Source organism: Equus asinus, chromosome 7 (assembly GCF_041296235.1).
Source record: "Equus asinus isolate D_3611 breed Donkey chromosome 7, EquAss-T2T_v2, whole genome shotgun sequence".
Lineage (NCBI taxonomy): Eukaryota > Metazoa > Chordata > Mammalia > Perissodactyla > Equidae > Equus > Equus asinus.
In genome coordinates, this window is record NC_091796.1 from 74,720,884 (window position 1) to 75,297,599 (window position 576,716).

Below are 576,716 nucleotides of genomic sequence, written 5' to 3' on the forward strand. Positions count from 1 at the left end.
AGATTTATTGGGGACATGCCTATGAAGGATAAAAGGGTGGGAGCCCAGGAAGGGCGTGAGCTTGAACGCCAGTGCAGGTCTGGCCCCTGTGAGGGAGAGAGATGGGCAGCGAGAAGACTCAGGCCAACTGCAAAGTTTAGAGTTGCCACAAGACCAGCCTCACTTCAGATATGAATTGCAAGTTCACAGGTCCGAAGACCACTCTTATGGTTCAATAACTTGCTAGAAGGACTCACAGAACTCACTGAAAGCTGTTCTACTCATGGTTACAGTTTATTATAGGGAAAGGATACAGATTTTTAAAAACCAAGGGAAGATGTACATAGGATGGAGTCCAGGGAAGTAACAAACCAGAGCTTTTAAACTGATGTCTCCCTGGGGAGTGAGGACACGTTGCTTTTCTGGCATCAGTGTGAGACAATATGCATGGAGTACTGCAAACCAGGGAAGCTCACCTGAGCCCTGGTATTTAGAGGTTTGACTGGGGCTCCATCATGTCACCATGATTGATTGATTGCCCGTGTAGTTGATCTCAGTCTCCACGTTGACTGACACTGCATGACCCAAAGCCCCACCCTAAATCAAAGACCCCTAAATCATGAGTCTTTCTGGTGTGGCCAGCCTCCACCCTAAGTCACATTGTTACTATCTGGCCAGCCTGAGTTCCCCAGGTAAACAAAGATTATCTCCCAGGAGTCAAGAGGCCAGATCTCTTTTTGGGCAAGGAAGGCAGGAAGAGTCTTAAACTGCAGCGTGGCTCTGAGAAAGGTTGAGGCAGATGGATGGGGAGTCCCGGAGCCAGCTGCCTGTTGGAGGAGTCCTAGGTCTCACAGGCGTGGCCTGCATTTGTTCTCCCCACTGCTCATGCCCAGAATTGGCTGGGAGTAGGCCTGGGGAATGTGGCTTCAGTGTGAATGCGGAGGAGGATCCTGAGGGGCAGCAGTTGGGGCCTCCCGCCAAGCCTGCTCTCCTCAGCAGGAACGCTGAGTGGCACATCTTGATGGCTGTCACCTTTATGCCACTGGAGCTGGGAAGGGGGGCAGGGGGTGGAGCTGGCCTCTGGCCTTCCCACTGCAATGCACTGCCAGGCTTCTTTGCCCAAGATGACTGTGTCTCCCCCTCCTCTGCACCCCAGCCTCCTGGCTCCTGCAAAGAGGAGAAGGGTAAGGACAGGGCTGCCGACACAGCTCTGTCAGCGTGGGCCAGGCCCTGGACTGCGTGTGCCCCTCCTGCTGCTGTGTGATAGGGTCTCTGGGGCACAGGACACAGAATGTGAACAAAACAAGGACAAAAGAGGTTGGGGTGTGGCTGACAGATTGGCCTCCGTGAGGGGTCTCTCCTGTGGCTTCTGCTGTGGCTGCAGTCTCTTGAGATGCCAGCAGCTCAGCCTCAGCCTCTCACAGGAGAGTTCTCACAAGGGTCTGGGGCTCAGGCTCTCCTGCGAGGAATGTTCAGGGGTCCAGAGTGACTGGCTGGGAGGCGCCAGCCACCCCGGGGGTCTCCACAGCCAGGACTGCTCTCACAGGCCCTTCAAATCTTTTATTGATTTCTCCTTCTTCAACTCCACAAGCTACTTGGGCAAGAAACCAGGTGGGGGAAACCGAGATTCTAGAGAAAGTGTGGCATGTCGACTAAGCATGTGGAACCAGGAAAGGTGATGACTCAGTGCAGAAAGTTGGTGTGTCGGTGTGTGTGTGTGTATGTTTTCTGCCTGGTACAGCTGGGCCTGTCTCCATCTGCAGCCTAGTTCCTACTTCCATGTTTGCTTTCATGTTGCCTTAGTGCTTCCTCTCAGGTGGTCGGATCCTGGCCCCGGGGATGGTGCCCTTTGCTTTCAGTCAAAGAATGAAATGAATCTTTGCACACTTGAAAAATGTCCAAGCCTGGGCCAAGGCCCCACCAACACAGCCCAAGGGTAGGGACAGGTGGCCCCAGAGGCCACACGCATGACAGAAGCCTACCCCTGGAACATGGTGATTTTGGGGTCACGACACTGGACATGGAGGCTGGCATCCTGGGTCCTGTAACTGACTTTGCCATTGACGGTTATTACTGTATTCCCCAGATTCTCAGACACCATCGATTGTAAGATCCACCATCAATGTAACAACTGCTTTTAGGGGAAGAAAAAGAAACAGCCCATCAAAAGCACACATCAGGGGCCGGCCCAGTGGCGTAGCAGTTAAGTTCGCACGTTCCACTTCAGCAGCCTGGGATTCGCTGGCCTGGATCCTAGGTGTGGACATGCTACCGCTTGGCAAGCCATGCTGTGGTAGGCATCCCACATGTAAAGTGGAGGAGGATGGACATGGATGTGGGGCCAGGGCCGGTCTTCCTCAGCAAAAAGAGAAGGATTGGCAGCAGATGTTAGTTCAGGGCTAATCTTCCTCAAAAAAAAAAAAAAAAGCACACATCAGTTCAAACACCCAACCTGATTCCAGGGCTGTTAACATGTGAAAAATACAGTGCATCTTAAAAGTGAAATTTTAAAAAGCACAGAATTTATTAAAAACTAATAAGAGGAGACTTTTCCTAATCATGAGATTGAGATGCAAAACCAATACACACATTTTGGAATCACTGCCATATGTCACCACTATTTTTTTGAGAGGAAGAGGACATGAGTTGACCACTCAAAAGGGGGGTATATTAGTGATATTTATATTCAACAAGCAGTGCAGGGTTTAAATTGGTTACTAGATATTTGCATTTTTTAACTACACAGCTGAAATAAGAGAACTAAAGGGTATTTCAGTTTTAGAATAACAATAGCTGATGTTTGTGGGGGACTTTTTATGTGCAGGCACTGCTATGGGTACTTTACTGTCTTAACTCGTTTCAGCCCACGGAAATCCCATGAGACGGTGCTGTGACCGCTCTGACCTTAAAGATGGGATCACTGAGGCAGGGAGCTGACACAGTGTCCTCAGGTTCTAAGGGTAGGGCGTCGACTTGAACGTAGGTGGGGCGGCCCCAGAGCCCACCTCTTAACTGCCTCTCTTAAAGCATAAGGGGGAGAAATAAACCAAACAGAACTGAGAGTTTCTGATCATTGTGCGTGGGTAGAAGGAAATGTTCGGTTGTGCTAAAAGCAGTGATGTGCTGGTAAACACCTTCCCTTCCCCCGGCTCCCAAAAAAGCCCTGGTTTATAACATTTGCCAATTTCCTTGGTGTAACTACTTCCACCTTGGCTGATTTCAAGATACCAACTCGCTGGTAAAATTCCTGAGTGTTGAACCATCCTCTCAGGAGTTGGAGGAGCCGGCCCCAGCGCACCACTGGCTGAAAGTAATCATTCAAATTGACTGGGGCAGTTCAGCCAGGAGTGTGTTCTGCCAGACTCAGGTAAGCCACCCCTGGGTGGGGCTCGGCATGTGTGTTCAGGGCTTGGAAACAGTTTCTCCCCCTCGGCTCCCCCACCTGCAACCAGGGGAGCCAGCCCCTTGCTGGGCTGTGGCGAGGGTGGCCGCATGCTCGCCACGCCTCCCTAGCCACCCTACGTGTCACAGATGAAGCTGAAGACCAAGGTTCCTACTCAGTGGGAGGCAGGTGCCTGACTCATGCTCAAGAAGGGGCGCTTAACGGCTGCCTGAGTGCCTCCTTCCTGAAGCAGAGTGGCAGCAATGAAATGAGATGTAAGGAGGAAAAACACCAGGTTAAACAAGAGGGAAGAAGGCCTCTGAAGTGGTAGAGCTGAGGGGTTAGGAAGAGGCTGGTGAGCTTTGGTCAATGAGGGCAGAGGAGAAGACAGCAAACTCTATAAAACTAAATAACTGGGAAACATTTAGGTGACTTTCAGGACAGCTCTGGAAACAGTCACAAAGTAGGAGACACAAACTTAGATGCTACAGGGGCCAGGCAGATGACTTAAGTGGGCAAATTAGACCGGGTGTGATAGAATAGGGAGTGGTGGGGACTGTGGCAAATGGTAAGCAGATGTCTTGCTAAAAGACATTGAAGTATTGGTTTTTGTTTTGTTTTGTTTTTTAACATTGTAGGCCAAACAAAATAAGTCTGTGGCCTGGACACAGGCCTCTACTTTGTAAATTCTGTCACCAAGCCTTGCCTTGCAAGGTTTTGCAGGCCAAACTCGTAGGCTGGCTCACCAGTGACCAGGGGCTGCAATTGCCCCTGCTCCTCATCTGAGCAGTGGGGCATCAGGGCTGGAGGGGGCAGTGGGCTCAGTCCATCCCAGGTGCAAGCAATAAGGCGTGCATCATCTGTAGCTAATTATAAAACAAACTAAAATTCGGTCTGCTTTATATTATCCACATGTGTTGGCAATTCTGAACAATGTCAGTGATAAAAATACCCTCGAAAAAATCTTTTGTTGGTCTAAACTCTAAATAATTGCTATGGTTGTTGAGTTTTTTAATAATATGTGTTTAAGCTTCAACTTAACGCATTTAAATAATTTACCTATTAACAAACGTTGTATTCTACGTGGAAGTTAATTTGGGAACTAGCCCCTGACTCAAGTGGATTCACCCGCAGGCATTTGTTTCCAGAATAGGTACCTAATGATTTGGAACCCTTCAGTCCCAAACCGGTGGAACCACAGATTCCTGTGTTTAAACAATAGATTAGGGACCAGCCTGGTGGCGCAGCTGTTAAGTGCGAACATTCCACTTCGGCAGCCTGGGGTTCGCTGGTTCGGATCCCAGGTGCGGACATGGCACCAGTTGTCAAGCCATGCTGTGGTAGGCGTCCCACATGTAAAGTAGAGGAAGATGGGCACGGATGTTAGCTCAGGGCCAGTCTTCCTCAGCAAAAAGAGGAGGATTGGCAGCAGATGTTAGCTCAGGGCTAATCTTCCTCAAAAAAAACCCAAAAAACAATAGATTAAAAATAAACAATGATAGCACATGATTGTAAACACAAAGAAACAGAATATGAGTTAGTTCCAATTTTTTGGGAGCTGGATGTTCATTCTAAAGCAACATATCAAATAATTCCAATATTCACTGTCACTCAGCCATTTTCTTTGATTTTTTTTTTGCATTTTCTCTGATTTTTATGGAAGAAAAACTTCAGAAGTTTACCAACGGTAATAGAAATTTATGGTGAATTTTCTGGTGAACATATTTTAGCAGAAATTTTTTTGACTGTGGAGGCATGTGAAAGCAACTAAAATTGATCCCAAAGATGCAAACATAGGTACAATATCGTAACTTCTAAAATTAATCGCTACATGGGATTTTTATGACTCTCTGACAAACCTATCCTTATGTTTAAGACTTCCTATCTATTTGTATATCCGTTGATTCATATAAAAGAAATTTTCCTAAATGAAAATTGATTATGAGTGAAGATAGATCAACAAACTATCTATTGAACCTGAACATGTGAAGACCAGTTTTGACAAAATCATTAACAAATTTGTAGAGGTTAATATACCTGGAAAATAGAAACTGTAATATTGTTGATTACTGAGACAGACCATTACATAGGTATGTTCGTTCTGGTTTTTAAAAGGATTGATATAGTTAAAATGTACCAATCCTTTACTTTTTCTCTTTTTTATATTTTAACATTGATTTATTTGTTTTTACTGGCATGATTATATATATGAAACTCAGTAAAAGAAAACTTTTACTGTCTGCATTTCTTTTCCAGCCATTATTATTACTTGTTTCATTTCATGGTTATTGCTGAAAGTTGTCATGTAGAAAGGATCTGCCCATGGCACCGCGGCATGCCACCACTCTGAGGTCTGCCTTAGCCTCCCGGGTGAGACGGCCTCTGGGCTGCAGGAACTCCTGGGTCTCTCTACTCCAGGGACCACGTAAGGAGAGAGTCCCCTCCACCAATATTTTATTTAAAACTTTTTTCAGCATAGGAACAGTTTTGAGACCACCTCATCCTGACCATTTACTGGCCTGATTGGAGAGTGCCTCTTGGCAGCTCAGAGTGCGCTTTGGAGCAACCATGGAAATCCTGGTCTTTAAAAGTTTGATCCCATGGCCAAGGAGTGGTGGGTCTTGTTCCCACTTGAGAATGAAAATATTGTGAAGGCCTTTCTAGCCACCATTCCAGATCGGTGACATGGAGGCTTTCCCTGGCACAACGCCCTGATGCTGGGCAGAGGGATGGAGGTGACTTTGCTCTCCTGCTGGCTCCATCATGGTTGCCCTCGCAGGATGGGGAGATAGAGACTTGACAGCCTGTTGAAGGGGCAGAGTTAAGGCAGTGAGGATGACCCCTAACCCAGCCGTGGCACACAGGGCCAGGCTGGGCCCTATTGCAGCCAGCCCTAGATGGCCAGAGATGGTGGCTTTCTCTGAGGAATAACTTACAAGGCCTGAAATTCTCACCGTTGCCATCTGTCCATTGAGGTATTACTGCTACTGCGCCCAGCATTTTTACTCTGCTTCCTAGATATTCTTATGAATGCACAGAAGTGCCACCTGGAGGGGCTACCCCTTTACCTTCAAAATGACAGGGAAGAGCAGCCCCTCAGTAGCCAGGGTCACTCAGGGTCCTAGAGGCCAGGGATGCAGAGCAGGGTGGGTTTACGGAAAGTCTTGAATAAGGAGGGATCTGGGACGGCAGGACAGGAGAAAGAGGACAGTAGAAGGACTGCCAGGGCTGGGAGGAGGGCCTGGCATCCAGGGACGGGACAGGCAGAGGTATCAGTCGTCATCACTTTAATGGTTCAGTCCAGGAGACTAAAATTGTCATGTGCAGGGGAGAGCAGGCAGTGGCTGAGAGAGCTCCAAAGGCAACTGATTTCTTCTTGGAAGCTGTTAAGGCTGTTGATTTAAGTCATGACAGGCTCAAGGGCACTAAGAGATTCTCTCAAAAGGAAATCAAACTGCTTCTCCAGGTGAGTATTGCTTTTTATTTAGGCAGGGGTCTAAATCTATTGAGGTGAAAGCTACTGGGTCTCGCCTCTGGAGCAATCTGGGGAGACCTATAAAGTTTATTGATTGGACTGACTTAACTTACACTGGCTAATAATAAAACACCTAGACCCATCAATCAGTCCCCGGGCCCCCCAAGAGAATGATTACAGGGTAGATTGATTCTTCCTCAGAGATGGCCGTTTATGGGGAAAGCACTGACGGGGGCGGGACAATAGATGCTGCACAATGACATGGTAGGGAGCACACCGGGGAGGCCACTTCTCATTTAGGTGAGGGTCCTGGGGGAGGGCCAGCAGTTCTCTGGGAATAGGCTACAGTGGCCTCTCCGAAAGCAAAGAGCCAGACAGACCCATCAGGAGGGTGGGAGGAAGCTGCCAGATTTATATTTACCAGAAGAAAGGGCAAGAGAATGAGGACATTGACACAGGGCAGGGAGGGAGGGTGAATGGGGAGGGGCAGACAGCCAAGATAACTGATCAGCCAGCACTGCGGCCTTGAAGTCTGGAGCGGGGCCCTCTGGAGGGCGCCCTGCGGGCCTGCCTTTGTGCCAACGGGAAGGACTTGCAGGAGGAGTTCTTCAGTCCAGTTCACCAAGGATGTCTCTTGCCTTGAGAAGTAAGACACGTCCCTACCTGAGGTTACTTGCAGTCTTGTTGCAGAAACAAGATGTTCCCCCCTGAATGAGATAATGCCCTGAGATCTTGGACGATGAAGTGCCAAATCAGTGCACACATTGTAAGCACTATGGCAATTCTGGAAAGGGGCGCTCTGTGAGGCCTGGAGGGCTTGGGAGGGTCTCAGAGAAGTGGTGAGACTTGAACTAGGCTCCCCTAGTTCAACAGGAGCAGAGGGGAGTTGGACGAGGAAATCCATCTCCCAGAAATGTAGCATCCGTTGTCGAATTGGCAAAGGAATACTGAAGGGTCGTGGGAGAATATGCACAGTGGTTAAATGGGAGAGCTCTGGAGTCAATGGGTTCTGGCCTGGGCTCTACAAATTACTATTCCTATGAGCAAATAACATCTGTGAGTCTTAGTCTTCTCATCTATAAAATGAGGATAATAATAATAGTTATGTGGTAAAGTGGTTGTAAAGATTAAGTAAGACCAATGTTTGCAAAGCACTTAACACAGGGCCCAGAGCATAGAAACACTCAGTACGTGACAGTCACTGCCGTTATTATTATTATTAGTGGTGGTAATAACAGTATTCAGATTACCACCAGATTCCTTATACTGCTTGAAGGAATGGATAAAGAGCAAGAAGAGATTCTCTCTCTTTCCTGAGGGAGATCAGATAGCAAACCAAATTCAAAGTTTGAACTTGCTCTCCTGCAATGGAAAGAATTTCCATGGAGTGCCATGACATTATTTCTTTACCTTCTCAGGCCCAGAACGTGCCCCCGTCCTCCTCCCTGGCCAATTGCCCTCCCTTCCAGAGCCCGTGCAAGCTCCCCTCCTCGTGAAGGCTCCCCTACAGCTCTGGCCTCTAGGCTCTCTCTTTCCCTGAACAGTTGCCCTCGCCTCTCCATGGGCATAAAGTCAGAGGGCTGATTCCTGTCCTGTTGACTCTCTTTCATGGCTACGCTGCATTTCCCCAATAAGGTGTGTGTTTCTCAAAAATAGGAACTGAGCAGAGCATGTACTCCATGGACCTTAGAAGAATGGAATCTCATTGAAGCTGCAAACTTTGTTCTCTGTGAGATGGAAGGGTCTGTGCTTTCTCCCCCATCCGACCCCTATTCTTTCTCACCAAGTTCCATTTTCATTGCTGAGTTCCTGGAACCCAGGCACACTGTGGGGTTCTGCTCTGGACCTCTGTGAACTTCCCAAGATGCCTGAGCCCTCCTGGTGAGGAGCTCCCCTGGGTGGGAACAACGCCCACTGGCCAGGCTGGGCTTCTGTGAATGACCGGAAGGGATGCAGCCGCCACGGCTCCAAGCCCAGACTTTGATCTAATTTCCTGCCTGTTGAGGCTGGAAGAGAGGTTCTCAGAGAGGTGGCCATTCTAGTGACAAATGGGTCTTAATAAGTTTCCAGTTGAGAGATCTGAGTCCCAGTCCAACGTGACAGCTGAGATAGGGGTCATTGCTGGGAGGATGGGGAATGACACCAGCTTCTTGCTTTTCTTGTGGTTTTCCTCCAGGGCTGGGAAATCCCCCTACATCACTTTTTCTACCTTGGTTTTCAACAGTCACGGGTCTGGGAAGCAGATTATTGGAGCCATTTCTGTTCCTCCTGCTTCTGCTTTGTTCTCTAACCTGCAGGGTTAGGCTTGGCGAGGAGATTAAGTTGGAGATATATTGCTGGATGATAAGAGAGAAGATTCTGGACCATCAAGAGATGACAGCTGAATGGGGGACAGCTATATCAGGAATAAAGCATCTTAAACATCATGAAAAGACAGGCACCTGCAGGCCAAGGACAACCAGTCGTATTAGGAACAATAGAACTGAGGTCTGGCCCAAGTCCCTGCTTCTTCAAGGAGAGACGTTTTGGCCCAAATGTCATGCAGATTGTTCTATATATGCCCCCTCTCCCCCAGTCCTGGTTGACATTTCTGCAGGCCCATGCTAACCTCTTTGAATTATACGTAGGGCCCTTATCTAGAACCTGAAAGGCAGGGAGAGAAGGCCCAGGAGCCCACTGAGGAGGTGAACCATGGTATCCCACAGCCAGCAGCCAGCTGGTTTAGTGCCTGCAGGGCAGTGATAAATGACCTGTGATTTTTACAGGGCCTCCTCCAAAGGCACCACTGGAGAGCTGGCAGGGATGTAATGAGAAGAGAATGCAGCTTCAAGTACTGAATTTGAAGCAGCCTAGAGAATAAATAGGCTGAAGAAACTCTGAGAGAAGACAATCCTTTGGGGATCTGACAGAGGCATATCTAAAAGCACTGGCTTTGGGGCTGGCCCACTGGTACAACCGGGGCTCACCGTTGGGATCCCGGGTGTGGACATGGCACTGCTTATCAAGCCACGCTGTGGTAGGGGTCCCACATATAAAGTAGAGGAAGATGGGCATGGATGTTAGCTCAGGGCCAGTCTTCCTCAGCAAAAAGAGGAGGATTGGCAGCGGATGTTAGCTCAGGGCTGATCCTCTTCAAAAAAAAAAATAAATAAATAAATAAAAAATAAATAAAAGCACTAGCTTCCCACAGCAACAATTACATAAAGAGACTCCTAACCCTTTGTGAGATGAAAAATAAACCAATCTCCAGTGCAACGCCAGAGGGCCTTGGGTGATATTTACAAACACCTAGGAAACAGAGCTAGGAAAAGGAGCAAGGGTTCCTCGCTCACCCTCTAGCCAATTTCCTTTGCTTTTCCCTGTGCTGGGGCAAGTCGCAGGACTAATAAGCCCTGGGAATGGGGGAAATGGAGCCTCCATGAGCCCTCCCATCAGCGAGCCGGGAGGGATGAGCCTGGACCTCTCAGACGGCAAGAAACACACAGGCCACTTTCATTTCTTAAGGCTCTTGGTATATTAAAAAAGGAGAAGTGTCACAACAGAACCACAACTGGTGACATTTTTTGAAACTTTGCATTTAATGAATTGGTATAATTTAACACCAAAGGCACTGAGTTATTCACAAGATAATTATAGGACTTTTGAAAAATATTAATTCATAATGTACTACAGGGTGTCTGATCTGGTAATGGGGACGCAAGCTTAGCTGTGGGAAGTCCGTCAGCTTCTCGCAGGGTTGTTGTAGTGTGGGACTGTACGCATGACCTCATTTGGAGATGAGTCAAATCTTAAATTTGAGGCTTTCGGTTACTCTGGGATAAATGGGACAGTTTCCCTAATCCCTAATACAACCTGCTCCCTCCCACATGATAGCCCTGAGTTTAGGAGTAAATAGTTTGTATAAGTGCACCATTTTATGAAGATTCAGAGGTCTTCGATAACATTTAACAAAGATTCCTTTGTTGAGTTAGAGAGATTTTAAAGAAGGGATTATTATGGCTTCTGAAACGGCATTTTAGGGGTGTCTTTCCATCTGTAGGGCCCAAATTTCATGAAAGTATTGCCAATGAGATCCAATTACATACATGTATCTCCACGAAAAGCCCAGAAAGACTGAGATAAAATGCTAAAGGGAGGGAAATCCTCCCGGGTACGTGTATGAGAAAACTCTTGTGAAGCCCTTCAGAGGTGTGGGTCTCACCTGCCCCTTGTTCCAGCTGTGCCCATTCTGTGGGGTGCCAGCCAGTTCCCACAGGTGCAGTTGACCACGATCCACCTCAAGTGCACTCTCTGTACCCCTTGCTTTCTGCCTTCAGGCCTCTGAGTGACACTGTGGGTGGAGCCACTATGGTAACGTGCTTGGCAACGTAGATGTCCACGGGGAGAACCTCTGCCTAGTGGTCCAGGGGGCACTGGAGAACCCCTGCCCCTCTTTTCCCCCTTGGTTGGTGCTGAGACACCATTCAGAGAGCTGCTCCAAGGTCTCCTGGGATCCTACAAGCAGTATCCTGTAGCATGGCCAACTCAGTAACACAGGTCTGTATCGGTTCTTTCTCTACCCTCTTCACTCCCCCCTCCCTCGCTTCTGCTCCTTTGATCACATTCCCCAGAAAAAGTTTGCTCTTTGATCTCTGTCTTAGGATCTGCTCTCCGCAAAACCCAAAACCCTTTTCATGAGCACTGGTGATGTACTTGATCTTCCTGTGACTACTTTCTTGTACTTGATTTTTTGAACCTAAACACAAGATTTGACATGGAGATTTGCTACATGCCTTCTATTGAAATGTTTTTAACTCTGTTTTGTCATTTAACAGTGTTAGCTGTCCTTCTTAGCCTTGAGTTATCTACAAATTTGTTCATAAAATTCATTGCCTGTTAAAAAAAAGCCATCAACGACCAACCTCTGTAACCTCATCTCATGCTCTGCTCTCCTTGATAATGCCCCTCAGGCGGCCTCACTCCTACAGGTGCACAAACGGCCAAGCTCTTCCCCTCAGGGTCTTGCACTTGCTACTCTTTCTGCTTGAATCCCCTTCCTCAGGCTCTTCCCATGGACATCTCTTTGTCATACTCTAGGACTCAGCTTAAATGTCACTGCTCAGAGTACTTCTGTGACCATCGTGCATCTGTCTGAGCACTTATCCCAGTGCATGGGTACCATGGACCCTTCATTAGTTTGCTTGTGTGTTATTCACTGCCCTCATTAGAATGAAATCACCAGGAAGGCAGGGATGTCGTCTCTTTTCTCCATTGCTTTGTCCCCAGCATCTCGCCCACAGTCTGTCATCTGGCAGGGGCTCAATCAATATTGACACATCCCCTCCACTTGTGCGCTAGATCCTGTCCCCTCTCAACTCCTCAAGGGCATTGTGTTGCCAGCTCTCCCTCCTCTCTCCTAGGGCATCAGTATCCCTCTTTCCTGGGTCATTCCCATCAGCAGACAGATGTGCTGTAATTTCTCCTGTCTTAAAAAGCAAAACAAATAAACAAAAACCACTCTTGTTCCGTATCCTCTTTCAGTTGACACACTGCATACTTTGTTGTCCGTGTCCCTGAATAGATGAGAAGCCCCACACCGGAAGGATTTGTGTCTCTTTTGTTTATTGCTGTTTCCTTAGTGCCTCAAAAGTTTCTGCTCCGTATGAGGCACTCAATAAAAATGTGTTGAATAATGGATCATTCTGCAGAATGAATGAATAAAACAGTAAAGCCTTTTTTAATTTAACAGAGAAAAAACTCAGTCTATATCTTGACAATATCTAAAAAACTTAAGAGATAACATTCCACTAAGAAAGCAAATAGACGTAGGACAGCTCTGTAGAGGTCTGTGGCGGCCATCTCACTGTGCAAGTGAGGTGGGGAAGAATTCTTTTCCCTTCTCTGGTGCTGCCTTCTATTGTGGACAGCTCAACAGGGCTGTGTGATAGGGAAGGGAAAACCAGAGCCAGACTCTCGGCATCTACATAACTGCCTTGCCTTAAAGATGGAAAAACTGAGAGCCAGAGGTAGTAACTTTCCCCAAACTCTGTATTCTCCCCTCTAATGGCCTAGTGCATAATCCTCCACAAAACACATCCAGATTACTAACTCACAGCCAAAGGGAAGTTCTCATCCTTGGAAACTGGGCACCAGGAATCGCTTTCTGGAAAATCAGCCTGCAATACTAGTGCCAGCCAGGAGATGGCGACTTGCCTTTCTCTCCAGGAGGGCTACACTCTACGCGGCAGAAAGCGACTGGGACCTGGCCAGGTCAGCTGGCTGGGTCAGCCCGGGGCCTCTAGGGAGGAGAGCCCCGAAACACGGCTGTGCCTCACAAGGCCTCGTTCTTGTTGGCTGGGCCCCCACCAGTAAAATAGTTGTTGCTGAAAAAGATACATTTTTAAGGCTTTAGATGCAAGAGCAACTACAGATCCAGGCAGGTCCATAGTCAGGATATTTATCTCAAATTCAGGGAGTTTGAAAATCTAGGACAGCTCCTTGGCAACCCAGCACTGACAGTCCTTTTGTTCGACTTTTCTCCGGCCTGGGCAACAGCCTCTGCGAGCCAACCAGATTTTCTCCAAGATGGAGACTCAGCCCAGCCAACATTCTACCACAGAAGCGACTGACCTGGCCTGGGGGTCCACCAGCCCTACCACTGGGTGTAAAATTGTGAGTGAGGGTTGGAGGCTGGGCATGTGCTGATACTTACAGTTTCTAGAGAGAAAGCCCGTTGTTTGCATCTGTCTCTCAGAGGTCTCCATGATTCAAAAAAGGTTCAGAAATGAGTCAAAATTTTCCTAGCCTTTTCCCCAGAGGCCTCACTGATTCTTTACCCCAGCGAGTCCCCTGAGGGCCTCCAATTCTCCATTTTTCATTAAGAGGAGTATCAGGCAGGGACCGGCCCGAAGACAGAAACATCAGTAATTTGAACAGAGAAGGTAATATAGTAATCGTTAACTATGTGAAATGGGAAACTAAAAAGGCAAAAAGGGTGCATCACAGTATCACAGAGGTAGCACCTGAAGGAGTGGCCATCGCCCCGGGCAAGGTGAGGAAAGAAGTGGGAATTATTAAAACCCAGAAACCTGAGGTTCAGACTCTGAGCAGGTGTGCTGCTCAGCTGAGCTGGTGTCTCTGAGCTGGGGAGGGGCCCTGTGGGGACCTGGGGGCTCCTGGGAGGGGGAGTGTGATGGGGCTGGTTCTCTCAGTGTTAGAGAAACGGCAGACTGCACGCAGGTGCTGCTACAAGAAGGAACTGCCACTGCCAGGGTGATGGGGTGAGATAAGGGTGGCATCGATAGGGACAGGAAACCTACGAGGAGTCCTTTCTTTCTCCTCCAGCCATGCTGCCTCCCTCTAGTGCTTCCCACTGGAAGAGCTGACATGGAGCCAGCTGGCAAAGCTGGAATACGGTTTGCAGAGCTCAGCTCCAGCATGAGGCTGAGAACAGAAGAGTAGGTTTGGAGCTGAAAGACAGTAAGTTCAGAAGGGCCCCAAATACTTTGTGTACTGTAATATTCATGATGATTATCCAATCCATTCATCCAAAGGGTTCAAGCTCTTAATATATTCATCACTGAGCAATCTCTGGGGGTACAGACACTGGATTTGTACCTCAAGCTTGGGATTCCCAGTGGCAGCCGTCTGCCTCCACTGTCTTGCAGCGACGAGAGCAGTGGTGGCTCTCACCACTTTCAATCCCTGGTCAGGATGGGCTTCGAGGTTGGATGGGGAGCAATGGAGACTTCTGGAATATGGGCCCACGGTGGCTGTGGGCACTGCCTATTTATACAGTTGTGTCACCTCTCCAGCGAAGTTCCTGGGATTCTGAGCTGGAGTCTAACTCATAAACCACAGCTCACTCTTTCCCTGGGCACCAGGAAATCTCCCAGTATTGGAAATATGAATGATCATCATGCTGAATAAACATGACTCATGAGTGTAATCAAAGACAATTTGTTTTGGTTTCCCACCATCCTTTGTCATCTGTTCAAGGGAGCAAGTTCTTCCTCTGCCCCAGATAGAATTTAGAGCAAATCCTATGACTTTGTGGTCACATTTGGTAATAACAACAATCCTCTGCTCCCTTCAAAACACACAGTATAAATTTAATAATGGAAATATTCAGTCACATAACTTCTTGCTTTAAAACTGAAGCTTCCTAGCATCTCCCGGCTCAGGGTCCTTGAGAGGGAGAGAGAAGGGGGCTGGGGAAGGGGTGCGTGGTCAGCTGCTAACTTTCTCCTTCTCCTTCCTCAGCTTACTAGCCATGAGTCCTGACACTTTCAGAGTTGGAGTTCTGGAAATGAGAAGAGGCGAGGGGAGCAGGAAAGCTCTTGCCTGATTGGCCTGGGCATGGTGATGTGGCGTCTGCTCTCTCTGGACTTGGCAGACGTTGAAAGCTGACTCTCACAGGCTCTTTTTGATGATCTTAACTCACAATCACTGACGATCTCTTCCCTGAAGTTTGCTTCACAGGACAAATGCTCTCTATTCCAGCCACTCACTCACTCACTCATTCCTTCCTCGGCCTCTATGAATGTGCTGATACCTCAAGCTTCTCCCTGAGAAGACCTGTTTATTCCTCCATGCAGCCCTCTTGGACAGATCCAAGACAATCCCTCACTGCCATAGCGGGTAGGGGGAAACTTCTCCTGTACCCTCTTATATTCAGTGACCGAGGCCAGCAAATTAAACTGACAAAAGAAAAGATTAACAGGAGAGTAGGTTTATTTCATATACATACGCGGGACCTCACAGAAAAGAAGTGAAAATCCCCCAAAGCAATAAAGCCTGGGGGTTTATGTACCATTTTAACAAAGGACAACACAGTGTAGAGAAGAGTTAAAGGGGTTCGAGCTTCTGGGGTGGTGAATTGGAGGAAGGTAAATATACAGGGGAACCTAATGGAAGATGAGGGTTATTTTAGTAAGGCTTGTTATGCAGATTCAAGTCAGTGCCTCAGTGATTAAGCAGGAGAGGGGAGGGGGCATACCTTCACGCAGGGAAATGTACCCCTGCTTTCAGGCAGAAAGAGGGGGCAGAGAGCTCCTTTTGTGTCTGCTGTTTCTTAATTGCCTTCAGCTCAAAATAATCCTAACATCAAAGTGGTGTATTTTGGGGTGGCATATTCTGATCCCCTTCACTGCCAACCCTATCATGGGTGAGACCCATATCTGGGCACGCACTCACGAATCCTCTCGTGACAAATTTGGGGCGCACAGGCTGTCCTGGCTACCTCCCCGAGACCTTCCCTTTCCTCCACAGTCAAAGCCATAGCTAGCCCATCACTTGTCCTTTAAGTTTGGCGGGAACTGGACACCTGTGCACTGTGTCCCCTGAGCTACTAGGGACACAAATGAAGCTCTTTCAGTGGGCAAGTTGAACCCCGTTTTCCTAAGCATGCGACAAGGGCCCTGTACTCCCTTCTTTCTCCACGGGTGGGAGAGGGACTCACCGCACACCAAAAACTTTGTTCCTGGCCGTTTTATCACCATGAATGAGGGGTGCAGCCATCACAAAGCTGGTTTCTCTGCTCCCTTTCCTCCAAAGCCTGCACGGAGGTCTGGGACCTCTTTTTGGAACGTGATCTCCATTGTCTTTAGGCCTTAGCAGAAACGCCTATTCTAACATCTCGTCACATGTGTACATTGAGAAAACTGAATAAAGTAGCCAGGTTGCCCTATTATTCTAAAAGTATCAATATTCTTAAAGCTACCAAACCTGAGTAAAATGGCCAGAATGGGTCTGTTTGGGTCTATTAGGGACTATTCATGGCGGGGAGAGATGCTGCAGACCTTACCCCAGGGCCTCGGAATCATCTTGCAAGTGAAATCACTCAGCTGTTTCTAATCCTGTGTAGAAGGATCAAAAACTCTGGGAGTGTTGGGGCCGGCCCAGTGGCATAGTGCTTAAGTTTGCGCACTCCACTTCAGCAGCCCAGGGTTTGCAGGTTTGGATCCTGGGTATGGACCTACACACTGTTCATCAGGGCGCACTGTGGCAGCATCCCACATAAAATACAGGGAGATTGCCACAGACTTTAGCTCAACGACAATCTCCCTCAAGCGAAAAGAGGAAGATTGGCAACAGACGTTAGCTCAGGGCCAATCATCTTCACACACACAGAAAACAACACTCTGGGATTTCTTTGAGGACTATCATTCAGCTCACTGGTTGACCATGAGGAGTCAATGAGATCATATATGCAAAAGTATTGTGTATTTTTGTAAACTAGAAGGCATAGTGCACAGACATGCAGGGGACCGTCGTGATTATGGATCCTTCAAGGGGTCTTGATTATCTACAATTTCTAAAGACAGTTCTAAGCAGGCACTTACAGTTCAAAGAAGAAACTTTGCCGTTTAAAACTAGATCCAGAGCAAACACTGGGGTTGTTTGGCAAGTGTTTCTGAGAAAAAACTACACCTCGAATATACATTAACAACACTGGGAGATTACTGCGCAGCTGGCAGGCAGGGCCCCACCCACAGGTGCTTAGCCCACCCCAGGGTCCCCCTGCAATGTGTCACCGCTGCACCAACAGCTTCCTGCTTCCTGCTTCCTGCTGCCTGCAGCCGTGCCCTGGTCCCTGGGGCGCACTTGCTCCCCGTTGGGCAGGGAGTGAAGGCCCCGGAGCAGCCCCTACAGACGGGGGCAGGTACGAGGTCCTCAGGGCCCATTCTGGGGTGTGTTCCAAACAATTTCCCAGAGGGTCCCCGTGGGACTGAGGCCCCCTACCAGTGGTAACCTGTTCACTAACGCTTTTTCTTGACTTGGATCTTTGCCTTGGAGGATCTTTGCCTCTGCTTTTGGGGAGGATTTAAGCTAAGGCAGAGAAGTCTGGAGGGCCTATCTTTGGCAGGAAAATGTAAATTATGCTAACCAAAATAGTAACAGCGTCTTTATAAATCTAGCTATTGTGTACTAGTAGGAATTGTTAGGTAATAATACTAACCTGCATTTCTTGATCGCATCCTTCCCGCCCCGTGTCATCCTAAGCGCTTCTCACACACCTCATCCATGGCGATCTCAGAAGTGGGTGCTGTTACTCTTCCTTATTTGAGAGATGAGGAAACTGAGGCACAGCAACTTGCCCAAGGTCACGTAACTTGTAAGTGACAGAGCTGGGATTCTGACTCTGGCAATTTAGAACCCACACTCTTAGCTACTCACTGCACTTTTCAAACTATTGACATCAGAATAAGCAAAGAACCAGGGAGCCTCACTGCGGGTGAGCAGCCGAACTCAAGAGCTGCTGAGAGACGGAGCGCATAGGAAGCCTAGGGTAGATTCGAGAACTGGAAGCCTGAATTCAAAACCACATTTTACTTCCACTTACCAGCTGAGTGACTTTGAACAAATCACTTCTCCTCTCAGTTTAAATCTTAGGTGTAACGTGGGGTGGCCGGGCCTGATGCGTAGGTTGCGGTGAGGTTTGATGAGCCCATGCTTGCGGACCGCTGGGCAGATTCCTAGCATGATAGACGATTTTGGATGCTGCTGCAGCGGTCGCAGGCCCCCGACTCCCTCCTGTGCAGACCACCAGCCCTTTTGGCCCACCGTTCAGGACCCAGGACTCTCACCTGCTGCTTCCTTCAAGGAGCTGGTGTGATGTAGGCAACGGAGGATGAGATGAAACTTTGAAATCTACCAGACAGCGATTTGAATCTCAGAATCTTTGCCATTTCTTTTTTAAAAAATAATCTTGGGCAGGTTATTTAATCTCTCCAGGCCTCTGTTTTCTCCTCTGTAAAATGGAGATAATAAAACAGAACTGTGGAAAGGGTTAGATAAGGCAGTGTACATAAAGGGCTTAGCACAGTGCAGCTCAGGTTAGTGCTCAAAACACGGCGGCTACCGTTATGACTGTTGATTTCATGAGAAAAAAACACGAGCCCCTTGCCAAGACAGGAAAAGAGGAGGTTGAGGGGCCGCCCGGTGGCACAGCGGTTAAGTTTGCACGTTCTGCTTCGGCGGCCTGGGGTTCACCTGTTCGGATCCCGGGTGTGAACCTAGCATCGTTTATCAAGCCATGCTCTGGCAGGCGTCCCACATGTAAAGCAGAGGAAGATGGGCACGGATGTTAGCTCAGGGCCAATCTTCCTCAGCAAAAAGAGGAGGATTGGCAGCAGATGTTAGCTCAGGGCTAATCTTCTTCCAAAAAAAAGAGAAAGGTTGATTTGACTGATTTGACATGATATTAAGAGAATTATTAGCTGGTTCTATCTACTCAAAAGAAAGTGAGACAGCCTCAGTCTGTCATTGCATTCCTGTTTACATTCAAATTCTATACGTCTTACTTGGGAAAAGGTTAAAGAGGGTTTGAAGAGAAAATAGTTTGGGAGGCCATTACTGAGGCCACCATGATGTAACATTGATGTAATGATATAATCTATAGCAGTGAATGCACATCGATCCCTTAAACCTAAACAAAAGCTTTTATTTCTGAATCTTGTTCCCCTTGTGGGGACCTGAAATTGGCCGCCCCAAGATATGTCTCTTTGGCATGATGATTATTTGAGGCTGGTTCCTTGGCAGACAGGAAAGCAACAGAAAAGTAGAATTTACTTACCCTTTGTTAGGAGACATTTACATTGTAAAGGAACTCTCCCTCTGTAAAGATATCCCCCTCTCTAACAGGAAGAAGGGGTGATGACCTTGTCTCTAGAAACTCTTTAAGCAATGCCAAAGGCAAGGACTTAAATCTTGCATAATAGTCTTATTCCTGTTTCTGGTAACCTCCTGTAACTGACTTCCCTCCCCCTCCCAACGCTGGCATTTCTTTAAGGCTTAAGCATCTTTCCTTAGGCTAGGAACTGATTGCTGCACTCACCTGTGACCACCCAGCTTGAGACAGTAGACTTGCCTCCTGCTACGCCCTCCGAGACAGCAGACCCACTACCTGCTGTGTCCATCAAGCGCTGTGCTGACAGGGCAATCTTGTGACTATTGTGGGAGGGACATTTCAATCACATGTGAAACACCCTGTTTGGGAGTATATAACCACTCTGTGCACCCCACTTCTTCGGTGCCCTTTCTTCCTTCGGGAAGAAAGAACCCGGGCCATGGTTCCTCATAAAGCTTTGTTTAATTTTCTCTTGCTATTCTGTCTCATGTGAATTTAATTCGTTCTCCGGCCAGACGAACCCACTTTGGAGAGAGGAAATGTCTTCCTTCCCTATACCCTCCTGACCTCTCTAATCAAACAAAAAGAGTGTGTGTGGTGGGGGATACCAGGGGTGTGCAATGTGCTGAACTGGGAGAGAGACAGCAGGGCTGGAAAGATCCCCTTCAGCAGCCAGGCGTGGACTTTGAAAGGAGCAGGGCAGGGGCAGAAGTGTGAGAAAGGAGGGCAAGAAGACTGGTGACACAGGCAGGAAATGGTGATGAGAAAGCTGCCGCAGGCCTCCTACCTTGAGGCAGGAGCCACACGCGTTGCTTCTGTCCTCACCAGCCCCAGGGGCTCATGGGGAGGACCGCCGGGGTCTCATTGACCCTGTGCTCAGGAGGGCTTCAGTGCGATTGCAGACGTAGCACATACTAATTTGTCACGGCATAAAAGAAGGGAGCGAGGCCTGACATTTTCCCACCCACTGAAAGTGAAAGAAGAAAGGGTTCTTTACTCTCAGGGCCGCATCCTGATGACAAGGTCAGTGTTTGCAACTGATCGTGTGGACGCAGGCTAATTGTTTCTTGGATAACCTGTTATCTATTAGCCATCAGGCTGCTTGCCAGGATATGCTAATGTCTCCAGACTTCCTGGTCTGGATTCTGAGGAGTGGATTTTTTTGTTTTTGTTTTTGTTTTTCTTAAAGGAAACATAGGGACTGGGGGGGCGGGCAACTGTGAATCCCACCAGCAGAGAGGTTGTCCTCTACTCTGCCCTTAGCCCGTGCCAAAGGGGAGAGAGTGCCCAGGAACCCAGGGCACAATCCACGCTGATGCCCATGTGGAACCCGGCAGTGTTCCTCTTTCTCTTGGATCCTGGACACACACTCCTTTGGAAGACTTGGCTTTATCAGAACATTCTGGAAAAGCCTCTGAGAGAGCTGTTTTTCTGGGTTATCATTTGCTAAGAGAACAAGGAAACTCTTCAAACAATCTTTTGTTTGGGGACAGAAGAGAAGGGAGGGTGTCAGAATTCAATAGCTCTGTTCTTCTGTGGAGTAGGGGCAGGACTTGGCCATCGCCCAGGCAAGCTTGGTATCGTTAGCCATCAGTTACGCCCATGGTCTCTATGTTTCTACTAAGGCACAGTGAAATGTCATCAGATGGGAGAGGTACACAAATACAGGACATCAATCTTTTTCTTATTTTAAAGGTGGCACATGTTCATTATTTAAAAATTTGGAAACTTTAGAAAAGCAAAAAGAAAAGACAAAATTTCATTCCTCAGAGATGATCACTGTTAACATTTCTGTGTATCTTCTTCTACTTTTTTTCCTATGCTAATTTATATCTGTCTATGAAAAAGGACTTTTGATTGAAAAATACAATGATGCCCTCTGATCTTCTGGAGGTGTTTGGAGGATAAGAAGTCCTTTAGCACCAGGGTTTGGGATTAGCTCTCTGTAATCCTCAGAGGGTCAGTTTTATGAGGCCAAGATAGAGCGGGGCTCATAGCCCAGCAGGACTTAGTGGCTAAAGTCCAGGACCTTTGGATTTAAGCATTTATTTTCATTTATATGCATATGGAGGAGGGTCAGGTGGTGCTGCCCAGGCGTAGAGAGAGAGCACATGTCAATTCACACGATCAAAAAGCAAGCAGGCAGATACTGGACCAGCCCTCCCATGGTAAACACCTAGAAAACTAGACAAAGCGTATGAAAGAACTGTTTTCACACATTTCAGACATTTGCTGAGAGAAGGGAAACAAATGAGGTGATCCCTAGTTTGCTTGCCCCAGTTTTCTGCCTAGAAGCACATTTTAGACCACAGCCCAGGGACGGGAACTCAAGCAGAACACAGCAGTCTTGCTGAGTTGGGGAAACAGAGACCAGGGGAGGCTGAGACAATTGGAATTTGCCAAGCAGAGTACCAGAGAGGAGGGAACTGTAACGGAGCAAGGGCTTGTTCTGCTCACTGCAACCTGATGCCAATCATTGCAAGGTGAGTTGGTGGTCAAGAAGGGGATTTATTCCATTAGCTAGCAAAATCGGAAGATAGTGGACTCATGTCCCAAAGACCATCTTAAGCAAGCACAAAATCTTGAGGCAGTTATATAGGGAGGAGGGAAGAAGACAGAGGCGGTCAGGCTATTTCTGGCATCCATTCTCCAGACTTCTTGTCTTTTGTTCTGCCTGCTGGGTCCGTCGTTATACCCTTCCTTAACAATGGTTTTCCGTCTCGGGCAGCCTCCTCATCCCTTTTTGGTTCCTGAGAAATAACTCATTCCAATGTCAGCAAAGTTTCATTGCAGATTTGAGAACCTACTGAAATGTTAAAACATGTTCCTGTGGCCTTTGCAGAATAGCCTGGTTACATTATAGGTTAATGATCAGCAATGCATGATTAGCAGTCACAGAACCACACAGAGAAAGAACTCTAGAAAGCTTTTCAAGAGTACTCATAAGGGAGCTGGCCCTGTGGCTGAGTGGTTAAGTTCGAACGCTCTACTTCAGTGGCCCACGGTTTTGCTGGTTTGGATCCTGGGCGCGGACATGGCACCACTCATCAGGCCATGCTGAGGCGGCATCCCACATGCCACAACCAGAGGCACTCACAACTAGAATATACAACTATGTACCTGGGCCGGGGGGGGGGGGGGTGTTGCACTTTAGGGAGAAGAGGAAGGGAGAAAAAAAAGATTGGCAACAGTTGTTAGCTCAGGTGCCAATCTTTAAAAAAAGAAAAAAAGAGTACTCATAAGGATTTGGCTAAATATTAGGACACATGCATAGGCTCTATGAGTCTGGACAAAAAACAATAAGTACTGGAGAGCTATAGACTGAACACCTCCAGAAGCTTGTACATATTTGGGAGTTATTCCGGCTCTCACCAGCTGGAATAAAGAGACTTCACTGAATATCTGGGATATTCAGTAGAGACCCCAGAAAAGCAAGGCCTTAGGAGTGAGACCAAAGGAGCTCTAGAGTAAAGGTCACGCTGGACCTACCATAACAAACTTGCAAACAAGCCTCAAAAGGATCACGATGATCCATGAGACTTAAACTGAGCACCAAAACAAAATTCAACACTCTTTGAAGGAAGACAAAAGATATCAGTTCCTCAAGAGTATAACATTTCTAATGTCCAGCATCTATTAAAAAGTTGCTTGGTGGGCCAGCTCGGTGGTGTAGTGGTTAAGTTTGCACTCTGCTTCAGGAGGCCCAAGGTTCGCAGGTTCATATCGTGGGCATGGACCTACACACCATTCATGAAAGCCATTCTGCGGCAGCATCCCACATACAAAATAGAGGAAGATGGGTACAGATTTTAGCTCAAGGACAATCTTCCTCAAGTAAAAGAGGAAGATTGGCAACAGATGTTAGCTCAGTGACAATCTTCCTCACCAAAAAGAAAGAAAGAAAGAAAGAAAGTTACTTGACATGTAAAAAGATCAGGAGAAAAGTCAAGAAATGAGAGATATGATGCAATTAGAAGGTAAGAACCTTAAAACAGCTGTTACAAATGTGTTCAAGGATTTAAAGGAAAACATAAACATAATTGGCATAGATGTTAGCTCCATGACAATTTTCCTCAAGCAAAACAAGGAAGATTGGCAACAGATGTTAGCTCAGGGCCGATCTTCCTCACAAAAAAAAAAGAAGAAGAAGAAGAAGAAGAAGAAGAAGAAACTATCCAAACTGAAGCACATAAAAAAAAAAGAATGAAGAAAAATGAACGAAGTTTCAATGACCCATGGGGCAATATCACAAGGTCTGACATACATGTAATGGGAGCAATAGAACAAGGAGGGAAGTAGAAAAAACTACTTGAAAAAATAATGGCTGAAAAATATTCCAATATCAACACACAGATTCAAGAAATTCAACCATCTCATGGTAGGATAAATGCAAAGAAAACCACACCAAGGCATATCATAATCAAATTGCTGAAAATCAATGATACAGACAATTCTTTAAAAAGGTCAGAGAAAAAAGACACAGACGTCAAATCAGAGGTTACCTGGGGGCTAGGAGTAGTTTAGGGGAATTAACTCTAAAGGGACACAAGAGAACTTCTGGGGGTGATGAAGTGTTCTGTATCTTGACAGCAATAATGGTGGTGGTTGTAGATGTGTGTGTGTTTACATTTTGCAAGTCATGAGTTCATATTAACACACACAACTCCAATCCAATCCATTCCATAATGCTATCTCCCCTCTTCCACGGTAAGAACATTTCTCTACAGTAAGAACCCTGGCTCCCAATAACATCAACATATTTACTCATTTGCCCGATAGTTTCAGAATTGCTACTATACTATTATAGAACATGCTCTTATAAAAAATAAACTTACTAAAAATAGTTCAAGATTTTTTTTCACTAGATTGAATGTATATAATCAAAATGTTGTGTTCAGAAATGATATGGATTAGCCCTTTTTCCCGTCACTTCTGTGTGGTTATGTCACATGTTTAAAATACATTTGTAAATCTGTCAGGGTCCAGCTAAGGGACAGAAACCACAGTTATTTTAGCAGAGAGAATTTAATATAAATATTTGTTAAATAGGTATTAAGTTGTTAACTAGGTAACTGAACAGGTTAAAAAAGAACTCTAAGGCAGCAGTTCCCCAAATTTTTGGTTTCTGGAGTTTTTTTTTGCATTTTTACAAATTCATTGAGGACCCCAAGGAGCTTTTATGTGGGCTAAAGACACTGGAATTTATCACCAATATTAGCAGTTGAAACTGAGAACTTTCTACAATATTTATTTATTTTTTGGTGAGGAAGATTGTCACTGAGCTAACATCTGTGCCAATCTTCCTCTTTTTTGTATGTGAGATGCCACTACACCGTGGCTTGATGAGCAGTGCATAGGTCCACACCCAGGATCCTAACCTGGGATCCCCTAGCTGCCAAAGCAGAGTGCATGAACTTAACCGCTATGCCACCGGGCTGGCCCCTACAATATTCATTTTTTAATTCATTTAAAAATAACAGGTGGTGGGGTGGGAGGAGAAATGGGTGAAGACGGTCAAAGAGAACAAACTCCCAGGCCTAAGACAAGTAAGCTCTGGGGCTCTAACGTGCAGCGTGGGGACTGTGGTTAATAATACTGTTTTGTATACTTGGAAGTTGCTAAGATAGTAGATCTTAAAAGTTCTTACCATACACATACACAAAATGGTAACTGTGTGAGGTGATGGGTGTGTTAACCAATCTTATTGTGGTAATCATTTTGTAATTTATACATATATCAAATCATCATATCGTCCCCTTAAACTTACACAATGTTGTAGTTCAGTTAGATCTCAATAAAGCTGGAAAAAAGAACATTAAGCCCATTGAATGTTACCATAAATAGCATGTTTTTTATGAGAAACAACTATATAAAGAATTTAGTGAGAATAGTGGCATTATTTAACATTTTTGCAAATCTCTTTAATGTCTGGTTTCATAGAAAACAGCTGGATACTCATATCTTTTTCTGTATTCAATCTATTGTGATATGTTGTTTTAGTTGAAGTATACGAAGAAAATCCAGCCTCACACAGGTATGTAATAAGAAAAAGGAAGATCATTTTAATAGACTTTTCAGATAATTATAATTACCCTTTTGATAGTACACCAAAACTAAACAAACGTTAGTTTCTTAAAGATTGGTTGCAATGTGGAATCTGAAAGTATATCTCAAAACATTTTGTTAATCCGTTATATTAAAATCCATTGGTCTACCCTTACTTTGAATGGATCTTTTACCCATGCAGAATTTTTAATCCTATGCATTGGTCATTGGAAACTATCAGTTGACTTGAGTAATGCAGATATTCTGGATGTTGACACATTTCATTTTACATTATCCAAAAAAATTCATATTGGTTAATATCACCACCGGTCTCATTAGAAAAGTCTTTGAGAATAGTCAAGCTCACGATGGCAGGTGTCTTTTCCCAATTTCTAATTTTTAGCTTGAAAGTTCAAATTTTATCATTAGCAACAAACACTATTTCCTTGATGTGACAGGCTCATTCGTGCTCAAGGGCCAGTAGTGTTACTCATCATTGCTTTTGCACCATCAGTGCAAATGTCAAAACAATGAAAAACAAAAATGTCTTATTACTAGTCTGAAAATATTTTTGACCTCATGGATCCCATAAAGGGCCTCAAGGACCCCCCACAGGGATCCACAAAACCCACTTTTAGAACTGCAGCTCTAGCTTCTCATAGTAGCAATTGTATTTAACCACTACGGCCACTACGGCTCAGGCAATAAAAAGAGGAAGTTTGAATTTTTAAAACTTAGAGACTCAGAAGAAGGGACCTGTGCGGTAGAAACTGAGACCCCCTCTGAGGAAAAGGCGCTACTTGACAGGGGCTGGTGTCTGTGAGTTGGGTAGAAGAGGCCCTTAGAGATGGAAACCCGCGCTCTGAGAAGGCGGTACCCGCTGGTTGGTGCAGGTGACTTGGAAGCGGCGTAAGGGGTCTGGTTTTCTAAGTGCTGGAAAAACCGTAAGCTGCGACTCGCTGCTGCTCCAAGAAGGAACTGGTGCTGCTGGGTGAAGGGGACTGCTGGAGGGAGACTCACAGGAATTGCAAGCATCGAGGCAAACAGGAAGGAACAAGCCCTTTCTCCTCCTCCAGGCTCGAGGTCCCCCCGTACCTCTGGTTGGCGGAGCCTCGCAGAGAGGCAGAGCGGAAATGCGGTTTGCAGAGTCTTTGCTCCAGCATCACAGAGCAGAGTATCAAAGGGTGGGTTTGGAACTGAGAGACAATAGCAAGCATGTCTGGGGGCATTTGCTCTTGTTTGTGTTAATATTTCAATTTCCTCCCATCCTTCTTTGCCTAATTTTATTTTTTGAGTATATAGAACATTAATGTGCTTCCCAAGAATCAAAAATATACTGAAAGGTATATCCAGAGAAGCGTGCTCACTCCCTATTGCTTGTGGGTAATCCACTTCATTGTTTTCGGATTTATCCTTCCTGCGGGGCGGAAGTGGGGGGGGGGGGGTTCAAAACGAAGCGGATACATACGTTTTCTTATTTCCTTTTATCTTTTGTACAGAAGTACATTATATGTAATTCTTTGCACTTTGCATTTAATATATTCTAGAAATCAGTTCATAGAGATCTTCCAGTCTTTTTTTTTTATAGTACTTCATAGTGTTTGTGTGTGTGTGAGGAAGATTCACCTTGAGCTAATGTCTATGCCAGTCTTTCTCTATTTTGTATGGGGGATGCCTCCACAGCGTGGCTGCCAAGTGGAGCAGGTCCACGCCTGGGATCCGAATCCGAAAACCCAAGCCGCTGAAGTAGAGCACACAGAATTTTAACCACTTGGCCAAGAGGCCAACCCCAAGTACTTCATAGTATTTCAACCAAACTCCACCATTTATTTAGTCAATCTTCTATATTAATAATTTTTTTGATATTACAGATAATGTAGCATTAACAACTTAGTGGATATTTCTAAATTGTTCAAGGTATATCTACAGGGTAGATTCTTGGAAATGGGACTATCAGGTCAAAGGGTGAACATATCCGTAGTCTTGTTCCTTATTGCCAGATTCCTCTCCATAGGGGTTATACCATTTTCCATTCCCATCAGCATATGAGCGCCCGCTTCTCCACAGTCTCACCATCAGAGCAAATTGTCAAGATGTTGAATTTTTGCCAGTTTGATAAGAAATGCTATCTTAGTGTAGTTTGAATTTGCATTTATCTTATTATGAGTGAGGTTGAACATCTACTCATGTTTAAGGGTGCGTTTTACATCTTTTTGTAGTTCATTTTCTATTCATGTCTTTTGCCCATTTTTCTGGAGGATTTTGGTCCTTTTCCCTCAATTTTTAAAAGGTATTTATATATTAGAGTTTTTGATCCTTTATCTGTGATATATGTTGTAAATAGTTTTTCTGCATTTGTCACTTGTGTTTTGATTTTACGTAGTTTTTCCTTGCAAAAGCTTAACTTTTTTACGTAATTAAATTTATCGATCTCTTATGTTATTGCATCTTCATTTTGAGACAAATTAGAAAGATTTTCCCCATGCCCGGGTTGTAGAGGAATTTACCTGCATTTTCTTCTAATACTTGTGCTGTTTCCATTTTTGCATTTAGGTCTCTGACCCATTTGAAGTCTATGGTACCTTTTCCAAAATGACTGTTTAGGTCATTTATCCTCGTGTAAAAAACTACCCCAAAACTCGGTGACTTGAAACAAGATCCATTTCACAGCTTAGTGTAGCTTGGGCTCAGCTGGGCAGTTCTTCTGCTGGTCTTGCTCGAGTTCTCTGTAAGTTGCACTATGTGGTGGTTGGGGCTGCAGTTGTTGAAAGACTTGACCTGGAAGCTGGATGGCAGGGCCTCTCTCTTCCCCATGTTGTTCCCAGGTCTCTTCTCTCCATGGCGCCTCTCCATATGGTCTTTCCAGTAGGGTCTCTGGACTGCTTCTTTTTATCCTTTTTTCTTTTCTTGTTTTACAGTTTCATTGTGATAGATTTCACATAACATAAATTTCATCTCGTTAAAGTTTTTGGTTCAGTGGTTTTCAGTATAATCACAGAGTTGTGTAACCGTCATCACAATCTAATTGTAAAATATTTTTAATGTCCCCAAAGGAAACCCTGTCCTCATTAATGGTCGTTCCCCATTCCTACTGCAACCCTCAACCCTGCCCCAGCCTTGGGCAACCACTAATCTCTCTGTCTGTACGAATTTGTCTACTCGGGACATTTCATATAAAGGGAACCATAGAAGATGTAGTCTTTTCTGCCTGGCTTCTTTCGCTTAGCGTAATGTTTTCAAGGTTCACCTATGTTGTAGCATGTGTCAGAACTTCATTCCTTTTTATGTACAAATAATAATCCATTGCATGGCTGTGTCGCATTTTGTTTATCCATTCATTTCTTGGTGGACATTTAGGTCATTTCCACTTTTTGGCTATTATGAATGATACTTCTGTGAACATCTTTGTGTGAGTTTCTATGTGGACATACATTTTGATTTCTCTTGGGTTTATACCTAAGAGTGGAATTACTGGCTCATATGGTAACTTTGTGTTTAGCCTTTTGAGGAACTGCCGAACTGTTTTCCAAAGTGGTTGTACCGTTTTAAAAATTTTGTCAAGGGCTTTATCATCATTTAAGGTGAAATCATATGATTTTTCTCCTTAGAGCCATTAATGTGAATTATATTAATGGGTTAGTTAATAGTGAATTATCCTTGCATTCCTAGCATAATCCCCAATAAGTTATTTCTTGATGGCACCCCTCTGAGTCTCAGTTTTGTCATCTGTAAATTGTGGCTAATGATAGGATTTACTTCATAGAGTCATGAAGATTTAATGAGATGATGAACGTACAGTGCCTTGCACAGTGCTTGGCCCACAGTAAGTGCTCAGTAAATGTTAGGTATATATTACTATCGATAAGTAGCTTGTCAAAAAATCCAAGACATCTCCCAGCCACAAAGTCTGAGCCAATTAAATTTCTGTGTACAGAAATTTTAAGTGGGGAGCAATACACTTACTAGTTAAGTGCTATGATATTGTGATATAAGAAATATGTATTTGGTCTTCATCCTGGCTCCTGGCACAGAGCTCCTAAAGCTCTTGTAATTTCCTGAGCATGGGGGAGAGGAGCATCTTTTATTATTTATGATAAGCCCCTTTCAACCACACCTGAGTTTATGCTAATGAGGTTGCCGGAGCAAGCGACCATGTGATTAGAGGGTTGGAACTTTCAGCCGCACCCCTGGACCTCCTGGGGATGGAGGAGGGCTGGAATTTGAGTTGATCACCAGTTGGGCAGCCAAGTTGGGCAGAAGTGTGGGTCACCTGGGGACCCACTACTTGCAGTTGGCATCTGAAGTGGGGCGGAGGAGAGTCAGTCTTGTGGAACTGAGCCCCTAACCTGGGTAGTTAGTATCAGAATCGTATTAAATTGTAAGATACCCAGTTGGTGTCTCCAGAGGATTGGAGAATTGCTTGATATGGAAAATCCACATATTTGGTGTCAGAAGTGTTGTGAAGGCTCAGACACTGGAATTAGGGAGACATGAGTTAGAATACTGGGTTTACCACTTAGCGGCTCTGTGTCTTTGGGAAGCTTTGCTTAACTTCTCAGCTTCACTTTTCTCATCTGGAAAATGGAGGTATTAATGTTTACTTCCTTCGGCTAATGTGTGGATTAATCAAGATCATTTATGTAAAGCACTTAACCCATAGTAATAACATATAGTGAGTTGGACCCTGAAGGGGGGATAGTTAATCTGGCCGAAGAAGGATGTTCCAAGACAAACTGACTTGTATGAAGAGCCAACTTGACCAGGATAAACCATCTCCTCTCCACTCTCTCTCTTCTCAAAAATAGAATTAATGTTTCCCAACAGGGCGAGCCGTGTCGGCTGACAGAGGAAGCAGCGACCAGGGAGGCTCAGACTCCAGTTTTGATTCTTTCGTGAATGGCTGCTTGACTTTGGATAAATCGCTCTGCAACTGTGGCTTTCAAAGATTTGATCACATTCAAAACGAAAAATGTACTTAACACCATGGTCTATTACTTACGTATCTATATACAGAACTGAAAAGTTTTGTAATATAATACTTATCCTTACTGTTGGAGTATTGTATTCGTTTTCTATTGCTGTGGACAAATTACCACAATCTTAGCGGTTTAGAACAATGCTTTTCACGGGTCAGAGTCCAGGAACTGCTTAGTTGGATGCTCTGCTCAAGGTCTCACAAGGCTTCAGTCAAGGAGTCAGGTGGGCTGCCATCTTCTCAGAAGCTGGGGGTCCTCTTCCAAGCTTACATGGTTGTTGGCAGAATTCATTTCCTTGCAGCTGTGGAATTCATGGCAGCTTTCTTCTTCAAGACAGCAGGAGAAGTCTCTTTTAGAGGGTTTACCTGATTAGATCAGGCCCACCCACGGTAATCTCTCTTGATTAATCTCAAAGTCAACTGATAATGGACCCTAATTACTTCTGCAAAATCTCTTTCTCTGCTATATAACTATCATAATCTTGTGAGTGATATCCCATCATATTCACACATTCCTGCCCACACTCAAGGGGAGATTATATAAGGTCATTTGGAGGTCATCTGAGAATTCTGCCTACCACAAATATGATGTACTCTGATATTTTCTGCTCTTTTCTTTCCTTTAAAAAATTAGATTTTGCCACCTAGTTAAAGGATTGGGAAACCATTTTGAAAACTCTGGACTGGATGATTTTCAAGGGCGGAGAATCCATGCTCTCAAGCACAGACCCTTGGGCACGTGGAGGGCTCTGGGCATAGGGGCAGGAGACAATTGCATTAATAACCTATGCAGAGAGCCCGAGGGGATCAGTGCTAACTTGACTGCGTTCCTTTGGCTCTGATCCTGGCAGAGAACTCCTGTCCTTCTAAGCGGGGAGGTGAGCCTCTCGGCATGCTGGGACACTTGTCTGGACAACTCCCAGGAGGAGGGAACAATCTGGACAAACCCTGAAGCAGCCGGCTGTCGTGGATTCTGCCTGACTCATCAGCTCAAAGGAATGCCCAGGAGGCAGGGTGACGTGGGGAACAGGAAACAGGCCCAAGCCCAACACAGCCACCAGCTATGTGACCTGCTCAGGACAGTTCTCCTTTCTGGGCCTCAGTTTCCATCTCTGCTACAGGAATGTCTAAGGACCTTCCCACTCAGAACCCTGATGGCTCTGAGAGGAAGCAGAATTGCCGTTTCTTTCGGAGGCTGAGGCAGGAAGGGGACCATCTCCAACAGGTGGCCTCATTCTGCTGGGCCAGTGACCAAGTGTGTTCTAGAAATCTTTAGCTGTGAGAAGCCAGACTGTGAACTCCCCAAGAGCAGGGATGAGGGCCTCCCACCTTTGGGTTCCTGCCCAGGTGTGGAGCCTGGCACCTAAATCTTTGTCTAACTGAACAAAGGGACTCTAAAAGGACTTTTCCTTTTAGCTCTGACATCCCAGATCCCACTGTGAAAGGCACCATCTTGGTTCCTGGAAGGGACTGATCGCGACCACCTCGGTCAGTAGGGCTGTGAACTCTGCTTTCCAAAGAGTTTGAAAGAAATTTGAATTCTTTCTAATCAGAGGGAGTTGGGACCATGGGATGGTGCTGAAGCTGGGTGACAAGGGACAAGAGTGCTAGTTCCTTGGGTCTGTCTGAGACCTCAGGCATCTGAGGGCATTATAGCACCTCATCTCCTTCTAGAACCAGTCCCACCTCCTGTCTGGATGGGGAGGTATGGAATCCAGGAGAGGAGGGAGCGGACTTGGAGCTGAAATGTGAGGTGAAGAAAGAGAGGTGGGGATGGGAGGAAGGAAAGGAGGGCGAGAGAGGGAGAGAAGCGAAGGAAAAAGATTTATTTTAACAATAGATTTTTTTCCTCTGGGAATTTTCAAAGGAAAAAAAAAATCCCAAACCCAAATATTTTTTTCTGTTTGTCTTTTTTTTCCTAACAAGAATTGGTGAGCTAGTGCAGAGCGAGCTGAAGAGGGGCACCCATCAATCCACTTTTGTATCAATAAGGAGACGTTTAAGAGAGTAACCGTCTAGGCACATGGAGGAGTCAGGAGACAGGAGCCAGCCCAGACCCCTCATTCTCTGCCTGTGTAAACCTCCCCAAAGCCCTTTGGCAGGTGTGGACCATTATGAAGGACTGCCTCTTCCGTCTGCTGTTTCTTCCTCAGGGCGGGGGAACTCTCCTCAGGGAGCCCTCCGGGCCTCTCTCTGCCCATAGTCCCAAATCCCTGGGGGAGGAAGGAGTCTTCCCTTCACCCCTAATTCACCCTGCTCTGTGCCTGGAGGCCACCAGAGGGATTACCTTAATGAGATCCCTTATCCTCTGGCTTCTAATTGTGCTAGACACTGGTGGGCGGGAGGGTATGACCCCTCACTCCCTTTGGGCAGGGTGGCCACAGGGTGGTGGTGGGCTGGCAGCCGTACTGCCCTCCACTGGGGGCAACGCTTCCTGTCCGACTGCTCCCCCTACCAGCCCTCTCCCTCCAGGTTCCAGTCATGGCCTCCTCTGTCTCCATTTCAGCTCTGGGATGTTGCTCTATCCTTTGAGGATTCCCATGCCCCGTCCACACTTCTGTAAAGAATTCCTTTATTAAACTTTGCTCAAACAACCAGTTTGAGTGTGTCATTGACAAATAAAAATGGCAAGTAATAAGATATATTGGAGTATATGAGGAAGCCATTTTGTGTAAACCTAATTCGGCCTGACCTTGTCTTTCCAAAAGGGCCTGACCTCGGCCCAGCTGTTGAGCATGCATTGTATATCTGCTTTAGATATTCCCTATGGCAAGAACAAAGGCCCTTGAGATAAAGGTGAAACTTCCCTCCCCCTCCCAACGTTGGTGTTCCCTTAAGGATTAAGCATCTTTCCTTAGCCTAGGAACTGACTGCTGCACTCACCTGTGACCACCCAGCTTGAGAGGATAGACTTGCCTCCTGCTACACCCTCCGAGATAGCAGACCCACTACCTGCTGTGTACATTAAGTGCTGTGCCGACAGGGCAATCTTGTGACTATTGTGGGAGGGACATTTCAATCATATGGGAAACGTCCTGTTTGGGGGTATATAACTACTCTGTATACCTCACTTCTGTGATGCCCTTTCTTCCTTTGGGAAGAAAGGCCCCGGGCCGTGGTCCTCAGATTTCAGCTCAGAATAAACTCTCCCAAATTTTCATTTATAGATTAGTTATGGATTATTTTCGTCGACATCATCTACTCCTGCTTGGTCCCTGACTGACCGGAGGAGCAGCTCAATCTGATGGGTGAGTTTAGAAGGAGAAATTGGACCTGTATATTCCGCCCCTTCCTCTCTTTTTCCTTTAAGGCACTGGCCTTTCATCGTTGCTGTGCAGTGAAGTGGCCCTGCCACTATGGGGACACCTGTCTTCTCTGGTACTGCCTGTGGCTGGGCGCCAGCTCGGTCTTATCTGGGTTTCAGAATTAGGCTGCCCTAAGATCGAACATTCACCAGTGTCAGTGCTTATCAGTAATGAATATTTGTCAATTTGTTTGTAACTCATAAGTCCTCAGCTGGAAGAGGCCTTGGGTAGGGAAGAGGGGTGTTATTCACCGGCCCCCTCAAATGCCACACATAGTAGGACCCCCTGCTGGCCTCTCAGGGCTGCCCAGGGAAGAGGCCCCACAATGAGCCCTTGTGTAACACAAACAAACTTCCTTTAGGATGGCTGTGGGATAAGTAGGTTTGTGTGGCCTCTCTCTCCCCAGTGACGTCTGTCCCTTCCAGAGGAGGCCACTGTGAGGTGGGTGGAAGGAATGTGTCCTGGCCTCTGTGGGAGCTGACTAGTCAGCCAGGAGACCAAGCAGCAGCAGATCCAGACGGGGAGGAAGGAGGCCCCTGAATGACTCATGTGCGGCTGTTTCACTGGCCCAAGGCAGTGCCAGCACACAGGCGAGCACACAGTGCAGGCACACAGGCGCTGGAACCCAGCTCAGGGAGCCCAGCCCCTCGGGCCTAGGGCAAGGGGCACAGAAGCCTGAGAAGAGGGTATTCCCAGCTCTCGATGAAGAAGGGGTGTGTGATTGTGCAGGGGAACGGCCCCAGTGCTCATTATTGGCCTGGGGTTCCCAGGGGGACCCTCCCTCTGTAGTCTTCTTCTGGGTCTCTTGCCTCTGCTGCCTGTGTGCGTGCTTGGAAATGCTCATTAATTTCAATATTAACATAGGAAAGCTAATTAGAAGGTGAATCCATTGCAAAATAAATGCTGTGATGCATTTACAAAGGAATGAATCATCTATTGTTTGGAATTGTTCTGCTCTGCTCTCCTTCTGTTAGCACAGCTCACCCGAGCCAAGTGTGAACTAAAGCTGTTCCATAATGGAGTACTATGTGCTAAGAGCCAGAGGATAACAGGCACGACTAGGTTTCAAGGAGGAAGAGGTCATTTTAGGCAGGAATGGCCAGAAAAAGTTTCATGAAGTTGGGAATAGAAGCAGGCTTTGAGCCTGGGGTGAAATTCTACATGGTTTGTCAGTGCTCCATACGATTTCACTGTATACTTTAACCACAATTTAGTGGATCAATTCCCTATTGTTGAACATTTGAACATTTATTTCTAACTTTTTTGTACTACAAATAACACTGTAATGAACATTGTTATACATGCATTTTTACAAACTTAACCAATTTTTTTAAAGGATGTTTTTCTTGAAAGGGACTTGACAAGTCAAAAGGTATACACAATTTTTGTGTGTGTGTGTGAAGAAGATTGTCACTGAGCTAACATCTGTGCCAATCTTCCTCTATTTTTTATGTGGGTCACCACCACAGCAAGGCTTGAAGAGCACTGTGTAGGTTTGTGCCCAGGATCTGAACCCACAACCCCAGGCCACCGAAGCAGAGCACGTGAACTTAATCACCACACTACCATGCTAGCCCTTTTTTTTCTTTTTTTTTTTGGCAAGGAAGATTAGCCCTGAGCTAGCAGCTGTGCCAGTCTTCCTCTATTTTACATATGGGTTGCCGCCACAGCATGGCTGACGAGTGGTGTAGGTCTGCACCCAGGATCCAAACCCGCAAACCTGGAACACTGAAGTGAAGCGTGCCAAACTTAACCACTAGGCCATGGGGCCAGTCCTGCACAAATTTTTTAAACCATCATTTCTTTTTCTGATTACCAAATTAACGCACACTTGCTATAAACCAAACACAACTAAGGGGCATGGTTTTGAAAATGAAAGTCTCCTGAAATCCTACACCCTGGAAATATTTTCTGATAACAGCTTGGTATATATAATTGGTATATATATTTTTTCAATGAAACACTAGCATGCTGTAACAGACACACCTCCAAAAACGTCCCTTCATCATACTTAGAATGGAAGCCGAGCCCTCACCATCGCCTGGCCCTGGGCAGCCTCTGGGGCCCCAGGTCCCACCTCTCTCTCCTCCCTTTGCTCCAGCTGCACCCACCTCCTTGCTGCTTCTAGAGCCACTTGAACTTGCCACTACTACAGGCCTTTGGAGTGGCTGATCCTTCTGACTGAACGTCCTCTTCCCTAATACTCATGAGACTGCTGCCCTTGCTTTATTCAGGTTTCTGCTCAACTGTCACCATTTCAGAAGGGCCTTCCCTTTGACCACCCAACCTAAAGCAGCACATCTCATAACTCTATTTCTTTATTGCACTTATCTGACATTTCATTTTATATATATTTGATATTGTCTGTCTAGAAAGCTCTGTGAGAACAAGGACTTTCTGTCTTTTTCTCCGCACATCCCCAGCTCCTGGAAAAGAAACTGGCACTTATTACGCACTCGATAAATGCACATTGACTGATTGAATAAGATGAAACTAAACTATATTTATAGTTTTGAAACCTGCTTTCAGTTTCATACTGTTACTTAACAGTATGTCATAGACATCTTTTCATGTCAGTATATAAATCTTTTTAGTCTTTCTAAGGCTGTATAGTATTATTGTAATTTGATGGGTGCTTGGGTTGTTTACAATTTTTCAATATTATAAACAATGTGGCATTGCACATTCTTGAATATATATCTTTACATCCTTTTCATGTTTAATACCTTTATCTGAGATGATGAAAAAACCTACAGGCATAAATGTCTAGCCTGATGGTGGAAATGCAGACTTGGAGCTGAGAGATACCCAGCCTGGAGGGAGATAGGAGAATTCTTCACACAGCCCTGATCGTTGAAGTCATATGAATCCATGAAATATAAAGAAAATGGAGAAAAGTTCAACTGGTGAAAGAAACCTGGATCTTAAGCATGTCTGTATTTAGTTTCAGCTTTGGAAACATTGAGTTTGAGAGAGATGTGCAATAGCCACGCAGACTAAGTAGACAAAAGAGAGAGGGATCTAGGCTGGAGACAGATTTATGTGTCATCAGCTTCCAGGTGGAACTGACACCATTGGCAAGTGTCAAGTCCATGAGAGCAGGGACTTTGCCTGTCTTCTTCTTGTTATACCCTCAGGGCTTAGATCAATGCCTGACTTACAGTGGAAGCTCAATAAACATTTGTGGAGTGAAGGAGTAGATGAAATCACTTAGGGAAAGTGAGACAAGAAGGTGGCCCAGGACAGAATCCCCAGGAGTAGTGCCCCCGCAGAGGAGGAGAGACGCTGGTCAATGGCAAGAGGAAGCAGTCATGGGGAGGGGAGGCAGGAGGAGGAGGAAGTGGTGAACAATGTCACTGCTGTTGAGAAGAAGCCAAGGGGGCCACAAGGGTCTAAGGGATTTGAGCAGCAAGGAGGTCATTGGTAACCTTGGTGAGGTTATTTTTACTGACACATTGGGGAAAAAAGCCACATTTCAGCGGACTGAGGAGTGACCAGAAAGGGTGAAAGGGGAGACGAGGGGTACACACATTCTTTCAGGAAGTTTGAGTGTGAAGTTGGTGTAAAAGGAAGTGAAACTAAGACTTTTTTTTTTTTTTTAAAGAGATGGAAACTTAAGAATGTTTTCATGATGTTGAAAAAGAACAGCAGAAGAGAGGTTAAAGATTCAAGAACAAGTGAGGCTAATCATTAGGGAGAGATCCCTGAGGAGGTAGGAGGGGATGGGATCCCCTTCCAGATGGAGGAACTGGTTCAGGTCAGAGAAGAGACAAATCTTCCATTTCAACCAGAAAAATGAATAATTTTTCAGCTTTGCAAGTGGAGAGTTGGGGGTGTTTGTCTGGTGGCCTCTAGTCTGTGAGGCCACCTAGCAATGGTAGTGTGGGGACCTGAAATTGGCCACCCCAAGATATGTCTCTTTGGCATCAGGATTATTTGAGGCTCATTGCTTTTGATAAACTGGGACAGGCAAGGAGGCTCTGACGAATGGAACTTGCCCTTTGTTAGGACACGTTTACATTTGTAAGGTAAATCTCTATCTGTAAAAGGTGCCTCCCTCTCTGTACCAGGAAGAAGAAAGGAGATGACCTTCTCTCTAGAAACTCTTAATCAATACCAAAGGCAAGGACTTAAAATCTGCATTTTATTGTGCTTGTCTGGTAACCTCCTGTAACTGACTTCCCTCCCCCTCCCAACGTTGGCATTCCTTAAGGATTAAGCATCTTTCCTTAGGCTAGGAACCGATTGCTGCGCTCACCTGTGACCGCCCAGCTCCGGACATAGACTTGCCTCCTGCTACGCCCACCGAGATAGCAGACCACTACCTGCTGTGTCCATCAAGCGCTGCGCTGACAGGGCAATCTTGTGACTATTGTGGGAGAGACGTTTCAGTCACATGTGAAACACTCCGTTTTGGGCTATATAACCACTACATGCACCCCACTTCTTCGGTGCCCTTTCTTCCTTCGGGAAGAAAGGCCCCGGGCCATGGTTCCTCATAAAGCTTTGTTTAATTTTCTCTTGCTATTCTGTCTCATGTGAATTTAATTCGTTCTCCAGCTAGACGAACCCCCATTTGGGGAGAGGAAATGTCCCCCTCCCCTACAGTAGGGAAGGCTGTAAAAGAAGGAGAAGCAGCAGCCGGGCAGTGCAAGGGGAGTCACCAGAAAAGAGGTCTGCAAGGAGACAGAGAAAGTCACCTGGGCACAGCCCCAGAGAGGAGCACCTGGGGGCTGATGGGGCACTGGGTCTGATAAATTGGGATTTTTTTTTTTTTTTTGAGGAAGATTAGCCCTGAGCTAACTACTGCCAGTCCTCCTCTTTTTTTGCTGAGGAAGCCTGGTCCTGAGCTGTCATCCATGCCCATCTTCCTCTATTTTATACGTGGGATGCCTACCACAGCATGGCGTGCCAAGCAGTGCCATGTCCGCACCTGGGATCCGGGCCGGCAAACCCCGGGCCACCAAGAAGTGGAACTTTCGAACTTAACCGCTGCGCCTCTGGACTGGCCCCTAAATTGGGGGATTATTCATAATATTTGAGAAGTCCTGGGAACTGATAGAAGGTGGACCCTCTAGTGCAAGGATTTAATAAATGAATAGATGTGTGAGAAGGGAAAGCAGCAGTTATATTATTACTGGAGAGAATTCTGGAAGGGGAAGGCAGGGGTGGAATGGGCGCTAAAGGTCATTTGAACTTAATTCGGGATTTTTTTTAAGTGCAGGAGGGTTTGAAGAAAGGGCAGGAGCCACTGGAGAAGGAAGATTTGAAATGTTGGAGAAGGAAGGAACAGAGGAGCCAGATTGAGATGAGATCAAAAGTTTGGTGGAGGAATTAGGCCTCAAAATGTGGAGGAATCCTTCTCTTTCCTGACAGGAGAGTTGTTGGAGGGGACTGGTATGCCAGCAGAGAAATTATTCTGAAGTGGATGTGTTATTGTGATTTATAATAAGAAATATATATTTGGTCTTCCTCTTGGTTCTGGCAGAGATCCTAAAACCCTTGCAACTTCCTGTGATGAGAACGATAAAAGTGTCTTTGTTATGTTAATAAGGAGACTTTTGGAAAGCTCTTGGGTAACCTAAGGATGAGGGCTAGTTGCCAGGGGAACCAACCATGTGATTAGAAGGTTGGTACTTTTAGTCCCCCCCACCCCCCACCCCACCTCTGCGGAGGGGAGAGAGGCTGGAGATTGAATTCAGTGTCCAATGGCCAATGATTTAATCAAGCTTGGTTTTGTAATAAAGCCTCCATAAAAACCCAAAAGGATGGGGTTCTGGAGAGCTTCTGGGTTGGTGAGCATGTGGAGGTGCTGGCAGAGTGGTGTGCTTGGAAGGCATGGAAGCTTCGCATGCTTTTCCCATACCTTGCCCTACGCATCTCTTCCATCTGGCTGTTCCTGAGTTGTATCCTTTTATAATACACCAGTAATCTAGTGCGTAAAATGTTTCTCTGAGTTCTGTGAGCCACCCTAGCAAATTAATTGAACCCAAGGAAGGGGTCATTGGAACTTCCAGTCTATCTAAAATTATCTATCTATTATCTCCAATCTAAGCCAGTTGGTCGTGTAATTGCGGGCCCTCCAGGACCAGTTCAACTGACTCCATCTCTTATAAACAGAGTGATTAAGAACTGCCTTTCAGAAAATTTGCAAAGTCACGTAGCCAGAGCATGCACAGAAGAAATCTTGACCTGAAATTCACTGTGGAACCAAAGATTCTTCTCCCCACGGAACCAGACTGGGACAAGACCAGAACTTATAAGTCACACTGTTATCAGCAGAGAGGGGTCCCTCACTCAGGTTAAAAGTGTTAAAAGTCCTTCCCCACCTTATCATAAAAGTTTAGAACCTCATCATAAATGTTTAGAACGCTGTCATAAATGTTTAGAACCTCACCATAAATGCTTGAAGCCCACCCATCAAAACCTGTCCCACCAGTGTTTCCATGTGCCAGCCTGTTCTCCCTAATGTCTCAAATTTTGCCCCAAATCCCGAACTGGGGAGACAGATCTGAGGGCACACACCCTCTGTCTCCCTGCAGATGGATCTCGCAGAATAAAGCTGGTCTCTTTTCCCAAAGGCTGATGCTGTAATTAATTGGCTTGTTTATGTGCATTGGGCAAGAGAACCCCAATTTTGTGCAGTAACAGCCAGAAGTACAGGTAACAATCTGGACGCGCTATTGGCATCTGAAGTGGGAAGGTAGGGAGGGATACAGTCTTGTGGGACTGAGCCCTTAACTTGTGAAATTTGACCCTATTTCCAGGTAGATGGCCAGAACTGAGTTGAATTGTAGGACACCCAGCTGGTGTCACAGAGAATTTCTTTTTATGGGAAAACCCCACACACATGGGAATTGGGTGCAGAATCCTAGGAGGTATGGACTCAAAGTTCTAGGAAAATTATTGTTTCTATGCAGATTCTCCATGAGAAAGCAGGAGGCACTTGTTCTCCGACTTCCTCAGACCTCCCCTGCACAGGCCACTAGGCCTTTGATGCCCACCCTTCCCCTAGAAATCTGACCCACCGGTTGGGTCAAAACCAAGGACTATGGATTTGGCAGCTTCTGCCCTGATCCTGACAGGCTGAAGACAATTCATCTGCTGCTCCTGCCTCAGTATCCCCTTTTTGGAAGAAAGAGTCACAGAAAATCAAGTCTGGAAGGGACCTCAGAAAACACGTGGTGCAAACTCCATAATATACAGATGGGAGGAGTTAACTCACCCTAACCAAGGGCCCCCCAGGTGGTCACCGTTTCTCCCCAGCTGTTACTTCTTCACTCCCCTGCTCAAACCCTTTAGCATCTCTCCATTGTTGATGGAAAGAAGTCCCAAGTGTTCAGCTTAGGATTCAGGACCCTTCACTATTTGGCCTCACTTCACCCTGCCAGCCTCATGCCCTACTGCGCCCCTACACATAAAACCTTTTCATCTGGGCTGATTTTGTTCCCTCAGATTGGAGCACCTTGCCTTCATCTCTGCAAAATCCTACTCTGCCCCTGGTTCCTGGCACAGAACTCCTAAAACCCTTATAACTTCCTAAGTGATAACAGCATTAGGAGCATCTTTTGTTCTAATGAGGCGACTCTGGGTGGGCTCCTGGATGGCTTCTGGATGGGGGCTGGTCCCCAGAAAGATCAAGCCACGGTGAGAAGCTTGGAATTTTCAGCCCTACCCCTATCCTCCAGAGACAGGAGAGGGGCTGGAAATGGAGGTAATAACTGACCGTGCCTCCGTGAGGAAGCCGCCGTAAAACCCCGGTCGTACAGGGGTTGGGAGAGCTTCCAGGTTGGGGAACACGTCCACACCAGGAGGTTGACACACCCCGACCCCACGGGGACAGAAGCTCCTGCACTCGGGACCCTCCCAGACCTTGCCCTGTGTATCTCTTCATCTGGCTGTTCATCTGTGTCCTTTATCATGTCCTTTAATAAACTGGTAAACATAAGTATGTGTTTCCCTGAGTTCTGTGAGCGGCTCTAGCAAATTAATCAAACCTGGGGAGGGGGTCGGGGGAACCTCTGATCTATAGCTGGTCTGTCAGAAGCACAAGTGATAACCTGAGCTTGTGGCTGGCTGGCATCTGAAGTGAGGAGGTCTGGGGGGCAGTCTTGTGGGACTGATCCCTTCCTGTGAGATCTGATGCAGTGTCCGGGTAGATAGTGTCAGAGCTGAGTTAAAATGTAGCATACCCAACACCAAGCCTTGTTGAGGATGTGGAGCCACTGGAACACCCAGACGCTATTTTGGAAAACGGTTTGGCAGCTTCTCATACTTAGACACGCACCTACTCTGTGAACCAGCAGTTAAATTTCTAGGCATTTGTCCAGAAGAAATAAAAACATATGTCCACAGAAAGACTTGTCCAAGAATGTTCCTGGCTCTGCCACTTAACTAGCTGAATGACCTTATGCATGTGACTTCACCACTCTGTGCCTCAGTTTTCTCTTAAGTAAAATGGGGTTAATATCAATATACTGAATGACCCGAAGGGGAAATCATGATGCTATATACACAGACTCCTTCTGAGAAAAGTAGTACAACCAGTCTTTTCCCAATGTGGCTGCCACGGCTTGTGCAGCATGCTTTGCTGGTGGTCCAATTTTACTCGCTTGGAGGCAGAAGACAGGATGAGGTCTGGGACACAAGCTGGAAGCAACCACACAATGGAGGTCTTGGCTGGGCCAGAGCTGAAGTTAGATTTGTCTGGCATGAGGAGTATGGGTCACTCCTCTCCCCAGGCATATGGTCCTCTCAGGAGCTGTTTCTGCTGAAGAATCTCTTGGGAAAGAAGCCTTGAGCAGCATTCCCATTTGGGATTCAGAAATTGATAAGTAAGTCTGAGAGCCTTCCAGGCTATAGAAGGGGAGGCTGGGGTCCCTGAGACAGCATTTAACATCAATGAAGGAGGCCCTAAACTCAACCATGGGGAGGGGAGGTGTCCCAGTGAGCAAGGCTGCATTTGCGAGGTGGGAAGGACTTGATCAGTGATCTTTATGGTTGACTCTTTAGCTTCCCTTCAAGCCGACTGCAGTCATCCCATTGCCCTTGCCAGAGACTGGTTTAAGAATAGGCATACATGAAATTTCCGGCCAAGGAGACATAAAGGGAATTCTACAGGGCACTTTGGGGAAGTTTCCATGCTTCTAAGAAGCAGACACGGGAAGAGCGTCCTTTTCTTCCTTTGGATGTTATTGCATCTAGTGAAGGCGCCTTGTTACTACAAAGGGAGCCAACTGGGAGACAAAGCCAATATCTTGAGGACAGCAAAGCAGAGACATAAAGACAACCTGGGTCCTTGACACCTTGAGCCGCTCATTGTACAACACCTGGAACCCACTACTTCTGGAATTCCCATTAGTGAGATAATTTATTTCCTTACATATTTGAATCTGGGTTTTCTGTTACTTGTGGCTAAAGCATCCTAACCAACAGAGCATGGGCCTGGAATTCCTACATTACCTGGTGGGAGCTTACAGCTAATAAAATATCGGTATTAAGATGATGTAACTGGTATCTTCACAGGCTGGTAACACCAGGACAATGGGGTCATTCATGCTTCTATACATGCCAGGTGTGACTCTTACTTGACAACCCGGCTGAGCTAGGAATATTGTATCCTCTGCTTTTTTCCCTTTAATTAAAAGAAATCTGACTCTGAGTCCCTAATCCTGTTCAGTGGGCAGATAATCTGTCATTCTGGGAGCTCAACCCTCTGAAAGATTGTGCCTAACTGGCCAAAAGTGTAGAGGCGTCCCACCCACTCATCAGCCAACAGCCCACACTGAGTTTTCCTCTGATGCTTCAGGTCTCTTCCAGTTTGGTTGATTTTGCTGTTTCTGAGTCATACTTGGGGCCCAGGAATCTTTGGTGAGGCTGGAAACCCAATGCCTAAGCCCTCATGTCCTCTGAGATCTGACCCTTACCCAGGACCCTGCAATGCCTTCTGTTCAGGTCCAAGGAAACATCAGGCCCAAAATGGAGTCACTCGTGCTAAGCCCCACATCAGCAAACCAAGACTTAATTGCAGTTTCAGCCTCTCCCAGGGGTGGAATTTTAAACCAATCAGTCTGGAATGTCCTGGTCCACACTAGTAATCTGCCTGATAAGACCCCTGCCTTCCCCTAAGGGAAGGTGACCTTGCCTGAAACAATCTACTCTTTGTTTTTATAACTTCCTCTGTTCGGCCCCCTTCTGCCAATAAAAACTTTCCATTCTGTACAGCTCCTGGAGCTCCCTTCTCTTTGCTAGACGGGATACTGCCCAATTTGTGAATCGTTTAATAGAGCCAATTAGACCTTCAAATTTACTCAGTTGATTTGTTTTTTAACAGTTCTCATAATCAGCGCTGTTTTCTGTCTTTTCTGTCTTCCTGGTCTCTGAGCACTCTCCTTTCTCTTTCCTGGCCCTTCAAAGCCCTCCTCCACCTTCTTCCTCAGGGCATCTGCATCAGCTCCTCAATGAGCCAGACTTTTACCACAGACAGGAAGATCTGTGAGCTTCAAGCTGCTTCTGCTTTCTGTCCTGCAAGAATTCCTAAGGCAAGAAAAACAAAAAGCCTGACTGACAGTGCCTGCTTGGAAAGAGAAGGCAATGGAAAAATACAGCGAATGAATTAATCCCCAAATTATCTTGTCACAGGTACCTCACAGGTGACAGGAGAGAACTCAGGCCAATAGGAAGGCTGGCTTCATGCTGAGTGGCAGCCAGACAACCAATGAGAGTGAGGCAAAGAGAAGGAAGGTGGGTCCTGAGCACCCCTGGGAAACTTTCCGGTCACTTGTGAAACCTGCCTCACAGCCTGGGATTGAGAGCCTGGGGACCCCGCTGTCGCTTTCCTATCTCAAGTTCCTGGGTGTTCTCAAAAATACCTTTCCATTCCTATAAGCATTCTGTCTGTCTGTCTTGTGGTCACACGTGGGTCCACTATAAATAGCAGCCTCACCAGGAGGTGGGAAGGATGAAACGGGGTGATGTGCCTGAAAGGTCTTTGAGTCATTCAGCATGCAGGGAGGCGCTGGCATCCTGCCCAGGGCTGTTCCCCAGCCTCCTCTACAGAGCTCACACTTCCGGTCAGCTTGTGTCTGCCACAGCCCTCCAGGTGGCACCGGAAGTCCTGAGCTCGGACTTGCCTCAGAGATAAACAAGAGCTGCAGAAGCATATGCCGCTGGGATTTAGATAGTACCTTCCCACCCACAGGGGAAAGGACCTTTGAGATCATTAGGGCCAACTCCCTAATTTCGCAGGGAAGGGTTCTGAGGCCCAGAGAGGCCAGGGCACCTGGCTAAGGTCCTGAAGTTATAAGCGGATAGAATCAGGGTGTGGGCTCTTTGGCCCCAGCCATCCCTGATCACCCTGCTCTCCCTGTCCTGGTTCTGCCTCTTGACCCTGATTGTCCCCTCCAGTGCTTTGGAATGACTGACCTGTGCTATCTTGGAGCTGCCTTTGCGGCCAGCACACCTTGCTGCTGAAGGCTCTCTCCCGGCTGTTGGGCTGTGGGATGATTAACTCAAGGATGAGGAAGGCGTGGCGAGCCCACAGGCTGCAGATCCGGGCTGGGCTCTTGCTCATCTCCGTCATCCTCAGAGCATCTTTAGAAAGAAATGGGATTGCGGGTTACTCAGAAGACAGCGCTGGGTGTTTTCCAGTCTGCAGGTATCCTCTGGGCATGCTTGTTTGTGACTTTCTGACCTGAAGCATTTCAGGCTGGAGATGACCTTCAGTCGAATGACCTCGCCATGGGGCAAGCAGGTCTGGGGTTTTTTGCCTCCCATTTTCTCCATGAGTCTAACAAACCCCTCAGGGCTTTTGGATGCAGGCAGCCTATGCCCACACTGTGAGGAACAGCAGTGTGCTGGATTGGCACGCTTGGGCAAAGCCCCTACCCTCTATCAAATGGGGACAATACTCACTTTGGAGGGTGGTTGTGAGGATTAAATAAGGTAATGGAATGTAAAGTGTTTAGCCCAGTGTCACACACACGGTAAGCACTCAACAAATGTTTACTGTTATTGCTATTATGATTATTTTCATCGTGTCACTCAGCTAGGCTCCTTACTGCTGCCTGCCTCAACTCTCTGCCTGGTCTGAGAGATCTGTCGGTCCTCTTCCTCCACCCTCTACTTCCCAATCTCATCAAATAGATTTCTTATCACTTACACCCCAGCATGGACTCCCCTCCCCTCCCCGATACCCCTCAGACACAGACACAGACACACACACGCACACACACACAGACACAACCTGTGCCCCAGCTCTGCACATTGCCTCCTGCAAAATCTGGTTGTCAAGGTGCTGAGAGTGTTAACAGAAGTTGTCTTTGGGTGGGTGAAATTGTAGGTGGGTTTTTAAAAGATTTTCTTTCTGTGCTTGTCTGTATTTTCTGATTTGTTTGTCATGGGTATGTATTGCATTTGTGCCAAGAAAACATTATTTTTAATTTTTATAAAATCTACTCACTACCTCTCGGAAAACTTCCCTGAAGGGTCCTGCTGCATTCTGAGCTCTCCTTTTAACTTCCCGCCCCCTCAGCATCTTTCTTCTCTGTGCCTTGTACTACATCTGCATTCACTTGTGAGTTGCTCTGGAGATGCTCTTACAGGGGCTCAGCATCCCTGAACAGGCATTAGGTGCCTTGAGGGTAGAGGCTGTACCATCTCGCCTGTAGAAACAGCTCGATTGTTTCTTAGCTGACTTCAGCTCTCCACCCTTTTCTCTGCACCACGGACCCCAGGTGACTGAGAGAAGTCAAGAGTGCTTGGTTAGAGCAGGGCTTGGTTTTCCCGAGCTGAACTTCCCATTGTCCCCATTTTACAATCCCTAACCCAGGGCTAGCAGCAGGGCGCAGATTCTGGGACCCCGATAGATACACAGGGCAGCTTTCAGCAGCGATTGGTTGTGTCTTGGGGCGGTATCTTAACCTGGGCGTGAATTTAACTTAGATCTTGCAAAATCTCCAGACAGCTACTTGTGTGACACAGCAGAGTGGGTCTCAGGTACCATGGCCACAGGCAGGAGAGAGTGAGGGGGGCACGGTATATGGAAGTGCTGGGAGCGTCATACTAAAGGGGAGCAGTCTGGGAAGTCTTCAGAAAGGAGGTCAGTCTAGGAGGACCTGAAAGGATAGGTGAAGAGATGGAGGGACCCAGGTAGGGAGAAGGCAGCGTGCTGGGCGAGGTACAGAGGAGAGAGGGCAGGAGGGCGAGAGGTTAGGAGCTGGCTGATGGGGCTGTGGATATAGCAGTAAAGACTAGTGGTTAAGATCAAGCTCTGGAGTCAACAGACCTGTGTTTGAGTCATTAACTAACTATGTGATTTGGGAAAGTTACTTACCCTCCACAGGCCTGAGTTTTCTTATCTGTGTAATCCAGCTAATCGTCGTTCCTTAGTATTAGCATTTTTATGAGGAGTTAATGAATTAATGCTTATAAAATACATTTTAAACAGCCAATAAATCCTAGCCAAGGTTACTGCTATTATTGTATTATAATTATTATTATAAACCCATACTTGGCATTTGTTTTCCAGAAGAATCTCATTGCACCTCCATTCGGGCCCTTCTTTCTCCTGCATTTGCTCACCTGTGTTCATGCATCCATCACATAATACTAGTAGTACATAATACCCATATATTATATGTAATAATAATATAAGGATAGCTAACATTTAAATTGCATATTCTATTGTACTAAATACTTTACATGTATGAAACTCACTTAATCCTCCCAATAATGCTATGAAGTAGGTACTAGTATCATCCACATTTTATCAAGGATGAAATTGAGATACAGAGAAGTTAAACAGCTTGCCCACGGTCACACAACTAGTAAGTGACAAAACTAGAATTTTTGGTTCCAAGAATCAGGTTCAGAACCCAGGTTCCTAACTACTTGGCTATTGAACACCCTTGCTATTTTCAAAGACTCTGGGAAAAATGGAAGGACAAAAATGTAAATTAAACCCTGATCCCACCTGCAGGGAGAGAGTAACCAGGAGGCGTGATAAGACACAGTAAGATCGTACCCACCCAAGGCAGTGTGATCACAGCTGCCTGGAGGCCTAGCTGGAGCCCATGTAGGCCTCTTGGCATGCCTGGGTTGTCACTTGTGATCAGCTTGGGTCATCAGATGAATTCCCTGTTGTAGGCTCTCTAAGAAGACCCCAGTAACGGAGTGCATTGCTGATACCTTGTAGCCACAGTTGGTGCCCCCTGCCCCATGGAAGGCTGGAGGATAGAATGTGTTGGGTGGGTATAAACCCACCCACAACTGACTGAAAATATAACTCAAAGTACAGAGCCGATAGAGCGCGGGTGGGGTCATTTTCTCGCTGGGTCCTTGGGTCAGTCACTGGCTGGCCACCTATTTTTTAGTTCTGTGTTCTGTACTGGATATTACACAGAAAGCATGTTTTGTCTTTTTTTTTTCCCTCTTGAGCACACTTCCAAAATCCCTAGGATTATTCCTCGTGGCCCTTCCCAGCTTCAAAAGGCTGATGCTTAGTATAAACGTTTACAATGTGGGTGCAAAAAGGATCCCAGATAGTGGTCTCCTGAAGCTGACTCATACCAGCTTGTAAGAACCAATTGTTAAATTTTCCAAGCCAATTGTTAAACACAGCCATTATCAAAGACTGAATTATAGAAACTTACAATTAAATAAATTATATTAAAAACAAAGGTAATAAATATTCAAAACTCATACTTCATAATTCCTTCCCCACACGGTATGCTATTGCATGCCCAAGTCCGCACTCAGCGGCGTGACATGGGCAGCTTGAAAGTGGCTATGGGGGTAGTATTTACACGACAGGAAGCAGCCAACACTACAAAGCAGCGCCCTCCTCGCCAAGCCCGTCGTCAACATTTCTCTGCACACCCTCCTTAGAGATAATCAAATCTTGTGATTCTCACTGTGTTTCAGCCAAGGGCATCCGCTGGGTGTGCCCGGTTGCCACCTGGAGGAGGAGGAGGTGAGAGCCGTGGGGCTCTGCCCCAAGCTAGGCCAGCAATAGGGTTGGTTGTTTTCAATATGAACTTATGTGTAAGATTTTGTTTGCGTAAAGTTCTTTTCACAGTTAAAAACAATTGCAAATGACTAATCCAGTCTAATCTTCTTATCTTACAGTAGGAAACGGAATTTTTTACCCTTCAGATGCAGAACAGTAAAGTGACTGACCTGGTCCACTGCCTGATATGAAGGAGCTGACACTATGGCCCCCACAGGAGGAGAGAGACTCCTGCAGACACTGGCTGGGGGCTTCCCTGGGCTCCGAGCCTCAGAGACCCTCTCCTTGCTCCTCTCAGATAGGTGGTCCTCCCCAGAGCTGCCCGCACTTGCCGCTTTGCCTGGAGAGGCAGTGGACTCCCAACCACACGTTATACGTGCTTTTCTCCATAATAGAAACCCCCCCTGATACCAGGATGACTGGGTGCTTTTCTGAGCCCATCTTCCCAACTGACGTGAGGCCAAGTTGAAAACCTTACCCTCACAGACAGGATTTTAAACTTGCTCTCGACTGTTGGTTGAGGAAATCTGCTTAACGTCTTATGAAACAGACAAAACAAAACAGCCATTTTATTTTTTATCTAGCAAAGGCAGAACTGGATGTCAGTGCCTGCTGGAGGGCAGGTGGACGTGGCGGTGGTCGGGGGTGTGGTTGATAGGGAAGAGCAGAAGGGTGGCAAAGTGGGGAGAGAAGAGGATATGGGAGCGAAAAGATAAAAGGAAACATTTAAAAGAATCACTTTTAGGGGTAAGAAAATTTAGCTACAGGTGTCAAGGAGCATACAATTTCCTGAGACTTTATCAAGTCTTACCAATTGCTTCCTTCTAGCAAAACCTGATCTCCTGTGTTATCGGTTAGCTTTATAAGTCAACCCAGTTACCCAGTGCCCTGTGAGCACATGAACGTGTTGCACAAACATATCTTTGTGGTAACACCACAATGAAGAACTCTGTCATAAATGTTATATTAGTCTGTAGGGCTGCCATCACAAAATATCACAAGCTGGGGGACTTAACAGAAATTTATTTTCTCACAGTTCTGGAGGCTGGAAGTCCAAGATGAAGGTGTGGGCAGGTTTGGTTTCTTCTGAGGCCTCTCTCCTTGTCTTGCAGGTGGCCGCCTTCTCCCTGTGTGCTCACGGGGTCTTTCCTGTGAGTGCACATGTCTGGTGTCTGTGTGTTCAAATGTCCTTTTCTTACAAGGACACCGGTCAGACTGAATGAGGGCCCATCCTAATGGCCTCATTTTAACTTAATCACCTCTTTAAACACATCTCCAGGGGCCAGCCCGGTGGCACAGCGATTAAGTTCGCATGTTCTACTTCGGCGGCCCGGGGTTCACCGGTTCAGATCCTGGGTGCAGACATGGCACTGCTTGGCAAGCCATGCTGTAGCAGGCGTCCCATGTATAGAGTAGAGGAAGATGGGCATGGATCTTAGCTCAGGGCCAGTCTTCCTTAGCAAAAAGAAGAGGATTGGCAGTAGATGTTAGCTCAGGGCTAATCTTCCTCAAAAAAAAAAATCTCCAAATATCGTTACATTTTGAGGTCACTCAGATGTCTGAGATAATTCATACATTGAAGTTAGGACTTCTACATATGACTTTTGGGGGATACAATTCAGCACATAAATATTTAGGGACCATTTATCCTACACTACATGAATAGGACCTTGGCCACATACTGGGATATTAACGGGGCCCCGTCATTGATCCTGAGAGGTTTTATCACGTGCACAAACTGACTGCCATGCCTCAGGCTGAGAGCCCATCATGTGATGTGCCTTTAAAAACAACCTCACATTGGCTTAAAGAGTTTTGAATTTTGAATTTTTATCTCTTCTTCAATTTGCCTTTTTCTTCTGTTTTTCCAAGAATTTATTTTCACAGTTGGGACATCCTTAAAGGATTTTCAATGTGAGTGGAGCTACTGATGACATGCAGGCTGAGCATGGCTGAAAGTAGGAGAGGAGAGATCATCGGTCAAGGGAGAGCAGGCAGGCGAATGTCAAACTGTCCCCATCTAGACCGTGGACTGAGTCCTTCCTCTTGGGCTGCGTCACCGTCCTTCCTTCTTTCCTGAATCCAGTAGTGCTTGTCAGGCATCTGAAATGGCTGGGCAACTGCAAATACGCAGGTGACTGATGTTATCAAGTCCCTGCCTTTATGAGTTTATAGTTCAACTGTGTTAACTATTAAAGAAAACGACTGAAATAAACACAATCCTGCCTTACCAGCAGAGAGGATCCTAAAGGGATCATGACCAGCAAGTCTCTTGTCTTCCTTCCTGTCTTCCCATACACACACATTCAAATGAATCCGAAATACAAGTTTTAGGTGTCCATCTAATGACACCTGCCCCAACCACTTGATGTTAAGAACCGAGGTGTGTTCTCCACAGCCCCAAGTGTCCTTTGCATGAAGTGGATACTCAGTATATACTCACTGATTTGACCTGAATCTCCAAGAGGAAAGATAGTTTAACCAAAACCACTACAATACTCAGAAATGTCGTTGCTGTCAGAGAGCAGCAGGAGGAGAGGTTTGATTACTTGAGAAAAAAAAGCCCAGTGGCTGTGGGAAAGTTGTCACCCTCCTTACCTCAAGGACATCAGGGGTCTGTGCTCTTCTTCAAGTAATGAGTTGGAGACAAGGGGCTAGCGGAGAGTTCCACCTGAATTTCCTGCCACCATTTCAAGCTGTGGACTTGAAGAGCCTATGACTTTGGTTAATTGCCCTGTGGTCTGCTCTCTATAAATAGCAGCTTCTTCGTGGGTAACCCAGGGCTGCCTCTGAAATTGCCAGACTTGGAAATTACATCAACCCAGTTCAATAGGTACTTATCGTGTAGCTCAAGAGAAGGGTGCTCTCAAACAGCTTAGATGACAAGTAGGGAAGAACCCAGGAGTCTGGAGAGGTAGCTTAGAAGAAGGTTGGCCTTTGTGTTTTGAAGATTTCTCTCTAAGATCTAAGCACTGGACCCCAAAACAAACGATAAGTAGAACCCAGGTGCTAGGTGGGAAAATATAGGTCTAGAAAAGTGGAATCCTTCTCGTTCCACACTGGTGATTGATTTGATGATTAGTCTAATCCAAATGTGGACTTGTGTTCCCTGGGCCGGTGACAGTTGTGGGTAGAGGCATATGACCCTGTAAGAAATGAAAATCGGGTGCAGGAATGAGGGAAGGGGAGAAGGAGGAAGGTTTCTGGGAGAGGCTAAAACTGATAAAATGTTCCTCAATCATTGTTATGTTTCAGATAACAGATACCACTTGAACATTAAGCAGAAAAAGATTTAATTTAGGAAATGAAGGGCTTAAAAATTCATGGATGGGCTAGTAGAGCAGGTCCTAGGCTACGCCTCCAGCAGCAACCAGCGGAACACAGCAGAAATGTCAGCTGGGGTGGCTGCTACTTGTGTCACAAGCAAGAAGCTGGGGGAATCAGGAAGCCACCACAGTAAGTGTGGCTCCAGAACTACACCACTTTACCTACGTCCGGGGATCAGGAAACCACCTCCAGGGCCAGACCGTACCCACTTGATCTGCCTGGGCAAAAATGGAGGCTCTACTTCCTGCTTCTCTGCACTCAGGAAGCCAGTGACAGGGCACTGGGGCTTCTGCTGGTAGTGCAGCAAAAGCTCAGCGCCTGCATGACCACGTTTGCCAGGAAACAGCAGATGAAGCAGACCACAGTCTCTCAGATTTCAAGAGGGTGTGTCCGATGTGCACTCTTCCACATGGGAGCAGCTCTGTTAGGACAACACTCCTGCCTCCCTCCGTCCCTTCACACACTCCTTCCCTGGGTGGGGGAGTGACACATCTGACTGGTAAGTTTGGAAGAAGAGCCTTTGCGTGCATGGGCCAGTCCTCTCCTCTTCTCTTTCTTTTGGGAGTCAGTTGCCCACAGGGAGCATGTTTTCTGCTCTGCAATTCCAGGGACGAGCTTCCCCTGCAGGGGAGGAATATGGTTTTCCCGAGTTGCCTGTGACTGGCTGTGTAGATTGGCCTAAGATTGGAGTTCAGTGTTAGGAAGCTCACGTGCCTACAGTTACACTTGCTAATATCAGACTTAGCAGAAATAAAGGTAATGTTTTGACCTCTGTATGCCAGCATTTTCTTTTCTTTCCTTTCCTTCTTCTTGTTTCTCTGTTGATTCAGGAATCGGGTGAGGAAACTAGGGCTGGAGAAAGGGACTCAAACTCCTCTTGTGCTCTGGGCTGACACCAGGCACGTGGGCTGTCACGGTGCCTCCTGTTCATGACCATCAGCACTTTTCAAAGCGTTTCACACCTGCGTCTCATGTGACTCTCTCAACAACCTGTTCACAAAGGCAGCACAGGATCTACTGGCTGAGGAGCTAAGGCTGCGACTCTTAGCGCTTCCAGCCTTTTTCATATCATGATACACATAGGAAATTGAAAAAAGTAACATGTATATTAAAAATATATCTATAAAATATGTATACATGCATAATTATACACATATACCTACATACATATAATATCTTTCTATCATCTATCTATGTATCTATCTACTCTATCATCTATCTCACTATGGAAAAAGGCTGAGGCTGCTGGTGCCAGAGATGAAGAGCCCAGAGATTCTGGCTGGCCAGGCCGTGCCCAGCTACTCCAAGCACTGAGAAGGTCAATCTCTCAGCATACCTGTAACCCATTCTCTGCCCATGAGTTGGGAAGTTCTAGCTAGTTCAAGGCCATAAGTTAATACATAGAAGTTTGAACCCAGATCCTGAGTCCAAACTGAAAGAATCTCAAACATACGGGGGAAGCATCTGTTACCCTCACACGTCCTCACTAAGGCTTACTGGGTCAGAGATGTCTTCTCACCTGGCCTGTGTCTGGTGGACCAACACCTACCCAGAGATGCAGTCTGCCTCCTGTCAAGTCTCCTTTCTGAACCAGAGCAGGTTTTCTAACTACCTTCTGGAGAGCGGAGATCAGGGGAGTCTGCATGAAGGTCCCCTGATCTGGGAGGGCCTTCCCAGTCTGGTCTAGCACCCCTCCATGGGGAGGGCAGTACCTGTTAGACAACCAAGGCACTTCCCTGCTTGCGAATACAGGCACAGCCCTCCTCTCCGATGCGATCAGGACAGCAGATGGTCCATTAATTAAAAATATTGTTCAAAGTGGTAACCATGAGAAACATACCTTAAACATCTTATTTTAACTGAAAGCCTATACAGGTTATGTTCAGGCGCCATTTTTTTAGGGTAGGATCAAGGCATTTTCTTGGAGCAGGCTTCTATCAATCGGAGTCCTGCTTTCTCCCTCTTGTGTTAGCCCACAATCACTTATTTTACATATGTTTATTGCATTCCTACTATGTGCCAGACATATTCTAAGTGCTGGGGATACAGCAGTGACCAACACAAAGTCTCTGCATTCATGGAGTTTACATTCTATTGGAATCTCCTATAAATTTCAGTTTGGCTTTCTTTAAGATAGAGCGAGAACTTAAAGACACAGGCAATCTGAGTCCAGAATTATCTTAAGATGTTTGTGATTTTTTTCCCCAATCTTTTCCACGTCTTTCCCATGCCAATTCAATAGCAATTTTTTTGTGTGACTTGTCCTTATCAGTTTTCCTAGGAAGAAGAACTCTTTTTACACTCACATTTCATTGCTTTTCACAATAAGTAAATTACATAGTCAGAATTGCAAGTACAATGGGCAGAAATGGGTTTGGGAACAAACAGCACTGACCCCTGGTGAGTACTCGGCTCAGTTTGTGGGAGCAGAATTACCTGAGAGCGTCTCTACCCCTTGAGGATCTGGCATGCCGTGGGCATCAGAGGGTTTTACAGAGGAATCAGAGCATCCGGTAACCTGGCGACGTGGGTAGGTAGAGGTCAGTGTTAAAAGCTTCTACCACATTGATCACCTATCTTCTCCAGACCAAATGCATATTGGACTTTGAGAGTGGCTCATGTCATTCTTTTTTTTGAAGGGCTCAAGTACTTCTTTACAAAGGTGGGGGAAACAAGCAGTTCTACTTTTTTTTTTTTTTTTTTTTTTAAAGATTTTATTTTTTCCATTTTCTCCCCAAAGCCCCCCGGTACATAGTTGTGTATTCTTCGTTGTGGGTTCCTCTAGTTGTGGCATGTGGGACGCTGCCTCAGCGTGGTCTGACGAGCAGTGCCATGTCCGCGCCCAGGACTCGAACCAACGAAACACTGGGCCACCTGCAGCGGAGCGCGCGAACTTAACCACTCGGCCACGGGGCCAGCCCCAAGCAGTTCTACTTTTTAAAAAAATTTTTTTAAAGGTAGTAGACATGAAATGAAGTTTTTGTTGCTGTTGTTTTCTGGTGAGGAAGATTGGCCCTGAGCTAACATCTGTTTGCCAAACTTCTTTTTTTTTTCCTCCCCAAAGCCCCCCAGTACATAGGCGTATACCTTCGTTGTACGTCTTTCTAGTTCTTCTGTGTGGGATGCTGCCTCAGCATGGCTTTATGAGCGGTCCTAGGTCCGCAACCAGGATCCAAACTGGCAAACCTCAGGCCACTGAAACGGAGTATGTGAACTTAACCACTCAGCCATGGGGCCGGCCCCAGTAGTACTTTTGTTTAGCTAGGTTTTGTTTTTTATAAAATTCATAAAGGGGAATATATTTGTGTGTGTCATCTTGTGCGTGATAGCTCATGTGAACGTTGTCCTTTTCTCCACACTCCTCCCTTATGGATGTCCCGTCAGGTGACACAACCACTACCTCAGGCACATGCCACTTCCTCCCCCAGGATAAGGCAGCGCCAGCACCCATGCTTCTTGTGACCTGCAAATCCCATCCCTCGGGCCCCAGCTGGGTCTCAGTGCATTTTCCCTTAGCTCAAGTCTGCAGGCTCTGCAGGGGAAGCAGTAAACTCTAGTACATGATGAGGGCAAAGGAGGAGCAGCAGGGGAAGCCTGGCCTCTTTCCATCTGAGGCAAATGTAAATCACCACCCCAAAATGCAGATTTCTTCAGAAAGCATCACAATCTGGGCTTCTTTACTTTTCATGAAAAAATGCATATTTCTCTTATTATTGTGACTAGGCCCCTATTTTCCTGGCCTAGATTTCATGACAGAGTCCCTTCTATGAACTGAAAATGCCCCCGACTCCGAACTATTCAGGACAAATGGTACTATGTTCAAATAGGGTACCTCTGATGTCCAAGTTTCTCCCCATAGCAGAGGTGGAGTATTCCGTCCATCCTCTCCAGTAAAACAGCCGCTCTGGGAGGGCCAGCTCCCTCCCATCTGTGAAGGGATGGGAAGAGAATGGGTGCCTATATAACCTGACAACAGCGCACCCAAAAGAGCCAGCCATGTTAGAAACAAACAGGCAATAATAATGCTAAAAAGCCAATGATAAAGATTGTTCAGTGTCCCACAATGCTCCTAAGGCGACAGAGAGATGACAGAGATCATGTAATCCAACCTGCTTAAGTTACAAATACGGAAACCGAGACAGGGGGGTGAAATGACTTGCAGAAGGCAGAGCCGGCCCGAGGCAAAGCTGGGCTAAGGAGTCTCTGACATTTCGTCATTTGTTGCATCTACTATACCAGCGTTCTAAAAGTGTGGTGCATAGACCCCCAAAGACCCCTGCGACACTTCTAAGGTGCTCATGAAATTAAAACGATGTTCATAATAATACTATGATTTTTTTGCCTTTTGCACGGGGTCGATATTTGTCCTAAAGGTGCAAAAAGCAGTGGTGGGTAAGATGCCTAGCATCTGAGCATGCATCAAGGAGGGCCCCAAGCCGCGCCAGCCGCCATTGCCACACTTGCAGTAAAAACGAATGCCTGTTTCATTTAAGAATGTCCCGATGAAGCAGTAAAAATGAGTAATCTTATTAAATATTGACAGTTTTCAAAAAAACAGTCTGTAAAACAAATTGGGGAATATGCAGTACTTTGACTGGCTTCTGAAGTATGATGCTTAGTTCTAGGAAAAGTACTCAGGCCATAGAGCCATGAGCTGAACCAGCCATTTTTCCATGAAACTTTTCTTTTTTTTTTTTGCTTGAAATACCAAATGACAAAGAATGCTTTTTTAGACTGGGTATTTGGCAGACATTTTCTCAAAATGAACAAAGGGAGCTTGTCACTTCAAGGAAAACAACTGATAGTATTTGCTGCCAATGATAAAATTTGAGTTTCCAAGTGAAACTAGAGTTTCGGAAAACTTGGCTCTGCTGTTGTGGAGGTTGAGTTTCCCAGTACGTAAGGACTTTTCTAATGAGAACGACAATGATATTCACGAATGTGATTTTGTTTTGACATTGTATAGTGAAATGTGTCAACATTTGGAATATCTGCATAACTCAGTAAACCAGTGTTTTCCAATGACCCATGCACAGTATTACAAAATCGTATATGGGTAAAAGACCCAGTCAAAGGGCACAAGAAACCAATGGATTTTAATGCAGCAGAACACAAAAAGTTCACTGATATGCTTTCACATTCCATACGGCAATTAACCTTTAAAAAACTTGTTATGTTTCGGTACAGTATCAAAAAGAATATCCACAATTATCTAAAAAGGCTATTAAACACTCTTTTCCCAGCTACATATCTGTGTAAAGCTGGATTTTCTTCATATACTTCAACCAAAACAATATATTGAGCACATTGGCTGCAGAAGCAACTATGAGAATCCAGTCACTTTCTATTAATCCAGACATTTAAAAAAAATCTGCAAAAATCGATACAATGTTATAAACCAATGTTACCTCAATAAAAATAAATAAACAAATAAATATCCTGCTTTAAAACATTTGCAAAAATGTAAAACAATGTCACTCTTCTAACATTTTTTGTTTTGAAAGGTATGGGGTTTTTTAAAAATGAAAATGTGTTATTTATTTTAACATGTAATGGGTTTATTATTGCTGTTTTCATTCCTTTATTTATTTTTTGCTTAGGAAGATCGCCTTGAGCTAACATCTGTGCCAGTTTTCCTCTACTTTTTTGCATGTGGGCTGCCACCTTAGCGCGGTTGCCACTGAGTGGGGTAGGTCCACACCCAGGAACCAAACCCAGGCCGCCAAAGCAGAGTGTGCTGAACTTAACCACTAGGCCATGGGGCCAGCCTCTATTATTGTTATATTTTAATTAATTAATAAATATTTTAGATTTTCTAATAGACATAACCTACACAAATTTTGAGAATGTAAAGGGGTCCTGAGCCTAAAAAGTTTGAGAACCCCTACATCACACCATTCTGCCCTCCAGAAAGTGGACTGCAGGAGACACTTCTTTCCCCTTTACCCAAATAAGCCAAAAACATTACTGCTCTGTCTTTAAACCCAACCTGCCCTCTTCCTCCAGAACTGTTAAGAAAACTGCAAAAGAACTGCAGACTGCTGAAATCGCAGGACCCAAGACAAGGAGAGGAGGCAAAAGAAGCAAACAGAGGAGTTTCTCCAGAGCCAGGCAAGGCTGACCACGGACCACCTCCCCTCCGGCAGCCTGGCCGGAGTTGCCGATTTCTTTTTGCCATGTGGCCTGACCCATCCCCTCACGCCGACTCCCCACGTCTCAGCAGTCCCCCGACCCCTTCCTGGGACGCTAGTGTTCTCCAGGACCTCAACTCGTAAAGGGACTTCTTCAAGCTTGGGGCTGACCCCCACCTACAGACCCCTACCCCTGGCCTCCGCACTGGGGTTGCTGGAAAGGATGCTTTCAGACTGTGCCTCCACCAGCCCCCAGCTCTCAGGCTTAGGGCTGAGATGAAAAGGGAAGGCTCCTGTATCTGCACTGAAAAAGAAATGTAAATCTCTCGCAGGCCACGTGCCAGAAGCTGCCAGGAGGCCATTTCCCTGTTAGTAAACAGGGCTGCCTGGGCCATCTTTCTCTTCTTTAATAACCTGTGGGGCACCTATTGATTGCACATGCTGGTCCCTCATAAATTAGAACAGAGATGCCTTCCGGTTGCTCTGGAGCCGCGTGGATGGAGAAATTGGCTCACTAATACTTCATGCTCACAGAGCACAGCGTATCGCACCACATAAACATGAAGAATATGTATCATCGGGCGCTGAGAACGCACGGGAAACAACTCTGTCAGCTGTGGAGGCTTCTAGGCACGCTGCAGATTTTAATTAGGCAGCTTCTCCCACCCATACTGGAGGCCGACAGAAATGCTGATTGCGTGCCTCCTGCTGCAGAGGCTCTCCTTTCAGATGGGCGGGAGCACAAGCTCTGGTGGGTAGGAGATGGGCCTGCTCCCATCTCTACTCCCTCACCAGGATGAGAGCCAGCAAGTAGGAAAGGAATGTTCATAGGAAAGGAATGTTCATCTCTTGAGCTATGGCGGAGAGAGCACCGAGTGAGAGTCAAAAGAATCAAATTAAAACACTTTTTAAACTCATCCTTCAGCTACTTACAGCTGTGTGATCTTGGGCAGGCCCCTTCATCTCTCTGAATCTCAGCATCTCATCTGGACGGTGGAGAAAGTGATAATACCTAGGTGGTTGTAAGGTCTGAGGAAAATAAGGCCTGCCTGGTGCATCCTGTACGCTACAGTAATACTTGCTGAAAACTGAATTCAAATCCGTTAAAGACATGACAGTAGGTACAAGTCTGAAACTATTTCTTTCTCCCACCTCCAAACTCTGGCACCAGGAACTCTCACCACTACCGCTAGCCAACACCTTGCTCTTTAAGCAAGAAGTGAGGCCACAGCTTGATAAATTGGAATGTTACTCTCACCCCTCTGTCTTCCTGTGCCCCTCCTGACTTCGCTTCTGAATTTAAAATTCATTTCAGAGGGAACCTCTCTAAGGTGAATAGTAAACGCAGATGAACACACCAGCATAGCTTACTTAACATTCTACTGAAAAAGCCTGGCCCCACCTGCCCACATTTGGCAGAACCTTCAGAGTTTCTCTAACTTTAAGCAGACCCCGGGCAACTGGGTCCACTTATGCTTTCCTGGAGTAAGTGGCACTTTCCTCACGGTTCCACCATGGTCCCTTTTGCCATTGCTAATTAAAATAGACCAGAAGGATAGTGTGTATCGCCACATTTTCCTACCCGTTCCCCTGGTCCTGGGAAAGATATCTGATTATCTGCTGCTCTGGGATGAAGAGTGTAGTGGGTTGAATGGTGGCCCCCAAAAGATATGTCCGTATCCCAGAACCTGGGAATGTGACCTTCCTTGGAAAAAGGGTCTTTGTAGATGTAATGAAGTGAAAGATCTTGAGATGAGATCATCCTGGATTATCTGATTGGGCCCTAAATCCAACACAAAATGTGCCTATAAGACACAAAAGGAGGGTCCGGCCCGGTAGTGCAGCAGTTAAGTTCGCACGTTCTGCTGCAGCGGCCCGGGGTTCACCGGTTCAGATCCTGGGTATGGACCTATGCACCGCTTGGCAAGCCATGCTGTGGCAGGCATCCCACATATAAAGTAGAGGAAGGTGGGCACAGATGTTAGCTCAGGGCCAGTCTTCCTCAGCAAAAAGAGGAGGATTGGCAGCAGATGTTAGCTCAGGGCTAATCTTCCTCAAAAAAAAAAAAAAAAAAAAAGACAAAAGGGGAAAATAGAGATAGAGGCGAGGTCCGTGTGAAGACTGAAGCTGAGCGAGGCAGCCACAAGCCAAGGGAATCCTGGGCCTCCAGAAGCTGGAAGAGGCAAGGAAGGACCATCCACTGGAGCGTGGGGAGGGAGTGTGGCCTGGAAGACACTTTGCTTTCAGACATCGAGAACTGAGGGAATACATTTTGGAGGTTCTAAGCCAGTCAGTTTGTGGTATTTTGTTACAGCAGCCACAGGAAACTAACACAAGTGTGCTCCCCGAGCACGGAGCCCCGCTCCGGTTCTTCTTCCACACGAGAAGTTTTCTCCTTACAGGAGAGGATTTGCCTGAGCAGCAGCCTCAGCCAGCCCGGCCAGCAACCAACCCTCAGGGAATCCAAACATGCAGATGGGGCTATGTCTGAGGCTCTGCAGTGGAGAAAGCATCCTGGGGTGCTTTCAGCATCCATTGGCAGGCAAGGCACAGGAGAAATGGCCTGAATTTTGGTATTAGAGAGACCTTGGTTTAAAACTCAACTCCCCTATCGGCTCTGTGACTCCAGACAAACTACTTGCCCTCTCTGTGCTTCCAGTTCCTCAACTATAAAATGAGGATAATAAGACCTACCTTGTAGGTAGGGGCAGATTCAGGATCGGACGTTTGCATAACTTTAGGGATCCTTTTGAAGAAAAAGAATACAAAGTTTCAAATCCAAAATTAGGAGTGTGGCCTTGAAAAGGCCTTGTGCAAGTGAGGGAAGAGGGCATAATTTAAGCCACCTCTGTCCACAGGGTGCTCTGAGGATTGTGGGTAAAGACGTGAAGCCCTAGGCAGGGCCTGGCTCCTAGTGGGTGCTCGGTGAGAGGTGAAGCTGTCTGGATGAAGAATCCTACACCCGAGTGCCCACTGAAAGGTGTGTAGAGATGTTTTTGACACACACAAAAATGGCTGGTAGGTTACGTTCCAAGGCAGGCTGCCAGTTATTGTCTTGATATCCATTTTCCCCTCCTTTTCTGCAACAGAAAACAGACTTTTCTGGGGATGGCCATGTGTTCAGCTAAAAACTAGCTTCCCGAGCACCTCTTGCAGCTAAGTGTGGCCACGAGACTAAGTTCTGGCCAAAAAATATAAACAAAGGGCCGGCCCCGTGGCCGAGGGGTTAGGTTTGCGCACTCCGCTGCAGGCGGCCCAGTGTTTCCTTGGTTCGAATCCTGGGCGCGGACATGGCACTGCTCATCAAACCACGCTGAGGCAGCGTCCCACATGCCACAACTAGAAGGACCCACAACTAATAATACACAACTATGTACCGGGGGGCTTTGGGGGAAAAAAGAAATAATAAAAAAATCTTAAAAAAAACCCACAAGAATATAAATAAAGAGGTGTCAGAGACTTCTACAGGGTCCCTCCAAAATTCACATGTTGATGTCCCAAACCCAGTATCTCAGAATATGATCTCATTTGGAAATAGGGTCCTTTCAAAGGTAGTTAGTTAAGATAAGGTCATTAGGGTGGGCCTTAATCCAGCATGAATGGTGTCTGTAATAAAAAGGGGAAGTCTGGACACAAACACACATACACAGAGAAGATCAAGGCAGAGAGTGCGGTGGGTGATGCTTGTACAAGGTAAAGGACATCAGAGATGGCCAGCACATTACCAGAAGCAAGGGGAGAGGCAGGAACAGTCCTCAGAAGGAACCAACCCTGCTGACAACTTGATTTCAGGTTTATAGCCTGAAAAATCAAGATAATAAATAAATTTCTTTTGTGTAAGCCATGCACTTTGTGGTACTTGATCACATCAGCCCTAGCAAACGAATGCAGAGACATGAGCTCTTCTTCACCACTCTTCCATTCTAGCTAGGTCCAGCTAGGAACCTGGGACCCTAAAACCCACACTAGCCCTGGACTGCCTACCTTTGGGCTTATTTTCCTGAAAAATAAGTAAACTTGAAGTTTTCTAGTTGTTATTGTTTTGTTTGTTTTTTGAAACATGTTACTGAACATAATCCTGATACAGAGTTTTGATAAATTAGTTATTCTCTGGAGAGAGGACTAGGATTGGGGCATCCGTGGTAGATGAATTTTAGCTTTATCTACTATGTTTCAATTTTGATATCAAGAATGCATTCTTGGGGCTGGCCCCGTGGCTGAGTGGTTAAGTTCACCCGCTCCGCTACAGGCGGCCCAATGTTTCGTTGGTTCGAATCCTGGGCGCGGACATGGCACTGCTCATCAAACCATGCTGAGGCAGCGTCCCACATGCCACAACTAGAAGGACCCACAACGAAGAATATACAACTATGTACCAGGGGACTTTGGGGAGAAAAAGGAAAAAAAAAAGTCTTAAAAAAAAAAAAAGAATGCATTCTTTTGCAATTAAAAATAAATATTTTATGGGGCTGGCCCCGTGGCCGAGTGGTTAAGTTCACCTGCTCTGCTTTGGTGGCCCGGGGTTTGCAGGTTTGGATCCTGGGTGCGGACATGGCATGGCTCATCAAGCCATGCTGTGGTAGCATCCCACATAGAAGAACTAGAATGACCTAAGACTAGGATATTCAGCTATGTACTGAGGCCTTGGGGAGAAAAAAAGAAGAGGAAGATTGGCAACAGATGGTAGCTCAGGGCCAATCTTAAAAAAAAAAATGTTGCAGTCTATTTGGACTTCTTTCTATCAATATGGTGGACTCAATACTCTAACGTATTTTCTCACCATAAAATCTGAATATACTGGATAAAATATTATAAATATTTACCTTCCTTGGTCCAAGATCTGTCTCACCTCTCCTACATGATCATTAAAGTCCAAGGCTTTAGTTCCACATCTGCCTGCGGGACGCTCCCACCTCACTAACTCAGCTCCACTCTGTGCCATCCTTAGCCAGGGGCTCCCTCTGGGCCTACTTCAGTCGCCTGGTGACCTAACCGCTGAGGCGAGCCTCCCAGCCGGTGGGCCTCCTCCGCCAGGTTGGGGGCGGAGGCGCGTCCCAGCGCCCAGAATCTGTGTTAGAGTCAGATTCAACAGGGCCTAGCCTTGCGCGTTCCTTCGAGTCCAGCCCAGTAGCTTCCTGGTGACTGAGGAAGCGTTTCGCCCCGGCAGAGCACCAGGCAGGCCCACTCCCTTTAAGCATGCGCCACCCCTGTACCCATATTCTCCACCTGCTGCTTCCCTCGGCCCCCTGCTCATGACCCTGTAGGCCGCCCTGGGGCGCACGCTTCCTTGGCCTCCTCTGCTGAAAAGTTCATGCCCTCTTGGTCCTCCCAGGGCCCTGGGCCTCCTCCTGACCTGGGCTGGAGTCCTCCAGGGGTCAGTGGGAGCAGGTCGGAGGCAGGGCTTCCGAGCTGGAGGAAACTCGGGGTTGCAAGGGCGCAGGGGAGGGCCGGCGCGCTGCGTTCTGGGGTTGCCGAGGGGGCTGCGCGCGGGGCCCCCCATCAGCGCGGGGGCAGGAGGAGGCAGGCGGCCCGCAGCGGAGCAGGGGCGAGGGCGGCGTGGGGGCGCGGGGCCGGCTGTCCCCACACGGACACTGCTCCAACCACAGCGACACGTTTCGGAGGGGGCGGTATCTATCTGGTGGAAGATCTCTGAGGTGAGAGGGCGGCAGGGGGTCTGAGCGCCACCACTTCCTCTGCTTTGCTGAGCGTACCCTTATCAAGCCACCCCTCCTGGTTCTGCTCCCTTTGTCTGCCCCTTAAAGAAGCAGATTGAGGTGAAATCTGGCCACCCACTTGCCTGGTCATGACTGGTGAGTTTCCAGCGCCGTGAGCGCTGGGCATGGCCTTGTGTGAGGAGCCGCTTGGCGCCGCTTCGCAGAAACCAAGCAACGTTTTACGTTACAACAGCACTTAGGAGTCCGAGAGCCCTGGGTTCACCTCCCCGCTCCTCCGTTTATCAGCTGTGTGAAACAGCAGGCGACATGGTCGACATCTCTGTGCCTCACCTTCCCCGTATGTGAGATGAGAATAATCCCGCCTACTTGATGAGGGAGTTGTGTATTAAATGAGATTTTATATATATAATACGTGCTTATAAATATATGCGCAGACACATACTGCGGAAGCAGGACAGGAGAGAGTAATATGACATGTCTCAATTGTTCTTAAACTCTTATTGATTGTTAATGTCCCTCCTTTCGTGTCAGCAGGGTAGGGCATTGTCCTCAGTCTACACAAATGGCTCTTCTTTCCCACCAGGGTCTCAGTAGATACCTGGCTGTGATATTTCAGGGGTCAGTAATCCTGCCTGTGCCCTCCACCACAGATGTCTATGACAACAGCTACAGTTGGTTGAAAGTCTGCTCATAGAGACAAAGACCCTTTCCGTTCTCAGGCCCTGTTGTCAAGCGAGTGCAGTAGACGTAGAAAAGGAAGATAGCTGACTGGCAAAGGGAGCAGTGGAGAGCCATTGAAGATGTTTGAGCAAGAGTGTCACTGAAATAATCAAATATAGGCATAACAGGACTAACACTTTTTGAGGATGGCAGCCTGTTGATTACTCAGAAGTGTTTGCAGTTAGAGCTGACCAACCATGGCGCTCCTAGCCTTTGGTTGTGAACGCCTTTTGTCTACCCACCATCCCTCCCCCATCCTCAGTACCAAGTGGTTCTTTGGGAACCACCCATCTTCCACTCCCTAGTCATGTAGTTTGGGTGGGGAGGACCTCACACCTCCTCACTTCTGGCTCCAGTGGGGCTGTATGACCCAGGCGTGGCAAACCTCAGTCACAGTGATTGGTTGAGGAGTGAGTCCTTTGTCCAGAGAGGGTCAGTGAGAGTCAGCATTGGGACTTTTGCTGAAAGAAGCACTCTTTTTCCACTGAAGTTGCTAAGCTGAGAAGACATGAGCCAAAGCCAATAGTGGAAGCATGGGCAGAGTCTGCCTGAAAATAAAGAACAGAGAGAAAAGCAGGTCTGAGAGGTGGAGATACATAGATTTCTTGTTGCCCTTGCTGAGCACCTGGAACTAGCCATTCCTGAAGATAAGCTTTAAATTACATGAGCTAACATGTTACCTTTTTAGAGACAGCTTGCACTGGGTTTCTGTTAATGGCAACCAAAGGGGTTCTGACTAATTTATCTTTCTATTTATTTTGATGAAAAATTTGCAATTTTTACATTGTGGCATAAAAACAGAACTCTGACATGTTTGACAACATACTTTTGACAGTTCTATCTATTTCTGACAAGGACATGCAGGGAAGTTGTGGGAACACATCCTCCGTGTCCGTCCCCCTTCTTTCTAAGTACGCTTTTATTCAGAACTACATAAATGTATGGGAACGATCTTATGATGATGACAATCAGAACTGCACTCCGAGAAGATTACAGCAGTCAGGGGTACCATTAGTGCAGGGAGAGACGACAGGCAAAAAGACTGCTCTGGAGGCCGGTGTAATAATTCACATGAGGAGTAGGGCCGATCTGCACGAGGTGGGAGCCACAGAAATGGGATGGAGAGACCTGGCAGAGATGGGATTATCCTGGCTTGGCAACAGATGCGAAGGTAAAGGAATCAAAGTGAAATGTTTGCATATCCAAGGCCCTCCGGGACCTGGCCCCTGCTTTGTCACTGACTTCTCCCTTAGCACTCTTTCCCTTGCCCCATCTGCCCGGCTACACTGGCCTTGACACTCACTGTGTCCTCTGCTTGGGACACTTACTCCAGAGAGCCCCTGGGTCATTCCTCACTTCCTTCAGGCTTCCGCTCAGATGGCATCGCATCAGAAAGGTGTCCATGAACTGCCCGCCCATCTGTTATTGCCACCCCATCCTAGCACTCCTTATACGTGCTTAATTCTTCTCCGTAGTACCAACCCCTCGTCGACTATGTATATATTTCTTTTCTGTCTCCTTTGACCAGAATGCACTCCAGGAAGGCAGTGACTTTTGCTCACAGCTGAGTCCCCAGAAACTAGGATAGAATCTGGCACAGAGTAGTATTCATATTCTTAATGAATGTGAGTAAATAAATCTTGAACAACTGGGACAATGATGTGGCGTTAACAAAAACAGAAACCCTGGGAGATGAGTGGGCCAGGGTTGGTGGAGTGGAGGAATGAGGTGGGGAGTCAGTTTAGGGCCCGCGGGATTAAAAGTTAGACGTGCAAATGGCAATACGAGGCCCGTGATGGAGGTGCTGCTCTGGCTCAGGAGAAGCCAGAGGTGGGGGTCTAGTGAGGACTTACTCATCAAAGGCTGTGGAAGCCATGGAGTCAGTGAAATCCCTGGGGAGACCCTGAAGAGAGAGAGAGAGAGAGAGAGAGAGAGAGAGAGGCACCTGGGGACAGAGCCCTAGCAGGCCTAGGGTGACCAACTAATCCCGGTTTGCCCAGGACCGTCCTGGTTTAAAAACTAAAGATCTAACATCTTGGGAACCTCCTTGGTCTCAGGCAAACTGAGATGGTTGGTCACCCTAAGAAGGGCCTTCCATCGAGAGAGAAGGAGGGGAAGGATTGGTTGGATGGGATGGAGGGAAGGCAGCCTGGGGCTTCCTCACTGAGCCCAAGGAAGGGGAAAGCTCTGGAAGGACAGGTCTCCCTCCTTCTTCGCTCAAGACCTTCAGACCTTCGGAGCCCGGGAAGGCTGGCTTACCTCGGAGCTCCCCCTGCCCCACCCCCAGCGCTACTTGACGGCTTCCTGGGGGGGCAGGTAATTGGTTTGGTTCCAGGGCTCCGGCTCCAGCTCAGACTGGCTGTAAGAACTGTGAATCCTTAAATTCCCCAGTGTCTGGGGCCTTAAGTGATGCCTTGAGTAAGGAGTTCTTAGTCAGTGATGGTTTTCTGCTCATCCCAAGGTGAATTTAAGAATGCAAACAACTCTGCATTTGCCTAGCACTGTAGCTGAGCAAACAGGAAGCTGGCCCTCCTCTTGTAAACAACACCGGCTGAGATTGTCACACGTGTGAGGTGCCAGCTCTTAGCAGTGGGCCCTGAGTTGTACCCAGATCAAACTTTCAAGTGAGGAAAATGGTTGCTGGGGACACAGAAACACAAAAGAGCCCTAAGGGGCATTTTCAAACCTCTTTCTGAACTTGCTTATGGAATCAGTCCTGACCAAGTATCGGAACCTTGGTTATTGTAAAGAGCAAATGAGACAATAAATTAGAAAATATCTTAAGTTGTGTATTTTAAATAATTACACAATTGCAAGATCTTATCACTGCGTCTTGTTTGAAATAAAGGAACTGTCAATATGTGATCTGTAAAAAATGTGGTTCCTGTTCTCTGAAGCCGTCTTGGCTTACGTACGCGTAGAGGCGGGACAAACACAAGCTTATGATAAGCACTTAGCAGTATTTACTGAGCAATGTATAAGGAAGTAGAAATAAATGTTGTGTCCACTCCCGGACTGTCTCCCCAGCTCCCTAACCTACGACACACATACGCACTTTCCTAACGAGCACGGAGAAAAGTGCGCTAATTCATCCAGGCCAGAGCGTGGTTGTGTTTGCAGCCACCTTTCTTTACGCACAGACCTGTTCGCAAGCCTGAGCTTAAATACATTGCCTAGAAACTGAATTCAGTACATCTTTCTAGGCGATTTACTCGAGGCCTAGTGCTGCATTAGGCCCCGGGGGATCTAAACGAAGGCCCCTGCCTTTAATCTCACTGGAGTGGAAAAACCAAGGCCCCTCGAATGAGGTCCCGTTTTATTAAGTGCCAATGTTAGTTATAAATGCAATAAAATTCTAGAAAAGGGAAACATTAATATTTTAAGCAGACTTTATATTTCTTGGAGGCTGGGCCACGCTCTGGACAGACTGTCAGGACAGAAGGAAACTTGATGAGTCAGGGTGTAATAGGATGAATGAGGGTGGCATTTGGAAAAACAGTGACAAGACTTTCTGCTGAGATCCAGATTGAGAAGGAAAGGGGGATGTTTTATCATTCCTTAGGAAATAGGGATTGTTTTCAATAATATACAAAGACTCTGCGGTTCTTAAGAAGTTAAAGGACTTAAATGGAGAAACTGCCAAATCCTAGGACATGGGCAGATGACCAGGCACTTACCGAATTTTTCCAAGTCTTTCTGGAATATGAAGGCCCACGGTGCTGGGAAGAAGTGCCTGCAACGATGATACGACTTTCATAAATTCATCAGGAGAGGTGAGGTTATGCTGTGGTAACAACGAACCTCTAAATCTCAGTCTCTTGATACAATAAGCAGTTATTTCTTGCTCAGGCTACAGTTCAACATGGATAAGCGTAGGGTGGGGGGCCGCTCTGCTCCATCTAATCTCCCGGGGACCCAGGCCGATGGAGGCTCACCACCTTGGAATGTTGCCATCTTACCATGTGGCTTCCAGGGTTGCTGCAGCAGGGGAAAGAAAACTGGTGTGTCATGCAAGATGTTTATAAGACCTGAGTCTGTAGGTGGCTTATATCACTTCTACCAACTCCCAGTGGGCTAAAACCCAACCGTAAGTGAAAGGAACCATGGGATATATTATCTTCCTTTGTGCCCTGAAAGAGGAAGGCTAAAATAGAATTTGGTAAGTGCATAGCGTCGTATTCATCATGAGCAGTGATTCAAAGACTCTTACTCTATTAATAATAGCTAACACTTATATTTTGCTAATCCTTATAATAATCTTGTGAGGTAGCTTTTATTATTATCTCTATTTTAAAGATGAGGAAAGTGAAGCAAAGAGAAATTAAATCCCATATTCCAGGTCCCACAGCTAGTAAGTGGCATAACAGGGATTCAAGCTCAAATAGTTTTTCGCAAGAGTTCACACTCTTAACCACTATGCTATACTTCTCTTGTCATGGGTTTGGTCAAAATAGGAGTCAAGTCATGACTTCTTGTACCCTGCACCTCTTACACTGGGCTGTAGAAAGCTTCTACCAATGGTGTTAAGCTTGACTTTCACCAGGTCCCCCTTGCTAATATTCCCATAGTGTCAGTTGTATAAATATATTTACAATGCTCTTGACCTGCCTATCTTGGTATTCCATCTGTTCTAAGGGATGTGGATGAGAACTTGCTTGTGTATAAACTACATGGGTAGATGCTTTTCTAAATGCAACACATTCTTGCATAAGCACGAGCAATCATCAAAAGCATTGTGTCCTCTATTTCTGTCCTTGGGTGAGGCATCCTGGTTCCCCTGTCCTTCACTGCTCTTCAGCACAAGTTCTTCTCTTTCTTTGGAGAACAGAAGTTAAGTGAACAATTTTTTTCTCCTAAGTCAATGTAATGGAGCAGATATGTACAGACAAGTGGTGGGGGGGACATTGGCAGCTGGTGCCAAGCATGGCTGAGTAATGTATGTATTAGACTCCAGGTTATCTCAAGCCTCCGACTTATTCAGGTTTCCTTCTGTAATCCAAGTGTCCAAGGTCTGAACAGCCTGGAATCGACATTAGAGCTATTATTTCAATAACATTCGTATTTTAAACCTAATATGAGCAGAAATTGTGTTTATTTTCTTTACAACTGTACAGCGAGCCTCTAGGACAGCGTGTGGCTGTAGTAGACATGCCGTGAATGTTTGCTGGGTGAATTTGTTGACTGAATTCCGATTCTCTTTAGAGATGCTACCTTTTACTGGGAGAGCACTGACTTGAGAAGCAAATAGACTTATGTTCAAGTCTCATAAGCTGTGTGTTATTTCAGTTCTTTACCCTCCCTGACCTCGTCCTTCCTCCTTGGTAAATGAGGCTAATATTACCTACCTCTTGGATTGTTATGAGAATTAAATGTCATAATTCATGTCAAACACTCAATACAGGGTAGCTAGGTATGGCTTTTGCCACTACCAGAAAAATCCCTGGAAACCCAGTTGTTCTTCAGGCTTCCCCTCAAACACTCGGTGACTCTTCAGGGGTGTCTTAGGTGTCTTCACTAGTAAGTCTTCTTAGCTTCCAAATCTCACACTGCTCTTGGATTCCCTACCAACTTCCTCTTCCACTGCCAGTTTGCAGCACTGAGGCCACTGCTGCTGCCACTCCCTGAAGCTTTAGTTGTTCACCAAAGGCACCACCATTGCCCATTAAAGTTGCCTGTGCTTCTCTGCGAGGCCACCTCACTGGGCTGTTGTCTCCTAGGATGAGAATTGACCAGCTGAAGCCGGCAGCATCGATAGGCTCCTCCTATTACACTGGTTCCAAATGGCTCTTTGAAGTGAGGAGCATTCCTGATCCACACTCGCTTCCACTTGTCCCCATAGTGCTGTTTGTGCACCCCCAATATCTCACAGAAACTGTGTGTGACTGTGCTTACGGCAGCTCTCCATCATCCCAGCCCCCTATCCTTAGGACTGAGTCACATCCACAGGGTGCTGGATGGGGAACAATCTGGGAGGCATACACCAGCCATTACTCAAAACTGCTCCTTCCCCCAGCAGTCAAGGGCATTATCCTCAGTGGCAGCCTGTGCCTGCCAATTTCTCCCTCTCTCTCTTAGAAAGTCCTTCCCTGGTGGCTCCTCGGTCCCTCATACAAATAGGTTCCCGACCGGTCTTCCCAGTGGGCCTCTAGACAAGCCCGGACATGTCTGAGCCCCAGCATAAAGATGGCTCATCTCCAGCTTGGATCCTCGTCATTTTTAAAAGGGAAAAAATAGACAGTAAAGGTTAAAAGCATAACTTGCTTGAAGCCTTCAGAGCTGATCAACAGAAAATGAATACTGAGATTACAAAAGAAGGACTTCTTGGATAAACATTAGAAAAACAAAGGGGACACTGATTGAGATGACTTGGTAAAAAGCAGAGAGAAAAAGTCCTAGCCTTTAAGAACAGAGGGGCGAAATTGCACCAAAACCAGTAGTAAAGGAGGTATCTGCAGAGCTGGCCGCAGGGATCTGCAAGTGCTGATGAAGCTGGAGAGCTCGGAGGACCTGGAGGAGGCCCTTTGGGCTGTTTGGTAGAACAAGGGCAATCACATTTCTAGGGCCTTTGCTGGGAGCTTTTCATACACTAACCACTCTCTGCTACTGGAAAACCCACCCACCCGTGCCCCCTCCCTCCTCTGCTCCCGGACAGGGCCTGGGAGGAAAAGAGCCTTGTCTCTCAGAGCGAGTGTCATCTGGGGACCCTCACAAAGGACAAAGCTAACTTTAAAGCTTTGACAGGGTCCTTGGACATGTTGAGGGAGAGCAGCATTTCAAGTAGAGACAGGAGAGAGAGGAATTGGTGGCATAAGATAATAGGAAGAATCTGTTTTCCCTCTGGAGGGTGGGAGCAGAGAAGAAAGAGGGCAGAAGAGAAAGAAGAGGAGGTGTGAGAGGACAGTGGCAGACGGAGCCAGGACTGTGGAAGACGCCTGGGACTGAGAAACTGAGAGAATGACATCCAGTTTTCAGTGTGCTTGGCTGGATGTAGCTCCACCCAATGGCCTTGAGTGAGGGAGCTTTTGTTGAAATTAAGGAAAGGGCTGAGCTCCACAACTAGATTGATATGGCACAGGTCCCAGGCAGCGTGATGTGCCTGGTGAGATGGTGAGAGAGATTCCAGAGCTCAAATAACCCAGGGAAGCAGGAGCTCACAGAGAGACGGTGCACATCCCCACAGAGTTAGCCCAGGGAGAGCAGGGGGCTGTCTACACCCCTGTGATGGGTATTCGAGTACATCTTACCTACAAATTAAGGGCCAGGAAGACCCTCTGACTGACCTCTGCTTATACCTGTAGCCACGTGGTGTGTATGATTTTTGAATCAAGTTTGTCATTTTGCACCACCTTTGTAAACGTTTCCAATGTCATTAAAATCTCTTCAGAAACATCTTTTTAAAATTTTTGCACAGTATGGTACACCTTAATTTTCTTAACTCTATAAAACTGGGCATTCTAGCGGTTTCCAGCCTTGTTTTGTTTGGCTGTAAATTTTTACTGAGGAGCAGTTTAACCATTCCAGGATGAAATTAGGTAATCCAGACTAACTAGGATTCTTATATTTAGTCTCTCGTGAGAGGCCGATTATACAAATAAACAATTTCCATAGATGAAAATTGAACTCCGACCCACAGCCTCTGCAGCACTCAGCCCAGGAAGCCACAGCACAACTTCTATAGCAATCAGCCCATAGTCACAAACTTCCCTGAATTTTGCCCCTGCGTCCACCTCAGGACCAACCTGAGGAAGCCAAATATGCTCGCTAAACCTATCACATAGAGTGTCCAGCTTCTAGTCAGCCCACTTCCTGCTTCCCAAGCCAGCAACCTCCAATCAGAGCAGAAAACACACCTGAAGCCTTTCGTATTTTTCACTATGAAGCTTTCCAACTCCTCCACCTGTCTCTGAGTGTCTGCTGAAAGCAAGCCACGGTGGCCAACTCCATCGCCATAGCAAGCTCCATGTAAACAGCCTCTGCTTGTTCCCATGTGGGTGGTCTTCGTTTATGCCCACACTCCCCTCAAGGCTTGTCTCAGGTTAACCTGTGTCAACTGAAATGAAGAGTCTGGGTAAAGGTTAATTAAAGGAGTTTATTTGATAATCAAGATGAGGAACTCGAGTCCCAGGAAACAGTCCAACACAGCATTCTTAGGAACTGCTCCGAGGTCTACAGATCTGAGTGCAGCTTAGATGCCTTTTAACAAAGCAGTGGACGTGCAGGAAAGGACTTAGACATCTAATAGCCACATACTTTAAAGATAACATGAACAAGAGCTTTTTGGTTATACATCAAACAAGGCTCGTAATGGTGTTATCTATGTGTGGAAGGAGGCAAGGACCAGAGAGGTCACTTTTTCCCTGCATCTCTAAGAAATGCAGCTGGGAACTGTGAGAGCGAGGTACCCTTTATCTCTTCCTGTTGTGGATCTGTCGAGCTGCATCTTCAGTCACGAGATAAGGGGTCCAAGGTCATTCTAACACAGGCTTAGGATGGCCTGCATGGCTCCTTCACAGGACAGCGTGGATTACTGACTTTAAGCCCACACAGCTTGCTTGCTAGAATCGCCTGTTAGACCAGGAGAGGGGTCCTCGTTTCGTTCACACCTAGTAGACGCTGAACCCAAAGGAATGTCCCAGGTGAAAACGCTGCATCAGAGCTTTCCCCACCATGAACCATTGGTAAAACACCTGGCTAATGGGGCTGGCCTGGTGGCACAGCGGTGAAGTTCGCACGTTCCGCTTCTCGGTGGCCCGGGGTTCACCGGTTCGGATCCCAGCTGCAGACATGGCGCTGCTTGGAAAAAGCCATGCTGTGGTAGGCATCCCACGTATAAAGTAGAGGAAGATGGGCATGGATGTTAGCTTAGGGCCAGTGTTCCTCAGCAAAAAGGGGAGGATTGGCAGTAGTTAGCTCATGGCTAATATTCCTCAAAAAAAAAAAAAAAACAAAAAACCTGGCTATTTCTAGAAGGGTCTCTAAGAGAAAAACACTACCTCCACACCTACACACACCTATCAGACAGAAGGCCGCGGGCCCAGTGTCTTCCTTGACTACTTGGTGCCTATGGACACACGGCAGCAGTAGCAGGAAGCCACAGAAAATAAATCAGCTGCTGAGTTCAAGTTGCCCACATCGCCAGCCCTCGGTACCATGCCAATCACCACCACAAGCACTGAAGTCACTTTTCCAAACATGGTCAAACACGTTCCTCCAGGGCCAGCCAAGTGTTGAAACATCCAGACACAATTGTCAAAGCAAAGAATTATGTACCAGTAAATATAAGTCTGGACTCCAGGTAAGCAATCACCTGGATGACAGCCTGAAGGTTAACCTTTTGTGGACAGACTGGCCCGTCACCACTTCAGTGGGACATGGCTAAAGAGAGGGCCGAGGGGCACCGGATGGGAAGGACAAAGCATAGGATGCAGTTAGACTGAAACTGGGGTGGTTTTCTGTGCTGTCATCCCTGGGCAACCACAACTTCGGGGGCTGCGGGCGACGCTGTCAATTTTGCGCATGTGTGAGGCAGGTGGAGGTGTTTCACATGCTTTGTTAAGCTTCTGTGGGCGGGGGTCACACAGTTACCCAGAACCATCGGGAAACCGACAGATGTTTCCTGACAACCTAGTGCCTGTCCAGCACTGAGTTTCCTTTAGGATTGTCCTTTGAGGACACATGACAAAAGCCCCACCTTTATCTTATCAGGGATCCTTCTCCAGGGGTGTTATCAGCACCACTGTAGGTGCTTACAGTCTGGGCTCTGAAGGAAAATTCTAAAAAGCTCCCCTCTAGCTGGATGTTCTCAGAAAGGATGCAGGCTAACGTTTCAGTAGCCTTTTGGTTTTTCTTAAAGATTGCCACGTGAGCTAACAGCTGTTGACAATCTTTTTTCTTCTTCTCCCCAAAGCCCCCAATACATAGTTGTATAGTCTAGTTGTAGGTCCTTCTGGTTATGCTATGTGGGACACCGCCTTAGCATGGCCTGATGAGCAGTGCCAGGTTCACGCTCAGGATCCGAACCGGTGAAACCCTGGGCCGCTGAAGGGAGCGCATGAACTTAACCACTGGGCCACGGGGCTGGCCCCTCAGTAGCCTTTTAAAGTCTATTAAGTACTGTGGGGACCTGAAATTGGCCACCCCAAGATATGTCTCTTTGGCATCAGGATTATTTGAGGCTCATTGCTTTTGATAAACTGGGACAGGCAAGGAGGCTCTGAGGAATGGAACTTGCCCTTTGTTAGGACACGTTTACATTTGTAAGGTAAATCTCTATCTGTAAAAGGTGCCTCCCTCTCTGTACCAGGAACAAGAAAGGAGATGACCTTCTCTCTAGAAACTCTTAATCAATACCAAAGGCAAGGACTTAAATCTGCATTTGTTTATTGTGCTTGTCTGGTAACCTCCTATAACTGACTTCCCTCCCCCTCCCAACGTTGGCATTTCTTTAAGGATTAAGCATCTTTCCTTAGGCTAGGAACTGATTGCTGCACTCACCTGTGACCGCCCAGCTCCAGACAATAGACTTGCCTCCTGCTACGCCCACCGAGATAGCAGACCACTACCTGCTGTGTCCATCAAGGCTGTGCCAACAGGGCAATCTTGTGACTACTGTGGGAGGGACATTTCAATCACATGTGAAACACTCTGTTTGGGGGTTATATAACCACTCTGTGCACCCCACTTCTTCGGTGCCCTTTCTTCCTTCGGGAAGAAAGGCCCCGGGCCATGGTTCCTCATAAAGCTTTGTTTAATTTTCTCTTGCTATTCTGTCTCATGTGAATTTAATTCGTTCTCCGGCCAGACGAACCCCCATTTGGGAAGAGGAAATGTCTTCCTCCCCTACAGTACCATTTGCAAAACGTGCTTGGTTTAATCTCTGCAAACCAGAGAGTTTAACTGACTTGTGGGTGATCACACAGCTAGGAAGGTAGAGAGCCAGGGCTCTTCTGACCCCTGACTGCATGGAGGGTAGGTATTCTGGGGGTGGGGGAGGGGTGCTGGGAGTGGTGGGGTGGTGGTAGGACAGCCAAGGAGCTTGCCCCAAGCTTCCTGTTACTGTGGAGGGTGGGGAGTCTGAGGACCCTGTGGTGGGGTTACAGCGCTGGCTTGCTGGGAGGCCCAGCGCTAGAGATAGCCTCTGGGTTCCCCTCAAGCCCCAGAAAGGGAGTGCTGAAGGGAAGTGTTTCTGGTATTTTAATGGAACAAAAAGCAGGAAATACAAGGAGTTAGCTGGTTGCTGGGACAGCCCCTAACAGACATTTTAACTGTAAAGATCTAGTCATTTCCTGGACATGAAAGAAAGGTTTAAGAAAAACGTGATCGAGAAGGCTCCCACTCCCAGACGCTGGCCAGCCAGCTGCAGAGAGGGAAACAAATGAGCTTCTATAGATGGAATCCTTTGTTTGAATAGAGGTTAACGTGGCCGCTCTGCTGGTAACCTGGGGTGGGGGTGGGGAACCTGAATACCTCCCTCAAGGAGTAACTGGGAGCCTCTGGAAGAACGGCCACTGTTGAAACCCCTACAGGAGACCACTTATAAGAAAGGTCATGAATTTGGAGAAATCAAGGGATCAAGTCAGACATTGTGAAGAGTAAGGCGCCTGTGAATCTGGGAGAGAAAGGATTTTTTTCCTGCAAAGAGTTTCCCTTCCTATCCTCTTTCCATGACAAGACCAAGTGATAATAACACCCCCCCAACCCCCCCACCCCCCCACCCCCCCCCCCGCAGCAGAAGCAGGAAGGCCCAGAGTAGGAGCAGCCCGTGCAGAGTCCAGGGTGCTGGCTGAGTGCGGACGCAGCCATGGAGGGGCAGGCCTCCTTCCCCATGAAGCTGGGTACCTGAGGGTTACTGCTCAACAATTTGGTCTTCCCCTGTTTAACCTGAGGGGTAACTCAAGGGTCACAAGGATTTATGAGCTTGTTTTACAGAGGAAAGAGAATGCCTCCAAGGATCACCAGATAACCAACCCCCAGCTGCTGTTGACGCCCAGAAGTCAGATTGCCCAGGGGCTTATTGGGAGTGAAAGAAACACGGATTACCCCTTTGTTTCTCGAAACTCCTCCTGCCACACCCCTTAGCTCTATAAAACCCATGCTTTCTTCTCTTGCGGATTTGAGAGAACCCATGCTTCCGCCTTCTTGTCTTGGCTGATTCAAATAAAGCTTTCTTCATCTCCAAGCACCAATGTCTCAGCGTTGGGCTTATTGTGCATTGGGCATGCCAATTTGAGAATCAGGAAGTTCTAAGAGATTTGGTAACACCTGTCCCTCATGACCCCAGTACCACCACCCACCAACATGGTGAATGGGTCCCTGCAGGAGGCTTAAGAAGGCAGAGACCTTACCCAATCCCTCCCCTGTCCTTGGCCTCCCCCACTGCCTCTGCACAATGCTCTCCCGCCAGCTCCTCACACTTTGGACAGCGGCTCCCACGCAGAGGTGCCAGTGGGGACAGCACAGGCATTTAGATTGATTCTATACTCTCTCTCCTTTCCACTAAGCTGTCCAGGACCTGCTCTCCTCTGGGTCCTAAACTCCCTCCTGCCCCGGGAACAAGAGAGAACAAGGAACTGGAAGTGGAGGAAGACATTCTTCTGTGGTTCTTACTCTCTGGTCCTATCCTCTACTAGCATCCTGGCCAGGTTGTGCCCCAGGAGTGGCAGCATCCTGCTGGTCAGTGACTCTTGCTGTGAAACAAGCATCAGGGCACTGAGTTTTGTTGGGGAGACAGCAATCAATGACCCCGAGGGGGAAGGAGATTGCTCAGGGCCATCCTTGTAGGGCTGGGACATGTGCTTCAGAGACTGCTTGGGAGAGGATTGCACAGGATGCTCTGAGCTGGGACTGAGTTTTGGCTTGGTGACCTTTGAAATCTTTGTGAAGAGAATAGAAGACACACATGGCAAATCAACAGTAAACCCAGATTTTAAAGCATCCATAAGTGAGCCTTGGGTTTTGTAAGAGGCAAGACTTGGACACAGCTTTAGGGCAGATGGTTACTTACTTCTGGGAAAACCAATGTAATAGCCCATTTAATTATGCAAGTGTAGGGATATATTAGCTGGAAGAGGGAAGTGCTCTGGGTGGTAAAGTGAATGAATGTATCTATGTTGGAGTCTGATACAGGTCTCCACTATGCTTCCTTAGGAAAAACTGCAAGGGATTTATGGATACCCTGGGCACAAGCAACACAGAGTTGGGGAGATTATGTGCAGGGCTGAGCCCTACAGGCTGCTCTGGTAACTCTGGGGGTGACCCCCTTGGCCAGGACGTTGGCATCCCCATGATGGGCACCATTAGCAATGAAGTCCTCCACACGTTAATTAACTGTTCCTATGGTGTAGATGGCACATATACCATGCTGAAATTTTAAAGTAAATGGTAGCAACATAACACAAATCAAGGCTGACCCAGAAGTTTGGTAGGAATTGTAGGTTATCTGGCACCCAGTGAATACTTGTGCTTCTCTTGGGTAGCTAAACATCAAACTTCCCCATGAATTTGCAGTTGAACCCTCTTGGAAGACAGCACCAGGTGTACGGGCTCACATACTCCTGAATCCCTTGGTCATGGGTGTACTGCCTCCAGGTCAGGCTTGGCAAACTTGATAATGCCAGGTCATTAGAAAAAGAGTTTCCTAAAAGCAGGAGACCACTGCTGCATCCCCTTGCTCTTTATTTGGAAAGAAGCATAGTATTTCACAGAAAGTCAGCAGATAAATGTTGAATGACAGCTTTACCCTGTTCTTACCTCTGTATTACAAGTGTCATATTCCCAAAGGTGCTGGATCTACCTAAAAACAGCCCAGGAATTGGATCCAAGAGCAGGGGATGCCGATCTTCACCACCTTTGGTATAATTTTCAAATGTAAAGAGGCTCAGTGCCCTTTAGCAACTAGAGTTACATGATTCAGTTTTCTCCCTTTTGAAATTGAGCTGCTTTTTAGTCAGAAAGAAGTTATTTAAAACCTTAGCATTGTTAATGCAGGAAGGGACTACAAGGAACATTTGGTCCAAGTTCCCCATTTAACAGATGAGGTAACAAAGACCAAGAGAGAGAGCTTACTAGCTACATCGCAGGCACGCTGACCAGTCTGAGAGCACCTTCCTTCAGTATGAGATCTAGTCCCTACTGAGATGAGACGGTGGGGGATACTGAAACTGATTCTTCAAAGTAAGTATGTAGTCTATATATTAGCAGTAACCACTCAGAAAATGCAATGGGAAAAATCCCTCACTTAGAGTAGCAGCAAAAATGGTAAGATTCTCTAGGTAGATTTCTTCTTCACATCATCCACAAAAATAAATTCTGAATGCATTAAAGATCTAAATGTGAAAAAAAACCAAAATGATAAAAGTGCTAGAAGAAAAGATATGAGAATATTTTTATTATTGCTTATGATTGTTGGGTAGGAATGAATGACTTGCTTCTTGCTTCTCAGCAAGACATAGAACTCAAAATCATAAATGAAAAGATCTACAGACATGACTGAATAAAAATTTAAAACCACTGTAAATAAAGGCAAATCAAAAGCAACAGATTAAGAGAAAACATTTGCAGCCTATATAACAAGCAAAGGGTTCATGTTCATAACATATGAATATATGTAAAAATATAATATATAAAATTTCAACAAATAAATACAAATAATTCAGTGGTTAATCACATTGAATGGTTAATCACATAAGAAATACAAATCATCGCTGAGCATATGAACAGATGGTTTCAGGAAAATAGATTTTAGTTGTGGTTTTCAGACCGCACTCAGTTTCAGAAGCACCCAGATAAGAGTATTAAATCATAAGCAAGGGAAGTTCCCAGGGAAATGGGCTATCCAGAAAACTGGAAAGGCTGGCAGCACTATTGTTCAGAGAGACCTGGCCTTTTTAAGTTTGTTTCAAGAACCGGGAGAGCTCAGGTTTGATAAACCTTCTCTTAGACAGAAATATGGCTTGTGTGTGTAATGGTGACAAAATTCCTGAGTATAGTAGGGTTAGGGTATAATCAGACTAGAATTTTTTCACATCTGGCATAACTCCCCTTGTAGGCATCGTGTGCCTGCACCACCCCAAGTCCTGGGGACAGGGCAGGCTGCACTGAGACATCCACCTTTGCTCCGTGTGGCCACCCCACTGCTCACAAGATTTTATAGCACTGGCTAATTAAATCCAGACTTTAATTTTTTCCACATGGGGTATGTGTGTTTTGTGTGCATTTTTCCCATCAACTGGTAACTACCTGAAATGCTGCAGTATTTATCCTAATTAATCTAAGAAATGCAGATTAAAATCTTATACATCTATTTTTGTCTAACTAAGAAAAAATTAAAACACCTATCGTATCCAGTGTTGGCAAGAGGTGGGATAAAGTATAATTGCTGCCAATCCTCCTCTTTTTGCTGGAGAAGACTGGCCCTGAGCTAACATCCATGCCCATCTTCCTCATCTTCCTCTACTTTATACGTGGGATGCCTACCACAGGAATGTGCGAACTTAACTGCTGCGCCACTGAGCCGGCCCAGAAAATGATTTTAAAAACTGGAGCATATCCATGCTATCTTAGTTTACATTCTTCTGGAAGCAGATCTTTTGATTAGGATTCAAGTGCAAGATGTTTGGGAAGTGTAAGTAGGGAGATGGGCAGTGATGCAGGGAAGGGCAGATGCCAATAAAGGGTGTGTTATTAAGCTGGCACCATGGTGAGTGACTAGAGTTTAATCTTTCAGGGAAACTCAGAAGACAGTGCAAAGCATATGCCTTAGAATTAGCCTAGATAAGGGGCCAGGGAGCTGGGGCATTTATACTCCTACAACTTTTAGTCCTTGTTGAAGACTGTCTCCCAGAGGGACGTTAATTCCCAAGTACTTCCAGCCAACCATCCATGGACAAATTGATTTCAGTGACTGGAGGGAACTATCCAGCAAAGAAGGGGGTACCGGCAATTGGAAGTCAGGCAGCTATGTGTGGAAATGATAAGGGTTTCTGAATGAAACTGAGAGTGAAGGAGTTAAAGTTTCCCTGGATTAAGATGAAACCATGCCACAAGGTTAACGTGTGAAACAAAGTAACCAAAGTTTCTGAGCCTGCTTTGCAGAACAGGAGGACAGCTAATAAACAGAGTAGATTGTTGACAGTGCCGCTCCCCCAACCCCGCCTTACTAAGCATCCGGCAGGAGCATTGAGAAGTTCAAACGACCGATTGTAAACTTTACACGTCACAGACTAGAAATCCACCGCATGCAACGCATAGAACCCCCTCAAATTTGCACATGCGGCCCATGAAGAAATAAGAAAGACAGTTGCCCCTGCACAGAGGACTCTTAGAACTTCAGCTGCCAAGCCCACATGTTCCCTGTCTGCATCTTATTCTCATAATATGCTTTGGAAAAACACTCAGAACTGCATGTAGGCAAGCTAATCTGTATCTGTAGCCGGTAGAAAGAATAACTTGTTAGCAGAAAATTTATGTCCTCTGCCCAAAACTGTTTTTTTCTGTCCTAGATAAGGAAGTAACTGATGTTTTCTTAGATTCCACAGGAACGTCAGGTTCAGCAGATCTGGAACTTTTTGTCTATGGAGAGGGGCCCAATGGTCTGCAGTCATCCATCAGCTGACACTCCTGAGACCCCTCCCCAGTGCCATTTGCCTTATATAAGTTGTTTCCAAATCAGTTCCCCTTTAAGATGGATTTTTTTCTGGATGATAGTCCACCATCTTCCAATCAGCCAGCTCATCACTTAATAAAGTTCTTTCACTACCACCATCTGCTTGGCCTTTCATCTTGCGGTGAGCAGATCGAGCCCTTGGTCAGTGACACAAAGGGATGTGAGTAGAGCACTGATGGTGACTGCTACACATGCTGACAAATACAAAGGAGCCATTCAGAAGAACGAGGCAAACCAAGGAGCAAATAAATGTACTGTATGCTCCCACTTTGTAATAAACATATGCATCACATAGTCCACGGTGATCACCTCTAAAGACAGCAGAGTGGAATAAAGGATGGATTTTAATTTTTTATTTTATACCTTTCTGTTTTTTGTTCACTTGCTTGTTTTACAACAAGCCTATAGAATACTATTAAAATTAAAAGAAAGAAGGGGGCTGGCCCCGTGGCCGAGTGGTTAAGTTTGCGCGCTCCGCTGCAGGCGGCCCAGTGTTTCGTTGGTTCGAATCCTGGGCGCGGACATGGCACTGCTCATCAAACCACGCTGAGGCAGCGTCCCACATACCACAACTAGAAGGACACACAACGAAGAATATACAACTATGTACTGGGGTGAGGGTTGGAGGAGAAAAAGGAAAAAAATAAAATCTTTAAAAAAAAATTAAAAGAAACAAGGGGGGAAATGAGGAAACTCATTCATGAAGAAATAAAGAAAAGATGAAGAAACTGGAAAAGACTATATAGGTAGGACTGTGCAATACATTCATTAATTCAGACATTCAGCACATTTTTCTCAAATGCCTTCTGTGTAGCAGGCTCCATAGTGGATGCTGGCTAACATGGCCAGTAAATACTTTGCCAACTGATGTGCTAAACTCACTGATCCAGGAGTCGCCTCTCAGGAGTTCGTGGCATCAGTAGAAAGTTAGTTATTTTTTCCTTGAAACGTCCATGCCTTTCCCAAAGCTTCTGAAGCTAAATATTTATGCTTTTGCGGGGTTTCTAGAGTTGGTCCAGTTACAAAGGGGAGAACACAGAGCTTCAGAATATGTGTGGATGTGCTTTAAAAAGTTAAAAGCAAATCCATAGTAAACTGTGATTTTTTTCTTATGTATCCTGAACAGAAGTGAGGTGTTGATTGACCAATACACAGGGTGGTGGCTTGAGAATTTTATCCACTTGAGAATTTTAACTGTATTCTCCAGGTACATGACTCTTGTGCTAAGTGGTTATGATACTGGAGTTAGCAAACTCTTTTCTGAAAAAAAGACTGTATCTCCTTTCCCTAAAATCAGAGATGTGAACTCTATGGAAAAGGAGAATATACATAGAGAGGCCCTTTTAGCTCCCAAACATTAACCTCCACGAGTTTTGTCACTTCTTCTCTAAAACCTTAAGAACCATTGAAGAGACGGCATCAGTGTGACCTTGGGTGAATTGCTTCAACCTCTTTGCTTTTTGGCTTCCTCATTTGAAAGGTGGGGATATTAGTAGACATTAGTAGATATTAGTAGACATTAGTAGATGTTAGAGGACCAAAGGAGGAAAGTGGAGGGCACAGAGCAGACCACAGAACAGGTGCTCAATTAATGTTAGTCTCTGTCCTTTCTCCCTGGCAAGACCTCTCGCCCTCCCCAACCCACCCCCAACCTTAGTGAAAAACTGTATAAAAGTAGCTGGTGAATGAATATTGTCCCATCTTCTGATGAGATCTCTGTGGCAGGCAGACTCTAAGGTGACCTGCAATGATTTCCAGTCTCCTTGTGCCCAGACCTTTGTGTAATACCCTTTGCTTGAACCACAGGTAGAGTCTGTGACTTACAAAGGTAAAGGGATGTCACTCCCTTGATTTGGTTACATTATGTGACAAAGTGAAGGGATTTACAATGTAATTAAGGTCCACAGTCAGTTGATTTTGATTTAATAAAAAGGGAGATTATCCTGGGTGGCTTGATTCAATCAGATGAAAGCCCTTTAAAGAAGGCCTGAGCCCTCCCTGAAGTCAGAAAACTCTCTCTCCATTGGTGGCTTTGAAGAAGTAAGCTGCCTGGGGGCTGCCCAGTGGTGTGGTGGTTATGTTCGTGTGCTCTGCTTCTGTGGCCTGAGGTTCACAGGTTTGGATCCCAGATGCAGACATAGCACCACTTGTCAAGCCATGCTGTGGCAGAATCCCACATAAAATAGAGGGAGATTGGCACAGATGTTAGCTCAGGGCCAATCTTCCTCATACACACACAAAAAGTAAGCTGCCATGTGGTGGCAGGGTCAACAGAAAGGTCCACATGGCAAGGAGCTGCAGGTGGCCTCTAGGAGGCCAACAGCCAACAAGGAAACAGGGACTTCAGTCCTACAGCTGCCAAGAGATAAATTCTACCAACAACCTGAGGGAGCTTGGAAGTGGATCTTTCCCCAGTCAAGCTTCTGATGAGGCTGCAGCCCCAGCCAACACCCATATTTCAGCCTGGTGAGACCCTGAAGCAGAGAACCTGACTAAGCCAGCCCTGAATTCCTGAGCCACAGGAATTGTGAAATAACAACTGTGTATTGTTTTAAGCTGTCGATTTTGTGCTAACTTGTTCTGCAGCAGTAAACCACTAATACAATCTCCCTCTAGCTCTTCTGCTTTATACTGAGATGATAATAAAGAGAATAAGGAGGATGATAAAGATAATGAAGGAATAGGTGGAGGAGGAGGGAAAGGAAGAGAAACATGAAACATTCATTGGACACTTATTATATATCAGGCACATTAGTCATGGTCCTGAAACGAGATAAATGAGAAACTCAAGTGGTGAAATAGAAAGAATCTAACAAAGAGAGCATATGCAGAAGTGTGCATAAGGTTAGGGTGTCCAACAAGGGATGCTGAGGCCATTAGCATCTCTAGGTGTGAGGAGGTAAGGGGAGAAAGCAGAGTTAACGAAACCCTTAGAGAGAGTTTAGGTACAAGAGAGGGCTGCCTGATGGGAGCTGGGGATGGAGGTAGAGGTATGCAGCCTCTTTGAACCGGTGATCAGCATTGGGGAAGTCAGGGGAATAAATACTCTGAGCTCTTACTCCTCTGAGCAGCCAGTCTTCTGCTAGTATCTTCTGTCAGCTGAATCCAACCAGAAGCCAGAGGGTAAAGGACACAGGGTGATACCATCTTAGAGGTCAATTTCTAGGTCACAGAGCAGGGATGAAGGAAGGGGTGGAGAATGGAACTGGAAGGACAAATGGAGAATAATAAACCTTCGTGGACTAGCTCGTTGATTTTCATGACTTTTGGTACATGAGGACTAAAGCACAGAGATGATACATAACTTGCCCAGGGTAAGGTAACTAGTAGGTGGTAGAACAAGGGTTGGAACCTAGGCATGCCTAGCCCCAGAACCTGGACTCTTGACCACTACAGATAGAGTCTTCAGGACCCTTTGAGTCTGCTGTCTTTCTATTCTGGGCTTTCCTTTGAAGCCAGGAAATCCCTTCCGCTCTCAGCAGCAGTAAAGCCCTGGGTATCTCTTTCTTCACAGTGGCCACCTTCATTTCATCAAAGCCAAGTGCTAGCATCTTGCTTGTAGGTGACAAGAACAGGCCCTCCATGATCAACATGTGTGACCAGATTGAGAGAAAAGAAACAAACCTTTTCTTATGAGATATCCAGCCTCGCTGTTCATGACCAACAAGATCCGAAAACTCTCTGATGTTTTAAGAACAACAAGTCAAAGTCTTTGACATTTCCTCCCAGTAATCCCAAACTACTTCAAAGTGTTTGTTCACACCGGGCAGGAGGTGGGAGAGGGAGCTTGAAAGCCAGCTGGAGAGATTTGCAGCCTTCATTTTCATTGGCAAAGCGTCCCCCTCAGCAGAGGTGATGAATGCAGCTGTTTCAGGAGCAAGGATGTGGACGTGAGCCTGGCTCAGCTCTAAGTGACTGCCTAGAGTCCCCAACACTATCAAGAAGAAAGGCAATGAAAGTTAGAAAGAACATCTCTCAGTATTGCTCATAAACCTGCCAAATGTTAGATTAGCTTCTTTATAGGACCACAGCCCACTTTCTTCCAGAAGGTGTCCGGTAGAACAGGAAGGATATAGGATTTGGGAGGACAGAGGGCTTGGTTCTGGGCCCAGCTTAGCCACATATTAGCGGGGTAATGTTGGGCAAGTCATTCATTCAGTAAACATTTATTGAGGGCTTTATCCTTGAGAGTTACAAAGATGAAAGACAGCTTGCGCCCTCAGGGAGCACACCGAAAATCGAATAGAAGATGATATATAAGCAAATAGCTATATCACAGTGTGATAAATGCTAGATAGGGGTCCCATGCGGGGGAGCCTAGAGGAGGGGTACCTTGCTCAGCCTGGAGGGGGTGGTCTCTAACCTCTCTGAGTTTCCGTCCCTCGGCTGTGCAATAGGGAAGTTCTATGTATTAGTGAGAGGAGGCACCTTGCCTCCCAAATGAAGCTCTTCCAGTGACTTGTACCCGTCTCTCTGTTTGGGAGTAGGAAAGAAAGCTTCCCATGCCCACCTTCCCTCGGCTCAGGACGCTCATGAGAAAGAGCTCTTTGCTCTCCCTGCTGCTGCCTCAGTTTCCCATACACAGTTATGTCCTTTCCTGGCTATCCATACGATCCAGATGTACTCTCTACGTAAACGTGCTAAACTGAGAGGGATAAGACGTACTGGATTGGCAGAAGCAGAAGCAGAAGCTGCTGGACAAAGGGAGTCAAAACTCAGCTGAGACGAGAAAAAGAATGAGGAGAAGAGGGGAGAGTCAAAAGAAGGGAACCAGAAAAGCTGGAGGCAGATAGTTCCTGCAAGAATCCCAGGAGCGGGGCTGGCTCCGTGGCCGAGTGGTTGAGTTCGTGCGCTCCGCTGCGGCGGCCCAGGGTTCGGATCCTGGGTGCGGACATGGCACCGCTCGTCAGGCCACGTTGAGGCGGCGTCCCACATCCCACAACTAGAAGGACCTGCAACTACGATATACAACTATGTACCGGGGCGGGGGAAATAAGGCAGGAAAAAAAAAAAAAAAGGAAGGCTGGCAACAGTTGTTAGCCTAGGTGCCAATTAAAAAAAAAAAAAAAAAGAATCCCAGGAGCCTGACTGTGCCGGGACAGGAACAGAAGAAATGCTTTGATGGCTCTAGAAGTTGAGGACTGTTCGACTCTTCTTGAGGAGAAAGAAAAGCCAGCAAAACTCTCTTTTTAGCAGCCAGATTAGTTTAGTGAAAGCCCTGTCTTCTAAGGAGGTAAAATCAAGATGAAATAAGGACGTGAACACAGACTTCTTGAATGGTTAGGGAGATGATGCCACTGCTTGCAAAGGCTTATGCTGGCCTTCAAAGGCAAATCTAAAACTCTGCCTTTTTCATTCATTAATGCCCCCGTTATTCATTCATTTAGTGCTGGGCACTCACGGGAATACAAAGTTGTACAAGACTCAGCTCCTGCCTTCGATTTTCTTCTAGCAAACGTCTACTGAGCATCCACCATGTGCTGGCACTGGACTCTATCCTAGAATTCCGAAACAAATGGAGCGGAATTTCTCACCTCAAGGAGCTTACAGTCTAGTCAATTTTCCAATAAAATGTCTTTGCACTTTTGGAATATTCTAAACCCTGACTTGAACAGATATTATATATTTTTCTTTCCTGTTGATTCTGTCGCTTCTCTGGCCCTTGGGAGAATAAATCCTCTGGATTTATTCTAAAAGCTTGCCAGTTCCACTGAGCTCAGTTATTTGTGACTGAGAGAGGAAAAAAAACGTTCTGTTTCCCTCTCTGTCCCCAGCAGGTCTAACAGTGTACCTGACTGGATCAGGAACAGTGGTACACACTGAGGCATTTTTCTGGCTTTCTAAAAAGCTCAGTTCAACCCCCAATTTCCCACCTTTCTCTTCCACCTGCCTTGTTTAATAATTAAGCTATTTAATAAATGCTTTCAATGAGGAGGGCGGGAGGAAGATGGTGTTTGTTAGGACTTACAAGTCCCTGGGGAAATAGCAGCTTCCCCTGCCAGTCATCATGTTCTAGGTTGTTCCCCAGGCAACTGCTGAGTGAAAGGCCAGAGGCCTTTCCTGCATCAGGGCATCATGACTGACCTTGGGTCATGATGTCCCCAAGAGCCCTGCAAGGATCCAGGTTTGGCTCCTGTCTCTTAGCCTCTTTATTGTTCCTGCTCTTAATTTACCTTCCATTTTATTTATTTGGAGCTTTTGCTAACAGCAGATGACCACTGCTTTTCAAGGATACCCTGGGTTTGGAAGGTAGAGAGCGGATCAGACCGAGTGTAGGTAAGAAGAAAAACCCAGGCCAGCTTATGATAATGGCAAAGCCAGGAGGCCTCACTGGAGGAGCTTGTTTCCATAGAAGGGCACTCAAGGCATGGACTTTAGGAAAAGAAATGACGAGTACCTACAGCTGACAAAAGAGAGACGGAGACAGGCAGACAGAGGAAGAGAGAGAGAGAGAGAGTGAGAGAGAGATTGCTTCATACCAAGAGGCTACAAAGCTTGGGGAAAAGAGCACTGGTTTTTGAGTCATAGAGAAGTGGGTTCAGATTACAGCTCCACCATTTACTAGGTATATGATCTTAGGCAAGTCACTTAACCTTCTCTAGCCTCAATTTCCTCATCTATAAAATGGAGCTAATAATAACCATCTTGCATAGTCATTGTGAGAACTAGTAATAAGATATGTCAATTTACTAGCAAACAACAGGCACTCAATAAGTGATAGCTGTAGTTATTTATTGAGTACCCTTTATGCACTAAATACTTAGCTAGTTTTGGGGGATATGTGTAGACTTCTGGGGTTGCCTGGCAATGGGCTAGCTCCCTCTTTCTCTACTAAAATGGAGCTGGCTGTACCTAACCTCAACTTCCTGTGGGACCAGGAGACCTCAAAGCCTCTAGCTGGGTATTTCAAGAACTTCCCTAAGCAGTGGGTCCCTAAGCACATATTACTTAGTGTTTGAATCCCAAAATATTAGCTCCCCCAGCAAAGCCCCTCTCAAGCTGACCTATAAAAAGGAAGAGCAACAAGGGGTTCCTCCTCAGGAGCTTTGCCTTATGGTGCATCCAGCTGCACCCCAACCCGACCCCACTCTCTGCAGGGAGAGTGGGGACCTGTGTACCTGCCCCTTTCGTGAGTTTCACCTGCACGAGTGATGCTACTAGTACTGAGTCCTTTGCCAGAGTAGAGAGGCAGCCGCTCTTTAAAAAACAACAACTTTAATGCTGTATGATAAATGCTATGATAGAGTTATTTCATGTGGTCCTATTGGGGTTCAGAGGAGAGGCATCTAATTGCCTTTTGGAGCAGGTGCCAATTGAGCTAAACTTTGAAGGAAGAGTTGGCTGAGCAGATGTGGGGGTGTTCCTGGGGAGGGACATTCCACTCAAAGGGAGTAGCATAAGCAAAGCATGGAGGCGAAAGAGGAACTCAAAGGAATTGTTTGCTCGGAGTTGCATGGGTACTGTTGCGACAGGAGATGATGCTGGAAAGGTAGGCAAGTCTTTGAGAGTTGTGCTGAGAAATTGGAATTTATCTTGGACGTAATGGAGAGTCGCCCAAATACTTGAGGCAGATGTGTATTTTAGAAAGATCAGTTTACAAGCTGTGTGGAGCCTGATTTTGGAGGAGCGAGACTAGAGGCAGTTGCAACAACCCAAGCAAGATATGGTGGTTGCATGAACAACGGTGGAGCAATGGGAGTAGAGGAGAGAAGATTTGAGAGAGAGAATTATAGACATAACATGTCAGGACTAAAAGAGAATTTAGTAATCTTTAGCTCTTCTTTCTTTACAGCTGAGAAAATTCAGCACCAAAGAGACTGCACAACTTCTTGCAAATTGAAACTCCTCACACAAAAACCCTTCTTTTTCGAACGAATTTCCTAGCTTCCTAGATGGTTAGGAAGACCTGTCATGTTTTTCAAGGTCCTCTTCTCTAGGTATGGTATTCTTGGTCTTCAGAAGTGTAAGGGTGGGGTAGGCATGGGGGACTTCTAATAAAGATTAAATTAGAAAAGGGAAGGGAGGCAACTGTGGGAGTCTCATGCCTTCCCCTAATGGTCTCTCAAAGCATCCTTCAGTTTAGAGGGATGTGGGGTTTACCTGCAGAAACACAACCTCTAGGGTGTTGGTTTGTTTGTAGAAGGATTGACAAACAGTGTTATTTCCTGGCAGATAAAACACACCCAAGTTATTCATGCCTGTGAATGCCCAGGAGTGACACTACAATGTACACAGAGAGGCAGAAATTTGATCTGATGCAGTCAATGTGGGATACCAGCAAAGTCTAATTGGTCACTTGGGGTGTTACCTAGCTCTGACAACCAACAATTCAGCATCATTTCTACAGAATGTCACTTGAGATGTGTATATGAAATAATCCTGTGATACAGGTATTATTGGTCATATTTAACAGAGGGGGAAACTGAAGCCCAGAGAGCTTAAGAGCACAGCCATGGTCACAAGTAAGCAAGGAGCCGTGCTGAGGTTCAAACTCAGAAGTGCCTGATTCGAATTCCCTATTCTTCCCACTACACCTGACCACCTCCTCAGAAGTTGGGACAAGAGTTGCCATCAATTCCTATTTTAGCCCTAACACGTGCAAGCCCATGGCTGGATGATTAGTTGGTCAGAGGTGGTATGTACAGTCTTACACTTTTGATCCTCTGACTCAGACATGGACAGGACCACCCACGGATGAGACTGGGTTGTTCTCAGGAACAGAAGATGTCTTTCTTCAATGACACGGCTATCATGCTAGCCCTCGGCAAGCATAGGGTTTGCACGGGGACATGGGGACAAAGCAACTAGAGTGGGGTCCTTGTTTTCCTATCGAGTCCTCGCTTGTAAGGCCTGTCTTCCACATGCAGCACAACCTAGACCTTTAACAACACAACAACCACCTCTCCTCCCTTAAGTGAGAGTGAGAAAAAGAAATGCTAACACCAGTCAGTTTTTTTCTTTCTTTTTCTTCCCCAGATTATTTATTTATTTGTTATTAAGGTATAATTGATATATGACATTATATTGGTTTCAAGTGTACAAGATAATGATTTAATATTTGTATACATTGCAAAATGATCACCATGATAAGCTTTTTAAAAAAATATACCTTATTATGTTTTAATTATTGAATATTATGTAATATAAATATTATAAATATATGAAGCAAATATTATAAAAATCATATTATAAAAGTATACCTATGTGTATATAAACATTTGAATGTGTACACATATACATATATCTATATATTTGTGTATATGTGTGTAGATACATAAATAAAGCTATCTCTTGTGTATCTATATAGCCATACCCATGTTTCTTTTGCACGAGTGGGTTCACATTGTACAAAGTATCTAGCAATTTACTTTTTTTCAGTTATCAAATAAATGGAAGTTCTTTGTAAGATTATACTGATGGTTTCCCAGACTGAAACAAGTTCTGGAGAACTTCAGGAACCTCTGTGATTTCCTGACGCCTCATGACAGTCACTCATCTTGATAAGGCTTGTGTGCAACTGGATTAGATAAGATCGTGTATCTGAGATCACTTTACAAATGGCAGGTGCTGGACTAACATTAGCTATCTAAATCTCACGTGGGGCATGAAGACTACATTTATTTATTTCTTTATTGTGATTAATTTACGTTTTTATTTTTATTGAGATAACATTGATTTATAACATTGTATAAATTCAGGTGTACATTATTATATTTGGCCAACTGTATGGACTGCATTGTGTTTCCCACGAAAAGTCTAGTGGCCGTCCATCACCATACACATGTGCCCCTTTACCCCTTTTGCCGTCCCCCAACTCCTCTCCCCTGTTGGTAACCACCAGTCTGTTTTCTGTGTCTGTGTGTTTTATGTTTATCTTCCACGTATGAGTGTAGTCATGCAGTATTTGTCTTTCTTCATCTGATTTATTTCGCTTTGCATAATACACTCGAGGTCCATCCATGTCGTCACAGATGGCAAGATTTCGTCTTTTTTTTACGAGGACGACATTTATACAGCAGTGGATTGGATGATTCTCATAATGCTTTTGGGCAATAGCTAGGGGGAAACGTTTGCACCTTGCATGGGGGAAGAGCAAACACTGCGGCTGGTACCACCGTTGGCCCTGCCTGCTGTCAAGAGCTTACCAAGGAAGGCGCCATCGAAGCCACATGTGCCTTGCCTCTGGCTGCCTCTGTCCCCCTAACCACCCAGGTGATTAACCCGAGGAGATTTCCTAACCACATCTGTGTCACCAAACCACAAGACTGTAGCCACAATGGGCACAGGGATTGCTTCCCCCTTCTCCCAGGAGCCCGGAATCTGAGAGCAGCCCTTGCTGCCACATAAGGAGGTTGACTCGGTGGAGAAGCTGGGGGCAAGTGTAGCCTCTTCTCAGCTCCTTAGAACAACCCTAAAAGACTCAAAATCTCTTTCGGGTTCAATTTAACATTTTACTTCTCTTTGCTTCCAGCTGACAGCTTGAGAAAAACCAAATTGGTGGTTGGCCAGTTGGGTTTTTTTTAAACTAATGACAAGCCTGGCTTAGAACTATTCAACCCTTCTTCAGCTCCCAGTACTGTGTATCTATAGATAAACAGGCATATATATTATCTACTTTTGTTTACTTCTCGCCAAATGGAAGTCCATTAATTTCCCAATATATTTTACAGAATGACTTGCCTTTTGCCAGCATTGGGAGGATATATTAATCCTAGTCTCAAAATGTTTGAGTTAGAAAATAATGGGAAATAGAAGGACTGAGATGACTCATTTATCTCAGATGTTCACCCTAAACTACTTCAGAAATGCCAGCAATGAATTAAATCCAGGATTCTAGAGAAATGACCTAAATCACACTTCACCAGAGAGACTCTTTAGTTCCTTAGCAAAAATTGCACTTTATATCCGGAATGGAGGAGCTCAACAATGGCTTGAGTCAAGTAGCATGAACTTAGCTCCAACCAGTCTGGAAAAAAGAACTGGTATTGTCTCTGTATTGGCAGAAACTGCTTTAGAAGATGATAAAAGGAAGCCACAGTCAAGTAGAAGATGCTGACATCTCGTGCTGTTAGTGCTGAGAAGGAGAGCTGGCCTGGAACAAGAGCAAGATGCTTTCTTGTTCGCTGAGTTGTAAACCAGATCTGCTCCTCTGATGCTTCCGTGGCGCTCCTCCTGCTTTCATTTTCCTGAGGCACAAATGAAGTGGCCCTACAGAGATCCAGGAACTGACTTTTCTGTAAGGTGACCTGAAGGCTGGGGATCCCAGCGTGCAATGCATGGTAAAGACTAGGGTGGTGATTGAGGCAAAAATAAGATAAGACTCAGATCAAGGAACAGAAAACTTCTTGTTGAAAGTCAATAAAACTTCCTTCATATTTAACTAGCTGCTGCAGGGCAGCGACTAATCTTACATCATGATAGATGTTGTTGACAACGTTAATTACCTCCTTGGATGCCATCAAGAAGTGGCTTTCAGTTTTATGCATTTATTGTCCAAGCTGTAAATTTGGTCTTGGAATGAACAAGTAACAGAAGACCCAGGAAGCTTAACAGGGAGGTTATTTGCTTCGTGTATAAATGAAGAGAAGGATTTAAGTGAATAAAGATTATGAAAGAGAGAGAGACAGACTAACCCTAACTCTGGGCTGGTCACTTAGGTGACCCCTCCGTGGGTAGCGTTATGTTGGTGAAGGCGGTCTCAGAGCCAGCACTGGCCCTCAGCCTTGCAGATGCAGGACCTCATTTCATCAGTCCACCTGGCAGTGTGCAGGCTCTGGTAGGGTTGACAGAACGAAAACAGAGCACCCAGTTAAATTTGAATTTTAGATAAACAATGAATAATTTTTAGTATAAGTATGTCAGATCCAATATTTGTATTTCTATTTGCTAAATCTGGCAACCCTATCTGGGAGGCTTCCATTAATTAACTCACCAGAGACTTATGTATAAATCAGAATGCCAATGTATGAAGTTACAGGGCAGGACGCACCTTTCCGTGTATCGGAGCCCTCGTACCTACTATCTGTAGCACTCTTTTTTAGGTGTTTGGAAAACCAAGCTTGTCATTGTTTGGTGAATGTCAAATTGTAGTAAAGCAAGTTAAGTAGGCTCATGGGCTATGCGTCCAGGCTACAGCAGGACATGGGAACTCTGGGTGTTTGACCGCAGGGACACTATCCACAACCTGGAATAATGATCCCGTCAAACAGACACAGTATCTCTCCCCCTTAGACAGTGCTGCAATAATGCTGGGCTTCAGCTCTCCTTTTCAATATTTATTTTTCAGATTTTTTTTATGTCACCAAAAACTTATTCGTCATCATAGACACGCTGCTATTTCCAAGATATCTGCTTATTAAATCCATTTTTTTCTGCTTTTTCTCCCCAAATCTCCCAGTACATAGTTGTATATTTTAGTTGTGAGTCCTTCTAGCTGTGGCACGTGGGACTCCACCTCAGCATGGCCTGATGAGCAGTGCCATGTTCACGCCCAGGATTTGAACCGGTGAAACCCTGGGCTGCCGAAGTGGAGTGCGCAAACTTAACCACTCGGCCACGGGGCCGGCCCTTTATATCCATTTTATATTGATTGTTGTGCTACTTTTTAGGGAGTCATACTAGATATCTTGCTGACTTTTAGGAAACTTGATAGTCATAATTAGTAGATATTAATTTTATAAGATAGTTCTAGATGTGTATATACGTATCTTTGAATTTCTAAAACGGAACATAATTTTTATCTCAGACTCCCACTCTGTGTCATGCAGAAAAATTATCTAGTAACTACCAGAGAGATTAGTTCACACTCACATGCTCTCCCTTGCTCCTTTAGATGGAATCTCAGTGGTAGGGGAATGAGAGAGGGGGACCCATGTAACACCATATCCTCTCAGTTGGTAGCTCCCAAGATGAGTAACTGCCCCCTCCTGTCTTTGATCATGGGGTCCCTCAGCACTGGCACCCAGAGCTATCCTCTAAGGTGGCTGCATGCCCATCTGGGTTGCTCAGCTCATGTTACCATCCGTGGTTGGTCCTCCATGACATGACTCCTTTGGGCTGCTGGCTGTCATTCTCAGCTAACTTCTCTTCCTCCTCAGGATATGAGGAGGGTCCAGCTACTCTCCCACACCTTTTTGGGGCTACAGGAAATAAGGTTATCATTGAGTTCTCTTCCGCCATCACCTGCACAGCCATCTTTCCTCTGCTGATCCCATCTCACTGTGGCATATGCATATCTGTGGTGTTAGCTGCCTTCTCTAGATAGGAAGTAGACACAGCCTCCCCTGTTCTCGGGTTCCTTAAACCTTATCTGGTGTTCTACCCTCAACTGTAGTTCCCTCCTTTCTGAGGGGATTCACCCTGGGAAGATGTCATGGGGCTGGAGCCTCCCTTGGAGACCACACAAGCCTACAGCCCAGGTAACCCTACTAGAGTGCCTGAGGACTGGTTATCTTGGATGGAGAAGAGGGAGGGAGTTCTTTTGGACTAGTCTTATTTGTCTACTGGTCAGGCCCATATAGTTCCCGAATGCTCAGAAAGTCTTTTCTCCCAAGTCTAAGTCTTATGTTCAGTAACCTTGTTTGATCTCAAAAACTAAGCACCAACTCTCTTTTTCCTTGCGTTCCAGCTTTAGGGGTCCCACTTTTCCCTAGGCCCAAGCATGCCTGGAGGAGAGGGCAGTGAAATGTGCAGTGTTGATGGTGGCAGGAAAGACCTGGTTAATGTCTCAAAATGTCCTTCTGCTGTACTGGCAATGGCCGTGTCACTGTGCTAAGCGCCTTAGACCCATGTGATCCTCAGAACCATCCCTGGAACTGAGTACGACCATTTTTGTTTCCAAATGAAGCGATGGAAGGTTGGAGAGATGATAGGTAACTTGTTCCAAGATTCCAGTTACAAGTGAAGGAGAAAGAATTGAACCTAGGGTAATCTAATTCCGAAGTCTTCACTTTAAATCCCAACAGTGGTCTCATTACCTTGGCGAACAACTGACTCTCCAGGAAGTTTGTTAGAAACAATTTTGATAACGACCCACCTCAGGAGATCCTGATCCAATTGGTCGGCAGTGGGGCCCGGTCATCTGTGTTTTGAACGATCTCTGTAGGTAGTTCAGATGCACACCAAAGTTTGAGAACCAGCTCTGGCACTTGTTAATTGGTTGATTTAGGACAAATTACTTCACCTCCCAGTGCCTCAGTTTCCTCATTTGTTAAATGCAGGATGATAACAGTACCCACGCCACTGAGTTATTGTGGGAATTAAATGAGTTTAAAATGAAAGCACTAGGAAGAGTACACGGCACCTAATAAGAGCTCAATAAGCATTAAAGATGATTACTTTTACTGCCTCTTAGCAGCAACTCACTTAGAAAACACTTTTTAGGAGTGCTATTTCCTGGATGGATTACATAAAAGGGTAATTGCCTGTATTTACATAGACTTTTGATAGTTTGTGTCTCAGAGAGTGACTTTTTTTTTTTTTTTTAGCCCTTTTCCCCAAATCTAGGCCTAATTTGGATCCCATGGTCTCCTGTGGTCCTAACCATCTAGAAGTCATGTTATGAAGGTAAATTGAAATTAAGCTGGGGATGTAATGACGACAGCATGTCAAAGAGAAATAGATCAACGGTTCTCAACCTTGGTTGTACCTTAGAAATATCTGGAGAGCTTTCACTAATGCCCGTCACACCCTAGATCAATTAATATCAGAATCTTTGGGAACAGGGCCCAGCTATCAGTATAGTTTAACCTGTTTAATCTCCAGGTCATTCCAATGTGTGGCCATTGGGCCCCACCCCAGCTATATTGAATAGAAACTCTGGGGGTGGGACGCAGGAATCAGTGTTCTAAGAAGCCTGCTACAAACCTCAGGACCTTTGATGTGAACCGCTTCATTATCCTCCCCATGCCCAGCTCTCTGTTTTTGCTTCCCTGCCCAGTGGGGTATGACGTGAAGGCGAGAGAGAAGGCATGTTAACCCTTAGCTTCCTGAAGAAGGTGCAAGCACATCAGTGCTACCCAGGCTATCAAATTGATATTTATTTTAGCCAGACCTGCCCTAGGCTGGGGGAAGGAGGGTCCTTCAGCCTAAATGCCTGCTTCTCAAGGCGCAGATGATAGACGTAAGAGAGGCCTCACTCTCTCAGAATGGAGACCCTGTGACTATTTGCCTAAAATACCCCTTCTCTCCAGTCCTAACTCTGCCCTGGAAGCTTCACAGAGGCCAGTAATATGTAAACAAGTTCCAAACCAACCCATCTGCTTTTCATTTCCTGCGGAATGCTAAAACGAGTCTTTTAAGGCTGCTTAAAATACGTCCCTCTCCTCCCGCCCCGCCCCCTGGGGCATTTGCTCTGCGCGTCCTCAGACCACCTCAGCCCCTGCCTGCTCCTCCACCTGGGTCCCTTCTGCACAGACTTGGCTTCGAACAATGCTCACAGTTATTCTTGGCATTTGCTTTTTTGGATTAGCGCACATCCAATGATATCTTTTTCTTCTTCTGTTTAAAGCACTGTCTTCAGTCTCCTCATTTGTCCCTTTCTCCTCTGGCAAGTGTAATGCTATTGACATTTGAAAGTGGCCTGGTTCCCTGGAGTCTGGTAAATGGCCTTAGTGCTGGAATTAGCGTGAGAGAGCTGTACGCAGAAGCACGAGCATGGGCTAACAGAGCCAGCTCTCCTGGGGCTCAGACACCCCTCCTGGGACCTCCACAGTGTACTCAGGAGGTTGGAGTGCGCTGGGGCTGGGGAGTGGGACCTGATAAGTCTGAATTTCTTTCGTAAATTTGAGCAGTGACTCCATGTGACCTTAAACCACTCATGGTTTTGCTCTGCTTCTGTTTAGCATCTGTTAAGTAGAGACCTTTGCCACCAATTAATGAGGGTGAGGCCTCTTCCATTGCAAAGTACTGCTAGATTGTAAACAAACTTCAAAAGACCAGTTCCAGGGGTGATTGTGGGGTGAGAAAGGTGCCCCCATATTCTCCTTTCAATACCAGAGAGATGCTGCCCTCCCTTTCCTCAAGGACTTAATTTGGACCCTCTTCCAGAGCAGAATCCCAAACCCCACACCCTCTCCTAAATGTGCTGTCCTGTCCTGTCCTTCTCAGGGTCCTGCCAAGAAGAGATGAGGTAAAATGGTAACAGCTGCTATTGCCCTACTGTGTCTTCCCTCCAAATCTGTCAACAACGTGAACTTCTCAGCGGCCTCTTTATACCAGGCATTGTGCTTCAAGACTCAGCTCTGGCCCTTAAGAAGCTTAGGTTCCCGCTGAAGAGACAGGATGTGTACACACGAAAAGATAACAGCTTGAGACCATGCCAAATGAACCAGAGATGACAAAGGTTAAAGGAGTGTGCAGTTATCCAATAAGTGCATATTGAGCTCCTATAACATGCTATATTTTATTGTAACAATGAGGGGAAACCAGAGAACCAAACAGATACAGCCCCTGGCTTCATGGATCTTAGGTTCTAACGAAACCATTCAGAGTATAAACAAATACATACATAATACATCAACTTGGGACAAGTGCTTTGAAGGAAGGTGAAGCAGAGTAAGGTGACTGTTTGGATAGGGAGTCAGGGAAGGCCTCTGGGATAAGGTGGCATTTGAGTGAAAACCTGAAGAGAGAGAGCAAGTCATCAGAACATCTGGAAGAATTTTCCAAGCAAGCTGAATAGCAAGTGCAAAGGCCCTGAGGAGGCAGTGTGCTTGGTGTGTTCTAAGAAGAACAAGTAGGCCAGCATGGCTGGAGGGTAGGGAGCAAGAGGGCCTGGGCAGGATATAAGGTTAGAGAGGTGACAGGGATGGATCAGGAACGCTTGGCAGGCTGTGGTAAAGACTTCGGATTTTATTCTGAAGCCACTGGAGGGTTTTGAGCAGATCAGTGACATGATCTGACCTACATATTGGAAGGATCACTCTGTGTGAGGACAGACTCTAGGGGTGCAAGAGGAGAAGTCTGAGGCCAGAGAGGTGGCTACTACAAGAATTCAGGGCTGAAATGATGGTAGCTTGGACCAGGGTGATAGGACTGAGGGTGGCGAGACCAGGTGGGATTCTGAATGTATTTTGAAGATAAACAAGACAGTTAAGGTATAGGGTTATGAATAAAGAGAGAAATTAGGGATGACTCCAAAGTTTCTGGCCTGAACTCAAGGTTTTACCTTCACAGGAGGAAGTGGCTACTTTCGGTTAAGATAATCAGAGAAGGATTAATGAAAGACTCAAGATTTGAGCTGTAGTTTGAAAAACTAGTAGGGTTTTGTGGCTTGTAAAAATTCTCAGTGGATTGTTCTGAGACCGTTTTGTCTTCCTGAACCCCATCCCCCCACCCCAAACCCCTCCTTTGTTAAGTTTCAGAAGCCTCTATTCTGGGGAGCAGGGATTCACCCAGCCCAAGGGAGACACATCTTGATTCTTTAGGCCAATCACGGAAATTCCTTGCTCTTGCCAGTAATTGGCAAGAAGTGGGCTGATTTCAGAATGGGCGTGTACTACAATTCTGGACAATGAAATGCAGAAGGGAACTCTGCAGAAGACACTTCTGGGAAATTCCCTAAGTCTGAGATGCTCCTTATTTGAGATGTTGCATAAGGATAAAGTTCTTGAGCTGCCATCGCCATCTTACAAACATAAAGCTGGAAACTGAGGCCAACAGCTTGCATGTTGAGGGTGACAGAGGAGAAAGGTTGGAAACAGCACAGTTCCTTGAAGACATGCTGAGCCACTGAGTTACCCAACCCTGGAATTGCACCACTTCTGGACTTCTTCTTATGTGAGATGTAAAAAACAAACAAACAAACAAACAAAAAAAAACAATGCCTCCTTATCATCAAATGCTTTTGAGTTGGGTGGTTTGTACTTGAAGCAGAAAGTACGTCATTTTGGATAAGCAAGAAAGACTCTAGATGGGAAGACACAGCAAAAGCAAAGACACTTTGAGGCAAGATGTTCTTTGAGACAAGAAAACTCAAAGCATATCTGGGGATGAGTAGGTGGAATAATTTGGCATTTGTTCATAGACTCGTTCAACAAATATTTATGGAGCCCCTACTATGCACCAGGCACTGGTGTTCTGGGATCACTGGTGATCTGGGATGTGGGGTGCTGTGGTGAACAAGGTAGACAGTGTAGGGGAGGAAGACACGTCCTCTATCCTCTGGGTCCTTCTGGCTGGGCTACGAATTAAATTCACACAAGAGGGCTGGCCCCTTGGCCGAGTGGTTAAGTTCGTGTGCTCCACTTCAGTGGCCCAGGGTTTCACCGGTTCAGATCCTGGGCATGGACATGGCACCACTCATCAAGCCATGGTGAGGTGGCGTCCCACATGCCACAACTAGAAGAACCCACAACTAAAAATATACAACTATGTACTGGGGGGCTTTGGGGAGAAAAAGGAAAAATAAAATCTTAAAAAATAAATAAAGTAAATTCACATGAGACAGAGTAACAGGAGAACGTCAGATAAAGCTTTATAACATGAACACACGGGAGAGACTCAGGCAAGCTGAGCAACTCGCAAAAACGGTGGAGGTTCTCATCTTGAGCACCACCTTCAGCTAAAGACAAAGAAGGATGTTGGGGCAGGTGGTTTGGGGCTTCAAAGGGGAGGAAGGCAATTCACATGGAAATGGAAAAGCCAAGGTTTGGTAAATAGAACTTTGATAAGAACGGGCTTAGCAAGGATCCTCCCAGTCTACTGGATACCCAGAGTTGTCTCTGGGGACAGGCTTTTATTTTAAATTTCTTTTAGGCAGTTAGGGGAAAGGTCAAAGTTTCTTTCAGAGTCTTTTGTTCTTAAAAATAATCAAGGCAAGGCAAAGAGATATATTTTGGGGTGGCCAATTCTCATCCCTCACAACAGCGTCCCTCTTCTCGTGGAGTTTATTACCTTGTGGAGATGGGTGGTAATGAGCAAACACAACAAGAATAATTTCAGGAAGTTATAAGTGTGATAAAGGAAATAACATACACTCATGTGATATTAAGTGACTAGAGCAGTTCACTTTAGGTTGGGAATGGTACGTTCAGGAGACTTAAAGAGGGACAGAAGTTGGTCAGGCTGAGAAAGTGAAATGAGGCTGTTGTGGCTGGAGCCTAGGGAGAGAGGGGAGAAGAAAGAGGCTGGAGAGAGAAGCAAGGCCAGGTCCTGTGGACTTTGGGGCCAAGGCAGGCGTGTGAATTTTATTCGAAGTCAGAAAGGAAGTGATTGGAGGATGTTAAACAGGGGCACGATATGACCTGTTTACATTTGTAGAACTGTCTGGTGGCATAATGGATGGATCCAAGTGGAGGGTTGTGGGGGATAGAGGGATATATATCTGGGAAAGTAATCACTGCCAGGTAACTTCCTTCCATTTCAACAGCCCAATCCAACATTGTAGCCCATTTGAGAATTTCAGGCATGGGAACAAGGGCCTTGGGACAATAAATATGGCAGAGACTCTTTCCTCTCCTGAGCCATCCACTTAGCCTTCTCTCTCCTTTTTCTAGAAAAAAAAAGTTAGCCTTGGGGCCAGCCCAGGGGCATAGCAGTTAAGTTAACACACTCTACGTCAGTGGCCAGGGGTGCCAGTTCAGATCCTGGGCATGGACCTACACACTGCTTATCAAGCCACACTGTGGCAGGCGTCCCACACAAAAAATAGAGGAAGACGGACACGGATATTGGCTCAGGGCCAATCTTCCTCAGCAAAAAGAGGATTGGCGGTGGATGTTAGCTCAGGGCTAATCCGCTCCCCCCACCCCCCCAAAAAAGTTAGCCTTGACACACTAGATACAAAAAACAGTGTTGGTTAGGAATTTTCCCAGATGCTGCTCACAACAGGTGAGGGAAATTCTAGGACAGCGCTGTCCAAAAGAAACAGAAGGTGAGCCACATAGGTAGTTCAAAATTTTCTAGTAGCCACATTGAAAAAGTAAAAGAAAGTAAAAAGATGAAATTACCTTTAATAGTATATTTTGTTTAAGCCCAATTATTATTATTTCAACATGTAATCAATATAAATATTATTAATGATCTATTTTTCTTTTTCTTTTTTTCCCCCCTAAGTCTTTGAAATTTGGTGTGTATTTTATACTCACAGTGCATCTCATTTTGGACTAGCAACATTTCAAGTGCTCAGTAGCCACATCTGGCTAGTGGCTACTGTATTGGACAGCACAGCCACGGGAATATAACCTGGGAAGGCCTGATCTGGGGAGGCGTGTCAGGATGGAACTCTGGACCTTGGTAATGGCTTCATGCTTCTGCTGTTCTGCTCCGGATCTGTTCTCTAAAAGAGATGTATTAGGGCAAAGGGCATGAAGATTTTCAGGACTTAATTATTTTCCTAATCAATTACATCCATTTATGATACTACCCTCCGTGAATATAGGTGCCAATATCATTGGCTCCAGATTTGGGAATTTGCATCTTAATTTTGGGGGGCTTAACTTAGTAAAAGTTTATTTAGTGAAGTTAATTTAGTTAGTTAACAATAAAAGAAATACTATGCTTTTTAAAATCTGTTTCTCTTTGATAACTAGTAAAATTGAATACTTTTTCACGTATTTATTAATATTTATTCTTTTGTGAATTGTTTTGTTACAAGTCCTTGTTCAGTTGTCAGCTGACGTCTTAATAAAATTCTTATCAACTTGTGTGAGTTCTTGAGATAACAATATTATTAATCTTTTTTGGTCACGTTTTTTGTAAATATATCTTCTAGTAGGTTGTTTATACTTTATTTTGGTGTTTTCTTAGATGTAAAATTTCTTTTGAAAAATTTCATGTTGTCAGCTACTTCCATTTTTCCTCTGTACCAACACCATAGCTTCTTATAGCAAGAGTACAGAGTCACCTTCCCGCCAGCATTTTGATAAACATTCAATTCTCTTTTCCTCTGGACTTCTTAGTTTTAAATGTATGTAAGTCTTTAAATCAAATGGAGTTCATTTTGATGTATAGTGTAAAGTGTGGGTTTAAATTCTTCCCTTCCCCCCAAAATGTTTATCAGTTATCCCTCCACCATTTATTGAAAAAAATCTTTGTTTATCTTATTGTATCATGATATCTTCATCGCATACTAAATTAGGATGTATTTCTGCTCTTACTATTATATTCCGGAAATCTATTCTTACACCAAGACTTAACTATCTTATTTTTGCTGTTTTACAGGTTTTTACCTTTGCTAGATCCTGTTCTCTTTCCTTAGTCTTCCTCCTTTGCTCCCCTTCCCCAATACATTTTCTTTCTCACCTGTTTAGAATTTTCCCTTCTCTCCTTGCTTTTGTCATATGTTTAAAAACATCCTGCTGGGGTTTTTACCAAGATTCTACTCAATCTGTAAATTAAATTGTAGGAAACAGATATTTTTGTCATATTTAGGCTTCCCATCCTGGAACATTTATTTTTCCATTCATTCGCATCTTTTCAGACAACGTAAAGGTTTTGTAGCTTCCTTTGTAAAGACACGTATGTATATATGTGTGTATGTTTGCTTACGTACACACAAAGTATCTTAGATTGGGTTCCATAGAAGACTTTGAGATGGAGTTGTCTGCAGAAGGTTTGCACAGAAGACACACCTATAACAAGCTGAACTCAAGTGCAGTTGTAACCAAGACCTTAGCTGATCTTGGGGGTGGGGTGGGGTGGGGTGGGAGCTGGGGGAGATGCTCTGGAGCTGGAATGGGACATTGAGGTTTAGCAATTCACAAATAAAATACAATCTTTGAGTGGATCAAAATACTCACATCAGCCTGACCATCACATTTTCTGTCCTTAGGTTGGACTCAGGGGCAGACACATTGTCAGGTGATGCTCAGGAAGCACGGAGTCAGGCCGAGGAGCGAGCCTCCAGTGTCTCTCAGCTACCGCAGGTTACCACCCTCTAAGGCTGGGAGTGTATGTGGGAGTCCGCTTAGCAAAGAGGTTCCTTCCCCTTAGCTGTGTTTAGGGGACACTGGGTATTTGCCCGGCTCACCAATTCCCTCACGTATACTGGGCCTCTTCCACCTAAAGTGCAAGCTTCTGTTTACAGCACTAGTGTTGCATTTTCTCCTGCCTCCCTGAAATTACTCCCAGAGCACCTGGTCTCAAATTCCGGCCCTTCCCAATCTCTTCAGTCACAAATCTATAATCTCTAGATTTACCCCTATATATAACTAATCACGTTTGTGATCTCAGGCTCTTACTACCTCAATATTGGGATCAACTTTATTTCCAGTTTCTTGGGAGATATCTTATTATGATCTTTAAGAATTGACAATAGCTTCTTCAAAATCACCATTTAATATAATTTAATAAAAGAGTATTTGGTACTCTTTATTATATGAATAAAACTCATTCTACCTCTATTAACATTTTTAAATGAATGAATACTGAAATTTTAGGACTCTTTTGCATTTATAGAAATGATAAAATATTTCTAGCTTAATATCTTGTAATACTCTTCAATTAAGGTATTTTTTATTATTGGGATTAACTCATTCTTCTATTAATGAATCATTTTGAATAGCCAATATATGCAGATGGCGCAAAATTCAGATGATACAAAGAGGTAGATAGTGAGAGTCAGTCTTCCTTCTTCCTCTGACTTCCATCCACTTAACTCCCCTCCTTAGAGCAACTGATGTTATCAGTTTCTTGTTTGTGATTCCAGACATGGTTTATGCACTTTCAGATATCCCCCCAGTCCCTCCCCGGAAACAAATAGCAGCGTTCTCTTCTGTACTATTCTGCATATTGCTTTTCTCACTTAACAATGTTTATCCACTGTATTTTCATATCAGTATATAGAATTGTTTCATACTTTTTAGTGGCTGCGTATGATTCTATATGAATGTAATGCGATTTATTAGTTGGCCCCCTACTAATGCGCAATTGGGTTTTTTAGCCAATTTGCATTTGCAAACAGAGCTGTAACTAGTATCATTGTACCTGTCATTTTATGTACCTGCAAGTGTATCTAGAGGATAAATAGTTAGATGTAGATTTGTTGGGTAAACTGTATTTTTAGTTTTGAAAGTTATTGCTGAATTGCCTTCCATAGATTTATACCATTTATAATCCCATCAGCAACAAATGGGTATATGTTGGTTTCCCCTTGGCAATAATGGATATTATCAAGCTTTTGATCTTTGTCAATATGGAAAAGAAAAATGGCATCTCATAGTTTCAAAGTGCTTTTCTCTTTAAGAGTGGGGTTGAGTTTTTCATGTTTAACAATCATTTGTATCTCATTTTGAAGCTGAAGTTTGTAGCATAGTACGGTCTGGGCTTTGCATCCCAATTCTTGCATTGCAGAACCCAGAATATGCCTTTTATATCTCTGTAGCTTTTGCATCAGTTTAGGTTCATTTTGACTGCAAGTAATATAAAACCCTGACTCTACCAACTTTAACAATAAGGAAAATCTTTATCTTACATGACATCATGTCCTGAGATAGGTTAGGGTTGTTTAATTCAGCTACTCAGTAAGGTCACTGAGGTCCCTGTTCTTTCCATCTTTCTGATTGCCACCCTCCAACTAGATTACCTCATGGTCACAAGATGGCTGCATCACAGCCAGGCATCCCATTGAGACAATTCAGCATCTAGTAGAAGGGGAAGGGCTCTTTCTTAACATGAGTGTCTTTTTAAGAACAGGGAAAGTTTTCCTAAAGTCCCCTCCCAGAAGGTATGCCTTTGAATCTCACTCTTTGAATCTAACCAGACCTGTGTTTTATGCCTGTTCCTAAACCAATAACTGGCAAGGAGCCTGGCACCATCATAAGTGGCTCATGTTAATCAGGATTTTCTCCTGAATTATATGGAGTAGCAGTGGACACCTCCTCTACCCCCCTAAAAGATAATTGGAGCACTGCCAACAAGAAACATGTGGATTGGCTGTAGCGAGACAGTCAACTGCAACTGCCACAACCTTGTACACGTTATTCTTTTTGCCTGATAGACCCCTCCTCTGTTTACACTTTGTCTGCTACTATTTGTCTTTCAGGTATAGGCTCAGGGTGGCTCCGAGGAAACCATCCTTATCTCCTCTAGGGTGGGTTGGTAACTCCCCTCCATTCCCGTGGCAGCCTGTGCCACCCTCATCCCGCTGCATGGTAACTCCGGCTTCCCTTCTCTGTCTCCCACCACAGCCCAGCTCCTTGACAGCAGGCACTAGGTTTGGCTTGTTTCTGCATCTCCAGCCCCTAGGACAGTGCACAGTACAGCACAGACATTGAACTCATGCTTGTTAAATGAAATCCATTTGCCAGTATTTTGAGTTTCAAGTCTAGATTCACAGCAGAGATCAGCTTACAGTTTTGGATTTGTGAATGGTTTGTTTGTTGAGAATTGGGATTAGGATTATCTTTTCCACATAAAGCAAACTGGAGAGTTTCCAGAACAAATTGTTTAACTTGTGGATTATTGGTTCCTTAAAAGTCCAGAAGTTTGACAAGTATTTCCTGAACACACATTATGTGTTACACACTGCCCCAGTTGCCTCTTTATATGAGAGTAGTATGATAGCTTGTCTCTAAATGCCAAATCTATGCTCTAAGGCAGCATTTTTCAAACTGCGGGTCAAGATCTGTTCGTGGGTAATGAAATCAATTTTGTGGGTCAAAACCATCATTAAAAGGAAAAAAAGAATATAATAGAGTAGAACAAAATATATCAGAGCGTATTACTCTAGGTAAAGCTTTTGGCTGAGAGAGAGAGAGAGAGATGGATGGATAGATTTATGTGATGTCCTGAGTCAAGATATAAAATGTTCTTTATTATGGGTGATGATCAAAAGAGTTTAAAGCCATTGCTCTAAGGGTCAGTATATTCTCTTTCCTTTTCTCTTTGAAGTGTGTGTTTTTCTACTCCTAGTGTCTGGGCTTCCCAAAAGGAGGGAAAGACAAAGCTTTGGGATTCTGCATCCCATACCCACTTCCCGCCCCGCACCAGCCCCGCAGCCTTAGGTTGTTAGCCTGGCACAGACTTCAGAGTCGAGGCAGAAGCTCAGTGCTAGGCTCCATGACTTATGATCTCAGCACCCTTGGGTGAGTCACTGGACCTTTCAGAACATCTGTTTCTCTCTTGTGAGATGGAGATAACAACAATACTTGTTCCACAAGGCAATTAAGACAATTGAGTGAAATATGTGAAAATGTTGTGTTGTTTAGTAAACCCCCTCAAGTTCCTCGGAGCAGAAAAGCAAACAGCCCTTGCACTAAGAAATTTCCGTCTCCTGAGAAGGGAGAAAGACCTTAAGGAACGGCCCCACAGAGAAAATTAAGAAGGGATCTGAACACCCAGGGGCTGCAGGTATTTGAATCAAAAAAAGGGGGGCGGGAATCAATGGGAAAAGGTCAGGTCTCTTTCATTTCTCCAAAGAGTGGTTATTTTTTATTTCTCTGAGGAGCACACTATTCGGAGGTGCTGACAGTGCACACTGCTGAGTCAGGATGGGAGAGTTGCTGACGATGTTCTCTTTTCGTCAACTTTGGAGGAAGGACTGGGCATTGGACTCGGCCCTCCCTTCACCGCTTGCAGGAGGTGTGGTGGGAGTCAGCCAGCCTGGAGATGGCTCAGGTTGGAAACTGTGGTTGAGGGGTGAGGTGGGGGTGGAGTGGGATGGGGTCAGGGTAGGCTAGGGAGGGAACTCTAAGGAGAGGAAGCTAATCTGAATGCTTGGTCTATCTTGAAGGTCATTCCTCACATATCCAAAATTCTCTCTTCTGTGACTGTCTGTGAGCAATAGTCACACTGGACAAGTTGGGCACAGGCTGCCCTGCCTGTTCGTTTCCTCCAGCTATAAGCAATCTGCCTCCCTGGAGATCTCTGCAGGCTGCACAGCCCGGGTTCTCCCGTCATCAGCTGTATTAACAGGAAGCCATTGAAGTACTTCCTTAAATAAAAAGTTATTTTTACTTGTTTGTTGTTACCCCTGAATTGTTAAGACTTGGGAGAAAGATTCTGTAGGGGATCCTCCTTCCTCCCACCCCAAAACACACACACACACACACACACACCTCTTGAGACAAGATAGGGAAGATGGAAAGTTGGTTTGCTTGGTCAGCAGCCGGAGAAGAGGAGGCTGGTCCCTGGGCTGGGATTTGTCCTTAACTATGCCAAGGCAACACAGAACAAGAGGAAGAGGGAATTCCAAGAGTTTTACATGAAGACTGGAGGTCCCCAAGAACCTGGTGGTTCTTTGCTTGTTTGTTTGCTTGGTTTTTTCCAAAGGTTCTGTTCTTAAGGAGTCCCATCTGGGATCTTGGCACCTTACTCCCTGTTCTCTGACGCATTTCAAACCAACCTTGGCCCCGAGGGTGCCAGGGTTCACCAGCATGCCCAGTGGAAGGAGTGTGGAAATAGGCAGGGGCATCATACCCACTGCCAATACCCAATACGAGGAAAAAGAGAAAGATCTCAGCCACGTGTGAACAGCTGAAGCTCGGTCAACTTCCCCAGAACAGAGGGGTGTGTCCATCTGCCAACATTTGTTTCTAGTTGTGCTTTCTTGAAGGTCACCAGTGACCTTGAAGTCACCAAGTCCAGTGACCTTTTCTCAGGCCTCATCTTCCAACTGACAAGCCCCTCTTTTTTAAATGCTCACCCTAGTGAGCTAGCTCTCGCCCTGCTTCTTTGACAACTCATTCTCTGGCTCTTTTTCCTTTTTTCTACATCCTAAGTGTATGACTTTCCCAAGCCTCTGTCTTTCGCCCTTTTCTTTCTCCACCTTCTCTCCCTCTGGGCAAACTTTGGTTTCCTTTGAGCACAACTAAGTAGTATTTTAGTTGAGACTTTTGTTTCCAAGTCACAGTAACTAGCTTAGGCAAAGAGAGGGTTACATTATAAGGTGTCTACAGAGCCCAATGCAGAAGTGAGAGTGGGTCTCAGCTGGGGCTGAACCCACGACCTAGTAGGCTCCCAAGAATCCAGGCAGAGTCCGCTGAGGCACTGGTCTCTGCCTCTCTATATGTCTGCTCACATTCTGCTTCCTGGATATCTCTCTCTCCCATCCTCTCCTTTCCTGGGCCACCATCTTACCTGAGGCCTTCATGACCCTTTTAGTGATTTCCTCACTGTTGGTTGTATCCTTCATCCAAGCTACTTTATTTTGCAACTATGCCCTCTGTGTTGGGTCCCCTTCTTCAGAGGGTCCCCCCTCTGGCCCACCTTGGCCGTACCTCTCCATGGGGTACATCAATGGGCCATTCCCATCCAAAGCCCCTGTTACCTTTGTACAGCCTATTTTCTGGGCCCGGGCCAGCCTTTTCTCCAGGTCCATCCATCTTTACAGACCACACCATTAAAGTACTTATTCCTGGACCTGAAAAGTGCCCAAGGGGTAGTTGTTTGTTAGAGAGGGGTATGGCGAGGTGGGAGTGGGATTGTGTGTGGAGCTTGGACATGTCCATGTAAATGTACTCAAGTCCCCTTCGTCGTGTAGGACAGAGCCTGAGCTGAGTGAGCTGAGAAGAGAAGTAGGGGTGGGCCAGGGGCCTGCTTTCCCTCATTCTACCATGTCCCATCATGGAACTCGGAGAAATTCAGGAATTCTATTTTTGAACCTGACCTTCCATGTTGCTATGAAGGTTTATTTATCAGTGTAAGGGGAAGGAATATGTTTTATTTAATAATTTGTTACTTTGATTTATAGCTTTTAGATATGTGACATGTGGGCCTCCATTTGTACTCATGCCCTGGGCCTCTTGCAGACCCTGGGGGTAAGTCTGTATTTCACTATAGCCAGTTTTTATTTTTTATTTATTTATTTTTTTTGAGGAAGATTAGCCCTGAGCTAGCTACTGCCAATCCTCCTCTTTTTGCTGAGGAAGACTGGCCCTGAGCTAACATCCATGCCCATCTTCCTCTACTTTATATGTGGGACACCTACCACAGCATGGCTTTTGCCAAGCAGTGCCATGTCCACACCTGGGATCCAAACTGGTGAGCCCCGGGCTGCCAAGAAGCAGAATGTGTGAACTTAATCGCTGTGCCACCAGGCCGGCCCCGCCAATTTTTAAAAATATATATTTCCTAAACAAAGCGCTGATTATATCATCACCTGGCTCAAAGCTTTTCATGATGACTACTACTGCTCACTGGGATGTAAATGGCTCTGGTTGTTCATTATTCTGTGTCAGATGAAGCTGACAGTCAGGTGGGACCTGCCTCTCATCAGAAAAAGGGTTAGGCCAGGCTTGAGTTGGCAAGGGAGCAGCTCACTGCTCGGAGCTCACTGGGGAAGCTTCGAGGACAGAAGCCAGAGCAGCCTGACAACTAGCAATTGGAGCCTCAAGCAGAGATGATGTAAGTTCATGCAGACAAGTGTCGGAAAATCAAAGACAAGGCTAAGGGAAGCTGTCAAGAAGTGGCCACTCTGAAGTTGTTGAGGAAAGCAGGGCACACGGCAAGGTAAAGGAGACTGGATTGCTGAGGTCACTTTTTGCTTCTGTTCCAGATTTTCCTATAGTTCCTATCTGCTGGAACTTGTCCTGGCCTAATTCATGTGAGACCCTTCTAGGGCGTGGGAGTGGACAGGAACAGAGTGTAGTCCTGAGCAGTCCTTAGCAACAGCTTCTGATGAGCAGCTCAGAACAATAATGAGCATACCATGTTTGTAATCAACCTCCTATTGAATATCTTTAAAGGGATCAAATTTGGGAAACGATCCGTTTAGACCAGAGGGAAGAATAAGGGGTAGGACTGAAGTTGGGGTTGGTGGACTAGGGCAAAAGGACGTTCCAGTACCTTCTCCACCTTCTGAGCTTGAGTCAGGTGTTTGTGCTGGGAAAGAAGATGCAGAGCCAGGATAAGGCTTCTGTTGGGCATGGCTCCATCTGCCAAAGCACTGTGGGATATTCTCATTCCAGACGTGCAAGGATTAAGAGCTTCACAAGAAGCTGTTGCTGAGCTTGAGGGACAAATCAGCCATTTTAAAAATAGGGAATATTTCTATGTGTGTTCTAGGAAAAGCTTTGAGTACAAGACAAAAAAAAAAAAAATTTGCGTACACAGCCTTCGTGGACTTCGAAAGCAGACATTAAGGACAGTCTCTCCAAAATCCAGATATCAGATTGTTCTTTTACATAAAATTGTTTTATCTCAAACTCATTGCTATGGGCCCTAAAGGAGGGACATCCTGGCACTTTGGAGGAGATGCTGATGTGTTAAGAGGCTGCCTTGTAAGGAGCTCAAAGAGCCCACTTACCCCATACTTCTTAAACCAACAGACATCAGAACCACCAGGCAGTATTTGTTCAAAACACAGAATTTACCAGAATTTTTTCATATTTACACAAAATTATCTCTTGAAAGCAACTATAGTAAGGATCTCCCTTTTAAAACAAGCCAAAAATTATTTTATATATTTTAAATTTTTAAAAAGATACATTAGATTTACTAAGGGAAATTTTTTACTATAGGAAAATAAAATCCCACTTGCAGATGCTCAGGAAAGGGCAAAATTAAGTTAAAAATGCCCCCATATTAACTTAGTAATAAAAGCAAAATGTTCTAAAGGTTACATCAGTCAGGGTCCTGGCAAAAAATAGCCTTCTATTGAGTCATTTGAGAACAAGGTAATAAAAGCACTATTTGCAAAGCATGGGCTGGGCTTAAACAAAGAAAAAGAGATGATGCTCTGCTCTTGGCTGGTAAGTGTAGGAGCCACTACCGCCACTAGGCCTGAAAGGGCCGGGGAGTGGAACCAGTTAAGGGACCCTAGAAGGAAGGCTGATGGCAAGGGCCAAGGGCCACCTGGCAGGAGGGAACCAGAGAAATAACTATGCCAACCTCATTGGCCAACCCTCCCAGAGGCTGGAGGGCAAAGAGAGCCCACCGATGCAGTCCCTGCGGCTCAGCCTCTGGGGAAAGAGCAGGTGGAGAAGGGTGGCAAATGGGACATGAGGGGCAAATGGAGAAAATCCAACATCATCAGAGACAGCTAGGGGCCTAGAGAGGCTGTGTGTATCTTCACAAGCACTGAAGAAGACAGTTAAGTGATTTCTTTCTCTATCATCTTGTTTCTATTACCCTGTAGCCTGCTTACAAGAAATATTCTCATTAACATTATGGTCTTGTATGGGGCAGGGGAGCAGAATCCTATGCCCCTCCCCTGGACTTACAGAATCAAGTCTACTCAAGAAGGGGCCCAGAAATCTGAACTTTGAACAAGCACTCCAAATGACGCATAGCCAGCCTTCAGAACCATTGAGCTACAAAATGAAAGGCTGAGCAGTAGCAGTTATCTTGTTGGAAAAGTGAGAACAGTTACCTATATTAAGAAAACAACTCTGCGCAAAGTATGTTTGCATGCGGACAAGGACAGGGCCAAGGACAGCATGGAGGAAAGACGAATGAGAACAATTGGTTAGAAAGAGTGTTCAGAGTTTTAAAACTTGTTTTGCTGTGACGATGTTCATACAAGAGCTTGTTAAATTAAAAACACTTTGAAGAGAACTTGGAGCAGGTGAAAATTAGGTCCCCATGGAGTCTGACCCCACTCCCAAGGAGTCCCTGGAATTCAACCACAGTATCTAATTTCTCTTGGTCCCGACCAGGGCTGCTGAGAATCCCAGAGGCTCCCAAGCCAGCTTAGTCCTGAACAAACATCCAGAGCGAACATCTGTGGCCCGAAAGAGGAAGGTTAGCCCCTGACCTGGCTTCACAGGACCCCAAAAGCCTTTTAGGTATGGATGGGCAGGCAGCCACCATTGACAAGGAGCCACCTTCCCTCCTCCTCGGCTGACTGGCTGAACCTTAGGTACTTGGGCTGGCAGGCCCCTTCTGTTGGTTTCCTTGTCACCAGTTCTAGAAAGTGAAAGTTACCTGCTTAAGGTAACCTTAAATTGCAATGGAAATAACCCTTGGGGCTAGAGATAGCCAGGTTGTACTGGAAGTTTCCAAGGCAGCAGGGCTCTTGTGGCTGTGTCCCTACAGAGGCCCTGGGCTGGGCCTTCTGCCTCTCCTTGAACTCTTCTTTCTTTGATTGGTCTGGTGACCTATAAAGCTTAGGATGGGGCAAGAGGAGGCCACAGGATCAGGCTGGTTTCCCAGAAGAGGCCAGTGAGTTGCCTGCAAAGAGGAAGTTGAGCTTATAGGCCTCAGGGCAGGGAGAGAGGCCCTCTCTAACTCAGGAAGTGAGGAAATGCTCATTATATTCTATGTAAAGGGATGCCCAGTGCTTTCTGGGATGACACAGAAAAGGACTATTTATTTCTCAGCGGTCTTGTCTGAATTGGCAAGCTTGGGCAAGCGCAGAGCAAAGCAGATCCAAGACAATCATGTGATGGAGTTACACCTGCTGAGATAAAAAACTGCGGCTCTCCAAGCAAACATTCTTGCAGACTCTGCATTGCAAACTCTGGCTCAGGAGGATGGGGCGAATTTGTCTTTTTTGCCAACTAAAGGCAAATGGAGGAGGGCAGAGCCTGGCAGCTTCTCCAGCTGCCTGGTGATTTGAGGGTGGGTCTAACAATTCCCCTCCCCCACCACTCCCCTCCCACTGAGGCCTAAATAACAGGTATGAATTTGCTGCACTTCATCAAGGAGGAAGGAAATGCACATCTCTTTGTTTTTTCCAAATCAACTGAAATCAAGTTCTGATCCCCACCTTAGCCTGGCTGCTGGGATCTTCGATATTAATTATTATTGAAATTTCCTCTTCCCCTCCACTGGGCAGTACTAGAATCCAGGGGCCTACTTGGTAACAGAAAAATGGGACAGGGGTCTGAGATAGTCAATAAAATAGCCACCATTATTAATATTGCTTCATTTGTTGTGAGATGCAGCTATTGGACTAAAAGTTTTCCAGCCATGTCTACTTTGCTTGCAGGTTCTGCATAGGGGGCCCTTGTCCATGTTTTCAAGGTCATAGAATTGGAGATTGTCCCTGAAGTGTTAGTTATGTGCCAAGTTTGGGGTGGGAGGATGAAGGAAGGAGCTTTGAGGAAACTTTAGATCTTCCATAATCTGGGGCATCATCCCCCATTCTTTGCTAGAGATAATTAATCTTTGCTCATTTCCATGCATATAGTGTCGACGAAAATAATCCATAACCAATCTATAAATGAAAATTTGGGAGAGTTTATTCTGAGCTAAAATCTGAGGACCATGGCCCGGGGCGTTTCTTCCCGAAGGAAGAAAGGGCACCAAAGAAGTGAGGTATACAGAGTGGTTATATATCCCCAAACGGGATGTTTCACACATGATTGAAATGTCCCTCCCACAATAGTCATGAGACTGCTCTGTCAGCACAGTGTTTGATGGACACAGCAGGTAGTGGGTCTGCTATCTCGGCGGATGCAGCAGGAAGCAAGTCTGTTGTCTCGAGCTGGGTGGTCACAGGTGAGGGCAGCAATCAGTTCCTAGCCCAAGGAAAGGTGCTTAATCCTTTAGGAAATGCCAACGTTGGGAGGGAGAGGGAAGTTGCACCTTTATCTCAAGGGCCTTTGCCATAGGGAATGTCTAAAGCAGATATACAATGCATGCTCAACGTCACGGTCAGGCCCTTTTGGAAAGACAAGGTCAGGCCGAATTAGGTTTACACCAAATGGCTTCCTCATATTCTCCAATATATCCTATTGTTTGCCATTTCTATTTGTCAATAGACACATAAACAGCTTAGAGTATCCTCCTCGTCTCACCAGATTGCTGCCACTAAGACCTTTCTACATTCTGGAGGCCCAGCTACCAGGCCCCAGCTGCTTCCCAGGGCCCTACAACCTCTAGGGCTGTGCCCTGAACAGAAGAGGCACAGCTCTCCACCATTTAAGGGTGCCTCCCCTTTATTGTCCTCCCTGATTGTAGAATTCCACGCTCTCCCTGATCCAGGAAGACCCACCTTCTCTCCACCCATCCCCACCCCATCCTCTGGGGCACCTTTAGCTTAATTCCTTCTTGTGCCTGATCCCTGAATTGTAGAGAAGCCATTAGCTAAGGGTTCCCCCCATGACCTCCCGGGCACCCCCACAAGACAAAACCAGGAGCCACTGAACACAAAGCCTTAGCTGATTTGTGGGGCTTGGTGGCCAGTGAAGAGGAACAGAAAATTTTTTTTCCTATAGCAGGAAGGAAAATAAACCTCATTCTATTATCATGCCTGAAATTCTGTCACTGGAGAGTCACTCCTTTGGGTGGGATATTGCTGTCTCTAAGGGATCCAAGATGTTGTCACCCCTTGGGAGAGGTGACAAAGTATTGCCGCACCTTAGAGTACAGGGTTCATCTGACACTGCCACAGTGGCAGGTGGGAGAATACGGGTGGGGACCGTGGGCAGGCCTGGTTCTGCCCCACTTTACAATCAGGTCCAGTGCTGGCTTTCTGGTTGGCTGTCTCAGGTGCCGCTGACCTGGAAGCCTCCTCTTTCTGTTGAAGATAAGCTTGCAAATTTCCTGTGGTTTGTTAGGGCTGAGCCACCACAGCCTATGCAGGTAGCCAGGTGGGATGATTAGCTCGGATATCAAACCCCAGGGAGTTACTGCTGTTTTGTAGGAAACAAAGACCCACAAGGCCGAGTTTAGAACAAGGAGGAAATCAGAACACAGGTTCATGTATCTGGCAGAGGCACTGAGGGCAGCAGCCTCTTTCAGTACCCCTGGGGTGAGGGGTGGAGGTGACTTCGTTAAACTCACCCTGTCATGGGCAAGCACTGAGACCAAGTTCCCCCCAGGACTGCCAAGAACCACTGGGCAGCTCTCCGGTCCCCTCTGGCTGGGAATCAGGTTCCTTCACTTGCTATCAGTGTGACCTGGGCACTTAACTCACGTTCTGTGCCTTGGTTTTCCTGTACCTAAAATGGGGATAACAAACCCACTCCAGAGGGGTGTTTGGGGATTCCTCGGTGTATTTAAAGCTCTTAGAAGGGTTCCTGGCACACGGTGAGTGTTATGTAAATGTTAACTGCTGTAGTTATTGTTGTTGCTGTCTAAAGCCAGGTGCATCCCGGAGCCAGGAGCCTCAGGCAACCCTCTGTGGCTGCAACTAAAAACAATTATTTACACTTGCTCCCAGCTTGCCTGGGGCTATGATGAGATAATGGCTGTAAACGCTCTGCCTTTCCTGGGGATGGGCAGCATCACCAAAGAACCCTGGTAACAGAAACTTTTACATGTGGCCTCTGCAGCCTAAGTGGACCCTGCCCCTGGGTGGCTGAAACATCCCCTTCACGGCCATGCTTTGAGGGGATCTGAAAGGCTTTCTGGTCCCAACACCTCTCATCACAGCCTTGCCTCAATGTCTGAAACTGTCTCCAGTGCTTCCAGAAGTTCTGAAGAGCGAAGCCAGCCTGCAGCCAGACTGAATCCTGACTCTACTCGCTAGCTGAGAATCTTGGAGAAGTTACTGAATTTCTGTACCTCAGCGCACTCATCTGTGAAAGTGAGACTGATGAAAGTACCCTCTTTGTAGAGTGTTTGAGAATTAAATGAAATAGTGTGTGTAAAGATTTTGCAAAGTGCCTGGTACACCATGAACACAGTAACTGGTGGTGATGGTGGTTTTGATCACGGAAGGCATCAACTGGAGATTTAATATTTACCGATCTATGAGCACTCAATTTTAAACATTTTATAATAAACATTAAGTTTACAAAAATGTTGAAAAAGTAATACAACGAACACCTTTGTACACACCATTTAGATTCAATGATGCTTTGTCTATGACTTTGCCATTTTCTGCTGTTATTTGTGCAGTTTCTTTGCTATTGTGTGTGTATATATTTCCCCTCAATCATTTGAAAGGAAGTTGCAAGCGTCATGACACTTCAGCCTTAAATACTCCGGTGTGCAGCTCCTCCAATAAGGAGATTCTCCTGCATAACTACGATACCATTAATACATCTAAAACAACTGACAGTGACTTTTAAATATTATCTAACAGTGAGTCAATATTCACACATTTTCTGTTGTTCCCCAAATGTCTTTTAGGTTGTTTTTCCCAACAAGAAACCAATCATAGTTCATGTGTGCATCGTGCTTGGTTATGTCTCTTTAAATCTAGAGTAACCTCCCCATCTTTTCTTTTTTAGGGGCACTGACTTTCGAAGAGGCCAGGCCACCTGTCTTATAGAATGTCCCGCTTTCTGGATTTGTCTTATTGTTTCTTTGCAGTGCTGTTTTCAGTGAAAAGTTTGAAAAAAATCTGGAGCCTGAACTGGACTCCTGGGTTGTCCCAAGGACATGTAACCCTACTGCCCATCGGTCTGAGGGAGGAAACCAAAAAGCAAGGCACACTCAGTTTTTTGAAACTCTGCACCTGTTAAACCCTAACTTCCCATTATCCCCTCCCCCCTAGCAACCACCATTCTACTTTCTGTCTATGAATTTCACTTCTCTAAGAACCTTATATAAGAGGAATCATACAATATTTGTGTTTTTGTGACTGGCTTATTTCACTTAGCTTAATGTCTTTGATACCAGCCCCAATATCGGTTCCCCCACATTAAACCCAGCATATATGGGGTTAAAACCAAAGCACTCATTCCCTGCTTACTCTCTGGGGCTTCCCGGCTCTAGAAACCACTATCCACCATGGGGACAAACAGCCAAGGTCACCCACTTGCAAATTCCCTTATCATCCTCCTCCCTGTGAGCAGCCTCCCAAGGCGGAAGGCAGGCTGGTGGGAAAGCTCTGACCAGTGAGGCCACAAACTCTCTGCCCCCCACCCCTCCCAAGTAGAAACATTCCTTGCAACCTTTAAAACCCCTCACCTCCCATCTTTTGGGGAGACAAGAAGAGACGAGATGAATTTGAGGACTCTCATCTCCTGGCTGATGTCATCTGAAATCAAAGCCCTTTCCTTGCCACAAGCCTGGTGTTCTAGTTTTTATTTGGCCCCTCTTGTATGGTGGGTAGGGAACCTATGTTTGCAGGCAGTAACATCTTCAAGTTTCATCCATGTTGTAGCATGTGTTAAAATTTCCTTCCTTTTAAAGGCTGCATGTTATTCCATTGTATATACATAACACATTTTGCTTGTCCATTCATCTGTGGATGAACACTTGGGTTGCTTACATGTTTTGGCTGTTGTGATAATGCTACCATAAACACAGATGTACAAAAACCTGTTCATATCCCTTCTAGGTGCACTCATTTTTGCCTTTCGTCCTGGGGCTAGCCCTCATGTAGCCTCTAGTAACTGGTAATTTTAGAAATCATGTTTTAAATTCAATTTTCCTTTCTATCATTGTCTGCATTTTATCAAAGTCTAACATAAAACTACTCCTTCCATCTCGCCATTATCTGGAGCTTATAGCCATCTACACCAACAAGAGAAATATGGACATTATTCAAAGTAAATATTCTACACTGCTTACTGTGGCAAGTATATTGATTATAATATCAAGGTGTGAGAAGCCAAAAGCTCCAAGCTTTTAAAGCCACTAAATGTAAAAGGCCAGAGATGCCCTTTTAAATCAATTTAATGAATTTTTAATCTGTTAGGCTCCCACACTTTAGGGGGCTAGCTTATTAAAAGTTCTTATTCCAAGTTTCCAGATTAACATGTGAGATTTATATCTAGCTGCTTACAAACTACGAGAGGAAGCAGGGCAAAGTAGAATGAACTCTGCACTGGATGATCAGAGATGGGGCATCAGTATCTCAGCTCTGGTGATAACCGTGTGACCTGGGGCAAGGCCTCAGCTTTACTGCCTCCTCCGTCAATGGGAGCTTGGGTCATAGGCCTCACTGCAATGACTGCCTGAGCTACATCCTCTTTATTTGCAGAAATCCATAATAGCGAGGCAGATGTGGAAATGGGAAAGCCCTGAAGCTGAGTTCCAGCTTCTCCACAAATGAGTTGGGTAATCTTCAGCAGATCCCTTAATTTTATGAACCTAAATTTTCTCACTTGCAAAATGGGCATGATAAATATTGCAGAGCAGTGATAAAGATTGTAAATAATGAAGTATGGTGAAAGTGCTTTGTAATTTTAAGGTGCTGTAGAATCACATGAAAGCAATAATGTGGAAGCTTTTAAGCCATAAAGAGCTCTATAAATGTAAAAGATTACTAGAGAAGTAAAGGCACTATTCTTAGTGACTGTACAAACTCACAATAGTTTACATTAAAAATAGATTATAAGGGCCAGCCCTGTGGTCTAGTGATTAAGCTCCGTGTGCTCTGCTTTGGCGGCCCAGGTTCAGTTCCTGGGCACAGACCTACACCACTCGTCAGTGGTGGCAACCCACATACAAAACAGAGGAAGATTGGCATGGATGTTAGCTCAGGGTGAATCTTCTTTAGCAAAAAAAAAAAAAAAAAAAAAGGATTATAAATCCCACTCCCCTCTTCCCAAGAATCCATTCTCCATTGGCCCCGGCTATTCCCTTAAATTGCTTTGGATGTTGTGGTATATCCTCCCCCATGCCCACTTTGTCAGCTTCCAATGGCTATTTGAAAATGCTTGCTTTATTTTGCCCCAGAACTTGTTGCAGCATATCTTGTTTCAACAGCCTTCCAGCCTGCCAGTGGAGCTTTGGTTCTGCCCGTGGTGATGACTCTACAGCTCTTTGTCAATTCTTTTGAGTCCTGGAACACATGATCAGCTAGTTGGGTTACGTGTTGCTTTAACCACTGAAGAGCAGATTCCCAGGCTCTGCCATGTTTTACAATCTGCAAGTTAATTATGATTGTTTTAACAAGTGCTCCTCACCAGAGCTTCAAATAGCCCCTATCAACGTTTCTTCACTCCTTTCTTTACAGCCACACAACCCTCTCTTCTAAGGAACTCCCTGTGTTTCCAGTTCAAAGGGAAAAAAGGGAGAAAAAAAGTGCAGGAGCAGATGAGCTCACGAGGTCAAAATTGAACTAATGGATCAATGGATTCTAAATTGTTTTAGAGTTAAGGGTTGTGTGCCAGGTGAAATCATAGCATGCATAGGAATCACCTGGAATTAATAACAAAAAGTGCAGATTTCTGGACCTCGCCCCAGAGATACTCTGATTAACGGTTTCTGGGGCCGGTTGTTAAACACGCTCCTCAGATGAGTCTGAAGCAGGGGGCCTACATTTTTAGAAACCTGGTGGAGAGAGCACTGGTTCTCCTACTGTTTTATGCAAGTTGTCTCTAGACAAGCCACACACTTACTGTGCTAAGTCTGCATGTTTATAAATGGACCTGAAAACAGCAACTGCCCTCCCAGCCTCACAGGTTTGAAATGGGAGTAAAATGAGACAACAGACCTGAAACGGTTTTGAGAAGTAAAGAGCTCGCTCGTGTCAGTTCAAGGCACGTTCATCCTTCTCAGCATTCTCTTCCCTCAATGGAGCAGAGCCCCGCTGGCAGTGCATTCCGTCCCCACCCCACTGGGCACTTCCAGGTATTCACTTGAAGGGAGGGAAGCCCCACTGACCTGCCTTTGTCTATTTGTTCCACACAGGTTCACCTAGGTTTATGCCCTTCCCAGTGGAGTGCTACAGGAGCACATACATTTCTGTCTGAAATCTTGATGAAAAGGGATCTGGGATGACCCTCCTAAGAGGCTCAAATCCTCCTTGAAATCTAGGTACGTCTGCATCGTTACTGATCCCATTAATTTCATTTTCTACAATGTCACATCATTCCTGGGCCACACGACTTCCCTTTGAGCCAGGACTCGTACCTGAGGGTTTGCAGTCCACACCCGCCCCTTGCACTCTGGCTGTGTTCCCAGGTACAGTATATACATTTTGAAGTTCAGAGTGATCAGCTTCACATTAATCTCTTCTCCTTCACTCTGTTCTAATCCCTTTGGAAAGAACCTTTCCAGGGTATTCTACCCTTTTGGGCCACACTCAGCTTGGAAGAAAATACTGGGGAGTATCGTTTCCAGTTAAAGCACACTGCCCTCCTCTTTTAGATATACTGGGCGGCCCACCTGCTAGGCCTTCAACTGCTTGCGGCCTTGTTAAATATTCTGCAATTTCTGATCACTGTCTGAGAGTTCACAGCTACCCTGGCCCCTAAAGAGCAAAGAGGGGCAGGATTCTCCTCTCAAGGCTTGATAAATTCTTCCCCTGCTCATTCTCTCTTATTTATTCGGGCAGTCGCTCGACAAATAGTCATGGATCACTTAGTACATGCCAAGCATTGGAGAGACAGCCCAAGACAGACGATATTCCTACCCTGAGGGAGTTTATGTTCTCATGGGGAAGACCATTAATTAGTGAACAAGAAAATTTAAGGTAGCAGTAAAAATGAAGAGAGTGACACACTGTAGTGTTATGCAGAGCGAATGGGGCTGGGGAGTTGCTACCATAGATTGAGTAGTCAGGAAAGGAATCTCTGAGGAGGTGACATTAGAGGTGAGACTTGAGTGACCCAGCCTTGGCAAGATTGTGCACTGGAAAGCTGTTACACAAGCTTTTTCTCTGATGGCTTCTGTGTTATTTTGCAAAGAAATCCTTAGAAAGTCTTATGCTTTGAGCACAATGACATTTTTGTAGGTTACTGCTAGGATATACACAACAGCCCACCAGAATGAGAAATACTCAGCGTCCACCCCGCCACAGCTCTGTGCTCCTTTTCAAAGCATCACTTTGGTCAGCGGTGGCAAATGAGTCAAAGGATCCCTCAGAATAGACTCCCTAAGAGGCCTATGTGGGGGATCCGAATTGGTCACCCCCAAATGTGTCTTTTTGCCTTGATTATTTTTAAGAACAAAAGACTGAAAGAAACTTTGACCTTCCCCCTGACTGCCTAAAAGAATTTAAGATAGAAGGCCTGTTCCAGGAAGGAGTTAATACCGTAAGATAACTGTAATGTGATGTAAAATGTGTCTCTTGGGTCACGTTGTCTATAGATGGCCCAGCGAACATTTGTTTATCAAATGTTCGCTTTTCTATCTCCATGTAAATTGCCTTCCACCCCTTTGAAGACCCAAACCACTACCCACAACGTCCTCCTTTGTCTTTAGCTGAAGATGGTATTTAAGGTGGCAGCTTTGGCTATTCTGGTGATTTACTCAGTTTTCCTGGGCCTCTCGCATGTATACATGTTATTAAACTTTGGTTTTCTCCTGTTATTCCATCTCATGTTAATTTAATTCTTAGACTATGAGTCAGTCCTGATGGCCTGGTGGTTAAAGTTTGGCAGGCTCCGCTTCAGTGGCCTGGGTTCAGTTCCTAGGCACAAAACCATACCATTCATCTGTCGGTAGCCATGCTGTGGCAGCAGCTTACATAGAAGAACCAGAAGAGGGGCCAACTCAGTAGTGTAGTAGTTAAGTTCGTGGGCTCTCCTTTGGCGGCCCAGGGTTCACAAGTTTAGATTCCAGGCATAGACCTACACACTGCTTATCAAGCCATGCTGTGGTGGGATCCCACACACAAAAAATAGGAGAAGATGGGCACAGATGTTAGCTCAGGGACAATCTTCCTCAGCAAAAAGAGGAAGGTTGGCAATTGATGTTAGCTCAGAGCCGATCTTCCTCACCAAAAAAAATGAGAACTGACAAACAAAATATACAACCATGTACTGGGGCTTTGGAGAGGAAAAATTTTTTAAAAATTAAATTAAATTAAAAAAGAATAACTCTTACACCATCCAGAAGGACCTAGAGGGTAGAGAAATTGTCTTCCTCCCTAGACCTATTTTATCCAATTAAAGTAAGCATTTTACTAAAGTGTTGTTTTCAGAGCCCTGAGAAAGGGCTCCCATCTCTCAAAATACTCTGGACTTTCCAACCACATCCTGGAGATTGAAATTCTTTTTAACCAGTTTTTCTTTCCACAGCCAGTTAAAAGGCTTAAAATGCAATACCCTCAAGGAGAAGAAATTGGCCCTGCATACACACTATGGTTCTAAAGAGGATACAGGCTCTTTCTGTAAGGGGAAGGGAGGGTAGAGGAAGAGACACGTGTTGGAGAGAGCCAGAAAAGGTAAGGGGACAGGAAGAGCTAAGGAAGGGGCAATGGAAGGACGGGAAGGCCGTGTGCCCTTGAGCAATTTATTTAATCCCTGAGGATTGCAGCTTCTCTAGACTTCTCCAGAGCTTGAGGAAGTGGGGCATTCTTGGAGTTGGTCAGAGGGGTTGGCTTTGGCTGCTGTCTGTCCCTTCTGCCTTCATCCTGAAGACTTGTTCCCACATTTCAGAAGGTGGATTTCCTCATGGGAGGAAGCAGTGTGTATCCAGGACCAAGGGAAGGCCTGAATAATTTACACATGAGGATGGTAGGAAAGTGGCATCTCATGAAGCAAAAGCTTCTTCATCTTTAAGAAAGAGCCAAGTGGGCAAGAAAGCCTCAGTGGGAGGAGACCTCCAGTAGTACATGACCACCATTATGGGTCAATCCCTCAGGAACACAGTGTGATTCTAATTGGGCAGGAGATAGTAGGGGGGGTGGGGGGGTGGGGGGGTGTGGAATCTACAGGGGAACTTCCAGCACTGAGCAACCTACCCTCATTTTGTTACCCTGGCGCCCAGCTGGAAGGGTCAAAATAATGGGGTAAAGGGATGGCAAGAAAAGTCCTCAAGAGCTTTGTGGACTAATTCAATGAATATTTAGAATAATAAAGTAAAGCGAATAAATCCTGAGGCCCTCAGGAGTCTCCATTTCCCAGAATCCTAATTAAAGAAGGTAATCCAGGAGCCAAGAAGAAATTAAACCTGCATTTCAATCTTTAGAGATGTGAATTTCTAAAAACACTGAAGGGAATCTGATTCATAACCCAAAGGACACTTCTTAAATTCCCTTTTCTCTCTTCCTTAATCTACAGCTGACAGAGACTTTTACCCACCAAATCCCCGAAATTGTCCCCAGTACCCAGGCCCTGTGTTCATCCCCGCTCTTCATCCTGCCCTTCTCTTTCCTCCCATCTCTGCAGTTCCTTTCTCTTCCTTTCTCAATTCTGCATAGCAAAAACTTGCAAACTGATTTGGAAAAGACGGGACTATCCTTGGAGCTGTGCCCTGCAGTGGAAATATAATGTGAGCCACATATGTAATTTAAAATTTTCTCATAGCCACACTTAAAAAAGTAAAAAGAAACAGGTAAAATTAATTTTAATAATATGTTTAACCTAATATGTCCAAAATACTATTATTTTAACATGTAAGCAATATAAAAATTATTCAGGAGATAGTTTCTTTCATACTACGCTTTTGAAATCCAGTGTGTATTTTACACCTACAGCATATTTTTAAATGGGCTAACTACATTCAGGTGCTTAACAGGAACATGTGGCTAGTGGCCTTGTTGGACAGTGCAGGCTTATAAGTTAGGTGAATGGGCAGGAGAAGGGGAAAGACTGGACCCCAAATATGGGGATGTTGCCTGGTTTGTGAAGATGTTTTCACAAGTTGGCACAATAACAAAAGAACAAGAATAAGGACAATGTGCCAGGAGTCTTCTATTTATCTTCCAACTCTTACAGTAAAATTTTGATTTCAGTGATATTTTCAATTTCCAAGAGTTCTCTCATTTTCTGAACTTTCTTCCTTCTTCCCCTCTCTCCTTTCCTTCCTTCTTTTCTTTTTTAATAGAATGCTGTGCTCGTTTCATGGAAGCAATGTTTCTCTTCTCTCTCTGATGACACTCCTTCTAGTTGGTCTGGTTCTCTTCTGTTTCCTTCACTGTTTCCGTTTCTTCTGAGTTCCTTTGTACTGTTGGTTGGTTTTGGCCTCTGTCTTTCCTGTCAGAGGACTGTCTCACACATCTGAGGGTTCTTAGCCTTCTTCCTCTATAAGAATGGGTCACGAAGAAGCCAACTGGAATTTGGGGTGGGGAATAGAGATGCCAGATAAAATACCTGATGTCCAGTTCAATTTGAATTTCAGATGAACAATAATTTAAGAAATATAAGTATGTCCTAAATATCGCATGAGACATATTTCTACTAAGAAATTATTTATCATTTATCTGAAATTCAAACTTATCTGGGGATCCTGTATTTTTATTTGCTAAATCTGGCCACCACAGGAGGGATCTTAGTCAACTAGTGGGACCCCAATTTTTCTTGGTCCTGTCAGTTTTCTCAGTTTGCCTTTTGGGGCTATAAGCCTAGCTGCTAATGTGCCACAAGCCAAATGTGGGAAGGAAGCAGTGTGCAGACTGTCTTCAGTGCTACCGTCTACCCACCTTCACACTGTGTCTGGTGCCCTTTTCCTGAACGCTCCCCACTTTGGAGGTACCGCTTCCCCCAGCGTCTGAGTCTTTCTGGGATTCTGAGACTCTAATTAATTCCCTTCCCCGCTAGGTTTAACTTTTAGCTTTCTGTGAATATTGTTTATTTCTCTTTTGCTGTGTCTTTGTCTAGTGTTCTTTTAGTCTTTGAGGCTTTACATCATTTAAAAATTCCTTTGCTTAATTTGTTTTGTGAGAATAGGGATAAATGAGAGTCTTCAATCTGCCATGTTTAACTAGACAACAGTGATTTTCCATTTATTTTATTGGTCAGTATACCTGGAGGAGAAATTGTCTCTAAGGTGTTACATACCCAAATGTCCTGGGGAAAAGGTGTTTGGATAAACCCAGGACTTTTTCTTCTCTCTTCTCCTCTGCACCCAGTGAAAGACCAAAGGTGACCCTGACATGCATTCTCTGGCCTTCCAGACTCGGTACTTCGCACTGTTGGCTCCCCAAGGAGAGCTGGACTAGAGTGCCTATAAATTTTCAGTCTTAACCAACTGTGGGTTTTCAACCTAACCATTCCCTGCAGCTCTGTGGCTTAGAGCAATGAATTTAGATAAGGGCAAGGTTTATTGTTGTTTATTGCTTTACAATAAGTGCTGTTTGCTCATGGTAATTGGTTCACAAAGGCCCTTCAGTCAGTAATAAATAAAAGCCCAGGGTCATTTGTTAAGCAAGGTGAGGGGTCCCAAGGCTCAGTGAGGCCTGAGTACCCTGGTCTTTGCCTAGTTTCTTGGACACACCCTCTGAAAGGAGCCCAGGAAATTTCAGAAGCAGTCTGATCACTTCCAAAAAATTATTTTCTACCAACTCATATTGTCCTAATTAAACTAGTTGCTACATGTGGCAAATATTATAGGCAGTAAAATTCAGGCCAATAATCACACCGTCAAGGAATGAACATGAATAGCAAGAACGAGGCAGGAGTACCAACGGCTCTCACTAGACTTGGCCCCATTTAACAGAGGATGAAACAGGCTCTGAGAGCCTTGTAGCAAGTAAGTGGCACCACTGGTATTTAAAATCCTGTTTGGCAGATTCTCACTCTTAGAGAGGGATTTAGACCCTCTTTAAATTGAAGAATCTAAAATGCCTGTATGCAATCTGGGAAAGCAAAGGGTAAAACCAAAGAACTTTCTGCAGAAGGAAATTTCCTATTCCTTTGTCAAATATGGTTTTCCACAATGAATTACTTCTCTAGCAGATATTGCAGGGCAGTAAGACTCGGAGGACAGTCATCAGGAAGGCTTCTGTTTATTTTTTTTCTTTATTTTTGAGGAAGACTATCCCTGAGCTAACATCTGCCGCCAATCCTCTTCTTTTTGTTGAGGAAGACTGGCCCTGAGCTAACATCTGTGCCCACCTTCCTCTACTTTATCTGTGGGAGGCCTGCCACAGCATTGCTTGATAAGTCGTGCGTAGGTCTGCACACAGGATCCGAACAGGTGAATCCCGGGCCGCCAAAGCAGAACGTGCACACTTAACTGCTGCGCCACCAGGCGGGCCCCAGGAAGGCTCCTGTTTTGGTGGTAGTATCAACCAAACAAAATCAGGAAGACTACATGGTGGGAAGAGGCAAGAACTGGACATCTGTCTTGGTTTAGTCCACAGTTAAAGAGCACTGATTTTCTTTCATAGTAGACAAGCTCATCTTCAGGAAAACTGACAGATCTCTTCCCCTGCAAAAAACAACCGCATGCTTGATGGGACTCAGACCTGGGCCCATCAGTCACCTCTAGGTCAGGAGGTATTAGAGAGACAGGTGGGTTCCTATGAAGAGTTCGCATGGGGGGGAGAAAGATGGACATGTCATGTCAGTTACTCTCAGGGAGTCCAAAGAGTCTGGCAATGTTAGATTTTTATGTTCATTTTAATTGTTTTGATGTCTTAACCTAGTAATAAATTGCCAGTTAATCACGTTTTTTTTTTTTTTTTTTGAGGAAGACTAGCCCTGAGCTAACATCCGTGCCCATCTTCCTCTACTTTATATGTGGAACACCTACGACAGCATGGCTTGCCAAGCGGTGCCATGTCCACACCCAGGATCCAAACCAGCGAACCCCAGGCCGCTGAAGTGGAACGTGGGAACTTAACCACTGCGCCACCGGGCCAGCCCCCAGTTAATCACTTTTATGGAATAATAAAAGGTACATAAAATATCAGTGCTGCCCTGCCCAGAAACCCCTCCCCAGCATAGAGTGCTACTGAAACAGCTTTCATTCAGGTAAGTTGGCAATTTTATCAGAGCATAGAAGACAATGACAATTTCCCCACATGCTGCAGCAGACAATATAAAAAGCCTCCAAGTCCTAATACCCTCTGGCCCCAAGAACATGTCTTACACAAAGAGCAGCTCTGCAGAGTTTGGTCCCCAGGTTACGTTATTTTGATGGTAGAGAAAGCCCATATTTCTTCTTCAGAATTTAGAGGCGAGGGGTCAGTAGATAGGGAGATAAGTGATTAATAAATGTGATAAAATGGACATTCTGCGTTAAGCCTAAACTGCATGGGTTTTTAGATGAGGTTTATGTAAGAACATTCTTGAATTTTTTCCAATTACCAGTGAGGTTAGAGTATCTGTGGAAAGCTGCCATGCACAGACACTGGAAAAACAGAGTCATTCCCAATTTCTGCCACGTGGCCCCAGTGTGACCTTGCTGATGTGTTTGAGTTTTTAGTCCCCTGGCTTAAGTGGAGAGGAGAACCCTCTTTACAAGGTTACCTTACAGAGCAGTAATTGTCAACCCTGATTTTGCAAAAAGCAAGAGCCTTTCTGGGATTGTTGTGAATTCTCAAGAGATTTCAAACTAGCCTAGCGTGCCTCTCCCACCAGGTGCCTGCCATTAGGAGAAGCAGTTGAGAAATCACACCATGAAGGGGTGGAGCAATTCCAAAAAGGTTGAAAATTCTTGATATAACAAGGTCGTAAAGCTACCGAGTAAAGGAAGAAGTGACTTGACTTTCTGATGACTAATGTGACAATCTCAGCACTTCACTTGGTTGCCATTGCCAAAGGAGGAGGGATGAGGAAGAAAAGAGAGGGAGATGAGAGGCGGAGGGAGAGCTGCCTCAGTTGTGACAGTTCTGCTAGACCATAAATTAAGCTAATTATTAGTATCAGCTGTTACTTATTTAATTCGATAGCGCTGCTTTGTAATTCTACAACTCTTAAATTGGCAAAGCGTTTTGTAATGGCGCTGTATGAAGGATCCTATATAAAATTAAGTTTACTATTCTTGTTGTTATAGTTTAGGAGTCACCCTACCAAGCTGGTATGACATGAATCAAGAGGGTGAGCTGCAAAGAAAGAGGCTGAGAGCTGCTTATTTCAAGATAGTTGTCTATAAGCCCAGCCAACAGAACAAGGCGCCAAGGGATAAAAGTTAAGTAGGATGAGATCTGCAATAAAGCCAAAGATGTGGGTTCTATTTCTGATTTTGTTATCATTTTGACCTTTTAGAATGCAGAAGAAATGAAAATGTTTGTCTTATATCGACCTGCCCAGGATGCAATAGAGAAGAACAAGACTCAAGGAGAGAAATGGAGACTTCCCTTAAGAAATGCATTAACTAAATGTCAGGTGATACAACCCTTGAAGGTCTTCCATCCACAACAATTTCACTTGAAAGCTATTTATTTAGGAAACAGATGACAGAAAGCCCTGGAGTTGCAGATTAATATTCCCTCAGTACACCTGTGTTAGAACACTTCCAGTACTATAGGCAAAAGAAGCCCAGAGGAGGATCAGGAAGACGTCTGTGTGTCTACATAGTGACTCTTCCTTGTAGCATTGAAAATCTTTCCTGACTATTCAACGTAAAGAATTACGAAAAAACTTAGTAGACTTTTAAAAAGACTTTACAGGGAAGTTTTTAAACAAATAAAAATATGTAGAAACACGAGAAAGCAGAATGATACGAGCAAAGTTCAAACATTCAGTAACTATCTAGTGAGCACCAACTACTGATGTGCCAGGCAACTCACAGTGGTGAGTGACGTAGATTAAGATTCAGTCTCCACAGAACGTAAAAGTTGCATGCTGTTCTGCGTTTAAGAGAGGGGGCCTGATCTTCTGAAATCTGTTTTTTGTAAGTAGGCTAAACATAAATAATGAACAGGATAGAGAGAGAATATGGTAGCTTTTTAAGGCAGGGCTCAGCAGCCTATGACAAGGGGTCCCAGAGCAACTTTGGAAACAATTTATAGTGGTTCAGTGTTCAAGCTGTGGAGAGCCAAGTAGGGGGGCTACCCTGAGTTTATCCCAGCCTTTCCAAGCCTTCTGCAACCTCATCTCCACCTCCACTCCCGCTGGATTTCTGGCAGCTGAAGGATCATGCCTCTGGGCTACCCCAACGCTCATTCCAGCAGGTTAGTCAAGTTTCCTGCCTTTCTTTGCAGCTATACCCACTTCCTAATGTGGTTCACTGGGATGTCAGTGAAGGAAATCATGGCAGCTACTTCTGAATTTATTGATCCCAATTTTGGAAAGAGTTTCCAAGAGAAAAGGACAGCCAGTGTCACAAGTTGGCCATCTATTTGCATCTGGAAAGTTGGAAGCTATCTAGCTTGCTGGCCTGCTTGACTGTACCACATGACATGGATAATAGCGACGCTCTGGCCACACAGGATGGTTCAATTCTCAGTCAATATTCACTGAGCCCACACAACTGCCCAGGCATCATAGAAAGAGTTGGCACAGTCCTAGCCTTTGATGGATTTGTAATCTAAAGTTACATTTAAAAGAAGAACTTAAAAATATGCAGGTTAATTCTACTCCCTAAATATTTATTGATTGTCATTAACTTGGACCATTAAACAGCTATCTTTTTGAAAACCATCTCTCTCTGCCCTCACTAATGGAGTGTTCTCCATAATAGGCTTTTTCTCTTTCATAAATGTTCTTCTATGGCTTTTCCCTTTAAACTAAACTAAGGAAATATTATCATAACTGAAATCTTTCCCTATTCAGCTAGAAATGAGCATTTAGCTTAAAACAAATTGCAGGCCAAACTTTAAAGGGTCATTAATTAGTAATGGTACCAGAGGAGCAAGGTGACTAGATGGCTGAAATTGGGCAGAACAGGCCTGTTCTGCTTCTTATCCCATTTGACAACATTTGTCCTTCAAAAGCATGTTTAATCACTGAATGAGGTAATGCGGTAGGATTTCGGCATGGTGCCTGGCACACGGAGAGCTCTCAATATCTGTTCTCTGCCCTGTTTCCCTGTCCCTTCACCTCCTTTGCTCTCAGCAGTCACCCAAGCCTTCCAACCTTTTATGAAAATAATGGCTTGAACTCCCTCAACTTTTCTCAACTTAAAGCTCATCTCTTTGGTACTCCTTTCCCGGGCTGACTCCACTGATAATCTTGATGCCATCCGCTCCAGGCTCCTCTTGTAGCCCTGCTCTTCCAGTAACCCCTTCTCTACTGTGATCTTCATTCTCTCCCGCTTGTGTTTCCTTACCTTAGTCAACGAATGCTCTCTATCTTAAAATCCAACAAAACTTTCTCTCAACCCTTTTTCTTCTTAAGTTACTGGTTGTTTTCTCCTACCTATTGCACCAAGCTTCTTGAAAAAGTAGTCTACACTCCCTCCCTCCACTTCCTCATCTAAAATCTGCCCCTCGCCTATTGCAACCGGGCTTCTGCAGCTACTAACACTGCTTTCCCAGTGATTGCAATCCCAGAGATTGGCAATGAGCTCCTCTCTACCAAATCTAGCGGCCTCTTCTCATTCCTCTTCCACCTGTCCGCGGCATGTGAATTGCTCATCCACTCTCCTGATAAATTTATTCTTACTTGCTTTATCTTTATCTGCCACTCTTTATTATCTCCTAATACAATACTTTAAATGCTGGCGTCCTCAAATGTCCGTTTTTAGCTGCTTCCGTTTTGCTCTGAATCAATGCTTCTTGAACTAGACGTATATAAAAATTACCGGGGGGGGGCCTCTTTAAAAATGCAAACCCAGATTAAATCCAATTAAATCCATACCAATTAAATCTTATTTCTGACCTCATCCAGAAATTGGATTTAATTGATCTGGGGTCGGACCCAGGGATCTATTTTTTAAATGCTCCTCTGGTGATTCTCAAGTATAGCAGGATGGAGAACCATAGCTCCAGAATACCTACTTTCTTTCTTTCTTTTTTTTTGTGAGGAAGATTGTGCCTGAGCTAACATCTGCGCTAATCTTACTCTATTTTGTATGTGGGATGCCACCACAGCATGGCTTGGTGAGTGGTGTATAGGTCTGCACCCATGATCTGGAACTGTGAACCCCCATTGCCAAACCAGAGCATGCAAACTTAACCACTATGCCACTGGGACGGCCTCTAAAATATCTGCTTTCATCTCCAGTTCTTACATTATTCCTGAAACATTAGATCCAAATTTCCATTTCTTTGCTGAGTATCTTAGCCAGAACGCTCCACAGCACTTCATTTTCTAGGTGATCCGAATCAAACCCATGTTCCCAATTCTAAGAACATTCTCCTTTATACTTACAGGGCTACCATTCTCCCAAACTGGATACCTAGAAGTCATCCTTAAAAATTCCTTCTGCTTTGCTCCACAATTCACTTATTTGCCATGACCTATAGATTTTATTGCTGACCCATTTCAAATCCATTCTCTCTACCACCATCCAATGTGCCATTTTAGGACCTTATGCAATAACTTCTTACCTGGTGTCCCTGCCTTCAGTCCCATTTTTTTCAGTCCCTTTTCATCCCATTCTCCACGTGCCAGTAGAAAGATCTTTCAGGAACACAGATCTGGTTGTATCCACTCAATAGCCACCATTAGATTTCTTTTACTCAAGAATAAAGTCCAAATTCCTTAGTAAGGCCCTCACAATCTGGCCCCAATTTTCTAAAGCCACTCTCCTCTATCCTAGCTTCCCACCCCATTATGTTCCCCATAGTGCAGCCATGGTTCCTGAATCATGGCATATATTCCTTCTTGCCTTTGCTTATACTGTTCTCTCTGTCTGGGACTGGATTCAACTAAGTTCAATGAAGGGACTGTTTACAGAGATACAGTCAAGGTAAAGGGAAGCCACAAGAGTGTTTGAGACATTCAGAGACGAGCAGAGTGGGAAGCTCTTACTTTCCATGGACCCGAAGGGCCAAGGAGATGACCTACTGTTACCAAAGCTCAGGGAGAACTGGAACCGTGGGAAAGGAGGCCATCAGTAGGAGCTGTAGGCAGGAGGGTTGCAGCCACTGCCAAACCACAGTGCTGAAGTAGAGAGGGGCAGTGAACAAACACCCCAAACTCTCTCTCCTCCTGCTATCTAATCTCTGGCGGATGTCTTTGACTGGCCAAACTCAACTAGAAGCCAGCTAACCACCAAGGATGGTCAGATGAGGCAGTCTATAGATTACAAAGCAGGGCAGGGAGAGCCAGAGAAGGAATGGCAGTGTGAGAATGAAGGCAGGGGAAAATTAAATGGAGAATAACCACATGATCCCCATTTATATATACTAAAATCCCTTGTATCTTTTAGGACACAGTTCAAATGTTTCCTTTTATGTGAAGTCTTCCCTCATTTTCCTACCCCAAGATTCAGTTATTTCACTTCTCTGTGCTCTCCTAGTTGTTGTTGTGTCTACATTATTGCAGCCATCAGTCTGACTTATGATACAATTATTTATGTATCTATACCCATCTCTTGCATCATATTTTGTGTTGCTGGAGGAAAGGGACAGTACTTCATTTGGTATAGTGTCTTGCAGGTAACAGGCACTCAATAACTGCTGGTTGAATTTAATTGCATTTTCCTGTTATCTCCTTCTCAGCCTCTGTCAGGAAGATTCATATCCACTTGTAAACCATAGTCCTCACATTTTTTACATTCCCACTTTTCATAAGAGTTCCTTTTGGTCTTACTTCTGCTTCAGGCTTGATTTTCTCCTTCTTCTTACCTACATTTCTTAGGTTAGATACTTCAAACTGCAGCTCACCAACAAATTGTTGAGAATACTGACATCACTGATCCTGGCAAGGGTCTAAAAATCTCTAGCTTTATTCCATGTCCTAAGTGGTGCATATAAAAAATTTTTTTCTTTAATTTATTCATGCACCAAGCTTAAAAATGAAGTCACAGAACCCAATTTTTCGTCTTTCATTGGACTTTAAACTCTTCTGAATAGAAGTCACGCTTGACTTCACATGTTTTGCATATAGAAAAGGCTTCGTGCTGCTCCTATTCTTTATAAATACCAGTAGTGAGTGCGGCTAGCACATTCTCACTATGCAAACACTCTTCTGCATTGATGGTTTTGATGCACATTGATGTGGCTTTGAGATTTTTATATGAAAAGGAATATTTTCAGATCCAATGAAAGTATTATTTTACATCGGTAGTGTTGATAATGATAGAAATAATGGCAAAAATTATAATTCCCATAGCAGTTCTGAATTTTCACTTCAGATATTGTATTTTTCATCATAAGAAGTTCCACTTTGGTCTTTTTTTATATCTTTCTTTTCTCTCCTTAACATGCTCACTCCTACTTTCTGGAACTTATGGAGCATAATTATAAAAGCTGTTTTAATGTCTTCGTATACTAATTTTATCACCTGTGTCATCCCTGGATCTGATGTTGATTAACTTATTGATTTTCCTCATTATGGGTGGTATTTTCCTCCTTCAATTTGCATGCCCAGTAAAAAAAAGAAGCACTAATAAGAAAATTGGATTCCAGGCATTGTGAATTTCACAGTGTGGGATCTTTTTTTCATTCCTTTAAATATTTTTGAGTTATGTTCTGGGTCACAGTTACTTGGAAACAGTTTGATCCTTTGGAGACTAGCTTTAAACTCTGATAGGCCAGAGCAGAGCAGCCCTTAGTTTAGGACCAATTTGGGCTGCTAATGAGGCAATCCCTGTCTGAGTCCTCGACCCAAGACCAATGTGTTAGAGAGTTTGTGAATTCAGGCTGTTGGAATGTGAGCTGTTTCCAGTCTGTGTGAATGCCAGTCTTTCGGGTGTTTCTCTCCTTGGCCTCGAGTAGTTTCCCCACACGTGAATGCTGATCAGTACTCAGCTGAAGACTCCTGGGGAAGCCCTCGCAGGTTCTCTAGAACTGGCTCTCTCTTTGTGCGGCTTTCTTCTCTTTGATAATCTACCCTACAAATTCTAGCTGCCTTAGCCAATCTGAATTCTCAACTCTGTCTCAGGAAACTCAGGAAAACTGCCAGGCTTCGCTGGGGTTCCCTTGCCTGTGCTGTAGCCTCGAATCTCTCCAGGCAGGAAGCTGGGGAGATGGCAGTTTCCCCTCATTTCTTTCTCTTCTTCCAGAGATCACTGTCTTGTGCAGCATGTTGTCCAATGTCTGAAAACTGCTGTTTATATATTTTGCCTGCTTTTCATTGTTTAAGGTAAAGGGTAAATCAGGTCCCTCTTATTCCATCATGTCAACAATTGAAGGTCAGTTTTGATTTTCAAATAGAGGATAGGGAGGTATATTGAACCAATTTTGTATCAGAAAAATAAGCTAGAGTATGACCATGGCCCAGTCATTTATCCTCTTCTTAGCTTTGCTTTCCTCATCTATAAAATGAAGAGGTTGGTCTCTATGATCATTAGGTTCTTCTCTGGCTCCGAAATTCTGTGATTAAGCACAGGTAAATTTTTGCAGAGAGAATTGTATATGGCTCCAAAGTGATAATTTAAAGATTCGCTACTATGGAACTCCTGTTTTGCCATAGTAGGGTAAATTTAGAACAGATCTGTGTTTTAATAAATGAAGAAGGAGTCTTTGGTTACAAACTTGGGAGGGACAATACAAATCCCATAGCACACACATGTAAAATGACCAAAGACTTTGAAGAGGGGGAAATGTATAGGAATATTCTTAGTTTCATTATTAATTACAGGGCATTATGTTTTGGACATAGTAGGTGTTCAATAAATACCTGTTGAATATCTCAGTGGTACTTGAAGCCATTTTTCTAACAGGGAAAAGTGATTGAAAAAGCTTCCACTATAGCGAAAGTTGGAAACAAACTAAAAATTCATCAATATTGAGATTCATCAGTGGTATACCCATGTAATGGAATATTATACAACAGTCAGAAATACTGAAGCAGAGTGGTATGCACTAATATGAAATATTTTCAAAGATGCATTTGTTAGGGGCCAGCTGGGTAGCGCAGCAGTTAAGTTCGCATGTTCTGCTTTAGAGGCCCAGGGTTCACCAGTTCAGATCCCAGGTGCGGACACAGCACTGCTTGGCAAGCCATGCTGTGGTAGGTGTCCTACATATAAAGTAGAGGAAGAAGAGCACAGATGTTAGCTCAGGGCCAGTCTTCCTCAGCAAAAAGAGGAGGATTGGTGGTAGATGTTAGCTCAGGGCTAATCTTCCTCAAAAAACAGATAAGACGTATTGTTAAACAAAAAAACAAGATCACTATATATAAATATTTTTATACTCATATATATTTCACAATAAAAAAGATTTATTTTTTATTTTTATTTTTTTTTGAGGAAGATTAGCCCTGAGCTAACTACTGCCAGTCCTCCTCTTTTTGCTGAGGAAGCCTGGCCTTGAGCTAACATCGTGCCCATCTTCCTCTGCTTTATATGTGGGATGCCTACCACAGCATGGCGTGCCAAGCAGTGCTGTGTCCGCACCCGGGATCCGAACCAGTGAACCCCTGGCCGCCGAGAAGCGGAACGTGCGAACTTAACCGCTGTGCCACCGGGCCGGCCCCTGAAAAAGATTTAAAAAGGAATTGAAAAGACAATGTGTATAGTAATATATATAATTATATATTTCATGTGTTATATAGAAATAATATCTTTGTTAAGGCAATATATACATATTATTACATGCTTGTAATATTCAGAGAATGCATGTAGATAGATATACGAACTGGTGACACTGGTGCCTCAGGGGAGGAAGACTAGGGGACAGTGTGAAAAGAGAGATTCACTTTCCCCTTTATACTCTTTTATATGCCCTTTGAATTTTTTATGATGTGCATATGTTATCTAGTTTCTAAAAGTGCTGCTACTGGATATGTGTTTTTTTTTCAGTGAAATAACTGAAGTTGTCTAAAATGGTTAGATTTCCATAAAGCAGTCTGAGAAGTTTTCCCTGTCTTTAGATTATGTGTTTAATAGAGCCAGACCACACCCACTCTTTCTGCTATTACTCCAGGAAAGTACAGGGCACCTCCACGGGTATGATCAATTTCCTATTCTTTATGAAAAGAATCATTGTGCTAGACACCTAAATGCCTGGGACCTGCAGCATAATGCTTGATTGAATATGGGTGGTTGAGAGAAAAAAAGCAAGGCCATTTGTTTCTAACGATCCTGTATACATTTTATGGTATTTAATTAACCTTTATAATCTAACCGACTGGTCTTTCTGGCTTCCAGAGGAGCTACAAGAAGCACAGGGTGCACGAGCTGGACAGTGAAGTGAGGCTGTGTGATTCACAAGATGTTAACTTGTAGCCAGTTTGCTACTTTCCAAGGCTACAGGTAATGTGTAAATATGTTTGAAAGAGAGTAAAATAACGCCCACCAAGTGGGCACACTACTTTTTATGTTTTAGGGAGAGAGTTACACCTCTGGCAAGCTATCTTAAAAGAATGACTTCTAGGCGCCAGCCCGGTGGCGCAGTGGTTAAGTGCATACGTTCTGCTTCGGTGGCCCAGGGTTTGCCGGTTTGGATCCCGGGTGCAGACATGGCACCACTTGGCAAGCCATGCTGTGGTAGGCGTCCCACATATAGAGTAGAGGAAGATGGGCATGGATGTTAGCTCAGGGCCAGTCTTCCTCAGCAAAAAGAGGAGGATTGGCAGCAGATGTTAGCTCAGGGCAGATCTTCCTCAAAAAAAAAAAAAAAAGGGATTAACTTCTAGTTGTAACCTGTGTTCCTACAAGTATCTGATTCACCTCAGGTAAAACTCAGCCAAGTATTTCCTGGAAGACCTGGGGAGATATTTGGAAACATATGTGCAAGTCCAAAATTAAAAATCCACGGCTCATTATGCAAGCCAGAAAAAGTGCTAGGATTTGCTATTATACATGCCCAAGGCATTTTCTTCTGACTCTGTTATCTGCTTTAAAATTTCTGGCGCTATTGCTGGTTTTGAATTCTTGAAATGCCAGTGTAGCAAGTAGATAGTCAGTGGCAGAAAGATGCCTCCAAGATCCAGCCAGCCAATGAAAGAATATGAAGAATAAGATTCTTGACTTCAAGAAGCTTATTTTTGTCATTTGGGAGATATTGTGTAGAAATCACTATAACACGTGAATCATGGGAAGGAAAACATTTCTGTTGGGGGGGGAAATGTTATTTAAAATGGCAGTGTTTTTGGTGGGTTATGCATTGGCAGGAAGAGTCCTGCTTCCCCTCCCCCATCAAATCTGAGACAAAGACCAAGAATTTAACAAAAGGGAAGCCCCTGCTATGGGTGCCAGATTTAGCAAATAAAAATGCAGGATGCCCAGTTAAATTTGAGTTTCAGATGAACAACAAATAATTTTTTTAGCATAAGTATATCTTATGCAATATTTGGGATATACTTACACTAAAAGATGATTTGCTGTTTTATCTGTCAATCCTAGCCACTACACAAAGTAGAAATGATGCATTATATGTTGTTGTCTTTCCCTCACCTCTTGGTTCCCTCATGGTGAGTGAGTTGCTATTGACACCCTCTTCACAAGTAGGATCCAACCAGGGCTGAGAACACAGCCAAATTCTTGCTATGCTGCAGAGACAGAATGGAGGAACAGGCTATAGACTGACTTATCTTAAGAACAACTGTGAGATAAACCCCCTTCTCCTCCACATATAAACCAGATGGAGGTGCCCTTATAATATATAGGTTGCAAGTTGAGCCTTTTCATTTGGATATTAAAGGAAAAGATGATTCCAGAAGGCTGGAGGACTTGAAGAAATTCCATACTATGGAAATCCTTGGGGTGACTGAAGGTGGAGGTTCCATAAGCTGGTGAATGCTGGAGATGAAATGGTGTAAAACTGCTATAAGGAGTCAGGCTGAGGGAGCTCCTGGCTTCACGCCATGCTAGCTTCCAGAGCTGGAGAACGTGGGGGTGCGAAGACAAGGGTAGTGATTGGGATGCACAGGTGGATTTGTTCACTGGATTGTGGAAGGTCTTAGAGACCATGTTAAGGATTTTGGGCTAATCCATGAAGCAATGGGGCCCCCCTGGGGGTTTCTGAGCAAGAAATGGCAATGATCAGAGTTGTACCTTAGGAATATTAATCTAGCAGTTCTTTACAGAGAGATTGCAAAGGGAAGAAAGAGTGAAGACAGGGTGATCAATTGAGAGGGCTACAGTCAGGGCCACCACTAGTCCATTTGGCATCTGTATGTGAATTAGAAAAGTCACCTCCCCTGGGGGGATGCAGAGCAGAGCACACATTTTGGCAAAAGACTGTGCCAAGGCACATGGTTTGGTGGCTAAATCAGGGACTAGATTTTCATTCCCCATTACCCTCTCAGCCAGTATAGTTGTTGATTATTTAACACTAGCGGCTTAATGCAGTAAAGGTTTATTCCTTGCTCACGTCACAGTCCAACGCCTGCACAGTGGCTCTTCTCCCAGTGGGCACTCAGGGATCCAGGCTATCTACCTCTATCGTATAGTGAGATGATCTGGAATATGTAGCCTCCAAGAGGCAGGGGAAGGGAGGGCTGAAGGTTCTTGCAGGGGCACTTATGGCCAGACTTGGAAGTGACTTACATCACTTCTGTCCACATCCCATTGGCTAGAACATGGCTCCAACCTGACTACAAAGGAGGCTGTGAAATATAAAGGAGGACAGTAACTTGTGCTGCTCTAACTCTAGAAAGTACTGGAAAGGATTCTAGCAATTGGAGAAAGATTGTAGGAATATTAGGGGAAGTCTGATGCACTTTATTCAATTTTCATTTTGACTATAATAAAAAGAGTAATATCCTTTTTCTTGTGCAAAGCAATTTAATGAGCATCCATATCTAGCAGTTTGTTTTTTCTAGAATTGTATATGTGGAAAACTGTGAGTCATAAATATACGAGGGACCTCCAGACATTATATGGTCCATGCTACTCTGTCAGAGCGTGACTGACTTAAGCCTAAAGCCATTAAAAATATGTATATACACCCAAGTTAGTGTCTACCTGTAAAAATGTGTCTTATTTCATCTGCATGTGATACTGGAGTTCAAGATTTGATGTGATGAATATAAAATTTATCCCAGGTCCTTTGGTGAGCAAAGTGGTAAATGGTAATCGGGAGACAGTAAAGGAAGGGTAAAAACTCTCCTACCACAAAATCAAAATTATCTGTGTGCAACCCTGTTTACCAGAGCTCAGTTAGCCTCCCTGCTACTAAGTTAAGCTCATAGAAGACAAAGAATTCTTTGAATGTTCAAAATACTATTGCATGGGCTCAGACCATCAAAATAGACCCCTGGCCAATCAGAATCTTGCCGTATTGGCAAACATCAGCCCTGGTGTACAGCCAAAGACACTTTAAGTACAAGGCCATGAGGAATCATAACTATAATGCAGAGTTTAAATAAATCTTTCAGATTCATCCCTATAGTGTCCATGTGCCTTAGACTTTCCAGGAAAATTCATATTTTAAGTATTAGATTTAGTTGTTAGGTTTAGTTTCACTCCATCTGATGAGAAAAATATGGTCACCACAGCTGTATCTCTGTGGGAGGAGCTGGGAAGTGGATTCATTGTAAGTGGTGGAGGAGAGCTAATCAAGCACATTTTGTCTTAGAGGCACATAGAATATTAAAAGTGAAAGGGCTGCAGAGATTATTTTATTAGGCCCTTATTTTAAACATAAAGAATAGTCCTATAAAAGGAAAGACAAAGTTAATTGGATTTCTTCTATTATTTAGGAATGTGGACATAAGTTTGTGTAAGGTTTCCTACGATATTTTAAAAATAGCTATTAAAAGGTATTAGAACTTCCTTGGAAACCATTTGCAGGATCTAACAATGTGTAAAGACAAAACTGCTTTTATTTAGTCAAATCCTTTCTATTGAAACAAAGTCCACGTTCTTCGCTCATTCATTCACTCATCCATTCATTCAGTAACTATTTATTGAGCATCTCCCATAGGCCAGGCACTATTCTGAACACTGAGGATACAATGGTGAATACATCTGATTCAATGATCCTGTGTTAGGATTTTGCTGTTTTGTAAATGAAATATTGAGCCTGACAGAATGAACAGAATTTTGGGTTTGGGATCAGAAGACCTGAATTCTAAATGTCAATATACTGAACCATGAATTACATTAATGGTACCAAATAACTAGTCACTCAAGCCCCAAATCTCATTCATCTTTAGCCACTTTTTCAACTAATCAGTTATCACATCCTTCACAATTCCTGAATTCACCTCCTGCTATCCATTTCATTTCCTGGTTATTTCTTGTTTAAATTATTGTATCCAGAGCCATGCCACATATTGTGGAAGTCATCTACCACATGTGGCAGAGACATTAGTGCCCACCAAATATCCATGTGCTCCTCTGTATTTCCGAGCCTCCTTTGTTGTTAATTCAGAGCTATATGATTTCTGTTGCTACTATTTAAATGTTAGATATTCATAAACTCTTTGTTTCAACATATGATAGCATTAGCTTTTAGTAAAACTTGTCTGGAGATTTGCTTTTAAGATGTCTATCTGTCCTATGTGAAGACAGTTTTATCCCATTGTCATAGGGCTTTCATCTTTTTGTTAATTTTAAAAGGAGCCATGAGTGTTGCATTTACATAGCTCATGATTTCTCCTGAGCTCACTTTGTGACCAGACCAGTGTAAAGGAGGCTGAGTCATTTGGTTGGTGAGAAACTAGATGGTCCGTGTGGAGACGAACTCCAACATAGCCCACTTGACTTCATAAACAAACCAAGACCAACATTTACTGGAAACCATGCATTAGAGAATTTGCAAAGGCCAATATGAAGGCTGAGATTGAGTTACATTGCTAAGTACTGAGAATAGAAGGAGAGAGTGGTAAGATCTATAGGTGAATATCAGTGAGATTAGGAGAGTTGTAGAAAACTGAAGGAGAAAGTAAGGGAAAGGAGTATAGCAGGGTACCGGAGATGTCAATTCTTGTGTCTGCCCACCTCCTGCTTCTACTAAAGGGTCCCATAGCTCCTAGTGAAGAAGCAGCCACCATCACCTTGACACAGTAGTTTGGACCAGAATTAATACCTGACTGAAGGCCAGAAGACCTATGATGTGTCTTAGTAGAGAAAGACATGAAGATCCAATGAGATTTCCCTCTCTGGAGAACGTGAACCAAGAAACTGAGAATGTGAAAGTTAAGATTGGGGCCAGCCCAGTGGCATAGTGGTTAAGTTCACACGTTCTGCTTTGGCGGCCTGGGTTTCACTGGCTTGGACCCTGGGTGTGGACCTACACATTGCTTGTCAAGTCATGCTGTGGCAGGCGTCCCCCATATAAAAAAGTAGAGGAAGATGAGCACAGATGTTAGCTCAGGGCCAGTCTTGCTCAGCAAAAAGAGGAGGATTGGTGGCAGATGTTAGCTCAGGGCTAATCTTCCTCAAAAAAAAAAAAGTTAAGATTGTGTCTTGTGCCACGAGAAAGATGAAATTATAAGGGAACAAAAATTATGAGCAAGCAGAAACCAAAAGGTAGAATAAAGAATGGAAGCCAGTTGGTACTGAGAGAAGAGCAGATGAGCAGAAACCACCTGGGGAACGAGAGAGACAGAAACGTGGAGGAGCAGGTCTCCATTCACCTCAGTATCTGATGGCAGTTCAGCCCCAGGGCAAGTTTCATTTCAGTTCACGTGTTTTGAACTGAAAACAGCTCAAAGTTCCCTTTCCTTGAAGTAACTTGGTTACTTGGCTCCTTGCACCTTAAAGAGCTCAGGTAAGTTGGATGGACTTCTCAGGCGTTTGACATGTCAATGTAAGAGCCCAGAAGAATGCGAGTATATTTTAAATGAAATGATCAGCCCTGAAACATTAGTTTGCTCCACTTGACCCTATCGGTGTGACTCTACAAGTTTACTTGTAAATCGTGCCAGCACATTTTATAGGGGGTTGTTTTTAGAACGTTTACTCTTTGTTTTAAATACCAACAGTTGTGTTGTAGCATGTATTACAGAACTGAAATGACATTCAGCCTTTGGTCCAGGAAATCTTGTCAATCACCTGCTTATTTTTCTTCCTGAGGTTCTGCTTTCATGTTATCTTGACTTTGGATTTAGATCAGATAATCATAATAGTATCCACAAAGGCTTGCTTTATCTTAGGGTTTTTGTAGAGCTATAAATGGCTAACATTTATTTTGTGCTTATTCTGTGCCAGGTACCCTTCTTTCTTTCTTTCTTTCTTTTTTTTGGTGAGGAAGGCTGGCCCTGAGCTAACATCTGTGCCAGTCTTCTTCTATTTTGTATGTGGGATGCCGCCACAGCATACCTTGATGAGTGGTATGTAGGTCTGTCCCTGGGATCCCAACTCATGAACCCTGGGCCATGGAAGCAGAACACGTGAATTTCACCACTATGCCACCCGGCCGGCCGGCCCCCAGGCACTCTTCCTACTCATTTTACAGTAACAACAACCTGATGAGGTAGATAATATTATCATTCCCGTTTTACATGAATGAAAAAAATGAGACAGAGAGAAGTTTAAAAAGTTTCCCAAGGTCTCATCACCATTAAGTGACAGAGCAAGGATTCGAATATAGTTAGAATCTGCGTTCTGAACCACGACTCTATACTGCCTTGTTCCCATGGTAACTGTAGAAGATCTTAACTAGCCAGAGGTTACGAGTTTCTGGATCCCCTTGGCAGTAAAATTGCAATGAAAATTAATTAACTCGTTCAACAAATATGCTGCTGGTGGTGATTAAGGCAGATAGGCAGGATCTCGGCCCTCAAGGGGCCTTCTGGTGTTTCAGACTTTTCTCAGCTTGGTCAGACCTAGTCTTTCTCCCCAGAATCTGATTTTCCCTCGGGTGAACTCAGAAGATAGTTTTTGCCCCTGCAAAGTGGAACATTGGAACTTTGGTGACTTCAGCAAGGTTCATTCTTACTGGAGCAAGTATTTATAACATATGGACAGTGGTAAATTATTATTATTATTTTTTGCTGGAATTTTTCTCTCTGAATTTTTTTTTTTCTCTTGCACCTATCCCATTCTTCCCCAGTCTGTATCTTCATTTTTGGTTTAAAATTTTTAAATATAGTACCATGTACTTGTCTTTGTTACATTTCTTTCAAATCTGTTTGGATTTGTTTCTCTTTTTTGTAGAGTATTAACAATCCAACTTAATATAATTTATCGAACTACTGTGGCATTGTATCAGGATTAGGTTCAGTGGATGGAACAGAAAAACCTAGATGGTAGTGGCTTAAATAAGACAGAAGCATATTTCTTTTTCACATAAAAGAATTTTGGAGGTGAGCAGTCCACTATTGGAATGGAGGTTCCACAAGTTGTCAGGGAGCCAGCTCTTTCCCACTCACTGTCATGCTATCCCCAGGGTATGACTATCCTCCTTATGGTGGAAGATGGCTGAAAGAGCTCCAGTCATCACATCATATCCCAGGTAACAGGACGGAGAGAAGGGATGAGAAGGGTATATTCCCTTTCTTTTAATGACTTTTTCTTTTAATAGAAGTCCCACACAACATTTCTGCTTAGATCTCAACAGCCATAATTTAGTCATGTGACCACACCCGCTTGCAAGGGAAACTGGGAAATATAAGATTTTAGCTGAGCGGAAATAGGACCATCTAAAAATTGGAGGGTTGGTTATTATGGAAGAATGAGAGAACAGATATGGGGGGTAATTTGAAGTCTCTGCTGCAGGTACTTTACACAGTCGGCATTTGATAAACATTTATTAGTTTCTTTTTATACACTTGATGACCATATTCTTGGAGGTATCGCTCAAGCTGTTAATAAAGATAATGAATCTGGGGGCTGGCCCCATGGCCAAGAGGTTAAGTTTATGTGCTCTGCTTCGGCAGCCCAGGGTTTCACCAGTTCAAATCCTGGGCACGAACATGGCACCGCTCATCAGGCCACGCCGAGGAGGTGTGCCACATGCCACAACTAAAAGGACCCACAACTAAAATATACAAGTATGTACTGGGGGGAGTTTGGGGAGAAAAAGCAGGAAAAAAAAAAAGATTGGCAACAGTTGTTAGCTCACGCGCCAATCTTTAAAAAAAAAAAAGATAATGAATCTAAGAATTTTCCCTCTTCTTACTTTTTACTTTATGATGACATCATATAGCATATCATTGCATTAATTGCATCTAAAATAAACCCACCTGGAATTAGCTTATGCAAAACGGGGAATATATTGGAAGGATATGGGGGAAACCCTTGGGAGAGGCCTAAGCAGAAGAAAAGGCAGAGATTCTGCCAATGGTCAAGAAACCCTGGAAATGGGCATTCCAGTATAACAAAGACACTTTATCCATCCTGTCTGCTTCCCTCTGTTCATTGACTTTATTCTCTCACTGCAGAATTTGTTTTTCCACTTGGCAAGAAAACATATCCAGTGACATCTCCCAGATTCTATATCTATGTGAGGCTTGAGATGACCTCTCCTTGAAAGTCTAAAAATCTTGGAGGAATGGCTTCACTGGCCATCTTGGGTCAGGTTTCCACTTCTTGACCAGTTAGCTGTGACCAAGGGATAGTCAGCAGTAACATGGCTCCTCCTGCTTCCATCATATGGTAGAAGTGTGGAAATGGGAGGAACATCCCTAGAGGAAAGTTGGGCGCTGGCTACACACTTGTATAGTCTACACTACAATTATACATGATGGAAAAACACAGGTGGTCTGAATTAAATGAATGATGATGGAGAAAAAGATCTATCCTAAAGCACAAAAATTGATTTAGCTATGAATAAACATCATTTGACAGGACTGCAATATATAGAATATTTATGTGTTAGGCATTATGCTAAATGTTTTTTGTATGTTCAGTCATTTATTCCTCACAAGTCTATGCGTTAGAGATTATTATCCTCTTTTACAGATGGAAAAACCAGAGTTCAGGGAGGTTAAGTAACTTGTCCAAGATCATATAACTAGTATGTAAGCTACATTTGTCTTAACTTAAAAGTTTTTAACTACCAGGGTAATATACTGTCTCATTACTTCTCTATCTTGAGTTGGAAACTATGGTCATTTTTGATGAAGCAATTATTAGTTGCTTTTTTCCCCCTCAGTTCTGCCATAACAAAGCTATGTGAACTTGATAAATCTTGTAATGTGTCTGGGTCTTAATCTCCTCATCTATAAAAGGATTGGGTTGAATCAAATTACTTTTTCCCTTTGTTACTGTAGGTAATATTTTATTTCTGAAGGCAAGAGTGTGAGCTATTATATTTTTTAAAATTTTAATTCATCCAATATTTTTGAGTGCTTCTTGAGCTAGATCTGTGTGAGGAACTGCGATGAAACTAAAGATATACAGGATGTAGTTTCTGCTTAGGGTGTTATGGAGAAGCAGACAAATTATTATTTTGCAGAATTAAAAGTTCAGAGAAGAGTAGCCTTCAGGAGCGATGTAACCATCAGCTCAATAATACCTTTAAGGGTTTTTCTCTCTGTTTGCCATCCTCAGTGTGTTGACTTCATTCTAAGGTGAGTTCCTCTTGTGGTTGTTTGATTGCTGCCACTGGCAATCTGGGTTATAGGCTGACTTGTTCATACCTGGTAGGAAGGAGAGAGTCCTCCCCCCTAAGCATGGACTAAAAATCCTTCCCTTCAGTCTGATTGGGCCACTTTACCCCAGGACTATAATGGTTTTCAGGTGTATTAATTAGAATAGTATAGGACCTAGCATAATTTAGATTCTAGGTCATACTGCAGTAAAAAAATAACCCCAAATCTCAGTGGCTTAAACAACAAAGTTATATTTTTTACTCAAACTATATATCCACCCTGACTTGATGAGGGTGGGAGGTGGGCTGTGCTACACGGTCCTTTCTTGGGGACCTAGGCTGACAGAGGCTTTATCATCTTCAACAATACAGGTCTTGAGGCTGGAGAAGAATAAACACTGTAAGGACTTATACTTGCAATTAAATGCTTTAGCTTGAAGTGACACGTATCACTTCTACCCACAGCCCACTACAGGCTAGTGTCTATAACTAGTCACATGGTCCAGCCATCTACAAGGGTGGGGGTGGGTGGCAGGGATGTATGTGTGAGAATGTCATCTCTGTATATGCCTGGAAAGACAGGGTAAGCATTACAAGTCTCTACCATACCAGGGAATTCATTTACTGATTGACTCAGGCTAATTGAGTTCCCCTTCTGTAAGTGGAGGTTGGATGGGTTACCTAAAAAACAAACAAATAACAAAAACAAGGAACTCGATTAATAAAGAAGGAACAGGGGTGGATGTTGAATAAGAAAGCAACTTCTTGTGAACTATATGATGTTGTATTCCAATGGAGAAGACAGAAATTTCAGCCATGGAGGCAAGTCACAGGAAGGGATAGTTCGGCTGGTTTCATCAGCCTTTAAATCAGTCACTTCATTTGCTCTTCAGACTGGAAAGATTGGCTCTGGCTCTTTAACGAGTGGGTGTAGATACAGTTTCTATTTAAGGAGCTGGCTCAAAAGTGAGTTAAAATATTTACTGGATTTGAAAATATAGACTATTTTTCCATATTTCATTGTTGTAGTTACTGTCAATGGTGTGTCAAGCTGGCTAGATTTATAGTTTTAGAACTGGTAAACAACTAGAATTTATCTAGTCCAACCCCTTTATTTTATAGATGGGAAAACTAAGGCCCAAATGGGTAAAATGCAAGGTCACATTTTGTATGTAGCAATAACAATGCTGTCCTTTGGCTGATTAGCTGCGAAATGGAATCCTAAAATGTAACTAGAGCAAGAATTAGCAAACAAGAACAATTAAAAGTTATTAGGAATGTTTCCAGGGCTGACATTCAGTTGGTCCACATTGGCAGAGATGGAAACATTTCTAAACTATTTGGTGAGCAGCTGTTCCTGCCCCTCCTGAGAGCCTCCTCAACCCTCCTCTGGGACCCTGCAGGTCCCCCCACAGTGATAACAGATCCACCTCAAAGGGTTGATTTGAGAATTAAATGATGGAAGTAAATAGTTTACCATGGGGTCTGGTACTCAGCAATATTAAACCTTGAGTATTATTTTTATCATAGTCGTTCATAAAATGGTAGTAAGTTTCAAACTAGTTCCTATAGGAATGCTCACTACTTTGGAAACGTGATAGTATTTGAGTTCATTAACTTTGATCTAGCTAACCTCTCAATAAAACGGCTACTCGTGTACTCTAACTTTCATTTGGTCTTTTCCATTGTCTAATGGTTGACTCCTCCTTGCTCCACCCCCAAGACCCCACAGCTCTGGCTGATGACTAAGAATTTCACCCAGGCTGTGTAAAAGAAGAAAATGTACTGACAAGGTTCTATTAGTTCTCAGGATAACATGTCATGAAGAATGTTCTGTACAATGTTTTGTTGAGCAGAACTTCTTTGTAGGTTTTCAGATAAGCAAAGATAATTCTCAAGCCTAGTTGGTGAGGGGAGGGGTGAAGGAGGTGGTGGGGCACTTCTACTTGCTTAAGCAAATATCAGAAACTAGGAGTGCCGAGAGGCAGGGGCAGGCAGCTGAGGAGAACAGAGAGCGTGAGAGGGCCCAGCAGCAGCGGGGGAGCCTGAGCTTGTGGAGAAAACCACCGTTGACAGAGATGTCTTCTGGTGGCCAGTGCTGTTTAGAACATTTTGGGGATACTTTCTCTCTTAGAAATTTAACCTGGCAAGAGAAAGGCAGAGTTTCAGTAATATTCCTCTCTGGAGAGAGGAAAAGAAATGTGTTTTTTAAAAGCTGGGACTGTTGTGAATTTTCTGGAGATTCATTATTTGTCTGGAACTTAATATGTAAAGATTTGCTCTCAAAAGTCAGTTGTTTTAACTGATACTTCCAATTCTGACGTGGCAGCCAGATCCTGGAAAGGGCTTAGATAACAGTGTTCTGTCACAGGCTGAGAAGCACAGTGACTCAACCCCACAATCCGAATCACTGAAGAACTAGTTTCCGAGTGTATTCTAGAGACACTAAAGTTATTTGGTATTTTAATATATATTGTATTGTCCTATAAAAATGCACTAAATCTTGGACAAACATTCTTTGGACAGATTTTTTTTTTTTGATCAGAAGGAGGTAGAGAAGATAAGTGTTTTAATTCCTAGGTTTTTGGAAAGGAAAAATGAAGGCCAGATAAAAAACCAGATGTTTTGAGGCAAATGTAAAGTAAAGCTTTAAACTTGGAGATTTTAAAGTATTATACAAGATAAGCTTTAGAGTTAAACACGCTTGCTAAAATATTTTTAAAATTCTGTTTAAACTAAAAAGTAAATATTCACCTCACCTCTGACTTCTAAAAATTATCTACAGTATGACTGGTAAGGCTTCAGCTTCTAATCCATCTTACCATAGCATACGCCTAAAATTTCTGTTCATTTCCAACAAACAAAGCGTGTGGCCCTTATAGCAGAATTTTGTTCCGTTTATAAGCTTAGTGCGGAAACCTCTTTAGTAGAGGACAACAACCATGCCGTCAATAAACGATTGCTGAATGATGACATCTAAGCTCTCTGAGCTAGAACATAATTCTGGCTCTGCTAGCATGTTTTTGTGTGACCTTAGATAAGTCACTCTACATTTCTCTCAATTTTCTCTTATTACAGGAAGAGAAGGATAAAAATGACTGCAAACTACTTCATGGAGAGCTTTTTGTTTAAAGGCTGACGACAAATACCAGAGTCACAAGGTCCAGCAAACCTCCCTCAGAAGCAGTTGAGCTTCTTGAGGACAGGGAACTTTTTTTCTTCTTTGAATCAGCAGTATCTTATTTGTATTTCTGTAATACAGTTCCTGGCCTAGAAAAAGGTCTCAAAAAATGCTGTACATTTATTAATGTTATTAGGCAGATTGCAATCTTGGCAGGCCTCTTAAATCTCTTTTCTGTGATCCTTTCCATACTCGGCATGGAAAAGGCCGCCGCTGTTTGCTCTGGGATAAGTACCCAAGGCATTTACTTAAAAATACCCAAGACTAGAGAAATAATTCTCCTGTCTCTAGGGCACCATTTCGCCTTTCCGCGGCACTGCGCCCCAGGGCTTGGGATCTGGGTCTGGAGGCGACAGGGAAGAGTTCTCTACGGGAAGCTCATCCTCCGGCGTGTGATTGGTCGGCTCACACTCCACTCACGCGGCTCGGGCCTCTGATTGGCCCCCGTAGCACCCCCCCACCCCCCCCTCGCGGCCCGCGACTACTTTGTGTACCCGGGTGGCGCGCTTGGGTCCTCCGGCTCAGCTCGCCGTCCGGGCTGGTCCGAGCTAGCTCTTCGGCCCACTACTCTGCACCGCGGGCGCCAGGAATTTCCCGAGTCCGAGCGGGTAGGAAGCATCCTAGGGAGAAGCTCCCCCCCGTGTTCTCTTTCCCGTACTGAATAAACTTCCGCCTCAGAGGCGCTGTCGCAGCCGCGGGTCGGGGGAGAGGCCAGGCATCTAACTCAGGCCCTCGTGGGGGGTCTTTCTGCCGGGGCGAGGGCGGAAACACAGCTCTCACAATAAGATAGGGCTTTGCTAGGCGCATGTGGGTGCGATGCCATTCTATGATCGCGCTGCAAGCTGCAGCCGGGTACCCGGACCTGGGCTGCAGGGTTGGGCAGCAGTGATCACTCCTTAAAAGTAGCAAGGAGCCTGCTTCAGATCTCCAGCACCAGTGCTCCCTAGGGCCGCGGGCCGAACCGGCACGGGCACTCTCCGCGGGCGAGAATACGGCATTCCCTGGAGGTGGCGCTCCCGGGAGTGGGGAGCCCGGCTCGACTCGCGCCCCCTCAGCCTCCGGCCTGCAGGCGGTAGAGGGCGGCCTACGCTCGTGTTGGAGCCGGCGGCGGCGCGCGGAGCTGCTGCCTGCTGGAAGCTCCCGGTTCCGCTGTGGCCCGCGGCTCTGCCTGGCGCTGGATGCTGCGGCTACGCTGTCCACGGGCGCAGCGAGAAGGGGGCGGGGAGAAGCCCTGGCACATGCCAGGGTCGCCGTAGGGGGCAGCGGCCGGCGCATGCGCGCCCTCTCCCAGCAGCCTGGAACGCTGAGGGGCGCGCGCCCCCATCCGCGCGCACGCCTGCGCTGGCCGAGGCTTCCCCGCCTGCGCTCGTTGTCAGAGCCGCTCCGGCGCGTGCGCGCGTTATCTCGGGCCGACCCGAGGAGTCAGGTTCCCTCAGCTCCAGGCCCCCGCCCCCTCCCAGCCCCCAGCCGCCCCGTCCCCTTCCTTTCGCGGAATGGGGCCGGCGCCGCTCGGGGTCGCGCGCCCGGGACCCGGCTCGCGCTCGGTGTCGCGCTGTCAGCGAATGCCCGGCTCGCGCCGCCTCCCGCTCTCGCTCAGTCAGTGGCGCCGAAGGCTCCGTTAAGCGGCGGTGGCGGTGGTTCCTGTTTCCGTTTCTTCCTCTCCCTTCAGTCGGGAGTAGCATCCTCCACCCAGCCACCCCTCCCGCTCCCCCGGCGCCGGGCAGCTGCGGCTGAGGGCTGGGGCGGCCGCAGCGGCGGCGACTGGGGACCGGCGGAGACCGCCTCTGCAGCCGCCTCGGGTAAGGGGCCGTTTCGGAGCCGGGCCCCGCGCGCCTCGGGGTCTGGGGCTGGGCAGACGCGGGATCTGCGGAGGCTCTGGCGATGTGGTGGGGGGGCTGTCGTTGCTCTTTTTCCCCAGGCGACCCCCGGGCCTCTAGCTGCAACTGCTGCTGCTTATCCAGCGGCTCCGGGAAAAGTGGGGAGGGAGCCCCCGGGACGCTCCGGCGGTGCCTGGGCGCGGGCCGGGGGTGAGGGGCGCCGCCGCTGCCCTGGGCGTCGCGCATCCTCGCTTAGGGCAGGGGCCGGAGCTGAGGAGAGAAGGAATGGGGGCGGGGTGGGAGGTGCCCCTCTTTCCTCCTCTGCACCTACCTGCTCTCTCGCCAGCAACTCGGTCCTTGTGGTCACAGGCTGTGGGGAGGATGCCTGTGCGTTTTGGGCTTTCGGGAGGGGATCTCGGCTCGGATCAGGGAGTGGACCCGGACGAAGATGCGCTCCCAGCGAGGGGCCGATCCTAGGGCGGTGAAAGGCGCGAGAGCCGCTGCAGCCCCCATTTGGTGTGGAAATGATGAGCTGGCGGCTTTGGAGTATCTAAACTTATTTGGGAAGATTAGATGAGTCTATATTTCTTAGTTAAAAGAGCTTTGTCCTGCAAGAGTGGGTTGTCGGGTGCAGCACCTCTTCTGCCACTGTGGGGATTGCAATCTTCAGCCACAGAACGTCAGAGACGCAGTGTATTTCTTAAGTTAAATGGCAGTGTCATGGTTAGGGTTTATCCCTGGTGAGCATTTTGCCTTTTGCCGTATATTAGTCTTTTGACTGAGGCCTTGGATAAAGGAATGGAAAGGTGTTTTTTTCTTCCCGTATTTGAATTAACTTACAAGTTGACTTACGCCAATTCAAAAAGGTGGACCTAGGAGAGCCAGAATCCCCAGTAGGCAAACCTCAAGGTAACGCAAAACCAATTTCTACAAAAGTTTTCCATCACTTTAGAATTAAACTCATCACATGTAACTGACTGAACTTTGGCTTGGCTCTCTTTAGAAACTGTAGGCAAGGCTTCATTATCGTTTTTTCCCCGTTGTTATTTCCTGGGGTTAAGTGCATTTTTTCTTGATTAAATTTAAATTTTTATGTTTTTATGCATAATTCTTTTAAAGGGTGCATCAGGTAGAAAACATTTTAGGAGAGAAATTATTTATGCACTACAAAGCTATACTGAAATAATGGAGTAAGTTGTGTTCTCCCTTCTTTAAAATAATTTGAAAGTAATGTGAGATCCTATGCCAAATAATAAGGCCCTGTACTTTGTTAGCATCGTGAAATATACCACAAAATGTGTATAGAAAGTCTTAATTACTTGGTTTATAAATACTACAATAGTAAGGATAAGGTGGGAGTTCACACATTTGAAGATTTGATTTTATAGCTTCGTATGTAAAAACGTAGCGAGTTAGAAATGAATAGGCAGTAAGGAACATAGAAGGTGGCTTGGAGGTGTGGATTTCCCTTGTGCTGCTTTATAAATTGAGAATTCTATTTGAATTGAAGAGCTGAACAGCTGGAATGAAACTTGCATAGATTGCAGAAACAGATGCAAAATGGTGTCTTTGACAAGTAGTGAGTTAACATGAAGAGTATATTGTTGTTTATTAGGAGAGTGATTCAAAACAATTTCCATAAAATATAGCCCTGTATAGATTGTATTTTAGGATGTTCTTAAATGTAAAGAGTCCCTTGCAGGTGTTTTTCCTACAAGTCAGTTCTATTTGAGATGTATGGAATTGGAAAAACAATAATTCTGATTACATTCTGTATTGTGTGGTTGCAGATTTTAACTAGTTATTTTAAGGAATTGGAATGTCTTTCGAAATGGTGAATTTTGAAATTTGCTAGTGGCTTGGGAAAACTTGTGTTCCTTGTTTATTTTTTTAGGTGCAGTTATATTAGTAGTTTGGTCTGGAGGGGGAGCTAGTGTCAAAGCAAAGCATAGCTTAATATATGTTTGAACTTTTAAAAACACCCCAGACCAGATTTTTATGACCAGAAGAAACAATTTTTAAATAAAAGAGTAAGGGAATTGACACGGGCATATATCTGCATATAGTTATTTGTGGATTATATGTATTGTGTGTTACAAATTAGTTCAGAAATCCTTTCGTGATCTGAAATAATGGACAGTAAATGCTTAGGAGTTACTGAATTTCTCATTTAAAATCTCTGAAAATATGTCCCCAAACTTAGAGTGTGTGATAGTAGTTTCCTAACCTTCTTGTGCGTTGCATCAAAAGGGAAGTATATCTTGACTGTTTGTGCATGTTGCATGTTCTTAAATTTTTTCTTTATGATATTTACAGTCCTAAAATTTCAAAAAAAGCTTCAAGTAGAGACTTATATGGGCAAGGATGTCAATTGTGTAGTAAGATAGGCATTTATCAAAAGTAGAGATACTTTCAATAAACAAAGGGACCCTTCAAACATCTGGAGAGCAGGATCTCAAGGTCACTTTAAGAAGTGTCCCCTGCACTGTAATGTAGTAAGTCCAGCCAATCTACCAAATTGAACTTGTGACTTTGAATAGGCAGCAGTTATTCTTTGGTCTATGGCACTTTATTTAGATTTCTAAACCATAATCAGTTAGGTATGTGAATTTACTTCTTACGGTTCACATATTTTTTTAAATTCAAAGCTAGAAATTGATAATGTGTATATTGAAATCATTAGAATATTTAGTTTTCTGAGGCTAGTGGTAGGGCTGTTTGTTCTCCATAATGTAAATAGAATTTCAATGCTGATAAAATAAAAAATAAGATTCTTTAGAAGGAATGACAATCTCTGAGATACAGAATAGTGAGGTGTTTACCATATTTAAGGAGTTAATGCTATAAATTAAAGTTTTATAAGGCATGCCAGAATATTTTCATGTATCTTTTCCCATTTCTTTAATAGTTATTTTTGATTTATTATAAACTGAATTCAGTAAATCTCTTGGTTTAATTAAATGGGAAATACTCCCATTTCATATTGTAGCACATTTATAAAAGTAAAAGAAAGTGTTTCCATTTTATAATCATAAGAGTAAATATAAAAATAGGCATGTAAATAAGTTTCTTTGCTTATAAATAAAAGAAAACTAAGATTCTAAACAACTCTGAAACTTAAGATATTACTGTTATAATACCTTTATACCCTGCATCAATACTGGTCCTATTGGTGCTTTTCAGATGAGATCCCAACTTCTAGTTTTCTATAGTCAACAGTATTCTAGTAGGTACAGCATTTAGAGGACAAACACAAGATTTCCTTTGGTTCTCGAGTTAGTGATTCTCTGGCTTATATTTCTGTACCGTATAGTATATGGTTTCTTTGTTGTTTGAACTGTTATTAAATTATAGTTTGCTGTAATGAGATAATTAAACCTGTTTAAAAGTAAAAGATATTTACAACAGATTTTTAAAAAACCTTTTAAAAATTACCAACAGAAGAATATTACATTGGGATGTGTATGTGTTTAAGATGTATTTTTTAACAGATTAGTCTCAACCTTCCTTTCTCTGTACATTTTATCTCCTGCGTACATCTCCCCTTCTTCAACCACTCTCCATCATCCCACAGTTCTCTCTTTGGAATAATTAGGAATCAAACCAATAGAGCAAACTATATCACTCACCTGTGTAGTCAAGGTTTTTCTTACTTGATTAAATGACTTTATATCAATCGCTACAATATTCTAAGCATATAACCCGTATAAACTTTATACGGTACTGTACATTTTCCTTTCAATGGAAGAAGAGCAAATGGGGCCCATGGGATTATGTCATATATTTCAATATAAGAGTTGCTCATACTCGTTACAGAAAGCAGAGCTATAGGGTTAATTTCAAAAGTTTTCTTTGCAGAAAACTATTTGCCAAAACCTAATACCTCACTCATCTACTACTTTTTAAAAATATGTTTTTGTGATAGTTCTTTTGGTCAGAAAATGACGTGTGAAGGAGAAATATGTTTTGAATTTTAAGTTTTTTAAAAAATTGACAAATTATACCAATATGAGGCTAGTACTGCTGTAGTTCAAATTTGTCTTTGCTGTTCTCTTTTGTTTTGGTTCTACAGTAATATCTCTTCACTGAAGCACGAATAAAACTTTAAAGATCACTACTGAAATGCCCCATATATTGTCGTATCTTAGAGCTTGGGTTTTTCAGATTTATTTTCTGATGGGATAAACTGAATAAACATGACAACAAATTTATGTTAAGAAGATCAGACTTAACAGACTTACCACAGTCTTGATGACTGGTTACTGTAAATAAAGTTCACATTATAAAATAAATAATAAAATATTGATAGTAATCTTAGATGTAAATGAAAAATTAAGCTAATGTTTATTTTAGAATCTGAGTTATGAGAAACATTACATGATATAAACATCTTTTTTTGAGGAAGATTAGCCCTGAGCTAACATCTGCCAGCAGTCCTCCTCTTTTGCTGAGGAAGACTGGCCCTGAGCTAACATCCATGCCCATCTTTCTCTACCTTATATGTTGGACACCTGCCACAGCATGGCTTGACAAGCGGTGTGTGGGTCTGCACCTGGGATCTGAACTGGCAAATCCTGGGCTACTGAAGCGGACCACGCCAGGCTAACTGCGGCGCTACAGGGCAGGCCGCTACATGATATGAACTTTAAATGCTATGACTTTCTCATTATAGAAGACCAAAAGTGGGAGAAGAATGACAGTGGGAGAGTCTTTGTCTTACCTCAAGCATACAGCTAAACTAAAATGAACGTGTTCAGTTAAGATTGTTAATGAACCATGAATGAGTTTTAAATTTTTATTATTTTTATGGCTGGTTATTTATATTATATCCCTTAAAAGAGATATCCAACCCCATTAATACCTAGAGCCAGACTAAATTTGCCTGTAGAAAAAAAAATATACGCAGACCATCAAACTGTAAAAACATACCAATGTTATTAAATGACTTAAGTCAACATTCCATAAGGTAGTTTTTAACATTGTTTTTATAATTTTCAAATATAATTGATTGTAATATCTTGATTAGTGGTGAAGGTAGAAAAATACAGTTTGTAGCTTCTGTATTATATCTTTTGTCTCAGACCTTAGCTGTGTTGGGACAGTGACGGGAGGGAGATGGAGAGAGGCGGAGGATCATAGCAGTGGTGGATGAGCCTGCTTTGTTTGGAGGTGAGGGAGGTTTCTTCTTAAGTTTTTCTCTTTCCCCCCACTCCTTCTCCCTGTTTGTCATCCTCCCTCTCCCAACAGTGGTAGGAAATGTGGGATTTGACCATCTTTACAGGATTTTTTTTTTCTTAGAGTTCTTAGATCATTTCTAGGTTAACCATTAGCTTTTATGTAACAATAGGTTTATTATAATAATTTCATTTCCTTTTGATGCAGTAGGCAAGAGACTAGAAGAATTTCAGTTGGTGTAGGGTTTACTATTATTTATTAAAAAATGATTTTGTAACTCCATGTAAAAAGTGATGGGGAGAGGCTGGCCCAGTGGCCGAGTGGTTAAGTTCACGCTCTCTGCTTTGGCGGCCTGGGGTTTTGCCGGTTGGAATCCTGTGTATGGACATGGCACCGCTCATCAAGCCATGCTGAGGCAGCCTCCCACATGCCACAACTAGAAGGACCCACAACTGAAAATATGCGACTTATGTACTGAGGGACTTTGGGAGAAAAAGGAAAAATAAAATCTTTAAAAAAAAGTGGTAAGGGAGATGTTGGTTCATTGTTAAGGGTCCTCTATCAGTCACATTATTGTTCTACCTAATATTTAATGTATCATAATCCCCTCTTCCAGTTTCCTGGAATGCGTTCTCATGCCTCCTCTGTTATTTCTGTCTTCATTTATGGAGTTTCTAACTTCAAGGAATTGGTTTTTATTTTATTTTATTATTTTTTTTGGTGAAGAAGATTGGTCCTGAGCTAACATCTTTTGCCAGTCCTCCTCTTTTTGCTTGAGGAAGGCTGTCCCTGAGCTAACATCTGTGCCAGTCTTCCTCTACTTTGTAAGTGGGACGCCACCTCAGCATGGTTTGATGAGTGTTGTTTAGGTCCGTGTGCCCAGGATCCAAACTTGTGAACCCCAGGCTGCTGAAGTGGAGTGCGTGAACTTAACCACTACACCAGTGGGCCAGTCCCCAGGAATTGGTTTTTAGAACATCTTTTCACCTTCTTTGTGTGCCTCATTGTAGTAACATAATGTAAAAAAAAAATGTTGTGTCCATTAAAGAGAACTTTTTTTCTTGCTGAGGAAGATTAGCCCTGTGCTAACATCTGTGCCAGTCTTCCTCTGTTTTGTTTGTGGGTCGCTGCCACAGCAGAGCTGATGAGTGATATAGGTCCGTGCCCAGGATCTGAACCTGCAAACTCTGGCCTGCTGAAGCAGAGCACACGAATGTAACCACTATGCCACTGACCTGCCCAGAGAGCTAACTCTTAAGGTAAAATGAACAGCGGTGTTCTCCATTCATGGGAGTATTTATTGTTGGTAGATTTAAGCCAATTATTGTGAAAAGTTCACAAGGACGAATTGCGTGTTTGATAATTAAGACCCTAATTGTTTGGGATCTGACTGATTCAATTTCTTTAATACATGGAATTGTACTTGTACCTGAAAGAGAGAGATATTCAGTAGAGACTGTTATGTTTTTCATGTCTTGAGTTCTTTGAATAACTGCTTAAATCATTAAGTTACCAAATGTCAAAAGATTGTAATTTTGGGAAAACCTATTCTTTAAAATTACCGCTTAAGCCAGGGTAAACATTTTGCTTTGTTTTTATAAGTTTAAGATTTTTCTTTCTCTTTTAGAAAGTTTAGTGAAACCCTAGGGCTTAGGAAGGTGGTAATTGAAATTCTTGAGGCCAAAAGGTCTTTCCTTCTTAGCCTGGTAAACTGAGCCTCAGCAGCATGAGAAATGTAGGTTTACTAAGTAATCCTGACTGCTTCCTGTGACATAATTACAGACATCTGGGCCTCCATGAATTAAAACTGTTTATTTTTAAGGCCCATGTTTTTAAGGTTCAAACTGTAGAAGTATCAGTTTCATACTGCTCATAGGTGTAATGCATTCATAGGATGAGAGGCACAATGTTATTTTTAATTTGTAAGTAAACAAACAATATGCTCAATGCTGAGTAAGCTGAAGAGATGTATACATAGTAAGGATGCACAAATAATAAACTAAAGAAAATATGCAATGAAGAATGGTTCCTTTTAATAAAAAGACTCTTAGTGTTTAAATTATAATGGACAGAGATATCATGAAAATGAAATGGCCGAAGAATTCTGTTTTGGAGCAATTTGTCAGGCCAGGTGACAGATAAATGAGCACGTCCTCTGTTCTGTAACTGTCTGCAGAGGCTTAGAGCAGTGAAGATCCTCCCTGAAGGAAGTCATGATCAATAACTAAAGTGTTTGCACAGGAATTGTGCGCCGTTCCTGTGTGTATGTTTGTGCAGTACCTGCTCCTTTCTGTTTCTGTGGCAAATGTAAGGTTGGAAAGTAAGGTACCTAACTTCAGGGAAATCTGAAGGGAAAAGGATCTGAAGTTTGGAAAAAAGCTGTTTTTTTTTTATGTTTTAATGATAACTTTTGCACTTAATTTCCTTAGAGTCTATGGACTTAAAGCTAAAATCTGAGTTCCTATTTAGTAATTTCTTGAATAGTTTTGTTAAAGTATAAGTTATATGCCGTTAAATTCACAGGTCAAGTTTTAGTACATAGATACAGTTGTACAACAGTTATCCATTTTAGAACACTTTCATCCTCCGAAAGCCTCCCGTTTGCCTGTTTGCCCAGTCCCTGCCCCAGCCCCAGGCAACCACTGATGTGCTTTTTGTCGCTGTGGTTTTGCCATTTCTAGAAATTGGACCGTAATGGAATCATACAGTATGTAGTCTTTTGTGTCTGGCTCCTTTCATTCAGTATAATTGCGTTCATTAATTTGAATGAACAGATAAAGTAGAACAGCTTTCAACTTGGAGTCAGGAGACTTGGATACCAGTGTTGGCTCTGCCTCCAAACGTGTGAACTTGGGTACACCGCTTGTCCCTTCTGGGTCTCTGTTTCCTTCTCTAGAAAATGAATTGTTTTGATTTTTTTCTATTCTGATTGTCGTAGCTGGGTAGATGTTCACTGACCTTTTCCTAGAATGTATCTCAACTTTTCCCCTTAAGTATAGTCACTGTGTTTTTTTTCTTCTGAGTCAAAACGCGGCTTATGGTCTAACAGATCACTTAGCAATGGACAAATTTGGAACTGTCTTGAAGAATCAAGATGGCTGATTAAACTTTTCTTGGGCATTTCTTAGTTCATGTGTATAGCTTTGAGAATAGGAATAATCTTAAATGCTGAGTTAATAATAAAGATTTTTGAAGAGAATAAAGGCAAAGTTGAATAATTCTCAGAGTTAGAGCTTCAAAAATGATTGAAGCTTCTTATGAACATATGAAAAGAGTATGCTTTTTAGTTGTTTTTTTTTGTTGTGGGAGTAGAAGTTGGGGTGAAGCAATTTTAGTTAAGTTTGAGCCAAGTTAGGCTCAAGGCAGGCAAATGGAATTAGACTGTTTTTCAAAGAAGAACCAACAGAAATGTATGGCTGCCATTGGGAAGACTGTCCTAGGGCTCATCAGGAGACAAAGCTGACAGGTAACATTCAGGTAACAAATTAGGAAAAAAATACATATACAGGGAATTAAAAAATAGGAGTGTTCGTGTGTATATGGATGTGCTTGTAACAGGAGTAGATAAGTGACTGAGTAGGCTGGTGTCAGGTATATGCCAATGGGGTAGTGTTCATTTTCAGTATAGTATAAAAGAAGGGCATTGAATGACAACTAGCTGAATTTAAAAATGAGAGTGCTGTAATTACTTTCAAATATTCAATAATTTGACTCTTAGAAACCATCAGTGCTTCTTACGTTACCTGTAATAGTAGGAAGTATGACTATAAAGTGATTGAACTTTTATTTTTACCCAACATATAAGAATTGTGTGAGAGTGCCGGCCTGGTGGCGCAGTGGTTAAGTGTGCACGTTCTGCTTCAGTGGCCCGGGGTTCGCCAGTTCGGATCCTGGGTGCGGACATGGCACTGCTTGGCAACCATGCTGTGGCAGGCGTCCCACATATAAAGTGGAGGAAGATGGGCACGGATGTTAGCTCAGTGCCAGGCTTCCTCAGCAAAAAGAGGAGGACTAGCAGTACTTAGCTCAGGACTAATCTTCATCAAAAAAAAAAAAAAAATTGTGTGAGAGGTAACCCCTAGAGCAGACACTATGGAGGAGGAGAATGTAGCTATAAATACATTTTTTTTTTTTGAGGAAGATTAGCCCTGAGCTGACCACTGCCAGTCCTCCTCTTTTTGCTGAGGAAGCCTGGCCCTGAGCTAACATCCGTGCCCATCTTCCTCCACTTTATATGTGGGACGCCTGCCACAGCATGGTGTGCCAAGCGGTGCCATGTCTGCACCCAGGATCCGAACCGGCGAACCCAGGCCGCCGAGAAGTGGAATGTGTGCACTTAACTGCTGCGCCACTGGGCCAACCCCTATAAATACATTTTAATGATGGTGTCAGTACAGCAGCATAAGAATATTTGTTTTATGCTGTATAGTAACACATTTTGTTCAAAAGTGGTATTTCTAATTTAGGTAAACAACTTCGTGATAACCAGAGCTATCCCCAAATCAAACATATTTAATGATTGAACATTTGTCACTTTTGACAATGATGTAAAAATTGTGTTAAGACTTTAAAGGTGTTCCAAAAGTTGGATCCCAAAGCTTTGTGTGCAATGGCAGTGTTCTAGGGTTAAGTATAGAGCTTTTTAAGGTGACTATTTTTATGGCAACAATATTCTTTTGAATGTGTGCTATGCCATATTTTAAATGTCCCACTGAATTGGTAATACATATAAAGTACCTAACTATGAATTATATAATTGGAAAAATTTCAGTGTAAAGGAAAAGAGACACTTCTTTCTATAACTGCTGAAGCTTCAAAATATTAAAGATGATCATTATTCATATTTTCCCAGGGAATTTTTATTTTTAATCTAATAATAAATGAGCAGCTGTCAGAAGATATAGCCGTTTCTAAGTTTAGAACTCCTATTCTTTTTGTAGTTCTCTCAAATACTTTAAGAAAATAAATATTAAGGATTTCTTGAGTAATCAGATACTTCTTTGATATTTAAGCAAAGCATCAGAGCCAGACGAGAACCATATTAAAGCAGTAAAAATGATTAATTTAAAAGTTTTATAACATACAGAGAAAAAGTGGAGTAATACACAATGGAAAAGAAGACCTACAGAACATCATTACCTCAGATCAGATATAGAAGACTGTCTCTACAGAAGAAAGACAATCAAATCAAATCAACGAGAGAATTGTGTCCTGCTGGCTAAGTGAAAATGAAATGAACAATTAATTAGAAAGTATGCTCCAAAATGCTGGCTTATATTGTTGACAATTCTTTTCTACTTTCTTCCTACAGGGGCTATTTCAGACCTTTTCTATCCCCTTCCTAGCCCCCCAATTCCAGTATACTGCTCTCAGACTTTGTAGGTCATTTCAGTTCCTTTTTCTTTTTTTTTGGAAAAGAGTAAGAAGATTAAGACCATCAGACAGAAGCTTCTTCCTTTTTGCTTTTCTTTATCTCTAAATCATGTAATTTTCCCTCCTCTCTACTGTGTGGTGTCAGGGATGTGTCCTTTAGGCTTTCCTGACTACTTCATGGCTACTTTTTTATCTCTTCTACCTGTTAGAAGATATAGGTTCGTTAGTTAACTCCTTTGTCATTTTCTTTTTTTTTTTTTTAGGAAGATTAGTCCTGAGCTAACATCTGCTGCCAGTCCTCCTCTTTTTGCTGAGGAAGCCTGGCCCTGAGCTCACATCTGTGTACATCTTCCTCTACTTTATATGTGGGACGCCTACCACAGCATGGCTTGCCAGGCGGTGCCATGTCTGCACCCGGGATTGGAACCGGTGAACCCCGCGCCGCCGCAAAGCAGAACGTGTGAATTTAACTGCTGCGCCACTGGGCTGGCCCTCCTTTATCATTTTTATTTCAATCTTTCCTTACAACATCTTTCATGGCTTAAACAAAAAAAGAAAAAAAATCCTGAAACCCAAAGAACACCTTTCCCTATTCTTTCTTCTCTCTTTCCCTTTTTTTTTTTTTTTTGTTACCCAGCAGCCCAAAGGAAAAAGCAATATCGGTATTGTTTCCATTTGGCTACCTTCTTTTTCACCAAAACTGTTCTCTGTTGTTACCAGTGACCTTCTGAATTGCCAACAGGGAACTTTTTTCAGTCTTAATTCTTGCTTTTTACTTCTTCAGATTTGACACTGTGAACCCCTCTTCCTCCTTTCTCTTTATAACTTTGTAGTCCTCCTGGTTTTCTTCCTGTTCTAGCTGCTCTTCTTTTCTCTTACAGAACTTGTTTCTTAGGTTTTTGCTTACACATTTCTCTTAATCTAGATTCTGTTCCTTGTAATGTTACCTGGTCCTTAGGCTTCAACTAGTGCTTCCTTCAGGTGACTCCCATTCTGTAAGTGCCTGAACTTCAGTTTCTAGCTGGAGAGCTCCTCCTGTGTGTCATGCCATCAACTCAGCATGCCCAAATCTGAGTTTTCTTTCTCCAAAAATGTATTCTTTCTAACTTTCCTTTCTGTCTAATTTGCTTTATCCCTCCCATTGCCCAAACTTGAATTCAGAGTCATCTTTGAATGCCCCATCAGATCCATTCAGTTGTCAGCATGAATTCTGTTACTACAGTGTTTCTCTACTTCATCTGCTCCTTTTAGTTTCATTTTTTACTGCAGAAATTTAGGTTCTCGTTACCACTAACATATAAATAATCATAATTTGGTAATTGCTATGATAGAGGGAGAAGATGCAGGGGCGGTTCCACTAGGGTGTGATGGGTGGAGATGGCTGTATTGAAAGGAAGTGACATTTAAGCTTAGCATCAAAGAATTAAGTAGGGGCATTCCAGGCAAACACACTGAAGAAAGACTTCTTAGAAGTTTATTATACGTTGTCAACTCTTAAGACTCTTGCTTTAATCCTTCGTGTTTTTCCTATTGGCCTAGCCTCTTGCCTTTCTTCAGATGTTGATGCAGATCAGTGAGTGAACAATGTGAAGCCAGAGTGACACAAAGTAACATCTATCTTTATTACCTAGCATTAAATTAGTAGAGTGGTAAAATGTAAAGCGGTGAAAAGTGAGCACTACCTGCATTGAAGACTTGAAATCTGACTAAAATTTACATTAAAAGCTGTGTTTAAGGTTCCTGACACTTGGAATGTAAATCTTCAATGGGCAGCTGTTTTTTCAGTCTACTTAGATATAGCTTCATCTTTTGTTTCTACCTCTTTTCACCCCTGTGTGATTGCCCTACAGTAGGGCTGGGTAATGTCTTTGTATTAATAGCCACTAATATGGAGAATAAATTAACTGAAGGCCACAGCAAGTAAAGAGATAACTTATTATTTTTTGCTCCCTTTGAGAAACAAAATGTTTTGTGCTTTTAAAATGGGAAGCATTAAAAACAGCAGCAACAGTTCTAAAAAGGCTTAAACAGAAAGGTGACTTACTGACTCTGTAAGTAGGAAGAACACAGGTGGAACAGTCCAGGAACAAACCACATCCAGGAATTTAAGTGATGTCTTCAGGTTGCTCTCCGTTTCCTGACTTCACTTCTTTCTGTGCTTTGGTCTTATTTTCTGCTTATGTTAGACAGCTTTTTTCATGGCAGAGATGCATGGCCTCAGACCGCTAAGAACTTACAGTTTCTGAAGGAAGGCCTTCAGTGGTGCCCATCCTTGGTCTAATCACTGCAGGGAATTCTCATTGGCATGGTTATCAGGACCACATAAAATGAGGGACAGTCAGTTCCCCAAAGGATGAAAATACTATTAACCAGAGAAATGGGAGAAGGAATGTGAAGTAGGTAAAAACAACGTATAGTCATTATAGAAGAGGAGGAAAGAAAAGAAAGGAGTGGCAGACAGGGAAAGAGAAATGCATAAATAGGAAAGAGAAGCAGGTGAAGGGAAGGGAACTAGTTTTAGTTGAGGATTTACTGTGTGGTAAGCCTTGTGTTAAGCATTTTATATTTTATCTCCACAGCTCAGTGGAGGCACCTGTATTAACTCCAGAGGATAACCATTTCTACAACTAGTAGTTTTTAAAACCCTTTTCTTTTTCTCTCATTCTTTTTTCATTTTGGCATACTTCCTTTATTTTTCCATACATAAAATTTTTAAAAAAATTTTTAAATTTACATGCAGTAAAATTCATAGTTTGTCATGTATAATTCTATCGATTTTGACAAATGGATAGAATATGTATCCACCACATTATCAAGACACAGAGCTGCTTGTGCCCCTTTGTGATTCCCCTCTCCCTGCTATCTCTAGTGCCCTCGTTAACACTGGTCTATTCTCCATGGTTATTGTTTTACTTTTTCCAGAATGTTATATAAATAGAATCATGGTTATGTAGACTTTTGGGTCAGGTTCTTTCACTTAGAAAATGCATTTGAGAGTCATTCGTGTTGGTGCATGTATCAGTAGCTTGTTCCTTTACATTGCTAAGTAGTAGTCCGTAAGAGGGATGCACCATGGTTTGTTTATCCATTCATCTGTTGAGAGATGTTTGGGTTGTTTCTAGTTTTTGGCAGTTATGAATAAAGCTGCTGTAAACATTTGAGAATAGCTTTTTATATGAACGTGTGTTTTCATTTCACTTGGGTAAATACCTAGGAGTAGGATTGCAGAATCATATGGTAAGTGTATGTTTAATTTTATAAGAAACTGCCAAAATTTTTTCCAAAGTGGCTATACTATTTTGCATTCCCACTGGCAATGTATAAGAGTTCCAGTTGCTCTACATCCTTGCTAGCACTTGACGTTGTCAGTTTTTAAAAATTTTTACTAAAAGAAGTAGGTATCTATCATTGTGGTTTTAATTTGCATTTTCCTGATGACTAGTAATGCTAAGTATATTTTCATGTGCTTTAAAATACCTTTTTCTTTAACATTTTGATAATACTTAATCTGCTTTTTAAAAAGTGAGTGCAGTTTTGTTTTGAATACAGAGTCGTAAATGGCCTTGACAGGGCCTTTGACAAGTATTTGAATTATAGCTGGTACATCACACAATTGAGAGGACACCATTCACATTAAAAAAAAAATGCTCTCTGGAGTTGCACAGTGCAGCAGTCCTGACTACATATTTACAGCCATTATCTAGAAGATTTATCAGTGTTTAGCTTCCTTCGAAAACTTGAGTACTATCAAATGATGCATTTAAAAATCATTTTTCAGTATTTCTCTGAAATGAAATTTTGTCCAGGAGCAGGTTCTGAAGAGATGCCTATGGGCAATATGTCTTATGGATCAGACTTGGGAGACAGACAGACCTATTTCAGATACTCAACTCCACTATTTACTGCATGAGTGACCTTGGGTATCTTATCTAGCTTCTTTGAACCATTTCTTTATCAGCAAAACAAGGTTGATAATATCTCCCTTTTGTGAATGTGGTAAGAGTTATTAATGCATGTGAAACACCTGACACAGAGTAGATGACCTCAATTTGCAACTGCTTTTGCATCTATTTCTTACCACTGCTTAATACTGATTACCTAAAAGGCATATCCAACAAAGGCTTAGGGTACCAGCAAAGGAGAGGAAAAAGAATTTGAAAAAAAAAATTAAAAGCACTTAATATTTAAAAAAAAGTTTGAAGTATTAATCAGGAAATAAGAATTTTATTGGACTAACTTAATCTTAGTATAGTATTTAATAGAGTTATACTGTGTAAGTATGCTGTATAAGTGAAGGTTACTCTTCATTTCCGGACTTCACTCTATATTTTCTGTACCTGGGGCCTCTAAAGGTCTTAATTTGGTCCTACCATCACCACTCCTGCCACCACTGTATCATGCCTGTGTTAAAGAAAGACTTTGTGAAATATATAACCTAATGTTTAGGGTCTTAGAAATGCAATTTATATGTTTGAGACAGGAAAATATGTGAGTGGATACTAGTTGACATCATTAGTTCTGTCCAGTAAAGTGAGAATATTTGAAGTCCCAGGACATTTAATGATTTTGTTAAACCTTATAATTTCTTCATGATTATTCTTGTGATTCCATAGGGATTACAGTAAAATCCTTAAAACAGCAAGGAAGGAGAACCAGGGAGATTAGTTCTGCTTTGTGGATATGAGGAGAGAGGTTTACCAAACAGTGGAGTGGTAATGGAAAAGAGGAGTTTAGGCTTGTTTTCTGGACCTGTGAAGTAACTGAAAAGTCTTAACTGTAGAAGAGTGATGGTGTGATTTTGTTCTTTGCTTGTTTTTAAACTCTTTCTCTACCTTAGTGTTTTCTGTTTGTTAAACATGTTGGTTTCATACGTCTGTATAGTAAGGAAGTTTCACAACTCGAGCCAAATTATTTTGGTGCACACTTTTGTTATTTCTCAAATGGACTTTTTTTGGGTAATAATAGGAAGAGTAGGAAATACTCTAAGAAGTAGATTTAAAGGTCCTTCTCCTCTTTCTCCATTTCTTCTCTCTCAGGTAAGTAACACATCAAAAATATTTCATTCTAGCCATTTTGTACCTTGAGATTAGAGAAGGAAAGTTTGCGTTCACATCTCCTATCTTCGTCTACCTTTCTTGCCTTTGACCTGTTATGACAGAGTCTCTGTTTTTCTCAAGTTAACAAAACCTAGATATTTAGTGGGCACTAGCTCTACTTGCTGAAAGACTAAGTTTCTGAGGTTCTCTTGCAGCTAGGTATAACCTTATGAAAAGGTTCTGATCAGTGATATGTAGGTGGAAGTATGCGATACTTCCCGAAATTCTATTCAAAGGAAGAGATGTACCCTTCTTATCTTTCTCTTCAGCTGCCAGCTTTAGCCCATGAGGACAGGGGCTATACTCTAGGGATGGTGGAATGGAGACCTGAACACTACTTTGGTGACATGGTAGAACAGCCCTGGATTCCCTGTTTTTCAGATTATTTTACATCAGAGAGAAATAAACTTCTGTTTTATGTAAGCCACAGGTAATTTGGGTTTTTCTGTTTTGTATAGCTGAACCTAGTTAGCCGCCCTCCCCCGTCCCCCCCCCCTCCCCCCCCAAGGGAACTCCCCTTCTGCTTCCTGGTCTGTGATTGAACTCTTGGTGCCATTTCACTCTTCTGCTTCTAAAGCCCTGAAGTCTCTGCTCCCAACATTTTCCATGATATTTGTTCACAGGCAGAGCATTGCAGTTAGAAGCTGCTGTAGATGTTAGTTCTGTAGTTGCTAAAGTTTTAATTACTTTAAAGAAACTTTTTAGACAGGAATATAAAAGAACATGTAAGTGCACTTACAGATATTTTATTTGCTAATGAAAAAAATAGAATTTCTAAAAAATAATGTATAGCCGTTATATCCCCTGCATCCCCCGCCCTCCAGTGGCGGTAGACATAGATTGATTTGGTTAATTAGCCACCAGCTACTCCTCCAGTGATTATATGTAGGTCACTGATAGCCCCTTCTTCTCTGCCTCTTTTGGAGAACTGCTCATACTCTAGTTACATGGTCCAAATCGAAGCTGGTTACCATCACAATTATTGTTTCAAGGATGATTATGTGAGATGAGCAAATTCTAGCTCTGTTCTGGGTTTTTGGAACTGCACCTTGCAGGGAGAGAGGTCCTCTCTAGTCTTGAGATGGTAAGGATGTGGAAAAGCTGGTTTAGGAGAGTCATGCTAATACTCAGAGAGAAGCAGGAATAGAGATGGAGGGAAACAGTCCAACCTTTTCCTCAGAAATCTGGGCTAATTAGAATCACTTTTGTAGTAACTTCTGATAATTTATGGTTGGGACATAATTTTAAGTCAGACTGTGATGGGCACTTGAACTGGAGGGTCAACTGGAGGGTCAAATGAAGGGACAGAAGTTTCTTTAAAGACACATTCCTAAATATAAATAAATATATTTGAGAAAATTTAAAGGATGATAAAAACTATGTTCATTGTCACTTTGAAGAAAGTTCTTGCCTGGTATGAAGTTTGTACGGTCTCACTTATTCAAGCAAATTACTCATTTGATAAACTAGAGTGTTTCTTGGAGAGGAAAAGAAACTACGCGTTTTTCTTTATGGATGCAGAGTATTTTTAAAGGAAAAAACCCATGCCCCCTTAAACAACAATTAAAATATGCACGAAAACCTCCTAGTGCTAAGAAACCATTACATACATGCTGAGCATTCTAATTCTGCTCTTTGACCTCTTTACAAATAGAAAATGATCTTACTTTTATTTTAGGAATACTGTACAGAAGAGTTATGAACCAGTGGCTATACTGGTCCTTTGAAGTGTGGGATGGTAAATAATAGAATCTGATTAGGACTTACAAAACTTACTTTTCTGTCCCTGCCATTGGTAATAATATTCTCTTTTATAACTCAATTAATATTTGTATCTCTTTCCTAATGCAAAAAGTATTTATTTTGTGACAGAATCATTTATGGCTTCTTAAGCAGCATCACGTACTTTTCTAAATTAGAGCTAGAGATTTTTCCTAGTGTTTGTTGTTGATAGAACAGTAGGCAAATGAAAGAAAATTTGTAGAGTGATCAGAATACTTTTAGTAATGCCTCACTGGTTTAAATGTAAATAGATAAAGAAACATCTAGATTGCAGTACAGAGAAAGGAGAAGGCAATGAAGTCAGAAGTTACCTTGCTGAGTATCACCCTAAAGGAATGTTACTCGTAAGAATGAACTAGCTTCTGCAATATTCCAGTTTCCCCCTCCTCATGACAGCAAATTTCCTTTCTGCTTGCTCCTGGGCAACCTTTCCCTGCATTTCTGAACTTTGCCTACTTTTTTAGTGAGAGTATTTTTAGATAGCTTTTCTTTTGTCTTTGACATTCCTGCTCCTGTATTGGGCAATTTCCTAAACTTGTTATGAGTACTGCTGCCCAGACTTGACACGGAGTCACATTTTCTTAGACAATTAGTCACCTACTCTGAATGGGGCACTTTTACTATCTTAGAGGTCTGATTATTCTTTTCTTTGATTAGGCAGTCCAGTAATGTGTTCAGCAAAGGTTTGTTTATTGAGCAACTACTATATGACAGGCACTGTATTAGGTCCTGGTCATGTGGCCAACAGTAACTAAATTGCTTGAGGGGAAGACGCTTAAATCACTGAGTACTAAAGTTTTACTTGTTTATTCATTCTAATTATAATTTTAAACTTCAAACACAAAAATAGTGTATCGAATTCCCATGTACCATCACTTGACTTTAACCTCTGCCCTTTCTCAGCACTTTTTGTAGCATAACCGCAATGCTGTTATCATACCTAAAAAAATTAACCATAATTCCTTAAAATTAACTAATATTCAGTCCATATTAAACTCCCCAATTATGTGCAAAAAGTCATTTTGCGTTTGGTTTGTTTGAATCAGGATTCCAAAATGTCTCCTCACTGTAGTTGGTTGTGTAATGTCTGTTTTAAGTTTCTTTTGATCTAGAATAGTCCCCTCCCCTCTTTTTTCCTCCATGCTGTTGACTTGTTGAAGAAATAAAGTTGTATGTTAGTGGTTTTGTTCTGATAGAATTAAGTTAGATTTGGGATAATTAGCACTTGCTGCAACACATTTGATTTGTATTATTTCCCCTTGATAACCTACTTTTTCAAGCTTGTCAATGAGCTGCAGGAAGTGACTTCCACATCCTAAGTGAATTGTCCAAACACCCATCTTGAGATGCATCCATCCAGAGTCGCTTTTGCTGGGAAAAACTTAACTTCTCTGGTGATTTAAGGTTTGTTTCATTTTTTAATGTCTATGTTTTATGACATCTGTGACTGGTATGTAAGTCACAAGCATTAAAGTTTATTAGGGCCCATGAAGAATCAAAAAAGGCATGAAGTGAGGTGCCATAGTGAGAATTAGGGGAGAACTATATCGTAGTCCAGTTATCTCACATATTGTAGATGAGCACTACCCTTAATCCTCCTTTACCTGTGCAGCAGTTTGTAACAGCGGAATCTTGTAGTAATTATCTTAGACCCAAGGGAATAGAACTAGAACTATGTTTCATAATTCAATCACACCACATCTGCCACTTAAATAAAAGAGGAAAAAGAAAAGAATAAATGTAAGCAAGTTATACAGAAAGAAAGGTATTTTATAGATTCTTAGTAGTTACTTTCTACTTAGTAGTTATTTAGATGATATCCAGGATAAGTGGCAAGATGCTTTTTACAGAGACAAAACATGGACAGGTAACTAATTCATTTATAATTTTTGGAATTGATTCCCTTCCTTGGCATATGGTTGTGGAGTTAAGAGTAGATCAGGATTGTTGAAATAGAGATGTCAGTTTAATTGTAGTTTATAGTACTGCACCTTAGAATAGTGATCATTTTCTCTTTTCGTATATTTGTAGGAAAATATACATATATGTTGATTAGTAATTAAAAAATTTAAACCAAGCTTTGGTTCACAATGGGATTTGTTTAATGAGTAAAATGTTTTAAGCTTAAAAATGAGTACGTTATATTAATGTCTCCCTTTTTAAAAAGTCAATAAATTTGAGAGTACTAAGAGAAAATCTAAAGCGCTATCTGCGCTGAAATGAAAAAGACAAATAATGAGATTGTTTACATCCTCAGTTACGGAGTTTGGAAGACATTTCACACCAGCAGATATCGCTGATGTGTGGAACAAGTCACCGTGCTTTTGCCAAATTGAGTCAGTCTGTAGAAGAGTCGAGGAGCCATATACAGTGCTCGGGATATTTGGTAGTAATCATACTAAAAGGCAGCAGTTATTTTTTTAGCATTTACTACGTGCCAGGCATTGCTCTGAGTGCTTTTTTCTTACATGAGTTAACTCGTTTAATTCTCACCATCCTCTAAGTTCTAAATTCATCTCTACATTACAGAAGAGGAAACCGAAACAACATGACTTGCCCAATGACAGAGCGTTAACAGGAAAAATGGGGTTTGAACTCGGGCAGCCCGTCTCCAGAACCTGGGCTTCAAATGACTAGATCACACCGGCTCTCTAGCGATGTGCGCTAAGGTGAAAGCCAGTGCTCTCAGGGACTGCCCAGGTTACCAGTGACCACGGACCACTGCTTTGGATTTTTACCGAAACTCTCCCCTTATCTCTGACACTGCAGATGACTCTTCTTCAAACACTCCTGCCTTGACACTTGATATTTTTTTTCTTTTTCTCTGATTATATGTTGGTTCCCCTTTGTGGATCTTTTTACCAAATATTTGTTGGACACCTACTAAAACCCAGGCATTGTTCAAAGTGCTGAAGATACTGCAGTGAACACGGGTCAAGAATCCCTGTTCTTCTGCCTGCCCTCTTAAAAAAATACGAGCTAAGTACTGCAAAACAGTTAACATCTGCTTAATTTCGGTGGTGGGTAATGTGTGCTATGTGACTGACTGTACTTTTTAATGTCTAAAATGTTTCATAGGTTAAAGAAAAATCTCAGTAGAGACTATGGGAGGAAAGGGAAATGGGGAAAAGTCTAGGGGAGTAAAGGGCTGAAGCAAGAGAAGGGAAAAGAAAAGAGGGGAGTGAGGAGAAGGGAACTAAGGGGAGAGGAAAAGCCAGGGGAGAGCCCTCCTGACTGCACCCTCCACAAAGCTGGCTGGACACTGTGAGCATGTGATACCCATCAGCAGGTTCTCCCTGGGCACCTCATACTTACCATGGCCTAGCCAAACAGCATTGCTTTAATGAAGCATTTGTTAACTGAGACAGACTTTCTCACAAACCGTTTTCAGCGTTCAAGGCCAGGAACCTTATTCTTTTTGTTTAATCGTACTTAGCTTGTTAACCTGAAACTGGACTGTAAACATATTACAGTTAGTTCAACTTTTATATTTATGTCATCAGGTTCATATAAGAACAATTAGCAGGGGCCAGCCCCATGGCTGAGTGGTTGAGTTCGTGTGCTTTGCTGCGGTGGCCCAGGGTTTCGCTGGTTCGGATCCTGGGGGCGGACGTGGTGCCGCTCATCAGGCCACGTTGAGGCTGTGTCCTGCGTGCCACAACTAGAAGGACCCACAACTAAAATATACAACTATCTTCTGGGGGGATTTGGGGAGAAAAAGCAGAAAGGAAAAAAAAGATTGGCAACAGCTGTTAGCTCAGGTGCCAATCTGTAAAAAAAAAAAAAAGAACAATTAGCAAATTCATTTACGTTCTCAGGTTTCTACTCCACTTTCATTGAAACAGCTTTGTAGGTCAGTATCAGCCATTGATAAACTACATTTGAATTTCAGAAGTATATATGCATTTCAAAAGTTTACTATTTCATAATAGGAAATAAAAATTCAGCCCATATCCCCCAAATGAGGCTTCCTGCCAAAGCAAATATTACTGTAGAAAATAATAATTGGAAGAATAAACAGCATATTATTTTATTCATTGTTTTTACTTGCTACTTGAGCTTTCCCTGATAAGGATTTAATAAATGCTTTTTATGAGCATTATAAAAATGTGAGAAAAATAAGCCGTCTTTTATTTAACATCACCAAAGAGGTATCAACATATATTGTCACACCTGTTTACTACTATGCCTTTTAAAACACAGTTCTGTGCTGTGGCTCGGCCAAATGCTCACTTTTATGCACGTCAGGTTGCTAAAGAATGAACTGCAAGGAATCGAGGATCTAAATGGTATGTTGTCGAGTGTTTAATGTGCACCAAGTGTACCAAGTACCTTGATGAAGCACTTTACGTGGGCCACTGCTAAGTCATTTAAAATCTCATAACCAACCTGTAATTATCATCTCCATTTTAGCATTGGGGAAACAAATTCAGTCAGCAAATGGTGGGGCTAGAATTTGAACTGAGGTCTGACTCCAAAACCCATGGTTTTTTCCACTCTACTAAGTTACACAGCTTAAAGGTTACAGTGTTCAATCATTCATTAACAAAATATCAGTAATACTATCACTCAGTCTCAGATACACAAAAATGTAAATTATTTGCAGTACGTGGCTTAACTCCAAACTCAGATGTGTAATCCCTGATGATTACAAGCTGATGATCACTGATGTCCTCTCTCATAATAATAGACAGGCCACCATGAATGAACAGGAGATTCCAAAACGTATTGAGAACTTAGAATGCACTTTCTTTTATTTGAAAACAGTGCTAAAAATAGTAATTCTGTTCCCAGGCCAGCTCACATTTAAATAGTAATTTATCAACTGTATCTAGCTACCATTTATAAAAATAGGGAAATATACTTGTATGTGTGTGGGATGTATTAATACTCTGAGTTCCAAATTGTGATTCAGGAATTCATGTGCCTCCTTGTTTGTCACTGAGAACAGAGATGTTCCTGACACCCATGGCAGCATGGCAACCTTGCAGAGAGGCAGGAATTCAGCAGCAGAATCTGGGGTCAAAGAGAAGACTAATTAATAGTGCCTGCTGGGAAATCTGAACAATCATATAGGAGACGGCATTCCTCTCCTTTCAGGCAGTTTCTCTTCTACAGAACACTCAAATCTAGAGTGTTCGTAAGTCAAAGACTAACTGTATCACAAGTTAATTTGGTGTACTGTGGAAAACACATCTTCTCTTTTGTCTATTTCTGCTTGAGCATAAAACTATATGTACAATGCTTAGTAGTCAATTTGGCAAACATTATGGTTTAAATTACATACAACTGTTATCTCTACGTTCATTTGCAAAAGGAAATCTATACTGCCTAGTTAGTTAATTTTTGTTACCCAGACTGTTCTGGGGCTGCTCTCACCTACCAGTTAGTATATATACTCCATGCATTTGGTTTCACATTGATATTAAATAAAATATAACTAGATAATAAAATATATAAACCCAATAACAACAGTAATAACAACTGTTCTGTCAAGCAACTACCATGTGTCAGCCACTATGTTGATTGTTAAATTATTGATTTATGTTAAATTATTTCACTTAAACCTCATAATAACAACCCTATGAGCTAGTTATTAACCCATTTCACAGAGAAATGCAAGTTTGGTAAAGTAACTTCTCTCTTCAAGGTAACACAACTAATATATGGTAGAATGAGGTCTGCTATGAAAGACTATGATCTTAATCACTTCACTACATTTACTGACCAACAAGGAGCCAGGAGCTGTGAGAGAAAAAAAGAGGTACAAAATCACAGGCCTTAACCTAAAGAGATCATATCCTAACATCCATTCAACAAATATTTTTTGAGTTCCTATTATGTTCCAGGTAGTGTTTTAAGCTGAATCAGAGTTGTTTTTACTGGTGGCTCTTCGTTGAGGTTCTCCTCAACTAGTGTTAATTCTATTATATAATAATCTCCATTGCCAAGGGTTTTTGGAGAAATGGCTGATTCTAGAGAATCAGCAGAAGACTACAAAATAAGCTTGGAACGGCTTGTCATACTGGTAGCAAAAAAGCTATCAAAGACTACTAGGGTCATGTAAAAAGATTCAGAAACCTCTTAAAGAGGCTCCCACTGGTCAAAGATGGGACAATTTGAGCGTCATTAACCATATTAATTGAAATGGATTAAAATGTAAATATGTTTAAATCTGTGAGTTTGTAATAATCCTTAAAAAAGTAAAACACCTTTAGAGGTTTTTAGAAAAAAAATTCACTGTCTTGAAAACTGGTAAATAAAAATAAAAAATTAAGCATTTTTCTTGCCTTTCTTTGTAAATTGTACTATGCAGTAACAAAATAGCAGAATAGGAGAGTATTCTATGGAAGTATCCTAAGTCATAAATGAAAGAGAAATGATTTAGAATATCACAATTTTGCAACCCCCAATGAATTGTTGGATCTAGGCATTAACTATCAATGGCTGCTAACATCAGAAAAAAAGACTCATCCAGATATCAAGTGCCTCTTGAACACACTTCCTGTAGTCGTGCCAAAGGGATAACACCTGATTCTGATCAAGCCTCTGGATCCCACAGAGAATCTGCAGGACACATAGAGAGCAGACAGACATGCTGAATTAGACCATTAGTATGCAATCAGCAGAATCCAAACTGTGGGGAACTCTACAAGTCAAATAGTCCAGGGTTCAATAGCTAAATTGTGAGGAGAAGAAAGATGAGAGCCGGAACCTACAGATTAAGAGGCTCCAAAAAAATATCAAATTCAAAAAGAAAACAGGTAAAATTATTGTGTTTAGAGATACACACTTGAGTCATGAAGCTATGGATTATCATAAAAATTAAAATAGTGGTTACTCCTGGGGAGGGAGGCAGTTATGATTGGGATAGTACACGGAGAGCTTCTGGAGTAGCTGGCAAAATCCTACTTCTTGACCTGGGTGGTGGCTATAACTGGGTTCACTTGATAATACGTTAAATACATTTGTTTTGTATGGTCTTCTGAATCTGTGCTTATTTTACAATAAAATGGTTTGAAAAAAGAAGATTCTGAGTCTGATAGACATAGTTGAAACTGCGTGATCTGGCAAGTCATCTAATACCTCTGTGCTTCAGTTTCCTCATGTGTACAACAGGGAAAATAGTAATACTTCACTATAATCATGAGCAAAGTATAGTTAAGATGTTTAGCAAAGTGCCCATTGGACATTATTATTTCAATAAATGACAGTTATTAACAATTCAAAAATGTGAAATTGTACTAGGTGACCACCGAAATTCTTTGCACAGAATGATTATAGTACCCATTTTCTTAATCTAAAAGATTTTCTGTGTATCAGCCTCTTTTCATACAACCTTGAAAGTTAAAAAAAAATCTAATAGAGAAAACTTCAGACAGTGCTTATATAAGTTTATTTAGCCAGTAGTTAGACCAAATGCCTTATAAAGCAGACATATATTCAGTTTGTATATATGTCTTCAGTTTTACTTTTTAAATTAACACAGAGTAAAATTGAGTTTTGAGGGGGAGCGGGAGTATACAATTCTATGAATTTCAACACATGTATAAGTTTCTCTAACTACTGTCATTCTCAGGATACACTTCTGTCACACCAAAACACTCCCTCATGCTAATTCTCTATAGTCACACACTCTCCCCACCTATAAACCCTGGTAACTACTGATCTGTTCTCCATCACTATAGAGTTGTATTTGAGAATGTCATGAATGGAATCATGAGACTAGACTAAGCATAATGCTTTTCAGAATCATCCAAGTTGTGGCATCTATCACCAGTTGGTTCCTTTTTTATTACTGTGTAGTATTTCACTGTATTGTGTATCCATTCACACATTGACATTTGGGTTGTTCCGCAATTTTCAACAACTATGAATAGAGCTGCTATAAACACTCCTATACTGGTTTGTGAGGGAACATAGTTTCATTTCTCTTGGGCAGATACTTTGGGGTGGGATTTCTGGGTCATATGCTAAGTGTGTGCTTAACTTTTAAGAAACTTGTGAACTGTTATCAAAATGGCTGTGTATTTTTACATTCCCATCAGCAATGTGTGAGGGTTCCAGTTTTGTCCTTGCCAGCTTGATATTGTCAAAGTTTTTTTGTTTGTTTTTGTTTTGCTATTCTAATAGGTGAGTAGTAGTATCTCTTCGTGGTTTTAATTTATTTATCTAATGGCTAATGATGTTGATATACTCAGTTTCTTAAAAATTAAATTTAATTCTACTTATTAAAGGACTATGTTTAATATTTTAGCACTCAGCCTGTTAATGGAATGAAACAGTTTTGTAAACTAAGTTTGATGTCTTTTCAGAATTATTTACAACACTGAGGATTTCAAATTGGCCTCACAAGCAATAATAGAAAGTTTATGTAAACATTTTCAACTCACTGGATATAAAGTGTATTCAAATAAAGTCAATTTGGATTAAATTGAATTTTTGTAGCTTTTTAATAAAAATTGAGAAAACAAAATAGCTTCTTTTTCAACTTCCTTCTCATGTTTCCAAAAGCACCTTACACAAAATAACCCAAGTGTAATGCAGTCACTCAGCATTTACCGAGTGCTTATTTTGTGTTAGGCGCTATGCTAGCCCTTAAGTATACAAATGTTAATAAGTCAGGTGACCCTGTCCCGAAGTAGTTTATATTATTCATAATTTAAAAAAATTAGCTACGTTCTCATTTTTTAAAACAGCTTTTCTCTTTTAGAACAGTTCTAGATTTAGAGAAAAATTAAGGAAATAGTATAGAGTTCTCATACACCTCCCTCCCATTCAGTTTCCCCTATTATTAACATCTTACATTAGTATGGTACATTTGTTAAAATTAATAAACCAATACTGATATATTATTATTAACTAAAGCCTGTAGTTTATTCGGACTTCGTTAATTTTTACATAATGCCCTATATTGTTCTAGGATTCTATCCAGGTTGCCACATTATATTTAGTTGTCATGTCTCTTTAGGTTCTTCCTGGCTATGACAGTTTTTCAGACTTTCCTTGTTTTTTAATGACTTGACAGTTCTGAGGGGCACTAGTTGATAAATTATTATTATTATTTTTTTTTTTGAGGAAGATTAGCCCTGACCTAACTACTGCCAGTCCTCCTCTTTTTTTGCTGACAAAGCCTGGCCCTGAGCTAACATCTGTGCCCATCTTCCTCTACTTTATACGTGGGACGCCTACCACAACATGGCATGCCAAGCGGTGCCATGTCCACACCCGGGATCCGAACCGGTGAACCCCAGGCCGCCGGAGCAGAACGTGGGAACTTAACCGCTGTGCCACCGGACCAGCCCCTCTACTGAGATTTTTCTTTAACCTATGAAACATTTTAGACATTAAAAAGTACAGTCACATAGCACACATTACCCACCACCGAAATTAAGCAGATGTTAACTGTTTTGCAGTACTTAGCTCGTATTTTTTTAAGAGGGCAGGCAGAAGAACAGGGATTCTTGACCCGTGTTCACTGCAGTATCTTCAGCACTTTGAACAATGCCTGGGTTTTAGTAGGTGTCCAACAAATATTTGATAAAAAGATCCACAAAGGGGAACCAACATATAATCAGAGAAAAAGAAAAAAAATATCAAGTGTCAAGGTAGGAGTGTTTGAAGAAGAGTCATCTGCAGTGTCAGAGATAAGGGGAGAGTTTCGGTAAAAATCCAAAGCAGTGGTCCGTGGTCACTGGTAACCTGGGCAGTCCCTGAGAGCACTGGCTTTCACCTTAGCGCACATCGCTAGAGAGCCGGTGTGATCTAGTCATTTGAAGCCCAGGTTCTGGAGACGGGCTGCCTGAGTTCAAACCCCATTTTTCCTGTTAACGCTCTGTCATTGGGCAAGTCATGTTGTTTCGGTTTCCTCTTCTGTAATGTAGAGATGAATTTAGAACTTAGAGGATGGTGAGAATTAAACGAGTTAACTCATGTAAGAAAAAAGCACTCAGAGCAATGCCTGGCACGTAGTAAATGCTAAAAAAATAACTGCTGCCTTTTAGTATGATTACTACCAAATATCCCGAGCACTGTATATGGCTCCTCGACTCTTCTACAGACTGACTCAATTTGGCAAAAGCACGGTGACTTGTTCCACACATCAGCGATATCTGCTGGTGTGAAATGTCTTCCAAACTCCGTAACTGAGGATGTAAACAATCTCATTATTTGTCTTTTTCATTTCAGCGCAGATAGCGCTTTAGATTTTCTCTTAGTACTCTCAAATTTATTGACTTTTTAAAAAGGGAGATATTAATATAACCTTATTGGTATGCAATAATTATAATAATATTAGTGAAAATTGAGGAGTGTGAGTTTTTTTTAAAAGACCCAAATATATTTTTGATGGTATTTCATTTATATAGTTGCCTCTTATTCTGAAAATCTGATAAACTTTGTTCAGTTGTCATGGTTTTTATGTAGATCTGAAAGAGTGATTTTAACAGCTAAGTAAATTGTATTTTAGAATCATATATTCTTCTCAGCAGTACTAATTAGTAATATTTTATGCATTGAATGTCAGTGTAACCAGGGAGAGCCGAAAATTTTATTTTCTTTTTTGACCTTTTAAATCTATTCCATTCCTTCTGAAACCATTGAGCGGTTTTCAACATTAATGTTGTATTTAGGAATAGAGAAATTCACAATGAGAAAATATTTTCGGGTTTCTAAAATTTCCTTCTATTTGAAAAAAATAAGTTTGACTATTTACTGAGGGAAAATAATGTTTTAAGATAAATATCAGTATTTAGTTAGTTGTATTTTAAGAACATTTGTTTTACTTGTACTGAATTAAGTGGAGCTGTGCTGGTAATAGTGACAGTCAATTTCTTATTTCTTATTCGAGAGGTTAGAGGAAGCTTTCTGACAGTCAGTCTGTTACTCATGGCAGTTTTTCTCAAACTTTTGTTCTTAAGACCCATTTTACATTCTTAAATGTTATTGAGGGAGACTACAAGAAACTTTTGTTTCTTTGGATAATATTGGTATTTACAACATTAGAAATTTAAACTGAGAAATTCAGCATAATTATTAATTTACTTAAAAATAACCTATCACATATTATGTAAATAACATTTGTAATAATAATAAATAATTTCCAAAACAAAAAAATTTAATGAAAAGAGTGTCATTGTTTTACATTTATGCAAATCCCTTTAATGTCTGGCTGAATAGATGATGTCTGGATTTTTATATCTGCTTCTGCATTCACTATATTGCTGTATGTTGTTTTGATTAAAGTATATGAAGAAAATATGGCCTCACATACATATATAGTTGGAAAAGGGAGAAGTAATTTTAGCTTTTTAGGTGATTGTGGATATCATTTTTTTGATACTTCATCAAAACTTGACAAATGGTGGTTTTCTAAACTGTGAAACCTGAAACTATATCAATGAGCATTTTAACTTTTTACTTTATTACGTTAAAATCCATGGCTATGTTGTATACTTTGACTGGATGTTTAACTCATGCATGATTTTGTAACGTTAGGCTTGGGTCATTTGGAAAATACTGGTTCACTGACTTATGCATCTTCCAAATGTTGACATGTTTCATTGTACAATATCCAAAAATCACTTGTTAATAGCACCAGTGATCCCATTAGAAAGGGAAGATGTTAAGCTCACGGTGAAGAATACATGTTTTCTCAACTTCTACTTTTTACTTAAAAGTTTGAATTTTATCGTTGGCAACTGTCACTTTAAGTGATATACTTACTTTGTTCATTTTCAGGAAAATATCTGACAAATACCCAAGTCTGAACAACTCTAGTTCTTTTAAGTGAAAACAATGTTTTGTGGAAAGTGGCTCTTTCAGCTAGCAACTCAAACAGTCCCACAAGTGGTTTTCCCTAAGACAATCATTATGCATAGAAATGCATTATGCATAGTTTCATTTCAATACACAGACTGTTAAAAAGATGTATACTCAAGGGTTGAGATTTTAAAAAATAAAAATGATTTTTACTCCTTACCAACAATATTCTTAAGTTAAACTAGCTTCCTATAACCATTCCCCCCCACCCCCCCAATTGTGTGTCAGTGAAGCATGTTACTGTGACTACTAATATAGTTTGGTGCCAGTGTCTTGATTCATTGTAAGGCACCAGAAGTTTTATTTACCTTTATTTTTGTACTGTGCGTGCAAATGTCAACTCTGAAAAAGGCAAATACCATCTCAATATTATGAAAATAGTTTTGGCCTTGTGGATCCCTGATCCATTTGTGTGATCTGTGGACCATACTTTCATATGCAGTAGGCCAGTTTGTGGATATTGGAGGATGGTTACTTCTGATAATTTTTTTCCCCAAATTTTCCTGTTCAACTTCTTGTCCTGAGCTAAATTTCACAGGTTTAAGCTACTGTGCGTTTTTATGGAATCAAGGTAATAGAAGGTTCTCGATAAGAACCAATCTTGAAGATTGATTATTTAGCAGTTCTGAAGGCCTAGAAGAGTGAAAAAGAAATAATTTTGCTTTGAATTTGAGTGGTTCTTTAGATCAAGGTTTAGAAAAAGCAAGAAAAAATTTGTGTCAGTGGAGGCTGGTACAAGAGCTTCAAAATAAGACTGTCCTTTTACCTTTAAATTATGTTCTCAGAGTTGTTAGATCTTGGAGTTTTGGCACTGGAGGAAGAGAAGTTGAGGAGTTTCAAACCTTTAGCAGATCCACACTAAAACTAGAACAATTCCACGTTTTTTCTGTGTCGAGGTTCTATTTAAGATTTTAGTAGGAAAAAGGATTCTGCTGCTAAAATATGTTTAGAAAGTTCATGTTTACCTTTAGGACTTATTTCTAAATAGCTTGGTTCATTTTCTCATGCAGATTATCATTACTGGTTGTTATTTGTATATGGGTTGATCTGTTTAACACATGTGTGGCAGGCACTGGCTGGATCTGGGAATGAGTAAGATAGAAGGCAGAAATCGACAGACATGGTTCCAGTCCCTAGCCTTGTATAGTACACAATTTTGGACCTTACAGTCTGACAGAATCTTCTCTGTTCTTTAGCTGGTCCTGGGTTAGGTTCCCTGCATCTGTTTTCCAACGTCAAAATTATTACCCTAGTAACCTTTAGCATTTCTTTAAGTTTTTTTTTTTTTGTGAGGAAGATTAGCCCTGAGCTAACATCTGTGTATGTTATGAAATGCAGGACAGTCTCTTGAAGTAACCAAAGGACATTAATCTATCTGTAAACTTTATTCATTTAATCTACCTATATGTTTTAAATATTATTTATTTTATTTGTCTATGAATTTAAATTTCATTGATTGAGTAAATAATATAGCAAAAGAAAAAAAATTTTTCTCCAGTCTAGGATCAAATTCAGGATCATAAGTTGCTTTTAGTTCTCACTCTCTTTCGTTTTCTTTAATTTGAAAAAGTTTCTGTCTGTCTCTGTTTTTTGAAGAGTGTAGGCCAGTTATTTTGTAGAAAGTCCTTCAGTTTGGGTTTGTCTTATGTTTTGTCTTAGTAGAATCAAGTTATGCGTTTTTCGCAGGGCTACCCAGTAGTGATGCTGTGTCCTTCTCAGGGTGTCATATTTGCAGACTCATGATGTTAATTGTCTCTGCTAGTGATGTTAACTTTGATTACCTGCCAATTTTCTTCACTATAAAGGTACTATTTTTTCCTTTGTAATTAATAAGTATATTGTGAGGAAATACTTGAGACTGTAAATATCCTGTTTCTCATCAGACTTTCCATTAACTAGTTTTGCATCCCTTTGAGGAGTTCTGATTGAATCAGTACTAATATGGTGGTTGCCAAATGGTCCATTTCTCTTTAATTAGTTGACATTCTAACATGTGTGTACACATGGATTCTTATTTTACTTAGTGCTATCAGATTACTATATTTATTTTGATTTCTCAGATTATCTCAGATCTGGTTCCTTCAGGCTGACTCCTGTGTTCTTAAGACATACTTTCATCATTCTTTGAGCATTTCCTTAGTTTCTGGCATAAGATGTTCTGGGTCTGTCTTGTACTACCGCAGCTCCTGAGGTGGAATCAGCCATTTTTCCAGGAAGTCTCAGTTCCTTTTCTTGGGGAATAGTATTTAGATGAAAGGTCTGGGTGATAGTTGTTGTGCTCACTGTATTGGGGTGTGATTGCTTCCAGGCCCTCTCTCAGTTGATAAAGTTAGGAAATACACACACTGACACATTCATATCTGTATGTATTTCTATGTATGTGTATCTGTAACTGAGTTCAAGTTGATACTTCCAATCCAGCACCACAGGATTCATTCTAATCTTCGTTTTTCAGTATTTCTAATTCCCTTTGCTGACAGTGAGAGTCCTGGCTCTGATTATTTACAACACATTTAACTTATTTAATCAATTCTAGAATGCATAGAAGCTAGTCTCAAAATTGATAAATCCATACCACTGGCAAAAACTAACTAGTGTTCTTTTTGTTTTCAGCTTGAAAGTGTGTAGACAAAATACCATGTTCAGAAGTTATTAGTTCTCCCCAGTGGCCCTACCCCCACTTTCAGGGTGGATATGCTATTTATTTGGAATACTTTTAGGTCTAGTTCCTTCTGTTTACATACTACTTTAGGGGTTAGCCCTCTTCTATCCTTGTTTATTTTATTTACTTTTTGAGTATGTGAAACATTAATATGGCTCAGAACTATAGGAGTTCGTTAACAGGAGTCAGAACTATATAGAGAGGTATGCTCAAAAGTGTCATTTCCCCATCTCTTCTGCTCCATTTTCATACACCCCCTGATAGGCTGAAAAATGGCGCAGAAAAGACGTGCAGGTACTCATCTCTGGAACCTGTGAATGTTACCTTATATGAAAACAGGATCTTTGCAGATGTGGTTAAGTTAAATTGAGGCTCTTGAGATGGAGAGATCCTGGGTGGGCCCTAAATGCAATCACAAATTGATAAGAGGAAAGGAGAGGGAGACTTGACGTAGAAGAGGAGAAGGCGGTGTGACCCTGGAGGCAGAGATTAGCGTGATGCAGCCACAAGCCAAGGAATGTTGGCAGCCACCAGAAGCTGGAAGAGACAAGAAACAGAGTCCTTCTTAGAGACTCCTAAGGAAGTGAGGCCCTATTGACGCCTTAATTTCAGCTCAGTGAAACTGATTTTAGACTTCTGGCCTTTAAAACTGCGAGCGAGTAAATTTCTGTTTTTTTAAGTCCCCACGTTTGTAGTAATTTGTTACAGTAGCCACAGGAACCTAATACACACCCCTTCTTGGTAACCAATCTTATTATTTTCTTGTTTAAATCTATTTATTCTGATCCATTGTCTTATTTTCCTTTCTTACTCAAAAGTTTGCATACAATAAATAGTCTTTGTCCTTTTTTGTTTTTCTTTTAATATATCCTGGCAGTCACTGATCTTCCTTATCTTCCTATAGCTGCATAGTACTTGATTGTGTGGATATAGTAGTTTATTCAACCATGCTCCAATTTAGGATTTTTTGCATTTAGGATTTCCCTTAATTTGCAATTAAAAGCAATGTTGCAATGAATAACTGTGCATCTATGTTTGTATCCTATGGTTTTTTTTTTTCAGGGTAAATTTCTAGAAGGGAAATTACTAATTCAAAAGGTAAATAGTGTATAAGTTTTGTTAGAGATTGCCGAATTCCCCTCCATTAGCATTATACCAATTTACATTCTTGACAGTAATTTATGAGAGTGCCTGTTTTCCCACAGTCTTGCCAGCAGAATATTATATTTAAAATTTTGGGGGATAAGTGATAAGTGATGTGTCAACATACTGAGTGAGGTTGAAAGTCTTTCATATATTTAAGGGCTATTTTTATGTATTTTATTTTTTGTGAATTATCTATTAAAAATTTTACAAATTATCATTGGTCTCATTTTCTCTCAGTTTTTAAGAATTCTTTCTCACACAGCTAGAGGACCTACAACTAGAATATACAATGATGTGCTGGGGGGCGGTGGGCTTCGGAAAGAAGAAGAAGGAGGGAAAAAAAAAGATTGCAACAGATACTAGCTTAGGTGCCAATCTTTAACAAAAAGCTTTCCCCACAAGAGAGAGTGGATCTTTATCTGTAATATATGTGGTAAATATTTTCTCCCAATTTTTCATTTGTCTTTTGATTTTGCTTATGTTATCTTTTAAAAAAATAGTACTTAATTTTTTAGAGAAGTTTTAATTCTATAGAAAAATTGATCAGAAAGTACAGACTTGCCACATTACACCTCCCCACCCCTCAGTTTCCTTTATTATTTACATCTTGCATTAGAGTTGCACATTTGTTATAAGTGATAAACCAATACTGATACCTTATTAGAAATAAAATCCATAGTTTATGTTAGAGTTCATTCTGTTTTCTATTTTATGAATTTTGACAAATATGTAATGACGTGTTTACCATTACTGTATCGTACAAAATAGTTTCACTGTTTCAAGCATGTTTTCTGACCACAGTGGTATGAAACTAGAAATTAGTTATGAGAAGAAAACTGGAAAATTCAGATATGTGCAGATTAAACACATGCTACCGAACAACCAGTGGGTCAAAGAAGAAATAAAAAGAGAAATAAAATATTGCCTTGAGACAGATGAAAATGGAAATACAGAATAATAAAACTTATGGGATGCAGCAAAAGCAATTCTAAGAGGAAAGTTCATAGCAGTAAATGCCTACATTAAGAAAAAAAAAGAGGTGAGATAAACATCTTAACTTTAACTTCAAGGAACTAGGAAAAGAACAAGCTAAGCCCAAAGTTAGTGGAAAAAAGGAAATACCAAAGATCAGAGCAGAAAAACATGAGATAGAGACTAAAAAGAGAATTGAAAAGATCAATGAAACTAAGAGTTGGTTTTCTGAAAAGATAAACAAAATAGACTAAACCTTTAGATAAACTCACCAAGAAACACAAGAGAGGACACAGATAAAATCAGGAATGAAAGAGGAGACATTACAACTGATATCACACAAATACAAAGGATCATAAGAGACTACTATGAACATTATACACTAACAAATTGGACAACCTACAAGAAATGGAAATTCCCAGAAACATACAACCTACTAAGACTCAATTATGAAGAAATAGAAAGTCTGTACAGACTGATTACTAGTAAGGAGATTGAAGCAGTAATCAAATACCTCCCCAGCAAATAAAACTTCAGGACCAGATGGCTTCACTGGTGAATTCTACCAAATATTTAAAGAAGAATTAATATCAGTTCTTCTCAAACTCTTCCAAAAACTAGAAGAGGAGGGAATGCTCCCAAACTCATTTTACAAGACTAGCATTACCTTGATACCAAAACCAGACAAGGACACTACAAGAAAAGAAACCTACAAGCCAATATTCCTGATGAACATAGATGCAAAACTCCTCAACAGTATGTTAACAAACTGAATTCAACATACAGATCTTCCTTGACTTATGATGGAGTTATGTTCTGATAAACCCATCATTAAGTTGGAAATACTCTAAGTCAAAAATGCATTTTATATGCCTAACCTATGGAACATCAGAGTTTAGCCAAGCTTACCTTAAACGTGCTTAGAGCACTTACATTAGCCTACAATTGGGCAAAATCATCTAACACAAAGCCTATTTTATATTAAAGTGTTGAATATCATGTAATTTATTGAATACTGTACTGAAAGTGAAAAGAGGTTGGTTGTATTGGTACAGAATGGTTGTAAGTGTAATGGTTGTTCACCCTTGGCTGACTGGGAGCTGTGGCTTGCTGTCACTGCCCAGCATCACAAGAAAGTATTGTATTCCATATCGCTAGCCTGGGAAAAGATCAAAATTCAAAATTCGAAGTACAGTTTCTACTCAATGTGTATTGCTTTCGCATCATCATAAAGTTGGAAAACCATAAGTCAAACCATTGTAAGTTGGGGACCATCTGTACATTAAAAGAATCATAAACTATGATCAAGTGGGGTGCAAGGATGGTTTAACATAAGCAAATCAATAAATGTGATATACCAAATGAATAGAATAAAAGATAAAAATATCTCAATAGATGCAGAAAAAGCACTTGACAAAATACAACATTCTTTTGTGATAAAAACTTTCAACAAATTGGGTATAGAAGGAACATACCTGAGCCTATGGAATGGGAGAAAATATGTGTAAGTCGTATATCTGATAAGGGATTTTTATTTATTTATGTTTTTCCCCCCTGCTTTTTCTCCCCCAATCCCCCCAGTACATAGCTGTATATTTTTAGTTGTGGGTCCTCCTAGTTGTGGCATGTGGGACGCCGCCTCAACGTGGCCTGATGAGTGGTGCCATGTCCACGCCCAGGATCCGAACCAGTGAAACCCTGGGCCACCAAAGGCAGCGCGTGCAAATTTAACCACTCGGCCATGGGACTGGCCCCCTGATAAGGGGTTAATGTCCAAAATATATGAAGAACTCATCCAACTCAACAGCAAAAAAACATTTTTTAATCTGATTACAAAATGGGTAGAGGAACTCAATAGGCCTTTTTTCCATAGAAGACATGCAAATATCCAACAGGTACATGAAAAGATGCTTGACATCACTAATCATCAGGGAAATACAAATCAAAACCTTGGTGAGATATCACCTCACACTTGTTAGAATGGCTATTATGAACAAGTGTTGGCAGGGCTGTGGATAAAAGGGAACCGTTGTTAGGACTGTGAATTAGGAAAGCCACTATGGAAAACAGTACAGAGGTTCCTCAAAAACTTAAAAATAGAACCTGTTGTATGATCCCGCAATCCTACTTCTGTGTATTTATCTAGAGGAAATGAAAATAGGATCTTGAAGAGATATCTGTACTCCCATATTCATTGCAGCATTATTCACAATAGCCAAGATATGGAAACAACCTAAGTATCTGTCAATGGATGACAGATGTCAATGGATGAAGATGTGGTACATATACACAATGGAATATTATTCAGCTATGAGAAAGAAGGCCGTCCTGTCGTTTGTGGCAACATAGATGGACCTTGAGGGCATTATGCTAAGTGAAGTAAATCAGACGGAGAAAGATAAATACTGTATGATATGACTTATATGTGGAATCTAAGAAAGCTGAACTCATAGAAACAGTAGAATGGTAGTTATCAAGAGCTGAGGGCTGGCAGAAATGAGATGTTGGTCAAAGGGTACAGACTTCTAGTTATAAGATGAATAAATTCTGGGGATCTCAAAAAAAAAGGAGAAAGTTTCTGTCAATCTATCCTTAGGTTCACTGACTCTTTCCTGTATCTTTCCAATCTGTTCTTCTTGTTCTAGATACTCTTTTAAAGAGTTCTAGAATTTCCATTTTTTTATGTGAGCATGTTTCCGTTTATTCATTGAGCATAGTTATAATAGCTCTTTTAAAATCATTTCCTAACACCAACATCTGATTCTACAAGGATGGTATTAATTGCTTTTTTGTTTGTTTGGTTTCATTTTCTTGGCCTTTGTATGTCAAATAATTTTGGATTGTAGTCTTTATGTTATGGATTCTGTTATATTCCTCCATAAAAGGGCTGATGTGTTGGTGTTAGCAGGCAGTTAATTTGGTTGTACTTATACTTCAAACTTTATATCTTAGGAGGCAGTTCAGTTGTCAGTTTTTTCAGTCATTAGCTGGTATCTTTCCTGCACGTATGCACTTCATTGGTCAGTCAGTTGGTCTGCCAAAGATTTGGGCAGAGTTTCACGTAGGATTTATGACTTCCCCTATCTGACCCTCTTCATTCTGGAATTTCCTCCTTATTTTCCAGCGTTGCTGATTGCTTTGAAAGCTTCCTCCAGAAAAATAAAATAAATAAAATAATTTATAAATGTTTTTAATTCTTTTTTGCTTTTTATAAATAAGAAAGAATTTTCCTCTGGAAAGTAAAAACTGCAAATAAAAACTGTGATTCTGGGGGCCGGCCCCAAGGCTGAGTGGTTAAGTTCGTGTGCTCTGCTTTGGTGGCCCTGGGTTTCGCTGGTTCAGATCATGGACACAGACCTAGTACCGCTCATAGAGCCATGCTGAGGTGGCATTGATCCCTGAGAGATAGGAAACAGATTAGATGAGACCTGTGATTGCTCTAGCCTGGAGAGAATTTCTAGGCATGAAGCCAGGGCAGTAGAACCCAGGAGAAGCCAAGAGATCTCCCTGAATTGAGGAGACGGAGGTGGGAAGCTGAGGAGGTACCTGATACCCTGTGAATTAGGAGGTTTTCCATTTGGCTGACCATCTGTTACAGATATTAAGTTGAGGATCAGGTTGTTCCTTCAAGGTTTGTTTTTAAGATCTGTTGCGATCATTGTAGTCTTTATTCTAAGACTAATTTAGCACTACTGAGGTCTCTGCTTCTTGCTTGGAGTATACTAGGTCTCTACTCTGGTTGGATGGAACTCATATGTCTTCCACTCTGTATGAACCTTGGATTGTTCAGTTTTTAGCTCCCTGGCAGTTCTTTTTTCACCTGGCCTCATGAACTTTCACCCTTAGTATGTGCAGGTTAGTGTTAAGTCAAAGACTCAGTGGACCCCTATGTAGATGTCTGGAGTCTTTTTCTGCCCAACTTCCTCCTCTGGTAGATTATTCCAGTAATTCCTGCCACCTCTACTTTTCTTTTTCTTTTCTTTTTTTTTGTGGAGGAAGACTGGTCCTGAGCTAACATCTGTTGCCATTCTTCCTCTTTTTGCTTGAGGAAGACTGTCCCTGAGCTAACATCTGTGCCAGTCTTCCTCTGTTTTGTATGTGGGTTGCCACCACAGCATGGCTTGATGAGTGGTGTGTAGGTCAGCACCCAGGATTTGAACCCATGAACCTGGGGCTGCTAAAGTGGAGCCCGCAAATTTAACCTCTATGCCACCTCACCTATGCCTTTCTGAACCCCAGTCTTTGTCTTTTCAAGTTAGCAAGACTGCTCTACTCTGCTTTGAATCTCCCTGCCTGCAGCAGTGTCTAGAATGTCTTGGCACAAAGTCAAAGTGCTTATAGGGCTTATCTAGCTTGTTTCCTTCTCTCAAGGAATGCAAATCTATACTAATTGTTGCCCAATGTCTGGAAACTGTTGTGTCATGTATTTTGTCTAGTTTTGTAGTTGTTTACTGTCTGAGGATAAATCTGGTACTGGTTACTTTGTAATAGCTAGAGGCATAAATCCCATACTGCTGCATTGTTCTGGGAGGTTGGTAAAGACTTGGGTGGAGGAAGGAATCACAGTGAACCTCGGCCGATTTTATAGTTAATGGCCATTTAGAAATTTGTATGTTTGAGGGTCCTGGGAGTAGGTGACTTGGCAGTGGTTTGCCTTTTTCAGCTAGAACTATCAGATGAGATAATATAAATAGTAAAGCATTACCTAAGTGTGCTTATTATTTTTGGTTTACAGTAATTTATTGAATGTTTTTATAGGCTGTTTTGGCTTAGAATAGATTTTTGATTCTTGGAATTTAAAATGATAATCGTTGGATTGCCTTTATGGTGAAGGAGTTGGAGTTGGTGATGATGCTTCTATATTATTTCTAATCACCAAAAATTGGTTTCAGTAGGCTTTAATCTCATTGGAGAAGGACTGCTTCTCACAATTTATAATAAGGTCGGTCTGAGAATAATCTCACTTTGTAACAACAGTAAAGTAACTGGTAGAAAGACATATTTCCATAGAATGTATTGTGTCTCTATATTATTCTTGGGTTTTTGTACTCAGTGACTTGCACATACATACTCAGTGAAGATTTGATGTGTGAATCTTTGTTAAGACCATTGCACTTGTTGGTCAATCATACTGATTACTTTCTATATGTCAAACATGGTACTAGATGATGGAGAGGCAACAATAAAAGAAGTGGGAGATAGGATCCCTAATCAGAAGACTGCATGAAATGGCACATATATAAGGCAGCAAAATATTCTAGCAAAGATTGATGGAGTACAGATTGATTATATCAGCCCTCAGGCAGGTGTGGAGGGGCTGGATCTTGAGAAAGTTGAGGGATGTGCATTGATTGACAAAGAGGATAAGGGAGAATAAGTCTGTTCTAAAAAGAAGGAGTGGTGTGTTGCAGGGTGACAGCTGAGAATGACAAAATTGTTCTGTGGAAAGCAAGCAAACTAAATGGAAATTTATGTAGAAGATAGAAATTAGGTTGTAGAACTAGTTGGGGTATGCAGGATGTGGAAGATTTTGAGTGTTAGTCTGAAAAGAAAGACATTTCTGATTGCCCTACATGTTAAAAAGTAGACAAAATTAAAGAATTTCCTGTTTACAAAGCAAGTTTTATAGGTGCTGACTTATTTTAAGATGATCTGTGAAGCAAATTAAGACACTGAGTGTCACTGTGTTTGACCATAATTTGCAAAATGAAAACCCATTCCTTATTGGGATTTGAAAAGCACTGCTTGCAGAATAAGTGAATAACAAAAGTTTTACGTGTTGGGGCCGGCCCCGTGGCCAAGTAGTTAAGTTCGCGTGCTCTGCTTCGTTGGCCCAGGGTTTCGCCAGTTCGAATCCTGGTCGCGGACATGGCACCACTCATCAGGCCATGCTGAGGCGGCATCCCACGTGCCACAACTGGAAGGACCCACAACTAAGAATACACAACTATGTACCAGGGGGCTTTGGGGAGAAAAAGGAAAAATAAAATCTTTCAAAAAAAAAAGTTTTACATGTTATTATTGGCTATATAGGGGGAAAAAGGGATTTTTTAAAAAAGTATCTTAATGCTGACTGAAATTCGAGTGGGCTGAATTTCATGTATTTTTCTTTTGTTCCAGGTTGCTGCTTTTGCTAAGAGAACACCCATGACTCTGATGGTATTTTCATTCAAAATAAAGTACTCGATTGCCTTTATTGATTAACTGAACCAATTCAGGTTAGTACATTTTGTGGACATGATTTCTGTGTTCAAATTATATGCTAATATTTTGAGAAATGGATAATTTTTTGTTTATGTATTTAATTATTTTTTGGTGAGGAAGATTTGCCCTGAGCTAACATCTGTTGCCAGTCTTCCTCTTTTTTGCTTGAGGAAGATTAGTCCTGAGCCAACATCTGTGCCAGTCATTCTCTATTTTGTCTTGGGATGCCTCCACAGCATGGCAGATGAGTGGAGTAGGTCTGTGCCCAGTATCAGAACCTGCGAATCTCAGGCTGCCGAAGTGGAGCTGCCGAAGTGGAGTGCGTGGAACTTTAACCACTCAGCCATGGGGCCAGTCCTGATAATTTTGTGTTTAAAGCTGCATATGTATGTACCAGTGAAGTAGAAAAGGCAAGTCAGTCTAAACTGTATTGAATTTTGTATTAGTTAACATTTTCTGACTACCTACTATGTACAATCTGCAATGCATAAAATGAAAAATATTTTACTTCCTATTTATTAGTTTTGTACTTTAAAGTAAGGGACTGGATGAAACAACTTGTGGCTGAATACAGTACATTGTACTTTTGGCATCATTGTGTGGCATATTTGGTGCTGAAAAGAACTCAAATTTTTTTGACGTTTTTGGTAGCTGACATTTAAAGATTTTATTCTTGTCCAGATCTCAGTCATACATTAAAATTTTTGTTTATTTGTTTTTATTGTTCAATCTATGAGTTTTGACAAATGTGTATTCATCACCATAATCTTGTAAATTCACTCATCTTACCTCTTTTAGTCAACCTTTCTGTCAATCTCAACCCCTAGCAACCACTAATCTATTTTTTGTCTCTATAGTTTGCCTTTTCCAATGTGTCATTTAAATGGATTAATTTGGTATGTAGCTTTTAAAATCTGGCTTCTTTCACCTAGCATAATGCGTTTGGATTCATCCTTGTTATGTGTGCCAGTACTTCATTCTTCTTTATTGCTGAGTAATATTCTACTATATAGATATACCAAGGTCATTTTATTCATTCACCAGCTGATGGACATTTGGGGAGTTTCTAGTTTTTGGTGATTATTGCAGTCAGACTTTGTTTTTTCTTTTTTCATTGTGATAAAATACATGCAAAATGTATCATCTTAACTATCTTACTGTCTTGACTTTAAGTGTACAGTTCAGTGGTATTAAATATATTCACATTGTTTGCAGCCATCACCACTATCCATCCCCATAACTCTTTTCATCTTGTAAAACTGAAACTCTATACCTATTAAACAATAACTCTCCAGTCTCTGCTTGCCCCAGCCCCTGGCAACCACTATTATTCTTTCTGTCTTTCTGATTTTGACTACTCTGAGTACTTCATATGAGTGGAATCTTACAGCTTTTTTTTGTGTTTGGCTTATTTCACTTAGCATAATGCCCTCAAGGTTCATCCATGTTAAAACATATTGCAGAATTTCCTTCCTTTTTAAGGCTGAATAGTATCCCATTGTAAGTATATACCACATTTTGCTTATCCACTTGATGGATGCTTGGGTTGCTTCCATGTTTTAGCTATTGTGGATAATGCTGCTGTGAACATGGGTGGACAAATATCTCTTCAAGATTCTGCTTTCACTTCTTTTGGGTGTATCCTCAGAAATGGAATTGCTGGATCATATGGTAATTCTACTTTTAATTTTTTGAGGAACCCCCAATGTTGTTTTCCACAGCCGCTGTACCATTTTACACTTCTACAAGCAGCATACAGGGTTCCAGTTTCTTCACATCCTTGCCAACACTTATTTTCTATTTTTTGATAGTAGCCATCTTAATGGGTGTGAGGTGGTATCTCATTGTAGTTTTGATTTGCATTTCCCTAATGATTGTAGATGTTGAGCATCTGTTCATGTGCTTGGTAGCCATTTGTATATTGTTTTTGGAGAAATGTCTACTCAGGTCCTTTGTCCAATTTTGAATCAGGCTGTTTGTTTTTTTATTGTTGAGTTTTAGGAGTTCTCTACATATTCTGGGTATTAATCCCTTATCAGATATATGATTTGTAAGTATTTTCTCCCAATCTGTGGATTGCCTTTTTATTCTGTCGATAGTATCTTTTTAAAAATTTTTAAAATTTTTTTATTTTTATTTTTATTTATTTATTTTTTAAAGATTTCATTTTTTCCTTTTTCTCCCCAAAGCCCCCCGGTATATAGTTGTATATTCTTTGTTGTGGATCCTTCTAGTTGTGGCATGTGGGACGCTGCCTCAGCGTGGTTTGGTGAGCAGTGCCGTGTTCGCGCCCAGGATTCGAACCAACAAAACACTGGGCCACCTGCAGCGGAGCACGTGAACTTAACCACTCGGCCAGGGGCCAGCCCCTGTAGATAGTATCTTTTGATGTACAAAATTTTTAAATTTTCTTGAAGCCCTGTTTGCCTATTTTTTCTTTTCTTTATCTGTGCCTTTGGTGTCATATCCAAGAAATCATTGCTAAATTCAATGTCATGAAGTATTTGTCCCATGTTTTTTTCTAAGAGTTTTATTATTTTAGGTCCTTGATCCATTTTGAGTTAATTTTTGTATATGATCTTAGGTGAGAGTCCAACTTCATTCTTTGGAATGTGGATATCCCGTTTTCCCAGCACTCTTTGTTGAAAAGACTGTCCTTTTTTCCCTATTGAATGGTCTTGACACCCTTGTCAAAAATCATTTGACCTTATTTATGTGAGGGTATATTTCTCACATTCTCTCCATTCTTCTCTTCCTTTGGTCTGTATGTCTGTCTTTATGCAAACGTAATCAACTGTTTTGATTATTGTAGCTTTGTAGTAAGTTTTGAAATCATGAAATGTGAGTCCTCCAGTTCTTTTGTTCTTTTTCCAGGATTGTTTTGGCTATTTGGAGTCTCTTGAGATTCCATATGAATTTTAGGATGGGTTTTTCTATATCTGCAAAAATGTCATTGGGATTTTGATAGGCATTGCATTGAATCTGTAGATTGCTTTGGATAGTATTGACATTTTAACAATAGTAAGTCTTCCAGTCTGTGAACATGGGATGTGTTTCACTTATTTATGTCTTCTTTAATTTCTTTCGGCAGTGTTTTGTGGTTTTCATTGTACAAGTCTTTCACCTCCTTGGTTAAATTAATTCCTGAGTATTTTATTCTTTTTGATGTTCTTGTAAATAGAATTGTTTTTATAATTTCCTTTTCAGATTATTCATTATTTGTGTAGAGAAATGCAACTGATTTTTGTGTGTTGATGTTGTATCCTGTTACTTTGCTGAATTTATTTATTAGTTCTAGCAGCTTTTTTGTGGAGTCTTTAGGGTTTTCTATATAAAAGCTCATGTTATCTGCAGAGATAATTTACTTCTTCCTTTCCAGTCTGGGTGCCTTTTATTTCTTTTTCTTGCCTAGTTGCTCTGGTTAGAGCTTTCAGTCCTGTGTTGAGTAGAACTGGTGAAAGTGGGTCTCCTTGCCTTGTTCCTGATCTTAAAGGAAAAGCTTTCAGTCTTTCATCATTGACTATGTTTGCTGTGAGTTTTTCATATATGGCTTTTATTACATTAAGGTAGTGTCCTTCTGTTCCTACTTTGTTGAGTGTTTTTATCATGAAAGGATGTTGAATTTTGTCAGATGCTTTTTCTGTATCAATTGAGATGATCATGTCCTTCATTTTGTTGATATGGCATATTATGTTAATTTTCCTATGTTGAACCATCCTTGCATGCTAGGAATAAATCCTACTTGGTCATGATGTATAATCCTTTTAATGTGCAGTCATACATTTTTAATATAAAAATACAATTCTATATTCTTTATTGTTATTTTATGTTGTTGTTGTTGTTAAAGAGACCACAGTGATTTAACTATTGCCTTTTTGGGCTGGGGTTGTATTTCTTTTTAAAAATGCCATTAAAAAATAACCAGAAAAAATTTAACAGGTCTTGTGGGTAGGGGAGAACAGACCTATACTTTATGATCATTTTTGAGTATAGGAGAAGTGGTGCAAAATTATTAGAAAGGGGATATGTTGGAACTTACGGTGTTTCCTGATTATAGAAAAATCAGGTAGCTTTCTTGAGAATAGTGTTAAATCAGAAATGTACTGGTAAGTTTGTATAGTTAACCCTTATACAGGTAGCTCTAAAAGTTACCTGTTTGGAAAAGTCAAGTAAATTACAAGAATTCTCCTATCTTAAAAATGTACTTAAATTTAAAGAGGGCAAAAGTTGGGCATGAAAAGTCAATTTAAACTTTCTTGATTGAATATTTGGGATAAAATTGATGGAAACTTTCTGTTCTCCTCCTTAGGGGAAATTAGTAATATAAAAATTAGCTATTTAGTGATCTCAAAAAGGCTATTTGAATATTTACAGTGAATCTTTGGTTCATTCTTTGCTACAGAAATAAAAAGATCTTCGGGAAAATATGCTATGACTCAGAATCTTGGTTTAGATTCTAGCTCCTAAGTCTGGACACTAAGAGTCACTGCAACTTTGAACTGTTCTCTTGTTTCTGAATATTTTTAGATAAATTATGTAACGTTCATAACATCCCTGTGGATAAGTGGTATCCTATATTGTGTTCTCAGGGAACATTACTGAAATGTAAAAACATTTTAGGCAGAGTGAGAGCGTTTTAGAGATGTTTGTGAGAAAATAATTTGTTCACTGGGCAAATGCAACACAGAGTCAAAGATGATGCTATGCCCAGAAGTCATGGTTTCTTCAGGGTTTGAGCTGTCCCTTTCATGAGTGTCATGTTAATTATATAAGTTGTCTGGGATAAGCTTTTAATACAACATCAAAGATATCATAACCAAAAGCCAAATATTTGGAAAAGGATGAATAACTAGCATGTGGGAATACAGATTCCATTTGCTGAGGATCATGGTATAAATATTTAAGGCAACTCTCATGTATTTCCTAAAATTTATTAGGATTTTGTGTACATACATACTTTTGAGTTTTCAGAAAAAGATAATTGAGTTTCTTGATGGCAATAATCATTTTAGATTTTGGTGTTTTCTGAAGGAAATATTCCTACAGCAAGTATTACTACTTGCCGAAAGAATGACTTAGTCTCACCCATCATTGGGCTACTTGGAGTTCATTAGTTACCTATGGAGTCCTTGTATCTGTAGATTCTCCAAGATTGGCATGGCAAGAAGTAGAAAGTGAGTTTTCTGAAAGCATGAGAAAATGGAATATATCAGAACTTTAAAAGCTGGTACTGCTCATAGAATTTTTACGTGACATGGACCTTGAGGAACATTTAGTCCAATGCCTATAGTTGTTTTGTAAATAGGAAAATGGAGACCCAGAGAGGTGAGGTGAAATGCTTTTAGTCACACAGCCAGCTGGAGACATGTAGTATAGCACTCATTTTGCTCATCACCCTGCCTGTCTTCATCCTGGGAACATGGCTAACATGGCTTGACCTAGGGTTGGGATAAAGTTAAATTGCTCAGTTAAGAATTGTTTACAAAACTCACTTTTAATTTCTTTTTCAATTGATTTTAAGTTAAAACAGGTCACAATTGAAATGGTAAGAGATACAGTCTTAATTTTCACACAGATGCAAAAAATATGCTGATGTTGAATTTATGTATAGCTAGAAAGATGTAACATAATTTTTTAACGACCTCAGAACATTTTTATGTAGCCTCGTTTAAAATGTCTAAAATTTAAATAAGACTCTTATTTTCTTAAATACTTTATATAAATATGGACTTTGGACTTCTGGTTTAAAATCTAAGTACCCTAAAATGATGGGTTAAATGCTGCTCTGGAGGATTTCATTTAATAAACATATTTACAGATGTAGTTGGTGAAGTTCAGAACTACCAAACAGTTTCCTTTCTTGCATGAACACTACTAGGCTTGGAAAATTAGCAGAAAAACTTTTTCGAGATACTATTATAGAAATGGAACATTTTAAAATAAAAATAAGAGTCAAACATATAAGTATTTACTTTTGGATATTTGATATGTAGGCATATTAAGGGATTGTGACTCAACTGAAGTGGTTTTAAGTTATACAGAAAGTACACCTCTTTGCTCTAATTTTTCCCTCCGAAACATCTTCTACTGATTGTATTGTACTAAACTTCATCCTGATCCCCTAAAAATCTCTTTAGCCCTTTAGGACAAAGGAGTCATCTTTTGAGAGAGAATTCTCCAGGAGTCCCTTGTGTTTTTGCACATCTTCTGAGCAGAAGCAGTGACAGCTTTTGTTGGGGGCTATCTTTTCAAGGAAAGTTGTACAGCAAACTGTTTAGAAAGATAGAAATAGTGTTTCTATGAGGACAGAGGACATATTTTCTTGCTGTTCAGGATAATCAAAGTAATCCTTTTTGGGAAAAGGTAGGGTACATTTGCTTGCAACTCCTTTAAAAGATTGGGGTTTTATAAACTCAGCTTTCTTCTCCAGTAATGCAACCCATTGTGTGTGTGGGTATCAACTGGCTCTCCTCTTGTTGTCTTTGAGGAATTAGAGTTTGGGGAATCCATGCAAATGATGATACTCTAGGTACTGCTATTGTTTTGAGTAGTAAACTCTTCTTTGCCTCTGGCGCAGGAGTGTCATATCTTCCACCAGGATTATCTGATGTTGGCTCACCAAATATCACTAACACAACCTATTGATAAGACAAAGCTGAGTTTATTACTTACTGCAGTAAAGGAGAGAACACCACCTTGAGAAAGCTTTGGTTATGTCTTAGAGAGGCTAGGTCAATGTCAAAATTTTAGAATTTGAAGTTTGGTTTAATTTGAGTCTTACAGTGGTGGTGGTGAGTCTTGATTATGATTGGGTAAGTATCATGATATAGAATTGGTGGAAACTGCAAGGCTGTTTAGAATTGTGGAATTGGGGGAAACTGCAAGGCAAGGATTTTGAAAACTGTTGATGACTCCTATTGAAGAGTTGATGGGTCTTTCCTGAAGCTTCTGTAATGAACAATCAAAGTTATCTCCCTGCAGGAGTCTCCTGGAATAGTAGAAGTATGCTGCTGAAGACATTGGATTAGTAAAGTCATGTTAATGTATATGGCAAGATGTATGTGTAGGTGTCTTAGTTTCTTAGGGCTGCTATAACAAATTACCACACACTTAGTGGCTTAAAACTATAGGTTCTAGGGAAGAATCCTTTCCTCTTTCTTCCAGCTTCTGGTGTTTACAGGCAGTCCTTGGTGTTTCTTCTTTTGTGGCAGCATAACTGTAGCCTGTACCTCTGTCTTCACATGGTGGTGTTCCCCTGTATCTGTGTCCTTATTTCCCTCTTCTTATAAAGACACCTATCATTGGATTAGGGCCCACCCTTATCCAGTATGACCTCATGTTGCCTTAATTACATCTGCAAACACCCTATTTACAAATAAGGTCACATTCACATGTTCCAGTGGTTATGAATTTTCGAGGAACACTATTTAACCCAGTACAAGGAGTAGGTAGTTGCAGTCCTCAGTGTCCAAGCTGTGTGTGGCTACATGGTTTTGGTTCTCAATATCCATGAAACTGTCGTAGGCTGATTGCTTAGCTTGCATGTAGGATAAAATCTCAGGCTCTTCAGAGTTCTTGACAACAGTATAATCTAGTGGAAAGAATACCAGTGTGGAAATCAAGGTGCCCTGGTTCTAGTTTCTGCCCTGCTGTTAACTAGCTTGAAAAAGTTACTATCTTCTCCAGCTGTTGGTTTCTCAATGGTTAAAAAGGGAGGCCTGGAAGAAGAGAAGAGGAATGGACCAAGTGATCTCTCATGGTCTTTCTAGCTCTCAGATTCTAAAGTTCTGTAGTTGTTGAGTGTCTGCTACATACCATATTGATAGTAATTTTGTTGGAGTGACAAAACAGAAAAAGGAAATAGAGGATGCTTTACTTGTGAATGTAGCCTTATTTATGTTTTGTTTACTTGGGTGAAGATCATTAATGAAGATACTGATATCGAACCTGAAGTGAGTTTGCTCACCCGTTGCACAGCAAGCCAATCTCTGACACCGGGTGTAGTGGAAGAAAGTAGGAATTTTATTATTGCACAGTGTTGAGCAAGGAGAGAGGGCAGCTAACGCTAAAATCCCAAACTCCCTGAAAAGGTAAAAGGAAGGGTTTTTATTTGGGGTTTTAGGTAGGGGAGGGAGAGCATATGGCCTTGCTGGTCGGAGCTTTCCCACCAGCCTGTCTTTGGCCTTGAGACTACTTGCAGAGAGGAGGGAGCCCGTGACCTAGCTAGTCAGCAGCTTTCCCACCAGCCTGTATCTCTTTGTGGGGCAGAGATAGTGAATCCAGGTGCTTATCCTTGGCGGTATCTGCCTCCATGGAGGATAGTGGATTCTGGAGCCAGGAAGCCAGGGAGTGAGCAGGGAATGAGTGTTTTGGTTTTAACCCCATATATGCTGGGTTTAATGGAGGGAAACTGATATCAGGATTGATATCAATATTAGGTAAACATGGAGTTAGCTCTGATCTCTCTTATATTTTGTTTTTCATTTGAATAGTGTATTTGGAAGGGAGACATTCTTTAGGTCAGTTAATTCACTTAAAGTTAGAAAAATGTGTTGTTGCTGCACTCTCTCAGCTGAATTCAGAAAGTGAAATAACCTTTTCTGAAGTAAGCATGAGATTGTAGCTCCGCCTTCATTGCCCACATTTCTCTGTCATTACATTCCTGTGGTCCAGGGATCTTAGAAAAATTCTTACCAGAGAATGATAGTAGTCCCGTGGGGTGGAGCAGGGTGCTGGAGTTCTAGATGAAGTGATTCTTCCTCCACTGAATATTTCATAGGTTTTGAATAGGTCCCCGCAGTATTGTGTTTGAATTCTTTCTTTGAATAATGTTGAAAATACATAATAATTACTTCATAGAGATATTGTGGGCACTCAAAAGGAAATTCTGTAGTAATACTAAAACCACCTGTGGTTCTGTATGTGCTTGTTCTTTTCTAGCTACGAATTAACAGTGTCTATATATTCGTGATAAGTATAAATACAGATTGAACCAATATCTGTGGATTTGGATGGAAGTGACTTAAGTGGAAGAAAATAGGGATTTTTGATTCACAACACTTGAATTTAAGGATCTGCCAGCATGCAGCTCTTTAATTTCAGACAAATTTTACCAAGCATCAGTGCTTTCATAGTGGGTGTTTGAGCAATTCAGAGACTATCACTAGATGTTGTAACAATGGTGATTTTTTTTCATTTTTTAAATTTTGGAAGGCCTATTAGAATATAAAATTTGTAGTAACACTGTAGCAATACCTGAAATAAAGTATATTAAGATGGACAGAATATAGAAACTAACTTAAGTAGATGCTATAATTATGATAATAAAAAAGACATACCTCTGGATCATATTTTCAATTCACATTTCCATCCTTCAATGAAAAGAGTAGGAAAATGTATTACTTTTTTTTTTAATATACTGTCTACATCAGTAAGAATAATTTGACCTTTAAAAGTCAGTATTTTTTGACTTGTGGGCTGTTTTGATGATTCCTGGGAAGGCGTTTTTTTTTTGGTGGGGGATGGGCGTGGTGGTTGATCATTCAGGTTGGGATTAACCTTTGTTCCCTTGTAATTTTCCTTCCTCACTTTAGACTTTGAAGTTGGTCTACTGATATTACCAATGAGGGAAAGTTCCTCCAACTTATAAGAAATATTTTCCAGTTTCAGAGAATTATAAATTGGCAAAGAATAAAAAGAAGGGTATGGATGTGTTTGATTTCTTTACTTTTATGGTTTGGAGTTTTCACTTTCTTTGTACTGCTTATTTTTTGTTGGATTCATAGATGCTTGAGAAATTAGAGGAATCCTTGCCCTCCCCATCACCCCCCACTACTAATGCAGCCCCATAGGAAAAAAGACGAAAGAAAGAAAGAAAACCATGTTGAACACTTTTTTTTCTTGAACACCTATTCTGAATTAATGGATTACTGTGTAAGTTGTTTGGTTGGAGGTTTTTTTTAAAAAACAGATTTTATTTCTTAGAGCAGTTTAACTTTCTAGAAAAATTGAGCACAAAGTACAGAGTTCTCCTGCATTCTGCATGCTTGCTATAACTGCTTATTACTTCTGGGAGGTTCCCTTCCCCCTCCCCCAATTCTTTTGGATTTTGTGGAGGGTTTTTTTTTGGTGAGGAATATTGGCCCTGAGCTAATATCCATTGCCAGTCTTCCTCTTTTTGCTTGAGGAAGATTGTCCCTGAGCTAACATCTGTGCCACTCTTCCTCTGTTTTGTATGTGGGACCCGCCAAAAGATAGCTTAATGAGCAGTGTATATGTTCCCACCCAGGATCTGAACCTGCGAACCCAGGCTGCCAAAGTGGAGCACGCAAACTTAACCATTACGCCACCTGGGCGGCCCTGGATTTTCTGTGTGGATGGTCATGCCATCTGTGATCAAAGACAGTTTTATTTTATTTTTTCCTAATTTGTATATCACGTATATCTTTTTCTTTGTGTTTTGTTTTTTGGTGAGGAAGATTCTCTCTGAGCTAACATCTGTTGCCAGTCTTCCTCTTTTTTGGTTGAGGAAGATTAGCCCTGAGCTAACATCTGTGCCAGTCTTCCTCTTTTTTTTTTTTTTTTTTTTAAAGACTTTACTTTTCCTTTTTCTCTCCAAAGCTCCCCTGGTACATAGTTGTATATTTTCAGTTGTGGATCCTTCTAGTTGTGGGATGCCGCCTCAGCATGGCTTGATGATCGGTGCCATGTCTGTGCCCAGGATCTGAACCGGCAAAACCCTGGGCTGCCTCGAACCCTGGGAGTGAACCCTGGGAGCACACGAACTTAACCACTCGGCTATGGGGCCGGCCCCCAGTCTTCCTCTTTTTTGTATATAGGTCACTGCCACAGTGTGGCTTGACAAGCAGTGTAGGTCCACACCTGGGTTCTGAACCCATGAACCTAGGCCACCGAATTGGAGTGTGATGGACTTAACCATTACGTCACAGGGCCAGCCCCATATCCTTTTCTTGTCTTATTGCATTAGCTAAGATGTCTAGTATGATACTGAATAGGAGTGGTGAAAGGAGAAATCTTTTCCTTGTTCCTAATCTTAAAGGGAAAGTATCTAGTTTCTTGCCATTAAGAATGATGTTTGCGGTGGGTTTTTTGTAGATTTTCTTTATCAGCTTGAGGAAGTTCCCTTCTATATCTATTTTGCTGAGAGTTTTTTATCATGAATGGGTGTTGGATTTTATCAAATTCTTTTTCTGCATCTGTTAACATCACATTACTTTTCTTGTTTAGCCTGTTGATGTGATGGATTATAGTAATTGATTTTCAAACGTTGAATCTGACCTGTATACCTAGAATAAATCCCATTTGGTTGTGGTGTATAATTTGATTTCCTAATATTTTTTGAGGACTTTTGCATCTGTGTCCATGAGAGATGTTGGTCTGTAGTTTTCCTTTCTTATAATGCTCTTGTCTGGGTTTAGTATTAAGGTAATGCTGGACTCATAGAATGAGTTAGGAAGTTGTTCTCACTGCTTCTGTTTTCTGGAACAGATTGCAGAAAATTGGTATCATTTGTTTCTTAATTGTTTGGTAGAATTCCCTAGTGAAAATACCTGTGTGTGGAGCTTTCTGTTTTGAGAGATTACTTTTATTCAGTTTCTTTTATCAGTATAGGCGTATTCAGATGATCTGTTTCTCCTTGTCTGAATTTTGGTAGATTGTGTCTTTGAAGGAATTGGTCTGTTTCCTCTAAGTTATCAAATTTTGGGGCATAGAATTATTCATGATATTCCTTTGTTATCCTTTTAATGTCCATGAGATCGCTAGTGATGGCCCTTCTTTCATTTCTGATATTAGTAATTTGTTTTTTCTCTCCTTTTTTCTTGAGAAGCTTGGCTAGGGGTTTATTCATTTTATTGATCTTTTCAAAGAACCGCCTTTTAGTTTTATTGATTTTTCTCTATTTACCTATTTTCAATTTCACAGGTTTCTGCTCTGATTTTTATTATTTCTTTTCTTTTGCTTATTTTGGATTTAATTTGCTCTTTTTCTAATTTCCTAAGGCAGAAGCTTGGGTGATTGATTTTAGCTCTTCTATTTTAATATATGCATCCAAAGTGATCTAAATTTTTCTCTGAGAGAGCAAAGCAATACTGCATATGCTGCATCCTACAAATTTTGATGTTTTATTTTCATTTTTATTTAGTTTAAAATATTTTTTAATTTCTTAAAACTTTTTCTTTGACTCATGTTATGCGTGCTGTCAACTTCCAAATATTTGGGGATTTTGTAGCCTTCTTTCTCTTACTAATTTCTAGTTTAATTCCATCGTGGTCAGAGAGCATACTTTGTATGAGGTCTATTCTTTTAGATTTGTTCAGGTGTGTTTTCTAGCCCAGAATATAGTCTGTTTTGGTGAATGTTCCCTTTGTGCTTGAGAAGAATGTGTATTCTATTATTATTGGATGAAGTAGTCTATAGATGTCAGTTAGATCTAGTTGCATGATGATGCTGTTCAGTTCAGTGATATTCTTTCTGATTTTCTGCCTGTTCTGTCAATTACAGATAGAGGCGTGTTGAAGTCTCTAAATATAATTGTGAATTCATGTCTTTCTCGTTGCAGTTCTACTAGTTTTTACCTCATGTATTTTGATGCTTTGTTGTTAAGTCCATACTTAGAGGGATAGTTATGTCTTCTTGGATAATTGACCCTCTATCATGAAATTCCCTTCTTTATTGCTGGAAATTTTCCTTGTTCTAAAATCAGCTCTTTCTGAAATTAATATCAATACTCTAGCTTTCTTTTGATTAGTGTTAGCATGGTATATCTTTCTGCGTTCCTTTACTTTAATCTGTCTGTGTTTTTATATTTAAGTGGGTTTCTTGTAGGCAACATAAAGTTGAGTCTTGTCTTTTGAATCATTCAGTCTCTGTCTTTTAATTAGATCATCAGTGTTTAAAGTAATTATTGATATACTTGGATTAATATCTACCATATTTTTAACTGTTTTTCTATTCCTTGCCCTTGTTCTTTGTTTGTGTTCCACTCTGTTTCTAGTTTCTCTCATTTAAATTGAGCTTTTTATATGATTCTGTTTTCTATCCTTAGTAAGTGTATCATTATACCTCTTTAAAAATTTTTTTCTAGTGGTTGTTGCAGAGTGTGCAATTATACACTTACAGCCAATCCAAGTTCACTTTCAAGTAACACTGCACTGCTTCATGGGTACTGTAGGTACCTTATACAGAGTATTCCCAATTTCTCTCTCTCATTCTTTATAACATTTTGTCATTCATTTCATTTATCTATAAGTTGTGATTACCGAATATATTATGCTATTATTTTGAACAAATTGTTATCTGTTAGATCAGTTAAGAATAAGAATAATAAAAGATTTAATTTTACCGTTATTTATTGCTTCTGTAATGCTTTTTGTTCCTTTATGTAATCTGTGTTTCTGACCTATATATTTTTCCTTCTCTGAAGAACTTTTAATATTTCTTGCAAGGCAGGTCAGTAGGCCTTCAGTTACCTCAATTTTTGTTTGTCAGAGGAAGTGTTTCTTTCTTTTTCATTTTTGAAAGATAATTTTGCTGAATTCAGAATTCTACCTTGGTGGTTTTTCTTTTAACAACTTAAGTATTTCATTACGATCATTTTGCTTGTATGTTTCTGAAGAGAAAGTTTGATGTAATTCTTATTTTGCTTCTCTCTAGGTAAGGTTTTTGTTTTTTTGTTTTTCTCTTGATTCTTTCCAGTTTTTCTCATCTATTTTTCTGCAATTTTATTTTGCTATGCCCAGGTGTAAGTATTTTAGTGTTTATTCTACTTGGTGTATTCTGAGCTTCCTGGATTTGGTTTGGTGTCTATCACTAAGGTATTCTTTTTCTGTTACAGTATTGTTGATTTGTAGCATTTCCTTTTGATTCTTCTCTTAGAGTTTCCACCCATCTGTTCTTGCACGTTGTTCACTTTTTCCATTAGAGTCGTTAGCATATTTACCATAGCTATTTTTAAACCCACTGACAATTCTAAAACCTCTGCCATATCTGAGTCTGATTTTGAGGCTTGCTTTGTTTCTTCAGATTGCGTTTTTTGTCTTTACAATTCTTTGTAATTTTTTTGTTGATAGCCAGACATAATATATTAGGTAAAAGAAACTGAGGTAAACAGGCCTTTAGTGTGAGGTTTTATGTTAATCTCACCAGGAGTTGGGCTGGGTTTATTACTGTTGGCTGTAGCTGTGGTGTCAGAGGGTAAAATTTCTGGTAGTGTCCTTGTTTTTGTCTGCCCTGTTGTCTTGATTTTGTAGAGAATCCTTAAATAGGGTCTGAGACTTGCAGTTCTTTTGCTTGTAATGCCCTGTTATTGTGCAGGAGTTGTATTGATGTGGTGGTAAGGGGATGGGAGTTCTGTAGTCCTGTGATTAGTTCTCAGTCTTTTAGTGAGCCCGATTTGGGGATCTCCTTCCCCATGTTGAAGGATGGAGGGGGCTGGAGTTGTGTATTTCCTTTCCCCAGGTTGTTAGACACTGTAAAACCCTGGTAGGTTAGGCTCTGTTAAAATAGTTTCCTTTTCAGGATGGCGCTTTGAAGAAAAAGAGAGAGCCCTGGGAATATTTCAAAATGGTTACTTTTCCCCTCTCCCTGCTGGAAACAGGAAGGAATTTTTCTCAGATCTTTACTGTGAGAACCTGGTAGGGCTCCTGGAGGTAAAACTCAAGCAAGTGTGGAGCCCTCTTAAAGACTGGGTCCCAGTCACTCTAAGCTAGTCTACACTGAGCCTCCAGCAGTTGTCAGTTACTGTTGAAAATGTTCCTCCTGAAACTGGCTCCAGCTGAGGACTACGCTCCTGGGCTTTTACTTTGTACACACTGTGATTTTCTGTATCTGCCTGCCTGTCTATTCAGTTTTCAAGGTAGCAGTTTGCCCTCTGACCTCAGTTCTCTAATGATTCTAATAAGAGTTTCTGGTTTTCATTTTTTTTATCTTCCTTTTTTGTTGTTGTGAGGACAGGAATGATGAGTTCCAAGCTCTTTATATGTTGGACCTGATTGAAGATTATTTTTGACGATTTCGTAATGGTAAAGACTTGGTATAATACCCTTTCTCTGATTTGTCAGTATTACTTATTTGGAATTTTATTTCCTTCTGGCATCAATTTTGTACATTTTGAGGTAGTATATTCTAATTTGCAAGAATGAGTAAAGAACTTTTCCAGAGGGAAGCTGATCTTAGGACTGATTCTTGTTATATGTGAGATGATTCATTCTTAGCCCATGTACTGTTCTTTTTTTTGCAAGTGTAGTTTGAGGGCAACAGCAACCTTTGTTTCCTATGTTGATAGTGAAAGTTTCATTTTTACTCTTATGAGTCATACAAAAATTACTTTATTTATTTTTGCAGCCTTTTTAGCTGTAGGGGCATGTCAAGTTTCACTAATTTGTACTTCTGTAATTATAATGATGATGCTGAGGATAGTTATTAAAACTTTGTGCTGATACTTTGGATTTCTGGAATCATTTAATTGGATGACTCATTTAGATTGGGTGTCTTAATTTAATTAGTACACTGCCCACTAATTATCTTTATGAGCAGAGAATAGGGTAATGTTAGTTTTTACATTTTCTGTGATGTTGTAAAAAACTAATGCACATCATGAATTTAGTGCTTAGATATCTTGGTGGAAATTGAAGTATAAAAAGAGAAATTGGTGTAAATTATATGTAAAATGTCGTTTTCTTTTGAAAAACCTTCACATTAAAAAAATCACTGTTATAATTTAGACAGCTTTTTATTAAAAGAAGAGAATCACCCTTAATTATACCAGTTTAACATGACTGTAGTTACCGTGTGGGTGTCTGTACCTTCTAGTCCTTTTTCATATGTAGATTTTTTTACATAGTTGTGATCATAATTTGTTTTTGAATTTGTTCCTTTCTTTTTGCATTTAGTAGTGCGTTTTCTCATTCTGCATCATTGTGTTTTTATTATGTAATGTTTTTTCATTGAGTAAGGTACTGTTAGGTTGGTCAGATTGACAGTTTATTGTTCCCATCATGGCGAGGAACTGTGTGTGCATTTAGCTTGTCCATGTCTTTTGATTTAGCTTTTCTATGTTTGTGCCATTTCCTTGCCTAGATTTTCAGAAGTCTCAGTCTCTCTCTCTCTCTTTCTTTTTCTTTCTTTTAAAGAGTATTTTATGGTCTCTTTCACAGAGCTAATTAACTTTTATTGGATCTTGAAAAATGGAATTTTTTTCATATGATTAGAAAACAGTCTGTTAAGACCTACATTGCCACAGTGATTCACACAGTTCTATTCTAAAAAATTGAAATTTGTAACTAAGAGATGAAAATGATCTTCCAGATGTGTCAAACTTGGTATTCTAGTCTCTCACCCTTAGGTTATAAATTGTTGTTAATCAAATATTTTAATATTTTATGTTAAACTTACAAATTGAACTTTTCCGTATTGATTTCATATATGTGGATTTAATTTGATGTCTTGTCAGGATTCCTTATTAGATTTCTCTGCATTCTTCTGACTTTTCCTCTGCCCTATCTAAACTTGTGTTTAGAGCTAAATTGAGTCTAGCCATTTGGGTGGAAAGTCAGTACTAAGAGAAACTTCTGCTGAGTCTGATAGTTCTGAACTCATCTTCTCACTCATAAAAATCTATCAAAGGACTGTTTTAAGATCTACTATACTGTATAATCCCTTCTTGCTTTCTAAGTTAGACATTTTATAAATGCATTTAGCTTTTTTTTTTCTTACTGTTGTTTTCTTCAAGATATTTTACTATGATTAGAAAAAAAATCATCCTTCTGCTAACACCTTGGTGAGCCCAGGGGAAGAAAAGGATTATACAGAATCATTGGGTTCATTTCATTGTAAAAGCAGCAAAATTCCTTAATTGGAATTTGTTGTTCTTCTTTGCGATTTGTTCATGGAAGATAGGATTTAAAAAAAAAATATGACTTAGGAATATTTGTATTGGTGTGGGATCTAAAGTGATATGTACAAGGATTCATCATATTTCTTTCTCTCCTTCCCCCCTTCTTTCCCCTAGTCTTGCTGTCTTGCCTTTTCTCCAACAAATTTAATGAACAACGATTATGAGTTTGGGATACAAAATAATGAAGGCCTTGCCTTTAGGAAGTTGATAATATAGTATGTGAGCTGGAAGTGTAAGTTAATAATTGCAGTACAAGAAGTCCCCTAATTTTCTATATAATAATATATTCCCCAAAATGTGTTTGAAAATAATCAGAGAGGTAGGAGGTGTTTGGGTGTTTATGGATAATTATTCCACAGAGCTAAACTGTATTATTATAAAATATCTAATTCTAGTTCTTGGGCATGCTGTCTCCCTTGGGACCAGAAATCCTAGTTGGTGTATAACATCAAGTATCTGGATGGGATTGCTAAACATCTTTGCGGCTGAGCAAATGGATCTTGGCCCCAGCCTTCTTGTAGAGGGGAGATGCAGGCTCTGGGATTTGAGCCCTGTTGCTGGGATGGTAGGTATATGAAACTGAGAGGAAAAGAATCTTTCTCACCCTGCAGTGACAGTATGAGCTAGGTGTTTAACAGGTGCCTCACACTCATCTATTTGATTGTCCAGGATCTGCTTCCAACTCTACGACACCTGTAGCTCTGCACTGTCCCTGTCTCAAGGGAGAAATCAAGGACCAAGGTAGATTGGGGGATGAGTTAGGCCAGACAAGAGAATACCTACCTTACAGAACATTAGAGTGACAGCTTCATTCACCCCTTCACCCTTACCCGTTCCCAGCTTCTGTGTTTCTGTGGCCAAGGCTTTCTCTGTAGCAGGACTGGGAAATGATGTAGGAATAACTTTTTTTCATCATAGGCCAGCATAATAGCAAGTGTTGCCCTAAACTCCAGGGAGGCCTGGCTTCACACTTCTCCCAACTCCTTAGCATTGTGATATGCCAGAGCTTCATGCAGTAACTCAAAAGCATCATTAATAAGGTGATGTCTAAAAGACTGAATTGGATGCTTTGAAGGTAGTTTGAGGGTGTTAGTCTATAATGTGTGAAATGTGTTGAGCTGTGTGAAATTCAGTCCTGTGAAGCCTGCTTAGTGTGGTAAGTACAGTGGAAATATCTGTAAAACTTGGTAGTAGCATACAGAGAGAGGTAGTAAATTGTGCCTAGAAGGTAGCAAAAGGGTTCACAAAGGAGGGGATACTTGAATTCTTGAGTAAACAGGTGGCTTTAGAAGTAGATGTAATAGTGGAAGTTTCCGCCTGATAATACTGAGGTTTTGAAACCTTACTCAAATCAGAAAGGGCTCTGGTCCAGAATACATTATTTGGGACTAAGCTCTCCCAAATATCTTTATACCCTAATTCTTTATGCACAAAGTTCAGCAACTTCTAAGCTACTGTTAGTAAAGTTTCATTGTAAATTATACACTAGATGATTGAATGTTTTTTAAATGAAGCAGTTGATAATTGAACTTTTATGATGATTCAGGTACTCTGTTGAATGCCCGAGACACCCACACGGATAAAACATGAATTAAAATCTTAAGGAAGCAAAAGTCCAGAAGAAGGACAGAAATCTCTACAGTTATGACAAATAGGGAACTGTGCTCCTACAAAATGTGCTTTGTAAGCGTAGGGAGGGAGTGATGATTCCACTGGAGTGGAGAATTAGAGAGTTTGAGAATGGTGCTGAAAGGAGATGGCAGTTGAGTTGATAGCAGACATAATTTTTAAAGCTGAGCTTCAAGTACCAGGTCCCTAAGGTTTCTTTAACTCTAGACTTCTCTGGTTAAGTTACAATCTCCTATAGCATTCAGTTACATATCTGTACAAAGATTATTACTACCTTAAATAAGGACCCTGAGATTTTGCATGGTTCAGGAGCAACAAAGCAAAATTATCTTTTCTTTGGTATGTTATGCTTACTAGCAACATTACTGTAACCACTACTATACTACCACTACTGCCATTGCAACTACTTCTACCATTTCTATTACCACTATTGTTAGTACAACTTTCTAATACTGTTACCCTCCTCCTCCTTCTACTACTACTACTACTTCTACTACTTCTACTAGGTAAAAACTACTTGTTTTTAACAGGAACCACTTTAAGTTCTTTACTGATTTAAGATGGCAGATTATATCAATTTTTAGGAAGAATCTTCAAGAGTATTTGTTTAGAAAAAAGTGACTTTTCACAAAAACTTAACAAAATTATCCCCATTTTCAAAAAGTATTGTGATAATTCAAGTTCTAGTTATGAGTGATTATCCTGTTTTCCCTTTCTTTATGTTTCCTAAGTATTATTTTATGCATGATAATATGCTTGAATTTCTATAATTAGATTTATTCCAAATAAAAATCAACCTAGCTATAAGACTTTTCTCTACTTAAATATAGGTTTTTTTGTTACTCATGAAGATTCTGAGTATTTCTCTGACATTCACTTCAGTCAGGCTGTTTGGGTGAGTTCTAGAATTTCTCTAGAGAGCATAATCTATGAAGCTAGGCAGAAGTGGTCTGATTCGTGAATTGGATTACCAGCTGTGCTTGCATTGTTAACTTAGATGTTAAGTTCCTACATCTGTAAAGTGCAGACAAATAATAAATGTGGAGTCTTTAGCATATGCTTTGCATGAAGTAATGGCTCAATAAAGTTAACTCTTAATATTGTTAACTGAACAAGAGTTCTTAGGTCTTTGGCCTTAAACATAGAGACTTTGGAGACTGTGAATACCTTGGAGTCGCCTTAAGCCAAGACTAGATTCTAGCAAGCACCTTTTTATTTAGTCATTTGTTCATTGAGCATATATTTTTCCATTCTTTTAACTTTAGCAAAATACTTAGGTCAATTAATTTCATTTCTATGCATATACACTTATACAGAGAAGATGGCCTATAGAATGGCCTATTCTGGGTGTTCGTTTCTGATCTGAAGCTAATCAAGTGCCTACAGCCTTTGCTGAATTTTTTTTAAAGGACCCTGATATTGTAAAACAGTAGGACAGAGGAAACAGACTCTTGGTATACCTCTAAATTCTGGCATAGGATGAGGCCACAGGGTTGTTCGATTTCCCTATGAAGTAAGCATAATCATATAGTGAGAGTTGATGAGAGAACCTTTTTCACAGCTTCTAGTCTGGGTAAGTTTGGCTCATTTGGGATAAGATAGAGGAATCTGAACTATAGAGCCAAACTACAACCGATGTCTTTTTTTATAAAATGTTTTTAAAGAAGTTCTAGATTTAAAAAGTACCTTGTCTTAGATGTTATCAGGCATCAGTGATAACTGATGAAGACAGCAGAAAAAGAGATGAATGTAACCAAATCTAGATTATGTCTGCTGTAATCGTTTTAGTCAGAAGATCTAGGTTGTAGAACCAGGTCTGTAAAATGGGGACTCCATGATAGTCAAATGCTTGAGGGCTTTGATTTTTCCTTGTCTTTCTTCTTGGGCAGTGGAGGTCGGAAACACAGTCACAGTCACAGAAACCTTTGTATGTATAGTTAATATTCTGAAAAGAGACTTTCAGTCCTCCATCCCAGATAGGATCTATCTTAGGTACTTAAATTTTTAGAGCAATAACATTACTATGCTTTAGGTTCTGAGTTGCAGACTTGGAATTTGATATAGGCAATTATAGAATAGAAGATAAATCTTATTTTAAAAATATTTGTTACTTACTGTGCCCCCCCCACCCCCCCCAGTTAGTAGTGACTTTAGTATGGAAACATTCTTAAAAATCCTAAGATAGTTATACTTATGTGAAAGTTTAATTTATTGTATACACGTTGTATTTTGGGGGTTTTAAAAAAGAACTACATGTGGAAAGGTATGGCTTTAAAACTAATTTGATTCTTTTACACATCAGTGTTATTTGACAGTCTTTCCAGTTGTAATTGAAAGTAGAGTTTTTAATTGATTTAATTCTAGATTCTAGAGGATGCTTTACAGAACACCTAGTTAGTCAGTCAGTCGAGTGGTACTTTTCATATGTGTTGTTAAGTTAAAAACGAAATTTGTAGAGTGATAGCATTATATAATGACACTTGATTAAGGAGATTGTATTAGTTGACAGCCTTAGATAAGCTTTTCCTAATCACTCAGTCTAAAATAAATATATAGTTGCTTTTTATCATGTCATCTTATGTATCACACTGTTGTTCTGTGTGTGTGGTGTTTGTATTTGTTTATTGACTATTTTCTTACTGGAATGAAAGTTCCATGAGGAAATTTTCTTTTCCTTTTCATCAAAACATTTAGTAAATGCCTAACTGCACATGGCCTGAGCTATGTATGGGCTGTTAAAGGCTTGAGTGCCTGGCTAAAACCAGGAAAACTGCTATCCCTTTTTCACGTTCATACAACAGCTACTGCTTATAGTTGGGCCAGTCCTGTGGCCTCCGCAGGAGGGGATAATTATCCCAGAGCAACGATCTGCTGAACTGGAGTGGAGCCAGCGGTAAGGGCACTGAGCCAGCCCTTCCAGCCACCCCTTCAGGATATGTCCTGAGCACCCAAAATAGCACCTGACACATAGTAGATGGTCAATAAATGTTTGATGAATGGAGGATTTTCTTTTCTTTCTTTTTATTTTTTTGCAGGGAGGAGTGGCATGGTTCAGATTTGAGTGATATCTAAATAATATGTAAATATAATTCATCTTCATGAAGACTATGCCAGGAAAATATATTTGCATAATAAAGGAATACATTTCAACACTTCGAAGAATTAAGAGCTCAGTTTGAAGTCTTGCTAGTTTTCATCATTGTAATCTGTTAAAGGAAAATATGAATTGATAAATTTAGAATTCAAGAGAAATTTTGATTGGTGAAGTGATAATACATTTCTAATAAAATTATAAATATAATTAAAATTTTACAAAAACGTCAATACCATGAAATCACCAAAAGTTAAAAAGTTAAAGCAAGATCTCTGAAGTGTAGACCTTTATTCTAGAATTTGGAGAAGAAAAGGAATATAAATTAGGTTATAAGTAGGATAGATGTTGCCAAAGCAGGCCAATCTGAGGTCAAATGTTGCCAGCTAGGATAAATGCTGTGGAACAGATGTTAGATGGAGGACATGGGAAGCAATACCTGCTACCTGTTGTTGAATTAGACTGTATTGGATCTGCCGTGTTATCTCCTTAAGTGCAGTGACTAAGTTCATTTTGTTCATTACTATTGCCAGTGTCCGGCATGGTGTCTGGCACTTAGTATTCTCTGTACAAATTTTTTTTGTTGAAAAACTGATTTAATCTGTAGGTAGTAAATTCCTGAGAGCTGACTTTAGACATTTTTAGAAGTGTCTTTAATCTCAGATTGCCATAGGTTTTTAGCCATAGCTTCTATATCATTTTTCTTTGAGTTTCTCTTAACCTTTTGGGGTGAAGTATAGAATTTGTGGCTATGGTCTTTGCTGATAATATGCTTTAAATTATTTTCTGCTATGTTCGTATCTTGTCTACAGCTGGACCCTTATTTTCATGAAAGGCAGAGGACAAGCTTCTCTAGTTTTTTGAGTTCTGGTAGCTGAAATTTGAGTCTATGACGAGTGCGCTAATCCCAAGTTAGAAAGTCTTGTATTTATTTTCTTAGTGAAGTTACTTTAAATAAAGTTCTGAAGGGTTTAATTGTCCTGCTAAAGAAATCTGTATTACTTAGTTATGTAAATTATGATGATTGACTCAAGGGGTTAGGAATGAGCCATCAAAGCTTCTGGCTTCCAGTCAGTGATTTCAAACCTTTTTTGTGTTGGTGGCATTGAAAAAATCACTGAATCCTTGCTGGACTTGAGGAAACTCACGGAATTGCTGTTTCTTGTATTTTCATAGAATGAAAGAGGTGGATTAAAGTGCCCTTTTACCAATGTAAATAAGAAAAGGACTTAGTCTAGATTTCCTTCTAGGCTTTTATTTCATTGACAGTTTTTTTTTTTCCTTTCAAAGATATACTCCTCTCATGTTAATACATCTTAAAAATTGATGAGTACACTTAATATGTTAGTGTGCCTCTCTGCACCCTGAATAGCTCTATTAAATCAATGATGATTTTAAGCAAGCATTTAACGTATTATTAATGGTGTAATGTATGTCAACTGAAACAATCTTTCTTGAGGGGAAGGGGGTTGAAGTTTACCACGCTGATTATACTTGTGAAATAATAAATAAAAGATTAATCCTATTATCAATGCTTGTTCTAATTAAAACCAAAGTAACTAGTAAGAGATACTGTAAATACTAGGTGAAAGCCTTTTAAGAAGAATTAACACAAGTTAAGGCTAAAATGTTGCCAGGGGTGGTGGGATTGTTTGATAGGTCCAGGTTTCAAGCTCTGTATTTTGTGTGTTCTGCACAGTGTTTGGCACGTATGAGGTACTCAATAAATAGTGAATGACAAATAAATGCTAGTTTATTAGCTTGGGGGTTTCAAAGAAGACGGGAGAAGGAACAGAGAGTTGCCTGAACTGTTAATCGTAAAGAACCAGAGATCATATAGACTGGTGCTGTCTAATATGGTAGCCACTAAGCTGCATGTGGCAATTTAAATTAAATAAAGTTAAAAATTCAGTCTCATTAGTCATATTTTGAGGGCTCTGTGGCCACTTATGGCTAGTGACCACCGTATTGGATAGTGTAGATATATAACATTTCCTCATTGGTGATATAGACATCTTCTCTTACAGATTTTAATGATCCCGATAATTATAATTTTTAAGATAAGATTCTCAGTATTTTTCAGTAAGATATTTGTAGTATTAAATTTATTTTGATGATTCTATTATATCATGGGTACTTCACTAATTTTTATTTGTTATTCTGTGTTTTTAAATGTCACTTTTCTCTAATTTTGAGACTAGCTCCCATTTTATAATATAAATTAATGGGAAATTTTGAGATGGTAACTAGAAATTGTCAGTTTAACAGAAATTATGGTTAACAAAGAACGTTAATTCTGTTAAGTGAGGTAATGAATACAGTGAAAATTTCTTTTAAGGCTTTTACTATCAGTATTTTAGGAATATGGGTCTTTTAAAGCATCCCCTCTACCTCTTAATATGTTTTGGTTAAACATGATAATGTATTTGTCAGCATGTAGTTCCAGGCTCACAAAAGTCGCTGGTTAGATCTTAGTTCTTTTAATACATATATTCATTTACTAAGATATGCTTCCCAAAGTGGGTGATCGTAAGAATTTCCTGAGGAACTTTTTAAAAAATACGGTTATCCAAGGCATATATATTATATAGCACATGATTAGTGCACACCAAGGATTTTGTCTAATTTTTCCTTAGCATTAACTCCTTGAAAGAATGTTGTCTCAAAAGATTTAATCATTTTTGAGATTTTTGATTCACAGAAACAAATCTCCTTCAGAAAGCTTGCATCAATTTACACACTTTTCCTCACGTTTTCTCTACGCTAGATACTAGTGAACTTTTAATATTTCTCACTTGATGAAAAGGATCTCTTATTTTATTTCTATCTCTTTGATTATGAGTGATATTTAGTATTTTTCATAGTTTTTTTGATACGCATTTCTCTTTTTCTTCCTCTCCCCGCTGTCCAGTTTTTTTTTCTTGGTGAATTGCCTGTTTTTCATATCTATTCTCTCACATACCTAAGGCTCTTACTTTGAATCAGCAATAAGTTGAATGATAGGGCTATGGAAGGTCATGACTGAAAACAGGAATTGGTGTCCAGAATGGTGGGGTGATTTTGATTACTGTGCCTGGTGCAGATATGGGTAAGACGTTAAATCTGTCACAAATCTGCAAGATTCTTGTGCATATTTCCATCTATTCTCTCAAATGGTATCTTTCAGAAATGGTCCTTTTCAAAAGTTTCAAAGTGGGGGAATTGGATTTAAAATTTTCTCGTAAGAAGAAACCAAATATTTTGCTACTATCATTTGAAAAACTGATCATTATGATTGGTTCTGGGTAGTCTTGGAATCAGTTTGAAATAATGCCATTAATAATGCCGCGTAACAAAACCATTTGATTTCTTGCCTGTGTATAAGTATGAGTGGAACAGAAACTCCTCAATTGTGGGGACTGTTCGTCTGTGTGTGCCTAATGCCCCATAGTATCTGGCCCTGTAAAAGAAAGCTCATTTCCTCTGCTCACAACACTTCTGACACCAGATGTGTGGGTTTTCCACACCAAGCAATTTTGTAATTCAGTGAGGACGCCAACTGTGTAGTTAGTGCAGACCCCACAGGTTAAGGGCTCAAGACTACCCCTCATTCCAGATATCAATTGCAAGTAGTGAGTGCCCAGGTTACCCGCACTTCTGTCTGACTTGGTGACAAATTCGGGGGGAGATCCACAACCTCCTCTTCAGGTTTGGTAATTTGCTGTCACAGCTCACAGAACTCAAGGAGACACTTAGGTTTACCAGTTTATTATAAAGGGTGTCATAAAAGAGAAAGATGAACAGCTAGCTGAACGTATGTATGGGACGAAGTCCAGAAGGATTGTAAGCACAGGAATTTCTCTCCCTGTGCGATTGGGGTGTTCACCAACTTGGAAGCTCTCCAAACCCCATAGTTTAGGGATTTTTATGGAGGCTTCAACACGTAGGCATTATAGGTTATTAATTCAGTGTCTAGCTCCTCTCTCCTCCACAGAGGATAGAGGGTGGGACTGAAAGTTCCAAGCTTCTAATCATGGCTTGGTCTTTCTGGTCACCAGCCCCTATCCTGAAGCTATCCAGGAGCCCACCAAGAGTAACCTCATTAGAACAAAAGACCCTTCTATCACTCAGGAAATTCCAAGGGATTTAGGAGTTCTGTGTAACATGCTTCTATCACCCCCTCCCCCCCCCATCACTCAGGAAAACAAGGATTTTGGGAGCTTTGCTTCAGGAACTAGGATCAAATACCAAATATCACAACAAAAGATGCTTCTAGCACCCCTGTCACTCAGGAAATTACAAGGGTTTTAGAGCTTTATGTCAGGAGCCAGAGGCAGAGATGAAATAAATATTTCTCATTAAGTCACATCATAATGAGGGGCTTGTATAAGTGCTTGTTGACTGTGATTACTTTTTAATGTGAATCTCCCCTTTCTATCCCACCCTTATGATAACATCTCCGTTTTGGGACTAAAACTGTTGTGAAGTGTGGAAATCAACTCTCTTGTTTTTCTTTTAAAATTTATATATTTAAAATTTAAAAATTGTGATAAATATACATAACCTAAAATCTTCCCATTTTAACCATTTTTAAGTGTACAGTTCAGTGGCATTAAGTACCTTCATGTTTTTATGCAGCCATCACCACCATCCACCCACAGAACTTTTGTCATTTGCAAAGCTGTACCCATTAAACAGTAACTCTCCATTCCCTCTCCCCCAGCCCCTGGTACCCACCATTCTGCTTTCTGTCTCTGAATTTGACTACTCTAAGTACTTCATATGAGTGGAATCATATGGTGTTTGTCCTTTTGGGACTGGCTTATTTCACTTTAGCATAGTGTCTTCAAGGTTCATGCATGTTGTATGAGGTGTCAGAATTTCCTTCCCCTTTTTTTTTTTAAAGATTGGCACCTGAGCTAACATCTGTTGCCAGTCTTCCTCTTTTTTCTTCCTCCCTCTTCTCCCCAAAGCCCCTAGTACATAGTTGTAGATTCTAGTTCTCAGTCCCTCTGGTTGTGCTATGTGGGACGCTGCCTCAGCATGGCCTGATGAGCAGTGCCATGTCCGTGCCCAGGATCCAAACTAGTGAACCCCTGGGCCACCTAAGCGGAGCACGCAAACTCAACCACTCGGCCATGGGGCTGGCCCCCAGAATTTCCTTCCTTTTTAAGGCTGAATAACATTCCATTGTGTGCATATGACACATTTTATTTATCTCTTCATCTGTCAATGGACATTTGGGTTGTGTTCACCTTTTGGCTATTGTGAATAATGGTGGTGTGAAAATGGGGGTACAAATCTCTCTTTGAGACCCTGTATTCAGTTCTTTTGGGTATATACCCAGAAGTGGAATTGTTGGGTCATATGGTAATTCTATTTTTAGTTTTTGAGGAACCACCATGTTTTCCACATTGGCTGCACTGTTTTACGTTCCTACCAGCAGTGCACAGGGTTCTAATTTCTCCACGTCCTTGCCGACACTCATTATTTTCTGTTTTTTCAGACAATAGCCATGTTAATGAGTGTGAAGTAGTATCTCATTTCAGTTTTGAATATCATTTCCATAATGATTAGTGATGTTGAGCATATTTTCATGTGCTTATGGGCCATTTGAATATCATCTTTGGAGAAATGTCTATTCAAGTTATTTGCAGTTTTGAATTTTTTTTCATTTTTGAGTTTTAGGAATTATCTATATATTCTGTATATTAATCCTATGAACTCTAAGTGATTTGTAATTCTGTAGCATATAGTTTAATTTCCTGATAGACTTCAATATAGTAAATTTTGGGGGGCGTTGAGAGGATATGGTTTTATTTTTTTTAAACAGCTTTATTTAGGTATGATTGACATACAAAGCAATTAATATATTTGAAGTGTGCAACTTAAGTTTTGACATATGTATACATCTGTGAACCCATTGCCACACTTAAGATAGTGAACATATTCATCGCCTCCCCAAATTTCTTACTGCCCCTTTATAATCCATTCCCTCACCCTTTTAATGTCCTTTCCCATCTCCAGGCAAATACTGATATACTTTCTGTCACTATAAATTAGTACATTTTCTAAAGTTTTTAAAAATTAGAATCTATAGTATGTACTTTTGGCAGGGGCTGGCTTTTTCACTCAGCTTAATTATTTTGAATTCCTCTATATATGTTGCATGTATCCTTATTTCATTGCTGAGTAGTGCTCTCTTGTATGCTGTAGCAGTCTGGGTTTAGTCAGGAGATAGAAACCATACAGCAGGTTAAACAGAGAAAGTTTAATATCCAAGAATTACTAACTATGAGAAAAGAGTAACTACAAGATAGAAGGAAACTTTATGTGGTACCCTGTGGCTGTGGGAGAGTACCTAAGGAGGACATATTTGGGAGGGGTTCAGACCTCATTGGAGAAGATTTGGTTCAGCCCACTGGATAGCAGAGAAGTTGTCGTTTGCACAGGCTGGAAGTGATCTGAAGTTGCTGGATAAACAGTTAGGAGTGCAAGAAGAGGAGCAGGGGATCAGCACCTGATGGAATGGATGTGTAGTAGGAGTCCAGGTGCCAGCAGGGGCAGGAAACTAGGAGTGTGTGGGTTGTGTTGGGGCTACAGAAGAGGCAGCTTGGTGTGTGTCCATCTGCACCACACACAACTGTGGTCAGTCTGAATGAGGGCTTCTAGAGGAGCATAGATGCTGGCACTAGCAAGAGGCCTTCAGTGTGAGTGTGCTCAGGGGTTTTGGTTTCCATGTCAAGAGGGATGTTGACAGCTTATTACTGGTCTGAGCCTTCAAGGTCACAGAAGGATTGTGGCTGGGACAGCACTCCACTGGAAGTCCTCACACCCACACATCCACCCCGCCCCCACCCCACCTCACCCCACCCCAAGTCCCTCCAGTAAACTGGAGAGCCTCTTTCTACTTCAGTGTACCTTGAGTGCCCTCTACTGAGACAGGTTAATGTGGTACTCATGTTAAAGGAGGAATACTTAAAGGAATTTTGTTGTTTATCACACAGCATATATTGAAGGATGGATTCAGAGATAATGTGTAATAAATTGATAACTGACACATATGGATATACCATAACTTGTTTATCCATTCACCTGTTCATGGACATTTTGGATTCTTTCTAGTTATTGATGCTTATAAAGAAAGCTGCCATGAACATTAATATACAAGTTTTTGTATGGACATATATTTTCATTTCTCTTAGGTAAAGACCTAATGTGGAATGAGTGGATCATATAGTAGGTGTGTGCATAAAATTTTTAGGAAATTGCCAAATAGTTTTCCAAATTGGCTATACCACTTTTTGTTCTCTCTGGCAGTGTCTGAGAGTTCGTCTGTATCTTGCCAGCATTTGGTATGGTCATTCATTTTTATTTTAGCCATTCTAATAGGTGTGTAGTGGTTTCTTCTTGTGGTTTTAATTTGCATTTCTCTAATGACTAATGAAATTGAGCATCCTTTCATGTGTTTATCTACCATTTGTATATTTTCTTTGGTAAAATGTCTGTTCAGATCTTTTACCTATTATTTTAATTGAGGTTTTTCTTATTATTGAGTTTTGAGAGCTCTTTATATATTCTTGATTCTATGCTTTGCAGAGTTTTCTCCTGGATTGTGGCTTGTCTTTTCATTCTCTTTTCTTTTTCTTTTTTTTGAGGAAGATTAGCCCTGAGTTAACATCTGCTGCCAATCCTCCTCTTTTTTGCTGAGGAAGACTGGCCCTGAGCTAACATCCATACCCATCTTCCTCTACTTTATATGTGGGACGTCTCCCACAGCATGACTTGACAAGTGGTGTGTAGGTCTGCACCTGGGATCCGAACCAGTGAACCCTGGTCTGCCGAAGCAGAACATGTGAACTTAACTGCTACGTCACTGGGCTGGCCCCTTGTCTTTCATTCTCTTAACAGTTTCTTTTGAGGAACAAATTTTTAATTTCAGTGAAGTCCAAGCTATCAATTTATTCTTATATGGATCATGTTTTTGTTTTTGTATCTAAGCTATATTTGCCTATTCCAAGATCATAAAGGTTTTCTCCTATGTTGTCTTCTGGAAGTTTTATGGTTTTAGGTTTAGTACTATGATGCATTTTGAGTTAATTTTTTTATGTGGAATGAAAGTTGGATAGAGGTTCATTTTTATTTAGTAGTGATATCCAGTTCTAGCACTGTTTGTTGCAAAGATTGTCCTTTTGATTTTGTCAAAAATCAGTTGATCATATATGTGTGGTTTTATTTCTGACTCCATAATTTGTTCCACTGATCTCTTTATTTGTCTCAGTGTCATTACTGTTTTGATTACCGTGGCTGTATAAGAAGTCATGAAACCAGGTTGTGCTACCTATCAACTTTGTTCTTCTTTTTCACTGTTATTTTGGCTATTATGCTGATTATCAATTTATTACCTCTCAGCTCCAGATTTGCCCTTTTTGCCTGCTCTGTGAAAATGGATCAGGCCCTTTAAATATTTTTCTTTTGCCAGCTGGCACAAGGTTAACCTTTGTCAACAGAGTGCTGGAGAGACATTGCAGGAGGAAAGAGTTTTGCTTTTTGGTTCCTGTGTTGTGCTCGCTTAGCAGACTCCAGGAGCACACTCAGCTCCTCTAGCATCAGCCGACATGGGTTCCCCAGTGTATAGCTCCTGAAGCATGTGCAACTTTATGAGCACTTATGCTTCTGCAGGGCCCAGAGCACAGCATTAACCCAGCAGCCAGCAACCCAAGGCTAGCAGCTTCTCCTTGTATCTCTCCTTCATGTGGGTTTGTAGCAGAATGCCTTGGTGGGACACTTCCAGGTGAACAGCTTTTCTTAGCACCCTGAGGATTCATTTCTGGCAAGTTCCAAAGGTAGATTTCCAGGAAGTTCTGCTGTCATGGCCCCTGAGCAACTTCTTTGCCATTCAGTGAGAGAGGACTGTGCCCTCTCAAGAGGGTATTGGATCTCAGCCCTGGAATGGTTAGGGAGTTGGGAGAGGCCTTTGTTTGGGTCTCAGCCCTAGGAGATATTTGCTGCTCTTGTGTTCTTAAGAGTTTTCTTTACTTCTCACTAGTTAGTTGTCATTACTCCAACCCCCTGTTATAGTCAGTGATTCTTTATACTCAACTTTCCCTTTTCGAATTTCTGTGTGGCTTCTGTCTCCTGAGTGGATCCAGAATGCTATAACTATTCTAGGTTCTTCACATTTCCATGCTAATTTTAGAAGCAGTTTGTAAATGTCTATAAAAAGAAGTCTGCTGGGGTTTGCATTGGATCTGTAGATAAATTTGGGGAGAATTGACATCTTAACAGTATTGAGTCTTGATCCGTGAATAAAATATCTCTGTTTAGATTTTCAGTTCTTTCAGCAGTTTTATGATATTCAGTGTACAGATCATTCCCATGTTTTGCCACATTTATTCCTAAGTTTGTTGTATTTTTTATGCTTTTACAAATGGTTTTGTAAAAACGTTTTTTATATATATAATTTTTATTTTTTTCGCATGTACATCATATTTCGAATTCTGTATACATTACATCATGTTCACCACCCGAACACTAATTATAGTGCATCCTCTCACATGTGAGCCTAATCACCCCTTTTACCCTCCCCCTCCCCCCTTCCCCAATGGTAACCACCAGTCCAATCTCCAATGCTATGTGTTCCTTTGTTGTTGTTGTTGTTTTTATCTTCTACTTATGAGTGAGATCATATGGTATTTGACTTTCTCCCTCTGACTTATTTCACTCAGCATAATACCCTAGGTCCTTCCATGTTGTCACAAATGGCCGGATTTTGTCATTTCTTATGGCTGAGTAGTAGTCCATCGTGTATAAATATCACATCTTTATCCATTCGTCCCTTGATGGGCACCTAGGTTGCTTCCATGTCTTGGCTATTGTGAATAATGCTGCGATGAACATAGGGCTGCAGGTATCTTTATGCCTTTGTGTTTTCAAGTTCTTTGGATAAATACCCAGCAGTGGAATAGCTGGATCATATGGTGTAGATCTATCCTTAATTTTCTGAGGATACCCCATACTGCTTTCCATGGTGGCTGCACCAGTTTGCACTGCCACCAGCAGTGAACAAGGGTTCCTTTCTCTCCACACCCTCTCCAACATTTGCTGTTTCCTGTCTTGTTAATTATAGCCATTCTGACCAGAGTGAGGTGATACCTCATTGTAGTTTTGATTTGCATTTCCCTGATAGCTAATGATGTTGAGCATCTTTTCATATGCCTGTTGGCCATCTATAAATCTTCTTTGGAGAAATCTCTGTTCAGATCTTTTGCCCATTTTCTAATTGGATTGTTGGTTTTTTTGTTGTTGGGCTGTATGAGTTCTTTGTATATTTTGGATATTAACCCCTTATCTGATATATGGTTTGCAAATATCTTCTCCTAATTGTTAGGTTGTCTTTTCGTTTTGTTGATGGTTTCCTTTGCTGTGCAGAAGCTTTTTAGTTTGATGTAGTCCCATTTGTTCATTTTTTCTTTTGTTTCCCTTGCCTGGTCAGACATGGGACTTGAAAATATGCTGCTCAGACCACTGTCATAGAGCGTACTGCCTATGTTTTCTTCCAGAAGTCTCATGGTTGCAGGTCTTACCTTCAAGTCTTTAATCCATTTTGAGTTGATTTTTGTGCATGGTGTAAGGGAATGGTCTACTTTCATTCTTTTGCATGTGGCTGTCCAGTTTTCCCAACACCATTTATTGAAGAGACTCTCCTTTCTCCATCGTGTGCTCTTGGCTCCCGTGTCGAATATTAGCTGTCCATAAAGGTGTGGGTTTATTTCTGGGCTCTTGATTCTGTTCCATTGATCTGTGTGTCTGTTTTTGTGCCAGTACCATGCTGTTTTGGTTACTATGGCTTTGTAGTATAATTTGAAATCAGGGAGTGTGATACCTCCAGCTTTGTTCTTTTTTCTCAGGAATCCTTTGGCTCTTCGGGGTCTTTTGTTGTTCCATATAAATTTTAGGATTCTTTGTTCTATTTCTGTAAAAAATGTTATTGGAACTTTGATGGGGATTGCGTTGAATCTATAGATTGCTTTAGGAAGTATGGACATTTTAGCAATGTTAATTCTTCCAATCCAAGAGCAGGGAATATCTTTCCATTTCTTTGTGTCTTCTTCGATTCTTTCAACAATGTTTTATAGTTTTCAGTGTACAGATCTTTCACCTCTTTGGTTAAGTTTATTCCTAGGTATTTTATTCTTTTTGAAACAAAAGTTTTTAAAATTCCAGTTTCCAGTTGTTCATTGCTAATATATAAAAAGGCAATTGCTTTTGTATATTGGTCTTGTATTCTGCAATCTTGCTAAATTCACTTTTTAGTTCTAGTAAGTTTTTGTAGATTTTGGATTTCCTACATAGACAATCATGTCTTATTCATGTGATTAAGAGAGTTTTACCTTCTCCATTCCAATCTGGATGCCTTTTATTTCTTTTGCTTGCCTGACTTCACTGGCTAGACCGTCTAATGTTGAATAGAAATGGTGAGAGTGGACATCCTAGTCTTGCTTCTAATCTTGGGAGGAAAGCATACAATCTTTGACCATTACGTATGATGTCATCGTAGATTTTTCGTAGATACCTTTTATTAGGTTGATTAAATTCCTTTCTATTCCTAGTTTACAGAGAGTTTTCAAATCAGAAATGGATGTTAGATTTTGTCAGATGCTTTTTTGTGTGTCTATTGAGATGAGAGTTACTATTTTGTTATCTTTTAGCCCTAGCTAATGCAAGTGTCTGTTGTTGTGCACAATTTTGAATTGGCAGTTTTTTCTCCAAAAATGACTGCTTCATATTCTGAAAAACAATTACTCTGCATGTATAGTACATGAGTTTTAAAAAGTATTTTATTTCCAATATCATTTCTAATTGGTTAAAATATAAAGTACGGTAATACTAATGGAGTCTAATTATTGAACTGCGATGTGAAAAAATAGAGAAGAACTGAAATGTGTTAAAAAAACATCTACTGATGAAATTGTTATTTGGTACAACTGTTTTAACTGAAGTTACGTTCAGCATTACTGATGGGAGACAGCTCTAGGATACTTAAGGCTGTTTGGTGAATGTTTAGGAAGAGGCAGAAACAGTGCATGAATTATGTGAAGAATTTTTAAAGGATGGATGCTTACTGGAAGATTGTAAAAAGCAAATAAATATACCTAACAGAACACAAGGGGCACTTGTTCCTTACAGACAATGATTGGAGTGAAGGCAGTGTAGCTGGTGGGTTTGGTGAAGTGGCAAGAGTTGTCCTGGGGAAATTGGGTTTAAATCCTTTATCTACCACTTGCTAACTAGGTAAGTTTCTTGAACCAAGCTTCTGATTTCTCCTTTATAGAATGAACATAAGAATATTTATCCCAAGGGTTGTAATGAGGATTAAATAGAATCAATTACATAAAAGTGCGAAGCGGTATAGTTAGGTCCTTAATAAATGTTTGTCTTTATTCTTTTTTTAAATGACCAATGGAAACTTTACTTTTCTATTGTCTGTTTCCCTGGTAGTTATATATGGACACAGAAGTAGTACCCACAGTTATCTTGGAACCCATCAAGAGAGTAAAAATAAAGCAAATGCCTGCTGGATTGACCTCCTGGAACTTTTCACAGTTTGAAAGAAAATTAACTAGAGCACCGTCAGCATATGACTACTAGACAAGGCTAGGTATGAGAAGGCTCTGAAGGAGAGTTCTAATGTGGGGAAGGATGGTGGAATTTTCTATAGTTCAGCTAGTTTGGAGAATAGTCAGTCAAAGGATGGCTCTCAGGGAGTTGATTTTGTAGATTAGCAGCCACGGGGCAATTTGGATTTTCTCTGGAAGGTTAGGGAGAAGCAGCTGTCCGGGCTAGGACGTGAGAGGACCAATGGATAATTCTCAGGTATTTAGTGTCTTCACAGTAGGTTTTGATCATTGACTCTTGAAGTCTTCTCCCAACGACCTCTCCCTCAAGTAGAAGGGCCCTTTATCTTGGTCATGATTTTAGACCCCTTCTAGCTTTTGATCTCAGAAGGTAATCTTTATGAAACTTCAAAGAACTAGGAATTAAGTACTTTGTAGTGCTGGGAAGTTCTAGTCTTTGCTCCCTTGCCGCCTTTGTGCTGTGTTTTGGATACTGTTATGTAGGTGCTATGCAGTAGAGGAAACAGTAATGTATGATAATGAAAAGCTTCAGAGTAGACATATGGCTAGAAGGGAAGTTTTTTTTTATTTTAATATTTTTTTATTTTTTATTTTTTGAGGAAGATTAGCCCTGAGCTAACATCTAGTGCCAGTCCTCCTCTTTTTTGGCTGAGGAAGACTGACCCTGAGCTAACATCCATGTCCATCTTCCTTTATACGTGGGATGCCTACTACAGCATGGCTTGCCAAGCGGTGCCATGTCCACACCCGGGGTGTGAACCGGCAAACCCTGGGCTGCCAAAGCGGAACATGCGAACTTAACCGCTGCGCCACCGGGCCGGCCCCTAGAAGGGAGTTTTGAATAGTTTTGCAGCAGCTATTTTAGTTGATGACACATCTTCAACTTAAATTGCTATTGACTTAAAATTTTGCCTTATCCTTCTGTGATGATTCTAGTATAAGTCAAATGAGATCATTTTTGATAGCTGGTTTGCAAACTTTGGTATGTGCAGCCAACCTTCCAAAGCCTACCTGTGCTTTTCAGGCAGCTCAGCTTGTGACTGCATGGATCAGCTGTTCTCTTGTGTGGTTTCTAGCAGCTGGTGCTTAACACTGTTCATTCTTGAGTTTGGTGAATTCTTGTCTATTCTTCATGACTTTTTCACCTTTATAAGGTACTTTTTGACTACTGGTGGATCTGGTCTCCTGTAAATATAATCTATGCTTTGAAATGAAATTATCCTTGTCCTCCTAAGTGCATAAATCCTCTTATCCTGTGCTAGTTTGCGTCTTGCTCTGTGCTCCCTGTGTTCCTTTTGTAATGCTTGCTTAGCTTTTAATGTAAATGCAAGGCTGTCTTCTTTAGCATCCGTGGAAGACATTGGCCCATTCAGACATTAGGAAAGTATTAATATTTGGCCACCATATTTAGGATTATTGGGGCATTTCTTCCCAACTTTTCAGAATATAGAAAAAGATGTGTCTTATTCTCTCCTAATTAAGCTCACCATAGACCTTGTGCTTTTCAAACCAGCTTGAATGGAAAAAAGTACATGAAGAATACTATATCTACTATTTCTACATGGATGTACTTTACCGTAACTATGGAAAATATATTTGATTTACTGTGAGGCTCTCAGGGTAAATGTGTCAGATGTAATCAATATTTAGTATTGTCATTTACAGTTAAGTACTTTTCCATAAATTATGAGAAAGTTATTTCTGTTTTTTTTTTTGTTGTTCTGCAAAATAGCACAAAAAATGTGGCTTTCTCTTTTTGATATTCAGAGGAAGTTAGAGAACACATTTATATACAACTAAATATTAAGTCACTGGTGAGAATTTTTTCTTTGTAATTTATCACATTGCTCCTTAAACCTCATTCTCCTCTACTTGTAACATTTTGTAATATGAAGCTAATGTTCACTATCCTAGCTTTCTTTAATTTTCTGGGAAGTATCTTTTTTTAGTCTTGATATCTTTAAATCTTGGGAACTCTGAAAGGCTCCTTTATCCTTTTCTTTCTCTTCTCAAGAAAGTATCTTTGTTTACTCTTAATGTTTTTGTAGAAATTCCTGCCACCCACGGGTAGAAATAAAATATGCAATGTAAAATCTCAGCTGTTTGGACATTTTTACATTAACAAATCAGTTATTTAAAAAGTTCTATAGATGTATGATCTTTTTTCACTTTTTTCCAGCTTTACTGAGGTATAAATTGACAAAATTGTAAGATATTTAAAGTGTACATTGTGGTGACTTGATATGCGTATACATTGTGAAAGGATTTCCACTATTTAGTTAATTAAGACATCCATCACCTCACCTGTTTATCTTTGTGTGTGTGTGTGAGGACATTTAAGTTCTCTCAGCAAATTTCAATGGTGTAATACAGTGTTATCAACCATTGTCAACATGGTTTACATTAGCTCTTCAGATTTTCTTCATCTTATAGCTGAAAGTTTGTACTCTTTTACCAACCTCTCCCTATTTCCCCCATGCCCTAGTCCCTGGCAAACACTTTTCTGCTCTGTTTATGAGTTTGACTTTTCAATTTAGATTTCACATATAAGTGATACCGTGTGATATTTGTCTCTCTGTCTGGCTTATTTTACTTAGTATAATGCCCTCAAGGTCCATCATGTTGTTGCCAATGGCAAGATTTCTTTCTTTCTCATGGCTAAATAATACAGCATTATACACACACACACACACACACACACATACAACTTTATCTATTCATCTGTTGATGGCACTTAGGTTTTTTTCTGTATCTTGGCTATTGTGAATAATGCTGCGGTGTACCTGGGAGTGTAGATATCTCTTCAAAATCCTGTTTCATTTCTTTTGGATATATGCACAGAAGTGGGATTGCTAGATCATATGCTAGTATTATTTTTAATTTTTCAAGCAACCTCTATACTGTTTTCCATAGTCGCTGCATCAATTTACAGTGCCACCAGCAGTGCAATTTACGATACCACCAGCAGTCCACGGGATTCCCTTTTCTCCACATCCTTGCCAACACTTGTCTTTTTGGTGATAGCCATTCTAACAGGTATAAGGTGATATTGCATTGTGGTTTTGATTTGCATTTTGCTGGTGAGTAGTTATGTTGAGCACCTTTGCATGTAGTTGTTAGCCAGTTGTAGATCTTCTATGGAAAAATGTCTGTTTTTTCAATTGGGTTGTTTGTTTGCTGTTGGGTTGTATGAGTTCTTTGTGTATTTTGGATATTAACTTCTTACCAGATACATGATTTGAAAATATTTTCTTCTGTTCCGTAGGTTGCCTTTTCATTTTGTTGATGGTTTCCTTTGCTGTGCAGAAACTTTAGTTTGGTGTAGTCACATTTGTTTATTTTTGCTTTTGTCACTTTTACTTTTGGTGTATCCAAATCCAAAAAATCATCCCCAAGACTGATGTCAAGGAGCTTACCCCTTATGTTTTCTTCTAAGAATTTTATTGGTTTCAGGTCTTGAGTTCTCATCTTTGGTCCATTTTGAGTTGATTTTTGTCTGTGGTGTAAGATAGGGCCGCTAGTTTCGTTCTTTGGCCTGGGGCTGTCAATTTTCCCAACACTATTGATTGAAGAGATTATCCTTTCCTCATTGTGTATTCTTGGCTCTTTTGTCATAAATTAATTGGCCATATATGCATGGGTTTATTTCTGGGCTTTTGATTCTTTTCCATTGATTTGTGTGTCTCTTTTTTATGCCAATACCATAGTGTTTTGATTACTACAGCTTTGTAAAATAGTTTGAAATCAGGAAGTGTCATGCCTCCAGGTTTCTTCTTTCTCAAGATTGCTTTGACTATCTGGGGTCTTTTGTGGTTCCATACAAATTTTAGGGTTGTTTGTTCCACTTCTGAGAAAAATGCCGTTGGAATTTTCACAGGGATTGCATTAAATATGTAGATTGCTTTGGGTAGTATGGACATTTTAACAATATCAATTCTTCCAATCCGTGAGCATCTGTGCTTTCTATTTATTTGTGTTTTCTTCAATTTATTTCATTAATTTCTTATAGTTTTCAGTGTACAGATCTTTCACTTCCTTTTAAAAATATATTCCTGGATATTTTATTCCTTTTGATGCAATTGTAAATGGGATTCTTTTCTTTATTTCTCTTTCTAATAGTTTCTTGTCAGTGTATATAAATGCAGCTGATTTTTGTCTGTTCATTTTGTATTATGCAACTTTACTGAATTTGTTGATTAGTTCTTACATTTTTTTGGTGGAGTCTTAGGATTTTCTCTATATACTATCATGTCATCTGCAAATAGTGACTTTTACTTCTTTCTTTCTACTTTGGATGCCTTTTATTTCTTTTTCTTGCCTAACTGCTCTGACTATGACTTCCAGGACTATGCTGAATGAAAGTGGTGAGAGTGGGCATGCTTGTCTTGTTCCTTATCTTAGAGGAAAAGATTTCAGCTCTTCACTCTTGAGTACGATGTTAGCTGTGGGCTTGTCATATATGGCTTTTATTATGTTGAAGTACGTTCTCTCTATACCTACTTTGTTGAGAGTTTTCATCATGAATGGATGTTGAATTTTGTCAAATGTTTTCTGCATCTATTGAGATGATCATTTGATTTTTATCCTTCATTTTGTGTGTGGTGTATGACATTGATAGATTGGCATATGTTGAACCCTCCTTGCATCCTGGAATAAATCCCACTTGATTATGGTGTATGATCCTTTCAATGTCTTGTTGAATTTGGTTTGCTAATATTTTGTTTAGGCTTTTTGCCTGTGTGTTCATCAGGGGTATTGGCCTGTAGTTTTCTTTTCTTGTAGTACCCTTCTCTGGTTTTGGTATCAGGGTAATGCTGGCCTTGTAAAATGAGTTTGGGAGTATTCCCTCCTCTTCTAGTTTTTGGAAGAATTTGAGAGGGATTGGTTTAATTCTTTTTTAAATGTTTGCTAGAATTCACCAGTGAAGCCATCTGGTCCTAACTTTTTGGGGGGGTGCGTTTTTTGATTATTGATTCAATCTCCTTGTTAGTAATTAATCTTTTCAGATTTTCCATTTCTTCATGATTCAGGCTTGGTAGGTTGTATGTTTCTTGGAATTTGTCCATTTCTTCTAGGTTGTTCAATTTCTTGGTGTATAATTGTTCATAGTAGTCTCTTAGAATCCTTTGTATTTGTGTGATATCAGTTGTAATGTCTCCTCTTTCATTTATAATTTTATTTGAGTCATCTTTTTTTCTCAGTAAGTCAGGTAAAAGTTGGTCTATTTTGTTTATCTTTAAAAAAAAACCAGCTCTTAGTTTCATTGATCTTTTTTTATTGTCTTTTTAATTTCTATTTCATTTATTTCCGTTCTGATCTTTGGTATTTTCTTTTTTTCTACTAATTTTGGGCTTAATTTGTTCTTTTTCTATCTCCTTGAGATGTAAAGTTAGATTGTTTATTTAAGCTCTTTCTTTTTCCTTCATGTGGGCATTTACTGCTGTGAACTTTCCTCTTAGAACTGCTTTTGCTGTATTGCGTAAGTTTTGGTATTTTGTACTTCCATATTAATTTGTGTCAATATTTTTTGATTTTGCTTTCTTCTTTGATCTACGGATTGTTTAGTAGCATGTTGTTTAATCTCCATATATTTGTGAATTTTCTAGTTTTCTTCTTGTAATTGATTTCTAGTTTTGTACCATTGTGGTCAGAAAAGATGTTGATATGATCTCAGTTTTCTTAAATTTATTAAGATTTGTTTTGTGGCCTAACATATAATCTATCCTGGGAGATGTTCCATGTGCACTTGAGAAGAATGGATACTCTACTGCTGTTGGATGGAATGTTCTGTAAAAGTCTGTTAAGTCCATCTTGTCTAATGTGTAGCTTAAGCCCAATCTTCCCATATTGATATTCTTTCTAGATGATCTATCCGTTGTTGTAAGTGGGGTATTAAAGTCCCCTACTATTATTGTATTGCTGCCTATTTCTCTCTTCTAGTCTATTATTGTTTGCTTTATATATTTAAGTACTTCTCTGTTGGGTGGATAAATATTTACAAGTATTATAAACTCTTGTTGACTTGACCTCTTTATCATTATATAGTGACGTTCTTTGTCTCTTATTAGAGTCTTTGGCTGGAAGTCTATTTTGTCTGAAAAAAGTGTAGCTATCTCTGCTTTCTTTGGTTTCTGTTTGCATGGAATATCTTTTTCCATCCCTTTACTTTCCGTCTGTGTATGTCCTTAAAGTGAGTCTCTTTTAGGCAGCATGTAGTTGGGTATTGTTTTTTTATCCATTTAGCCACTCTGTCTTTTGATTGGAGAACTTAGTTCACTTACATTTAAAGTAATTATTGATAGATATAGACTTACTATTGCCATTTTGCAAACTGTTTTCTGGCTGTTATATAATACCTTTGTTTCCTTTCTTTTCTTTGTCTCTTCCTTTGTGATTTGATGATTTTCTGTACTAGTATGGTTAGCTTCCTTTCTCTTTATCTTTTGTGTATCTATTTCAGGTTTTTGCTTTGTGGTTACCATGAGGCTTGTATAAAAACATCTTATATTTGTAACAGTCTATTTTAAGTTTTTTAATAAATTATGTACAAATGCATCCTAAAGCTCTATATTTTTACTCTACTCCTGCACATTTTATGTTTTTGATGTCATAATTTACATCTTTTTACCTTGGGTATCCATTAACAATTGATTGTAATTATAGTTATTTTTAACTACTTTTGTCTTTTAACCATCATACAGGATTTATAAGTGATTTATCCCCTTCCATTAAAAATCAGATTAACCTGAATTTAACTATGTTTTTACCTTTACCTATGAGATTTATACTTTAATGTATTTTCCTGTTACTAATTAGTGCCCTTTTGTTGCAGGTTGCAGAAGTGTCGTTAACATTTCTTGGAAGACTGTTGTAGTGTTGTTGAACTCCTTCAGTTTTTGCTTGCCTGGAAAGCTTATCATCTCTTCTTCAATTCTGAAGGACAGCTTTGCAGGAGAGAATATTCTTGGTTGACGGTTTTTTTTCTTTCAGCACTTTGAATATATCATGCCACTCCTTTTTGCCCTGCAAAAATTGTTCAGATTTTGCTGAAAAATCTGATAATCTTATGGAGGTTCCGTTTTTCATAACACATTGTTTTTGTCTTGCTGCTTTTAAGATTCTGTCCTTGTCTTTAACTTTTGACAGTTTAATTGTAGTGTCTCCATTTGGATTCATTTTATTTGAAAATCTATGGGCTTCCTGAATCTAGATGTCTGTTTCTTTCCCCAGATTAAGGAAATTTTTAGCCATTTTTTCTTCAAATAAGATTTCTGCCCCCTTCTGTCTGTCTGTTCTCCTTCTGGCACCCCTTTAATGTGTATATTAGTCTGTGTAACGGTGTCTCCTAATTTCCTTAAGTATATTCACTTTTTTTCATTCTTTTTTCTTATTGCATCTCTGATTGGATGAAATCCACTCCCTTGTCTTCAAGTTTGCTGTTCCTTTCTTCTGCTTGATCTTGTCTACTGTTGAATCCCTCTGTTGAAGTTTTCAGTTCACTTATTGTGTTGTTCAGTTCTGTGATTTCTGTTTGGTACTTTCTTATATTTTTTATCTATTTGTTGAAATTCTTTCTTTGCTCTTGCATTGTTCTCTTGATCTCAGTGAGTATATTTATGACCATTATTTTGAACTCTTTTATCAAGTAATCACTTATCTCCATTTTATTAAGCTCTCTTTCTGGAGTTTTATCTTATTCTTTTGTTTGGAACATATTTCTTTATTTCTTCATTTTCTGTGACTCTCTGTGTTGGTTCCTGTGCATTAGATAAAGCAGCTGCTTCTCCCATTCTTGATGGAGTGGTCTCAGTAGATGATGAATCTTATCATTCAGCTTGGCACTAGCTCTTGGTTGTCTCTCAAGCCTTTGTGATTGTCTAAGCTCCCTCCCTTGTGGCTCCCAATAGTTGAAGGTGTGCCAAGACCTGGCAGTGTCCCAAAGGGGAGGGTCAGTTAGTACCAATATGCAGGGTGAATGGAAGTTGGACCTTCAGGTAGCAGCTTTTTTTTTTTTTTTTTTTAAAGATTTTATTTTTTCCTTTTTCTCCCCAAAGCCCCCCCCAGTACATAGTTGTGTATTCTTCGTTGTGGGTTCTTCTAGTTGTGGCATGTGGGACGCTGCCTCAGCGTGGTCTGATGAGCAGTGCCATGTCCGCGCCCAGGATTCGAACTAACGAAGCACTGGGCCGCCTGCAGCGGAGCGCGCGAACTTAACCACTCAGCCACGGGGCCAGCCCCCTTCAGGTAGCAGCTTTTAAAGTGTGCAAGTAGATGTTTTTCAGGGAAAGACTGGGATATGAGTGTTTCTGTCTCTTCCCTCTGTGCTGTGCCCTGGGGGTTAGCTGCTTAAGAACCATTTTTTTGTTTTCTGCTGTCTTGTGGGTCCTGTGATCAAAAGCTCGACTTGCTACTAGAACCAGGCAATCAAGAGATACATCCCTTCAGTGGCAGATGCAATAGTCAGGATGCCAGGTGTGTGTACAAGCTTCTTCTAGGGAGATATTCATGATTTGGAGTGATCTACAGGGAGAATGCAGAGACAGTGTTTGCTGGCTTCCCAGTCTCCAGGGAGGATTGATGTCTGTCCCTAGATGTGTGCTGAATTAGAAGCCTGACCCTTAGGCCGCAGCTTTTAAAGTATATAAATAGGTCTCTTTCAGTGAATGACTGGGAGATGGGCATTTCTGTCTGCTGGCTCTGTTTTTGTATCTCTCTGGGGAGATAGCCAGTTAAGAACTATTTCTTTCTTTGCTATAATCCTGGTGAACCTGCCAGTGCAAGCCCTGAAGGTCGCTAGAGCCAGGCTATCAAGGGGTTTGTCCTTGGGTGGCAGCCACAAAAGCCAGGCACTAGGCCAGGCACCAGATATGTGCACAAACTCCTTTCAGGGAGATACAAATAACTTGAAGCTGGGCAGAAACAGAATGTGAATATGGTGCCCACTGGCCTTCCTGGTCTGCAGAGGTTTGTAGTTGGCTCATAGATGTGTGGTAAATATGAAGCCTGTCACTTAGGCTACAGCTTTTAAGCTATGTAAATAGGCATCTTTCAAGGAAAGACTGGGAGATGGGCGTTTCTGTCTGCTGCCTCTGTGCTGAGCCCTGGGGGGATAGCCACAGTGAGTCCTTACCAGTTTGCCAAGAAGTGTTTCTTTGCCGTAGTCTTGTGGATCTCTTGTATACAAGCCCCACTGGCTCTCAGAACTAGGTGTTTTGGGAACCTATTCCGCAGATGGAAGTCTTAAAAATTGGGGTGCTAGATGTTGGGTCCAAAACCTTCACTCTTCATGGAGAAGCTATAATTGTGAATTCCCTCCCATGTATGTATGTCGCTGTATTGGGAGTGGGGTTTATGGTGAGAGTATGTCTCAGTCTCTCCTACCCATTTGATGTAGGTTTTTTCTCATTTGCCCTATGTGTAGTAGTCACTCAGCTAGTTTCTGGATTTCCTTCAGAGGGACTTATTCTGTGTTTAGCTGTAGATTCAGTGTATCTGTGTGAGGAGGTGAATTCACGAGCCTCCTATGTCACCAGTTTGGACCAGAATTGGATTTGTGATTTTTAAATAATTGTCCCTTTGAATGAATAACTAACTGGAGAATTAACTAAAATGCTGATCATATATAAAATATAACACAAAAATGAGTCTTAGAATGCATATGACTTCATTTGTGTTGGTGCGTGATGTAACTTTGTTTTTGGTAAATATACTGTTAAAGAATATATTTGGAATAATATCAAAAGGATTCTATGTGTTGTTTATTGATATCATACATATATGTAATTTGGGTCATAGACTTGGTTCATAGTTATATAAAATAGATGGCATGGTGAGGGAGAAGAAAGATAAAATGTGAGTTTCTGCAGAAATACCAAAGGGAAGAAGTGCGGTGTACTTTTTATTGTACTTTTTTAATGTTAAAAAATTAAAAACTCTAAAACCCAAGGAAACTAAGAAAGCTCCTTGCATTTGTGTAACAATTCTTATCTATTAGTTGCAAAGCAAAAACAATAGAATATTAATTATATAGTAAAAATTAGCTTTTAACTGTGAAGATGTCCCGCTATCAAATTCTTTAGTTCATTAAACCTAGTTTTGGTTATTATTATTTTTAAAAAAATGTAATTGGGTAGTTCTGAGAAAAGCTTCAGAACAGCTGTATTTACAGCTGCAGATTTAGTCAAAATAGAGGTTTTTAAAGGCCCTCCCCCTCCCCTTTCGCATCTCTTTCCCTCACCCCAAATAACCCAAATTTAGTTGTAAAAGTTTTGGTGAGCTTAGGATTCCCGAAACTGGAGTACCATATGTTTAACTGCATGCAGATGTGATGATTCTACGTGGCTCTTTATTAAGGCTCCTGGAACCTTTTAGTTCTGCTGCTGCTCCATGCACAGTTAAATGATTTTTGTCAGTTTGTTTTTGTGTTGAATTTTATAGGTATATGTGCATTCCAAACACAGTTTAGTGATTTTAGTCAAGATCCAGGCTTCTGCTAAAACTACTTAGAAGAATAATAGTTTTTCAGTCTAAATTTGAGCTAATGTTGACATTATTACAAATTGACTGGAAATATCTGCAAAACCTTATATCTGTGTTTTTAAAAATATTTCTTCAAATTTTGCTCTGATAGGAAATTGCCTTTAACCTTGTCTAAAAACAAATTTGGTAAGTTTTTGGAGCAAGTTCTGTTATAATAAATCAGAAGTTAAATACACATCCATCTTAGCGCTCCCCTCACTCTCCGTTTCTGTAGCTTTATGATCTGGGGATGTGGATGCCATTCTAAGGTCTGTTTTCAGTCCCTCAGTCAGGGATTGGATATAAGGGTTATGAAGAACTGTGCTAAGAGCAAGGTTTGGGGCCAATCTCCCTGTCCTAGTTAATTACTATCTCTTTTGCAGATGCTAATTATGCTGATTATCTATCAGGGCTATAATAACGTAACTGGGATCCTAACCATAATTTTACAGTGTTATCTTCCCACAGTTTGGTTCAAAATGTTACCAATTGAACTCTCTCCCCAATCGGGAGAGACCTGAGGAAGGGTCTCTTGCCCTTCCTCTGACAGTTGTAGTGATTTGCTGTTGAATCACACAGAGAGAAATTGAAAGAGACTTCTGCCAAAGCTAACAACCGAACACTCAGATAGAGAAGCAAATGAAACATGCCTGTGTGTTCATAGCACCATGTTCAAAGGGATAAGGGTACAAAGATGTATGATTCTCACCTTCCAGTGCAGTGGGTAGAAAAGGTGCAAATATGTGCATTAAAATAATAAATCAACTTTTAGAGGGTTCATAAACTTGGATTTAAATACCCAGACTCAGGAACTCTTTAGATCTAGACCAACTTTCTTATTATTATACATGAGGAAACAGATTCAGAGAAGTCTAGTGAATTACCTTGAGTCATTGATTAAACAGGAGATTTATAGGGCGCTCTAAATATGAACTCAGGAGTAACAATGAGTAGCAAGTTAACTTTGCTTTTATAATCTTGGATGTTAGCTAACATTGATTGATTGCTCATTGTAGATACTTTTCTAGAGAAACTGCCGGTTCTTTTCTCACACGAGTCTAGTGAGATTATCAACAGATTGTGGATTTATATAGTAGGTTATTTTTAGAGAGGGTAAAATTGAACAAAAGCCATGATAGAGAATACTGGTGAATTCAAATGAATAGTAAAACACATTCGTTAAGACAGAATAAGGAAACTGTATTTACAAGATTGCATAGCTTTCAAAACCTACATTGGTTTATAGGTGTGAGGGAAGATAGCAGGTAAAATTTGAGATGGAGTATAATTGTGATGATGAAGTTACAACTAGTTATGTGAGGATAAAGGAAGAAACTTAACAGAAAGAAACTTTTAGGAAGGAAAATAAAATTTTGAGACTTTAATAAGATAGGAAAAGTGAAACGTGAAAAGCAATTTAATTTTATTTAGGAATGGCCATACCTTTATCTCATTATCAAAACTTTTCATCACTGTCTTCTTTCGTCGTCTTCCTTCCCCTACGGGTTCTCTCTGAGAAAGATTCTAGTGTGCTATAATGTGATATAGTGCAGCTGGCTTTGTTACTTTTGACCAGCATAGTTTTAGACTAAAAGTTTGCTTATTAAGACATACAAAAGCAAATAATTTTGAATTACTTAGACTTCTAAGCTTCAGTTACTTCACAAAAAATGAGTCTATGTCTTTGATGTGACTGTAGGATTGTTGGGACAATCAAATGAAATCACGTAAAAGTGTTTTAAAAACTGAAGACTTCACAAAGATAAATAATACTGTTTTTGTATTATAACTATGGCTTCAATCCAGCATGACAAATATTTGAGTATCTAGTATGTTAGAATCAGGGTTGTAGACTTTTGAATTCAGGAAGATAGAGTCTTTGCCTTTAAGATACTTTCTGTCTAATTTAGGGAAGAAGGAAATAAAACATATAATGCAAATGTCTACAGGATTTGAAAGAACATGGAAAGGGATTGAGAGGTTCAGCTGACCTAGATTTTGGCTTAAGTTAAAGAGTTACCCACCTGAATCTGCTCTAAGTCCATGAGACTTGGTATGCTGCAAGTGACGAAGTGAGCATTTTGGCCTTTCATGTATATCTTCTGCTTTTTGAGCTTTTAGGTAAGAGTGGACAGATTTTTAACTTGAGTTGCCGTGTGGTGAAAGTCTAAACTTGGGCTGTCCAATAGCTGCAGATAGGAGCTCGTTGATTTTTTTGGTGTACAGATATGAGTCAGTAGCTGAGTCAAAGTGCCACAAAGAATGTACAGTTTTTAGATTTGATGAGTATTGTCAATTAGATAGGTTCCAGATTTTAACGTCTGGGTTGGATACCTTCACGGGGGCTTGGAGGATTAAAGGGGGACTTTAGGAACATCTATTCCAAGCCCCTTGACGATACCTTTTACAGTGTCCCAGAATTAGCTTGAGTGTTTCTCACAGTGAGGAATCTTTCTGTTATGTGAGGCAGTACACAACACTTACGGGCCGTTGTGTTTGGAGTTCTTTGTTTTTGTGAGCCCCAAATGGCTTCCCTCTCCATCCGTTGTTTTGTATTCTTTACATTTTGTTGGATATGCTACAGGCTTGGCTGCGGAGAGAACCTGTTGATGGGGCAGGACTAGAAAGAAGAGAATGATGGGTTCTGGAAGCTGGAGGAAAAGGAAATATTGATAACAATAACAGCTGATACTTAGGCGCACTGATGTTCCAGGTGCTGTTTTAAATGCTTTTCGTGTTTTGTCTCACAACGATCTATGGTATTGATATTTTAATATTAAAAATTAGTTGTAGATTAATTTAATATTAAATCATTGCTTAATAGTATTTGCCCTTGTTGCAGATGAGGAAAGTGAGCCATCGTGCTTTACACAGTGGGAGGCGCAGGGTTCATGCTAGGGCTGTTTGATTCTAGAGACTAAGCTCTTAATATATTGCTTATTAGAGATACCAGAGGCATCTTTAGGAAAAATTCTCTGCCTCTTTTTCTCGAAGTGTGATAAGCGTTAGAGATAAAAAATGAATATTTTAAGACTGGTAATTTGGGTGGAGTTGGGGAGGTGAAATACAGAATTTATTCAACATTTTAAGATTTAATGAAGGCATCAGAAAGGAACCTGAATATAATCGACTTTGCAAATGAGGGGGAAAGGGAATTTTAGTTAGGCTATTGTAATGACTAGATTTTATGATGCTGTATAAGCATGAAAGCTTGATATAGGAATAGTTTAGTAAGAGCTTTAGTAGAAGTACTAGTTTATACCAGCACTGTCCAATAGAAATATAATCTGGACCATGCATGTAATTTAAAATTTTCTGGTAGCCACATTAAATAAGATAAAAAGAAACAGATGAAATTAGTTTTAATAATATATTTTATTTAACCTAATATATTCAAAATATTATTTCAACAATTAATATATAAATATCAGTGAAATATTTTACCTTATTTTATTCCTATAAGTCTTTGAAATCAGTATGTAGTTTACCTTTATAGCATTTCTTAGTTGAAACTAGCCGTGTTTCACATGCTCAGTGACCACATTTGGCTACTGACTACCTTACTAGACAGTGCATTTATATACCATTAGAAGATAAAAGATTGCTGTTGCTATGTTCATAAAAAATTTCTGATCGAATTACAAATAGATGGCGTATTCTCCCTCTGTGTAGAGCAGACAAGGAGTGGAGGGAAATTTGGGGCTGAAAGGCACCACTAATCAGTTATGTCCAGAGAATCTGCTCAGGAGTGGAACGTATTTCTTAGTAAGAAGGGGTGGGGAAAGCTTTACCAAGTGTTTAGGCTTCCTGCTATTTGAGGTTCTGTGGGTGTAATTTGGTTAGAGGGACTACCGTGGGACTCTAAAAGAATTTCTGCTATCATATTAGTTCTGGGCTCTGGTTTTATAGAAAGAGCACAGAGCTTTTTCTGTAGATAGAGCTCTGGAGGAGAAGGACACAATTTTTACTCTTGAAACATGATGTTTGTTGGTTCAGGGACTCTGTGCCTCTGTCTAGAACCCTTTACAACCTCACTGGTTTACTTTTTGTGGGATTTAATATGTTTAAGGTTATATTCCTCAGGCAGGAATTTCTAAAACATGCTTTTCCCTAAAAAAAAAAAAATACTAGTTAAATAAACATATCACATAAAAAAAAGACAATATATTTTTCCTAACCGTGAAAGTGCAATATGCATTCTGTGTAAAAATTTAGATAATGGAGATACCTATGTTTACATGTTTAATGAGCAGATCTCCAGCAGAAGGACGTGTTTTCACTTTGGCTTCCTCCTGCTGTACTGGGGTTCCTTGGGCAGGACCACTCCAGTAAATCAGAGCCTCTCTGGTTTGTAGTGGACAGGTAGTGAAGATTTTATTTCCTTTAAAGAGAGAGCAAACAAGTAGGAGGTATGTGTTCTTCCTGGCTGAGTTATATTTGTATATTGTTCTGTATTATGTATCATATTTTATTTAGCTAAGAGCCTAATTTTAATGAATTGAATTAAAAATCTTCTTAGAGAGTTATCTTTAAAACTGTTGGATTTGTAAAACTAAATAAGAGCTATAGGACTTCTGTGAACTTGTCGAGAGGTACCAGGTTAAAATATAAATTCTGCTCGATACAATTTAACAAAATAGAATGCACATTTATCATTACTAGTTTTCATTTTCTGAATTTGTAGTTTTTGTGGTATGCTGATGTTATCAGTGTATAAAGACAATCTTTTTTTGCCACAGCTAATTGTGTTTCATTCGATGTGAATGAAGTCTTGGTTGAAGTGGGGGTAAGGCAGCTTTGTAGAAACCAATGCTTACCATTTTGGGAATGGATGGTGGGAATAGGCAAGCTAGAAATATACTTGGAAGAAAGAAAACAGTAGCCACTTGGGAGGAACGTGATATGAGAAGAAAAACAGATGTTGTGAGAAAAGTTACAGTGTTTTAAAAAATAAATGATTCATACACAAAACTTAGTCATTAGGGACATAATTAGATTTTACAAAATTAGCAGAAAACATCATGTTAGAGAACTTTGAATTTCATATTTGTTATATTCATATTTTGTGTTGATGAAATATAAAAAAATCTCTTAGTTGTTTTGAATTGACCCCCTTGTGGCTTCTTAGAGTCTTAACTAAAGATCACAGTCCTTAGATATGGAAAGTCAGGAGACTGAGTTTGTAATGTTTTTGAGTTAAACAGCTAACACTGACTGACTTTAGACTAGATTCCATTAACCTGTCTGTTTGACCCTTGTCATACTGACACTTGTCATATTGACCCTTGTCATGGAGTTGTTATTTTATAATTCTAAAGTGCTGTGAAAATATTAAACACTCTTTAAATATTGTATTTATTAGAACATTCCTTAATACAAAGTAGCTCATTCATTAACCCATACTTAATTTTTTAATAATTACCTGTCCTTAGCTATGCTTCATAGTCCTCTGCCTGTCCTTCTTTAATTCTTAGTCATATAGGAACATTTGTGAAAGTGTGCCCGGGCCGTGACTGACTTGGGGATGACTCAGGAAGATTCTTGTAAAGGGTGGTTATAACTGTGGAATGATTTTGTACCCACTCTTGTTGCCCTGCTGCTTCAGGAAGTTAGCCCAGGTTAAAGGGTTCAGATTTTGGAGTTAATATGGACCATCTTAAATCCTGTCTTTGCTACTTAACCGTCCCTGGGCGAGTTACTTGCCCAGGCACGTTTTTAAACCTTAGTTTCCTCAACTGCAGCTTGGAAATAATAGCAACCACCTCTTAGGGTCATTATGAGGACTCCTACAAAATAATGTCTCAGGGATAGCAGCTTACTGCCTTTTTTTTTTTTTTAATATATAAAGACAACTTTTTAGGGTGGTTTTAGGTTCACGGCAAAATTGAGGGGAAAATACAGAGATTTCCCATATACCCCCTGGCTCCATATATGCATAGCCTCCTCCATTATCAGTACTCCCCCCAGAGTGGTACATTTGTTACAAGTGATGAACCTACATTGACACATCATAATCACCCAGAGTCCATAGTTTACCTTGGGGTTCACTCTTGGTGGTGTACATTCTATGGGTTTGGACAAATGTATAATAACATATATCTATCATTAAAATAACGTACAGAGTATTTTCACTGCCCTAAAAATCCTCTGTGCCTATTCATCGCTCCCCCTCAACTTCCAATCCTGGACAAGCCCTGCTCTTTTTCTGTCTCCATAGTTTTGCCTTGTTCAGAATGTCATATAGTTGGAATCACATAGTATGTAGCCTTCTCAGATTGGCTTCTTTCACTTTAAGGTCCTCCTTGTCTTTTCATGGCTTGATAGCTCATTCGGTTTTAACACTGCATAATATTTCATTGTCTGGATGTGTCAAAGATTACCTATCTGTTCACCTACGGAAGGATATCTTGGTTGCTTCCCAAGTTTTGGCAGTTATGAAGAAAGCTACCATAAACCTCCATGTGCAGGTTTTTGTGTGGACATTTGTTTTCAACTAGCAGCCACTTTTATTGAGCATTCATTTGTTTTAGCCAGACACTGTGTTACGTACTTTACATGCAGTGTATCATTTTATTCTTATGTATATAATAGATGATGTAAAGTTCATGGCCCAAAGTGACATATGTCCAGTAATTGGCTGCTATTATTTTTTCTCTGCGTTAGTTCCAAGCTTGTAGTTTAATCAGAAATTGAAGCTGTTGGGGCTGGCCCCGTGGCCAAGTGGTTAAGTTCGCGTGCTCCGCTTCAGAGGCCCAGGGTTTCACTGGTTTGGATCCTGGGTGCGGACATGGCACTGCTCATCAGGCCATGCTGAGGTGGCATCCCACATGCCACAACTAGAGGGACCCACAACTAAAAACATACAACTATGTACCAGGGGGCTTTGTGGAGAAAAAGGAAAAGTAAAAAAATCTTAAAAAAAAAAAGAAATTGAAGCTCTTAAGATGAGAGACAGGAGTGGGCATTCTGATCAGAACTAAAGGACTTATTGGGAAGTTGACAGTGGTTTGAAGCTGAAGTATATATTAAAGTTGCAGTTCAGGTATAATCTGCATGGTAATCACTTAGGAAGCTTACTAAAATGTAGAGTTTTGGGTTTATCCTCAGAATCTCAGACTTGATGAATCAGAATCTCTGGTCATGGACCCCAGAATTCTACAATTTTATGAGTTTAAATATACTTCTGATTTACTATGAAGTTTGAAAATCATCTTTTAAATGTATTCTTCCTGATGATTCAAAAATGATTCTGGTGATTTTTAGTTATTTTTCTTTGTTATAATAAACTTTCTACTTTATTGATGATGAAGTGGTAAATCTCATTTAAGTTTTTCACATGATATATAATAATATGATTTTTCTATGTTACGAGAGTAGGAGGAGTGGTGATATTTATTCATTCAGTTAGTATTTGGTAAATACCACTTATTTGAGGTATATTTTAATTTTTTTATAAGTATATCATTTTACTTTATTCTTAAAATGATGGAGTCTTTTTGAATAGGGTAGGAAAGGAAGGCAGTTGAGAACATACTACTGTGAAGATAGGTGGAGAGGCGTAGAGAGTGGTTTTCTGTTGCTGACTAGAAGGAAAAGATAACCATAAATAATTTACATAACTAATATGAATAATTAAAACCTGATGGAAATTTTCAAGGAGTTTTGGTATGGGTCATTTTGTTAGTCATATTAGTTAATGAAAGAGTCATATCAGGAATGCTCCACTTCTGTGTTTTTTTGACAGTTGCCTTGCCTCCTAAGAACACTCTTGGGTTTTGTCTATGTTGGCTTCTTGGGAAGTCTGACTCCACTCTTTGGAAAATCAAATTGCGTCCCACAGGGCTTCACATGGACCTTAGCTTTTTAGATTCTTCGGGTAAAACCTCACCCAGAGGAACCGATGCATCACTTCAAGTCATAATTTTAAGCTTAGGTGTTTAGAGGCTACATTTCAGTGAATCTTTGCATTGGTATTTTTAGCCCCCAAATCTTTCTTGCTTCAGCATTCACCTTATTAACTCCTAGAAGTTGTTTAAACAACTCTACTTTTAATCTATAGATTTTTTAATATCTGTAGTTTTGTTCATTCTCAGAAACTAGGTCACCAGGGCTTTGTCATTGTTAATGAAAAAGGTACACGTTTTTTCTTTAGGAATATGCTTGGACTGAAGGAAGCTAACACATCGTAGAAATTGTTGCTCTGTTTTAAGTGCTCATAAGATATAATTTTGCATATTTTAAACTCAGTCTATTTGCTAGTACAATATTATTATTTATCTCTGGGAACTTTGGCTGTTCTATTGTGCTATTTAGAATTCACATGAATTATTAAAACTTTCTAGTAGGCCTTTTTCTGACAGCCTCTGTCTGACCTCTCCTTTAAAAGTCTTCAACATTTAAAAAAATTTGGGTCTTACCGGGACTGGAATTTTTGCATGTAATGACAGAAGCAGAGAGTAGACTTTTTTAGAAGGAACAGTAGGGTACAGAAGAGGAGAAAAATCAGACTAAATTTACATCTTGCCTGTTCCATTGTGAAAAATAATCATAGCCTTATGTACTTTACTTTTCTGAGGGTCATTGTGGTAGTAGTAGAGGCAGTTGTAGGGGTGGACAGGGAGGCATGTAAGGGGAATGGGTCTCCTAACAAGGGGTTTCAAGTATTTTCCAAATGTAGATAACAAAGTGATTATTACTAAAAATTTTTCTTCCATAGGTATGTGTATCACTCACCCCAAAATAATGACAATATTGGTGTTATAAGTAACCTCCTGAGTTACTGTGTTGTGTGTCATGCTCCTCTCTGTTTTAAGCGTGGGCCACAGACCTGTAACAATATTGATGTAATAATATCATTACTATAACTCTGTTGATTTTTTTTTAACAGAGAAAAGCACACTGATTTTTTCCTTTACTCTTACAGTGTTTTTATTACCGATAATTATACTTTCCTCCTGAATTATTTCAGAACATTTTGGGATGGTATTGGCACACATACTGTTATTTCGTGGTTAAGAGTATAAGCGCTTAAACAGGATTATTTGGGTTCAGTTCTCAGCTCTGCCACTTACTAGTTATGTGACCTGGGGCAGGTGTTAGTTATTTTATATAACTCTTGCCTCAGTTTTCTTATTAAAACAGATTATAAAATTATCCACTTTATAGACATGTGTTGAGGATTAAATCATTTTGTAAAGAACAATGCCTGCAATTAGTACAGGCTGAATAAATATTAGTTTTTATTAAATAATAGTTATTATTCACTCAGTAAAAGAGTATTCTCAGTAAACTCTAATAGACTTTAAGAGTAAAAACATTTCATATTTAAAACTTTAGAAAAATTCAACTTGGTCATTTTTAGGGACACGCACACACACACTTACACTCATACCTTTTCAAACCATTATAGAACAGTGTTTTCCAAACTTTAATGTGCATACAGATTGCTCAGGCATCTTGTTAACGTGTAGATTCTTACTCAGTAGTTGGGGAATAGGCCTGAGATGCTGCCTTTCTGACAAGTTCCACAGGTAGTCTGGATGTAGCTAGTCCTCTGACTATACCTTGAGTATTAAAGTTACAGGATGTTCCATTAAGTGGTTCTCAGATCCCTCTGTCAGTGCATTATAAACACTTGGGTGTCTTTTGTTTTTGTTTTTTTTTTTTTCTGATTTTATTTTTTCCTTTTTCTCCCCAAAGCCCCCCGGTACATAGTTGTGTATTCTTCGTTGTGGGTTCTTCTAGTTGTGGCATGTGGGACGCTGCCTCAGCGTGGTCTGATGAGCAGTGCCATGTCCGCGCCCAGGATTCGAACCGACAAAACACTGGGCCGCCTGCAGCGGAGCGCGCGAACTTAACCACTCGGCCACGGGGCCAGCCCCTTGTTTTTGTTTTTTTAAAAATATACCTAGGCTCTATCTCAGACCAGTTAAATCAGATCTCTGGCATTAGTGTTCTGGGCATCATGATGATGATCATCATTATTATTTTTGTAAAAAATATTCTAGGTCATTCTAATGTGTAAACAGAATAAGAGCTACTTTAGTGATTTGAAGGAGAGTCAGTAAGCTAAGAAGCTCCATTTTATGTCTTCATTTACTTTATCTTCTGTTATTTTAAGCATCTGTAGGGATGATGAAGCACAGCTGGTCAGAACTTTTAAACTGAGAGTCAGCTAATATGTTGTCTTGAAGTTTTCTTTTCACTAGATTTGACTAAAAAGTTTGAGCCTTTCCTCATGGATCCTGTTTTCTGCTGCTTTCATCATTTTTGTAATCTCCTTTGGACTCTCCTTAATTTCTCAGCAGCTTCCTGAAAGTATAGTAACTCACACTCAATATAAAACTGCTTTAACGAAACGAAACAGTGGCAGAGGCAGAAGAACAAAGTTCCTTCCACTTCTTAAATTCTGTGATTTTTATTATTTAAAGTGGAAAACTTATATTTGTTTCAGATTTTTTATTGGCCTTTTCTTTGTGTTTTTGGGGGCTAAAATGTGTTTTCTACCATGATATTTCTTTTAATGTATTACTTTCTTAGGTTATGTTCCCCCTTCTTTCTTTCTCACTGTACTTCTTGCATCCATTTCCCATCTTGTACCTTTTTTTGGGGAGAGGCATTTTCCCCAGGGACTGTCATGGACTATCATGTTTTGGGAGAATAGTTTTCCAAAGTGATCAAGATCATGCCTAATTTTATTCCATCTAGCCGTGATGTATCAGTTAGAATCTGGACAGGGAAATAATCTACACTAGCGATTTCTGCCACGAAAATTTAATATAGGTAATGGGTTACGCAGGTGTTGGAGGGTGGAAAAAGCAAAAGGGAAACACTAGAGTACCACAGCGGCAATAGCTGCCGAAAGCAGCAACCATCCACAGGGCTGTGGGAACAAAGAAGAGCTTGGAGTGGAGCTGGGGCTCAAAACCTCTGCGGGGGCTGCTGCTTCGCTGTTGCTGGTATTTGTGAGGGGTACTTCTGAGAGTGCCCATAAAAACTGGTGACTGTCACCAACTGCTGCTGCTGGAGTGGAAGGCTCATGCTGGGGCAGTGCTGACTGGCAAAGGCAAGTTTCTCCTTCTAGTGCCCTTATTGGCAGTATGAGGAAGCTAGCCGGCAAAAGAGAAAAGTAGTTTCCAGAGTTCTATTTTCAGCATTACTGAACTGAGTATTAAAGGGTGGATTTGAGCTGAGAGACAATAGCTGAATAACCAGTACATATAGCTTTCTCTTTTGGTTACACGATGGCATAGGCTTTTGGTCTGTTGGTCTCTTTCTTAGCCACTGGAACCCCACCTGCTGTTAGTGTCTAGGATTTGGAGTGAAAGGAGTTGTTATTATTGTTTTTAAATTAACTTGTCTAGTTAATGCGATATGGAGGCATGAGACATGACTGCTTGCTCCAAGATAACCGTCACAGCCGTTCTTTTCTTGGGACCTGAGATTTAATCATTAGATATTCATTTCTTTGGCTCTCGATGGGTTTCTGTTTTTCAAGATCTCTTATATAAAGTGCAAAAATTGTGACGGGAATAATGATGCTAGAAACCAGAGGTTAAAAATAGGTTGCTTATTGGTGAAACCAATCTTTGAACAGAAGGTTATACCTTCTCTCTCATTCTGATATTCTTCCTGCAGAGCTTCTCAAATTTTAATGTGTATGTGAATTATTTGGGAGTCTTGTTAAAGTGCAGATTCTGATCAGTACGTCCCTGGATAGGACCTGAGATTCTACATTTCTAACAAGCTTCCAGGGGAGGCCGAAGCTACTGGTTCCTATATCAGACTTTTCTTCTCCCTTCCCTGGCTTGAGAGCCGCTGTTCTGGCTTGGATCCTATGTTAGACCTGGTTTTGAGTGGTTGAATGGTGAGTGATTATAAAGTAAGAGTTCTTGCAAGCCTGCCTAGCTGTCTAGAAATATTTTGAGCAACCTTAGAGGTATTTACGCTGTTTCTTTCCAGGTGGGACCAGAAGGGCATATACCTCTGAATAGGTTGACTTTTCTTCCATAATTTTGACGTTGCTCTGGATGCAGAGGCATGCCCATCATTTGTAAGTTTTTCTGGGACATCTGAGGTTTTTCAGTAATTGTGTACGTGTTTAAGGTAAACTGACTATTGAGAGCTAGGATAGGAGGATAATTAGCATATTCACACATCATATATCTTGCCTTCATTAAAGCCATTATTCTTGATTAAATAGGGCTATCTATGGATTTCAAAAATTGCATTTGGTTTGAATTTCATACTAATTGCATTTCCCCACTTTCACACTTTGATGTACTTAAACTTGTCATCAAAGCATAGGGTCTTGCCTTGAGCCAAATAAATGCTAGTCTATCTTAATGGAACTTTGACTACAACCCAAATTTATGAAGTTTGTTAGTTACTCTTTACATTTAGATTTTACTTCACCAAGGTATACCTGATAGCATGAATAAAAAGTTAATCTTTTATTCAGTTGCCATCTTTCAAGATTTTGTTTCTGTCCCCCCTCCCCCCCATTCTCAGATCTTTCTTTTTGTCTTTACAGAACTAGATTTCCAAAGAGTCTAGGTACTTTCTTTGTCTGTCGGTGCTTTATATCAATGTTACCCTTAAATTTTGAATTCAGGCTACAGATAAGAGAAATAATTGGTCTCTTTATCAGTTGAGGTAAAAGAGTTAAAATGAAAGTTAAGAATTCAGGGGATTCCTACAGAAAAGAAAGGTGAAAAAAGCTCAATTTTAAGATCCTAAACAAAGCATTTTGATTGGCAGACAGAGACCCTTGCATGCACACAAACATCCATATTTGAATATTTATAGACGATAATCTGTCAAAATTACTGTTATTTTAATTTGCCAAGCTTGGTTGATTGCTGCAGTTGGATGTCAGTTGAATTCTAGATGAGGAACTGTAAATGTGATCTGGTATGGAACATGCTTTTTGTCCTTGAAACTGTTTGAGTATTCCTGCCCCGCCTCCTATCTTTTTTTTCAATAGGGCCTTTTTGTATTAGTTGAACTTTCATGTTCTTTTCTATGAAAAAAAATAATGAGTGATAGTGGTAAATATTAAAACTTATTTTAGTTAAAAAAAAATCTGTTCACATTTAGTGATCAGGAATTGTTTAAATAGTTTTAACTATTTGTCCACCCTTTACTTCAAAGGTGCCATCGCTGGAGAGTTCAAACCTAGGGATGTATATCTCATTTGAATGGCCTATGAGGTTGTATGTGAGATGTGTTTTATGTTAACAACAAAGAAAATGTATAATTGCAGATAATTAATGTTACCACTTTCTTTTGTCTCCTTTTGAGCAGTTGATAATTTTAGTGACCCAGATTCAAGCAATAGTATCTTTCTTTGGAATATCATGTGATTTTGTTAGCTTCTTATGTTCTAGGGGAAGGAAGATAAGCCATTTTTCATAGTTAATATTGAAATAACTTTGTTAATAAATCAAATTTTTCTCCTTTTAAAGTTAGGAAACCTTTTCTCTTTAGGTGGTGTCCCCTCACCCAAAAACACTGTCCTATTTATTGATGCTGTATCACCAGTCCTCAAAAGATTTCACTGGGACTACGTTATTTCAGCCCTAGAAATGACATGGTAACTTTCTAAAAATTGTATGACTTTTGGAGCAGGACTGCATTCTGTCTTTTGTCCATTCTCAAATCATTTCCCCAAGGATGTCTCCCTAATTCCTCATTATCCTCCTAGGAAAATTATTTGTCCAACTCTGTAGCTATCCTCTGGCTGAAGAGCAAGGTTATTAATAATTCCTTAAGATGTTACCTAATCTCCTAATTTTGTAATGGCTCACCATCTGTTCACTGTATAAAGGGCTGAGAAATGTCTCTTGTACCTAATGCATCACAGATGTGGAAATAATAAAATAACATTTACATATATGTAAAGTGAAGATACTGCCAATATGTTCCCCTGGGTTTGAGCTGGATAATTCATCGTTGTGGATACAATTTGTATGTATGTAAACTGGCTTTAGTGTAAATGAGCCAAAAGGTGGAAGGATGAACTCCATATATATCTCAAGGTTCTTTCCAGGTTTATGATTCTAATTTAATCCTTATAGTGCCTAGATTTCCCAAATGAAAGAAGACAGCTTGTCTAAAGGTTTCTCAACAGATCTATTTCATAGTAATTTTAAAGACCAAAATTTGATCGGAATAAAAACATTTTGGTATGTTTTTGTGCCTCAATGTTTTTTTTCCTTCCCTCAGAGTATTATTCCTGGAAAAGCAAAATAAATCTTATGAATTCAGTCATAATTTTGCAGTTTAATTGGAGTTTTAGGATTTTTCTGGTGTGCCAGCTAGACATTTTGGAGAGTGTTCCTAGTCTTTTTTTCCACTGAAATGTTCAGGAGACCAGAGGAAAACACAACCAGCTGTTAGATTCCCATTTCCTTTGGATGATGTGTTGAAACTCAAAAGGAACTATGAAAATTTTAAACATAGTTGAGCAGAGGTTCCAAAAGGTAGCACTGTAATACCATTTTTTTCCTCCGTATTTATCTGCTTGGCTCCCAGTACTGAGCCTGAATTGTGAGTGGTGAAGACATTTAACAGGCTTATTACTCCATAGGGTGAAACAAATGAAAAACAGAACTAATTTCAAAGTTAAAACTTAAAAAAAAGATAATTGCAGAAGTGAAGAAGGATGAATGAACAAGGATGATCATCCACTCATTCAACACATATATGAAAGTCTACTATGAACCAGACACTCCACTGAACACTGGAAATAAAGCAGTGGTTAAAAGAATCAGTCCCTGCAGTCTTGGAACTTAGATTGCCTAGAACAGTGAGTAGATCATAATAGACCCTTAAAAATATTTGAATAAATAAATGTGTGTATTGTGGAGAAGGATTTGGGGTAAAGGATATTTTAGTGAAGAAGTGTGGAGTGTTCTGTTCTTTGTATTAGAGATATTTCATTAAAAAAATTAGGAAGCGGGGCCGGCCCCGTGGCCAAGTGGTTAAGTTTGCGCGCTCCGCTGCAGGAGGCCCAGTGTTTCTTGGGTCGAATCCTGGGTGCGGACATGGCACTGCTCATGAGGCCACGCTGAGGCGGCGTCCCACATGCCACAACTAGAAGGACCCACAACTAAGAATGTACGACTATGTACCGGGGGGCTTTGGGGAGAAAAAGGAAAAAATAAAATCTTAAAAAAAAAAATTAGGAACAAATCAAATATCTATTAATAGGGAAAATAGTTAAGTAAGTTATGGTCATACATAGAATGTAATACACTGGATCAAAAAATAATGACATACATAGATATATATTGGCTGATGTAAAAAATGTTCTTTACCTAATGTTGAATTAAAGAAAATAGGCTATAGAATAGGATGTATGGAATGATTTCTTTAATGTAAGATTATTTACATTTATATAAAATGTCTGGAGAGATGGTGGAGAAATGGTAACAATGAATTATTCCTTGTAGGAGGTGGGTTTCCTGTGTTCTTTCCTTTATCCTTTATGTATTTCTGTGATTGTTTCTTTTGTTTTACAATGACCGTGTGCCACTATTTAAAAATAATTAATCTAATTTAAAATGTTTTTGGATAAATTGATTTTTTAACTTAATGTCTGTATCAGTAAACATAGTTGGTGGTCCCTTGTCCAACCACCATGGTTGGTGGTTCGTTGTCCTGTAAATGTAAAATGTATCTACATTAAAAAATTCTGCATTTTCTTTCTGGAAGAATTTAGTTAACCAGAGGAAAATACTTACCTTTACCATTTAGCATTTACCTTGAACACTCAGAGGATATAGTTTTAAAATGATCAGTAACGTTTTTTAACGTGTTAAGGATAGGAAAATATTTAATAGTGATTTTAATTTTGTTTTATTTATACTTTGAAGAATGTCTGCATAATTAGATGATGGAAAACTGAGAAGATTCCTTAGCTTTTTTGTGTATTTGAGAACTTAGTTTGGATGTAGTTCTTAATAGATACTACATTGAACTGCATATTTTATCCTTTGCCTAGTATGACTGCTGATTTTCTTAATTACAGAAGAGAATACATGTGCTTTGGGAGTCCCGGTTATATCTGGTCAATATTCTTAGGTTTTCATAGTATAATAGGATAGATTATATTAAATAACTACTTCCTGACTATTTTCTTGCAATAGCTTGTGTTTTTATCAGGAGAAATTAATGGATTCATGGAAAGTGTTCCATCCTACACGTAGATTGTTCATAGCAAACTCATTTTGTTAGAAATACTATAGCAACTTTACTTTTTTTATCTTCTGGAAGATCATGGTGACTCTAGTTATTGGAGTTCCAAACAATATGTGATTGAAAAACCCTGACGCCAGAGCAAACAATATGTGATTGAATTAGAAAACGATGTCTAGAGTTTTTTTTAAAATCTTTTAAAATAATATTAAACAATTATTTAAATTATTATTAATTTAATTTATTATATTACTTAATAATTATTTAAATTGTTAAATGATACTGTTAACCTTTAAAGGTTAACATTGCTTAGGTATAAATAAAAGTATTATTCGTCTTCAAAACAAGAGTTTTATCAGGCTATATAGTCCTTTGGACTGTGATATAGCAAATTTGAAACAATTATTGTTTTTCTAGGTGATTTGCTTTAAGTGCCTTAATTGTATAAAATCTTCACCCACTGAGCATACGAAACAAAGACATCGAACTATAAACCTTGGAAGGTGATTTTAGATCCTTTCTCTCCTTTTTACTTTTTCTTTTCTGAAAAATAAGATGCCTGTTCTAGTTCAGTGAATATGGTAATATCAAATCCAGGTAAACTAGTACATCTCATCTTGTCTTCATTTTTTAACGTGAGATAGATTATAGATTGGAGAATAAATCGTTTTGTTAGATGACTGCTTCTAGTATAAAAATATGGATCTTTTTAGCAGTAAGTCACTCTATTGTACATACTTTAAATGTTTAAAAATAATTTATAAGAAAGGAATTATAGAAAAACTGAAACAAAATACCTCAATTAAGACCATATACATGAATGATAGGTAGCACTTATAATTGTTATTTTAACTGTGAGGCAGACACGTATGTAGATAAAAACATTGTGTATGTTAGTCTAAATGAAATTAATGGTTTCTCCTTTTATACGTTCTCACAATACTTGTGCTTTTCTTCATTGCATTCATTTATTCATTAGTCAACAGTATTTATTAAGTGCCTGCAATACTACAGGCACTGTTCTAGACTGCGAGTGATACCTGTCAACAAAAGAGAAATTATTGATCTCATGGAGCTTATATTCTAGTAGGGATACGGATCCTAAGCAAATAGGTATGTCAGATGGTGATAGATGTTCTAGAGAAAAGTAGGTACATCAGGGCAGGTGATAGGGAATGTGGGATTGAGGAGTGTATCATTTTTATACAGAATGGTCAGGGAAGGTTTCACTGAGAAGGTGCTGGTTGGGTGATGACCTGAATTTGGTGAGGGACAGAGCTATGGTGGATATTTGGGTAAGTGTGTTTCAGATAAGTTCAGAAGCCTTGTGTTGGGAGCAGGCTCAGCATGTTTAGAAACATAAATTGTGTAATTATTTGTTTCATTTTTGCTTTCCTTGTAGATTCTAAGATCCACTAAAACAGTGGAGATTATCTCTGTCTTGCTCATTACTGTATCTTTGACACTCAGTACAGTGCCAAGCACTTGGTAGGCAGTGGGGCAGTGGGTAAATATGGATGAATTCATGAATGATGAGGGGAAACTAGAGGAATCCTTTTTTTTTTCAATTCATAGTACTAAAATAGTTTGAGCTGCAAAGGTTTTTATAGGTCATAAGAAAACAAGAGAGCTCTTTAGGTAGAGTGACTCTTCCACAAGTCACTGTTAATTATGAGTAGTGTTCTTAGGATGGCAAAGATTTTTCTCTTATTCTAACTATTGATAGGAGATCCTTTTGTTTCAGATCTCTGGTAGACATGGGAAGATATTTGCTGTGGAAGACCTCCTTACAGTCAAATCTGGAATCAGATAACTGGGTTGAAATTCCTGTCTGACACTTGTGAGCTGTTTGACACCACTCCCACTGCCTGTTACTTCACCTTTAAATGCCCTGATTTTCTTATCTGTAAGACATATGTTGTTCCCTTTCCAGTATTCTTTATACCATAAACATTTTCTCTTGCATAGTGGGATTTTCTCATTAATTTTCTCATATGCTACTCATGTAGACTATTCTTTGTTTTTTTTAAAAAGAAAGTTGTGATTGAGAACATAGGACTTTGGAATCAGACTTAGATGTGTTCTATGAAAGCTTACTCCTTAAAGTTATTTGTTAACATGTGTCCAAGTTTTATCTAACTAATGAGGGAACAATCAGGAAGACAAAGGAACTGCTTCCAAGAGTGTCTGAGCATCAGGAGTTCATATATTCATTTAAGAAGGGGATGCCAAGATAAAATTGCTAAGCTACAGAGAAGGACAAGGAAGCCCATATCACCTTTGGGGTTATTCCTCAGAAAACTTGGAATGTAAAATGTTGAGTTATAGCATCATGGTCTTTATCGTTGTCTCCAGTATCATCAAACTGGATTTCATCCTCATCTCCAGTACCAAATGTATGTTTCATTGATTTTAGCATATTTTGGAAGCTTGCCATATGCCTTAAGACTTACACCTTCATCTGCATTGTATTTTAAAATTACCTCAGCTTTGTTATCTCCATAGTCTGGCAGACCAACCAAAATACCGTCTGAGGTATTTATTCAAACCGTTTTTCTAAGTTTTCCTTTGATAGGACATAACCACTTTACACCATCAAAACTCATTGCTTCTAATCATCCATTTTCCAACATTTGGTTACCTGAGCATGCTCTTATTCATCCTCTGTACACAGCCACTTTGTTCAGATTCATTCTTATTCATGGCGCTGCACTGTTTTTACCACTTTTGCCTTTATTCTTGGGCATGGCAATGCCTTGCCACATCTCGGACTTCTTTCCTGTGGCGGCGGTGGCAGCTGCCCCTCTGAGTGGCGCACGGGAGGAAGTAACGTGTTGCGAAGTGGCACTGCATACGCGCGGGAGAATTTTGAGACTGAGCTTTTCCGAAATGGACTCAGTGACAGTACATTTCTTTTCTTCCCTCTTCCCTTTCCGTGTGTGTTAATGATATTAAGGTTTTCTGGCAGGTCCATAGTAGCCTTTACTCTTTTACTTGCAATGATTTTAAGGTTTTCTGGCAGGTCCATAGCAACCTTTACTCTTGTACTTTCTTAGCCTCATTACTCGGGTTGACCTCTCTTCTTGGGTCTTTACTGAAAGTCCTAAGGATTCAGTGAGGACTCTTTATCTTGTTTGTGAGAACTAGAGAGATTCCTGGCTCAGTGTGAGCTCTGGAAATTATTTAGCTTTAGCTAATGGGTAATTTTTCTTTCCCAGAAGTTGTTTTTGCTCAACCTATGGGTTTTCACCCTGTGCATTGGTATTCAGATTGGTATTCAGGTAATTTAAGAGGATCCTTTTTTTAATAGGTCTTTGTGTAGCTCTCTCACTTCAGGGACTTTTCCCCAAAATAATTGTTGCCTTGGCCTTTGTGTAGTCTTGATTTCTGTCTTTTCAACTCAGGAATGCACTGGATTCTATTTGGGTTTCCCCTCCTACATACTGCAGTCCCAAAAGTGCTTTCAGAAAGACATCCCAGGTAATTATAGGGCTCACCTGTTTTATTTCCCTTTTTTTTTTTTTTTAAAGATTTTATTTTTTTCCTGTTTCTCCCCAAAGCCCCCCGGTACATAGTTGTATAGTCTTCGTTGTGGGTCCCTCCAGTTGTGGCATGTGGGACGCCGCCTCAGCGTGGCTCGACGAGCAGCGCCATGTCCGCGCCCAGGACTCGAACCAACGAAACACTGGGCCGCCTGCAGCGGAGCGCGCGAACTCAACCACTCGGCCACGGGGCCAGCCCCTTTATTTCCCTTTTTTTAGCAATCAGTTTTGAGCTGCCTGTTGTCCAATATCAGATACACAGTGTGTGCAGTTTTCTAGTTGTTTACATTTGGAAGTTAATTCTGGATCTTATCACTCCCTCATAGGTGAAAGTAAAGATCTCTGAACGCTTTTAAAATGAAGAAAGATATTTTTAGCAGGTGATATATCCTGCCCATTTCAGATTGTGTTCAAATACTATTACGTGTAAAAATTCAAGTTTTAACTGTTGCCTAAGTTAAATTTATCTTAGTAACAACATTTCTGTTATTCTTCCACACATAGCTGTAAATAAAACCTGCTTTGGCTGCTTTTCATCTAATATTAGTTACCAGTCAATTGATGCATTAAATTAAAGTTGGTGCAACTCTAATGATTTATAATAGCTGATTCTTTTTGGTGCTTTTTTGTTTGTTTGTTTGTTTTTGAGGAAGATTAGCCCTGAGCTAACTACTGCCAATCCTCCTCTTTTTGCTGAGGAAGACTGGTCCTGAGCTAACATCCATGCCCATCTTCCTCTACTTTGTATGTAGGATGCCTACCACAGCATGACTTTTTGCCAAGAGGTGCCATGTCTGCACCCAGGATCTGAACCGGCGAACCCTGGGCCACCGAGAAGAGGATTGTGCAAAATTAATTGCTGCGCCACCAGGCCGGCCCCCTCTTTTTGGTACTTTTATGCCTCACCAGTGATCACTGGCTGTTTTATGGTACTTTTTGGTTCTTTCTTTTAAACAGGATTCAACATAACTAAAAAAAAAAAACCCTTAACCTAACTCTTACATAGTGTATGAACTTTATACTAATAAAAGATATGTTTTATATTCCATCTATTGAGATACAGTGAAACAGTGTAAGTTTAGTACTGCTCATTATTTCTTTAAAATTCCTCCAGTTAGTTTACAATCATTGGCGATTGGAATTAGAATATAAACATACATTGGTGTGAGGTTAATTGAAAATGTCTCATTAAGTTTGGAATTATGAAAAAAGGATGTGTTTGGTGAAGAACAATACACTAAGCCTAATTTTTTTTGAAGGATAGGCGGTGCTCATGAAAGAGTTAACCATTGTCATGTTTATGGTTGACTCAACTGGAGACATGAGTTTTATTCTTTGTCATTAGTGCTTACAGTGTTTCTGTAACTGTTTTAGGTGCAAGGTACCCTGTCTGATAGTTATTGTGTACCTATGCTGTTCTTGGAAGAGAACATGAAATTCTTAGGGGAATGTTTGAAAATGAGCCAGTAATAGCATTGTGATTTGTATGTTGTGTGCTCAGGCTTAACAAAGGCATTTTGACTCTGGTATCAGAATTGTATGGTGTAAATCTTAAGAAAACATGCTGAGGAAATTTATAGCCATAATTTATGTATCTCTCAAAGGATGAGGGTCAGGATTGTAATTTATAGATTAGAGAACTAGAAATGCATTAATTCCAACAGATGACAGCAAAATGTCTGAATTTGATTCCGTTAATTTTTATTATTTCTTAAAAAATATTTTCTGATACCTTTAAAAATTACTGCTTCTAGATATATCTATTGAGTTTGGTGTAGCAAAAGACGGTTTACTCTTTAATTTTTGATAGCAGATGTAAAATGCAGACATCTAATTATTTAAGATCTTTTAGATACTAGTGACTATTCACTTGTGAAAAAATTGAAACTGATGAATGACAGTCACTAGATGCATTTGCCAGAGCTGCTTTTTTTTTGGTCTGTTACTGCTAAAAGAGATGAGTCTACCTGTAGTGTTGCCTAGGCGACATGGATGCACTGCATTTCGTCCTCCTAAATTGTTTACCATTGAAATTCATGGATTATGTTTGTTATTTTGGTAAAATAACTAAATAATAAAACCTTGTAACTCTGCCCTTAAAGAGTAATAGTTCCTTAGTCAGCCAACCCGTATTGCTTTGATTCATTTGGAGTTGAGAACAAGAACTCCATAGTTAAATAGATCTGGCTGTGAATCTTGGCTCCTCCTGGTTTTGTGACCTTAAGCAAGTTACTTACTCTCTGCTTGTTTATTTGATATTAGTATAGTTTAGTAGTTAACTGAGTGGACTCTGGAGCCAGGTTGTGAGGATTTGAATTTTGGCTCTGCTACTTATAAGCTGTGTGACTTGGGGCAAGTTACTAACTTTTCTGCCTCCTCGTTCTCATCTGTAAATTAGGGATAATAATAGTACTCATCTATGAAACACTTCGAGTGTACCTGGCATAGAGTGAGCACTCAATAAATGTTTGTTATTATTATCTTCTATAAAATGAGGATAAAAATAACATAATAGGGTTGTTATGAGGTCTGAATGAATAAAATAAATAAAACACTTTGCACAGGGACCTAGTACATGTTCAGTAAGTGATGGTACTATAATGGGATTGATGATAATTATGATGATGCAGCAGATGTGCCTGTGGAATAAGCGTAGGCCCAAGATTTGTAACAGAAGAGACCACTTTGGAGCTCTGTTGCTTTCCTAATTGGTCAAGACACACAGAGTGAGTTCTGTCGTTCTGTCAGGTCACTTGTTCAAAACAAATAAACTTTTCTATCCCAGCTGGTGCACAAGATGTGGTAGATGAAAAATCCTATCCAGTAAGACTTCAGAATTAATAATCTTACTATATCTATTGTGATATCACTGTAGTTTGGGATTGGCTACACTGTACACGTGGCCAGGAAAGTAAAAGCATTTATTGGGAAAGCTTTTACATTGGCTGTATTAGATTAAAAATATGATATAATGCTTCTCCCAAAATCAAGGGTTATTCAGAAGCTGTGAAAAATGGATATGGAGTCATTGCAGGCTGCTAGTATTCTATAATCCTAAAGTCTCTTTCTCCTTCTTCTATGGTAATAGAATCCTGATTTTTTTAAGCTAGCTGCATTGATGCCTGAAGGAAAAGACCGTATTTCCCAGCTATGTGACTGAGTTCTGACAAAAGAGTTGAAAGCAGAAGTAATATGAGTGTGCTTGTAAAGGCACTGACCCAGCTGGAAGAGACCCTTTTTTGCCATTCAGTTTCTCTTCTTCCTTTTGACCTTTATTGAAGACATGCTAACTGGAGCTTTAGCAAACATTTTGGACCATGAGGTGATCTTGATGATGGAAGCTAGGCATCTAGAATGTGCCTAAGAGAAAGTGAGAAACTTGGATCCCTGAGGGTACTATGCAACCACCATGTCTACGTCGTCTCTCTCTAGACTTCTTTTACAAAAGAAAGAAATAACCCTCAATCTTGTTTAAGCTTAGCTACTGCTGTGTTGGGGTATTTTGTAATGTGCAGAACCATATCCTTATACTGAGGTGAAGAAGTATAAATAATAAAGCGCCACTGAGATTTAATGGTTTGCGTACAGAGGGATATGTATTGGGGAGAGTGAAGATATAAGGAGAATTGAAGGAGAGCAGTATAAATGACTAAGAGATTGAGAAGACTGTGGATCTACTTTGGTCATACTGGTGAAATTTTATTAGATTAATGGGAAATAAGAAACTTTTATTTTATGGGAAAAAAGATTATTTAATAATTCAGTGACATATGTACAACTAGTTACCAAATCACATTTTGTTGGATATTGGGGGTGGTTAGAAGAGCTTGTGAAATCCATGGGGGGGGGACATCAGTAATTCTTGTCTTTGGAATATTGACAGTTTTTTGTAGGTTACTATTGTTAGCTTGTTATCCGATTGTTAAATGAAGTACTTATGAGTTTTGTTTTTTTTTCTGGTAAATTCCTTCCTATTAACGACACTTCAAGTGTCTCCTCTCAAAATTTTGGATTGGCAAACATGAAAAAGATGTTAGAAAACATCGGATTAGCCATTTTCCGTGGAAGAGATTGAAAAAAGATTGTTTTGGAGCCTACACAGCAAATCGTTGATATTCTTTCACTCTTTTAGATAAAGTGATTCTAAAAAATTGTTCATGTATTGATACTTGGGCCCACCCTTTCTAATGGTTTCTGTGACACCAAATAATTGACTTGACACATTTAATTCAGTAGCTTTGAGTAGACAGAGGTTTAGATGCCTCACTTGAGAGTTTGACAATCTCTTTAAGCATGTTGCCTAATTTATGATTTGGTTTTGTTTGGATAATGTGGAATTATAGGCCTAGAAAGACTGCAGGAGGTCATATATATTTCATTGTAATTTATCAAATGTGGTTTCTGTATAGGTTTTACCTTTGTTTTTTCCTTGTGGATCTATTCATTCTTTTCCATGTATCTCTCACCATTTAAATTTTGTTGATGGATACTTGTTGTTTCCATGTCTTGGCTATTGTAAATAATGTTGCAATAAACATGGTGGTGCAGATATCTTTTCCAGGTAGTGATCTTGTTTCCTTTGGATAAATACCCACAAGTGGAATTTCTGGATCATATGATAGTTCTATTTTTAACTTTTTGAGGAAACTCTCTTCTGTTTTTCCGTAGTGGCTGCACCAATTTACAATCCCACCAACAGTGCACAAGGGTTTCCTTTTGTCTGTATCCTCACCAACACTTATTTCTAATCTTTTGATAATATCCATTCTAACAGGTGTGAGGTGATATCTCACTGTGGTTTTGCTTTGCATTTTGCTGATGATTAGTGACGTTGAGCATCTTTTCATGTACCTGTTGGCCGTTTGTATGTTGCCTTTGGAAAAATGTCTGTTCGGATCCTCTGCCCATTGTTTAAATGGAATGGATTGTTTGAGTTTTTTCCTCTTGAGTTGTATGAGTTCTTTATGTATTTTGGAATATTAACCCCTTATCAGATATATGACTTGCAAATATTTTCTCCCATTTCATAGGTTGCTTTTTCATTTTGTTGATAGTTTCCTTTTCTGTATAGAAGTGCTTTTTTGATGTAGTTCCACTCGTTTATTTTTGCTTTTGTTGTCAAATCCAAAAAATCATTGCTAAGACTGATGTCAAGGAGGTTATAAGATCTTATGGTACAAAATCTATTTAAATTAAGGAAAGGCTAACCATAACTCCTTTATATTTATTAATACATAACTGTAGTTTTTATTTATCAAGCTCATACTATCTGGTAGTCACTGGGACTAGCACTTTACATACATATCTCAATTCAAGACTACTTTAAATATTTATTTAAACTAGCAAAAGGAAATAGAGAGAGTTAATAGTCTGATTCAATCAAAATATAATAATAGCTATAATAATTGTAGCTATTGTTTTAATTCTATTTGGCCCCAAATGAATGTTATTAACTCTAGTTTACAGAGAGGTTAAATAATTTGGCCATAGTCACACAACAAGAAAGTAGAGGAAGTGGGCAAACACTATTCTAGTTGACTCTGAAACTCACTCTCTATTAAACCTCTAATGATTCTATTGTTAAATGTTAGGGTGTGTCTCTTTGTATGGATGTTTTAGTAGTTGTTTTAAGTATTGCATTAAAAATACATAACTTATCACAGTCTCCTAGGGTTACTGTTTTACCAGTTTGAGTGACATGTAGAAACTATTTCTCTGTAAATCCCATTACCCTCTCTCCTTTATAATTGTCTTAACTATTTCTTCTGTGTATATTTAAAACAGACAGACAGTGTTATATATACCGTTTGCTTCAAGTGTCAACCATAATGTAGAAAACTGGAGAAGGGAAAGTCTATTATATTTTTCCATATTTTTGCTCTTTCTGTTGTTCCTTCTTCTGGGATAAATGAGGGAAAAAGAAAACTCGGAGAGCTCACTGCCGTGTTGTTCTTTTAATCCCTAGATCACTAGTAGGTCTGCCTTTTCTTTCCTCCTTTCACAGTCTTCCTGTGTGTGTTTTATGTAGAACGTCCAGGGTTTTTAGCTATCCTTAGTGAGGGGGAATAGGGAGAAGGGCGTCTTCTCTGTCTTGGTCTGGAACTGAAGTCACTTCACCAAACCTTAAATGTCAAAAAGTTAAGTCAAATGGAGTTGTTTTATCCAGCTCTCCTAACACTGTGCTATTTGGGAGGAAAAGTTTGAGGCCTTTATATCTTTGAATTGAATTATACTCGAGACATCCTAGTTATATATAACCCTGTCCTTGGGTTAAAAAATGTGTGTAGAGGGAGATTTTTCTAGCGCCCCTTGCGATTCTTATAGTCAGCAGGTTCTTCTCAATAACAACAATAAAAAAATAGCTATTACTGATTTTAGTTTTGCCACTTAATGGCTTTGTGACCTTGGGAAAGTTGTCTAATCTTAGTGTGCCTTAATTTCCTCCACTGTAAAGTGGAGATAGTAGTACTTACATCATAAGGTTGTTGAAAAGATTAAATAGTATTATAATTGTGAAGCAATGAGAAAAGTACTTTGCATTCAGGAGGCACTGTATAAATGTAGCTGTTATCATCATTATACTTAGAATGATAGGCACATATGATAGGAATTATTATAATTTTTTCAAAGAAAAAAATTCAGGCTCAGAGAAGGTAAGATGCCCTGCCCGGTTATTTACTTGCCCATTTCTGTATTGGTATTGCCGGAATTTACGTTGAGTTGTTTTTTTTTTTACCTTAGAGCTTACACTTTCCAAGGTCTCGTGCTATCTCTTAGGATCATCAAATCCCGCTGTGTCCTGCAATTTCATCTAACATTATATTATGTGTATTTGTCTTCATACGTAATGTTTTAAACTGAGCCTTAATATCTCACCAATGGTTGTACCATAATTTATTTAAACTTTTCTTGTTTTGGATTATATAAATTGTCTCTGTGTCACCTATCTGGCTCATGTATTAGTGAATCAAATACTAGCCAATAATGTCATTGTAATATTCTTCATACCTGCAGTAATAACAATTAACGTTTAAAGGGCTTTCATGCCTCTTATACGAAAATTTAAATGTTTTTTTTAAAAAAACATATCCCAGGGCTGGCCCCGTGGCCGAGCGGTTAAGTTCGCGCGCTCCGCTGCAGGCGGCCCAGTGTTTCGTTGGTTCGAATCCTGGGCGCGGACATGACACTGCTCATCTAAACCACGCTGAGGCAGCGTCCCACATGCCACAACTAGAAGGACCCACAACGAAGAATATACAACTATGTACCTGGGGGCTTTGGGGAGAAAAAGGAAAAAATAAAATCTTTAAAAAAAAAAAAAAAAAAAAACATATCCCAGTAAAATTTTCAATAGCATAAAATGTTTACTGTACTTCTGAATCTCTGTCATTCTGTAGAAACAGTTTTAAATCTGTTTGAATCTGAATTTTTGAATCTCTGTTCTTTGAAGAGAGTTCTCTGGAAAGATTGTGAATCTTTCTTTGTTATTTGTATTGTGTACGACTTGAAATTTTTGCAGTGTATCTATCTGCCCTTGTTAACTATTAAATGTAATGTTTGAGGACTCCGCCGCTTATCAAGAGTTGGCTTGAATGCAAGTCTTTGGTTTGAAATTATGTTTGGATATATTTCCTTCTATCTACTTTTGACATTTTCTGCATATAAAAATAAACGAATAAACGTGAAACTGACTTTGAATCTTAGTTCTGATTCTTCTAAGGCTTGATTTTATTTTTATTTTGACTATAGATATTAAACAAATATATGTACAGCTGGGTAATATTTATGCATTGACTTTTTTGTTTGACAGATATTAATAAAAGGCTTTCTCTGTTTTAGGCACTGTCCTCCATGTCCCTGCTCTACTGGTACACACCCTTTAGTGTAGGAAATAAATAAGCCAGTAAGTGTTGTGATAGAGAATAATGGGAAATGGTGAGTGCTTTTTACAAAAGATAAGGTGTGGTAGCATTCTTCTAGGATCTTGTAGTCATTCTTTCATTCTTTCTTGCTTTCAGGGTCCCAGTTTTGTTCAGGAACCTACTGTTAGGGATAAATCCTGCTTAGTCTAAGCCATAATGGTAATCCATTCTGCTTGTCATTGATTGATTTTGCAAGGGACAGGTGACTCAATCTCGGCTAATAAGATGTGCAAATCTTCTGGGGGAGACTTCTATTAGTAGTTTCCTCTCCTTTAAAATGAGACAGACTAGAAGAGATTGCCAGTTGTTCTGTTATACGTAATTACATGTGGCTGGAATCGAGGCAGCCAACTTGCTGCCGTGCAGAGAGCTAGGCTGAGGACAAATGCTGACATGCCAAGGGGGTAGAATAGAAAGATGAAAAGAGATTTTTGACTATTTCATGGAGCTGTTAACTAACTTTTTTTGTCAATCGAGTAATTAAAATTTCCTTATTTTTAAAGCCATTTTGAGTTGGATTTTCTCTTACTTTTATCCTAACATGTCATAATTGATACAGGTTGTCAGAGACTATCTCTAAAAAGAGGTGACATCTAAGTAGAAATCTGAATTATAAGAATGAGCCAAAGGAATTGCAGTTCAGGTAGAAGGAACAATAAGAATGAGGCCCTGTGATAGGTAAGAACTTGGCACATTCTGGGAACTGGCAGGAAGCTGGTATACCTAGTTTCTAAAGAGCAAGGGAAAGATAATAGTAACTAATATTTATAAATTCTGTTACACTTTACGTATCACTTTTGCATATATTATTTCACATAATTTTCACAATTATGTGAGGGTATGCTATTATTCCTGTTCTCTAATTGGGAAAACTGCCTGTATGTTACAGCCAGTGATTGATTTGAAATGGTTACTCTTTTACCATATCATACTGCCAATCAAGTATGTATTTTGTATATACTTTATAACTAGATAAAATGGTAAGGGTGTACGTTTCATTTGAATTTATTAGTATTACCACTTTTCGGCAGTATTAATTTATTCAAGCCTGAAGGTACAGATGCCAAGGCCGCATTTCTGGACCCATCTGAATAGTATAAATTAATTGCATCAGTAAATACAACCTGGTGTGTTATCTTCAGTTAACATGAGCGAGATACTCCTGATAGAAAGTTCATAAATGTGATTATGTATTTGTACTTCATAACTAGGAAGATTAATTTCTAAAATAACAGCTGGTTTCAGTGAATTAATAGAGTTTTTTGTGCTCTTATATTCAGGATGCCTGGTATTTTAAATTCATATGTGCATATACTGTGACCTTACTGATAAGCAATGTGAAAGTATGATAGGTGACTGTAAGTAGTGGATGAAAATTGAATTTTATAGTCTTGGAAGGGGCTGTATGAAAATTTCCTTTTCTCTCCTCTCCTGCTCGTCTCTCCTCCTCCCTCTCTTCATTCCCCCACTCCCTATCTTCATTCTACATTTCAGTTTAGTTTCAGCAAGTGCTTTTACATAAATGAAAATTGATTTCAACTGGAGTTAAAGGGCCAGTTTATTGTGATACCGTTTTTACTTTTTCCTACTTCTTTCTTAAATTAAAAAACACATAATTTTATAAACTACCCTTTTCCCATATATGGAGGTTGGACAGTAGGAAAGATTTTAAATAAATTCTATAACAATACTTAATTTGAAAATGAATTGAGATCAAATGAGAAGATATTTAAAGTTATAATCTTGGGCATATGTTAGTCTAGAACTGAATTGAATAATATATGTAAAGGGCTCTTTAAATATTGGTATTTTATAATTGATAATTAGCTTTTCTCTAAAAGTTTTATTTATATTTTCCTTTATTAACTTGATGCATTTAAAATGTAACAGTCATGCTTAACCTCTGCTGCATTAGAGGGATTGGTCATTCATTTAATTTGTTGAATAAACAATTTTATTATTATGTTGAGTTTTTCAGTTCATTCTATTACATTAAAATGCTTCAAGAAGCACTCTGTAGTAATGATTTCCTTTTTACTCTTTCCAATTGTTAAGAAAATAAAGATAATATATTCTTCTAAAGATGATAACTTTTTAAACTACAGTATATATTTATTATAATTTAGGGAATCATTATTATTTGGATATTTATGATCATTTCTTTTGCTCTGTGAAAAGGTTAGGCTACTAAGAAGATTCAGTATAGTTTCTCTATGGTTTTTTAATTATATTACTGGTTATTTGAGTTGATTCTTAGCTGTCTGAAATACGTTAAAAATATAATTTCCCATTAACATTTAGATTGGAGTTGATCATATCTATAGAATAATTTTGAATTTTTTTCATTAAAAGTAAGAATGTGCAATGATGATGATTTTGCTGGAAAAGTCTGTTTCATTGAAACTCAAAATACAAGCACATAATCTAGCCATTTAATGAATTAGCAGCCTTCAGTTATTGACATTTTCAAATACATTAACAAAATGCAAATAATTTAAACTTTCTCTTAAATTGTTTTCAACTTTATTGAAGCATAATTTAAATTAATAATATGTACCCCTGGGACTGGCCCTGTGGCCGAGTAGTTAAGTTCAGCGCTCTGGTTCGGCTGCCCAGTGTTTTGCTAGTTGGGATCCTGGGCATGGTCCTAGTACTGCTCATCAAGCTGTGCTGAAGTGACATCCCACATAGCAGAACTAGAAGGACATACAATTAGAATATACAACTATCTAGTGGGTGGGGGGCTTTGTGGAGAAGGAAAAAAAAAAAAGATTGGCAACAGATGTTAGCTCAGGGCCAATCTTTTTTTAAAAAAAGTACCCATATTAAATGTACACTTAGACGATTTTTCTCAAATCTATACCTTCATGTAACTGTCAGTCCTCTTTTTAGTCAGTCACCTGCTTGTTCCCTGGCAAGCACTGGTCTGATTTCAGTCACTATGTATTAATTTCTCTATTCTAGAACTTCATATAAATGTGTATTCTTTTTTTGTCCATGGCGTCATTCAACAAGCATGATTTTGAGATTCATTCATGTTTTTGTGTACATTAATAGTTCATTCCTTCTTACTGCTGAATAACATTCCAGTCTATGAATGTGTCACAATTTGTTTATCCATTCACCTGTTGGTAGACACTTGGGTATTTCAAGTTTTTGACTCTCTATATAGGTAAAGTATTTATATAGATAAAGTAGCTGTGAACATTCTTGTACAAGTCTTTGTGTGTACATGTCTTCAGTTCCCTTGTAAATATCTAAGAGTGGAATCATTATGTTATAATGCTAAGTATATATTTAACTTTGTAAGAAACTGTTAAACTATTTTTTTTTCTTTTTCTGTTTCCTGGAAAAATTTATGTAGGATTACTGTTATATCTTCTATAAATGTTTCATGGAATTCACACATAAAGCCATATGGGCCTGGAGTTTTCTTTGTGGGAAGGTTTATACATATGCATTCAACATCTTTTAGTACTTAAAAGGCTATTCATGTTATCTGTTTATTCTTGATTGAACTTTGGTAGTTTGTTTCTTTTAAGAAATTTGTCCATATCAGGTCTGACCTCGTATTTATTGACCTGAAGTTGTTCATAATATTCCTTTATTGTTCTTTTGTAGCATCTGTAGTGATGCTCCCTCTTTCGTTCCTAATATTGGCAACTTATGTCCTTTTCTCCCCTTAGTTCAGCTCGAATATTATCAATTTTATTGATCTTTTCAATGAACTCATTTTTGGTTTCATCAATTTTTCTCTACTGTTTATCTGTTTTATAGTTCACTCATAGTGTTTACATTGTGAACCCTTTACCTATTTCACCAAACTTTCAAATACCATCATACCTCTTAAAGTATAATGTAGGGACTTTAAAAGCTATCCTTCCTTTTTCTGCCTGTCATCCTTTGTGTTATTATTGTCATACATTTTATGACATTGTTATAAATCCTATACTACTTTATTATTTTAGTTTTAAAGAATCAAATTTATTTTAAAAAGAATCAAATTTATTTTAAATTTAAATTTTATTTTAACATTTAAAATTTGTTTTTAAAAAAATGAGAAAAAGTTTCATTTATGATTACCCATACATTTAACATGTCTGTTTAAATCCATTATTTACATTCAAATTTCCATGCACAATCATTTTCTTTTGTTCTGAACAGCATCCTTTTATATCTCGTAGTGTGTATCTGCTAGCAACAAGTGCTTTCCGCTTTTGTTTCCTGAAAATGTACTTTCTTTGCCTTTATTTTTTAAAATATTTTTACTTTGAAATAATTTTAGAATTACAGAAGATTTGCAAAGTAAGTACAGACAGTTTCCATATATTCTTTGCCCAGGTTCCCCTAGTGTTAACATCTTTCTTAGCCATGGTACATTTGTCAAAAGTAATAAATTAACAATGGTGCAATATATTAATGTAACTACAGGCTATATTTGGATTTCAGTTTTTACACACTGTCCTTTTTCTATTCCAAGATCTGGTCCAGAATATAGATTTCCCCCTTGTCTGAGGGGGATACGTTCCAAGACCCCCAGTGAATGCCTGAAACTGCAGATAGTACCAAACCCTACATATACTATGTTTTTTATTATACATATATATCTATGATAAAGTTTAGTTTATAAGTTAGGCACAGTAAGCGATTAACAACAGTTACTACTAATAAAATAGAACAGTTGTCACAATGTACTGTAATAAAAGTTACCGTAGATCTTAGCAACCTCAGCATACGATTTTTTTCCCTTCCGTACTAAGTCGAGAACTTTCACCTTTTCATTTAAAGGAATCACTCTATGGCTTCTCTTTGGCATGTCTGAATTGCCAGCATCACTACTTTTGTGCTTTGGGGCCATTATTAACTAAAATAAGGGTTACTTGAACAGAAGTACTGTGATACCACAACAGTCGATCTGATAATGGAGATGGCTACTAAGTGACTAACAGGTGGGTAGCAGACACAGCATGGATACGCTAGACAAAGGGATGATTCATATCCCCGGGGGGACACAGTGGGATGGTGTGAGATTTGATCACACTACTCAGAAAGATGTCATGCAGTTTAAAAACTTATAAATTGTTTGTTTCTGGAATTTCCCACTTAATATTTTTGGACCATCGTTGACTGAGAGTAACTGAAACTGCAGAAAGCGAAACCACGGATAAGGGGGGCTACTGTACTATGTTGCATTTAGTTATTATGTCTCTTTATTCTTTTCCAATCTATGATAGTTTCTTTGTTATTTCATGTTTTTGATGACCTTGATAGTTTTGAAGAGTATGGGTCAGGTGTTTTGTTGATTGTCCCTCAATTTGGGTTTGTCTGGTATTTTTTTAAGTTACTACACTGGAGTTATGGGTTTGGGGGGTGAATACCACAGAGATGGTGTACCCTTCTTCAGTACCATTTAGAATTGACCCATCACTGTAAAAATTTCCCCTGCAGCCTCTTTGTAATCAGCCCGTCTTTGCACCTTCAACCCTTGGCAACCACTGATCTGTTTTTCACCCTATAGTATTCCCTTTTCCATAATGTCAAATAAGCGAATCACATATGTAGCTTTTGGTTCTGGCTTCTTTCACTTATCAAAATGCGCTTAAGATTCACCCAATTTGCTGAGTGGGTCAGTAGCTTGTTCCTTTCTATTGCTGAGTAGTATTCCTTTGTTTTTGGTATACCAGAGTTTAATTCATTCGCCTGTTGAAGACAATCTCAATTTTTTTCTGTTTTTTGTCTAATATGTATAAAGTTGCCATAAGCATTTGAATATCAGTTTTTGTGGGAACATAAGCTTTCATTTTTCTTGGGTTCATACCTAGGAGTGGGAATTATTTTAACTTTGAAACATAAAACTAAAACTTCTTAAAATGTAGGAGAAAATATATGTGACCTTGGATTTGACATTGAACTTTTAGATATAATACCCAAACCACAAACTATAAAAGAAAAAAAATCAGTACATTTTATTTTATCAAACAATTAAAAATATTTGCTGCATGCAAGACATTGCTAAGAGAATACAAAGACAGGTCACAGACTGGGAGAAAATATTTGAAAAATCACAAACTGATAAAATACTTGTGTCTAGACTATATAAATCTCAACAATAAACAGTCTAATATAGAAATGGGCAAAAGATCTCAATAGACACTTCACCAAAGAAGATATATGGATGGTACATAGATCACGTGTTCACTGTCATTTGTTATCAGGGAAATTGAATGCAAATTGAAACCACACTGAGATACCACTATACACCTATTAGAATTGCTTTAAAAAAAATTGACTCTGCCACAAGCTGGAGAGATTGTGTAGCTCACTCATTGTTGGTGACAATTCAGAATGATGCAGCCACTTTGACATGCAGTTTGGCATTTTCTTATAAACATACATTTTCCATATGACCCAAAAATCCCACTCCTAGGTATTTACCGAAGTTAAATGAAAACTTACATTCACAGAAACCTGCTTTTACTTTTGAAGATATTTTCACTGGATAACAAAGTACGGTTTTTCCATTTCTTTTTATTTCAGCTCTTTTAAAAGATGTTCCATTGTCCACTAGCTTATATTTCTTTTCTAAGAAGACCCCGGAAATTCTTTTTACCATGTATTTTTTTTCCTCTATGACTATTTTCCTCCTCCAAATTATGGTTTTATTTGTATTTAAAAATACATTGGAGGGGCTGGCCTGGTGGTGCAGTGGTTAAGTTCGCACGTTCCGCTTCGGTGGCCCAGGGCTTGCCTGTTTGGATCCTGGGCGCAGACCTATGCACTGCTTGTCGAGCCATGCTGTGGCAGGCGTCCCACATATAAAGTAGAGGAAGATGGGCATGGATGTTAGCTCAGGGCCAGTCTTCCTCAGCAAAAAAGAGGAAGATTGGTGGCAGTTGCTAGCTCAGGGCTAATCTTCCTCAAAAACAAAAAGGGAAATTCTGTATATGCTCATGACTAAGCTTGTTTTCAATGTATGTTATTTTTCAAGTTTGATGACAAGTTTTGTTTTGAGAAATCCTTTTTCAATCTGAATGTCCAAATGGGGAAATGCCTATAGATTTCCAACTGGCCCTCAAGCAATGATGTAAATTGCTTTCTTGCTAATGATGATGGACAACTTTTATTTGAGTTCTGTCACCTGAACAGTTTTCAGTTCATGATGATGGTTACGATCAGGTGGTACTGTGGTGAAAGCTTTACAACACCATAATATCTGAAGATAAGCACTATAACCAGTGACTGCTTTTAAAATTTTCTTTTTTATTAAACCTCCCTCAGATTTTTTTTTTTCTGGATAATTTTCTCTTTGGATAATGTTTTTAATTGACATATAACCTTAGTTTCAGGTGTACAACATGATTCAATATTTGTATGTATTGCAAAATGATCACTACAATAAGTCTGGTTAACGTCCATCACCATACAGAGTTACAAAATTTTTTTTCTTGTGTTGAGGATATTTTTTATTACTGTCGTCAAGTTTGCTTAACTTTTCCTCTACAGTATTTAATCTGCTGTTAATCCTTTCCAGAGAATTTTAAAATTTTTCAGAATTTTTTTTGTTGTTACATAAGTTGTATTTTTTTGTTATAGTTTTAATTTTTTTTTACAACATACTCATTTTCTAATTTAAATCCTAGCACTTTTGTTGTTTTGTTTTTTAGCCAGGCCTATTGGTCTAGTGGTTAACATTTAGTGCTCTCACCACCTTGGCCCTTAGGTTCATTTCCCAGGGAACCACACTATCCATCTGCTGGTTAGTGTTAACAGCATTAACATATATGACGTAACAACAATTTGCTATTGATATGCTAAATGATTCCCATAGATTATTTTACTTAAGACTTTCCCAATATTCTGTGGGAGTGGTAGTATGTGTTATATCCATTTTACAGGTAAAGAAATTGAAGCTCAGTAAGGTTACCTAGGTATGATATAGCAGAACCTAAACTCTAACCTCTTATGTGCCAAGCATTATAGTAAATGCTCTCTATATATTAACCTCATTTCAGTCTCATGGTAACTCCATTAAAGCTCCTGATCCTACTGATGATGTACTCTAACTTCCAGATTAAAGAAATTACTTTGAAAAAGTACATGTATTTTTTGTTTCAGAGACATTAAGCAAATATAACCAAAAGCGACTCTAAATACCAAAAGAAATGAATCATTTAAATACTTACTACCTTAAAAAAGTGGTATCACTAATTACATTTGCAGAAGGAAGCCTGACACATTTCAATCCATTTAATATTCTGCGCATGAAGGGTAGCATGTCAATCTCAAACAGGAATAAATCCCTAAGTACTTGAAAAGAAAACAACCCATTCCAAGAAGAAATCTCAACAAACACTACTGTATAAATTTTAGTCAGAAATTAGCTCATGGAGTTAATGTTGAAATATTTTTACTAATAAATTTGAAATATTTTCACTAATTCTTTCACTAATGGAGCGGCTTTCATATCAAAGGCTATACATACTTTCTTCAGTCATCTCATTGTCTTTGCAAAGTGAATCTTCTAAAGGAGGAAAATAAGACAAAGTAAAGAGAAATTGTTTTCTCCTGGTTAAAGATAGCCATAAGACTGTTGATCTTATGGCCTTTTAGACCAGTTTATTTTAATTGTTTGAGGGATATCTTGTAAGATATATGGTGACAATAATAAGTCCTGAAATTTATGAGTGATTTTATTTTTGAACCATCTTATATAATAGCACTGTCTCACTTCAACGTTCAGATTTGCCTTCTTAAGTGGGGCATGAAATGCAGTTCAAGCTGATGTACTCAAATCATATGTCATCCTAGCATATGTCATGTATGACATCCTTCATCACTCATTCACTTATTAATTTATTCAGAAATATTTATTAGTGCCTACTAAGTGGCAAGCTCTGATTTAAGTACTTGGGGATATATCAGTGAACAAAGTGGACAAAAATCATGGACTTTACATTTTAGCAGGCGTAGTTCAAACAATAAACAATAAAAATGGTAAGGAAGTAAGCAGGCATTCATTATGGATAGGGAAAAATTTCTATACCTGCTCTTTTAAACCATACTAAGGAAAATTACATAGAAAACTAACTTGTTTTTCAGCTTGGCTTTTTTTTGTTGATCCCGTTTTAAAATACTGGCTAAGAACAGTAAAGTTTGAGGAAACATTTTCTCCAAAAATTGAGTTAAAATGATGCTATTATTTAAGAAAATGACCATCTTTTGCTCCTACAATAATTTCTTACTTTGTATAATGTGTAATATCAATATTGCTGTAAAATGTAGTCATTTAATATCTTGGGTTTTTTTAATTGAGTTCATAATAGTTACAACATTGTGAAATTTCAGTTGTACCTTATTACTTGTCCGTCACCATGTAAGTGCTCCCCTTCACCCAACCCCAAACCCCTGGTAACCACTGAGCTCTTCTCTTTGTCTTTCTTCCACATATGAGTGAAATCATCTTGGTTTGTCTTTCTGGCTTATTTCGCTTAACATAATACCCTCTAGGTTCATTCATGTTGTTGCGAACAGGATGATTTTGTCTTTTTATGGCTGAGTAGTAGTCCATTGTATATATATACCACATCTTCTTTATCCAATCGTTGGTTGATAGGCACTTGCATTGCTTCCATGTCTTGGCTATTGTGAATAATGCTGCAATGAACATAGGGGTACATAAGTCTCTTTGAATTGTTGATTTCATGTTCTTTGGATAAATATCCAGTAGTGGGATAGCTGGGTCATATGGTATTTCTATTTTTAGTTTTTTGAGAAATCTCCATATGGTTTTCCATAGTGGCTGCAGCTGTTTCCATTCCCACCAGCAGTGTATGAGGGTTCTCTCTTCTCCACAACCTCTCCAGCATTTGCTATTTTTTGTTTTAGTGATTATAGCCACTTTAACAGGTGTTCAGGTGTATCTTAGGGTAGTTTTGATTTGCATTTCTCTGATGGTTAGTGATGTTGAGCATCTTTTCATGTGCCTGTTGGCCATCTGTATATCTTCTTTGGAGAAATGTCTTTTCATACCCTCTGCCCATTTTTTGATCGGGTTGTTTGGTTTTTGTTGTTCAGTTGTCTGAGTTCTCTATATATAATGGAGATTAACCCCTTGTCTGATATATGATTTGCAGTTATTTTCTCCCAGTTGGTGGATTGTCTTTTTGTTTTGATTCTAGTTTCCTTTGCCTTGTAGAAGCTCCTTCATCATCATCAGAAGTCTGATGAAGTCCCACTAGTTTATTTTTTCTTTTATTTCCCTTGTCTGAGAAGACATGATACTCAGTGAGATCCTTTTAAGACTGATGTCAAAGAGTGTGCTACTTATATTTTCTTCCAGAAGTTTATGCTTTCAAGTCTTACCTTCAAGTCTTTGATCCACTTTGAGTTAATTTTCGTGTATGGCGTAAGATAGTGGTCTACTTTCATTCTTTTGCATGTGGCTGCCCAGTTTTCCCAACACCGTTGATTGAAGAGTCTATCTTTTCTCCAATGTATGTTCTTAGCCCCTTTGTCGAAGATTAGCTGTCCATAGATGTGGGGTTTTATTTCTGGGCTTTCAGTTCTGTTCCATTGTTCTAGTATCTTGGATATTTTTGATGGTGGTTTGTAAAAACCTAAAGTGCTTTGTCTAACAAAATTTATATTTCTGTAAGCTTTTGTTTCTTTTGCAAGTTATACTTTTGCTGGCTTTGAATATTTATAATTTTTTGTTGTAATTCTAAGTAAAATGTTACAGCACTTTTTTGTTATTTATCAAATGATTCTTATTTAGAAAGCTGTCTTTACTTATGTTTGTCACAGGTTGTCTTTCTAAGTTAACTTCTGCTATGATAGAAAAAATTTAAAAGATTTAGTATCTTACTGGTATAACTTGGAATTAACTAGGATATATTATAGGTTCAGCATATGGTATGACAGCATTTTACAGTGTTGCATATGTTGTCACAAACAGTATTATTAACTCAAATGTTAATACTTCTTTTGTTGACTTACGGAATTAAATCCATTTCCTATACCATCAGAGTGGACTCATTTTTTTGTTTTTTTAACCAGGAAGCCCTTAATATCTGCATTTTTCCTACATAACATGAAAAGTAAACCTCACATGACTGGATCTTTTACCTAAGACATTGAATAGACTTTAATTATTTTTATGTTTTAGTGAATAGATGGGGGTACTTGAGATTAGAGGAGCAGGGCTTTGAGAAAGGATTTTGAGAAAGAGAAAGAATGAAAAAGGAGTTAATCAACAAAATGTTCTTGATAGACTTAAGAATAGTTATTAAAGCAACAGACAAAACACCAAGTTTTCACTTCAATTATTGCTTTTTTATTTGGCTTTCAAACAATTCTCAGTGAGCACAATTCTTTTCATTCTGTGTTTTAGCCAATATACACTAGTGACAATGAGGAAAATAGTGTAGAAATAAATGAGAAGGAAGTAGAATGTTTCTAGGATGCTCATTTAAAGAGATATTTTTTCTTTTTAACTACTTCAGCATTTAAAAACAATTGAGATTTGAGGTTCAAGAGTAGGAAAATAGTAGCTCTGTGCTCTAGTTTTCAAAGCCTCTTCCTCAACTTTTCTATCTAGTCTTTACTGACTGTTTAATTAGTGGTCAAGTGCCCATCACATTCAGTCTTTTACAGAGAAATTCTTTCTTGTCTTTTCTCTCTTCCCTTTTGCAGTGAACTCTGTTTGGACATGTGACTTTTCTTCTATAGCTCTGGAATTATCAAATGGCATTAAAGTTATATCTTTGAGTACAAATTTTCTCTTTGGGGAGAAAATTGTTTTGTTTCCAAAAGGAACTCTAAACCTAATGATGGAGAAGTGGCAAATGAAACTCATAACCAAGCCTGAGAAAGCATGTACATTTGTAGTTTAAGATGCACAGTAACTAAGATTTACCTGGTATTAGACTTCTGTTGCAATTGTTGATATTTTTTAATAAATTTCAGGACGGAATAATCTGGCCTAATCCATATGAACCTTTGCTGTGATGTTTGAAGTGGTTGCCAGCTGCTTAATGACTGTGATAACCTTTGCTTGGGTAATAATGCATGTCAGTTTTAGAATTTATCCTAAAAGTGACAATTTGCTGTCATCTGCAGAGTTAAGTGGTGTAATGGCAGCTGAGCAGTGAGATGCAGGGGGTTGGAGTTGCGATCTTATAGGAAAGAATTCACTCATCCAGAGAATGTGTTTTTGTTTGAGAGAATTGCAAACATTAGTCGAAAATATGTAGTTGAATACATTTTGTTTGGTTTTGATTGATTATTCAAACATACAATCTTTTAATCTCCCTATCTGAGCTGTTGTACAATGACGTAAGAAGGAAAGATGATGATGGTACTTAGACAACTTTCCGGCTTAGAGCTAATTAATGTATCTGGTAGAACCCTGATGAACCTGGTTGATTTATTATGCGACTTAAAAACTTTTGCATTTTGCTTGTTTTTAGGCAGTTAGGTTATTTGTCAGCCTGTTGGCCAGTCAACACCAATGTGTTTCCTTTAACTCCGTGAATCTCAGCATATGCTATTTTGCATATCCTAAATAATTTAAATACATTTCTTACTCTTTCCACAGCATGTAGACTCCATGAAGCACAGAACAATAAAGCTTCCTGCTCATACCACCAGGAGGATCACTTGGAAAGAGTCACCACAGGACTACCAGAGAGACTAATTTGTCTGAAGCATCATGTGTTGAAACAACAGAAGGCTACTACCTTTGCAGTAGCTAGAAACAGTTACAATGTTTTACGTTCTTTGAGCTCCAGGAAGCCAGGGGAGTGAGTTGAAAATCTGAAAATGCGGCCATGGAGTGGTTCTTGGCGTTGGATTATGCTCATTCTTTTTGCCTGGGGGACCTTGCTGTTTTATATAGGTGGTCACTTGGTACGAGATAATGACCACCCTGATCACTCTAGCCGAGAACTGTCCAAGATTCTGGCAAAACTAGAACGCTTAAAACAACAAAATGAAGACTTGAGGCGAATGGCTGAATCTTTACGGTAGGTACGGAAGGAAGAGTGATGAAATATTGTACTTTGTTTTTAGGTGCAGGGCTTCATTCAGCAATTAAAAAATACTTAATCATTTCTATAAACTGCTATTTTTGCAAAAATTTAAGTATCTTAGTAAGATACTCTTTATACTAATGATGTCTCTATATATTTACCAGAGAATTTCTCCATAGTGGCAAATCTTGTTTTGCATGTGAATTTTAATATAAAAACTATGCCAACTAGTTTATGTACTTATATTTTATGTATAATTATCTTAAGCATTTTGATAATTTTGATACTTTAAATACAAACTTTGTATGATTTAGTGTATATTAAAATTTTTATCTTATGGACTATAACAAAGATATTATGATAATTGAGATGCTGAGTTAGTCTAACTGTAACTTATTAAAATGAAAAAAACAAAAATTCATCTTTAAATAAAACAACTGAATCTGGAATTCAGAGGATTATCATCAGTGTTACTTCTAGTCTATTAAAAAATGTGACTTGTATCTGTTAGAAGATGTCAACTGGTTGTGAACACAAGGTCTTATATTTTCAAGGAGCAAGTGAACATAGTGTTGCATAGATAATCTCTATATTTGTTTTCAAAGTTATTGAGTTTAAAAGTTATCTGGTATCTTCTAATTTCTCTACTTTACATATGAAGGTGATCCTGTATTTAGTGCTTGCTGTCTCTCAAGATAGCCGTTAAAGATTTGAGAAGATGAAAAGTTGAGAGTCATTACTCTAGAGGTGGTAATTGACCCTAAGGGAAGTAGTGTAGAGAAAAGAGCAAAAAACTCATTTCTTTTTTGAGAAACAAGTTGAAGAGTGGAAAGTGGAAATATCTTGCTGTACATAGAGCCTTCAGAGTAGATGGGGAAGGAGAGGGGAAGAGAGCTACGTTGTGGAAGCTGCAAAGTCTTCTCTGAAGGAGAAATGTAGTTGGCAGTGTCCTGCACCCTCAAGGCTTTGGAGAGGACTTCCGTGGTCCTCCCATTCTCCCACCTCCCTGCCCCCACTGCCCTTCACTCTTTCTTTAGTACTCAGTTCTTTCCCTTTGTCTAGTTCCATACATTTTTTCTTCATCACAATATTATTTTTGGTCTTTTTATGTTCTGTGGAAGACAGTGCTAGGTGTTAAGAGTTTACAACAATGAATGAACTATCATCCCTGTCATTTGTCATAGTAGTATCATTCAGCAAGATACAAAGTAGTCAGGGATTAGAGAGTGGACAGGTAGCTTCTTGAATTTGTATATCATTTTATTTCTGTGTAGGGGAGAGCCGGAGGGGTCATGGACAGGGTGATCTTTCAGTAGAGTTTTAATCATTCATTATGGGAACCAAAGATTGATAATCTAGAGGTTAGTAATAACAGGTATTGTTATGGAGAGTTTATCATATTATTGAGGTACTATGCTGAGGACTTTACATGGATCATCTCATTGAATTCTACAGCTTCTTTATGAGATGCTAGTGCTGTTTTTATAATCATTTTATAAATGAGGAATTAAAGGGATATTAAGTAATTTAATTCTCCCAAGGTCACATTTTTCATAAGTGGTGGAGTTTACTTTGAATCCTGGCAGTATGACTTCAAAGGCTTGGCTCTGATGAGCCATGTTGCCTCTGAATAGAAACCAGGGAGGTCAATGATTGGAAAAGCTCAACTGAAAGTCTCATGTAGGAGATCACCAAGAGTAGCTGTTGTTCTAGGTGATTTTGGAATATGCTTTGATCATAGTAAAATCTTGTTCTACATCATGGGAATTTTGCTCCTTGAAAAAGAATTTGCCTCTTAACAGTTTAGGCTTATAAATAATTGTTTACTTTTATCCTAACTCCAACTTCGTTACTCATACTTCAGTTGGCATATTTCAGGCTGCCAGGTATCTTGTTTTTATTGCATGAAGGAGTGCTTGCCTTTCATATGGGTTGTTCTTCTGCAAAATAGTCTTTGGATCTTTTAAGTCACTTTCTTTATATTCTTTCGTGTTGAAATTAAGTCCTCAACTACTACATTCAAATGTAGAGACCACTTCTAAGAGCTGGAACAGTTAATAGTTGTAAGACCAAAAAAAATGTTGTAGTACCATAAGTACAATCTGAAAACACGGACTGAGCAAATGAGCCTATTTTTATATAGAGAGATATGATTTCAGGAAAATAAATAATTATCTTACCCATTAGGTAAGAAAATGTCCTCAGGCCCTTCCATCAACTTGACTGTAGGGCCGTTTATATTTGATCCAGAGGGATTTCGTTTTAGAGCCCCTGGCATGAAAGGAAGAGCGGTGGAAGTGCTACTGGCATTGGTGTTTTTTTACCCCTTCTTGCAATATTTTGTACTCAATTTGCTATGTCTTTTGTTCATAAGTCAGACTATAAAGGATTAATTCAGATGTCTGTAAAACTATGTCATTTCTTTGAGATAAGGCATATGGATTGGAATTGGAAAGCAACCCAGAAGCCTGAAACTACAATTTTTAAGATTCAGGACAAGAGTTTTAAAAGTGGTTAACCAGCCTTCTAGCTACATTTTGCTAGTTTTGTTGATAGTACTACAAATTTAAGAAAATAATTTAAAAATCTTTACTCTGAGGGATGCAAATGTTTGAATACAGTGTTTGGGAGGTTGCTCTGTGTGTGTCTCTCTGTGTTTGTGTGTGTATGAGTGTTGAATTCTGACTTATCAATGAATAATTTTCATATGGTAAAATTCACTCCTTTTAGCATATAGGTCTATGAATTTTGGCAAATGTTTACAGTCATGTAACCACCACCGCAAATTATAGAACAATTCTACCTCCCCACAGAATTCTGTTCTGCCCTTTTCTAGTCAGGTTCTAATCCCCACCTTCGGTCCCTGGCACCCACTGATCTGTTTTCTGTCGTGTATTTTTTACTGTCCCCAAATGCCATATAAATAGAATCACGCAGTGTGTAGCCTTTTGAGTCCGGCTTTTTTCATTTAGCACGATGTTCTTCAGATTCATCAATGTTGCTGTATGTATTCATAGTTCATTTTTTAAAAAAATTATTTTTTAATGATAAGTAATATTCCACAGTATGGACATAGCATAGCATTTTGTTTTTTTTTTTAATGCATTTACCAGTTGAAGGATGTTAGGGCTGTTTGCATTTTTTGGCAATTATGAACAAAGCTCTTATAAACATTTGCCCTGTAAGTTTTTGTATGAATGTAACTTTTTATTTCTCTTGGGTAAATAGGATTGCTGGGTTATATGTTAATTGCATATTTAACTTTATCAGAAGCTGCTCAAATGTTTTCCAGATTACCTGTACCATTGTGCAATGCTTGAGAGTTCCAGTTGCTCTCATTCTTGCTTTTAATGTGAGTTGTTCCTTGCTATTGTCAGTTATTTTTATTTCAGCTGTTTTAATAGATAGGATGTTGAACTTTTTTTTTCATGTGCTTATTTGTCTTTCATATATCTTCTTTGATGAAGTGTCTATTCAAATTTGATGCCTGTTTTTAAAAATTGGGTTGTTTCCTTATTGAATTCTTTTTTAAAAATCGTGGTTTTATATACAGCATAAAGTTATATATATATGCATATATATAATTTAAAATGAAAACATAGTGGCTTAAAACAACAAATATTTATTTGCTCTTGATTTTTCGGTTTGGGTTGTTCTCAGCTGGGCTGTTTTTCTGGTTATATCTGGGGTCACTCATGTGGCTGTAGTAGTCAGCTGGTGGTTCCACCGTGGTTGGTCAGTCCACATGACCTCACTCACATATTTGGTGATTAGCTGGGGATATCAGCTGGTTTCCTTCTATGTGACTTCCCCAGCAGGATAGCCCAGGTTTTTTATATAGTAGTGTCCCAAGAGGGCAAGAGCAGAAACTGTAAGTCCTATTGAGGCCAAGCATCAGAAGTTGCAGTGTCACTTCTGCCACATTCTGTTAGTCTATGCAAGTCAAAGGGACAGTCCATATTCAGGGAATGGAGGGAGGAACTGCAAAGAATATGTAGCCGTATTTAACCTACCATTCTCATCTTTAGAAGTAATGTTGAATAGATTAGATTAGGTCAAATCATGGTAGTCTTGAATAGTCAGAGTTTAGTTTAGACTTGGTTGGTAAATAATTGGGTTTTCAGCAGAGGAATGACACAGTGAAAATGATTGAGGAAGATTTAAATTTTCAAATGGATTTGGGACATGTGCCTGACTGCAGTGAGATTAGCTGAGAAACACAGTATTAATCTAGACAGGAGGTGATGCTGATCCAGATTAAATGAATGATTGAATCTTTTTGCTTTGGTACCAAGGAACATGTGCTTATTTTCCCATGTTTCCTGTATACTTTTATTTGGCTTTCCCCAGACATCCCTTTTTTACTTGTTAATTGCCAGCCCATTAGGTTTCCATGTAGGCTTCTAAAAACTTAGAAATCTTCACTTTCTCAGTCTGCCACCCTACAGGAATGCCTTTCCGTGCTTCATGTTTGTTTTGTCTCAGCCTTTAGTAATGTGAAATTGCTCAGTTCACAGAATGTTTACTTCTTGGGATTTGAACCTGCTACTTTGCTTCTTAGAGTTGAAATTTAGCAGAAAACACCTGGAAAAGTATTGAGACTTGTTCAAAAACTCCTTGAGCAGTGAGCCTCAAGTTGGACAAATGTCAGAACTTGTAAAATCTAAAGAGGTTTAATTGACAGCTTTCCTCTTAACTTAAATCCTTGTTATTCTAGGTCCATTTATTTTATTTTATTTTATTTATTTTTTGGTAAGGAAGATTGGCCCTGAGCTAACAACTGTTGCCAGTCTTCCTCTTTTTTGCTTGAGGAAGATTGTCTCTGAGCTAACATCTGTGCCAGTCTTCCTCTATTTTCTATGTGGGATGCCACAACAGCGTGGCCTGATGAGCGGTGTGTAGATCTGTGCCTGGGACCCAAACCTGTGAAGCCCAGGCCACTGAAGTGGAGCACGTGAACTTAACCACTATGCCACCTGGCTGGTCCCAAGGTCCATTTAATTTGAGAGTAAAACTTAAACAAATTCAAATATGACTTTGTGGCCTATTAATAAGGTTTCTTGTTTTATTTGTTTGGTCCAGGAAAGCAGGAGAAGTTTCTTCTGGAATCTAGATGTTAGCTGTAAATTATAAATTTACAAACCACAACAAATTACAGTTAACTTATGATTACCTGTTTTTCTGAGCTATGTAGTAATCTTCCCAGATGTATTAGAGCCAAGTGCATCTTCTGGTGGAAAAACTTGTCCCAGACAATAGAGGTACTGAATACTGACTTGGGTAGAAAGGAAACTGATGTGGTTTTTCACAGGTCATATTTTAACTTCTTTTTAAGAAGCTGATTTAGAAAGTGGAGATTCCTTTGTTCCTGTTGGTTGATTGGAAGATTTGCTATAGGCTCTCTTCTCTGTGACTACTCATCTCTCATGTAAAGAGTGTATTTATATTCCTAGAGCAAGTCAATGGATTGGAATGTATAGAGCGCTTGCCATCTAGCTATATGACCTTCCATTATATATGGCTTTTATTTTTGCAATCCTGCATCAATTATTCCTTATGCTATCAAGAATACCTTATTTTTCTTTAGGGAAACATTCCTTCCCTATGTGAGAATATCTCAGTGAGATGTTTAGTGAAGATTCCTAGCCTTCCCAGTCTGACAATCAGATGCTATCTGTCTGGAATTTATATTAACCTTTTTATATATTGCTGGATTAAATTTGTCTGTGTTTTATTTTGGATTGTTTTTCTGTGTTAACAAGACCTGTTTACCTGTAATTTTTCCTTCTTATGATGTCTGTTGGGTTTTGGTTTTGAGGTTATACAGGCCAATTCTATTCTCTGGAAGGGTTTGTATAAAATTGGTATTCATTTTACTTTAAATCTTTGTTAGAATTTCACCAGTGAAGCCACCTGGGCCTGTAGTCTTTTTTGATGGTTGTGAGGGAGACCATGGAGGTTGGATTGGGGAGCGAAAGGGGACCTGTAGGAGCGTTTTAAATTCTGAATTTAATTTTTTAATAGAAATTGGACTGTTCAGATTTTCTGTATTTTTCTTGTCAGTGTTGGTTGTTTTTGAAGGAATGTATCCATTTTATCAAGAGTTTCAAATGTATTAGCATAAAGTTCTTCGTAATGCCTTTTTAATTTCTTCTCCGTATCTGTAATATCTGTAGTAATGTCCACCTTTTTCATTTATGCCATTCATTATTTGTGTTTTCTCCTTTTATCTTGCTAAGAGTTTATCAATTTCATTTACTTTTTCAAAGAACCAATTTCTGGTGGTTGTCCTTTTCCTCCTATTTTATGTCTGTTTCTATTTTATTGCTTTCTACTCTTAGTTTGATAATTTCCTTTCTTATAGTCTTATTGGGGTTTTTTGCTGTTCTTTTTAAGGGTTTTTCAGAATGAATTATGTATCATTGATTTTAAACCTTGTTTCTTTTCTAATACATACCGTGAGAGCTTTAAATTTGTCTCTAAGCACAGCTTTAAGTTGCATCCCACAAGTTTTGATAATGTTCTATTTTAATTGTCATTCTATTAAAAATATTTTCAATTTCTGTTGTGATTTCTTTCTTTGACATATAGGTTATTTAGGAGGGTGTTGCTTACTTTCTAAGTGGGCTATTCAAATTATCTTTCTGGTTTTGACTTCTAGTTTGTTCTTCAACCAGATGGAATTACATTCTGTATCATTTCAGTTCTTTGAAATTTATTAAGTGGCTCAGCAAATGACCTATGTTGGTGAATGTTTTACAAATGTGTATTCTGCTGCTGTTAAATGTGCTCATCTACATATGTCAATTTAAGTTAGATTGGTTAATTGTGTTATTAATGTTCTCTAAATTCATATAGATTTATTTATTTTTTTAATCTGCTTGTTCTATCAGTGAATGAGAAAGGTATGTTAGAATCTCCGACAGTGGTTGTAGATCTATTTCCTTTCACCCCTATCAACTTTTGTTTTATATATCTGAAAGCTATTTCATTTGGTGATTGTAAATTTAGGACTATTTTATTTTCTCTGAATTGACCCTTTGATCATTATTAAATGTCTTTATTTATCTCTAGGAATACTTTTTTTGGCTATAAAGTCTAATTTATTTGGTATTAATACTGCTATACCAACTTTCTTTTGGTTAGTGTTTACGTGACATTTTTTCCGTCTTTTTAATTTTAACCTCTGTGTCCTTATTAAATATATTTAAATATTGAAAGTATTTCTTGTAAGACTAGAGTTGGATCTTTTAATTTTTTGTCCAGTCTGATAATCTGTCTTTTTATTCAATTGTTTTACCCATTTACATTTAATGTAATCACTGAGTTTAAGTCTACCACATTGCTATTTCTTTTCCTATTTGTCCCATCTCTTTTTTATCCTTATTTTTTCTTTGTTGCTTTCTTTTGGATAGATCAAATGTTTTTTCTTATTGTTATTCTGTTTTTCTCACTTATAATAGAGTTTGTTATACATTTTTGTTTATTCTTTCAGTGGTTACCCTAGATATTATATAATACATCCTTTTTTATTACAATCTATCAAATTAATATTTTTAACATTTCTAAAGCAATGCAAGAATTTTATCCTCCTTAATCCTTTGACCCTCCCAATCCACTTTTGGCCTCTTTTGTCATATATTTTAACTTAATGTATCTTATAAACTACACATTATGTTACTATAATTTTAATTTAAATTGTCATATTCCCATATAATTGTCCACATATTTATTCTTTCTAATGTTCTTTATTCCTTCTTGCAGTTTAATTTTTACATGTTGAATCATTTTCCTTTAGCCTTAAGAATATCCTAGTATTTTTTGTAGTGCAGATTTGATGGCAGTAAACTCTTTTAGATTTTCGTTGTCTGAAAACTTTTTTGTTAACTTTTATTTTCTGAGAGATATTTTTGCTAGCGTAGAATTTAGTTCAGCAGTAATTTTTTACGGGACTTTAAATGTGTCATTCCATTGTTTCCTGGCTTTCATAGTTTCTGTTGAGAAGTATATATTTTTCTTTGGGTATGTTTGCATTTTAATTTTTGTCTTTGGTGTTATACAGTTGACCATGATGTGCCTAGATATGGCTTTATTTAATTTTAGTCAGCTTGAAATTCACTGAGCTTTTTAATTCTGGGATTTGATATCTTACATCGGTTTTGGAAAATCTTCAGCCATTATTTCCTTACACACTGTTTCTGGACCATTCTTTCCCTTTTCTCTTTCTAGAACTCTAGTTACATGTATTAGCAAACTTCCTTTTATGGTGTCTCATGTGCCTTTTATGTGTCTTTCACCATCTAATTTCTCTTTGCACTTAATTTTGCTTATTTTCTTTTGAATTGTCTTCCAATTTATTTAACCTATCTTCTGTTGCATTCATTCTGGTGTTAAACACACCCAATTAGTAATTTTCTCATATTTTGATTCTGGAATGTCTAGTCGATTCTTTTTGATAATTCAGATTCCTTTGTAAATTCTCCATTTTTATCAAGTCTGCCATTACATATTACATTCTATATGGAACCAAAAGTACTGTACCTCAGCGGGCCGGCTTGGTGGTGTAGTGGTTAAGTTCACGTGTTCTGCTTCAGTGGCCCAAGGTTCACAGGTTTGGATTCCAGGCATGACCTAGCACTGCTTGTCAGGCCATGCTCTGGCGGCATCCCACCAAGAGGAAGATTGGCACAGATGTTAGCTCAGCGACAGTCTTCCTCAAGCAAAAAACGGAAGATTGGCAACAGATGTTAACTCAGGGCCAATCTTCCTCACAAACAAACAAACAAAAAAGTACTCTATCTGGATTGATAAATGGTTGGAGTTTATTTATGCTAACGTTGCTGCCATACAGAGATTCCCATTAGTTCCTAAACCCTGATCCCTAGAACTGTTCTAGTTCTTGCCCTTTTTAAGACCTGGTTCTTCAGGTTTTCCTTTGATTCATTTTTAACTTTCTCTCCCATTGTACTCCTAGTTGGATGGTGGAAGAAAGCAGGAGTTTAGGTAAATTGGAAGTTTTCAATTATCAGAGTAATCTCTGCTTCATTGATTGATATAGTTAATCTATTAGGAGAAAAAGATCAGCATGAGATTTAAATAGATTGAGATTGATATGCTTGCTGAACTGATGCAGTAGAAAGTTGGAAAGTGAGTCGAAAACTCAGGGAAAAGCCAGGATGAGAGAGAAAGATACTTTTGGGAATCATCCACATAGAAGCGATTGCCAGAAAATGTGTTGCACAAAGTAAAAATTCCTTCATTCACTTCAGATGACCCACAGTCATCATGGATTTGGAGAGGAAGAAGTGTGGAAATAGCATTAATGTAGTCTTATTTGGAGGGACAGCAACAATCTTACTTGGCAGGAAAATTCATTTTTCAACCACTGTACTTGTTTCATGGATATAGCAATTGGTTATGTGGCACAGAAGCATAGGACCAAACATATTTTTCTACACTGTTATCATTACTAGCTTTTATGGGGGCAGAACTTTAGTAGGAAAATAGAACATTGAGAACGTGATACTGTTTTCATCATCATTTATGATGTTGTCTTAATTTTCTTCTTCATACTCAGAGTTTTATGTATATATTTTATACATGTACACACACACACATACACAGAACACTGTGATATAATATTGTAACCTGCCTTTTCATATGCACTAAAAAGTGTAACACCGCTTAAACTCAATATGTGAAAATCCAGGTTTACACACAAGATAGAGAGTAAAATAGTTTTTGAAAAATAGCAAACAATTAATTTGGATTTAACATATAACCATCCACTTTCCTCATAGTCTTAAAAATATTTTGTAAAACTAGTTCCACCAGTGTAGAGATATGAGTAGTTTATAATCCTATTGAGAGCCATTACTCAATTTCATGGCATTTTTCTTAAGGTTTTTATCTGGTATTTCATTGACTGGGTGTTAAATCATAGTGGAAATGATTCAAGTCAAGATCTTAGCTTCTGCTTTTACTCCTAGCACCTTGATTATCCTGACAACAACGATATTAGCAGCAAGACAACAAAACAATAATAAATGTTAATATATACCAGGCCGTGTTTTAAGCACTTTATATGTATTAACTCAATCCCAACATCAGGCCTATCAATTAAGTACTTACATTATTCCCATTTTATAGATGGAGACAGTGAAGCACAGTTTGCTGAAACGTATGTGACTGTGAATGGTAGATCTGGAGTTCAAACCCAGGCGCTCTGCCTCCGTAATCCAAATGCTTAATTGTGTTGCTGTGGTGCCTGTAAAAGTAACTGCTATGTCACAAAAAAGGTGCCACAATCCTTTTTTATCTATTAAATTTTTCTTGTAGTGTGTGTGGGTCCAGAAGACTAGTCTATAGGCCATAAAGGACACCCTTTTTCTGTTAGATTCTTTTCCTCCCCATTTACCATTGAGCAGACTTCAGAATAAGGAAAATTATCAAAGATAAAGAAGAGTCATTGTATAATGATAAAGGAGTAAGTTTTTCAAGAAGACATACTAATTCTTAACATGTGTGCACCTACCAACAGAGCATTGAATACATGAGGCAAAATGTGTGAGGGAAGGAGAAATGTATAAATCTATTTTAGCTAGAGCCTTCAATGCCCCTCTTTCAGTAATAGGTAGATCAAGCATGCAGAAAATCAATAAGGATATGGTTGACCTGAATAGTGTTTTATCAATCAACTTGACCTAATTGACATTCATAGAATGCTCTATCCAACAACAGCAGAATACACATTTACCATCGACTACCCTCCTATTCTGATGTACTCTCTGCGATTTGGATGGAGGTGTTTCCTTTAAAATTTCCTGTAGGTTGTCTTTCATGGCAAACAGGGAAGTCTGTGTATTTAGAGTTGGGGCAAGGGAAGGAGTGGATTGTAGAAATTTCTTCGTATTTATAAGGTCAGCTGGAATTCATCTTGTAGAAAAAAATCCCTTTTCCTCTTCCTTCCAAGCGCTGCCCACACCCTACTTCCAACAAAGATGGTTCAGTAAAAAGCTAACTATGTGAAATATAGGGTAAGATCATGCTTTCTCGTTAGGAGTCATACTCACTTTCCTCACTCACATTAATACATTTATATATAATGTTGGAATCACCACCAAGCAGAGAAAATTAGAGTACATTAACTTTCGATGTTTGGAAAATAGTACTTGTGTAAGATTTCTGGAGCTAGTTATATGATTTTGAAGAGCAAATACAGTTAAGTAGAATTTTTTATAGTTTCTAAATAAAAAAATGTAGACAATATTATAAACAGTAATGAAAAGCATTGGGTAAATTGTGGAGTAAAAAAGGGAGTCAATTGGGCTGGCCCCGTGGCCGAGTGGTTAAGTTCGCGCGCTCCGCTGCAGGCGGCCCAGTGTTTCGTTGGTTCGAATCCTGGGCGCGGACATGGCACTGCTCGTCAGACCACGCTGAGGCAGCGTCCCACATGCCACAACTGGAAGGACCCACAAGGAAGAATATACAACTATGTACCGGGGGGGCTTTGGGGAGAAAAAGGAAAAAAAAAAAAAAAGTCAACTTTGATGGTTGATTCTTATTTATTTTAGGTTCCTTAGAACTAGTTAAAAACTAACGTGTTTGATTATATATAGTCTGTCAAACAGGGTATTAGTTATCTATTGCTTTGTAAAAAATTACCACAAACTTGGTGGTATAAAATATCATACACTTATTGTCTCAGTTTCTATGGATCGGGAGTGCATGCACAGCTTAGCTGGTACCTCTGTTTTGGGGTCTCTCGCAAGGCTGCTGAAGATGTTGGCTAGGTCCTAGGTTTCATCTCAAGGCTCAAGTCAGGAAAGATAGAGTTCCAAGATGATGTGGTGGTTGGCAGAGTTCACTTCCTTGCCGGTTGTTGGACTGAGGGCGTCAGCTTTCTTGCTGTCTGTCTCCTGGAGCCTGCCCTTAGCTCCTTTCCAAGTAGCCTTTCCATAGGCAGCTCACAACTTAGTAGCTTACTTCAGCAAAGGTAGCAAGGGAGAGAATCTGCTATCAAGTTGAAGTTGCAGTTTTTTGCAACACAGTTACAGAAATTGCTTCCTATCTCCTTTCCGTATTCTGTTTGTTAGAGCAAATCAGGTCTTACCCACCCCTGGGGGTGGGGTGGGGGTGGGGATTTCCCGAGCGCTTGACTGGTAGTCAGATGGAGAGCAGTGGGGGCATTAGTGCCGATTCAGTGCCAACTCGCTGCAGCAGGCATTTTGCCTTCTTACATGCTTTATTGTGCTCAATAATAATGAGTTAAGTTCTCATTGTATACCAACACTTTACGTATATTACGTCATTTAATAGTTAAATGATTTGCCCTAGACCACATGGTTGGTAAGTGCTAAAACCATTTTAAGACCCAGTCTGACTCTAAGAAGTGTGGAGTGATATAGTAAAAAAAAAAATTTTTATTAAACATGAAAAGCTTTAAATAGTGCTTCTTGTCTGTTTTTAAATGTTCCTGAGTTGAGGTTGGTGGCATTTTTACATCAACAATGCTAACCTGTTTATTTGTCATCGCTATTTCAGACTAAACATTTCAATCACAGCGTGCCTCATTTATTGTGGCTCAGTCTTAGTTCCTAGTACAAAGATTTAGGGGCAAATAATGACCAGATGCTCTGAAACATTATCCTTTCAGGAGTAGTAATAAACATTGCTTGAAGGTAGCATTGCCAAACAGATACTTCCTTCATTTATTTAATAGATATTACAAGACTAATGTTTTATACTCTTTCTATGGATGATGCCTTTGGTTTCTGGATTCCAAAGGTACTATTCTTTAATATGAAGTGTTTCCTAATTCATGTAAAGCTAATTTTTTCCCCTCCCTCCCATTCTTTTCCCTAATAATTCTTTTATTATTATTATTAAGTAATTTATTTTTTACTGTTTCTAATGTTCCAAGAGTATCTCTGGATTGCTATGTGCAAGGCTGCAAATTTGCAGGTAGAAAAAAATTGTCCATTATTTAAAGATCGTTTACCTTTATTGTACTGTCAGATTCTCTCTCTTCCTTTTTCCCTTATTTCTATCCACCTTGGGAGTGATTGAATACGGCAAGAATAAGGTGATAAGACTTACTTTAAATTTCTATACTCAGGGATTATTTTGAACTTGTCTTTAATTTCATTTATTTTACATAGTGTCTGGTTTTTCCTGTAATTATATGTATACATATGTAATCTTACATACATACATGCTTTATCGGTATGAGTGCAGAAAGTTCCAGTTGTGGATGGTCTGTCCTTTTGTTCATGTAATGATAAGTTGATTATCACTGTTCCCTTGGAAGCAGGTATTTTTATAAATACTTTCTAGTTCAGTTTTCAAAATATACATAAAAATACAAGCAAAATTACTCAATAGTTGAACGCAAACAAGTAAGTATAGCTCTCATATGAATGATTACAGACTATTCAAGTCTGAATAAATTAAATTTGACTGCCTTTTTATCAGAGATCCTTATAATAGCTCACTTGCTAGAGATGGTTGGATCTCTCTGCTTTTTCTTGCTTGGCTTTAACAAGAGTTGCCAAACTATGGCCAGTAGGACAAATCCAGCTCTCCCGTGTTTTTTGTTTTTTAATGATCCCCAAACTAAGAATGGTTTTACATTTTTAAATGGTTGGAGAAAAAACAAATTCAAGGAGAATATGCAATGGAGGACATATGTAGCTGTAAAACCTAACCTATTTACTGTATGGCCGTTTATACAAAGTTTGCTGACCAAAAGTTTGTATGAACCAGGGTGTCCTCATTATTAGCCCTTGTCTCTCGTACTCTCTGAATTGTTATGCATGTTGCAGGTGAGTATGGATATGATCTGTCTAAGTCAAAGTCCAGTTATTGATATTATTTCTAGGTTCTTGCTGACTTTACTGTAAATCTTTATTCACTCACTTTTGTACCTCTGATTTCCTCTTGCTTTATGCTTTTATTGCATGCTCATCTAGTCCACGTTTTCTTCTATCTGCCTCTTGAGGCAGCTTATATTTAGAGCTGGAGTGAGATTTAGGGGGAAGAGTTTGGGCAGGTTTAGAAAGGAACAGTCTGCTGAAATGAAAGGAGCATGGGTTTCTCAGATTTGGCTTTGGATCCAAAGTCTACCACTTACTAACTTAATGATCTTAAAAAAGTCACTTATTCTTTCTGACCGTCAGTTTTTTTACTCTTAAAATGGCAATAATAATCTCTATTTTGCAATGTTGTTGTTTTTAAGTGATATTTAAAAGCATACCTAGAAGACCTCCTTTGTGTTACGGTTCATCAAAAAATAGTAGATTTTTTGCTAATAGTTGATAATCTAGAGAGTACATGACCTTATATACTTTTGTAGAACTCAGAATATTTGTTTTCATTTTTTTCTAATAGAATCATCTGATGTCAGTTATTTAGCACAGTGGATTAGATTTCAGAAAACATACATATTCTTCAGTGTAACTGTTTACTCTGAGAAAATCGCTTAACCTCTTTGAATCTAGAATCCAAAACTATAGAGAAAGTTGATTGGGGTAGATGATCACATTCAATAAATCTGTATGTCTTTACAGAAGCAAAATAGTTAAATAATATACTAGATTAAATAACTAGAACAGGCTTTATTTCTTATAGTTTGGCTCTCATGACTGAATTATTTGATTTTTTTTTAGCTGATTGATGCTTTTAGATATAGGAATTCTTTTAGATATGGAAATTACCCATCCTAAGCTTTATTTAAAATATATAAATTTTAATTATTCATTATCACTACCCAGAAGAGTGCACCATTCTTTGAAAAAAGTAGCACGTGAATAAAAATATTAAAATCTTAACTAAATTGAAAAACTTTAAATTTTGTGATTGATTTTTCTCTTCCACATGTAAATGCCATATAGGCAAACTGAGTTGGCATTAAACATTTTGTAATGTGTGAATATTTGAGTTCAGGGGCTTGACTAAACATTCTTTACATTTTATCCTTTGTTCTTTTATCAAGTATTACTATCGAGTATTTACCTAGTATTACTGGACTGATAATAGCTTCAAGCACTTATTGATAATTGAAGATGAATAATAGCAGGAGATACGGCCGTAGTGATTTGTCAATTTCAGTGTCACTTGATTTATAGATGGCACATAATTTGCTAGTAACCATTTAGAAAAAAACTTTCCTGGGCTGTTTCCCACTTTTAGGCAGACTTTTATTTCACTATGAGGATTTTTTTTTTGCTTTTGAGATTGTCATGTTGACATTTTATGATTCATTTAGGTAATATCATGAAACAAAGAGGTTGCTTTATTTGATAGATCGATATTCTAGACAAAGCTGTGTGAAAGAGAATAAATGTAAAAAGATTTCAACATATTAGAGTTAGCCTGTGAATTACAATGGCTAGAAGGAAGTATAGTATAAAAGCACACTATGCTTTTCTTGTTATTGGTGCTGATTCAAATAAAAGAAGTTTGACTTTAATTGTCCTTTTGTTCTTTTAAAGTTTATGCAAAAGCTGTTGCTTGGCAACATGTTTCACATCAGAAATGCGTAAGAGATTCTAATAAGGTTTGGAGAGAAACTGAGGTGCACTTAATAAATATAGAATGCTATAGCTGCAAATAAACAAAGACAAGAGGGACATTCAAAAGTATAGTTTAATGTTAATTCTCATTTATATTCAATAGCGCTTCAAAAATGTTATCTCTTTTACCACATGATATGTACAAAAGCTAAGTGACTTAGTCATTTTTCTGCAAGTCAGTGGCAGAAGCAGAAATAGAATCTTCCCAGGAATTATGAAGTTGTTTCTGATTTTCAGTACACTGCCAGCACTGTCATTTTTTATACTTTCTCGAGTTCCTCTTCCTTTAAGTATTAACTCAGGACAATACGTTTTACTAGCCTATAGATAATGACAAAATATTCTATTTAATATTAGAATTACTTTTGGTAATTGTTAGGTGTGATCAGAGATTTTCATATACCAGTATTAGAAATGGCCACTTGAATCATTACATTAAGTTATGTAGATACACCTGTATAAGGATATAGAGACTATGTTTAATATTTATTGACGTTTGCTATGATCAGTACTTGCAGCGTTTCATGTGGGTCATGAATCTGTGGGAGGAAACCACGTGCTGTAAGTTTAGATTAAGTTCTCGATTTATTTGGTCAGTCACACATAAACTTATTGGAAGTGGTATGGCTGCATGGAATAGGAATAGATGTAATATATCTAAATGTAGCTTCCCTTGGCCCTTTAGAGTCCCTGATGGAGCAGTAAACTACCTGTGCATTTATCCACACAAGGTAATGTCTTGCCAGGTCTCAGTACATTTCTTGTTACACCATAATCCTTTTATACTTGGGGCTAGTGTCACCTTTTTAGAAGGATGTCCTCAACAATCTGTGCATTTCCATTTAAAGGAATGTGTGCAAATTGTGGGATCTGTTAGTTTTGAGCCAAACCCAACCATCAGTAAAGCCCTGTTCTGATTCTTGAGAAGAAAGCTAAAAGTCATTTCAAGGTATTCCAATAATAGGTTTGCCTCCAGCTTCCCAGCATTATGGAGAGTACATCTCTCCACAATACTGATAGTGCTAAATACCACACACACACACACACACACACACACAGAAGATTGTTGCAAACCAACCTAAACCAGTTGATCATTCATTGTTAGTTGATTATTTTTGCTAGCAGTTGGTAGCTTCCAAAAACTAAAGTTTGGTGAGGAAGATAGGCCTTCTCCTCCATAGTTTTGCTAAAATGTAATATGTTACAGCGAAGGCAAAACTGAGATTGAATTCTGCCACAGATACAAATGTTAGTAAGCAGGTGCGAAAAATAGCCACACAATCTGTCCTATAACTGTGAGGAAGTCCATGCTCTCTGTCCTTTTAGGTGTTTTCGCAATATCTTATGTGAAAAGTTCTCTGAGGCAGTTGTGATGTTATTCTAACACCAAGATTTGGTCTACCTTCTGTTCACGTGTCAGAGAATATCAGAATCAGCCCCTAGACACTGTATGGCTTTGGAACTTAAGCCTAAGACACCATTCCCAAGATAATAGACTCCTGTATTAACCAGATTCATACACATTCACAAAGTTGTTCCCAAAGTGCTTCTACAACATTTCTAGGTATTTCACATTTTCATATATACTGAATTAATTTTATGAATGGAATAATATTTTTAGAGTCTACTTGGCTAATAACAAACTGCCTTTATTCGGAAATAAAGCTGGCTGTTGTTGCCTTTGAGATAGGAGCTTCCCCCCCCAGCTTTAGTGAGATATAATTGACATGTAACATTATCTAAGTTTAAGGTGTGCAACGTGATGATTTGTTATATTTATATATTGTGAAATGTTTACCACAATAAGGTTAGTTGGTTAACACATCTATCACCTCACATAGTTACCATTTCTTGTGTATGTATGTGGTGAGAAATTTTAAGAGTCACTCTATTAGCAACTTTAAGTATGTATTACAGTATTGTTAACTATAGTCACCATGTTGTACCTTAGATCCCCAGAACTTGCTCATCTTATAACTGGAAGTTTGTTCCCTTTGACCACCTTCATCCCCCTCCCCCTGTCAACCACTAATATACTCTCTGTTATATGAGTTCAGCTTTTTTAGATTCCATATATGAATGAGATTGTACAGTATTTATCTTTCTCTGATTTATTTCACTTAGCATGATGCCCTCAAGGCTCATCCATGTTGTCACAAATGACAGGATTTCCATTTTTCTCATGGCTGAATAATATTCCATTGTGTGTGTGTATATATATATATATATATATATACATATATATACACACACACACACACACATATTCTTTATCCATTCATCTGTTGACAAACAGGTTATTTCCATGTCTTGGGGATCCTGAATAATGCTGCAGTGAACATGGGAGTGCATATATCTCTTCAAGATACTGATTTCATTTCCTTTGGATATATACCCAGAAGTGGGAGTGCTGGATCATGTGGTACTTCTCTTTTTAATTTTTTGAGGAGCCTCCATACTGTTTTCTGTAGTGGCTGCACTAATTTACATTCCACCCATAGTGCACAAAGGTTCCCTTTTTTTCCACAGTCTTGGTCAGACTTGTTGTCTCTTGTCTTTTTGATAGTAGCCATTCTAAAAGGTGTGAGGTGATATCTCACTGTGGTTTTGATTTGCATTTCCATAGTAATTAATGATGTCAAGCACTTTTTCATGTACCTGTTGGCAAATTGTATGTATTGTTTTGGAGAAATGTCTATTCAGTTCCTCCACCTATTTTTAAATCAGATTACTTATTTTTTTTTGCTATTGAGTTGTATGAGTTCTTTATATATTTTAGATATTAACCCCTTATCAGATATGTGTTTCACAAATATGTTTTTCATTCCGTAGATTGTCTTTTTATTTGGTTGTTTATTTCTATTGCTGCACAGGATTTTTTGGTTTGATGTAGTCTTACTTGTTGTGTTTTGGTTTTGTTGCTTGTGCTTTTGGTGTCATGTCCGAAAAAATCATTCCCAAGGCTAATGTCAATGAGCCTTTTCTCTATGTTTTCATCTAGGAGTTTTATGGTTTCATTTCTTAAGTCTTTAGTCTGTTGCAGGTTAATTTTTGTGAGTGGGTTAGGATAGGGTTTCGATTTCATTCTTCTGCACATGGTTATCCAGTTTTCCACTACTCCATTTATTGAGGAGACCATCTTTTCCCCATTGAGTATTCTTGAGTCCCTTTTCAAATATTAGTTGACCATATACGCAAGGGTTTATTTCTAAGCTCTTGATTTCTTTTCCATTGGTCTGTGTGTCTGTTTTTGTATGAGTACCATACTGTTAGATTACTGTAGGTTTGTAGTATAGTTTGAAATCAGTAAGCTTGATGCCTCCAACTTTGTTCTTCTCTCACAGGATAGCTTTGGCTATTCGGGGTCTTTTGTAGTTTTGTACAACTTTTAGGATTGCTTTTTCTATTTCTGTGAAAAACACCATTGGAATTTTGATGGGAATTGCATTGAATCTATGGATGGCTTTGGGTAGTATTCACATTTTAACAATATTAATTCTTTTGATCCATGACCATAGGATATCTTTCTGTTTGTTTGTGTCTTCTTCCACTTCTTTCATTAAAGTCTTCAGTGCATAGATCTTTCACCTCCTTGGTTAAATTTATTTCTAAGTATTTTATTGTTTTTGTTGTTATTGTGAATGGAATTTTTAAAGAATTTCTTTTTCAGGTGTTTTATTATTAGTATGTAGTAACGCAGTTGATTTTTGTATGTTGATTTTGTATCCTGCTACTTTACTGAATTTGTTGATTAGTTCTAACAGTTTTTCAGTGGAATCTTTAGGATTTTCTATATAGAAGATCATATCATCAGCAAAGAAAGAGAATTTTACTTCTTCTTTTCCAATTTGGATGCGTTTTATTTCTTTTTCTTACCTAATTGCTCTGGCTAGGACGTCCCCTACTATGTTGAATAAAAGTGGTGAAAGTGGGCACCCTTGTCTTGTTCTTGATCGCAGAGGAAAAGCTTTTAACCTTTCATCTTTGATTATAATGTTAGCTGTGAGTTTGTCAAATATGGCCTTTAATATGTTGAAATATGGTGCTTATGTACCCAATTTGTTGAGTATTTTTGTCATGAAAATATGCATTTTGTCAAATGCTTTTCCTGCTTCTATTGAGATGATCATATAATTTATTTAATCTTTCATTCTGTTCATGTGGTGTTATCATATTTGTTGATTTGCATATGTTGAACTATCCTTGCATTTCAGGGATAAATCCTCCTTTGTAATGGTTGTGACCCTTTTAATGTGCTGTTGAATTAGATTTACTTATATTTTGTTGAGAATTTTTTCATTTGTATTCATCAGCAATATTGTAGTTTTCTTTTTTGTAGCGTCCTTATCTGGCTTTGGTATCACAGTAATGCTGGCCTTGTGAAATGAGTTTTGGAGTGTTGCTTCCTCTTCTAGTTTTTGTAAGAGTTTGAGAAGGAGTGGCATTAATGCTTCTTTAAATGTTTGGTGGAATTCACCAGTGAAAAGATCTGATCCTGGGCTTTTCTGTGTTGGGAGGTTTTGATTACTTCTTCAATATCCCTACTCATTTTTGGTCTGTTCAGATTTTCCATTTCTTCGTTTTTCAGTCTCAGTAGGTTATATGTTTGTAAGAATTTATCCATTCATTCTAGATTATTCACTTTGTTGGCATATAATTGTTTATAGTAGTCTCTTAACATCCCTTGAACTTCTGTGGTATCTGTTGTCATTTCTTCTCTTTCATTTATAATTTTTAAATTTGATCCTCTCTCTTTATCTTAGTCTAACTGAAGATTTGTCAACTTTATCTTTTCAAAATACCAGCTCTGAGTATGTTAATCTTTTCTGTTTTTCTGGTCTCTATTACATTTATTCCTGCTTTGTTCTTTGCTATTTCCTTCCTTCTGCTAACTTGGGGCTTAGTTTCTCTTTTCTCTTTCCTTGAGGAGTAAAATTAGATTGTTTGAGATTTGTTTTCTGCATTTGATCTTTTAGCCAAAAAGCCAAGAAGCGATTCTTTTTTCTTAATGTAAGTATTTATTGCTATACACTTGCCTCTTAGAACTGATGTTGCAGCAGGTTTTGATATGTTATGTTTCCATTTTTGTTTGTTTTAAGATATTTTTTGATTTCTCTTTAGATATCTTCTTTGACCCAATGTTTGTTCAGGCATGTGTTGTTTAATTTCCATCTATGTGAATTTTTCAGCTTTTCTCCTGTTACTGATTTCTATTTTCATAGCATTGTGGTCAGAAAAGATAGTTGGTATAATTTCAGTATTCTTTTTCTGTGACCTATCATACAGTCTATCCTGGAGAATGTTCCATGTGCACTTGAGAAGAAAGTATATTCTGCTGCTTTGGATGTAATGTTCTGTATTTGTCTCTTAGGTCCTTTTTGTCTAAAGCATGGTCCAAGACCAATGTTTTCTTGTTGATTTTTCTAAATGGATGATCTATCCATTGTTCAAAGTGAGATATTGAAGTCCTCTGCTGTTGTTATATTGATGCCTATTTCTTCCTTAATATCTGTTAGTATTTGCTTAATGTATTTCAGTGCTTTGATGTTGGGTGCATGTATATTTACATTTTTAAAATATTTTTAATTGACCTCTTTATCATTTGTAATCACCTTCTTTGTTTCTTTTTCTTTCTTTCTTTCTTTGTGAAGAAGATTGGCCCTGAGCTAACATCTGTGCCAATCTTCCTCTATTTTATGTGGGACACTTCCACAGCATGGCTTGATGAGTGGTGCTAGGTCCATGCCCAGGATCCGAACCTGCGAACCCTGGGCCGCCGAAGTGGACTGTGCGAACTTAACCACTATGCTGCTTGGCCGGCCCTCCTCTTTGTATCTTTTTAAAGTCTTTGGATTGAAGTCCATTTTGTCTGATATAATTATAGATATCCCTGCTCTCTTTTGGTTTCCACTTGCATGGAGTATCTTTTTCCATCTCTTCATTTTGAGCCTATGAGTGTCCTTAAAGCTGAAGTAAATCTCTTGTAGTTAGCATTTAGTTGGGTTTTATTTTTTTGATCTATCTAGCCCCTCTATGTCCTTTGATTGGAGAATTCAGTACATTTACACTTAGAATAATGATTGATAAGGAGGGACTTACTAATGCCATGTTATTAATTGTATGGGCCAAAACACTGAAGAGGAGGGAACCCTCCCAAACTCATTTTATGAGACCAGCATTACCCTGATATCAAAGCCAGATAAGGAGTCTACAGAAAAACACTACGTACTGATATCTCTGATGAATGCAAAAATTCACAACAAAATATAAGCAAATCTTTAAGTGTTTGTTCCCTAATAAAGTATTTTACTGTTCCTAGAGTGTAGATTAGAACACACAGACACCAATACACAGAAACACGTACGCCACATACACAATGTTGTAAGGTATCTTAAAGTATATTACTGACATTTTAGCAAAGTTGTGTAGAGACTGACTAAGCAAGTTACATTTGGTTTTCATCTTATTTTTGTTTCTATTATGTTTCCAGTAACATTCATGTACAGAGAACTGCTGCTTCAGATCAGATGTCATATATTTGCCTGGTCTACCTCATTTAAAGGAAGTCAGGTTTTGTGGAAATCATAAATTATATAAATGGTTCTTTTAATGACCACTTAACTGTAGTATGCAATATTATACCCACAGAGCAATCATCTGTAAAGTGATTATCTGTAGTCAGGTAAGACATCTTAAGTTAGATGAACAATTATTACTTGTCTAATAAGTGAAAACCAGCAAACATATGGTAAATTGAATTATGGGTTTATTAATGTTCAAAGATATAACAGACTTAATTTAAATATTTTAAACTCCTGTATTTGGAGAATCAAGCAAATAAAAAACTGCATCTTCCTCTCAAGGCTCAAACCCCAAGAGAGTGCAGTTTCTCGATATATTGTATACATCTATGCATATATAAATGTACATACATTCATACTCTTCTCCTCTCCCCTGAGTGCTCTCTGTCCATTGGAGACCTGTTCGTTTTTCAAAGCCCTTGTCCAAATAAGCTTCTTCCCAAAGCCTTTCCTCAGTTTCCTTCTTGTGTAAAATCAGTCTCTCATAGTACTTATTGGTACCTCTCAGATATTTTACTAGACATTGTATTAAAGACGTTTATAGACTTGTTTTATCTTAATCTCTTCGTTCCTTTCTAACTACCTTGAAAGCAGGACCTGTTTCATTCATCTTTGTATCCTCTGAAGTATTAGACATAGTGCCTCCTACAAAGTAAGTTTTGAATATGTTTTTAAGAATGCATTTATTTGGAGTTCTAATATCAAAATATCCCAGAGAAATTCATTGTAAGGACAAGTATGTTTCTTTTTTCTTCTTAACTTATTGCTCTGTTTGGTTTTTGTTTTTCTTTTTGTTGAATCCAGACTGCTTCAAGGAAAACTTCTTGGAACAAATTAATTTTGGAAGTACCCTGACATTTTTCATGGCTTGTATTTGGACTTTTAGGAAAAAAATGATATCTATATCTTTACATCAAAGTGTAAAAATTGGCAAGAATTGATGGTCACTGTGGGAAGATGGTATTTGAAGTGCATACCGGATAGGTTGCATTGTGTCTCGTCTCTCTTCACTGAATTCTCCCTCCCTCTCCAGTCACGAGGAAAGAAGTAGGCTAGGAGATGTTTCTTTGACTTTAACTGCTAAGGTTATTAATGATGTTTAGAAACTTCATAGTACCATGATCTGTTCTTCCTGTTGATGAATGTTTTTGTAATTTTATAAGTAAGAAACTGAATAGTGTACATATTATGTTTAATGTTAAGGAAAACTTCAAAATAATTTTGTACTCTGTATTTATGTTCTTTAGCAGAGTAAATCATTTTTCTTTTTTATATAAAAACATTGGAAGGAGAATGATGCTAGGATAGTTTGTAACTAGACTTCTGTTTTCATGGAATAGCCCAGAGCAGTGGTTTTCAAAATGTGGTCATTTGACAGTAGCATCAACATTACCTGGGAACTTGTTAGAAATTCAAGTGCTCGGGCCCCACCCCAGAACTGTTGAATCATAAACTCTGGAGATGGGGCTCAGTACTCTTTTTTTTAATAAGCTCTCTAAGTGGATCTGATGTACACCTAAAGTTTAAGAACCACTGCCCTAAAGTATAAAATTTTGGTATTTAAATTCCTAACAGAGAAAATTTGTATCAGAAAAAGAAACACTTACTACCAATTAGTTGTCTTTGAGAGCTTATCAAGCCCAGTTACTCTCAGGCGTCTGGTAGAGTTCACTAATGAAATAAATATTTACATCTTGTTCACCGTTAAGTGTAGAACTTCATGCATTACGATGGAAATGATCAGTTCAAAAGCATTTATTGGGCACCTTCTGTTTATTCATTTTAGGAGGACTGCTGCTTTTGCCAGACTTGTATTGACTCATTTATGCAGCCAGAGCAGTTATTAACAGCATGAGCCTTGAAAGAAGAATGTAAATAGAATATAAACCAACGTGTAAATTTTAGTTTCTCCGTTCTAGACTTATTTTCAAGTTAAAACCTATTTGGATCTTTTTCCATAATTCATCTGTGTGTGATATGTGACTTGGTATGTTTTGTTATTAATAGATGTCAACCATTTTTACCTTTTTTCTTCTACTCATTTTTTCTTCCTTGAATGATGCCATTATTGCCAAATCAGCAAGGATATGTTTATTTATGACTTCCCTGTTTTCAAACAGGACTTTTGTATATTTACATAAAAATGTGGTTAAGAAAGCTATGTATTGACATTTTGACGTATTTTAATTTTCTCAGTCTTGGCAGGATACAGCTTATTTTGTCTGTTACATCTGGCCGAGACCATTAGAATTCTTGTTGCTGTAACTGTAAGTCCTGGTGTTGAATCTGCCTTTGAGGAATATAAGATAGAACAATGTACTTGAGAGCGCTTTCCCCCACAGAAGCATAGCTTGAAAGGAGCATAATGTCAGTTTGGTGAGTGTAAGGAGATTTTTTTCTTCTACCCAATTAAAGTAATGTTTAAGATCATGAATACCCAGTTGTGGTTGTATTCCCATATTCTATTTATGATGAACTCACATGATTTCTTTCATTTTAAATTTATATGGGTTTTTTTGGAAATTCTATGCCGTTCTGAAATAGTTTGATGTAAAATATATTTACTACATTATTTTTAGGTAAATTTATAGTAATGTTGGTATTTTAGGATTTCTGCTTATCTCACTGATCTTTACACTTAATACTTCCTAATTTGCATACTAAACTTCTACTTTATTGAGCAGTTCAGAGTTCTTCAAAAGCACTGTGCTTCCTGCCTCTGTGCCTTTGCATGTTTTGCTATTGTCCTCCACTGAGAATCCTTTCGTGATACCACTTACCTGGATTAGGTACCATTTCTGTGTGTTTTCTTAGCACTGTGGCTAACTCCTGTCATTGTACGTACCATAGGGGGGTAATATTTTATACAGTTGTCTCTAACTGAATCTGAAATAAATTATTTGGAGGGAGTGGACCATATCTTATTCATCTTTGTATTATGGTGCCTAGCTCAGAACCTGGTACCTTTAATAAAATGTCCATCAAATGAATGAATGAATGAATGAACCAACAAACAAACCTGATTCATTTGGGGAGCATTTGTATCTGACTAAAAATCATTCCTGTATTCTCAGCTGATAATTTTCATCTTATATGTGCTGATTCCATGCCTATTATATCTTTGGTCCCACACATTACTTAGCTCAGTGGCTTGGACATAGTGAATATTATTGCATAAATGAATTGGAATTTAGGACTATATTTTGTATAAATCATAAAATGGACATATTTATCTGTAGATTTAGTCATTTTATAATTAAAGCTTAACATCCTTAGAAGCCATCTTTCTTTTAAAGATTTGTTGATCTGCCTTTTACCCCATTGGTCAAGATATTCCTTATGCACATTTGGGTTCCATTTTGGGTTGTGGGTCCCATTGCATTGTGTTTTTTGGGGGGGATCTAGATAGAGAGTTCTCATCAATAATTATATAGTAGTTTCCTCTGAAATTTTGCATTCTTATGTCATTGTGGAAGATATTAGATATAGTATTTTTTGTGGGTTAGGTAACTATGATAGTTATCACTGTGATAAAATATAAAAATATACCCAGCTATTCATAACCAACAGGATGACCCAGTAAAGCTCTGATATGTAACTTATAGACTCTAGACAACATAAGTGATGTTGAATTTGTTTGGATTGCTAACTTGGTTTTTAATGATTAATCAGAGAGCACGTAGAGATTGTTGTCTCTTTCCAGCCCCTTATTTAGGTATTGAGAGTCTCATCTTTGTTGTGTAGAGTAGGCAGATGTTTAGGAAGACAGTGTTTCACATTTATTTCCTTTAGTCTTTTTGAATTAGGTCTGAATTAGGCAGCTAAGAGTCTTTGTTTATTTCTTAATACCAAACCTTGAAACTCCTTATTTTAAGATTAAAGAAAGTGAATTGCCATCTATCACTGTTGGTATTTGCTTATTAGGAACATTAAAAAAATGGAACAAAGGTGGAAAGATGACAGGTTAGGGTGGTAACAATTAAAGAAGCAGCAGAGAAAGTAAGTCAAGAGATTGAAGACATGCAAATTCAGAGTTAAGTTCTAATATTTTAATGCATCCTGTGTGCCAAGATCTAGGTACTTTCACAAGTTATGTAACCTTTATTTAACTTCAAGTGAAAATTATAGTTTATTTTGCTTTAGGCTCTTCTTTTACATCTTCTCATTACTTAACTCTTTAGTTTGTATATGTTTGCATTTGGCATACTGGTTTGTCAAACTTCATTCATTTATTCATTTGTACACTCAGGCTTTGTAGTCAGAGAAATCTGAATTTATATTCTATCTCTGATATTTAATTATTAGCTAGGTAAGTTGCTTATTCTCTCTGAGCCTTAGTTTCTTCATTTATAAAGCAAGAAATTAAACTTTTTGGTCAACATTTTTTTTGGTTTCAGGTTACAGAAATGACCTAACCATAAAATGGGATTATTTTGTAGGAATAAAAGGATATCTTTTGGAACTCAAGGGCAAGAGGCAAGTCAGCCCCCACAAGAAGCTAGAAACAGAGTTAGAAAGTTGGTAGAAACCTAGACCTTTAATTTCTGTCTATCTTTCTCTTTGTCTCTGTCTTTCTCTGTCTCATCTGTCTGTCTTTTCCTTATTTATTTTCTCCTTCACTCATCTCTCATTTCTGATTCTCTTTGTACGTCTGCCTTACTCTGCTCCCTCTCTCTCTGCAGATCAGCTTTCATTGCTTTACTGTGCACATAGCCAAACATGGGAGCCCCACAGCTACTAAATTTACGTAACTTCAGTTTGAGTGACTCACTGAGACTAACTAGTGGCTCTCAGTTTATATTCTAAATTTCCAGGAAGAAGAAACTAATGAGTCTAGCTTGTATCAGGTGTTTGCACCCTGTCCATTCAATTATGGGAGGGGAAGGGAGGGTTACATGGTACAAACACGGCTGCTCTATAGATGGTGGCAGGAGTTGGTACTAAAAGAAAGTGGCTGGTGGTTATCTACTTAATGCGTAAGTCATTTGGGCTGATGTGATGATTACATTAAGTAACACATGAACATCTGTGAGTTCCTAATAGGCAATGGAGCTAGTATAGTAGAGAATATGTATATATCACCATAAAGTGGCTACCTCCCAAATATTAATTGCTTGACTTAATCTTCCTGGGCAAAAGGACAGTCATCACTCACATTTTATAGTTGGTCACATAAATATTAAGCAACCTGCTTAATATCACAGAATAAAGTAGTTTTAGACTTAGAATTTAGGCATGTAAGTTTTCTCTTCATCAAAGTGCACTTCTTAAATTCCTAATAGCATATGAGGCTATGCCAAGAAAATTACTTTGACCTTCCCCTGTTCTCAAAAAGCATATAATTAAGACATGCATTAGACATTGCAGATAGCCTATATGAAATATTAGTCAGTCTTGAAAGAGCTAATGATACACTTAGATTTAATGCAATTTGAGGGTATGTACATATGAGTTAGAATTAACATTAGAGACGATAATGGGATAGATATTAAGTTGAAGCATAACTATGGGAATTACATATCTCGCCTGAGTAGGGTAAGGAGCATCATCGATACAGTACACCCTGGGTTGTACTGTGAAACCTCTTTTGTATGCTTAAATAGATATGTATAGGCATGTGCCACATAACGATGTTTCGGTCAATGACGGACTGCGTATATAATGGTGTTCCCATAAGATTAGTACCATATAGCCTAGATGTGTAGTAGGCTATCCCATCTAGGTTTGTGTAAGTACACTCTATGATGTTCACACAATGACAAAATTGCCTGATGACGCATTTCTAAGAACATATCCCTGTCATTAAGTGATCCATGACTGTACATATACATGTATATGTATGTATCAGATTCAAAACTTGAATGATTATTTAAAATTGTAAAACTCTTTAGTTAATAACTAAGGGCTGTAGAATTTCTGAACTGCCTCATTGCCGGGTAGTCTTCAAAAGTAAGGAAAGATCAAGAGATAGGCCTGGAGAGGTGTTAGGTGCAGTGCTCCTGCTGTTCCTGTCTGCTTTATCTATCTGAAAGTAGAATAGTAAACTCATGAGTATAGGTCATACGCAGGCACTGTCATTGATTCTTATTAGTCATTAAGATAGTGTTGGTTACATTTTGTATTCATTGCATAAGTTAATGCATAAGCTGTTGAAGGCCTGAAGTTGAAGGTCTTTTCCCTTGTGATGGTAGAGAATAAATCATTAGTTATACTCAAATACGCATGCAGCACTGGAGTAAAATTCCTTCAAGGACTTTTCCAGCATTCTAAAAGGATTGAATGGAGACTGTTTTTTAACAAATAATAAAGAATTATCCCGTGTGTTCAGAAATATTAAGAAAATAACAGCAAATGGTGATTTCTTTAATAAGATGGCAAATTGAAAAGAGACCTTAATGATTGAATTCATTACAATGATGTGCTGTGGTTAAGTATCATGAAACAGTTTTCAGATTTTGCTACAACAGGTCTGAAAGTGACAAAATCACAGAACATGGAGAAAATTATTTCATTAGCTCATATGTTGCTGTTGATTGTATGTACAATGAACGTAAGGAAAATTTGCGGAAAGATATGTGGCTCACATTCCTGGAAGGAATAAAGCCTGGAATAAAGCTTTCTATTGACAATTGATCATTTTATGCAAGACTTTAAAAGAGAGCTAATAGAGGCCTGCCTGGTGGTGTAGTGGTTAAGTTTGTGCACTCTGCTTTGGCAGCCTGGAATTCGCAGGTTCAGATCCAAGCCGTGGACCTACACACTGTTCACAAGTCATCCTGTGGCAGCAGGCATCCCACATACAAAATAGAGGAAGATTGGCACAGATGTTTAGCTCAGGGCCAGTCTTCCCCACCAAAATAAAGAAAGGAAAGAAGGAAGAATTTATAGATCAGAATAAAGATAAATGTCTAAGTTTTAGGTGTGATTGAAATAGAAGGTAAGCAACATATTTAAGACAGTGGAAAAGGAGATACTGATTCATTTTGCAAAGTTTACATTTAAAGTGTTAGGAAATTTTTTTTTGTTTTTGAATGGATTATCAATCCACTTAGATGGCGTTTTGGAACCCTTTGGATGTTACATACTTGTAGCCTGATATATTATATGCATTATGATCATACTAAAGTTTATTGAGGAAGGAATTCGTATCAAAATGACTGTCAAAAAATTTGTTAATTGGATATTTATATAAAGGAAATCAGAATACATAAAGAAAATGGGAATTTGGAGGCTGGAGTAAAAATGCTATTGTAGCACTTTTTCTTCTGCATTGAACCTCAAAAATTTAGTTGGTTTGTGAATGATTAAACGATGCATTACCTTCTTCATAAAGGGCAAATATAATTCCACCAAGTTGATAACACAGGCTGCCCTGCCTGCAGTTAAAGGCAGAGTTGTGGTTTTAGGGATCATACAGTTAACTACAAATCTTAGCTGCAATCATGTGAGCAGTGACTATGTGACTATTCCTCTGGCTGGTAAAGATGTTGGTATTTACAGAATGCAGCAGCAAGGTCAGTTAGTAAGGGTTATGGCTTAGGTGCAGTATACATTTTACAGAGAATATCCCTTTATTATTAACAGCCCTCCTCATCTTTGAAATGAGAAGGAGCATTAAGGCACTCTTTTTTCCATCAGAGAAGACAAACGGAAAATTCTTTGACAAGTGATCTTTAGAATTTGTTAAAGCACAGACATATGCACACAGTGATATCCATCATCTGAGGTGTAAAGCGCCTCTCTTGACAGTTTCTGTAAACCACATTTATGTATTTAGTTCATTCTCGCGTAAGTACATGGTAACTTTCAGAATATGGAACAATCCAATACCATTTCTTACAAAAGTAATTACCAAAGTTTACTTCTCAAGCAACTGTTAGAATGACATGTTAGACTTTTAATTCAGGCCATTTGTAACACTACAGTCACGATACTTATAGTACTTGAGTCAGTTGGCCTTGTTGATGTCAAAGAAGATAATGTCACGGAAAAGGTCATGAATTGAATCCATATACCAAACTGTTAGGTTTACATGGAGAGAAATTCCATTTTGTAGTTAGAGATAGCATTCTTCATCTTACATACCTGTAAGTACATGTCTTGTTGATTCCTCACTATCTCTTTGAACAGTGCTCATTTGAGAAGTAGGTTAAATTTTGTAGGAAAGAAAAGAGAATAAGCTACTGAAAGCATGTATTGTTTCGTTGGCCTTCTTCATTAATTATCTAATTCTGTGTAAGAAATTATTGCCCTAGAGTTTTATTTGGGTGCCTAATGACATGACATCTGGCTGCCCCCAGAACTAGTGATTCAAGAGGGTAAGTCAGAAGCTTCCCTGTCTTACATGACCTAGCGTCAGAAGTCTTGTTTCATCATTATGCAGTATCGTATTAGTTACTGCACAGGTCATCTCTGTTCACCGTGGGAAGGGACTATACAAGAGAGCGTAGACCAGAAGTGATACTCATCAGGAGCCATCTTATAGGCTCGCTAATATACCTTGTAACATAAATTACTTACATGTTCATAGAAGTTAAGAACTGAGAAGGACTTTAAGGATTATCTCCATTAGATCTTCCATTTTTACTCTGAAGAAATGGAATGTTAGATGGCTTACTGGCTATTTCCCCCAAGGTGCATAGCCGAGCCCAGACTAGAACCCAAGCCTCCAAACTTCACAACAACTTTGTTATTTTAGATCTTTTAATGTCACCATTGCATAGTAACATATTACAATTTGGGCATATATGTAAACTAAGTATTTAATTGTTTTAATAGATATTCCTAATTGTTCATACATTTCTTGATTAAATTAATTTATTTAAATCACTTCTGTTTCATTTGCTTCCCAACTCAACTGTTAGGATATTCTCTCTCTCTCTCTCTCTCCCCCCACCCCCACCTTCTGTCTCTCAATTTTCTGGTTCCCTAACCTGAATAATGATTGATTTGAAATGATAGGGTGAAGTTCTGGCTATATATAATATGAAATAATAGGGAATAACATTAACAGGCACTTATAAAAATATGGATATTTTAAGCTGTTCTCTCTTTTGATACAAGTATGATTACTTGTATCTTTTGTTATAACTTTGGACAAGGAGCAAAAAAAAAAAAAGTAAAATTAATTAAAGGGATTTTTCTTAAGTTGTTAGGCAACAGTGAAGATTGAGGAGTGGCATGTCTACTCCTCAGTGAAGATTCGGGAGTGGTATGTCTAGTTACCATAGTTTCCTTCAGAAATAATGGCTTCTGATTTCCTGATAGCTGATAGGACTCAGCATATGGAAGTCAGGCTGCCTTGCCTGAGAAAGAGACTTGCTGCATGGTATCTTGAAACATAGTTACTGAAAAAGTAAATAAAATAGAAATAGCAAGGGTTAGAAACAATAGTTAAAAATTAAATTACTGACATTGAAGAAAGGCTTGATATAATCACAGAGAATGCAGATGTAAAAGCAAGAAATTAAAATGGAGAATATGATAGATATAGAGGACCAGCAAATATCCAGCCTTAAGATAATTGCATGAAGTAGAGAATGGAAAATGTGGAAGAAAAATTATTCAAAGGTACAATAAAGAACTTTGAAAAGAATAAACAGTTGAATCTCAAGTCAAAATAATATTTTGGGTCCCAGGAATTTTGACTGCTTGACTTATCTAGATTAATAGAACTTTGGCATTTCTTCAGGTGTTCAGAAAGAAGGGCAAATCATTTCAAAGCGGGGAAGATCAGGCTGTTAGCAAATGTTTTCCCAGGGAGAGTCAATGCTGGGGACAGTGGAGCAATCTCTCTGTACTTCGAAATAAAGAAAATGTGGTCCAGGAATATTATTTCTAGCCAAGATACCATTCAAGTATAAATTCAACAGGCAGACCTTCCCAAATACCCATGAGTTCCTCTTGAAAAAATTTCACTTATTTATGAAATCCATTATGAAATATAAAACAAATTGATAAAATTGGCATTGCCTCTATTTAATATGAAATACTAGACATTTAGGCTGTTTATGATTATGGAATCTAATATATTTGTTACAGCGTTTGACTGTGAAAAATAATATGCCAGCAAAAGTTGGAGTTGGGAGGAACTGCGAGTATTCTCATGTTTTCAGTTAGTAACATCTAAAATTAAAAATGTACCTATAAAGATGATTACTTCAGTCTACTAATATTTTTCACAATTTTTTAACCTTCGATCTTTTAGGAAATACCCATTTGAAGTTAAGAAATTCATGTATTTCCACTGAAGTTGTGTTCTGTTAAATTCAAGCAAAATTAAATGTATTATATTTTAAAAGCACAAATAATATCATCCAATTTATATAAAAGCTTTTTTTAAGAAATCTATCTCCACATATGCATCAAAATGGCTAGAATTACATTAACTTAATGTAAATGATAGCCATTTCTGTGTGGTAGTATTTGAAGGTTTTTTCCTACATAATTATTTTTATCACATTAATTCCTTCAAAGAGTATGTACTAACTTTTACAAAAATTAATAAGGTAAATATTTATAAATTTAGGAAAAAGTTATTTACTATAAAATAAAATGTCATATATTTAGGAAAAAGTTATGATTCTCGCAGATGAAAAAAAGTGAGGCCCAGAAATGAAATGACTTTAAGGTAAATTTTAGTTTGTTTTATAAGTAGGCCAAGAGTCTGTCTTCTGATTCTTTGTCTGCTGCTCTGTTTTACTCTCTTACACAACTAACACGTGGAATTAAGATGTTTCTAGGGTAGCGGTATATAAAGCTACAGTGTATCACAAAGAGAACAGATAATAGGCTCTGTGTTATGTGTGTGTGTATGTATGTATAAAATAGGCTGAAAGTTTTTAGTAAGGCAAACTTAACTATTTTAGTACATGTGCTGTTAATATTTTGTGAATAAAATTGTTTAGGTAACATTTAGAAAACTTTACAAAGTAGGCATAAAAGGTGGCAGCACAGTCTTAACACTGAATCTCATGGGTTCTTGGACTGTTAAAATATTGCTAAATGTAAATATTACTGGGACTTTGGTTTGCACACTCTATGTATATGCATACCTGATTTTATAAAAGCAAATGTGCCCATGTATTAGTTGTGTGATTAAACATTGCTAATTTGTTTGTTGGTTAGATAACCTGAATTAATGACAACTGTGAATTATATAGCATTTGACAATATATACAGATGTACTGTTTTCGAGTTCATGTAAACCAAAATGAGTCTAACAAACTGTTTCCAAGTAGACAGCACACTGGAACTGATATAATTAATAGATAAGGGTAATTGGTAAATAGTACTAACCATTTATATACCAATAGTTAGTATATTTGTGTTCTGAAGAAATTTGTTTTTCTAAGTTAAAATACTACCACCAACCTTCACCTCAGTGAATATTTATACAATTAATTTACTTTTAAAATGAATTCTTCTACAGTTTGAGAAAACTGACCTTACCCACTCTTTTAGCTTAATTTCCCACTATTCCTCCTTCCACGGTAACCTCCCTTTTCACTTTTCTCTATTCTCCTCTGTACCATGTGCTCCAGCCATATAAAATTATATTTGTATTTCCTCAATACAGTGTGCTGTTTCATACTGCTGTTCCTTTGCTCATGCTCTTTGTTCTGCTTCAAATGTCTTTCCCTTCCTTCATCACCCAACAACTCTTCCTTAATTTTTAGGATGGCTCAGTTTGGCTGCCCTTTTTAAACTCCTGGCTACACCAGATGTTGTCTCTTCTTGATCTATTCCAAACCCTCATACTGAATCATAACTGTTACTACATGTAGTGTAATTGATATTTCATAATTTGTATCTGACTTCTACCAGGTTGTGAACTCCTTGAGGAAAGTAGCTGTTTCTGATTCATGTTTGTGTCCTTAAGCACCTGGGATGGATGTAACAAGCACTTGGCAAAATTTTTCTTTTGAGTGAATTGTGATTTGTAGTCATGCAGAGATCATATTACCAGCTTTTCTTTTTATTTCTCCTCTCCTTTCTTACCCTCCTTCTTCTTGTCTCTCTCCAACCCCTATTTTACTCTTCCTCTCTTTCTCCTCCTCCCTCCTTCTCAGTTTTGTTCTTTCTTCAGTGATATGTAGAAGACAGGCAATTTCAGTATTAAGTATTTACCAGGAAAAAAATATCATAAAATCTACCAATGGATACTCCTTCCTTGTTGTTAAAGATAATTTAGGTGGGTTTATTTATGATGAAACTTCATTTAGAAAAAGAATCTTGATTTCATTAGAAACTTCCTCCTTAAATATCAGATTCTATGAATAGTATTATTTAACTCTATGCATATAAAAGAAATAAGGAATGATGGGCCTATCCGACTTGAAAATAAGAATTTGGTAAACAGTCTTAGAGTCCTACAGAGAACACCATGGCACTTCTCAGATCCTTGCTTTGATGTTCGCCCTTTGCTTGTCAAGGGTGACGTGTTGATTCAAGGTGTTCACCTTCACTCGTTCAGTATGAAGATCTCTCTTCTTGTTTCCTTCCCTCCCTTTCATAGTAATAAAGGTATATGTAACTTATTGTAATAATTTTCGACAAAACAAAAGATTGCAGTTTTTTAGAAGGTGATCCATAGACGTGATAAAACATTTAAATAGTACAAAAGGGTATTTACAGCAGCAAATAATTTCCCCCTCCAGCCCTCCCTCAGCTTCCCTTCCCATAGGCAATTGCCTTGGTCAGTTTGTTGTGTATGATTTAAGAGATATCCGCCCTATCTATGAGGAAAGAAAGAAATATGTGACATAGCAGTGGATGGCTTCACCTGTTGGAGTAATCTCCTAGCTATGTGTTTGGTGTTTGAGACCTCTGCTTACTTGATTCTATCCTTATAAGTTCAGTTTTTGTCTTTATAACTACACAAAAATAAGAATCACTTATTGAGCATGAGTTCTTGGGCAGAAAATTTAATATTTTCATAGCTACTTAAAACATGAAGAACATTAACTTTAAGACTTTGAAATTAGAAATGACTTTGCATTGAGTCTGTTTTCAACCCAACACAGCCAGTTCATTTGTTACATAAGATAAAAAGAGACAGGAAGGTGGTAGGGTTGATGCTTTTGCTGAAATCTGAGTATCTTGACTTAACCTGCAGAACTGTTCTTTTATCTTTGTATCGTGGGGTCAAAGAATAGATACCATTGGGCTAATCCATTGAGATGTGTCTCTGTCCTCTTTAGCAAACAGTAGGGAATACTAATAATGGAAAATTTTTCATTGCCAAGATGACAGCATGATAGAACCCAAGGTGTCATTTATCCGTTTCCTAAATGTGGATTAATGTCTGGAATGTAGTACGTGTATGGGAGAACCTTTCGTGAAGTGGGAACACAGTAAAAACCTGTGATTATTACCTCTGGACAAAAGGTTTCAAGACCTTTTGTTACTACCATGTAACTTCAGGGTTCAGTACCTCAGTGAAATCCTACTTGAAACATTGTTTGCCTACTCTCATGGAGTTTGTTGGAAATAGGTTTTATACTTCAGGCTGGAATTACATGCCTGAGAGCAAAGGATAGCAATGTTCTTTCACCTCTTTCTGCCACTTCATCTGCCTTGATTGAAATCTCCATGGGGAAAAGAGGTGGTGTTAGTGCTATATTTTGGTAATTTTACACATTTGTCATTTCATTATAGGGGAAAAACTAATAAAGCATTTCTGTATTGACTTGGGAAAATGTCATATCCTGCAGTTTGGGCTATTTTATCTATATTTGTTAAAGCACACACACATATATAACATATAGTGTCGTACAATAAATGGAAGAAAATAGAAAGTACTTTGTTGGTAATTTGGAAACAAAGCCTAGTCTTTTTGGAGAAATGATGAATTGTTACCTCATAAGACTAGTTGTGTGAATATATTTATTACTTGAATGTGGAGTTAGTTTAAAATTTTCCCATTTGAATATGAAGAAACTCAGATTTACCTTTGAACTTGATATTACTAGTCTGTGTGGCTTTCTGTTGGCCTATCACTTGTCATTGTTTTCAGTAAAAGGCAAAAAAAGTTGGTATTTCAGCTTTAGATTAAAGTCTTTAAGAACATGAAAGGGGCGTAAGATTCTGCTTCTGAAAGCGTACAATACGTTTTATATTTGAACTGCAATATCCTTGTTCTGATGCCTGTGTTATACCTCAGCCAGGCAGCAAGATGATGTACAAGAAAGATGCAAGTCTTTCTTTTAAAGGATTAACCCTCAGTTGTTGATATTTTTACGTCACTGGGGTTCTGTGTAGCTTTTTTAGCATTGGCAAAGCAGCTTGATATCCTTGGTGAAAGGCAGTTAAGTTATTAAAGGTTAGGTAGTGCTATTACTGTTACTGCACAAAAATGGGGTTTTCCTCCCCAATGCACATAAATAAGCCAATTAATTATGGCATCAGCTTTTGGGAGAGAAATCAGCTTTCTTCTGTGAGATTGATCTGCAGGGAGACAGTGGATATGTGCCCTCAGATCTGTCCCCCCAATTTAGGATTTGGGGGGAAATTTAAGAGGTTAAAGAGAACAGACTGATATATGGAAACACTAGCGGGACAGGTTTTGATTGGTGGGCTTCAAGTATTTATGGTAAAGTTCTAAACCTTTAATAAGGTTCTAAACATTTATGGTAAAGTTCTAAACATTTATAGTAAAGTGGAGAAGGAATTTTAACATTGGGTCTTTCTGAATGACAGACTCCTTACTTTTGATAAGAGTCTGACTTTCAAGTTCTAGTCACATCCCAATCCTTTGGTTCCGTAGGGAGGAGAATCTTTGATTCTGCAGTCATTTCAGGTCAAGATTTCTTCTTCTGTGCGTACTCTGGCTACATGACTTTGCACATTTTCTGAAAGACAGCTCTTTTTTTTTTGGAGGAAGATTAGCCCTGAGCTAACATCTGCCGCTAATCCTCCTTTTGTTGCTGAGGAAGACTGGCCCTAAACTAAGATCTGTGCCCATCTTCCTCTACTTTATATGTGGGCCGCCTGCCACGGCATGGCTTGACAAGCAGTGTGTAGGTCTGCAGCTGGGATTGGAACCAGTGACCCCGGGCCGCCAAAGTGGAACATGCGAACTTAACCACTGTGCCACCTGCCTGGCCCCTGAAAGACAGTTCTTAATCGCTGTTGATAAGAGATGAGATCAGTTGAACTGGTCCTGGAGGGCCCGTGGTTACATTATGATTGTGATTTTGCAAACCGATGATCATTTTTTCATTGGTAACATGAGGGGAAGCTGAGGAGAATCTTTTTCTTGGTCTTAATCTCTCAGGTAGGGTAGTTGGGAACAAGAATGTTTCATGAAGTGGATCCCAGCTTTAATATGTCAGCTGAAAATTAGTTGTTGCCTTTCTTTTAAAATGTTCTGGTACATTAACCAAGAAAAATGTGCACTGTTAAAGCAGGCTTTTGTGTGGAGTGTGTGTGTGAGATGTATAATCTAGTAGCAGTGTACTTTACTGATATGGTTAACACTCCAGGCAAGTCACGGATTGATTATAACAATTCTTTGCATGACATGGTTGTGACTAAAAAAGGTGTAAAATCTATTGCATGATAATAAAAAAGTTTTCTTTAAAACTGCGAATAAACAAAAGGTCATTGCTTCTAGATCTCACTCTTAGTTCTTCAGGAAGTTTCCAGTTGCTTATTAACTGAGGGACTAATTATGAAGGTTTTTCTGCAACTTTATGCATTTGCGCCATATGTACAATTGGTTTTTTGCCAGCTCCATTTTTAAAACAGGCACTGAATGCCTTTGGATATGGATGAGGATTTTTCACTTTGGTTTTGTGTCCCAATTGTTTCTCTATTGGAAAATAGTTCACAAAAAATGATTGTGTGAGTGTGTCTTGAAATAAAGTTATACATTTGTAATTTGTGAACCAAAGAGTGACCAGGTTTGGTCGAGGAGGGGAAGTGACCTGTGACCTATTTTTTTCCTTCGTTCAAGCAATGACTTCTTATGGGGGATGTAATGATGTTCTCTTAGAGAGTAAATAATCAAGTGGTGAGGTCTTTAATTATCAAAGTTTTAAAAGGTTGTTCCACCTTCAACCTTTGGTGGAAAACAAAAGAGGACCCTACCAGAGGATGGGCTTGCATTTAAGGAATGTCCTTCTTTCATGCCGATAGCCTAGTTCTGTCTAATAATGATACTAATGGACATTTCACTTTGTATCCCCCAGGATACACTCAAAAGTTTTCAGGCATAGTCAATCACCTTTTCCCCTAAAATAATCCTTATGGATCTGCTATCCATTGGTTTATTGCGACTTGAAAGTTAAGTGGATTGCCAGCATTGGGAACAATGTACTTCATGTATTTCTATCTTTTGTGGAAAAATATTCCTCTCTTTTACTTGTTGGGAAACTGTCTCTAGTCATTCTTTAATGCATCATTCGACAGGCATTTCTTGAGCACATACTGTATGCCAGCACTTGGGCTGGGCCGTGCCATGTTCATGGACTTGAGTAAGATGTGATAGCTGCTCTCCAGGTGGAGAATTATTATTTGTGGATCTATCAGGAGTTTTGCTCTTCCTCCCTCCCTTCCTTCCTTCCTTTTTTTTCTTAAAGGAACAGATAAAATTTGCAATTATATTACCTTTCACATCATGCTGCAGCATATCTTCACTGAGTCTTCCAGAAATTCCTTAGGAATGATAAGATGGTTATTGTTTATAAAGTGCTTTTTATTTTTCAAATGAAAGTCAATCGTGTTCCACAAATTATATTTCTTTTTATTTAACTAGATGGGAATAATGAGAATTCAAAAAGCGTAAAATTTCCTTTGAGTAGTTTTAAGATACCTTTTTTGCTTTAAGAGTAAATATTCACTCTCGCTCCTGGTGGCTGGATCCAATCCACCGGCACCTCTTCCTTCCTCCTGGTGGGCAGGTTGCCCTTTTGCCCATTTTCCACGTCTTGTTGGCATTTACCAAGTATGTTCCAGTACTGAGACTTGATGTCCACCCTACTACTCAGAAGATCATTTGGCTCACCTCGTGGCGCTCAGCTGAGTTCCAAATAGGTCAGGCATTATGAACCACTAGTATATGGTATAATTCATTTAGAACCATTATATTAACTTGTCCCTATTCAGCATTTTTTTATGTTAGATTCAGAATCAGTGATTTAAAGTCTGGCTGATCATGAGAATTATCTGAGTTTTTTGGTTTTTTTCCTAATTAGATTTCTGGACCATTTTAAAGGATTAATATTGTTTGTAAAGGAGAAAAACCTGATCATCCTCCTCTCCCCTATTCATTATTTTCCTGTAAGATTCTGTCAACTGTTATTTCAAGGCAGTATCCTTGATTCACTTAGGAATCTGATTCTCTACGTTGGTTAGAGAGGAAAGCTGAAATCTCAGCTCTTTTATTTCTTGAATATTATTTCTCTCCACTTCTCTTATTTTTGATAATTTTACTCTGTACTTGTTATGGAAGTAGGGGAGCAGAGAGAGACTCTTGCCCGGATTCTTCCTATCCAGTATGCCGTCAGACTTCTCAGCATCTCTAGCCATAATTAGTGTTCCCTTAGTTCCAGCTCTCCCTGCCGTAGTAACTGATCTGTTTCCCCTCATATCTTCCGTTCTCTATTCTATATCTGAAGTGAATACTCTTGATAATATTATCTTGCCACAACAAACCTTCAACGGCTCCCCAGTGCTTATAGTAATAAACATCTAACATTTTTTTGCGTGGTGTAAGAAGTCTTTATGATCTGGCTCTTACCTACCTCTTTGCTTTCATTTATCACCACTTCTGTTCTAAAATCAGTGGTACTGAACTGCTATGCCATCCCATTTCCCACCACCAACCTTTGCACATGCTCTTCTTTCTGCCTAGAACGCTTTCCACCCACTTTGGCCTAGTTCTAGTTTATCCTTTAAAATAGAGTTGATGCATTATCCTCTCTGTGAAGCCACCTTTGTCTCTCCTCAGTCCATCTAGTCACTCCACAATGTTTATCACTTTCTCCTGTCTGCTATCTAGACCTAAATTTGCTATTGTAATCGTTTGCTTACTTCCCTGCCCTTCCCTACTAGAGTGTGAGCTTCTGAAGGGTAGAGTAAAGGTAGGATCCCCCAGTAGTTGGTATCCCCCAGTAGTTGTCCCAGCATCAGGTACGATTAAACCCACAGTAAATATTTATTGAATAAAATTGAATTGGTATAAAATTGAATTGGACTGAAGACCAAACACATAAAGAGATTAAACTAACTCTGAAGCCATTCTGAGGCTATACTGAGATTGTCAGTTGAGATCCCCTGTAGATCATATCAGAAAGCAGAGTGTTTGGCTTAAATGAGCAATGTGTTTAATCTAGGATTCCCGAATTCTGACATTCAGAAATGTGATATTAATGACCTCTTTTAGGAAGGACACATTCCTATAAATGGTAGCATTGATTAAATTAGTACTGCACAGGATTGTGAGAGCATAGTCTCCAAAGAGCAAGTTCTGTGCATGGTATTTCGGCAGTTTCTTTTCCATTTTCTTCACATCACAGATCCAGCTTAGGTTCTTTCAACTAGTCTTCAGGCAATCGGTCAGTTCTTCCACGTTTCCGTGATGTTTATGATCCCAAACATAATTCCCTAAGATTTCCAATCTACTCCTGTACTGCCTGTTGATCTTTACCATACATTTTTCTTGAACCATTTACCTGAATCACTGTAAAACACAGTCACTTGCACTCCACTCCTTATGTGAGTCTTTGTGTGTCAATGCTGTACACCTTTTACTTACTTTTTTTAAGTGAAAAAGTAGGGTAAGGAAAATATCTACTTTCTTTCTTTCTTTTTTTTTTGTCTGAATAAGATTAGCCCTAAGCTAACATCTGTTTCCAATCTTCCTCTTCCTTTATTTATTTATTTTTTTGCCTGAGGAAGATTAACCCTGACTTAAGATCTGTGCCAGTCTTCCTCCACTTTATATGTGGGTCACCACCACGGCATGGGTGATGAGTGGTGTAGGTCCATGCCCAGGATCCAAACCCACGAACCTGGCCTGCCCAAGCAGAACATACCACTTAACCACTACACCACGGGGGCAGCCCCAATATCCATTATTTTTAATAAAGAATAATATAACTTAACTAAAATGAATCTTGAAGTTAAATGGAGAATCTACTACATTTATTTTGAGACAGGTATAACTGTTCCTTTACCAAACAAACCATGTTTTCTTTTGTTCTTGAAATGTACAGATTTTTATCATGAACACTATAGATTCTATATTTCACAGAGTAAGGATATAGACTAAAGTTATCTGCCTAATACCCATGTAAGAGAATATTATATTAATACAGAAATTAAAGTAGTTGTGAGATGATGTGCTTTCCTAATGAATTTCACAGTGCCTGTTTGACTTTTAAGAAATCTCTTTTAAAAGTAATTAGAAATTAAAGTGAAAAACCACTTTCAAGTGTGAATTCTTAAAATATAAATTAGAATACTTAGTCTTTGTTAATGGGATTTATCTAGCACATTATATTTACTGTGTTTATTAATTAATAACCCTTAAATCTCCTGTAATTGTCTATCATGAGTGGATTTAATAACTAGAATTTCATCAGCCAGATTTCAAAAGTATTTAGATAGACTTTTCTTCAACCCCGTTGTCTCTACTTGACAATTTTAATATGGACTAAAATATTAGAATTTCTTTTATGGGGTGAAATGATAAAGAAAATCTTTTGGTTTCCAGTGTTCACTTTCATCTTCCTTTAAAAGTAAAGCATCATGTTTCCTTGTTTCCATGATATACCTCCGTCTGGTTTGAAACTTCCAGTTTAAAATCAGTTACCTGATTTTGAGAAGAAAGGCCACTTTGAGTTAAATAGAATTGACATATATTCTTTATCAAAGAACTTGGTAAAAGTGCTATATTTATCTTGACTGTGGCATTTTCTTCCATCAGTCCTAGTGTATAACATTACTGCTGTGGCTGATAATTACTCTGACTGTTGAAGTTTCTTAAATAATATCATCTAGGCTAGAAAATATGAATTTATCTAATAACAGTGCAAATGAGATTTGTAAAATAACCTGACGAACTTGTGATCTGGACTGTAAAACCTTTATCAGTAGAATTGAAATTAATGTTTATCCCCTTTAGAATCTGGATTTTTTTTGCCCCCATTGGAATGCTTATTTTTTTAACTGGGTTAAATAAATATACATAGAGACGATCACATACGCATACTTGAAGTTATGCAAAATGGAAAGTTATAATTTTGATGTGTTACGATTTTAACTGTAGATCTACTAATAATAAAAACCACATTTTTTACTTGGATGTAAGTATGCATAGTTTGAAGATTAAATGTGCTTATTAATAATTAAATAATTACTTTAACAGCAGCAATGTTTAATTAGAATTCTTGGTATTGTCATATAATTTATTTAGTGTTCTTTCCAAAGCTGTTATTCATTTACAGGAGTTATCAAGGCTATTGTTCTGGAGAAGGATGGTCTTCCTTTCTTATATGATAAGCTATCTTAATGTTACTGAAATTTTTAAAAGCTATCTTTCTTTCATTTTCCTTCAGATTTTCCTAGGAGACTATGGTGTCGGTATGCAGAATAGCTGGGGAAGTTACTAAATCTTATTTATTCTTTTGATAGTTTTCAACTAACACCTCCAAGATAGCATAATAAGGAACAAGATAAAGAAACTACACAATTCTCTGATGATGTATGAGATTCTTGGAAAAAAACATGTAGCTTAAAATTTGTGATTATTTTCTCTCATAGAACTTACTTTATTCTAGTATATTGAGTTTTCTAAGCTTGGCCCTGTGTAAACACTTACTTTAATATGTAGAATTTTATTAAATTTTTTCTAGATCAGTCTTCCTAGTTAGCTCTGCAGCATAATTCATAAGAAGAAGCTGTCATCATATTCTTTATAATCTTTATAAGCTTTAGGAATGTACCGTAAAGATATTCCACAGTATTCTGTGCTGTTCTACAAGAGAATACAATGAAAGTGTTAATAGGTAACATTTCTTGAGCTCCTACTACTTTGGAGCATTTAGTCCTCAAAATGAGTCCTTGTGTTACTATTATTATTTTTATAGTACAGATAAAGAAGCGGGCTTAAAAGGTTAAAAAACTTGTTTAGAGTCACACAGTAGGACCCTGATCAAGGTCTGTCTTCCTCTAAAACTTGTGGTTTTAACCTCTGTCCTGCTGCTCTGGATAATCCACCCAAACAGCAGTTAAAAAGGCACTGAATCGAATGATCTTTATAGTGATGGTGATGGATTCCTTTGATTTATCCATGCTTAATGGAATGATGTATATCCAGAGTGGCTTGGTTTGGGATAAAGGGCATGATAGTGTAACAAAAGTTTTCTTTGGAGACCTAGAGACTCTTTACACCTATCTTAAAACAACTGGGGATAATTGGCTCCAGTGTCACTGACCAATATGCATAACTCCATGAGGGTGGCACTGTGTCAGATGTTTACAACTCATGCCATCTCCCAGCGAATTTGTTCTTAATGTGTTTTGATTTATTCTGCTAACTAACAGAAAAGAAGAAGAACAAAAGTCTGGATTCCAGTTCTGGCCACACCACTTATTAGCTTTGGAACCTCGAACAAAGTTGCTTAACTTCTCTGAATTTCCATCTTCTTGTCTATAAAGATACCTCTTTTTCATGGTTATTGTGAATTGTTGTAAATAAAATAATCATCTTGAATGCTAAACGCAATGCCTTGAAGATAATGGCAGTACTGTATATGATAATAGCTGTTATTACTATATTATTTTCATTTTCATTACTGACTAGAACAAACAAGAGTAGGGAATAAGTTTTTTAAAAGGCTTGCTTTGCAAACTTGAGCCCTTTGAAAACCAGCAGTTTGGTGATAAGCATTCAAATGGACTAAGGGGCCCTACCCGTATATTAAAAACATTATAGTCATAGCAATCTGTCAGTTGGTTTAATTTAAAAGAGTTCTATTATGAATATAAGTGTACACATTTCTACTTTTAGATGTGTTTGTTTATATATATATATGTATATATACGTATGTATTTCTATACATTGGGTTTTTCTGGAGAAAAGACTGTATGCGTCTATTTAAATCTAGACTGTTTTTGTTTGGTAGAGGTCTCATCCTCATTTCTCTAATTCAACTTATTTAGTTTATTTTCATCATTGAATTATAGAAGGGACATAATGCTATGCTTCCTTAATAGTACGCTTATCTATTCCAAAGACTGAAATATTATTTGAAGATATATGTTATCCAGAAGTTAAGTAAAAATTTACAAATATTTTAATGGTTTTTAAAACTACTTTTTGTAAGCCTCTGAACATAAAACTTAATTTTTGCCTGAGCTCAGTTTCTCACCTTATAAATGAGAAAGAAGCAAAAAGAGAATCAGTCATCAGCACTAGTAAGCAGGAAAAAAATATGTTTTCAGAATATGGTGTCCACTCTAGTATCAGGTGTGTAAATAAGATAATCATTTTTCTGAAAAGAAATTGGAGGAGGAAAAGAGAAAAGAAAACAACTTATACTCATTGAGAATTAGTTGTGTTTCCTCCTCCTTTCCATGCATACTTTTAACATGGGTTCAATTCTACTTTCTCTTAAAGCATTTCTTAAAATTGAAGGACAGGGGCCGGCCCCGTGGCCAAGTGGGTAAGTTCTCGTGCTGTGCTTCCACAGCCCAGGGTTTCACTGGTTCAGATCCCGGGCACAGACCCAGCACCACTCATCAAGCTGTGCTGAGGTGGCGTCCCACACGCCGCAGCTAGAAAGACCCGCAACTAAAATGTACAACTATGTACCAGGGGGATTGGGGAGAAGAAGGAAAAAAAAATTGAAGGATAAAACTCCTCTTTGGGAAAATTATTTTTCAAAAAATAGTTATTTATTTTAATATATTCTTAGTTTGGTATGAGTAGTTCCTGAAATGTTCTAAATTATTACTCATGCTAGAGAATGGCTGGGACAGGGGTGTAAGCAAGCTGCTTGAGTTTGGGTCTATATCTTATAAAGATCTTACCACCGTGTTGCAGGAAGCCTATGCTTGGAAGAATTTGAGGATACACTCCTCGGCCAGACATCCAGAGATACTCTGCTTTGCAAGGTTTCTGAGTCTCTTTTCAACATTCTGTCCTAAGGGTTCTGCTTCACTTAGTAAATTAGTAATTGTAATGTTATTGTTTTATCCTACCTTTGAACCTTGCATCAAAAAGATTAGCAGTAGTGTGAATTGGCAGACAACCAAGGTCTCTCCATTTCTTCATAAAGCCATTCACTACTTTCTTAATCAGTAAGAAGAGACTTACAATAATAGCTTATTTTATCAGTTTTACTTGGTACATAAGCTCTGACAAAAATTCAGTAATCTGCTGTAAATTCAATGCCCAGAAGATATTCTCACGAAAGTTTCTTGCTCTTTTGAGTACAGGAAGAAAATTAGCTCTTACTATTGAGAAATCTTGTTGGAATGTAGAAATTTCTCCAAAAACCAATAGATGTTCAAAGTAGAATAACTTGATAAAAAGGTCAGTATTGGACACTTATTTTAACCAAGAAAACCTAGAATAATATGTCTAAATTTCTCACAACAACCTATATCTTGGGTATTTTCTTCCTTTAAAGGTCTTCATTTCTTAATGCAAAGCATGCGATTGTAAAAGTGTGTCAATTGGATTTTTGAAAAAGTAATTGGATTTTCCATTTACTCATATTTCAGTTTTACAATTTATTTTCCTTTCTCACTGAGCTTTAGGTGGCTACATAACAGAGCTTTGTCATTTTCCCCTGCCTTTACCACCTCATTCTTCTTTTTCCACTGGCTCTGATAAACAGCCAATGATTTGTTTGTTAGCTCATTTATTCACAAAATATTTATGAAGTAACTACTATGTGTCAGAATATGTCAGGTACTGGATATGTAGTGCCCTCACAGATTTGAATGTATTAGAGAAGAGAGACAAACAAGCACTTAGATCAAATAAGTGGTTATAGAAAAAACCTAAATCACTGTCAGTAGGGGGATGGGCTAAATAGATTATGATGTCTCCATGAAATGAATATTTTGTGGCTGTTTATATATATATGTGTACATATATATATATATATATATATATATATATATATATAACATGATTTAAAAAATGCATAAGACCCTGTCAACAGTGATTGTCTCAATTGAGGGTCCATGGGGACTGGACTTGTTATTCATTGTATGTAATCTTCTACTTTAAAAAAGAAATAAACCTCTATTCATGTATTATATTTTCTTTTATTCTTTTTGAGGAAGATCAGCTCTGAGCTAACATCTGCCACCAATCCTCCTCTTTTTGCTGAGGAAGACTGGCCCTGAGCTAACATCCGTGCCCATCTTCCTCTGCTTTATATGTGGGATGCTTACCACAGCATGTCTTGCCAAGTGGTGCCATGTCTGCACCCAGGATCCAAACCGGGGAACCCCGGGCCGCCAAAGTGGAACATGTGCACTTAACTGCTGTGCCACTGGGCCAGCCCCTGTATTATATTCTCAATGAAACTCTAAGTAAAAAAGATTTAAAGAAAACTAGCAGTACATTGAACAAGAAAATAAATAAGCAATTACACTTTTGTCAAAAAAAATCTGGAAGTAAAACCTTGAATTATTAAAACAATCACTTATTACTCTGGTTTGTAGATTTTGCCCAAAATAATGTCTTTTAACAGGGGTGCTGTTGTCACATTTGGAGTGAGCAGGGACAACTATTAGTCTGTGTTCTGTTTTTGGCTACTGGATGATGAAAGAATGGTCTAGTTTACACTTTTCTCTTTCACTTGTCAAAATAAGCATGGTCACAGATTTCCCTGGAGAATTGAACCTGAGACCTGTTTGATGTTGATATCACAGTATCTTAGAGCTGAATTTGGGTACAGATTATCTCGTGATTATTCTGTTAAAACTGATGTTGTTGCTTCACCCTTCTACACTTTTTTGGGTTCCATTTCAAATTTTTGGACCTTAGGTAAAATGGATAAGTATAGCCACAAGAAGCGGTTCATTTGAATAAAATGATATTTTTTCTCAATAGGTAGAAGGCCTGGCTCTTCCATCTATTTAATTTGACAGACTCTTGGCAAAGCTTGGCATTTGAATAAATGTAATTATTTTTGTGCTTTTGCTGGGAATATTTTAGTCCCATGAGTGGCCACTTAGAATTCTAACTGAAAAAAAATGAGCGTCTGTGAATTACTGAGTGTAATTTCAAATTTCAGCCAGTTTAGTTCATATTTATAAATGGTCCAAATTCATGTTAGTCTTAGTAATTTATTGAAAGGATGCCACTCTTATAGATTCTCTTTATAGATTGTTTTCTTTTCTTTTTTTTTTTAAATTCTTTTTATTGGGTGAAATGATCTGATCTTAGCAGCTCTAGTCCTATACAGCAATGACTAAAAGTTTAGGTAGATGATGAACAACTGTGTTGATTAATCTGTTCTAAATAAAAGAAATTCCATTTGATATTTTTATAGTGGTATTCTAATCCGTGGTATTATATGATGCTGGAAGTTGGGAGTTAAATAGCATTAATGATGAGTGTCTACCTAGTTTTCATCTAGTTTTTTAAGGGTTATCTCTGCAATTAATTAAAGAATATTTTGAACATATATGTGAAGCTTAGAAAATAATATAATCCCATGTCCCTATCACTTAAATTGAACAAATGTTGATGTTTTGCCATATTTGCTAGAAAAAAATACAAATATTACTCCCTTCATCAATCCCATTTCCTTCCTTCCTTCTCAGAGATAATTACTATTCTGAGTGTTGTATATACCTCCTGTTCACATTTTTATTCTTATGTTATGTAAGTATGCATGAAAGCATATTGTTTTATGTGTTTTTAAAATTTATATGAATGGGTCATACTGCATATGTATTGTTCTGTGACTTTTTTTCACTCAGCATTGTGATACTCATGCAAGATTATGCGTGAGTGATAGTTGTAGATATACCCATTCCTCTAGTGATGACTATCTCGTGTCTCCTCGTGCATGTCTCTTTGTGTACATGTGCTCAAGTTTCTCTGGGTTGCTTACCCAGAAGGACACATGCTGAGTCTTAATATATGTGCATCTTCAACTTTGGAGCAGTTTCACAATATTTTGTAAATGGATTGTTCTAATTTTACATCCCTACTTTCAGTGTATTTTATGGGCTGAATTGTGCCCCCTTCCCCCCAAATTCATGCCTTGAAGCCTCAACCCCCGTAGCTCAGAATGTGATTGTATTTGGAGTAGGGCTTTTATAAAGAGGTGATTAAGTTAAAATGATGCCATTAGCACGGGCCCTAATCCAATATGACCGGTGTCCTTGTGAGAAGAGGAAATTCGGACACACAAAAGAGGCATCACACAGAGGAAAGACCTGGTAAGCGCACAGGAGAAGGTGGCCATCTGCAAGCTAAAGATGGAGGCCTCTTACTACCTTGGCTAAGACTTTTAGCGCAGTGATGGATAGAAGCAGTGATGGCAGACATTCCTGCTGTTGTTCTTGACTTTAAAAAGAATACTTCTGATTATTTGATCCATAGAATATGATATTTAGTATGAATTTTTGAGAGATATTTCTTTCACGTTAAGGAGTTTCCCTTGTTAAGAATTTTATAATGAGTACATTTTAAATGTTGTTAAATGATTTTTTTCCAGTTCCTATTGAGATTATTTTATTTCCTTTAGTTTGTTAATGCAATGAATTTACGTTAATGCTTTTCTCATTATAAATCAACCTGGTATTCTTAGGATAAAGTCTAGATAGTCATGATGTATTTTTAAAACACTGCTATATTTATTAATGTAATCATATTATTTAGATCATTTAGATTTTTAGGATTTAGATACTAAATTTAGATCATTTAGGATTTTGAAGGTAAGTTTTTAATTGAATAGGCCTTTAATTTTCCTTAATCTTGACTTTTATATACTATTTATATCAATCTTATACTAATCTCAGGAATGGAATTTTAGAGCTTCCTTTCTTTTTATATTCCCTAGAAAACTTTGATTCCGTTAACTGTTTTATGAAGATTTGTGTAACTCATGTATAAAAATGCCTGGACCTAGAGTTTTTTAATTCAGTAGATTTTTGACTACTGATTCAATTTCTGTTTTTTCCTGAATCTATTTCTATTTCTATTGAATCTAGAAATTATTTATTTTTTTCCATGTTTTTAAGTTAAGTGCCTGAAAGTGTTTATAGCATTTTGTGGTGAGTTTTAAAATTCTTTATCTGTGTTTCTGATTCTGTTTTCATTTCTAGTATGTTTATTGTGCTTATATTCTTTTCCTTAACTAAGATCTTTATTGTTTCAACATTCATGGCATAATTGTTGAAAATATTTAAGAAGGACAACTTATTTTAAACGAATTATTAAACATATTAGGATGAGAAAAGTTTAGTTTCTCTGAGAGAGCTGTATAATCATTCCACTTAGGCTACAAATTCACTGTTTTTTTGGTATTCTGACTGCAAAGCAGGAATTTATTGGTTTTCATATTTTTGGATGGATCCGCTGAATTCTTTGAAGAGTGGGGCTTATGTTTAGGTGTTAGAAGGGCAATTTGATGTTTGGATAAAGATTTTTGTCAAATGTTTTATTCAGGAGAATTTAATAATTTTTGAAATCTGTTTTAGGTCTCAGAACAACCTAACATATAGGCCTTTTTAAGTGGGGAATGAGGATCATCTATTTCATATTTCATCACGTCAAATATAAGCAGTGGACCAGGCCAGCCACACAGTCTATCTTTCTTGCATTTCCTTCATGACTAATGATGTTTGATGTCTTTCAATGTGCTTATTTGCTCTTTTTATTTTTTTTTATGAAATGTCTATTCAAATCTTTTTGTCCATTTTTTTGAGGGGGAGGGTTGTTTTCTGATGATAGGATCTTTTATTTATAATCTGCAGTAAATCCCATTGATTTTATTTTTCATTTCAGGCATTGTAGTTTCCATCTCTAAAAGTTCAACTTGAGTCTTTATTATATCTTTTTTGTTTTGTTTTGTTTTTTGCTGAGGAAGATTCACCCTGAACTAACATCTGTTGCCATTCTTCCTCTTTTTGTTTGAGGAAGATTTGCCCTGAGCTAACATCCATGCCAATCTTCTTCTATTTTGTATGTGGGTTGCTGCCACAACATGGCCACTGATGAGTAGTGTAGGTCCACACTTGGGAGCCGAACCTGGGCTGCCAAAGTGGAGCACATTGAACTTAACCACTAGGCCATATCTTTTTTATATCTTTCTTTTCTCTATTTACTTTTGAACATATGAAATATGGTCATAACAACTGCTCCTTATTTGCTAGTTCAAACATCTGTGTCAGTTCTGAGTTGGTTTTAATCGACTGATTCTTTTTTTTCTCTTATTATGGATTATATTTTCCTGTTTCTTTGCATGTGTGGTAATTTTGTGTTGGATTCCAGACATTATGACCTTTACCTTGTTGCTTACTAGATACATTTGTATTCTTAAAATATTCTTAAGCTTTCTTCTGGGATGCAGTTAAGTTACTTGATAATAGTTTGATCCTTTGGGGTCTTCCTTTTGAGAATTGTTAGGTAAGACCCAAGTAATGTTTAGTCTACAGCTAATTTCCCTACTTCTATGGCCAAATTCTTCTGAGCATTGTCCCCAGTGCTGCATGAATTATGAGGTTTTCCAGTCTAGCTGGTAGGATCAGGAACTGTTCCCAACCCTGTATGAATGCCAGGCACTGCTCCCACCAATCTTTTTAGAGAGTTATTTTCCCAGCCTTGAGTTGTTTCCTTACATACGTGTGATGATTCTCAAGTGGTACCTCTCTGTATCTCTGGAGTTCTCTCTCTGTTCAGCTCTCTCCTCTACGGTACTCTGTCATCCAAACTCTAGCTATCTTTATCCTTTTAGATGCTTGGCTCCATCTCTTCAACTCAAAAAATTTACTAGGCTCCACCTAAATTCTTCTTCTCTGTAGTCTGGAAATTCTCTCAAGGCAATAAACTGGGACAGTAGTAGGGCTCTCATCATTTGTATTCCTTTTCTGGGAATCACTGCCCTTTGTTGCCTGATTGCAATATTTTTTTCAGCTTTGTTGAGATATAATTGACATGTAATATTGTGTAAGTTTAAGGTGTACAACGTGATGACTTGATACATCTGTATATTACAAAATAATTACCACAATAAACTTAGTTAACACAACCTTTTCTTCACATTATTACTTTTTTTTTTGTCGTAAGAACATTTAAGATCTACTCTCTTTGCAACTTTCAAGTATACGATACAGTATTGTTAAGTATAGTCACTATGCTGTACATTAGATTCTCCAGAACTTATTCATTTTATAACTAGAAATGTTGTCCCCTTTGACCAACATCTCCCGATTTCTCCCACCCGCCAGCCTCTGGCAGCTACCAATCTACTCTCTGTTTCTATAAGTTTGGGTTTTTTAGATTCCACATGTAAGTGAGATTTACACTATTTGTCTGTCTTTGTCTGACTTATTTCACTTAGAATAATGCCCTCAAAGTTCATCTATATTCTTGCACATGGCAGGATTTCCTTCTTTGTTGTGGCTGAATAATATTCTATTGTATATGTGCTGTTTAATTTGGTTTGCTAGGATTTTGTTGAGAATTTTTTCATCTGTATTCATCAGGGATATTGGTTTGTAGTTCTCTTTTCTTGTAGTGTCCTTATCTGGCTTTGGTGGCAGCGTAATTCTGGCCTTGTAAAATGAGTTTGGGAGTGTTCACTTGTCTTCAATTTTTTGGTAGAGTTTGAGAAGGATTGGCCTTAATTTTTCTTTAACTGTTTTGTAAAATTCACCTGTGAAACCATCTGGTCCTGGACTTTTCTTTGGTGAGAGGTTTTTGATTCTGACTCAATCTTCTTACTCATTATTAGTCTGTTCAAATTTTCTATTTCTTTGTGATTCAGTCTTTGTAAGTTGTATGTTTCTAGGAATTTATCCATTTCTTCTAGGTTGTCCAATATGTTGGCATATAATTCATAGTAGTCTTTTATGATCCTTTGACTTCTATGGTTGTAATGTCTCCTCTTTCACATATAATTTTATTTTTTTGAGTCCTCTTTTTTTCTTGGTAAGTCTAGCTAAAGGTTTGTTAATGTTATCTTTTCAAAAAAACAACTCTTAGTTTCATTGAGCTTTTCTGTTGTTTTCTTCTCTATTTCATTCATATCTGCTCTGATCTTTGTTATTTCCTTCCTTCTGCCAACTTGGCTTAGTTTGCTCTGTTTCTATTTCCTTGATATGTAAATTTAGGTTATTTGAGACCTCTCTTTTTTCTGAAGGTATTTATCCTTATCAGCTTCCCTCTTAGATTTGCTTTTCTGCATCCCCTATATTTTGGTATGTTATTTTTCCATTTTCATTTGTTTCAAGATATTTTTTGATTTCCCTTGTTTCTTTGACTTATTTTTTGTTCAGGAACGTGTTGTTTAATCTCCACATATTTTTGAATTTTTCAGTTTTTTTTTCCTGTTACTGATTTCTAGTTTCATACCATTTGGTCAAAAGAGATACTTGATATGATTTCAGTCTTCTAAATTTGCTAAGACTTTTTTTTTGTGACCTAACACATGTTCTGTCCTGGAGAATTTTCCATATGTGCTTGAGAAGAATGTATATTTTGCTGCTGTTGGATGGAGTGTTCTGTATAAGACTATAAGGTCCATTTAGTCTAAAGTATGGTTCAAGTCCATTTTTTCTTTATTGATTTTATTTTTGGATGATCAATCCATTGTTGAAAGTAGTGGGGTCCTGCAGTAGTAGTGAAGTCCCCTCCTATTATTAATGTTGTTGTCTCTCTCTCCCTTCAGATCTAGTCGTATTTGCTTGATATATTTGGGTACTCTGATGAGGGGTGCATATATTTTTACAATTGTTATATGCTCTTGAAGGATTGACCCCTTTATTATTCTATAATGAAGTTCTTTGTCTTTTGTTAGAGTTTTTGTTACTTAAAGTCTATTTTGTCTGATGTAAGTATAGCTACCCATCTCTTTTGGTTCCCATTTTCATGGACTGTCTTTTTCTATTTCTTCACTGTGAACCTGAGTGCTTAAAGATCAAATAAGTCTCTTGTAAGCAGCAAATAGTTGGATCTTAAATCTTTTAGCCATTCAGCCACTCTATGCCTTTTGATTGGAGGATTTAATCCTTTTACAGTTAAAATAATTAGTGATAGGTAAAGAGTAATGCCATCATATTAATTGTTTTCTGGCTGTTTTGTAGTTTCTTTTTTTTCTTTCCTCTCTTGCTTCCTTCCTTTGTGATTGATGATTTTCCTTGATGATCTTTTTTGAGTCTCTTCTCTTTACTTTTGTTTATCTACTATTAATTTTTGTTTTGTGGTTACCATGTGGGTTACATAAAACATCTTAAAGATATAACAGTCTATTTTAAGCTGATCACAGCTTAACTTTGATCATATAAAAAAACTACGCTTTTACTCTCTTCTCCCCCATTTTATGTTTTTGCTGTCACAATTTATATCTTTCTGTGTTGTTGTAGGCATTAACAAATAATTATAGCTACTTTTTATACTTCTGCTTTTTAACCTTTATACCAAAATGAAATGTTTAAAACACAACCATATTGCAATATTGGAGTATTCTGAATTTAACTATACACTTTCCCGCTGTGTTTTATATTTTCATTTTATTGTTTAATTATTTTCATTTTAGCTTGAAGGACTCCTTTCAGCATTTCTTATAAGACTGGTCTAGTGGTGATGAACTCCCTCAGCTTTTGTTGCTCTGGGAAAGTCTTTATCGCTCCATCATTTTTGAAGGACAGTTCTGCCAGATAATGTATTCTTGGTTGGTAGTATTTTTCTTTCAGCACTTTAAATATATCATCCCACTGCCTGCTTACCTGCAAGGTTTCTGCTGAGAAAGCTGCTGATAGCCTTATAGGGGTTCCCTTGTGTGTGAGGAATTTTTTCTCTTGCTATTTTAAAAATTCTCTCTCCGCCTTTGATTTGATTTGATTTATTTCTTTTTAAAGATTGGCATCCAAGCTAACATCTGTTGCCAATCTTTTTCTCTCCAAAGCCCCTCAGTACATAGTTGTATATTCTAGTTGTAAGTCCCTCTGTTTGTGCTATGTGGGACACTGCCTCAGCATGGCCCGATGAGCAGTGCCATATCCGCACCCACAATCCGAACGGCGAAACCCTGGGCCGCCACAGCAGAGCGTGCCAACTTAACCACTCAGCCATGGGGCCGGCCCCTCTGCATTGGAGTTTAGAAAGTTTTATTTACAGGATTGGAGAAAATCTTTTTGGGCTGAACTTGAATGTCCAAATCTCTCCCTAGATTTGGGAAGTTATTTTTTTAAATGAGCATTCTGCTCCTTTCTTCTTCTCTTTTCTTTCTGGGACTTCAATAATCATAGATTGTTTGCCTTATGGAATCCCATAATTTATGTAGTCTTTCTTCATTCTTTTTTCTTTTTGTTCCTCTAACTGGTTAATTTCTAATGACATGTCTTCAATTTCACTAATTCTTACACTTGGTCAAGTCTGTTGACCTCTCTGTTGAGTTCTTAAGTTCAATCATTGTATTTTTCAGCTGTGGGATTCCTGGTGGTTTTTTTTAATGATTTTTATTTCTTTGTTGGACTTCCCATTTTGTTCATGCATTGTTTTTCTAATGTCGCTTAGTTGTCTATTCGTGTTTTCTTGTAGTTCACTGAATTTCTTTAAAAGGATTATTCTGAATTCTTTGTTAGACAGTTAGTAGATCTCCATTTCTTTAGGAATTGTTATTGGAGCTTTATTACTTTTCTTTGGTGGTGTCATGTTTACCTGCTTCTTCAGGATCTTTCTATCATTATTTTGGTATCTACTCACTTGAGGAAGTGGTCTCTTTTCCAGCCTTTAAGATTTGCTTTGGCAGGGAAAGACCTTCACTAGTCAGCTCAGCTTGAAGTTCAGGAGAGGCAGCTGATAGCAGTCTTGGGCAAGCACTGCTTCATCTCAGGGTCTCTAGTTGGATGAGGCCGTTGCCTGTGCTCTGAGGCGGGTTGGCGGGGAGCTGTCATTCCACAGTCAGGTGGGCCTGACAGCTGGACTTCTCATTCAAGCAGAACCGCTAGCTGGGATCTGTGTTCAGGCAGGGCTACTTGCTGGCCTTTGCAATCACCTCTGGTCAAGCAGGCTTGCAGGCTGTGTTCCCTGGCAGGGTGGTACTGCTGGTTGCACTCTATGATTGGGCAGGCCTACGTGCTGGGTTCTGTAATTGCCTCTGGTACAGTGGGGCCCCAAGCTGTGTCCCTCAGCTTGATGGTGTTGCTGGCTGGACTGTACATTCAGTTGAGGCCACAGGCAGGGCTTTGCAATCAGATGGGACCTCAGGCTGTACTCCTTGATCAGCTGGGACTGCAGGCATGCCCCAGAGTTGGGCAGGGCTGCAGATTGGGCCCTGCAGTTGAGCAGGCTGCTGGCTGTGCTCCACTGTTTGACACTGTCTCTTGCCAGGCTTTCTGGTCAGGTGGGGCTGCCAGCTGTATCCCACAGTTAAGTGGGGCTGGAGGCTGTGCTCCTTGGTCAGGCGGGGTTGCTTTCTGGGCTTGCTGGACTGGTGGAGCCACAGGCTATGCTTTGTGATTAGATGGAGCAGCTGGCTGGGCTCTCTGCCTGAGTGGGTCTACAGGCTATGCTCAGCAATTGGATGTGGCTGTAGGCTGTGCTGTGCTTCTGGACGGGCTGTAGTCTGGGCTCCACTGCTGGGCAGTACCATCGGCCAGGCTTCAGGGCAGCTCAGGGTCACTGTTTGGGCTCCTTGCTCAGGCAGAGCCAGTGGCCATGTTCCACAGTTGGGTGAGGCTGCTGACTTGGCTCTCTGCCTAAGTGGGGCTGTAGGATGGATGCCACAGCTGGCCAGGGTCTCTGGCTGGGCAGTCTGGTGAGGCAGGGCCAGAGGCTGTGCTCAACGGTATGATGGCACTTAGCTCCCTGATTGGATAGGGCTGTAGAATGGTCTCTGTGGCTGCCTGGGGTCCCTGGCAAGGCTTCCTGGTCAAGTGGGGCTGGAGGCTAGCAGTTGGGTTGGGCTACTGACTTGCTTTCCTACCCAGGACAGCTGTAGGATATGTTGCGTGGCTACGCACAGCTGCCTGGCATCTTTGACCAGGCTTCCCTGTTGGGTGATGCTGGAGGCTATGCTCAGCAGTTGAGTGTGGCCAGTGATTTGCTTCCCTGCTTGAGTGGACCATAGGATGTGCTGCATGGCTGCCCAGCGTCTCAGGCCAGGTTTCCTGCTCAAGTGGGGCAGCTGACTTGTTTCTCTGTCTAGGCAGGGGACTAGAATAGGCTCCTCCAACAAGAGGGCACTCAGGCTGGGGACCCAAACCAGACAGAACTGCCAACCACTGCCAGGTTGGGACAACTGGTTCAGCTTTGCAAATGATCAGATCGCTGGTTGGGATCTCTGCTCAGGCCGCACTACTGATGGGAAGGCAGTCTGCTAAGATCCAAGCACTGGTTGCTGTGATCCCCTCTCTCCTTCCCTATCTCTGGCTGATGTCCCCAGTAATCCCCATGAGTCAGTACTTAAGTGGGCCTCCCAAGAAGCATCCAGAATGCCAGGGAAGCTTGATGTCCACCTTTGCAGTCTCCCTTTCCCACTAGAAAAACTGTAGGCCCAGGGAGACCTCCTCGACAGCACTGCACTGACCTGGGGGAAGAGCAGCGCCATCATAGTGAAACTACTCCTCTTATCTTCTCATGCGGTTTTCCGCTGGTTTTATGGTCCAAGCGGATGCTTCAGCCTAACCCCCGTGTTCTGGGATCTTCAAAAAGGTATCTTGTCTATGGATAGTCACTTGTTGCCCCTTCCCTAAGGGGGACCGAAGTTGGAAACCCCTATTTTGCCATTTTTCTGATGTCAGTCTCCTGATTCCGGTTTTATTAAACTATTATTTCATACATTTTGTCTGGATTTCCATTGTTTCAGGCATAATGGTATATCTGATCTCTGTTACTTCCTCTTGGCAAGAAGACATCCTATATATCTTTTGCATAGAGTATGATTTAAAAAAACATTCAATTCCCCAAATATTCAGATAAAGAGACTATTCTTGTAGGTTGACTCTTTTCTGGGTGGGGTTTAGAAAGAATAGTCCTTATTGTGCACCTTTTTATACATTGGCTTCTCTATTACTTGTCTTTATCTACAGTTTATCCACGGTTGGATTATTCTATATAGTAATGTTATATGTCACTAATTCATTTATGTTTCATTAGAATTAGATTGGATTTAGTACTTAATGGAAATCTGCTGAAAAGACATTATGCTATTTTTTCATGCCTGTTTTCTCCTAATGTTATTCCATCAGTGTATGAAGAAATGAGATAAAAAGGAGAGCTTAGACATATCTTCCTATTGTCTGAAATTTTGTATCACTAAAGTGTGTTCTGGAAAAGGATGTCCTTGTCTTGTGGCATAGTGCTGCCAAAATAAATTCCAAGAGGTAGTACTTTTATTTTGTTTTCTAGTTATTTCCTAGAAACCAGCCGGCTAATTCAGAAAGAGATTCAGAGCCAGGTTTTAGACACTATGTACCAGGAAATGCCTCATTTATGAATGTATATACATTTGTGCTCATAAATTGGGTAATTGTGCACCTAACAACTGTATTCATTTTATCATTATTCACTTTGTGTGTATACAAATGAAGGCTTTTTAATTCAAAATCTGTAGCCTGGGACACTCATGATTGGAGAATGATTATTTTTCACGCTCCTGTTCAATGTTAATGCGTACAATTTCACGGGAAATTATAGAATACCTTATTTACTCTGAGGTGGCTGTAACAAGAGCTTCTTTACTAAACATGTATTCTGAAGTGGTAGAGGTAATTAGTTGATTTGGCTTTATCTGTTATATAAAAAATATTAGAAAAGGTATTAAAAAGTCTGTATTAGTGTCTTCACATCAAAGGACTAAGTTGACATCTGAATTTAAGTTCTGCTGAGTATAATTTGAAAATTAAGTTCCTTTAAAATGCTTGTGATGGTAAAAATAGATATCCCATACATTTAGAGATTACAGCTCATCTCTAAAATATCTGAGCCTGGATACAATAGTCCTGATAAAGTTTATTGCCAGACACTGTGCTAAGTACTTTTATAGACATTTTCTCGTTTAAATGGATTTTGGAAGAAAAATCAGCCGTTATTTAATCTTCACGATAATTTTGCAAAGGCATATATACACGTGTAATATACAACAGGGATATGTTCTGAGAAATGTTTCGTTAGGCGATTTCATCATTGTGCAAACATCATAGAGTGTGCTTACACAAACCTAGATGGTATAGCCTACTACACACCTGGGCTATATGGTACTAATCTTATGGGACCACCGTTGTATATGTGGTCCATCATTGACAGAAATGTCCTTATTTGGTTGATGACTGTGTATATATTAGTTTCCTGTTGCTGCTGTAATGGATGTCACAAACTTCGTGGCTTAAAACAATTGAAATTTATTCTCTTACGGTTTGGGAGGGCAGAAGTGTGAAGTGAGTTTCACTGGGCCAAAGCCAAGGTGTCAGTGGGGCCACATTCTCTAGGGAATCTCTAGGGGAGAGTTTGTTTCCTTCCCTGTTCCAGGTTCTGAAGCTGCATTCCTTACATCTGTTGCTCATGACCCCTTCCTCCATCTTCGGAGGTAATAGCCGCATCACCTTCTTCTCTTGTGTAGTATGATCTCTCCCTTCCTCCCTCTTACGAGCACATCTGTGATTACAGTTATGGCCCACCTGGAAGAGCCAAGACGCTCCCCATCTCAAGATCCTTAACTTAATCACACATTGCAAGTTTCTTTTGCCGTATAATGTAGCATTTACAGGTTCCAGGATTATGATGTAGATATCTTTAATGGCCAAAAGGAGTACAGAATACTTCCAAAAATCACGTAAAAACAGAACATGTTAGAAACAAGAACAGTTTGGAAAGAAGTTGTACAGATAGGTTGATAATGTGAGCAAGAGATCTTGGAGTTCCTCTGCTATATTCCAACATTTTATAGTATTGACTGATATTTTACATGTCTGATAGAAACAAGCAAGATATTAATCTTCAGTTTTTTTCTGTATACTTCATCTTCTACTTTTGTCTTTCCCTTCCCAATAAAACCAATGCTTAGTAATCTGAGGTTATGAGTTCATGAATTGGAGCATAGATTTATATAGCCTGATGTTATGATTATTTTAGAAATAATTTGTATTTGCTATTTGAACACAGACACATGTTCAGATATGTGCTTTCTTATTCCCTTTAAGCCTTTTCATCACCCTCTCCTTCATGTTTGTTTTTCTCAACACTAATGAAGAATTGACCACTTTGCCACTGAGCTTTAGGAGACAGTTCTAAAGTTTCCTTAATTCCTAGAAGATCATATATTTCTCAGCTAGATTATTTTTTTCTGCTTTTGTTCAGTTTCATTCCAGTGTTTTATACCTTTGGAGAGAAAATTTCATTTGGTAATTCTAATATATTGTGTGGTTCTGTTTCTTCTTGAGTTACCAATAAATGTGTTATAGCAAAGTAAGCATGTATTTTATTGCATACTTTATAAGCTAAATGTTTACTTTTTTTTCCCTGAACTACAGGATACCAGAAGGCCCTATTGATCAGGGTCCAGCTTCAGGAAGGGTTCGTGCTTTAGAAGAACAGCTTGTGAAAGCCAAAGAACAGATTGAAAATTATAAGAAACAAACTAGAAATGGTAAGTGATTATACAGTGTTTTTTCTCTTCAGTATATTGATATTAGCACAAATAGTTGAAAATTCCCTTTCATCAAAATGTTGGAAATGCCAATACTCTCTGTTCTCTGACTGCAGGTCTGGGGAAGGATCATGAAATCCTAAGGAGGAGGATTGAAAATGGAGTTAAAGAGCTCTGGTTTTTCCTACAAAGTGAATTGAAGAAATTAAAGAATTTAGAAGGAGATGAACTCCAAAGACATGCAGATGAATTTCTGTCAGATTTGGGACATCATGAAAGGTACTATTCTTCCTTTACATTTCATTTGGGCTTTGGTAAAGGTTATAATCTAAGAATGGGAAACTGAAACTTCTGTTAATTTCCCTGCTGGATGGTAAGTATCTACCATGTTTAGGAGCAGGAGAGCAGCTGAGGTCTCAAAGGACAATAATTGCCAAATGTGGCTCATCAACTAAAATACATGATGCGAAAATATTATTTAAAATGTATGTCTAGCAATCTTGGTACCCTAAGTGAACTCTGAAGATAGTGGTGTCAGCTCACAATATGTTAAAATATCTTCCTGTACATTTCCTTCATGTACAATCAATATTTGAAGTGAAGAGTACAGTTTTACATTACAGTACATTGGAACTCATACTGAAGCTGGTCGTTGTATTTCTAATTCAAATATTAAAAACTTTAAAATAGCACCTTTTTAGGGTTTCTAATTAAAGGTTTAACAAGTTTTTGATTAAAAAGGAGCATCCTGTTAATTACCCTTCCATTTAGTTGCTGGAAAGAAGAACCTGGAATCTGCCTAAATTTGTTTCTCCTATCTGCACATTTCCAAAAATATGCAGTTTATCTTCCATAGTGAAGAAAACATCTTGGTGCTGATGTGTTCATGCAGAACAAAATGTATCTGAGAGTCATTATAGATACAGTGAAACTTGTCCTTAGGCCTGTTATTTTTATAAGTCTGTATTCCCAGTAGGATTCTGATGGCAATTACTGTCTCATTAGTGAACAATAAAAGAAAAATTGTTATATTAACACAAGCTACCACTGTGAAGAGGAAGAGAATTATCCCACAACCAAGAAATTCATATACATTAACATCATCAGCAACATTGTAGTGACTTTGAAAAATTGCTCTGCTATTTTAAGTGAAAGTACAAATAGAATCTATCAGTTTATTGGAATCATTTTAGCATTAATGAATCTACAGAAATAAGATGGCATAAATTTCAAGGGGCACTGACTTATTAGACCACACGTTCAGCAGTCCCTTTGAAATTTTTAGCCTAGCTTGCAGTCAAGCCATACTAGTCCATTAGACCAAATGCTGACTAATTCCATCCTTAACGCTTCTCTACCCTAAAGCTGATTCTAGGTACCAAGATTCTGTTAATTGGAGCTGTGTGCTGGTGTGCTTTGCTTATTTCAGTATTATAGGAAAATGCAGATCTGAAGAGGATTTGATTTGGGTAGACTATGTGGTATTTTAAGGAGAATTTTGGCTATTGACTTCTGATGGAAAGTTTAATGTTAAAGTTTGAGTAATTTTAATTAAATTACTTGAGAATTTAATGTTAAGGTCTTTTCTAAATTAAAATACTTGTTTAAAGAATTATTTTGTGCGTATAATTTTTACATATGTTTTGTGGCTATGTGTAGAAATGGAAAAACTATGTGCAAATGAAAAAAGTTAAGCCGTGAAAAGTTGATGTAAATCAGTGTTAAATTTTTGTAAGTTGAATTCCATTTTAGATATATTATGATTCTTGACACTACCTTTTAATATATGTTAAATAATAATATTTCACTGAAAATGCAAATGGAAAGGTACCCAAGTCAATTTCTTTTGCTGTCTTAAGCAGAAATTATAATAAACTTGGGATACAGCTTCACTGGGTAGTAATTTGACTCCAGGCAGCAGATTAGAATTCAGTGATACAAATAATGAGCAAAGGACAGCCAAACATTAGAGCCTTTAAAGTAATGAATGTACAAACAGAAAGGATTAGCATGTATACAGAGTATGCCGTCTTACTGATAATTTTCAAGATCCTTAAGTGTAGGAATTAAAATCAAAACAGACTTTTATGTTTGCCTCTGGTAATTTTTACATTACACAGAAATCTCCATTTCATTTTTACACTTGCCCAAATCATAGTGTATAGATTGCCTCTAGACTGAAAGCCTATGTTCTCTGAGAAAATGGAGGTTGAGTCAGTTTCCTTGTTCAGATTTCCCTATGAATCGCTCATCATTTTTTGGTTCACAATGGCATCAATTATAGGGAAAAAACTTATGGGCTTTTGTTTCTTCAGAAGGGGTTTCTTTCCTTCAGAGAACTTTGTTCTGAGGGACACATTGATCCTTTTTTTTTTTTCCTTTCTAAACCAGCTTTGCTATGGCATTATTTATATACAATAAAATGTACATATTTTAGTCTGTAGTTCTATGAGTTTTGACAAATGCTCACAGTTTTGTATTGCTCGTATTTTAGTCTGTGGTTCTGTGAGTTTTGACAAATGCTTACCACCACTCTCAAGATCACAGGACATTGCTACTGCTGCAAGAAGTTTCCTCATGCCCTTTTGTAGTCAGCATCTCCCACACCATTTGCCCCGGCGATCTGTTTCTTATCCTCATAATTTTGCCTTTCCCAGAATTTTGTGTAAATTCAATCATATACTATGTAGCTTTTTGAGCATGGTTTCTTTCACTTGGCATAAACATTTTGAGGTTCACCCATGTTGTTTTGTGTATTGGCAGTTCATTCCTTTTTATTGCTAAGTAATATTCCATTGTATGGATGTACCACAATTAGTTTATCCATCGACTGATTGAAGAACATTTGGGTTGTTTTCCATTTTTTGGTGGTTATGAATAAAGCCACTATAAATATTAACATACACATTTTTGTGGAAATATTTTCATTTCTTTTGGATTAATATTTAGGAGTGGGATTGATGGGCCATATGTTGAGTGTGTGTTTACTTTTATAAGATACTACCAAACTGTTTTCCTAAATGATGATACTATTTTGCATTCTCACCAGCAATACATAAGAGTGCCAGTTGCTCTGAATCCTTAACCACACTTGGTTTCGTCAGTTTTTACATTTTTCCCCCACCATTCTAATAGGAGTATTAGCGGTGTGTCATTATGGTTTTAATTTGCATTTCCTTACTCATGATATTGAGCATCTTTTTAGTGTCCTTATTTGCCATTCACATATCATCCTTGATAAAGTGTCTGTTCAGATCACATGGTTAATTTTGGGGGGAATTGTTTGTCTTATTATTGAACTATAAACATTCTTCCTTTATTTGGGATACAAGTCTTCCTGGTGCATTGTAGAAAGCTCATTCTGAGAGCCCTATGAAGGAAAGCCTGGTGTCAGGAAATTAGAAGGGTTTTGTAGAAGTCCAAGTAATGACAGTGAGTTTCTGGACCTGTGTAGTTGCCGGAGGGATAGAGAAAAAGGGAAAAATAGAAATATGAAAAATAGAAGCTGCAGGACTTGGTGACTGATTCAATGTGGGGAGATGGGGGAGTCAAAAGTAACTGAGGACTTGTATTTTGCTAGAAGGATAGCTTTCATAAATGGAGATCATTGTTTCTTGTGTAGTAATTTGGCTTTTCTCCCTGACAAAGTGTAATCTCCTGATGACTGGAACACTTAAGTTCAACATCTTCTGTACCTCACAGTGCTAAGCACTCACTATTTAGTTAGGTTTCAGTAAATTATCTTTTTTATTGGGTGGGGAGGCAGATATGTGCATTCTTTGGCTGATTGTTCCACACTCTACTTTGTGCCTTTTTGTAAAAACAGAATCTTATTCCATTGAAAGATAAAGAAAATTACATAATTGAGGTAAAAATATTCTCCAATAATTGAGATCCCAAAAGTTGTAAAGAGCAAGTTACAGGAGATAAGTCATTTACCCCTGAGTAAAACTGGAAGCTCTAGTTAATTTTTTAACAGTGGGTTCTGCAAAAGAGAGGGTGTCTGTTAGAAGTCAAGGAGTGTGTAGAGGAGGAAATGGGGGGGGCGGAGCTAAAGCATTCTCAGGGGTCCTGCTGATAGGCAGCATGGGGCTAGAAGAGAGCGGACATGGAAGTATTTTTATACTCAGTGCCCTTAACTTCATGTTTGATTCACTCTGGAGGATTTAAGTGATACCTGTATCTGAAAGTGGTCTTAACACAGTTATACATGAAGCCCTAAAAGTATCATAGTGTTTCTGATTTGGAATGTAATTCTGATGCTGAGAATTGGAGAATGGACTTTCTTTGAATTGAATGTGCATGATAAAAAATAATGTTGCTCACTAAATGTATCTAATCATTTGTTTACATTTCATTGTGTGCATGGGGGAGATTTTAAGTGCATCTCTAAATTTGTTAAAATTAAAAAAAAAAAAAACTTTGCCTCACCTTAAAATCATTAAAGTTGTAACAGCCAGAGAACTACTTTAGATTTCATTTCTTATTCTATGGTGCTACTGTTCTTGAAAGGAGAGAAGAAATAGTAAAATGAATATGGAACATTGTTTTCTTTGATAGGACTCTTGGGGTCAAGCCATCTACTTGCTTTGTAAACAAAACTGGAACTTCAGTTGAATATTGAAAAAAAAATGTATCCTAATTTGTTTTTATACATTTTTCTTACTCAGCTTTCATTGCCTGTTAGGCCTTATACCTTTATGTGATAAGTAAAGTTGCACATCTTTCATTTTAATTCTTCAAAAGGTAATAGACCATACTGAAAGTACCTAAGTCAGAAATCTTTTTATATATATCACCATGTATTAGATTTTGCTTTATTTGTGTGAACAACATGAATAGTTTATTGCACTGTTATTATGGAATGTATATTTTTAACTAAGTCAATTTTAAGAGCAGAACTCCTTATTTTCTAAACAAATTTCCTAGAACCCTAATATAAGAAAACTAAATGATAACTAAATCACAAGTATTACTAATGTCCTTAATTGTCACTTAAGTAGAAAAACTTAAATTTCCAAATATTTTAACTAATAGAGTCTCATGGTCATAGACGTATGAAGCAATTTGAAATGCAGTACTTACCATCTGATAGAGGCGTGTCTTACAAAACAGTCTCTTCCCAACACATAGGTAAATTAGAAAGTCAGTGGGGAAGGCAAAAGCGCTCTGTTTAATGGTTAAGAATTTTTATGTGTTGTTATTTCGTTAGTGCCGTTGAGTCAACGTAAAGGTCGCTGATTCCTAGTGAGCCTGTGTACAGCAGAGCAGAGCCCTGCCCAGTCTTTTTGCACTGTCCTCTTGTTGTCCAGCGCTACATCAGACAACGCTCTGCTGCGTTTTCGTGGCCAATTTTTTCAAAAGTGGATGGCTAGGTCCTTCTTTCTTGTATGTCTTAGTCTGGAAGCTCTGCTGGAACCTGTCCACCATCCACCCTGGGTGACTCCCTGATATTTTAAATACTGGTTGCAAAGCTTGCAGCATCACAGCAACACCCAGTCACCACAGTGTGACCAGAAAATGAACCCAGGCTGCAGTGCTGAGAGCCCCGAATCTTAACTACTGGACAACGAGTGCTGGCATCATTGTTATTACTGCATTGTTTTTCAAACTTCAACAAGGCATCAAGATCACCTGGAGGATCACCTGGAGGTTTTTTTTGGTGAGGAGGATTGTCCCTGAGCTAACATCTGTTGCTGATCTTCCTCTGTTTAGTATGTGGGACACCGCTTGATGAGCAGTGTGTGGGTCTGCGCTCAGGATCCGAACCTGGGAACTGGGGGCTGCTGAAGCAGTGTGTGCGAACTTAACCACTACATCACTGGGCCGGCCCCTGGAGGGCTTCTTAAAACATGGATTGCTAAATCCAATCTCTAGAGTTTCTGATTCAGGCGGTCTGGAGTGGTGCCTGAAAATCTGCATTTCTGATAAGTTCCTAAGTGATACTGAAGTTGCTGGTCTTTGAGAACTAAGGCTCTACAGAATCCCTGGTTCTCTTTATGAGTTCACCACTGATAGAGATTATCTCTGTTTCCTGGAAAAAATGGTATTTCTCCCTAAGTTAGTGGGACCTCGTCAGTAAGCTGTGAGGGAAGACTCTTTTCCTTTTCTCCCCACTGATGCTGTTCCTTGTATTGAGGAGACAGTGTGTCTGTTCTGGAATGTGGCTCCCATTGTTCATTACTCAAAATACCAGTTGTTATTGCAGTCTGGAGCCAAATATCATGTGTTCGAATCAGATGCAGCTCACCTGAGATTTTTAGCAAAACCCCATTTACCTGGTTAGCCTATTACTTGGGAGCTAGGAACTAGTAGAGCCTAATCCCTGCCTGTTACCACAGTTGGCTGACCAACTAGCATTAATTAGTTCTAATTAATTAATTAATTAGTTAGAACTAGCGTAAAAAGTTCTGTGGCTTTCAGAGGGTTTTTAAGAATTTAGAGGGGTTGATGGTATAATAAATAAATATAGTGTAGCATATTACTGTTACCTGCTATATTGATCTCAAGTGTTAGTATCACTAGATTTTCAATTGATGGTTTCATTCTACTGATTACGTATGACCATACTTCATAGTAATACAATCAGATTTACCTGCTTCTTTTGATATCGTTGATCATGAATTGACTCTGGCTTGTCTCTGAAACACCTAGAGGGAAATCAGCAATTTAGAGGATTATTTTTGTCATTGTGTGTTTCATTATTTAAGTCGTAATATGGGTTCAGCGCTTGGATTGATGGCCGTATAGCTTTGTCCCTCCACCTCTGAGGATATCATGGAAAGTTTTGTCTTATCATCCTTTGAGGTTGCCCAGAGACATGTTTAACTTAATGACTGTTGCTTTGATTCGTATTGTCATCTTTTTGTTGCCAGTCACCAGTTTATGAAGTAGTTACTGGAGCTGCTGCTTTCTGATTCTTTATTTATTGAGATAACATTGGTTTATGACATTATATAAATTTCAAGTGTACATCGTTATATTTTGACTTCTGTATAGACTAGATCTGTTCCCTACCAAATGTCTAGTTGCCATTCGTCACCATACAAATGTGCCCCTTTACCTCTTTTACCCTTCCCCTACTTCCCTTCCCCTCTGGTAACCACCAGTCTGTTCCCTGTATCTCTGTGTTTGTTTGTTTGTTTATCTACCGATTGGGAGAAGATATTTGCAAGTTGTATATCCAATGAGGGGTTAAAATCCAAAATATATACAGAACTCATGCAACTCAACAACAGAAAAACATACAACCCGGTTGAAAAATGGCAGAGGATCTGAACAGAAAGATCCTCTGTTTTCCAAAGAAGATATACAGATGGCTAACAGGCACATGAAAAGATGTTCAGCCTCACTAATTATTAGGGAAATTCAAATGCAAACCACAATGAGATAGCACCTCATGCCCATCAGAATGGCTATTATTAAAAAGACAAGAAATAAGTGTTAGAGAGGATGTGGAGAAAAGGGAGTGTTCCCCTCATACACTGCTGGTGGGAATGTAAGTCGGCACAGTCCCTGTGGAAAACAATATAGAGATTCCTCAAAAATTAAAAAGCAGAACTACCAGCCACAGAGCTCGTGAGCTATTTCTCAGTTAAGTTGACTGAAACTATTGAGAAGCAATCTGGTAAAGCAGCAATCTCATCGCCCCTGCTTGGTCTGCAAGCAGTTATTATCATCAGTAACATATAAAGCAGCTTTGCTAAGACTGAGGTCACATGTATTTCCCAAATGTTGAATGATACTCATCGCCAATTATGCTGATAGGCTTTTTACTACTGTGTATAGGGGATTATGTAACAAAGGAAAGAACTTTGAATCAGATGAGGGGTGTGATAGCCGACTTGTTCTAGGGGAAGATTGATAGGTTAGTAGCTTATAGATTTATCTAATCAAAATTGCTGGTCATAACTGTTGTGACCCAGTAGCTTGTTTTTTCACTCTCTTCATAAGGTGGACCCTCCTTGACTCTCTTTTAAAAGTCCAAGAATTGATATTTCCACTTTTGAAAAAAATTAAATTTTGTGAACCTTCAAATCTACTATGTTGTTTATTTCATACACACACACACACACACAGAGAGAAAGGAATGAAGATCTTAAGTTCTTTGAGATGTGATTTGATTGAGACTTATATTAAACTGGAATGTAGACACTCTTTTCCAGTTTAATTCCTTTGGACAAAATGCTTCTTTGTGATTGTCTTTCTACTAAGGAATCCAGGCTTATTTTCAAGTGATTCTAGAACATTCCTCCTAATATCCATGGACAAAGGGAGACATTGTCATATGAAGTTGTTCTTATTCTGCTCATCACTTCATCTCTTTCAGCCAGATTATAATTCTCCATCTTCTGTAAGGGAACATTCTCCCCTAAAATAAAGTTTGCATTGGAAGGAGAATATACAGGTGTAAAAAAGTATCTCACCTATGGCCCGAATTCTGTTTTGCCTGCCCCCAATTTACATCTCCTTGGGTGTGATTTCCAAACTCAAGAATGATTTTGACATTAGAAATAATCACTTACTAAGGATTTCCTACATGCCAGTCACTGTGATAAAGGCTCTCCATTCATTATCTTACTTCATCAGCATAGTAATACTATGAGGCAAGCGTTATTATTTCCTGTTTGATAAATAAAGTTATACTCAGGCCTAGAGAAATTAGCTAGCTTACACAAGTAAGTGACAGAGATGTTTGACTCCAAAATCCTTTCTCTTAATTGCTAAATACTTAGCTTCTCTGAGCTTTATTTTTCTCTTCTACATGTAGGGACGTAATTCCTCTATCACAGCATTGTGATGATTAAATGTGGGACAATATATAAAACACTTTCCACAGTGACTGACACATTGTAGATTCTGGTAGGCTCTAGGTTTTCAAGTTGAATAGGCATTTTTTCAGACCTGTCTCCTGGTCACCTTTTTATCCTTTGTACTGCCTGTTTCTGCCAAATAAGGCAGGAGGAAACCAAAGTAAAAGCAGCCTTGGACAAAACCCAGGTAAGTTGTTTTGCCCTTGATCCAGATTTACCTATGGATGAGACTCTGTGGTATAGCCTCCCTTAGTCACATTTACTTCAATAAGTGTTAGTTTCTTCACCTTGGGATTTTCTTGCTTGAATTACATCTGCTCTGTCCTGGCCCTCAGGGGAATTTCTCTCTTTAACACTTTGATTCATGTATAAACAAAATATTCTTCTTGTGGTTCTTCAGTGGCATAATTGAGACAGACTGGAACAATTAAAAAGAGTTTTGTGAATATTAAAATATAAAAATAGGAAAATTAACAGATAATACAAAGAAAATAAACGGGTAGCCCTGCTTTGGAAGTAGAGGTTTTGATGCTTGTCATAGCTAGCTTTCTCTCAGTGTCATAGGTTCTGTTCTAGTCTACCAGTTATCTTTAGGCCTCTGTATTCCACCTTCAAATGACTAGCACTGTTCTGCTCATACCTTGCCTGGGTGTGTATTTCCCAGGCTTTGATCTGGGCTCAAACCCGGCCTTTAGATTCACCACCCACCGTCTAGATTTTTTGATATCTTCATAGTCAAAACCAAGACAGCCAGATTCCCAGCTTTAGGACAATTCTAGGAGATTTGATTTTGGAGTGAAATCACTGAAAACCCAGCATTTCTGTAGAATGGTTTTCACTTACCGTGTTTCTCAATAATGAGCCACAACTGAAACTTTGTTTAATTATTCTCATGTTTTTGTCCAAAAGATGATGAATTTTGCAGGATGGTAACTTCTAAACATTATTGAACCAGCAAAGAACTATTTTGAATTTAAGGTAATTTCCTTGGCTTGTCTTTGTAACATGGTCTCCAAAGGGGAAGCCAAGAAAAATGTTTAAAAAGCAAGCTTAATTTTAGCTGACTATTGGAGTAGAGTGACTGACTGCGTTATCACAAAAAAATTAGTGTACTTTTTTTTTTGGTATTTGGCCTCTACTTATAAATTTGATTTTCCACTTTTCTTGACAGAGATTGGGATGAATGTGAATAATTGCCAAGACTTAGTACTGATGTAACTGGGTAAAAACATTCACTTTTATGTTTTCTAATTTATTAAAAAATACAGAGATCAGCTTTCATTCCTCGTAGTAAAGGAATGGCTTGATTACTATAACATGAAAGCATAAACCATGCCAATTTTTTTATTTCAAAGAATTTCCCCCTCCATATTAGACCTAATGTAGTTTTTACCTGCTTGAGGCTATAATTTAATGCTATTTGAGTATGTGTATGTTTAATTTATTGTAAAGCCATGCAGAGCATATTGAATTTCCTTTTTTCCTTCAACAAGCGTTTGCTGATTGACTAGCTTTTTCTCTCACTGTATTACATCTCCAGAAACAATACTGCTGTTTAAACTTGAGGCTTGTGACAAGTTTTGTGATCACTCCTATTTGTTAGGCAGGAAAAGGCAAATGACTACATTTGGATATGTTGAAGTCTGTGAAATTTAGAAAATCATGAGTGTGATGAGAGTGATGGGAGAGAGGCTTATAAAACTGAGAAAATAATTTAAATAAACATCCAGCTGGGTCCTAATAACACCATTATAGTTAAAGATGTCTCCTGAGTTTCCATGATCAGCTCACACAATTTCACATGGGTGGCGATTTTTTCCTCAGTTAACTGTAAAGGAATACTGTAGGCTACATAATAGTCCGTAGACACCTAAGTTTTGTACTGTGAAAAAACTTAAAAGTTGAACCTTTGTTCAGTCTTGTGTAAGGCTGCAAGTTAATTTCTTAGGGAGGCAGTAAGTCATAAGTTTGGTTTTTCTGACTAAAGTTACTCTTTTTCATAAAAAGAAAATGTTTTGAATCTTAGGTGAGAATAATAAATATAAAAATAGATAAAGCATCACATATTAGATTCTCGCCTTGCTTAAAAAGAGTAAACATAGAAATAGTCAAGCTGCAAAGTGTCCTGCATGTGGATAATGTTCACACTTCAAACAAATGTCTAAATGCTTCACAGGTGATCCTTTGTTTTAAAGCATTGTGTAAAGCTATTCGACTCTTAGTTGGGTGAATATTCTAAACTGTGGCTATGATTTTTAATTTTTATTTGTATCTTATTAATAGTTTTGTTTTATTCAAAGGGGCTTTTAGGTATTCTCTGTTGATTGTGTGTAATTCTAATGGTTTTCTATAATAGTAAATAAGACTTTAGCTTTTTCTGTGGGCTGCATTGCTTTGTTACTAAATGGTTTAGCATCTAGTTAAGAACCAAGAATAAAAGAGACCTGAGACTATGTCATATGCTCCTAGACAAATCACAATTGTTGAGGGCTGGCGTCATCATCTGTTAAATGAGTCCAGGCTGATCAGTTCCTTTCTTCAGGTTGCTAAGGCACTGGGTGTTGGATCATTTTTCTGACTGGCCTCAGTACCACACATTACTGTCACCCTCACCTGAAGAATCCTTCCTCTTAGTTGTAGAATTATTAGTGGGTGCTCTTCAGACACAAGGTGGAAGCTCTGAAACAACTCTGAGGCATTCTAACTAGCAGTCTGTTCAGGCTGCTATAACAAAAATACCACAGACTGGGTGGCTTATAAACAACGGAAATTTATTTTCTCACAGTGCTGGAGGCTGGTAAGTCCAAGATCAAGATGCTGGCAAATTTGGTGTCTGGTGAGGGCTCTCTTTCTGGTTCATAGACAGTGCCTTCTCATTTTGTCCTCACGAGGTGGAAGGGGCTAGGGAGTTCTGTGGGGTCTCTTTTGTAAGAGCACTAATCCCCTTCATAAGGACTCCGCTCTTGGCTTAAGTACCTCCCAAAGGCCCCGCCTTTTAATACCATCACTTTGGGCATTAGGTTTCAATATGTGCGTTTTGAGGGAGACACAAATATCCAGTCTATAAATTACTACTTTGTATGTGTTATCACTAATCCTTAAAAAAAAAACTGTATGGAAAGTATTGTAATACTTATTTTAAAATGAAGTAACTAAGTCTCGGAGTTGTCAAAATAACTTTCCCAGGACACAAAGCTGGTAAGAGGTAGAGCCAAAACGGGGAAATAGGTTTGTCCACCTCCAGAAGCTCTTTCTCCTCTGATTCAGACTTTCTGATTTTGCGTACTTACATTGAACAGAGTTCACATGTTTGTTCTCTGGAACCCTTACTTTGATATTTGTTAGTGCAGTAGGTAAATGCCTGAGCTTTAGAATCATGCTGCTTGGGTTTGAATTCCCGCTCTGCATTCTGAACTTTGTGACTTTGAGCAAATTATTTTACCTCTAAGTGCCTCCCATTCCTTATCTTACAAGGTAGTTGTGAGGATTAAATGAAATAATGTAAAGCACCTAAAATAGGTGTCTGGCCCAGAGCAAGAGCTCAACACCTGTTGTTGTTCTTCTTATTTAATAGCGCAGATCAATTTTCTCTAAGTACTTTTTGAACCTCCAGCTAAATGCTTTATGTTTTTAGTTAATACCGTCATTGTAGGTGGTTTCTAGAAGTGTATGTATGATATATTTTATTTATATATATACTTTTCTGACAAATAAATTTCTAACTTTATAATTTTCACAAGCAAATAATACATCCTTATAAGCATTCCTTGAATAGACGAGTTAAGACTAAGCGTAGAGAATGGGTGAAGCTAGAGCTATAACTAGCTAAGGATTATTCTCCAAACCTCTCTACTGCAAACTTGGATTTGTAAAAGATAAAAATTATCAACATTATCTCATCTAAAATTTTTGAAGATTTTTCTTTTGCTTTTTCATGCATTTATCTATTCAAAGATATTAGGTGAAAATTTTCTATGTGATGAGCACTGTTATAAATGCTGATTTAAAAAACAAAACAAAGAATTAAACAAACAAACCCTGCTCTCATGGAGCTTAAATTCTAGTAGGGGGAGAAAGATAATGAAATAAAGAAGTTAATGGTGTATATTAGAAGATGATAATTGCTTGGGGAAAAATAAAGCGGAAAGAGGAGAGAGAAAACCAAGAGATGGTGATAGTGATTGGATGTTGAGATTTTAAGTGAGATAGTCTGTGAGAAAGCCTTATGGAGAAGGTGACATATGAGCAAAGATTTGAAGGACGTTTGGGTGAATCATGCAGATGTGTATCTGGGAAATGAGCATTCTAGGGGAGGGAAGAGCATATGCAAAGGCCCTGAAGTAGGAACATGCCTGGCATGTTCAGGGGTTAGTAACAAGACTGTGGCACTGAAGTAGAATAAGTGAGGAGGACAATAGTAGGAGATGAGATCAAAAAGGTAATGGAGGGCCATGTTGTCTGGGGCCTTGTAGGTCAAAGTAATAACTGGAGTTTGTGTGAAATGAAGAGAACCGATTCAATGTTAAGAGCAAAGAAATAACATTGTTTGATGTTTTAGTAGGATCTAGTTGCTATAAGGAGAATAGGCTGGAGAGGTAGGCAAGGATGGAAGCAGGGAGACCTGTTCAGAAGCTACTGTAATAATTCAGGTGAGAAAAATTGGTGGCTCAGTTGGTAGCAATGCCAGTAGTGATATGTGGTCAGAAATTGGCTAAATCTTTGCTGATAGATTGAGGGGCGGGGTGTAGAGAAAGAAAAGAGTTTTGCTTTTTACTTTTCTTTATTGGTAAATGCAAGTCATAACTTTTATTTAGTGCAATATAAATAAAACCATCTGCACCAGCTCTGAAGTTTCTCTTCCTGGTTTACTGGATATTTTAGTTTATTTTGCAGGAAATCTAGCAAATTATAATTGAAATTACTGATGCTACACAGAGTGGGAAAGTATCTTAACAATGATTTTATTAGTTTAGACCAAGAATTGTCACATTATAGCCCAAGGGCCAAATTTGTCCTGTAGCCTGTTTTTGTGAATAAAGTTTTATTGGAACACAGGTACACCCATTCATTTACATATTGTCTATGGCAGCTTCCCTGCTACAAAAGCAACAGAGGCCCACAAAGCCTAAAATATTTACTGTCTGGCCCTTTATGGAAAAAAGTTTGCTGACCTTGGTTTAGACCATTGTTTAAGAGTTGTATCAAAATTTTCCTCTGATTTTTTTCTAACCACTCAGAGTGTTTAAGTATGAAGAGAAAATTTAAGAGGGGACAGGAAATGACAGTAGAGAGAATAAAAAGGCATAGTATTCAAATACTGGCACCAACTTATTTCTCTCTTATGTTAATCTACCTATTTCTTTGCTGTGGGTATCCACTTCCACCTGATCTCTGTAGTGCTTTGTCTTGGGAGGTAAGTACAGCTGACTGACCTCATAAAAAAAAAAAAAAAGTATGTTTTCTCAACAGTAGAAATTTCCTATAGGAATGAGTCTTGGATGTTAGAAACTAATCATTGAATTCCATAGGCTTGATAGAAAATAAAGGATGAGTACCAGCATCAGTGTGAGCATCAATCTTTATGAAGAATTTGACTCTTCTCTTAGGCCTTTGTGTAATCCTCTGATGAAGTACAAATAAGTTAGATGGCCAATGTTGTTTGCTTTTACAGGTCTGTAATGACAGATCTATACTACCTCAGTCAAACAGATGGAGCAGGTGACTGGCGGGAAAAAGAGGCCAAAGATCTGACAGAGCTGGTTCAGCGGAGAATAACGTATCTTCAGGTAAGAAGGTTAGATTAAGAGAGAAACTCGAGCGAAAAAAGAAGGAAAATCTTAATAAAACTAAAAGTAAGATTTGCTGTTGTTTTTTAGTCTTCCTAGCCTTTGCTTTTTGAAAGTATTTTACTCACTCATTTTACATATTTATTCAGAAAGACACTGTTTGCCTTGAGTGGAATACAGAGATGGCTAAAACAAGGTCCCTGCCCTAAAGGGGGCTACTTCTTACACACCAACATGTGCACACACACACACACGCCCATCCACACACACGCACACACACTCTACAATGCAAAACAGAAAGTGCTACATTTTATACGACAGCTACAGATGAAACGCTTGTGGGAGCAATATGATGTCAAGGATAGCTTTGTGGAAAAGTATTATTTGAACTGAGCTGTAAAGGCTAATTACGTAGGATTTAGACACCCAGAAATGAAGGAGAAGAGCATACCAGCTGGAGCATAGGATGTGAGCATGGTCCATAGCTGGAAAAGAGCAGTACAGGAACCCACTGAGAAATGGTATATTTTAGTTTGTCTGGAGTTTTGGGTTGTTTGAAAAGAAGGGATGGAAAATAAGCTGGAAAAGGTAGGTTTGGGAGCCAGATTGCAGAGGCCCTGCGTGCGTTATGGTGCATAAGCACTAAGTGGTTGTGGAAAGATTTTCTTTATTGCATAAACAACATTATAACAACAAATAGGCAATAAAAATCAAGGGTAAACCCCAAGTCCTGGGACCTTTTAAATTTGTTTTCTTCATTTTTTTTGTGTTCTCTTCTAGTTCTTATTAATACATGTACTCAACTGTACATATTTGTAAGGATAGAATTGATTTACTCTTTTTTTTAAAGATTTTATTTTTCCTTTTTCTCCCCAAAGTCCCCCAGTACAGTTGTATATATTTTAGTTGTGGGTCCTTCTAGTTGTGGCGTGTGGGATGCCGCCTCAGCATGGCCTAATGAGCAATGCCGTGTCCGCGCCCAGGATCCAAAACAGCAAAACCCTTGGCAGCCGAAGCGGAGTGCACAAACTTAGCCACTTGGCCACAGGGCCGGCCCCTGATTTACTTTTGAATTTTGTCTTTTTGCTTAATACCGCATAAGCAAATTTTTTCTGTTTTGGAGTCACAACCTGCTTTTGAAAGGCTTTTACGCGTGAGTGGCATGATGAGAGTGGCGCTTTAGTGATAGTAATCTGAAAGTAGTATTTTAGTTGAACTGGATTAGTATTGGAAAAGGCTAGAAGCAAGGAGAACATTTAGGATAGGGGACCACACTGCAAGTTCTAAATACTGAGGTCCGTGGCAGTTAGCATTGGAAGTGAAGAGACAAATTTGAGAGATTGGGAAGATAGAATTGATCTGCCTTTCCAAGTAGGTGAAACGGCTGAAACAGCTGGGGTAATGGGGGCATCATTAACTGACAAGGAACTTGAAGATAGGCTAGTCTTCAGAGGGAAACAGTGAATTCGGAAGTAGAATTCTTCAACCCTCAAAATGCTTCAAGTTGAAATGACCATGTCCCTCCTTTTCTAATACTATTGGTCGTATAGTTTCTGTACAATCACTCTGCTTTCCTTTTAAGGTTGATGTGTCTTATAAAAGCAAAATAATAGCCAATGAGTTGATTCCGTATATTTTAAGGTGCACAATTTCCTACACTTAAATAGGAAAAAATAGAAAATCAAGTATTTAAAGAGATAATTAAAACCCCAACTGCTCTTGGCATGCTGTCTTGGTCTCACTCCCATGGCCATTCATCAGAGCTGTCGGCAGAATGAGAAACACTTGCCTCCTGTAGGGAAGAGGTAATTATCTCCTATCAACTAGAACCTCGTTCAATGAACTATAAACAGCTGGTGGTGCAGAACTATCGTCCTCATTTAAAATGGAAATAACTATGGTTTCTGAGTTTCTTCCATTTCCACAGATTCATTAAATTTTCACGCAACAAAAGTTATATTTAAACTATGAGTTGGTCGTAGTTCAGCTCCCCACACTCTTACAAGTACCTGTCCCCTGCTTTAGTTTCTTTTTTCCTCTTGGCTTTTAAGTGGCCAAGTACTTTCACCGTAGTGCAAATTCGGTCCCCTATGTGCTGATTTCTGTGGTTCTGTGTTAGAGAATTTCACTTGTAAATCATGCTGATGATTTAAAACTACATTGGCTTTTTAAATCTTTCAGACCATAGCAAAACAGTGTTTCACTTGGACCTTAACTTCAGTTTCAAATATTACTATTTAACAAATTTTTACTTTCATGCTTTTCTTTTTTTTTTCGTTGAAAAAGAAAAAGTGATTTTTAAAATTCAAGGAGATGGGGAAAATCTCAGTAGGAAAAAATTTAAAAAATATATATTTCTTTAATTATCTAATGTATTCATGATCATTTTTTCCATCTAGTCTAAAAGTTCTTTGAAGTTAGGGACTTTATTTTTAACATATTTTTTGTTAGAAGTTAAAGATGCCACTCACTCACTCTTCATCTTCCCTAGATAGAGGTGAATAAGAGTCCTTTCTCCCTTTCCAGCAGAATTAAACATGGATATTTGTAAGGAATGCTTTCTCTGACTGGAATTTTTATTCCCAGTGTGTTTTTAAGCACTAAAGCTACTTTAAAAAGAATGATTTGTCACTGGTTTAACTAAATGGATTAGAGAATTGAATCAGAAGAGTTGACCTATTTATACAGATTTTTTAAAGTGATTACATTTTTTTCCTGTTATAACTTTTCTTGGTATTCACATCTATTAGTGTTCCCATAATGATAGCTTTAAATGAAATATTACTTTAAAAAAGTAAATAGAAATATTACTTTAAAAAAGGCTATTTAAGCAACTTAGATTCTGAAAAACTTCAACAGGGCTTAGGAAATGAGTAATATGCTAGGAAATAAAGCTAAAAAGAAGGATAAAGAAAAAAATCTTTGACCTTTGATATCTGTACTCAGAATAAAAATATGCAGTTCATATAACATTAGTGGAGATTTTAGAAGGCTCTCCTTGTTTATCTCTTAGCCAACACTTATATAAAGGACGATAATAATTTGTATCTAGGTAGGAAATAATTGGGAAAAGGTAGAATAAAAGCATTTTCTTTTTCTTTTTTTTTGTGAGGAGGATTGGCTCTGAGCTAACATCTGTTGCCAATCTTCCTCTTTTTGCTTGAGGAAAATTGTTGCTGAGCTAACATCTGTGCCAATCTGCCTCTATTTTATATGTAGGACGCTGCCAAAGGATAGTTTGATGAGCAGTGTGTAGGTCTGCACCCAGGATCTGAACCTACAAAACCTGGGCCACCAAGGCGGAACAGGCAAACTTTACCGCTATACCACTGAGCCAGCCCCAAAGCATGTATTTTTAATATTTTAAATCTATTCGGGAGATTTTAATCATTTAAATACCTTATTGTAGTCCTGGTGAATAATTCAGATAATTTTATAATTTACTTCCAATGATTGATTTGGTTTATTGAAACCATTTTCAGTTTTAGTAGATTTTTACTCATAGTGGTGAAATTTATTATTAGTTCTATCACCAATAAGCATTTTTTTAAAAACCCTGATTTGTTTAAGGTATAATGCAAGACCTAGTGCAAAGAAAACAACCTATATTAAGCACCTGTCTTAATCCATAATAGGTTTCATTTTATTTTTTAATTTTTTTGTCTCACTTTTAATTTTTTTAAATTTTTAAATTTATTTATTTTTATTTTTTTATTTTACTTTATTTTTGAGGAAGATTAGCCCTGAGCTAACATCTGCTGCCAATCCTCCTCTTTTTGCTGAGGAAGACTGGCCCTGAGCTAACATCCATGCCCATCTTCCTTTACTTTATATGTGGAACACCTACCACAGCATGGCTTGCCAAGCGGTGCCGTGTTTACACCTGGGATCCGAACCAGCAAGCGAACGAACCCTGGGTCGCCAAAGCGGAACGTGTGCACTTAACCGCTGCACCACCAGGTCAACCCTATAGGTTTTGTTTTAAATCTAAGCCTGCCTTTCTGCAATTCTCCAATCCTTTGAATTGAGCAAATATCATTCTCTCACGTGATTGACTTCAAGTCATATAGGTCGGTTAAGTTTGGTTACAATTTTAGATTTCTGTTCATTTATCTTATACCTTGGTTTTACTTGGGAAAAACAATTTCACAAAAGATACTGGAAAATAAAAAGGTTTTTAGGGCAGTTAGACTTCAGTGGGACAAAGTTCCATGGTTGTCTTAATTAAATGTATTTTCTCTTTGGAGCTGAAGCCTCTATGGCATGGTATAAAAAGACTAAACTGACTAAAAGATTATAAAAATTTGATTGAGGACACCCCCAGGTATGCTATTAGGCTCAAATAGAATGGACCAAGTATTTCTCTTAAGATCCTAATCTTTTATATGTTTATCTAAAAAGTTCTTCATCTGTTAAGTGAATGTCTAATGTTGGGTTGTTTCAAATACCATTTTGTGCTGGTCTTTACTCTTGTTCTATATGTCATAACAAGTTGAGAACGTGCTGTTGTTTATATTTCTCTAGTTTCAGATACCTACTTCTGCCTCCTTTTAAAAATTGCGCTTTGCTGATATTTTTTATTATGAGTCCACGTTTTAACCATAATATAAGTCATTTTCCTAGACTTCTGGATGCCATGGAAGAGGTTCTCTTTTCATTATGGTTATTAGGATTTACTTTGTAGTTTGTAATCAACTCATATTAAATTCTGATCAGCTCATATTAAACAAATACAATGATGGAGATCACAATACCTTAGTTTCTTAACTTGTTTGGAACGGTTGGAGGTTGATAAGTAACTATGGTGGAGAGAGCTGCTAGTTAGAGCATATAGCTTTTGGTGAAAGGTGTTTCCTAGTTAAACTTGAAATTATCTGTCTTCTGGTACAGGATGATTGTTTTTTTCTGCCTAGCTCCAAAGTTGACATTTTGAGCAAAATCGAACCCGTTTCGAGTGGAATCTAAATAAAATATACAAAAAGTAGCAATAGAAAAAGATATTTTTTGTTTGCCTTGGGGGCTATGTTTTGTTTCTTTATGTTTTAAATAGGACTTTTACTGGAAATTGTAATAATTTTACTTTTTTTGAGAGAGAAAACTGAAAGATGTGAAAATGGAGAACAACTATTTTACTTTTTAAATGAAGACAGAGATTTTTTTTTTCCATTCAAAAATAACAGACTGGTTAGAGAAATAGCAGCTTTCTATTGTCCTGTATGGATTACAGTGACTGTGGATGGTCTTTGAAATGGAAAGCGGCCAGGTCACACTAGGAATGCATTATTTCAGATTGTGGAGCAACCCTCTACTCCAAGACAGGATGTGTCTGACCCCGTTTTTCTTGCACAGAGGAAATTCTTTAAAACAGATTTAAGACCAGAATATAACTATAAACTTCATTTGTCTATTAGTGTACTGACCATGAGATCAACCAGTCATGAGGTGTTCTCAGAGTTGTGCAGTGTGTCCTACCCAGTGATTCAGACAGCAGTTGTGTTTCTGCCCAACAGGGATGAGAACCAAAATAAAGCCAGAGGTGATAATAACTCTAGCTCATTAGGAAAAGTCATTCATTAGCTTAAGTGTATTAAAATATTTATTAAATATTTAAAACAGTTGGAGTTAGGGAGAAACTTTCAGGACTTTTCCCTGTTTGAAAGAAATTATAAGCTTGAGATGAGATCAAACAGGGAAAAGTGGACAATTTCTCAGGATTAAGACCTAAGACTATATTGAGAAAGAGAATATTTTTCCCTAGATCAAAAATATAAATAGATTCGATGAAGAAAGAACATGAAGTAGTAAGGGGATATGGTGGCAAATGAAAGAGGGGACTGCTCTACTAGAAGTTAAGTAAGGACAAAGGTGGTGAAAGGAAGTAAAAAAAGAAAATTTATTAAAGTTAATTTTCTAAGCATTATTAAAAGTACATTATCTTGAATTCTTATAGATTTTACAGAGCCCTTGCATGTGGGAGCATAGGTCTAGCTGGATAGTTTGTTCATTTATTCAACAAGTATTTGGATGTCGTGGATGTCTTAGCCGTAAGGTACATTGCTGGAGATGTAGTGGTGACCCAAATGGACATGGTATGATGTCTGACCTCAGGAAGCTTAAAGTCTAGTAACATTCTCAGAGCGTCTCTAAATAAATTATCCTCAAAAAAACACACACAATTTGTTTTATTCCTATAATTCTTTGTTTTGATATTTATATTTCTCACTCATTATTTGGATGTTTTTACCGGTTATCTCTAGTAGACTAATTTTTCCTAGAGGCTCCTTTATCACTCCTTTCTCTAAAGCTCTTTTTATGGAAAACTTCAACATATATAAAAGTGTGAGACTAGTGACCCACTAGGTACCCCTTCCCCAGCTTTAGCAATTATCAATTCATGGTCAGTTTTGTTTCATCTATACTGCCACCACTTCTATCATCCCCAGGATCATTTTGAAGCAAATCCCAGACATTTTATCATTTCATTTGTAAATATTTCAGAATGAATTTCTAAAAGATAAAGATACTTTTCCAAAACATAACTACATACTGTTATCACACCTAAGCATAGTAAGAATCGTTCTTTAATATTATCAAATAACCAGTCATTGATCAAATTGCTCTGATTGGCAAACGCATTTTAATGTGCTATTTATTTATTTTTCTTCTTTTTTTTCCTATGCTTTATCTCCCCAAATCCCCCTGGTACATAGTCGTATATCTTAGTTGCACGTTCTTCTAGTTGTGTCATGTGGGACGCCGCCTCAACGTGGCCTGACGAGCAGTGCCATGTCCACACCCAGGATCCGAACCTGTGAAACCCTGGGCAGCTGCAGCATAGCGCATAGATTTAACTGCTCAACCAAGGGGCCGGCCCCTAATGTGCTATTTAAAACTGATTATCTGGGGAGGGATTCCCTAAGATGGTGGAGTAGGGAGCACCAGGAATCTGACTCCCCTCCTAGACAACAACTGAACTGGCAGAATCTGTCTGGTATAACTATTTTGGAACTCTGGAGTCTGTTGAAGGCTTGCAGCTTCCTGGGGAAAGCCTGGATGGTAAATTGCAGTTAATTTTGGTCAATTTCAGCTCTTAGCACAGTAGTAGTCACCCATTCCACATGCCCAGCCTATGGCAGGCAGCTGTGCTCAGGTTCCTGGAATGCAAGAGTGATTCAACATACAAAAATTGATCAGTGTAATATGCCACATCAACAAAGTAAAGGAAAAAACTGTATGATCATCTCAATTGATGCAGAAAAAGCATTTGACAAAATTCAATACCCTTTCATGATATCAACAAAATAGGAATAGAAGGAAACTACTTCAACATAATAAAAGCTTGATTTTTGTATATTGATCTTGTACCCTGCAATTTTGCTAAACTCACATATTAGTACGAGTAGCTTTTTTGTAGATTCCATCAGATTTTCTACATATATTATCATGTCATAGGCAAATAAACACTTCTTCATTTTCAATCTGGATACCATTTTGTAGTACTCTTAATACTCATTCAATTTTAATTAAATAGTGTAATTTACTATTAGCATATTGTACAGTAAACCAAAAATTTAGTTTGTTCTTTTACAGTCCTTGCCAAAGTCAGATTTGAGATTTTAGGTTTTCTAGGCAAGAGTTTAAAAACATTTTAAGATGCCTAATGATGTCGGGTAAATTTTGAAATTCCTAGCAGTGTACTCACCACAACTCTGTCAGCATTTTGTTGTTTTTAAGATTGTGTATTTCTTACATATTCATATCCTCCTAGTTTACAGTAATAAAGCCTTTTAAAATATCATTCCTTGTTAAAGATATATAAGAGAATGCATGTAAGGTTCTTTATATCTATTACCTAGAAATGAAATGAGCAACTGACTATAGATGCTACTCCCCAAAACCATTTTATCTTTGAGAGTAGCAGCACCTGATAAAGATTTTTATGCTTTTTATTTTCTTGAATATAAGTTGAACTTAAATTTGACTCTATTTAATTTAGGTGTATCAGCCCAGCAACTGCGTGTTTTGAAAGTCATTCCATTTCTTCAGTAGTTTTCTGTTTCTAGAAATAGGCCTCTTTTTTCCTAAGAAATGGCAAATTTCACTATAGTTTGACTGTACCTAGGTCCTAATATAGTTATAGAAATTATTTTCCTAATCTTAAAGCAGGTCTGGTTTCCACATAGGAATGGCGTCACAATTGGGGATTTTGGCGTTGACTACCAAGTCCCAGGCTGGAGCCTCATCTTCCAGGATCCTGGTCTCAGTTCCAGGGAGGCAAGAATTGGGGAAGAGCAAGCCTCCCATGATGGGAAAATGGAGGCTCCTGACCAGAGGCGGATTCAGATTTGGGGGATAGACCTGAAGCTTCCACAGTTTTTGGCGCTCTCTTTTATGAAAAAGAATACAAAATTAACTATTAAAGTAAATATTTACAGTCAGTTCCTCATTATTTGCATCAGTTAGATTCTGTAAAGTCACCACAAACATGGAGTTAGTGAATACCGAACCTTTGCTCCCAGTTTCCTGTGAGTCTCTGGTCACACATTGTCATCAATCAATCAATACAGAACCTTGTTTTATGTGTTTCTTTTTAAAAGCACCTCATATCATATATACCATTGATTCACTAACATTGAACTCGTAGCTTACAACACTAACTCACACTTGAATGAAGCTTCGGAACACTAGACAGCACTTCAGCACTGTGTGTAGGGACAATTTTAAACAGTGAAATTGCTGACAAAAAGCACAAAAATGTGGAAAAAAGTGGCACTAAGTAGACCACAAAGAAGACACTTTTTCACAGCATGAGAGCTGAAACAAGAAGGAAAGGAAGGTGCCATGTTGTTTGACCTCAGCTGGGAGCTGTGTGCCTCAGGCAATTTGCATTTTTCCCTGAACTGCGCATGTCCACAAGTGACCCTGAAAGCACCCCAAGTATTGATTTTGAGGTTACAAATAAATTTTAGCTAATAGGCAAATTTGCAAATATGGAGTCTGCAAATAATGAAGATCAACTATTTATAATAAAAAAGGAAATCCCAACAAATTATACATTTTATGAAGTTGACAAATACCACAAACACAAAACTCCAGAAAAATGAAAATTTTTATTAACATCCTGACACTCTTTGTAGTATTGTTTCCCTCACATTTCTTGGCTGCTACTCTTTGATTATAATTTGTGATATTTTCTATAAAGAGAATGGAAAGATTGCATTAGATTTTTCTGTAGCATGGTTTGTCAAAAAAGTTTTTTTTAAATTGTTGATATTTGTGATGCATAAAATTTGCAGCTTCACATACAGATATATCTCATGTTTGTAGTACTGCTATAAGCTTGTGCCCTACAGACATAGGAATTCATACAAATTTTATTTCATGTGATTCTCATCAAAAAGGGAGTAAAGAATGTTACATATAATTGTTTACGTTACCTTTTTTTTGAGAACAATTAGGCCTGAGCTAACGTCTGTGCCACCTTCTTCTATTTTGTATGTGAGACACCTGCCACAGCATGGCTTGATAAGCAGTACGTAGGTCTGCATCTGGGACCTGAACCCTCAAACCCCGGGCCGCCAGAGTGGAGCTTGCAAACTTTAACCACTACGCCACCAGGCTGGCCTCTGTTTATGTTACATTTTTAATTGTATACACTACATTTTTGAGGATATTAATGACAGAACAGAACTTCTGTGTTGATTAGGCATTATTGAAAGCTGACTCCACTTCTCTTATTACCTGATGCTTCCCATGCTGGGTGCCATGGGACACATACACATCACAGTGCACCCTCTTGCACTTTACCTATTTATGTTACAGAAATAACTGCATAAAAGCAACCATGAAACACATAAATATATACCTCTAAATCTAAACTAAATGAATGCCCAGCTTAATTTTCCCATAACAGGATATCAGAAATGCTGAAGGCCACTTCATTGCCACCTAATACTGACACTGACACCACGGAAGTGAGATGGGAGGGGCCTCCTAGTGGCAAAAGATAGCTATCTTAACTCCTTGTGGTCAAATTTTGCGAAAACGTATGACCAGAAGAATACATTACACAAACTCCCCTCCTCCCAAGGCCTTTGAAGGGACCTATGCAAATACGGTCCCTGAAGCTTACGTTTCAGTAAATCCTCTCTGTCCCTAAGGAAGCCCTTATCATTGAACGTGGAGGGAACCTGAAGTCCCTTAGGGGGTTTCTCAGTCCTGCTCCAAAGATATGAGATTACCTAAGAGCAGTAAGAGTAAGAAGCCTGAAATAAAGACATATTGCAAAATTACATGAAAAGTAATAGATGTTGACTGTGTAAGATTAAGTGGGTTCTGTCTCAAGTACATGGATATAACAAAGACAGGTTGCCTCCAGTTAAAATTTTGCTTTAATTTGATATGAGAGCAGTAGCATTCTATTAAAGAGTGCTAACCTCTGCCTAGTACTTTCACTCTCCATCACTCCCTAGAGTATTCAGCACTTCCTCAAATTGACCAGACTACAACTGATTATCAGGTGCTGTTCAATGACTGTCCACAACCTTTTTGTAAGACAGCCATGTTCTAAGTGTGAGTCCTGGTTACTGTTCACGATAGCTGAGGCCTTCCCAGTGACTTCTGTGTGTCTGTTCAGTTAGTCTCACTACCCTACCAGGACAGAGTATTGATTAAGAATCTAAGATCAAATAAGTCATAGGTATGGCTCAGTGATAAGTCATAAAAGCATACAACTACATGTCCGTGCAATCAATTAAAAAATCTATATAGATATACTCTGACCCTGGAAAATGGGATGGTAGTTCTCAGACATTGATTATAGTACTGTAGGAGCCTTTCTAAAAAGTGCTTGGATGTTTGAGGGCTTGGATGTTTTATGTGGAATGCCGTCATAAATTTGACTTATCTAAACCAAAAATGCAAGTTGTGATAAATATTACCAGGGTATGGTGTATGTAACTTGCATACACTTCAAAAACCCTCTGAAAAAGGTTTGTACTGATTGTTCTTGCTCTATGGAAAATTGAGGCATTCAAGTCATTACGTTAATGTTGTAAGGCTTCAAGGTTTGGGTCAATCATTTTGAAAATAGATGATAAAACTCCAAGTATCTCAAGGTCTCATTAAATTCCTTTAGTCGGAAAGGTGAAAGGGGGCAGCTATTTTTTCTTGTTCTTCAGGTACATTAAAGGAAGTGGTAAGGATGAAGAATGTTTGTAGGCTGCCATTTCTAAGTACTTTTCTATATTGCTGAGCATTATGCGAAGTAACTCCTATGAGGCAGGTGTTGTTATATTCAATATGCAGGAGGATAAATTGAGTCTTAGAGAGGTTTGTATAACTTGCCTAGTAAATGGCAGAGGGAAGAGGAAGAGTTTTAACTGCAAGCCTTTGTATTCACTATTAATAAGTAGCTTGAGGGGCTAGTGGGTTTTTTTCTTTGTTTGTGTTTTGTTTTGTTTTTTTCCTGGTGCTTTGTTGAAGGTGACTGACTCTATATAAGCTTCAGGGCTACTTTTTTCTTTTTTTAAGATTTTATTTTTCTTTTTTCTCCCAAAGCCCCCTGGTACATAGTTGTGTATTTTTAGCTGTGGGTCCTTCTAGTTGTGGCATGTGGGATGCCGCCCCAGCATGGCCTGATGAGCAGTGCCATGTCTGCGCCCAGGAATTGAACCGGCAAAACCCTGGGCCACCGAAGTGGAGCGCATGAACTTAACCACTCGGCCATGGGCCCAGCCCCAGGACTACTTTTAATATTGGCTGGCGAAATCACATCCTCTTTTGCATCTGCCCATCAGTAGCAACATGGGACCTTGCTACGAAAACCTTAAACGGTTATGTTTCTTATATACCTAGTTAATAGAGGAAAGTATAACTTTTAAATAGCTAAATAAGTAGAACCATAAAAAGTAAAGTTTCTAGAAGTAGATTCTACCTGTATATATGGTTTCTACCTCTGAAGATGATTTCTTTATCATCACTGTGAGAAATTATCAATTGTGAAAACAGAAATTTGCAAGTCAGTAGAGAATGTAAACTGTGTTTTTTCATGAAAGAACAAATCAGGAGAAAAACAAAATTGGTAATATGTAAATCCAATGGAAAGTTGCGTTCGAAAAGTTACCTTTGTCTTTAATCATAACGGTAGTCATGAGAGGTGATTTTCTTTGGATTGTAAAAAGTTTAACTTAATGGTGGTAGAATGTAGAACTATGTACGTAAATTGAAACTCAGATCGAAGTGTGAGTAGAGAAAGCCTGATTTTTCACCCAAGAAATGTGAAACACGTCTGGACCTGCCAATCATATCTGTCGTACATCTTTCTTTCCAGCTAGTAAGAAATGAGTATCAGTTTTCAATTTTGTTCTATACGTAGTGGAGGTATCCTTCAAGATTCCAAGTATATTTATAGACAAGCTAAATGTTGTCAGAAAGATAAGTCAAGATTTTAGTAGCTCACACATTAGGAAAATCATGCTAGTAGTGTAAGTAGAAAATAATGTGGGCATTGGAGAGTCTCCTTAGGTTTCCTGAGGAGCTAAATCTCTGTGGTTCACAAATGGTAAAAGGTCTCAGAAGTTTTATCAAAGCAGAATACAAAACAAAACAAAACGTAGATCCCTATATCCTTAGGAAGCATGTATTCCTGCTCCTCTTGTCTGATGTTGCTTTTCCTTTTGCCACCCTGTTTTTACAGGTTTTATTGACTTAGACCAGAGGTCAGCAAACTACCGCCCTCAGGCCAAATCCAGCCCATCTGTTTTTGTAAATAAAGCTTTATTGGAACATAGCCATGCACATTTGTTTATATATTGTCTGTGACTGCTTTCAGGCTACAATGGCAAAGTTAAATAATTGCAACATAGAATATCCGGCCTGCAAAGCCAAATATATTTACTGTTTGGTCCTGTACAAGAAAAGTTTGCCAACCCCAGCCTGGCCAGTGATGGAAATAATTCTTAAATATTTTTGCCTTCTATTTTCCTTTGCTTCCTCCTCCCGTTCCTTCAGCTATATATGAGCTCTTGTCTGTATTTCAGATGTCAGCTCTCTGGGCATATTCCTTTGTCTGCCCCCTGCTGAAGTTCGCACCCCAAACAATGAGTTATTTTTTCTGTATTACTTACAAGGTGAAGAATTTTTACAGGTTAGATCATGGGATGAAGTGTATGTAAGGACTCAGGAATATACTCTCTGCTCTGTCACAGCGTTTGGCCACTATTTGTTCACTTTGGATCATTATTAAGAGCACAGTAGTCTCCTTGAGATATAGTAAGGAATAATGTTAATGATGGTGAAGATTTCAGATACACGGTAATGCCTGCTTAAATATTGGGACCTGATCTTGATTTATTCTGAATAGTATCAGGTCTACAAGAGGGGGTTTGAAGCATCTATGCTGATGAAATCAGTTTTCATTTCACTTTATCTTTGATTTCTTGCATTTTGGAGGCAGGGAGGGAATGAGGGTTAGTAACAATTTGCTTTTAGTTCATAATTTTCTTCTATTTTACTCTGTAGTAAAGTTCTGCTGGTATATTTGGGCTGTTGTTGTCATGCAATCACAAGAGGCTCTAATAGCCAGAAAGATTAAGATGCAGATAGAAAAAGAAGCATGTAGAGATTTCAGTATGGAGAAATACGGAGCCACCGGCTGTGTCTGAATGGATTGAGACAGGTCATTATTTTTACCCTTGCTTGTTACTGTTTTCTCAACTATTTCATGTCTTTCCCATAACTATTGCACCTTTTATTCTTTTCTTTTTTCATTGGCATAACCATTGTTCATTGTTAAACAAAATATATCACCTATAAAAATCTGACTTTTATATGCACACACACCATCGTTTTTTCTATCAAGTTGAAGCATATCAGTCTATCTAGGATTGTTGGAAGAATTCTAGATTTAGCATTCTGCCAATAGAATAGCCCTGTGGTTTTGGACATTTCTCTTACTCAGATCTACCTGTGATTGGTGGGGTATTTTTGGTCTGTTTATTTGTTTTATTTTGGATTTTAGTCTGAATGCTCTTTCCTTTGAGTGATTAGAGTGCTGGACTTAGCAGGTTTGGCAGTGTCAGGAGTGATAGAGGAGACCATGTCTCAAAGCTGCAAGTATCATCAGAAATAAAGAGAGAGGTTGTTGCAGTACGCCATATGAGAAGGTTGATTATGTTTAAAGGGTTAGGGGCAGGATAGATACTACGTTTGGCTTTGTAACCAAAGGACCTAGTGCCCTGCCCTTTGTATTTATATAATGGATGAAAAAGACAATAAAGTGGAACCCTAAGAGAAAGCTTTAAATATAAGCAGTCCTTCCTGTGTTCAAAACCTACATCCCATAGAGGAGGTGTTCATTACACCTAGAGTTTTTTTCTTCAAACAAATGTTATGTTTTCCTTTCACATAAGAGGATATAGTACCATATTGTTCTCAAGATTAAAGTTGTTGAAAAAGAGTTGCTTTACCATTTTTAAAGGGAACTCATATGAGTAAATGCCCCTGGAAACCTAAAATCATTAGTTTGCCAATAAATAAGTAGCATTACAGATGTGAGTTAAACGTGCATTAAATGTTTGATAATATGTTGGGCTTAAAATACAGGCTTCTCTTTCTGGATAAGATATAGTAAACATATTATACCCTATTCTTCCTGCTAATTACAATAACAGAAAATCCTGTACACAGTGAATCTCCCGTGTTTTGTTTGTTTGCGTGTTTGTTTTGCTTCCTTTGTATCCCAGTTGGAGGTGCTGGAGAATCCTCCAACCCAGAAATCCCAGTGGATGGAGCCGAGAAAAGCCCTATTTTGATTATATCTACCCTTACATCCTGGGTGCCACAGCTGTGGAGAGGGAGCACATAGCCAAGTCCACATCCCTGCCCTGCAATAACAATAAGAGGCCCCTCCCTCTCCAACTGGTGTTACAACTGCAGAGACTTTGGGCAAAGCCCGGTCCCCCATCGCCACACTGCAAGAGTGAGGGAGTTCCCATTCCTGTCCCAACTGGAGTGGAGGGAGGGTGATGAAGAAAAGGGAGTTAGAGAAAGGGATTTTTTAAATCTTGTTTGAAATCCTGGGCAGACCTCTGAACATCCCATGCATGAAACTGATAAGAATCAATACAGAAAAAGGTTTGAAAACTGAATTCTGGTATTACATACCACCCAGGCTTCAGACTGGCCTCTGGATAGCCCACAAGTGGGGCAGAACAAAATGGCACTGTGAAAAGGCTTTAACAATTAAATTGACATTTGAGCCACAGCCCATAAAAGTGAGCTGGAAAGGTAAACAGTTTGCCTACTAAAATAGATAATTTAAATAGAAAGCAGAGTCTCATAACATAATACTCATACCAAGAACCAGTGAAATCTTAATTCAAATGATAAAAGATAATCAGCAGACACCACACTGAGATGACACAGATGTTGGAAGTACCTGACAAGGATTTTAAAGAAGCTATAATAATAAAAATCTTCCAATAAGCAATTACAGACTTGAAACAAATGAAAAAATAGAAAGTCTTTGCAAAGAAATAGATGATATAAGGAAAAACCAAATGGAAATTTTAGAATTGAAAAATACAATAACCTAAGTAAAAACAGGCTCTTAGTAGAATAGCTGTAACAGAGGAAAGAATCAGTGTACTTGTTATCCAATCTGAGAACAAAGAGAATATAGATGGAAAAATAACTAAACAGAGCCTCCGGGACCTGTGGGGCAATAACAAAAAAGTTTTTATGTTTGTGTCTTTGGAATCCCAGAAGGAGAGCAGTAGGAGTGAGAGACTGAAGAAATGACTGAAAACTTCCTAAATTTGGCCCACCACCGTATTAAGCGAACTCCTAACAGGAAAAACTCAAAGTAATCCTTTCCCAGACACTTTCTAAGTAGTTTGTTGAAAACGAAAGACAGAAAAAATTCTTTAAAGCAGCTAGAGAGAAGCAATGCATTACCTATAGAGGAACAACCGGAATGACAGTGGATTTGTCTTCAGAAAGCATGGAGGCCAGGAAGAAGTAGTAAGATATTTTTAAAGTGCTAAAAGGAAAGAACTGTCAACTCAGAATTCTTCATCCAGTGAAAATATGCTGAGGTGAAATAGACATTTTCAGATGAAGGGAAACTAAAAGAATTCATTGCCAGCAGGCTTGCTCTGAAAAAGGAAATTCTTCAGACAAAAAGAAAATGATGGCAGAAGGAAACTTGGAATGTCAGGAATGAAGAAATTGCAAATGAAAGAGTAGATACCGGGTAATTGACTAGTCTTCTCCTCTTAAGTTTTTAAAATGTTTGACAGTGGAAAGCAAAATTTATAACATTATCTGATACAGTTTTCCATGTACATAAAGGTAATTTTTAAGAGAACTGTATTATAAAATGGGAGAGAATAAAGGGATCTAAAAGTTAGTAAGGTTTCTACATTCCACTTGAAATAGTAAAATGTTGATATGAGTGGACTGTAATAACGTGTGTATATATTATAATCCTTAGAGCAACCATTAAAAATACTCTGAAGAGATGTAGATGAATGAAAATTGAGTCTAAAAGAAGTTCAAATTATGCACAGGAAAGCAGGAGTGGGTGTTGGATTTTGTCAAATGCTTTTTCTTTATTAATTGATACAATCACGTGTCTTCTCTCTTTTTTTTTTTTTTGAGGAAGATTAGCCCTGAGCTAATATCTGCTGCCAGTCCTCCTCTTTTTGCTAAGGAAGACTGGCCCTGAGCTAAGATCTGTGCCCATCTTCCTCTGCTTTATATGTGGGATGTCTACCACAGCATGGCTTGCCGAGCGGTGCCATGTCTGCACCCAGGATCCGAACCAGCAAACACCGGGCTGCTGAAGCGGAATGTGCGCACTTAACTGCTGTGCCACCAGGCTGGCCCTGTATCTTCTCTTTTTTAAACTGTTAATATGGTAGATTACATTCAATGAATTTTGAATACTTAACCAGCTTTGCATTCCTGGAGTAAAGTCCACTTGGTCATGATATACATGATATATGTATCATCTGCTCTCACCGCTCCTATTCAACATAGCAATGAAAGTTCTATGCAGTGCAATAAGGCAAGACAAAAAAATAAATGGCATACACACTAGAAAGAAAGAAGATTGTCCCTATTAGCAGGTGACCTGGTTGTCTACATAGAAAAATCCCAAGTAATCTACCAAACAACAATCACACAACAATAAAACTCCAAGAACAAATAAGTGAAAAGTTGCGGGATATGTGATCAGCACACAAAAATTAATCATATTTCTATCCTAGCAAGAAACAATTGGAAACCAGAATTTTAAGACATAATGCTGTTTAAAATTGCTCCAAAAAATGAAAATGCAGTACTTAGGTAAAAATACTTATAAACTGCTAATGAAAGCAAGCAAAGAAGACTTAAATGAATGAACGGACACTGTGTTTGTGGGCTGGATGACTCAGCTTAGAAAAAATACCGATTCTTCCCAGATTGATCCAAAGCCTTAGCACAATTCCTATCACAATCTCAGCAAGTCTTTTTTTCTTTTTGTGTATATAGATAAATTGATTCCAAAATTCATAGAGAAAGGCAAAGGAACTAAAATAGCTAGAGCAATTTTGAAAAGGGAAAAGTTGGAGGAATCACACTTTCTGGTTTTAAGACTTAGAATTATTGCTACAGAGATCAAGATAGTGTATGGTACTGAAGGGGAGATAGGCATATAGGTCAATGAAACAGAATAGAGTCCAAAATAGATCCACATAGGTATGCTAACTTGCTCCCTCCCCCAACCCCCCATTGAGGTGAACATTATATAACATAAAATTAACCATCTTAAAGTGAACAATTCAGTGTGGTATTTAGTGCATTCACAAAGTTGTACAACCACCACCTGTGTCTAGTTCCAAAACTTTCCCTTAGCTCAAAAGAAAACCCCATACCCATTAAACAGTGCTCTCCAGTCCCTCGGTCCCCTTTCCCCCAGCTCCTGGAAACCACCAATCTGCATTTTCTATCAGTTTATTCTTTCTGAATATTTCATATTAAATGGAATCACACAATATGTGACCTTTTCTGACTTCTTTCACTTAGCGTAAAGTTTTCAAGTTTCATCTATGTTGTAACATGTATTAATACTTCATTCCTTTTTATAGCTGAATAATAATCCATTGTATGTATATCCCAAACTTTGTTCATCCCTTCATTCATAGATGGATGTTTGGGTTGCCTCCGCCTTTTGCTGTCTGAGAATAGCATTGCTGTGGACATGCCTCTGCATGTGTTTGTTTGAGTATCAGTTTTCAGTTCTTTTGAGTATATACCTATGAGTGAGCAATTGGTTTTTGAGAAAGGTACAAAAGCAGTTGAATGGAGGAAGCATAATTTTTTCAATAAATGGCATTGGAATAATTGAACATCTCATAGGCAAAAAATGAACTATGACCTAAACCTCATGCTTTACATAAAATTGACTCAAAATGGAGAGTAAATCTGACAGATAAAATAAATATGACATCTCAAACTATAAAGCTTTTAGAGGAAAATGTTGAAATAAATCTTTGTGACTTAGGCTAAAAGTTCTTAAACATGACACCAAAAAGATGGTTCATAAAAGAGAAGAAATCAGTAAATTGAACTTTATCAAAATTAAAAACTTTTGATCTGTGACTGTGATCTGTTAAAGAGGATGAAAAGAGAAGCCATAGAAAGGGAAAAAAATCTTTGCAAATCACTTATCCAAGAAAGCTCTTGTGTTTAGAATGCATTAAGAACTCTCTAATCTCAACAGTAAGAAACAAGCCAATTAGAAAATGAGCAGAAGTTTTGAACAGACAGGTTCACCAAAGAGGATACGTGGATGACAAAGAAGCACATGAAAATATGTTCAAAATCATTAACTGTTAGGGAAATGCAACTTAGAGACATGATAAGATACCACACTACACACCTATCAGAATGGCTAAAATAAAAAATACCAAGAATGTGGAGCAACCAGCTCTCTCATACATTCCTTATGGAAATGTAAAATGGTACAGCCATTCTGGGAAACAGTTTGGTAGTTTGCTATAAAGTTAAACATACCCTTACCATATGATTCAGCCGTTATATTCCTATATATTTATTCTAGAGAAATGAAAACTAATATCCACACAGAAAATCTGCATAGCAACTTAATTTTTATTAACCGAAACCTGAAAACTACCCAAATGTCCTTCAGTGGGTGAGTAAACTGTGGTATGGTCCACATAAAAGAATACTAAGTAATGAAAAGGAATGAACTATTGATACACACAATAACTTGTATGGATCTCAAGACCGTTATGCTAAGTGATAAAAAAGCCAATCTCAAAAGGCTAACTACTGTCAGATTCCATTTATTACATTCTCAAAATGACTGAATTATTGTCATGGAGAACAGATCAGAGTCGCCAGGAATTAAGGTTTGGGGAAGGGTGTGACTCTAAAGGGTGTAGAGTAAGAGAATTTCTTTGTTTTGATGCAATTAGTATCCTGATTGTGGTGGTGATTACTTGAGCCTTTACATGTAATACAATTTGATAGCACTATACCAAAAAAAATAGAGTGCATGTAAAAACTGGTGAAATCCAAATAAGGTCTATATTTTAGTTAATAATACTGTGTAGTGTCAGTTTCCTGATGTTGATAATGTTCTGTGGTTAAGATGTTTTCATTGGGGAAAGCTGTGTGGAAGGTACACAGTAACTCTCTGTACTGTTTTTGCAGTTTATTGTATGTCTTAAACTATTTAAAGATATATAGCAAAAAAAAATACATTGTTAAAGATTTTGAAAAGTAAAGAAAATAACATGAATTAGAGCACTGTTAAACTGAGACAGTGAGAAAAGTGGTCTTGAGAATTTTTTTAATTAAAAAAATAATAATAATAATTGAGGATTCCAAATAAATTTATGCTCAACTAACAGTGGATTCTCAGTGCATGGCTAGTGGCTTGGAGAAATGGAATGAAGCCTCTTATCTAGGAGAAGAGGTTGCAAGATTTGACATCTGGTTTAATTATTGTTGATGGTTTGATGTTAAGGCCAGTGAGTAGACAAGCGCTGTAAGTATCAGTACTACCCAGAAAAATGGCGCTTTGCAGAATGGAAGAGCTGGCAACAGTTAAGTTACTCTGACCTCTGTTTAAAAGAACACAGATCTGCAGGAGCCTTCGCACGAGAACAGTTTCAGTCAGTGTTTCTCTCTTGGTGTCTGCTGTTTACTTCATCTTTTGATCCTATATAAGACAGGGCTTAACCATTCAGGGGCTGACTTTTCTTTTCTCCTCCCTGTCTCCTCCTGTTTCCCTGTCTCTTCTCTCTCCTCCTCTTCTTTCTTTCCCCTTTCATTCCTCTTTCTTCCTCTTTCCCTCCCTTCTCTTTCCCTTACTCTCCTTCCCTCCTCTCCCTTTTTGCAAACTACTTACTACTTCCTCCTCCCCTTTTCCCTTCTCCCTCCTTTTTCTTTTGTTAGGAATGCTTGCCATATCAGTATTTTGGTTTTGAGGAAAGAGAGTGAGCCTAATGAGTCCCGTTAAGTAAAATGATGATGGAGGCCCTTTCTGAAGTTCAATCTTAATTTCGTAAGCATGCTGTTTCTAACCTGACCAGTTGAGCTGGTTCTGAGATCTGGGAATCATGTTATAAACTTATGGAGAAAAATTGAAGGTCCTTGAGGCGATACCTTTTCTGTGCATTTATGTAGGATTGGCAGAATCTGGCTCCTCAGGTGACTTAACTTTTCTTCTTTAGCCTTGAAGGGAGTTTTGTTTACATTAGATTCTTGAGTGAGAGAATTAGACTTGGATGTATCTCATTCTTTCTCTGCCTTTCCTTTGAGGCCCTACTGGTGGCAGAAAATATTACCAAGGTTGCTCTGGTGTACATGTTTCTTGAGCCTGAGGTAGAGGTCTTTTAGAGACCACCTGGAATATCCAGAGATGACAGAATACTGTCTCAGAGACCTTCAGTAGAAGAAATGTCCCACATTTGTTTATTGCTTTATTGGTAGAATTTCCATTTTTTAAAAAAGGGTTTTAAAACATTCAATAAGGCTTCTAGGCAAAGAGCAAAGTTTTAAAAATGCATTTAAAGTAAGCCAATTGTTGCTCTACTTTCCAAAATAAGCTTTCTTCTTGTCTAACTGTATAGTAACTATCTGCCTTTGCTTCAGTCTGTCAGGATAACAGTCTGTAAACATTTTATCTTGATTTCTTTTCTCCATTTAGTTTCCACACTTAAAATTTTATAAAATACCCACAGGAAAATTGACTTCCTGAAGCACTTGGTAGCCTACTTGTGCCTTAGCTATTGTGTTATGACTACTTGCAAGAGATTGTTTTTTGCTAGAGGGGTGGAAAGGACACCTCAATACGATCTTAGCTTTGCTATGAAAATATTCTTGTGTAATCTGTTAAGAGACAGTAATTTCTGGTCTTGGCTTTTAAAAATGAGAACGCTTTTTAACTTTCTCTTTAATGGCTATTAACTATGCCCAGAGTCTTCATTTTACTTACCACTATGCGGTACGTCGTCACTTCTGTTACTGGCTTCATTACCATTTCTGCTTTGGTTTTGAAAATAATTTTAGAGAAATAAAATCCGATTTTTTCCAATACAATGAAATGCTTTCAACCACACTATTAATGAATCTTTTTTCATCACCAGCACAAGGCTAGATGTTGCAAATCTTTTTAAACAAACAAATTAAAAAGTGTTTAGTCTTGTGACTAGAGCAAAGAGGACAATAAAATTTAACTTACCTGGCTCATTCCTTTAATTTTTACTGACCTCTCTTCATTGGAAATAGGAGCTATCTATTGCTTAACTCCTCCCTATAAAGGAATGTTGTTAGAGAGGAGCTGGAAGGATCCCCAGGGTTCTGGTCCTTAATCCTTAAATATAAGACCAGAAACCATAAAACTACTAGAAAAACATAGGGAGAAAGCTCCTTGACATTGGTCTTGGCAATGATTTTTTGGATATGACACCAAAAGCACAGGCAACGAGAGCAAAAATCAACAAGTGGGACTACATTAAACTAGAAAGCTTCTACACAGCAAACAACACGATCAGCAAAATGAAAAGGCAATCTATGGAATGGGAGAAAATATTTGCAAATCACATATCTGAAAGGAGTTAACATCCAAAATATATAAGAAACTCAACTCAATAGCAAAAAAAGAAAAAGAAAAAAAAAAACACCTGATTAAAGTACAGACTAAGGACCTGAGTTGACATTTCCTAATGAGTTATCACTTCACACTTGTTTGGATGACTGTTATCAAAAAGACAAAAGATAAGTTTTGTTGAGGTGGAGAAAAGGGAACCCTGTATACTGCTGGTGGGAATGTAAATTGGAAAGCCATTTTGGAAAACAGTTTAGAGGTTCCTCAAAAAATTAAAAAGAGAACTACCCTATGATCCACCAATCCCTCTTCTGGGTACATATCTGAAGGAAATGAAATCAGTATCTTGAAGAGGTATGTGCACTCCCATGTTCACTGAAGCATTAGTGACAACAGCTGAGATATGGAAACAACTTATGTGTCCGTCAAAGGATAAATGGATAAAGAAAATTTGGTGTGTGTACATATAAAAATATACACTGGAATGTTATTCAGCCATAAAAAAGAGAAAAATCCTGCTTTTGTGACAATATGGATGAACCAGGAGGACATTATGCTAAGTGATATGAGACAGAAAGGTAAATACTGCATGATCTCACTTATATATGCAATCTAAAAAAGTCAAATTCTTAAAGGCAGAGAATAGAGCAGCTGTTGCCGGGGCAGGCAGGTGAGGGAAATGGGGAGATGTTGATCAAAGGATACAAAGGTTCAGTTATGTGGAATGAATAAGTTCTGGAGGTCTAATGTACAGCATGGTGGCTATAGCTAATAATACTGTAATGTATACTTGAAATTTGCTAAGAGAGTTGATCTTAAGTGTTCTCCCCACCAAAAAATAAATTGTAACTGTGTGTGGTATTGGATATGTTAATTAGCTTGATTGTGGTAATCATTTCACAGTGTATACATCTATAAAAACATCATGTTGTACACCTTAAATATATACAATTTTTATTTCTCAGATATATGTCTATAAAGCTAGTGGGAAAAATGACCAGAGAAGTGCTGTGAGCCTGTGCTTCTTGCTGGATCTTGTTTTGGGTACATCATGGAGGGATGGATAAGAGCTCTGGACAATGGATTGAGAGACCTGAATTCTAAATTCTGGTTTGCCACCAGTTTATTTATTTTTGTGACTGTGCACTTGATATCACATGCCATTCAGTTGAACTGTTTACTCTTTGTAAGAGATGCCTCGAGACATTATGTCCGGTTTATATTGACTAAATGTTTTTGTTTGTCGTTGATTTAGCCTTTTTCTACAGTGTTTTGGTCTGTAGTAACTCTGGGTAGGTAAGTAAGGGAAATTACATTGTGGCTGGAAGATTTTTCTCTGAAGAGGCTTTTGTTTGTGTGTATGGAAAATCTAAATTGTCATGGCAAAAGGCTTTATCTGTGATTTAGCTTAAAAGCCACTCAGTCAGTACTATTTTATAATATTACATCATTGTCACAATTACTGCTGATTTACTAAGTGAAGGCTGTGGAAACCTCTAAATCCTAGCACTGCCTAAGTAATAGAATAATGGTTGTGGTTTACTAGTTGATTCAAAATTATTCTTTTTTAGCAAAGTAGAAATTAAGCTGGCTTCCTAATTTGAAATATGTCCAACAGTAACTATTTTCATATTTTAACCAAAGTAAAAGAGATTAAAATATTTCAGCATTATGATGGTGCTGTTAGGAAATTAGTAATCATTTAGGTTTAAGAGATACTTGTATCTTAAACCTCTCTTGGCAAAGTTCTTAAACTAGAATAGAGCACGTGGTCTCAAGTAATTTTGATGAATATACCTCCTATTTCTAAAACTTGAATAATCATCATCATTGCAAGAATGTATGTGCCTATTGATGAGTCTGACTTTAAGACCCTATATATAAAAATCCCACATTATAAATATAATTTATAGAATTTATCATTTTACTTTACTCTTCACAATTATTCTTTACCATATAGACTCCCATTGAATAATGAAACAAGTACATATTCTTAGCATTTCATAAATAGATTAAATTTTATCTTCAAGGTTTAGCTTAAATGCAGTTTTATTCATAACGCTTTCCAGTCCATCTGAAAGCTATTTTTTTCCTCTTCTATTCCTTAATTCTTTGTTTCTCATAGTCTTCGAACGTTTAAATTGTCTACAGTTGTAGTTATGCATATATATGATTTCTTATTCTATTGGATTGTCATCTCCCAAGTTTCCTTGTATATATTAAACGCTTAATAAATATTTATTGAATGAGCAAAAGGTCGCCTATACTTGATCAGTGAGTGACACTCAAGGCAGAAGGAGGGAGAAGTGAGTGAGACTCTCTCAGGAGACTTATGGGGGCGCATTTTCAATCTGTATTCCCCCATTTTCCACTCCCAAATAAGAAGTACTTCCTAATGAGCCTTCCTCTGCTGGGAATGTATCATATTGCCTGTGTGTGTGTGTGTAATGAGTGGAAGGAGTGTCATAAAAGGGGAGGGCGTTATGGTTGAAAGAAATCACAATATAAAATGAAACAGTGTATCTTCGTTCTTGCATAACTGATAGAGAAATATAGAAGAGAGTGCTTTAGGCACAGTAGAAGCAATCGAAAAATATTTTATCATCAGAAATAGCTACCCTGTTAAAGTATTGGCATGATTAAAGTAAAGCTTCTTTTAGTAATGAGGCCCTTCTGTATATTCTTGCTTATGGATGGGACATACCTTCAAGCCTTTTGCAGACATCAACAGGAAAGCATAAAACCAGGATCAGTGGTAATTGACAAAGGCTTCTTGGGAAGAAATTTGAAGATTACATATATACATGTAACAATGTATAATAAAGGCTCTGTTTCCTTTTTATAGAATCCCATAAATCTCTTTTTATTTGTTGCTACTCTGTAACAGTGATGGATAATAGTGACTTAGAAAGGAGTTTCCATAAGGTTCCATTCCATCAGAAATAAATTCCTGTCCATCTCAGAGTTGTTGCATTGTTTTGTTGCTTTGTTTATCTTATAAATATCTGCTTGTTTTTTCTAAATATTTATTCTGTTAAGCCTCATCTTGTATGAGGAACACACATAACTTTTTCTGTTTCTCACTGTCTCTCTGCCTTTTTGGGAATCTTTTATGAACAAGATCCTTTGAATTTTCCAGACTTTTAAATATTATTTTGGTAAAAAAATTAAGATGTGACTCCAAGCTTGTTCAGTGTTTTATTTACTGTTATCATTCCAAACAGTCATTCATCATCTTTCTCTTATTGCTAACTCTCTGCCTTGGAATCTTCCATTGGTTACCTTGTGTATGTAGACCTTTCCCATTCCAGAGCCAAACAGAATGGATTTTCTTTTCTCTTTCACTGTGTTGCCTATGATACATCAGAAATATTTAATATATTCTGTCTTCGGCTTGATTTGAGGCACACTAAGACTCTTGAATTAAGCTTCATTTCATAAATTGCCCTCTTCTTTTTATTAGGCCTCAGTTCTTGTGCTCAAAGCATTGGGTTCTAATTAAACTCTTCTCTTAAGAAGCACAGTAGATTTGCTTTTCTTAAATGCAGATGTTGAGTCTTCCTTTAAGTAAAAAATCTGTAGTTTCAAAGCTAAACAATTCAATTATTACGTTCCCTTACTCCTTGTTTTCTTAAAAAATATGAAGATTAATGTAAGATATAATAGGGGAAACTGGATGTGAGTTATATGGGATCTCTGTCCTATCTTTGCAGTAAATCTGTACATCTAAAAACTGTTCTAAAAAAAAGCTTATTGAAAACATGTGAAGGACATTTTCTTTTTTGTTCATATAAATTTTAGAGATATTTAAGTGCTGTGTTTCTTACAAATCATGAAAAATCTGACAAATGTCAGTGTTCTTTATTTGCTCTCTTGACAAACCATTGAGTTAATAATAAAGCTTTGGATCACTTTGAGAATGTTATTTATTCCCAGGATCCTTGTATAACATTGTACAGAAAGTGAATGATACTGGTCTCTCAATACTGCATAACATCACACCCCTCTGTTCCTCTCAAATCTTTTGTGGTTCCAGCGACTGAAGTGGGAATGCTTACTGCCTTAGGAGTCTGCTTTGAGTTCAAAGTCCTAAGTGAAAAGAATCAACAACTCTACTCCTTGACTGGGGAAACAGTATTGACCAAACCTTGCTGAATTTTATGTAGTCTCTCTCGGATTCATAAGAGTTGCAACTGTTCAGAAGGCTCTTGATGGTATAGGTTCTGCTTTGATCCAAAAAAACCAGCCTGCAGTGGCGTATTTGAATATGAAAGATACCTTTTCTGAAAGTAACTATGTTGCATTTTTCCTTCAGAATCATTTTATAGCCTCACCATCCTAGCTTGTGTTTCTAGCGCTCTGTTTGACAGAACAGATGATATCCCTAGAAAATAGCTGTAGATTTGTGGTTTGGCAACTACTTTATTAAAGGCGCTTATATAAATTGAGAACTGATTATCTGGCTTCTTGCTATGTGTGAGAAAAGATTCTGTTCCTGAAAGGACCCATCGTTTCTTGTCTCTTATAGACAAAACAGCTTGGAAAACTTCTCAGGCTAAGGAGTCCCTGTCAAAACAAATTTTTATTTGAAGAACTAAGATGCTTAGGGATATTTACCAACAGCCCATATGAATTACAGTGCAGCTGAAACTTTAGAATGGAAAAAAAAAAATTCTCACTTTAGCTAACCCCATTGCACCCACTGTTAGATAATGTTAAGTGTTTTAACCATTTGCTATTCATCTTATAGCAAAGTATACAAATAGAAAAATGAATCTCTTGATTAAAAATTGACATAACACATTCTCAAGAGAGCCAATATAGAGCATGTTCTACATTTTATTGTGAAAATTACTGGTAGCTATCGTCAAGATTGGGTAAAAAAAGAAGTCGCATGACTGATATTTTGTAATCGTTGAACTCAGATATCCTTTTACTCAGTGGCTTTACTTCCACAATGAAAAAGTACATTTTGTTTGTGACATCTGGAACTCAGGAGATAGATGGAATTAATAGGTATAGTTTTTCTTTTAAGATGATTTGAATTTCCTCAGGGAAGGTAAGCTCAGAATGCTGAAGTGCAGCTGGAGTAAATGAATTATTTTACTTCTGTTAGAAAGATCTTGATGTGTACAACTTTGGGTTCAGAGATGATAGCACTTGCATGTTCTGAGTAACAGAGAAGTGAAAGTATTCTTTAAAACGTAATTGCTTAATTTCACATTTGTTTAGTGATCTTTCCAAAGTAACTGTTCTTTTTCACTGCTATCTCCCTAGGTATGCACTTAAAATTTTTAATAGACTCTTTGAAGTACAATCCTTAAAGCTGAATTCTTTGCTTAGAAAAATATACTGGATCAGTTATGGCTTATTATGTGGTTTTTGACACTTGTCACCTATAAAGAGAAGTCAACCTCTCTGTACAGCTTATCTTCACCTATGTTCCTCTTTGTTTCCTGACAGAATCCCAAGGACTGCAGCAAAGCCAAGAAGCTAGTGTGTAATATCAACAAAGGCTGTGGCTATGGCTGTCAACTCCATCATGTGGTCTACTGCTTCATGATTGCATATGGCACCCAGCGAACGCTCATCTTGGAATCTCAGAATTGGCGCTATGCTACTGGTGGCTGGGAAACTGTGTTTAGACCTGTAAGTGAGACCTGCACAGACAGATCTGGTGTCTCCACTGGACACTGGTCAGGTAAGAAGGCTGTGCGGCATGTCAAATCTTTGGGTTGAACCACCACAATACCAAATTATCAGATTTCTAGGTACAACTTTATGGCTCATAGTCATCTTTTTCTCTGGATCTGTAAATGCTATTCATTATCCAGATAAAATCTTGAACAGTATTTTATTTTAAAAATGTTTTATGATCTGTTTCATTTCTGATGTTCTTTTTTACCTGGATTTAGCAAAATCATTAAGTTTTTTCAAGGAATGTAGTTTACTCTTTTAATGCTGCTGATGATATACCTTTTACTTTTTAGGGTGTCTTCACATTATTGAACTCATTGATCCTCATAATTATCCTGTTGGGTAGACTGGTGGTTCTCAAACTTCAGCATGCATGAGAACCATCTGAAAGGCTTGATAGAATACTAGTTTCTGGTTCAGTAGGTCTGGGAAGGGGTCTAAGAATTTGTATTTCTCACCAAGTTTTCAGGTGTAGGGACCACACTTTGAGAACCACTGAGGCACACTATGAGGGTACCTTTATCTCCATTTTATAATTGAGGACAATGGAGCCTAATTTGTTTATGTGATATTAATTTTATTCAGGAAACCTTTGATGAGAAATAATGTGATTAATGTACTATGCTAGACATTATAAGGAAAATAAAGATCAGCAAGAAATTTCCCTTTCTCCAAGAATTTGATGATAGAGGAAATAGAATATAAATAGGGTTTCTTACTGCTAGTCTGTTGTTCTTTCTACAATGATGATCTTTAAACAAGATCTAAAGTTGGGCTACCTTTGTTAAATCCTGGCTTTATACTTTTGCAACCTTGAGCAAGTTACTTAACCTAGGCATGGGTTTCGTCATTAGTAAAATGAGGAGTAATAATTTACTTACCTCTGAGTTGTTGGTAGGATTAAATGAAATAATATATATAATGCAGTGAGCACAGTACCTGATGTATGAGCTGTAGTAATTGTTAACTATCATGAATAGCCTTTATTCATTGAGCAAAGATACATTGAGCGCCTAGAGGGTGGCACATACTGAACTGAGTGATTAGGTGAAATGCTAAGCAAGACACTACATTCTCTTTGCACTCATGTCCTTTGGGAAGTCAAACATTTTTCAAAAGGCTGAGGCATTTCAGTTAATATAATTTCTCATGAAGCTGAGCACTTTTTTTCACAAGTTAAAACACTAAATGTGGAATAGGGAGCTATGTCATTGGCAAAGTGAGTAACTTTAGTTCCTTTGTTTCTTTTTGCCTCCTTTGGAAAATATCAGATAATACCTGACTCTTCACAGAAATGTCAGGAAAGTTAATCACGTAATTTCTAAAATATGCTTTAAGTTGCTCTATAGGTCCTATATGGATTTAAAGTATTATCTTGTGATGTGAGTTTTATCTTCCTTAGGATCATTTAGGAGTCTGTTCTATTTATTAGCATATTTTTGTCCTTGTAACTCACTTCAAATTGTAAAGTGAGCCTCTTAATCTACCACCTGGCTGAGCTTTATTTTCAGGTTACGTCTTTCATTGATCTGGTCTGTAGTTTACAGCTGGTGCAAACAGATTAGGTATCAAGGTTAGGAAGATACAGGAAAAACAGCTCTGTCAGGCTCACTGTGGCTAACTTTTCCATTTTGTGGACTTAGTTCGGTTTCAAGCTTCTTTGATTATGGAAGTGTATAGTGTAAGTAGGGCAAGGTTCTTAATGTGTCACTGTTTCTAGGGAGAGGTGCCTTTTTGGGTAGTAGTCAGTTAATAGAAAAATGAAAAATTGACCTTACTAGACTTAGTTAAATTCACTATATAGTTTGGCCCTGCCAACTAGTTATTTGGTTTTTTTATTTTTAACCCTTGTGCATTTTGTAGTCTATAGTGGCAACTACAGGATATGAAGATTAAAAATGGCTTGAAATTGAAACATTCAGAATTTCTTATATGTTACAATTAAACTGGTTCTAGAAATCATCCTTCCTTTATTTATGTGGAATCTAAGGCCTAGTAGATACTAAGTGATTTATCCAGGGGCATACAGCTTATAAATGACAGAACCATGTTACTACATTCACTTCTATCTACTTCCAGACTCAGTCCTTCTTAGTAAGCTCATGCCAAACACCTTACCTAACAGAATAATGATTAGAGGCATAGAAACTGTCTTAAATGTCTAGGAACTAAGTAAAAGGACTAATTTAATATCTCTACCTTCTTTCTTTCCTCTATCCTGTAACTTTTTCCAAATCTTTCCTGTAATTTCCAGTACTGAAGAGTTATCAGTGTATTTTCTTCTTAGTCATTTGTAGTCCCTGATTAAAGAAGTCGTTTTATCATGGTAGCACAGAATTATAATTTTAATTAAATAGATCTTTCCTTTATCGCTATAGGCATTGTATAAAATCGTACATTTTTCTTCATGCTAATGAATTAAACTGTACCTGTTGGACACCTTTAATTAATTGAACTAATGATTATTTTCAACATGCTTGCAGAGCTCATTGTAACTAAAATAATTTAGATGCTAGTCTTGTATCCAAAAGAAGAAAGAGATTTATGTTTGAGCCTAGAATATTTGTATTTTTATGAAAAGTATGGTTGCCGTCCACTTCTTTTTCTGTTTATATACATTATCTGTGTATGTACCTTTTGGAGAAACTAACCTATTTCTAGAATTAGAGGAAGCAGAATGAATTTTAAAAAGCTCTTTGACATTAATCGTTTAGTTAGCCATAAATCAACTACAACTGTTATTGTTCTGACTTGTACAAAGAATCTTATGATATTCCCCTTGGCACCACTGCCATGAAGTTATTATTGTTCATACACACTTGACATGATGTGTCTGCAGGTGGAATTTAGTGATTCCTGTTCAAATCTGTCGCCAGTATAGGACTTAGTATGCACATCTGGTCATTTCAGTAGCTAAATCATACCTTGTTGTAGGTCTAGTTATATTTTTTCTTTCATTATTTTATATTTGTATATTAAATCATAACCTTCGTAGTAAGTAATTTGGTTAAGTAAAGCAAAATATTAAAAATTGTCCTTCCAGTTAAAGATAATAATAATAATCTTTCCCATCACCTGTAGATGTCTATTCTAAAGTTGCTGATGAAATGGTCATTTATTTTTCTATATCCCAAGACGTTTCCTAACATCTTGATGTTTTCTAGTTGATATAAATACTCTTGAGTAGGTGATTAGTTATAGAGAACCTCAGCCATTTAAACCCAATTCTCCACTGCTTTCTTCTTTCTAAAAATTGAACATTTATTCAGATTAGCAGTTAAACCACTTTAGCTGTTGTATTTCCTTCTCTTGTCTTTTTCCCACTGTCTTAATAAATATGTAATAAATTGAACTGAATTACTTGATTTGATAAATCTAATTGGAAAACTTCTTTTTAAATGAAAATAGTGACCAGTAAATATGATAAAATTTAACACCCTAGGGGCCAGCCCAGTGGCACAGCGGTTAAGTGCACATGTTCCGCTTCAGCGGCCCGAGGTTCGCCAGTTCAGATCCTAGGTACAGACATGGCACTGCTTGGCAAGCCATGCTGTGGTAGGCGTCCCACATATGAAGTAGAGGAAGATGGGCATGGATGTTAGCTCAGAGCCAGTCTTCCTCAGCAAAAAGAGGAAGATTGGTGACAGATGTTAGGTCAGGGCTAATCTTCCTCAAAAAAAAGAAAATTTAATACCCTAGAGGCGCCTGATTTAAGTACATGTTTAGGTAGATTGCCATTTGCTATATTTAGTTATCAAAACTGGATGGTTACCTTCTCTCCATATCTCATTCTGAAAAGGTTTTGGTCAAAGAGTTTTATTTGGCATCCTTATATGGAGGCAGCCTTAAAGTAAAAGTAATTTAATAAAAGCACTTGCTACGTGCCAGATACCAATGCTGGACTACATGAAGTAGACAGACATAGTCCCTGCCCTGTCAGGAGCAGCCTAGGGAGAAGGGACACAACTTGACGAACATTTAAAATATATTGTGATATGGGTAAGTTAATAATACTCTGAAGCACACATCTAACATGTATTTGGGATTCTTTGTGGAGGAAGTGATCTTTAAGCTAAGATCCAAAGTATGAGTAGGAGTCAGCCAGGCAGCGATGTGGTAGAATTTTCTGTCCGTGTGCACAACATGTGAAAAGAAGGGCAAGAGAGCATGGAGTCATTGGGGGAGCTGGAACTAGTTCATTGTAAAGTTTGACTACTGAGAGACTGTTGTTTTGTTTTGAAACACATGTCACTTACGGGGCTTCCTTTTCCATAGTTGTGTGATTTTGTTCCTCCATAAAACCAACAAGTTTTAGTTCAAGAGTCAAAGTTCTTTGTTTTGTTTTTGTTCAGAGTGGGCAAAGTTGGAAGTTAAATTGCTTTCAGTTGGCTGTTGGTGTTATCTAGGAATCATTAAACTTTTTTTTTATTTAAAATAATTATTTCATTTTTACTATGTTTTAGAGTTCACTCTTGGTAAATTTTTAAAAGCTGACACATGCCACAAACTCATAAAATCCAGAGAAAACCAACATGATATTCTTATTAATTGTCTGCCTAAAACACTTCTATAATACTATTTTTCTGCATTTTAAAGTTTGGATAGCCTCTATATGACAGTTTTTGCATTTTCATTTTATATAATAGAGAGAATTGGAAGGTAATTCAGTCTTCTAGCATGGTTGATCAACTCTTTCCAGTTTTATTGAGATATAATTGACATATAACATATTAGTTTAAGGTCTACAACATAATGATTGACATATATACTGTGAAAAGTTTACTGCAATAAGATTAGCTAACATCCGTCATTTCACATAGTTACAATTTTTTTTTGTACTCATAACTTAAGATTTACTCTCTTGGCAACTTTCAAATATACAATACAGTATTATTAACTATAGTCACCGTGCTGTACAATACATCCCCAGAACTTATTTATCTTTTAACTGGAAGTTTGTACCTTTTGAACTCCTTCACCCTTTTCCCCCACTCTCCTACCCTCTCTGCTTCTAGCAACCGCCAACCCATTCTCTGTTTCTATGAGTTTGATTTTTTTAGCTTCCACATGTAAGTGAGATCATACCATATTTGTCTTTCTCTGTCTGACTTATTTCACCTAGCATAATGTCCTCAAGGTCCATTTACATTGTCACAAATGGCAGGATTTTCTTCTTTCTCATGGCTGAATAATATTCCATTGTTTATACATCATATTTTCTTCATCCATTCATCCATTAAAGAACACTTAGGCTGTTTCCATGTCTTGGCTATTGTAAATAGTGCTGCAGTGAACATGGGAGTGTAGATATGTCTTTGAGATAGTGATTTCATTTCTTTTGGATATATACTCATAAGTGGAATTGGTGGATCATATGGTAGTTCTACCATTAAACTCTTTAAGCAGATATCTCACTTAAGGAAAATCTTTAGCAAGCATAGCACAAATTAAATTATACTTTAAATTTTTCCTGTGAAATTAGTGTTTTTAACATTTACCAAATTACTAAGATGTCTGTTGGAATCATCTAAATATTCTAATTAGCTTATATCCTTAGCTGGCTGATCTCAGTGGGCTGACTGATAAACTAATAACGTGGTTGAGAATCTACTGGAGGCATAATATGCCTATTAGGATAGGTTATGATATGCTGCTGTGTAGTATTTTTACAGTGATATTTTCAACCTTGGGTGATTGACTAATAGAGACTTGAAATAAGTGCATATATATATTTTAGATCCCCTATGCTGCAAGACATCTTGATTTCTCTGTTTAGGTAATGTGAGGAAGAGGAAAGGCTCCTGGACTGATTTGACCATGTCTGATCTCAGTTCTGGTGTTTTTAGCTCCCTGAACTTGGCAAAAAAAAGTCATGACACTTACTATCTACCTCCTTATCCACCTTTATAGGGATGTAATCACAAGGAAAATGATTAAGAGCTGTAAAAGGTATTACGATGGTTTTCACATACAGTTTATTTTCACTGTGTTTGGTGCCCAAGTTTTAAAACGCAAACATGATAATGGACTATATTATTAGATTATAACCTACAACAACAGGAAAGTTATCCTTTTGCTCTAAGATAAAAATTAGGCCTTTATAAGAACTTTGTATACAGTTTTTCCCTTTTAAAATTATACAGTTAAATGGAAAAATTGAAATAGATCCAGAGAGAAAAAATAACTTCTGAGAATAACTTCTAGACACTGGATTATCTCTGTGCTTAGTAAACCCACCGTTTAGTCATAGTAAAATTCTGGACCAGTCAGAGTCTGTCTGCAGCCACCTTAAGCCTCTGTCAGTTCTCAATATTTCTTCTATTCCGACATGCCTTACGTAGAAGGTGCACTCCCACCTATGACAGCAGCTCACCGTAGTTGGCGATTTTAAACCTGGCTGTGTTTGCGGGGAAGGGGTAGTGGTACCAGGAGCAGATTTGGAGAGTGAGTTGGTACCACATATAGTTGAAAAGCGAGCTCTCCCTGCTTCAAGATACTAACGGGTCCCTCTGCCCTCCACCCTACTCCTTTGAGAATTACTGACCTGAGCAAGCATCATTGCAGGCACGTAAGGACTTCTGCTTCAACCTATATAAGACTTTCACTTCGCTATTCATGGATCGTAAAAGAAAGAGAGATCTTTGTTTCAGGAATGTTAAATACCAGTTAGAATATGTGTGTGTCTCAGAAGAACTCAAACTACTGTTCACCATGTTATCTCCTTTATCTTCACCTTCCCACTTAAGGAGATAGAAAGAAGTCTGTGGTATCTCATTTATAGTTACGAAATATAGGAATAGGGAGCTGAAGCTTTTTCCACATAACAGCCTTACCCAGAGTGAGCCCACATCCTTAAACACAGTCATAGAAGTTTATTTCCGTATTTAGTCTACCAGTGCTTCTTAAACTGAGTTATGAGTAACCCTGGGGAAAGTGAGTCAGAGGTTGGCAGATTGCTAGGATAAATGTGATGCATTTTCATGGACTATCAGTTTTATTTGTTGACGTGTAAGTTAAATTATTTTCAAATAATATAACAAACAGGATATATATAATGGTGTAAAGTGAAAAATTTGGTGAAACATTAGTTTGGTCCAGGTTTCATACCCTCAGTAATATAAGTTTACCCTCCTGTGCTTTGGGGAGCATTTTGGTCAAAAACTTTAAGAAGCACTATTCTATATTTGAATTTTTAGCTGTTTATTTTATCTTGAAGGAGACTCCAGAAGGCAACAGGGCCTGTGTCTTCTGAGTTATTTACACCGTGCCCAGCGCTTGACCAGAGCACAATAAATGAAATAAAAGAGACAAATAAAAGCCACTTCTCCCACATCCTGGTCCAAATCTCAAACTATTATCCTGTAAGCTGTGTGTGGCACTTTTACTAAATTATAGATTTGGTTCTTTTAAAAAACAGTTTATTGCTAAGAATGAATCCGTTTAGCAATATATTCTGCCCTTTTTAGACAAGGTTCTGGCAGAATGAGTTCAGAGATAAAAGAACGTATGATTTAGGAAGTAGCAATGCATAGTTAGCATCAAAGTCATTGTGGAGTGGAAACAATTTCTCTGGAAAAGTTTTTGAAAAATCCTCTTAAGTCTATTTAGAACTTATCCAAGAAAACAGGGAAACCTATCCTGTTCCCAAAGGAAATACTTTCGTAAAGAATCTTTTTTCTAACGAGCTAGGGGTCCCCTGATTCATTGCTCATTTGCTCTCCTTTTCTGTCTCGTTCTCTCTCTCTCTCTCTCTCCTCCTCTCTCTCCCTCTCTTTCTCCTCTCATCACCACTCCCTTCCTTCCTTTTTTAAATGTTTGGATTTTTCTTTCCTGAGGCACACCTTTGTAAGTCTTTGAGGCTCAGTCATGTTTGGCTTTTGATTCAAACATCAAAGTACATAAAAGGAAGAATGCAGTCATTCAGTAGCATTTTGATAAGAGTCTTATTTGTTTAAAGCCTGTAGATCCCATTCAAGTTTAGAATGATTCTACAAATAAGGTAATTGTTGAAATCCTAAAGAAAGTTAAGAATGCCTCCTAGCGCTTTTGGTTGGTTTCATATACCAGAGCTCTGGGTATGATATAAATCTAAAATTTCCTTATCTCTCCTCCTCAGGTTTATATAAATTTTAGGCTAATTCTGTGAAATAGGAAATAAGAGTCCGTGATCTTTGGTGGAATTAAACATATCCTTTTTTTCCCTCCAATAGGATGTTGCTCAGTAAGAAAGTTCAATAGAGGTTTATACATTGGGTGACAGTATAAAATACATCTCATATATGTGTAATTCATTTAAAGCATAGACTTCTCATGCATTTTCCCTGCCTTTAGCAGAAGGTCAAAAGCAGGTTACAGAATTGTAAACATCCCTAGGTGTACTTTAGGGAACAGGATTCTTTGTCCTGTTTTGCTTCCCAGAATTCAAGGAATAAAAATATTCCTGGCAGCATTGAAAGGCTTAGAGTTGAGTTCCCCACATTTTCCTAAATCCTTTTATTCAATTAAAGTTTAATCTACTAGTATATGTAGCCTTTAAGCTTGATGCAGGTTGTATTCCCTGGGAGTAAGATATTGCCCATAGTAATACTATAAGTCAAATGGATTTTCCCAAAAGATATACTATTACAATCAGAATTATTATAATTCTCTTTCAAAAGTCTAATGTCCAATTTTATTTTTTCAAAAGTACAACTGCCACACAAATACTGTGTATTTATTTACAATATTTTTTATTATAAAGTTTCTAAAACAGCAGATCACCCACATAAACAGGGAAGTACACTAGTCATCGACTAAAAATTTGAGTGTTTCTAGATGCTGTGGGGGATATAAAGATAAGTAAGACCCAGTCCCTGCCATTCAGGAACTCGTATTGGGTATGTTAAGACCCATTGATCTGTAAATGTAACAAAGATAGAATATGTTAAATGTCATAAAAGAAGTATACAGTTCTGTGGGTCATCAGAGGATAGAGAAACTGTTTCTGGCTGAAGGAATTAAAGCCGTCGCTGGGAGCATATGCCAGACCATTAAAGAATGAGGAAAGGCACAGTCTCCAAGGACAGGTTAATGTCATTGATTTGAAATCAGAAGTTATTCGCTGTGTGACTTTAACTAGTGTCCTGCAACCTTTCTTAATACCTATTCTATGTGCCTTACAGAGTTGTTAAGAGGATTCAAGTGATAATGTATTTGACAGTGCTTTCTATATTCTGAATCACCCTACATGTTGTTATTTCCACTTCACTTTTGTGGGAACAAAGCAAAATAACAATAACAGCATAATTCGGTCATGGGATTTCAGCAGGGCTTCCTGTGAGAAACTTTAACAACCAACATTAGTGCAACTTAGAAGTACTTGATGGCTTTTTGTGAAACTCATTTTTGTAAATGAAAAGAGAAGAGGTAAATTATGATAGAGGAGCAAGGTGAAGGATAGCCATCCACTTTGCTCATTCTCCCAAAGAAAGCCAGCTTTAGCTTTCCAACTCCTCCAGCCCACATGAGGATGGATCACTCCCTACTTCTCTGGGTTTTATTTAGATTGCCCAGTTAAAATCTCAGTGTCTAGATTGATTAGGCACCAGAATTCTGCTCTTGTCAAGGAAACTTGACCAATTGCCCTTAATTTTGGGGACTGGGTTACCTTCTTAGCTATAGCTATCACTGACTCCAATCAGAGAACCTTCTTGACAAAGCAGTTAGTCTTGAGTTAGTTCTTTAACTCTCCAAACTGATAGGATGATGATTTGGGGAGGAAGGAGGGAGACTTGGAGTAAAACATGCTGTCTCGGAGCTCTAATATGTGGGTAATACTAAGAGAAACCAGAATAAGTTCCTTTGAAGATTCTCCTCCCTGGGAGCTGTGTCAAAATTAATGCTTAGAAATCTGAACATGCTCACGGTGTTAATTTCCACGTAACTTGCCTAAAAGTGGAGATAGGCTTCAGTGAAAAAGTTTTTTCAAAACACTAACAATGTCATTGAGCAAATCCTAAGGATATGAATATTAGAAATACATAAAAGTGAGGGCCTTTGACTGACCATCCCTCTGGTATCTGTCTATTGACTAGATGGAACTACATGTGTTAGACCAGCAGCGATTATGTTTAGATAAGCAACCCAAAGCATAGTGTCGAAGCACTGTAGCATGCTCCCCTTGTCTCTAGTTTTTGGGTATTAAACACTATGTTTGAAGCTATTTTTGTTCTGAGAGAGTATAGTGTGTCTAGGTTGCGGCTAGGAATTAACTAGCCTAGAGCACTCCAAAGGGATTTTAAGGCATGGTAGAAAAAGCAGTTGACAACAAGGTGCATCACCAGTATTTTCCTTTCTCTGCTATCACTGCCCATCTTGCTGTGTCCACTGATTGGACAGTAGAGTTGGGGAGTTAGGCTGGTTTAGTAGCCACTTCTGCTGCTGCCTATGGTCAATCTTGATCCAGTCAGTTCAGAATATCCAATAATAGGATTGGCAAAAGTAGACATTGCATTCTGTGTCCCTTTTTTCTAGGGTGTATTCAGTACCAACCATGGGGTCACCTGGACTGAGATTTCAGAATCTGTAGAGCAGTCTGTCTGCATCCTTTGGAGATGTCTAGCCATCAGTACTGGATTGAATTCAGGGGGTTAGATGGCCTTTTAAGAATATGATATCTCCATTTTAAAAGTAATGTGATATCAGTATTTGAGAGGAAAGTTATCGGCTTTTTGCTTGCCATGAATGACGGTCTTAGAGGCACCCGTTTGTATTATATATATGTTAATAAGTGGACATTTAGTTCATTCACCTGTTGTATTTTGTTATATATCTGTGTCATGATTTATGTAGTCCCTCATTGATGGATGTTTAAATTATTTCAAGTTTTTGCCATTATAAACAATGATGTAATGGATATCTTTGTGTATGTCTCCTTGTGCATATGTGTGAGTTTCTCTGGGGCAGTGCTTATTAAACATTTTCACGTCACACTGATGATATGTAAAAGATATTTTTACTGCCCATATTATCGCCTGGGAAGTGGTGGTATCTGGTAAAGCTACAGAGATCTTTATAGTAGTGTGTTGCAAATAAAATCTTATGCTCTAAAAAAGGGGCTGACAAACTGTGGTCCTCAGCCAAATTCAGCCCGCCATCTATTTTTGTAAATAAAGTTTTGCTAGAACACAGCCATGCCCATTTGTTAACATATTGTCTGAGACTGCTTTCGTACTGCAGTGGCAGAGCTGAATAGCTGCAACAGAGACGATATGGCTCACTAAGCCTGAAATATTTACTATCTGGCCTTTTACCAAAAAAAAAAAATTTTTTTTGCTGACTCCTACTCTAAAATAATAATTACCAAACAAATGTAGTTTCAACCATTGTAAATTTGTGAATAGGTTTTTTGTGTGTAGTCTTTTTCATGCACTTATTAATTTGAGATAAAATTAATTTGTGGTGAAAGAAATAGATCTTAAGTGTATAATTCAATGAGTTTTGGTAATGTAACCAACATTCCTGTCTCTTCAAGTCTTTTACTAATTTTTAAAATTGGGTTGTTTGTCTTTTTATTTTTAATTTTTAGCAGGTGTGTGTGTGTTCTGGATACAAGTTCTTTATCAGAAATATGATTTGTAAATGTTTTCTTTCAGTCTGTGGCTTACCTTTTCATTTTCTTAGTGTCTTTTGAAGATCAAAAATTTTTAATTTTGCTAAAGTTTAGTTTATTGATTTTTTTTCTGTCACTATACAAGTTAGTGCTTTTTGTCTTCTAAGCAATCTTTGCCTATTGTAAGGTTGCAAAGATATCTTTTTATGTTTTCTTCTAGAAGCTTTGTAGTTTTAGCTTTTACATTTATGTCTATGACCCCTCTCATATTAATTTTTGTGTATAATGTGAGGTAAGTTTGAGGTTCATTGTTTTCCATATGTTTATCCAGTTGTTCCAGCCTTATCTGTTGAAAAACTTACCTTTCCCTATTGAGCTGTCTTGGTGCCTTTGTCAAAAATCATTTGACAATGTATAGGTCTATTTCTGGTCTCTGTTCTGTTCAACTGCTCTATTTCTGTCTATCCTTACACCTTAAATCTTTATCTATCATACATGTTGCAGCATATTGATTGGAAAGCTGTACATATGCCTAGAAGTGGTATTGCTAGGTCATAGTAGAGTATACGTAGCTTTAACTTGTCTACATGTGTCTAATCCCTCTGTGGGAAAATTATTTCAGTAGTCTTATAACTACCCCCTCTGCTTTCAGCATCTCTCTCCTTTTAATCCATTCTCCACACTGCCATCAGAATGATATGTCCAAAATCAAATATGGCCTCGTTTCTTAAAATCTTCCCTGGCTGCTCAGTGTCTAGAGAGGTTATGTATGAACTCCGTACTTAGAATAGTATAGGAAATAAGCCCCTCCTCATATACTGTCCACTTCTCAAAATGTGCCCAGTACTTCTGATCTCACTAGTCCAACTAAGATTTATTCCTTGAAAGTTCTGTGCACTTTTATTTCTATACTGGGAACATGTTCCTTCTTTCTAGAATGTCTTTCCTCCATTTCATGCTGTGAAATCCTGTATCTTTTAGTATCATTTCTTTTATTGTATTTCTCTCCAATTAGCCCCATGTTCTCACTTATAAATATATTATACTTAAATAGTTTGTTTACATGTCTTTTTGACTATATTGTGAGTTCTTTGAGAAGCTCGTCTGATTTATTTTGGTCTCCTTTTTGCCTAATAGTACTGGCCAGTAGTTGTTACTCAGTTTTTGGGTTTTTTTTTTTTTTTAATTAAATTGCCTCTAAGTAAAATTATCCTTGAAAATTATTAATCTTCATTTCCATCTCTATCAAATAAAGGAAATGTAGCCTAATGTATGTGATTCACAGGTTTCCAATGAGGAGCAAATGAGGCAATAGGCATGGAAATGGTTGGAAAATGTTATAAAAATATGATGGCCTTATTGTTGCTTATAACAAAATTCCAATAGAATTAACCCTCTTGGTATCTTATAAGTTTTATTATGATAGAATTTCACCTTCACATATTTGTATGAATTAAAATAATCAAATATTAAAATTTTTATCTCTATTTTCAGTAAAACTGAAAATAACTAAGTTAAAAAATACTTAATACTGAAAAATACTATATTAAAAAACAGCTAAGTTTGAAAGTACTTTATGGACTAAATAAGTCATTTTCCTATAAAAATTTCAGCTATATGTGTGTATGTCTGTCTCTGGATATCTTTGATTCAGTAAACATGTATCAAATACTTTCTCAGTTCAGGCGTTATGAAAGTAATATTATATACAGCAGTAGCTAACATTTAGTGAAACTTTCTATCTAACAGTGCTTAAGAACTTTGCATATGTTATCTCATTTAATAGTCACAATAAATCTATATGGTAGGTGCTATCTTTATCTACATTTTATATAGGTAAATAATTTGCCAGAGGTAATGAGAAACCCATAGTCTGACTTCAGAACCTGATCTTTAAACATTATGCTCAGAGATTGGCAAACCATAGCTCCCAAAGCCTGGGGTTAGCTCTATTTTTAAGGGATTGTTTTCAAAAAAGGAAGAAGAATATGTGATAGAGATGTATGTGGCCTTGAAAGCACAAAATATTTACTATCTGGCCCTTTACAGAAAAAGTTTGCCAATCTCTGTATACGGCCATGCATCACTTAACGACGGGGATACGTTCTGAGAAACGTGTTGTTGATTTATCGTTGTGCGAACATCGTAGAGTCTACTTACACAAACCTAGATAGTATAGCCGACTTCACACCTAGGCTGTATGGCACTGATCTTATGGGACCACCATCACATATGTGTTCTGTTGCTGACCGACACGTCGTCGTCAGGCGGTACATGACTGTAGGTGATTAAGACAGAGTCCTTGTTCTCAGGAAGCTCCCAATCTAAATAGTGGATTAACGCAAACATTTTAAAAATCTGTTTTGTGAGGCAAAATGTGGTTAGTGATGTTATAAAGATATAAACAAGAACCCCTAAGGAATTGGGAAGTACAGTCCTTCTAGCCAGAAAAATGAGAAGAAATGGCATTTGAACTGGTCTTTAAAAAGTTGTAAATGACCAGAAATCTTCGATGTAGAAATCTGCACTTGGGAGTGCATGATGGGCAATGATAAAAATGCTTGTGTGCCCATCGTATCTTGCTTAGAGTAGTGCCGACGACGTTATCACAACTCCTGGGCGTTATTTTTTCTTCTGTCTCTGATTTGCTGAATTATATGGAAGAGAGCATTAACCATCTTCATCTCACTTTATCCTTTAGTAGAAAGTGACTTAAAAATTGATCTGACAGTTAATTATGTTGCATTTCTCAAGGGACTCCAAAACAAATCTGATTGAGGTTGCTTAGGTAGAAGTATTTTTTTCTGCTCTAAAAGTATGAAAATGATAGTGCTTTAGTTAAATAAACCTTCATTTTGTATTCATTCTTAACTGTCATTGAGTAGGCGAAACTGAAAACCGATGTTTACATTTAGAATAATTGCATTTTTTGTTATAGATTTCTTATTTTCAGGAATTCAACGTGTAATTTTATAACACATTAGCAATGTTATAGGAAAAACAGTAAATAAATGCAGCTATGCTTTTGAAGAATGTCAGCAAAAGTAGTCAAGTTAATATAGAATTGCTTGTTAGGAAATTTTTTAATTGATTTGTGGAAATGACATAGGATTGGCATTGTTATCATTACTCAACTCTTCATTGTAAACAGTCATTTGAACAATATTCCAAACACCAAAAATAAAGGCAGAGAAGGCGTTAAGATTCCCTAATTCTGTAGTTTGTACAGCCCAGCATCCATTGTGTGAGTAATAAATGTTAGGTCTATATACATGACATTTTTAAAAATCTGATAATAGCTTCAAGCTACTTCTTTTTCTGAATATCATTAATATTAATATGTAATTATTGAATTAATTAGTGTACATATGGACAAATCACTGTTCCCTGGTCTGCTGTAGATATAGAATTTAAATTAAATGAAATCTCTTCTTTGAACATTTTTCTTAGCCTGAAAAGAAATATACATTAGTGGTAAATAGCAGTTTTGGTTTCTGTGTTCTATGTTGGTGCAGATATTTTGTTTGGAATTGATTTTATATAAAAATGTATATTTGATGGCATTTTCAGTTAACAAGAAGACGAATTAACACATTTTACTATAAGAACTGTAATATACCCATAACTATTTACTTATACATATTGCTCTCTGTTTTAGTAGTGGAATTATCTATGTAATTGAGTGAAAACAGGAGTAGCCACAGATGCATAAGAAAACACTTCTATAAATTAATGCATTTGGCATATCATTTCTTAAAGACTGCCTTGCAGTTCTGTCTCATTGAAATGAATTGCCTGGGTCTTTAGAGTATGCTGAGCATATTAAAGAAAAAGAAGAGAAAAGAATCATTTGGATAAGATTTGAATGAAGTCTTTGCATTGTGGCTAACAAATGGTGTGAATTGTCCATCTAGCCATGTCATTCTTTAAAAACTAGGGGGAAAGAAATGGTTCCACAGCTATATTTTGATGGAATTATCTATTGTCAAGGGCAAACTAACATTTTAAAGCTATTGCTTTTTTAGTAAAACATAATATGTTGTTATCCAGTTGTATCTTTAATTAGTTGAATTTAAATTAATCAAATGCTGTTTTGTATCAGGGAACACATATAAGAGATACTAACAGAACAAGACTGTTCAGTTTGTGGATTTTTTTAAACGTCGTTGCTCTTTCTCTTGGCCTTCCTCCTGTCTGTAGGCTAGAGACTGCTAGAAATAAGGAGAAGGTAAAAGCTCAGACTTTTTTATTTTTCCTTACTTGTCATTTTATAATCTCTTTTGTCATTCAAATGTGAGACAACACATTTTTGTGATCTGTTACCCAATTTTCCAATTCGAAAAAGAGATTTGGACACCTTTTTCCCTCGCAGCACTAAATGAAAGAATTCACTTCCTCAGCGGCCGTTGCATAGAACTGTAGGAGTGACACAGTCAGCTCTGCCCTAAATTAGTTAAAAGAGATGTAATCGTAGATCATTTAAAATGGTAGATAGTCAAAAAGTCACTGTTCCTTCACTTTAAATAGTTTTATTCCATGCTGTGGTAACTTAACCCCAGAGTACGGAAATGATATGCCAAGAGGCCGTAGTCCACCATGTGAGTAAGACATACCTCAAGAAATAGAGAGCTTTTGTGTTTTTGTTGCATGACGTTGAACAGCTGTAGCCACCCAGGAGCTTGCCCTGTTTGGCAGCTGGCTTTATTTAGCATTTTAAAAATTGCATGCTATTTGCCTCTGGTGCCTGGCATTCTTCAATTAAAATTTTAAATATATTCTTATCATCCCCAACATAAAGGTCTCTAACACAGTCCCAAATCTAGCCTGAGACATCTGTCCTTGAACCCAGTTTTTTAAAAAAGTTCAATATGAAATAAATCTGTGCCGTGTCATGCTAGAATGAAGGGAAGCACACATTACTATAACGGAACCTGATCAAGCTGCTTAGACAGGCTTGACTGAATGGTTGAAGCTTATTAATGGATATATGAGATATTATTACATCAAAGGCATTTCAGTAAAAGATTAATGTTGTTAATTTTAAGAGTTGTTTTTGTTTTGTTAATAGGGAAAGGGGCTCAATTACATGTTGCTTTGATTTCTCTTAAGCCTTAAAATTCCATCAGTTAGCAAAGAGTAGGAAACTGTTATGTATGAGGACAAATTTTATGTACCTGTTTGCCATAAAAGAGGACTTTGGAAATTTTTTTTTTTTGCAATATGTTTCCACTTACATCAAATTATAGCCTTCATATCAATATTGACCAGAAGATTCTTAGAATTGTGAACTTGAAAACATCTACACTGAACTAGAAATTAAATACATTCAGATAGAACAAGTTTCTTCCCAGGGGAGAGGTTTCAGGTAACCTGTGACTCATACTTTATTGAATTTAAGCTGTTTCTCCATATAGCCTTACAGTTGGGCTGAAAAAGCTTTTGATTTAATAGAACGCTCTCTGTGTGTGTCTAATTTGTGATAAGTTTTGCCTTTGTTAGTCGGTTAGAGGTTTCATTGAAACCTTTCCAGGCCTAACTCCCTCTTCAGTCAAAGGAAACACTTTATCTTTCCCATCATTAATGATTTTTAGCAGTTTCTATGGTATCATTTTTTTTAAAAGAGCTTTCCTCATTTATTCTCTCCAGAAAACAACCCCGAGGGGAGGTAGTATGATTTTTAATTAATATAGGGCAAGAAAGAAGGATTAGAAATTGTGTTAACTGGACAATAGTGTCAGAGATCAGAATTTGCTGGATTTAATTTCATCAGGATCATATTGTCGTTCTGTTAATGCCAAATGTATTCATTGTATTTGGCATAATAATTATTATTATTATTTATATAATTGGCACTTGAGCTAATGTCTGTTGCCAATCTTTTTTTTCAGTCTTCTTCTCTGAAAAGCCCCCCAGTATATAGTCGTATATTCTAGTTGTAAATGCCTATGGGTGTGCTATGTAGGACGCCGCCTCAGTATGGTGTGATGAGCAGTGCCATGTCAGCGCCCAGGATCCAAACCAGCGAGACCCTGGGCTGCTGAAGCTGAGCGTGCAAACTTAACTACTCAGCCATGGAGTCAGCCCCTTGGCATAATTATTTTTAAATAAATTTTTAAAGTATAAAGCAATGAACACTTATAGCTGAAAAGCCCAGCAAGTGTAGAAAATATAACAAAGAAAATACAAATACTACTTAAATATATGGGTGTTTAAGTGTATTCTTTTTTGAATGCATGTTTTTTTTAAATTAATAGATTATTTCTTAGAGCAGTTCTAGATTTACAGAAAAATTTATTAGAAAGTTCTCATATACTCCTTCCTTTTCCTCTTCTCCTCCCCGGCATGGCCCAGTCCCTCTATTAATATTTGCATGTGTGTTATGTTTGTTACAATCAGTGAACCAATATTGATACATTATTATTAACTACAGTCCATAGTTTACATTAGGGGTCAGTCTTTGTATAATGTAGTTCTATGAGTTTTCCCAAATGCGTAATGTCATGTATCCACCATTATATAATCATACAGAATAGATTCACTGCCTTACAACTTCCCTGTGTTCTACCTGTTCACCCTTCCTCTCTCCCCCCATTCTCTGGCAATCAGTGCTTCCTGTCTCTATAATTTTGCTTTTTCCAAAGTGTTATGTAGTTGGAATCATACATTATAAAGTCTTTTCTGAGTGACTGTTTTTTTTAAAAAGTCCCTCTATGTCTTTTTGTGGCTTCACAGCTCATTTCTTTTTATCGCTGAATGATATTGAGTTGTATGGATGTACCATAGTTTGTTTTTCATTCACCTATTGAAGGACATCCTGGTTGCTTCCAATTTTTGGCAATTATGAATAAAACTGCTATAAACATTCATGTGCAAGTTTTTGTGTGGGCGTAAGTTTTCAACTCCTTAGGGTAAATACCTAAGAGAGGAATTGCTGGGTTGTATGGTAAGACTATGTTTAGCTTTGTAAGAAACAGCCAAACTGTCTTTCAAAGTGGCCGTCTTAGTCTGCTTGGGTTGCTATAACAAAGTACCATAGACTGAGTGGTTTAAACAACAGACATTATTTTTCACAGTTCTTGAGGCTGGAAAGTCCAAAATCAGAGTGCCAGCAAATTCAGTTCTTGGTGAGGGCCCTTCCTGTCTTATAGACAGCCACCTTCTTGCTATATCCTCACATGATAGAGTGAGGAAGCTCTAATGGCTCCTCCTCTTTTTATAAGGGCACTAATCCCATCATGGAGGCCCCACCCTCATGACTTCATCTAAACCTAATCACCTCCCAAAGGCTCCACCTCCTAATACCATGACATTGGGGGTTAGGGCTTTAACATGTGAATTTTGGGTGGACACAAATGTTCAGTCCATAACAGTGGCTATACCATTTTGCTTGATTTTATTGTGTTTGATTTAAACATCTGTCCATTTGTTCATTCATTTTCTTTCTTTCTCTTTCTCTCTTTTCTTTCCTTCCTTCCTACCTACTCACTAATATAAATGGTAGTGTGTTTTTAATTTCAAATTCCAATTGCTTATTGGTAACATATAAGAAAGTCATTGACTCTTGTATGTTAACCTTATATCTGGCAACTTTGGTGTAGTTGTTTATTAGTTCCAGTATTTCTTTTGTTGATTGCTTGGGATTTTCTACACAGATGATCATGTCATCTGTGAACAAATATAGTTTTATGTTTTTCTTCCCAATTAATATACATTTTTTTCCCTTTTCTTGTCTTATTGCATTAGCTAGGATTTCCAGTTCAGTGTTGCATAGGCATGGTGAGGGGGGGACATCCTTGCCTTGTTCTTGATCTCAGCAAAAAGACATCAAGTTTCTCACCGTTATCTATGATGTTAGGTATAGGTTGTTTTTAGATGTTCTTTGTCAAGTTGAGGAAATTCCCCTTGCTGAGAGTTTCTATCATGAATGGGTGTTGGATTTTGTGGAATATTTTTTCTGGATCTTTTGATATTATCATATGATTTTTCTTTTTTAGCCTGTTGATGTGATGGATTACATTAATTGATTTTCAAATGTTGAACCAGCCTCAACTAACCTTCTTCCTCCTCTTATCTTTTTCTTGTTTCTGTGGTATATCTACCTCTTATCTCCAGACTGCAAGGAAAAGAAAAAATAGTTTGTTGGTACACAAAGAAAAAGCATGCTTTAGAACCACAATGTAATGTAGTCCTCTTATCTTGTATATGTTGTTTCCTGTGCATTGAAACGTAAGAAGGGCATTTTGGGTCATATCACTGATTCATCCAGTTCTAGACTCTGATTTAACAGTAGTTCTCAGTGACATATTAAAGGAGATATAGTTGCCATCCATGATGTCAAGGTCTGAATATTCATATTTTCTCTCAAACATATCATTTCTGGCTTTTATCTTCTCTTGGGATAATGAGTTCTGTAAGCATTCTACCTGTTGTATAAAATTAGGCTGTATTTTATTTATTCTTAAAATACTTCTTTCGAGCACCAGTGAAAGGTGCCTAATTCTAAGATTTGGTAGAACTCATTCTTGAACACTTTGTCTCAATCTTTCATGGTTTTATAGGCTTTGAACATATAGCCTATCAACTTTCATCTTTTCAGATAGAAGAGAATCATCCTGTTGTCATTTGGAACATCCCTGTCCTCTCAAATAATAGTATTTCTCTTTATTCTTGAGATGTAGGTAGTTGAACTGCACAAATTTATTCATATATAAACACCACTGTGATTGTCCCCATTCGTATATGTTCAGTTTAGTAATCTGTTGAACTGACTGAAAAGTTACTTTGTATCACCTCTAAAATTTCTTTCTCTGATCTTTTTTAATCTTTTATAAATTCCACTGACATGAATAAAGTTAATCATTATAATAATCAAGGCTAAAACTTGTTTCTAGAAATATAAAATATTTGTATTTATTTTGTGATTCCTTTTGAATATCATCAGTTGTTGTATCCTGAATTTTGGATCATATCATCAAGTGTAGATGCTTCCATTTATAAGATCCTTGTGAATAAATTGAAATTTGTTTATTTTTATTTATTCCTAAATTTACCACTTAAATTATAGAAGGAAACATTTTTTAAGGATAGAAATATTTTAGATTGCAAAATAGTTTTGCTTTACTGTTTAATAGTTGCAAATAAGTATATAAATAGATAAGGAAGAGTGAAACCACAAGTTTAATAAATCTCTTTATGGTAACTTTGCTTCCAGATTCTTTTTTCTTGAGTAGGCTATTTCTCCTTCATGGAAAACTTATTATATGACTTGTTAGGAAATAAGACTGTCATAGTTTGGCTAATTCACATTCTCTTTTTACAATCAAATTGTGAAAGTATTAACTCTTAACCATGAGCTTTAAATTGACTAGAAAGCACCCAAATTATTTTATATAAATAATTTAAATTTTGTATAAGCTGTCTTTAGCTATTACTTTTGTTTCTTCAAGGGTCCCAGTATGAACCCAAAATGACACTGAATGAAATTGTTTTTTAAGCCACAATTCACATCTGCTAATTGCTTTACATGGGTACACATGATCAGTGTTTGAAGTTTATGTCCTTTACTTAATATTAAATTCCTAGATCTGGTGCACACTGTAGAGAGAGATCTGGACCATTGGGGTTACCTTACATCTCCCTTTGTGTTGCTACCTAAACTGATACCTGGAGCCCCGCCCCTCCCTCTTTTTTTTTTATTGCATGAGGAATCACTTTGGCTTTCTCTGAAATTTTAAGATAATGAAGTAGGGATGGAGTAAGACTTCAAACTCTGGAATCGGCATGACTGGATTCAACGCCTGTCAGCTGGGTAACCTTGAGCAAGTTAATTAACTTCCTCTATAAAAGGGTAATAAGAGACAACTCACCTCATAAAGACTGGATTAATTGGGATAATGTATGGAAAATGTTTAGTGTAGTACCTGCCATGTAGTTGGTGTTCAATAAATGTTAGCTCTTAATTCAAGTTGCTGATAGAGAGCTGGGGTAGGGAGGGGGTGGATGCAGGAGCTATTTAGAAGTGGCTTTTAGCATGAGTCTTTGAGATGGAGTAAAGCACACGGAAAGAACAGACTCTGGACCCTCATCCCTATCAGAATCTTATGACTTGAGGTGAAGATAGGATTATAATAAAATGGTAGCCTCTGATTTGGAGATCTACCCGGTAAGACTTTGTGGCCTGTTGATAGATAATTATCTACAAGTTGAAAAATATGTTGCATATGATGAGAAAGAGTAAATAACCTTCTTGGCAAGGGAGTGACAGAAGTATTCCTTTGCAAATTCTAGTCCAGGTTCTAAATAAGGTTGTGGTGGTACTGTCCCTGTTTTAAGCATAAAAGAAAAATTTCATGGGAACCATAGCTTGAAGTATCACGTCTGTACAAAGTATTATCGTTTTTAAGCAGTTAACAAGCAAAAGACTCCTTCTCACCGTCTCAGACATCTCCTCTTTGCTCTCTTTGCAACATTTATCTTCCTCTTTCCTCCCCTTTTTATGCTCCAGTAGTTAAGGTTTCATGCCTTTTGCTCGTAGTTCTTTATCTTCGTTTATGGATATCCCCTCCTCTTCCCCCAGTTAAACCAAAAAAGGGTAAAATGTAGCCACTTTTTGAGTAGTGTCTTTACAGTGTTTATCTCAGCTATGCTGAGAAGCTATAGATTATAAAGTATTAGCTCTTTTTCTAGAGATGTACCACAACTCAGAAGAAGAGAAAGGGAGGATCAGGTGACTTATACCAGATTGGTAGCAGCAGTGACAGCAGGAGCTGTGGCTTGACACATAAAGCCAGACCCCACCCCCATCTTTCTTCCACAGTGAAAGCAGAGGCAGCTGGGAAAGAAGGCATATTCTGCAGTCTGAGATGGTAGTGGTAGCAAGAGTTAAAGATGGGAATGACGGCAGAGTGACTCTTGGAGCTGCTGGTCCTTTATGGATCAGTCTAGCATACAATATGAGGGAGATTTGCTGCTCCAATCCCTATTTCAGTAGGTCAAGATGTTTGTCTGTTTTCTCAGCAATTTGTATGGTGCCATAGCACAGCACTACACCTGATTAAGTTTTCCTCTCTCCTTACATCCCACAAAAGTCGTAACTCTTTTGATATTTCCTTCTTCCAACATGCCTCTATTTTCATTTTCTTCTCTCATGATATAGTCAGGATATCTAGTTATAATTCTTGTATCTTAGGGCGTAAGGATTGACCTTTACCCTATCATCAGGTAACTCAAGTTAGGCCTTCCTGATTTAACATAATTGGATGATAACTTAGCAAAAAAAATTATAAGCAGCTGTAAATCCAACATGAAACATCACATTCCTAACTCTCCAACTATGTGCCAATCACAGAGGCAGCTATAAAATTCCCCCAAGGCAAAAGGGAGCGCAGCTTGCCACTGACAGCTCTGTCCTGTGAGATCCTGACAGCACATGCACCTGTCACCTCTTTCAGGAATTCTCATGGAATGAAAGGCTGTTATTACCTTGAGGTCCTTCTACCTGGCTATTTCTTTCAAGGAGACAAGACATGATGAAGGAATAAGAGGAATATTAGATGAAATTGTGATTTTTTTTGTGAGAATGGGGGAAAGAGAGATTGAGGTTTGGCTCTTTAGTAAATTGATAAAATTAAGCCTTGTCCTTGTTTTTACTGCTTTCCATTCGTCTAATCTCTTGTTTCTTGCGAATAAGTGAGGCTACTAGGATTCTTTGGGATCCTTTCAGTTGGAAGGAGGTTCTAAGTTAGGAGAAAGTACTAAATTATTAAAAAACAAACAAAAAATTCCCTCAAACCTGTCGCCATAGAGTTATAGGGCCTATGCTGTCTGAATCATCAGAGAAACTGTTGGCAGTGTCTCCTTGATGTGCAAGCTGTTTGTGGACTGTCTGGAACCTCTTGGCAAAGTAACTTATATATGTATATAAAAATTAAATGACTAAATTTGTTTCATAAACATTAAGAGTGACTGCAGGGAGCCTTCTGTTCAGTTTCATGAAGCAAGCAAATTTCTTTGGTCTTTTTTTTCTTATGACACTGTCCTGCCTGCCTTATCCTGAACTGCACAATTCACTATGATATTACATGTTTTCCTTTAGCCACTCTTTTAGCCCCCATCCAGGGTTAAGTCTGTCAGAATATCATTGAGGTCAATGAACCATGCGTCTAGTTGCCTTTGCAAGGCATTTCTGTTCCTAGTGAAAGCAGCAAGCACCTTATAAGAATGCCTCACAATCATTCCCATAGTGTGATATGCTAATTCTTCAGAATGTTGCTAACACTGCACTGTGTTTCATATGATTGAATTTAGAACTTTTCACTGAATTGGTTAAAGGCTTCAGACTGGCAGTAATAACAGTCTGAGTTGTTGCTAAAGTAGAGCAGTGATAGAATTCATATGGCAGGCGACAGTGGCTCATTCAAGTTCAAGAAGAGATCTCTATCAGCCGCAGTGGTTGAAAAGCAAAAGGAAAGTAGCCCAGATGTTCACTTCTTAGTAGTATATCTTTCCTCAGTATTTTAAATGAGAACAGAGTTCAGTCATTAAATGAGGATGTAGATGTTAATATCATCATCGGTTAAAATCCCAAAGAACAGACATCACACATTTATGTGATTTTTTTTTTAAACGGCTGTCTTTTGTGTTCAAGTAAAATCAAGAAAGCGCCCCCCCATGCCTCTGGAGGTCTCACGACAACTAGTTAGCTTTCAGTCTTGATCTCCTTTTACTCTTTCCTCCTCTAACAAGTCTCAGAGAGTTTAGTAAGAATTTAATGAGAGTCATATTTGGCCACACAGTTTTAAAGAGTATATAAATCCCAGAAGTCCAGATAGTCTTTGTGGATATAATTTAAGCATACAAATTCCTTGCTGGAATGTAAGCAGGAAGTACTACTAGTTTATACAACTTAGCGCTATTCTGTGCTGTCCCTATAGGACAGAATTTTAGTCAAGTCAAGTTAGTGATGATAGAATGTCATAACTTTCAGATAGCTCCGAGTCGCTGCTCTTCAGTTTGAACATTTGTTGCATATTTTGAAAAGATAAAAAAACTGCTTGTTATTCTATTGCCTGTGGTAAACAGTATGAATAAGATTTACTTTGGGTGTATATCTTCTATCTCCTTATATCTCGTATGTTTGGGAGTATATCTTTGGCTCATTGAAATGGGGTACTTTGATATATTTTTTCAGGGAATAGGATGTATTGGCAAGTAATCTCTTCCTGGACCATACTGTAGCCAACTTTTTGAGAATTCCTCAGCAGAACTGATCCCAGGATAAAGAACTAACATTTTTTGAGAATTAGTATGTGTCAGGCATTATCCTCAGCTTTCTTCATGCAATGCCTCATCCTTAAAATAATGTGATGAGTAAGAATCCCATTTTGCAGATGAGTAAGGTGCTATTATTAATGCCACTTTCCAGAAGAATAAACTGGGGTGAAGTTAAATATAACTTATCCAAGGTTACACAACTCTTAAGTGATAGAGGATTTGAACTCTAGTTTTTGTGATTCCAAAGCCCATACTCCTAATCACCAAGTGCTACAGTCAAGGTACCGCATAAATAGGCATTTGCCTTACTATATTTTATCTGATGTCTCGCCCTTCTCCAGCCTCAAATAGGGCCACAAGTCCCAGCAGTTGGCAAGTCTTTGGAATGGGTATTGTGTGTGATGGCACCTAGCAGCTATAACCATTCAAAGCTACCCTTAGAAAGGGAATTAAAACCTCCTTCTACCCCTCTGTACCTGTTTTGGGGAAGTCCGGACCTACGTGCATATTGAGGAAAACCTGTTTAAGAGGCTTGATTTCAGAAAGCAGACAGCTTTTCTGGTTCACTGAAAAGTTACTGATAATCCCCTCCCCTCCTCAAGTGACATTTAAGTTCCAGATACTGATGTCTTACTGGAGATTCTTCTCAACTGGCAACCCAATTCCAAACCTCTTTGCTTTGACCGTTCTGAGCTTTATGACTTCTGTCTTCAAGACAGTTCTTCCTCCTGAGTTCTGCTTCTCTCACAAGTCATGGTGATAACAGTTGCTAAGTAGCAAGTGAAGAAAGAAGGCAGTAAGTGGAGAAGAAGTTTTATGAACTGGGACCCAAAATCTTTTCCACCCTTGAAACATTTTTCGTTATAGCAGAACCTTTTCATTCGTGGTGGATGTTAAGCTTCTCAAGCCCTTTCTGTTGAGTCTGCTGAAGACTAATAATTCTGATTGACTAGCTCCAGGGCTAGTGTCTCTGTCATATGTCACATAAAATGAGGAGAGAGTAAAGCTATTAAATAGGGCTGTTATGAATTGATTAGGAGGGAAGAGGGCTTCTCCAGAGGTACTTGCCTGCAGCTGTGGAGATCTTCCCTTTTAAAGAGCTATCTGTGCTCCTAGCAGAGGGCTATATGTGTACTAACAAGCCTTTTGGGTCTTATCTGCCCTTAGCAAAGAGAGTGACCTTGTGAAACATGATTATCAACAAGAAGAGGTAGTCTTGACAATGAGTCTCTGAAATAATTAGGTAATGACCATATCAATACAGTTGAACTGGGCTGTCAGTTGTGTAATGCCTGGGCTAGTTTGCACTGATTCTCTACAAATGAATAGTGCTGACTTATGTATAACTTATACGTATAAAACATCTCTTGCTGGAAGGTTGATGCAGTGCATTTTTTTTTTTTTTAAAGATTTTATTTTTTCCTTTTTCTCCCCAAAGCCCCCCGGTACATAGTTGTGTATTCTTCGTTGTGGGTTCTTCTAGTTGTGGCATGTGGGACGCTGCCTCAGCGTGGTTTGATGAGCAGTGCCATGTCCGCGCCCAGGATTCGAACTAACGAAACACTGGGCCGCCTGCAGCGGAGCGCGCGAACTTAACCACTCGGCCACGGGGCCAGCCCCTGCAGTGCATTTTTTAATAAGACTAAAGTCTTAGTAGAATGTCAGGGCACTCTTGATTGATTTAAGGGACCGTACTTAAATGCTTTAAGAAAAAAAGTGAGTTATAGAAAGCAGAATGTAATATAAGTAATGGAGTAAACACTGGAGTCTGATCCTGGCCCTTTTATTAGCTATAGTACCTTTGAGAAGTTCAGTTAACCCCTCTTAGTCTGTTTCCTCTGTAAAAATGAGAGGGTATAAATAAATCTGTGTTTCCCAAATTCTGAAACCTGCTACAGATTACTAGAGATGATTTTTGGTGGCATATGAGATAATTTCGAACAGTTTTCTGATAAAACAGTAACCATTGAGTCACATAGTTGAGAAAGTTATTCCTTTTTCAGTCTTTCTGATTATGTCAAAGACAAAGTCTCAGTTTGGTATCAAGATCTCTTTAATAGTTCTTTAGCACTGGGTAATTGCTTGGGGGTGGAGGTAGGCAGGGGCAGGTACTGTCATCCTCCATTCCTCAAGAGATGCTATAGAAGGGAAATCAGCTCCATTCCTTAGAAGGAAAAAGTACAGAAATACTTTCTTGCTCTTGCTGTCTACTTCATTTCCCTTCCACTTGGAGGGAAAGTAGTGAGTTATACACAGCCGGTGAATTTGGAGGAGGAAGCATATGAAGCACAACTCATTCTAGCTTCTCTCATGGTGTGGCCCATCCTCAACAGGCGTGCTTCCCCTGCTCCACTATGCGGTAGGCCTTGGTTGACAAACTCTGCTTAGGGCTGGGTAGGAACCATTAGGAAACCAGTGAGACCATGAATCCAAACACAAAACCACGTTCTCCCATTCATACTTACTGGGAATCAAGCTGATGTTTTGGTTGCCGTTTTATTCGTCTCACTGTTTCTCATTTGATTTCAAACTCATAGGAGATGTAAAAGGAAAAACAATTATCACTCCTTAAAACCTGAGAATCTCCTTTTTTAATAGAAATCTAGCTTGAGCTGAGAGCCCTTCATAAGCAATGTTATCTATATAGAGTTTAATAACATGGTTGTGTTTTCAGTGAAGTTGTATTTCTAGTTTCCATCTATAAAATAAATTTATGTTTTAAAAAGTGAACTTTTTAAACATTAAATAGTACAGATGGTACATGGATATGGTAAAAATTATAAAGGTGGTACACAAATGACTGAAGTTTAGAAAACACTGAGTAAGATTATCTCTAGGGTCTGTTCCAGATTTAAATTCTTTTGAATGTATATTCCAGTAGAATAAAAAAAGGTTACATGGTAAACCAAGTAAAAGAAGGGACCTTCTAACATAGCATGTACTATGTTATTTTTGAAATGTATCATTACTGAGGAAGCTAAACTTTTGTTCTATGCCAATTTGTTTATTTATAAATGTGAATACCTTCTTAATATTTTGCTAAGCAGTTGAGTATTGATATCTTTTTGATAGCATGTTAGTGATGATGTTTTGTTTATGTTTTTTACTGAAAGCAGTCTGGTTCTGGGTGAGGTTTTTGAACTAGAAATCTCGGAAGACGAGAACCATATCATCACTGTCTGCTCTACCTGGTACAGTGTTGGGCATACAATGTTCGATAAATATTTGAACAAGTGAATGAGTGAAGGAATGAACGAAGAACAACAAAAATAAACTGAGTTCTCTGTCTTAAAGGTATAGGCCTAGTTTTCATTTCTTTCTGAAAGCTGACAGTAGGGCTGGCTGTAAGGAAGTCGGGGCCTTGGGGCAACCAGACGGTAATCCTTTCATATAAGTGAAATTTGGAGCTAATTTCAGGGAACATTTAGAATAACATTGTTAGGAAGAAATCTCAAAAGGAAGGTAGCTTTCCTAATTTTGCTTTCGTTTATGGTTATATATCAGAGGTTAGGATCTTCCTTTCTTTCCAAGCTCTTTGTTTTTTATAAAAAAAGAACTACCCCTCTCTCTCTCATTCATGTACTACTTCTCTTATCATCTCCACATCAGGGAAAGCACCCAATTTTCCTTCCCTTAGGGAGACTATTAGAGCTTAATTTAAAATGCAGCTCACTCTTTCCCCACACAGTCTCAATTACCGTTTCTCGTCTGATGAAGTTGCCCAGCTCTTTGTTAACTGGCACACTAGAGGAACTGCAATACTGGTGGTAAATTTTTTTATTGCCGTTTATTCATGCAACAAATGTCATACTTCAAGGGCTTTGTCTAAGAATCCTGAAATTAGTTTTACATATCAGAGAGAGAGACTATTAGTCATACATTTTAAATTCTTAGTTATACCAACTGACTTATAACCATGCTTTGAGTGATTACATTCCTAGATCTTGTAATTTATTTTAAAAAACTTTTATATATTTGCAGAAAAACAGAATTTGAGGACTCCGTTTCATTCTGGTACATACGTTTTGAATGTATTCTGGTTTATTCTCTAAAAGTGCATTCTTTCTTTAACGGTCTGGTGATTAACTGTGATTCTAATTCATTATACACAATGACAACATCTTAGCTGGAGTTATTTTGCAATGTTCAGGTTAATATTTTCTGTTACTGAAAATTTAATTCAGTTCATTTTATATTTGTGCAATCTCTCTGCCTCTGGTATCTCTGTGTTCTAGTTATTACTATGTGGTCTTTAGGATGTAAAGTAAACTCCAGGGATTCTTGCTGTCACATTTTGGTTTATTCTTATTGTATTATAAAGTTGATAGAACAGCAATAACAATTATGTTACATAGAAGTTGGATTCTGAAACTAATTGATCATCTATAAAAATTAGCATCTCTGTTCTAACTTTAATATCCAGGTAAACAATCAACATGGATCTATTATTATCATAATTGAGAATATAATAGGTCTGTTTTGGCCAAGGAAAAAAAAGACTTTGGAATGACCTTATCTTTTTGCTTCAGAAGATATAGGGGGCCAGCCCGGTGGCACAGTGGTTAAGTTCACACGTTCTGCTTTGGTGGCCCAGGGTTCGCCGGTTCGGATCCCAAGTGCAAAGTAGAGGAAGATGGGCATGGATGTGAGCTCAGGGCCAGTCTTCCTCAGCAAAAAGAGGGGGATTGGTGGCAGATGTTAGCTCAGGGCTAATCTTCCTCAAAGAAAAATTTTTTAAAAAAAGAAGGTATAGAGGCTTGGCTTTTAATTGTAATCTTTAGGTATCTCTAGAGTCATTGCTCTCTGTCATCAAAGTAATGCAAGAGCCATTTGCTGTAATGACAAGCTGGAAGTTTCGAGAACAATTTATTGCCTAATTCAAAAACAATAAAAATTGTAAAAAACAGAACTTTGTGTAGCTGGCTGCTTCCACTGACAATATGGTTATTCTCTGATTAGATACACTTTGAGTGCTGGATACTGTCCTTATCTAGGGTATGAGATGTTGATATGGCAGCATATTATGATAGAAAAGAAAAGGCCATGGACTTGAGAGGCAGACCAACCTGAATGTGAAATTCAGTTCTGTCTCTTTTGTACTAGTACCTTGGGCAAGTTACTTAACTTTCTCTGTAAAGTGAAAATTAGAATACTTCTTTAGAGTTGCTGTGAGGGTGGAAGCACTCAGAGTGAGTTCTTGTTAAATGGTAGTTATATGAGGAATACAGTGTGGTGATGATGGTGTTATGATATTTTTTCAGGTGAAGTAAAGGACAAAAACGTTCAGGTGGTTGAGCTCCCCATTGTAGACAGTCTTCATCCTCGTCCTCCATATTTACCTCTGGCTGTACCAGAAGACCTTGCAGATCGACTTGTGCGAGTCCATGGTGATCCTGCAGTGTGGTGGGTGTCCCAATTTGTCAAATACTTGATCCGCCCACAACCTTGGTTGGAAAAGGAAATAGAAGAGGCCACCAAGAAGCTTGGCTTCAAACATCCAGTTATTGGGTAAGAATCTGATTTGTTCCTCATGAAGTGATATATAGTAGCAGGAATATATTCCTTACAATATATTGTGAACTCTGTGATATATAGTTTAATTTTCATAGCCTCACCCAAAAACAAAGGTTCCAGAGTTCACCTTAGGCCACAGGAAGACCCTTCTTCCTTTGTTCACTTAGAACAGCTGAGTCATCATACTTCGTCATCCTTATTCATTTATTCATCCAACAAATGTATTAAATCCATATTTCCGAAATTAGCTGTCTCTCCTGGGAAAACCAGCAAAATTTTATTTTATTGGGCGTATTTTGGGTATTATGCATGTCTCCTGTCTTACCCTATCAGGGCATGAGATGAAGCTGTCACATTTATAGCTTTTCTGTTGCACCTTATTCTTAGGCTTCTTTAATTGCCACTGGTGATTATTTTGCATTTTTGGTGTTCTGGGGTTTTTTTTCTCTCCTGGAAGCTATTTTTAGAGTAAGAAAATCATTTGTAATTTAAGATAATGTTAAAATTGTTATTTAAGATTATCTCTTGGCCCACTTGGGAGTTATGTACATATGTATTCAGGCTCAGGCTTATGTTTAGGGAGATAGACCAGGAAATCCTGGTAGCAAGAAAAATCCAATAGAGCATCTTTGCTCACAAGCATGTGTTTCTGTGCACATACATAAAAAGTTGAGGGGAGAGGAGTTCTCCTGAGGCCCAGTGCCGGATTGCACACCATGGTAAATGTTCTTTGTCTAAAGGAAAGAATATTGGGCTGAAAGTCAGGTGACCAGGGTAACATTCCTGGCTTTTCCCTGCTTCTGGGCGACGTTACTGAATAATAGTACCGGGCTTTGATTTTCCCATCTGTGAAATAGGGAAGGTCATACCTGCCCTAAAAATGATGATGTGATCACATAAGGATGAGGAAAGGATTTTAGTTCTATGGAAAAATATGCACTGTAAAATATTACTACCTTTCAGAGAGACTGATGCTTAAATCATTCCTGAAAATAGACTAGTAGGCTAGACTGTAGCACTCTGTAGCTTATACTGTTTGTAATAAAGTCAGCTATTGATTAATATTAATGCATATGTTGATTCATTCACTTATTTGCAGAACATTCGTTGAATACCTGCTACTGTGGGGGACAGAGATTAATTTTTTTTAAATGACTCCTTCCAGCTCATTGTACTCTATGGGAAAAGAGACTTACACAACTAACATTATACATATAGAATGTGATAAATACCCTGAGAGAAGCGTAAAAGGTATTATGAGAGGTCAGGGAAGCGGGAAATGTACTTCCAACTGGAGCAGGAAAGGCTTCATAGCTGCAGTGTTTGAACAGGATCTTGAAAGATGGAGAGAGATAGGGTTTAATAGTTAAATTGCCGAAATAACCTTCAACTACATTATTTCGTTGATCCTGTAACACAGTCCTGTGACATGGGCAGAGATAACCATTTTACAAGTGAGGAAACTAAGAAAAGGAATCTCTGCCCAAAGTTCCAGAGTTAATAGAGGCAAAACCAAGACTTAAACCTTCTTAACTTTGTTTGGACTTCCTGTAGTTTTCCATAGCAGAAAACTACCCGTATTAATTTTCCATGGACTATCCACCATCTTGAGAATTAGCCAAATGTAGAAAACTGAAGTACCACAGACAGTTCAGTTACTTGCGCCTTGAGGTAGTGTGCTGTAATGGAGGAGGAGTGCACTAAGATTCAAGAATCTGGGGTCCCATCTAGCTCCAACCACTTAGCAAGTTATGTGACTTTAGGCAACTGACTTGATCATTCTGGGCCTCTGTTAATTGCCTCTCTTTCCTCATTGGTTTAAAAAAAAAAAAAAAAACTATGTTACATGGCAGGTATCTAAGGTTTCTACGAACACAGTACCAAACAATTAGATTTTTGTGTTTATCCATCATTCATTCATTTATTTATTCATTGTGTTTGATGCAATTGGGAATAAATAAAAGCAGATTCCCTGCCTTGAAAGAGCTTGATATCTGATGGTGAATATCAGGCAAGTACTCAAATAGCTTTTACTTTTGTGAAGACTGGGTTAGAAATGTATGTGAGAGAAACCAGCCTCCCTTTGCCTTAATGTTGTCTTTTTGTTCACTGAAATGTCCTCAGAAGCATCAGTTTCCTTAACTTTCAGATGAAGGAGTTACATTAAATTAAATGACTTTCAAAATCTTTCACAGGTCTAACATTCTCATTCTTCCATGGAGATTCCATTATGGTCCTCTCTCAAATTGTTGATTCAGGCCTAATTTCAGGAGTACCTGGAGAACTGAGAAAATTGCTTAGTAGTACTCTGCTACTGTCTCAAATGCTTATTCTCTTCCTTTGATTTTTCTTTCTATTATTATAGCTCTCCTTTGTTTTTATTTTCATTTTCATATATCCCACCCCACATCTTCCCTCTTGTCTTAGTCTTCATATGTATAGAAGTTAACTGACCCCTATTCTAAATGTTAGAGCTAAGGAAAGTACATGGTGGGGGGCCGGCCCGGTGGCACAGCGGTTAAGTGCCCATGTTCCAGTTCAGATCCTGGGTGCAGACGTGGCACCACTTGGCAAGCCATACTTTGGTAGGCATCCCACATATAAAGTAGAGGAAGATGGGCACAGATGTTAGCTCAGGGCCAGTCTTCCTCAGCAAAAAGAGGAGGATTGGCAGCAGATGTTAGCTCAGGGCTAATCTTCCTCAAAGAAAAAAGAAGGTACATGGTGAAATCAGAGTATCAAATGGTGTTTCTTCTTATGAAACTTTTCGTTGAATTCAGTGGAATTATTGTTTCTGTCCCACTTCATCTCTATGGAGCACAATGAACAATTCTAATTCCCCAGCAGAAGCAGTGATTGAGAAGGATGTGGGAAGGAAAAGATGATAGAATAGGTGTTCATATGATAGTATTCACATCTGTACTGTAGTCTGGAATGCGAAGGAAGGAATAGCCATAAAGATGTCAGAGTAATTCCAGTGAAATCAAACGCTCACTCCAGATTCTTGATAAAAAGCTGGCCGTAGGCTTCACCTAAGGTGTGCCCATATACTGTGACCTAAAGGGAAACAAATCTACCATTTTTCTTTTCTCACGTATGAATAGTGGTTTAGTAATTTGGGGAAGGGGGGATGTGGGAAGGGCAAATTTAAGGAGAGTTTTAATTTATGGAAATAAACTATGACTTATTTTTATTTTTAGTAAAATTATTTTGGAGGCACTAAGATGGGAGGAGAATACTGTGGAAGTCAATGCCTCATTCAGTGAAGGACAATTTAAATCTGTGTCCCCAATTTTGCAATTTTGGAGCTCTTCTTAAATGAGACAGATGAGATCAGTATCTGGTTGTGTTTGATAGAGTGAAAAACAGAGAAAGGAAATTCCTTATGCATACAACAAAGGGACTGGAATGGCTTCATGAACTTAAAATAGTAAGAACTGTTCAAAAATTTGCCTGCCTTGATGTGCTATAAGAAGAATCCGTGCAGGTTTGTGTTTTCTTCAAACAACTTTAAATTCTACAAGCTGGCAGTTACAGTGACTATACAGGGTAAAATGAGGAAAAAGGAAACTTGGCATCAAAATGTTATGCACAATATATTTAATGTTCTGTAACAAAAACTGTGAATCTTGGTATCATTTGTTGTCAAAAATCTTAAAAAATTATATCCAATTTTTTCTGGAAGGCTGGTTGGTATTTTGCTGCCTGGTATGGAGTACAGCTCTGGAATCTCCCATTTATTCCTGATGTGCCAATTACTTTCTGTATAAGAAAACATTCGTCAAAGGCTTTACTTCTTTTCTGATTCCCCTTGTATTGTGTTAGCATGCAAATAGTATTTAGAATATATGTGTTTGAATTTTTTAAGTGTTTGTTTTTTCTAATGGCAAAAATGAAAGAAAAATTGGTTTAAAATGTCCATATAACCACCATGAATAGGGGTGTAAAGCTGAGTACCCTAAAAGCACCTGGTGGGTCGAACATTATCAGTAGAATCTGACTTTCTCCCTCTGTCCCCAGAGTCCATGTCAGACGCACAGACAAAGTGGGAACCGAAGCAGCCTTCCATCCCATTGAGGAATACATGGTGCACGTTGAAGAACATTTTCAGCTTCTTGCTCGCAGAATGCAAGTGGATAAAAAAAGAGTGTATCTGGCCACGGATGACCCTTCTTTATTAAAGGTGGCAAAAACAAAGTAAGTTAGATGAACTAGTGATTCTGGAGTGGGACTCTCTGTGTTCAGTTGAAAGGAATCCTTAATTCCCATGACTTGTGATTCTTGTTACAATATTATTGCTAATTATTAGAGTTTTTGCAAACAACTGTGTACTTATGTAATGGTTAATATAATCAAAGCATATTTGAGCTGCCAGCAAGGTGTAGATTTCATTCTGAAGGTTCTTCTCTTGGCTTGTAGGCAGCTGCCATCTCGATATGTACTCATATGACCTCTTTGTGCTCTTGGAGGAGAGAGAGGGCAAGCTTTCTGGGTGTCTCTTCTTGTAGGGGCACTAATTCCATTATGATGGCCCCACCCCCACGACCTTATTAACCCTAGTTAAGAAGACCCCATCTCCAAATACAGTCACACTGGGGGTTAGGGCTTAAACATATGAATTCTGGGGGGATACAAACATTCAGTCAGTAACACTAACCATCTACACCGACCTGTTAGCAATAAAATATACCAAAAGTGTGCTTGCCCTTTTGCTCTCACTATCTTCACTAACAATTATGGGCAACTGAAAACATATGTAGGATACAAGTTTTCGTCTTATAAAAATTTCTGGAATTTGGAAGTTATGTTAAAGAAAGGTAAAGAATCAAAAGATGAGTTTTCTAAGTGGAGGAATAAGGGCTGCTAGTGTGTATTAAACAGTGACCACCATTTATTGAGCCCACCTATATTTCAGGCACTGTGCTAAGTGCTGGGGATTCCATTGTAAGCAAGACACTGTACTCTCCAGGAATTCCCAATCTAGTGGGGAAATAGACAATTACTTTTCGGTATGAGTACTGCTACTATAGAGCTAACATAGGATGTTATGAAAACACATAAAGTACTGATCCTAATTGAGAATTTATCATAGAATCTGGATGAATCTAGAGTTGGCCTTTATTTATTTAAATAAAAGATGTATTAAATATATGTGAAAGGGAATGAAGGAGAAGAAAACTGTAGCTCTGCTCGGGCACCATCTACTCCATAAATCGTCCCTGAATCCTTGACTGTGTCCCTGCTCTTTGCATTCCTCCCTCTTAGTGTTTAGTGCTTGCTTGCTTCTGTCTCCCTCACTAGATTATAAGCACTTTGGACATAGTACCTAGCCTAGTAAGTGCCCAGTAAATATTGAATTATGTTTATTTCAACCCCATTAGTTTGAAAACATTTTCTTAGCAGTTAATCATTTAACTATTTGACTATTTACTTACTTAATTAGTTGGTCCCTTTTTTTGTCACAACTGGGGAGTGGGAACAGAAACAAATTAGAATAAGGACTATAATGCAGGTTTTTATCCAAATCATTGGATAATAATTTAATTTAATAATTCAATTTTGGAAATCCTTTAGTTTTAATTTTCTGAGTCATTTTAAAGATTTTCTCAGGAATTTAAATGCTGTTTTTGCCCTTCATTATTTTACTTACTGTTTTTCCTCTCTAGTAACTCTGCTTTAAACCTCTCAAGAGTGGTTTTGATACCTAAGCAAATCATAAAACCTCTGCCATTGTGTTAGGAGACCAAATGTATGAATTAATCTCTCAACAAAGTATATAGTGTCCAAGGTCATTATAAGACTTTTCTGCTTCAAGCAGGTGAAGAGATGAAAAATTAAATGTAAATGATACATAGGATTGACACAGTCAGAGGAGAATCCATTTTCTTGGTAGCTTATCCTTTGGAAAAGGGGTCAAGATTAGATTTATATACGTGGCTTCTGTGTAATGATGAGCAGTAAGCTTTGCTGTTTAACATTACACCTCAGGTTTCTCTAGGTTAAGGTTGAGTTCATCCACCAAGATTTTAGTACTAACATCCCAGTGACTGTGACAGCCGTTGCTAATGTGGAGATCTCTCTCTCAGGTAATTCACTGTTACAGTGTTTAAATCACAGAATATTTGGCAATCAATGAAATAAGAACTGTTAGAGTTGTGTATGCAATATTGTGTTCTAAGATTGTGGAGATTGGGAATAGGGTGAAACAGGAGAAAAAACAAGCCTTTAAAAATCGCCCAGGTTAAATACTTATCAAAATGCTGCATACCGTTTGCTCTTTATCAAAATTGCTGGATGAGCTCTTCCTAAAACTGGGTTCATTTAAATAAATAGAGGCAAGAAAAATTTGTTAAGAAGTTTTTGTAAAGTGTTTGGTTGCCCTGTGAAATAAAGAATCACCAGTAAAGAGTGATAAATTTCTTCACTATTTTATTGAACTACAATATGCTCGATACAGTACAGGGTGCTGAGAATACAGAGAGAATTAAAAGATAATATGTGGCTTCTTATCTCAGGGAATATCCAATTGGTAGGCACCACACATGTAACAAATAATTACAGTATAGTTAGCTAAGTGTCCTGACGGAGTTGTATACCAAATACAGTGAAATCATGAAGAGGAGTGTCTCCTTCAGCCTGGAGAAAGACTTCGGAAAAGAAAATTTGATGTTAGTTCATAACTTCAGGTTAGTCCTTTGTGGGTGATACAAAAATAAATTTTTATAAGGCGGAAGAAGAAAAAAATACATTTTTATCATTGCCAATCTGCAACCTCACTGGAAGAATTCCTCTGCTGACATACTTGTGGGCAAAAGACAAGAAAGAAGCATGTTTGTGCAGAAAGTTCCATGCTCATTCTTGGAGGTACAAAGTCTCCCTCTCCCGTTATTCACTTTGTTTCTTCCACTCTCAGTATCCTTCATGAAGGGTCTTTGGCATTTAGAGATAAGACTTGAGGAGCTTAGGTGCCCTTTGGGTTTGGTTCCAGGGAGGGGCCTTTAAGTAGGAAGGGCATTAATGTTAGTGTCACTCTCTCGTAAAAGGATCACTCTTTTCTTTGTTTCACTGAGCACCCAAACCATGCTGGCAGAGTTAGTCTTTGTTCAAGGATAAAACCTATACTGATGTCTTTGAACAATTCCCCCTCTCCTCCACCTTCCAGCCTTTTCATATTTATTTGTTGCTGTTTCTGCCGCACGCCTGGGTATGGAGCTTCACAGGAATCACATTAAAAGTCTTTTGGGTTGTTTTCTTTTTAGAACAAATGTGCCATTTCCTTCATCTCCTTGATTCAGAGTGGAGGAGGGCAAAATGTCAAAAATAATGAGGCCACATGGATGTGAACACTGAATGCCAGTCTGAAACAGTGCTCAGAGGCTCACCTTCACAGTCATCATTAGAGGCAATGAGAGAAAGCGGTGGCTGAGAAATGAGAAATCTGAAGCAGCTGTTAGCAGATTAGGACACAGTCCCAGACACAGGTGGCACTCACTTGTTTGTGTATTTATTCATATAGCATTGTGTGGGGGTGCTAGATGCTGTGATGTAAAGAAAAATAAGGTAGAGTCCCAACCTTTGGGGAATACTGTGTGGGAGATAGGCATGTAAACTGACTCCTGTGTTTCTGGGCTTATAAGTAGGAACTATTATTATTTCAGCAAATACATATTGATCTCTTATATTCCAGATTGTCTTCTAGGTACTGAGAATAATGCAGTGAACAAAGCAGATGAAATGCCTCTATGGAGCTTACATTCCAGTTAGGGATGATGGAGGTGGGGAATGGATGCAGGCCGTAGCTGAACAGTAAATATGTATTATGTCAAATGATAATAAGAGCCATGGAGGAAAATTAAGCAGGAAAAAGGGGTGGAGATTGCCAAACTCCTCACATCAGGCGATAGTTGAGCAGAGATCTAAAGGAAATAAGGAGTAAAACTAGGTGGATATCTGGGGGAAGAATGTTTAACAAGCACAGCTAATATTTATTGAGAACTTACGTGTCAGGTACTCTTCTATGCACTTTACGTGGCTTAATGTATTTAATTCTTATGAAATTATATAGTGTAGGTACAATTATTATCTCCTTTTCATGTAACTTCCCAAAGCTTGCAACTTAACTCCAAAGATCTAGCTCATGCACTCAGAAAATTTATTTGCTCTATGCCAGAGTATAATTAAACCTCGAACTCAGAGTAGAGTCATTTGAACATATGGTAGAATTTTTAAAGACTTGTTAAACACTTATTGTTAAACACTTATTCTATCTCAGGACTACCAAAATGTTAGTTGGTGGACATCTATAAAGAATTCGCTTTCATAAATTTATTAGAGTGGTTTTCCATTACCATTATTGGTTAAGATGGTGCTTCAAAGATGGGGGGTTAGGAAGACAAGTCTGAATTAGTACAAATTCTAAATTAAAAATGTAAATGACATTTGATCATGATATTTATATTCTGAAGGAAAAGCTCATTGACCAAATACGAAAACAACTTGAAAAAACTCTTAGAGGTCACTCCTTATGAAGAAAATAAGGAGGCTTCTGTTGTCGACTTTTTCATGAATTGAGAAGGGACATTTTGATGTGTGTATGTGTACTTTCTGTGGCATGTCAGTGGCCACTCCAAAGTGGTTTCTGCTCCACTGATGGCTTCAGAGATGCTTTGCTGATCACTCTAGTGAATGCTGTCGTTACAGCTCCCCTCGCTGTTAGAAAGTGAGCGTCTTGGTGAACAGAGCAGGTCTACCTCCTGCTGATAGGATACCACCTCCTGATAGACTGCTGGGATTTGAGTGACTATGTATAACTTTATTTCTTTTTTAGGTACCCCAGTTATGAATTTATTAGTGATAACTCTATCTCTTGGTCAGCTGGACTACAGAACCGATATACAGAAACTTCACTTCGGGGTGTGATCCTGGATATACACTTTCTCTCCCAGGCAGACTTCCTAGTGTGTACTTTTTCATCCCAGGTAAGAGACAGTAGGGCATTTTTAAATGGCCAATACTTTTTGGTCATATTGGGATCAGGATGTTTTTGTTTTTTGTGCATGTTTTTTTTTAATGTTAGTTATCATGACTCACGTGGAATTTTCCCAATATTTGGGAATGATCCGTTTTGTGAAACAGTAAGAAGATTCTGAAAAAAATAGTTATTTGAGTACATTGAACATGTAGTTGTTTGCAAGCAATGGTTGAATACTTCTCCACTGAAGCCAGCTACTGGAATTGTTTAAAGCACTTGCCTTGTTCATAGCATTTAACAGAAACAGCAAGTGATTAAGCTTACTACTTTCTGATTTTGCATACAGTCAATATGTAACTAGAATCCATCCATTTCTACACATAGATGCATTGATACTGAGAGGCTTAAATGCCCAGCATTTTGCCTCACTTGATTGCTTTATACAAAATAAGAAAGAGTAAATGTAATTCGTCTTCAAGTCCTATTACATTTCTACCAAGCAAGAAACTGTACGTTAAACGTAAGCAATCCCGTATTACAATCATTCTTTGAGTTTAATTGTTGCAGATAATTGTATGTTAATTGGTTTGGTGTATGTGTTTTTACGAGTGGTCCAATCAGCCTTATAAGCCCAGTGGAATGTCAGCATAGCAATATTTATTGTGGATTTTCTTCTGCTCTCTCACTTAAGCGCATATCATTAGTTAGTCCATTCAACAAGCTGTTGAATGACTATTTGCACTCACAGTTGCACTAGGTGTAGAGGGGATTTCAAAGGAGATTGAAGATACAGATCTTACCCTGGCCCAGAATCTAGTGTGCAAAACACTCACATGAGATAACCAGAGAATAATTAACAAGAAATATAAATCATGTAAGGTAAATGAATGCCTAAAAGCTTAGAAGAAGTAGAGAAAATAAAATATGAAAAGGAAAGCCACATCATTTTTATGGGAATATACTACAGAGAGTATAAAGAAATGGACAGTTTGTTATTATGTGACAGTGCACATTGTCACAATGGGATAGTGATATGATTGTTGGAAAGATACCTACTCCAGCAAAGGCTATGTAAGTTACTTCAATATGGAATGAGAATACAACTTACTATCCAAAGACAGCTACGCAGAACAGGAGTCACAGAGCAGCAATCGTAGTCAGAAGGGAAAACTTCCTTGGCCTTCATCCCATGTTGGCCTTCACTGCTGATGTTTCTCCCTAACTGGGGAGAGGATCCTGTCTTTGAGAAGCTCCGTTTCCATTCTCATGGGGGGTAGTAGGAGAAGTTATAACTACTTGGTTCCTCTCAACTGTTTTTGAGAATCTAACTATGTGCCCACCTGATCAACAGGTGCAAATAACTAGTAACAACCTCCACGCATTTTTGAATACTGATTGTTAGAATGAATAAATCAAGAGTCGCTTTCCCAGATATGCCACCTCCTCCATAGACCTAAATTTCAGGCCTGCCTAAAGTCAGTTCCTCTAGTCCAGGATTTCTCAGCCTAGCGCTATTGGCATTTTGGGCCAGAAAAATTGTTGTGAGGCATTGTAGGATGTTTAGCAGCATCCTGGCCAGTAGCACTCCCACCTTAAGTTGTGACAACCAAAAATGTCTCCAGACATTGCCAAATGTCCCATGGGCGGGGAAGGAGGGGGCAAAATCACCCTTGTTGAGAACCACTACTCCAGTTTTCAAGCTCTAAAATTGAATAAATATGTACACATCAAAACGTTTACCAACCTTACATGTAGGTAGGCACTAAGATTACAGGGTTGTGCTCTATGCTTTGCTTTCCTTCCTCAGCCCTCCTTAATAATACCATTAGGCTCATTCTAGAAAGAAAATTCTTACCGGCTCCCCCCTTTCAAGGATATACTGTTGAATTTTTGATCCTCAAAATTCTAAACTCTAATTTTGACCCTGAAATTAGGACCTCTGTCATTTCGTGATAGTGGAAACCTGTCCAGGCTTGAGGAGTGTGTTGTTCATACTACTTTGTTCTATTTTATGCATAATATCAACCTCACTGTGTTCTTCAGATCTTGGGTCCAGAGAAGCAGTTCATATGAAGAAAGGGTGGTGCTGAGAGGACTTTTTGTATCTAAAGGAATGAGATTCGTGCTTATATATTATATTGTTCCTAAAAGTTCTAGGCAATTCAGACAAAGTTTATTCGAAATAACTTCTGTTCATTTGAACCAAAGCAAAACTCAAATATTTTCAATTTTGAAGTAGACTTAAATACCTCAAAACATTTTATGTTAGAGTTCAGAATAAAAGTTTAACAGTAAAAATACCTTGAGTAGCAGTTTGCTAACTATGATCCCCTCCACTGTCACATACCTTTCTATAAGCCGTAGCATTTGAGATTGTGGAATAATTCCACATTCCATGGTAAATCTTTGGGCTTATTAGCACCCTAGTATTTTTTGCAAATATTTTTAGTAAAGAGGTATTTAGTACAGTTTAATATTTTTCCAATGTGAATGAAATTGGTTGCTGGATTGTAGAGGTTCCCTTGCCATAAACCCAAATTGGAATTGTTTGAAAAATGCCCCAGAAATGTCTTGTCATCATCATTAATGGAATGTGAAAAAAAGTCACTGATAGCATCAAAATGCCAAGCCATTGACTTCGCTGGGCAGAGAATAAGAATGTGGCAACATGAACTCTGGAGTCGGACCATCTATATTTAAACCCAGCTGTGACCTCTTAGTGGCTGTGTGGCATTTGAACAATTCCCTAGCCTATCGCGGACTTTTTTTCCCCCCACCTGTAAAAACAGTAGTAGTAATAATAATAATACCTACTGCATAGAGTTTTTGTGAGGATTAAAGAGTTACAATATGTAAAGCACTGAGAATAGTACTTAGCAATATATTAAATACAATGTTGGCTGCTATTGATATTTATACAGCAATAAGTATAGGAATATCTTTGCCTGTTAGAGAGATTCTGCAGTGTTTATTTTAGCAGCTCTTTTTCACATGGCCACATTTCCAACTATATGTTTTCACGTTTTGGAAGGAGCATGAAACCTGCTGTTCAAGGATTCCAACCTCTGCTTGTGGTCATGGGTAATGCTTAGGTTCCACCCAATCATCATGTGCATTGGAGAAGTATAACAGTTCTTCATAAAGAATGGTAACCAGTGACATTCAGCATAGTCATTTTCTCTCTGCCAACGTACCACCTCAACTCTATTTTATTTAGCTCATTGAAAGAGAACATCACCATATAGTGTGAATTTTCAGAAATAAAAGCTCTTCATTCCCAAAGTGTGAGTGATAAGTAATAGTATTTGATTTAGCAAATGCGAGTAAACGTGTATGTGTTGACTTTTGGGAAATTAATCTGCAGACTTTCCTATATGTGCCCAGGCATGCTAGAAAATGAGAGCAGAACAAAGCCTTGCATCCAGGAGGATGACAAAAGAATAAAACAGTGAAAACCAAACCTCAGCCCAAAATAAAATGGGCAATCAACTCTCAAACTTTCCTTCATGGTAATCTCATATTCCAAGAGATGATTAGAAGGTGACAAAAGTTTACTATCTTCTTCATTATGCTTTGACAGTCCTGAAGTTTTAGTCACATGAACTTTCTCTCTTCGTATGTGGTCTTTTGAGGACTTTTATATTTGTTTATCTGTGTATCTGTTATTGTAGACAATTCTGGAAGAATGACATGCCATGCTTGGAGGAAAAATTGGCTTGATTGGTGTTTGAGAAACTGCTGACATGAATGTCATGGCGCCTTAATCAGGACTCGTCAGAGGTTTTGGACCCATCCCCCTCAGTCTCAGGGCTTCTGATCTTTCTTGGTTTTATATCCATAAATGAGAATTATCTCTTCTTAAATGAAAAGTTGTTAAAAGCCGATAATAATTCTACTCTGTTACTCTGTTACTGCTGTTGCTCTTAGTCTTCTGAATCCCTTCATCAGAGCTGTTTCTCAAATCAAGTTTGTCCTAAAAGACTCATAAATTGAAGAGAACAATCCTCAGGATTTAGTATGAAAATTAGAGGCAAGATTAACATTTTCCAAGAGCATCAAGTAAGTTTTGAAAGCTATGCGATCAATTCCAAACTATTAATCCAAACACCCTGCTCTTGTTCTGTGTTACTGGAAGTTGCCTGTGCCCAAAGCATCCACTTTGTCACTTACTTTCTTATTCACTTAAACCATCTTAAATCTGAAGCAGAGGAATTACAGTTGAAGAGATAACATAGTGCTTGAGCGCTGAGTTGTGGATGGGCCAAATATCAGAAAGATTTTTTTGAAAATATTGCTTATCAAGTCTTAGAACCAGTTTTTATTACTCTGGAATCTGATTTACAGAAATGATTGTAGATGCTCACTTTAAAGACTTTGGGTAATCCGCGTTGTTTGAGGAGCCATCAACGTTGTTTAGTAGTTTCAACCATTAAAATCACCATAAGACAAAATTACTTTTTTTGCCCCGTGACACTTCCCTTTGTGGCACTTAATACGACATTCTCGTGGCACTCTCTGCTGTCTAATTTCAAATCCATACACAACACAACTGGCCTCATTACGCTTTGAATCAGATTTTAGAAAGCCTAGAGGGAAAAACCAGATGCTACATTCATTTTCTTCCAGACAGATGGCTCTGGATAGGAATTTCCATGGAAGTATGGCTCATGAAACAGTAGTGGATACTGTTCTGTCATTGAATAGCGACACGAAGTAGTTTACAGGAAAAGTGCACAGTTCTCCCAGCATCAGCTACTGAGAAAAGAACTCACTTCTAACTTCTCACACTAGGAGATCCTCCTGGTCCTGTCTATTTTGACAGAAAAACAAGGTCGCATCTGCTCTGAGAAAGGTTTGGAGGCTCATGCAAACTCAGCTGGTTGCTCATCAGGGTTAAAATTCAGACTAATTGACCTTCTTCAACCCTTTTTAATTTTTTTGTTTGTTTTTTTAATTTTAATTTTTTTTTAATACAGTCACATCTATGTTTTATCCTTTGGCAGGATTTTTGCTCTTACCCATTACTATGTGCTTAGTGGTGTTCTAAAAATGATATAGTGTCATGTCAACACAGAATGAAATAAAACATACTACATGTGGCCAGCCACAGCTTTGCAAACCATAGACTACTCTCAGTCATGCTGTCAAGTAATATCAAACCTGAGTATTGCCTTCGACTGAAAGCTTTCATTTACCTGCTGTGTGATTTGGATTTGTAAAGCCCAGAGAAGAAGTCTAGGGTAATTAAATGCAAACATCAACATTATAGTAATCTTTCTAGCCCTCTTCAGTAAATTGCCCCATGGTTAATATAGAGAAAAATTTGTAATTATTCAGAATGTTATATATGGATCTTAAGGATTAAATATCATCCATGGACTTGCATCTCCACTGCTGGGCTGGTATTATGCAGGGAGCAGTATTCATTGAACAGATACTTATTGAGTGCCTGCTTTGTGGCAGGCACTGTTCTAGGTACTTATGCTAAGGTAGGTTAGTGTATGGTTGAGAGCCAGAAAGAGTTCTAATTGCAACTCTGTCATTTACTGGCTCCTTTTTACATTCTTTTTATTTTTTGGAAATTTACTTAATCTTTCTGTGACTTAGTTTCTTCAACTGTAAAATATAAATGATAATAGTAACCACCTTGTAGGGTTGTTGTGAGAGTTAAATGAATAGAGTGCAAGCACACTATTAGAACATTGCCTGGACCATAATCAGTGCTCATTAAGATCGGCTGCTATCATTGTCACCATTATTATGAGGATAATAGAACTTACATTGGCCTACCTTAGTGTCTGAAATTTCTACCATCCGTCATATCTTTGGCTTAAGAAAATACATGTGTTATTTAACAGGCTTACACATCAGCCACAACTATTGATACCAAAATGTAAACTGATTATTAGGAGTATCCTCCAAAAAGAAAGCACATCCCTAAGGGTGTGGGGCTGAGGGCATTGTTGTTTTTACGAGTGAGACATTTAATAGCGGAGAGGAGGAAACACATCAGGGGTCATTGCTACAGTGGGCATTGTGGTCATCCCAAAGGCGATACAATTTCTGGCTAGGGATAATTGCAGAGTGGGTGTAGGGGCCCTGAAAAGAAGACTCTCAGGTTTGCCCAGGGCTGGCCGTGGCCTTATATCTTTCTGATCTTACAACATGAACATGGAGAACAGGATCTATAAGAAAAAACACATTTAGCAGTTAACAAGTATACTCAGACTGCCTGGGTTCAAAACCTGAATCTACCACTTAATAATGGTGTAACCTTGGGCAAATTCGTTAATTGACTTTTGACATCTGTAAAAATGAGCATGATAGAATTTTATGGGGCTACTGAGAGGATTAAATTAGATAATACCTAAAAACAATGTCAGACAGTTAGCAAAAACTCAGTAAATATTAGCCTCTATTATTATTATTGTATTTTGCTGTTATTGGAGCTGCTTTGTTTTAATTATTTAGTTTCTTCGTTTTCAGAGTCTCTACTTGATTTTGTTTGCCTTGTGTGGGCATTTGGCTGGATTTGAAGTTCAAGTTCCAAATCTTTTTGAGCCTAATTTTGTTAGAGTTTCAGTATTCTACCAGTGATCTCAATTGTACCGTGACATTCCCAATTTAAAATTAGTTTTTTGACAAAGTAGCAAACTTGAAAGCAAAGTCATTATCTTGGTTCTACGTCTAGTTGAAATTTTAGCACTAGAATTTGGGCAGGTCACTTAATCTTCTTGTATTTCAGTCCTTATTTGTAAAATTAAAAATACTGTCTAGACTTAGTTTCATTTGCAAATTACGTATAACATTTGAAAAATGCCCCTCAAGTTCCTGAAATTCAGATTCTTTAAGAAGTTAAGGTGATTAACCTAATCAGATTCCATTTGCTCATAACAGTTAAGAATAAGCATCTCCATTCAGTTTTTGATCTCATGAATGCCAAAGTTTTAAAGAACTGTTGGGTAATCTTAAATTGCTCCACTGAACAGATTAACAATCACTGTCTGTAGTATCATTTTAAATAAATGCAAAAGTAGTGGTATAGGGACAATAAAACCTCATTGAGTTAACCAGTTAAGATTTAGGAAAATTTGACCTGAGTTGAGTTCTCTGTTCACCATGTATAATGAAAGAATTTTCTAAGCAAGATGATAGTATTCTCTCTTCTCCTATTCTTCTAGAATAGTCTTCTCCTATTAGAAGAGTTTCTGTAACCCATTTACTCTATAAGGAATATATTTATTAATTGCTGAAAATGTTATACCTCCGTGAAGGTAGTTACAGTTTAACTAGCGTTAACAAAGAATGAAGCTCAGATTGTGGAATTTCAGCTGCCATCCAGTGGGCATGTAGATATTCTTTGGGCGGAGGAATCTTTTAAGTAGCCTTAAATGTATTGGGTAGATGCGTCTTCCCCAAAGTCTAGGCCATCTTATTCCAGTCCTAGAATACTACTATCTACACAGCACAGTTAAAACTCTTTAGGACAGAAATGGCAGATATTTTAGCCCACTTGCCAGTGCTAGTTGATTGTCAGTAATTGCATGATTTTCTGTTGAGAAGAGTTCTGAGACCAGGTCCAAATGAGCAGAGAAGAGTATGCAATTGATTAGCACTGAATGAAGGAAAGGGAGCAGCAGCATTTCTGTAAAGTATTTATAATCCTACTCCTAAACCTTAAATTCTTCAAGGGCACAAGCTGTGTCTTACTCATTTTTTACCACCAGTGCCCAGTATGGAGTACTGTGTGGCTCTTAATGAATGTTTATTAAAATTAATGGATTAATACTCCTACAGTACTTTGCACTATTTATATTTTGTTTTTCTCCCAGAGACCTTACTTGTAATAATCTTCTGGTTTGTTTGTTTTTTTAAAACAAAAGATACAAGCACAAAGATAAAGAGCGACTTGTGCCATCATCTGAGAACAAATGGACAGAAAACTTGACTAGAATCCACTACTTCTCATACTCTCAGTCCTAGTCTAGTCCTAGTTTCTTTAGCCAGGGACTTGCAGAGTGGTATAAAGGAGATCTTACATATATTAACGTTTTTTTTCATCCTTTCCCAAGGTCTGTCGAGTTGCTTATGAAATCATGCAAACACTGCATCCTGATGCCTCTGCAAACTTCCATTCTTTGGATGACATCTACTATTTTGGGGGCCAAAATGCCCACAACCAGATTGCCATTTATCCTCACCAACCTCGAACTGCAGATGAAATCCCCATGGAACCTGGAGATATCATTGGTGTGGCTGGAAATCATTGGGATGGCTATTCTAAAGGTGTCAACAGAAAACTGGGAAGGACGGGGCTGTATCCCTCCTACAAAGTCCAAGAGAAGATAGAAACGGTCAAGTACCCCACATATCCTGAGGCTGAGAAATAAAGCTTAGATGGAAGAAAAGAACAACCAAACTCAGTTCAAACCATTTGAGCCAAACAATAGAAGAAGAAGGCCCTGACCTAACACATGCTTAAATGAGTAGACACCCTCAGCACCAGGAGCAACTAGGAACTGACAGATGCCTCATTGGTGGAATTCCTCTTTAACAAGGGCTGCAATGCCCTCAAACCCATGCACAGTCCAATAATGTACTCACATATAACATGCAAACAGATTTTCTACTTTGCCCCTTCTTTCAAGATTATGTCCCCATGAAATAAACACTGCCACATTGTGTAATTTAAGTGACACAGACATTTTGTGTGAGACTTCAAACATGGTGCCTATATCCGAGAGACCTATGTGACCTAACGAGAAGACCCGCATAGCTCCCTGCTGTGGGGAGGTTGATTCTTAGCCAGTGGTGGTATTGTAACCGCTGAATTCACTCCAATCAACAGATTCAGAATGAGAATGGATGTTTTTGTCAGGTTTTTTTTTTTAAGTAATTGCATCAGTTCATCCACCTCATTATTAATAAGTGAAGGATACATCAAAAAATAAAATATTCACACTCCATTAGGAACTTTTGTAAAACAATGCCATGAACAGGTTCTTTAGTACTCAGTGTTTCTGGACATTTCTCTTTGATAACAAAAAATAAATTTTAAACAGAGGAATTTTGTAAAGTCTCTAGAATTTTATGTCGTCGGATGATGTGTTGGTCAGCTTTATAGTGGAAAAACTATGATAAAAAAAGGAGTTTTATAGTTTTTCTGCTTTATGTTTTTGTTATTGTTCCTGATTAAATGACTAATCGGATCTTAGCTCAAAGAGTCATTGGTCCGTTTTAACATTGAAAACTGAGTTTAGTTGGTGCATTTTACCAAGTCGCTAAGAACACTTTTGGGGAGCTGTTATGCTCTTATTTTGGACACTGTGTATTTGTTTTAATTGAATTAAATAATCATACTCCTTGTCCCCAGACAAACAGTCACCTCCATTTCCAAAACTAGCAATTTCAGGCTTGTTGGTAACCTTTCTTATTGTGACTTTTGTCACTTTTTGTGAGTTGGGTCCTGTTGTTTAAGAACTGATTTGTGCCCTTTCCTATCGTCTCCTGCTTTTGAGAGTAGCAGGAATCTTTGGGGTTCGGAAACTGACTCTGTTTCTCAAGTACATGTCTTAGTACATAGAATTTGATGAACAGGGAGAGGGGATCCAGAGTGAGACCCAAAATGGACTTGGGATTATCTCTTCCAAATACTTTCTTTCAGTAATTCCCTGTTAGAATCACTTCAGAAGATAAGACTTTGATGCTCTCTCTCCTTTCTCTCTGAACATCACTTTTCTCCTTAGGAAAACACTTTCTATATTCTGTAGCCTGCCTTCCTTAGATGCCTGGCAGGAGTATTTCATAGCATGTGTTCTACCTTCTGAAAGAAAAACTTGATCCATGTAGGAATCAATAGCAGGCCTAGTATTAAATATCGGGAATCCCAGACAGAAAAGCTCTGTCCTGTACGTCCTCGCTAAATGAAAATACCTGTATGCAAAAATCTTCCCACCAAACTTAGGTAAATTCTTTCCACCTCTCCATTCAAGTCTCCCGAAGTGCCAAAACTACCTACCTCGTATCAGTAAGCAATTTTCAACTTAGTTTTGGTACAAATAAAAGTCATTTGAAACAAAAACCTCCAACTGAGCAGAGATGCTTTTGCATATGAGTTATTTTCTAATTCCCATCTCTCTTGTCATCGGAACATCGGTAGCTATGGGTTACTCATAGTAACAACATTTTATTTCTCTCTTGAGATTTCCTGTTTCTATCCATTACAAGCATATTTTCCTTTACTTCGTTGAACATAGTTATAATAACTGCTTTAAAATCCTTTTCTGCTAAATCCAACATCTGAATCATCTCAGAGTTGGTCTCTGTTGTTTGTCTTTTCTCTCGAGAAAGAGTCATATTTTTCTAGTTCTTCAAATGGTGAGTAATTTAGATTGTATCCTGAATATTGTAAATGTTTATGTTGTAGATTCGTTACACGCCTCTGAAGGGTGCTGATTTTTTTTTCAACTCAAACTGTAAACTGTGTCTTGGGCAACAGCTCGTCTCAGTTCAGTTCTTTTATCTTTAGCTGGAGTCTCTCCCACACATGTCTGGTTCAGGGGTTAGCCGGAGATTTGGGTAGAGTTTATGCACTGAATTTGGGGTTCTCTTTCTTCTGAGATCCCACCCCAACTTTCCACCAGCTGTGGTTGCTCTGATTCTGTGGTTTCTTCTGATTCTTCAACTAGAAAGACTGCAGTTTTCCAGAAGCCAAAAAGCCATAAAAATGGGAAACTCACCATGTGCCATTCCCTTTCTCCAGGTTTCAACCTTTCTCCGGAATTTCCTTGCTTTTTTATTTTTTCCAGTGCCTTCAGGTAGTTTTTTGTATTTTGTCAGAGTTTATAGTTATTATCCATTGGAAGATCTGTTCAGTAGGTGCTTAAACTCTGCCATGCAGGAAGTGAAACTCTGAGGCAGAGACTTAAAATGAAAAAGCGTGATGGGGGAGGGAGGAGCTTAGTCCTGTGACAGTCTCTGTTTAGACTCTAGCCTTAATAGCTAAGCAGCCAGTAGCTTCAAGCAGGAAGAAAGATGAAGAACTAACCAAATTCTTAAACCTGCAGGTGTGAAGGGCTAACAAATACTCCTGACCACATCTTCCTGAAAAGCTTTTTTGAGCCACTTTTTTGCAAATCATCATGTACATGATGCTGATTTCTCCTGTACACGCTGCCATGTTGGAAGGGCTGACATTTCCTCACTACTGTTATACTTTTTCCATGAGGACCTGGTACTTAAAGACTCTATGGTTTTGAATTGAGTGACCAGTGCTAGATTAGGAAGGCTTGAGTCTTTTCCTTGTTACAAGACTCATTTCTGAAAGAGCCAAATCTAGAACCAAATTATTCGCCTGGGCTCATTGACTGTCGATACCAGAATCCTGCATATTAATGACAAACCCATTACAAAAGGTCTTACCAAGGCTTTCCTGGTCCTACCGCTCAAGTCTGAGTTAGTGCTAAGCTGGCATGTAAGGGCTTCCTGCCTGTTGTGAGAGGCCCCCCAGCTCTAATCCAAGGTTTCTTTGTGTCCCAAATGAATAAGAGAGTAGTTGCTGTCATCTCTGAGCTTTGCTTTTTTCTATTATGTAGAGCCTAGCCTGTTTCCTGGGTTCCCTCTTAAGAAAGTTGAGAACGTGAACAGCCTCAGCTTCTGAGGGGTTGAGGGTTAACAGAAAAAGCACATTTAAAAAGCTATCTCATAGAGTGATTAATATCATCATTTGGTTCTGAGAGAATATAATCACTGTATATTCGTAAGTAGGGAAAGTATTGGAGTCTAAATGGTATCTCTAGGGGCCGGCCCCGTGGCCGAGTGGTTAAGTTCGCGTGCTCCGCTGCAGGCAGCCCAGTGTTTCGTTGGCACTGCTCGTCAAACCACGCTGAGGCGGCATCCCACATGCCACAACTAGAAGGACTCACAACTAAAAATATACAACTATGTACCGGGGGGCTTTGGGGAGAAAAAGGAAAAAAATAAAATCTTTAAATGGTATCTCTAGAAGATCTCCTCTGCCTCAGTGAGAATAACTCTCTTACTTGAGGGGCAATGGACAAGTCTGCTTGGACCATAGTCAGCTGCCTGATATTTTACTTGTGCTCCCAAGAGGCTGTGCCATAGCCAGGATCGATAGATGTGTGGCTTTGGGATTGATGAATTTGGGAACTTAGCTATAACACTAATTTATGCCAGATACAGACTCTAGGGAATTTTAAAAATGCAGTGCCCAGAAGGAAGCACAAAGGAGAATTTGCCTCTATGCTTCCTGGTTCCTGGCAGCGGTCCTCCTCATGGAGTCATGGAGGAGCTGTTCCAGGATCCTTGGCAGGGCAGAGGCAGGCCTTGGTAAGTTCTTTGGCTTCAACTGTCATTGACGTGCGTGTTTGAGCACTTACGCTTTGGGAGTGCGTTCATTTTTTGCAAGTCAGAATCTCTGACTGAGTACCTGCTCAGCTATTCAGCCTTGCCATCTCCGCTTCAGTCCATTTCCACTTGCTTTCTCCTCTCCTTATCCTTAAATAAGACTACCTTGATTTTGTATTCTTAGCACCTTTATGGAGAATGATCTCATGTGAATGGTTCCCTTGTTACTATTCCATTCCTCATGCAGTTCCTATGCTAATGACTTACAGACTATAGTTTTGTCATTGGCATCTCCAAGGTATAAAGGGAACCAAGTATCCCCTTGGACAGTTTTAGGTAAGATATTCCTGGACCTGAGGTATAATGAAGCTATGATACCGTGTATTAGTGTCTTAGTGGCCATGTAAGCTAAAGATTTCAAAGATTTTCACAAATCAATGTCACTACACTCAAGGGGAGTGTGGCCGGGGCGTCCTTTGTGTAAAACTGTAAATCTGGGCAGAGCCTGCACTTTTTTAAAAGCAATATATTGAAGGCTATGGCCATAACTATGTGATGTTTTGGGAAGAGCACCGGGAAGAGAGTTCAGCGCTCCTAATGACCTCCTGTCATCAGTAAGTGTTCTCTATAACCTCTCCTCCCACATCAGTGTCCGTGGAGGCTGTTGTTCACTGTCTGTGTGGCTAAAGAAAAGGCCATTAACAAAGTAGAAAGCAGCATGTTTGTTTAGAACCCAGCTGGGTGTGAGAGCATCTGTGGAGGCTGGGAATGTGCCGTACTTTGTACAGAGAGCACAAATAGTTTAGACTGTGGGTGTGGTCAGCAGCCTGAGGAATGCTAGGACTCTTGAGTTTCTGGTTAGTCTTAACTTCCCTAGTAGATTGCAGCCCCTAGGAATTTCTGGCCCAGCGAACAAAACGGAGGGTAGTGGGTGCAAAGGCAGAAGACCTAGTTCTCAGTGTTGTTTCTCCTTGTCGTAGTGCCCACAAGCAGGTAATGTCCCTGTATCTCAGCTTCTCCAGGGGAAAAGTCAACAGTACTCACTGAAGATCACTGAACTGGGATTCACAGCACCTGGCCTTCTGATTTTGACTCTGCCGTTAAACGTAGACAGGTCAAATAGTTTTTCAAAGCTGCATTGTCTTCATCTGTGGAATGAAGTGGACGAGTTTACAAATGTTAGTGTCCGATTGGGTTCCACATGTCTAAAGAGGGTAGCTGCTACTCAGCTTTAGCTTATTATTGTCCTAAGGACATTAATGTGGCCAGATCTTTGTTTTCCAAGAGAAGCAAAATCTATTTTTTATGCAAAATCTTCAGATTTTTAAATATTAGCAGCTAATTCAAAAGATATATAAAACACTAAGGAGGGCAAATATGACCTCTGTGGCTGGCTGCTTTTGGTCCATGGTTCATTAGTTTACAACCTCTGGACTCAGATGTAGGTTCTTTTCTAACTTTAGGATTCTGTCTCTGGAAAGGATTGGTAAGATGGGTAACAGCTGTCCAATGCCTTCAGGTTCCATTGCTGCACATGTCCCAATTCTTTGGAAATGTCTGCTTGGCTGTCTCTCATTTTGGGCTCAGAAGTAACTTTGTATGCTAAAGAACAGCTGTGCTGTAATCCTGGGCACCTCTCAGACTTGCCCTTGAGGATCCAAGGCTGCTCTGTTTTACTGCCCTGACCACTGATCTTGATATCCTATGATCAGGCTCACAGATTGGTGATGACTCAACAGGCCACAAACGAGGTACCGCCTTAGGGAGTTCCTGCTGTGTTTCTCCATTACACCCAAGTATCAAGATATCAGAGTATACTTCTAGTCTCTGGTTCTCAGTGTAGAGAGAGAGATCAGGACTCTTGGTAGTCTTTAAGAAAGCCTAGTGAACTAGGAGGTGCTGACTGATTGAAGGTGAGCAAATATTTCTATTTTTAAAAACCAGAAGAAGATGGTCAACATATAGAATGATAAATTTGACAAATCAGAGTAAGGTTTTAGACTAGATTATTAAGAAGTTAACAGTGATAACTATGTAAGAACCAGACATACCAAACTAATCTTATTTCTCATTTTTGTATGGCTTCAGAGTAATGAGAATTACAATAATGGCTAACATTTATTGAGCACTTTCTACGTACCTGGAGTTTTTCTAAGCACTTTACCTAGGTTAATTATAACTACCATATTCATAGGGTAGGTACTATCATTACCTCCATTTTATTGACTGGGAAACTGAAGCACAGAAGTTTTATGTAATTTGCCCATTGTGATAGAGGGTGGTAAAGCCAGGCTTCTAATGCAGACTGCCTGGCTTTTAACCATGTCAGAGAATACGCTCTGCATACTGCCTCTAGGATTTCAGCATGGCGTTAACTATGTTATCATAGACAAGACAGAGCGACTGAGGCTGCATGAACATAAAGTAGTTGTATTAAGAATTAGCTGTATTTATTTGAAAGGTTTGATTAACTCAAGTCTCTGCCGGTTTGCCATAGGGCTCTATCCTGACTTACAAAGTTTATTAACGCTTTGAAAAAGGACGTTGATGGGAACAATATGATGTAGTAGTTATGAGTTCTCTTGTCAGTCTGCTTGGGTTCAAATCCTGGGCCCTGTACCTATTGGCACTGTGGCCTTGAGCAAGTAACTTAACCTTTCTGTGCCTTCATTTACCCATCAATTAAATGAAAATAATAATAGTAACTACTTCATAAAGTTTCGTGAGAGTTAAATAAGTTAACATATGAAAATCTCTTAGCCCAGTACGTGGCACAAAGCTCAACAAATGTAAGTTATGATGATGATTGCATGGTAATCAAATTTTTTAGTGACTAAAAGCTGCGATAATAGTAAATTATATTGTTGGAGAGAATTAAGATCCCTAAAAGTTGCTTAAAAATTGAAATGAAAGGTCAAACCTAGCATATGCTCAGGGCTGAGAATCACTGCATTAGCTAATGAACACTAGAGCACTCACACACTGTACAGGTTGCAAGTGTAGTTTGTTCTTAAATCCACAAGGCCAGCTATGCCGCAGGTCAGCCTGAAGACTTCGAGAATTTAGTTGCCCATAAACTCAGTATTTGCATTAGTATGCTGTGACTCCCCGTCCCACTCTGCCCTACCCCTCAGAAACAGAAGTCTCCAGACAGGGAAGGTGTTGGACTGTTGAATCTCACCTTGAATCCTGTGTTTGGTCTTCTGTGATAGCATCTTCCGATACTGGTGAGAGTACTATGTGAAGAAGCAAGTAGTGTTCTTTTATGTGACTGCAGTGTGCGGAAGCAGCAACAATGAGAGTAAGTTTATCAGCATATAAAAGAACTTCCTAATAAATTGTGTTGTTGATGACGCAAACTAATTTAGGTGACAGCTTCCTGTCCTTGCAGAGATGCCCAAGCTGAATTGGATGTAACCGCATGTAACACATAACAGGAGTTAGATAACCTCCAAGTACCCCTCTAGCCTTAAATTTCTGACGTGGTCGTGGGTTTATGGTCATGTTGTAGAGACTGAAATTCCAGCAAGCTTATAAGTGGTGCCAACCTGAAGCTGCCTGGATTAGAAGCCTGGATAGCTTGATCTGGTAGCAAGAGGAGCAAGGACCTGTTTGCTAGACCCGGTGACTAGGTCTTTTTCTAGATCTCGATTACAATCCAGTAATTTAATTTCTTGTCTAATGTAACAGGCTTTGTAAACCTACCTGTTTAAATTTGGAAGTTATTCTTCTGTTTGTTTTCTTTCCCACCTTTGTTTCTTGGTAAAGTTTCTTTCATAGAATTACAGCTTTGCTTTCTTCTAAACTAAGAGAAGAGAAATTTGTAGAGGCAAAGGCCAGGAGAACTGAGGAGTCAGAGTCCCTTTGGAGGCCGAGAGTGTCTACACTGGATCTGACCCTTCCTTCCCATTCAAAAAATAAAACTAAGTGTCAGTCCCTTCTCATCGATTTCATTATTTTTAAAGTAATATCCATAAACACTGGAAATTGTTGGCAGACATACATCACAATTGATCACCGCACACTGGTGGGTCACCACGCCAAGAATGAGAATATTTGATGCGTGTTAAGGTTAAAGAACAAGGGGTTTGAAATCAGATAGCTCTAGTTTCAAGTTTTGGCTTCACGCCTGCTGAGCATCAACAGGCTCGATCTACCTGAGGTGATGCTCTTTCAAGAAATTCTTATTGATAATTCAAATAACCAGAATCCTCTGTCAGTAACTGCAAGCTATAGCCTCCTGCCTCTTTTTGTAAGTAGGGGTTTATTGGAACAGCCATGCCCGTTCACTTACATATTGTCTATGGCTGCTTTCAGGCTACAACAGAAAAGTTGAGTAGTTGTGACAAAGACTGACTGTGTGGTCCACAAGGCCTAAAATATTTACTGTCTGGCTCTTACAGAAGAAGTTTGCTGACCCTTGCTATAAATAGTCCTATCTTTTAGATTCAAATTGATCAGAGGGGCTCAACATCCCAAAATATTGTTTGAATCATCAGAAAAAAATTTGGTTGTGGTGGTAGTACTGTATTAGGACCTCTGCTAATCTATATGGTGCCTTTGTGCAAATTGGATAAAGATGATCCTTTAGATAATTATTGTAATATACTTATTTTTATAACAAAACCCCTCCTGCCATCTGCCAGAAAATCACTTCATAAACATACAAATCTACAATGTCTGCAGTATGAATTGCATGCCCCAGGGGAGTAGTGTGAGCTGGTAAAAAGAAGACTGCTTGGAGTCGGCAGACCTGGGTTCGACTCCCAGCTCTGAAACTAGCTGCTGATGTCTTGGGCGAGTCAAGTAATCTGTCTAGGCCTCAGTTTTCTTACCTTTAAAACAGAGAGAGTTTATAGTGGTTGTTTTGAGAAATGAAATAAGGTAATAGACATAAAATAGCTTTGTAAAGCTTTCCAGCTCTGTAAAATCAATCTCCAGTCATGTTTTGGAAGCTTCTACAGTTTTAGAACTGCAATAGGTCCTGAAGAGAATAAAGTCAATTTAAAGAGCTTACCGTCTAACCATAAAGTTATGCAAATATGAACTGCACTGGAAAGTTACAATCTAACATGAAAAGTTATGTGCGTTTGAACTAATTAGAGCACTAGCTATGCTGGTTCGCATTTACTGACCTGCTATATGCCACACATTGTACTAAGCCCTTAGCATGCTTTATCTCACATGTGTAACCTTCACATCAGCCGTGTGAGGCGGGTGTTATTATCCCCATCTTTACAGACAGAGAAAAATAATAACTGGCATTTATTATTCGTATACTGTGTTCTAGACACTAAGTGCTTTACGTATTTTAACTCATTTCATCCTTACAATACCCATGAAATGTGTGCTATTTTTATTCCCATTTTTCATATGAGGAAATTTATTCAGAGATTAAATCAGTGCTTTCCAGTCTTTTTCACATGATGGCACACACAGAAATTTCTCAATTTGTTTGGCATCCTGGGATAAATTAGAGGGTGTTGAAGCATCTATATGGGGCTAGGTGAAAAATTGAGTACATCTATATTAATTGATTAACTGAGATGATTCAGCGGAGGATCGGGAAAGGTATACGTGATGTGGTCATCCTAGGCTGCTCTCTGGCACTGGGCACTAGGTGTAAAGTATGCAACGAAGCAGCAATTACTACCTTCAAGAAATTTCTCTGGGAGCCATACAATAATGTTCAAATGTAACTTCAACTGTTATACAATTGTTGAATAGTTATAAAAATTGCTTTAATTTCAACTCATAGCATTTTATTTTGCTCCTGCAACTTATTCATGCTTGACAAGGTCTGAGATAAATTACTTGCAAGGCAAGAACCAAGACTTGAATCCAGGACTGTCTGACTCTTAAGTCTGTTCTTCTAGCTTCCATACGATCTTGCCCTTCTATGGTGAAGAGCCAAGCTGTATAACCCAGACTCTATTAATCCTTAGAGTGTTGGATTATTTGAAGTTTGATCATCCAGGTTCACTCTAAAGGTGAATTTATTATTAACCGTGGTCTTCAGTTAACCTCGTTCCCCTACCCCATTCCCCAGCAGTTTTAGAACTAGCATGCCATACTTATTTCTCTTCACTCTCTACCCATATCCATAGTAGAAAATAGATGGGCAGAGAGAAAAGTGAAGATGCTGTGCGTTGATAGGCAGCAGTCTGCCCCTGCGCTCTGGAGAGTCCTGCTTGGGCTCACTCTCTCTTTGGGCCTCTGCTTGCTTGCATCCACCAGAAGGTGAGTCTCAGCAGAGTGTCCATTCCCAGCTCAGCCTGCTGTGCTCACACAGAGATGCTGGATTTTAGTAAATGGCCACTGAAGCTGTCACTTACCCAGTCCCTAAATGCAGGAGGAACACTAGATGTGATTCTCTTTGCCTGCTGTGCTTCACAAGGTAAACCTCTGAGCAGAAACTATGGACCCAGGTGTGCTTCAGAGAACCCAGCATCTCATGCAGGTAAATATTCTGTGACTGAAGTTGATGCTGCAATTATATATACACACACGAGGGCACATTCTTTTAATACAGAGCTTGATGTTGCATGTGTGTTTTACATGATGATGGTTTGTCTAATTTCCAAGCCTACTTGCATTTGAATTTCATTCTCCAGGCTTCTGCAGGGTGAGGAGAGCTGAAGAAGGTGGAAGATACAGATGGTATTTTATTCCTGGCTTTGTCTGGCATGCTGAATGATCGGTGTGCTGACAGTGATATGTGGCAGGACATCTGGGGCAAGGTTAGTGACCCATTAAGGTGTGCTGAGCTCCGATTAGAGAGACCTTGGAGCCAGCAGAGCTGTCAACACTCAGTTTCTTTTTGATTAAGATTCTGCCTCTTAACCCTTGGAGGCCACTTATCCTTTCCACCTCCAAGAAAAACAGACTTAAAGCCTGAGGTCACTGCTTAGTAGAAGCCCCAGGAGCTGACTGGGCCAGAAAGGGCCTCTCTTAGCCTCTCTCAGCAGCCATTCCATTATCAGACTCTTCTACTGACAGACGAGCTCGTGCCCTGTGATATACAGAGCTCCTAAGCTAAAATGGCTATGAGAGGAGCAGCTTCTCAAGGAAGACTGAAGATGCTTACGGACACCCCTGTGAGGTAGAAGGGCCAGAGGAAAATAAGGTTATTAATTATTGTGGTCTCTTTGGCTGTTTCAAGGGTGCTTTTGTTTTTTTGTTTTGTTTTGGTTTTGGCCCATACTGGAGTATGTAGCTTCCCAAATAAGAGGGTTCTGTTTTCTCATTGTGATTCGATCCAGCTTATCTCAATCAACTAGCCTGTAAGCTCTTCACTCAGCTGAGCTCCTTAAAGACAAAAATTGCATCTTATTCATCATTGTATTCCTAGTGTGTGCACAGTGACTGGCATATTTCAAGTGCTTGAAAATGTACTGTGCTGAAATAAGTATGGATTTAACAATACCATATCTTGGTTTTTCTTTTAAGTAATAGGGTAGGAAAGGAGACTTGGGTGGAAGTACAGATGAAACAAGATTGACCATGAGATGAAACTGTTTAAGCTGAGTGATGTATCATGGGAGTTTGTTAGACTGTTCTCTCTAGTTTTTGTTCAATATTTTCCATGATCAAAAGTTTTTTATTAGTATCTGAGTTAAGTATGGAAAATGTTGAAAGATGTGGCAAAGACTGGCCCAGAGCAGCCCAAACAGTGTCATCTTTCTCCTAGGTACATGGCTAGATTGCACTTTGTCATCAGGCCGTGTGACTTAAATTCTGGCCAACAGAATGTGGACAGAAGTGATGTCAGCCTCTTCCAAGTGTGACCCGTGTTCTGTATGATCCTCTCTCATCGCTTGCCTTCAAGCTGGATGCAAAAAAGTAGTGAAGAACTCCCAACTCCTAGGCAATGATGGAGCCCAGGTGAATGAGCCTGGACTTCTGAATGACTTCACGGGACAGAACCACCTCCCACACTTTGCTGAGAAACCTGCAATAGACTGTGATGTGACTGAGAGATAAGCCTTTATTATGTTAAAAAAAAAAAAAAAAAGGAAAGTATTGAATTGCCCATAATCTGGCAAACCAGATTTTGAGCCTAGCTATTTTAGACATGAGAGGAAGCTCTTAGTAGTCATTTGACCTTTTAGGCTATCTAGAGCTATAATTAAGTACCTCTAATGATGACGGTAATGTTGATGATGATAATTAACATTTATTGAATAACCACTATATGTCAGGTACTGTTTTAAGCGCTTTATATGTATTAACTCATTTATTCCTCACAACAACCCTATGAGGGAGAAATTAGTGCTGCTCCCATTTTGTAGAGGAGGAAACTTAAAGAATAAGTAACTTGACTAAGTCAAACAAATTCTAAGAGGCAGAGCCAAGAGTCAAATTCAGGTCTGACTCCCAAGCTGTGTCTCTTCACCAGCCTGCAATTCTGCCTCAATATTTTGGACTTTCCCATGGAGAATGAGTACTGGCATGAAGGAATATCTGGACAGCATGACGCATCACCTATAGAAGGCGTGCTGGACCCCCATTCTGGGAAGGAGCACACAGGACAGGGAAAGGTCCAAAGTCTGCTCTTCCCCTGCCCTTGTAAAGGTTGTCCTTGTGAGCAGATTTAATGATGGTGTCCTTAATCATCTGGGATAAAGCCAAATGTGAGGGTTTCATTCACTCTGAATGGTTCTCTGACTTAATTCTCTTCCAGCTCCACTTATCCTTGGCCTCTCCTATATTTGCCACAAGGAAAATATCTGTCATCTGCTCCACTCCCATCCCACTTCCTCCCAGCCTGCACCTGGCCCACGTTTTTTGACCCCCCTCTCCTTGATCCCACCCCAGTACCTATGCCTCTCCTCTCTTCCAGGCAACTCAGAGCACATGTTAGGGCAGAGAGTCATATAAATGCTCATCAAGCCTCAAATGACAGCAGCAATTGATAACTCCCTTGCTTCCTGACCTGACTTGCCTGCTGCAAATGCTGCCAGTCTTCCTCAGTGAGCAGAGCCGAGGAGAGGGCACGATCAGGCTTTTTGCCGGTGCTCTACCTACAACAGGATTTTTAAACCACTTCCATGAAGAGGCTTCAGGAGCCTCCTGAGAAGCTGGGAGAGGATATAGAGAATGTGGACTGAATGGGGCTCTAAACTCCCGATCCCACTTCTATCACAGCAGTTCCGCTTTATCTGCTCCATCTAAGGTTACAGCTGGAGAACTGTTTCGCCCTTGAAATAGAAGAAACCCTTGCTTTGGGAGACCTTTTTTTTTTTTTTTCCTATTTTATTGTTTATTGAGGTTATGATAATTTACAACCTTGTAAAATTTCAGTTGTACATTATTATTTGTCAGTCATATTGTAGGTGAACCACTTCACCCTTTGTTCCCACCCCTCATCCCCCTTTTCCCCTGGCAACCACTAATATATTCTCTTTGTCCATGTGTTTAACTTCCACATATGAGTGGAGTCAGACAGAGATTGTCTTTCTCTATCTGGCTTATTTCACTTAACGTAATACCCTCAAGATCCATCCATGTTGTTGTGAATGGGACATTTTTATCTTTTTTATGGCTGAGTAGTATTCCATTGTGTGTGTGTGTGTGTGTGTGTGTGTGTGTGTGTGTGTGTGTTTGTATGTATATATATGCACCATATCTTCTTTATCCAATCATCAGCTGATAGGCACTTAGATTGCTTCCACGTCTTGGCTATTGTGAACAATGCTACAATGAACATAGGGGTGCATGGGTCTCTTTGAATTGCTGATTTCAAGTTCTTTGGATAGATACCCAGTAGTGGGATAGCTGGGTCATATGGTATTTCTATTTTTAATTTTTTGAGAAATCTCCAAACTGTTTTCCATAGTGGCTGCGTCAGTTTGCATTCTTGCTTTGGGAGATCTTTTGAGCCTCCAAACCTTTGAGTCCTTCTCTCCATCTTGAACCTCTCAGGTCCTACCATTCCTGCCCACCAGGAGCAGGAATGAGAAAAGAAGCCCAGCTCACTGTCCCAACTCCAAATATCCCACTCTTTAGGCTCTGGAGCCAAGGAGAATTACAGCAAAACAGAGCTCACGGGTGGAGAAAGGGGCTATGGGTTAGTGCTCCCCGCACAAGTCCCACAGTTCTGAGTCTTAAACAGCCTTAGATAGAGTTGGTGCTAAATGAGCATGGCACGTGTAGATGGAGGATCCGATCTCTATTGGTCTGGGTGTGGTTCCAGTGAGGAGAAAAACTGGCCTTGGATCTCAGAATGACCACAATATTTATTCTTCAAGATTCAGAGAGGCCATTTGGCATAGACATTAGGGATGTGGGATATAGAATAAGACCCTGTGGCTTCAAATCCCGGCTTTGCTACTTTCAAACTGTGTGACCCTATCCTTGTAAAATATGAATAATATTTCCCTCATAAGGCTGTTGTGAGGATTGAATGAGTTAATGTGTGTGACGCACTTGGTGCCGGCCATGTTAGTGCTCAGCAAATAGTAATAAACGTTAGCTCTCATCATTGTTGGTATCCTGTTCAAATGCCTCCTCCTGACTCTCCTAAGAGAATTCCTTATTCTCCTCTACACTTTGATCACACTTGGCTCAGACTTCTGGTGAAACTGTGAGGAGTTTTTTTCCAAACCCCAAATCCAATTAGATGGTGGGGACAGTAAAGCAGCAGATTCTTTGAAATCCAAATGCATAGATATCATAAGTGAAGGCCTTGCTCCCTCCATAGCTGTTATGGTTATGTGTCTGTCCCTTCCTCTGCACTCTGGATCCTCTGGGGCAGATTCCACATTCTGTTCATCTTTGTACCCCAAGGGCCTGGTGCTCACTGCAGTTGGGTTGGTGCATGAGCAGCACTTGCTCTGTCTGGAGTCAAGAGTTAACGCTGACCATTGCTTCCTGGCCTTCCTATCTGCCTTGCTGCCCCGAGGCTCAGCTCCTTTCTTTACCCCAAGATGAAGATAAGGTTAAGAGTCTGGGCTTGGTCCGGGGCACCTCTTGTGAGCCTGGCTGTGAGGCTATGGGAATTCAGAGAAGGGAGAGGAAAATAATGTTGGCTGAGCACCTACCACATTCCTGGACCTGTTCTGGGCTCTTTACAACATTTAATTCTCACAGCAGTTTAGTGGAGGCATATTCTTCTTAGTCGCATTTTTCTGGATGAGGAAACTGAGTTTAAGCAACTTTTCCAAGGTCACGTAGCTGATGTGTCTGAGGCAGAATTCATACCTGGGTGAGACTCCTAAGCTTGTGCTCTTTCCATTGTCGTTGCAGGCTCCCGCCGAGGTGAGCTGAGATCTGCTCCCCTTCCCAACTCCCTATCCTACTCCTCCCTTCCTCTCCACCTCAAGTCTTTTCTTTATTCTTCCATATTATCCTCCCTAATATTATTTTTCTTCTTGAGTTGGCTTATTTATCACTTGGCTGTGTCTCCTTATTAATATAACCAGAGCTTAAACATTATGCATCCCTACTGCCTCATTTGCCAGCACGGTGCTGAGCACTTACGAGCTTGGCCATTAGACTGAGCCCAAAGGGGCCATAACATCTGCATCTTCTGCTGCTTTCATAGGGAAATGGGATGGAGAGGAAAGGATGTGAGATGGGGCAGTTCAGGGCAGTGCACAGTATATGCATGGTAGAGGAGGAACCAAGTGGGGGGATCTGGGATGATGACACCCGCACGCATTCCTCTCTTGGTGTACTCAGCCTTAACTCAAAGTGACCTGGTGGCTTGGGGCTATGAGCCTCCAGGAAGATCCTAAGGTCATTTCTGTCAAAGAGCCCCCTTCTATCTTATTCCTGTTCCTGGTATCATCATCTTCGTCTTTATTATCAGCAGCAGCAGCAGCCACCACTCACTTATTGAGTACCTACTGTGTGCTTTACACACATCTTATTTGATCCACACAACAATCCCATGAGCTAAGTATTAATATACTTCATTATATAGATGAGGAAGCGGTAGCTCAGAGAACTTAAGTAACTTGTTCAAACTCACACAGCTAGCAAGTGGACGAACAAGGATAAAGGGCTGAAAGATGTGAAAATTGAGGAGGAGAGGTTGAAGTGAGGGGCAATTGGCCATCAGAGTAGGCCTTTCAAAGCTGCCCCTGTTTGGGGGTCTGCCCAGGTGAGCTGGAAGCATATAGGAAGAGCTGAATGCCCCTATCAGCTCCCCTCATGGCCTGCCTGGGGAAGAAGGACCTCTGAGCCCCACAGGTTGATTCTCTGATCCCTTCCTGGCTTCTCAAGGAGGCTGCAAAACTGGCAGAGGCTGTCCCGGAACGAGGAGGACGTTATCCTCTAAAGTCCCTGATGCTTCATACTTCCTAGACTAAAACACTTTGTATTTCCAGTGGGTACCTCAGGAGCTCCCCTAAAAAGATGCCTCCTCAGCTGATTGATTGTTCTGCCCCAACAGTGTTCTTTTCTACTTGCTTTTCCCAAACTCTCTTTCTTCTTTAGTCCCTTACTCCAGTCTCATGGCTTCCTGGGCCCAAGCCTTCCAAGTCCATTTGGAGCCCCTCCTACAAGTGTCCCAAGACAATTCCCTATGAGTCATGACATAAAACCAATTCTTAAGAAAACCAGGCCATCTGAGATTGTATGAGTTACCCTGGCGTTGGCCCTACCCTCCAAAGGTCTTCTAGAACCCAGCACTGGTCCTATTCACAGATTTAGGCTATGCCACCTAGCCTGGGAAAGTCAATCCCAACCATCTTTGTGGAAGCAGCTACCAGCAAAAAAGTAATAAGCTTTGATAGAACAACTGGCTTTTTTTTTCATTCTTAAAGTATGTTCTTTTCTTTTATAATTTTTTTTCAAGATTTTATTTTTCCTTTTTCTACCCAAAGCCCCCCCGATACATAGTTGTGCATTTTTTTTTAGTTGTGGATCCTTTTAGCTGTGGCATGTGGGACGCCTCCTCAGCGTGGCCTCACTAGAGGTGCCATGTCCGCGCCCAGGATTTGAACCAGTGAAACCCTGGGCGGCGGAAGCAGACTGCGCGAACTTAGCCACTCGGCCACGGGGCCGGCCCCTTAAAGTATATTCTTAATAGACTGATATGATTAATGACGCAGGCCAAGTCTTAGTAGGTCTAGCTGAGGCTGGCTGTGCTTGATGACCCAGAGCTCCTCCCCCTTCCTCGTTCCCCTTCTTCCCATACAAATAAGTTGGTAGTGGGCAATCCCCCTTGCCAGCGTGTATGCCCAGTGAGCAGTAAAGTCGTGCTCACTGGTTTCTTTAAATGTGATGTTACCAGGAACATGGCAGTAGTTGGAAGGAGCTTGGAAACTATTCATTGAACAAATATTTATTGAGTACATACTATGTGCCAGACATGTTCTAAGCCTTAGAGATAGAACAGAAGACAGCAAAAGATTCCCACTCTTATGGAACCTATAATTGTGGAGGGAGACAGACAATAAATAAACACATGGAACTTACGTCAAATGAGAAGAATTACCATAAGAGAAGGGGTTTGAGAGTGCTTCAGTGGAGGTGGAGGGGTAACCTTTTAAATAGGAGGGTTAGAGAAGGCCTCACTTGGAAAGCGACATCTGAGCAAAGAGCTGGAGGAGATAAGGGAGTGAGGAATGTGCCTAGCTATGGGAAGAGCATTCCATGCAGAGGGAACAGCAAATGCAAAGGATCTGAGGCAGGAGCCTGCCTGGCCTGTTCAAAGAACATCAGGGAGCTAGTGTGACTGGAAAGGAGAATGCCAGGAGAAAAGGTGAAAGAGGTCATGGAAGACTGGATGGCGTCGGCCATGGAAAGTTACTGGAGGGTTTTGAGCAGTGGAATGACATGATCTGGCTTACGTAATAAAGTGATTACTCTGGTAGCTGCCTTGGGAATAGCCTGGGGGGCCAGAGGTAGAAGCAGGGAGACCAGTTAGACGTTGCAATCATCTGGAGCTTGGGGATGAAGAGCAGAGGCTCTGGAGCCAGCCTGCCCACTTCCAATGCCAGCTCTGCCACCTACCAGCTGCATGACCTTGGGCAAACTACGTAATCCCTGCGTCTCAGTGTCCTCATCTGTAGAATGGGAATGATAGTTGTGCCTACCTCCTAGGGTATTTGTAAGGATTAAATGAGATGGTAAATGTGAGACACTTAGAATGTACGGTCGTTGTGAGGGTTAAATGAGTTAAAACACTTGTAACAGCACAGTGAGCAAATGCTGCTTCTGGATTTGATGTTATTGTTGTTGTTATCATCTTCTGAGTGAGAGGTGATGGGGGTCAGGCCAGAGGGTCCCGGTGCTGAAATATTGTCCTGCTCGGGGGATGTTTTGAAGGCAGAGCCAGCAGGATTCGCTGGCAGACTGGCTGTGTGGAAGACAGAGAGGGGACTCCAATCCCCCCTCAGAGGGAGGCTGAGGAAACTGGGCCCAGCTGAGGCCACCATGGTGACAAGCCGTTTTTAAAAGGGACTGATTGCTAAACAGTTTAATCTTAACAGAAATCAAAATTAAAGAACAAGTTCACTCATGGACTAACATAAAAATTCCTGTGTAACAAACTATTTTCATTTTTATCTATTCCCTTCAGTCCTTATCTTTATGCATGCATGATCCTTAAATAATTAAAATAATTGCATTAGCATAAGTTTATATTCAGAAAAAGAGAAGTATGCAGTAATTCATGACTCTAGCAAGTGTTCATTGGTCGAACATTAAGGAAATTAATGTGCTCAACACCATTTATACTCCAGCATGTACACGGGGCACAGAATTCCCATTTTAAGATGAAAGAACGTACAATCCTGAGTCAGCTGCTAAAACGGGGCTGTGGGAGGCATAGTCGTTTATTCATTTGTTCACTCAACAAACTTTTATTAAGTGAGCCTATATACAGGCTCCTAGATAAGCAGGTGGATAAGCAGATCACACTCCTATTTCAAGAAGATTGGTCTTATGGAGACTGACCAAACTGCTCTAACAGGTTTCATATCTGAGGCTCTCCTGGAGGAATGTGTGTACAAGTCAGCTTGGAAGCGCCGTGGAGGAGACTCTTAATTCTGCTTATGGAGGTAGGAAGGCTTCCAAAGAGAGACGACACCTGGACGCCATGGAGTTTCCTCAGGGCACAGAAGAGACTCGGTTAGTTGGCTCTTAGCATGCTGGCATCTGACTTGTATTGTTGATTGTTCTGACCGCCTCTCCCCCTAGACTATGTGTGCACCTCTGATCCCCGGCACTATCCAGGTGCCTGACACTTGGCAGCTGCTCTTTTAATGTTTGTTGAAAAAGAATGCAGCATATCCTTGAAAAGTGACTTGAACAGTGACAAATGAAGAAATCACACAAGCACACTAGCTTCATAAGTCTTTTTGTGAGGGGCAGGGCGTCCAAAAATAAAGATTCTTCCTGATTTCCAGAAGGAACATGTTTCTCATCTAGAATCTTGCTAATGGATGGTCAAGAGTCAAAAGCCACTCTTGCTGTTCTAAGTAGGAAGGTTTAATACAGGGAATTAGAGACCTAGGGAATCATTGGATAAACTGGAAGAGTAAAGGTCAGGGAAGCCACTGCTAGAGGCTACAAAATCAAAGCCTGCTGGGATCTCAAAGAAGCCACTTTCAATCTCAGCTGCTTGCGCCACTGAAGCAGGTGATTTGCAGAAGCATGCCCGCAAATCAGCGTGAACCTGGGTTCCGCCATCGGCCTCTATGTTTGCCCCCACTTACCACCAGAGAAAAATAACTTCTCTGCCTTAAATTTCCCATAAGTGCTTCTCATTGGCAGAATACACCCCAGAACCATACAGGAAGAGAGGTCCTCAGAAATGTAATTCCAGACTTGCCTCCCGCAGCGCAGAGGAGATTTTAGGCGAGGGCGATGATTATGCTGAATTGACGAGAGACAGCTCAGCACAGATGGCTTCCCCAAGTCTCACCTTCAAGAAGGGAGGTTTACACAGCTCTGGGAACATCAAGTTTTACTTCCCCTACCTCTAGGAAGCTGTCATGTTCAGTCCAAACATCTTCCTGGTGGAAGAAACTTACAACCACTTTATAACTATATATACTTATAACATTTCCATAAAGCAAGTCAGGGAAATCTGCTATCTAGTAGGCAGACTCAGGCAGTGTGAGGTGGCAGAAAGAACTCCAATTTTGGAGGCAGACGTACTGAGTGCTAATCTCAGCCATACTGTTTATCAGTCATGTGAAATTATGCAGTTATTTATCTCTTCTGAAAAAAAAAAGAGATTATAAAATAATCAGGGCTATATCTAAAAGTACATATAAAAGAATGTTCATAACCACTTTTAAATAGAGATTCATTAAATAAATTATGATACCTCTGTATTAAACAATATCACGCATCCTCTTAAAATTATCATGTAGAAGAATAGTGTTGACATGGGAAAATGTTCACAATATGGTGAGAAGTGAGAAAAGCAAGTTGCAAAACAGTATGATGACTGTGATTCCATTTTTATAAAAACAACTCTGTGACTGAAAGGCTTTATACCAAAATTTTAGCAGTAGTTATCTCTGAGGGTAGTTGGGATTATAGCTGGGTTTTTTTCATATGTGCATGAGTTTCTCATATTTTCTGCATTGAATATGTATTATTTTTGTAAGTTTAAAAATTACATAAAAATAAAAAGTAGGATTCAATAGGATTGAGAGAAGTAAATTTTAGACAATGTATGCAAAGTTCCTGATAGACTTTCAATAAATGATAGTTCCCTTCCCCATTCATGTAAACATGATTTTATTTTGTATTTTGAATAAGCAATATTCACATTCAAACTTTTCAAGATATGAAAGTGAAAATTCTCCCTCCTACCTCAGACCTCCAGCCACTCACTTCCTTTCCTACAGGCAGCCAGTGTTGCTGGATTCTTCCATGTCCTTTAGAGAGAATGTATGCATGTAGAAGCAAAGACATAAAGTTATGCACTCCTCTCACTCCTTGTTTACACAAGTGGTGGTACATTTTACTATGTTTATACCCCTTTGCATTTATACTCCTTTCTTGGTGATCTTTCCGTATCAGTATATACAGATATTAAAACACCTGTAGCTGTACCATCATTGATTTAACTGGTTCCCTGTTGGTGGACATTAAACCCAGCGATATCTTCTGAAGGTGGCCCCAGATACAAGGATGGCCAGCACTTTAGGAATGACCTCTTATCCCTGGTCTCATCACCCTCTTCATTCACTCTGGTCATTTCTTGGCCCCAGCTTCTGAGGCTGAAGGGCTCTGAGAGACTTGTATTGGTTACAGCTCAAACCTGTACTGCTTACAGTCATTTTACCTATTTCTTTTTTTGGCAGTGATGGGGTCTGGCATGCTCTGAAGATATTCTCGCCTAGGATGTGAGAGCTGATAAGCTATGTGCCATTATATGATAATCTGCTCCCCCTCTCTCTGCACCACTGTTTACTTCTGCACTGTCTCCCACCCTCAGTCTTTCTTCTGGAGAAGCAGTGGCCCACTCTCCCACCTCAGTATTTCCCTCATCCTCTTTACCATCTTGGAGGACCTGGAAATAGGACTGTGTGTTGTCACCTAACCTCAAACCTGGGTGACAAATGTAGGGTAGTGACAATGAGGAGCCAGGCCAGGGTGCAGTGGTGACTTGAGGGGGTGGTAGCTGGATCTGCTGGGCCCTGCTGGATGATTAGAAATGTGGACGTACTGGGTGAAGCAAGGAGGGTTTAGCCTATGGTAAGTCTGGATGAGAATCTCTTTGGTGGTGGTTTGGGAGGGGTGGTTAGAATCTAAGCCAATAAGGATGGACTAATCCTCTCCTTACATGAAGCTTATAAAGAGAGAATCCTTTGGGTCATTGGTTAATTTCTTAATTAAACTGATATTGATTGAATACCTATTCCGTGCAAAGCACTCTATCAGATGGTTCTGCAGTCTCTATTTTATCGTTTTACACATTGTGGTTTTGCCTCTCTTGCTGGGGTCACTAAGTCATGTGGTCCCTTTCATTGCAGTTGCCACAAATTTTTGTGGTCTTTCAAGGCCTGCAAGTTTTTTCCTGGGGCTCAGGATGTGAACCAGAGTGCAGGTCCTTGAAAGTCACAGTTTAAATCAGGGCAGTCACAGAGGTAGACGTCTGATTAGGATGGCACATAGAACTTGCTTAATCAATATTGTCTAAACTGAACTGATCAGGGTCAATGAAAGCCCTTCTGTAGAACTGCACAGGGTGCCGTGTGCCCTCACTCACTGGAGATGATGGCCTTGGGAACAATTATCAGCCTAATTTCTTTTTACATCAACGTAGACTTGATGTCCAGTAATGTATATTTTGTACCTCTAATGGCCTTTTAATGGTGAAGAGAATCAAAAGCGTTTTAGATCTGAACCTGCACCATTAGTTTCCATTCCAGAAATCCACTGTAATTACCGCAGCTGCTTCTCCAAGCCCTGCAAGAGCATCGGGTTCATGTGAACTTATCTGCACAGTTAATGACCATCTGCACTGAGCCAGGTCTGATGCAGGTTCTGGGGGGTGGTTCCTGAAGGTGGAGAAGGACAGGGTGGGATGGGGGAGGGAGTGACAATGGGAAGGACTGAAGGACTGAGTCATTCAGGGCCTGGGGTGTCACCATCTCTCAGAACAGGAGTTCTCTCAGCCCTGGTCCTCTCCAATCTCCTCACAGAGAGTTCCAGAATGAAATATGACTTGCTGTAAAACTCTGTATTGTGTTCTGCAAGTCATACTGGAAGAAACAAAGGATTCTTGTTAATTCTGCATTCTTGCCCATCCCGTTTGTGAAGGTTTGACAGGGGTAGGGGAGGGTGTGGGGCATGTGATGCGGGGTGCCCAGCTGGGGTGAATGGTCTCGTTGGGCAGAATTTGGAGGAGGGAGCACACAAGGAAGGATCGAAGGGAAAGGTACTTCCCAGGGAAGGGAGATGTTGAGATGGATTGGTTAGTGTGCTGTTTATTCTTTTGAATCTTTATCCCCAAGGTCCATCATCTGCTGTTCTCTGTGCCCTGGGAGGCTAACCACTGTGGGCGGCATCACCCAGGCTCTCTTGCCCTCTGGCTTCCAATTGGCTTTGGCGATAGAGAGGCTTTGGCAGATCTGAGGGTAGAAGGGGAGAGGGGTCAGGGTATTTCTTCCTTCATTCCCTTCCTGCTTCACTGTCGCAGTTCTGGCAGTGGGTACATCAACGATGGCTTCTGCAGGAAGCCCTTCTTCCATGGCTCCAGCTCTTACTGGGCTCTAATAACATATTTTCCTCTTCTTACCCTTTGACTAGGGGTGGAATAAGCTCCCTGTTTCTACTAGTCCCTGGATGCCTCAAAATCTGTTATAGATTCCTTTAACCCCATTCACATATCTGTAAATAGTACCTTCATTAAATTCAAAATCCCAGCTAGGTGTGTGATCTGTTTCCTGTGAGAACCCTGATTGATACAATGGGTATGTCAGAGACTGATCAATGTTGACCAATCCTATTTTTTTTTTTAAAGATTTTATTTTTTTTCTCTTTCTCCCCAAAGCCCCCTGGTACATAGTTGTATATTCTTCGTTGTGGGTCCTTCTAGTTGTGGCATGTGGGACGCTGCCTCAGCGTGGTTTGATGAGCAGTGCCATGTCCGCGCCCAGGATTCGAACCAACGAAACACTGGGCCGCCTGCAGCGGAGCGCGCGAACTTAACCACTCAGCCACGGGGCCAGCCCCCCTATTTTTTTTCCTGGACACACAGGAAGACGACATTTTCCATTCTCCCTTGAAGTTAGGTTGAGGCTGTGCAACTGGGTTCTGACCAATGGGATGATCTATGACACTTCCTAGCCTGGCCATAACACCCCCTGTGCAATTGTCCCCACCCTCTTCCTCTTCCAAGGTAAGATTGGAAGCTATGTGTTTAAAGTCACAGTTTCCCAAGGCTGGAAGAAGTTTGGATCCCTGAACCACTGCTTGGAGGAGAATTGCCCAACTGTATTCTCCTATGATGTGAGTGATAAATAAGCCTTTATTGTGTTATGCCACTGGCATTTTGAGAATGGTTTGTTACTGCAATTAGGGTTAATTACGTTGACTAACTCAGTGGAAGTGCTATGTGAAGAGGCCACCTAGAGCAATGGAGTATTCAAGGCATAAATATAAGGAAGCATAGAGTTTTCCAACTTAGATGAGACCACAGTGAGGGTTAACAAGAGTCTAACATTGTTGCTTTGTGAAAAGAACATGGATTTGGATGTCAGAGTTGAGTTGAAATCCAGGCTTCACCACTTCTAGCTATCTCATCTTGGACAAGGTACTTCACCTTTTTAAGTTTTCTTATCCGTAAAATGGGGAAAATAATTCCTATCTTGCAAGGATTTTTTTGTGGATAGATAACTTATTTCTATAAGATAATAGTTGGTACTCAATAAAAATTCCCTCTTTTTCATCTCCCAGCTGTGAATTCTAAACTTAGTGCCTCCAGTGATTGGTAAATAATTTCAACTTTTGGGGCATCTATTTCCTAATCTCTAATGGCAGAGGACAAGTCACATTATCCTGAGCATCCTGGTAAATGGTTTCAACATTAACCAGGAAAGAGGAATTTCCTTCAGGTCTTGGACTTAGGCATTAACTCTTTCACTTCTCTGCCCTCCAGGGCTCCATGTTGAAATTTGCAGGCCACCTAACACATGTGTCAAGTCAAGCAAAATTGAGACGTTAGAGTCCCAGTGCCATCCCTTACTTTATGAATGAGTGTGGATCCTGGGGCTAAATGGTCTTCTGAAAAAGTAAAGAGAAAGGACTCCCCATGGAAACTTTTTCAGCATCAAGAGACCTTATCCATCCATCCATCCATCCATCCATCCATCCATCCATCCAGAAAATAATTGTTTAGTGCCTAGCATATGTGCGGAGTACTTATAGGCCCTGTAGTAGATAGAAAGATGGATTAGACACATCCTGCCCTCAAGAGCTTACATTCGTGCAGAAGAGAAGATAGTTTATCTTAATAAATAATTACAAGACAGACCAGGATGTGATAAGCACGGAAGGCAAGGTTCAAAGTGCTGTGGAATTCAGAGTAAGGGAAACCTCTTCTGGCCATAAGGATGAGGGAGCATTTGAGTAAATCTTGAAGGAAGGGCAACATTTGAACGTATGGAAATGAGGGAAAGGTCAAACACTGGAAAGTGGAAGAGACTCCTGGGGAAATGGTGGCTAATCGTCTGGCTAAAACACAGCTGCCAAAAGTGGAGTTGATGGAAACAGTTTTAGAAATGTCACCTGAGAACAGATTGTGAAGAGCCTGAATTCTAGGCCAAGACACTTATGATGAGGGCAGAGATAGGTCGCCAAAGGTTTCTGAGCATTGGAGTGGCATGTGCCCTGGGAAGGTTGGTGGGGAAGCTGTGTTCAGCACCTGTCAAAGGCAGCAGAAGATGGAGATGAGGAGGCCAATTAGAAGACCTGCAGCCATCTAGGTAAGCCTTAAAGTGGGACCAAACTAGGATAGAAGTTATAAGGGTGTGAAGCATGTTGGAGAGAATCATTCAATATGTATTCATTATATATCTACTCTATTCTCCATCTGTCAGTCACTGTGGGGGATGAAAACTCCTAAGAAACACAACTCTTGCCTCCTAGGTGCTTGGAATATGACTTGAGGGATGAATCAGTCAAGAAAAGCTTGTCCTTTAAACTCTTCCCCTTTATGGCCACACAGCATAGGCATAAGCATAAGCCTAAGCTGGTTTACTACCTCCCCCTCCACCGACTCTGCACCCCGTCAACAGCATCCTACCTCCACCCCAACAACAGTAAAGATAAGATAGGGTGTAAAGTTTTAAATTAAGATGTGGTCTGCTATCCATTTTATTTAACAAACATTATATAGCACTTACTATATGCTGTATACTATTTTAAGAGCTTTATAAATACAACGTCATTTATCCTTATTAACAATCCTATGAAGTAGATACTGTTATCATTCCCATTTTTATAAATGAGGACACTGAGGCACAGAGAGATTAAATAATTTTCCCAAAGTCACACAGCGAGTAAGTAGCAGATTTAGCATTTAGGACTCAAGGAGTCTGGCTCCAACATCCTGATGCTGAACTGTTACGTTATACTGCCTCCCTGCATCACTGCTTTCCCTCGGCCCACCTGCGATGAATTGCAGCCAAAAAGGAATTACTCTTGGACCTTACCCATCCCCACTGAATCAGTTCTCTCTTCTTGGTTTGTGATGCTGTGCAAGTTCACAGTCATGGCTAGACCACTCAGATCTCTGATGCAGTCATAGTTACGGTCAATGCTGAGTCCACTGCCCTGCCCTGCCCTGCTGGGTAACTGGCCAAGAAGATGGGTGGGGCAAACCAATGAATTGGTGAGGGATCACAGTCTTATGAAAGGTGGTCCTGAACCTGCAGGATCTTTCACCCTCTCTTCAGAGCCATCAAGTTAAGAGGTAGATATAATGGCAGTGCTTAGAGCACGGGCTCTGACATTTAGTACCCATGGACACTTGGACAAGTTATTTAACTTCTCTAAGCATAAGATTCCCCATCCATAAAATGGGTGTGTTACATAGGAGTTTCTTCATAAAATTGTGGTAAAAAGTAAACAAGACACTTTCTGTAAAGTGTGAAGCATAGTGCCTGACATACAGCAAGTGCTCAGAAAATGTTAGCTGTTGTCGTCTCACCCAGTTAAGAACAAACTCTTCACCTGATCCATGATGCCAGATCAGAAGTACTCAGAAGCCCCAGAGTGGCTGTTTAGGCCCTTGTTCAATAGCCCTTTGGAATGAAGGAAGAAGCAATTTGGGGCCCTGCCATACAGAGCTGTATGTTATTATTGTTATTGCAATGCGTTGTGCCTTGTGTTCCAAGGCAGTACCGAATCATGTTTAAACCACTGGCCTCTGGAACTGGACAGCCTGGGTTTAAATCTCAGCTCTGCAGTTTACCAGCTGTGTGACCTTGGGCGAGTTCATATCCTTGAGCCTCAGTTTCATTGTCTGTAAAATGAGATGACGATAATATCCTCCTCATAGAGTCGTTGGAAGATAAAGTGAGTTAATATATGTAAAGTCTTTATAACAGCATAGGTACTTGATAAGGATTAGGTAGTATTATTGCATTCCTTTGGGTTAAAGTAATAAATTCCCTTTCTTCTAGAAAAGAAGGCTAGGGCAGATTTTTCTTCTTTAGTGGGGAGGGATAACCCACAAAATCCAGAAAAGGAGAGAAACCAGACCTTGAGGGTGGGAGCTTTTCCCCATCTCACAACTGGGAGGTAGGGGAGGAACTCATGCCTTCCAAGACTATGGACCCAAGCATGAGCCTGGCACAAAGACCAGGATTGACCCCAGGTGGCCACATTCTGATGGGGACCCCATGGAAGACTAGGATAAAGAAGATGTGACCCTTTTATCTGAGGCTTCTCAGGGCGTCAGTGAGTAAGGCAGCCACACCTTGGTCTTCACTGGAGACAACAGGAAGGCTTTGAGCTACCGACATTCCCTTCACTTCCACATTGAGATTGAAAGGCTTCTTACATAAGCCTTTCAACTCAGGCCAATAAGGCCTTCCTTCACCCCCTCAAAGACCCTCAAACAGGACATAAAGCAGGAGATTAGGCACACATGAAAAGAACACTGATAATCCATGGCAGGCTATGCTATGTGACAAAGAGCGAGTATGGGATCAGGAAACGTGTGTTCTATTCTACCTCTGCCACTAACTAGCTGGTAAGCCTTAGGTAAGTCACCTTGCTGAGCACCAATTTCCTTATTTCTGAAATACTCTCATCCTAGCCCTCAGAGCAACTGGATGATCTCTCGGTAACATCCTTCCAGTTCTGTGACCACATAAGTGTTCAGACAATAATTCCATTAAGAGTTCAAAGTAGGGACAGATCAGTGGGGATCAAAGTGGTCAGAGAGGGTGTCAGGAAGAGGTGATCCTGGGAGGGTTTGTGTAGGCAGAAGAGAGAAAGTTCTTTTCTTGCTCCCATGGCCTTCAATCCCCATCCTGATATGTGGCAACCTTTCTGGGTTCATTCATCAGGCCGGAAGAATTTCTCTCCAGGGATTCCCAGCTAGCCTTCTCACTCCAAGATGTCGTACAGTCGTACAGCTACACTAAAGGAACCAGCAAAGTCTCAAGCCGAGGTGTAAGCTCACAGAATTGTCACCTGCCTTGAGGCCACCTGGGATAGTCTCCTTCCTAGTCAGAGGGATTGCTCACCCTTTGTTTCTCATCAGCTGAGCACTGCCCCGGTCAAGGGAACAAATGTCCCCTAGACTGGAGAGATTGTCTTGTAACAAAACTGAGGCTCCTGACCAGGGTGGGATCCCACTGTTCTCTCTGAAGGATGATGCTTGTTCGTGAGTAGGGTTGTGGGTGGAGTGTATTCACTGAACTTGACGTCCCCCCTTCTTATCATCATTCCCATAAAGGCCCACCAAGGGAGCTGTCTTGGACACCTGCTTAGAAGGAAATCTATCCCTTTACAGCCCATCCTCTAAAATGGCTCAAACTGTCCTGCACTGCTGGCCTCCCTGCCAAATCCAATTTAATGAGACAAAAGACCCTGGCTCTCTTTTTAAGCTAATTGGATGTCCAAGAAAGGTTAAAAGAAAAGGAGAGAACTCAGATCCTGAGAAAATTGTACTTGTGAGAGCATCATGGGAAGCTGATGGGAATTAAACTTTATGCTGTGTGCCTTTCCTCTGACCTCGATTTTTTATTCCCAGCTCTTTTTTAGGGCCCTTTTCTATCTCCTTGAAAAGCGGTACGGTGGGGTTATTCTTCATAACTGTGGCCATCTGCCTATTGCCTGTGTTAGGAAGGTGACATATTTCCCTTTTCTCCTAAAGGTCAAGCTAATTTACTCCCATGTGAGTGAGTCCAGTGTGCTTGTCGTGAATGACAGCTGGGCCCTGATGGATGTCAAGTGGTTGCAAGAGCTCCAAGGCAGGAACCTTCTTCTAGGTAAGTAGCCAGGGGGCTTGTGCTTTAGGCTGAGAGATTGAGTCCAAGTGCAAGTTCAGAGGTCCATGGTAATAACTGCTCCTCCATTCACCCTCCAGTGATCAGTTTACTGCAATCCCATCCTTCCAGTCCTCAGTTCGTTTGTTAACCTCAGAGTCACTTGGGAGCAACTCAACCTCATCAACCACAGTTCTCTCAGGCTCCAGACCCTGGAGCTGCCCTCAGCTTTTTCTAGCTGGTGACGCGGAGGGTTATCATTCCAGATATCACATACAGAGGATTTTGCAGCATCTTTTCTTCCATTGCCACCAGAAAATACTGCAGCAGGGGTCAGACTTCTCCTTCTGGGTCATTTTTTTAAAATTACACTTCAGAGTTAAGATTTTACTTCCTCTAGTGCCACATTATTTTCTAAACACGAAAGGTGGTTAATGCTGACGCAACATGGTACTACAGCAAATGAGTAATGATGCCCTCATTCTACAACGAAAAGACTTGCTCCTCAGTTCTTTATTTTTCCGGCCCCTCTCTTTAAGAAAAACACCCACAGTCTCAGAATGACACAGCTGGAAGGAACCTGAGAAGTCATTTAGTGAAGCCACTTGTTTTCTAGATGACGGAATGAGGTTCCGAGGGGTGGAGTGACTTGAACACTCAGAAGATATGGCCTTAGAAACGTGGTTCCCAGTGACCCTGCTGCTCCTCCTCTGTGGCCCTGGGAAGAATCAGATGCTCTACATGTCCCTGCTTTTGGGGTCTGACTCTGTCATGTTGGAAAAACATACACAAAACAGAGAGAATGTGAAAAAGAGTGTAGTATTTCCACTTCCGAGTCTCATGATAAGAAAAACTCCTCCTCTGTCCCCTCACATGCTCCACAAACTCTCCACCCCGAGCTCCTTAGGCTTTCTGGGTATCCGTTTCAGCACGTGCTGAATCCTGGCTGGCTATGTTAGGCACATCCGGTATCGCTTCTCTGCCTACCCTGATTGAGCCCCCTGTACAGCTGATCAGAGCAGAGAGAGACACCTGACCCGAGGAGCCCCATTCACACACTGATCATCTGCCAACGACGTGGCCCGGTTCCAAACCCTGAAACTGTGGTGGGTTGGCAGTAGGTGCTGGAGCTGGAGGACTGCATAGATCCAGGTTCTAGGGTGGCCGTGTTGGGCCTTGTGCAGACACAGTAAGCAGAAAAGGCTAGTTTTAAAAGAAGCAGAAGGATGGCATCAATACAGAGACACATGGGCAGAAGCGACCACATTCCCCAGAGACAGGGAGAGAGTGCCTCAGTGCTTGGTGATTTCTGGTACTCGGAGACTCTGCTTCACTTCATTTCCTTCCCTTGCCTGGCATGAGTTTTCACAATCTCCTGTCCCCTGTGGCTTTCTTTGTATTGGCTTTAGTCCCTTCCAATCACAACAAGTCCCTAATCAGAACACTATCTTGCACTATCTATGCATGTAAGTCTCCTCCCTCAAACCAGGAACAAGCTCTCAAAGGCCAGAGGTTTATGTCTTAGCCTTTTAAAAAAATCTTTCCAAGTAACCTGTTCATATGATAGTTGTTGAATGGTTGGGCTGAAAGGCTTTCTGGAAATCTGGTTCTATAAACCCTTTTAAACATTTGCATCAATTGGCCCCAAGAAAGCCTTCTTGAGTTTTCTAACATAAAGCTACTTAGTTTTAACTGTCATAATTTTAAGAGAAATGAATTCCACTGTATCTTATGGAGTCCTGATTTCCCCAGGCCTCTTCAGCTGGCAGCTTGAGATGGTATTATGGGGATTGTAGTAACACAGAAGTCATCCCCTCATGTAGCACCTCAGCCCCTGAAAGTGCCCCTCTACTATTTTTGTGGGTTCCAGGAGATGTCTCACTCGGACGCATGGAGAAATTTGCTCCTCCAAGGGCCGCTAATGGTCTACCATCTCCCACTGATCTGTCTTCAACCTATCTTGCTATTACTGTCTTATCTCCCCATCCAGTCCTTCTTCCATGCTGCCACCTGAGCTGTGTTCCATGTGCAAATCTTATCACGTGGTTCTCCTGCTTAACACCCATCAGTGGTGTATACTATTAGCTGCCTGTTCCTCAGCCATTCCTGGTGCATTTCTTCCTTGCTGGCAGAGCAGGCCTCCTGTGAAAGATGCTAAAAGTGCCAAATAGTCACCCTCCCAGATTCCCTTGAAGCCAGGGCATTGACATATGACCCAGTTCTGACCAACTGGACTTGTGGGGAAGACTTCTGAGGGTTTCTGGTGTAGGGGAGCAGAATTTGGCACCCTAAAATGAGTCTCTTGGGCTTGATTATTTTTAAGAACAAAAGACTGAGGAAGAAATTTTGACCTTCCTCCCAGCTGCCTAGAAGAATTTAGGATAGAAGGCCTGTACCAGGAAGGAGCTATCACCATAAATAACTATAGTGTGATATGAACTAGGCGTGGTAGACAGGGAGGAGCCTAGCAGGGCCCGTGTAATCAAAGTCCTCTCTGTGTCCCATTGTCTCTACAAGGTGTGGCAAACATTTGTTTACCAAACTTTTGCATTTCCATCTCCATGTGAATTCCCTTTGGACTCCCAAACCACTACCTTCAATATCCTCTTTTGTCTTTAGCTAAAGATGGTATTTAAGGTGGTTGTGTCAGCCATTTTGGCAAGTTACTCAGTTTTCCTGGATTTTTCCCATACACTCATGTTATTAAACTTGGTTTGATTTCCTCCTGTTATTCTGTTTCATGTCAATTTAATTCTTAGACCAACCAGAAGAACCTGGAGGGCAGAGGAAATTTCTTCCTCACCTATCCTGGGGAACATGTTCCTCCTTAATATAAAAGACGAGAGTGAGAGAAGGTCCCTTTTTCTTGCTTTGGGATTTTGTGTGTTGAAGCCATGATGCTGGGACCTGGACTCCCATATTGTGATTGTGGAGGGAAGTTGACCCAGAGCCCTACATTGATGAGTTCCTAAAGCTTTCTACTTATTATAAGAGAAAATTAAATGTCCTTATAATTTAAGCCACTTATTGGTCTTCTTTTGTTACTTACAGGCAAAAGCAACCTAAGACGTTGTCCACAGATGCCTACAGGAGAAAATCCAAATTCCTTAACATGGGTACATACCTCCTTCACAAGTTTGCACTGTATCCTGCTTCAGCATCATTTTTTTGGCCAAACCCGACTTGCACTCCCATTCTCCAGCCACACCAAGCTATTTGCCAAATGGGCCCAGTGTTTATAAACCTCAGCCTGGAATGTCCTTCCATGCCCTGGTTAATGCTTACTCATGTTACACGACCCAACTGAAGCTCTTCTTGGCCCTCCACACCTTTTTGTGGAGTGCTGTGTCTCCTGCTTTGTGGCCCTCTGTACCTGTAAATACTTCCATAGTTGTACCAATAACGTCTCTTTTTCTCTGGCTGTTTACATATCTGACAGTCCTTCTGTCTATAAGTTCTTTTGAGGCAAGGCCGGTTTTTTTCCAGCTTTGTCTGTCCACTGCAGATGCTCAATTAATGTTTTCTTAAAATTAATAAATTAAAAAGTTGAATGACTGGTTAATTAGTTGTTCCCAATTCTCAACTTTCTCATATTAATGGAAGCTTTTTAGGGCTTTATTTTTGTTTGTTTGTAAGTGTGTGAGTCTGTCAGCCTGTCTTAGACGGGTGCTGCTCAAACTGTAATGTGCCTGGGAATCTTGTGAGCACGCAGATTAGGGCAAGTCTGAGTGGAGCCTGAGATTCTGCATTCCTAACAGGCTCCCAGGTGATGCTGATACTGCCGGTCCAAGGAGCATATTTTGCATAGCAAAGTCAGCAGGCAACAGGGTCTCTAGAGGGCAGAGGTTGCTGTCTGTAAGTAGAGGAAGCCCTAAAAAACAAGTGAAGACTTAGTGAAGATGACAATTAGATGACAAGGAACATACTTTGTATCCATCATTTCCATCCAGGAGCTTTGGTCTCCTATGGAATTCATCTTCGGTGATGGGCTGAGCTTTTCTGGAGCTCTTATTTCTCATTTTCTCCAGCTGGAGTCCAGCTTAGGCCACAAACTTTGCTCCCTCCGTACCTTTGTGATAGTTGCCAGGAGCTCAGCTGAGCTGGGAGAGAGAACACTGATCTGACAGGTGTGGGAGTAGCTGATGAAAGCAACAAGCCTAAAATGAAAAAGTTAAGCCATTAATCACTTACTGTGATGGTATAAGCAAGAGTCTAATACTGGAAAAGGTGCCACCTCCCCCTGTTCCAATTCCCCCTTGGAACTGCACGCCAGTCCATGTTCAGGTGGATCAGCGTAGATGTGCGGGTTGTCTAGCTGTTGGAGCTGCTGAATAAGAGACTTCGGTTTTGTGGACCCTGAGGTGGAGGGAGCGTGAGGGGGAAGGGCTAGGAGTGGAAAAGTACTGGGTACTGAGTCAGAGTAGGGAAAGTGTCTTCACAGTTTCCTCCCCACCCCCTCCCCATCAAGGGGCCCAGCAGTGACAGGGACAGGCGCCTGAAGAGGACCTCCGCCCAAGGCCTCAGAAGGAGAGACCTGGGAACGAAGGTGCCTCTGGGCAAGGAGTGTAAATATGCGAAGAGCATGGCCAGCGAGGGGGCTGAGTCCTTGACTGCACTCCCTCCAGAGACCGCCATGCACGGGCTGCCTACGCTGCCTACGAGCCTGCTGTGGGGAGGGCAGCCTCTCCAGGCTGCCGGGCAAAGCCTCAGTAATTGCCTGTGGTCAGGCCTGAAAAATCACACAGTCACACATGGGTTTTTAACCAGGAGCTGGACTCCTCAGTAGTTTTTCTCACCCAAGTGTTCGCTTGAAATTCATTCATATTCATTCCCTCCCTGTCTCTCTCCGGCCCTCTCCCCCTCTACCGTGCCTTCCTCCCACACCCTCTCCCCCTGCAATCCTACGCATCCTTCTCAGCTATATTAGTTGCTTATTGTTGCATAACCAAGCACTCCAAAACTCAAAACAACAAACGTTTATTATCCCACAGTTTCTGTGAGTCAGGAATCAAGATGCAGCTTAGGTAGATGGCTCTGGTTCAAAGTCTCTCGTAAGGTTGAAAACCGTCAGCCAAGGTTGCAGTCTCATGTCGACTGGGGGGACCACTCCCAAATTCACTTGTGTGGTCATTGGCAGTGTTCAGTTCCTTGCAGGCTGTTGGCAGGAGGCCTACCTCCGTTCCTCGCCACGTGAACCTTTCCTTAGGGCATCTTATAACATGGCAACTGGCTTCCCTCAGGGCGAGTGAGCGAGCGAGAGTAAACACCCAAGATGGACAGTACGGTTTTTTGCAACCTAATGTCGGAAGTGACATCCCATTACTTCTGCAGGATTCTGTCTGTTAGAACCAAGTCATTAAGTCCAGCCCACATGGGAGGGCATGACCAAGGGTTTGAATACCGGGAGATGGGACTATTAGGGGCCTTCTTAGAGCCTGCTGACCACAAAGGCCCAGCCAACACTGTGCCCCTTCCCTAACTATTCCTCTAGCATCCTATAGAATCTGTTTTCCTATAACCAAGATTTCGATTTTATTATATTCTGTACACATGTCTTGTTGCCCCAAGTGTTTGAGGCTTCTCTTCTTGGTGGAACTCGGATTCCCCACAAGCAAAGACCACCGGCTCTTGTCCCCCACTTCTCTTGTGGTCCCCACAGTACCCATCCCAGGACTAGAGCTATAATAAATATTTGTTGATTATGAACAACTCTCAACTTCAGCTTACTTAAACTTTTTCAGTCCAGCTTTCTGGGGCCCTGGGATTTCTGTGGGAGCCTTTATATTCAGAGCCTTTTCCTGCTGAGCAAACAGACCTCATCTGGGTCGATAATCCTTGCAGGGAGGGTGAGGCAGGGTTATTGTTTACACTACAGAGCTGTCTGCTAATGCCTTTAACGTGGAATTTAGCTGCTGAGAGAACTGGGAATGATTTGGAGCCCTTTAGAACCGAGGAAAGACGAAAAGCAAGAGAACTAGCACTTTATGTTGAGTATCTCGTTTAATCCTCCCAATAAGCATCATGTGCAGCTTATCAGCCCTGACTTTGCAAACATGGAGTCTGAGGCCCCACAATTAGCAAAGAGCAGAGCCAGAACCTGAACCCAGGCCCCAGAGCCTCTTCCTCTCCCCTGCCTTGTGCTTCTAGGAATGGTTTGCAGTGATTTACCCTCAGATCAGGGTCCTTCCTGCTGGGGCTATTGGCAGTACCCAACCCCACTCTCTGTGGTTTCTGTGGCCCGTTTACGTGTCCTGAGACACCCAGTAAACACCTGATGAATGAACTCTTCCTCCTCTGGAGTGGGGAGTGGCCAGGAGGCTTCCACACTCACACCCAAAGGCCGGACAGAACACTAAACCCACCCAGCTAGTGTACCTGACACACAGAGTGTGGCAAAGACGAGTGAGTCAGGCAGAGGCTGGGTTGGGTGAAGTGTGGCAAGGAAATCTTGTCAGAAGCTCTGACACCCCAGGAAGAGAAGGTCACTTGAGATGTATATGGATACAAATGTAGGACTTGCCACACAGATTTGTTTACCATCTTCTGAGGGGCCCCACAGTGGCCTCAGCCCCTCTGAGTGGGACTCTTGGTGGAGGCTAGTGTTGCAGGGCCACTGAGCAGACCCAGAAAGGTGTCCAGAAGGAGTCAATATAGGAGTCAATATTGCAGGCCCGAGACCTCCATCTTTGCAAGGCCTGCTCACAAGGTCGGCCTCTGGGGTCTCGGCTTTCAGAAGGGCTCCACCACCCTAACTGACAGAATGGCTCACTGGGCCTAAACTGTGCAGACACTGTGGTTTATGCTTCACATCTGCTTTCCTTCTGGAAGTCGGGAATTTTCGGGTGTGCTAGGCAGAGGGTGCCTGCAGGACCAGCCCCAGAACAGAGCCTGGGCGCTGAGTCTCTGACGAGCTTCCCTGTAGCATCACGTCGTACGTGTTGTCACAGTTAGTTGCTGGGGAGTTGAGTGTGTCCTTATGACTCCACAGAGACAGGACTCTGGGAAGCTCGTGTCCGATTGTCCTTTGCTGATTTTGCTTTATATCCTTTTGCTGTAATGAAGCTTAGCCATGAGTATGACTAAATACTGAGTCATGAGTCCTCCTGGGAAAACATGAAAACTGGGGTTGTCTTGGGACCCCTGACACACCAGGGAAGGAGGAGTGGAGGGTAGGGGTGGGGTAAGAGTTGTCCCCACCTAGATTTCCACAAACTCTCTTAACTTCATGCCCGCCCAAACTTCTCCCTCCTGAACTTCCACTTACTCTCTTATGGTCTCTAATTTTCTCCTTTCCCTCACTGAATAGTCTAATTATTCAAAATAAATGCTTGAGGGTGTCCCCCTGTGATTCAGCCTAGTCTGAGCGCTGATATGAGAGAATGAGATCAGGGCTTAGCAATATGAAAAAATCTTGAATCCATTAATTAATAAGTAAAATGATAATAAAATACCCATAGGTGCTCCACTTAAAATTCTTCTCCTCTTTAAAATAACTGAAATGATGTCCTTCTTCTCTGAGAAAGCAAGTGGGTGTCACCTGAAGGGTGTCATAGAGCAGAAAGAGTGTCATTTGGCATGGAGACAGAAGACAGTCTCAGCAGCATCCCCAGGCAGAGAGCTCTTGAGGTTGTTGGGAATATGACAGATGTGAGATTTCTTCCCAAAACCTGGGAGGGGACAAAGATGAGAGCAGGCCAGATCTGGTGGGTGGTGGAAGCCTTTTTCAGAACTTTGAATTTCAATCCAGGGGAAGGGATACTGCGAGTCACTGGATGGGTTTTAACAGAGGATTGAGAGCTCAAATATCTTTTCTAGTTCCAAGGCTATACATGTATGAATACCCATGTCTCAGACCATTCCTGAAGAAGTATAGGCCATATTGGAGAAGTTGATGCTGTCATTTTATGTTCTTGGAACTAAGAGCCATTGAGTCATCCTCAGGGATCCTGCCTGGCTTGGCGCTCTCTTTTCCTCCCCTTCCTCCTTGTGTTTTCTTTAAGAAATAGAGGCCTACAAAACTTGGAAGCAACCCAAGTGCCCATCAATGGATGAATGGATAAAGAAGATGTGGTTCACACACACACAATGGAATACTACTCAGCCATAAAAAAAGACAAAATTGTGCCATTTGCAACAACATGAATAACTTGAGGGTATGATGCTAGGCGAAATAAGTCAGACAGAGAAAGACAAATACTGTATGATTTCACTCATATGTGGAAGATAAACAAACAAACACATAGATAAGGAGAACAGATTGGTGGTTACCAGAGAGGAAGGGGGTAGAGGCAGGGCAAAAGGGGTAAAGGGGCACATGTGTATGATAACAGCTAAAAACTAGACTATTGCTCGTGAGCACGATGCAGTCTATATGGAAGCTAAAATATAATAATGTACACCTGAAATTTACACAATGTTATAAACCAATGTGACCTCAATAAAATAAAAAAGGAAAAAGAAATAGATGCCTGGTCTGTGATGAAAATTCAGAGTCCTCATTTTCTTCTCTACAGTGTTGTCATTCAAATTAATTCAGTTAATGAATGGGCCTATGATTTGCATTTAGAAGAAAATCGCCATTTGAGTTTTTAACTAGAACAGTTGGGTGATAAATCAACCCTCAAACAGATTCCCCATTTCCCAGTGGGGCGGGAAGCCACACCCAGCCATGCATCTAGGGTGCGCCCCGCTGACTGTGGGCACCTTCCCTGCTCAGACATTGACCTTCTTCTGGGATTGAGTCACATCTGCCCTCTTAGCAAAGGTCTAGAACTGGTTGATTAATGAAGCCATTGTCAAACACTCATGCCATTAAAGCAATTCCAAAATGGTGAAATAAAGATCTTTCAAGAGTTTAAAGCTAAACCCAACATTTGTGATAGAATCTTCTTCTGATACAAAATGACTTTCCCAGATGAATTTCATTTCTTAAATATTTTCTTGGGTGCCTACTATGTGCCAGGCACCATTTGAAGCACTTTACTTGTGTTGTTTAATTTCCAGAACAACCCTTTCTTTAGTAGGGACAATTATTATTCCCATGTGATGGTTAATTTTATGTGTCAACTTCACTGGGCCATGGGGTGCCCAGATATTTGGCTAAAAATTATTTCTGATATGACCGTGAGGGTGTTTCTGGATGATATTAACATTTGAATTGGTGGACTGAGTAAGGCAGATCACTTTCCCCAGTGTGGGTGGGCTTCAACCAGTCCCTCCAAGGCCTGAATACAATAAAGGCTAAGTGAGAAAGCATCCTCTCTATCTGCCCGATTGGGCACATCGAGCTGGGACATCGGTCTTCTCCTGCCTTCGGATTCGGACTCGGACCGGAGCTTGGGCTGGTGTCTACACCATCGGCTCTCCTGAGTCTCCAGCTTGCCAACTGCAGATCTTGGGAGTTCTAAGCTCCATAATCACGTGAGCCAATTCCTTTTTGTAAGTCAATTGACAATAATATTGCTCTGTCTTTGAAAAATATATCTCTTTCTGAAAAAAATGTATGTCTTATCGGTGCTGTTTCTCTGGAGAACTCAGACTAACACCCCCCGTTTCACAGACATGGAATCTAACGCACAGAGCCAAGTTTAACCTTGCTGTGGGAAGAGGATCCAAACTGATTTCAGAGTTCACAATGTCTGGTCCACTCAACAAATGTTAAAGAAGTGCAAATAACAGTGAGGATTTTGTTCTTTTGCCTCTCAAATTAGCAAATATGAAAGACAGTGGAAAAACACTGTATTGGTGAGACATGGGAAGATGGGTACACCTGTGCAGTGTTGGTGGGAATACCAGTTAGTACAACCTTTCCAAAGGGCGGCTTGAGCATATCAGCATGCAATGTAGACCTTGGCAAAGCTGGCTCCCCAAATATCACCAATGCACCCTGTTCCTAAGACAAAGCTGAGCGTATTGCGTACCGCCATGAAGGAGACCACTGCCGCGAAAGTCTTTGGCAACGCCTCAGAAAAGGGAAGATAAATTCAGAATTTATTGAGAATGGAAGTTTGGTTTAAGGCGGGTCTTTCAGCGGAGATGAGGAGGGGTCTGATACTTGATTAGGATTGTGTAAGAACCGCTCTGCAATAATCCAGGGTTGGTGGAGACAGCAAGGTGAGGGTTTTGAGGAGAGAGAATCAAAGAACCTTGGGGAACTCTGTCTACTGATGTTTCTCATTGACGAGCTGATGGGTCTTTGGGAAGTTACTGTAATGAGCAATCAAACTATTTGCTTGCTCTGAACAGTGAGATAAAGTCAGACCTCTGATAAACAAGACAGAGGAGGGATTCGTTGCTTGTTTTGGTATAAATTATAATGAAGTTAAGGTAGATTTTTAAAGGTTGATGAAAAGTAAAGATCCTTCAGGTGGTTAATCTGAATACATCACATAAACTACAGCTTATTACCACATCATTAATAATGAGCAACCCAATTGTCCAGCAATAGGGAAACTAGTTCAATGATGTGTGGCCCATCACTATAATGAAGTGAGGCCATTCGGCCACTCAAGAAATGATTGTACGGAAGTGTGACTACTAATATGATCCCCCACCCTGTCTAGGTGTCTTTTTTTTTTAACCTTATAGTCACCCAGGTTGGCACTGCAGGGAGGCACTCTCCAGGATAGCTAGAAAGTGGCAGAGTGAAGACACATATGGACTTGGTATGGGTGGGCTTTGCTCCTACTATAGGAGGCTTTGTCTAATGAAGAGAAATACCAATTTCCTGAGGTGCAGGTGATATAAAGCCCTAGTGTTGGCAGATGTGGACTCTGACCCCACATACCCCCGGGCAACAAAGGAGGGCTCCCAGCCCCCTCACCCAGCACCTCCTGAGCAGCCTTTCCCACTCCAGGGCCACTCTCCTAGCTCAACACCCCTTGCATCAGAACTATGTCCCTCTTTCCTTTCCTTTGGATTTCCTCATTTGGTTAGTTAACTTGTGCTCAGCATCCTTGAAGCTTATGTGCTCTTCCTATATATTTATCTCTGTCATAGTAGTTATCATACCATATTATGATGTCTCTGTTCCTCCATCTCCCATCATATTGTGAGCTACTTGAGAATGGGGTCTGTGCCTTGTTCATTATTCCTAGTGCCTGGCACATAGTAATCATTAAATATATTTTGTTAAATAAAGGAATAGATGGAAATCTCTCATTAAATCATTTGAAGAGTTATCTTTTCCTTTTATGAACACTTCATAAGACCAGTTCTCCTGTGTATTTTGTGTCAGATTTTTCCTTTATCCAGAGGCTATACAAAAAGGGAAGCCCTTCTGATGGCAGTTCCCAGCTGATTTCCTCTGAAGAATCATCCAAATGGCTCAGCTTTCAGGCTTTCTAGCTCTTAGGTCCCAGGGTAGCCAGTCTTCTTTGTCTAAAGCACAAGGATGGTGCCTCATGACGTGTGCAAAGATTTTCCTCTAGGTTTAAGGTGGGGACAAAGAAGAAGATTTGGGCAGGTACTCTGTGTCTTCCCTGACTTCTCTCCGAATCTTGGATCAGATATGGGGCAACAAATCTGCCAAAAAAAATGAGTTTCCTGAGGAACCTACACCACTTTAGCGAGAGAAAGCTGAAGAAGAGCTTTGGAGGGACACGACAGTGATGTGGGACTGGAGAGTGGGGTTTGATGTGCTCTGTTGCGTGGCCTGGGGACGTGTGGAGGGGTGACGTTGATGACGGTAGAGCGCTTGGGGCCCCGGTTTTCTTTCTCACTTTGGAGGAGATGACCTCTACCTTTGAATGAACTCCAGGTCCAAGGTCTAGGAGGTGGAACAGAGAGATCAGAACATTTGTCAACCTCACTGGGGAACACAAGGCAATAAAAGTGGTTTGGAAAAATAAATCTTGTAAATTTGGGGGGTTGGACTTATCCTTGTTCCCTCTTCAATTGCCTTCTTTGTGAAAAATTTCTCAAAGGGACAGCAGATTGAGTTGGGATTGAGGCTTGTCATATAAAAAGGAAAAAGGAAATTAGGTTCCCGTTTCTCTTTTCTTTATTGTGCCATTTAGGAAATTTGCTTATTGAGGAGGCCTTTCATCTACGCCTGCAGAAAATTATAGGCCCAAGTTGCTTTATCATTCTGCTGTGCTGTCTTTCCCATCTCTCTTCCCCTCCTCCCTTTCAGAATGGTTTGCTCAGAGGAAACTGGGAGACTGCTTCATCATAGCACACCACAGAATTTCTGAAGCTCTAAGAAAACCCTAACCCAGCTAACTTTTACAAATAGCAGAAATGATGCATGGACCACCACAGGAACACCTTATTTAAATTAGTTAACTCTAAATTTAAAATTTCCAAGAAGCAGCCCTCCGTTGGGTTTGGTGTCTGCTCCTCCCTATACATTTGCATTTTGAGAAAGAGTCAGAATATAGAAATGAGAAGGCCTATCTCAATGAGGAAAGCGTTCAGCTGCCAGTAAAAGAAAACTCAGACTACAGTGGTTTAAATAAGTAGGGATTGTTTTTCTCTAAAACAAGAAGTCTGGAGATAGCCTGTTGGTGGTGTTTGTTCAGAGGTTTGATGATGCCAGGGCTAAGGCCCCAGCTATCTCTTGGCACTCCCTTCATGATTGTCACACAGCTGCTCAAGACATCATGTCTTCCTTCTAGAAAGGAAGAAGGCAGAAAGAACAAAAAGGTACTACTTTTTTATTGGGAAAAATAATAACCTTCCAGGAGGCCCTAGCAGACATCATTAGCCAAAACGATGCCACGTGGCCATTCCTACATTCAAGGGCGGCTGGGAAAAAGAGATGCTAGGCTTCCCGACTTTGCAGGAAAGCCAGCCAGGAGAGGGGGTGAGGATGTATGTTGATTCCACCAACCCTCAGTTTTCCATGGAGGCCCACAGCCTTGGCTTTGAGACATCCTGTCTACCTTCTGTTTGTGATTCATTGCTCTCCTTGCCAGTGGCTTTAGTCAGCACAAACTAGTTGGCTCAGTTTTTAGATCCTGTGAATTTTATCTAATGGAATTAACAAACCTTTTTCAAAACAAGAAAAGCACACAGTTGTACAGTGGACAGAGGCGTGCAAAGAAGGTTGGGCAAGCCCACGGAGAAAAAGCTTTGGAAGAGGATGCCCTCAGAGTGCGGTTAGACTGTGAACCTTGTCTGCCTACAATATTCTTTGTCACTCCCCGAACAGGCGAAAGCCAGTGCTGGCGTGAAGCAGACTCAGCAGCAGTTAGCTTAGGAGGTGCACTAGGAAAGGCAGGACCCTAGGGATCCGTCAGAGGAGAATCTGGGCTGCTCTTCCAATCCGCTGAACTCAGAACCCTCAGAGGCAAGTTGTTCACTCCTTCAGGGCGTCTTCGTGGGGCCCACTAGAGCATAATGGACAAAGGACTCCATCAGGGCATGCTGGGGGTTAGAAGAAGGGCCAGGTATGTTTACTCTAAGGATGCAGAGGCTGGCTTTCCATCTGAAAGGCCGTGTAGGAGCGTGGAGAGGGCACTGAACAAGCCAGTCATTTTCTCAAAAGGGGAGGCTCTGGCACTCTTCCTGCACCCATCTGTCTATAACTCTGCAACTCAATGCTTTCCTCAGCACCAGTGGCTCCTGCACCCCATGATCAGAATTGTCCATCACCATAGCAACTTCAAGAATGGCTTCAAATGGGGTCGCTTTGATCCTGGAGGATGCGCGTGTGCTTTTATTTCTCTTCTTTCCTTCCTTCCTTCTTTTCTTCGCTCTCTCTCTCTCTTTTTTTTTTCCTCCAGGGGGCAGGGCAGGGCAGTGGTGGAAGGACGATAAAAGATAGGGCTGAAATTAGCTGTTGAAGTTGCCCACTCCAACAGGAAATGGCACTTACCTCGGGCAGAGGATGAACAGATGGTCTGTCACTAGTACCATCAGCCTCTCGAAACATCTGCCCTCATACAGATTCTCCGATCCTCACACAGGGAGAAGGGGATTTGCACGACGGGGACAGGAAATAAGAGAAACGCGATTGCTCTCCTAAGTAGAATTTTGATACATAAACAAGAAAATAAGAAGGTTTTTCTATTATTGCTCTCTGTTGTGCTTACTCATTTTTCAGAAGTAGTCTGGTTTATGTGGAAAGATTCGACAACTCAATAAATTCAGCAAACTTTTATGGAGTGTCTTCTCCTTATTTTTATTTTATCGTTTATATCCCATCTTTTCCAACAGGAATTTCAGACAGCTTACAACCAAGGACATAAAAGACAAGACCAATAAAAAAGAAAATCAGGACCAAGGAAAGAAGAAAGCAAATATTTTAATCATGCAGTTTAACATAACAGTAACTGAGGATTTAAGAATCTTGAACTCAGGGACAAAAATAATTATATTTTCATCAGTTTCTCTTAGAGAAAACAATTTTTCTCTTACTAAATTCTAAAAGACGATTCTCTTGGGGAATTTGGATTTCGACGGCATCGAGTAATCTATCCCTCCTCCTCCTCTTCCTCCCCTCTTCTTTATCGTCGTCATCATCACTGACGTTTGCTGAGAGCTATTTATCGATTGTGCTAGACACTGTTCAAAGCACTTTAGACATACCATCTCATTTAATCCCTAAAATAATTCTATAAGGTGTATGCTATTATTATTCTCATTGTGTGGAATGACTAATTGTGTCCTTAAGGACCAGGACTGCTCGTGTCAGGGATTCTTTAGTCTACGTGTCCTGGGAGAGCCCACATGCTGTGGGCTTCGCCTCAGTCAAGATGACCTTGACCTTAACTTGATTGCCACACAGACTATCAGCCTCTTCAGCTGTTTCCTTAGCTCCTGAACAGCTTTTTGGTCTTCGCAACGCTGGACCTGTAGACACCTGATACGCTACCGCTCTATGGGGATTAGGAAAGGAGATCAACGAGCGCTGGTCTTGCAGATGTACCCTGTGACACTGCTGGGCCTGAGGAATGCCTCGGCCATTTCCAGTATCTAATGGACAGGTCATGCATGACCTTCTGGGCATCCTATTCATCATTTGCCTGGATAACAATGATCCATTCTTCGATCTGATATCTTTTGATCTAACTCCAAATAGTGTTACCCCTGGATCAGTGTGAAGATTCATACTTTTTTAGGCCAAATGGGGAGACTACAGGCTGAGACAGTCTATTCAAGGTATCCTCACGATTCCAGAACATTCGGAGGCCCTGGTGGTGTAAGCAAGAATGTGTAAGCGATTCCTGAAATTCATTGACAATTGTTAATGTTCCATCTCCACTTTTGTACCCTCTCTCCCCAGTATCAAAGTCCCTCAACAAAAGGGACCCTTTGGCCCCTCAGCTTGTAAGGACACACTTGATGGTGGGTGGGTCAGAACAAGCAATAGTCTCGAGTCATTCAGAAATGGATGCATAACCTCGCTGCTACTGCCTGGTGAGCAGAAGGAGGATTGAAGTCTGGGTTCCTCTTAGCAGAGGATGATAAAAAACATCTTGAATCTATCATACAATCAATTCTCTTTTCCCCTTTCTAGTTTTACATCCGACTTCAAGGATTCCTTCAGTTTTCTTTTCCTCGTTTGAACTCATTCTGCATATTTGTTTTTGCTTTTTTCTTGAGGCTTTTACCTCTCTGATTGTGGCCCTCCACCATGGCTGCAGCCTTCTTGTAGCTCAATTCCATTTAGTCCTATCATTTTCAAAATCTGATACCTATAATGGCAGGATGGGAGTAGTTGTCAATATCTGGAGCCATAACAAAGCTTTTCTCCAAAATATCAAAATAAGAGAACTTAGTTTTCCATTGAGAGGTAAAATTTGAAATTAGTACACAGTAGAACAGCACAGAGATAAGCAAAAATATCCATTGGGGCCAGCCCGGTGGCATAGGGGTTAAGTTTACACACTCCTCTTTGGAGGCCCAAGTTCTTGGGTTCGGATCCCAGGTGCGGACCTACATACCACACATCAAGCCATGCTGTGTTGGTGTCACACATGCAAAGTGGAGGAAGATTGTCATGGATGTTGGCTCAGGGCCAATCTCCCTCAAGCAAAAAGAGGAAGATGGGCAACAGATGTTAGCTCAGGGCCAACCTTCCTCACCAAAAAAACCCATCCATTAGATCTCAGGTCCCCAAGACTCAATGGCAACATGATTAAAAATATTAACAGGGTTAAAGAAAAGGGGTTGATGAGTTCAGGGACCATAGTAAAAGAGAGTCCCAGAGGCCAATATTGGCAGGGTTAATGTAAGCATCATCCCAGGGAAGAGAGCCCCAGCTGATGAAATCTGATATTCTGGTCCAACTGCCAAAGTTGTTCCTGTTGTGGAAGTGATGCAGGAGATTGATTCTGGCCAAGGTCAATTATGTCCTTGTTGGAGTAAGAACTGAGCAATCAAGGCACCTTTGAGACATATGGTCCCACCTCAGGAAGACTTAACGCTCTATGACCTGCTAACATCAGTGAGGTCTGCACCTTCCTCAAGCACTTCAGTTTCTCCAAGGAGCGTGGCCCTGCCTCACTCATAGACTGAGGGGGCAGTAGGTGCTATTCCACCCCAGAAAATCCCCTGACATGAGGACTTGCAGACATCCAGCTCCAGCCATACAAGGCAGGGTCGTCTGGTACAGGTCGCAGACCCCCAGGATGAGCTCCAGAGGGCAGAGGGGCCTGTAGCCCTAAATGGAGAAGTCTGTCCCCAAATATTTTTGCTTTAGCCAAGATGTCACACAAATACTGTGGCACCAGTGAGGCTTGAAGTGGTCTGAGCAACTATTCACATTTTCTTCCTCTCTCTCACTTAGACACAATTAGAGTCCTCTCCATGGGTCTTACGGTTCTGTCCTTCAAAGGATTTGGCAGCCTGTCTCTCTAACTCTCTTGAAGGGTGCTTTCTTCTAAGCCAACACCCATCTTTCTCTTGCGCTGTCCAATTCTGTAGACTCCTCCACCGTAGCAGCCTCGCGTCGCCAGTCACCCTTCACTCTTCCCTCCAGATACCTGCTTTGCCGCCCTCCAGCCCCGTCGTGATTGGCATGGGCGTGTTTGAAATTTGTACGTCCCCCTTCGTGATAATCACTGTTGTTTCTCAAGAGCTTATCATGTGGCAGGCAGGGAACTAAGAGAGTCACACAAATTAATTCATTTAAACTTCCACCCTATAGGGTAGGGGGTGATTATTCTCATTTTACAGAAGACGAAACTGAGCTTCAGAGAGGCCACATTACTGCGCAGGTTCCCAGAACAATTAAGTGGCAGAATTGGGATTTGACCCAGGAGGCTGACTCCAAAGACTGGATTTCACCACGTACTGACCACCTTCACCGTACACCATTCATTACACGCCTGTGACAGAAAGTTTCAAAGCACGGAGCACAGAAGCTACTTTGCAGACACCACCACACGTTCCTTATACAGATGCAAAGGGCAGTTTTCTAGAATCAACATTTTACTTAATTTTGATTATGAATATTAGGTTATATTTACATAAGTTGTCATTTAACTGCTTATGAATGGATAGCTATTCCAGAAAATAAATCTCTTAGGATTTGACATGAAAAAAAATTTTGTTAAATATTTTGTTAAGAATCATTTTGTGTTGCTGCCAAAGCAACAGAAAATCAATTCCTTTGCATTTTATGATGTAATTTACATAAGCAGTCATGCTGTTCCTATCCGTACATGTGAAGTGTCCTCGTTGGGCCCCCTGTTGTAACCTGTGTTGGTGTGATTATGATTTTGCTGTTGTGAGCCAAGGGCGGGTTCATCAACACACAGGAGTCTCTGACTAACTCTGGGAAACTGACCGTGTAGACCTGGACCGGGGAAGGTACTGTCAGCCCAAGAGCCCTGAGAAAATGTGGAGCAGAGCAGAGTCCCAGGCTGGCGCTCACGGACTGCTCCCCCTCAAACACTGGCTGCCCTGCCGAGAGGGCACAGAGAGCACCGTCGCGGGAGCCAGAGCCACACAACACAGCACAGTGGTGCGGAAGTCCTATAACCATTTCCTATTCTGTCCCTGACTCCCAGATGTGACCTTGAGCTCTCTTATCTTATATCTGGGCCTAGTTTTTTCCATTTTTACAAATGATCTCCTTTCCTGTATTAGGAAATGGCAGTTTTGTAGAAGGCTTTGCATTCATTGAGAGAGGGGGCACTCTTCAAAGAAAAACACTGCAGCCATATCTATGTTTTTCTTTAGTGTTAGATAAAACCAAAAGTTATGCTTTCTGTTCTCTGTGTTCTAGAGGTGCGTGTGTGGGGGTGTGTAGGGGAGTGGATGGGAGTAGGGCACTGGGAGCCGCCTCCCAATGGCACAGGACAGAGGGGGTAGAACTTTCTGGTTCCCTCCTGCAGTGCTTGCAACACAGCAAAGCGGTCTGACTGCCTTCGGGCTTTACAAAGGGGCGGTGGGTCAGCCACAAGTCCTACGTGGCTTTTATGGCTTTCATAGGCTACATTAAAGTTAGTCACATTAATCAATACTTCATTGGTATGGAGTGGAAGTTGGAGTTTTTAGTGTTTTGAAAATTTTGCCATGCCATCCGGGGATGGCTTGGCTGCTGGGGTCACAGGTCGCCAGAAACACGGAATCCAACAGCGCAACGCTCACAGGAGTTTGACTACTGTTATCTGCTGGAAATCCATGCAGCATCCTAGAAGTTCGTAAATCAGGTGGAAGTAAACGTTATAACTTGGAAAGAAGATAGTGCAGCCTCTCTAAACCCACTGCTTCCTGTTAGGGAGAAGAGGACCGGGGACCCGGGAGCCACAGGGAAGCTTCAGCACCAACCACCATGGACCACGAGGGGTCAGCAGGAGAAGAAACGATTTCCCCAACTCCAGACCCAGGAGAGATGGAGAGAACAATAAAGGCACAGGAATCTAACGAAACCATAAAACCAGCAGGAAAATCGGAAACGAGAAGTCCCCTGGGCAATTCATTAAAGAGGGGAATTAATTTCAGGTCAGACTAAGCTGTCTCAGGTCTTCTCTACTGAAAGGGGGTGGCTGCTCAGGGCACCCATCCATTTTTGCATGTAATTCAGGGAAGTGACTCCATCCTGCTGGGGTCTCAGAGATCCCAAGCTCCCTGCACAAAGACCCACAGAGCCATACCCTTCAGCTAGAGAGAGTGCAGGGGCTGGAGAGGAACTCACAGGGACCGGACAGATGCTGAAGACCCACAAAGGGATCCTGACAGAGGGTATGGAGACCTCCACATCTCTAGTGGGAGTCTATTTCTTCTTGATAGTAATCCGATCTGAGCTCGGTTCTCTAATTTTGCAAGTGGATTATTCAGCAACTTGTGAGTCACAGAGAGAAAACATTAGTCAATCAAACCCCTAGAACTCAAAAAAACAGCTAAGGAAAGCAAGCCAGAGGGAGACAGGGGCAGTGAAATTTTTCAGACTGCTTTTCTTTCGTGCGTGCTGCGAGGAGACCAAGGGACGTCTGCGATCAGGAGATTCTGTGACACCCTTTCCGGGGGTGCCTGGACACTTCAGGCCCCGGTGCTTCTCAGCTCTGTGTCATCGAGGAGATTTCTACTTTCTCTTCTCTCCAAAGGATGCTAGGATTGGCCCTGCATGGAGAGATGAGCAGGAGGAGGGCGTTCTGAAGCCTGGATGCGTGCACTTTAGGATAAAGGAAAAAAGCAGTTGGTTTAGTTTTTCTTCCCAAGAGAGTAATCCATGATGGTGTCTTAGCTCGTAGACAAGTTACAACGAGTTTAAATGACTGACAATATATTAAAGTATGTGTGAGGATATTTAAACACATCAGTATATCCCAAAGCCACATAGTGTAAAACAAAACCAAGATGTCCAATAAGATACAATTAAGGCAATGGAAAAAGAATGGCTCATACACAGCAGACAAAAGAATATTTGAATAATCTGAACCTATGTAAACAAATAAATATCTTGCATCCTTGAGTGATAATAAAATTCGACAAACTGTAGGACTGGAGGATTTCTGTGATGGCCCAGGAGTAAAGGGAGAAACAAGGCTAGCGTGGTTTTGATCTTCTTAAATGTTATTAGTGATGTTTAAAATCGTAACTGAAGAATTCTGCTACTGGCAATTAGGTAAAACAGTAAAATTAGGCAATGGAAAAAAAACCTGGTACAAAATTTCCAAATGACATACGCCTTTCTTAATACGGGGTCTGAGAAGCTAGCGGTGCAGCAGAGCTGACAACATCTTGGCCGGCTGTGGTGGGCGATGCATGGTTAGAAAGGATCTCTAATGGCACTCTCCAAAGCAAAGAGAAACTCCGACTCCACCACTCACGTGATGCTAGGTACAGAATTGATTTATTTATAGATTTGCTCATTTCCCCAATATTTACTTAGCATCTAGGATCTATCAGGCTTTGCTCTGGGCATGGGGGACATAAGGGTGAATCAGACAGACAAGGTCTTTACTATCACGAAGCTTTTGTTCTGTGGGGAGTAGATTGAAAATGAGCAAATAAGCCCACAAACAGACAAGATCAAATCAGATAGTGATAACTGCTATGAAGAAATGACAATCAGGTGACGGGATAGAGTCTGGCTGGGGGTGGTGATAGGAGCAGCCATTAGATAAGGAGGTCAGGGCAGGTCTCTCTGGGAGGCGAGTGGCATCTGAGCGGAAATCTGAATAGTGAGAAAGAGACGGTCATGTGGAAATCTTGGGGAATGATATTCTAGGCAGCACACGCAAAGTCCTGGGGAGGCCGCAAGCTTGCTGTAGCTCGGAAACAGAAAGAGGGCCAAGGGAGCCTGGGAAAGTTCTGAGAAGCAAGTGGGGCTGGGTCTGGAGCAGCGTGTAGACCAGGGGAACAGATACTGGTCTCCATGAAAGTGTCGTGGGAAACCAGGGCCCATGGAGCAGGGTGTGACCCGCCTTACGCTGACAGTCCAGGCAGCAGACTTACACTTGGTACTTGTGGGGGCCGCTCCAGCAGAAGGAGTTTGGAAAAGGGCGGAGATGGCCTTGGACATGGATCGGGCTGCTACGTGGCCATAAGGGCAGGCTTCCCACCCAGGCTGGCCTGCAGCACTTCTCCAGCAACTCAGGATTGCCACGAGGAGACTCAGCAACAGCCTGGATTCTTCTCTTGAAGGGAGGATAGAGAAACGCTCTGGAGGGGTCGGCAGCTGTGTTTCCCACCTTGCAGGTGGAATAGCAGGAGAAGCCAGGCAGAGAGAGTAACAATAGTGGCTAACACTCCCACGCTAAGCGCTCCTTTGTGCCGTGCCGAACGCTTTATGTATATTAACTCCTTTTACCCGCACAACAACCCTATTCTCACCCATGCTTCAGATGAGGAAACTGAGGCACAAGGAGGGTAAGTGAGTTGCCCCAAATCATGCAGGTAATAAGGATCTGCACCCCGATGGGTGAAGGAGCGAAGCAGGTGTGCAGAGAGAAAGCAGAGAATGGGCTGCCTGGATTCCCTCCAGCCCCGCCGCCCTCGGTGTTCCAGCCTCCCTGGAATGCTTGCTTTTGTTCCAGAAGCCGCCCTCCTCCCTTTACTGACTCCCCTTTCTGCCAGTGCTGGCCTCAGCAGGTTTCTGTTATATGCAACCAAAAGTCCTGGCTACTGGATGTTGAAACTTCGAGTTGTGGGGAAATTACTTGCTTCTCTATGAAAATAGAATCTATCTAGCTAGTGTCTCAGAGAAAAAGGGATGCGTCCATCCCTTCCACAGACAATTATAGTGGCCTTGTTAATCGCAAGTCACACTGGTGGCACGCTTACAGTACACCAGGCACTGTTCCGAGTCCTTTCCGTGTACTAACTCATCCAGTCCTCACAAGCACTCTAGGAAGCGTGTGCTCTTATTCTCTCCTTCAGGGGAAACAGAGGCACAGAGATCACTGTGGGTTGAATCGTGTTCTCCCAAAGGATACATTGAAGTTCCAACCCCCTAGAGCCTCAGAAGGTGACCTTATTTGGAACCTGGCTTGTTGCAGACATGATTAGTTAAGACGAGGTCATGTTAGAGTAGGGCTGGCCCTTAATCCAGGGGGATTGGTGACCCTCCAAGAAGAAGAGAGAGACACAGGGAGGGGTCCCCATGAAGATGGAGGTGGAGACTGGAGGGATGCATCTGCAAGTTACGGGGTACCGCGGATTTCAGGTGTGGGGGCCTGGAATTGGCCACCCCAAGATAGGTCTCTTTGGCATGAGGGTTATTTGGGGCTGGTTACTTTCAATACACTGCAGACAAGAAAGCAACTGAAAAGTAGAATTTACTTACCCTTTGTAAGAGACATTTACATTGTAAAGGAAATCTCCATCTGTAAAGGTGTCTCCCTCTCTGTACCAGGAAGAAGGGGGGATGACCTTATCTCTAGAAACTCTTATCAATGCAGAAGGCAAGGACTTAAATCTGCATAATAATCTTATTCCTGTTTACTGTTCTTGTCTGGTAACCTCCTGTAACTGACTCGCCCCCACAGCCAACATCCTCCTTTGTCTTTAGCTGTGGAGGATATTTAAGGCAGGGGCTTCAGCCATTTTGGCGAGTTGCTCAGCTTGCCTGAGCCTCTCCCATGTATACATGTTGTAAAGCTTTGTTTAATTTTCTCCTGCTATTCTGTCTCATGCGAATTTAATTCGTTCTCTGGACAGAAGAACACGCAGTGGGTAGAGGAAATGTCTTCCTCCCCTACACAGGGGAGCACTAAAAGTCTGGAGAGTGTGGGGAGGACTCCCCCTCAGAACCCTCAGAAAGAGCTGGGCCCGCCGACGCCGTGATGTTGGGCTTCTGGCCACCAGGACTGGGAGAGAATAGACTTCTGGTGTTTTAAGCCACCTCATTTGTGGTACTTTGTCACAGCAGCCCTGGGAAATGAATACAGAGAGGTTAAGCCATTTGCCCATGGTCACACAGCTCGTGTTGTGGTGGAGGGAATGTCCGCTGGGGGCGTGTGTCTCAAAGCTGATGTTTCTAGCTTTCTTCTCTGCAGTCACACGCTCCAGAGCAGTGCTGAACGTTATGCTGGAAGGGACCCCTAATCAGACGGCCAGCCATGAGCCCAGGAGAGCAGACCCGCCTTTCCTCTGCTCCCTGATCCCCCTTGCCTTGGGCAAAGGCAGAGAGGTAACAGTTAACGGTGTGCAGGAAAAGCTGGGTTGGGCTGTTCAACTGGAGTGAAGGCGAGCCTGCCACTGTCTCAACAGATGGTCACCCAGCGTCTCCCTAAATACCTGCTGGGAATCAGCACCATGGGCTGGCGAGCAGGGGCTGGGAGTGCAGCTGGACCTGGACTCCTACTCGGCCTCCCATTGGCCGGGTGACCTTGGCCGAGGCGCCTGACTTCCCCACGCCTCAGTTTCCCATGCAGGAAAGGAGGACAAGTTGGAGCCCCAGTGTTGTTGCGGCAAATGTGGCAGTGAAGGTGACCGTGTCAGGGGCTGAAGCAGGACCTTCAAGAGCAGAGAAGCAGCAGGCACCCTCTGTTCTGTCACTCCCCATCCACGAGGCACGGCAAGTAAAGCCGCGGGGGTTTCCTCCTTTCGTCCCTCTCCTTGGCTTTGTCTGAGCCCGGCCCACTGTGGCCTCTCCAGTCTGGCTCTTAGTATGCGCAGCTCTCCCTAAGCTTCCAAGTGGGATGAGCTACATGTGAAATTAATCATGTATTTTTTCTCCTGTTTTTTCAAGTGGAGAAATCACTTTGGGCTTTGGGGAAGAGGGGCGGCTATTTGCTATGCCATGGCTCGTCTCCTTAGCCACCACCCCTGCCATGTTCAGCAAATGATTCTTCTATTCTCTTCCTGGCAGGTGGTCTCGCAGCTACATGTGTTTGTGCATCCAGCAGGGTGCTCCGGGGAATGCGACGTGGTGATGACTGCTGTTTCTAATTACTGCCGGATCAGGAGGCGAAGGAAAGAAACCTGGCCAGCCTGGCGGGCGGCTGTGGTTTCGGGTTCCTGGGGCTGGCAGGGCCTGCTTGTCTGGCTGGGCACTTGGGAGTGAGGACTCACCTTTCCCCAAACTCACTCCACATCTGAATGATTGACAGGGACACAGCAATCAATATGCCTTGTTTCTTGAGCACCTAGTGTGCTCTCGGTTTTGTGCTAAGAACTGGGGCTGGGGGAGATACAAGCGGTAATAAATGCAGCTCTGTCTTTCAGGAAACTTTCATGACAGCTAGCGACGAGGACAAAGAAACAAAGAGAAAAAACAGATCCACTCATCCATCCAGCGGCATTGACTGAGAGCTGCCCTTGTGGGGTCTCTAGTCCAGCAGGGTAGAGGGACAGTGATCCAGTACTACCGCAGATGTGCCACCCACCACGCCCATGTGTGGACGAAAAGCACAGGGCCATTGGAGGATAAACGGGGCCGCATTTGTTCTGGGGTTGGAGAAGGATTCCTGGGTGAAGCACTGTGAGATCCCTCCTGGGAGTGGAGTGTGGGCAGATGTAGGGGTGAAGAAAGTGGATGTGAACTATGGCTAAGTTTCTAACAAGGATAGCTGGAACTCAGAGGCACTCTTGTCAGACAGGGCAGGTGGGATGGGGGCCCATTTTGCAGGGGAAGCACCGTAGAACATGACAAGTTGAGAGGACAGGTGGAGGGGCTGGCAGTGCTCCCAGGGTGAGAAGGCAGGTGGTGGAGCCTGGTGGAGGGGCGTTTGGGGCCGTGAGAGAGGATGACTCTACAGGAAAAAGAACTATAGGGAAGTGAAGATTGGGGCAAGTTCTCAACCACGGGAACTGCTCTTAGCTAGGGCTTCAGATGGGAGAAAGGGGACACACACGAATGGACACGAGTGCCTGGTTCTGTGACGGGTATTTAAACACTGCCATTGTGTGGGGTCAATAGGCAGCCAGACTCAGAAACTCACTCAAGGTCATTCCAGTAAAGTGTGTGTGTGTGTGTGTGATATGTGTGTGGTGGGTGGTGCGTATGTGTTAGTGTGGTGGTGCATGTGGGTATGGTATGGTATGTGGTGTTGTGACATCCCAGGGCAGGAAACAGCTGGACCTTCTGAGATGTGACCACAGAAGTCATATATGGCAGCCTCTCCTTCCCTCTTTCTTGGGACACACGGTCTCTCATCTCTTCCTTTCTGTGTGCATCTGTTCCATTTTCCTGCATCTCTCTGCTGACTATTGGATGTCCTCCTTGCTTCCCCATGGCCTTACTATGGCTTGTTAGTTCAAGAGTCCAATATTATCCACCCAATCATTCTTTCAATAAAATTTATTGAATACCTACTATGTGTCAGTATTTTTAGGCGCTGCGGTTACAACAGGTGTCAAAGCAAAATCTTTCACATTCTATTAGAGGATACACATTAAACAAATAAAGATATAATATTTCAAGTGGCAATAATGCTAGGAAGAAACTCCAAGCTGAATGAGGGTTTAGAAAGTGCCCTTGGGTGGTGGAGGGGAGAGTTATTTTCATACCGCTGTCTGGAAAGGACTCTCTGATCCGGTGACATCAGCACAGAGACCTGAAGAAAGTGAGTGAGGGGGGCAGGCATCTGAGGGAGTGTTTCCAGCAAGGGGGAAACGTGGGTAAAGACCCCGAGACAGGGCATTGCTTGGAGTGTTCAAGGAACAGCAAGGAGACGAGCGTGGCTTGTGTAGAGTGGGCGAGGGAGCATCACAGGAGACGAGCTCTGAGAGGTGACATAGGGAAAGCCTATTGGCCTTGAAAGGCATGAGACGGAAGCCTTTGCAAGGTTGGGAGGAGAGGAGGGACATGGTGTGGCTTCCCGTACATCGCGGCGCAGTGTGGAGACAGACTGGGAGCGAGGGTGGACCAGGGAGAGTGGGGAGGCGGCTACCGCAGTGACCCAGGGCAGAGACGGTGGTGATCCCAACTAGGGAGGAAGCTGAGGAGGTGACGAGAAGAAGTCAGATTCTGGATAGGTTTGAAGGTTGAGCAATTGCTAAGGGCTCTAACTGATTTGTTTCCGGATCTTTTAGTTTAACTTGTTGAGAGAAAGAATGTTACGGGCCCAGAGCAGCCTGTGGAAGAACTGACCAGAGAGGGAGAAGGGGGGGTCAAGGGGTACGAAGCAGCCCTTCAGGAACTGAGAGAGGAAAGATTCCCTTATGTTGGCAGGTTCCCTCACTCTCGCCAGCTCATTTATTGATGCTCACAACAGCCTGTGAGGGGGGTGTTTTTACCCCCGTCTTCTATTTAAAAACTGGGGCTCAGAGAGGATGGGTCCCTAGCCCACGACCACATACCTGGGACAAGCAAGAGCCTGGATTTGACCTCTTGGATTCTGTCTGATTCTCAAGCCTGCGCTGTCATTACCGAGTCAGGCTGCCTCAGCAAATAAAGAGAAATGCTGGAGGAGGCAGGGAGAGGGGCAAGGGCATGGAAGTCCCCAAAGGAGCGTCTGAAGAAAGAGTCATGGCTAACAGTGCGCGCATGCGAGAAGCCAGCCGGGTGGGAAGGGAGAGGCTGCCCCATGCGAAAAGCCAGCCGGGTGGGAAGGGAGAGGCTGCCCCGTTGGCCACAAGGACCCTGCCGCTGGACAGGTGAGGCTGCGGTGGAGCGGCAAAGGCAGGCCAGGGGCCGAAGGGAGGCTGTGGGAGTGAAGGGCGGGGCTCTGCAGTTAGAAGGACGCTGCCACCTGCTGGCAGTGTCGTCTCGGGCAACTGCCCTCTCTGAGCCTCTGTTTCCCTTAGGATGATGGCAGCTGACACTGAGTTATGCTGTGTTAAACCACTGCCACGAAAGTTTCTTCTTTTTCATGTTCCACGTTCACTGTGGACTGGTTTCAGCTCTGTTTCTCCATGTCGTGTTCATTCTGGGGCCTTGGCATTTCAGAGGCAGAAGATGGGGGAGAAAGAGAGAAATCCGGAGAGAGGGAGACAGGGGCGATCACTGATCACTGTCCGAGGGAGAGGAGAGGAGAGTAGAAGCCCCCAGGGAAGGGCAGTCAGTGTTTAAACGCCTATATGATCTACCCGAGTACCTACTTCCCAGGGTTTAAAAAGCATTTGGTGCAACATCTTGGCACACGGCGAGAGCTCAAAAATGGTAGCCAGTTCTGTTATTAACAGGCTGCAGTGCCCCGGAAGGCAATAGCTGGTCACAACTAGGAAAAGCTCCCATTGCTCTTATTAAATAGTTTGTCACCAGGAAGGAGAAAAAGCAGTCGATGGAGCCTCAGGCTCGCTCTGAACACAACCCTGTGGCAGCAGGAATCCTGTGTCCACACAGCCCGGGCCGGCGTCCCGACTCCCTGAGTGTCCTCTCTCCTCCTCAGCCGGCCGCATCTTTCCTGTTTCCACCTCAGCCTCAGCTCCTCTCCTCCAGGCACTCCTCAACTTTCTTCTTAATTATATACATATATGTTTTTTTATCAGAAATTTGAGTAGAAATCATTTATAGTTACAGATTTTGGTCAGGATCTCGAGCTAATCAAGTTGCACTGGAGTAGCGAGTCCTGACTTTCAAGAGTGCAAAATGAGGGGAATTTTGCCTCCAGCTTGATTTCTAATAGGAAAAAGAAAAAGCGAAGAGCTGAGGCAATTTCAGTTCTCGTAAATCCAGGGGCATGCACTCTGAGGGCCCATCATCATCCCTCCTGGTCGCCCTGAGGGCGTGCCTGGCTGCTGTGGTCCTGGGTAGGATACTGTATACAAATTCACGAGGAAAAAATTGGGATGGATAAGGTCTAATTGGGAATTCACATTTTAAAAGAATGACACTACTGATATTGACACGCCTAGGGGGTGCAATTTGTCCAGACTTGTCATGGGAGCTGAGAAAGGACAGTTGTACGTATGTGACCTCAGCACCTGCGAGGGAGGAGAGAGAAGCTGGAAGACTCGCCAGGCCAGGGAAGTTAGGAGGAGGAATGGGTTAGGAGAGGAGAGTGACCATGACTGGCTTTAATTTTTGCCTGGGCCTCAGATTTAATGATTCCCAAGGCCTTTTTCCATTTGATTTTCTAATTTTGACCTCACAACAACCTTGAGAAGTAGAAGGAGATGTATTTTCATACACAGGATAAATGAAGCTCAGGGAGATTAAGTGGTTGAGCTGAGGACACACAGGCAGTAAACGAAAGAGGCCAAATATTTTGACTCTTTGCTACATGTTATTTTTATTACTCTTTATTAAGTAACCTCTGGAAGGTGAACATAGGTGAACAAAATGTTTGAGTAAGCATCATTCCTTTCTTCATTAGGAATTTTGGGTATGTTCCAATGATTTTGTTGGGGAACAAGTGGGCAAAGGTAGTAGAAAGCAAATTTAATGAAGACTAACTTTTACTGTGAGTTGCATAAACTACTGCAGTTAAGTTTAGGTTCATAGGTCCAGGGCTGAAGCCATATTCTCACAAACGGAGATGGTGACTAGATCTGTTAATATGGGAGCTTTAGGTATCAGCTGGTGTTCTCCGGTTGCAAACAACAGAAATCAACATGGGCAAGTTAAGCAGACAAACCTGTTGGAAAGATTTCAGGCAGCTCCAGGATCTAAGGGAAGACTGAAGAATGAGGCTTACACATGGCAGTAGCCTGGCGGTGAGAGAGGAGCTGAGAAGGCGGGGACCAGGGGGGTAGCCTCAGGCACTGCTGCCAGAACAAACGGGGGAGGGTCTGAGTGACCTGACCTGAGCCGAGTGCTCGCCCCTTGGCCAGGGCCCACTTGACAGTCCTGCCAAGGTGACCTGAAGCCAGAAAAGGAGAACGGAATTTGTAGTTACTGAAAGAGAGGGAGCTGGATGCTGGGAAGACATGCCCATCATCTACGCCAGCCCCAAGTGATCCTCCCGGAAAGGAGAGGTTTTGCCAGCCCTGGTCCAGGGTCTCTCGTGATGTGGAAAGAGGGGGAAAGAGTGGGGTGATAGGGAGATGAAGTCACTCAGTACAGGGAGTGAGAGGGGAGGAGAGGGGGCGGGTCTGCATGCCTTGCCGGGTGCCGGGGCTTGAGACAGCATTTGGGGTTTGGAGCACCTCCCAAGTAGCATCTCTTAGGGCAGAGAGGAGGAGCTTCGGAGCCGTGTTGTGGTGAGCTACGAGCTGAGTCTCTTTGATGTACTCTGTGAGACACAAGTGAAGATTAGCGGTTCTCTTTTAATTACGTGTAGGCCCTGGAATGTGTGACTTTGAATGTGACTTTGTGCACAGACTGATTGGGTAGGGCCCTGAGTTTTATTAGGGTCACGGCGATGTTTAGCTCTCGTCATCAAAATTCTTGGAAAGTGAGCGGCCTGCAGCTAGAAGGGCAGGCAGATGAATGTGGTTGAGTTGATCTGTTCCCTCTTTTTCTTCTTCCTGGTTCCAGAATTACTCATTTCAGTTTTTCCATGAAGAATATTTTAAATCAGCTTAAACATTCCTTAAGGAAGTGAGACATGTGACGACTTTATTTTCTAGAAAGTGAATATATTTCTGGTCAGGGGTTAGGATGTACTTGGATGGGCCCTAAATTTCCATTATCATTGTTCCCTTGTAAATAGCTCTTCATTTTTATTATAAAATAAAAACTCGAGTGCACCATTTTATAGATAAGAAAATTGAAGCACATGATCTAAGCCATAAAAATTTCATTAGGCTGGTCTGTAATGCTCTTTGGAAGCCAACATCATTATCACCATCATAGCTGACTTTCTGCGCAAGCATTTCACATGCATAGTAACCCAATGAGGTGGGTCTACTCTTACCTCCACTTTACAGGTGAGAAAAGTAAAGTCACTCACTTGTTTATAGCCACACAGGTAATAAGAGAGAGGCTCCCAAACTAGCCCATCTGACAGCAGAGTCCACACTCTGAACACCTGCCTTGTCCTGCAGGTGATAATCCAATGAACCGCTCATTGACTGAGACTCTGATACGGTCACTGAATGGTTCTAGCTACTGGTAGAACTCATTTACTACAACTTCTCTAATATTCAGAACCCACTCTATTAGTATAATTAAGAGAACTGAAAAAAAAAGATCCATTGGTAGGTTAAGGAATCAATTTTGGATTAATTAAGGTTTGCTAATTAATTTAAAATCTTTTTTGGGTATTTTCTAAGTGCCAGACCTTATGGACACAGTAGTGAGCAAAGAAGACAAAATCTCTGCCTTCAAGGATCTTAGAACCTGATGGAAATGTTAGATGATAATCAAATAATTTTTGATTATCAAAAATCTATTTTGATTGCAAAAAATAAGTTACAAATTCTGATAGTGATAAGTTCTTTGAGGACAAATTACAGTGGTAGTGACAGGCGGAGAGAACACAGAGGAATGAAGGGGAAGCAACTAGACAAATCAGAGTCTGTCATCATCCAACATTTATCAAGCGTCCTGTATTATATGACATTGTGTCCACTGCCACGGAGGGTATGACGATGAACAAAGTGTAGTCCTTGGTCTCAACAGGAGCTCAAAGGAGAAAATGCACACACACAAGCAACCATAACCATGTGCCATAAAAACGAGAGTGAAGGTGACACGATGGCAGTAATGATTATATAGCTAACATTTCTTGGCGCAGCTTAAAGTACCCTACATGGATAACTCATTAATCCTTAAAACAATCCTTGTAGATTGGGAAGATTATAATCTCCAAACAGATGGGGAGGGGCTGAAGAATGGCCGGGCATGGACACATCTCAGGTTTGTGTCTAGGGGCCAAGAGATGAGGAAATGGAGGCAGAGTTTAAGAAACAGCTAGAAAGTGGCGGAGAGGGAGGGACAAGATATTATGGGCTTTGTGGGGCCACCCCAAAATATGTCTCTTTGATTTGATTATTTTTAAGGACAGAGGACTCTGAAAGAAACTTGGACCTTCCCCTTAACTGCCTGAAAGAATTTAAGGTAGACGGCCAAAGCCCAGGACAGGCCATCACCACAGCTAACTCTGGGAGCATCCTTGCTAAGCCCATTTTTATCAAGTTCTCTCTCAGGTCACACTGTCTATAGATGGCCCAGCAAACATTTGTTTATCAAATATTTGCTTTTCCATCTCCATGTAAATTGCCTTCTTTCCCTTTAAAGTCCCAAACCACTACCCACAACATCCTCCTTTGTCCTTAGCTGAAGATGGTATTTACAGTGGTGGCTTTGACCATTTTGGTGAGTCACTCAGTTTTCCTGGGTTTCTCCTATGTGTGCATGTTATTAAACTTTCTTGATTTTTTTCCTGTTATTCTGTCTCATGTCAATTTGCCAATTGACCAATCTAGAGCAGCCAGAGGGACCTAGAAGGTAGAGGAATAATCCTTCCTCCCCTATAGCGTTCAGAGCAGGACAGCATATGTCTGGCTGGAGGGATCAGGAGACATTTCTTGGAAGAGTGGCTATTTGATGTGGGCCTTGAAGAATAGGGAGAACTCAGCAGGCAGAGACTGGGCTGTTGGTACAGAGTGAAGTCCCCGGAGGTGGAAGGTGCTGTGGGTGTGGGCGGCTGGGCACAGGTCTCCCTGCAGCTGTGCAGGGCCGTGGTTCCTACACCTGGCTGTGCCTCAGTCACCTGGGGGATTCTTTACAAGTACTGAGTCCTGGGATCCACTCCAAGTGAGTCTCAGTAAGTTTGGGCCAGGCCCGGGCATGCCCAGGTCAGGGTGAGTCTGGTCCTTGGACAGGTGTTTGGGAAGCGTTAGTGCAGGACACAGTGTGGAGCCACAATGTAGGATGGGAAGCTGGGGTAGGGCGTGGCCAGATGCCGCCTGGCCCAGGGCTCAGGGCCTCGATGTTTGCTTCATTAGGTGAGAGAGAGAAGAAGCACCATCTGAGCCAGGCTTCTGGAAGTCAGTCTGGTCCAGGATGCTGGGCTTCTCAAGAGAGGAAAGCCTGAAGGCAAGGAGGCTAGCTGGTGGCTAGTTAATTGTCCATGCAAGAGGTACACGGCCTCGGGTGGTGGCAGTGGGTGTGGCATGAGAGCTCAAATGAGTCATGGGGGCAGAGTCAGCAGGACGTGGTACCCAAACAGATGGGGAAGGGATGGAGAGCAGCTGGGCAGTGTCATTTCAGGACCACATCTGGACAAGGTGGCCAGCCTCACACAGTGGTCTCTAGTGAAGTTTCTGCTCCACGAGGGAAGATGCTGGAAGGTGGCTGGCTGGAAGCCTGACCTCCTCCTGGGACAGGTGTCTGGCCTGTGTCTCCCTCTCCTCACTCTGTCTCTAAGGAGTTGCCCTGGAAGGGGCTTTCTAAGTATCTTAAAAGCTCAAGTAACATTTCACAAGTCCTTCTGGCTGCAAGGACAGGTTCTTTACAGAATTAGAAAGGTAGATACAGGAACAATGACAGCAAGACCAGGACTGAGGAAAGACCTACTGGTGAGTGATTTGTCTTGGCTCAGAAACAGAACAGTTTCAGCCACCTCGCAATAAGATCAATAATCATCACAGTAACAGCTGTTGGGTATGCACCACGGGATGACAACTGTGTTAGAAACTTCATCTGCAGCAGCTCATTGAACTCCTGCCCTGCCCCTGAGGAATGCAGACCGGCATTCTCAGCTCCAGTTAACGGGTGAAGACACTGAGGCTTGGAAAGCTAAAACTTGCTCAAGGCCCCACAGCTCCCGAATAGCAGAGCCAAGATGCCGACTGAGCATGGGGCGCCACGCTGCCGCAGCGGAGTGGAGCTGGAGAGGAACAGGGGAACAAGGTAGAGAGGAAAGAGCACGGGGCCCAGAGCCAGAACACCGAGGGCCACATCCCAGCTCTGTCGCTCCCAGAGTCCCTCAAAACTGGGCCTAGTTCTCACCCTTGCAAAATGCCTATAGTAGTACTCACTCTCGCAGCCTTACTGGGTGGTTGTAAGGCTCAAATAAAACATAGGGAAGGCGTCGGTAATGCAGGAGGTCCCGCAATGTCCACTGCATATGCAGACAGGACCATGATGCTGTCACTTATTAATTTAAAGGGCAAAGTCTTAATGGGGGGTGGACGCGAAGGCTCGACTCAGCTCCATTCAGCTCACAAACCCTGAGGGCCAACCCGTGCTTGGAATCTTGCGCCGGAGGCAGGAGAAGATTCTTGGTGATTGGTCCTCATTTGAAGGGAATGGGGAAGTTCAGAAAATGTGAAAGTCAACCTTCTACCTGCCAGACAGGGAACAGTGGGAAAGAACAACTCAACGAAGACGTCCTTTTCCATGAACTTTAAAACCTGAGAGATGGCCAGATCAATAGACTGTCATTTTGAAAACAACTACAGGACAGCAGTGTGATGATAATCAGCAGGGTGAATGGATTTCCCAGATACAAATCACACAACACTGAAACAATTTCTTCCCCTCAGAAGGCAACTGGCTTTGGCTCGAGGCCAACAAAAAGTAGATTTAGAGGAATAGTGAGGCTCAATGAAGAAATAACTCTTATTTTAGCTTTCTCTGAATCCCAACTTGGGAAACCAGCAAATGCACTAATTCTTCTAAATTGGGGGCATGGAAAGGCAGAGCAGAAAAGGAGAAAAAAAACTGCACTCCATTGGGATTTGCTTCTCTTGAGACCAGGGCTGAGTTCGCCTCCTTCCCACTGAAGGTGAAATTCTTCCACTGAGGACAGGCTGTCCTGGGCTGCCAAGCTGTGAAGGAAGAACATTTATTGATCGAGTTCATGCATTTTACAAGGGGCGAAACGCCCCGGATTGCTCTGAATCTGTTTTATGGTGTAATTGTTTCTTACAGCAAAATATTTTGTTTTTAAGCATCAGCAACACATAGCCTGGTGGTCCTCAATTGTCTCAGGGGAGTATTTTGTTTTTCTAAACTAGAAATCAAGAAAATCTAGGGCAGATGCGCACCCCTCCTCCTCCGCAGGCTCCCTTCCCCCAGCCCAGCCCGGATCCGGGGTGAGACCTTGAGATCCCTCCTGTTCTGGGGAGAAAGCTCTCTCAACCACTGCAGCCTCTTAGTCCCAGGTGTAGCGGCCTCGGGGTTGCTGCAGTTGTGTGCCAGGCCCGACTGTTTAATCTTGCATTGTCTGTCTGATATATGAGAGGACAATCTGTCAGATGGGGTTTATCTTGCCTCACCGATAAATGCAGCAAAGCCTCTGCGTGTCATGGGTTGTAGCACGCGAGGTTGATAAAACGTCCACAAGCCCAGGATCTGATCTGCACGTATGGTACTTGCATGATTATTTATTGTTCATGTGTGAGTCTTGTCACTCACTCCTCCATCCAAGATTTATTAAGCACCCACCATGTGCCAGGCACTGTGTTAGAAGCTGCTGATATAAAAATAATCAAAAGACACCCTGCCCCCACTCCACTCTTAAACGCCCAGAGTCTGGAAGGGACACCGACACACGCACACATAGTTGAGGTACAGTGTGATGGATGCAAAGATGGAGGTGAGGGATGTCACAGGACAAAGTGGATAACTGCTTTTGAGGGTCAAGAAAGGCTTTCTAGAAGAGGAAGAAGCTAGTTTATCTGGGTCTTAAAGGACTCAGCGCTTCTCAGGTGGTCCAGGTTGGAAAGCCCTCCGAGGTAGGAGTTGAACCATGTGAACTGAGAGTGAGGGGGGCCCCCCGAGGACAATCAGGGTGCTGCTCCTAGAAGAAAGGGAACTGGATGCCAGGCAGGCCAAACGACAGCAGAGTTTTACCTCCTGCATTCCCAACCAGAGGTAAGATCCTTGAGCTGGGAACCTGGATCCTAGGTTGTCTTGACTCCTCCACGGCAAGTGCGGGCCCACAATTAGCACTTGCTGCAGAATCAGCCTACTCGTCAGCTGCGATGTGTGGCCCCATGGCAAGCAGCGGCAACAGACTTGCCTGAGAAGAGGCTGGGGAATTATCCTCCAGGTCCAGCCTCCTTTGTCCCTCATGGACCCTCCCTTGGTGCCCAAAGGATAGCAAGCACTGTACCTTTCCACCAGGGGGCGCCCCCCAGCCCTGTTGATTGAGGGGCTGTCTCTGGAGGCCTGGCTGGGTGCACTTCCTCCTTGGTCCCTGATCCTGATCAGGTGCTGCAGCCAAGCAGGGTCGTACAGGGCTGCATAACGATTCCCCTCGCTGAGAACTAAAACGTCTTCTAATATATGGGAATCGCTGCTATTGGGAGCTTCAAATGCGTACTTCTCATTAAGTAAAGTGACAGGAAGCTACTCAGCCCTCAGCCCAAAATTGTCTCTAACAGATGATTAGAGCATTCAGGGTTTTCACACTTCATGACTCAAGGCAGGCTGGGAAGGAAAGGGGACTGGGAGTGGGAGCAGAGGCCTGTGGAAGCAGGGCTCCACACTGGGCCAGGCCAAGGTCAAATCCAATGTCACAACTGCCCCAGTTTCTTTGGTACCTCTTCCAGTGGTTCCTTGGCCAAGGGAGAGAGCCTGCTGCTGAGGGGAAAGAACCCCAGACCACGGGTTGGGAAACCCCAAGTGTGGTTCCAGCTCTGCTTTGAATTGGCCGCGACACCTGGGCCAGATGGCTGGCTGGCTGTTTTCTCATCTGTGAAATGGGGGCTGGTCTACCCATGAGGAGTGTTGTGAGGGTCCCCCGGGGTATTAGGGGCTCTGAGCTTCATCTGTTTCCTTATCTGTAAATGAGAGAATTGGGCTCAATCTCTAGGTCCCCTCCAGCTCTAAAATCCAACAGCTATCTTGAAAAACTAAAAATTGTGCTACAAATACTTCGTATTACTATTATTGTTTCTATTATTCCTAATGGTAAACTAAAGATCTCGCTAAGGTAATAAACAACCTGCTGTTCCCAATGGCCCGTGCTCAGGGAGCAAGGCAGCTGAGAACCTACGACTGACCAGATGCTTCCCTGTGGAACGATGTCATGATGCTGTGGTTGGAGAGGAGACTCCCTCGGCAAAGGAAATTGTAAAGGAAATTGCCATCATCTCCCCCTGACAAGTTATTGAAACTTATTTAACAATAAAAAAGACATTTTGGGTAAGGAATGGCTATTAGGATAAAAAATTAATCTGGCTCTTGGCTAGATCAATTTAAAAAATATCCTCTAAGTGTGGACCCGTTCAGGGTTCCAGGGAGGCGCCAGATGAGATCCCTTGTACTCGTGCTGGGGAAGCAGGACATCTGGGCAGGAGGCCTGTAATAAGTAAGTTAAATGAGAATACAGTGCACAGCGCAGGGGTCTGCGAGGCGTTCCATGTTGGCTGGTGAAGGAGCGGCAGAGAGTGGACTGTGAGGGGAGCAGAGGTGTTGTCGGGAGCCGGGCTCCTGAAGCCTGAGGTTTAAGAACACACAGCAAGCAGCCAAGATGGCAACCTTGGCGGGTCCCGCCGACGCAGAGTTCCCAGGTGGCTGACGAGGAAGGGAGGTGGCATGGGCTCCCTTGAGCACAGTCTGGGGCTTCACTGACCCCAGAGAAGTCATTTCCCTCCGTACTGATGCTCTCTTGTAACTTCTGCTTCACAGATTTCCCTCTGGGACTTGGGGCATTTTGGGATCCCCTAATAAGTCTTTCAAGAAAGGGGCCTCTGGTTTAGGAAATTGTTGTCAATAATGGGAAAATCATCAGTTTGTGTCTTCCAGGCTTTCTCCTGGAATGGATAGGAAGCAAAAATGGCTAGGAAGTCTCAGGAAAAGAACACTGAACTCGGAGGCCAGATGGCCTAAACTTTGGATCCCAAACAAGTCAATTAAACTCTCAGGGTCTCAGTTTTCCTATTTGTAAAATGGGGTTAATTCTCACAGTCTCTGAATCAAAAAGAAGAGCTTTGGTAAGTTGTTACTGAAAACTGAAGACTATCATCTGATGTAGCTCTCTACTTGCTAGTCCTTTGAGCCCTGTTTCCTCGTCTGCAAAACACAGATAATAACAGCACCTGCGGTTCAGGATCATTCTGGAGACGAACCAAAGCGATGCGTGTGGAGTGTTTAATGTGGGGCCGGCTCACTGTGCACGCAGAATCCGTGTTGTCTCTTCCCCTCCTTCTGGCGCTTCAAAGCTCGGTCACAAGGCAAGTTTGAAGCATTGCTGGCGAAGACTGTTATGAACACCCTGGTGCCTGTCACCTCTGGAGAGGATCTAAGAACTCACACAGCCTTAGGTCACCTGTCCCGTCCAGCAATTCACAAGCAGATATCTTTAAAGAGACAGCTCTTTGGCAAACTGTAGTGCAGACAGCAGCCTGCTCTGATCTTCCTCTCCTCCCTTTTGGGCCTCTGGTCAGGGCAAATGAGGACAGATGACAAATGGTGTGAGGCCAGCAGAGAGGACCCTCAGGGACTTGCCTCCAAGAAGTGGCTCTGCCCACCTGTGCAAGCTAAGTGGCCCCTCTGTGCCAGAGCATCTGCATCGCTGAGGACTCGAGGTGAGTCCGAGCGGTCCTGCCAGCCCAGCACTCTGTGGTGAGCCGGGTAGTCGCATGCTGTGACTTCTGTGCTGAGTAGGCTGTACATCTTGGCGTCTTAGATCAGCCTCAGCCCTGGGCAGTGCCTTGCCCTGGCTCAGGAAACCTCCCATCATCCCACATCGAAGCTTGATCTGCCTCTTGCGGGTACTTGCTTGGAGCCTTTGAGGCCTTCTCCTGATTCTACCCTCCTGGTCCCGTTTCCTCTCTATTACTCAGCTGTGTGGGCTGCACTCAGAGCTCCACCTGCAGCCTTTCTCTTCTCTCCTCATGGTCCATGGACAATCCCACCCACTGCCTTGGCTTCCACCATCCCATCAGGCTGATGCTACCTGAATTTCTATCTCCAGTTCCCACCTCTCTCCTGAGCTACATGCCTGTATTTTTCCAATTGCCTACTAGACAGGTTCACTTGCATGTCCCATATGAACTCATTTTGGTTTATATTTGGAGGCCTCATATTTTAGGCATGGCCTGATCCTCCAATTCAGGGAGTAGAACATGGGATGCGCCTAGGTCAATCACGCTTCATTCCCCAGATTACAGTATGTACATCTTAGGACTTTTGCAGGTCTGCTAGAAAAGAGGCTGTGTCCTTACCTAGTTTTGGAGTCGTGAATATGAGGCTGGAGCTGCTGCAGCCACCTTGCCACCAGGTGGAGAGAATTTTATTTGAGACTGGAGTCAACTCAGAGGAAGCAGAGTAAGAGATGTAAAGAGAGAAACTGAATCCCTTTGAGCTCTTGCATTAAGCCATGCCCGAGGCCAGCTCTACTTCTGGCTTTCTTGGTTGTATGAACCAGTAGATCTTCTTTTTGCTTAAGCCAGTGGAGCTGGGTTTTCTGTCACTTGCCATCATAAGAATTCTACTGGTGCTTGTACATCAGACCATCTAAGCCTGGCGGCAACTCCACATTTGTTTCTTCTCATTTTCCTTGATTTCGCTTTGTTATTGCCAAGCTGCCTTCTGATTACTGTTGACTTTCCAAGTGGGTCTTCCCAGGGGAAGCGGATGTGCTGATCACATATGTTCATAGACTTTCCCATCCAAATAACAGGGTTTTTAAAATTGTAAGGAAATAAATGTGTTTTCTGATTTTATAATTTGGTCACTGTGAGCCTGATTCCTTAGAAAAGGTACAAATTGAGTTTCTGGCTTAAAAGATGGAGGGTCAGATTCCGGATTGTGGAAAATTGTCCAGAATGGTAAATGCAGCCTCTGGCCTTTTCCCCTGAAGAACTACCTAATATCAGTGTGTAGCTGTGTGAGTCTCAGAAGCCTTTTACTTCTTTGTCCTTCAAGAACCATCTGAATGTCTCCTCTTCCTCTTTTCCCATTCATTCAATGATTATTTACCAGGCTCTGGGCACAAGTGGTAAGAAAACTGACAAAAGCCCCTTCTCCTGTTGGGCTTACATTCTAGCAAGGAGAGGCAGACAATAAACAAGATAAACGTGTGATATAGAGAATAATAGATGTCTGGGGGGACTGAGATGTTTTAGGCAGCGTGTTCAGAGCAGCAACTCTTGATCAAAGACCTAAAGAGAGTGAGGCAGTACCGAGCAGTCGGCCAGCAAGAGTGCCCAGCATAGGGAGCAGCCAGGCCGATGCCCTGCGGCCGTAGCTCACCTGGCAGGTTGGGAGAGGGCTGAGCTAAGGAGAGGAGGTTAAAGAGAAGGAGGCCCTGGGGCATGTGGGCACATGGGGTCAGAGTGAGCATGCGTGAGGTGGGAGCACGCGAGGGCTCTGAGCAGAGCGGTAATGTGATCCGACTCACATTTGGACAGGATCCCTCTGGCTGCCATGTTGAGGACAGACTACAGGGGCTGCGGGCAGAAGCAGGAGACCGAGTGGGAGGTGATGGTCACCTGGACAAGAATAGACAAGACAGAATTTGCTGGCAGACTGGATCCAAAGTGAAGTTTGAAGGATGGCACTGAGGTTTTATTTTCTTTCTCTGTTTATAATATATGAAGTACCTTCTTAGCCTAAGTACCAAAGTGTCACCTTTTTTATGCTACAATGGACACTTATTTTGTAGCAAACTCAGTTATGTGGGTGTCTGTTCCTTCCTCTGGACTCTGGGTTCTTTAGGGTAGGGTGCTTTTATCTTTGTCAGCTCAGAATCTGTGTAGGAGACACCCCTGCAAGGAGAAGATGGTGTGACAAAACTGAAAGAAGCATGGGACTGGGAGCCTGAGTGACTCTCCTTTGGGAACCCCTCTGAAAGTGCTGAGCAAGGGAAGGGGGGCGTCTCCTTACTGGCTGGTGACACAGGCAAGCAGTGCGGTTGTGGAGGTAAAGCTCAGGACCAGTGCTGGGTGGAGCGGACTCTGAGGGGGTTTGGAGGTCAAAACAGACCAGGGCTCTGGGGTGTGCAGACTGGCATAGTATCAGGAGCATCAGTGGTCTTGAATGTGGCAGGTGATCTGCAGTAGCACAGAGCAGAGGCTAGACTTCCGGAGGCAATGGCAGTGGCAATGGCCAAGGAGAGCATCGGGGTCAGCAGCCTTGTAGAATGAGGTACACCCGGCATGTGTCACTAACTGGGGCCAGCAGACTGACAGCAGACAGCGGAGTAGAGGAGTGGACAGAGACTGGAGCAGGGGAGAGACTCTGATTAGAAATGGAAATGTGTAATCCAAAGGCCCTCCATCCCTTGGAGATCCTTAAGGAGGTATAAGAAGGCAGAGGACTGAGATCATGCAGCTGGGTAGGTGGGGGAATTTGATATGGGGGACACAGTACGAGCTATTAAAGCGACCTTGCCTAGGGGAGGGCTGCAGGATATTTTGGTTTATAATGTTGTCCCTTTAGGGCAGTTCTGTTGATAACTACCAATCTCCTCTGTTTTCTAGGGGTATTAGTAGCGCTAAGCGTCTGAACCTCGTCTTCACTTGTCTTCTCTTTAGCTCTCTTGTTTGCTGGTGTCCCATGCTGACTCATGCCCCTTGCCGGCCCTGCTGGTTGACACTGTATTGATTGCTCCCCTACAGCAAAGCTGGTGGCAGGGTTGTTGGGCACTCTCAGTCTCTCTGCCTGCAACTGTTTACAAAGATGAGGCTTTAAGATACTCAGAGTTCTGTCTCATTTGTATAGCCTTAATCAATTTGGCTTTCTTTATTTCTTTTTTATGAGATCTATTGTCTTCTGATTACAAAAGAAATACATGCCCATTGCAGAACACAATTGAATTTCCAGAGCTTTTATTTTAAGTTTGCATTCGCCATGAATGCCCATCTGGGCACTTTGGGAGAATCTGGAGGGGCCGCTCTCCGTGAATGCAAAGGCTCTTATGCAGCCTCTGCTGGTGAAAGGGCTTCTGGGAGAACGAGTAGGCACAGCGGAGTGCCGCCTGGACGACCTTTCTTGCCATGAGAACATCCTCCCCCTGGAGTTGTTTTTTGTCCCTTCCTTCCAAACACACTTTTAGCAACAACTGGAATTAAAAGGCATTCACTGATCAGAAAATATGGTCTTGCAGGGGCTCTGCTGGGTCCTTGCTTCACGCTCTCCACTCAGACAGTTCACGTGTGACCCGAAGGGCTAACTCATTTCTCTAAAATTTTGTAGATCATTAGTGTGATGGTTTTATGGGGTACACTCTTTGCTTTCTGAATATGCAAGGATATTACACTTATATTCATTTGGTCAAAATTGGAAGAATTAGGTAGTTAACAAAGCCCAGTTACTGTTGCATGTTACACATTTTCTGGTACCTTTTTCCTCCTCCTGAACTTAGCAAGAACTATGGGTCATATGCACGAAAATTGCATCTTCTCATAAATGCCAGGGAGAAAAGGATAACATTTATGGAACATCCAGTCTGTGTCACTCCTGCATCTCCCATGACTCATGATCCTCACCGTGACCCTTTGAGGAAAGTATTGTTCCTCTGTTACGGAGCCCCTGGTAGATGCATGAAGAAACCAGGACTTGCAGAGCTTAAGTACCTGCCCAAGAATTTTGAGCTCAGTCACCAGAGTTGCTGTGACTTTGGATAAGCCCTTAAATACTATTTCAGGGCTAGGGCAAGAAAAATTGCAACTTGAGGAGAACAAATTAAATTGTTTAATTGTTAAATCGCAAAGACCAAAGGTGTTGAGTCTCTGTCCAGATTATTTTTTTCAGCTCTTTCTCAACTCTACTTTCTCTTCTTAAACAACCTGACACGCCAATCGCCCAGGGATTGACACGTGGCTTGGAGCAGACTTGTGTGAGCATAGACAGGACACCCCAAGGAAACCTAGTGGCTTGCCTGATGGGGGTGGCAGCTCGGTAACGGACCTCTGAGACTGTGGGTATGAATTAAGCCCTTTTCATTTCCTTTGCCACACAAGCATCAATTAAACTTGAATAATCGATGGGTTTCCCCCATTTTCAAACAGAAGAAAAACAGCACAAATTGGCTGGAGTGTTTTTTCCTCTAGGCTTTGATCATTAATGGTCTTTAACTCTTTCATGCCCTCCCTCTCTAAATAAGTGAAAAAAAGACCCTGCACTGCCATTTCTGGCACCCACTGTGAACATTTACTCGGCGATTTGTTCAGTCTCGAGTATAATGAAGACACGCATTCAGTGCTTGGAAGGCTTGCTGTGGAGAAGGTGCCAGTCTGTCCTGTGCAGGTCGGTGGAAGGCTTATTCAGAGCCCTCTGTGCAGGGTGGCCGAGCTGATTGGCTTTGACATCACAGAGTGGTCCCTGGCTGATGCTGCCCTGCCCTTGAGCCAAAGAGATGTGTCTCTGCAGGCGTCTTCATGTGACACCAGCCAGAGAAAGCTTCATTTGTCTTTTCAAGGCCTTTCTCAACCCATACTCTTTTTTGAAATGATGCTGGAAATGCTGTGCTGCAAGAGTTGCTAGCAGCAAGTGTCTTTCCCTCATCTCGGAGCCCAACATTCCAATGGTTTAGGTAACTCCGGGCCCCCCAATAGGATCCTGGCTCCCTGGGGTGAGGAGACCTCAAGAGGCAGTCTAGCTCATCCTTTCCTTTTAGGTAGGCATACACCCAAACCCTCCAACAGAATCTCTCTCCTTCCCTAAGGGCGACGGGTTCCTGAGTGGCAAACGAGTGGCTCCTTACACAAGCTCTCTCCTTTGCTGCTCGCCACAGCTCTACTGGGTCAAGTCAGATGGAGCCTATGAAACTGCTGATATGTGACTGCTTTTGTCTTGAAAAAGAGACAATTTCATAAGGTTCCACCTAATAGTTATTATTAACCCCGTTTTCCACATTAAGAAACGAGGCTCAGAGTTGTTCACAATTTTTTTCTAGTAAGTGGAACAGTTGGGGTTTCTACTCAGAGTGGTTCCAAATCCCACTTTTTAAAAATAGTTTTTTAAAAGTTGAGAAACTTTTTTTTTTTTGGAGGGGAAGATTGGCTCTGAGCTAACACTGTTGCCAATCTTCCTCTTTTTACTTGAGGAAGATTGTCTCTGAGCTAACACCTGTGCCAATCCTTCTTTACTTTGTATGTGGCTTGATGAATGGTGTGTAGATCCGTGCCTGAGATCCAAACCTGAGGACCCAGGCTGCAGAAGAGGAGTGCACAAACCTAACCACTATGCCACCGGACTGACCCAAAAGTTGTGAAACATTTTAATCACACACAGAATCATGTGTACATAGACATCAATCATATTTCATATATAATTGGAAAAGAGGCAAAACAGTGCTGTTATTTTAAATGGAAGGTTGTATTATTATGTTCTTTTTTTACTATTGCTTGATTATATTTGGCATTTAAATAGTGGTGGAAATATTTTTTATAATTTTCATTTTTTCGTTGTGCAAAAAAAATGTTAATTTCCTTCTCTGTCTCCCCGGGAGATGCTCTGTGCCAACTGTGGCATACATCATCCCTGTGTGCGACTCACACTTTTACTCTCTGGAAATTTGTCCACAAACATGTGACTGCAGGCTTTCGCATTTTTAAGTTTTATTTAATTGATATCAGACTGCGATTTGTCTTTTCTTTTTTCCTTCTGTGGCTTGTTTTTCTCTCAATTTTCATATGTTAGGTATCCATGTTGCTATAAGTGGTTGTAGTTCATTTATTATAACTGCTGAATAGTATTTTATTACTTGATGAGCCACAATTTATTTATCCATTTTCTACTTGATGTGCATTCCAGTTATTTCTAGTTTTCCAGTATTATAAACAGCGCTGCAATGAACCTTCTTGTGTGTGTCTCTGTGTATACCTTTGAGACTTTCTCTAGGAGTGGGCCATGGAGCATGAATATCTTCAATTTCATTGCTTGTTTCTGAATTCGATGCCAAAGTGGCTGCATCAATCCTCACTCCTGTTAGCCACATATGGGAATTTTCTTTTCTCCACACGCTCCTCAATGCATGGTATTGTTGAACTTTTACATTTTGCTGATATGATAGTGTGAAACGGTATCTTGATTTCCCCATTCCCTTTTCCCCTTTCTTTAGTACCTTCAGAAGAAGATCATCTCTCTGTGTGCTGATGTGGTTTCTTGGGAGAGAGGAGGAGTGGTATTGGGCCTGGGTTATGTTGTACCAGCCGTGTGGATGTTGGTCTGTACTGTGGACACTTGAGAATCATAGCACCCAGCACCACTGACCACCGTTCCTGTGCTTGGAGGACTTCCCATATTATGAGTCCTGCCTCTCCAGGTTGAAACCCTAAACCCACTTCTCTAGCCTCCCAGGGAGCCAGACTTCAGACAGAGCTTATGATCTGTCAATCAGACCTACCCACATGAGACAAATTTGGAATGTGAGAAAGGAGCTGCTGTGTGGAATCTAGTCTGGCCAAAGGGTAGAGACACAACCTGCTTTTGGAGGCCACAGTGATGGAGCTCGGAGTGGCAGTAGCTGACAGCCACGCTCATCCAAGACAGCCACGAGGTGGGGTTTCCACTGGAGTGGTCTAGAGGTCATTACGCATATCCCAGAATGCAAGCTTAATTCTCTGGCCCTCTTACACATTACATTCCTTTGCTTCTTACACTTGCTGGAGTGAATTCAGTTGCTTGTGACCAAGAACCCTATCATCACTCTCATTTTTTGAGGTCTAGCTCTTTGCCAGTGCTTCCCATACTTATCTCTGTCCCGCTCACAGGCACTCTGCCAAGCCAGTATTATTAGCCCTGTTTTAGAGACGAGGAAACCATGGCACAGAAAAGCAACTTGCCAAGGCCGTGTTGCCAGCGCTGGTGGCGCCAGGGTTTGGTCCTCATACTGCCTGACTGCAGAGCCCACGGGAAGGAGCTTGATCCTCCCACGTCTGGTCGCTCTCCTGCACATCACCCTGCTTTTTTCCATCATAGCGCTTATGAAGTTGGAATTATTGACGTTTACTTATACTCTGTCCCTTACAACTGACATATCACTTATGTAAAGAGCAGGCACCGTCCTTGTTCACCATGTCCAGCCCCGAAACCACACTAGCATTGTAGGCTCTCACGAATATTTGCTGGATGAGTAGGTGAACTGAACCGATCTACCGTGATTTCTTTGGGGGAAATAATCCTACCTTTCCCTGAGCTCTAAACACTTTTCAACCCTCCCTCGCACGTGTTCTCCCATTTGACAGCAGCAGCAGATCACGAGGCCACATGCCTCTGAGGACCTGAAGCTCCATGGAAGGCCTGCTTTTCCCACCTTCTCTGGATATTTTAAGTGCGTCCAATATCTCTTCAGATGTGTGCAGCGCCTGCCCCCTGGCCTGTATCCCTACAGTCAAGACAGTTCCAGGGGCTCTGGGGCCACATGACCCCTGTGGCAGAGCTGGGAAGACGGAGCCGGGCAGTTGCTGCAGTGGTGGATGCTCTGCCCTCCTCTCGCTGCATCTCTTCTGAAGCCCCTCCATGAACTGAGCCTCGGACCCTGCATTTGGGGCGACTCAGTGGAGGCTGATGTCCTCAGATTTTCACCTGTGAGAAGCTCACCGCCGAACGGCCTCAGTGCGTCTGTCAGACAGGCCTCAGGTAGGCGTCCTTGACTGATGGCCATTCTGTTTCTAATCCCTTCATTTCAGCTCAAACCTCTTCCCTTTATTATTTTTCCCCATAAATTCTTCATTTTGTGCCCTTTTGGGCTAGTGTTTCATGGTCATTGTTTATAAATAAATATGAGAAACATAATTGTTTTGTGTCCACTTTCTCCTCCAACCAATTCCTTGAAGATGGTCGTTTTGAGTTGTCTCTTCTCTCTTTCCCTGTTGTCATCTCTTGCTCACTCTTAAGGTCCAGAGTAGAGAATTAAGATTGTTTACTGGATCCCAGAATAACCAGGATTGTAAGAGCCAGCTCTGGTTCCCTTCTCTTAAGTCCAGTCACACAGTCAAATCTTGATACTGGGACAAATTTAATGGGTAGAGGGAACTTTGAGGAAAAGGAATCAGGAAAGGCAAAGAAATACTGACTAAATCTGTGGATGGTCTAGTTTGCCCTGAACTGTTACATGGTGTGTATGGCGTACCACTGAGAGTGCAAGAGGAGGGCGCGCTTCTCCAGCTATTCAGGCCTTTCTGAATCCCACTTATCCCACTTCCTGGCTGTGTGACCTCGGTTAGCTTACCTAACCTTTACCTCTCTGAGACTCAATTTCCTCATTTGTAAACAACTCTTGTGGAGTTGTTGTGTCGTTTAGAGATAACGGATGTGAGTCACTCAAAGATCAGGTGCTGTTCTTACCAAGCCAGGTCAGGGCCTGACTTGGAGCATGCTCCACCCTGGCTCACTGCCTTGCCCAACACGCACAGACACACAAACTGCCCCCGGACACACACATCCCCTCCCCACAGACACACCCTCCCCCCACACCACACACACACACCACACATGCCCCCCTCACCCCCACAGACATACGCTGCCCCCACACCACACATACCCACCACACACACACACACACATATATACCACACACATTCTAGGCCAGTTTCTCATCCATTCAGCTGACTTGGTAAAGAAAGAGAATCTCGGCCATAATTTGAACATCTCACAGGCCATTTTGATTTCACTGGGAGAAGAAAGGCTGCAATTTGATCACTCTCCTTGAGAGGTTCAAGGAAGTAAATGGAGAGAAAGAAGAAAAATCACAATTCAGGGAAGAGGTTCAAAAAGCTAATAAAAAACCCGTCAACTCTGCCATCTGGTTGTAGTTCTGGCAGAAGCCGTCCTGTGGAAGGACGGCAGGTCGCACCATGGCCTGAGACGTCAGGGTTCTGGGTGCTGATCTGTCTGTCTTGTCACAGTTGTGAAGGTGGTTCCTTGTCTTCCTCAGATGGACTACTGGAAGAGATGAGAACCACAACAGTAACATCATAAATTGTGGAGAGCGCCACAGTCTTCAGAGTGCCCTGAATGTGCGTCCGTGACTGTGGAGCCACTCCTGGGCTGAGGCACAGCTGACAGCCATCTGTGCTGTCCAGCCGTGAGCTGTGGCAAAGTAGCGACTTGTTTAGATTCATTCACACTGGATTACGATTGGGGCCCAGTCCCTACCTAGGTGATGTGGACAACTCACACGGTCAATTTACGGGGGTACTTTGTGTTACATATTATGAGATTTAGGGCCAGGGTGACAGGGGCACCCCCTTTCCACCGGGGAGCTCAATTTCTTGAGCATCACGGGCTCAGCCTGAAACGCATTCTCTCCCAACCTCCACTGGAGGTGAGAGCCGTTATTCTCCCCCATTTTACAGAGGGCAAGACTGGGTCAAGTGACCTGCTCAGAGTAACACTACTCATCAGTGGTACAGTCAGGATCCACACCAGGCAGCTGGACTCCAGAACCGTGCTCCCTCTGGTGCCGGACGAGATGCCGTGCAGCGCAGTGATGCTGGGGTTTACTGTCGTCGGGGGCCAGGTCGAAGGCACGCTCCCAGGAGGAACGAACCTTCCTCACGTGAGGCTAGACTACGTTTTCTACAGAAAGGTGAGTGTGCAATAAAGTTCGTGTTGGAAAAACACCCTCGCTTCTTAGGCGAACCAGTGGGAAATTCAGCCGCGATCTCACTGGAGGGAATGACCTGGGCTCCGGCTGTCCTCTGTGCTCTCGCTCTCAGCGCTCCAGCGATTCTGATGGGATTATTGGCATCTTGGATGCAACAAGACTGGCCTGACCATTGCTGGCGTTTAGCATCCCTGCCTCGAGGCACTCAGTGATGGCGGCTGACTCAAATGCCCCGCCCGGTTTCCCCATCCTCCCGCCCTCTAAAGGACCAGTGCCAGGGCGCTTGCAGAGGCACACCGGGAGGGTCCGAGGGGACAGCACCTCCTCCTGGGGGAGGGGTGGCGTTTCCACTGTAAAGAGGAGGAGGAGAAGGCTGGACTGGGGACCCGAAGTCGAGGGCTGCAGGGAAGGAGTGCGGAGAGAGAAAGGAGGAGAGACGCATGTCTGGGGAGAGGAGCCTTCATCCGAGAGCGGGGGTTTGCGTAGGCGCCCCCCTGTACGCTGACGTCTTAGTCTCCGCATCCCCACAGCCTGCGGCTGTCTGAGACGTCGTCTGCTCTGGGCTCGACTTGGAGCAGGGTGAGTGTGTGGAGAGTGTTCTGGGAAGCCACCGCAGGTCTTTCCACACCATCTTGCAGGGGCTCCAGCCAAGCAAGAATTGAGAAAACCCCCTTCACGTCGTGGTGGGTCACCTCTCAAGAGATCTGTGGTCCTGCTGTGGCACAAGAAGACCCCTGCAAGAGAAAGGGGATACGGCTGTAACATTGGCACGAGGAATTTAGGACGTTGCCCCATTTGGGAGGGCATTTCAGATGGAAAGTCTCATTTAACACTGAATTATGTGCCCCTCTCAACACAGTTGCCAGAGTGAGCCTACTAAAATATAAATCAGATCACATCACCCCTCTGTTCCAAACTTTCTGATAGTTCTCCATTTCACTCAAAGTAAAAACAAAGTCCTCACAGTGGCATCAAATGCTCTACACATTTTGGCAGTGATTACTTCTCTGACCTCACCTCCTTATACCATCCCCTTCATGCACTCTGCTCCAAATGCATTCCTATTCCCCCAACAAACTGCTGCTACCTCAGGGCCTTTGTACTGGCTGTTCCTCTGCTTGGAATGCTCTTACATGCCAGCACGGCTCTTTCCCTCACCTTTTAAAAATCTTTGCTGAAATGTCCCCTTTTAGTGAGGCCCTCCTTGACTACTCTTTCAAATTGCACACAGTATGTTCCTGATCCCCAACACTTCTTATGCAATTCACCTCACCTAATTTTTTCCACAGCAGTTGCCACCAGAATCTAACATATTAGATCTTATATTTCCTTCATACATTAGTCTCTTTCCCCTCACAAGGACGTAAGCTCCACGAGAGCAGAGATTTTGGTGGAGCTTGTTCATTAGGGTATCCCTAGTGCCCGGAATGGTGCCCGTAGGAGCCTAATAAATAGTGTTGGATGAACTCTTTCCCTTTGACCGGAATTCCTCCGGAGAAGGGGCTCTATGATATAACTGAAATGCTTCCCGATGCTTCTCTTGTTCCTGCTGGCCAGTCCTTCCTTCAGTACGGATGCTTTCAGTGCAATCCCCGTGCAGCCCCAGCGCCTGAGGGTCCAGCTGCCCTCTGCACATCCCTGCCTGCTCTGTCTGCTGCCCGGGTGGGGCTGCACTGACCCGCTGAGCTGCCCTTCAGGACTCACCTAGGCCAGGTCACACCTGTGCCCTGGGGACCCGTGGAATGGCGTCTCCCAGCCGGGGTTCCCTGGGCTTCCTGACTCTCCTGTCCACGCTTGACCTGACAGTCCTGAAATGGATCCCTCCCGTCCCAGAGTGGGCCTCCTCAGTGCGTGTTCCGGGCTCTCCTGGAGTCTGTCTCTGTTTTTATTTTTTTCTTTCTTGAGCCAGAAGTTTGGGAACTGAGAGGCACAGACATAGATGAGATGCGGGGAGCGCATTTGAAGACATCTACATCCCATCAGACGAGAGAGGTAAAGGCTTTCTTCCAGGCTGGGGGCGGGAATCACCGTGTTAATTTAATGAAACTGACACAGGGAAAGCAGAGTTAAGACAAAAAAATAATTGAGAAATTCTAAAAGTTAGAATTGATCAGTAGGTTAAGAATTCTTTAAAATTCTAATGAGCCTTCAGCATTTGTGCTTTTGCTGGCTTAAAGAATCGCAGAAAAACAAAGCACAAGAGCTGCGTTTTAGGTAGGACGGCGATGTCTGCATCTATTTCTCTTGCTATGTTCAGTTTCCGTTTCGTTCTCAGATCCTACTAAACTCGGGAGGTTGCCTTGGGTTTTCAACACTGCAGGGGATGGTCTAAATCTAAATAACAGTAAAGAACCACTGCTTTTATTGGGATTTCATTTTGTAAGTTGATGGAAACATTTCATATACACATTAGGTTTTGTAACCCAATCTTGGTACTTGCTGAGTCCCAGAGGGGCTGTTTCACTCCTTGGGAGTTCCCTGCGTTTGCCTTATTCCTCCAAGGCAGAAGGAGAAAATACTTCCCGTGAAGGCAGAATGGTGTTTTTACTTGAAAGAATTCATATGTAAGGTGGGACACACACATTCGTAGACACACACACACATACACACACCCCGTCCCCCTCTCTCTCCATCTCTCCCTCCTTCACAGGCCATATCATAAAATTGTAGCGTTTTAGAATTGAAGGGACCTTAGAGGTCGTCTGTTCTAACGCTGGCATGTTACATATGAGGAAGCTTCTGCCCAGACAGGTTCAGTACTTCATTCAAGGTCACCAACGTCCAGCGGGAGAGACCAGACTACAGTTCAGGTTCCCTGAGTCAAGTCTCATTTTCTTTCTGCTACACCGCAGTGCCTCCCAAATAAGATAATGTATATGAAATCATTTTGAAAACTGGAATCCGTTATACAAGTATTGGGTGGGGAGAGGGAGTATGATAATGAGATTTCCTTCATCAGAGACGAGCCTGATGTGCTCAGGTCTCTTTCGAAATGAAGTAAATTCCTGTTATGTGAATCACACATCATATTTCTGATTGGGTTCCTGGGTATGGCTTCCAGTAATTGAGCAGCAAAGGGGTCAAACCAAGATACAGTCTTCGTTCGTGTACGTCTGTACATCTCATCTTTCTTCCTTCCTTCTCACCCTCTCTGTCTACCTCCCTCTAGCGTCCACCTGTAGTTATTGCATGTATGCCAACAGGTGGCAGTCCCTTGACAAAATATTTATGTATTATTTATTAAAATTTTCTCTCTTATTTTTTTATATCAGCAGCTGTTATCAGGAGAAAATTAGAGTGTTTTTCATATCAACAGGAATAATTGGCTAATATAAGGACTTGAATATTGTTAAGAAAAGTCTTTAAAATAGTTTTGTGATCAGAATGAGAACACATTTAAAGTCTGGTTATTAAATTGTTTTAATAGTCTTGAATCACCTCTAGTCCTTATAAGTAACTGAAACACTTTAACTACAAAGAGATATAAAGTTTTTAAGGTAGAAGTTCAATTAACTAACGCATGATTCATCAGAAGAATTAATTACTACTTTATTTAGAATACTAACAATTACTAAATATTATGGCAAATGACTTGAGGGATTAAAATTTTATTTTGTTACTATTAAAAGATTAATTCACTAAATCATAGTAATTATAATAATTCTTCATTAGTCTGATGTTGCTGTCTCTCATATTTCATCCCTCATCCATCATAATCCGTGTTCCCTGGAAGGAGGCGTGTCCAGCATTTCCTATTCCAGCCAGGCCCCTTGTCAGCGTGTGAGACATTGTCAAGAATGCCGCCCACTCCTTGGAAGGAGAGTCTTTGGTAGTCTGGCCTGAAGGCTCTGGACTGAGTGAGACAAATAGGTTGCTAATAATGTCTGTAAACTCTGGACCCCATTTCCCGACATTAAAAACTTCATCTAAAAGTCTGAGTGATATTTACAAATAGGAGCCTACCCCCTTGTCCCAAGCTCTTTTTAGTTTGTGACAAATAGGTCGCTGTGCACAGTGAGGACACATGGGACTGTGCACCTTTCTCTGCCGCATTCCTCGACCTGCCAGCCTTTCGCTGTCCCTCCACACCCCTGCTCATCTAGAAGCACACACTGCACCACAGACCTGTGTGCGCCCGTGTGCACCCACGTGCACACACCGAAGGCTCAAAGGTGGGAAGTCACCAAAGCAGACAGCGCAACCAGGTCTTAGGGGAGAAGGTGGGTGCCAGGGCCATGCTCGCTGGTTTCCTGTGCCGCTCGCTCAGCGACAGACAGTGGTCTGAGGAGGCGTTCTGATCGCCTCGTCTTCTCTTTAAGAGAAACTGTCAAATAACAGAGAGAGGAAAATTAAGCTGTAAATAAACATTTTTATGGTTTTAAAATATAAAGTAAACCCTACTTTCACACTCTAAGTGTCGTCCAAAAAATTCAGTCACATAAATTGCAGGGGTGCTTGTTGCCAGGTTAATACAATGACCTGGGTGAGCCAGCAGCCCAGGGCCGAGTGGCAGGTGCCTGGTGTCTGAATGGATTCTATCAGGGCTGCTTAAGGGATGGGTTCAGGACTCCTGAGGGAGGAAGTCGAGGTGGTGGTTGTTTTCAATGCCTGTACCAACCCAACCCCCCTTCTTCTAGTGACAGACTTCCTCTCCCTGCCTGTAGGGGTGGGTGTGTGACCCAGTAGAGACCAATCACAGCCCCCCGTCCCCAGCTGCAGGGGTGGTCCAAGGATAGACGCAGATCATAGTCCTTCCTTGAGATGGTCCTCTCTTCATGAGGCTGTAAGGGCCTGAGTCCAGAACTCCAGCAGCCAAGGAATCAGCCTGGTGGGGATACGCAGAAAGAAGCAGAGAAGGCCATCTAAGAAAGAATGTTCCAATGCTGTTGTCCCTAAGGTCAGCTGTATCCATATCCTTGCCTGCAGTTTAGTGTTTTCTCCCCTTTGGGCATAAGTTAACTTGAATTGAGTTTCTGTTATTTGAATAATGCAGAAGAGACCCCAGGGTTTGGGTCTGAAGATGCATTGGTGAGGCACTCAGTGAAGAGATGAAATTCCATCTTCAGTGAGCTTGAGCATGACAGGGAGGAACGGGCCCGTGAACCAGAATATGCGGGAGAGGCTCTCGGTTTAGACACTTAGATGGTAGCTTCAGGATCCCACTTCTTCTCCGGCCCTCTGCTCCACCTTCCTCAGTCTTCATTTGATTCTCAGTGTGCCTCCGTCCACGGGGTGGGAAATATGCCCCTGCTCACACCCCACCCCACCGTAGGAGCCGCAGGCTGGCGAGGTCCTTAGATCTCACAACACAGAAGGGAAATGACTCGCCCTTTCCCAACACCCCAGTTACCACCGAAGTAAACCGGTCACTGTATCTGAGTCTGACCCCGAGGCCCGGAGCAGGGTGGGCTGAGCCACTTGCTAACTGCACAGACAGGATTGGTACCCTAGGACAGGGAGAAGCTTTGGTGGACCAAAAGCTCTGACTGCACAGAAGAAGGAGGGGACGTGGCTGTAACAGATTGAGCCCCGACTACAAGGAACAGAAAATGCAGATTAGAAGGTATGAAGTGGCCATAGATGCAGCAGGAAGATGACGTTCCAGGCACCCAACCTGGCAGAGGAGAAGTCCTATGGCTCCACCCGGGCAGGTTGGAGCCCGAGGGCCCACTCACAAAGATGCCCAAGCAATGCGTGTTCCGGGTGACGTGCCGTCTCCTGAGGGGGGATCAGTGCAGGCAGCCTGGCACAGCAGTGCCCGGTAGAGCCAGGCTGTCAGGCGGGAATGGCAAAGAAGGCCACGAGGCAAACAGCACCACCAGCGATCCTGCATGACGAGGGTCGGGCTGGGCACCTGTCTGGGCACGGTGGACGAGAGGTCTTCCCATGGAGACTTCTCTCTCTCGCCTGTTATTCTTTCTCTTTTCTGTTTAATTGACAGCTTCTCTCTCCCTTTGGCTGGACCAGGATGGGAAGGGAAGGAGGGCTCAGTTAGTTGTAGAAAGCCTTTGCTGGGAGCCTGGGAGCCTTTTAAAAAGACACAGGTGTGTGGTGGCTACAGGGTTTCCTGCCCCTGCTGTAAATGGTCAGATGTGGAAAAAGGCCGTTAATGAATGCTGCTGAGGTTAGAATACAGGAGTAAGCCCTGAGCTGCTCCGTGTGGGATGTGCTCATCCCTTCCAGGGTGCTGAATTACTGAAATCCCTGGTCAGCCAGTGTCTTCCCTGGGATGCACCTGAAGTGCCCTGAAAATGCCTTTGGAAGCTGGGGTGTCGCGTTAGATTCACCCTCCCCTCCTCTCAGCACATGGTCTTGGAAGAAATGGGCTGGCAAGAAATTCCAGGCTGAGAATTGACTCAAAGGGGGAGGAGATGCCTGGCTTCAGAAAAGAGCTGTGATTTGGGACAAAGGAGACAAGCTCATCTCCTTCACATGAATGGCTTTGCCCCTGGAAGGACCCAGAAGCAAAAAGGGATTCAGAGCCTTGTCGAGTTCACTGCGCAAGTCCTTGGCAGGCCCATAAATCCATCCCAGCTGAGAAAACTGTTTGCTTATGGCACCAAACCAACCAAGTCGGGCCTTAATAGACTAACGCTGGTTGGCTACTTCCATTCTCGAATTTGGTGCCGTCCCTAAAATACTGATTTAAGACACTTTTGATCTCCCAAACTCCTCTCAAACCCAGCTGAGGAGGTGGTGTAACCTTGGATTTAAGCAGGAAAGACAGAGCAAGGAGGGGTGGGCAGTGAGGGTTTAGTTCCAGGCCCAGATACCAGCTTCCTGGGGTGGGGGGTTTACAGTGTACACAAGGCGGCATTAGAGAGAGACCCGCATTTAAACTGGCATCAGCTGGAGATGTCAGTGGAGGAGAAGGCATGGTTCTTGCCCTTCTGGAACATGTAGCCAACCAGCAAATGAAGAATCAGCCCCATCAAAAAGATCCAGAAATGCTCCCTTTAACTGGCATAAGAGAAACTACAAATTAACGCAGCCTGGACAGTCCAGCAAAGGACTGGGAGTGAGAAGAGGAGACGCAAGGAAGAGAAGCAGGGCTCATCTGGGCTGGGCCTCTGGAGAGTGTGTGTGGGGGGCTTGGCTTAGGTTTTAAAGATAGAGAAAAATTGGCTAATTCCTCACTCACAATACCTGCTGAGAGCCCACTCTGGGCAGGACTGGGCAGGAAGGATGAAACGCAGAAGAGAAGCCAGAGCGCTTCCCTCTCTGCCATTCCAGGGCCTCTCCGGCTCCCCCCGGCCAGGCCCAGCTGAGGCCCACCTAATGGGCAAGAGGGAGCAGAGCAGCAGAGTTCAGGAAGGTGGAGTCTGTGTTTCACTTGGTGTGTAGGACTGGGACATAAATCATTGGAACCTGGAGCTGGCCCTGTGGCATCATGTGATTGGAGATGTTGGCTGTTGTCAAGTCTATGAGTGGGTGAGGTTAAATATCACATCTCCCCTAATTTCTCTACCACATTCAGGGGTGATTGTCACACAACTTTATTTGTTCTGAAGAAATCCAATCTGCCTGTGAGCTCCCACTTACCAGTGCTAAGAGGTCAAGATTGGGTATGGTCAGCCCCATCCACGTTGGGGGCTTGTGGAAATCCCAGCGGACCCAGCAGAGCACGACCTTCTGGGGCAGGGGCCTCTGGTCATCACACTCTTAGGGTCACTGCTGAGAAAAGGGCTAGAGGAAGGGGGCGGGCATTGCTTCTGGACCAAGTAGGATCTTGGCTGAGGCTCCCAGGGCTAAAGTCCATCTCCTGGGCATCCACACAATGGCACCTCTTCAGAGAGAGTTCCGGCCACCTCCAGGTGCTGTGCGGGAATGGGGGACACAAGTCCGTGCCACTTGTGGGTACTATCAGCCTTTCCTACCCTTCGGCCTTGAAGAAATCACCCATTTCTCTTCCTGAAATAAGCTGTTCCCCCCACTTTGCCCCCTGCACTAGCCTTCCTTAATTGGCCTGGTCTTCCAAACCAAGGGCTTCTATGTGGGAGTGCTTCATAGATGGGGGAGGGGAGGAAAGGGGCATGTGCATGGGTGGGCATGACCATCTCCTGGGCATCTGCAACTTCTGGCTGTAGCTCTGAGCTTCAGACGCCAGGAGAACTCCCCAGAGCCTAGGGAGCCCAGATGTCCAACACAAAGTCCTATTGGGAAGGGAGAGGGAGAAATGTTACTTATTCTTTCACCCACTGAAGGGAAACCAGTGCAAATTAACCTCAGCAGGTCACTCTGCATGTGCCTGTCTGCACCTGGAGCGTGGTGGAATTGCCTCTCTTTGCATCCGCCTGGTTATACAGGGGCAGGGACGCTTGGGAGACAAGAGATCCGGTCCCAGAGCAGCCTTGTTGCTCTCACCCCCTTACCATCGTCGTCAGCACACTAACACACGCACACACCCTGAGGTGCAAAGGCAGAAAGCCCGGCCTCACAGTTTGGGCTGACTTCAACCAGGAAATGCCAAGAGGGCCTCTGAGAGGAAACCCACTGAGGGAAGAGGACGGCGGATCCACCGGTTGGGCCTTGGGAGTTGCGGCGTGTTCTATGGTAGGTTTAGAAGGTGGTCCAAAATGTGTGTGAACCAGCACGTAGTGAAGGAAACCTCTCTGTGTCTGACGGGTTGGAGAGGCCCTGTTCGGCGACTAGTGTGTGTCACAGGTAAAATGGCTGCAGACGTGTCAGTGGAAGGAGCTGGGCTCTGAGGGGTGCTCATCCTGAGCTGCAGGTGGGGTCTTCTGCAGCCTGGAATGCAGTGGGTGCACAAGTCGGGCACAGCAGTGACCCTGAACACTGCTCCTGTCTCCACAGACCCCGGCTCCCTTTCTTGCCGGGCAGGGGTGATGCCTGAGTCACGAATCCCTCAGGAAGAGCTGATGGGGGCAGTGCGGGGCTGTGCAGCCTCAAGGGGCCCCTCGGGGGTCTTGGCTCCCTAGCAGGCTGCAGTAAGGGGAGGGATCCTCAGAAACTAGGCAAAGACTGGGGCCCCTTCCAGGACATCGGGGAGTGGAGGTGGATGCTGCTGAGGTTTGGGGGCTCAAACTGTTGCTTATTTGCAGTGGTTGCCACCAAATAGATCTGATGCATGTCATTCTCAGTGGCACTGGGTCACCAACAGTTCCTCACCATCCTGGATAAGGCACTGTGGGACCGTAGCATCTTCTAACAGATCGTGGAGATTGTATCTCCAGGGGCCTTCCTCCTAAATTATAGGCTGTGATCTGAACTCAGGAGCACGTTTGGTATTGGGCTTAGCAGGTGAGCCAAATTATGTGGTAATCTACACCACGGAGAAAAAGAAAATATATCCAAATGAAAACGTGGAGCAAAGGCTTCCTAACACAAAACTGCCGAGTATTACTGCTCACCAGTGGCTCCCTTCTATCAAACTGTTCAATAAATCTAGCAAACCAGCTACAAAAATTTATTAAAAAAGTAAAATAGTTTTCGCTCCTAATTTGTATTGTCTGTATTTGCTGTTCCTGTTGTCATCACCATCATCGTAACTGTCAATCACTTCAGTAAGCCAAGATGTCAGTTACCGTTTAGGGCATTTCTGATCTCTCCCTAGAGGACAACCGCTCCTTCTAGTGAGTTCTCCCAGGCTTTGCTAGGACTAGTTTTAAAAGGACCCTGAAATGAAGTCCTTTCACTTCCCCTGGGAAAGATTATTCTGTGGTTAGATCTTATCACAAAGACAAGTTTGCCCGTGTTATTCTTTCCCAACTTTCTGCTCTAAATGTCATCCTGGCACTCATTAATCACAGTGAACAGGAAGTTATAATTAATAGAGGCCCAAGTCATTCAAGTGGAAGATTACTCTTTTGAATTCCTGTATTTCTCTTGGAAGATGTCCTTCAGTTAATTATTTAGTATTTAGGATTTTTCTTTTTCTTCTTCTTCTTATTTTTTTTGCCACAGCCTTGTCTCCGAAAAGAACAAATTGATCACAGTAATGTGGGGGATAAGGGGATTGTGCATAATATGTGCAGGAGACAGATGTTCAAAATAAAAACAAGGCTCCGGGGCTTTGCTGCTCCCTCTGCTGGCTTTTTCGACAGGAAATAGAGAAACCGTCTTGGCTCGGAGCTGCACAGATCCTAAGGATGCTCCGAGGGTACCAATGAGATACATGTGAAGAGAGAGATGGCCATTGTCACTTCCCTTAGATGCCAGTGCATGAGGCGCCCAGGCTGGGCGCGGAGAGTGAGGAGAGGAGTGAGACCGCGGAGTCGTGCACCGTGTGGGACAGTTTGGGGCTGCGGGTCCCTGAGGCCCGCCATTTGGTGCACTGAGGAGTCATAGCTTCCAGATGGAGCCATCCTGCGGCCCCAGGATTAAAACCTACATCCATGCTGGGAACCTGGGACATTTCAGCCCTAAACCAGAATGTGGAGGCTACCATTCAACAATGAGACACGCAAGAGTGCAAATTAGAGACGCTCTGGTCCGATGGGGATGGGACTGGGGGGCAGAGGCTGAGGAAGCCTCTGGAGTTCCCTGCACGTCCTCTGCCACCCGACCTGCTGGCATCGCCTTGGCTTCTCTTGTGGGCAAGCGTTAGGATCGTGTTCCCAGGTACAACGCATATTTATGTTCTGCGTTCTCTTGTTGGGCTCATTGGTGCTACTTGTTTTTAAAAAGGACATTGCTGTGTACTTATTCTCCAGGATCAGCAACTTCTGGGGCTGCCGAGCCCCAGGGAGGAGCCCTTAGGCTGCCAGCTCCGTGCAGTTTGCGGCGTCCCTCCAGCATTGGGTTACAGGCCTGGACCGCATCCCTGCAGGCCTGCCATTGCCCTGCTGCCCTTGGGGAAGGCACGCACGCCGGGATGGTCACTGTGGTGGAATCCGGTGACAGAGAGATGGAGCGGCTCGGCATCATGACTGGAATCCTGAGCTCTGCAAGATGGGGCCGGGCCGGCGGGGCTTAATCCGAATCTCAGGGACTAAAATTCCTTCCTTCCTTCCTTCCTTCACTCCTTCACTCAGTCATCAGGAATTAACATAATTAGAAATTCATTCTAATAACGGCAGTTTACTGCAAAGTGAGTCCATGTGGCTTGTAAAGAATATTATTTCACAGCACTGAATCTTTCCACACTGGGGTATATTGTTGGCAGAAATGGCCCTAATTCTTCCCCTCCCTGTATCCATATATATTTTTAAATGTGGCTTTGCAGCTTTCTTCTTGAGGAGAAGGAATCTGTTTCTCCTGCCCTGGGATCTGGGCTGGTCCTGTGACTTCCTTTGACCAGTACAATGTAGCAGAATGATGGTGTGCTGGTTCAGAGCTTGGGCCTCAAGAAACCTTGAACACTTCTGCTGTCTCTTGTAGAACCCTATCACCTTGAGAAGAAGCCCAGAATGGTGGTGTTCTCTATCAGAGGAATAGAGGCCAAGTGGAGGAATGCTTAGTTGTCCCAGCTTGAGGACATTGTAGATCATCTTACAACGTGCGAGAGCCCAGCCAGTATGAGGGGAGCCGCCTACTTCAGCTGACTGCCTGTGCACCAGTGAGCCCAGATGAGAATAGAAGACTGCTCAGCCCACCCATAGGCCTGTAACTATAATCAGTGCTTACTGTTTTAAGCCACTAGGTTTTGGGATGGTTTGTTACACAGCAATAGCTAAGACACACACACACACACACACACGGCAGGAATAGCTTGTATATGCCTTAACACTTAAATTGGCAAATAGGACCAAGTCCCAACTTTCCCATAAGCATGCCAAATACATTCTTAGCAATGAGTAGACGAGGCAGAATCTGTCCACCAAGTCTGGAAGAATTTACTGGTACTAGGAATGTCAAGGACGTCCATCTGCCAGGGCCATGGGAGGTAAAGAAAGTTGTGGCATGATTCCTGAGAAGCCAGCCCACTTTGGATAGCCAAAACGGGGCTGGTTCCAACTGTGCCCAGATTTTCAGAAGGGGTGGGGAGTTGTTATGACAACCAACCCACCCTCATTATGCTGCTGAATGCTGTTTCTCGGCCAGGCAGCCATCAGACACCATGCTAGTGTGCAGACCACAGAGGTAGGCAGTGGGGGCAGGGGAAGAGAGAGGCTGCCCACAGCATGGCACATGGACCTGGGCTTTGAGAGAGGGGGAAATGCCATTGTTCCACCTTGTCACCACCACCCAGGTGGGGAGGCCTCACAGGCTGGGTAGTTGCTGATGAGAATGTGAGAGAGACTTGCTGCTGGCCCAGGTTTCTCTCCCTTTAGGCAGAGAAGTTCCTGTACATTTCAGAACAGAGCTGTGGGTGCCAAGAAACGAAGACAGCATAGCTGCTTCTGTGATCATGGTGGGTCAGTCAGGAGGGCTCCTCTGTGTGCTGAAGCAGTGGGAGGGGGCCCTTGGGCTCACAGTGCTGGTAAGGGGCAACTACAGAGCTAGGCTTGGACCCAAATATATATATAGGGCATCCCTCCATGTGGTTCTTGGGCCACCTGCCTCAGGTTCCAACAGAGGGCTTGTTAGACGGTCAAATTCCTGGGTCCCCCAAACCTGCTACCTCAGAACGACGGGGCCAGAGCCTGGGAATCTATTGGTTTAGCAATGTCTCCTGGTGATGCTTCCAGCACACTAAATTGGAGAACCACTTACTGGACGAGACCTGCCCTACCCTGCCAGACCAGCAGGCAGCCTCACGCCCAGGCTCCAAGGCCACATGGGCAAGCACAGTGCCCCTCATCTTTAAAGTGACCTCGTTCTCTACACCTTCCCTCTTCTAGACTATTGGCTTCCTGATATATCCGCACACCAGAATTGCCTGGGAAGATTATTCTAAAATATGTATTTCAAGCCCCCACCCTAGACTAGCTAAAATAGGGTCTCATAGGATGGGGCCCAGGAATCTCCACGTGTTTTTAGAAAAAAGATCTCCCGCAGTGGATTTTGAGGCTCAATCAGGGGAGGGGACCACTGGGATCTACCCATTTTGGGTCATGCACAGGTGACACCAACAGGTGACCTGTTCTTAAATCAGTGCTCAAAGATCAAAATCCACCACCGTCCTTCTGGTGTATTTACTCAGGGTATATATTCTTTTTCCCTTTAATTTGGAGTGCCCTGAGTCAACCAAGTTTTGAGTCTTACCAGAAAACCAGAGAGAGAACAATGAACGTGAACTTGTAGGAGGCAAACTGAAACTACACACCATCTGCAACAAAATCAGCATAAATTCCCCACATGGCGTCAGGCTGCCAAGAGGACTCTCCAGGGCTTCGCTGTCTGCCTCAGTGGAGCGCGGGCCCTGGAGAGGTGCAGTCACCCTCCACTCACGTGCTCTCAGGAGCCTGGCGAGAGAAGGGACTGGAATGTTCAGTAAGAGGGTTCTGGGGATGTCGAATAACGGGACGGGCAGGTAGTCAGAACTCAGCCTGCCTTTCTATTAGAGCTTTGATTGCTAATAATTAGCTACTAATTCAGTTGTGATACTTACATTATTAAACTAATTGAAAAATAACTGATGGACAGCATCATTATTAGGGACACGTATCACATTTGAGTATCCGCTCATTCATTCGACAAGTATTTGTCCACCATGTGTGGGATACTGGGCAAGTCACATGGTGTCTGCTATGAGTTCTTATGGAGAGGAAAGTGTGACATCAGGGAGGGTCTACAAATTAGGGAGTTTGAGGGAGGTAATTTTAAGCTTGGGGAAAACAAGGACCCTTTTAGGGAGGAGATGAGATTTGAGTGGGACCTTGAGAAATAGATTGGATTTACAGCTGCGGAGCTTAATGACCGCGAGGAGGAGGAATGACAGGGTGAATGAAGCTCAGAAGTAGGTGGGTGTACAGTAGGTTTGGGGAACATTGAGGTGTTCTGTTTTTTTAGCAAGAGATTGGAGAGCTCTAATATTAGAAAGATAATGATGCCGAGGCTCGAAGTAGGGTGGCCCATAGGAGGTGTGGGTGTCCATTGTCCTCTTCCAGGGCTCACGAAAGACATGAACAGTTGGTCCTGGGAACCTTTTCCATTAGCTCTGGGCACAGCCTTCAGGTCCTTTTCCACACTGCGCCCCACTCAGCCACCACCCATTGCTTGGCTCATGAGGGAAAACTCATTCCATGGCCCTCTTTGCCCTTTCGAAGGCCAAGAAATTAGCATTTTATTGTGGAGACAATGACTGGAGGAAACAGTCCTCCCCCCTCCACCCTACCCCCCCAGTTGAAGGGGTGATAGAATCAAATAGGATCTTTTGGATGATTCATCTGACAACAGAGCCTGGAAAGGACAGGGATGGGGACAGGAAGTAGTTGAGGCTGGAAGATCCATGAGGAGGCCGTTGCATTAGTTCAGTAAGAAATACAGACAGCCACAATTAGGGAAGTGGCAGTGATGATGGGAGCGGAAAGGCAAGGACAGAAGCAAGAGACCATTTAAGGGTAGAAGTAGCAGGACTTGGAGGCTCATCGAATATTGGGGGCTGGGAGGGGGAAAGGTCAGAGGACTCAAATGTCATCGCTGAGAGTGTGATAGTTCCAGTGGCGGGAGGGAGCTCAGAAGGAGCAGCAGGCTTCAGAGGAGTCGACGGTGAATTTGGTCCTGGGTTATTGCGTTTGAGAAGCTGGCACCACGTTCAGCGGGAGATGTTCAGGAGAAGTTTGGAATTCTGGAACCAAGGTCAGGGAAAAAGAGGAGCTAGGAAGGTGCATTTGGGAATCATGTTTGTACCGATGATGTTGAAGGTATAGGAGTGGATGAGCTCATGAAGGGAAAGAATGTAGAGAAACAGAAGGGGAGGAGGCAGAAGACGCTAGCAGCCCGAGTGCTGAAGCTGTTATAGAACAAATTGTGCTTGCATTTATCCCCCTAAGTCCAATTGTTTCCAGCCTATTTGAAAATATCCGCTCCCACATACTAAAAGCCTCTGATAAATATAGCATCACCACACCTCCCCCAATCAATCAGGTTTAGGAAATGACCCAAAGCCCAGACACCAGTTGATAGACGTTAATGGCTGGTCCCTGTGGAACTTGGTTTTTGTGGCCGTGCAGACGCTCAGACATGTAAGCAAATGTGCAGAGGTGCTAAGGAACCCTCCTGCATTCCGGAGCCCGGTGCTTTTTGCCTTAAAATGCCCCTTAGCCAGCCTGCAGCCCAGAGGCAGAGCAGGGCGGTTCCTGGCACGAGCCCAGCTGGGCTTCACCACCACAGCCTCTGCCTCCAGCCAGGGAAGTGGTTGACTCCAGTCCCTGCCAGGTGACCAGGTGGCTTTGTGGGATCAGAGGAAGAGCATTTCTAGGGCAGAATTTTGGCACAGAGGCTTGCTGACCCCTTACTAGAGCATCCCCTTTGGCTTGAAGACTGAAATGGGGGCACCCAACCAGGCCCAACCCTGAAACCTGAGGGCTCCCAGAGCCAAGACACAGTGTGCTGCAGACCCTGCCTGCAGGTGCTCAGGGACCACTTAACCCCCACCCGGTATTGAACCAGTTTAAGCACTTCACTGGACCCCAAAGCAGGCTGCTGATATCAAGAAGAACATTCTGTAGAGATGTATACTGCAAAAAACTGCTTAATAAACATGGTCACACTGTATAAACTCACAGACAGCGGTAAACCCTCATATTGATCGCCTGAATTTTCTTTACAGCTCCTCTGCTCGGCCGCCTCTGTCGCAGCCCACACCATCCAGTGCCTCCTGTCCTCCATTCTGCACTCCCTCTGCGGTCAGCTTTCCCAGCGGAGAGCTTGTCCCTCTGGCTGCTGCCATCTGCAGCTCCCTCCCCGCCGCCGCCCTCTCAGTCACTCTCCTCTTCTCCTTGACCGTCTCTCTCTCTTGTCCAGGTGGGACTTCTGCTCTGCCTGGAGTGGCTGTGGGTGGCCACTGCTTGGCCAGAGTCCCCTGTTTCTTGGCAGGTGACATTCCTGCCCTCCTGTGGAGGGGCACAGCTGCCTTCTTGCCAGTGTTAACCACACTGATTTTCGCTGATGAGGGCATTACCTTTATCTTTGAATTAGCCCCAGGCTTTGCCCTTCTTCTGAGAGACAACATCTTCTTCACTCCTCCCCGATATCAACCTAAAAAGGTAGTAACGAGGAGCATTTTTGTGATAGTAGCAGTAGTAAGAACTAACGCAGACCACACTTATTATGTACTGGGCACTGTTCTAAGGTCCTTCCCAGGAGAACACATTTAATCCTTACAATACCCTATAAGCTTGAGGTAGGCACTCTTATTACCCTCATTTCATAGATGGGGAAACTGAGGCACAGAGAGGTTAAATAATGTGCTCAAGGTCCACAGAAAGCCCTGAACGTTGTGCCTGAAACCTGGTAGACTAAACAAACCCCAGCTGCCATATTGTTTCTCTTGTTAGTTCGTGTCTGCTTCTGTCTGGGTGTGCTCCGGGGAAAGGCACCGCGTCTTTCTGTTTCCTCGTCTGTGAAGGATGAATCATCTATAAGCTCCCTGCCACTTGTAGTCTTCATGTTCTTTTCTTATCTCGTTCCTGCTTTTCTGCAGAATAAGTCCTGTTTTCCCAGGGAGTCTGCCTCTCCAGCTTTTCCTGGATTTTGCAAAGAAATAATTGCTTGACTGCTCTGGAAGCTTCAAGAAAACAACTTGAAATAATGCCCAGGGGGCATTCTGGGGGCTCCCTTTTCCATCAGAGGGCTGTGGGGTTGCAGCTACCTCCGTTGTCTCCAAGAGCCTTCATTAAGCCAGGCTCGCGATACTAAATCAATGTTTTCCACCCTATATTCCCTCTGGAAGAGGCAGGGAAAGAGACGGGAGAGGCTGGGGTGTTCCTCAATTATGCTTCTTCTCTGGTTTGATCTTGTGTCTCCACTACATTCAGCAGGTGAGGCTCCCGCCACCCTGGGATTTGGCCAGAACAGAGGTTAGCATCAAGGGCTCCCCCTTGGCCATCAAAGGGTTTCCTTCTCTTGGATGAACCGCAGTGACTGAGGGTGCATTCGTTTTGCTTCCTGATCTGTTGCCATTTATAGGCGATTGAAGTTCTGAGCTCTCAGTCCCCCAGAGAGACAGGCAAGCCCATGGGCTGTTGGTGTGGGCTTAAGACCATGGTGCAGGCAGGCTGTCCTCTGATCCCGTCTTGTAAAGAAGAGTAAAACAACATCAAGGGGGCTCTAGAGTCTCTGGCCAGGGTCCTGAAGGACGGAATGTTAAGAGGGGAAACTGTCTGAGTCCTGCAAAACACAGGGCAGTGTCCTTGCCAAACCAACGCAGTGGAAGCCTGCTGGGTATTAATAGCAACAACTAACGTTTATGGAGCACTTACAATGTGCCAGCTGCTGTGCTAAGCACCATTTAATCCTCACAATGACCCTCTGAAGTAGGTCTTATTATTGTTATCACTGCCAGCGCTTTGTAGATGAGGAAACAGACTAAGAGAGGCTGAACTACCTGCCCCAGTCACACAGCAGTGCCGGGCTTGACACCAAAGGTCACACCCTTATCCATTGCACCCTACTGCCTTCCTCCTGAATCCTTGGGGTTAAGGAGCCCCCACTGCAGATAAGGGGACCCAAGGTCAGCAGCTGAGAGGCTGCTTTGGCCCCACCTCTGGCCTGGGTTTGCACTTCAGGGGGCCTTCTGTCCGTGGGTCTTGGTACTGCAGATTCAGAAGGTCTGTCGTCAGTTGTCCAGGGGGACTGGGCCTGGAGGAAAGAATTTCTGCTGATTTCAAAGAGGATTCAGGACACTGGCATGCTGGTGCTAGGCTGCAGGGTGACCCATACCAGCCATCTTATGGTTATCCGTCCTGGCAGACGGTCTGCTCAGGAGGCCACCTGGCAGATCTGAACGTTGCTCAGGGAACATTTCCACCAGTGAATAACTCTTCTCTTCTCTAGAGATCTACCTGCCTGGCTTGTACTGATCTTTGAAATTCAGAGTACTTTCCTCCTTGATCTTTATTGGTGATGCTCCAGTACAATCTTACTCTCCAACTTTTGTTTTCCAATATTCTTCCTGAGGCCCCCAAATCTTCTGTGATTACAACATGGCTTTAAGAAAACCATGGTAGAATTGCTGAGATTAGTTTTATTTTACAAAAAGACATTAAAACTTCTGCCCTCCAAAGAAATAGAGAAGTGGATTAGGAGGCAGGAAAGCTGGATGGCAGGCTCAGCTCTGCTCCCAGTGAACTGTGCGGTCCTGGGCAACTCAGCCCAATGAGTGGGTAGATTAGAGATGGTCCAATCCATCCATTTACTTCCTGGCCTGGAAAAATCTCAGTGTATACTCCCCCCTAGGACTGAGATAGAGAGACAATTAAGACCCCTGGCTGGAGACTATGGAAGGAAGGGAGATGTTAGGGTTGATGGCAAGGAGGGGAGGCTTCTGAGTGAAGAGATCCCCACAGCTGAGGGTTCACCACTGAGAGCCTCTCAGAAGGAACTTCCCTGGCCAACTGCAGCAGGGGTCCAGGCTCTGAAGCACGTGGGAAATAAGAACGGGACCAGAGATGGACATCACTGATGCAGACTTCTCTTCAGGTCATCTTCATGTCTCTTCTAAGCATCATGCTCATGGCTAGTCAAGCCAATTTTTTAATCTCCCTATTGTCAATAGGTTGATATTATAAATTACCTTCTAGAAAGATGATTGCCCACCAAGAGATCTGGACTTCAAAGTCTCATCAGAGATATTTGAACTATTCTCAATATTTCAGAAAGTCTCTTGAAAATTGTACATTTACATAGATAATAATGAATATGCTAACAAAAATGTCAAGTTTCTTTGCCTTTTGGCTAGGATTTTAATATTAGCTTAGCGTGGTAACACTGGTTATCTCACGCTAATCTGAAAAGTTGATTGACAGCCATCTATATTCGGAATAAATAATACATAGGGAAAAGATAATCGTATACACTTGCTGTTTACACCTTGTCCTGTTACACAGCAGATTGGAAGTGGCTGAATTACGGCTTGATTTTTTTTTAAGGACTTTATTTTTTTCCTTTTTCTCCCAAAGCCCCTGGGTACATAGTTGTGTATTTTTAGTTGTGGGTCCTTCTAGTTGTGGCATGTGGGATGTCACCTCAGCATGGTCTGATGAGAGGTGCCATGTCCGCACATAGGATTCAAACAGGCGAAAACCCGGGCCACCAAAGCAGAGCGTGTGATCTTAACCGCTCTGCCACAGGGCTGGCCCGATTTTTTTTAATTGTAGAATATCTTTCACAACATTGGGCTTTTGTAGGAAAAACCTGATGAAAGAAGTATGAGGGAATGAAGGATTGGCAGGCTCTTTGTGGTACATTATCTCTTATCTCAAAGGTAGATGGGAGCCGAGGGTCAGAGAGGACACCTGGAGCCCTCTTAGTAAGGGGGAGACTTGAGTGCAGCTTCACAGACACCCCTCCAAGTTGGGGGTGCAGATGACCTTTATCTCCTTGCTAATAAAGTTATCCCTCTGCCTCTTTCAGAGGGATGTTCATCTGGGTCCTTTAACTGTCCAGTTATTTAAATTCTCAAGGATAGACTTAACTCCCAAACTCTCGCTAAAACTGTATCTTGTGGACCAGAGTCATTGCTTGCTCCTCTGAGTGACTGTGGCCCTTTCTTCTCCACCTGGTTTAGCAGGTACCTAGGTGCTGCCTTGGTGTCTTTGTTGAATGCTCGCCATTATATGTCTCTCCTGAGGCCTCATCATAGGCTCCTCTCAAATCCTTAGGAGCAAAAGCTTTGATACAGTGCCATAAAGACCTTATCACTTTATAACCATTACTATTTCAAAAATGCTTATTGGCCGTCACCACGCATGGTCTTCACATCAATCAGGTGGGGTAAGTGGAAAGATGTTAATATCCTCATTGCACAGATGACGAAATGGAGGCTCAATGAGGGTAAGGGGCCCAGAGTCACCCAGTGGGCGAGTGGTGGATCTGGAACATGGGCCACTGATGCCTCATTTTCTTTCCACTGTACTATATGTGGTCTTTCTCGGTATCCAAATGCAGTGGCTTTCAAATCATATCACCTTACTTGAAAGGACTGCAGCAAGTATTTCTCAGAGAATTCGAGTGAGGTCTTCTCTTACCTCCATTGAGTGGATTTGGAGCTCGGCCTAGTAGTAGTAAAGGCTATTCTGTAGGATTCTTTGCTTAGCTGCCTTCTTTATTTTTCCACCTGACACATGGACCAGCCAAAGACTGGGGAGCCCTGTGACCCCACATTTCTGTTCTGCCAAGAGGATTGAGAAAATAAAAGCCACCCTGGGTAAATGAGGCTGCCCAGCAAACAAAGAGGACCAGGAGCTGTCAGGTAGAAAGCAGCCTCCTTTTACCTCACTGGGCCCAGCTGCTTGTTGAGTTTTGCTATTTGTTGGTCTCTGTGTCAATTACTTTCTAGTCTTTTCATTCCCCCACTGCTCACCTCAAGCTCTGATTCTGGGTTCTCTAAGGCGGTCAGCTTCTACCCAAAGCCTCCTTCCCTTCTCAGTCAGGACACTGGGCTGAGCTGGAACCTGGGGACTGACTCATGCCCTCCACAGCCCGCAAGTTCAGGCTTTCCCATCCCCGGGGCAGGAGCCCACTTCAGCAGCCGAGAGGAGGACTTGAGCTCTTCCTGTAGTTTGGCTGCCAAGTCTCAGCCTGAGGCCCGGCATGCTAACACCCTCCTGGGAGGCCGACAAAGGAATTGCTTCATTTCGAGGCAGTCAAGTGGATAGATAGTGGGAAGCATCTGCTTTGGAAATACATTTCTCACAGCAAATAGCATTTGCATGATTGACCACGGCATTTGCTAAGTTGAATACAGGGCCTTCGTTCGCCTGACCTTGACCTTGCTCCAACCCAAGATGCTCCTGGGATCTGGGAGCTCCGCCCTGGGGAGGGACTCTCCTCAGCTCTGTCCTCTGAGGGCAAGACATTTCCTCCTCAACAGAGAGAATGCCTCTCCTGCACACATAGAATCCAGGTTTTAAGCTAATTCTGATCCAGGTGGTCCATGATGTAGAGGCAATGATTGACACCTTACAGTGTCTATTTTCTGCCTCTCAAAAGCCTACAGCACTTGAGACGACAGGGCTTTTCTATATATTTTTCACTCTGTCACCATAGGACTGCAGCACTGTGTAAACTTTCCGCCTCTGTCGTCTTGGTCTTGGTATTTTCATATATGTGCATTGTCTCCCCCCCAAAGATGATAAGCTCCTGGCAGAGAGAGACCATATCTTTTACTCTGCTCAGTCACCTATGCATGTCGATACACTCTGTTTAGTGTCTGTGCATATATGTCTGTATGACATCGTATGGGCACAGAGAATATATGGAAGGGTGCATATTAGGTTGTTGACATGGATTATCTGGACAAAGGGTGGCCAATATGGATGGAAGAAGAGGAGAGTGGGAGGGGTGGTTAAACAAAGAAAAAGGACAAAAAGAGTCTACACTTAAAGAAAAAAGACGTTTCTAGCACATCAACTTTGGGGAAAAAAAAGAAAGCCAAGATGATGAATCAGCAGACCCCATTTATGCATTTATGTAAAATTTTACACATGTATATGTGTCAAGAAATTAACAAAGGGTACAATTAAGGAAGAGAAAAGAAGTCCTATGCACGTGGCATTCATTAAATCTGCTGACAATGCATGCTGAATAGTGTGCTGTATGTGATAATTTTACAGATATGGATTTTCGAGGAGCTACTTATTTGCTGATGTTACTAGGACACCTGCAATGCTTGCCTGCCGTGTGCTCTCATAATCAGAATCACCAATGGTCTGTGGTTCACAGGTGGGACGACCTGCCTGGGAGAGTCCCAGGTTACTCTATGGTCTCCCTGAATTAGGCAGGGTGATTGCTGAAAGTGGAGGTGAGGGCCCCAACCCTGGTCCACTGAATCAGTATTGTGGGGGGAGGGGCCGGGGGAGGCACGGGACTGGGGAATCTGCATTTTAACACACATCCTGGGAGATTTTTATGCTCACTAAAGCTTCAGAACCATTGTTCTAGGCATTGTGAGCTGCCAAAGTGATGCATGCTTTTATAATTAACTGTTCTTCAAACAAAGCAAACAAAGATTATTTACTATATTTAAAAAAAAATCATTCCTCATTGTCTGACCTTCCTTTCTTTTACTGCCAGTATTTAAAAGATCTAGTTCTTGTGAATTTTCTATCACGTAGATAGAACTTTGAACGAATCCATCTAACTTGGTAGGAACCAAATTCCCTGAACTGAAAGTGCCTCAGTATTTTGCATCAGGTTTGTGCAAAGGTGACCCGCCCTAGCAGAAGAATCCTAGGTTTTTTGTCTTCCTAAAAAAAATTTCTGAAAACAAAATGCAATACATCAAACATAAAAAAAAAATGTGGAGGATAATATGACGACCATCCACACTCTTACCACCCTTCATCCAGTCTTAGCATTTTGCTGTGCTTTCCTTAAATGTAGTTTTTAATAAACAAAACATTATAGAGAAAATTATGTAGCCCTCCTTTACCCATCCTTCTTTCCCCGTCCCCAAAGGTAATCACTGTACTAAATTTAGTGATTTTATTCCCATGAATATTTGTATATTTTTACTGTATAATGCATTTATACATAATTTGGTTTGACATAGTTTAAACTTTATATAAATGGTATCATGTGGTATGCATTTCTCTGCAAATAGATGTATTTTGCTCAACGACTTACCGTGTTGACATAGGTAGCTCCAGTTCATTTAACCATTATGTAGCATGGTGTACTGTGATCCAGTATTGTGTGGTAGAGGATGATAGTAGAGTATGAATGGACGTGGCACCAATTCTATCTATCCTCTTCTTGATGGACATTTAAAGTTGTTTTCATTTTTTAAACTTTTATGGACAATGTTGAAATGAACTTTTTTGGTGAATTTCTCCTGCTGTGTGAGGATTTTATGTATCTAGCAATGGACTTGTGGGTCATAGTGTATTTGCCACTCCAGCTTTAACAGTGTGGGGGGGGGGGGTCAGAATTTGCCACCCCAAAATATCTCTCTTTAGCTGGATTATTTTTTAAAAAACAAAAGACTCAGAAAGAAACTTTGACCTTTCCCCTAACTCCTAAAAGAATTAAGATAGAAGGCATGTCCCAGGACAGGCCATCACTGTAGATAATTCTGGGTGTGGTAGACTGGGAGGATCCTTGCTAAACCCATTTTAATCTCTCTCGGGTCACAGTGTCTATAGATGGCCCAGCAAACATTTGTTTACCAAATATTTGCTTTTCCATCTCCACTTGAATCGCCTTCCTTCCCTTTAAAGTCCCAAACCACCACCCCCAAGATCCTCCTTTATCTTTAGCTGAAGATGATATTTAAGGTGGTGGCTTTGGCTGTTTTGGCGAGTTACTCAGTTTTCCTGGGTTTCTTCCACGTATGCATGTTATTAAACATTATTTGATTTTCTCCTGTTATTCTGTCTCATGTCAATTTAATTCTTAGACCAGCCAGAAGGATCTGGAGGGTAGAGGAATAATGCTTCCTTCTCTACAATAGATATTGCCTAATAGTTCTACAAAGAAATTGCACCAATTTCCATAACCACTTTTGAAGATTCCAGCAAGTCTTCCTTTCTGTGGCCTCAAATTTAAGAGCAAAAAACAGAAACGTAAACCAAAGAAAGAAAATAGTTTTGAGAAGGCATGTAATTATCAGTGGAACTTATCCCAGACTGTTCTTTTTCTAGTCTGGAGGCGTTTCTCCCTTGTGACCACCTCCTCAAACACAGTCCGTGCATATTGGTCAAGCTCTGGTGACTAGGCGTGAGGGAGTGGGCATTCAAAGATGAAAATGCAAGAAGACTTATTCTCTGGGAATTTAAAGACTAACTGGAAGCTAAGACATAAACTGTAGATAAAAGCTAATTATTTAAACAATTTACCAGTAAGAGAGCAAAGATATCACTGTGTGCTGATTCATTGTTGAATGAATTGTGCCTGCATTAATTCTATAGGCGTTCTCAGGGAAGGCAGAGCTTATGTGATTCTAATTTGCCATAGAATGGTTTCCTAGCAACCATCACCAGAGGAGAATCAGCTAACTCTGCTTTTTTCAAGCAGACTTTACTCCTTAGAAAAATGAGTTAAATAAACGCCAGCTTAAGGTAGAATTTGACCACATAAAACTATATTTGAAATATATGACTTTTGAATAAAGATCCAAAGAAGTTTCTTTCACCAGAACCTAACAAAGGTGGATGTGTGGAAATGGAAGTGGCAGCAGATATAGGGACTCAGGCATCTGACTTTTCCCAGGAATTGGGGTTGGACAGTGATGAGTGAGGACACACATGACAGGGGCAGAGGGAGGGGCAACAGAACCCTACGCTTGAATTGCGGAATTGAGTGATTTCCTAGGCACATAGAGCCCAGGCATTTCAGAAGTCTTACAGCTAAAGGGGAGAAATGAGTCATTGGGCACTAGTCCTGGACACTCGATCCACATCACCGGCGTCTACTTTGTCCCTGGAGAGGTGAGCTCCGGGAGGCTACTCAGCATGTATTTCCTGCCATAGAAACAAGAGCATTCGCCTGAAAATCCATCTCTGATGGTGACTGTCTGGTCAGAAGAGGGAAAATCTCATGGGTATTCCCGGGAAGAAGGCCCACAAGGGGCTTGTGTATGTATTCTGAGATTACTCTGCACCTGTTGCCACGGCACCCAGTAGAACTTAGCAGAAGAAACACAGTCATCACTGAGGAAAAGGATTTTTAGAGCAAACTCTTTCAACTAGCACCATGTCAGAAAGACACTTCTTGGGACTTCAAATAGAAATGGAGCCCCACAGAGCTCAAGAGCTGGAAGAGACATTTACAGATCAGAAACACAGAATAAAAGAAATGGACAATTCTCCCTTGTTTTGAGTCATAGTTGTGCCTGACTTCTGGAGAGAAACTGCCTCTTTACCTTCCTCCTTTGTACAAAAACAAATACTGTCAGGTACCCTCAGAGACATCTAAAAGAAAAGGCATAGTTTGTTATTTTTTTAAAGCTCAGTCAATAAAATTGAGAATAAAATATAAATTAAAAGATCTTGAAAAAATTCTTATTTTTAAAATCTCCTAAGGTTTTAAGATAAATTTAGTGTTGAGATTAGAGTTCTGTTCGTGATAGACGACTTTGGTGCAATTTTCCACACTGTAATTTCTACTTCACAGCAAATGTTATTGAAAGCCTTCAGAAATCAGTCCTATGCCAGTTTGAGAACTTTGATAAAATACTACAAATATTTTGTTTCAAGATGGTTGACTAAGTCATACAACTACCCTTTAAGTGTTCTTTGACATCATTTTTGATATATCAACTTTTATGAAAAGTAACGAATTTCTTTGAATGTAATCACGGCACTAGATGTACAAAAATGTAAGATTCTACCCCCACCAAAGCTGGTGGGTCTTCTGGTTTCTGTCACCTGAATTCAGCCTGTTCTGGTCGATGCAGGGGTATGTTGGGGCTGGCTCACTTCCCACCTGCAGGGTCAGTGATCTCATGTTGGTACCTTGGCACCAGCCACTGTAGGAGTATTTATACCTCTAAAAGTGGCAAACACTAAAAATCAGGGCTTTTATTGGAGAGCCGTTTGTTAGACATTTACCATCACACACTTGCGGATGGCACCTCTGTCATCACAGTGAATCATCAAGGCTAGGCCCATATTCCTTCCACTGCCATTTGCCACCCAGCTCATGTGTGCTCAGGGCATAGACTTAATTTTCCTGTTCATCCAAGCAAACTACGATCAGAAAGGCAGTCTATAACCACCTCTCCAAGAAAATCAAAAACAAAACACAAAACAAAAAGCCTCATAAAATCCATTCCATAGATGATTATTAGGTATAATATTTTGTTTTGTAGGATTTTTATCCACACCACTAGAAACTTCTGTTCCCACAGATAATGGAGACATCTCTAGAAAGCCAATTCAATCTTCTCAAATATTCCTTATTTATCTTTTGCAATAGGCCCAGCCTAGTGGCTGTCCTGCCTGTTGGGAGGTCCCTTCTGCAGGAGCTTTGATGGAACGCCCTTCACTGACCCCTAGACGACCAGAGGGTCACAAGTGCCTTTGATTCATGCTTTTTATTAGCAGCTTAGCTTCTTTAGTGCTGAGCAGACTCCCCCCTGCTGGTTAAATCTCTTGTTTTTTCCCTCTTGGTTGCACTAAGATCATGACTAGGGATTCATCATGCATGGGCGGTGTGCTGGGTACTGGTTTGTTGGGAAAACAGGAAGTGTTTTTGGTTTTTTTTTCCACTAAGATCAGAGTCAACCCAGCAAGATATAGATTTAGTGAGAGGTTAGAGAAAGTCCGGGAGACAAGTACTTGAGGAAGAGTCTGTCCCTGGTCCCACTGGAAGGCCCGAAGCAGCTGATACTCAGAGGCCTGCACAATGCTCAGTGTTCTTGGTACATTTTTGATGCTGCTGCTACATTCTTTAAAAAAACAGCAGTGAACAATGTACTGTCACTTGCACTTTGGGGTTAAATCCCTTTAGGCAGAATTGATATCCATTCCTCCGTCCCCTGATAATTCATTAAACATCACAGAAACCTGGGATCTAGTCTGCTCGGGCTCTGTGGGCCCTCTTGCCTATGGGTGGACAGGGATGGGGGTGGGGGCTCCAGAAGAGGGCACAGAGTCAGTTGCTTCCTTCTGGGTGCTGGTTGTTGTGGTGACACCAAAGAACAGAGGTCTTTTCCTATGAGGAGTTAATTACAGTGGAGGAACTTGTAATCTAAACTGTTGGGCACCATGTCATCTGTGGTGACAGGGTGAGGACATAGATTTCATGCCTCCTGCATTTTCCACTCTCTCTCATCTCCAGATAAGATGCCCTCAAAAAGGAAAAAGTTCAGAAGTATACAAGGAACCACTGACGTCAACTTAGAAGCCCTTCGAAGCCTCGATCCTCTTTCGCTGCTTCATACTGAATCAGGCGTCCCTATTTCTCAGGAGGGAAAAATGAGCTACAGCAGAACCACAACCTCCTGCACAGCTCCCTGAATGTGTTTGCCCCTCATACCTGCTGACCGCCCACATTTTGGGGGCACACGGCTACCCGGGCCTCTCCGTCCTCCTGCTGCTGCGTCAGAGACTTTGTACTCTGCTTACTGACTCTCAGAGGAAAACCCAAGCAGAGTAATAATTTGCTGGAAGATCACGTTCCAGTTGAGTCTCATGCTGTGTTGGTCTCATAGATGCAATTAGTTACCCAACAGCAGAAAGTTTGTTCTTTTGTTGGCAGGTACCTTGGCACATTACCCATGGAACAGATGGCTACTGGTTCCACAAATTAGATTTCCAGATGATTGTATAATAGTGTGTCAACCAGCCACTCCTGCCTTGCCCTTCCTGGCTCTCTGATAAATTGGAATGAGTCTGTGTAAATGCACTGACCTCCCAACAATTAACGATTCCTCTGGTGGGAACACAGTTGAGACAGGGTCTGAGGGAGGACAAGGGAGCCTCCTCTTTAAAGACATTTAATTAATCTGCTATGTGCCTATCTTCTCGCCCTTTCCCTCTAATTCCCATTCCAGCTTTCCCAAATCTTCTGTGTCCTGACTTGAAGGAGCCTGGTCTCCCTTCAGTCTGCTCTGATGACCATGTTGAGAGAGAGTTCCCCACCCTTCTGATTCCTATTGATGTGATGCAAACAAGAATCTTTCTCCATCACTAGAGGTGAAACAGGAGGGGTCTTCTGTGGCAGAATTGCTCATCAGTCCCCTCCTGCCCCCACACTCCCTTCTTGGAGGGATTACATTGCCCCTACCCTGCCAAGCCTTCTACAGTATGTTCTCCCTGCTGCCCCAATGGCGGTTGACCAAGAAGATTGCCCAGAAGCCAATCAAATTCTCTCTCTTGAAAAATGAAGATGGAGAGATCAGGCAGCAGAACGGTATCGATGCCCAGGCAGTAGGGCGAAGGTTGAGGCAATCGTGCAGAGGCCTCCAGAATGGCCCTGGCTCCAGAGTTTACTGGGGCACCTTCTCCTTGGATTCCACTTAATCTAAATCTTTTTAAATAAATTTCCCTTTATTTAAATTTGCATACGTGGTTTCTATGCAGCCAAATGATTCTTCTCTGTACATCCCCTTACTCCATTTCCTTCCCCAAAGAAAAATCACAGAAACAATGTCACTGTCTTGACTATGACTATCCCCCAAACCCTGAAATGTCAGATGCCCACCATTCTACCAGGCAAAGCATTCCTGAGCCAGAATCACAGTCAAGTTCAGTTACGAATGTAGTGGGACCTTATCTGAAGTCCTTTCACCTGAGCTCCACCCATGAGTGCAGCTCACATTGCCCATGTCTTGAAATCATGACACCAATTTTCTTTCCTCCAATTGCCAAAATGACAGTACTGAAGGGGCTGCACTCCTCTGTCTGGGTCTTGTCCACTCAGTGGTGTTTGGATCATGATACTGATTGGAGGGGGTACTAATTGTACTTGATTCACTTGTTTTTACAAGAAGGTGGTTTAGAGTAGAGAGAAGCAGTACCTTTCATGACAGAAGTGGGTTGGGACACAGACAGTCCTCCAGCAAGGATGTAACTGGGCTCGGGCTTGGGGCCAGGCCTTGATGGCAGAGAGTACCTGGAGGCAGGCCTAGGAAACACCCAGTCAGCTGGAGAAGACGTATGTCCTTTTGGTTTTGTTTGTTTGGTTTGATTCCTTTTGCTTATTTGTTTTCTCACATTTTTAACAAACCTGTCTGCCAGGGTATGTACCGGGAGCCCCTCGGACTTAGTCATCATGAAGGGGATGGTTGACACTGTGGGTCTGATGAGAGTGACCTTCCAAATTCCTACATGTGATGGGGAGGAAGAGCAGAAGCATCTCTCACATCCTTATTCCAGGCTCTAGACTTGGGGTCTTTGAGGCCAAGTGCTGGTCAACTCAACCAGTGACCACCGTCTGTGAACTGTGTGGAGACAGTCCTGATGTAGACTATTGGGGAGCTGCTAGCCAGCCTTCAGAGGGACTCGGGGTGAAGCAGTATCTTTGTTGTCACACCATGTTTGGCCAAAGGTGCACTAAGGGATAGTGACAGTGGGTAACAAGCATGTCTCCCCCTCTAGCATGTTCCTTCTGTGTGTTTGAGGTCTGTTAATATCCTTGGTGACCAGCTAGCTGCAAGTGATGTCATTGTCAGGGACACTCTAGGCCAAGTAAATCATCCTTGTTGGCCACAAACGTGTGAGCTTATGGTTTACATAAGGCGAGACAATGAGGTCCGGCCATAGGGAAGAGGCCAAGTAAACTGCAAAAGAATCATTTCCAGATGTGTTCAGTTTTGCTATAGAGCCTGGTACCTCATGCAGTCAGGCTGGTGCTCCCGTGACACAAGGCTAGCTGAGTCTTCCGCAGGAATTGGCTCTTGTTCCCCCAGCCTATGTTCATTTATCTTCTTTAACTTCAAGCTGACCTGTTTTCTTCCTTGAAATCCCTAGGAGTTTATAACCACATGATTATGAAATTTAAATAAGCACACACTTGGAAAACGGGAAAAAAATTATCAAGACTCAGACCTCAGGCACTGGCCATGTTGCAGGCTGCCACCGATCAAAAGCGTGCTTCTCTGCACTTGGTGGGACCATCTCTGATTGGGGGCAAGTGGCTTGTTCTGCTCTGCTTCTTGGGTGAGCAACCACACTTGATCTTTTCTTGCATAGGAGTAACTTTTGGCCTCAAACCCATGACTCTTTGGAATGCTAGCAATTTAGAACAGGCTATCTCTTCAACTCACTACCTGAATGAGTAACAAAATCCTAATGGCAGAGTTAAAAAAAAATACAGCCACAGCAAAAACACATTAAAGGATGGATAAATCACAGGGTCTGCAGGAAGTGCAGGGAGAGATGGTTTGATAGGAAAGTGTCCAAGTCCAGCCCCTCTTAACAGTTCTTTTCACGCAGTGCCATGCAATTCAGGACTGACATCATGTCAAAATCTCCAACGCCACATTAGCCCATTTGGTCAGACGATGTCTTTGGGTGTCTGCTCTATGAAAGGCATAGGATTAGGAGCCAAGTGGGGAGAGAGAGAAAGGAATCTGAAGATCCAGTTGTTGTATTCACAGAGTTGGCAGTTTAGTTGGGAGCTAATCCTAAGCTCAAACAATTTAAGGGTAGTTCTCTCACATTATAAACTACAAGGTACCAACGGAAAAAGAAGTACCAGGAAGGGTAGGGACTGAGACAGTGAAAATCTATCCATCTTGTCTGGGACATTTTGTACACATATTCTATGTTAGGATACACCCAAATCCTGAATCTAGCCACATGGCTGTAAATATTATATGAGGGTCTCTGATGTGCTTAGCTGCTCAAATGTCAATTATGGTTTGGTAGCTGTTCCAACAACGTCACTGCGGGAATTTCACCAATGAGACTGTTAACCAAGAGCTCAGTGTTAATCACCAACTTCAATTCTCTTTGAAGTCTTATGAGGGGAGATTTTATTCCTTGTCTTACTGTGATTGGATGGCATTATTATTGTTGTCATCCTTTTACTAAAGACGTGTGTGAGACCAGTGTTCTTGTTGGGTGTACGGGCAATCGTGTATCCAGACATATGTGTGTGGGAGACAGTATATCTGTGTATGAGAATGGGCATATATTTGGAAGTTTACGTGCATTCTCTATGTGACAGGATAAATGACCCTAATAAATGTGAATGTTTTGATGTTTTGCACTAGCCCTCACGTGGCTATTTATTTCTTCCTGTGCTCTTGGCTGGCAATTCAAGGTAACCAGCACCTCATGGGCATTGATTCTGGCTCCCATGAGTTTCTGTTTATTTAACCAAAGTGAATAACATGCTTTGCCTCATTTTTTAAAGTACTCCTTCATTAAAATAGCTAATCACAGGCATTTTCTAAAACTTTATTGCTGACTTTGAAAGATGGCTGAATTTTAGAGCAGTAATTAAGGAAACAATCAAGAACTTACGGGCCACGTGGTGGACCTGTTTAACAAATCTTGGCATATTGGTAGGGGATAGCCCGTGAAACTGGGAAGACAAATTTAGTCAAGTAAAAGGATGTATATATGCTGTGGTGGGTATATGAAGTTGTAACAAACCAGAGGAGAGAGAATAGGCCAAAAATGAGAATAACTTAAAGTTTTAGATTGGTTCTTAGGTTGAAGATAGAAGAATAATGAGGAAAATGAAGATTGGACATATGTGACTATACTGTTGTTAAATGAGAAAGGTATAGAGATTTCTGCACATGCCCACTCCAGAAAAAAATACTCCTTGGGCTCAGGTAGGGGAAAGCGTGATGGACTGACCTAATTCAGCATAGGAGGTCCTTTGTATGGGGCTGACAGCAGCTCTCTTTATCAAGGTGCTATGTAATATCATGCATGACCTTGTCTAAGACAAGTAAGAAACCTGGAGTCGACGGAGTGGCTCCTGCTCAGCTAACCACCAGCTCAAAGAGGACCACTGGTGTGTGATAGGCCCACCAAGTTTGTGTAACTTAAATTGCATCGAGAGGAGACTAGAGACTAGAGTAAGGGAGAAGATAATCCAGTTGCACTCTCTTCTAAACAGATCACTTCTGGAATGCTCTTTTTCTAGAAATGCAACTTGGGGTGCCAATGATGTTACAACATTGAGAAATAACGCCCAAACACTAATGTATATTTTCTCCATGCTCTAGAGTTCTCAAAGTGGCTACATTTATTATCTCACTGAGCCTCACAATAAATCTGCGATTTAACATCGTCCCCATTTGGAGATGAGAAAACTGAGGCTCCGAGAGGGTAACAGGTTAGGCGGGAGGCGGAGGTTCCAGAACTTAAATGCAAGCTCTCTGGCTCCCAGAGTGGCGTTTATTCTATCGTTCCATGAACTGAACTACAAGCCCGGAGGCAGGGGGCCAGGACTGAGGGTTCTGGAAGCCACCTTCCAGAAGGAGCTTTTGAAGAAACCGGAGATGCTTGGCCTGAAAGAGGGATGCTTTTAGAGGGCCTGTGATAGCCGTTGTCAAATACTGGAAACCTGTCATATGGAGGAGGGAGGGGACTTCTTTATGGCTCCAGAAGGCAGAACGAGGGCTAATTGATTGAAATTATGCATGAAGCCAGAGGGTGAATGTGGAACTGTGTGTGAAAGAGGGATAAGTGTGGAGCTGCAGAACCGTGTCCAGATAGGTCAACAAAGCAATGACCCCAGAGCAACAGAGAGCCAGCCTGTTGCCCGACTAGGTGGGAGGGAGGGTCCTCGGCACAAAAGTCTGCAGCTGGATTTTTACCTGCTTCCATGGGCAGGCTGAATCCGTCGAAAGCACCGCTCCTGCTCAGTTTTGATTCCACTCCCAGCGGTTTCTCCTGATGTGCGGTCTTGTCCTGGAGGGGAGCCCTGGCTGGTCATTTGGAAAGGTCATAGTTCAGAGCTGCCTGCGGATCCCTCCCGCTCCCTGACTGGGCTGGGCAAAGGCCCTCCCAGTAGCCGCCTCCGTTCTCCACAGGCCTGCGAGTGCTCCAGCCTGCTGGCTCCTTGGGGGTTGCCTGGTCCAGGTCTGCAGTCGCCCTGTGGCTGCCTCTGGCTCCTCACAGGTGCTGAGAGAGCCCAGGGCTTGTGCTGCTGGCTTTGTCTCAACCTGCTTGCATTTGGGGTTCGTGGGCACGCCTCATCAGCCAGTTTTGTGGTAAATATCCACAGTCGGCTTCGTTGGCCTTGCTACTCAGTAGCTCTGTTTGTACGTGGAGATTCAAGAAGATCTGAAACCTGTGCTGCCACATCACCACCATCTTGCCAGCAGTCTCCGGCCCGCCACTGTTACTTCAAGCTTCTCTTTCTCTCAGCTCTCTGGCTAGGTATCTGCTAATTGAATTATATCCAACTGTCTCAGAAACTCTCATCAGTGTATAACAAAACACAACAGTTCCGTGAAGGGGCTTGGAGTTACAAAATAAGTTAAGCTCTGCTAGAACCTAACTTGAAGGAGAACTCAAGAGCCAGCCCTGATGGCCTAGTGGTCATCACGGAACCACACCACCTGTCTGTCAGTTGCCGTGATGTGGCGGCTCATATAGAAGAAGTAGAAGGACTTACAGCTAGGATAGACAGCCATGCACTGGGGCTTTGGGGAGGAAAAAAGAAGAGGAAGATGGGCAACAGATGTTAGCTCAGAGCGAATGTTTCCCTGCAAAAAGAAAAAAAAAGGAGAACTCAAGAAGATTTAAAAACAGGGGCCGGCCCTGTGGGCGAGTGGTGAAATTCTCACGCTTCGCTTCAGCAGCCCAGGGTATCCCCCGTTCGGATCCTGGGCGCGGACATGGCACCGCTCGTCAGGCCATGCTGAGGCGGCGTCCCACACAGCACAACCACAGGCACTCACAACTAGAATATACAACTATGTACTGGGGGGCTTTGGGGAGAAGAAGAAGGAAAAAAAAGAAGAAGAAAATTGGCAACAGTTGTTAGCTCAGGTGCCAATCTTTACAAAAAAATCAAAACAGATGTAGAGGATTTTTTCACAGTGAGTCTTGGTCCTGGGCTGGGTAAGATACATCCACCCCCTGAGATTTCAAATGCTCTGGGAGCGTTTGCCTGTGTACCAGCTACAGCAGCAGCTACAGAACCACCTGTCTGTCTTGGGCCCAAGGACACCTGGCAGTGGGTCTGAGCATGGGGAGGGGACATGCTCAGTCAGCCCCTTCCTCGGGAGATTAAAAGAAAGAAAGGATCTTTACTCAACCTCCATCTCACTCCCAGCCCGCTTCCTTCAAGCTAAGAAAAATGGTGATATTATGTGATAACATTTGGGTTCTTTTTACTTGTCTATTTATTCATTCACTTGTTTGTTTATTTTTTCAATAGGTGCTTTTGGGAACTGGCTTGTGGGGCAAACAAAGAAAGTACAGAGATGATAGAAAAATGGCACCGAGTCTCAGAAGCAGTGTGTGAAAGTGTCTGCTGGGCTGCAGGTGTCCCGAAGCAGGATGTGGAAACTCTGAGCCAACTCCTGCAGCCACACCTGCTCGTCAGGCCCTTTCTCTGAGGTTTTCTCAGGAGAGAAGACAGCAGCCCCCGTCTGCCGAAGGACTTTCAGTTCTCACTCACTATCTTCTGCTTTGGGGTGGCCCCCAACCCCTCAGTATGCTCTGGCCTTGCACTGTGCCGCCATCGATACCAAGACTTTAGGAGAATGAACGTAGCTGCTCTTCCCTGCGAGGCTGAGGTGTCAGCAGGGAGCCCTCTGCCAGGCTGGAGTCGATGTCCAGGACTGGCCCTGAGCTTCCACTGGTTCTGGCTTCCACTCCTGACCGGGCCCACAGGTCTCCACTGTTACCCAGTGCGTTTGTGTCCTAGCACAGCTGGAAGAAATTAGCACAAACTTAGTGGCTTAAAATAACACGTTTATTATCTTACAGCTTTGGAGGTCAGAATTCTCCCTGGTCTAAAATCCAGGTGTCGGCAGGGCTGGGTTCCTTCTGAGCAGAGAACATGATTCCTTGCCTTTTCCAGCTTCTAGAGGCCTCCTGCGTTCCTTGGCTCCTGGCCCCTTTCTTCCATCTTCGAAGCCAGCAGTGTACGTCTCCTCTCCTCTCCGCCCTCTGCTTTCGTTGTCACATGCCCTTCTCTGCCTCTGACCCTCCTGCTTCTCTCTTTTAAGGACCCTTGTGACTGGGTACCCCTGGGTAATCCGCCTTCTCCAGGTCCTTAACCACGTCTGCAGCCCCTTTTGTTATGTAAGGTAACATTCACAGGTTCTGGGGAGTAGGATGAGGGCGTTTTTCGGGGACCATTATTCTGTCTGCCATACCCCGCTCCTTTTTTGGTTTGTTTGTTTTAATCCTTTTTTCTTATTTTTATTTTTTCAATTATTTTTATTGTGATAAAATACGTATAGTGTAAAACTGACCATTTCAGCCAGTTTTAAGTACTTCAGTGGTATTTAGTACGTTCACATTGTTGTGCAACCACCCCACCATCCGTCTCCAGAACTCTTTTCATCTTGTGACACTGAGAGTCTGTCCCCAGCTCCTTTTATCCCGACCACAGCAGGAGAACTCGGCACAGCTCTGCTGTGACGTTTGTCACATGATAATCACGGGAGCTAACATTTAAAGAGCGCTTACCACAAAAGGTAGTTAGATAGTAGAGGAAACTGAGGCATGAGAGGTTAAATAGCGTGCACCGTATAACCAACCAAGAAGCAACAGAAGCGAGCAGCCTGCCTCCAGCTGCATGCTGCTCCCCTCGAAAGGAAGATGTACTGGGACACGAGGCGGGCGGACCGATCAAGAGTTGTTCCCCAGCGTTGCCTGCAACAGCAGAACTTGAAGAATCTCCTGTGAAAGACGGTAAAACTTGTCAGACGGCTTTGTGGCCAGTGTCCATTAAACGCCATCGCTCTAGGAGGTTGTTAATCAGGCACTTCTGTCTAAAAAAATAATGCTGCTGAAGGAAGCGGGACTTCTCTCCAAGTTACAGAACAACTGTCAGGCTCGTTAGCGGAAATTCCGCCCGGCCCTCCCCCAACGCGGTTTGCTAATAACACTGCTGCAAAAATGCCTCCCAGGGCTTTTTCTAACCATGGTCTCTAGACGGGTCTCTCATCTCATTGCTTGCTGTGCGCACTGATGTTCCTGCGGGTCTTCAGGAGTCCAATTTTCTTTTCGGAGGAGAACTAGCAAATCTTCACTCAAACTTTGCAAACCTATAAGCCACCGACTGCTGTGTGAAAGATCGGCCGGAGATCACAGATAGGGGCATGAAAAGGCCTCACAGCCACTCGCCCTGAAGAACATGAGCCCGTGGGGAATCCAGGCAATGAAAATAAAATGCCCAGTTTGGATACGGGGCCGTGGAGACAAATCTTGTCTGTAGTTCAGGGTTAAACGATGCCCTTAATCCCCAGCTCTTGGGACCTGGCATCTCCACTGAATGTTGATCAGCTCTGGCCCAGAGTCTTCGAGCTCCCTGCACTGACCGTCAGGGCTGTTTGCAGGCACAATAAATATTTGTCCTGTCAAACGGCATTTGGCTGCTCACATATCTTGTTTAAGAGATAAATGTCAGGGATTTTTTTTCTCACTCTCTTTTTGGTGTGAACTACAAAAAGATATATATACATCAATATCGTTCCTGCTTCCCTAACCACTGTGAAGCCACAGATAAAGACTAATATCTTCAGGGTTCTCATATCCTGATTGGGTTTGTGTCAAGTCAAAGTGAAGCCACCCCCAGCACAGTAATATACGTGCCATCAAGAGCACAGCCTGTTCCAGACCAGAAGCAATTTCTGTTCTGACATGTCTCTGTTATTAAAAAGTTAAGGAAAGTAGAGAAGGGAATACAAAGATTAGATCTTTCAAAGATGAAACTACAAAGTTAATGGCACTGAGCCGTCTGTTTGGAGAAGTGAGGAAATCCACAATGACTTTAGCCTGGAGGAGATGTCAGAAATCCACAGGAAGGATGAACCACGGGGAGGAAAAAGAAAGAAAAAAAGAAAAAAAAGAACTCTTCTGCCTTATAGATGTTATGTCAAGATTACAGGATAAAGGATAATTATCAATTAGAAGGGGAAAAGCACTGGGGTAATGGAAATCATCCCCTTGACTATTGCTGCAAGTTAAAAAAGCATAATTGGAAATGATGACTTCATACTTTTAGAGCTGCATGTTCATAAATGGCAAATGATTGATGGGGAGTGAGGGCAGGGGGTCTTTTTGTGTGTGTGCTTATAGACAACCATAGGCCGTGATTCTTTTTTTTTTCAAAGATTGGCCCTGAGCTAACACCTGTTGCCAATCTTCTTTTTTTTTTTCTTCTTCTCCCCAAAGCCCCCCAGTACATTGTTGTATATTCTAGTTGTAGGTCCTTCTAGTTCTGATATGTGGGACGCCGCCTCAGCATGGCGTGATGAGCAGCGCCAGGTCCACGCCCAGGATCCGAACCAGTGAAACCCTGGGCCACAGAAACGGAGTGTACAAACTTAACCACTTGGCCAAGGGGCCATGATTCTGATTGGCCTTTGGGAGCTGCTCTCAGGCTTAGGAAGGGGGTGTGGGGAGAAGCAGCAAGAGATTTTTCTGATTTTGGAGGGGGAAGTTATATGCTTGCAATGGTCATACTCTCCCCATTGCCACTGGGGAGAGAGTCGCTCCAAGGAACCGCCGTGGTGAATGAGGTCCCATGAAGCTTGGGACTCCATGAAGCTTGGAAGCATCAATGGTGAAGATTTTGCATCCAGAATGAGTGCCCTCCCCGACAAAGATTAGAAAGCGACTTTATTTAAACGTCTTGTGTACCTCTGCAACCCAGGGACTGACCACTGTGTGGAGCTTTAGAGTTTAGAAACTCTTTCACATAACACGTATGACCTCATGCCATCCTTCCAGCCACCATGATGGGAAATTTAGTCATTATCCCCATTTGACAGGTGAGGAAACCAAGACCCAGGAGATTGGCATGCTTCCCCAGAGACTATTCAAAGCCACACAGTCAAGGGAGAGTCAGGGAGGGGAGGACATAGGTAGTGTGACTCCACGTCCTGTTGCTTTTCCTTTGTTTTGGTTTCCCATTCGTAGCCCTACCTGGCCCCTTGTCCAGCAGGAACCTTGGACCATTTCTGTCCTTGGGGCAGAAGAAAAGCCATAGCCTCGGTCCAGAGGCTTCATGAAGACTGACTGCAGAAGCCAAAGCTCTAGACTTCCTGGTGCTCTCTGACAAGGACCCTTCTCTGTGCTGTTGGCGTCACCCTGACCCTCTCCTGTTATGGACTGAATGTTTGTGTCCCCCCCACCCAAAATTCCTGTGTTGAAGCCCTAACCCCCAACATGATGGTGTTTGGAGGTGGGGCCTTCAGAGGTGATTAGGGCATGAATGGGATTAGTGCCCTTATAAGAAGAGACACGAGAGTGAGAGTTGCCCTCTCTACCTGTGAGGACACAGCAAGGCGGCGACCATCTGCACACCAGCAGGAAGGTCCTCACCAGACACCAAATTGGCCAGCACCTTGATCTTGGACTTTGCAGCCTGCAGAACTGTGAGAAATAAGTGTTTGTTGTTTAAGCCACCAGTCTAAGGTATTTGTTATAGCAGCCCGAGCTGACTTAGATATTTCCCGTCCAGTTAATGGCAGATCTGCTCTCCCTTCCTCTTTACAAACCCAGACAGACACCCAATGGCCAAAATATATAAACTTCACATAGTCAGCAGTTAAAATTTATGAGTTCCTCCTCATAGGCCTTCGTTTATTCATCCATAGTTGTTTGTGGATCCCCTACCCCCACCAGGTACTGTGATGGGTACTGGGAAGCCAACAGCACCAACCCTCATGAGCTTATGGGCCAGTCATGTTCATAATTTGATATTAATAATTATTGTAGGGGTGGCCCTGTGGTGTCGTGGTTAAGTTCAGCATACTCTGCTTCAGCGGCCTGGGTTCACGGGTTTGGATCCCGGGCGCCAACCTACACCACTCATCAGCCATGCTGTGGTGGTGACCAACATATAAAATAGAGGAAGATTGGCACAGATGTTAGCTCGGGGCTAATCTTCATTGGCAAAATAAAAAAATAAATAGATAATTTGATATTAATCAAATAATTACAGAGGAAACATAATTACAAATGGGGAGAAGAACTCTGAAGGAAAAGAATGCTGTGTAAAAAAAGCATAGATCAAAGAGAACTGAAAGGATGGGGAAGGAGAGAAGGAGTGCAGGATGTTCTCCACCTGCCCCTCCAGACCCACTCCTTCCTCTTCCTCAGGCTGCTCTGACCCTTACAGAGTGTGACCCTTCACGCCTAGGGTGGTAACAGCTTCCAGTTCAGGGGTGCTTCACCAGCCCTTATTGGTCCCCTAACCCTGCCCTCACCCTGTAACTCGCCCCTCTTTTAAACTCCCTTCAGTTACCCTCTTGGAGTGTGTGGTCTCTTTCCTGCTGGGACCCTGACCAATACTAAAGGCTGCCCTGAGGAAGTGACTTTTTTTTTTTTTTTAAGATTTTATTTTTTTCCTTTTTCTCCCCAAAGCCCTCCGGTGCATAGTTGTATATTCTTAGTTGTGGGTCCTTCTAGTTGTGGCATGTGGGACGCTGCCTCAGTGTGGTCTGATGAGCAGTGCCATGTCCGCGCCCAGGATTCGAACCAACGAAACACTGGGCTGCCTGTAGCAGAGTGCGCGAACTTAACCACTTGGCCATGGGGCCAGCCCCAGTAAGGAAGTGACTTTTTAAATTTTATTTTATTGAGATCATAATAGTTTATAAAATTGTGAAATTTCAGCCGTACATTATTATTTGTCAATCACCATATATATGCTCCCCTTTACCCCTTATGCCCACTCCCAACCCCCTTCCCCTCTGGTAACCACTAATCGATTCTCTTTGTCTATGTGGTAGTTTATCTTCCTCATACGAGTGAAATCATACAGTGTTTCTCTTTCTGTCTGGCTTATTTTGCTTAACCTAATACCCTTAAGGTCATCCATATTGTTGCAAATGGGATAATTTTGTCTTTTTTATGGCTGAGTAGCATTCCATTGTATATATATATACCACATCTTCTTTATCCATTCATCAGTCCATGGGCACTTGGGTTGCTTCCTCATCTCGGCTATTGTGAATAATGCTGCAGTGAACATAGGGGTGCATAAGTCTCTTTGGATTGTTGATTTCCAGTTCTTTGGATAGATACCCAGTAGTGAGATAGCAGGATCATATGGTATTTCTATTTTTAATTTTTTGAAAAATCTCCTTACCGTTTTCCATAGTGACCATAGTGACTGTACCAGTTTGCATTCCCACCAGCAGTGTATGAGTATTCTCTTTTCTCCACATCTTCTCCAATATTTGTTGTTTTTTGTCTTGGTAATTATAGCCGTTCTAACAGGTGTAAGGTGATATCTCATTGTAGTTATTTATTTATTTTTTTAGTGAGGAGGATTGTCGCTGAGCTAACGCTGTGCCAATCTTCTTCCATTTTTGTACATGGGATGCCGCCACAGCATGGCTTGATGAGTGGTGCATAGTCTCTGCCTGGGATCTGAACCAGCGAACTCTGGAACACTGAAGCAGAGAGTGCAAACTTAACCACTACACCACTGGGCCGGTCCCTCATTGTAGTGTTTTTTTTTGTTTTTTTTAAATGTTTTAAAATTGCTTGACAGTTTAATGAGTTTGTTTCCAAGCTTTCCTTTTGCATAGCTGAATTGCATATCTAGAAATTTTCAAAAAATATATATGCATTTCCCTACATTTACATGTGTATTTACAAAATAATTTTCAAGGTCTGTAGATATGTACACATATACATTGTGTGGATATGTGATGTAGTTCGCTTGATTTTAACTTGGAAAAAGTATCCTTTTGTTACTAGTATGCACACTTGATAGCAGAAAAGACAATTTGCTTTATCTCAGAGTTTATATACAGTTTTGTACATTGCATTAACCAATATTGGTGTATTCAGAAGAACACATAATTCAGCATGCCTGCTATTCATCACTTACCAAATCAAATCATTTTTTTAAAATTTTTGTTTTTTTATTGAGGTTATGATAGTTTACAACATTGTGAAATTTCAGTTGCACATTATTACTTGTCAGTCCCCATACAGATGTGCCCCTTCACCCTTCGTGCCCACTCCCCACCCTCCTTCTCCCTGGTGACCACTAAATAGTTCTCTTTGTCCATGTGTTTGTTTATCTTCCAGATATGAGTGAAATCATATAGTGTTTGCTTTCTTTGTCTGGCTTATTTTGCTTAACATAATACCCTCAAGGTCCATCCACATTGTTGCGAATGGGATGAATTTGTCATTTTTAAAGGCTGAATAATATTTCATTGTATATATATACACCATATCTTCTTTATCCACTATCAGTTGATGGGCACTTAGGTTGCTTCCACATCTTGGCTATTGTGAATAATGCTGCAATGAACATAGGGGTGCATGGGTCTCTTTGAATTGTTGATTTCAAGTTTTGGATAGATACCCCTTAGTGGGATAGCTGGGTCATATGGTATTTCTACTTTTAGTTTTTTGAGAATTCTTCATACTGTTTTCCATAGTGGCTGCATCAGTTTGCATTCCCACCAGCAGTGTATGAGGGTTCCCTTTTCTCCACAACCTCTCCAACATTTGTGATTTTTTGTCTTGGTTTTTTAGCCATTCGAACAGGTGTAAGGTGATACTTTAGTGTAGTTTTGATTTGCATTTCCCTGATGATTAGTGATGTTGAACATCTTTTCATGTGCCTGTTGACCATCTGTGTATCTTCTTTGGGAAAATGTCTGTTCGTATTCTAGCCCCATTTTTTGATTGGATTGTTTGTTTTTTTGTTGTTGAGTTGTATGAGTTTTGTATATATTTTGGAGATTAACCCCTTGTCAGATATGATTTGCAAATACTTTCTCCCAGTTGGTGGGTTGTCTTTTCATTTTTTCCTGGTTTCCATTGACTTGCAGAAGCTCTTAAGTCTGATGAAGTCCCATTTGTTTATTTTTTCTTTTGTTTCCCTTGCCTGAGGAGACGTGGTATTTGAAAAGATCCTCCTAAGACTGATGTCAAAGAGTATAATGCCTATATTTTCTTCTAGGATTTTTGTGGTTTCATGTCTTACCTTCAAGTCTAATCCATTTTGAGTTACTTTTTGGGTATGGCAAAAGACATTGGTCTACTTTCATTCTTTTGCATGTGGATGTCCAGTTTTCCCAACACCATTTATTGAAAGACTTGCCTTCCTCCTCTGTATATTCTTAGTTCCTTTGTTGAAGATTAGCTGTCCATAGATGTGTGGTTTTATTTCTGGGCTTTCAATTCTGTTCCACTGATCTGTGTGTCTGTTTTTGTACCAGTACCATGCTGTTTTGATTACTATGGTTTTGTAGTATATTTTGAAGTCAGGGATTGTGATGCCAGCTTTGTTCTTTTTTCTCAGGATTGCTTTAGCTATTTGGGGTCTTTTGTTGCCCCACATGAACTTTAGGATTCTTTGTTCTATTTCCATGAAGAATGTCATTGGGATTTTGATTGGGATTGCATTGAATCTATGGATTGCTTTAGGTAGTATGGACATTTTAACTATGTTCATTCTTCCAACCCATGTGCATGGAATATATTTCCATTTCTTTATATCATCATTGATTTCTTTTAATAATGTCTTATAGTTTTCCTTGTATAGGTCTTTCACCTCCTTGGTTAAATTTATTCCTAGATATTTTATGCTTTCTGTTGCGATTATAAATGGGATTGTATTCTTGAGTTCTCTTTATGTTAGTTCGTCGTTAGGATACAGAAATGTAATTGATTTTTCTAAGTTGATTTTGTACCCTGCAACTTTGCTATAGTTTTTGATTATTTCTAATAGTTTTCCAATGGATTATTTAGGGTTTTCTCTACATAAAATCATGTCGTCTGCAAACAGTGAGAGTTTCACTTCTTCCTTGCCAGTTTGGATACTTTTTATTTCTCTTTCTTGCCTGATCGCTCTGGCCAAAACCTCCAGTACTATGTTGAATAAGAGTGGTGAGAATCGGCACCCTTGTCTTGGTCCTGTTCTCAGAGGGATGGCATTTCGTTTTTCCCCATTGAGTATGATGTTGGCTGTGGGTTTGTCATATATGGCCTTTATTATGTTGAGGTACTTTCCTTCTATACCCATTTTATTGAGAGTTTTTATCATAAATGGATGTAAGATCTTGTCAAATGCTTTCTCAATGTCTATTGAGATGATCATGTGGTTTTTATTCCTCATTTTGTTAATGTGGTGTATTACTTTGATTGATTTGCAGATGTTGAACCATCCCTGCATCCCTGGTATAAATCCCACTCAATCATGGTGTGTGATCCTTTTGATGTATTGCTGTATTTTGTTTGCCAGTATTTTGTTGGGGATTTTTGCATCTATGTTCATCATTGATATTGGCCTGTAATTTTCCTTCTTTGTATTGTCCTTGTCTGGCTTTCAGATCAGGGTGATGTTGGCCTCGTAAAATCGGTTAGAAAGTGTGCCATCTTCTTCAATTTTTTGGAATAGTTTGAGAATGATAGATACTAAATCTTCTTTGAATGTTTGGTATAATTCTCCAGAGAAGCCATTTGGTCCCGGACTTACATTTTTTGGGAGGTTTTTGATTACTGTTTCAATCTCTTCACTTGTGATTGGTCTATTCAGATTCTCTATTTCTTCTTGATTCAGTTTTGGGAGGTTGTGTGAGTCTGAGAATTTATCCATTTCTTCTAGATTGTCCAATTTGTTGGCATATAGTTTTTCATAGTATTTTCTTATAATCCTTTGTATTTCTGTAGTATCTTTTGTAATTTCTCTATCATTTCTAATTTTATTTATTTGAATCTTCTCTCTTTTTTTCTCAGTGAGCCTGGCTAAGGGTTTTTCAATTTTTTTACCTTCTCAAAGAAACAACTCTTAGATTCATGGATCCTTTCTACTTTTTTTGTTGTTGTTGTTGTTGGAATTTCATTTATTTCTGCTTTAATTTTTGTTATTTTCCTCCTTCTGCTGACTTCGGGCTTTGTTCTTCTTTCTCTAGTTCTGTTAGATGTAGTTTAAGATTGCTTATTTGAGATTTTTCTTGTTTGTTAAGGTGGGCCTGTATTGCTATGAATTTCCCTCTTAGGGCAAAAGTGCTGCATCCCATATGAGTCGGTATGGTGTATTTTCATTTTCACTTGTCTCCAGATATTTTTTGATTTCTCTTAATTTCTTCAATAATCCATTGGTTGTTCAGTAGCCTGTTGTTTAGTCTCCACATGTTTGTCACTTTCCCAGCTTTTTCATTGTAGTTCATTTCTAGTTTCATAGCATTATGGTCAGAATTGATGCTTGATATGATTTCAACCTTCTTAAATTTGTTGAAGCTTCCGTTGTTTCCCAACATATGATCTATCTTTGAGAATGTTCCATGTGCACTTGAGAAGAATGTATATTCTGCTGATTTTGGATGGAGTGTTCTATATATATCTATTAAATCCATCTGGTCTAGTTTTTGTTTAGTTCCACTATTTCCCTGTTGACTTTCTGTCTTGATCTATTGATTAATGAAAGTGGGGTGTTAAGATCCCCTACTATTATTGTGTTGCTGTTAATATCTCCTCTTAGGTCAATTAATAGTTGCTTTATGTACTTTGGTGCTCCTGTGTTAGGCGCATATATATTTGTAAGTGTTATGTCCCCTTGGTAGCGTGTCCATTTTATCATTATAAACTGCCCTTCTTTGTCTCTCCAGTTTTTTATCTTTTTTTTTTTTTTTTGAAGACTGGCCCTGAGCTAACATCTATGCCCATCTTCCTCTACTTTATATGTGGGACGCCTGCCACATTATGGCTTGACAAGTGGTGTGTAGGTCCACACCCGGGATCCAAACTGGTGAACCCTGGGCCACCGAAAGGGAAGATGCAAACTTAACTGCTGCACCACGGGGCAGGCCCCCAGTTTTCTGTCTTGAAGGCTACTTTGTCTGATATAAGTATGGCAACACCTGCTTTCTTTTGTTTACCATTGGCTTGGAGTATCATCTTCCATCCCTTCACTCTAAGGCTGTGTTTGTCTTTAGAGCTGAGATATGTGTCCTGCAGGCAGCATATTTTTGGGTCTTGTTTTTCAGTCCATCCTGATGCTCTGTGTCTTTTGATTGGGGAGTTCAATACATTTACATTTAGAGTGATTATTGATATATGAGGGTTTAATGCCGCCATTTTATCACTTGTTTTCCGGTTGTTCTGTATTTCTCTTGTTTCTCATCCTGTGTATTTCAGATGGCCAATTCAGTCTGGTGGCTCTCTATGATAGTTTTCTCAGTTTTCTCTTTATTTATCATTTGTATCTCTGTTCTGATTTTTTGTTTAGTGGTTACCATGAGGTTTGTATAAAAGATCTTATAGGTGAGATAGTCCATTTTCTGATAGACTCTTATTCCCTTAGTCTAAGCAGGTTCCATCCCTTGCCTCTTCCCCTTCTAAGTTGTTGTCACAACTTATTCCATTTTGTGTTGTGAGTTTGTGGTTAAAATGAAGTGATTATATTTATTCTTGATGTTTTCCTTCCCTTTATCTTTAATGTTATAATTAAGTGTTTGCTAATCTTTTCTGATAGAAAGTTGCGATTTTCTGATTTTGTCTGCCTATTTATCTCTTTGCTCAAGGCTTTGTAAACCCTTTCTTCTCTTTTTCAGGTATGAGGGCCTTCTTGATTATATCTGAGGTGGGGGTGGGGGGATCTTGTGGTGATAAATTCCTTCAGCTTTTGTTTATCTGGGAAAGTTTTTATTTCTCCATCATATCTGAAGGATATTTTCACTGGATAGAGTATTCTTAGCTGAAAGATTTTGTCTTTCAGAATTTTGAATATATCATTCCACTCTCTCCTAGCATGTAAAGTTTCTGTTGTGAAATCCACTGAAAGCCTGATAGGGGATCTTTGGAGGTTATTTTCTTCTGTCTTGCTGCCCTTAATATTTTTTCTTTGTCATTGACTTTTGCCAATTTTACTAATATATACCTTGGAGAAGGTCTTTTTTATGTTGATGTAATTAGAAGTTCTATTAGCTTCTCTTTGTTTTTATTTAAAGATTGGGACCTGAGCTAACAACAGTTGCTAATCTTCTTCTTCTTCTTTTTTTTTTTTTTGCTTTTTTCTCCCCAAATCCCCCCAGTACATAGTTGTATATTTTAGTTGTGGGTCCTTCTAGTTGTGCCATGTGGGACACCACCTCAGCGTGGCCTGATGAGTGGTGCCATGTGTGTGCCCAGGACCCGAACCAGCGAAACCCTGGGCCACCGAAGTGGAGCACGTGAACTTAACCATTTGGCCATGGGGCCAGGCCTCTATTAGCTTCTTTTGCTTGTTATTCCAGCTCCTTCCCCAGGCTTGGGAAGTTCTCAACTATTATTTCTTTGACCAAGCTCTCTGTTCCTTTCTCCCACTCTTCTTGCTCTGGAATATCTATAATCCTTATGTTGCACTTCTTAACTGAGTCAGATATTTCTCAGAAAATTTCTTCATTTCTTTTTATTCTTAGTTCTCCCTCCTCCTCCAGCTGAAGCATTTCTACATTTCTGTCCTCTAAATTGCTAATTCTATTCTCCATAATACAGCTCTGGTATTTAAGGACTCCAGATTTTTCTTTATCTCATTCATTGTGTTTTTCATCTCCAGTATTTCTTATTGGTTTTTCTTTATAGTTTCAATCTCTTCTGGGAAGAATTCCCTTTGTTCATTAATTTTGTTCCTGATTTCATTGAACTGTCTTTCTGAGTTCTCTTATAACTCATTGAGTTTTTTTTTTTTTTATGGTATCTATTTTGAATTCTCTGTCATTTTGATTGTAGATTTCTGTGCCTTCAGGACTGATTTCTGGTTGGTTGTCTTTTCCTTCTGGTCTGGAGTATTAATACACTTCTTCACACTACTTATGGGGTAGATTTTTGCCTTTGCATAGTGACAGTATTTGGTTGCAGATTCCACCTGCTGCCACTGGGGGGACGGAGGCAGGAGCCAAGTATCCTGAACGCACTGTGATCCCTGTCAGCTGTGCCTGTCCAAGCCTGGGCCACTCCTTGGGACCACAGTGGCCCTGTGGGCTCACCCACCAAATGGGAAAGTGATCATGAAGGGGTTCAGTGCTGCTGCCACCTGCTCCTACAGTCCCACTGAGATGCACTCCCCACTTCGGGGCTGCAGCAGTACTACGGGCATTTGCAGCAGCTGGGAATTCATTTGCTCAGGTGTACAGATCTGCCACTGTCTCCTCCTAGGTCACCCCAGCTATTGTGCTTGATGGGTGCATCCTCCCTACTGGGTCTGAACCCGAGCCACTCCCTGGGACTGCAGTGGCACAGTGGACTCTCCCACCAGCTGAGAAAGTGATCATGTAGGGGCTAAGGGCTGCCATCACCTGTTCCCACAGTCACACTGAAATGCTCTACCACCCTCGGGGCCGTAGCAGTGCTGTGGGCACTCCAGCTGGGAGAGGAGTTGCATGCATATACAGGGCTGCCAGGCACCTGGAGAGTGCTCACCTGTCGCCACCACCTCCCCAAGGGTAGTGCGTCAACCTTCAGATGTATAGCTGCAAGGGTCTCTCAGGCATCCTGATGTGTTGTGCATGTATCCTCTGCTGATCAGTGAATGTTCATTTAGTCGTAGTTCAAAGAGGGAGAGACAAAGGGAATAGCTCACTCTGCCATGTTGCTGATGTCATTCAGGAAGTGACTTTTGATTGGAAATTAACCAAGACAAGGAATTGGGAGTGGGGAAGAGAGTATACCAGGTAGTGCGAACATATTCAAATTTTGTTGGCTGAAGTGAACCAGACACATTTGAGAAACTAGAATGTGGCTGAGTGCAGACAACAAGGATGTGACTGATACAAGATGAGGCCAGAAAGGTAGGTAAGGGGCCAGGGCCTGATGTACAGTTGTGCAGGCTGTGTACTGCACAACTTCAAGGGGAGCTTCCACCCGGAGTATGATGTGAATGGTGGTCCCTGGAATTGGGCAACATAGTGTCAGACCCTGCTGGATCTTATAGACCATGTTAAGGATTTGGATCTAGATTCTAAGAGTAATGGAAAACCATTAACGAGTTTTAGAAGTGTGAGTGTGTGTCTGTTTGAGAGAGAGAGAGAGAATCAGATTTGCCTTTTAAAACATCATTAAGCTTTCCTTTTAAAAATACTTTTCAATATTCACTCAGGGCAAAAGGACATGTGGGGAAGACTGGTTAAGAGGTCGACACTGTTGACCAGGTAAAAGAAGATGGCGGTTCAGAGAGTGATGGCAGGAGGATGGCAGGAAATGGGTAGACTTAGGAAATACTTAGAAGATAAAATCAGCAGTACTTGTTGGGATTATATGTGGAGAGTAGAAGGGAAGGAGGTGTTTTGGATGGCTCCAGATTAATTCTGTCTGGTGCAGCTGGTTGGGTATGGTACCATTCCTGGGCTTGAGAGTATCAGATCAGTACCAATTTAAGGGCAAGGCTAAGAATTCATTTGCCTTGAGACATCCAAGAGTCTTCAAAGTATGAAATGCTACTCAGAGTGTATGAGATGAGCAGTGAAAACTGTCCCCTGGATTTAACAACTCAGAGATCATCAGTAGCCTTTGTGTGAGTTGTCTGAGTGGAGCAAAGAGCCAGATTAGGGTGGCTGAGGAGTGAATGAGAAGTGAGCAGCTGGTGAGCGCAGACAGCTCTTTTGAGAAATTTGGCTGTGACTGGGAGGAGAGAGGTAGAGTGTTACCTGGAGGAGGACGGGGATGTCGAATGAGAGTTTGTTTTTTAATGGGAGAGCAATTATGGGGAAAATCCTATTGAAATGTAGACATTGCATGTACACAAAAAAGGGATCAGTGAAAGTAAAGATTCCTGAGAAGGAGGGAGGTGATGGTATCCAAGGAATAGTAGAAGAACTTGGCTTAGATTAGAGCAAGGAGAACTTCTTTATTCTGGCAGAGGTGAGGGAAGAGAGGATGCATGCAGATGTGGGTGGATGATAGTTTTGGATGTGTGACATTGAACTTTTTCAGAAGATGGTTCCTATTGTCCATATAAAGTAGGAGACTTCATATGAAAGTCACTTGCTGAGAGAGCCATGAGTATGAGTATGTATGTGAGTGTGTGTGTGTGTGTGGGGGGCGTGTGTGTGATCTCATGTGCTCATCCAGCATTTTGAAGAAAGCCTAGAAGGTCTGAAATAATCTAGTATTAAATAGAAAGGTCTAATTGACAAGAGTTTTGTCTTTTGGAGCAGAAGGAGCCTAGTCCCCATTGATTGCTAGGCTTATGGGGGTAGGGGTACTCAGCACCTACTGGAGAGACTCAAGGAGGCCGGGCCTCCTTGAGCACTGGTTTCTTTCTGTTTGCATCACACTTGGTCCTTAGGGATGGTAGATGAGGAGAGAATGCCGAAGGATGTACTTTGAACATGGCTGTGATATTTATAGGATTGCAGATGAAAATAATCTGTGGATGTGCCTTAAGTTTGGGGAAGAGAAGTCGATCACTCAGGAATCCTTTGCCCAGAGCACCGTGCTTCTCTGAAAGCTGATCTGTGAGGACTTTCATGGCTAAGATGCTAACATATGGAGAGTGATATAAATGTTTCAGGACCACAATTTGAAGGGTTAGAGTTTGGATTAGGATGACAAGTCCATGCCTGTAGTTCCATATATTATTATTAGAAGGACTTAATTCCCTATCCTCATGCTTTCATAAAGAAACCTTAGGTCCACTGCCTGGGAGGATGCAGCATTGACACGTCCTGCCCCTGCTAATTCTAAGGTAAAGTGTTAGGAAGCCCATGTGGCTGCAGGTCAATGTTTCTATCTCTGTTCTTTCTCCACTGGCTGCAAAGCTAGTATTTTGCTCTGCCTTTTCTAACACCTATTTCTATATCTCAGCTGGCTCAGCTCATGGAGGGGCAGAGTGGGTGACTTATCGCTCTCCCGCAAACCAACCCAGCTGCCAGCCAGGGCCTGTTAACCCAGCGTTTTCACACATCATCTCGTTTAACCTCAAAACACCCTGTGAGGCAAGTGTGTTTAATCCCTATTTACTTATCTCATTTAATTCTTACAACAACCGTGTGGGATATTTATTATTATCCTTAATTGAGAGATGCAGAAACTGAGGCTTAGAGAAGTTAAGTAAATTCAGTCACTCTGCTGGTAAGTGACAGGGCTGAGTTTGAACCCAGTGGCTCGATGCCAAATAAAGCCCAGGCCCTTTGTCCGGGCCACACTGCAGCTGCCGCGGTACATGCTCAAGTCCAAGTTCCCATGTGGGTGTGGGACCTGGTGTGTCTGGAGGGCCTCCCCGGAGGTTGGGATAGTCCTGTTCTGTGCCTGGAGGGTCTCATCTCTCTCTCTTTCTCTCAGGCCCTCCCTGCGTAGTCTCAGACTCTTTGCAGAGGAGTTATCAAGTACCACAAGCCAGCTCTGCGGCAGCTGTGCTCACGATCCCACTCCGCAGCAAGGCATTAAGAACCCCCTCCCTCTGTGCCTGTTCTACGTCAGCCTGGTCTCACACTTCGGGAAGCCAGCACTTACCCAGAGCACCCTTGTTGCCAAACACGGGGAGAAGCCTACGGGGACGGACAAAAGCAGCTGAGGTCACAGTGGCTGCTTTGCTGAGCTTTATTTCAGGACTTTGCCCACAGTAGAGACAAGGTCCTGTTTTTCCCCAACACAAGCCCCTCACAGGTTTTACTCCATTTGCTGAGAAATAACTTCCTCAGGAGCAGAGACTGGAACCCAGACCTAGTCTTTGGCTTGGTGGACGTCGGGGCCCGGATGCCCTGGGATCTCGGCTTCTCCCACCTTCCACTTCCTGCTGGGCCTGGGGAGGGACTTGCGGCTGGCACAGGCAGGAGTTAAGGCCCAATTTGGAGCCTGTTTGGCTCCAGGCCTCTGGGATTTAGACCCGTTAAGACTGGACTCCTCCTGTTTCCTTCTGTAATCTCCCTTGTAACATTCCAATTTGAATTTGTATAAATTGTACAGCTTTGCTTCGAAAGACTTGTTCCATTGTGAAATAGAAAGAGTTTTCTTAATATGTAAATCCTTATGCAAATCATGTCTTCCCACCACCAGTTCCTCTTTCCTAACCCAATCTCTGCGCTCTGGCTGCTGCGGTGGCTCAGAGGGTGTATGAGGTCACAGAGGAGCAGGAATCTGGGGCAAATGTTACCATGACTACTGCTTACGGAGCACATACTCTGTGCTAGGAGTGGTGCCAAACCCATCAAATGCATGATCTCATTTTCCTTCACAACATCTCTTAGGGCTGGATATTATTAGTATTCTTATTTTAACAGAGAGATTGAGTAACTTGCTCAAGAATCCATAGCTTCTGGCAGGGCCAGGGTTCTACCCTGGCTCACAGAACTTGACATCCAGTGCCCAAGAGCACTGTGCTTTCCGATGAGACGTCTCCTTAGCCAAGTACAAGGATAGTGGGGCTGGAGGGTAGAAGAACCAAAAGGGGAGGTTTGAGTCACCTTGATGGGATTCCCTCAGGAGAGCAAGCACGAGACCCAGTATCATATCCTGGGTAGTGGAAAAGGCAGGAACTCTGAGGTCAGACCTGGATTCAATATTGCTCTGGCACTTAGAATTGTGCAGTCACAGGCAAGGTATTCAACCTCATTCAGCCTGTTCCTCACCTATCAGATGGTAATATTAATAATAATAATTTCCAACAAATCTTCCTGTCAAATTTGCTTCACCTGTTGTATTCCTTATTTCTGAGACATGTATGAGTGTATGGCATGTGAGAAGTGCCAATAAAATGGTAGATATTATTTGCAAATCACTCATTCAACTAATATTTATTGAATGACGACACAGTTATTGATTTTTACCCCATAAGCACAGTAACTAGAGCTTAAGAGCTTTTCAAGTGCGTACAGGAATGTTTGACACTTAAAATACAATGATTAGCTCCAAGACAGGAAGCAATTTCCTGTAGATTCAAAATTAATGAATGCTTAATTGAGTGTCCACTACCCTAACATTGTATCAACCAGTCAACTATTGACAATTCGACTCTTTTATAGTTACGTATAAATAAAAAATAGAATAGAGGTTACCCCACGAGAACAAAGTGAAGAATTTAACATGTTAAAGGGTAAATTTTTTTAAAGATAAAACCATGACAGGCATACAAATACACAAAGTTACTGTATGTCAGATATTTTATTTAACATATTAATGAGGAAATCACTAAGATGTTCCAACTGATTCAAAGGAGAATTCAAATAGCAGAGACATATGTAGGTCATGAAATGAATTCACAAATAAATGCAAAACTGGCTTTTTCCATAACGCAGAGGAAGAAGGGATCATTGTTCCTCTACCAAACAGAATTAATTTGCATGTTTATAGACAATAATTATTTGCATTGTTCTCATTTTAAAAAATAACTTATAGAATTGTAAAATAGCTCAAAGACAATGAAAGTTTTAAATCCCATAGAATCAGATAAGCCAAAATGGTGTGTTCTAGATGACACATAATTTGCCAATGAGTTCATCTGGTAATTTTTTCAATACTTTTGGGTACATCTCAAAGTCTTTCATATTTTTTTCTGACAGTCTCTCCCCCTTCCCTTGTGATTATAGAATCTCAAAGAAAGATTATTCTTGATCACAAAATAAGGCTGGCCTCAATCAGGTCTGGCCTGATTGTTTACATAAACACAGCGAGGTTGTTTATCTAACAAGTAGGCTTCCTTCAGTTTGCTTTGCAAATCCTCAACCGTACAGTATTGAACAACCACTAATACCATAAAATTAACTTCTGTCTGGGGGTTTTCAGAAAGAATCTCAGATGGATTTAAAAGCCTCTACTCTTTACTATCTTGAGGCTAGGAGACCAATCCTAAGAAACTCTCTCCACCCAAGTGCATCTGCAACACCTATGACTTTAGGTGAATTTCTCTCTTCTTAAGATCTCCAAATATTCTACAGTCCTATTCTGCTAGGGAGCGACCTCCTACCCACCTGTCCTCCAGGAACCAGGCCAGCTTTCCTGGGAGGGTTGTGTAGGTATTAATTCTAGAAGTGCAGCCAACCTTTGTTTCTTAAAACAAAGTGGTGGTCATATCAGATTAAATAAGCACCATTCTCAAATGTAACTCGTCAAATAGGCCTTGACTGCACAATCAATTTGTCCATTACATCCTGGTAAAAATGAGAATCAATTCTTATGGAAACTATGCAAATAACTACATTGCCATGAAAAGTGAGGAGAATCTTTATGAGTTTCTGAGTTCTGGGGACCCAGGGAGAGTCAGATATCATCTAAAATCTTTTTCATTTCAGTTTACAACAGCAGAATTTGCTGAATTGTTGTGGGTTATAGAAGTGTAAGAGGAAAGAGAAATGCCTTTCTCACAGGCCCACAAAATAGAACATTTAAAAAAAATCAACAATATTCCAGATAACCACAGTAAAATTTCCTTCATCAGTTTATTCAGTCCTACAGTTAATTCTTGTTCCGCTGGATCTTGGCTTAGGAGTCTCATGAAGCTGTCTCTTTCTCAACTAAAAAGAGTTCTGGAAATCTTGGCTCAGCCCACTGGTACAGTCTGGGAGTTGTCTAAGGGATGTCACCTCAGAAGACTGTCCCCAGGACTCTATTTTTTGAACTATCAATAGTTTGAAGTACCTGGTAAAGTCCTTTTCAATGAGACTCTGAGACTGTCCTTCTTTATTCAAGACATGAACTCTGGCCTGCACCTTATAGCACCACCTCAGGGAACCGTTGGAGTAAAACAAAAACCATCTGTAGATGACAACCATTTAGAATGGCTGTGGTTAATTTATGACTGATAATTTTGAAACGTAAAAGGTCTGATGGCACACACACAAAGATAATAAAGCCCTTCAAAAAATTTAGACAAAACATCTCTAAGGATATTGATTAAGCTTGTTTCCAAAGAAGTCAGTGAATGTTATATTTGGTATATAAAAATGTATGAATATAATTTTTGTAAGAATAAAAATCAAGAGAGTCAATAAGTCTGGATCTTATGTTGTCTTTTTATAAAATATATAAATAGGTATTTATATTCCCATTTGTATACCCATATTCCATGGGTAAACCTGATGTATATTTCTGACTGAGAACTAATGGCCTAGAGGCCTCTAGATTCAAATTTGAGAGTAAAATTGTGACTGAGTATTTCAAATAATAACTGAATTTACGACTGGTAACACCATCCTACTGAGGCCTAATCTCACCAGGTAAAGCATCTCCAGGCCACTAATAAATATAGGGAAACTTGAAAGGAACTATTTCTTAAGAGTTTTGATCTGTGTTTCCCCTGAGGTGAGAATATATTACGAAAAGCAAGAACACTGACAAATTTTCAGGAACTTCCCACAAAGCACATCCTTCCTGAAGTATTTATTTTAGCACCATTTTACTGATACAGATTTCATCCAGGGCAGCCTGGGTGTCTCTGCTCACAATTCTCCCCATGAAACTCTTACAATAGTCACATATCAAACAAACCGAATTATTTCTAGCACTTCCCTTTTTATAAGGTAAAAGAAAAAATAACTTTCTGAGTTTTTCCAGGGGCTCTCTGGGAAATCTCAAAGATGGTTCTAGTTATTAAAAATATCTTGAAAGGTTTATTTTTTCTATACTTAGGATCTCATTTTGGAAAGATGAGATTAAAAAGTTGTCAGAGGAGTTCAGACAATTGATTAAGAAAGGCTCATGGATGCCTGCAAAGCAATATTTGATTGCCTACTTAATGAAAGTGAAAAGAAGATATTTAAAAATACACACCAATGGCAATGCAATAGGAAAGAGCCTCACCTCTTTCAGAAATGAGGAAACTCTGTTCTTTTTTTTTTTCTTTTAAATAATCAAGGACATAATAAGGTCCACAGAAAATTACTCTGGTAAGACACATAATCTTTTCTCTCTAGGCAATTTATACAGAAAGTAGAGAATTACCATTCATATTTTACACAAAAGCATTCATATGTAAACCAGGGAAGTAAACCCATCAAAACAGAATGAACTTTGCTAAGGTTTTAACACATTTCAAAGCTTCTTTTCAGACTTAGGTATTATCTGCAAAGGCAAAGAGAATTCACCTTCTGAGTTTTTTCTTTCGTTGTCCCCTTTCATACTCCGGAACAAACTGACACTTTGCATTAGGACACATCTTAAGGGGTCCACCAAAGCAAAACAAATTTTTTATAATTCTGAGATGCTATTTTTGTAAACGGGCAATTTGTTTATTACAACTATCCTCAAATTAAATAAATAAGACTGGTATTTTTAAAATTCTCAGTTTTAATTTCTAATATGATATTGATAGTTATAACCCATATACACAGAAGCCCCTTTGGGGTCCCCAACAGTAAAATGGTCTGGAGACCAACAAAATTGAGGACTGCTGCTTTAGGACAGAACTATTCTTTTTCTTTGAAAAATCAAAACATACATGTGGTTGGATTTCTCTGTCGCTGTTGCTCCTAAGTGTAGTTGCAACCATTCACATTAATTATAACTTTTAACCAAAGCAACTAACTTCTTGTTCACAGAGAAAAGCGGGTGCAGGGTGGATAATTGAGAACTTCCTGCCGTATACCAGCATTACAGCAGACTAGAAAAGCTCATTGGTATGCTTTTCTATAGCCATGCACTTCTCTTTCACATCTTATTAAAGTAGCAAAAAGAACATGTTCACTAGCATGACCCATAGATATAGTCCTTCTAGAGCATATAATTAATCATGTTTCAGTATTCTATCCTACTTAGAAGTTACCTAGATATTCAATGACTATATATGAATTAATTAACTCAATTTAATACCACTTCAAGGTTTTAAGGAGTCTTGCAAATTATCTTCCAGTTGGCATGCTACAAAGCATAATTATTCTTGAAATAAAGTTATGAAAATCGTGATTCAATTCTGTTGAACACAAATTTACATTATATAAGAATAATGGTAGGGCTGGCCTGGTGGTATAGTGGTTAGGTTCGCATGCTCCACTTTGGCGGCCCAGGATTTGTGGGTTTGGATCCTGGGCATGGACCTGCACACTGCTCATCAAGCCACACTGTGGCAGTCTCATGTACAAAAAATGGAGGAAGAGTGGCACAGATGTTAGCTCAGCGACACTCTTCCTCATCAAAAAGAAGAAGAAGAAGAAGAAGAAGAAGAAGAAGAATTATGGCAGTTTATTTAATCAATAACTTGTATAATGATAGGAAAAAGTACAACCCAGCAGAATAAAATGTATGTTTCTATTACACTCAACACTGATAAGTCAAGAAGGCACAACTGTTCTATGAAACCAAACATATTAAACTAGTTTTATTTGCCAAAGATTTACCTTAAGTATGTGAGCTTAGATTCTTAAAATATTTCTGATAGAATATTTTTTGTGTGTGTGAGGAAGATTGGCCCTGAGCTAACATCTACACCAGTCTTCCTCTATTTTGTACGTGGGATGCCTCCACAGCGTGGCTGATGAGTGGAGTAGGTCCACACCCAGGATCGAACCTCCGAATCCGGGCCACCAAAGCAGAGCACATGGAACTTTAACCACTGAGCCACAGGGCCAGCCGTATAAGAAATTTTTTTTAGTGCAGCACATTTAAAGCATTAGAAATTCAGTCTCCTCATTTTACTAAAATTTTAGGAATATTTGATTTATATAAGTGCTTATTTATCTCTTTAAGTCAATCAGAATAGAGCTTCTTTAAGATACTCAATAATCTAATTTATGAATACCATCTCAAGGTAGGAAAAATTTCATACTTACACCACAGGAAGTGAAGGCCTGGACTGCAGACACATAGATACGCAGACACTAAGAGAGCTTAGAGCTTCAACTCTACAATTTTGGCCACAGGTTAAGAGATTTAAAAGACACAGAAACACAAGAACTCACTAGTTCAGATACCGAAGAGCAGGTTTGCCTTTCTGATGGGCACAAAATTCTCTGATCTCAAAAGAGACAAATTGACAAACAAATAAGACTAACCAACCAGAAGCTCTGTCACCTCTTTACTTAATAGAAAATAGATTTCTATAATCTATTAATCTATTGACAGAGATCATTGAATGATCAGACTGTGAAGGCGAGCTCCCGGTCCCTGCTGCCACCCTCGGGGAACAGCCTCTCAGCCAAGAACAAAACATCCAATGAGACAAAACACAACATGGGTAGAGAGGGGAAAGAACCAGAGAAACTGAGAGCTGACAAAGTTCCATTGCTGCCTCAGGTTCACCTCTGAGAGTCCAGAATTGACACACTTGGGCTTTGCTGCCCAGGGTGTGCACTTCTCCAGCAGTACGATTTCTCCTGCTCTGTTGGGTGGATCCACTGGGCGCGTTGGTGGAAGATCTCTTAGTCCGATAAAGAATATCCTTTTTAAAAAGGCAAAAGCATGACTCTCATACAAATATAAAATGAACACATCAATAATTTTATTTAACCCATTAATTAACAAGATATCCAGTAAGATGTTATAACTCATTCAAAACATGTTTCAAAGCAGAGAGACACATATAGACCATTTACATCAATTTATGAACAAACGCAAAACAGGCTTTTTCCACAGTGAGAGGAGGAAGGGAAATTAATTGTCCTTCTACTAGACAAAATATACTTTCATGTTTATAGACAGAAATGTTGTGCATTGCTATCAGTTATCTATAATTTAGAAAGTTGTAAAATAGCTTCAAGACAACGAGAGGTAAAAACCCTGTAAATCAGATAATCTGAAGGGGCGTGCTTTAGACAATGTAGAGATTTCCATTGAAGATATACCATAATTTTTTTTTTTTGGTCCATTTCAAAGTCTTTCACAAACAAAGCTCAAAAGTATAAAAATTATAAAGATCACACAAATCTTCAAAAAATTTTTACAGCAGAATAGTTAAATTAAATGTGGGCTATCAGTATACTTTAACACATTTGATTCGATGTGGAGTGGAATGGGATCTCCAAAAGTGAAAGTGCTCGGATCTATGAAGGTCCCCTTGGTGTAGACTGGTGCTAGCACTGTGTTAAGTGTGGAGGGCTCCTTGAAAAGAAGGGAGGGGCTGAACTGGTGGCATGGCAGTTAGGTTTGCACTCTGCTTTGGCAGCCTGGGGTTCGCCGGTTGGGATCCCGGGCACGGACCTACATACCACTTATCAAGCCATGCTGTGGCAGGTGTCTCACGTATACAATAGAGGAAGACAGGCACGGATGTTAGCTCAGTGCCAATCTTCCTCAGAAAAAAAAAAGGGAGATTTAGGCCAAAGGACCTACTTCAAGGAACCTGCTTGAAGGAACTTATATTCCATCATAGTATTCAAAAACCAAGTAAATAATGGGGCTGGCCCCGTGGCTGAGTGGTTAAGTTCGCGTGCTCTGCTGCAGGCGGCCCAGTGTTCTGTGGGTTCGAATCCTGGGCGCAGACATGGCACTGCTCATCAAACCACGCTGAGGCAGCGTCCCACATGCCACAACTAGAAGGACCCACAACGAAGAATATACAACTATGTAACGGCGGGGGGTTTTGGGGAGAAAAAGGAAAAAAAAATAAAATCTTTAAAAAAAACCAAGTAAATAAACAAATTAATTAATTTTGGATATCGATGTGCAATCAAGAAAATGAACTGAGTTCAGTGAAAGAGGATGGTGCAGAGGGACTGTGACTAAACACAGTGGTAGGGCAGACGTTGCTGGTTGCTGACTCACTATCTGTTATTTCTAATATATCCGTCTCTTTCTTGAGATCAGCTCCCCAATTTTTTTCAGGGATAGAGCCTCGAGCTGTGGAGGGAAGGTAGGCTCCTCCCTCAATCCCAGGTGATGCCGGTCATGATAATCCATCCTCCATGCCTTTCTCTCCATTACCACTGAGATGACTCCTTCTGGCACTATTCTCTCTTTTGGGTTTTTGCTATTCTCCAAATCATTTTCTTTCTTTTCATTCACACATTTTAAAATGTGAAAACACACACAAAATGAAAAATATAGAAAACAAAAAAGTAAAGAATAGCGTGTTATAAAATGAACGTCCATATATCCATCAGCCAGGTAATAAAATAAAATATTGTTAGCAGCCCCCAATCCTTCCATATGCCTTTGCCTGACTGTGCCCCTCCCTTGTTGCCAGAAGCAATCACTGTCCTGATTTTATGTGATCCCGTCTAGCCTTTTCTTCAGGGTTTTACCTCCTACACGTGCATCTGAAAATATATAATTTTGTTTCAGCTGTTTTGAACTTTATTATAAGCACCTCACTCAATATTTGTGAAAATTCTTCCACATTGCTGGAAAAACTGTAATTTGCTAGCTTTCATTGCTGTGTAGCAGTGCTTCTGAAAACATCTTCGTCTCAGGACCCCTTTATACCAGTAAAAATTGTTGAGGACCCCAAATACCTTTTGTTTATGTGGGTTAAATGTTTACTGCATTAGAAATTAAAGTGGAAATTTAAAAAATACTTGTTTCTTAATGCATTAAAAGTAACAATGATATCTCAAAAAACTAAGCGTAGAATTACCGTATGACCCAGCAATTCCACTCCTAGGTATATGAGCAAAAGAACTGAAAGCAGAGATTCAAACAGATGCTTGTGTACTAGTGCTCCCTGCGGCATTTTCACAATAGCTGAAAGGTGGAAACAACCAAAATGTCCCTCAACAAGTGAATGGATAAACAAAATGTGGTATAGTATGCTTACAATGGAATATTATCCAGCCATAAAAAGTAATAAAGTTCTGGTATATGCTACAACATGAATGAACCTGGGAAACGTTGTGTTAAGTGAAATAAGCCAGACACAAAAGGACAAATATTATGTAATTCCATTACATGAAGTGTCTAGAACAGTCAATTCATAGAGATAGAAAGCAGTTTAGAAATATATAAATATAATAAAATATATAACATTCCTGGTATAGAGCAGGCATTCACCAAATGATTAGTTATTAGGTATTCAGTAATAATTGAGTGAATGTATCTTAGTCTGCTTGGGCTGCTATAATAAAATGCCACAGACTGGACGCTTTAACAACAGAAATTTATTTTCTCACAGTTCTGGAAGCTCAAAAGTCCAAGATCAAGGTGCTGGCCAATTCATTTTGTCTTCCTGGTATGCATATGGCCATATTCCATGGCCACCTTCTCACTGTGTCCTCACGTGATGGGGAGAGAGAGAGAGAAGCAGCAAGCTCTTTGGTGTTTCTTCTTGTATAGGCGCTAATTCCATCATGAGGGCCCCTCCCTCAGGACCTCATCTAAACCTAATTACCTCTCAAAGGCCCCATCTCCAAATGCCATCACATTGGGGGTTAAGACTTCAACATTTAGGGGCCGGCCCAGTGGCACAGCAGTTAAGTTCACACGGTCCCGCTTCTCGGTGGCCCGTGGTTCGCCGGTTTGGATCTCGAGTGCGGACATGGCACTGCTTGGCACGCCATGCTGTGGTAGGCATCCCACATATAAAGTAGAGGAAGATGGGCACTATGTTAGCTCGGGGCCAGGCTTCCTCAGCAAAAAGAGGAGGACTGGCAGTAGTTAGCTCAGGGCTAATCTTCCTCAAAAAAAAAAAAAAAAAAAACACCATCTCTTCATGGCTAGAAGAAAAAACTTAAAAAAAAAAAAAAGACTTCAACAGGTAAATTTTCGAGGGACACAATTAAGTCCATGGTGGACTGCTTCAGGGAAATTTTGATTCCTGAAACAGCCATTAAACATATACAAGAAAATTAATCATAGTCAAAACAGTTTAGTGAAATCGACCACCAGATTGTAAAGGAGCCTTGCAAAGAAACTAAATAGGAGCGAATAAAAAGATAGGAGTGATCTACAAAGTATTGATTCAATGAAGACGAGAGTTTCAGAAAGTTGGCATGGTTGACAGTGGCAGATTCTATAGAGAGTTCAAGTGGGAAGGTTGAGAATTGGTCATCTTTATTATTTCCCAGTTTTCACTGGTATTCTTTTTATGATCATTGTTGACAAAGGTATAGGAATGAATATAAGACATGTTGGAAGGAAAATGATTTAGTAGTAATTGTATCATTTAAGATTAGGTTGACTGCATATAACCAAAAAAAAAGAAGTCTCTCTTATAGCCGAGGGAAGGAGAGAATGAGGAGTTATTGCTTAATGGGTACACAGTTTCTGTTTGGGGTGATGTCATTAGTGCTGCTGAATTGCACACTTAAAAACTGCTAAAATGGGTGATGGCCCTGTGGCCTAGCAGTTAAAGTTCTGTGTGCTTTGCTTCAGCGACCTGGGTTCACGGGCTCAGATCCCAGGTGCAGACCTACTCCACTCATCAGCCGTGCTGTGGCGGCGTACCACATATAAAGTAAAGGAAAGATTGGAACAGATGGTAGCTCAGGGCTAACCTTCTGCAAGCAAAAAGAAAAAAAGAAGATTGACAACAGATATTAGCTCGGGATGAATCTTCTCATCAAAAAAAAAATCGTTAAAATGTTAAATTTTATGTTATACATATTTTAGCACAATAAAATTTTTATTTTATAAAAATAAAAATAAGAAGAGTAGCATTGTTTTACATGTCTTTAATGTCTGGTTTAAAAGAAGACAGGTGAATTGTCATATCTATTTCTTCATTCAATTTGTTGGGATCCCTTGGTTTGGTTTAAGTATATGAAGGAAATCTGGCCTCACACAAAAATGTAGTTTGAAAAAGGAGGAGTAGTTTAATAGCTATTGCAGACAATTGTGGATATTCTTCTTTGACATTACACCAGAACTTGATAAATGGTAGTTTCTTAAAGGTTATTTGCAGTGTAGGAACTGAAACTATATCATTTGGTCCAGCTTGCTCTTTGAGTGTCTCTCTTACCTATGCATGATTTTATAACATAATGCTTTGGTCCTTTAGAATACATTGGCTCACTGAGTCATGCAGACCTTCCAAATCTTGATATATTTCATTATTCAATATCAAAAAATCACATCAGTGGGGCTAGCTGGTGGCATAGTGGTTGGGTTCTTGTGCTTTACTTCAGCAACCTAGGGTTCACTGGTTCAGATCCCAGGTGTGGACCTACATATCACTCATTCAAGCTATGCTGTGGAGCTGTCCCACATACAAAATAGAGGAAGATTGGCATAGACGTTAACTTAGGGTGAATCTTCCTCAAGCAAAAAGACGAGGATTGGCAACAGATGTTAGCTCAGAGCCAATCTTCCTCACCAAAAAAAATAAAACAAAACAAAACAACAACCAAACAAACAAATCACATCAGTAAATATCACCTCAAATCTCATCTGAAGATTCTTTAAGTTTTGGGAAACTCACAGTGGTGGGTACAAGCTTTCAAAAATTCTTTGCTTGAAAAAAATTTGTTTTACTTGAAATCTTGGATTTTATCATTGGCAACAAATACTGTCATTTTTCTCCCAAGGTTCACTTTGTTAATGTTTGAGAAAATATCTGCCAAATTCCTAAGTCTGAATAATCAACCATTTTTGGAATGTCAGTTGTTTTGTTCAAATAAAAACTAAAATTTCACACAAGAAAAGTGGTAGTTTAGCTCACAAATATTTGCACAAATGCTTTTCTTCAAGGCAGCTATTATACTTGGCATTCAGCAAAAGTGTGAATATTAATAATACATATTAACTCATTTGGAGGGAAATTTGACAATACCTAATAAAACAACATATATACTTGGTTTTGATTCAGCAATCTTACTTCTAAGAACCTACTCTGAAGACATACCTCCAACAATATTAAAATGCATATGTACAAGTTTATTTAGGGAGCATTGTTTATAATTGCAAAAAAATGCACACAACCTAAATGCCAATACATAGAAGAGTGGTTGGATAAACTATGGCCCATCTACAAAATGGAGTACTATACAGCTATATACAAGAATGAAGTGATTTGGAGCGATTTCTAGAATATACTGTTAAGAGAAAAAAGCAAAGAGCAAAATATCTACGGTAAGCCACTCTTCATATAAGAAAGCAAGGATATAAAGAACACACATACATGTCTTATTTGTGCAAAAGAAACTCAAGAAGGATAAATGAGGTTGATCATCTCAAGGGGGTGGGTAGGAAAGTGGTGGGAAGAGGGGGGATGGGAGGTGGTCACGGCTGAGGAGGGAGTGACACATTTCTGAGTGGGTCTTTTTGTACAGCCTTGGCTCTTAGAATCAGTATATCTTAGACATACCTCAAAATATAAACAAATAATTAAAAGCAACCAGGATGTAGGAAGAAGCAAAATTGGATACAAACCATAACAAATGAACCTAACTGTTTAAAAATGAAAAACACTGAAGAGGAAGAGGAAGAAAAGAAGTGACCTACGTAACTCCGGAAACCAGTTAGGTTGACTGGATTCTACAAGGCTGAAGACAAAAGGAACTGCACACAGATACTGTAGTTAGCAAATCTGTTTCTCACAGGGGCATGGGTTAGCAATTCTGTAAGTACCTTACGTTTATACTAGGACTGAATAGATAGGTGTAGATAATAAGAACCAGATTCCGCACTGTTGGAGAAAGAAGTTACAAGTAAGGAGAAATACTAGAATAAACTTTACAGTGTTGAATTGGAATCAGAAGTATTGGCATGAACGCATGGTTTTTAATATATACACAAATAGATAGAGAAATAGATGCATGTGTATGTATAGTTTCATCCAAGCTCTGTTGCTAAGAGGGCCCCATTTCTATGCCATTCAAGGATGCAGTCATCTTTGAATTACTAGGGCTGGTAGGCAGAAAAACACTCCCAAAAGATGTGCATGTCCTTATCCCCAGAATTTGTAAATATGTTACCTTACATGGCAAAGGGGCTTTACAGATGTGATTAAATTAAGAACTTTGAGTTGGGAATTATATATTCTGGATTATCTGGGTGAGCCCAAGTTAATCACAAGAGTCCTTGGAATTAATGTTGCATCTATAGCTATAATCACAAGACTAGTTTGACCCCATCTAATCAATACAAATGCTGAAGCTGTCTTGCAGGGGTGATGAGCTAAAACTGCAGGTCATGTAGCAGAGAATGCACAGAGGAGAAAATCTGGACCTGAAATAACACCCAGAACCAAAGACTCTCCTACCACACTGAACCAGAGGACCAGGACATGACTGGAACTCGAAGCCAGACTCTCTTGAGAAGCGAGGGGTCCTCTGTCCAGGAAGATCTGGTGTTATAGCCCTTTCCATAACTCACCATATGCAGTGATCTTGTTTGGAGTCCTTCCAATTAAAACGTGTCCTGCCAGCACTTCCACATACCAGCCTGCCCTCCCCAATCCCTTAAATTTTACCCCAAATCCTCGACTGGGGAGACAGATTTGAGAGCCTTGCCTCCTGTCTCCTTGCTGGTCAATCTCACAATAAAGCCTTTTCTTTTCTCAAAAGCTGATGCCAAAGTTTTGTTTTTTTATGTGCATGGGGCAGAGGGCCCCCCCCTTGTGCTCAGTAGCATAGGGAACGACCTAAAAAAATAAAAGTAACAGGTTACATAGCTAAAAAATTAGTGGGAGGGGGTAGCGGCATGGTAAAAAACAAACAAAAACCTTCATTAACCCTAAAGAGGGCAAAAAAGAAGAGAAAAAGGAGTGTAGAACAGGTAGGAAAACTAGAAAACAGACAGTAAAACGGTGGATTTAAATCCAAGACATGGAATGAAGATGCTGAACTATGCACATCTCTTATCAACTCTGAATATTTCTGGAAGAACAGTCAGTGTCCACTGAGGGTCTCAGATGACATAGGAAAAGCTCTGAAAAACCAAGTAAAATTTACCCTTTTGTAAGAGACTTTTACATTTATAATGGAAGTCTTTCTTCCGTTTATAAGGGGATCTGCATTGTAAATGCCTCTGGACCAGAAAGAGGAGGATGACCAAATTTCTGGAGACTCTTATCAGTGGGGAAGGTGCCGGACTGAAATCTGCAGAGGAATCTTACGCTGGTTGACTGTGACAATCTTTCCCTGGTTTACTGTGTTTTTCTTTCTCCCCATAACTGGCCTCCCCCCGCAACCCAACTCTCTCTTGTCTTTAGCTGGAGACAGTATTTAAAGTGGTGGCTTGGGCCCTTTCCGGGAGTTACTCAGTTTTCCCGGGCCTCTCCCATGTAGACAGGAGGTATACATGTTACTAAACTTGTGTTTGTTTTTCTCCTGTTAACCTATCTGTTTTATTACAGGGTTGTCTCAGCTAAGAACCTAGAAGTGTAGAGGGAAAATTCTTTTTCCTCCCCTACAACTTCTATTAGACGTTTCTGACTATGTGAATGAATTACATTTCCAATTTTTAAAATGTTAATTAAAATAAGTATTGGTTGAATGCATTGGATATGAAAATTCATTGAACAGACTTATCTTTTTTGTTTAAATTTAGATTTTTCTCTTCCATTCCCCTCATCCTATCTTCCCTCTTTCTTCTTTAACATGTTGTGCCTGAAAGGGTATTAAAGTGGTTTAATTCAAAATATTGCAATTTAAAAAGCACATGTTGTACTCCACCCTTTGTCTGAGAAATGCATTTCAGCCGCTGATCCCTGGTGGCTTGGAGCAGGAGGCTGCCTCAGTGAGGAGCGGGCAGTGTCTCTGGGCAGGGGACTCTTTCCTCCTTAGGGTGAGCTTGAAATTCTCCTGGTTTGGGAGAGGGTCTCTAGTGACCTTTAAGACCAAACTTAAACGTTTGTATGTGTTAATTTTTTCCTTCATTTTATTGAATGTGTACTATAAGCCATGGCTAGATCAGGTTGGAGGAGGATAGGGAGAGAAAGCATGCAGAGGACACATTTTACGATCTCAGTTTATCACCAGTGGGCAATCTAATAATTTGAGGCAAGTGATGAGGCAGTAAAACAACCAGCATTCCTAAAATTAATCACTTCCATCTCTCTTCCGTGAGATCAGTGGCTATAAAACGCTTTTGGCAAATCACGGCCTGTGGCCAAAGCTGACCCACAGCCAAATCCAGCTCGAGGTCAAATCTAGCTGACTGCCTCTTTTTGTAAATAAAGTTTTATTGAATCCCAGCCACATCCATTTGTTCATGTTTTGTCTATGGTTGCTTTTGTGCTAAAACGACAGAGTCGAATAGTTGCAACAATGACTGTGTGGCTCTCAAAGCCTAAAATATTTATTCTCTGGCCCTTTGCAGAAAAGTTTGCTGATCTCTGTTCTAAACTCACATGGAGCAAGGGAGAGTCCAGCGTGTCATCTGGAGACACATCCAGAACTAAGCTTGTCATTGGGAGACAGGAAGAGCTTAGGGCCACGTGGTCTGGTGGTGGTTTTTGGGCACTCTGTCAAGGACAGCTCATGCTTTATAGCAGTACACACCTGGCAGGGTGACGCAGCTCAGCAATGAGGAAGGGCAGACCAGGTCCCGCCGGCGTCTGCTTTTCCTGGCAAGTGGATAGTGGTGGGTGTGAAAGAAGATGCATAAATGTCATGGGTCTACACCCATGGATGCAGCAGCTAGAAATGCTGGATTTGATGAGGACACAGCTACATGAAGGGATCATAAAAAGAGATTGTGTGAAAAAAGCAGTGAACAGAATGAGATCTATAATGCCAAACTGTTAATGTCAATTAGAAATATATGCATACAGATCAACAATGTACATCTTGTTACACCACTTATAAGCAAAAAGATATACATTAAACACATTATAATTGCTTTGTGAGGGAGGACGAAGGGAGTGGCTTCGGGAATAATGAATGGATTAATCAGTAAGACAATTGAAGAGGCTTCATGCGGACAAATGATGACAATGTGCCGTGAGTGGAGGAGTTTAACTCAGCCCTCAGGTCCAAGGACAACAAAATAACAACCGAAAAGAAGGCAGGAAGGAGAGAAGGAAGGAGGAAGGAAGGAAGAAAAGAAGAAGGGAGGGAAGGAGGAAGGAACAAGATTGAAAGAATCTAGAGACACATCCTCATTCTGTCATAGCTCTGCCAACTAGATGGATTTGTGACCTTGTGACAAGCTATCGGGATTCAGCTTCCAAATAAGCCAGAGTCTGAATGGTGGAAGCAGTGGTGGTGATGGTGTGCGTGTGTGCACTGAGGTAGGTAGGGAGAGGTCAGAGCTGGGGGACTCTAAGCCAAGTGCAGTGCCGTTCGGTCCTCCAAGGACAGGGCCAGTCTTGAGCAGGTAGGCTGTGAGAGTGCAGGAAAGGTGGGGTTCAGACCCCAGTCGGGATCCACAGCTCAACCCAGAACCTGTAGCTCTGGTGATGGGGGGTGGCACGTGGTGCGGGTCAGGGAAGTCTCCAGCCCTTTGGACACTCACCTCAGGCATATTAGGTCTTAGGCTTAGTCCATTCTGGGGGATGGGCTCTGAGTATCATGAGAGGTTCCAGTTGGCCCAGGCACTGAGCACAAGCCTTGGGCAACAATGGATTTAAGGTCTTTGGTTTCTTCGGGAAAATGTCATCATCCTTCTGTACTTAATTCCACAACCTAGAACTGCAATACCTGTTCCGACGAACTCATTGGATTGTTCTGATAATCAAATGAGATGACATGTGGAAGGACTCTGCAAAAATAAAGTGCCCCCCACCTTAGTTACTAATACGTTTAAGCAGCTTCTTAGAAAATAATTCCTTCTCCCATCCACCCCATCAGCCTAGTATGCTGGTAAAAGCTCCAAACAGCCTATTTGCTGTGAAAGACTCGAGAGAAAACAATAGCTTTTATGTTATGATAGTAATTTTCTTCAAAAGCAACATGTATTATCACACATGCTTTCAACCTTAAATTCTCAAAAATTGCCGGTCTTTTCCCATAGTTTTAAACATTTCTGAGGTGTATCTCAGGCCTGCCCAGTTTACAGCTGACTCCTAGGCGCCTGTGCTAGCTGCTGACACTGGAGCTTTATCGAGTCATAACCGAGCAGATTGGAAAACAAGCAAAACGGGGACTTTAAGTATAAAAAAGGAAATGGAAAGCAGACTGTGAGAATCGTTCTTGCTGCCTCAACTGGGATAACATTTTTAAAGAAAATGATAAATATTCTAGTATTATTTTCTATTAGCAAATATTCTGGATAAATTTATAAAATAAACTTTTTCTCCTTTAAAAAATAACTCGAGGGGCCAGCCCAGTGGTGTGATGGTCAAGTTTGTGCACTCTGCTTCCGCAGCCTGGGGGTCATGGGTTCAGATCCTGGGCCTGAAGCTACACACCACTCATCAAGCCATGCTGTGGTGGCATCCCCCATACAAAATAGAGGAAGATGGCACAGATGTTAGCTCAGGGACAATCTTCCTCATCAAGTAATAATAATAATAATAACAATAATAATAATTTGAAAAATACAGCAGGGCCTAACAAGAGAGTAAAATTCACCTGTAATTCACCAAACATTGGAGGGGCATGCACACATACACACGCATACACACACGTATACATATTATATATATTGTATTCATTTTTTGCAACATCAAGTTCGAAATAGTACACAGCTCTGTATTCTGCTGCTTTTTTAAAAAAACTCTATTATATCACTGACACCTTTTTATGTCACTAAATTTTCCTCAATAACATGATTTTTAAGTACAAAATAATATTCCATCATATGAATGTGCCATGGTTTATTTGATCTTGTCTATATTTAGGTTACTTATAATACTTTTTACCATTATAAGTAACACTTTCATGAACATTCTTTTACATAAATCTTTAATAACATTGTTGATTGTTTCCTAGGATGGATTCATGAAATTGGAATCACGGGGACAAGGTATAGCAACACTTGGAAGTCTCTTGAGATAAGTTCCAAACTGCTTTTCAGAACCACTGTAAGATTATACTCCGGTCAGCAGTTCAAGTGAATATATGTCTTACCACATCCTTACCAGAATTGAGTTTCATCTTGAAAAAAATGCCTTGGCTATTTGAAAAATACAGTGATCAAATTGGTTTGCTCTTCTCAGCATCCCTTTGGGGAACATTCCTTCCCGTGTTCCATAGTCACTCAGATCAGACCGTAAGAGCATAAAGAGTGATCAGTGATGACATGTATATTGTGTGCCTCCATATGACGACACACGTATTTTATTGCTTAGTTTAGCTTTGCATTGTAAAAAAGGAAAGCTCCCACAATCTGTCTTGATTATTTTAGAAAGTGTCTTATGCAAACAGCATTTTGCATACTTATTACTATTCTAGAGGAATCCAGGCTTCACCGGGAGAGGGCTTCCCTTTCAGTGATGAAAAGCTCTCCAAGGTATATTTTCTTTTTGGATTTTTGGCTCTACACGGTGTCAGTCCCGATGTATCGTAGGCATATGATGGTATTTATAGCCCAGTGTGTATTACCTTATGGACAGAAAGCACGTAGAAAGCATAGGCTCATACCCAGCGTGAGGTAGGGAGGGATGTGGTGGAAATCATTGCATGATCCCACCCGAAAATGCTGGAGACAGAAATAAAAAGTGTGTAGAATGAAGCAAAGAACAAGCAGCTGGAGCGCTGTGGTCTTCAGGCCTTGAGACGTAGTTTACTTTTAAACAAAAGCGGGTCTTGACCTAAAAGACACATCGATTTTCACTGTGCAGCTCTGATTGAGAAGAGAAGCAGGAATGAACTAGGGAAAATAGTTTTGGGAAAATAGAGTTTTTGGAGAGCAGGATGAAGAACCGACGCATACAAAAGCCTGGACTCAGGGATTCAGGTTCAAGAAACCTCTAGTTAAGACTCGTATCTCATCCTGGACGAGGGCAGGCTCCACCTAAGAGGTACCTGTAATTTACCTGTTAACACATTGCTCCTATTCAAAGCATCATCAGCGGTAGAGTCAAAGAGTTTTGTTGTCGCTGTTGTTAGTGAGCACAGAAGCTAAATACCCAATATGGTTGTTTTAATAGAGTTATGATGCTATAGGAGGACAAAACACACACTTTGGTTTGGAGGAGAGCACTTAAATCTCTTTCTGTCAGCTATTCCTGCAAAAGGGCTTATTCATAATTCAAGCCTTCATGACTTCTTTTTGGCAGCTCCTGGAATTGTTTGCATCAAGTCTGCATGGAAACAGACAGTCTCTGTAGGGTTTGCCTGAGAAACATTATAGAATAGTTGCTTCTGAGTCACCGCTGGGAAGGGATGCTGGAAGGGAAAGGAAAAGGCATAAACTAACAATTATAGGCTAAGAGAAACACCCCAATTAACTTCTTGTTTTAGCAAACGTGAAAAGTGTGTACTCCGTAACCACCACTAGGACAAGCTGTTCCAGCTATTCAACTATTGTCTCTCAGTCCTAACTCAGCCTTCTTGATAATGTTTTGTGACGCTGGAGGTGGGACTCTGCAAAGCACATTTCCGCTTTGGCAGACGGTTCTCTGTTAGGCTTTCCAATAGGGGGCGCTATTGGGACACTGCGACGGGGAGGAGGCAGAGGGGACTTGCTGCTTATTCCTGTAGGTTTCTTGTTCCTATCAGCGTCATCCCAGACAGTGAGGCGCTTAGAGGGGGCTGATTTCTGCGGCGGCTACCTCTGTGATACCGCAGAATTCTCATTGTTTTCTCAGATGCTTAGATCACTACTTTCTATCTTAACAATTCTTTATATCAAATTTCTTCTGTACAATAACTAGAGTAGGTTCTGACTTCTGAGTGACCCACGAGCCTACTTAGGTCTTTATGTACAATCAGACAGGTGGCCAGGAAAGGGTCCAGTGTCTCTCCTTTTGATAAGCTGTTTTGGTTTCTCTGTCAATCACTAAACATTTTCTTGCTCTTACTGCATGCCCAACACAGAACTAGACCATGGGGACACGGTGATGATAAGACATGATCGCTGCGCTCATAGAGTAACCATTTAACAGCTGATGAAAGGTGACACCCATGACAGGAAGTGCAGCAAAGGCAGTAGGCTTTGCATGAGTTTCTTGCCTGATGTTAAACTTCCCACCCTTTAACTATAGAGTTTAAAGTCAGTCTATCATCTCTCTCTCTCTCGTCTATCTTTCCTTCTATCTATCTATCTATCTATCTATCTATCTATCTATCTATCTATTCATCTATCTATCTATCTATCTATCTTCTATCCATCACTTTTCTATCTTTCCCACTAGTGTGGTAGAGTCCAGGCTCTGGGGTGTCAGATTGCCAGTGTTCCTGCCTCACTAGTTACATGTCTAAGGACATGTTGCTTACCCAGCCTGAGCCTTGGCTCCTCTTCTATAAAGTGGGGATAGTATTAGTATCTATGTCTGCCTCTTAGGGTTGTAAGGACTGAGTGAGATGATGCATGTCAAGTGCTTAGCCTGCTATTTATTACCCAGTATGTACACAGTCGACTTTGACTTACCTTTCTTGAGGCATCTGTTGGACTGGAATAAGACAGAAATGCCATAACTAGAGATGCTGGTGGTGGGAGGGTGAGGAGTTAAGAGCTGGGACATATCTATTGGTCATGCCATGCTCTAAGGAAGCTGAAATTAGGAGTCTTGGGGTGTGAACTCAGCCAGCAGCTGGGAAAAGCAGCCAGTCCCAAATGAGGAGGAACAGACTTCTTTTCTGTCTATCATTGAATGACGTAAAAAATTTTTAAGGGATGTCTTGGAACGTATATTGCCAAGGCCTCAGAGCAGAAGAATGCAATTCTTGTCCCCAAATAGCTGTAAATTTCAATTTTTGTACCTTACATGCTTGTCGGAAGGGATTTGATGAGTCCGTTTCCTTCCTCCGTGCACACTCTCCATTCAAGCTGCTTTCAGATTCGGTACTCTGCCATTCTGAGTGCCATCTTTCATCAGGTGCCCTCTTGAGCATTTGGCAAATTCTTGATGATCAGTTCTTATGGCATCCTGTGTTGTTGAATTACCTTCATTTCCCAAACAGTAAATGTAGGGTAAGTGGCTCCCCCAGGGTTATGTGGGAAATAGTTCTCAAGAAGTGCAGTAGCTCTGGGGTTCTCTGCAGATTCCTCAGCCTGGAAGGATATCAAGAAGAGTCCTGGGAGTCCTATATTCATGAAACAGCGTGTTGGTAAGGGAGGATGTGGCTAGACAGCAAAGGCCTAGAGAAAGAGGGAAAAGCTGACTGTCATATTTTAACAATGGGGTGGATAAGGGGAAGAGTGTTCGCCTTAGCCGAGGGGTCTTAGGGTGTGGTCTCAGCATTAGCAGCACTTGGGGACTTGTTAGAAAGGTACATTCCTGGGCCCCACCCCAGACCTACTAATTCAGAGACTCTGGGGTAGGGTTCAGCGACCTCTGTTTCAACAAACCTTCCAGGGGATTCTGATCCATGATACAGTTTGAGAACCTTGTGTCAGCACGTGCACAGCCTTTATGACCAAACCTACTGAAGTAGCTAAAAAGGACTTGGTGGGGTGCACTGGCATTAACATGAAGGTGTGAGGGAAAATAGCAAACTGCCTTTCAGAGCAAGATAAGAGGGAAACCTAGGAAACACCCTTCCTCATTTTCCTCAGAATCAAAGCACAGAATTGTGGAATGCAGAGGTGGAAGGGACCTCCACGGCTGTGGACTTCACCTCCCTCGTTACTTCATGAGGAAGCTGAGGTGAAGCTGATCAAGGGACTTGTCAGAGGTGGAGACTGAGTCAAGACTCAAAACCAGAACTCTCGACTCCTCGACTGGGGCTCTTGCCCAGCGCCACCTTGCAACGTCACTCAGTGTCCCCTTCCCTTTCCAGTCCAGGCCCTCATCACCTCCACCTGGATTATTGCCAAACCCTGAGGGTGCTGCTCTTTACTTTGAGAGTCTCCTTGCCTTAGATATTCCTGATATCACTCCCTTCGAGGTCATGATCTTCTGAATGTCCTATAGTGGCTCATTTATTTCTCTCTTTTGTGCCAGGCTTTCTCAGCCTCCATAATCTGGTCCCCCTCGTTCTCTTCCATTCTAGATCCCTCTACAGACTTTATTAATCCTCTTGCCCCAGTAAGCATGCCTCTTTCTTTTCTTCTAAACCAGTGGTCACTAACTTTTTCTATAAAGGACTAGATAGTAAATATTTCAGCCTTCATGTGTCATACAGTTTCTGTCACAATTCTGCCGCTAACAGTGAAAAAGTTGCCACAGACAATACGTGTGAATGAATGAACATGACTGTGTTCCAATGAAACCTTACTTACAAAAACAGATGGTGGTGATAAAAATGCCCAAGAAACCAGGAATTGACGGAACTTCCTTGATCTGATAAAGGGCATCTACAAAACACCCCCAGCTAATATCACACTAGTGGATGAAAGACTGAATGCTTTCCCCCGACATCAGGAATAACAGTAGGACATCTGCTGTCACCCTTTCTTCAGTATTGTACTGGAGGGTCTAGCCAAGACAATTAGGCAAGAAAAATAAGTAAAAGCCATCTAGATTGAAAAAGAAGAAGTAAAACTATCTATATTTGCAAATGACATATTGTAAACAGACATGATATTTGCATATAGACTATCCTAAAGAATCCATTAAAAGCGATTGGAATTAATAAATGAATTCAGCAAGGTTATAGGCTACAAGATCAGTATACAAACGTAAACTGTATATTCTGTACACTAGCAAAGACATTCTGAAAACAATTTCATTTATAGCAACATGAAAAAAGAATAAAATACTTAGGAATAAATTTAACAAAAAGATGTACAAGACTTACACACTGAAAACTATAAAATATTGTTAAAAAACTTAAGAATATCTAAATAAATAAAAAGACATCTCACATTCATGGATTGAAAGACTTAATATTGTTAAGATAGCAATACTTCCCAAATTGATCTACAGATTCAAAAGCAATCTATCAAAACCCAGCTGGCTTTTTTTTTTTTTTTTGCAGAAATTGACAGGCTGATCTTAAAATTCATATGGAAATGCAAAGGACTCAGAAGAGACAAAACAATCCTGAGAAAAAAGAACTGAGTTAGAGGACTCAGACTTTCTGATTTCAGAACATACTACAAAGCTACAGTAATTAACACAGTATGGTACTGGCATAAAATATATAAACCAATGGAATAGAATTGAGAGTCCAGAAATAAAACTACGTATCTATGGTCAACTGACTTTTGACAAGGGTTCTAAGACCATTCAACAGGGAAAGAAGTCTTTTAAACCAGCAGTGCTAGGACAACTGAATAGCTACATGCAAAAGAATGAAGCTGGACCCTTACCTCACACCATATACATAAATTAACTCAAAATGGATCAGAGACCTAAAGGTAAGAGCTAAAACTACAAAACTCTTAGAAGAAAACATAGGGGCAAATCTGCATGACCTGATATTTGGCAATGAATTCTAGATATGACACCAAAGGCATGAGCAATAAAAGAAAAAAATAGACATCATCAAAGTTAAAAGCTTTGTGCTTCAAAGGATACTATCAAGAAAGTGAAAAGAAATCCCACAGAATGGGAGAAAATATTTGCAAATCACATATCTGATAAAGGACTTGTATCTAGAATATATAAAGAGCTCTCACAACTCAACAATAAAAAGACAAGTAACCCAATTTAAAAAAGGGCAAAGGATTTGATAAATATTTCTCCAAAGACGACATATAATTCGTCAATAATCACATGAAAAGATGATCAACATCATTAATCGTTAGAGAAATGAAAATCAAAACCATAATGATATACCACTTCATATCTGCTAGGAGGGCTAGAATCAAAAGTCATATAATAACAAGTATTGGTGAGGATACGGAGAAATTGGAACCCTCATACATAGCTGGTGGAAAGGTAAAATAGTGCAGCCATTTTGAAAGGGTCTGGCAGTTCCTCAAATAATTAAATAGACTTATACATTACCCAGCAATTCCACTCCTAGGTATACACTCAAGAGAAATAAAAACATATATCCACACAAACACTTGTATACAGATGTTCATAGCAGCATTATTCATTATAGCCAAAAGGTGAAAAACCTAAATATCCATCAATTGGTGAATGAATAAACAAATGCGGCATATCCATACAATAAAATATTATTTGGCCATAAAAAGCAACGAGGTACTGATAAATGTTATAACATGGATTGGATCTTGGAAGCATTATGTTAAGTGAAAGAAACCAGGCACAAAAGGCTACACAATATGATTCCATTAACATCAAATTTGCAGAGGAGGCAAAGATATAGAGACAGAAAGTAGATTGGTGGTTGCTTAGGCTGGGGGTGGGGGAGTGGGGATGGACGAGGGAGCAGAATGGCGATGGACTGCTAATGGGATTTCCTTTGTGCAGGATGATGTTCTAAAATTAGATTGTGGTGATGGCTGCACAACCCCGTGAATATACTGAAAAACACTGAGTTGTATACTTTACATGAGTGAATTTTACAGTATGTGAATTACATATCAAAAAAGCTCTTTAAAAAATCCAAGTGGCAGGACCAACTTGGCCTATAGGCCAGAGCTTGCACACCCCT

The 576,716-nt window shown here is 40.8% G+C and overlaps 1 protein-coding gene and 2 long non-coding RNA genes across 7 annotated transcripts; all 3 read left to right on the forward strand.

Moving 5' to 3' along the window:
• Positions 1–20,533: 20,533 nt before the first annotated feature.
• LOC123287124 (uncharacterized) lies at positions 20,534–51,366 on the forward strand. Its single transcript, XR_006530172.2, has 3 exons — positions 20,534–21,929; positions 33,634–33,714; positions 50,651–51,366. It is a non-coding gene; the product is annotated as an uncharacterized lncRNA (long non-coding RNA).
• Positions 51,367–52,475: 1,109 nt separating this feature from the next.
• LOC139045700 (uncharacterized) lies at positions 52,476–134,632 on the forward strand. Its single transcript, XR_011504629.1, has 4 exons — positions 52,476–52,604; positions 119,653–119,778; positions 126,326–126,528; positions 127,842–134,632. It is a non-coding gene; the product is annotated as an uncharacterized lncRNA (long non-coding RNA).
• Positions 134,633–148,706: 14,074 nt separating this feature from the next.
• On the forward strand, positions 148,707–426,522 carry FUT8 (fucosyltransferase 8). 5 transcript variants are annotated; one of them, XM_044773774.2, is made up of 12 exons: positions 148,707–148,843; positions 190,199–190,296; positions 199,876–199,984; positions 275,312–275,738; positions 335,575–335,690; positions 335,807–335,969; positions 350,175–350,289; positions 377,879–378,116; positions 408,236–408,482; positions 412,509–412,685; positions 417,316–417,466; positions 425,532–426,522. In XM_044773774.2, exons 4-12 carry the CDS (start codon positions 275,536–275,538, stop codon positions 425,847–425,849), a joined length of 1,728 nt encoding a protein of 575 aa, XP_044629709.1. In that variant the 5' UTR covers positions 148,707–148,843; positions 190,199–190,296; positions 199,876–199,984; positions 275,312–275,535; the 3' UTR covers positions 425,850–426,522. The 5 variants fall into 5 exon arrangements, with proteins under 5 accessions (XP_044629709.1, XP_044629710.1, XP_014718110.1 ...); XM_044773775.2 differs by lacking the exon at positions 199,876–199,984 and adding an exon at positions 252,997–253,158; XM_044773776.2 differs by lacking the exon at positions 148,707–148,843 and adding an exon at positions 149,895–150,034.
• The last annotated feature ends 150,194 nt before the right edge of the window (positions 426,523–576,716 follow it).

What these genes read in the sequence shown, in the direction of transcription:
- FUT8 (XM_044773774.2), top strand. Translation starts at nt 275,536, where the DNA reads ATGCGGCCATGGAGTGGTTCTTGGCGTTGGATTATGCTCATTCTTTTT. An exon ending in GGAGAATAACGTATCTTCAG is followed by an intron (nt 350,290 to 377,878) that starts GTAAGAAGGTTA and finishes GTTTCCTGACAG; the next exon opens with AATCCCAAGGACTGCAGCAA. An exon ending in TTAAAGGTGGCAAAAACAAA is followed by an intron (nt 412,686 to 417,315) that starts GTAAGTTAGATG and finishes TTTCTTTTTTAG; the next exon opens with GTACCCCAGTTATGAATTTA.